This window comes from Ictidomys tridecemlineatus, chromosome 8 (genome assembly GCF_052094955.1).
Source record: "Ictidomys tridecemlineatus isolate mIctTri1 chromosome 8, mIctTri1.hap1, whole genome shotgun sequence".
Classification (NCBI taxonomy): Eukaryota; Metazoa; Chordata; class Mammalia; order Rodentia; family Sciuridae; genus Ictidomys; species Ictidomys tridecemlineatus.
The window spans coordinates 52,315,321-52,892,036 of record NC_135484.1 but is presented as its reverse complement, the minus strand read 5'-3'; the positions used below and the strand labels follow the sequence as shown (position 1 = coordinate 52,892,036).

At 37.4% G+C, this 576,716-nt stretch overlaps 7 protein-coding genes, 1 long non-coding RNA gene, 1 other non-coding gene and 5 pseudogenes across 21 annotated transcripts; 7 read left to right on the top strand and 7 right to left on the bottom strand.

Annotated features, from left to right (window-relative positions):
- Positions 1-16,355: 16,355 nt before the first annotated feature.
- Positions 16,356-35,160, top strand: Amd1 (adenosylmethionine decarboxylase 1). The gene is made up of 9 exons (XM_005330166.5): positions 16,356-16,800; positions 28,447-28,533; positions 29,922-30,048; positions 30,256-30,358; positions 31,807-31,849; positions 31,961-32,105; positions 32,220-32,312; positions 32,397-32,552; positions 32,918-35,160. The coding sequence occupies exons 1-9, from the start codon at positions 16,691-16,693 to the stop codon at positions 33,056-33,058; spliced, it is 1,005 nt and encodes a 334-aa protein (XP_005330223.2). The 5' UTR covers positions 16,356-16,690; the 3' UTR covers positions 33,059-35,160.
- An 18,949-nt stretch (positions 35,161-54,109) lies between these two features.
- On the top strand, positions 54,110-54,628 carry LOC144365769 (glyceraldehyde-3-phosphate dehydrogenase pseudogene; annotated as a pseudogene).
- Positions 54,629-76,884: 22,256 nt separating this feature from the next.
- On the top strand, positions 76,885-84,709 carry Gtf3c6 (general transcription factor IIIC subunit 6). 4 transcript variants are annotated; one of them, XM_013360699.4, is made up of 6 exons: positions 76,885-77,070; positions 77,438-77,518; positions 78,079-78,142; positions 78,482-78,526; positions 81,358-81,471; positions 84,300-84,709. In XM_013360699.4, exons 1-6 carry the CDS (start codon positions 77,014-77,016, stop codon positions 84,596-84,598), a joined length of 660 nt encoding a protein of 219 aa, XP_013216153.3. In that variant the 5' UTR covers positions 76,885-77,013; the 3' UTR covers positions 84,599-84,709. The 4 variants fall into 4 exon arrangements, with proteins under 4 accessions (XP_013216153.3, XP_077875613.1, XP_077875615.1 ...); XM_078019487.1 differs by having other exon boundaries at positions 76,887-77,070; positions 77,435-77,518; XM_078019489.1 differs by lacking the exon at positions 76,885-77,070 and adding an exon at positions 77,197-77,334 and having other exon boundaries at positions 77,435-77,518.
- A 9,457-nt stretch (positions 84,710-94,166) lies between these two features.
- Rpf2 (ribosome production factor 2 homolog) lies at positions 94,167-124,933 on the top strand. Of its 2 annotated transcripts, none has more exons than XM_078019485.1 (10): positions 94,167-94,298; positions 98,309-98,441; positions 101,493-101,530; positions 102,974-103,013; positions 104,948-105,029; positions 106,261-106,337; positions 111,732-111,831; positions 118,155-118,257; positions 123,126-123,270; positions 124,223-124,933. In XM_078019485.1, the coding sequence occupies exons 1-10, from the start codon at positions 94,276-94,278 to the stop codon at positions 124,400-124,402; spliced, it is 921 nt and encodes a 306-aa protein (XP_077875611.1). In that variant the 5' UTR covers positions 94,167-94,275; the 3' UTR covers positions 124,403-124,933. The 2 variants fall into 2 exon arrangements, with proteins under 2 accessions (XP_077875611.1, XP_077875612.1); XM_078019486.1 differs by lacking the exon at positions 94,167-94,298 and adding an exon at positions 94,359-94,542.
- A 57,417-nt stretch (positions 124,934-182,350) lies between these two features.
- On the top strand, positions 182,351-301,515 carry Slc16a10 (solute carrier family 16 member 10). Of its 2 annotated transcripts, XM_078019483.1 has the most exons (7): positions 182,818-182,942; positions 235,702-235,799; positions 249,086-249,230; positions 253,215-253,668; positions 282,768-282,911; positions 290,052-290,280; positions 292,076-301,515. In XM_078019483.1, exons 2-7 carry the CDS (start codon positions 235,745-235,747, stop codon positions 292,306-292,308), a joined length of 1,260 nt encoding a protein of 419 aa, XP_077875609.1. In that variant the 5' UTR covers positions 182,818-182,942; positions 235,702-235,744; the 3' UTR covers positions 292,309-301,515. The 2 variants fall into 2 exon arrangements, with proteins under 2 accessions (XP_005330226.2, XP_077875609.1); XM_005330169.5 differs by lacking the exon at positions 235,702-235,799 and having other exon boundaries at positions 182,351-182,942.
- On the bottom strand, positions 193,763-314,388 carry LOC144366121 (uncharacterized). Of its 2 annotated transcripts, none has more exons than XR_013424979.1 (3): positions 313,750-314,388; positions 288,711-288,824; positions 193,763-193,851 (listed from the first exon to the last, which is right to left on the bottom strand). It is a non-coding gene; the product is annotated as an uncharacterized LOC144366121 (long non-coding RNA). The 2 variants fall into 2 exon arrangements; XR_013424978.1 differs by lacking the exon at positions 193,763-193,851 and adding an exon at positions 240,601-241,446 and having other exon boundaries at positions 313,750-314,387.
- LOC144366410 (small nucleolar RNA SNORA73 family) lies at positions 234,086-234,260 on the bottom strand. The gene has a single exon (XR_013425514.1). It is a non-coding gene; the product is annotated as a small nucleolar RNA SNORA73 family (small nucleolar RNA).
- Positions 314,389-315,133: 745 nt separating the features above from the next.
- LOC106144644 (sodium-dependent glucose transporter 1B) lies at positions 315,134-337,413 on the top strand. Its single transcript, XM_078019484.1, has 4 exons — positions 315,134-315,451; positions 331,537-331,705; positions 333,151-333,268; positions 334,720-337,413. Exons 1-4 carry the CDS (start codon positions 315,311-315,313, stop codon positions 335,714-335,716), a joined length of 1,425 nt encoding a protein of 474 aa, XP_077875610.1. The 5' UTR covers positions 315,134-315,310; the 3' UTR covers positions 335,717-337,413.
- On the bottom strand, positions 320,835-322,143 carry LOC110598642 (la-related protein 1B pseudogene; annotated as a pseudogene).
- Positions 325,033-326,371, bottom strand: LOC110598643 (integrator complex subunit 7 pseudogene; annotated as a pseudogene).
- A 15,963-nt stretch (positions 337,414-353,376) lies between the features above and the next one.
- On the top strand, positions 353,377-382,252 carry LOC101973070 (sodium-dependent glucose transporter 1B). The gene is made up of 4 exons (XM_078019477.1): positions 353,377-353,511; positions 377,337-377,505; positions 379,111-379,227; positions 380,595-382,252. The coding sequence occupies exons 1-4, from the start codon at positions 353,392-353,394 to the stop codon at positions 381,587-381,589; spliced, it is 1,401 nt and encodes a 466-aa protein (XP_077875603.1). The 5' UTR covers positions 353,377-353,391; the 3' UTR covers positions 381,590-382,252.
- Positions 355,606-357,806, bottom strand: LOC101964963 (protein kish-A pseudogene; annotated as a pseudogene).
- LOC120889115 (heat shock factor protein 2-like) lies at positions 379,110-515,352 on the bottom strand. Of its 7 annotated transcripts, none has more exons than XR_013424976.1 (8): positions 515,129-515,350; positions 508,015-508,074; positions 504,940-505,048; positions 504,658-504,785; positions 503,719-503,843; positions 501,789-501,864; positions 390,997-391,146; positions 379,110-384,648 (listed from the first exon to the last, which is right to left on the bottom strand). XR_013424976.1 is itself a non-coding variant. In XM_078019480.1 (7 exons), the coding sequence occupies exons 1-6, from the start codon at positions 515,318-515,320 to the stop codon at positions 501,792-501,794; spliced, it is 687 nt and encodes a 228-aa protein (XP_077875606.1). In that variant the 5' UTR covers positions 515,321-515,350; the 3' UTR covers positions 379,110-391,146; positions 501,789-501,791. The 7 variants fall into 7 exon arrangements, 4 of the variants coding, with proteins under 4 accessions (XP_077875606.1, XP_077875604.1, XP_077875608.1 ...); XR_013424977.1 differs by lacking the exons at positions 379,110-384,648; positions 390,997-391,146 and adding exons at positions 413,100-414,645; positions 445,128-445,193; XR_013424975.1 differs by lacking the exons at positions 379,110-384,648; positions 390,997-391,146 and adding exons at positions 458,425-458,444; positions 471,632-471,697.
- A 4,324-nt stretch (positions 515,353-519,676) lies between these two features.
- Positions 519,677-522,278, bottom strand: LOC144366119 (ras-related GTP-binding protein C pseudogene; annotated as a pseudogene).
- Between the last annotated feature and the right edge of the window lie 54,438 nt (positions 522,279-576,716).

Sequence of the window (576,716 nt, the reverse complement as noted above, 5' to 3'; positions counted from 1 at the left end):
CATATCTAAACCTAAGCATATTCTAGTAGATGGGGCAGACTAGCAAAGTTCAGAGGATAAGTAACCATATCTTTTTTAAACTACCTGACCTTTTGGAACTAACAATTGAAGATGGGAATTTTCTGTTCTGTCCCTCAGTGCCTCCGACAGTGAATGCAATCCCACACTTGTCTGTATAATATTGCAGCTCTTCCATTTTATTGTGGAATGACTGTGAATAAGCACAATGCTCAATATCTTGTCATTAGACAGTCACACCACAGTCTCCCAAATCACTTAGAAACATTTCCTCTCCCACTCTTCTCAGTTCCTGTGGAGAGACCTACTCTGAAACGTGGAACTTGATAAGGGTGAAGGAAAATTCCAGTGACTGATACTTTATGTACAGGAATTTTCAGAGGCTAGATGACTTCTGGTTTTAGATGGTGGTTTTTGTTTTTCTTTCTTGCTTTTTTCTTTCATATATATATATATATATATATATATATATATATATATATATATATATATATATTAGTTGTAGTTGGACACAGTACCTTTATTTTATTTATTTTTATATAGTGCTGAGGATGGAACCCAGAGTGCTAGGCATGCACTCTGCCTCTGAGCTTCTTTTATTTAAGGATTACAACTTTCGAGAATTCACTGTACAGTGGAAGATGCAGAACAGAAACATGTTTGACTGGAATAGTGTCCTTTACCATTGGTGATGCCACACCTTAGTTGCTAAAGACACTGCTGCTGGGAAACATTGACAACTCCCCATCTCACACTCCAGCTTTCAGCTCTGTCCAGTTAAGCAGTTCACTTCTTCACACTGGAAGCCTGAACTTAAATGAGTTACAACTAACTTTTATGTAGATCAGAAAGGTGCATGAACAGGAAAATAAGTGAGTTGAAGGAGAAAGGAATCACTCCTTTCTATACAACTCCTTGGGTATAATTATAGTTCTAAATGAATAAAGTAAATACATCAATACCAGGGCCTTTTTAAACAAAGTTAAGCTAGGTTACTGCCACTTCATTGATATAATTGCTTTCTTTAAAAAAGAAAAATGAGGGCTGGGGCTCGGTGGCAGAGCACTTGCCTACCTGTGTGAGGCACCGGGTTCCATCGTTAGTAACACATAAAAATAAACAAATAAAATAAAAAGAAAAAAAGATAGAAAAGAAGATTAGCTTTAAAATGTCTATTGGAAGCCAGGAATAGTGCTGCATGCCTCTAATCCCAGCAGCTGAGGTAGGAGGATCACAAATTCAAAGCCAGCCTCAGCAATTTAGCTAGGCTCTAAGCAACTTATAGAGAATCTGTCTCAAAATAAAAGGTAAAAAAGTGCGGGGATATGGCTCAGTGTTAAGCATCCCTGGGTTCAATCCCTGGTACCAAAGAATAAAAAATACAATGTCTATAGGAGTATTGTGAGTTAGCTCAGTAGTACAGTGCTTCCAGAGTATAATTGAAGTCTGGGGATCAACTTGCAGCACTGAAGAAAAAACAAAATAGGAAGAGGAGAAAAAGAAAATAAACAACAAAAAAAAATCTATTGACTATTAATCAAAGTAGTACTTAGATAAATTGATGACCTCCTTAAATATTATTTTTCTTAGGAAATGCTTATATTCTTTCTAAGGCTGAGTAAAAGTAAGATTAAACATGAAATAGGCTATAGAAATATCACAGTGAATGGAAAAAGTTTTCACTTTGGGTGTGAAACTATGTAAACAATGTTATGACTTCATTATTCGAAGTAGATAAGAATTAAATAGCTGTATATAATTAAACTCATAAAATACTCTAATTTTTAGTTACCCAAGACAGAAACAACTTATTTGCTTTCATCCAAAATGATCTGCATTTTTATCTACTTTTTTTTCATAAGTATTTAATGGTAAACAGTGTGACTGACATAAATCAATGTATGTTTTTTATGTCAGAATTGAATTGAAAGTCATTTTAAAAAGAAGCTGCTTTAAAAATGTGTGTGTTGTAATATGACATGATACCAAAGGGTTCATAATTATCTTACATACACCCATTTAAAAAAAAAAGACATCTACTTTACCACTGATAACAATGTTAACATTAATATCCTCTTCTTCACATTTTTGTAATTCTTATATTCTGTAGAATAAAATTCATTGAGTTTATATTGAAATGTATAAATTCCTAGTTCCATTGCATTTTATTTCAGCTCCTTTTTAAAAATTATTTATTTGTTTTAATTACTTACACATGACAGTACTATGACCTTGATTAAGCTCCTTTGAAGGGATCTAAGTCTCTGAGTTCAAATTGTCAAGCAAAAGAATATGATTGGATTGGATGTTCTGATCTGGTCCTGTCAGCTGTGGCTAGGAAAACAAAGTTTAAAAAGTATTAGGGCTGTCCCTTCCATGGACTCTGGGTAGGGCAGATTCTCCAACAAAGAAATGTAGATAGAGATAAAAAAAAAATCTAGCATATCAAGTTCTCAGGTACCAGATAGGTTTAATTAGACCTTCTAAGTAGTACTTTCTCAATCTTTATTTTTAAGTTGGAGGTTAAGGATCTGGAAGAAGAAAGGTCAAATCATCATTCTAAAAGAAGATAGGATTCTTCATGAGTATGTGGCAAGTATATTTGAATCTATTAAAAACTGGGATGCTAAGGCTTCTTGGTCCACAGTTACCAAGAAGCCAAGGTGTCTGGATTCCAGAATGAGTGGGAGCTTTGAGTGATCAACTAAAGCTGGTCACCAGTTGCCAGAATAGCTTTTGTTCTTCAGTTCCACATAAGGGTTCTCTCTAAGAGAGATAACATATTGATGGTGAAAGTTTATTGCTCCAGTTATCCCAGTTATTATCTTTCTCAAACAAGAACAGCATTAAAAAAATGAGTCAGAAATAGAGCTTAAACAATTCTTTAACCTGTATGATTAAAAACACCAACAACAATTAGGCTGAGATGTAGCTCAGTGGTAGAATCCTTGTCTAGTGTGCATTAGGACCTAGGTTCAATCCCTTATATCCCAAAAAGGAGAAAAAAAATTTTGAACAATCACACTTTACTTCTGATTTTTGAAACCTGTAGTGATCACTTGCTGTGACAATTTGAAAACCTTCCTTTAAAACATTATATATTGAGCTTATCACAGTGCCTAGAAAGAACTATAGATACTGCCTACTACCAGGTATAGAGTTCTCAGTTAAAAATAATCAGGCTTGCTGGTTGTGGTGGCACACACCTGTAATCCCAACAACAGGGGAGGCTGAAACAGGAAAATCTCAAATACAAAGCCAGCCACAGGCACTTGGCAAAGCCCTGAGTAATTTAGCAAGACACCATCTCGAAATAAAAAATAAAAAGGGCTGGGGCTAGGGTTGTGGCTCAGTGGTAGAGCACTTTCCTAGCATGTGTGAGCACTGGGTTCGATTCTCAGCACCACATATAAATAAATAAATAAAATAAATGTCCATCAACAACTAAAAAATACATTTTAAAAATTGTAAAAAATAAAAAATAAATAAAAAGGGCTGAGGATGTAGCTCAGTGGTTAAGCATCCCTGGGTTCAATCCCCAGTACCAAAAAGAAAAAGAAAAAATAATAATAATAAAATAATAATACAGTGGTAGAGCACTTGCCAAGCATGTGTGAGGCACCGGGTTCAATTCTTAGCACCAAATAATAATAATAATAATAATAATAATAATAATAATAATAATAATAATAATAATAATAATAATAAAATAAAGGTACTGTTTTCATCTACAATTAAAATTATTAAAGAAGAAATAACACTTCTGCATATTATTATATTGTGTACATGTAGAACATGTAACAACAAATCCCATAATCCTGTCATTATGTGCAACTATAACACACCAATAAAAAAATGTGGAAAGAAGAAATTACAGTTCTGAGAACTGGAAATGTAGCTCAATGGTAATGTATTTGTAATGTATGTGTGAGGTCCTAAATTCAGCCCTCAGCACTGTAAGAAAAGGAACTGAAAAGGGGAGGGGGGAGATGGAGAGAGGGAGAGAGGGAGAGGGAGAGAGAGAGAGGGAGGGAGGGAGGGAGAGAGAGAGAGAGAGAGAGAGAGAATGCTCAAAAATAGTAGGGTAAACGTGCAAAAGAAAAAAATATTAAAACTCTTCAAAGAAGCATTTTGTCTAAATACTTTAAAACTGAAACAATAATCTGGGAATGATGCTGCATGGCTCAGTGGCAAAGTGCCCTTAGGTTCAATCATCAGTACTATTAAATAATAATTTAAAAAAAAGTGTTCGTGAACCACATAAAATTTGCAAATAGCACATCACCAATTCTTTGCTTACTGAATATTTAGCCTCTGATAAAAATGAATAAGAAAATCATGTTAGCATATTTTACCAGAACAAATTGCTTAAAAATGGCTTTGTCCATTTCCATTAAGTTCATTGTCTAGCTCTTCTTATTTCTTTTGTCTGCTGTTAAATATTTAATTCACCATCACATAGTTTACTATATTTTGAGCCTCTTATTCTCTCATATTAGTTTCACATCCTTCTATTTCTTGTCCTTCACCTGTGTCTGATAAGCTAAAATACAATACAGAACATTAAGGAAAGCCATTCCAAATAAAACTGCATTCTTACTTTTGGCATTATCACCTCTGATTCATATTAGTCACACCAAAGAAGTCGAACAGCTTTGGGGATAGATTGTATCTGGGCACTTGTGTTTCACAATTTTATGTCAAATATCTCAGGCATTACAGTGTTGTTCCTTTACTCATTAGTTTCCCTTCTATTTCTTCTGTATTTTGCAGAATAAATATCTTTATATGGTGTTTTATACTTTCCAAAACACTTGTCTCAGTGAAGTCCCAAACAGCCTTGAGTACTAGAACAACATTTACTTACGTTGGAGAAAACCATATTTTCAATGCCAATAATATGACAGATTTATGATAACCAGTGGTGTTCAGGTAGATGTTTAACAATCACCTCCATAAATCCTGATTGTAGAGTTTGACAATTTCACTGAAGTAAATGCTTCCACCATGATCACTTTCATTCCACCAATGTGATGTCAACTGACTCAAAATTTCTGAGATTATAACAATCAGCTTTTTCCCCCTTTTAATTGGCACATTATAATTATACATAACTTTGGTATTTGTTATAATATATTCATATGTGCACACAATAAAACAGATAATTTGATCAGTTTCATTCCCCAGTATCCCCCTTTTCCTCCCCTCCCTCCTCCTGATTCCCTTCTTCTACTCTACTGGTCTCTCTTCTATTTTTTTTTTATTTGTTCTAATTAGTTATACATCACAGTAGAATGCATTTTGACACATTGTACACAAATGGAGTACAACTTCTCATTCCTTGGGCTGTACATGATGCAGAATCACAGTAGTGTAATCATACATGTATATAGAGTAATAATGTCCATTTCATTCTACCGTCCTTTTCATCCCCACAACCCCACCCATCTTTCACTCTCCTCAGCACAATCCAAAATTCCTTCATTCTTCCCTACTGCCCTACCACAATGGATCAGCATCTGCTTATCAGAAATTGGATTTTGGAGATTGGCTGATTTCACTTAGCATGATATTCTCTAGTTCCATCCATTTATCTGCAAATACCATAATTTCATTTTTAAGGCTAAATATTATTCAATCGTGTATATGTACCACATTTTATTTATCCATTTATCTCTTGAAGGGCATCTAGGTTGGTTCCACAGTTTAGTTACTGTGAGTTGAGCTGCTAAAAATATTGATGTGGCTGCAGCCCTGTAGTATGCTGATTTTTTTTTGAGAACTTAAATGAAATGGATGATTTATTTTAAATCAATAATGTATACTAGCCATGAACAGTTGGATATTGAAATGTAAAGACAATGTCATTTACAAGCACATTATAAAACATGAAACACAAATAAATCTATGAAATATATGCAAGATATGTATACCAAATGTTTAAATTACTGAGGGAAATTAAAGATCTTAAAAAAATAGAGAGGTGAAGTATGTTTATGGACTACAGGATTTAATATTATTATGATAACATAGATTCAGTGTAGTCCCCATGAAAATCCCAGCAGGTTCTACTGTAGAATTTGAAAAGAGGGTTCTAAAAGTTATATAAAAATATAAAGAGCCAGGCAGATGGCATACTCCTGTAATCCCTGCCACTCTCAGCCTGAGGCAGAAGGATCACAAATTCAAGGCCAGCCTCAGCAATTTAGCAAGACTCTATCTCAAAATTTTTTAAAAAGCGATAGGGATGGAGCTCAGTGGTTCCATTCTCTGTACTTCCACTCCAAAACATAAGGAATCCACAATAGCCAAAACAATTTTTTAAAAGAAAAACTAAGAGAACTAATTTTTTTAAAAAAACTATTTTTTTAGTTGTAGATGGACACAATGCCTTTATTTTATTTATATTTATGTAGTTCTAAGGATCGAACCCAGTGCCTCACAGGTGCTAGGCGAGCATTCTACCGCTGAGCAACAACCCCAGCCCCTGGTATGCTGGTTTTAAGTCCTTTGGGTATAGAAGGAGGAGTGTGATAGCTGGGTCAAATGATGGCTCCATTCAAGGTTTTCTGAGGAATCTCCATACTGCTTTCCAAAGTGATTGCACCAATTTGCAGTCCCACCAGCAATGTATGAGTATACCTTTTCCCCTACATCCTTGTCAACACTTACTGTTGCTTGTATTCTCAATAATTGCCATTCTGACTAAAATGAGTTTTGGTTTGCATTTCTCTAATTGCTAAAGATGATGAACATTTTTCCATATGTTTGTTGATCGATTGTGTTTCTTCTTCTGTGGAGTGTCTGTTCAGTTCCTTTGCCCATTTATTGATTGGGTTATTTGGGTTTTTTTGGTGTTAAGCTTTTTGAGTTCTTTATATATCCTGGAAACTAGTGTTCTATCTGAGGTGCATGTGGTAAAGATTTTTTCCCATTCTGCAGGCTTTCTCTTCACATTATTGTTCTTTTATTTCTTTTTTTAAAATATTTCTTAGTTGTCAATGGATCTTTATTTAAATTATTTATATGTGGTAATGAGGATCGAACCCAGTGCCTCACACATGCTAGGCAAGTGCTCTAGCACTGAGCCACAACCCCAGCTCCTGTTTTCTTTGCTGAGAAGAAACTTTTTAGTTTGAATCCATCCCATTTATTGATTTCTGAATTTTACTTCTTGTTCTTTAGGAGTCTTGTTAAGGAAGTCATCTCAACGTGATGAACATTTGAGCCTACTTTTTCTTCTATCAGGCATAGGGTCTCTGTTCTAGAACCTAAGCCTTTGATCCACTTTGAATTGATTTTTGTGCAGGGTGAGTTTTAATTTCATTTTGCTACATATGGAGTTCCAGTTTTACTAGCACCATTGTTGAAGGGGCTGTCTTTTCTCCAATGTATGTTTTTGGCACCTTTTGTCTAGTATGATATAATCATATTTATGTGAGTTTGTCTCTGTATCTTCTGGTCTACATGTCTTTTTTGGTGCCAATGCCATGTTACTATGGCTCTGTAGTATAGTTTAAGGTCTGGAATTATGATGCCTTCTGCTTCACTCTTCTTGGTAAGGATTGCTTTGGCTATTCTGGGTCTCTTATTTTTCCAAATGAATTTCACAATTTCTTTTTCTAGTTCCATGAAGAATGTCATTGGGATTTTAATAGGAATTGCATTGAATCTGTTTAGCTATTGGTAGTATGGCCATTTTGACAATATTGATTCTTCCTATCAAGAGCATGGGAGATCTTTCCATCTTCTAAGGTCTTCTTCAATTTCTTTCTTTAGTGTACTGAAGTTTTCATTGTAGAGGTCTTTCACCTCTCTTCTTAGATTGATTCTCAAGGTTTTTTTGTTTGTTTGTTTGTTTTGAGGCTATTAACAACCAGCTTTTACATAAGACAGAAGCCAGCTCCAGGACTTAATCACTTTAAATTCAAACTAAAAGTACATGAAGGATGGGTGGAACACTTGCCTAGCATGCATGAGGCCCTGAGTTCTATCCCCAGCACTGAAAAAAATAAATAGAAGTATGTGAAAATTCATATGTGTGTCTTGTTTTGAGATTGAGGATATCAAAATAAAAGACATGGAAATTCCAAATTACGTGGTAAATTAAACCAACAATGAAGCTACTCAGTGATAAATTATGTGGACTAAATTGCAGATGCTTTCAGAGTATTGAGTGTGATCAGTAGGTTCACGGCTGGCCCTTGGTGATCTTTTTTTTTAATTTTTTTTTTTTTAGTTGTAGATGGACCCAATATCTTTATTTATTTATCTTTATGTGATACTGAGGATAGAACCATGCTAAGCGAGTGCTCTACCACTGAGCCACAATCTCAGCCCCTCTTGGTATTCATGACCTGTGGAAACACTCTCCTTTGGTGTGATGTGCTTCTAATCTGCTTAACCAAAAGAATATGTCAAATATGAGCGGTGAAATGCCATGTCTGTGATTATGTTATATTAGAGTGTAACTTTTGTCATATTAGCAGATTCTTTCTGGTTTTGATGAAGTAAGTTGCTATGTTGTAAGCAGACCTAAGGAGAGGCCCATATGGTAAGGAATTGAGGCCACCATCCAACAGCAAGAAACAATCCTGCCAACAATCATGTGAATTTGAAGGCACATTCTTTCTCAGGTAAATCTTGAAATGAAACTGCAAGAAAGACTGTGTTATGGATTGAATGTTTTGTGTTTCCCCAAAATTCACATGTTCAAATCATAATATCAATGTGATGGTATTAAGGTGGAGCCCTGGAAGTAATTAGGTTAAAAGGGAAGAATCTTCCCGAATAGGACCAGTGTCCTTACTAAAGAGATCTCAAAGAGCTCTCTGGATCTCATTTCTCCATGTGGAGCTCCTTGGAAGAGGGTCTTCATGGGAACTCAATTCTGCTGGCACATTGGTCTTGAACTTCCAGTATCCAGAACTCTGAGAAATAAATTCCCATTGTTCATGTATACACACATGTATACAACATGATGATATAATTTTATAATATTGTTCCTCAGTATTGACCTTTTGCTCCCCACTTTCCTCCACCTACAATTCCTATTAAGAATTTAAGACACCCAGTCTGTGGTACTCTATTATAGCAGCTTAAGTTGACTAAAACAGACTAATAACTTGATTGCAATCTTGTGAGAGACTATGAAGCAGAAGATCTAGCAAGACCATGTGGGAACTCCTAACCCACTGAAAGAGTAAGATAATGAGTCTGTTATGTTAAGTCACTAGGTTTGTGTAAGTTGTTATGCAGTAATAGGTAACTAACAGCAAGTGCAGGAATACTGATCTAGAAAATGTAATGTGGAATTTTAACTTTAGACTACTATTAGAAGTTACATAAGATTTTAATAGTGGAAGGAATGGGAGAAGCTTTGAGAAAATGTTAGCAGACAATATTAGTTGAAACAGTTGGACATATTAGGAGTATACTTAAAAATTCATTACTCATTTATTCAATTAATAATGATTAAGACCCAAAGGACATAAAAACAGCATATTACAGGGACACAGCCACATCAATGTTTATAGCAGCACAATTCACAATAGCTGAACTGTGAAGCCAACCTAGATGTCCTTCAGTGGATGAATGGATTAAAAAATGTGGCATTTATACACAATGGAATATTACTCAGCAATAAAAAAGAATAAGATCATGGCATTTGCAGGGAAATGGATGGCATTAGAGAAGATTGTGTTAAGTGAAGTTAGCCAATCCCAAAAAAAACAAATGCTGATGTCTTCTCTGATATTAGGGGGGAGACTCAAAATGGAGTTGAGAAGGAGAGCAAGGGAAGAAGATTAACTCTAGGGAATAGGGATGGGAGGGAAAGGGTGGGAGAAGAGGAATAGCATGGAGGGTGAAAGGAGACCCTCATCATTATACAAAATACATGATGAAGATGTGAATTTGGTCAACATACCTCATAAATAATCAGAGATATGATAAATTATTGTATAATGGTATATTAAGAATTGTAATGGAAAATAAAAAAGTATAACTAAAAAAAATAATGATTGCATACCAACCTATGCCAACTTTTTTGAGTGACGCTATATAATATTTAGCAATGACAAACAAGCTCTTATGTGGCTTAAAAGCAAAATGAGGGCCAGATATGGTGGCATACACCTGGAATTCCAGCAACTTGGGAGATTAAGGTAGGAAGATTGCAAGTTCAAGGCCAGCCTGGGCAACTTAGTGAGACTCTGTCTCAGTATTTTTTAAAAATTAAAATAAAAACAGCTAGAGATGTGTAGCTTAGTGATAGAGCATCTCTGGTTCAAACAAGTAAATATAAGAGATCAGTAAGAAATACATAGAATGTTGGGAGTGTAGTTCAGTGGCATCTGGTAGTTCAGTGGTAGAACACTTGCCTAGCATGCACAAAGCCTTAGGTTCCATCCCCAGCACAGGCAAAGATTAAATAATTATGTAGAGAATTAAAACAGAATGATGTTCTAGAGAGTGACTAGATGACTACTGTAGATTAGGTCGTAAAGAGGTTTGAAAGGACTGCAGATTGTCCCCCACATCAAACTCTCTGCTGGGGATCAAACCAGGGCTTTGTGCATGCAAGGCAAGCACTCTACCAGTTGAGCTATATCCCCAGCTCCTCTCCTTCTTTTTAGAAATATACTCCTACAAATTTTGACTAGGGAACTTACTACTCAGCTGTCAGATACATTTCCCAGCCTTTTTTGTAGCTAGATGCTAACATATAATGAAATGAACTAGTCTGTTTTTGTTTTTGTTGTTGTTTTTTGTAGTGCTAAAGCATAACCTCAGGGCCACGTGCACACTAGGCAAATGCTCTACCACTAAGCTACATCCTCACTCTTTATAACCGAGACAAAGTAATTTGTAAGGGTCATAAATTGATTTCTAAAGACTGAAAAGTCCAAGATTAAGGCACTGGAATCTGATGAGGGCCTTCTTAATTTACCCTCAACATTAGAGAAGACAGAAGGGCTAGAAAACCAATTTCCTCAGTTGAGCTCCTTTATAAAACCACCTAATCCCATTCATAAAGAATTCATGAGTCTCCATAGCCTAATAATCTCTTGAAAGCCCCACCTCTTTATACTATCACATTGGCAACACATGAATTTTGGAAGGGATCAATTTTGTTAAAACTTTAGCATGAGGGAGCTGGGTAATGGCTCTGTTGTGAAGTACTTGCCTATCATGTGTGAGGCACTGGGTTCAATTCTTAGCACCACATATAAATAAATAAAATAAAGGTCCATTGACAACTAAAAAACATTTTTTTAAAAAAACCTTTAGCATGAACAGAATTGAGGTTACAATTTCCAGATCCTGTTTTCATAAGGAAATTCTTTTATCCCTACTTTTTATTTTCCTCTTCTTCCTTTTCTAAAGTGGAAAAATCTACACAAGCTTCAAGCATAAGAATGAAGACTGCATCTTATGCAAAGAACAGATTAGAACAAACCTGATTATCCACATGATCTCTTGGAGCAGAGCTTCCCACTTACCCTGGACCACCTGCCTACCTCAGAAGTATTATGTGGGTGTGAGAAAGAAACTTGAATCTTTTTTGAGTTATTGTATTTGGAGATCTGTTTGTTATAATAGCTTAGCCTGTTCCCTACTACCAGAGTTGACCTCTTAGAAGAAGGAACATTTGAACTAAAACCTAAATGACAAGAATAAACAAGTCATAAAAAGAAAAGAAAATGCATTTTACATAAATAAAAATGACCTAAAGGAGAAAAGGACACAAGGAGTGAATGGTGAAGATGATGTTGGAAGAAGGTTAATCAGAACCAGATCACATAAGGGTTTGAGGGCTAGGTTAAGAAAGTTTTATTTCAAGTATGATGGGAAACCACTGGAGAATTTTACTGCTTGTCATAATTGGGCTTATGTTTTAAAAATACCACTCTGGCTACTCTGTAGTAAATCAACTGAAGTGGCAGGTTAAATGCAGAGACTAATAAGGAAACTATTGCAGTAATCCAAGGGAACTCATTTTAATGCTCAAACTAGGGTGGTGGTAAAGAAGACAGAGAGAAAAGACAAATTCTTGAAATGTTTTAGATGTATCAGCAACGCAAAGGATGATTAGATGTAAGGGAATGCAAGAAAGAGTGGGATAAAGTTTGCCTTTGGGTTTGAGCAACTGCTGTGTAATGAGATGATTGCTGTGTGAAGGGGAGACCATCAAGAGGCAAAGTGGAGGCAGAGAGGTCAGCCAGGGAGCTTCAGTTGAGGACATTTGGGTTTTAGTTTTTTGGTTTTGTTTTGTTTATAGGAAGGAAGCAGATTTTGTTTTGAAAAGGAACAACTTGTTTTAGTCACATTAGCTTCTATATGCTCATTTGGCATTTGAGTAGTCAGGTAGGCAAGTGTTCCAAAAACTTGGACTAGATGAGGTAGGTCATCTAGGGAGAAAGTGTACATTGAGAAGAGCACAGAGGTGAAGCCAAGAGCACTGCAGCACAGAGAAGAAAATCCAGGTATAGAAAGAAACCCAAAAAGGGAAAAGTGTCACAAGAACCAGGAGAATTATTTCAGGAAAGAATGTAAGGCTGGGGGTACAGCTCAGTGGTAGAATACTGGAAAGAGCATTCTCAGTAGTAGAGCCTGGTATTTGTGAGACCCTGATTCCACCTCCACCTGGTCTCCCCACACACAAAAGGAAAGTACAAGTTTTTTTGTTTTTTTTTTTTTGTACAGGGGATTGAACCATCAGAGGTACTTAACCACTGAGCCACATCACCAGCCCTTTTTATGTTTTATTTTGAGACAGGATCTCACTAAATTGTTTAGGGCCTCACTAAATTGCTGAGGCTGGCTTTGAACTCTCAATCCTCCTGCCTCACCCTCCCAGGCACTAGGATTACAGGAGTGAGCTACCACGCTTGGCTAAGTACAGGTAATTGTACAACAAGCTTATTGAAAGATTGAATATACTCAAGCTGAAGCTGGAGGATCAGGCCAGCTCTAAACAACTTAGCAGACCCTGTCTCAAAATAAAATTTTTAAAAAAGCTGGGTGTGGTGGCACATACCTGTAATCCCAGTGACTCAGGAGGCTAAGACAGGATAAACAAAGTTCAAGGCCAGTCTCAGTAATTTAGTAAAACCCTGAGCAATTAAGTGAAACTCTGTCTCTAATAAAATATTAAAAAGGGCTGGGGGGGCTGGGGTTGTGGCTCTGCAGTAGACCACTTGCATAGCATGTGTGAGGCACTGGGTTTGATTCTCAGCAAATTTAAATAAATAAAATAAAGATCCATTGACATCTTTTTTTTTTTAAGAGAGTGGGGAGAGAATTTTAATATTTATTTTTTAGTTATTGGCAGACACAACACCTTTGTATGTGGTGCTGAGGATCGAACCCGCGCCGCATGCATGCCAGGCGAGTGCGCAACCGCTTGAGCCACATACCCAGCCCGACATCTTAAAAAAAAAAAAAAAAAGACTGGGGGATGTGGCTCGGTGGATAAGTACCCCTGGGTTTAATCCCTGGTACCAAAGGGAATTTTTTTTTTTTTTTAAAAGAGCTGGGGCCAGGTGTGCTGGCAAGTTCACAAACCACCTCAGCAACTTAGCAAAGCCCTAGGTAACTTAGTGAGACCCTGTATCAAAAGAAAAAATGAAAAAAGGGATCAGGATGTAGCTCAGTGGTAAACTATTCCTGGGTTCAATCCTCTAGTACCCACCTTGCCAAAGAAAAAAGAGCTGGAGTTGTAGCTCAGTCTTAGAGTGCCTGCCTAGCTTGTTCAATACTCAGTACCATATGAGCACACACAAAAAGACTGAATAAATGACAATTGAGACCAACCATTGAACCACTGGGTTTAGCAAGATGTGGACCCTGAGAAGTGGCTTTTTGGTCAAGTTCTAGAGACAAAATTCTATTTGGAGGATTTGAAGAAGCAATGAGGTAGAAATTGCAAGTGTGGACTTGTCTTTTATATATTTCAAGGAGTTTTACTGTTAAGGGGAGCAGAGAAATTGGGTTACAACTCAAGAGAAGAGTGGAGTCAGGTAAGGAGTTTCTAAAGTTGAGTTGGAATAAAGCTGGGGATGTGGCTCAGTCATAAAGTGTGTACTCAGCATGTTGGAGGTCCTGGGTTCAATTCCTAGCAAGCGCATGTGCATGCACACACACACAAGGTTGAGATTCTATTAGGAATGATTACTAAAAAGAGTATGGGGAGTGGTGTCTTAAAAAGACCTGCAAGATCAAATGCTGCTCAATAAGTTTTTTTTTTTTTTTTTAATGAGGGAAAAAGGACACTCTAATGGGAAGAGGTTGATGAGAAAGGTAACCAGTTTAGGAATGTCTAAAACATTTTAGACATGTTGAGTTCAGTGAAATATTTAAGTTAAGATTAACTAACTTAATAATAAGTACAAGAGCTGGGCATGGTTGGCATGCCAGTAATCCCAGCAACTCAGGAGGCTGAGACAGGAGGATTACCAAGTTCAACACCAGCCTCAGCAATTTAGGGAGGCCCTAAGCAATTCAGCAAGACTCTGTATCAAAATAAAAAATTAAAAGGGCTGTAGATGTACTTCAATGGTAAGGCACCCCTGGGTTCAATCCCTAGTACCAAAGGAAAAAAAAAGTACAAAGGATTTTGAGCTTCAAGACAATAATGATGCCTAAGAAAAACTATATATTTTACAAATGATCAATCCAATTTATAGACACTATTTTAAATTATCCTATATCAAATTAACAAGGATTTACCTTGCCAAGATTCTTGGCACTTTTATATTGACTTAAATTGCATTGGGAAAAGCATAATAGTAATTGAAAAGCAACTAATTATAAGCAATTATAAGCCAAATTATGTTTATACCACAATTAGTGTTTGAGGTGGTTTAGTAGGCAGATTCTTCATTTCAATAAGCAACCATCAAATAATTGAATAGCTTGTAAAATAGAAATACTCCTTTTATCTTTATTCCAAGCTTAACAATTACATCCTCTTTTAATTATTATTATAATAAAATAAGTAACAATTTATTATCTTTTGTTCCAATCCCCAATTTGAGTTGGATGCTTTTAAAAACATGGCACAAGTTTCATACTGACTGGTCTTGTTTTTGTTACACAAGTACCATCTTGCAGGGTATCTACAGTAGGAACTCCCACCATGTCATTTTCAGTGGATTTTTCATGCTGATATTATCTTATTTCACTTTGAGGAAAGTTTTTCATTACGAATAATAGGAGTAAGTTACTTTTGTCTTGTGACAATGGTAGTTTTTATGTCAAGGTGGTTTTTACTCTAGTATTTCCAAGTCATAAATAACTTCATTACAATCTTGCCACCTCTGGTTAAACGTAAGTATACTTCATACTACTTTTAAAGAATAAAGTAGACTTCACAACTACTTTATACTTTTGATTGATTAGTGATATATTAGAGCGATGATTCTTTAAATTGCCTCAAGTGATAGCTCTGGAATCTGTTACATCAATAACTGCGCCGCAAATTTGGGGGATTGGGAGACACCCTTTCAATCAGTTCATCAGTTTTAAGAAACATATCATCAAATAGCCTCAGATTATATTTAACAAACCTAGTTTCTAGAAGTAGTTTTGCTGAATAAATTCCCGACCAGTTCAAGGGCGACTGTTGCGTTTGGCCAACTCCAAGGCTCGCCCAGTCACATGGTGAGAGATAGGTACAGGAGCCCTCCCAGGCTGGACGCCACGTTGCTTTTTCCCCTTTTGAAAAGGAGACAACGCTTCTGGCTATTGTGTAAACGGGTCGAGAATTACATTCATTTGCACGTCAGATAACGCGGGAGCTGAATAAAAGCGCCTTCTAATTCGACCCCTGGCACCTTGTATGTCACGGACAAATGCTGACTTTTAATGCTTGATTGCGTTCGCCTCAAGGAAACACACTTTAAAGAACGGCCAAGTACCTCAGCAGTCGCGGCAAACTGAACAGAATCAAAACCACCAGCCAACCTAGCACAGGCCACCACCCCAGTCAAACCCGCCAACACCCCTAAGGACGCCCCCATGTTCTCTGTTAACAAGTTTTATGCAGGGCTGGACAGCCTTTCCTCACAGCGTTCCCGCTCTCCCCACCCACTCTGAATTCAACCCCAGTTCCTGGTCCCCAGTCGGACAACGCCGCGGAGGATCCGGCTCAGGGGACTGTGATAGTTCCATCTGCAGCGCAGCTGGTAGTTCCCAGCGCTCCCTATCGGCCCAACGCCAGCCAGCCGCGGCTCAGCCATTAGTGAGTGACAGCAAGCTGCTCCTATGAGTCGTAGGGGCGGGACTATGCGTCATTTCCTGGCCTTTCGGAGACCCGCCGTATATAAGGTCTGCACTCACGCAGCGCTCTCGCTTACACAGTATGGCCGGCGACATTAGCTAGCGCTCGCTCTACTCTCTGTAACGGGAAAGCAGCGGACTACAAGAGACTGAACTGTATCTGCCTCTATTTCCAACAGACTCACATTCAACTTTCGCTCACACACACAAAGCCGGGAAAATTTTATTAATCCTTTTTTTAAAAAATTTAATATAAAATTATAGCAAAAAAAGGAACCTGAACTTTAGTAACAGCTGAAACAATCCGCAGCGGCGGCGGCAGCGGCGGGAGAAGAGATTTAATTTAGTTGATTTTCTGTGGTTGTTGGTTGTTCGCAGTCTCACAGTGATGGAAGCTGCACATTTTTTCGAAGGGACCGAGAAGCTGCTGGAGGTTTGGTTCTCCCGGCAGCAACCCGACGCAAACCAAGGATCTGGGGATCTTCGCACTATCCCGAGGTAGGTGCCCGTGGCGCTCTCCCGCAGATCCGGGCCCGAGGGTCGTCTCTGCTTTCAAAGCACCAGACCCTAGCCCCTGCCGGATACCCGCAGCCTTCAGGTGGGGCCGAGGCCGCGAGCAGGAGTCGTTTCGACCGCCGTGGAGGGCGCGGAGTCTTGTGGGGAATCAGCGCGTCCACGCGAGGCGGGAACCGGCTTCTCCCGTTGCCCGGCAGGCACTGCCCTGGGGGAGGGGAGGAGGCCGGCATGGCCGCGTGCTCAGGTAAAGTCCCCGGCCGCGCGTGCGGGGCGGCGGGCGGTGGGCGACGCCGCGCGGCGTGGTTTTGCGGCCCATGCCTCTTCCACACTCCTGTCCGTTGTTGGCAGTACGGGCCCTGAAAGGTGGCGGGCGCCTGGGTGGGAGGCTGCGCGGGCTCCCTGGGGCAGGTGTGGCTGCGCTGGCTCAGGCGCTAATTCGGGTGTGCCCGCCTCGGGTACGGGCGGAGGGAGTGAGCGGGACTCTTTTTTTTTTTTCTTCTTTCCCTGGGCGCCTAGAGGAAGGGGCCCCCTGGCCTTGGTGGAGGGGTTGGCGAGCAGGCCTCCCGCCGCGGTCTCGGCGGACAACGTGTGGCGCTTGGGCGGCGGGGATTGGGCGGGAGCCGCCGTGTCGCAGAGGCTGGGCCCCACCGCCGCCCTAACGTGCTCTATGGCAGAGCGTTTTCAGGGCAGTGGGTGGGTTGTGATAATGTTGGGGAAGCCACTGGAGACGCCGTGGATTCGCCAAGGGTTGCCCCCTGGTCTCTTGACCTTGGGTTGTGTAACCTGTTACTGAGACGGCAGGAACCGGGAGACCGCAGTAGGGTTGAGGAGAAGTGCAGGGGTGGGGAGGTCTGTCTACATTTGTGGGGTAGAAGCTTGTCTGTCTCAGGACGTAATACCTTTAATGCTTAAGCTTAAGGAAAGGAATGGGGCCCCACTCGCACCGCGGGAGCTCAAGTGCGAGAGAGCTGAGCTGGTCGCGCGGTAGTCCCCTTTTTGTAGTTTTGCTGTGGAAATGGAAGCGCAGATAAATGCACAGGCGATGTTGAGGATGCATGGGCCCTGTTCTTGGCGGCGTTCACACCAGTAGCAACCCGTCGCCCTCTTAGGCCCCTCCGCGGTTTCCCGGCGCGTTAGAGAGGCCAGTGTGGCGGAGAAACCGGCGTGTCCCGCTTCATTGAGATGCGGCGACCAATGAGCTACTGGGCTCCTTCGAGAGCCTGGCCCCAGGGTGTGGGCCAATGGGCGTTTTAGGAATGTTGGCTGTGCTTGCAGCCGTCCCTTGACAAAAAGCAACTGGAGAAGAGAATCCAGGCGGACACGTGCTGCTGAGACTTTAAGGCACACTGGGAAACGCAGTTCTTGAACGTTTCCACTGTAAGGGAAAAATTCTTGGTTACTAAAATGCCACGGGCCTTATTTTTCAAGCTTCGTGTGGTTCTTATAATGTCTAACATGGCATGTGCCAGGCCCAGTTCAAAAGAAACACTTTAAAAATATTTGTGTGTATGGAAGAGGTTACTTTTTTCCCAAAATAACCACGGTAAAGCTTATTTTTAGAGGTAGGAAAACTTGTTTGTGATAGGCATTTGGAAAAAGTATTGGCATCAGCATTATCACCTAGAAAATCTTGGCAAGAACAGGCCTCGAAAATAATAAAAGTTATATTGGTGTAGTTATTCACATTTGAAGCCTTAAATAATTTGTAACACACGTTCTTAATAGAAGAGTTTTGTTCTCTTCACATTCTAAGGCAAAAATGCCAGAATTTGTGCTTGGATTCTTTTAGTAAAGTGTTTCCTGAGTGAAGGAGAGGGAGAAAGGCTTTTTACAAGGCAGCCCGTTTTCTTTAAATGTTTAAGAACCACTTTTACGTGGTACTTTCTACATCTGAAATACTTTTACTGCTTCAGTATAACTCAAAATGATGGCAAAAGTTAGGCCTTTAAAGAGAATATTCTGGGTTTTGCTTTTTTTTTTTTTTTAAGATTTCATAACTTGGTGCCATTGTGGGCATTTAACATTCGTTGAACTACTGTTGGAAATCTACCACAAATCGGATGCTTTAGATAAGGCAAATTAAGTAATAACTGAAAAATATCTGTGTTAACTGAGACATCTATTGGTAGCCTTTGTGGGAACATTTTTTAGTAGCCAGTCAAGCTAAGGATGCACTGGTTGGGCTATTAAGGTAGAAAAGTATCCGAAAAATAATGAATAGATATCACCTAAAATCAATGGCTTAGCAAGAGAGGAATCATTTGAAGGGAGACTGGTCTTTGAGGAGTTGTGCAGGCCCCAGAAAAACCCCTAGAAGAATTATCTGTCAGAAGAATATACATAATGAAGTGGCCTCTGGATTTGAATTCTAACTGCATTAAACAGTGTGAATCCTTTCCTCATCTTTAAAATGGAGACAATAATGGAATACCTTGAGGTAGTGTGAGGATTAAATAGGTTAATGTTTTCTACAGTAAAACATTACCTTAATTTCTTAAGGATAAAAATCTTCTTTTAGAGCAACCAAGGCTAGAGAAGAAAGCATGATACCAAGTTGTAATAAAAAAGATACACTTGAAAGATGCCTTAGCAATTTGATGTGCAGCAGTTACTTTTATTCAAAGAGGAAAAATAGTCACTGGAGAGTTTTAGACTGCTTTGTACATTCATCCTTCCACAGAATACTCTTACAGCTTTGTGTTTATTAAATGGTTAAAAAATCGAAAACCAGAAAGTCCTTGCTTGTCCTTGACGCATCCTGCCGCCCTCAATGTCCATTAAAAGGTGAATAGACAAAAGGTCACTGCTAAAAGATTAACAGTCTCGGTTAAAGTAATCAAGTCTATTTATGAAATATATTAAACATAATAATATAGAAATGATTGAGATTGAGAAGGCTAAGGTGTCCACGGAACATTTTTTTAGATGCCTAAGACATTAAAAAGATAAGGGTATTATGGAAAATTTATCTAGAAAAATGCTATTCCAAAAATGATACAAGTAGATTAAAAAACCTAAAATAGTCCTAATAATTGTTATTACATAAGCTGAAGGTAGTCATTAATCATCTTACAAAGGAAACTAGACCCAGATGGTTTCACTGGAATATTATAGCCAAGGAAGAAATGATTATAACCTTTTCACACATTTTCCCAGGATGTAAATCATTTTGTGGTCAGCATTATTTTTATAACATGACTTGACAAGATGTGAAGGACTGGGATAGAAAAGGGTACACAGCCCATGTTGAACTCGGCCACATGCTAGAACTTTCTCCACCACTGAGCTCCACCCCCAAATCTGGCGATTTTTTAAAAAAGTTAAATATCTGTCATGAATCCATCTAGTCAAAGATAACAAATATGTCTCCATACAAAGACTTCTACGTGGATGTTCTTGGTAGCTTTGTTTATAATAGACCCCAAACAGGAAGCAAATGTCTATTAAAACAGGCAAATGGGTGAGCAAATTATTGTATGTCCATACAGTAGAATTCTACCCAGACATTTAAAAATGAGCCATTGATATGCAAGAACATGAATGATAATGTAAAAGTAATTAACACTGATTAAAAGAAGCTAGACAAAAGTATATATTTAAACACTAAAAAGTGCAGAGTCATCAGATAGAAGACAGATCCATGTTTGCTTGAGGATGGAGTAAAGGGAGAGGTGTATTATGAAGGAGCATGAGGGACTTTTGGAGATAAATTCCTGACTGATGAGCATGGTACTGAAGATTGAACCTAGAGCTTTGAGCATCCTTCTTAAGCAAGTGCTATTTTTCTGTCCTTTTTTTTTTTTTTTTTTTTTTTTTTTGGCTATTTATGAAATGTTCAATCAGGTCTATTTGCCTACCTTTGGGTTGACTTTCAATTTGTAAGATGTGTATTAGAAATATTTTTCTTGGTGTATTCCCCTTTTTTTTTTGGTATGGTATCTCTCTGAGAAGAAGAAAAGCCTATTGATATTTTCTCTTTAATAATTAGCTGATTTTGCATTGTACGTAAGACATGCCAAAGTCTGGAAGACACACCCCTCAAGATTATTATTTTACCTTCCATAATCAGATCTTTAGTTCACCTGGGATTGATTTGTGGATAAGGGAATAGAAAGCGCTTGAAACAAAATTTGTGTATCTTTCCCAGCTTTAAAGGCAAATCAAGCTGGAAACTTCTTCCTGAATTTTATTTATTTTTTTCCTAAATAGTTCTTACCCTCTTATAGGGTAATTCATCTTGAGTGTAATTCAAAAGAATTACATAGTAATGGGAAGTTTTTGTGCTAAATTTCTCAAATGAGAAGAGAGATATGTGGGGTTTTTGTTTGTTGTTAACAAAAGAAATGCTTAGCTGGTATAGTTGGGTTAAAGAGTATTAACGTTTGTTGAGCAGCAGCTAGACATATCCAGATGATCTGTGAGTTTAAAAAAACTTCATATGGATTTGAATTTGAAATATTAAAGGGAGAGGCAACTTCTTAGGGTTAACCTGAAGTTTAATCTTTAAGATCTTAAAAGTATGGATTATAATTGTAGCACATGGGAGAGCACTTGCCTGCTGTGTGCCAAGACACTGGGTTCATTCGCTAGCACCAAAGAAGAGAGCTGGGGAAATAGCTCAGAATGTTGGATAAAATTCACTGGCCATATAGAAAATGCCTTAGGGCCATTGCACTAAAATTATGGATCAAACAAGCCTTTATAAGAAATGGCAACTTGAGCAGGGTGGAAATATTGAGGAAGAAGTCTGTTAGAAAATTTTTGATGAGAAAACAGTTTAATTTTTTTTTCAGGATTATAAAATCCTTGCTTTTAAATTGATAATAGACCTCAAGCTGTTCGTGGTAAGGAGGTTAAGTTTAGCTGGGAAATTCTAGTGGAGGTGAAGAGAATAAATGTTTTAATAATTTTGGGAGTGTTAGAGGTGTTTTTAGTTTCATGAAAATATAAAAACTAGAATCTTGTGTTGAAAGTGTCATTTAGAATTGGTAGGATATCCTGCTATTCTTTGCAAATTTTGTAAACTATAAAACAAAATTCTCAGAAAAGGTGGTAAATCACACCTCAGCATTAACCTTCTCTGAACTCATGCCTTATTTAACTACATAATTGCACAGTGTTGGAGTTTTAGTCATTTACACTGAAGGAATTTACAGCCTATTGCCAAAAAACGTTTTAGTGTAAATGTTTTGGAGCTGAAAAGCTTCCTATTGAAGAACTATGCTTCTCATTGCATTCCTCATCATTTAAAAAAAAATTAATCGTTTTTAAAACCACTTGTCTTTAAGGGAGCACATATTGAAAGTATTAACTAGTGGAGAAAGTGGTAGTAACTATACTGATAAAAGACTTAAACTTGGTAAAATCATGAGATAGCTTATTACTGTGATTATAATTAGCAGTGTAATGTTCTGGATTTGTTTCCTTAAACAAGAGGGGGAGGCTTAAACAGTTATGAGTAAATTAAACTCAAACTAGCCGTTTTTACTTTAGGAAGTAATTGAATCACCTGGAAGCTTCTTTTTAAGGATACAGTTCAGTGGTAATTATACTTAATATTGTACAACAGGTCTCTGGAACTGTAGTTCATCTTGTAAAATGAGATTCTGTGCAAAGATTTCTCAGTATCCATAGGAAATTGATTTTAGCACACACAAATTCTCATGCCGAAACCCATGGAGTCAATTATATATATAAAAGTCCTGGTATAAAATGGTGCAATATGGGGCCGGGGCTGTGGCTCAATGGTTGAGCCCTTCCTTGCCTCGCATGTGTGAGGCACTGGGTTTGATCCTTGGCACCACATACAATCAATCAATAAATGAATAAACTGTGTCCATCTACAATTAAAATGTATATATTTTCTATTTATTTTTTTTTAAGACAAGCATGCTTGGTATTTTTATTGGTTCTTTTTAGTTATACATGACAGTAGAATACATTTTGATATAATTATACAAATATGGTATTATTCTAATTTAGATCCCAGTACCTCTCCTTCACCTACCCTCCAGCCCCAAACCTGTTCCCTTCCCTCTATTGATCTTTCTGCCATTTACCTATAATTTTGGGGGTGTTTTTGCTTTGTTTTGTTTTGGTTTTTTGCTGTTTTTTTTTCTTTTTTTTTTTTCTTTTTTTATTGTTGGTCGTTCAAAACATTACATAGTTCTTGATATATCATATTTCACAGTTTGATTCAAGTGGGTTATGAACTCCCATTTTTACCCCGTATACCGATTGCTGAATCACATCAGTTACACTTCCATTGATTTACACATTGCCATTCTAGTGTCTGTTGTATTCTGCTGCCTTTCCTATCCTCTACTATCCCCCCTCCCCTCCCCTCTTCTCGCTCTACCCCCTCTACTGTAAATCATTTCTTCCACTTGTATTATTCTTCCCTTACCCCTCACTTCCTCTTGTATGTAATTTTGTATAACCCTGAGGATCACCTTCCATTTCCATGCAATTTCCCTTCTCTCTCCCTTTCCCTCCCACCTCTCATCCCTGTTTAATGTTAATCTTCTTCTCATGCTCTTCGTCCCTACTCTGTCCTTAGTTACTCCCCTTATATCAAAGAAGACATTTGGCATTTGTTTTTTAGGGATTGGCTAGCTTCACTTAGCATAATCTGCTCTAATGCCATCCATTTCCCTCCAAATTCTATGATTTTGTCATTAAAAATGTATATATTTTTAAATGGTGCAATATTTGCATATGACCTGTGCACATCCTTCCAGAGATACTTTAAAGATCTCTAGATTACTTATACTTAGTATAACTCCATATAGCATTTACATTATATTATGTTATGACAAAAAATAAAGGTTTGTGTGTTTAGTAGAGACAATTTCCAATATTTTCCCACCTGCATTTGGTCTCAATCCTCAGATACATAGGGCCAGCTGTACTCATTAAACATTAATTACCATGCCCCTCAGCCCTTGTCAATCAGCTTTCTACTTTCTACTGTCATGATTTTGACTACTCTAGATAATTCATATGGGTAGAATCATATAGTATTTGAATTTTGTGACTGGTTCATAGCATAATGTTCTCAATTCATTCATTTTATAGCATGTGGCAGAAATTCATCTTTTTAAAGCCTGCATGATCTATTGTATACATGTACCACATTTGGGCTACTTCTTCCTCTTGGCTATTGTGATTAATGCTGCTATGAACATGGAAGTATAACCATGGCTATCTTCTAGGTCTTGCTTTCAATATTTCTAATTATGTACCAAGAGGTAGAATTACTAATTAATGATTTTGGGCATCTTTTCATATACTTGTTAGCCATTTGTATATCTTCGGAGAATTTTTGCATCCTTTGCTCCACCCCCACCCCACCCCTTGTAGTGCTGGGTATCAAACCCAGGGTCTTGCACATGCTAGGCAAGCACTACACTACTGAGCCACAGCTTCAGCCCCTTTGTTGATTCTATTTAAAAAAAAATTTACAGCAAACAGTCCACCTGGTTAGATCAGGCGTCAAGATTTACCCAACATCTGTGGGCTATGTTATGGATTTCAATATCAGTTTAGTTATGAAAGCCTTTTTCATATTATCCATATTTGTTCCTTAGTATACCATTCTGGGGTTGAGAAGATAGTCTGCCCCATATTTCAGTTTTCATAGCTTCAGTGTGCTATGAAAGGTCAAATCCATGAAAAAAATCTAGGGATGTTCATATAAAATTTTATGGGAGCCAGAGGAATAGCTAAATGGTGGAACATTTGACTTAAATGTGGAAGGTCCTCGTTTGAGCCTGGGCGGGGTGGGGGGCACTTTTTGGGGGTCACTTTATTCAGCTCTTTCCATGCTCCAAAAGTGGCTTTAGTGTCTCCACTCTGCAATACATTGCCTGTGACTGTATTCTTCTGGGACCAAGTAGAGAAAGGAGGAGGAGGAGGAGGAAGGAGATAAGTAACAAGGATCTCAATGGTGCTCTTTGTTTTTGGGACCACAGTTGTTTTAAAAAAGATTCTCTTGGGCTGAGGTTGTAGCTCAGTGATAGAGCACTTGCCTAGCACATGAGAGATACTGGGTTCCATCCTCAGCACTACATACACATAAATGAATAAAGGTATTGGGTCCATTTACAACTGAAAATATATATTTTTAAAATTGTTCTCCCTTATAGTTGATAGTTGTAGGTATCTTCCTAGCCACCATAGCTACTATAGGACTTCATGGGTGCAAGGATAGGAAAAAATGGAGGGGGGAGCAAACCAAAAAAGATGGGATTTCCCCACATTATCTAATCCAAAAGGGCTCCCTTGTTTGCAGACCAGAACTAAAAGGCCTGTTTTGGAACTTTTTGTTTTCACCAAGTAAGTTCAGGGTTTCTGGATGCCTGAAACCAGTCCAACATATATCAAATGGGAAGGAAAGCAAAAAACAGGACTGCTGATTCAGTAGCATTTTGATTTTCTTCTTCAGTTCACCTGTTAACATTTTACTTCCAAGTCTTGCATTCTGTCCAGGGTTGTGTTGCTTTGTTTTGAGGTTTTAGGACTCAGCTTCTTGAGTAGCTGTGACCGAAAACACATGTGATTGCACCTGGATCTGTCCCAGGGTTTTTAGTTTAGTAAAAGACCATGTATGTACTTCCATCTTGGCAAAACCTGAATGCACATTTACTTGTTCATTGTTAGTTAAAAAGTGTAGCTTAGTGGTGGAGTACTTGTCAAATCATTTCTTATCTAATAATACTGTTCAGATAGGTTTTTTCATTCTTAAGAGAAAGAAAGTAATTGCTTTGAACACTGTAAGACAGTTGGATGGATAATCAAGAAGCAAGAAAGGTGAAAGAAAACTAAAGAGGTCAATACAATGCTGCTTTACGTGAACATAAGAAAGGTTAAGAAAAATTGAAGATTTCAGCACATTGCTTTATCACGTTTCTGTGGGGACAATAAGTGTGCTTTTGTAAATAAAGTTTTATTGGAACCTAGCCACACCATTCATTTATATAATGTCTTTGGCTATTTTCTCCCTATAAGGGCAGAGCTGAGTAGTTTAAACATAGACTGTCAATTTTGCCTTGCAAAATTTACTCTCTAGCTTTTTACAGAAAGTTTGCTGGCTCCTGTTTTAGAGGAAGAGTTTTCACTGTCCTGCTTTCTGTTCATAGAAATAATGGGAAAGACAAGTGTTTTCTGCAATCAGCAGAGGCATTTTCTTTCTTTTTTTAATATTTATTTTTTAGTTTTAGGTGGACACAATATCTTTATTTTACATTTATGTGGTGTTGAGGATCGAACCCAGTGCCTATGCATGCTAGGCAAGCACTCTACCACTGAGCCACGACTCCAGCCTGACATTTTCAAAATTATATATCTATGATTAGAATGTCAGTCATCAAACTAGTTATGGTGGAAGGTGTCTTGTTTTGGTCACAAACCCACTGCAATGAATCATTAGACTATATTATAAACTGTTTTTACAATGATGTTTGGTAATTCTTGGTATCGTAAATTTTAAACAGTGGTTCAATAAATTATACTAATAGTTACAAAGCTGATTGAACAGGCATGATAATTTTGGAATGTGTTCATATAGGACCATAAAATACTGATTTGGTAATTGAAAATTATTATACACAATTCTTGGGTGCTTATAAAACAAAGAAATATGGATAAAATGCTTTCTGGTTTGAATTACTTTTTCTGTTTTTAAAGAGCACTTCTTCATATCATTGTTTCTTAGCTGGGGGTAATATGTTATCCATGAGACTTTTGGCAATATTCAGAGGCAATTTTTGTTATCAGAAATTGGGGAGTTGGGAGGCTGGGGTTGTGGCTCAGTTGCTAGAGTGCTTGCCTAGTATGCATTAGGCACTGTTCCGGCCCTGGCACCACTTTTTAAAAAAAAAAAAATGAGGATATTGTGTTCATCTACAACATAGATAGATAAAACTGGGGGAGATAAGGATGCAGGGCACCTGTAATTCCAGCAACTTGAAAGACAGACAGGAGGATCACAAGTTCTAAGGCAGCCTCAGCAACTTAGTATCTCAAAGTAATAAAAAGGGCTGGAAGAGTGGCTCAGTGGTAAAGCATCCCTGGGTTAAATCCCCAGTACCAGATATTTTTTAATAGGTCCTAAGATGATGATAAGTGATCCCAAAGAAACAGATGTTCTTCATTAATAATGTAATGGATTGAATGATCTTAGTCACTGTGACTGAAAAGCAACACTTAAGTAGCATGTCAAATTTTTTTCCTTGAGGCATAAATAAAAATGGATTTTGGAGTGTTTATGAAGGACAGAAGACTTATCAGGTACCTGTTCAATAAAAGTTTAAATTACACCCCTTCACCCCACTTTTTTTTTTTAATGTAAAAAGGTATTGTTGGTATCCATGGGCATTGATTTTTAGAATGCTCCAGAATACCAAAGTCTACAGATCCTCAAGTTACTTTGTGTAAAATGGCATGGTATTTTCATAAAATCTGCTATTGGCACTTAAAAAAAAAAAAAAAAGACCAAGCCAGAGATAATTTCAAGGATTGCCACAAAGTGGGAAGGTTGTATCTATCCCTAAGGTCTGGGTTGGTTTGTTCTCCCTCCCCCATTTTCCTCTTTCCTTCAGCCCTTGATTATTACTTTTTACATTGAAGCTTTTTTTTTTTTTTTTTGTAGAATTGGAATACTTGCTGTGGGTCTTTACAAATAAGAAGTTCATATCTACTGTTAGACTTAAGCAGATTTTACTTTTTAAAATTCTGCCTCTGAGCTCCAACCCAGCCTTTTTGTTATTTTTATTTTGGGATAAGTCCTTGCTAAGTTGCCTCAAATTTTAGATCTTCCTGCCTCAACCTCCCTGATGGCTGGAGATTACATGCAAGTGCTTCTAGACTTGACTGGCTGTCAATTTGATGGCAAGAGATACTAGCTACACAGTATAGTATAAGAGTACCAGATTGCTCCATCATTTAGATTTTTAAATCTCTGCTTATTTGAAATATGTATATATGTCTTCCTGGGGATTGAACCCAGGAGTATACTATCGCTGAGCTGTGTATCCCCATCCCTTTTTATTTTTGAGGCAAAGGTCTCACTAAGTTGCTAAGGCTGGCTGAAATTTACCATCCTCTTGCCTCAACCTCCTAAGTAACTGGGATTACAGGCACATGCCACCGTACCTGGCATGCTTATTTTTAGTACTGACAATTGGAACCAGGGCTTTATGCATTCCAGGCAAACACTCTACCACTGAGCCATACCCTAACCCAGATGATGCTTTTTTAAAAAAATGTGAGTTTGAGGGGCTAGGGTTGTGGCTCAGTGGTATTACACTAGCCTTGCATGTATGAGGCACTGGGTTGGATTCTCAGCACTGTGTATGAATAAGTAAAATAAAGATTCATCAACAGCTAATGAATTTTTTTTTAATGTGAGTTTCACAAAATATCAGATTTTAACTTGAATTTCTTTAACCATAATGAGTTAGTGAATTCCTTGGTTTGTGAGCCTTTGAATTTCCTAAGTGGCTTATTCGCATTTTTGCTCATTTTTCTTTTAGCGATTTGTAGTCATAAAGAATAGGTCAAGTGGGAGAGCATTTATGAATAGGCAAGTACTGTTAACTAATCATATTTTTTGTTGTTAAATAATAGATCTGAATGGGATATACTTTTGAAGGATGTGCAATGTTCAATCATAAGTGTGACAAAAACTGACAAGCAGGAAGCTTATGTACTCAGGTAAGTTCCTATAGAACAGGTGTTAACTAGCCATTTTCGGTTCTAATCATAAATTTATGTGAAATATCATTGTTCCTCTCAGTCTCAGTTGTATGGTAATTTTCACCATGGTTGTAAGAATTTTATGGTATAAAATAAAGTTAGTAATCCTGGTGTTTCTAAGCAGATTTTGAAATTTAATAGCTCTTCAAGCTGGTTGCCATCTTTGCGTTGTAGTAATTATAAGTATCTTGACTAGTTTATATTGTGATGGGCCTTGGATTAAACAAGGTATGTAAGGTCTCTACTTATGTTTTGGAGTATTCAGGTATTTATCAGAATTACTTTTCTGTATCTATCTAGTAAAAAGAAATATTGGGATGGTTGCAGAAATAGGATGTGAGAATAAGTAATGCAAGATATGTATTTAGCAAATAAGTTTAAATAATTTAGGCATATACTAGTGACAGTTTTTAGACTGCTGTTTATAGTTAGCCATCTGGAGCCAGATGAGAGATGAGCAAGCCAGGCATGGTGGTACGGGCCTGTAATCTCAGTGGCTCAGGACGCACGGAGACAGGAGGATCACAAATTCAAGGCCAACCTCAGTAACTTATCCAGGCCCAAAGCAATTTAATGAGACCCTGTCTCAAGCTGGCCACAGTGGCATATGCCTGTAATCCCAGTGTAATGGGAGGCTGAAGCAGAAGGACTATGAGTTCAAAGCTAGTCTCAGAAATGGTGAGGCACTAAGCAACTCAATGAGACCCTGTCTCTAAATAAAATACAAAAAGGGCTGGGGCTCAGTGGCAGAACACTCGCCTAGCGGGTGTGAGGCCCTGGTTTTGATCCTCAGCGTCACATTAAAAAAATAAAGGTATTGTGTACAACTAAAAAATAATATTTTTTTAAAGAGAGAGGTGCTGAGCATGTGGCTCAGTGGTCAAGTGCCAGAGCTCAATCCTCAGTACCAAAAAAAAGGGGGGAGAGACCCTCTCTCAAATTATAAAACCAAAAAAGGGCTAGAGAATATAGCTCAGTAGTAGTGCCCAGATTAAATTGGGGGGAAGTGGGGAAGAAAGCAAGAATGGATCCTATCCCAAAAAGATGTAGAAAGATCTTTCATTCTTAGATGCTAGTGTTCCTAGGATACTTATGAGAAGAGGAAGGTTGCTATGAATAATGAGCTAATTCAGTGAAGATTCTAGAATCTTAAACTGTTTTGTTGTTGTTGTTTTAATAACAGAAGGAAAGACTTCTCTTCTGTAGTACATTATTTGCTTCCTTTGAATACTGACATTTTAATGTACTAGCCAAAAATCAGAAATGATGATGTAGTAATAGGTTAATTATATCATCAGTAGTACATAAAAATCTCATAATGATCCTTTGACTTTTTTCAACTACAGTGAGAGTAGCATGTTTGTCTCCAAGAGACGTTTCATTTTGAAGACATGTGGTACCACCCTCTTGCTGAAAGCACTGGTTCCCCTGTTGAAGCTTGCTAGGGATTACAGTGGGTTTGACTCAATTCAAGTAAGTATTCGGAAACATTATTTAAGCCTTAAAATAGAGACTATACTAGTGTCACTTCATTAGCTAATTTGTTGCTTCAAAAAGTACATTGAAGAAAATATTTTTTTTAAAGAGTGTGAATTTTGCTGACTTTTGATTTGCAAAATAGTTGAATTATTTCAGAAGTTCTTAGTATCCATCTGTGTCCTCTCTTTTTTTCCCCCCAAGAGCTTCTTTTATTCTCGTAAGAATTTCATGAAGCCTTCTCATCAAGGATACCCACACCGGAATTTCCAGGAAGAAATAGAATTTCTTAATGCAATTTTCCCAAGTAAGTTCAAATAGAATTTAAACACTTTTCCTATTGAACTTAGAGGGTGTAACCTTTCAAAGATTCTTTTTTCTTTTAATATATATGAGAGGATGTACATATAGTCCTGTATACATACTCTTCATTATTTCTTAGAAATGTAACATACTTGGATGTTTTATCTCTACAATAGTGTTTGGGGTTTTTTTGTTGTTATTGTTTTTGTTTGATTGGTTGGTTGGTTGGGTTTTGTTTGTTTTTAATCTGAGATAGGATCTCACTAAGTCATCAGAGTGGCCTTAAACTTGGGTCCTCTTGCCTGATATACAGCTAATGGTGACCTTTATAATAGCTTATATTATTGAAAATATGCAGGATTTGCCAGACGTGGTTGTACATTCCTGAAATCCTGGTGACTGGGAAGGCTGAGGGAGGAGGATCACGAGTTCAAAGCCAGCTTCAGCAACTTAGGGGAGATCCTTTCTCAAAAAAATAAGAAAAAAGAGCTGGGGATATGGCTCAGTGGTTGAATGCCCTGGGGTTAAATCCTTGCTACCAAAAATATATATGTATATGCAGAACTTATAGAGAGTAAAAATATCAGATATGAGTTAGTAGATAACTTATTTCAAATTTTATGTTGTGTGTGTGCTCTTGTAAAAATTAACTGCATCTCAAATCAGTGCTGTTGAAACAGCAGAATAAGGAAACCATGGAAGCTTTGACACTGGCATGTGCCTGTAATTTCAGTCACTAAGGAAACTGAGGCAAGAAGATTAGTTTAGCCCAGGAGTTCAAGATCAGCCTGGGAAATACAAATACAGCAAGACTTTCTCTCTTATAATAAAAAAGAAAGAAAATCATGGAATTGAATGCCTATTTCCTGGTTTCTTAAGTTTTTCTAATTGGTTACCTAATTCTAGTACCCTGACTTGCTAAGTGAGACTGAAAACCTAGGATAATTTGATAACTTCACATAGTCCCCCAGAGGCATGATTATTAAAAAGAAAATAAGAGATCTGAGAATGTATCTTCTTAGTAACCTATCACATCTAATAGGAAACACTATTAGGCTATATCAGAGAGTGGTAGGTATTTAGTGCAAATAGCTTGTAAAGGCTGATTATTGTTTGTATTTAGTTGGGAAAGTAGATAACTGGTGACCAAATTCCATTTTCTGTAGGAGTTTAAGGGGAAGGTAAGCATAGTTAACTATTTAAACCAACTCATTAGCCAAAGTGTACTTTGTTCAAAGACAGAAAAAATGTGTTTGGGGTATTTTATTTCTTTTTTTAAGGATAGGATGTGATGGGGTATGCAATCCTGTCTATCTTGGAATCTATCTACTTCAATTACTCTTTTTGATGAAATTTCTTATAGGTGGCAAATAATATAATCTCACTTGTTAGATAGGTGATAATAAGCTATCATGTTAAAATGGGTTTATTTACATTCTCTTCTCTCAACAGATGGAGCAGCATATTGTATGGGACGTATGAATTCTGACTGTTGGTATGTTTGATAAAATGTTGTGGATTTTTTTTTGTTGTCCATATAAGATTTATTTTAAACTACCACTCTACCACTTGCTGTTTTTAGGAACTATATTTTACTTTCATACAGGTACTTGTATACTCTGGATTTCCCAGAGAGTCGGGTAATAAGTCAGCCAGATCAAACCCTGGAAATTTTGATGAGTGAGCTTGACCCAGCAGTTATGGACCAGTTCTACATGAAAGATGGTGTTACTGCAAAGGATGTCACTCGTGTAAGCATTTTTAATAAAAATTGTTGCTAGATTGTTCTGCTCTAATGCTGCATTTTTTATTTATCTCATTCTCTGTTTATTTTTCAATTTTATATTTAATTTGGTCTTTTCCAGGAGAGTGGAATTTGTGACCTGATACCAGGTTCTGTCATTGATGCCACACTGTTCAATCCTTGTGGGTATTCAATGAATGGAATGAAATCGGATGTAAGTAAATTACATCTTGCTATCTTGCTTCAATAATTATATTAAAATATTTTCCATTACTAATGCAAAGCTGTTTTCTCTAAGGGAACTTATTGGACTATTCACATCACTCCAGAACCAGAATTTTCTTATGTTAGCTTTGAAACAAACTTAAGTCAGACCTCTTATGATGACCTGATCAGGAAAGTTGTGGAAGTCTTCAAGCCAGGAAAATTTGTGACCACCTTGTTTGTTAATCAGGTAATTTGATTTCTTGTTGACAATAAATGTTTAAAAGGAAATGAAGATAATGAGGCCTATTTTAAGATGTATTCTAAGATGGCACACATATTTAGTCACTCAGATATCCAGAGGTACTACTAGTAGATCAGAAGCTTGTATTTCATTACCGAATTGATGGGTTCCTCCCATCATGTTTATTTTCCTTATTGACAGGCCTAGTGGGGGACCATAAAATGTTCCATGCCCCCAAGCCCATTAGAAGAAAGGTAAACTAAATAAAATGCCAGTATCATTAAGATAGAAGGATATTTATTGCATAACTATTTTGTTTCAAAATACCTACAGATTGGAGGCACTGATGATTATTTCAATTTTCCCCCCAGAGTTCTAAATGTCGCACAGTGCTGTCATCACCCCAGAAGATTGAAGGTTTTAAACGTCTTGATTGCCAGAGTGCTATGTTCAATGATTACAATTTCGTTTTTACCAGTTTTGCCAAGAAGCAGCAACAACAGCAGAGTTGATTAAGAAAAATGAAGAAAAAACGCAAAAAGAGAACAAACATAGAAGGTGGTGGCTGCTTTATAGATGATGATACTGGGGGCCATGCTTTCCATAACCACCACCTTGTAGTTGCAGAAAGCCCTAGATGTAATGATAATGATAGTGTAATCATTTTGAAGTGTATGCATTATTATATCAAGGAGTTAGATATCTTGCATGAATGCTCTCTTCTGTGTTTAGATATTCTATGCCACTCTTGCTGTGAAATTGAAGTGCATGTAGAAAAAAACTTTTACTGTATGAAACTTTACAACACTTGTGAAAACAATTCAATTTGGTTTATGCACAGTGTAATATTTCTGCAGGTATCGTCCAAAATTCCCCACAGACAAGGCTTTCGTCCTCATTAGGTGTTGGCCTCAGCCTAACCATCTGGGACTGTTCTATTATATTGCTGCCAGAATTTTACATCCAATTACCTCCACTTTCTAGAACATATTCTCTACTAATGTTATTGAATCCAGTTTCTACTTCATACAGATGTTTTTTGCAACAGCAATTAAATTTTTCTTTCACAAGACAAGTCCTTAAAATGATTCCAGTTACTCATTTTGTGTATTTACTATTTTAATAATTGTTTCTGCATTTGTAGTCTTTTGATTTTTTTTTTTTTCCCCTCAACCTGGTGTCTTCCCCTCTAGCCCCACAAATGAAGCAATAAACTTACACTGTGGGTTTATATACTAATCTTATATCCCAGGTGAGGAAAAGTCTCCGGGTTTAATTTTCTTTTAAGGGCATATTAATTTGGCCTCCTTTTTAATGGCATGGGCTCTTTTGGAAGGTAAGTGACAAAATTAAATATTTCTCACAAAAGAATTTTAAGCATCTCCAATATTGACTGGCAAGAAGGACATGTAGAGTTATAGATTTGGGTATGCTAACTAAACTGTACACCCCCTGTTATGCTATGCTCTTTGATAAATGAGATTAGCTTCAAACAGAGTACCATGCCTTTACTAACTTGCTAAGTAGTGATCTAAAAGGATTTTTATCACTAAGTAGATAAGTAGGGAGATTTAGTATATAGGTTGTCTTGGATTCATTAAATCCTGTCAACTTGGATCATCCACCTTAACTTTTACTTTTAGTAGTCATTGCCACTAATTTCCTTTAATAGTGTATTATAAACTTTGGTTCAAAGCAGATCAGTGGTTTTCCATCTTAAGACTTAAAAGTTATGTGATTGATTAACTTGTTCTGACTTCATCTGTTCCCTTAATATCTTCCTCCTTCCATGGTATTCACAAGATAAAATGAATAACTGCCCAGAATGAAAATTGTACATGTTATTCAGATATTCCCATGTGTAGCAGAATGTATGGATGGATTTTTTTAAATTAAAATTTAAAAATATTCATTGAGAAATGACAAGTAATACAGGCTTTCAAGAGTTGTGATCTTTTATCTATATTTGCAAATACTATGGTATTTAAGCAACTGAGAACAGCAAAATTGACTATTTTGTATTTCTTGAACTCAATATTTTCTTGATAATTTCTGGATTGATGCAGTGATGCTTTGTTCCTTCCGTAGTTATAAACGAAAAGCATTTTTTCAGTGTTTCTCAACAAAATCTGCTTGGTTTGAAATCAAGTGGTTGGAACACTGTTTTGACTTATATCTCAAGCATGCTGTTGATCGAATGTTTCATTGAGGAAGCTTTCAATCAACTCGATCTGTTTAATTCCTAATGAGCACAGCACGTAATGTTTTGACTTGCTCTGTTGTGAGAACCTATACTCAAGGGTGGATTTTTGTTTTGGAGCAGTATCAGTGGATTGGTAATGTTTGTTGGCTTTGAGGTCTAATTTTTATTTAAAATTTTTTTTTCTTTCCCCTAATAGTCTTAAGACTTCTAATGTTGAAAACTTGGCACAAATTTGTGTGGAACAAAGCCTTTTAAAAATGAAAACTGTAGATTGAATAGGATCTATCCTAGTGTGATAGAAGAGGGAAAATTTTGGTGCCATAATTTCTCTCTTCATTAGTGTTGACTTAAATCAGTTGAAATGTATATCTGTATCACAATTTAAGCTTCAATAAAAGTTTGCTTACTTAATTGTCTAGTGATATTAAGAAAGTTTTCTGTTGATCTGTTTTATGTCTACTTGACCAAATACTATGGACCTTTTATAGTTTAGGCTTTTAAACCATGGGGTATAGAGGATATCATTTATTGTTAAACTAGAGAAGATTTATAAGCTTGATCGTTTTTTCATGGAGGTATATTTTGTGTTTTGTTCTGTTTGTTTAGTGGTGTTATTGGGGATCAAACCCAGGGCCACATACTCTAGGCAAGCACTCTACCACTGAGCTACACCCCCAACCCCTCTCATTTTCTTGAATTGAGAAAATTTCATTTCTAATTTCCTGTCTCTAATTAGCTGAAAATAGTTTTATGAAAATTTATATATTCTGATCTTTCTCGGAATAAACTTAATGGAAAGGAAATTTTGCTAAGTATTTTCTAATTTAAGAATGAAAACAAACCAGGCTTGGTAGAGTACCTATAGATCTATCTGGAAAGGTGAATCAGGAGGCTTACTTGAGTTCAGGGCCAGCCTAGACAAAATAGCTTGAACCCTGTATCTTAGCAAAATACTACATTTGTGTGCAGTACCTGTTTAACCAGGTAAGTGAATTTTTATACTCAACAAGCAGCGTTGTTTTTAAAAAGAGGTTCCTGTGTTTCTATCACAAGTACATATATGGAAATATTCTTACAGACAAATTAACTACCACCAGTTTAATTTCTGGCTTCACCACCACCACCACCACTACCAAACTTGTTGTTTTCATCCATCTTTTTCTTATTGTGAAAATGGAAGAGGATTCTTCTCATTTGAATTTCATTTCTTCCTGCCTTCAAAGTCTGTTTGATGAATTCTTCATATTTCTGTCTCTGATATTGAGTTGTGAGTTCTGCAGATATTATGTTGGTCAGTGTTAAAACATTTCCATTAGTTTTACTTCCCCAATCCCCCTACACCTTCCTTTACTTAAATTTTCCCTTGTTTAATCATTACTAAGGTAATATATGATAAATCTTTTATACCCAAAAATGGAGATGTAAAAACTTTCTAAAGTTCTGCTGATGTACAATATTGAGGGCGGGAAGAGAGTCAAGGTGTGGTGGGCACAGATAATATCAATGACTTGAGAGGTTGAGGCAGGAGGTCACAAATTGAAGATCATCTTTATAGACACTTGTACCAAAAAATAAAAAAGGAATGGGGATATAGCTGAGTGATAAAGTGCCCATGGGTTCGATCCTGTTTGGGGCTCGGTAGGACCTGAACTCAAACTAACAAATGTTTACCGGTTTCTTCTTGGAGGATACTGAAAAACCTATGAATATGATGAACTTGATGCAAAGTCAAAGTTAGAGGTCTTTGACTTTTAGATGACAACTAAACTATTACAGGCACTTGTCAATGGATTTCTAGTACCCTGTTATTTGTCCTCAGGAGTCAAAATTAGATTGAGATTTGTAACATCTTTTATGGAATGTGTGTGTGTGTGGTTTGGTTTTGGGGTTTTGAGGGAGGTGTTTTTGGTTTTGGCAGTATGGGGGTATTCTACCACTACGCTACATCCTTTTACCTTTTAGTTTTTATAATTTGAGACATGGCATCACTAGGTTATCCAGGCTGGCTTTAAAGATAAAAAGTAAACAGAACAGCAGTGATCCATTATATGCCAACATACTTTGTCATCATCCATCAATTCACTACATGCTCTAGATAAAATTTGTTTCAATTGACATAAAAATGGTAACTAAGATTTTGGTAAAAGGATATATCTTTTACCTCGCATCCTCTCAGGACAAGATGATATCCAATAGTCCCTTCCTAGGCAATTGAACACTATTAATTTCTTCACCCCTCACTCTATTAACTACTTCCTACTTTTATATCAAAGATTCATGTTGCCTTTTTAAATTTTTCTTGGTACTTTGTATAATGCTTTACCTCAGCAAAAAAAATTGATGTTCAAACAACTCTTATCTGCTGAGTAATAAGTATTTCATTGTATGAATACACTCATGATTTGTTTCTTTTCCTTTTAGTAGATATTATTGCTTTCCAGCAAATATGAGTAAAGCTGCTATGAACATTAGCCCAAAATTTTTTTTTGTGGCTTCCATATGGGTAATGGTATCAATGTGATTTTCACCTACTTTCCTCTAATGATCATTTCTTTAATGTATCTTTGAATTTTAAGTGTTACACATTTTAATACAGTTGGCTGTGTTTATGACTCAGTTGTAGGTGTTCTTTATTTTGGATATAAGTTGCGTTCAGTTATTCTGCAAATATTTTTCCACTGTGTCTTGTCTTGACTTTGTTCCTTATAGTATCTTAATGAGAAGTTATTTTTAATAGTCCTAATTTATCAATTTTGTAAATGAACCTTTTCTTTTTAAATAAATTTGCCTACCCCCAGATGTGGTAAAGGTGTTTGTTTCCTCATGATGTTGTAGTTCAAGCTTTTATATCTAGGTCTATGATCAATCACGAATGAAATTTGTATGTAGTAGTAAATAGTGTTCGATTTCTCCCAAGTTATTCTAGCATCATTTGTTGAAATGACATTTTCATTCTCACTGAGCTACTTAGGCAACTTTGTAAAATTTCTGTTAACCATGTAAGAATAATATGTTTCTGGAATATATTTTCATTCATCAATCCACTATATCTATGTGCCAATATCACTGATTTCTAAGTTTTTTATAACTCTTAAGTCAGGTGGTCTATTTTTCTTCTTTGTCAAGATTCCTTTGTTTATTATATTTCTGTGTAAATATTAAAATAAGTCTACCAATTTGTATTCTAAAAAGCCTGGTGTGATTATGGTTAGTATTAGTTGAATCTATAGGTCAGTATATGGAAAACTGTTAATACTGAATCCTTCTAATCCATGATACTATGTATATCTCAAATTATTTTTTTTTAAATATCTTTTTTTTTTTAAAGAGAAAGGAGAGAGAATTTTTTAATATTTATTTTATTTAGTTCTCGGCGGACACAACATCTTTGGTATGTGGTGCTGAGGATCGAACCTGGGCCGCACGCATGCCAGGCGAGTGGGCTACGACTTGAGCCACATCCCCAGCCCCTAAAATATCTTTATTTTTATGTGGTGCTGAGGCTCAAACCCAGTACCTCACGTGTGCAAGGTAAGCATTCTACCACCGAGCTGCAGCCCAAGACCCTCTCAAGTTAAATTTTAAGTCATTTTTCTCGATACTTTTTGTTTCTTTTTTCCTCATCAACTTAATGAGACTCTATGTCAAAATAAAGAAGAAGGACTGGGTAGCTCAGCACCATCTCTAGTTCCCAAAAGAAAAAGACAGGGTCCTGATAAGTTGCTGAGGCTGGCTTTACAGGACCCCATCTTGGAATTTAAAAGGGGCAGGGGGTGTTGCTCAGTGATTGTGTCCCTGCTTTGCTCCCCTGTGCCAAAGGGAGGACTGAAATAGACCCCCAAACACAGGGTACATAGAGGTTACTTCTGAGCCACAACCCCAGCGCCCCTGCCCCCGCCATCTGGTTTTAGTTAATAGTTTGAATTCTTCCTTTTTTGTAGCACATCTGCTTCTGGTGGCTTCAGCCTATAGCTTTAGCATTTTAATGGTAAAGGATGTTGATGAAAACCCTCAAAACCTGCAAAATAAATTGAATAAAATCAACCCAATTCTGTGCCTTTCCATAGATTATATATGCACATATAGTTATGTATAAAATCGCATATAGCAACATTAAAAGTTAGGGTACTGGTTAGGTATTGTGTTCATACATACTACTAAGTACATCCACTTTTGAATATTCAGTTAAAAATAATGGGTATAGTGGACCACTCTGTAATCCTTGCTACTCTTAAGGTGGAGGCAGGATCACAGGTTTTTGGGTTTTGGTACTGGGTATAGAACCCAGGGGAGCTTAACCACTGAGCCATATATCCCCAAGCCCAGCTTTATATTTTCTTCAGGAGAGGATCTTACTGAGTTTCTTAGGGCCTCTATAAGTTGCTGAGACTGGCCTTATTTTTTTTTAAACATAGAATTTTTAATACTTATTAAGTTTTCAGCAGACACAACATCTTTGTGGTGCTGAGGATCGAACCTGGACCACATGCATGCCAGTAGAGCGTGCTACCGCTTGAGCCACATACCCAGCCCGAGTCTGGCTTAAACTCTAAAGCCTCCAGAGGCAAGAGGATTGCAAGTAAAAGCCAGCCCAGTGACTTAGAAAGATCCTGTCTCAAATAAGTGTGCTGGGGATATAGCTCAGTGGTAGAATATCTGTGTAATGTGTACAAGGCCCTGCATTCAGTCCCCAGTACAACAACAAAAGATCTTATCTAGGACTCAGGAGTATTGGCTAGTGGCATCTTACAGTTCAGTCCCTTTCTAGAATTTGTTCTCAGCAAAAGATTTCCATATAGTTTCAAGTACTTGTAGTAATTTGTGTTTGTACTTGTGGTAGTTGTATTATTTTTTATTCTGGGGATCAAACCCAGGGGCACTTTACCACTGAGCTACATTCCCCATCCCTTTTTATTTTTGACTTGGGGTTTTGCTAAGTTGCTTAGAGGCTTGCCTTGAATTTGGTAATTCTGCCTCAGCCTCCCAAGCTGCTGGGATTACAGGCGTGTGACACCGCACCTGGCTGGTTCTGGGGTCTTAGCCTAGAGATGCTACTACAATGGGGAGTCTTACGTTGCAGGATGTTTATCAGCCCTGTAGTCCTGGAATTTAATATAAATTGAGGTCAGAGAAACCGGATGGAATTAGGTCAATGATTGGGTCAGTTTTTAGAGTTTAACATACTAAAATCCACGTGAAATTTAAAAGTATGGCAACACCCGCTTTGAACAATATTGATTTCTTGAATCTGAAGTGTTGTAGATTATCTCATGTAAAAGTAATTTGTAGGGCCTGGGGATGTGGCCCAGTGGAGTTACTATATATATATATATTTTTTTTTTTTGTAAAGTACACAATGAATTATTAATGGTATTTCTCATTTGTATTTAGCTATGTCAATTTAAGGGCCAAACCCCTTACATGATGTATGTACATTCCATGTATGTATTTTAAGGGTTTTTAAGGCCCTACAAAATCTGTCTCCTCCCCCTCCCTCTAACCACCTGCTTTCTCCTTGCTCAATCTATTAGAGGAACTCTGGCTCCTTGCCCTTAAGAAGAAACCAGGCATAATTCAGGAGCTTTATGTTCTTTTAAAAAGCTACATAACTCACCTCCTTACCAACCTGTCTTCGCTCAAAATCTCAGTAACACTTATCCTGACCATCCTATTTTAGATTGTAATCCAGTCTCTATGCAGTCCTAATTCCTTTAATCTTTATTAGGTTTTTCCTTTAGATAAAAAGTATCTGTTTTGTTTCTTTATTTCCCACAAGAAGGTTAACTTCCAAATTGGCAGTTAATGATTCCCACCTACTATGTTCACACCATTTGTAGTCTTAACATGACTGATAAATGTTACAGAAATTATGGAGCATAATTTCCATTATCATGAGATGCCTATTAGAAGTGAATACACTAAGCCAGGTGCAGTGACAAAACTCCTGTAATCCAAACAATTTAGGTGGTGGAGGAATGAAGATTGCAAATTTGAGACCAGCCTCAGCAATTTAGCAGTGCTGTCTTTAAAAAGGGATGAGAATGTAAATAATTCTCAGAAGAAAACAACCTAGGCTATGAGACAAAAAAAAAAAAATACATTTTAGAAAGGGAAGGCCAGCTGAAGCAGGAGGATTGCAAGATGGAGACCAGCCTGGGCAATTTAGACCCCATCTCAAAAAAAATAGAAGGGGTTGGGGTATAGCTCAGTGGTATAGAGTACCTCTGGGTTCAATCTACAGTACTGAAAATACTTCACATTAAAGAAAATATTTCACATTAAAGAATCTAGAGAAAGCAAGTAGAAATGTGTTCTTAATTTTTTGTAGTAATAGGTGGACACAATACCTTTGTTTTATATGATGCCAAGGAATGAACCCAGCGCCTCACCTGTGCTAGGCAAGCAGTCTACCACTGAACAACCCCAGCCCCCTAAAGAGAAAAACTACAGTTTGAAGTGAAGATAACTGAAAGGGTTTAACAGCAGAGTAAACATTGCTGAAGAAAGGATGAGTCTCAAGTACTCCCTACTTTTCCCCCCCACAATTTCTTGATAAGTTGCTGAGGTTGGCATCAAATTTGTGATTCTCCTGTCTCAGCTTCCCAAGTAGCTAGGGTTACAGGTGTGTGCCCCAGTACCCAGCTTTTTACCTTAGATTTTTATTTTTTAGTCATACATGACAGCAGACTGTATTTTGACATATAATACACGCATGGAATGTACATCAATCAATGTCTATTCTGCCCTTCCTATCCCCTCTACTCCCCTCCTCTCCCATCCTTTCTCTATCCAATCTAATGTGACACTTTTTTTTCTCATCACAGCATATATGTATTCTGTATAACAATGAGGTTCTCCTTCCATCTTCCATGCAACTCCCCTTCTCCTTTTTCCCTCCCACCTCTCTTCCCCATTTAGTGGTAGTTGTCTTCTCATGCTCCCTATCCCATTTTGAGTCACCCCCCTTATATCAGAGAAGACATTTGGCATTTGTGTTTTAGGGATTGGCTGACTTCACTTAGCATAATCTGCTCTAATGCCATCCATTTGCCTGTAAATGCCATGATCTTGTTATTTTTTAGTGCTGAGTAATAACTCTGCCATGTTTTTTAAATCCATTCATCTATTGAAGGGCATCTAGGTTGGTTCCACAGTCTAGCTATTGTGAATTGTGCTGCTAAACCACTCCATTCACAATATGCTCCAAAAAAATAAATAAAATACTTGGGAATCAACCTAAAAAAAGAGGTGAAAGATTTGTACAATGAAAACTACAGAACCCTAAAAAGAGAAGTAGAAGAAGATCTTAGAAGATGGAAAAATATACCCTGTTCATGGATAGGCAGAACTAACATCATCAAAATGGCAATATTACCCAAAGTTCTCTACAGGTTTAATGCCATGCCAATCAAAATCCCAATGGCATTTCTTGTAGAAATAGATAAAGCAATCATGGAATTCATATGGAAAAATAAAAGACCCAGAATAGCAAAAGCAATTCTAAGCAGGAAGTGTGAATCTGGGGGTATAGCGATACCAGATTTCAAACTGTACTACAGAGAAATAGTAACAAAAACGGCATGGTACTGGTACCAAAACAGGCAGGTGGACCAATGGTACAGAATAGAGGACACAGACCAATCCACAAAATTAGAACTTTCTTGTACTTGATAAAGGGGCTAAAAGCATGCAATGGAGGAAGGATAGCATCTTCAACAAATGGTGCTGGGAAAACTGGAAATCCATATGCAACAAAATAAAGCTGAACCCCTTTCCCTCGCCATGCACAAAAGTTAACTCAAAATGGATCAAAGAGCTTGATATCAAATCAGAGACTCTGCGCCTGATAGAAGAAAAAGCTGGCTCCGATCTACATATTGTGGGGTTGGGCTCCAAATTCCTTAATAGACCGCCCATAGCCAAGAGTTAATAACAAGAATAAACAAATGGGACTTACTTAAACTAAAAAGTTTTTTCTCAGCAAGAGAAACAATAAGAGAGGTAAATAGTTAGCCTACATCCTGGGAACAAATTTTTACCCCTCACACTTCAGATAGAGTCCTAATATCCAGAATATATAAAGAACTCAAAAAATTAATAAGATAACAACCCAATCAACAAACGGGCCAAGGACCTGAACAGACACTTCTCAGAGGAGGACATACAATCAATCAACAAATACATGAAAAAATGCTCACCATCTCTAGCAGTCAGAGAAATGCAAATCAAAACCACCCTAAGATACAATCTCACTCCAGTAAGATTGGCAGCCATTTTGAAGTCAAACAACAAGTGCTTGCGAGGATGTGGGGAAAAGGGTACACTTGTACATTGCTGGTGGGACTACAAATTTGTGCAGCCAATTTGAAAAGCAGTATGGAGATTCCTGGGAAAGCTGGGAATGGAACCACCATTTGACCCAGCTATCGCCATTCTTGGACTATTCCCTGAGGACCTTAAAAGAGCGTAGTATAGGGATACTGCCACATCAATGATCATAGCAGTACAATTCACAAGAGCTAGACTGTGAAACCAACCTAGATGCCCTTCAATAGATGAATGGATGAAAAAAATGTGGCATTTATACACAATAGAGTATTACGCAGCACTAAAAAATGACAAAATGGAATTTGCAGGGAAATGGATGGCATTAGAGCAGATTATGCTAAGTGAAGCTAGCCAATCCCTAAAAAACAAATGCCAAATGTCTTCTTTGATATAAGAAGAGCAACTAAGAACTGAGCAGGGAGGAAGAGCATGAGGAAAAGATTAACATTAAACAGAAACAAGTGGTGGGAGGGAAAGGGAGAGAGAAGGGAAATTGGAAATGGAAGTAGACCCTCAGTGTTACATAAAATTACATATAAGAGGTTGTGAGGGGAAGGGGGGGCGGCAATACAGGGAGAGAATTGAACAGCAGATGAGGTAGAGAGGGAAGATGGGAGGGGAGGGGAGGGGGTATAGTAGGGGATAGGAATGGTAGCAGAATTCAACAGTCACTAATATGGCATTATGTAAAAATGTGAATGTGTAACCAATGTGATTCTGCAATTTGTATTTGGGGTAAAAATTGGAGTTCATAACCCACTTGAATCAAATGTATGAAAGATGATATGTCATGAGCTTTGTAATGTTTTGAACAACCAATAAAAAAAAAAAAAAAAAAAACATTGAAGTGGCTGTCAGTGGAACAGCTTTTTAAACAACCAAAAGAAAAGAGTTGGGCTGGGGATGTGGCTCAAGCGGTAGCGGGCTCGCCTGACATGTGTGGGACCCATGTTCGATTCTCAGCACCACATAAAAACAAGGATGTTGTGTCCACCGATAACTAGAGAATAAAATATTAAAAAGATTCTCTCTTTAAAAAAAAGAAAAGGGTTGCCAACCTACAATTCTTCACCCAGTGAAAATATCTTTCCAAAACCTAGCTGAAATATTTTTTCAGATATAACAAATAATAATCAGGGAAATGGTAAATGAAAACCACAATGAGATCATACCTCTAAGTAGGAATCAAATGTCCATCTACTGATAAATGGATAAACAAAATGTGGTACGTAATCTCAAAATAATAGCAAAGAAAGTACAAAGTATGTGGTTCCATTTATATAAAATTCTAGAAGATGCAAAGTAGTCAACAGTGAATACAGATCAGTGATTGCCTCTTACAGGGAGGAAGACAGGAGGTACAGAAGGGATGAAATAAAAAGGAAATTTTAGAAGCAATGGTATATATGCTCATTATCTTGATTGTGATAATTGTACACATATAACAAAAATTTGTCAAGTAACACATGAGTATATGTGACTTGCTATATATCAGTTAAACTGTGGCACAAGCCTGTAGTTTCAGTGGCTCAGGAGGCTGAGGCTGGAGGACCATGAGCTCAAAGCCAGCCTCTGCAACTTAAAGCAACTCAGGGAGACTCTGTTTCTAAATACATAAAAGGGCTGGGGATGTGGTAGATAAGCACCCTTTGGTTCAATCCCTGGTACTAAAAACAAAAAAACACCTCAATGAACTTGTTTTTTAAACTCTCAACATTAAAATGTTGTCTGCAACAAAACTGAATTTTCTAATTAAATTGGCCCTCCTTGTTCCATACTTTGTTTGGGACAGTTTGGATCGGTTCAGACCTAAAACAGTAAAAGCTGTCACTACAGGGTTAGTTCTACCACAAAGCACAAAACCCCTGAAGCCTATGGGTGGAGGGTAACCATCATCTGAATCTGTTTCAACATACTGTCTATTGTGTGAAGTGAAACTGCCTGAGGCATTTTTTGAAACCTTATCTAGAGAATTTTGATAGCTGAGAGTTTCTCCCACATTAGCCAAAGACCAAAATATTTCAATTCCTTTATTTTTAAGAGCACCAAAGTTTTGGTTTTATTGGTTCCCTCCCTCCCACCGTGCACACATGCATGCACACTGCTTTTCTTTGTTAATTTTTAGCAAAAGTTACAACTTAGGGAAATCACACCAATACAAAAAATATTAAAAACTTGTGAGATTGTCTTTCTCCATAAAGTCTCTGTTCATTACTAGGTTTCTGCTTACTGTTTTAAAAAATTATTTAATATCTTATTGATTAATATTTGTACATGTTCAGTAATTGGGTTCATTAACATGCAAATGGTACAAAAGGATATAGAGTGAAAAGTCACTCTCACCACTGTTTCCACCTACACATAATCTATATATACAGTCAAGGGTGTGTTTCTGTCTGTCTTAGTATACAACACAGTCTTTGTTAAAAAATTTCAGCTTTGTTTTGTTTTTGGTACTAGGGATTGAACCTGACAATTTTTGAGTGCTTGACTAGAATAAATGTGGCTCAAGAAGTTATGATTTTTAAAGTTATATTCATGTGTTAAAATTCAATAGGTTTCTCTTCCATCCAAAGTCCTGCTTCCATTTTGTTATTTGTCTAAACAACTAGTTACCAGTTTGTTGTTTTCTTCTAGACAGAGTTTATTCATATATAGCCTGTTTTCTACTAACAGCCTTGCTCCCTAAGTGTAGGGAATTTGTTTGTTTTACTGTTTCCTAACACAGCACCTTATCCAGTTCCTAGTACAGAATAAGTGTTCAATAAAGACATCCTTATCTCCCTAATCTCTTTTATCTGCATTTTCTTTTTTTAATTATTATTTATTTTTTAGTTTTCTGTGGACACAACATCTTTATTTTATTTTTATGTGGTGCTGAGGATTGAACCCAGAGCCCCGCGCTGGCCAGGCAAACGCGCTACCCCTTGAGCCACATCCCCAGTCCAATATTTACTTTAGTTTTCGGCAGACACAACATCTTTGTTTGTATGTGGTGCTGAGGATCGAACCTGGGCCGCACGCATGCCAGGCGAGTGCACTACCACTTGAGCCACATCCCTAGCCCTGCATTTTCAAATACATTCAGCAAGTCTGATTGATTCTCCCATGGGAATTTTTTACAGCTTCATCCCTTCCTCTTTTTAAATTTTAATATTCATTTATGTATTTATTTTTGGTATTGGAGGTTAAATACAAGAGTGCTTTACCACTGAGCCACATCCCCAGCATTTTTTATATATATATATATATAGGTTCTCACTAAATTACTTAGGGACTCACTGAGGCTGGCCTTGAATTTGCTATCCTCCTACCTCAGCATGCCTACCAAGGCATTCACCTCTATACCCAGCCCTTCCTTGCTTTTTTCTGTGTAGTCCAACGCCACAGTATAACATTACATGTGTTAGACTACTACTACCTCTCCTGTCTCCCACACAGATAAACGGCTCTGTGTAGAAAAGCTATGTCACATAATACTTGGGAACACCAGGTTTAGAATCAGATGGTCCAAATTCATATTTCAGATTTGCAAAAGTAATGAGGTGCCAGGTACCACACACAACTATAATCCCAACAACTCAAGAATTCAAGGAACTTTCAAATTCAAGGCCAGCCTAATCAATTTAGCAAGACCCAATCTCAAAATTTAAGGAAAAAAAAAAAAAGATAAATCTGGGGTGTGGCTCAGTGGTAAAGGGCTGGCCCCTGGTTTCAATTGCCAGTACAGAGAAAAAAAATTATATATATATATATATATTTTTTTTTTTTAAAGAATTTTGGGGGTTGTTATAAATAACTGTGAAGGGAAAGCGAGGAACGAGATATAAGCAAGAAATGAAAGACCAGGCAAGAGATACACATAAAAGGCCATCTCCCTATATTGGAGAGAGGCAAAACAGAGTTGGGTACTGGGACTTCTATGGGGCAGGCTCTGGAATTGGAGCCAGGCAGATCCTAATGTGGGCAGTTAGGGTTTGGGTTGGTATGAGGGTGTGATAAGCCTTTCTCAGAAACACCCCTGAGTGGAAAGTGAAACTTTTTCCTTAAAATGGTGACTGTCACTTAAGATAGTCGTCCAGATGCTAAGCAAGGACCTTATAAACTGGTATAACCTTTAATGGTAAAGCTCTTAGTATTGATCAGTGTGATCATCATATATTATTTTAGCACCTGTGTTGTAAAGGCACCATGTTTACAGGATATAAAGATACATTAAGTGCGCCTCCCTGTGCCGAACTAAAAATCTAATGTGGCAAGAAAGACAATAGGCTAAGCTATCTGAGTGGCACAAAGAAAGAGTGGCACTGAGAGAAAGCCATTATTAAGTGCTATAACAAATTAGTGCTTTGAAGAGAATGAACTTGATCTGATCCTTGAATAAAGGGTCAAATGAGCGTAAGGAAAACCAAATATTTTAGTGATGGATGCTATATGAATGTTATATGATTTGTTGTGAAATATTATTTTTAAAACTGGGCTTCAAATTTTCTTACAGACATAAAGATCGTCAAATGGCACTTCATTGAGTCCTGATATGTGCAAAGCATTATGTAAGGGAGAGTGGGAGAGGAATGGGAGTATCCCTGCCCTACAAGTGATTACAACATAATGGAGACTACAAACATGTAAATACCTAATAACTAGCAGATGAAGGAAGCTCAGAGAGCCAGAACTTCAAGATTACAGCAAAGACTTCCTGACTGCCACTGAATATCATCCATTCCAGTTTTCTCATTTTTTTAATATTATTTTTTTAGTTGTAGTTGGACCCTAATCTTTATTTATTTTTTATGTGGTGTTGGGGATCGAACCCAGGGCCTTGCCATGCTAGGGGAGCGCTCTACTGCTAAGCCACAATCCTAGCCCCCCAGTTTTCTCATTTTATAAATGAGGCAGCTGAGGTCTATAAAAGAACTTGATTAAATGATAGGACTTTTTTTCACTCATTCCTTTAATGAGAAAAGCACTTATGTGAAAGTTTTATTGTAATTGGTCCCTTTAGATATTTCTTAGACTTCATATTTCATGACTAATCCAGGACATCATATCTGGAGCAGAAAGTTAGCACTGATGTAATTAAGTGATCTGTGAAATTTTTGCTACTCATCTCACCATCCCCATTCTTATCGAAACAATTTTATTCATGCCAGTTAAAATGAACCTTTCTTATTGAAGAATGTTAACACTATCAAATACAATACATAAGAAATTTTAAATTACTATTTCTTAGTATATCTTACCCTTTTTTCCAAGCTAACTCTAAATGATACCTGACTAGATTTGGTAATATACTTCGAATAGAGATATGTGGTTTTCAAGTTAGGAACCTTAGAAGAAAGAACTAACATTATTTTGCCTCTAAGTACTAACTTAGTAGTAGTCTAACACATAACAAAATCAGATTTTGCTTCAATTTATCAAATCAAGCTTCTACAATGAGTACCATTTCATACTGGACACTAAATCACACAATAGTAGTAAGACCTAATCCTAGAGGCTGGGGTTGTGGCTCAGAGGTAGAGTGCTTGCCTGGTATGCATGAGGCACTGGGTTCAATCCTCCACACTTCATACAGTAAAATAAAGACATTGTGTTCACCTACAAATGAAATAAATATTTTTAAAAAATAAAATAAAATAAGATCTGATCCTGTGCTCTCATGTTGCTTATCACATAGTGGACAGCAGCTAACTACTCAAGAGGTTGAGGCAGGAGTATCACAAGTTTCAGGCAGCATGAGCAAGTTAGCAATACTCTGTCTCAAAATTAAACAGCCAGGCAAGGCCTGTAATCCCAGTGGCTCCAGAGCCTGAGACAGGAGGAACATGAGATCAAAGCCAGCCTCAGCAATTTAGCAAGGCCCTAAGCAACAAAAAAAGGCTGGGGCTGGGGCTGGAGCTCAGTGATTAAGCGCCCCTGAATTCAATCCCTGATACAAAATAAACAAGTAAATAAGAATTAAAAACAGGCTCTCTGTTCCTCCCCGTTTGACAGGCAGCCGCATCCGCTCCTCTAGTGCAGTGCCAGGCGTCCCTGAGACATGATGGTAAAGGTTCACAAACCACTCCCTCTGGCAAAATTCCAGGCGCCATCTTGACTTGTTTACAGACCCTAACATTTCCCCCTTTTGTTTAATTTAAATAACGACCATAGTGGTTTTTAAACAAACACCATGAATAATCTGCTACAAGCAGAAGGGGAGGATACGAAATACCACAATACCAAGCCAATTGATGGCTCCATGCAAGAAGCCCTTGGAAAAATTATACCAGCAATGACACTGTTAGCAAAGATACCGAGTTACAATTTGTTATAGATTACAGTTTGTTGTCTCAGTCCAGGTAAAGCAGTGTCTCGATAGATAAACTCACAGTCCAGGTAAATCATAGTCCAGGTAAGTTCACAGTCCAGGTAGGTTCTGCAGGCAGCTAGCTTGATCCAAAGTCTCGTCTGTTTTTCAGCCGAAGTTTCGTCCGGTTTTCAGCAACACTGGAAATTCTTCCACCCTCGTCCTCACCATGGAGACCATGGAGAAAGACATTTTAGATCAAGCAAAAGAGAAGGTCTCTCGAGCTAGTCAGATAGAGGAAGAAAATTTAAAGGAAAAGGGGTTATTAGGAAAAAGGCCACAACAAGAGGCTGTTACTAACTCTGTTTTATTACCAGAGGGCGTAATTCAACCAACGGCCCCACCGATGGAGACAGCTGAGTGGCCCTCAAACCCCATAGTTGATAAGTGGGATCCTGAGACAGGACCTCAAAGATTAGCATGCCCTGTACTTGAACAGGTAGGAGGGCAGCGAGTTCACCGTGCTTTAGATTTTAAAACAGTGAAGCAATTAAAGGAGGCTGTAACAACCTATGGTCCCCAAGCTCCCTTCACGGTAAGCATGGTCAAGCCCATTACTAACTTGGACATGACGCCAGCAGATTGGGCTAGCATGTGTAAATCTGTGCTAAATGGAGGACAATATTTGTTATGGAAGGTTGCCAATGAGGAATTTTGCTCGGAGACAGCTAGGGGAAATGCAGCAGCCGGTTACCCTCAAAGAAATATAGATATGTTGTTAGGAAAAGGACCTTATGAGGGTCAACGGCAACAAATTGAATATGATTATGCTATATATGCACAAATTGCTTCAGATGCAGTTAGGGCATGGAAGACTTTACAAGGACATGGAGATTTACAAGGTCAGCTATCTAAGGTAATACAGAGACCTTATGAACCTTACGCTGACTTTGTAGATAGGCTTATTCAAACAGCTGCCAAAATTTTGGGGGATACAGAACAAGCAATGCCATTAATAAAACAACTGGCTTATGACCAAGCAAATCGTTGCTGCAGAGAGGTTATTAGACCATGGAGACATGAAGATTTAAACACATATATTGGTTGGGGATGTGGCTCAAGCGGTAGCGCACTTGCCTGGCATGCATGCGGCCCGGGTTCAATCCTCAGCACCACATACAAAACAAAGATGTTGTGTCCGCCAATAACTAAAAAATAAATATTGAAAAATTCTCTCTCTCTCTCCCTCTCTCACTCTATCTTTAAAAAAAACATATATTAAATTATGTAGAGATATTAATGAACAAGGGCAAGTCTTGGCAGCTGCAGTACAACAGGCTTTAGATGCCAGACCAGAAACATGCTATAATTGTGAACAAACAGGACATTTTAAAAGGAGTTGCCCCATAAGAGGAGGGTTTAACAAAACTAGAAATCAAAGGAATAGAATACCGGGTATTTGCCCACGGTGCCGTAGAGGGAGACATTGGGCTAATGAATGCCGTTCTCAAACCACCCTAGAAGGTACTCCCTTATCAAAAAACGGACAAGGATCAGGTATTTACCCATGATATCGTGGAGAAAGGCATCAGGCTTCATTGCCAAAAAACGGACTGGGGGGCCCAATGCTCCAGGGCCCACAACCACAAATATACGGGGCAGTGGAGGAACCTAGCAACACCATCAGGGTGGTGCCCAGGACACATTGTCCATTAAATCCCTCATCAGACATCTGCGCCTCTGCCAGAGCAGTATTAACTCCAGAGATGGGAGTTCAAATCATTCCTACAGGAGTAAAAGGACCTCTTCCCCAAGGAACAGTAGGCTTATTATTGGGACGTAGCTCATCTACATTAAAAGGACTTATGATAAGTCCTGGGGTAATTGATCCCGATTATGTAGGTGAAATAAAAATTATAGCTAGTTCTCCAGGAGGTATATCAGTAATTTCACCTGGAGATAGAATAGCACAGTTTTTAATAATACCCAGCCTACATAATAAGTTCTCTAGTCATAATGTAGAAAGAGGTTCCAGGGGATTAGGCTCCACAGGTGTAGATTGGGCTATGTTGTCTTTAAATTTAGATTTTCGCCCAATGCTAAAACTAAATATTCAGGGTCATGAGTTTAATGGACTGCTGGACACAGGTGCTGACCTTAGCATCATATCTCTTCAAGAATGGCCAAAACATTGGCCATTACAACAAGCCACTCAAACGCTTCGAGGCCTAGGAGTGGCGACTAATCCCCATTGAAGTGCTATGGTATTATATTGGAAGGATCCTGAAGGATGTGAAGGAACTATACAGCCATATGTATTAGATCATCTTCCCATAAATTTATGGGGACGAGATGTCCTAGATCAACGAGGTTTGACGTTAACAAATAACATCAATCCTAATGTGCCTACTACTAGGGCTAGACAAGGTGTTAGGAAAGAAAAAAGATTAGGAAAACAAGAACAAGGTATAGCAGCACCAATTCAAATAGATCAAGGAACAGACAGACATGGGTTGGATTTTCAGAAAGGGCCACTGAGGCAATCAAAATTACTTGGAAATCAGAAAGACCAGTATGGGTTCTTCAGTGGCCCCTGACTAAAGAAAAGATAAAAGTAGCCCATGATCTAGTCAAACAACAATTAGCGGAAGGACATTTACAACCTTCCGTATCTCCCCATAATACTCCCATTTTTGTCATCAAAAATAAATCTGGTAAGTGGAGATTATTGCAAGCTTTAAGAGCCATTAATAATGAGATGGTTATTATGGGACCTGCTCAATCAGGGATTCCTCAATTGTCTGCTTTACCAAAAATGTGGCATGTTTTAGCTATAGATATTAAGGATTGTTTTTTTTCGATTCCAATTCATCCTGAGGATAATCCACGTTTTGCATTTACTATCCCTGCATTAAATCATGAAGGTCCTGATCAGAGATATGAATGGAAAGTACTCCCTCAAGGAATGGCTAACAGTCCAACTATGTGTCAAATTTATGTTAATAAAGCAATCCAGCCACTTAGAAATCAAAATCCTGAACTAAAAATATTTCACTATATGGATCATGTATTATTAGCATATAAAGATAAAAACACATTGCTGGAATGTTATGCCACACTTACAAACTTATTAAAAAATTATAATCTAGAGATAGGAATAGATAAGGTACAATTAAATTTTCCAATTAATTATTTAGGAGTTCTATTATCCTTAACCATGGTCCGTCCACCAAAAATTCAAATACGAGTAGATCAACTCAAATCACTTAACGAGTTTCAAAAGTTATTGGGAGATATAAATTGGATAAGGCCTTATCTAGGCATACCAACAGGAGAGTTGGGACCTTTATTTGATATTCTAAAGGTCCATCAGATCCAAATTCACCCCAAATGTTAACTCCTAAAGCTAGAAAGGCATTAAAAATTATTGAAACATATATGGAAAATATGCATCTAGATAGAATTGATATAAGTTTGCCTTTATTATTTATTGTACTACCAACAAAAAATATTCCTACAGGAGTATTTTGGCAAGAAGGTCCATTATTGTGGATACATTTATCTTATTCTCCTAACACTATTCTTACTAGGTATCCTGAGGCTATAGGACAATTAATACTCAAAGGAATAAGAGCAGCAAAGGGAGTGTTTGGAATTTCTCCCAATAAAATTATTACTGGGAGGAAAACAGGAACTCCGGCAATGATGCTAAAGAAAATGCTGTAGCATTCCACTAAGAAAACAACCTTCTGAACAATTTAGTACATTATCTCAAGGTTTTTTTACATTTGAAATAAGCCTTAATAGTTCTCATTACTCATTAGCTTCCAGGTGTGGGAGAACCATTGTAGTTACTGGCTTTGGAAATGATCCAACTTCAGGGACTCAGGCCGACTTCCGCCTGCAGTGTCCTCGGCAGCCCCAGATGGCCCCGGGGAGAGTCCAGGAAGTGTTCCAGACTCAAACTGCCACTGGGCATATGGAGCAAGAGGCTGTGAGACTGTGCCTCCGGGTCAGGTTTGGATTTGGGCTCTCTCAGTGGCGTCCCACTCCTCGGGCGGGGGGCAGGGAAGAGCTAGCTGCCGCCACTTGGAAAGTCCTTGCTGCGCCATGACCGGCTCACGCACGTGGCAGCTGCCGCACCAATTCATGTACCCTTCCGGTAACGAAAAGTATTCAGTAATAGCCTTTTGCTGCAACTTTTTTCCTGATAATCCTTCTTCTTCTGAACTTTCTTTTTCTTTCTGACTAGAGTTCCTGGGCTTTTATCAACACATGCCCTAACTATTCTTGGTTCCACTGGGGTGCCTCTTTTCCTTATCAATTTACCTAACACCCCTTCCATATTTTTATCACAAAGACAATACAATACACTGAGATAAAACAAGACACAAACATACTGCATCAATCTTCTCCATTTTCTAGAAATGGCCATTTTTCCTCTCGCCCTATCTGTCTAGGGACGAGCAGATTTGCTCCTGTCCTATCTAGGGACGGGCAGCTTTTTTGTATGGGCCACCATCTGCCACAGTCCGGCTGCAGCAAACTAAGGGGGGTGGGGTGGGGGGGGTGACGAACAACTTTTTTACATGGATACAGCAGGAGTGGGAGCCGTTTATTGTAGGACAGGAGGGGTATACATACATTACACACAGCTTATCTTAATTAACATAGATATAATAATCAACCAACACTTAATGGCTTGCTGGCATTACTTCACAAACCACTCCCTCTTGCAAAATGCCAGGCACCATCTTGACTTGTTTACAGACCCTAACAACCATAGTTTATGCCATCACTGCCATTCAGAAGACTGTGGATGGCCCCTCTGGAAAACTGTGGCATGATGGTGATGGGGCTTCCCAAAATATCATTCCTGCATCCACTGATACTGCCAAGGCTGTAGGCAAGGTTATCCCTGAACTGAATGGGAGCTCACTAGCATGGCTTTCCATGTGCCCACCCACAATGTGTCAGTTATGAATCTGACCTGTCCCTGGAGACAGCTGCCAAATCCGATGACATTAAAAAGGGGGTGAAGCAGACATCAGAGGTCCCCCTCAAGAGTATCCTGGGCTACACAGAGGACCAGGTCATCTCCTGAGACTTTAACAGTGATACCCACTCTTCTACCTTTGATGCTGGGATGACATTGCTCTCAAAGACTATTTTGTCAAGCTTATTTCCTGGTATGACAATGAATTTGGCTACAGCAACAGGATGGTGGACCTTATGTTCCACATAGCCTCCAAGAAGTAAAAGCCCCTGGACCACCTGCCCCAGCAGAAACACAGCGGAAGGGAGAGGCCTTCAGCTGCTGGGGAGTCCTGCCCGTAATTCAGTCTCTCAACACACTGAGAATCTCCCCTTCTCCCAGTTTCCACCTCAGTCCCCTAAAGAAGGGTAGGGGCTTAAGGAGCCAGCCCTACTGTTGCATACCATCAGTAAAGTTCATTGCACCCAAAAATATATAAATAAAAATAAATAAATAAACAAATAACATTTTTAAAAGCCTGCCTGGGGATGTAGCTCAGCGCTAGACCACTTGCCCAGCTTGGCACTGGGATCAATCTTCAGTGGGTCTGGCGGGGCGGGGGCGGGGGTGGGGTCGTGTAGGGGATTAAACACAAATTTCATTATAGATCTTGTTAACTCATATAATGCAAGTAAAACTTATTTTTTTCTTTCTAAAGTGCATCTAAAGTTATTAAGAGCTTATATGAAAAACCATTGGTGAGTCCCATTTGTTCTACCAAGTTAGTGAAGAGACTTCTGTATAGAAAATTATGTGATGAATTATTATAGGGGCTCTGTGGCACTTAAGCAAGCACCTCCCTCTTTAAAACAAAACAAAAATCTTTGTAACACCTAAGAAAATAAATGTAAACTAAAATAACAACCACGAGAGAATCTAGTTAAGAACATATTTTATGGTGTTCATTGCATATAGTACAAATGTCACTTTTTTTTTTTTTTTTTTTTGGTGCTAGGGATTGAACCCAGGGCCTTGGGCTTGTGAAACAAGCACTCTATCAACTGAGCTATACCCCCTGCCCCAAATGTCACTTTTTAAAAAATGAAGTGAAAATAAAGGGAAACCCCAGTGAGAACACTTAAAAGTTTTGCTTTTTGTTGTTTATTTTGGTGCTAGGAATCAAGTCCAGGCCTTGTACGTGCTAAACACTTGCTCTACCACTATTATTCCTCCAGCCCCAGAGATTTTTTTTTTCTACTGGAAATTTTTATTTAACATCAAGTGCTCTCATTCTTAACTAGTTGCTACTCTGCATCAATGAAAGTATGAAAAGAAATTTTTCTTGAGGAAAAATCACAGCTTCATAAATCATAATGCAATCTAATCAAATTGTATCATCAACATTTAAATTATTTCCACATTCATGAATACATACAAGAGTATCATGCTCCCAGTGACTCAGGAGGCTGAGGAGGGAGGATCACAAGTTTGAGGTCAGCCTGATCAACATAGCAAGATCCTGTCTCAAAAAAATAAAAAGGTCTGGGGATATAGTTCTGTGGTAGAGCATCCCTGGGTTCAATTCCCATTACCATGAATTTAAAGAAGTATCATGCATCAGCAATGTTTAATAAATATTAACCAATTTTTTAATAACTGTATCCTTGCACTGGCAACATAATTAGTTTTTACCCTTAGTCTTTTTTTGTGGGGGAGAGAGGTATCAGAGATTGAATTTAAGGGCACTCAACCACTGAGCCACATCCCCAGCCCTTTTGTATTCTATGTAGAGACAGGGTCTCACTGAGTTTCTTAGTGCCTCGGTTTTGCTGAGGCTGGCTTTGAGCTCTCAATCCTCCTGTCTCAGCCTGCCAAGCCACTGGGATTACTGGCATGTGCCACCATGCTGGTCATTAGTCTTTTGACTATGGGTGCAACAAAAATGTTGTGGGTTTTACTTATGTTCACATTGTATTTTTCTTCAGACCTTAACCAAAACTACCTTGGCACCAGAAAGATGGTGGTAACCTCACAATATTAGACATTACTAAAACAGAAGTCATGTTCTGTTCATCTGGTAGGAAGCCAGTTTCACACTGAGAAGCACAAAATGATGATGTTATAGTTGAGGTTAGGCGTGTTCACAAATGTGTTCTCTTAACTATGAGAAATAGGTGTGTTCCAAAGGTTTATGCTTAGAAACAGGAATAAGAGTTTAATTGTTGCTATTAAATTGTTGCCATAAAACTCTTGCTCATAGAAACGAGTTTGGCTTACAGCAGGACATTTTACATCTGATTATATTACGCTGATCTATAGAGTGATGAGAACTAACTTCCTACACAAGGATGCAATGTTCACACAGGATAGTACTACAAATCCAGTGTGCTTAATAAGTGCCAAGTATTATAATTAATGATCTTTCCTCAGTTGCTACTCAGAGTTCCTATGGCAGTGTTAATATAAGAGCGCCTGTGTTAAATGTCCACTGTGTTCTTAATATAATCTCACAAGGCTTATGGCTGTTGATGTCAGGGGACTCAGGATTCATGTGGACATCTGCCTAGAACATATTCAAAGTGACGGGTACTGCAAGCATCCACTTTTTGCAAACAGCATTGGAAGACAATGCACCAGACAGGCAACTGGAAGAAAAACTTCTACTTAGTTCAATGCCTATTTGACACTCTCCAATCTTACTACAGCTTCAACAAAACAAAAAGCAACTAACAAGGTACCACAATAGTGAAACTACAGAAGACAAAACTGAATTCTTTTTAAAAAAAATATTTATCTTGTAGTTGGACACAATATCTTTATTTCACTTATTTATTTTTATATGGTGCTGAAAATCGTACCCAGTGTCTCGCACGTGTGAGGCAAGCGCTCTACTGCTGAGCCACAACCTCTGACAAAACTGAATTCTTAGTTTGGAAGTCATCATTTTATTCTATTTTTAAAAATATCTTTATTTTTTATTTATTTTTTTTTATGTGGTGCTGAGGATCGAACCCAGGGCTTCGCATGTGCTAGGTGAGTGCTCTACCATTGAATCACAATCCCAGCCCAGAAATCATCATTTTAAATCTTTGAATTGGGCTGGGGATGTGGCTCAAGCGTTAGTGCGCTCGCCTGGCATGCGTGCGGCCCAGGTTCCATCCTCAGCACCACATACAAACAAAGATGTTGTGCCTGCTGAACACTAAATATATATATATATTAAAAAATAAATTCTTTCTCTCTCTCTCTCTCTCTCTCTCTCTCTCTCTGTCTCTCACTCTCTCTTAAAAAAATAAAATCTTTGAATTGATCTTTCGTTCCATCATCTATAAGCAAATACAATTTCCATTGAATTCTCACTATGAAAGAAAATGCTTCAGTGTATAAGGAGAAAATAAGGAAGAAAAAAGATCTTTGTTGAGTTTTGCAACTCTCAAATGAACAAAATATGAACAGGTTTTGTTTTTTTTCCCATCCACTGGAGCACCAGTGTACTCTTCAGCAAAATATCTATTGAGCTAAAAGACTATACTAATTGTTCTTATGGCTAGATTTTTATCTGCCATTGTTCAAGTCAGAAGATGCTACAATTTGAAAATGATGTTATCAACAATGATTATTATCTGTCTGAGTGGGTGTTGCTGAAAAGACCGATACTAGATTACTCTATAGTTACTTGGGTTACTGGGTACAATATATTTTTCCAGTTAAGAAGTAAAGTTAGCCCTTGCCTGTCTCATTCTATGGAGAGATGGCCTTTATTTGTCAGTTCTGACAAACAAACCCTCGTGTATATCTAAAAAAAAAAAAGAATTAAATTTAGCCCAGTACCAAAATAATAATAATAATAATAATAATGATGATGATGAGGTTAGAAGGGCATTATGTCTGAAACTTATTCTCAAATGGTTCAGAAAAAAGTATATAAATATAAATAAATGTACATATACATTTGTATATGTATATATTATTTATACATACATATGCTATAAATAGGTATATATATCATATGTATACATATATGTTGTAATGTGAAGATTACTTGGAGAACCTTTGAACTATTTTGCAAATTTTCTGTCAGAAGCCACCTGTGAACTGTGCATGAACTAAAATCGCCATGGAAGCCATTAGATGGAAAAGTCTGGTATCTGGGAACTCAGAGCAACACTTATGCTGGTGAGATCACTCAGTACTTGTGAATTCCTATCTAGCTCTGACAGGTTCAGTGCTGCACTGGAGTTGGGATGACCCGCTGGAGCCACATAGACACACATGGGTTGCCAAGATGCCAATCAACCTGTTTGCTGCAAGTCCCCTGCCACACCAGAAGCAAGACTCCTCTCGCTGAAACCTTATCCCTGCCTTTGATAAACTCTCCCTTAAATAAAGAACCAGAGCCATTTTCTAGTTGTTCAGTTCCAGCTCCATGTGGACTGGACCTATCAGGTCTCTGCTTCCTCTTTACCTAACTCTTGGCTCTGTCTCTTATTTCTTCACTAGTTATTTCAGACTTTATTTTTTCTCAGGTGGTTCATCACCTCCTGAGCATGAAACTGCCCTGGCAGGGTGCTGGCAGCCCTGTGATACTTTTCTGTTTATCTAAATTAAGTTTAAAAATCTTTAAGTATATTTAAAATTCATGCAAATAAAATATACTTTTGGTGAGTGAAAGTTAGAATCATTTTAGTTGAGATATAATTCATATACTATAATGGAGTTATTATTTTAAAAAAGAATCAAGATTAATTAAAAAAACAATCAAAATGATATGATCTAAAATTATGAAAATATGTATTCATGAGCACTTAAGTGTATAGATTTTTTTATATTTTTTCCCACCTTTTTTTTTTGGTGCATTATAGTTGTACACAAAGCCGCTGGGATTGCGGTGGGATTTGTTGTAATACATTCATACATATACACATATAACTATATAATTTGGCCAGTATCATTCCCAGTATTTACCCTTTCCTCTCTCCTCCTTTCCCCTGGTCCATTTTCTGAACTATGTCCCTCCAATTTTCATGAGATCCACCCCACCCTCCTTTCTTTTTCTCTTTCCTCTGTAGCTTCCACACATGTGACCCTTGACCTTCTGAGTTTGACTTATTTCACTTAACAATGTTCTCAAGTTCCATCCATTTTCCTGCAAATTACATAATTTCATTTTTCTTTATGGTGAAATAAAAACTCCATTGTGTACATACATCACATTTTCTTTATCCATTCATCTGTTGATGAACACCTAAGTTGGTACTATAGTTTGGCTATCCTAAGTTGTGCTTCAGAATAAATACCGAGAAGTATACAGTTCCGTCCCATTGTGGTTCCATTCCCAGTCTTTTTTTTTTTTTTTTTTTTTGCTACTATGTATTGGATCCAGGGGTGCTTAATCACTGAGTCACATCCCAGCTCGTTTTATTGAGACAGGGTCTCAGTTTCTTAGGGTCTCCCTAAATTGATGAAGCTGGCTTTAAATTTATGATCCTCATACTTCAGCCTCTCAAGCTGCTGGGATTACAGGCCTATGCCACCATGACCAGCCCATTCTTACTATCTCTCTCTCTTTTTAAAATATTTTTAGTTGTAAATGGACACAATACCTTTATTTATTTATTTTTATGTGGTACTGTGGATTGAACCTAGTGCCTCACATATACCAGGCAAGTGCTCTACCACTGAGCTTCAACCCCAGCCCCTATTACTAGTCTTTTGAGGAAGCTCCACAAGGATTCCCATAGTGGTTGTGCTAATTTATAATCCCACCAAGAGTGTCAAAGTGTTCCTTTTTCTTTTATGTTTATAAAAGCCTCTATTATACTCTCATTAGATAAAATGGGAGAAAATAATACTTTGTATTTTTTATCTACCAGCTAGATAGCCAGAAAGTAAAATACCATTTAAATGTTTGGACTTTAAGCAAAAATTTCAGTAAGCTCCCTATTTTAGACCCTAGTTAATAGCAAAATTAACTTAGCTCTTCAAGGTTTATTTCTGGACCAACCACTTATCAAGCTCATTGACCTTGAATAAGTTCCTCAACTTCTCTGGATTCATCCTCTTTACAGAATTTAAGCAGTTACATTAAATTGTCCTAAAGTTTCTTCTAACACTAACTTTCTATTTTAAGTTCCTTTTGCAAACAGGGTAATAGAAATTCTAATCGCAAGTAACATTCCAGAAATCACATGGCAAGAAGAAAGCCTAATTTTAAGAGTTAAGTAATCCCATCCAGTCTAGATTCTCACACTGACAAGGAATGCATCGTAGAAAAACTCTCCTGATCTTCCTAGGCACATATGCTCTCAAGGACCCATCCTTGAGTGATCAGTTGCCAACACTTACCTCACTCTATGAAGGGTAGGGTCAGGGGGTTATAAACTCTCTGGTTTGGTCTTGGGGCTGTTTTCCATCTATCAGAGGCTAGCACACCTCCCGGAGACAAGAGGAGGAAGGAAGAAGAGGCCCTGGAATTAACACAGTCTCCACAGACATGGACAGGAGATGACTTGGCCAAAGGATTGTTGCTACAATAGACTTTGTGTTTTGTTATTCTTCATAGCTACCAAACACTTTCTGGTAAGTGAGAAAACACGGTGAACTCATTTGAATCCCTGCCCTTTTTATGTGATTTTTAATTATGGGGAAGCTATACAAAAGATTTGAGTACTGATCCTCTGGCTCATCAGCATGTGGCAATGATCTTAGTTTTCCTTGTGCTTTTTACCCTGTAATAAGGCAATAGCTTTGTTTGAAGTGTCTACTTCTCTAAAACAGAAAAGAAGAAAGGACAACTCTATGGGTTGAGTTTTCTATAATATATCAGTTTTATACAGAAATAAACTTTTTTTGTATGTGTGTGCCAGGGATGGGACCCAAGGGTGCTTAACTACTGAGTCACATCCCCAGACCTTTTTATTTATTTTTTTATTTTCAGAAAGAGTCTCACCAAGTTGCTTAGGACCTTGATAAGTTGGGGAGGGCTTTGAACTTAATATCCTCTTGCCTCAGCCTCCAGAGCCCCTGGATTACAGGAATATGCCACCACACCTGGCAGAAATAACTACTTTGTTAGAAAGTAGTTATTTGTTTTTATTTCCTTAACATTTATTGTTATTAGTATTATTATATGGTACAGGGGATTGAGCCCAGGGCCTCATGCCTGCTAGGCAAGCACACTACCACTGAGCTACAGCCCCAGCCCTGGACACCTAAAATTCTGTTAACAGAAACATACACGTAGTGTTTATAATGTGTCAGGCTCTGTTCCAAGCACCTTACATACATGGAATTGTTTAATGCTCCCAACCACTTATGAGATAATTATTCTATTCTTCTCATTTTGTAGATAAGGAAACTGAGGCACTGGAAGTTAAACAATATATATTTAGTAAGTATTGAGGTGTGATGAACTCAAGAACTTGGGTGCAAGCATCCATTAGTTTTAACTGCTGAGCAGTTACCTTCATGACACTTATTTGTTAGTCCTACTTTATACATAGGGCAGCAGTGATCAAACAAGAAAGCATCAGAATCACATAAGAAACTTATTTAAAGTGTGTATTTCTTAGAATCGGTGGCATTTTGCCTATAATGCCAGCTACCCGAGAGATTGAGGTAGGATCCCAAGTTTGAAGTCAGTCTCAGCATCTTAGCAGACCCTCAGCAATTTAGCAAGATCCTGTCTCAAAAATAAATAAATAAATAAATAAAAGGGACTGGGAATGTAGCTCAGTGGTAAACTCCCCATGGGTTCAATCCCCAGTAGAAAAAAAAATGTATATTTCTGGTCTGTGCACCCTATTCCCCAATCTGATTCTAGATTTGTAGTATGACTGAAAAATTTGTGTTTTTATTATGTATATTTTTTAAGGTACTGGGAGTCAAACCCAGGAACTGTACCACTGAGCTATACTCCTAATTCAATCAATCTACATATCAGTATCAATATCTATCTATCTATATTTATACACTGGGGACTAAACCCAGGTGTGCTCTGCTACTGAACTACTGTACCACTCAGATATTTTTATTTATTTTGAAACAAGTTCTTGCTAAGTTGCCTAGGCTGGCCTCAAACTTGCAATCCTGCTTTAGTCTCCCTAGTCGTTGGGATTACAGGTGTGAGCCACCATTCTCAGCTCCAATATATATGTATATTTTTATACCTTTATTTTATTTATTTTTATGTGGTGCTGAGGATCAAACCCAATGCCTCACACATGCTAGGCAAGCATCCTATCACTGAGCTACAATCCCAGCCCTCCTATCTATTTATTTATTTATTTTTTGATGTTGATGGACCTTTATTTTATTTATTTATTTATATGTGTTGTTGAGAATTGAACCCAGTGCCTCACACATGCTAGCCAAGTACTCTACCACTGAGCCACAACTCCAGCCCCCAATCTATATTTTAATGAGGATTTCAAGTGTTTTTATTTATTATAAAGGATTTAATACTACACTGATAAATATTGACTTATGGAAAAACATGTTTCTTGCCATTTATTCATCTACTCAAGAAGCATTGATTAAGTACCAGCTATAAACTCACAATTGTATTAATTCTTTTTATGTGTGGATGTGCTACTGGGGACTGAACCCAGGTGTGTTTTACCGTGGAGCAACATTTTTATCCCCTTTTTACTTTTATTTTGAGACAGTTTTCCTAAATTGCCAAAGCTGGCCTAGAACTTGCAATCCTCCTGCCTCATCCTCCCAAGTAACTAGGGTTATAGGCATGTGCCTTCATGCCCAGCACAACTGTATTAATTCTAAGATCTTTGTGTGTAGACTAAAAGGATTCAAGGCTGGAAGTATAATTCAGTAGCAGAGCATGTGATCTTCCTGCCTCAGCCTCTGGAGTCACTGGGATTATGGCCATGTGCCACCATATTTTAAATTATAGTTAAGCACTTCCCTCAAATTTCTCTGAGTTAAACTGGTTTAAGATTATTTAATTAACTCATCTAGCCCTTCATTCAATATTCTTTTTCTTTTTTAATGTGGTGCTGAGGATTGAACCCATGGCCTTTTGCATGCAAACCAAGCACTCTACCAATTGAGCTATACCCCCAATCCCTCATTCAATATTCTTAATGAACATACAACACTTTACACAGAAGCCACACCAAAAAAAAAAAAAAAAAAAGGTTAACTCAAGGCACTTAAAATTAAGTCAAAAAAACATACATATACGAACGAACAAATATAAAGCAGAATACAACAATATGATTTTAAGTGGTGGGTTTCATGAGTGAATTTTCAATATGTTTTTTGGAGCAAGAGAAATAATAGGCAAGGACTAAGAAGACAAAAAGAAAATAAGGCAGTTATGTACAATAATAATACGCCAATAAAAAATGTGGAGAAAAAAAAAGAAGGCAGGATGTAGAGTTTCAACAGATCAACTTGGTTGGACAAAAGGGTTAGTTGGTGGGTGAAAAGGAAGGGTGTGAGATTTGATAAGGTATGGTAGGTTATGATACAAGTAAAACTGTCATAAAAAAATAAAACATTTGTTCTACACCACCCCCAGCCTTGGAAGTTTTGTTCTCAGGACTTTTACTTTCTTTCTTGCAATGTATAATAATAAAACCTTAATTTGACAACACCAAGGTATTTAAATAAGAAATATTTTTAAAATAGAATAAGGGTAATGCAATTAAGATGATAAAACAAAATGGCATAGGCAATGTCAAGATGGAAAGGAATATAGAGATGCTTCTTCTAATTCAATCCTTTTACCAGATGAACTCTTAAGACTCCTGGCTAAAGTAATTGACAGGACAAACTAGCAAGGCTGCTTGCTACCTCATTTATTAACAGTTGATGGAAACTATTTATACTTACAACTCTATTTGAACTGTATGATTGTTATTAGTTTAAATTAATATGAAACATAATAAATAAAGACATTCTATATAGAAGACAATGAAATTCAGGGTGGGAAGTTTAAATGTGAATTAAGTCAGTGGCCGAGGACAATGAGAGATCAAGAGACATTTCAGTCACAAAAGTAATAGTACTGCCTACTGTGGTGGTACACACCCTGTAATTCCAGCTACTCCAAAGGCTGAGGTAGGAAGATTGCAAGTTTGAGACCAGCCTTTGCAATTTCCCTGCCTCAGAATAAACAATAAAAAGGGCCGCTGGGCGTGCTGGCACACAACTGTAATCCCAGAGGCTTGGGAGGATGAGGCAGGAGGATCAAAAGTTCAAAGCCAGCCTCATCAATTAAGTGAGGCTCTAAGCAAAAAATAAAAAGTGGGCTTGGGATGTGGTTCAGTGGTTAAGCGCCCCTGGGTTCAATCCCTGGTACCAAAAAATAATATTAATAAATAAAAAAGTAAATAAAAAGGGCTTTTCAGTAGCAAAGCACTCTGCCTTCAATCTTCAGTATAAAACAAAACCAAGACAAAAACTAAGACATTAAATTTATTTTAATTTATTTATTTTTTTTGTACCAGGGATAGAACCCAGGGGCGCTTAACCACTGAGCCACCTCCCCAGCCCTTTTTATTTTTTATTTTGAGACAGGGTCTTGTTAAGTTGCTTAGGGCCTTACTAAATTGCTGAGCTGGCTTTGAATTTTTGATCCTCTTTCCTCAGCCTCCTTAACCTCTGGGATTGCAGGTGTGCACCACCATGCCTGGCATTAAAAAATAATTTTTAAAATGTCCATAATTTTTTTTTATAAATAATTCTTTCATTCATTTAAACTTTTGTTCAGTCTACTTTGGAGCTATATCAGCTTTTAATGCTTTGGAAACTCAGATTCACTCAGGTCACCTCAAGTACTGGGAAGTCTATTTTAAGGGTCTACATGAGAATAAAGGAGATAAGAGGATCATAGAATCCTAAGAATAGCAACATAGTTGGATTTTAGTTGGGCACAAAAATGAACATGGAAGTTAACAGGTTCTGTTCACACTTAGGAACCAAGTTGATATGTTACCTGGGACTGCAGCAGGCATGCAGTACTCCCCAACCACAAGGGTGTGTGTCCCCATTCCTCTGACTCTGTGACTAACAGCCAAAAACCTCATTTAGTCATAGCCTCTGCTTACTCCAGCTTATTCATTATTCCAGCTTACTCATAATCTCTTTGTAACCAACTTTCAGCTTCTCTCACCTCAATCAACAGACTGATTCTCTCTGTATATCCCAGGGCAAATTCTTGAAAGGAAAAAAAAAAATTGGACTGGCCTTTTCAAATTTATATGTGCATCAATCAGAACCACCTGGAGAGCTTAAGGCATGATTTGTCAGGCTCTTCCCAGGGTTTCTGATTCTGTAGTCTTGGGTAAGACCTGAGAATTTGCATTTTTAACAGAATTTCAGATACTGCTGACTCCAGTGGCCTGGGAACCACACTTGAGAACCAATGGCCTGGTTAATCATTCTTTTATCTGTTTGGACAGAGCACCTGGGGCAAGCTACTTCATGTTGCCAATACCATACTTCTGAACTGACTCTCAGGCTCATAATTAGATTTTTTTCCCCCCAGTTTCCTTCTCTTACTGGCCTCTTTGGGCAATCACCCAAGTCCTATTTCTTTTTCCACTGGAATGGTTCTGACCTCTCTTTTTCTTTTCCTCAATTACTGCCTTATCCAGGGTTTTGTGTCCCCATACCTGAAGATCTATAGAAAATTTTTTTGTTCTGTGTCACCACATGTTTACATAGCTGCCAAAATATCTTTTTCCCCCACAGACAGCCCTAAATGCCTTATGGTTTCCCTAAAGAATTACCATTTATTTTCTTTGGTTATCAGGTTAAACTAAACTCTGAGACACTTCTAAACATTTTGGCCTCAAGTCCATGTCATTTAAATATTGTTTTTCCACATTGATATTTCCTTCCTACCAAGGCCTCCTACCCTTTGCTTTGAGAAACCCACCTAACTAAAACATCTTAGGACCAGCTTTTTGAAATAGTGTCAACCTTTTTTGTAATGATGACTCTGGGAGCCACAGTCCCAGAACAGTGGCCCACCCCTGTAACTCCAGTGGCTTGGGAGGCTGAGGCAGGAGGATTGCAAATTCAAAGCCAGCCTCAACAATTTAGTGAGACCCTGTCTCAAACTTTAAAAAAATAAATAAGTAAAAATGGTCTGGGGATGTGGTTCAGTGGTTAAGTGCCTCTGACTTAAAAAAAAAAAAAAATGACTCTGGAACTCTGGAATTCTCTTTGGTTCCAAGTAGTAGTCAACTACTAGCAACTAGCTCCATCTGAGTCCTCCCACAAAATCACATTCAGTGTCCAAAGCCAAGCTCAACATTGATCCTCTCATACCAGTTTCTTTTCATCTTTCTTTTTTTAAAATTTTTTATTTTTGGCAGAGCTGGGGATTGAACCCAGGGACTTGTGAATATAAGGCAGGCACTGTACCAACTGCCCTATATCCCCAGTCCCCCTCTTTTGCTTTTTATTACTCTCTTTTCTAAAAATTCTATGCTGGGGATTGAACCCAGAGGCTCATGCATGTTTTTCTTATTTCTTTTCTTTTTTTCCTCTCTTTTTTTACCCACCCCCCACCGAAAGTAATGGGGATAGAACCTGGAATGCTTTACTTCTAATCTATATTCCCAGTTCTTTTTAGTTTTGAGACAGTGTCTCATTAAGCTGCCAAGACTGGCCTCACACTTGTAATCCTTCTGGGTTAGCCTACCCAGCAGGTGGATTTACAGGCATGTGCCCATTCCTGGCTTTATGTTGTTTTGTTGTTGCTCCTTACAAAACACAAATAAAAACTACTTAACCAGCCATCCAGGTGGCTAATCATAGTAATTTGGATCCACCCCCCCGCCCTCATCTATTCCTCTTCTTCTCTCTTTTCACTCATCCTACTCCATCTAATTAGAAGCCAGTCCTATTGTCTGTGGGCTATGCCTGTAATCCCTGCAACTCTGGAGGCTAAGGAAAAAGGATTACAAATATGAGGCCAGTCTGGGCAATTTGATGACACCCTTTGTCAAAATAAGAAATGAAAAGGGCTGGGATATAGCTCAGTGGTAGAGCACCCCTGAGTTCAATTTCCAATACTGAAAAAAAGAAAAGCCAAATTCTATAGATTCTACAACATACCACAGGGACTACTGACAGTTGGCACTTTTCCAACTACATGTGTCACTGTGATGTTCCAAAGTTCATTTACTTTTGACAAGAATTTCCCAAGTTTTTTCACAAACGTAGCTGTAACTGCAGGGGAAAAAAAAATTAAAAGAATGGGAAGGAGGGTACCCTCACAGATAAAGCTCTAAATAACTTTTAAATCTTTTTTCCACTTTAGAGAAATTTCTTAGTAGACTCTGGCATCTTAAACAGTTATGTAGATTTTGCAATTTCCTTCACCTTTTTTTTTTCTCCTCTTTTTTTTAGGGGGAGGTGTGATGTTGGGGATCTAACCCAGGGCCTCATGCATGCTAAGCAAACACTCTGTCACTGACTACATCCTCAGCCCTCCTCCATCTATTTTTGTTTTAACATAAAAAGAATGCTTTTTGTTATGGGTCAGTGAACCAAATTGATGGTTTGGGAACACTTTTTGTTTATCAGGAGGTTCATATAAGGTTCCTGTGCCCTAGCTGAAGACTCTCATAGACTGCATCTTGGTCCCCTCACCCTCAGTCTCTCTAAATGCTATTACTTCACCACTGCCTCACCACGGCTCCAGAAGTTTCCAGTGATAATGCATGCTATGGAATACAGTATGAAACACTTTCTTGTTAATTCAAGGCCCTCAAAAAAAAAAAAAAAAGATTATTTTAGTCTTATTTCTAATACTGTTACTTTCTAGCAAACTGGATACTTTGCTTAGCATGTTCTCAGTACTTAATTGAACCTGGTTGTTGGCAAATGTTTACTTCTATTGTCATCTAGCACAGTGGATTTCAAAGTGTATTTCCCAGACCAGAACATCAGTATCACCTCAGAAATTGTTAGAAATGTACATTTTCACTGGTTGCAGTGGTGTACACCTCTAATCCCAGTGGCTTGGTAGGCTGAGGCAAGGGGATCAAAAGTTTGAAGCCAGCCTTAGCAACTTAGCTAAATCCTAAGCAACCTAGCAAGACCCTGTCTCAAAATAAAATAAATAAAAATGTTGGGGATGCAGCTCAGTGAAAAAAATAGATAATTTTTTTTTCTTGTCCAGTCCTATAGCAGACATGCTGTACCACAAACTCTGGGTATGGGACTTGAGCATTCTGCATTTTCAACTTCTTCTTTTTTGGGGGATGGGGTGGGGTGGGTACTAGGTATAGAACCCAGGGGTGCTTCACCTCTGGATTACATCTCCAACCCTTTAAAAGGAATTTTTTGGAGGGACAGGGTCTCACTAAATTCCTGAAGCTGGCCTCAAACTTGTGATCTCCTGCTTCAGGAGTTTCCTGTAATCATAGGCAGGTATCATTATACCTGGCAACAATCTATTTAAGCACTGAGCCACATCCTTGGCCCCCTTTTTTAATAATATTTTTTTAATATTTATTTTTTGGTGTAGATGGACACAATACAATGCCTTTATTTTTATGTGGTGCTGAGGATCGAACCCAGGTCCGGCCCATGCTAGGCAAGTGCTCTACCACTGAGCCACGATCACAGCCCAAGCCCTTTTTATTTTTTATTTTGAGACAGGGTCTTGTTAAGTTGCTTAGCGCCTCACTAAATTGCTAAGGCTGGCTATGAATTTGTGATCATCCTGTCCCAGCCTCCTGAGTCACTGGGATTACAGGTGGGCACCACAGTGACCGGCAAATGTTCATTTTCATTTTTTAAAATATTTTTTAGTTGTCAATGGATCTTTTATTATTATTTTTTTTTATATGTGGTGCTGAGATCGAACCCAGTGCCTCACTCATGCTAGGCAAGTGCTCTACCACTGAGCCACAAACTTAGCCCCAAAATGTTGTTTAAAAAAAAAGCAAATATTAATACTAAAGGCTCTCTTACTAGAATTCTGCTACTAAAGATATTTTTTCATATAGGCTTTTCTTCATTTAGATAACATGTTCTAAAGGAATATGAGCAGATTTTACGATTTTTAATTCATTTGTCTCCTCCTAGTGGTAGCATTTTAAATATTGCACCCAACACCCCATTTGCATTTTTCAGCAATTATATTCTGTTTTTTTTCATGATTCCTCTATTGATTACAATTAAAATTAATTACCTCCCCAAAATTACATATTTTTCTTTACTAGCTCCAACAGTGCTCACAAAAACTATTAAGTTTGTCTCTAACAGGGTTCTTTTTAATATGATTTTTAAATTTTCTCATTTTGTTACCCATAACTTCTTAACTGTTATGATTTGGATATGAGGCATCCCCCAAAATTCTGTGTTAATGCAAAAGAGGAAGTGATTAGATTAAGAGAGCTATAACCTGGGGCTGGGATTGTGGCTCAGTGGTAGAGTGTTTGCCCAGCATGTGTGAAGCACTGGCTTGGATTCTCAGCACCACATATAAATAAATAAAATAAAGGTCCATTGACAACTAAATAAAATTAAAAATTAAAAAAAAAAAGAGAGCCTTAACCTAATCAGTGGATCGATCCATTTAATGGATTAATAATTTGAATGGTGCTGGGTGTAGTGGCGCACACCTGTGATCCCAGCAACATCCTAAGGCCCTAAGCAATTCACTTAGTGAAACCCTATCTCAAAATAAAAAATAAAAAGGGCTGGGGATGTGGCTCAGTGGTTAAACACCCCTGGGTTCAATCCTCACTACTAAAAAAAAAAAAAAAAGATTAAGGATTGCTTACAGATATGATAATCACATCAACCGTCTAGCTATTTTGAAAAATGGTAAGTAGGAAATCTAAATGAAAATTATAAAATTTTTTTCTTCTGTCTATATTTTTTGTGTACATGTGTATATTGAATATTGTATCTACATAGTATCAAATTGGTTTATAAAAAGACAGCCAGATGAGTCATGCATGACTATAATCCCAGAGGCTCAGAAGGCTCAGACATGAGGATTGCAAGTTAGAGGCCAACCACAGAATTTAAAAGAAATTTTTTTAAAATTTGTTCTTTTTAGTTATACATGATAGTAGAATGCATTTTGACATATACATACTTGGAGTATAAATTCCCATTTTTGTGGTTGTACACAATATGGAGTTACACTGGTTGTGTATTCATATATGAATATAGGAAAGTTAAGTCTAATCTATTCTACTATCTTTCCTATTCCCATTTCCTCTCCCTTACCCCCACTTCCCCCTGTCCAATCTGGTGAACCTCCTCACACCACTATTGTGAGTCAGCATCTGCATATCAAAGAGAACATTTTGTTTTGTTTTGTTTTGTTTTTTGGATTCAGCCTCAGTAATTTAGAGACTATGTCTCAAAATAAAAAAATGAAAAGGGAATGTGGCTTAGTAAAAGACATCCCTGGGTTCAATCCCCAGTACCAAAACCAAAAACATGAATTTAAAAAGACATAAATCCAAATGGCTTTAGTTCACATGACTTAAATAAATCTTTGACAAATAGGTTAATTTGAATTTGGCAGGAGGATAAATTATTAACACACACTTTTTTTTTTTTTTTTTGCCTAGGTTACTAACCAGTCAGAACTGTATTTGTTTCGATTAAAATGTTTAAAGTACAATGTTCATCCATCTGGGCATGGTGGCACACACCTATGGTCCTAGCAACTCTGGAGGCTGAGGCAGAATTGCAAGTTTTGAGGCCAGCCTCAGCAACTCAGCAAGGCTCTAAGCAACTTAGCAAGATCCAGTTTCAAAAATAAAAGAATTTAAAGGGCTGGGATATAACTCAGTGGTTCAAACCCTGGTTGAAGGTTCAAACCCCACTACCCCAGTACAAAAAGAAAAAAAAATACAATAATTTATTGCTTTTAGGATTTTTCTTTAGCAGGAAAAAATGGCTTAAAATGTTAACTAGTCTGAAATCCTGGTATTCATGGGTAAAATCTTAAAATAGCTGTTAAAAATGGGTAAGTTAGGTTTGCTGTAAATAGGATAAACGTTTACAAATATATTTGATGGAGAGAACATCTGAGTCATTTGTAAGTTAAATACTAAAACATCACTGTGCACAGTGGTTGCAGTAAATGCCAGAAATCCCAGCAATTGGGGAGGCTGAGGCATGAGTTTGAGGCCACCAGCTTCAGTGAGACCTTGTTTCAGAGTAAAAAATAACAAAAGGATTGTGGATATAGCTCAGTGGTAGAGTACCCCTGAGCTCAACTCCCAGTGACAATAAATAAATAAATAATTTGAATTAAATTAATACTAAAATATCGATTTTAATAACTCTTGTGAATTTTGTTTTGTATTCACCTTGTAAACCTATAACCACTGTCTGTATTTTGCAGAAGTACCCCTTCTAACAAAATAACCTGTGTTAACTAGAGAGAGTAAGCCATCACCTACAGGACAGATGGGATCTGTGTGAGGATGGCCTTAGGCCTAAGCCTAAGCAACTCGATTTTTAAAACTCCAGTTTGAAACCTGCAGTCTCACCAGGCACATCCACAGAGCCCTGCAGTAGGCCTCAAACAACTTACTTCCCCTCACCCTGATAAACAGAGTGAAGCCCCCAGCAGGCTGTCTTTGCTAGATAAGAAGGGAGGATCAGGGTGGAGACCACCAGACCAGATGTTTCTGACCCCAGGGTCAATGATGTCATGGAGAAATCTGGTGGTAGCTGATCAGGATTGAAAGGGGTCAAAAGCCCCCAAAATTAGTATAAATAATAGAGCTGATGAACAGGGATTCAGCCAGCCCAAACAAGGATGCACTGGAGAGCCTGATGAGGACCTGACATCTCATCACTTGTCATCTTTTCCTGATCCTCCGGGTGATCCTCACCGCTCTCAAACTCTACCGCCTTGTCTGGACCCTGGTGAGAACCACAACTTCTCCCTAGGATTCTCTCCTCAAGGGGTCGTCCACTCCACGCCAGGAAAAGCCTGCCTTGGTTCTGGACCTGATCACCGTGGTCTGAATGTGCATCTGCTGGACATAAAGCCTAAGGCTTGAGACTTTTGAACTTAGCATGCAGAGGGAATGACTGTCACTAGCCTGTCATGATTAAGTGTGTTTTGCAGTGCCTAGAATTAATCTAAAATTGTTTGCTGTGAATTGATTATGTCTATTGCAGTGCCTAGCATTAGGATTGTCTTTTTATTTTATTAAGAACCTATAGAGGGGCTGGGGATGTGGCTCAAGCGGTAGCTCGCTCGCCTGGCATCCGTGCAGCCCGGGTTCGATCCTCAGCACCACATACCAACAAAGATGTTGTGTCCGCCGAGAACTAATAAATATTAAAAAAAATTCTCTCTCTCTCCTCTCTCATTCTCTCTTTAAAAAAAAAAAAAAGACTTGATGCTTCACTGTGAGGGCATCAGCCTCAAAAAAAAAAAAAAAAAAAAAAAAAAAAGAACCTATAGAATGAAATTGTATCGAGTAATTTGAGTGAAAAAAGCATTGAAAGGGGCAAAAGCGCGTGGACATTCTTTATTTTTTTTTTAATATTTATTTTTTAGCTTTCGGCGGACACAACATCTTTGTTTGTATGTGGTGCTGAGGATCGAACCTGGGCCCCAACACATGCCAGGCGAGCGCGCTACCGCTTGAGCCACATCCCCAGCCCATGGACATTCTTTATTTCTCCATTAGACTGCGTACGTCGCAAGTTTTGGCCCCTCACGACAATATGAAACTGACTCCCAGTACTAATACTGATCCCAACTAAATGGAATGAGTAATTGTAAAATTCCAAAAGTTACATTAAAACAAACTATTCCCAGGGCTGAGGATATAGCTCAGTTGGTAGAGTGTTTGCTTCATATGCACAAGGCCCTGGATTCAATCCCCAGAACCACACACACAAAAAAAAAAAAAAAAAAAAACAACTACTCCCACTTCAAGGTTGGTGGACCTAGTGGGGCATGGTGGTGTATACCTATAATCCCAACAAATATGAGGATGAGGCAGGAGGATAGCAAATTCAAGGCCCCAAGCTACTTAGTGAGACCCTATCTCAAAAAAAAAAAAAAAAAAAAAAGACTGGTGGACATGACCTGTGTTCAACAACCAAGAATTGGAGACCAAAGTCAAAGAAAATAGAGGTGTAAGGAAAAACAAACAAATAAAAACTATGCTTTGGCCCTTGCCTTCAAAGGTCAGCCAGGACCCAGAGAAAATTGGACCTACAACTCCAGTGAGTCACCCAACTTCCCAATTGGGGAGATTGTGAAGGCCCTAGAGAAAAGGAAGCTAACCAGTATCATTCTGCACAGAGGAGGGTCACTTGAGAGGGAAATGTCTCCAATGTTTCCAAGGGAAGCCATATGTGGTCATCAGTCAGCAAGACTCTGACTCATCCTGGCAGATGGCACAACTGGTAGAGGAAAAGACTGAAGGAGTGAAGAGGTGTTTCATAGTTCCTAAAAAGTAACCCTGAGGAATCTTAGCTCACTTTAACAGTGGGAAGGAAAGAGGTTACTTTTTGGTCACTTCCTTGGTCTCAAATACCCGTCAAGATCATATAACCAAAGACACATGTACTAATGTGAGGGTAAAGTAAAAGTCAAAATACAGTCATGCATGAACATTTAAAAGGGAAAGACGTTAGTCCTTTTAAATGTAACTTGAGAATATATACTTACATTAGCCCTATCCAAAGTAAAATAGGATCTTATACATGTTTGACAATAACTATCAAGAGCCTCTGCCAAACTCATATTTATCCTGAACTAATTTGAGTCTTGTTTTTTTTTTTTTTTTAAATCCAGATCTTAAGATGTATAGACATGAGAAACTATTAAAAATTACTTGCCTAACCTCACCTGGCTGTTAACACAATCAGGACCTTTGACGACTATACTTCTTAATCTCCAAGTAAAATTGGTAACTTCCAAATTACAACAATTCCATGATGAAGCCCTTTCGCTCTTCTCAGATTTAGTCACTGTAAAGGCTTGTCTCCAGCACAGTTCTTTAAATATTACCTGGCACAATGTTCCTATACACTGATTTCTTCTAGTGACTGCTCATGGCCTGGATGCCATGGCTGAGCTCTCATTGACTTATAACATGGTCCATTCCTTGATGGCCGTAGTCCTACAAAACAGGAGTCTGAATAATCCTCCAAGAGGAGTGCTGTCTTTGTGTCAACAAAACAGGTCAAGGGGCTGGGGATATAGCTCAGTTGGTAGAGTGCTTGCCTTGCATGCACAAGGCCCTGGGTTCACAGCCAAAAAAAAAAAAAAAAAACAAATTCATAAACTAATCACCCAGGCATCACAAGTTTAGGGAGAAAGCAGCCCAGGGCTAGTTCTCTTGGAAGGAGACTTGGGCATAGTTCTCTTGGTTTTTCCCTTCTATAGAACTATTAGCTTCAATCTTCTTTGATTCTCTTGTTCATCCCCTATTAACCCTCCTCGTTAATTTCATCTCTTCCTATCTAAAGGGCATCAACCTCCAGATGTCCCAAAGGCTTGCTGGGGATTATGAATGTGTTGTGTCTGAGGTCCTGTTCTATCATCAGCTGTATTAGATCATGTGAGATGAAGATTCCAGTAGTGCTCACCTGCCATCAAATGTCTCCTCTTAAGCTAAAGCAAAAGCCCCCAAATTTCTTTTTTTTTTAAAGAATGTATTTTATTTTAAAAAGAGAGAGAGAGAGAGAGAGAAAGAGAGAGAGAGAGAGATAATATTTTTAATATTTATTTTTTAGTTTTTGGCAGACACAACATCTTTGTATGTGGTGCTGAGGATCGAACCTGGGCCGCAAGCATGCCAGGCGAGAGCGCTAGCCACATCCCCAGCCCCTCCCCCAAATTTCCTATCCTGACCACTTGGTAGCAAGGAACCAGACTGAAAAAATTGTTGCCCCTGACAAACAGGTGATCTGTTGCCCCAAATCTTAAGGGTTTCAGAATTCTGAGTCCTTGAGGGACTCAGAATGTTAGAGTAGGCAGGTAGACAAAGATATAAGCAGGGGGATGGGAAGAGAAAGAAAAGGGCTCAACCATCATTTTTTTTTTTTTTGTATTTAGAATTAAATCCAGGAAACTTTACCACTGAGTTACATCCCTATCCCTTTTTTAAATTTTTTATTTTGAGACAGGGTTTAAGTTGCTTAGTACCTGAGCAGCTGGGATTATAGGCATGTACCATCATGTCCAGCAGTTCTCCATTTTTTTAAACTATGAAATCTTACTCACTTAGCCAGGCACAGCAGTTGGGGAGACTGATGCAGGAGAGTTACAAGTTCTAGGCTAGTTTCAGCAACTTAGCCAGGCCTTATCTCAAAATTGAAAAACAAAAAGCTAAAAGAACCTCTTCATTCATTTAATTGGGCAATGGGTGAAAATATATTTATAAGGTTGTTTCCTAAAGTGTTCTTTACACCTACAAATTGTAAAATAGCCTAAATGTTAAAAAAAAAAGGATTAAGTTATGACACAGTCACAACAAACTATCCAGTTACTAAAATTATGTAGATAAATAATAATCAGAGGAAAGAGAAAAACCACCATGATGTATAGTGACAAAAGCAAGTTAAAAAGTTGTAGGGCTGGAGATGTAGTTCAGTGGTACAGTGCTTGCCCAGCATGCTGATGGTCCTGGTTTGAAATTTGTACCATTTAGACTTGTGTATAGGAAGACATAAGTATAGGGGCTGGGATTGTGGCTCAGTGGTAGAGCGCTTGCCTAGCTTGTGTGAGGCACTGGGTATGATTCTCAGCACCACATATAAATAAATAAAAAATAAAGGTCCATCAATGATTAGGAAAAAAAAAAAGGCTAGAAAGAAATATATTTTAACAATTTTTTTTTTTTTAAAGCATACTACTAAACCAAGCTTGATGGCACATGCATGTAATCCCAACTACTCAGGAGGGAGCAGGAGGATCATCACATACTCGAGGCCAGCTTGGGCCACTTAGTGGGGCCCTGCCTCAAATTAAGAGTGGGGGGAAGAGCGGGGACCCTGGGGATTAGTTCAGTAACAGAGCACTTCCTGGGCACGTACCATTGTCCCGGGTTCAATGGTGGGGGGAGGTTCTCTTTATATGCTCTTAACAATTTGATGCACTTGAAGGACCCACTTATGTAACTCTTGTAGATCCTATGCTCTTGCAGGCTTGAAATCCAACTCCTATTTTTCATAGCGTCTATGTCGGTGCTTTTCACGCAGCACGAACTTAATACCTGTTAAACTGAATGTGCCTTTAACTATTAAGTATTAGTGATCACACAACATTCAGAACTTCTTTCCAAGAAACGTGCAGGTGAGTGAACATGAGGCTTTGTGCACTTCCACGCACACCCTGGTTTCCTTGCTTCATCTTCTTTCTCCCCTCTGCCTCGCCAGCTGGGTCAGGAGCCTGAGGGTTCCCAGTCCCAAGAGTCCCTGCACAGGGTCCCTGCACAGCCCAGAGAGCTCCGCGGTGGACGCCAGGACGCTGTACAGCTGCTGTGAGAGACGCGGCGAGGCGGGGCCTGCGCTGCGCACGTGGGTTTGCGCGCGCTGAGCGCCGGCAGCCGAACTTCCGGCGGAGGCCTCCATCTCGCGTTCTGGCCTGCGAGGCCCACGGGAGCCGCTGCCCGTACTCAAGATGGCGGCGCCGGGAGAGCTTGTCTTATGACCCAGGCGCGGAGGTGTAAGGCTCATGGCAGCTGCCGAGCAGCCGACCCGGGAGGACAGAGAGGAGGAAGAGGAGGAGGCAGTAAGCACTCTGTCGGAAACCCGCACCGCAGTTGCAGTGATGGGTGTGCGGGCTGGGGGTGGGAAGGGCTCAGGGCTGCCGTCGGCGGGAGGGAGGCCCCCTGGCGCCTGGGCCGCTTCCCTGTCCCGGGCGCGCAGAGCTGGGGAGCGTGTGGTCTCAGTCTTGATTGCCCCACCACAGAAAGAATGCAGAAGTGCTGGGAAGGTACCTTAGGTAACATCGCTTGCATCCTCTCATTGGAAACCGGACCCAGTTTCCACAAAGGTGGACGGACTCATCACAATGGGAATTTTTGGCTTTTTATGTTTATTGCCTCTTCCTGCTCGCTCACATGCTAACTAGCTAAAACTCTTCTTTCTTCCAGCAGGAGCAGTTTGTTCTGGTTGAATTATCGGGAATCATCGATTCAGACTTTCTCTCAAAATGTGAAAATAAATGCAAGATTTTGGTGAGTCTTCTAGAATTGGGGGATTGTTACAGATTTTCTTAAAACAAAAATTACTGGTGAATGTCTGCAATCCAGCTACTCTGGAGGCTGAGGCAGGAGAATTGCAAGTTTCAGGTCAGCCTGGGTAATTTGAAACAAAGGACTTCTAAGACATCACATGTTGTAGATTTGAACTATGATATCTTAAATTATTACCTGCTTTTTTTTTTCCTCCATGCAGTTCTGGGGATGGAACCGAGAGCCTTGAACATGCTAAGCACACCTCTTCCACCAAGCTATATCATGCGCTCTTACCTTATCCCTTTACCTTAAAATCCCTGGAATACTTCTCCCAAAACTTTGTGTTCTTATCGTTGATTGAAATATACCTTGCTACTTGGGTATTAATTAAGTAGTCTTCAGGTTGGAGCTCCTGGGATGAGAGCAGTGCTTATCTTGCGCTTGCTAGAGCAAGTTGCTCTTTAGTTTCCCAGTTTGGAAAATCATTTTTCTTGGTAGCCAGGTCACACATTGAAGGCTTGTTCTTTCGATGATATTTATGATCCTTTATTCTGTTGTAGGGAATTGACACTGAAAGGCCCATTATGCAATTGGATAGCTATGTCTTTGCTGGGGAATATGAAGGTAAGAAGATGTCAGATCAAATTCCTTTTTATGGGGCTGGGGTTATGGCTCTGTTAGAGGCTCCTGAGAGGAGATAGGTTGGAGCCTCAGCACCACATAAAAATGAATAAAATAAAAGTACTGTGTCATGATTTTTTAAAATTCCTTTTTATATATATCTTCCAGAGAAAGTAGCTTTTTTAAAAAATATTTTTATTAGTTGTTAATTTATTTATATATATCTGGTGCTGAGAATGGAACCCAGTGCCTTACATATCCGAGGCAAGTGCTCAACCACTGAGCCAAAACCTCAGCCCTCTCTGTTATTCCTTAACAATTTGTCTTTGATTTTTTCTGCAGATACTCTTGGAACATGTGTTATATTTGAAGAAAATCCTGAACATGGTAAGTAATTACTATGCAAGTGAAACTGATTCTTTTTTTTTTTTTTTTGCCATCTGGGGATTGAAACCAGCCAGGGCATTTTTTATCACTGAGCTACATCCCCAATCCTTTTTTTTTTATATTTATTTTTTAGTTGTAGTTAGACACAGTACCCTCATTCATTTGTTTTTATGTGGTGCTGAGGATCGAACCCAGGGCCTCACACGTGCTAAGCAAGCGGTCTATACTGCTAAGCACAACCAGCCCCCCAGTCCTTTTTATTTTTTATTTGAGACTACAGGGTCTCCCTAAGTTACTGAGACCTCTAATGTGATCCTCCTGCCTCAGCCTCCCAAGTTACTCAGTTTATAGCTCTGATTCCTGTAATTTAACCCCTATTTAAATTGTTTGTTTGTTTCATCTATGTTATTTGTAACAAGCTTGGGTTTGGTGGTGCATTCCTGTAATCCCAGCATCTTAGAGGCTGAGGCAGGATGATCTCAAGTTCAAAGCCAGCCTCAGCAACTTAAGGAGATCCTGAGCAACTTAGAGAGACCATGTCTCAAAATAAAAAATAAAATGAGCTGGGGATGTGGCTCAGTGGTTAAGTGCCCCTGGATTCAATCCTTGGAACCAAAATAAAATAAACAAATAATTTGTAACATACCATATATAGTAAGTTTTAAAATTAAACATCTCATGTGCCTAGTTTTCTAGCTGCATCATATTCTACCATTTGCCAAGCTGACTCAGATTATAGTTAAAAAACATTCCTGTATACCCCTTTCCAAACTTATTCTTTTTTCTTTTTTTAATTATTTTTTAGTTACTGATGGACCTGTATTTTATTTATTTATATGCAGTGCTGAGAATCAAATCCCGTGCCTCACACATGTTAGGCAAGCACTCTGCCACTGAGCTACAACCCCAGCCTCCCAAACTTATTCTTTTCTCTTGTCTTCAGAGGTAATGTCCTGAATTTGCTGTTTATCTTTCCTATATTTAGTTCTATGTTACATATGTATGCGTCCACATACAATAAATATCACTGTTCTATATATTTTCAAACTTGACCTGGGGTATAACTCAGTGGGAAAGCATTGCCTAGCAGGTGCAAGGCCCTTAGTTTGATTTCACTGGCACTGAAAAACAAAAAACAAAAAATTTCTATAACATGCTAGGACCAGGTGTGGTATACACCTATAATCCCAGCAACTCTAGAGACTGAGGTAGGAGGATCCCAAGTTTGAGGCAGGCTTCAGCAACTTAGCAAAATCCTAACCTACTTAATGATACCCTATCCCAAAAGAAAAAGGGCTGGAGATGTGACTTAGTGATTAAGCGCAGCTGGGTTCAATCTCTGGTGCCAGTTAAATAAATAAATAAACAATGATGTGCTATACAAATAATTCTGTAACTTTTTTCTCTCTTTTTAGGATTGAGATATGTTTTAGGATTCTACTTGTTAATATATACATAGTGCTAATTTATCTCTTTTTTGCTGCTTAGTATTTTGTGACTGTATCACAGTTTATTCTTTATTTCTTTTCCATTTTACTGCCATTATAAATGGAAACTGATATTATCCTTTTTGTTGTTGTTTCTAGTATTGGGGATTGAACCCAGGGATGTTTTACCTTTGATCTACATCCCCAGCCCTTTTGAGAGACAGTCTTGCAAAGTTGCTTAGGGCCTTGCTTAGTTGCTGAATTAGCCTCAAATTTGGAATCCTCTTGCCTCAGGTTGCTGGGATTATAGATATTTACCACCTTGCCTAGTTTGATAATACACTTTAGATAACATGGTGATATGTTTTATTTTCTCACTATAAAAATGCTCCTAGCTTGGTGAGATGGCACACACCTGTAGTTCCAAATATCCCCCAGTTGCTCAGAAGGCTGAGGCAGGAGGATTGGAAGTTTGAGGCCAGCCTCAGCACCTTAGCAAGACCCTATCTCAAAACCAAAAAGGGTTGGGGATGTAGCTCAGTGGTTGAACATGTCTGGGTTCAATCCCCAGTACCCTCTTCCCCAAAAATAAAAAAGAAAGGAAGAAAGAAGATTGATTAGTGTGTTGTCTTCAATTTTAGTTGAATCAAGTGTAATTACTGATTTGACCACATATCAATAATTTCATTTTCAAATTGTTAAATATCTCTAATACCAGTTTACACTCAAAGAGCAATATATAAGTTTTTCATTACTTTACATCTCTGGCTCAGAGCCTCCTCTTTCTGCCTAGATCCACATGATTCTAGCAGCAATTGTCAGCAATTTTTTTTTTTCCTGAGCCTTGTTTTATAAATGGAAGTGTGTGGGGGTGTTGGGGTTGTGGCTCAGAGGTAGAGCGCTCGCCTCGCATGTGCAAGACCCTGGGTTCAATCCTCAGTACCACATAAAAATAAATTTTAAAAAATGTATTAAAAAAAAAAAAAAAGAAATGTCCTCTCTCCAACCTCTGGAATCAAGTAATAAGACTTTGGTCTAGCACTAAATATTTTAAGTGCTAGAATTATAGATCCCATTACTCTATGGCCAAATTCCTGACCTCAATTTCCCCCTTTAGGATTTGAGCCTATGAGGTCTATGACTCTAATCTCACTCATAGCTTTGCATTTCTCTCCGTTGTAGGTGTGTGTTGTTTTTGAATCTAGTCAGGGTCTTCAAGTGGTAGTGTTTTACCTATCCTTTCTCTGTGCTTGGAACAGGAGAGATAACTTGTACTTTGAACTTACTGTACCATGATAATAGGAAGTAGTTTAGTCAAACTCCATAAACTGGAATTACTATGGCTTAGCATCATTATTTGCTGGTATCAAGCAGTGTGATAATTGAATTCATTTTATGTTCCAGTGGATGCAGAAGGCAATAATAAAACACTGCTAAAATACAAATGCCATACAATGAAGAAACTCAGCATGACAAGAACTCTTCTGACAGAGAAGAAGGAAGGAGAAGAAAACATAGGTTAGTTCACTTAATTCTCTGAACAGAGGTGCTGTAGTATTGTATCCTATAATGACACATTGCTAGCTGAATGGGATGGCAGACACCTGAATCTCTGACTTTGAAAGCTGAGGCAGGAGGATTGCAAATTAAAGCCAGTCTCAGCAAACTAGTGAGACCCTGTCTCAAAATAAAGAGGAAAGACGCTGGGAATGTAACTGTGAAAAGATGGAAGCAGAGTACTTGCCTAGCATGCGTGAGACCCTGGGTTCAATTTCCAGGACTACAAAAACAAAACATGTTGCTGCCAGGATATTCCCTGTACTCTGTAGTAATAACTGTATGTAATATATTCAATTTTATCTTATTTATTTTTTAGTCCTGGGGTTTGAGCTCAGGGGCATTTTTACCACTGAGCCATATCCCCATTCCTTTTTCCTTTTTATTTTGAGACAGGGTCTTGCTAAGTTGCTGAGGCTGGCATCAAACTTGGCAATCCTCTTGCCTCAGCCTCTTAAGTCACTAAGATTTCAGCCATGTGCTTCAGAGCCCCACTGTAATGAGCCTGTTTACAAGCCAATATCAGTGAAACCTAAAAATTAATAGACTTTCATTTGGGTTAGGGGTGTATCTCAATAGTAGAATGCTTGCCTAGCATATGTATATATAGGCCCTGCAGGCTGGGGATATAGCTCAGTTGGCAAAGTGCTTGTCTTGCAAGCACAAGGCCCTGGGTTCAATCCCCAGCACCAAAAAATAAAAATAAATAAAAATAGATAGGCCCTGCATTCAATCTCTAGCATCACAAGAAATAAGTTAATGAGTAAAATTGAGAATGCTGCATGAAAAGTACCAAACAGATTTAAAATTCAGCCGAACTTGAATATAGGTGAGGAAAGAAACTAAGAAGTTTGCCAAGAAATGTTATACTATTTCCAGGCCTTAGGGAATTCAGCAGTGTTTCTCTCTTTGTCTGTTTCTCTCTGTGTCTCTGTTTCTTTCCATCTCTTCACAAAAAGTCAGCTTGAAAATGGAGTAGTTATGCTAGTGTTTGGCATTTCCAAGGTATAAATGCAGGGCATCCCCTGGGAACTTGGCAGAAGAAGCAACCTTCCCCAACAAGCTTACAGGCGAAACTGTAGGACAATAATTGTTCATCCTGAGTCTAGTTCTTAGCATCCATTTAGTTTTCTCTAGTTGTTGACATCATAGTCTAGAGACTGTAGAGCAGAGTGTCTTGCCCCACACAGGCACATGTTTGTGGAGCTTAACACATAGTCACTTCATGGTTTAAGACTTCATTGTTCAACAACATATTTGATATTCTAGTCAATTAGATGCTACTCACATGGCTTATTAGATTTATTGTTTTAGGCAAGAAATAAATATTTGAAGATATATCGATCATATAGAAAGTAAGTGCACCACCCTATACACAATTACATAGAAACCTTTATTCTTATTGTGTATATCCCCAAACTATTCCTTTTTCATGTGTCCTGTTAAAAATAATAGGAAGAAAGTGCTAGGTTCAAGAATGAGCTTGAAAGGGAAAGACATATCATAAGCTTAGCTATTATTTATATTTTCTTGTTAAAGGAAATTCAGAATTTCTTCTCATGGTATTCACTATTAGATTATTAATCTAGTTCTTTGGGAAGATATGGATGTTATGTTCAGTTAAATAAATTAACAACCATCTGCAAGTCTGTACTCTCTCAATTGCTGCATAACAAATACTCCTAAATTTGATGGCTTAAAGCAACAAAACTAGTATCTTACATTCAGTAATCAGGAATTTAGGAAGAATAGAGGTAGGTGGTTCTGATTTAGGGACTTCCTGTGATTTTGCAGATATCTAATGGAATTCAGTGGATTCTTAAAGGACAAGAGGGGGAAAGAAAATGACTGGCATTATTGGAACAGACTTTGATTGTGGGGGCTTAATTGAGAGGTGAGGGCTTTGCCTATGAGTGTGGAAAGGAGCAAAATTGGTTTCAGGGTGATTTTTTTTTTGTTTGAGACCTTTCTTATTTCATTCACAATTGCATGTTCCAACTCATAAAATTATGAGAATGGTGCATTCTACTGTCATGTATAACTAATTAGAACAAATTAAAAAATAAGAAATGAGAATGAGAAGGGTTGGGAGTATAGCTCACTGATAGAGCATGTGTTTAGCATATGCAAGGCCATTGGTTCAATCCCTAGCACCCAACTCCACCACTACAAAGAAAGCAAGAAAGAGGGAGGGGAAAGGAAAGAAAAAATGATATGAAAGTCCTGACTTGGAAGGTAATATAGTAATATCATATATTAAAATTGGAGGGAAGTAACCGTTTTCTTTAAGGCATGAAAAGCCAGTGAGAACTTAGTTTCTCAGAATGAGTCAAGAATTTAACTGGAGTGGCTGGGGTTATGGCTCAGTGGTAGAGTGCTCTCCTAACACATGTGAGGCACATAAAATGAAATAAAGATATTGTGTCCACAATATCTTTATATTGGCACCACATAAAAATGAAATAAAGACATTATGTCCACCTACAACTAAAAAATAAATAAAAAAGAAAAAAAAGAAACTCTTTAAAAAAAAAAGAATTTAACTGGAAAAGAGGCATGGAACAGTAATTGAAGTTAATTGCTTATAGTGATTGTGATGATATATACTCCATTCCAAGGCCTCCGTGGAAAAGGAAAATTACATAATTATTTTATTGATATTTATATTTGGTTTATTTTGGGGTTTTGCTTTGACATATTCATTGGTTGAAAATTTAAAGAAAAACGGACAACTAAAATTTCTTTTTCATGTTTTTTTCTTGGCCTGTCCCCTATCCCTGCCTAATTAGGTGGAGTAGAATGGCTACAAATGAAGGATAATGATTTCTCCTACAGACCTAACATGATTTGTAGCTTCCTACATGAAAATGAAGATGAAGTTGTAGCTGCAGCCTCAGATAAACCTTTGGAATTGGAAGAGCGGGAGATTCAAATGAAAGACAGTTCAAACCTGATCTATGAACAGGAGAAATCACTGCATTTGGAAACAGAGGAGTCAAGTCCTCTTGTTGATATCCCTTCTTCTGAGATGGAAGGTTCTGTTTTTATGGAAACTCAAGGTGCTCCCTTGGAAATCACTCCTAGATGAAATGATTTGCATATTGTTTTTGTTGGCCATACATTTCCAGTTATAGCACAATTTTAATATATCATAATCATTCAGGACCAGACAAATTAAATTTTTTAAGTATGGTTTAAATGATTGTAGGGGCGTTTCTCTTTTATTTTGATGAGTACATTAAACTGGGAGTTTACCAAGGTAAGAAAAAATTTTCTATAGCAGCTATCACAAATTACTATAAACTTAGTGACTTAAAACACAAATGTACTGTCTTGTAGTTTTATAATTCAGAAGTTTGACACTTGTCTCAGCCTAGCTAAAATCTAAATGTTGGCAGGTCTGAGTATTCCTTTCTGGAGGCTGGGATGAGGATGAATCCATTCGCTCGTTCATTTGTTGGTGCAGTTCAGTTTTTTGTAGATAAAGTATTGAGGTCCCATTTCCTTGTTATTTGTCAGATAAAGGCCATTTCTAGAGACCACCATGTTCCTTGGGTCATGGTCCCCTTGTCTTCAGAGTTGGTGTGTGCCACTGCACCTGGCTTTTACTTCCACTTTTAAAGTACTATTTAATTACAGTGGGCCCACCTGGATAATTTCCCTCTTTAATTTGTCTGAATTACATCTACATCTGGGTGCGGTGGTGTATGTCTAATCCCAGCAAATTAGGATGCTGAGGCAGGAGGATTGTAAATTCAAGGCCAGCCTCAGTAACTTAATGAAATCCTAAGCAATTTAGCAAGCACCTTTCTCAAAACATACAAGGGGGGCTGGGGATGTGGCTCAAGCGGTAGCGCGCTCGCCTGGCATGCGTGCGACCCGGGTTCGATCCTCAGCACCACGTACAAACAAAGACGGTGTGTCCGCCGAGAACTAAAAAATAAATATTAAAAAATTCTCTCTCTCTCTCTCTCTCTCTCTAAAAAAAAAAAAACATACAAGGATTGGGGATCTAGTTCAATGGTAAAGTGCCAGGGTTCAATCCCTACTACCAAAAAAATAAATTACATTGAAGTCCCTTTTTTGCCATGTAATTTAATATACATAGGAATAGAACCATTAGGATATTATAATCTTTGGGATCCATTTTCAGTTTACTATAATATTTTATCTAAGAACTGAAAAAAAGTTTTAAGTTCTTAAGGATAAGGGGATAATTCCTAATATTACAACTATAATTTCACTCCTTTTCCACTTGAGAAAGTTTATTGGAATTCAACCATAATAGTCATCTTTATTATAACAGTAACCTAGATTTGCTCCGCTCTATAATTTTTTTTTTTAATGTAAATATTTAGTGCGGGAAGCAAAATTAGAATCTTGGGCATACTCTACCACTGATCTATACCACCAGCCCTCCCATTTAAAGTGAATTATTCACAAACTTTGATACTTTGTTATAAATTGGCTGTATGGAATTGCCAATATTTGATTGTTTCTGACTATGAACCCAGAAATTTGATGCATGTATACTACTACTAATAAGTTAAAACACACTTCATATTAATTACGTGTTACAATTGATAGAAATATAACATGGAGACTGCTAATTGCCTGAGCCATTATCTCTCCACCCCCTTTGTGTGTGTGTTGCTGAGATTGAGCCCAGGGCTTTGTACATGCTAGGCAAGTGCACTATCACTTGCTGTATTTACCACCACTTCCTTTTTTTTTTAAGTTGTAGTTGGACATAATACCTTTATTATTTTTTTTATTATTGTTTTTTTATGTGGTGATGAGGATTGAACCCAGCAACTTGCACGTACTAGGTGAGCGTTCTACCACTGAGCCACAACCCCAGCCCCGCTCCCGCCTTTTTTTTTTTTAATTTAGTTATACATGACAGTAGAGTGCATTTATGCACTATGGTATATCATACATAGATGGAATATATAATTTCTCATTTTTCTGAGTGTAGATGTTGTAGAATCACATTGGTCATGCAGTCACATATATAATGTCTGTTTCATTCACAACTATCCTTTCTATACCTACATCCCCTCCCATACCCTCCCATTACTTCCCTCTACCTAATCTAAAGTAACTATTCTTTAGTGCCCCCCCCCTTATTGTCAGTTAGCATCTGCATATTAGAGAAAACATTCTGCCTTTGGTTTATGTCCTTTGGATATAAACCGAGGAGTGGGATAGCTGGGTCAAATCATGGTTCCATTCCAAGTGACTCTTTTTTATTTTGTTTGGAAACACGGTCTTGCTAAATTACCCAAACTAGCCTCTGGAGTAACTGGGATTACAGGCTCCCTTTTTTACTTTGTAACAGAATCCCAGAATTTATTCAGGTTAACAAAGTCCCGGCTTCCTTTGCAGATACATGTAGTCATATGATTAAAGTTATGGCCACTGACTTGGACGTGGAAGTGTTCAGTGATGCTACAACTGAAAGGCGTAAAGGAAAGTGTGTAGGATGATCTTTTTCTTCTTGCTGAAACATGGGTATGGGGGCATGAACCCCAGCAGAGTTCTTGGGTTTTAAGGTAACCTTGGAAATAGAAGCCATTATGGGCAAAGAAACAAGATAGAAACTGGGATGGGGTTTGATAGTGCACGCCTGTAATTTCAGGGACTTGGGAAGTTGAGGCAGAAGGATTGTTGGATTTGAGGCCAGTCTCAGCAACTTAGCATGGCCCTAAACAACTTGGACAGCCTCTGTCTCAAAAAATAAAAAAGTAAGGGATGTAGCTCAGTGGTAAAGTGCCCCTGGGTTCAATCCCCAGTACAAAAAAAAAAAAAATAGAAATTGTGTTCTGATAACTGTGGCACTGCACTTGATGAGTTTACTTGTCAGCACTCTTTGGATTCTCACAAGGCAAAATAATAATGGAATGTCATCTGTAATACTTGGTAATATTATTTATAATTAAATATGACTCCTTGGCTAGGGATTTAATTAAGTGATAGAGTGCCAAGTGTGCAGAAGGCCCTGTATTTGACCCATAGCACTCCAAAAGAAAACAAAAAGACTGCTCATTGGTAAACTATATTGGGATAAGGAATACTGACAAGTGCTGTAAATGCCCATTGAAAAGCATGGACTTTGGGATTCCTTAATTGTGGTGTTTATATTGCAGAGATCTCAAAGCTACACTCATGGTCTGTTTCTGTTATTACTGGTGAGTGCCTCAGTCCATTTTCTGTTGCTATATGAAAATACCTGAGATTTCAAGAGAGGCTGTCATTGCCAGCTTGGAAAAGTGTCTGCGTTTCTTTTTTTGGGTACTGGGTATTGAAACCGGGGCACTTTACCACTGAGCTACATCCCAGCCCTTTTATTTTTCATTTTGAGATAGGGTCTTGTAAGTTGCTTAGGGCCTCACCAAGTTGTTGAGGTTGACTGCAAAATTGTGATCCTTCTGCCTCAGCCTCCATTTGCTGGGATTACAGACATGAACTACCACACCCAGCTCCAGCTGACTGCCTTTCTTGTTTTGTCCCTTCCTCCATATTTAAAGCTAGCAATGTATGTTCAGTCTCTCACTATGACCTCAATGACCTCAGCTTCTGTTTTCACATTTTTTCTTTTCTTTTTTTTTTGGTGGTGGTAGGGGGATACTGGTGATTGGACCCAGGGGTACTTTACCACAGAGCTATAGCCCAGCCCTTTTAATTTTTTTATTTTGAGATCTTGCTAAGTTGATAAGGCTGGCCTGGAACTTGGAGTCCTCCTGCCTCAGTGTTCCCCAGTTACTGGGATTATAGGCATGTACCACAGTGCCCAGTTTCTTCTCTTATATAAAGTCCTTTTGTTGTTGGATTAGGGCTCACCTAGTGTACTCTTTTTTTTTTTTTTTAAACACAATGCCTTTTATTTTTTTTTATTTTTATTTTTTTAAATTTTTTTATTGTTGGTCATTCAAAACATTACATAGTTCTTAATATATCATATTTCACAGTTTGATTCAAGTGGGTTATGAACTCCCAATTTTACCCCGTATACAGATTGTTGTATCACATAATGCCTTTTATTTTTATGTGGTGCTGAGAATCCAACCCGGGTCGCGCCCGCTGAGCCACAATCCCAGCTAGTGTAATCTTTTTATGTAATCCTTAAATAACATCTGCAAGTGTGATATTCACTTAATTTACAAATTCACAGTTTCTAGGGATTAGGATGTGGATGTTTTAAGAGGAATTTATTCTTAGACTACCATACTGTCATATTTGAGGCTATCTTAGCCTTTTCATCACTGTGACCAAAAGACCTGACAATAACAATTAGAGGAGGAACAGTTTATTTGGCTCTTGGCTTCAGAGGTCTCAGTCCATAAACAGGCAACTCCATAACACTGGGCCCAAGGAGAGGCAAAGGATCGTGGTGCAGGTGAGCTGTGGAGTGATAGCCCAGAACATGGCAATCAGGAAACGGAGTTCCCACTCACCAGGAACAAAATATAAACCCCAAAGTCATTCCCAGTTTATCCATATCAGTGAATTAATGCACTGATTGGGTTCAAACTCTCATAACCCAATCATTTTACTTCTAAATTTTCTTGCATTGTCTTGCACATGAACTTTTGAATACCGCATATCAAAATCATAACAGATGCTTAAATTGGAGAAACAGATGAGCCATATGCCTGCCTTAGCATATTACCTTGAGGGAGTTTCCAAGTTACAGTGTAGGGAGGAGAATCTAGATGGATCCTGGTGATTTTCCTAGTTGAGGAGATGGAACAGGGATTTTACAGACCAGAATTCAGAAGAAGGAAAACTCCAGAGGTCTGCAGAAGGTTCTAGACTCCAGTAGAATTGATGACCTGTGTTTCAGAAACCACCAGAGCAGGGGAAAGGACCACATGAACAATCCCTGGAGCTTAACTAGAAAAACCTAGTTCATGAGCATGGGATAGAACACTTAGAAGGGTTTTGTCTCAATAGTGAGATAAAATGAGCCTAAATATGGCTCTTTACCCACCTAACAAAAGCTTAAAAACAAGACCTGAAAGGATCAAACTGTTTCCAAATAGTTGCATCTCAGAACACTTGAGAATGTTTTTTAACATCTCTACTACCCAATTAAATTCAAAATGTCTTAACATTCAATAAATACCAGGTATAGAAAGAAATAGATAAAACCCATAATGAGAAGAAAAATCAATAATTCAAAATTGATCCAGATCTGAAAACTCAAGGTTGGGATCAATATTTGTATTTCTACAGTGCCTGGGACTTAGGAGGTAAAAAAATATTTGTTGACTTTTTATAAGAATGTAATCCTTTCAAGTGGCTTTGTGATTAAGGAAGTAAGTTGGAAGTTGATTAGGAAGAAAAGAAGTTGAGTACATATGAAAATATGTATATGGTAAGCGTGGTGGTGATGGTGGTATAATTGAGGAAAAGTACATGATTGGGCCAGTTTGACCAATGAACTAAGATCAGTAGTTTTTCAGTTTTTGTTTTTCCAGGATTCATTCCCTAGGCTGCTCTGCTGAAAACCAGGAAAATAGTTACTGCCAAAAAGGTGACCTGGCTTGCTTGTTTCATTGAAGATCAGAGAAAATGACCACGGTTAAATTTTAAGATTTCAAAGGAGGGACTTAAGGAAAGGGGAGTTTATTTTTCATACTGGGGATCGAACCTTACCACTGAGCCACATCCCCAGTCATTTTCAGTTTTTATTTTGGGACAGGGTCTTCTTGCCAAGTTGTTCGCCTCAAACTTGCTATTCTCCTGCCTCAGCTTACAAGTGCTGGGATTACAAATGTGAAATTTAACTCAATTTTGACACTACCAACTTGGAATTAGTGTCACATTCCATAGGTAAGAGATGAAACCTATAAGATTGCCTGCTGCCTCCTCATTTTTAGATATTAATCCAAGTGATAGACCTACAGGTTACCTACAACTTCTATCTGACTTGGATACCAATTGAATATTCCCATAGCCCCCTCCTCAATTTCAATCTTTTGCTTAAACAGCTCACAGAACTTGGAAAAATGACTCGGAAAAGTTTATGAGTTATTATAGAAGGACATAACTCAAAAACATCCAGATAGAACAGCTGTATAACAAGAATGGATGTGGAACATCATTTCCTCTCCAGACCACTCTCCTATCATTTCTTACTCACCAAACCCTGTCATTTGGGAACTTTGTGGAGGCTTCATTAGTAGGCATGACAGACTAAATTGTTGAATATTGGCAATTAAGTCAGTTTTCAATCCCTGGAGGTCAGAGGGTGGGACTGAAAATTCCAACATTCTTGCTGTCTTGTTCTTGAGGTGGGGCCTTGGGATCTTGCTATGTTGCCCAGGCTGGTCTTGAACTCAGCCTACTGAGTTGCTGGGATTACAGTCATGCCATGCTCAGCTGTCTTTTTTTTAGTTTTTGTTTTGCTGTGGTGGGCATTGAGCCATAGGACTTACATGTGGCAAGCACTCTACAACTGAGCTACATTCTCAGTCCTGAAAGTTCCCAAAAAAATTTTTTAATATATATTTTAATATAGTTTTATTTATTTATTTTTATATGGTGGTGAGGATCGAACCCAGTGCCTTGCATGTGTGAGGCAAGCGCTACAGCTGAGTGACAACCCTGGCCCCAAAGTTTCAAACTTTTAATCATGTGATTATTCCCTTGGAAACCATTTCCTATCATGAGGCTATCCAGGATTCCCCCAACCATCACAGTATCTCAGCATACCAAGAGAAAAATTACTTCAGAGATTACAAGAATTTGGGGAGCTGAGTGCCAAGAAATGACTGAAACCAAATACATTATACCCATCTAAGTTCTTCTCACCTTATGACATCCAAACCCAAGTAAAGTCCTACTTTTAACTATGTCAGAAATAGTCACCAATTCAGAACTATCCCAGATTCCTTAGGCTCTCCACTGAATTCTGTCATATTTTGTTTGAATATCTTGTAGCAGACTTATTGTTTCTGGTGACTGCCATAGAGAATGACTCAACAAAAGAGATGCAAAACGGAACCAGATACCAAGATTTTATCTTGCTTTTATGTTTGGTTTGATACTGAGGATTGGTGCGCTATGCGATTGAGCTACATCCCAGTTGTTGAGCATACTACATCATTAACATAGATCAACACCTTGTATCTTTCCATGATCTCAGAATTTATTGTAAAACAAATCAGGCCTGGGGATGTGGCTCAAGCGGTAGCGCTTGCCTGGCATGCATGCGGGCCGGGTTCGATCATCAGCACCACACAAAGATGTTGTGTCCGCCAACTAAAAAATAAATATTAAAAATTCACTCTCCTCTCTCACTCTCTCTTAAAAAAAAAAAAAAAAAACCACAGCCTACCTCACTTTCCTCAGTGGCACTTCACTGAATACTTGTGGGTCACCTGGTAGTTATAAGCCAGGCAATCACAAATTTTTTTTATTCCAATCTTAATTTCTAATATCTATCCCACCTAGTGGGATGCGTGGCTTAAGTGTTATAGATATAAGAAATTAAGAATTAAGGGTTAAGGCAACCACAGGAGTTCAGGAGTCTGAACTTCATGAGAGTAATGGCAGAGAGCAGATATGAATATAAATAATCTATGTAGGTGGTCAGATAAGATTATGAACCAGCCAAAGACCTTGCTCAGGGTGCAGAGCTGTCAAAGCACAAGAAGTTATTCTAGGCCTAGGACAGTTTCACAGTATTATGTAGAGTGGAACTTGCATGCTTGTCATGGGAGGAGAAACCACTCTGCTAAAACCCAAGGAGAGATTCAGAGGTTTAGTCATGGGTGATTTTCCTGGGCAAGACTCATGAATAACCAGGTGATGGGGTCAGGGTGCCACTGCCACTGTGTCCAATCTGGGGGTGCTTCTTCTATGGTCCTCAAGTTAAGGGGGTTGCATTATTTGGTGGTCTGGTGTGTTCAATAAGCTCATAGGCCTCCTTTTTCCAATATGAGTTTTATATCCCATGCATCCATGTACTTCTGATTAATTCATTAAGGTGATCATTTCTTTTTATTTACTTTTTTAAAAATTTTTTTATTAGTTGCTCAAAACATTACAATGATCTTGACATATCATACATTTGATTCAAATGCGGTACGTAATCTTAATCTTAAAAAACACTTTTGTTTGTTTATTTTTATGTGGTGCTGAGGATCGAATTCAATGCCTCACACAAGCTTGGTGCATGCTCTGGTGCTCTGCTATTGAGCCACAACCCCAGCCCCAGGTGGTCATTCTTATTAGCACAATTAACTTAGCAGACTGTGCCAAGCAGATAGTATGTTTACTTGTGTAGACAAACTATAGTCATTCCACCTCAGCACTCAATGGCAAACTACTACTTTACAAAATGGTCTAACAGGTTTAGGTACAACCTGAAAACTGCTGTTTCATAGGTCATGTAGGAACTTAGAGCAAAGCACAGTCTGCTGCTATCCACACAAGTCTTTTTTATTTTGAGACAGGGTCTGATGCTGGCCTCAAATTTGCAGTCCTCCTGCCTCACCCTCCCAAGTCCCTGAGATTGCAGGTTCACAAAGGCACATCAAATGAGTATTTATGCGTATGCACATATTTATATTCAGAACAGGCTAATCCATGGAATATAAAGTGGATTCAGTGGTTCTCAGGGATTGGTTGAAGGGGAAAATGAGTTGTAATACTACTGGGTGGGGTGAGTTTTTTTTTGGTTTTTTATTTTTTATTTTTGGTACTGGGGATTGAACTCGATGGCACTAGATCACTGAGCCACATCCCCAGCACTATTTTTTTTTTTTTTTTTTTTTTAAATTTAGAGACAGGGTCTCACTGAGTTGCTTAGTACCTCACCTTTTGCTGAGGTTGTCTTTGAACCTGCGATGCTCCTCCCTCAGCCTCCGGAGCCGCCGGGATTACAAGCGTGTGTTTCCGTGCCCAGCCGAGGTGGGGTTCTTTTTGAGGCGATAACATATTCTGAAATTACTGTTGATTGTTGCATCTCTTTGTGAATGTAACAAAACCCATTGAATAGTACACATAAAGGCGAGAATTTTATGGTAATTTGGGGGCTAGGGTTGCCTAGCACATGTGAGGCATTGGGTTCAATTCTCAGCACCACATATAAGTAAACAAATAAAATAATGGTATAGTGTTCATCTACAACCACAAAAAACTTAAAATATTTAGGAAAAATTCACGATCAGCGGTCTTTTGGCATGCCTTTTATATACTAGGCAACAACGGTTGTCATAAACTGTCTTGGAGAGCAAGTGTCACATGCCAGTAATATAATTGACAAGGGAGGCTGAGGCAGGAGGACGGAAAATTCCATGCCAGGCTCCCTAAGTTAGTGAGACGATGCCCGGCCCGCCCCCGCCCCCCCCCCCGCCCCCACATACACAAAAAAACAGAAAACTGCCTTTTCGGAGCTTAAAGTTCTATCAATGGTGTTTCACGTTTTGTTTTTTAGTTACCACATGAGTACCCATCACCCTTTCAACCTTTTTGATATCCTGTGTTCCCTATACCTGACTCCAGGTACACACGAGCGTGTACATCAAGCTGAGGGGCTAAGTCATTTTAAGTATTATTTCAATTTCTGGGAAAGAACCCAAGCAAGGTAACCAAGGCAACAAAACGCGATCTGACCCAAGATGGCCGCCAGGGGCGGGGCAGTCTCCGGAAGTATCGTCACTACGATTTCCGGTTCCGCTTGCTAGGTTGCACGAGTCCGCTTGGTGTAACCGTGCGACTTCTCCCTTTCTCGAGTGTGGGGCTGGGATAGTCATGGACGCCTTGGATCGAGTTATGTAAGTGCATTGGGATCCTGCCTGGGGAATGTTGGGAAGAGGGTGCCCTGGGAGGAGAGCGATATTGCCTGTGCTGCCATCTCTTTTGGTGACCGCTCCCGTTAACGCGGGTCTTCTCCGCTGGTACAGTCTGCCCGGAGACTGAGAGCGGGAAGCTTCCAACTGGGAGCCGCAGCGTGAGAGGAGGGACGGAGACGTTGCCGCTTTTATTCCAGTCTCTCAAAAATGTCTTGACTTCTGGAGTGTGAGTGAGATGGTAGAGGAAGGGGTTAAGAGCCCAGGCCTCAGAACCTGACAGGTCTAGGTGACTACCCGGGCGCGTGCACAAGGCTTTGAAACTTGCCATTAAACCTAGATCTCAGTTCACTCTAAAATAGTGATCATAATTCGTGCTTCGTAGCGCTGTGAGTTTGGCGAATGTACCTACAGCTTTTGCTACAGCGTTTGGAAAATGTTCATTGGCGTTTTCTTTTCCTTCCAGCTTTGCACGCTTGTTATCTTGGAGTTATCCTGGAGTGATGTTTATTTTAAATTCGTACAAAAAATATGTATTGAGCTCTTAAATATTTCTGCTCTGATTGGCAATGGTTTTCTTGGGCCTTGCCGAGGTTAATGTGTAATCTAAGTGATTGTTTCTTTTTAGTCATTAATTCAGAGATTTTGCAACCTACTATATTGTTAGGTGTTGGGACTACAAAGATGAGTATGACTAATTTTCAGTGTATTAGAGGGTTAATAACATGTAAAAGTGTTTAAAACATGTAAAAGTGTTTTTTGGTATTCGTTGCTGATTCCTGAGAAGTAAATAAACCACATAGAATATAGAGCGCATACCATTTGTTGCCATAAAGTCATTGCATATTTTTTCTCTTTGGTTTTTGTACTGAGGGTTGAACCCAAGGAAGCTTAAACAGTGAGCCACATCCCCAGCCTTTTTTGTTTTGAGACAGGGTCTCGCCAAGTTGCTCAGGGTCTTGCTAATTGCTTGAGGCTAGCCTTGAACTAGCAAGCCTCCTTAATCACTAGGATTAAAGGCATATGTCACCGTGCCTGGCTCACACTACATATTTCTTGATTTGATTTAGTAAATAATTTGTATCTTTATTAACCAGTAAGTGATTAAAAACTTTATATGTGACATTTATCTGGAGAGGAAATTCTAAACTTTTTTTTTTTTTTAAATCCAGGGGTGGGGTGTGGGGAGGGACTAAACCCAGGACCAGTGTATGGTAGACTAGATAAGCTACTCTCCACTGAGCTGCATCCCTAGCCCCTCCAATGCAACTTTGTAAGAGATCATGGACTGTGATCCAGCAATTCTGGAGATTGAGAGAGAAGGATTATAAATTTGAGGTCCAACCGCAGCTATTTAGCAAGAACCTCAGCAGCTTTTTTTTTTTTTTTTTCCCCCCAAAACAAAAAGGACTGTGGCTCAGTAGTAAACTGCTTCTGGGTTCAGTTCTCACTACCAAATATAAAAAAGGATTCATTCATCATACAGCTCCTAGAAATTTTATTCTCTTAGTCTCCTGAGAATTGTTTAGAGATGAAGAGTAATATATGAAAGAATAAGCCTTCACATAGCTTTAAACAACAACAACAAAAAGCAAACCTTTTCTAATCTTTTTTTTAAAAATTTATTTATTTATTAGTTATTGGCGGACACAACATCTTTGTTTGTATGTGGTGCTGGAGGATCGAACCCCAGCCAGGCGAGAGCGATACTGCTTGAGCCACATCCCCAGCCCCCTTTTCTAATCTTGTATTGAACTTTTTGTTTGTAAGCCCAGTCTCACTATGTTGCCCAGGTTGGTCTCTAATTCCTGGGCTTTAGCGATCCTCCTGATTTAGCCTTATTAGTTCTACATGGGAATTTAAAGTTGTGTATATTCTGTGTTTCTTTTCCTTCCTGAAGTATTCATAGGACCAGAAGAAGAAGGGTCATGGTTACTTAAGAGAGGATGAATTCTTTCAATAGATGGCTTAGAACTGTTTGAAAAGCAAGATGCTTGCCTATAATGTTCACCATTAGAGGAGGCAAAGGTGACACTTTTTTTGAAAAGAAATGTATAAAAACATGGTACTGCTAGGCTGGGATTATTGTTTAGTTGTAAAGTACCTGGCATGAACTAAGCTCTAGGTTTAGTCCTTCATACCACAAAAAACAAACAAACAAATAAAAAAACCCACAAAACAAATAAAAAAAACCCACAAAACAAAACATGTAGTTCTATTTTCATACCATAAAGTCAGAATAATAATTTATTTTCCCTTATTTGTTTCTTAGGTAATTGTCTTAGATGAGTTTTTAAATCTAGCTCATTGTGAAGTTGAGCCTTATTACTAGCTGCATGACCTTAGGAAGATTACTTATCAAGTCTTTGCTTTATCTATAAAGTGAAGATCATAAGTGTACTGTCTCTTAGGGTTGTAGTGAAAATTAAGTTTTTTTTTTTTTTGAGAGAGAGAGAGAATTTTAATATTTATTTTTTTTAGCTTTTGGCGGACACAACATTTTTGTTTGTATGTGGTGCTGAGGATCGAACCTGGGCTGCACGCATGCCAGGCGAGCTCACTACTGCTTGAGCCACATCCCCAGCCCAAAATTAAGTCTTAATATCCAAGATCACTCTTTGGTAGTTAATAGACTTTCTCAGCAGTGATGTTGGAGTGAGATAATATATACTTCCTGGTAGGTACTTGGTCTTAAATCTGGAAGAAAAGATAAGCAATACCTATATTAGTAAATAATGTCTATATTTAGTAAATATCCTATATTTAATAAATATCCACAGGTTGATCAGCAGTTGATATACAATTCTTTGTGTTAGTGTGCAGGGTACAGTTTGTCTACTTTAAATTTGGGATGGGGGAAGTAAAAATAATGTCCACTTGAGCCCTTTATTTGCTTATTTATTTATTTATTTATTTTTTAAAGATTCAATTAATTTTTATTTTTATTTTTATTTATTTTTTTATTGGTTGTTCAAAACATTACAAAGCTCTTGACATATCATATTTCATACATTAGATTCAAGTGGGTTATGAATTCCCATTTTTACCCCAAATACAGATTGCAGAATCACATCGGTTACATATCCACATTTTTACATAATGCCATATTAGTAACTGTTGTATTCTGCTATGCTTATTTATTTTTAATTGAGTTGAGATATTTCTGTGTTGTCCAGGCTGGCCTCAAATAGCAATCCTCCTGCCTATGATTATAGGTGTACATCATCACACCTGTCTGGTTCTTTATTTTTTTAATTAAAAAGAAAAAAGGAAGCTGGGCCTAGTGGCACACACCTGTAATCCCAGCAGCTCAGGAAGCTGAGGCAGGAGGATCGCAAATTCAAAGGTAGCTTTAGCAACTTAGGTCCTAAGCAACTTAGCAAGACCCTACTCAAAATAAAAAGGGCTGGGGATATTACTCAGTGGTTAAGTGCCCCTGGGTTCAATTCCCAGTGCCAAAAATAATAAAATAAAAATAAAAAGAGTGGGCTGAGGCTGTAGCTCAGTGGCAGAGTGCTTGCCTAGCAATGTGTGAGACACTGATTCAATCCTCAGCACCAATAAAAAAATAAATTAATAAACAAAGATATTGTGTGTCCTTCTACAATTAAAAAAAAATAAAGATTTAGAAAACAACAATAATAAAGGAATGCTGCAACTTGGGGATATAGCTCAGTTGGTAGAGTGCTTGCTTTTCATGCACAAGGCCCTGGGTTTAATCCCCAGCACTGCAATAAAAAAAAAAGAAGAATATTAGGAATATTAAAATGAAAGTTTTTTTTTTTAAGAAAACCAGAAGCTAACAAAACGCTTGTTTAATAGTGATAGAGTGTCTTTTTCTAATAAAATGTGAGATATTAATGTTGGAATCCTAACTGATAAATATGTGAATGTAATGTCTCCTTGATTTTTTAGAATTTTCTCCTTGTTAAAGTCTTGATTTTGCAATGTGAGGAAAATGTTTGCATTGTTATGAATTGTGCTTTTCTTAACAGAAAACCCAAAACAAAAAGGGCCAAGAGATTCCTTGAGAAGAGAGAACCAAAGCTCAGTGAAAATATTAAAAATGCCATGCTGATTAAAGGGGGAAATGCAAATGCAATAGTGACACAAGTACTTAAAGATATGGTATGTATATATACTCAATGTTTAAGTACTACTGAAGTCATTTTAGAAGCTTTCAGCATACTGGTTTGGGCTGCTGGAGAAATGGTAAGGTTACCTTAAGATTTACTAGCCTTGGGCTGGGGATGTGGCTCAAGTGGTAGCACGGCTTGCCTGGCATGCGTGCGGCCCCGGTTGGATCCTCAGCACCACATACAAACAAAGATGTTGTGCCCGCCGAAAACTAAAGACTAAATATTAAAAAAATTCTCTCTCTCTCTCACTCTCTCTTAAAAAAAAAAAAAAAAAAGATATACTAGCATTGGGCTGGGGATGTGGTTCAGAGGTAGAGCACTTGCCTAGCATGTGTGAGGCACTGGGTTCGATCCTCAACACCACATTAAACAAAAAAGTAAAATAAAGGTCTCTTGTCCACCTTCAACTAAAAACAAACAAATAAATAAACATTTAAATAAATAAAATAAAAAGATCTACTAGCCTTCGAGAAGATCTGAAATTAGAGGTTATTTTTCTTCCCACCTCGCTGACTACTGGTTTTCCTTAAAGCAGGTAGTAAATTAAACTAGTTTTAATTACAGAATTTGATACATTTTAGGAATGTATCTCAGCTCTACTTTTTTTTTTTTTTTCTTCTCCACCCCACTGCCTTAGAAATGGAACCTGGGATCTTATACATGGTAGACAAAGAGCACTCTATCACTGAGCTACATCTCCAGCCCTTTTAGGAACACATTTAATTTGCAAAGTGAAGTAACTGAATATCACTATGTATTTATTCATTTAACAATGCCATTTACTGTCCTGAGTACTGGGAATAATAGAAAAACATAGCATCTCCTTTTAGTGAGCTTAAAGTATTAAGAATTAAATGCTGTGCTGGAGGTATGCAGAGGGTAGAATGGGAGATAGTTCACATCACTTAGGGGGACCCCCCAAAAAATGGGCTTCCTAGAAATAACATGAAAGCTTCATTTTGAAGGAGCATTTGGAGCAAGAGGATAGAAAGAGAAGGGCTTTCAAGCTGAGGAAGAATCTTGGGCAAAAGTGCATGTGAAGGAGCATTTGGAGCACTGCAAATAATTGGACTGGCTAAAGGATATGTACTATGTGAAGCCAGAAGAGTCAGAAGTCACATGTTAAATTTCATTTGAATTTTATTCCAAAAGTCCTGTGGAGTCATTGGCAGATTTTAAGTGAAAGAGTTGATCAGTTCATTTTCTTGACTTGATTAGAAAGGCCAGAGAGCAAATGTGGGCAACCACATCGTTGCTGTTAGCCTGGTAAAGAGAACCTGGAGTCTGGTGATGGTAAAATGAAAATGAGGATTGATCAGAGAATAGATGTTGAGGGCAGAATAGTTTGGGCATTAGTGAGAAGTACAACTTCCGAGCTTTTTGGCCTGTGGGCCTGCTGGGCAGTAATGGCGATTAGAGACTGTAAAAGGTGGGGCAGGTTCACTATTTAAGTTAGGTCTGAGTTTGGGACCTAATTTACATAGTGAAGATATAAAACTTTTTCCTACTTCTATACCTGGTGCCTAATCCAGAGTCTAGGCATATTGGGTGCTCAGTGAGTATTTAATCAATGAATGGGGCATAATGTGTGGAGATACTTGTAGATAGTTGAGTATCGAATCTTGAGTATAGCTGATAGATTCTTTGAGTTAAATCAAGTAAAATAGTTGAACATGTTTTTGAAATTGACTAAATTCTTTATGCTTATTAAATATAGTCAATTCAGATATCTAAATACCTAATTTGTACTCATCCTTTTTTGAAATGGTTCTAAATTTCATTGTTTTTTTAAGACACTATTCTGTCAACCGAATGATCCCTACATATTTAAACAAGCTCTAATAGCTATAATCTGCATCACACATTATTACAGTAGTTAACATTCATAACAATGACTGTGTTGTCAAAAAAAGGTAGTAATGTTCATTACTCTGAGACAGGAAAACATTGGATAAGAAGAATCTTCCAGAGTTTTGGTATTTCAGAAGGTATATTTTACTGGTGAGTTTTTTCATGCCAGGCAAGTGCCCTACCACTGAGCTATATCCCAACCCACAAGAGTTTCTCTATTTACTAGCTCTTATAGTTGATGAATGATCATTTCCTTTTATTTTTCATTGTTTTCTCTCACTGACTCCTTTTTCTGATACAAGGCAATGCTTTACATATTTGCTATTCTTTTTGGTAGAGCAGTACTGGTGGTCATACAGATAATAAGTGATTATTAATGAATCAGTGGAAAGAAGTGGGAAAACAAAGAAGAGGGTTGGGTAACAGCAATTTTTTGTTTTGTTTTATTTTGGTTTTTGGTACTGGGGATTGAACCCAGGGGTGCTTAACCACTGAGCAACATCCCCAGGCCTTTTTTATTTTTTATTTTAAAACAGGGTTTCACTGAGTTGCTTCGGCTGGCTTCGAACTTGTAATCCTTATGTCTCAGTCTCCTGAGTTGTTGGGATTACAGGTGTGTATCACAGCACTTGGCAGCAGCAATTTTTTTAAGGGCTGTTTAAACCCAGTGTAGGGCCAATGATGTAGCCTACTGGTAGAGCACTTGCCTAGTGTGCATAAGTGCCAAAGTTTAATTCTGAGCACTGCAAAATAAATGAAATAAACTCTGGCTAGTATTCTAATTGTCATCATTTTGATGACTTTTGCTGAGTTCTTGTATCTCCAAAGTCATTTCGATTGTAAGTGCTTTCAGATAGGATTTAGTTTTCTGTTATCTTTTGCTCTTCTTTCTAATCTAGGTTATTTGCTTAGAGAGAATGGGCTAGGAAGAGTTTAAAGAAATGAAGGGAATTATTTTAACTTGGATAGACTATTGAAAGGGCATGGATACTTTGAAATAGGAAAATCTAGTCTAAGAATATTAAGCTTATGTTACAAATTATTGTATGTGATCAAAAGGGAGCCAAACAAAAGACATCAGAATAGGATTCAGTGACTAGAGCAGTCTCGTAGAATGTATGTAATGCTTTATTGTGATTTCTGCTTTTCAGAATGTTTTGTTTTAAAAGCTAATAATTATGTTTTACAGTATGCACTGAAAAAACCATATGGCGTTCTATATAAAAAGTAAGTCATGATTTTAAAAAATTTTATTTTAAATTATTTTGTTTTATTATAAAAGTAACAACCACTTTATAAAAGATTTAGAAGGGAAATTGTGTGTGTGTGTGTGTGTGTGTGTGTGTGTGTGTGTGTGTGTAAAAAGACCATGTTGTTCCAGCTGAGCATGGTGGCCCACACCTGTAATCCCAGTGATTTGTGAAGCTGAGGCAGGAGGATACAAGTTTGAGGCCAGCCCCAGCAATTTAGCAAGGCTCTAAGTGATTAAATGACTTAGCAGCAAGATCCTGTCTCAAAATAAAAAGGATTGGGGATGCTGCTCAGTGGTAAAGTACCTCAGGATTGAGAGGTATTAGTAGGTTAAAGTGGTGTCTGCTGGGTTTCTCCACTATAACTCCCTTTGTAGTTAGTAAATATTTGGAAGACATACTTTAAGACTAAGTAAAGACTGTGCAAATAGGGTTATCTGTCATTGTTTGTTGGGGACTCCTTTTGGATATTGAAGTCTGTGGATATTCAGATCCCTTATGTATATTTTATGGTGTGGATTTTGCTTGGAACCTACATACATCCTCCCATAAACTTTAAATGATCTCTAAGTTATTTATGATACCTAAAACAATGTAAATACCACGTACATGGTTGTTATGATATACTGTTTAGGGAATAATTTTCTTTCTTTTTTTCATTACTGGGGCCCTGAGCTGCCTCCCCAGGCCTTTTTTTTTTTTCCCCATGTTTTTTATTTTGAGACAGGATTTTGCTAAGTTGCTGAGGGCCTTTCTTAAATTGCTGCGCCTGGCCTTGGACTTTCAGTCCTCCTGTCTCAGCCTCTTGAGTTACTGGGATTACAAGTATGGGACACTGCCTTCCCCTCTTAGAATAATGTTAGCCTTAAAAGTTCTATGACTAACTCACAGGTCTCAGCTGAAATTGTCATGTTATACTCTTTATGGTAACACAATATCAAATTTCATCTTTGTTATAATAATTATTACTTTTTGAATGTATTTATTTTTCTACTAGAATAGCTCCATGAAAGAAAGTACTTTATTTGATGTAGTATTATAGCATCCCTAAATCCTGGAACACTGCCTGTCATATAATAGACACTAAATAAATATTTGAATGGATATCTGTTTTTTATTATTTATTTATTTTTGGTATTAGAGTTTGAACCCAAGGGCACTTAACCACTGAGCCACCTCCTCAGCCCTTTTTATTTTTTATTTTGAGATAGGGTCTCACTAAGTTATTTAAGGCCTTGCAAAGTTTCTGAGGCTGGCTTTGAATTTGTGGTCCTCCTGCCTCAGCCTCCTGATTGCTGGTGTGCCACCATGCCCAGATTTCTGTTTTCTGAATCATCTTAATAAAAATTATCTTTTATATATTAATTGAATTTACTTATCAAGATTATTAAATTTGGGGTTACTTTTTTAATATTCTTAGGAAAAATATTACAAGACCATTTGAGGATCAGACATCACTGGTAAGTACAAGAATCTTTCTGATTTAAGAGAACATGTGATTATTCAAGACTGATATTATAACCCTAATTTGATATTATAACCCTAATTAAAAATTAAGTCATCCTGGGCTGGGGATATAGCTCAGTTGGTAGAGTGCCTGCTTTGCATGCACAAGGTCCTGGGTTCCATCCCCAGCACCACTAAAAAAAAGGAAGATAATTTTGATATGGGAGGGGTAAGACCTTTATTGTTTTAAAAATATAACTGTAGCTGAGCACAGTGGTACATACCTGTAATCTCAGCTACTGAAGAGGCTACAGCAGGAGTATTGCAAGTTTGAAACCAGCTTCAATCCCAATAATAGGAATGCTGATTGTGTGTGTGTGTATGTATCATGTACACGTGTGTGTCTATAATTTCCATCTCTACAGATCTTACTATTATTATTTTATGGGTGGGTCTCTGTATGTTGCTCAGACTCGCTTTCAACTCTTGACTTCAAGCTATTTTGCTTCAGTCTCCTAAGATGTTTTATTTCGCTTTTGCTAGTAAATGTATTATTCATTGCTTACAAGTATATTGATAGAAATTTTTATAGGTTGAATTACATTTTAAGCACGTAATTGTCAAATGAAAGCTTGTTTCAGATCCTCCCTCTCTCTCTCTCGTTCTCTCTCTTTTTTTGTACCGGAGACACTTAACCACTGAGCCATATCTCAGCCCTGCACCTCCCTTCCCACTCCCACCTCCAACCCCTGTTTGGTTTTTTTTGAGATCTATAGGATCTTGCTAAGTTGCTCAGGGCCTCACTGAGTGCTGAAGCTGGGTTTTGAACTCAGGACCTCCTGTCTCAGCTTCCTGAGCTAGAATTGGATTACAGGTGTGTGCTATTGCACCTGGCTAGATCTTTTCTTTTCCCCTCTGTGTGGTTAAGAGACTTTCTCTAGCAGTATGTTTTGATTTGTTGCCTTTTTATTTTTTAGGTATTATAGGCTTTGCTTTGTGGTTACCAAATTATAGTTTTGTTTTTTGTTTTTGTAGTACTGGAATTGTTTTACCACTGAACTATATTCCCAGGCTTTATTTATTTATTTTATTTCCTTTTTTTTTTTTGTGGTTGTAGATGGACAGTATACCTTTATTGTATTTGTGTATTTTTTTTTATGCAGTGCTCAGGATTGAACCCAGTGCCTCCCATGTGGAAGGCAAGCAGTCTGCCACTGAGCTACAGCCCCAGCCCCTAGTGCTTTAATTTTTTTATCCTGAGACAAGGTCTTGCTCAGTTGTTGAGGCTGGCTCTGAATTTGCAGTTGTCCTGCCTCAGTTTCCCAAGTGGCTGGGATTACACGTGTGTGCCACCATGCCTGGCCATAAAATTGTTTTAATTTTGTATATTTTTGGGCTAGGGGTTGAAGCCAGGGGTGCTTAACTACTGAGCCACGTGCCCAATCCTTTTATTTTCTTTTGAGACAGGGTCTCCATAAGTTGCTTAGGGTCTCACTGAGTTGCTGAGGCTGGCTTCAAACTTGTGATCCTCCTAGCTTAGCCTGCCAAGCCACTGGGATTTCAGGTGGGTGCCACCATGCCTGGCTATAAGAATGTTTTTGAAAACATTTTAAGAAAACCATTTCCATTGGTTTAAAAAATATTTTTTAAATACCTTCTTGTATCAGACATTGTGCATAGTTTACTCACATATGACATGTCGTAAAGCCCTTGCATGTTTTTACAAGAGGTTTCATTATCTTTGATGATAAAATTCTCAAAAAGGTTAATTTGTGCCTGGTATTGTGGTGCACACTTGTAATCCCAGCAGTTTAAGAGACCAAGGAAGGAGGATTGCCAGTTCAGGACCAGCCTTGGCAACTTAGCGAGATCTTGTCTCAAAACTAAAATAGATATATAGTTCAGAGGTAAGATTCTCAAGGTTCTTATTTTTTATTTGCTTTCATAGGAATTCTTTTCAAAGAAGTCAGATTGTTCTTTATTTATGTTTGGCTCCCATAACAAGAAGCGGCCAAATAATCTAGTAATAGGTAAGTATGATTTACTTTTTTTTTTTTAATTAGTTTTTTTTTTTTTTTTTTGTGGAACCAGGGATTGAATCCAGGGGTGCTTTACCACTGAACTACACCTCAAAAACCTTGTTATTTTTTATTTTGAGACAAGAGTTTACTAAGATGTTCAGGCTAACCAGGAATTAACTCCTGAATGGCTAGGATTGCAGGCATGCACCATCAAACCCTGGTTTATTTTTAATTTTTTTTTTTTTTTAGGGAAGTGGTACTGGGGATTAAACCCAGGGGCACTCGACCACTGAGCCACATTCCTAACCCTGTTTTGTTTTTTATTTAGAGTCAGGGAATCACTGAGTTGTTTAGCACCTTGCTGTTTCTGAGGCTGGCTTGGAACTCATGATTCTCCTGTCTTAGCCTCCTGAGCTGCTGGAATTACAGGCATGCACCTGTAATTCTGCGCTCAGCCTCTTAATGTTTTTATTTATAGAGTCAGCTCTGTGATTCATATAAGCTGTGTTCGGAATTTAGGAGTAACCATTATGCTCTGAAGTAATTTTTTGTTTTGTTTTTTACCTTAAGACATTAAATACAGTTATTTAATGTCATCGCTCAGTGGTAGAGCACTTGCTTAACATGTGTGAGGCCCTGGGTTCTATCCCCAGCGCAGTAGAAGAAAAGAAGTAAACAGTCTTTAGGTAAAGAACAGGTCATATATATTTTTGTGTACACACAAAATATATATAATTTTTTTTTTTTTTTTTTTTTGTGGTGCTAGAATTGAGTCAAGGTGTTGTATATGCAAGTGCTCTGCCACTATGTTGTAATCCTCAGCCTAGGCATATAAATATTATGCTGCCAATACATGGAAGTTATATAAATGAGGAAGAATATGAAAGAGTTTCTTATTTATTAATTCTTCTCAGAATGCCATTGCTTCTGCCTCCATGGGAAATAAGTTTTGGGTTTAAATAGGAAATATGGCTTCTTAGGTTTCTCAGCATCTCCACTTACTCAGTTATAGATGCAACACAATTACCTTCTACTTGCAATGGACATCTCTGAGCTGTCACACAATATAGATCCATTGGAATTGGGGACCCCACTGATGGTGGGGATTACCCTATTTCAAGTTGAAGATATTTTTATAATATGAAACATATATTTGTATATTTTCCATCTCAGAATTTAATCATAATTGGATTTAGGTTGCTGTTTGGAAAAAGAATGCTTAAAATGTATTTTCTTCTAGGTCGCATGTATGACTACCATGTGCTGGATATGATTGAATTAGGTATTGAGAAGTTTGTGTCGCTCAAAGATATTAAGGTAAGATACTTATTATAAAAATAAAAAGCATTTTGTAATGTTGCTCTTGACCAGTAGTGACTATAGGTGAAGAGTACTAATTTAGAATTTTTGTAGAGAATTTCATGTTTTTATTCTGGCATGCACAACAAATACTACTTTATTTTACCTTTACTTTAAAAGTAAGAAATATAATTTAGAGCATATAACACATGTGGGTCTTGTGGCAGGTAGACTTCATATTGTGGTTACTAATTCTTGTCTAGGCCCGTGGTTTAAATGCTGTCCTCTCCCTCTGAATGATTATGACACCTATTTTATAGAACCTCAGAAATAGAGGCCTATTCTAAATCCAGGAAGCTCTGGCTGATTATGTAGTATTTTGGCCATCAAATTTCTAGCTTAATTCCCCTTTAGAACTTGGCATCTTTGTATCTCCTTTGTTTGAATGGGATTATGAAATAGAAAGCAATTAGGAAGAATGTTCCATCTCAGCTCCTGGATACAAATTGGGCTCTTACTTTCTCGGAACTCTGCTTCTGATTTTATCCCATCAAATGTATTATTTTCCTTAAAACTCATAGCTGTCCTGTGCATGGCCAAAATAATTTTCCCTATTATATATAGATTTTACAATTGAGACCCAGAGGGGTTTCATTGGTCATCTGGAGTCATACATATAATAAGTGGAACCAAGATTAGTTCTCAAGAAGTTTTCTTTCCTTTGGTAGTGGGATTTAACCCAGAGGCTCTTTACCACTGATTATATCCCAGGCCCCACCCCCTTTTATTGGTCCATTATAGTTGTATATATTGATGGCATTTGTTGTTAAATATTCATATGTGCACACAATATGATTAGACCAGTGTCATTCCCCAACACTTCCCCTCTCCCTCCCCACCTTCCACCCCTTGGTCCTTTTCCTGTACTGATCTCTCTCTCTCTTTTTTTTTTTTTTTGGTGGGTGGTAGCACCTGGGATGAACTCAAGGACACTTAACCACTTAGCTGCATCCCAAATATTTGGTATTTTATTTAGAGTCAGAGTCTCACTGAGTTGCTTAGCACCTCACTTTTGCTGAGGCTGGTTTAGAACTCTCCATGCTCCCACCTCAGCCTCCTGAGCCACGGAGGATTATAGGCGTGTGCCACTCTGCCCAGCTTGACTTTAATTTTTAGAAGAACCACCCCCAACTTTGTTTTTCTTTTTCCTCTCTAGCTTCTGCATATGAGAAAAAACATATGATCCTTAATCTTCTTTTATTTGATTTATTTCACTTAATGTGATGGTTTCTAGTTCTTTCCATTTTCTTTCCAGCCCTTTTTTTGAGAGCACGCCTGGTTCTCAAGATCTTTGAGAGAAAGGGTATTGTCATTTGTAGTGGAAAGTTATGTAACTATTCTTAGTTAATAGTTTTTTGAGATTTATGCTATAGTTGAAAGAATTATAGTGTGTGTGTATAAATATATATATATATATATCTCGATACCTTCTGTCAGCCCTTCTTTAAAGAGGGAATGCACCATTTAGTTTAAAAGAATTCCTAAATTAAATATCCCCTGATCCTGCAGATTGGAAAGAAGGTCTTATGACATCACCATTTGGTCAGTCATTCTAGCTTCTTCAGTTATAAGACAGAACAGTGGCCTGAAATTGGATTTAGAGGCAGAACACAAGATTTTGAGGCCTTTCTTTCGATTACAATGACATTTGTCATGTGACAAATTAATAACTTTTTTTAAGAGAGAATTTTTTTTTTTATTGAGAGAGAGAGAATTTTTAATATTTATTTTTTTTTAGTTATTGGCGGACACAACAGCTTTGTATGTGGTGCTGAGGATCGAACCCTGGCCGCACGCATGCCAGGCGAGCGCGCTACCGCCTGAGCCACATCCCCAGCCCGAGAGAGAGAATTTTAGTATTTATTTTTTAGTTTTCGGCGGACACAACATCTTTGTTTGTGTGTGGTGCTGAGGATCGAACCCGGGCCGCATGCATGCCAGGCGAGCACACTACCATTTGAGCCACATCCCCAGCCCAAATTAATGACTTCTTGACCCTCAATTGCAACCATGTATGAGATAAGTATAGGAACATCAAATGAGATAATGTCTGTGAAAAATGTTCATCAGTGAACATAATATATTGGGAGGTGTTTTATAAAGTATATAAACTAATGACTTGATTATTGTGGAAGCCATCATATTATTAGTATCTTTGGGGCTATGCACAAATCCCTGGAGACAAGCAGCATATCCCCATTTTTACTTTTACAATTACTGCTTACTTGGTTACTAGATTGGTGGGTGTGAGCATTGACTGATGGATGAGTGGTTATCAATCCCTCTATTCTTTCTGTTTCCAAAGCAATGAAATCCTCCATTCACTGTGTTGCTTCTAAACTGGAACACAAGTCTGATGTGGTGCATATCTGTAATCCCAGCTACTGGGAAGAGGCAGAGGCTGGAGGATTGAAAATTTGAGGCCAGCCTGGGCAAGTTAGTGAGACCCTTTCTTTGAATGCAGTGATGTAACGTGATTCTAGTATGCATGAGGCCTTGAGTTGAAACCCAGTACCACACACACATATACAAAAAACAAAACAAAAAAAAACTTTTCATTTGTGGAATAAGTGAGTTTGTGTGTGTGTGTTCATACAATAACTACAGATTTCATTAATTGATAAGAAATGTGCTTACACCAACAATTCTGGCATACACTGAGATTTATTATATAGTTCTCTTTTCACCCTAATCTTGGGTTACAAGCATGTATTTTTAGTTTGTTTTAAAGTTGTATATTTTTTTTATACGTTTCCTTCAATTAATTTCCTTTTTTACATCTCATTTTTAAGACATTTCACTGGTATTTCTTTTTTAATGCCTATTGTGTTTACCAAGCCTCTTCTCTCTATTAATGAATTTTTATACAGGCACAATAAGAATAAATTAACAGGTGATTAGACTTTACCAGGAATTCAGCAAGTATTCTAGGATCCTGTTTTCTAAGATGACCAAGTAAGCCTTAATAAACAGATTAAATTTTGAGGCAAGTTGATTTTATTTTAGATAAGGTAGCCATATTGCAACTGCCTGAGAAATTTTATTTGAGAAATTTTTGGAATGTTGTGTAATACATATTATTTCCCTGTTTTTTCTCTATTTAAAAAACTCAATCTGGGCCTAGTGGTATACACCTATAATCTCACTATAATCCCAGCTACTCAAGAGGCTACAGCAGGAGGATCTCAAGTTTAAAGTCAGGCTTAGGAGACCCTTTCTCAAAAAATAAAAAGGTCAGGGAAGTTAGCTCAGTGGTTAAGTGCCCCTCGATTCAATCAATTCCCAGTATCCCCCACCCCCTGCCAAAAAAAAAATAAATAAACAGAACTGAAAAGGATGGCTCAGGGGCTCCATATAATTATAGTATTTTTAGTATACTTTATTTATAATATTTTTAGGATTTTGAATTTTTAGTTCCTTTCAGAATTCAATTTGTTTTTAATGGAATAGAGTTCTTTACATGCTAAATATTATTTCATATAACATTTCTTTTCTTTTTATGATGTGTATACTGGGTCATGACTTAAAATGTAATTTTAGCCAGGTGGGGTGGTGCATGCCTGTAATCCCAGTGGCTCGGGAGTCTGAGGCAGGAGTTCAAATCCAGCCTTAGCAAAAACGAGATACTAAGCAACGCAGTGAGACCCTATCTAAATAATATTCAAAATGGGGCTGGGGATGTGGCTCAGTGGCCAAGTGCCCCTGAGTTCAATCCCTGGTACCAAAAAAATAAAAAAGTATTTTTTAATACTATGCATTGTGTTGAAGCCAGAACTATGGGGCTCCACCTTGTCATACCTACTATATACCTAAATATTCCCCATAGTCCTGGAGTCAGGTACAAACGGAGCACATAAGAGTTATTGGGGCTGGAAGGTCCATTCAAGCTTTCAGTTAGGCAGACCTTCAGCATATCTTCATCCTCTAAATACATATAGTTGATTTACAGGGTTTGGAAGCAGAGAATGTCAACAAGAGTGGTCATAGTGAGCAGGGAAACAACAAGTGACCTCTAGTCCTAGGGCAAAAGATGTTTGTTTTTTGTCATGTTTGTTTTTCTGCTGTATTTGGATAATCTCTGATTACTGTCAGAGTGGAGGTATTAGAATTAATGGGAAACTCAGACCAACAACCTTCAACAATTAATACTTAAAGATTTTTTTTTTCTTGGTAGCTTCTAAATCCTCTTGTTATCACTCATTCTTTTTAATGTAGAAAATCCGGAGTTAAGACAAATCCTTTTTCTTTTTAATATATTTTTTTTAGATGTCAATGGATCTTTATTTATTTATTTATATGTGGTGCTGAGAATCGAACCCAGTGCCCTCACATATGTGAGGCAAGTACTGTACCACTGAGTTGCAACACTAGCCCTGACAAAATACTTTTTTATAGCAAGTGCATCAAGCATATGAAGTGAGAATTGGCCCATATTTTCTATAGCTTGTGTAGAATAATATTGTTTCCCATGTGAATGTTTGGTTAGTGGTTTAAATTTTAAATATAGTGATTTTTTTTAACCTTATATGTATTAAGCCCAGAACATCACTTATGTTATGCAAGAGTTCTTAACCACTGAGCCATATCCCCAGCCCTTTTATTTTATATTTTGAGACCAGATCTCACTTAGTTGCCCAGGCTGGCCTTGAACTTAAAATCCTTTTGCCTTAGCCTCCCCAGTAACTGGGATTATAGGTATGCATCACCATACCTTGCTCCTAAAAACACTTTTAATATGATGCAATAGGAAAAGCACAGTGGTACAAATAATTCAAAGAAATTGCAATTAAATTTATTTTGATTCTGAAATGCTGGTTATAAGAGGCCAATTTTTAGTTTTTTTGGTTGGTTGGGTTTTGTCTTTCTCAAGTGTAGCTTTTAATTTTATTCTGTATATAAACTAATGTTAAAAAAGTAGTTTACATCATTCTTTGATCTGTTATTATATGATAATGAATAAGTAGAATAAAGAATTTTATTTTTTATTTTTTATTATTACTATTTTGAGATGTGGTCTTGCTGTGTTACTTAGGCTGGTCTTGGAAATCCTGGGCTCAAGGGATCCTCCCTGCATTGGTCAGCCTCCTGAGTAGCTGGGACTAAAGGCATGCCACTGTACCTGGATCAATTATTTTTCAGTCTAAAAATCTGTAAGCTTAAAAATCCCACCTGTGTGTGTGTGTGTGTGTGTGTGTTTTTAGTACAAAATAAGTATTTTCAGACATAGTTTTAGAAATGTTAATATAATCTGAAAACAAATTACTGTATTGACTGCCTTAAAATCATCATATAAACAGTGTAGACTTTGACAGTTATATAATTATTATTTTGTTTTTTTTTTCCATTTCACAGAATAGTAAATGTCCTGAGGGAACAAAACCCATGTTAATATTTGCTGGTGATGCTTTTGATGCAACTGAAGACTATAGAAGACTAAAAAGTCTTCTCATTGGTAAATATTTTAATACATTTTATTTGTAGGGTAACGGAGGTAGGCAATTTAAGACTGTCCTTGATGGCACTTTGCTCTGGGTGTACAATTTTTTCCTTTCTTTGTTTCTTTTTCTTATTTTTATTTTTCTTCCACCAATAGCAGGAAAGTACTTAATTATCTCAAATACAGTTAAAGGGAATATTACATTTTATGGATTATTATTATTTTTTGATATTGTAATTAAAATATCATCCTATTTATATAAAGTGTTTTATACTTTACAAAATGCTCACACCTATCTCCTGTTATTACTAATGTCATTAGTTTAAACTTAAATTGTTAAGCTCAGATTTCACTTTGCATTCGTTTAAGACCTATTAGTTTGATACATAACCCCAGTATAACTTACCTTATTGATCTTCAATTTTCTTCTTTCTTTTTCTTTGAAAAAGTGGTTTGTTGAAATGTATTATGAACACACCTCTTATGTTTTCTGATTTCATTTTTATTTATTCAATTTCTAAAATTCTTTGAAGTTTCTAATCAGGGTTTGTTTCCAGGAAACCCTCAGTGCCAAACCATTATTATGTACTTTACATTGATTGCTTGATTTTTCACAAGAAACTTACAGGCTCATTTTATAGACAGCTTAGTCCACCACCACCCTGTTGCCCACAGTGGCCAATTAACCATTCTTTAATTCACATTTCTCCTTTTGTGATAAGTTGGCTTTACTGTTTTTCAAGGTCTTTTGTTTTTGAGTCCTAGGCATAAAACCAAGGATCTCATTCATAGTAGGCAGTTGATCTACTACTGAGCTATATTCTCAGTCCTTTTCATTTTAAGCCAAGGTCTTGTTAAATTGCCCAAGCTAACTTTGAATTTAGGACCATCCTGCCTCAACCTCTGGAGTAGCTGGGTTTCTAAGCGTGCACCACCATGCGCAGATACTTGTTTTTTTTTTTTGGGGGGGGGGATTGAACCTAGTGTCTTTCACATGTTAGACAAGCACTCTACCAACTGAGCTATATTCTTAGCCCTCTGTGATTTTTAAAATGTTACTAATCACAGTTGCCAATTTTTTTTTAATTGTTGTTTGTTTGATTATAACACTGGAAAATAATTTGTCCAAGAGAATTGCACTAATTTAAAGGGTCTGGTTAACTTTTTGGTGAACTCTGAAGCACTCTTTTATGTTCCCTCTTCACCTCTGCTTTGACAGCCTCAAGGTTCCTTATTGATGTGCAGCAATATTTTCTCAATTTTCAGTAATTTATACTGTATTTCATTTGAGGTTTTTTTGCATCCCTTTTATAAATTTGGGCTTGTTATCCTAAATTACCTTTTAAAAACTTTTTATATACTTTGCTCTAGATTATTGCTGGAAAGTTGGTGGCTTATGTATTAAATCATATTCTTAGACTTTACAAATCTGAGCCCACCAAAATATCAAAAAAGATTGAGGTAGATTCGTTGAGACACATTACTTTTATTTTTTATTGTTGGTACTATTAACAGTATTATTGTCAAGATTATAATTTTCAGAGCTTCTTATTTCTCTTAATAAGTCTGGGGATATGTTGTTTTTGGTTTTGGGGATGGGGTGGGGATTGAACCCAGAGCCTCCTGAATTCTAGGCAAGTACTTTACCACAGAGCTATACACCTGGCTGAGCATTAGTATTATCTGTTTTAATCTTTACAAAATTTCTGGAATTTGGTGACATTCATTTCAGAAATGGGAAACAGAAGTTCATGGAGATTAAATAAGGGGTGTTAAATAGGTGAAGCAGAATTGAAACTCAATACCTGAGCTTTTCTGCCTCTGTTGTCTATTTTCTCTTGGCAGAATCTTTTTTATAGGTTCTTACCTATATTGTCCATGAATTAAATTCATACATGAGTGACAGTGATTAATATTTTTACTTTTAATATTAAAGCCCAAAATATCAAGAGTTTTTGTTTATTTGGTACTAAGGATTAAGCTACTACTACTATTTACTACTGAGTTACATATCCAGTCCTTTTTAATTTTTATTTTGAGACAGGGTCTGTCTTTAAGGTCTTGTAAAATTGTTGAGGCTAGCCCCAAATTTGTGATCCTCCTGCCTCAGCCTCCTGAGTTGCTGGGATTACAAGCATGTGCCCTGTGCCCAGCAAGATTATTTTTTTAGCCAACATTTCAGCCAGATTTCCAGGCAATATTTCTATTATTTATACTCCATTGACTCAGATTTCCCACCTTTTCCCACTATGTCCCCATATGATTATGTTAGGTGAGGTAGGTACTTATGATTTGTTACAGCAGAGAGAGGCTTTTGCTTGCCTTTATTTTAATGGCTTTTTTAAGCCCTAAACTTCTCATTATTTTGTGTTTCCACTAGATGGCATTAATGACCACATAATGTAATAATGAGCGAAGCAAGTGAAAAATCTAATGGAATCTGGGGACAGTTAGAAGAGGAATGGAATAAAATTGTAGGACACAAAGGGAAGTGGGGTTTTCAGTGTAGATATGAAGTAAAATAACTGTCCTTTAGTTATGTTATGTGTTCAAATGAAATATAATGATGTGTCATTTAACAGCGTGCATGTGGGGCTGGGGATGTGGCTCAAGCAGTAGCGCGCTGGCCTGGCATGCGTGCGGCCCTGGTTCAGTCCTCAGCACCACATACAAAAAGATGTTGTGTCCGCCGAAAACTAAAAAATAAATATTAAAAAAACTGTCTCTCTCTCTCTCTCTAAAAAAAAATTTAAAAATAAACAAAAAAGATGTAGTGTCCGCTGAAAACTAAAAAATAAATATTAAAAATTCTTAAAAAAAACAATGTGCATGTGACCTTAAAAATGTGTTAGGTGATTTCATCAATGTATAAGCATAAAAGTGTATCTACCCAAACTAAAATGGCTATGTCATCACTAGGTGATATATTCTTTTTTTTTTTTTTTCCTAAGGTTGAGGGGGCATACCAGAGATTAAACTCCGGGGTGTTTAACCACTGAGCCATATCCCAAGCCTGTTTTATTTTTTATTTTGAGACGGGGTCTCACTATATGTGAAACCTTGCTAAGTTGCCTAGGCTGGCCTGGAACCTGCACTCCTACTATCTTAGCCTTCTGAGTCACTAGGATTACAGGTCTATGTCTTCCTGGCTGGCTTAAGTGATGTATTCTTATCGAACCGTTGTCATATATGTGGTCTGTCATTGAAATCTCCCTATGTAGCACATGACTGTATGGTAGATGAAAAAGGAAAGGAAATTAATGAATGGCTTTCTTATAGGAAGTTTCTTTTTTGGTTACTTAAATATTATATAATTTTTTTGTGAAAAAAAAGTTTTATAAATCTAATGGAAATTGCTCTTTTTTTCCTTTTTTTAATTGTAATGCTGGTGGTGGAAATCTAGGACCTCATGAATGCTAGGAATGTGCTTTTCACTAAGTTACATCTTCAGCTCTGGAACTGTTTTTTTTTTTTTTTTTTTTTTTTTCTGGTACCAGAGATTGAACCTAGGGTTGCTTAACCACTGAGCTACATCCCAGCCCTCTTTTTAAAAATTATTATTTTTTATTTTAAAATAAGGTCTTGCTAAGTTGCTGAGACTAGCTTTGAAATTGTGATCCTCCTGGGGCTGGGACTGTGGCTCAGCAGTAGAGCTCACCTAGCATGTGCGGGGCCCTGGGTTTGATCCTCAGCACCACATAGATAAATAAAATAAAGATATTGTGTCCAACTGCAACTAAAAAAATATATATATTAAGAAAAAGAAAAGAAATTGTGATCCTCCTGTCTCAGCCTCCCAAACTGGCTGGGATTAAAGGCGTGTACCACTATGCCTGGTTGGAACTGCATCCTTGATAGAATATTTATCAACCAGTAATCTTTTTAGATTTAGTCTATCCTAATTTTTATTGTTACTATTTTTATGTGACTGTTCATTGAACATTAAACTGATAGTAAATCAAGAAATGGGTTAATTTCATGAAGTGTTCCTTTAAGGTCTACTATCATTTATCTACCTAACAAGATTAATTTTTCTTAATGCCTTTATTTATAACAGTGGTCATAGCTACATTGTCTTAATTTATTTTAACCTTATTTCCTAAGTTTTTAATCCATTTGAAAAATGTGCAGTGAGCTGGGTGTAGTAGCGCATGTTTGTAATCCCAGCAACTCAGGAGGCTGAAGAAAGAGATCTCAAGCTTGAGACCATCCTCAGCATTTAGTGAGGCTGTAGAAACTTATAAAACCCTGTCTCAACATAAAAAATGAAAAGGACTGGGGATGTGGGTCAGTGGTAAAGCACCCCTAGGTTCAATTCCAAAAAAACAAAAACATGCAATAATGAAAATAACTGCTAAAGGTTTGGTCAGGTAATTTACTAATCTTTTCTACAGCCTCACAGAGGTAGTTGTATTAGTCTTCTCAGGTTGCCATAGCATGATGTCATTGACTTGGTGGGCTTAACCCACATAGTTCCAAAAGCTTAAAAGTCCAAGATCAAAGTTGCTTCCGAATAGGCTTGCTGGTGTTTTTTCTTTTTCTTTAGAGACAGACTCGAAATGCTCCTGTCTCAGCCTCCCAAGCTCCTGGGATTACAGGTGTTTGCCACCGTGCCCAGCTTGGTGTTTTCTTACTGGAACATAAATTGTATTGGATTAGGGTCCTACCTTTTTTGACCTCCTTTAAACTTCAGTATATCCTTAGTGGCCTCTTCTCTAAAGAGAATAAATAAATAAATAAAAATAGTATTTTATTTATTTGGTGACTAGAGCTTCAAAGCATAAATATTGAGAGAATAGATGCATTCAGTACATAACAATAATATTGCTCCCATGTTATGGATAAGGAAATTGAGACCAGTTAGCTTGATTGCCCAGCTTGAAGAGAAGTAATACAATATAATCAGGATCTGATTGTATTCCTGGACTACAGATCCCATGGCTTTGCTGTAAATATGCTGGTCAGCCTACTGTTTCCTTTGCATTTCGTTTATTCATTCATTCATTTATTGGTATCAGGGATTGAACTAAGGGGCATTTAACCACTGAGCCACATCCCTAGCCTTTTTTGTATTTTATTTAGAGACAGGGTCTTGCTGATTTGCTTAGGGCCTCATTAAGTTGCTGAGGCTGGCTTTGAACTTGCAATCCTCCTGCCTCAGCCTCCCCAGCCGCTAGGATTACGGGCATGCACCATCTTGCCCAGCTTCCACTGTATTTACTTATAGACACAGACACACTTAAAGTCTTATTTTTGCCTAGAATTAGTCCATTGCAAAATATCAAACTGAAGCTTTCCATCTCTGACTAAAACTCATTTATTTTCAGCCCCCTTACTTCTTTTATTTTTTGTGGTGCTGGAGATTGAACCCAGGGCCTTGTGCATGCAAGGCGAGCACTCTACTAACTGAGCTATATCCCTGGCTGACTCCCTTATTTCTTTTTAACTGCAGTTTACCTCTATCTGTATCCTCATAATATCTTTCTTTCTTCTTGAACTCTCATTCCATGCCATCTTTTTGTCAGCATTCTGTTGAGACACATTTTAATCTATTACCTCTTTGTTTTAAACTCATCTGTACTTTCCTTGATCAGGTCCTGGAATCTTCAGCTGTTTGTCTTGTAGGTTAAAAATTTATGCCTTTACTAACATTGGTACTGGAGAGTGAATTCAGAGACACTCAACCACTGAGCCACATCCCTGACCTATTTTGTATTTTATTTAGAGAAAGAGTCTCACACCAAGTTGCTTAGCACCTCGCTTTTGCTGAGGCTGGCTTTGAACTTGTGATCTTCCTGTCCCAGCCTCCCGAGCTGCTGGGATTACAGGCTTGCTCCATTGTGCCTGGCTTGACTAACATTTTTTAAAAAGTTAATATCCATGGTAAATATGATACTCCAATAAAAAACATTGGCTTTAAAATAAGAACTTCAAAACTGAAAAATTACATATTTCAGTGGAAAAGACATGAGATTAAATAATTGAGAGGAGAAACTTTCACACATTTTTCAGGAATCATTTTTGTGCTGCCTATCTTTTTAGTAAGTATTAGAGCAAAATGGGGCATTTAGAATGCAGCTCTTTGAAACTGGATTTTAAAAGTGTGTTGAGTTTTTTTGATACTGGGGATTGAACCAGGGATGCCACATCCCCAGCCCTTTTTATTTTTTATTTTGAGTCAGGGTCTCACTATGTTGCTTAAGGTCTGACTAAATTGTTGAGGCTGGCCTTGAACATGTGATCCTCCTGCCTCAGCCTCAAGTTGCTGGGATTACAGGGTGTTTACTACCATACCTGGCATGTATTTTTAAAAAATAACTTTTAACATGTGCTTTCAGACTTTTTCAGAGGTCCCACAGTATCAAATATTCGCCTGGCTGGATTAGAATATGTTCTGCACTTCACTGCACTGAATGGGAAGATTTACTTTCGAAGCTATAAGTAAGTACATTTCTTAGCATGTTTTTCTTAATTCTCAGGGTTAGCATGTTAGTGTGACTGTTTTATAGGGCTCAAGCAAAATTGGCATCTGCTCAAGAGTTTGGAGAGTCTGCAGAATAGTAATGGCAGCAGCTTTGTGCTGACACTCCAACAGGATGAGATTAGATCCTGCTAATCTTTGCCTCTGAAACTCTAGTTTTCCAGGGTCCTGGTCCATCTAATACTGCATGCTGTCTGAGTCTGGAACACTAACTCAGGAATGATCTTCTTTAGCTTTATCTCTTTATGGGTTTTGTGTTTGTTTGATTGGTACTGGGAAGTGAACCCAGTGGTACTTTATCACTGAGCTACTCATGCCCTTTTAACTTTTTTGTTTTGAGATAGAGTCTCACTAAGTTGCTTAGGGCCTAATTAAATTGAGGAGGCTGACCTTGAATTTACTATTCTCTGGCCTCTGCCTCCAGGGCCCCTGGGATTATGTATGTGCACCAAGGTGCTCAACTTCTTTATTGTTCTTAACTGGATTTAGAAAACAAAGCCACAAATCAGGCCAGCCAAAACAAATTTCAAAATTGTAACCCCCCCACCCACCCAAAGGCATAGACAGAGGTTTAAATAGGAAAGTAGATACATACTCAAGAGAAAATGGGGTGGCTATCAGTCTCAAAAGATGAGATGCCTTTGGGGTACAGCAAGGAATACATACTCAAGGGAGAATGCAAGGGATAAGGGATAATCCAGAAGGAGATAGGCCCTAAATCCTAAATCTTTTTAAAAACTATAGTCCAGCTATAAATATAAATCCTAACAAGCAGATTCTGTTTTTATTAAAGAGCTTAATGATGTGCTGAAATTATCTTTTGAGGTAAGCATGCCTTTTTTCTTCTTTGTAAAAAAATGAAACATTGGCACTGGCTGATAGAGCCTCACTTTCCTAGAAATTGGGCTGACTCTCCAAACTGCCTTTCTTTGTACAATGAATTTTGTTTCTGGACATTTTGAGCAGTGGCCTGGTAATACAGCCTGTAAGCTAGCGGCTGAGTGTTGACGGTATCTTCTGTTCAGCAGTACTATTGTACAATCATTTATGTCTAGAATTTCAAACAGAGAGTTTTGGTTTGTTTTGGTCCAATTTTTTGGGAGATGGAGTCTTTTTTGTTTTTTGGTAGTGGTAGTTGTAGATGGACAGAATGCCTTTATTTTATTTGTTTATTTTTATGTGGTGTTGAGGATCGAACCCAGTGTCTGAAGCATGCTAGGCAAGTGCTCTGCCACTGAGCTACAGCCCCAGCCCCAGGGAGATAGAGTCTTGCTGTGATAGCTCAGCTAGCCTCAGACTCCTGGCCTCAAGTGATCCTCCTATCTCAGTCTTCCAAGTGTTGAGACTTAAAAGTATTCACTGCCACTCCTGGCTAAGATGATTTTCATTTTTATTCATAACAAAAAGAGGTAGCTGAATAACTATATCTAATGACATATCCAAATGAAAATAAATATTCACCTCTTGTTTAATAATTTTCATCATGATCTCAGAAATACTTACTTAGTTTTTCCCACCATATGACTAATAGTACCACTTATGCTTTTTCCTTTCATTGAAAGTAAAATAATAGGAACTGGGGATGTAGTCAAGTGTTACAGCACTATCCTAACATGCGTGAAGCTCTTGTCCCAATCCCTACCACTACATACACACAAAAAAATAATAATAAGGCAAAATACAATAAAATATCTATTAATTGCAAGATACAATTAAGAGTTGTTTTTTTGGGGGGGGTATACTGGGGATTGAACCCAGGGCACTTAACCACTGAGCCACATCCCTGACCTTTTATAGATTTCATTTTAAGACAGGGTCTTGCTAAGTTGCATAGGGCCATGTTGAGTTGCTGAGGTTGGCTTTGAACTCACAAGTCTCCTGCCTCAGCCTTCTGAGCTGCTGGGATTACAGGCATGTGCCACTGAACCTGATGGAACTTTGCCATTATTTTTTAGCTAGTTAAAATTGAAGTTTTTTTTTTTTTTTTTTAAGTCTGTTATTTGCATTTCCTCACTTGATTTGGGGGCTTTCAAGAATGTATTATAGGGGGGCTAGGGATGTGGCTCAAGCGGTAGCACGCTTGCCTGGCATGCCTGTGTTTGATCCTCAGCACCACATACAAACAAAGATGTTGTGTCCGCCGAAAACTAAAAAATAAATATTAAAATTCTCTCTCTCTCTCTCTCTCTCTCTCTCTTTAAAAAAACAAAATGTATTATAGGGCCAAGAATGTGGCTCAGTGGTGGAGTGCTTGTCTAGCATGTGTGAGGCCCCGAGTTCAATCCCCAGCAGTGCAAAAAATAAAAAGTGTTATGGATCAGGCTTCATGTCACACACCTGTAGTCCCAGCAACTCAGGAGATTGAGAAAGGAGCCTTAGCAACTTGGCAAGACCTGTCTGAAAATAAAAAGGCTGGAGATGTGGTTCATTTGTAAAGTGCCCCTGGTTCAATCCTTAGTACCATTGGGGGGAAAAAAAAAAGTAAAATAAAACCAGAGACCCTAATAGGAAATTAAATCACAGTTTTTCCATATTTGACTTCTAATACCTGCTAGCCATTGACTTGAAATAGAGAATGGGCAGTGTGATGAAGAGGGAACTACTGGAAAGAATCACTAAATGTATGACAGCTTAGCAAGGATAGGCCCTGCTTGGGAGGTGTGGAAAATTGAAGGGATGTTTCCAGGTATGGGAGTCATCTCTGAGCCTGGTGACCTGGCCCCAGGTCATTTCTCAGGGCCCTATTTCTTCCTTTAAAAAGTGTAGTAATAGCATTTAGGTATTTCTGAATGATATCAGCAAATTCTGGAGTCAGTCATTTTCCTTTATAAGAGGGAAAAGGGTACAGATGTAGGTAGGAATATGCTAGAGAAGTCTTTCTCACTTAACTCAGCACCTCAGCCATTCTCATGAACTGTACTACTGTGTCCTTGCCCTCTCTCTTACTGCATATTAGCCCATAAGCAGCTTGTAAAAGGTAAGCTAATATTCACAGACATTGTTTGTGAAAATTAATAAGGCTTATAAAATGATTTTGAGCTTCTTGGATGAAAGGAACTTTGAATGTGAAATTGATATTACCTTCAACATGTCATTTTGGTTGAATAATCATAGTATTATTGACCTCCTGCTGTACTTTTTTTTTTTTTTTTTTTTTGTACTGGGGATTGAACCCAGGGCATTTAACCACTGAGCCACATCCTCAGCTCTTTTTTATATAAAAACTTAGAAACGGTCTTGCTGAGTTGCCAAGTACCTCACTAATCTGTTGAGGCTGGCTTTGAATTCCTGATCCTTCTGCCTCAGCCTCCCAAGTTGCTGGGATTACAGGCATGCACCACCGCTCCCAGTTCCTCCTGTACATCTTATGATAATTAATTGCTCATTTGTGTGTATCATTTGTATTCCTTGGAAAATTTTATTCACTATAGGTTCAGAATCATTAATATGAAACAAAATCTTTAGTAAATACCACATATGCCTTTGCCATGGCATTGATTAGGTTTTATAGAGTTAAATAGGCTAAATGGGAAGTGGTAACCTGTCTTCCCAGTGACTTGGGAGGCTAATGCAGGAGGATCAAGGGTAGTAATATCAGTCTTCTCAAGAAATGGGCAGATATTTAAACATAGGGATTGCAATTAGCATGTCTACAACTTGAGCCCATCTGAAAGAGAAGTAACAGGGTTTTGTCTTTGAATTTTGTGCCATACCATCTTGCAGAACTAATGTTATTACTTTTGATTTAGAGCTTATATAAGAAAAGCAAAACAAAAACCAGATTCAATTATGAGATGAGTATTAGCCATGTGGTATAAAGTTCTGGTCAGTAGATATTTGGCTGAAAGTATAAAGGCTTGGTATGTGAGGCAAATACTCTACCAACTGAGCTGTATCCCCAGCCCCGAAGCATTTCTCTTAAGAAAAATAGTACAGTATGTGTGATGGGATAAGGTGAAGGAAGTGGTTCAATTTGGGTTTTGTGCCAGGCATGGTAGCACACACCTCTAATCCCAGTGACTCAGGAGGCTGAGGCAGGGGGATTGTAAGTTCTAGGCCCAGCCCAGAAAATTAGGCCCTGTCAGAGGATTTTTAAAAAATAGTAAGACTGAAGGACTAGGGATGTAGCTCAGTGATAAAGCACCTCTGACTTCAATCCTTAGTATCCCCACACATACAACAAAATATATATATATATTTTGAGCTTTGTTTTTGTTTTATATTTTGTGGTACTGGGTAAATCCAGGGCCTCTCACCTGCTAGGCAAACACTACATCCCCAGTCCTTTTTCTAATTTTATGAGACAGGGTCTTGCTATGTTGTCTAGGCTGCCATTGAACTTGTGATTGTCCTGCCTCAGTCTCCCAAGTATATTTCTGACTTCTGACTTTTAAAAATAAACTAAAGGATATACTTGGTCTAATTTCTAAAGTGTTTAAGGAGCTTGGCCTGGCTGGGTGTGGTGGTGCATGCAATTTAGTAAGACTATCTCAAAATAAAATATTTAAAAAGTGCTGGCGTGGGCTGGGATTGTGGCTCAGCAGTAGAGCTGAGCACGGGCGGAACCTGGGTTCCATCCTCAGCACCACATAAAAATAAAGGCATTGTGTTGTGTCCATCTACACCTAAAAAATAAAGTGCTAGGGGTATGGTTCAGTGGTTTGGTGACCTTATGTTCAATCTCTGGTATCAAAACAAAACAAAAAACCCAGAAGCTTGGCCTTTCTAAATATGTCACTATATGTAAGTATAAATCCCTTGAACAGGAGTATTTTGGGGGGAGTTTTATAAAAATCAAAGCAGTATTTCTTTTTCCTATTTCATTAAGGTTGCTGTTGAAGAAATCTGGTTGCAGAACACCACGGATTGAATTGGAAGAGATGGGACCTTCACTGGATCTGGTTGTGAGGAGGACACACCTGGCGTCAGATGACCTTTATAAATTATCCATGAAAATGCCAAAAGCTCTCAAGGTATGTAACCTATAACTTGGTGCCATATTTATTTTTATATTCCACCCTTCTTTCCAAAAGGATTTGCAATGTATTAAAGGACATACATAAAAAGATAAATAAATAAAGCTAGAGTCAGAGAGCCAGGAAAGGGAGAAAGAGCCAAAAAGGTAACCATAAAGAATAATAAAAAGAATTACAGAAACCAAGCACCAAGGTATGGCACACACCTATAATCCCAGCTCCTTGGGAGGCTGAGTCAGGAGGATAGCAAATTTGAGGCCAGTTTGGTAACTTAGACTGTGTCTCAAAAATAAAATAAAAAGGTTTGGGAATGTAGCTCAAAAGTAGAGCCCGCCCCTGGGTTCAATCATCAGTTCAACAAACAAAAACAGGCATCAAGTTTAGCTTAGAGCTTTCTGGTAGCCAGGACTGACATTTTTAGCAAAAAAGAATCATTAAAGGCATTGTGAAGACTGGGGATTTAGAGCAAGGATGTATAAACCATATGTACATAAAATATGTTTTGATTTTTACGTGGTTTTAGAAAGTAGACATGTTACCTCTGGAATGATATTAGAGATGGAAAAATGATAGTCACAATTTCTTAAACTCACTCTGGAGATTCTCTTGATGTATGACAGCAGTTAGTGTTTTCTCACAGTGTGGTCTGACAATTCTCCTGGGAATTATTAGAGACACACAATATTGGGGTGTACCTTAAACCTACTGAATTAGAATCTGAATTTTAACAGGATTCCCAAGTGATAAGTATGGATATTATGTTTGAAAAGAAAGAAATATAATGCTATACAATGTACCATTGAGGGGACACTCTTTGATGAAAATTGTTACTAAGATAGTTGTTGAGCTCTTTTTTTTTTTTTTTTTGCAATTCATAAAAGTAAAATGCCATTTAAAAAGGAAAAAAAAAAGACGCACACACTCACACGTTTTCCCCTTTGTTTTGTAGCCAAAGAAGAAGAAAAATATCTCCCATGATACTTTTGGTACAACTTATGGAAGGATTCATATGCAAAAACAAGACCTAAGCAAACTACAAACTAGGAAAATGAAGGGGTTGAAAAAACGACCTGCAGAAAGGATAACAGAAGATCAGGAGAAAAAATCAAAGAGAATGAAAAAATATTAGTGAATTTAGACAGCCAGTGCAGTTTTATTCTGGTCTCTTAAAAGAGTTGTCAAGCTTCAGTACATTCAGTTTCTTACAAGATTTTATCATAGGGCTGGGGATGCAGCTCAGTGGTAGAGTACTTGCCTATCTTGCAGGATGTTTAGTCCTCAGCAGCACGTGTGCACATGCGCACGCGCACACACACACGATTTTATCATATATTTTTATCATGATAACTATATATTATTATGAACAATAATACAAAGTAAGCCTGTTACTTATACGGTTAAATCCTGGTGTACTGTCTTCTCTCTGATGTGATATCCTCTGCCTCTCAAAACTTTTCACTGGGTGAATGAAGGAGAAGGGATCTCCACAACCATTGGTGTTATTTAAGTTTCTAGGTTGGGTCTTGGATAAAGGGAGAAAGTAATGGGAAGCAGAAGTGAATCAAAGGAGGTATATATACATGTACATTCTCGATATGAACTACCTGGAATGTCAACCCCCATCTCCTATGTATATCTACAACATGATTTTTATTTTTTACTTTTTTGTTATTTTGTCTGAAATTCTACCTGCTAAGATTCATTTGCAATTTTAAAACACAGATCCTTGAGACAGAGATGTCTTTACTTGATCATTGACATATTATTACTATGTAATTAATTATTTGACATGATTGTGGGGCTGGGAGTGTGGCTCAGTAATACAGCACTTACGTAACATGTTTGATTCTCAACACCCCAAAATTAATGTTTTTGACTTAAAGAAAAAAAAAAAAGTAGAGGACTGGGAATGTAGCTTAGTGATAGGGTGCTTATAGCATGCATGCATGAAGTGCTGTGTTCAATTCTGTCTTTTTTTTTTTTTTTGATGCTGGAGATTGAACCCAGGGCCTTGTGCATGCAAGGCAAGCACTCTACCAACTGAGCTATGCCCCCAGCCCTAAATTCTCATTTTGGGGGAAAAAAAAAATTATAGTCACTGTGTGTGTGTGTGTGTGTGTGTGTGTGTGTGTGTGTGTGTGTGTGTACTGGGAATTGAACACAGATTTGCTCAATCACTGAGCTACATCCCTAACTTTTTTGTTTTATTTTGAAGCAGAGTCTTGCTCGGTTGCTGAGGCTGGCTTTGAAATTGTAACCCTCCTGCTTCAGCCTCCCAAATCACTTAGATTATGGGCATGCATCACTGCAGTAGTCATAATTTCTTGGCCTAAACACAGGAAATTCTCTTGATGAATGACAATGCTTAGTCTGGTATATAGTTTTGCTTCTCACAGTGTAATCTGACAATTGCCTGACCCCAAAAGATATGCTGCAATTATGTGGAATTCCACCACTTCTCTGAGACAAAGGACATTTTTTTGTTGGGGAGGTAGTACTGCCCTATTTTTTATTTTTATTTAGCACCTCGATTTTGCTGAGACTGGCTTTGAACTTGGAATCCTCCTGTCTCAGCTTCCTAAATCACTGGCATTACAGGTATATACACCACACCTGGCTACAAACACTTGTAAGACAATATCCTATTACAGAAAACCAGTCTTCTGTGGATTATAATTGAAGTTACTATATGGTAAATTGTATGGTAGGTCTTGCTGATGGAGAAGGGTTAAGGCATGGCAGGGTCCCTTATACAACTGGTGAAGCCCATTGTTTACCTCCTTAATCACTATCTCCATTGGTATTGCCTGACCTGATGAACAAGGGGTCAGAAGTCAGAGAAATGCATCCAGTTTCTGATAGCCTTCTTCCTAGCTATTGTTCATTTATTGCTATGACTTAGTGACACCCTGTCTAAAAATTCACATTAAGAAATAAAAGGACTAGGAATTTAGCTCAATGGTAAGTGCCCCTGAGTTCAGTCCCCGGTACCCTGAAAGTGGGGGAAAAAGTATGGTTATGGTGGTGCATATCACTTATCTCAGTGACTGGGGAGGCTGAGGCAGGAGGATTGCAAGTTGAAGGCCAACTTTTTGGAATCTCAGTGAGAACCCCTGTCTTGAAATTTTAAAAGGAAGGAATTGGGGAAGTAGCTCAATTGTGAAAGGACCTTGGGTTTAATCCCCTATCAAAATAAATGTGGGTGTTTTCATCAGTAATCTTTCTTCATTTTAGATTGGTAATACATCCCTCCATTACTATGTAAATTGTGGGGGTGGGGCCAGGTACTGGGGATTGAACCCAGGGACTTGCCCTTACTTTGCAAAAATACTCTAGGTGAGCTACATACCCAGAGCCCTCCCTTTTGAAATTTTTACTGTGAGGCAACATCTCACTAAATTGCCAAGGCTGACCTTGAACTTGTTATTCTGCTTCAGCCTCCCTAGACAATGTGTCAGAAGTATTATATAATATTACTGAAACCTATCTTGTAGTTGTTGAAACATCTGGAACCCTTGTTTCACCATTTATATGACTTTTGGATGCAGGGTCAAGATTCTAATTTCTAGTTGTCCTTGAACTTCACAACACAGCTTATATAAATGGGAGACTATTCATCCCAGAGGAGGTAAATGACCTGACTACAAGTTTTCTTTAGATTTTGGTAGATGAGATAGATTTTTCCCCCCTGTGGAAAATCCAAAGTAGAACACTGATTACCAAATTTAAGATGTATGTGGTGGCACAACCCGCTCAATCCCAACTACCAGGGAGGCTGGAGCAGGAGGATCTCAAGTTTGAAGCTAGCCTGGGCAATTTACCAAGACCCTGTCTCTAAATAAAAAGGTCTGGGGATTCAGCACTAGCTGTATGAGACCTGATGTCAACTACAGTACTGCAAAAAAAAAGAAGGAAGAAGAAGGAAAAATATTAATGTTCAATAATATGATAATCTAGCAGCTTCTAATTTCTCCATTCTTTATATTTTTAGTTATTTCAGGGCCCTCATTACCCCCACTCATGAGAGAGTGGGGACAGAATGATTCAAAAAAGCTTTAAGACAAAGAAGTTAAAACCACTACTCAAATTTGACCAACAAAGGAGCATTTTTTTTTTCTTTCAGAAATTGGTGCTTTTTCCACCATAAAATTAAGAGATATTGTAAAAATACAATCTTCACATGATGTTCTTTTTAGCAGGATTGAACCCAGAGGTACTCTTCCACAGAGCCACGTCCTACCCTTTTTTTATTTTTATTCTTTTTTTTTTTTAAGAGAGTGAGAAAGAGAGAGAATTTTTAATATTTATTTATTTATTTATTTTAGTTCTCGGCAGACACAACATCTTTGTTTGTGGTGCTGAGGATCGAACCCGGGCTGCATACATGCCAGGCGATTGCGCTACTGCTTGAGCCACATCCCCAGCCCTTTTTATTCTTTTATTTTTTAAAATTTTGAGATAGTCTCCCTAAATTGCAGAGACTTACCTCTAACTTCCCAATCTCTCCTTCCTCCACCTCCCAAGTTTCTGAAATTACAATAACTTGGTGACACTAGGCCTGGCCCAGCAGAGTAATGCATTCTTTTTTAAAAAAAAAATTTTTGTAATCATAGATGGACAGAATACCTTTATTTGTTTATTTTTATGTGGTGCTAAGGATCGAACTCAGTGCCTCATACATGCTAGATATTTGCACTAGAGTCATGCCCTCCCACCTAACTGGGACCCTGAGCTGCACACTCATACCTCTGGATGCAGATCAAGTAGAAGGGACTTGTGATCAGAGTTGGAGCTAAGCCAAAGTTGAGGTTTATGCTCAGGTTTAAGGATTCTTCTGTCCTTCAAACACTACAGGTAAAGACAGGAAACGGTTCTTGGAAGGTAGAGCACAACATATATAAGTGCAACCATTTGGCTCAATGGGTGGGTCAGTGGTAGAGCCTAACCAGCATGCATGAGGCCCTGGGTTTGATCCTCAGCACTGAAAAGAGAAAAATCTTGAACAGTTTATTTTCCTACTCTCTTACTTAGTTCCCTGCCAGTCACTTATATGTGGAAGGAAATGGCACAGTGACTTGACTTGACTGAATATGGACATCACTTCAGGTGACACAGCTTGTAGCAGTACATCTAGCTTGTCCTTTCAGAGGGAGCCCTAGGTATTAAGGCACTGAGGGAAAGTGCATGAGAATTTTTTGTTGGCACTTAGGCCCCTTTTCCAGCCATTTCTTGTCATTTAGCCTATGCCACAAATATGTCCTGAGTTGTACCCTCAGTACCTTCTTTCATTTAGGGATCCTTGGGGAAGGATCAGAATCTAGAAGACTCAGTAAGTAAATGCTGCAAAGGTAAGGGAAATCCTCTGGCGATTTAGGGCTGAATAATCACAATAGAGACTTGGGAACAAGTGGGAGTGGCAAAGGGTGGGGGGCAAGAATGCATTAGAAGAAAACTACACATCTGGGCTGGTGGTGTGGCTCAGTGGTAGAGCGCTTGCCTAGCACATGTAAGGCACCAGGTTCAATTACCAGCACTGCATATAAATAAAAACAAAGGTTCATCAATATCTTAAAAATATTTAAAGAAAACTACACACTTGATGTTGAGAGCTTAGCTGAGGTTTAAAAGGATAAAGGCAGTTAATGATACAGGGGAATGGGCTGGTGTTTTAGCTCAGTGGTAGAGCACTTGCCTGGCACATGTGAGGCATTGGGTTTGATCCTTGACATCACATAAAAGTAAATGAAGGTATTGTGTCCATCGACAACTAAAAATACTTTTTAAAAAAAGATATAACGGACAAAACCATGAGCAATACCAATTAGTGGCATGGTTCTCTGAGAGCAGTGTCAAAGTTAATAGCTTTGATATAATTCAGTGGTAGAGCACTTGCCTAGCATGCATAATGTCCTGGGTTTCATTCCAGCACCAAAAATAAATAAACTGCTTTAAAAAAAAGGAGAGGACAATAAGTGAGGCTTGGCTTTGTGATAGTACAGTCTTGTGCTGCATAATGACATTTTGGTCAATACATGAGTGATGAGATTGTATCACCTAGGGACATCTTAGTCATCTGTATAAGTATGGTGTTCATACAACAACGAAATTGTCTTACAATGCATTTCTCAGAAATGTCCCTAAATTAAGCATTATAGGACTGGTGTTATGCTCGAATTTGGGACCCCCGAAAGACCACCAGAGATCAAGATTGATGTAAGCAGCAAAGAGGTATTTATTGCAAGCTAGCTCTGTCCTCTGCGCACACACAGCAACTGGTGACGCTGAGAGGCCCAGGGTTTGCAGCAGTTTTATACATTCTTTGGGGAAGGCAGGAACCCCACATACATCATAGCATCTCTTAGCAAATCATCACAGACCGCAGGAAAATCAAACAACTCTAAAACATGATTAGCACATTCACTGTCGGGAAAAGTTGGGTAGGGGTGATTGGCTAGGGTTCTCACACTACTGAGTTGTTTGTCTGTAAATAACTGGACAGATCTGCAGTGGCAGGTGTCCCTGACTCAATTACCCTAGGTGAGGACCCATAGCAACACCCTAGCAACCACAATCAGAGTGAGACAGGGAAAATACCTGAAATGCCAGATGACTCTCCCAATAGTTTTGGTAATTGATAACAAGTTAGGAAACCCTGTAGTTTAGCATGTATACCCCTCACGACTTAAACCAATCAGTTCAAAAGTATCCACCTGTTGATCTCACCAATCACCTTTACCCAACTTGTTCCCACCAGTAAATGTACTAATCAATGTTAAGAGTTGTTGTTTGATTTTCCCACGGTATGAAATGATTTGTTGTGTGATGTTGTGACTCATATAGAGTATCCCCCAAAACCTATAAAATCTCACTGAACAAAGGACCAGGTCTCACTCCTCGGGACCACTGTGTCAGAAATGGTTGTGAGTCCAGGCTCCAGCTTGCAATAAAGACTCTTGTGTGCTTGCATTGGATTCGGCTCCTGGAGGCCTATTGGGGTCCCACAAATCTGGCATTACAAAGGATTGTGAAGTGTCCATTTTTTGTTCAGAAAACACTCTTGGATTGAGACAGAGGGCCTCAAATGGCATTAACTTGGTACCCTAAACTGTATTAAGAGGTATTCCCAATATTCTAGAAACATCTCTTGAAATATAATCCCTCTGAAGTCAAGGGCAACTTCCTCATACAGAGTATCAAAGCTCCAAATTGTTTTAACTTCTAAACTACTCAAGGGCAGAAAATAGAAACTACCCCCTGCATTGGCCAGGGTTATCAGGCACGTTCTCTGTCCAACTCAGCCTTACTAAATCCACATACGTATATTTTCTGCCTTTTGTCCCACTCTACTTTTTTTTTTTTTTTCCCTCTTATAAAAGCTTTCCTCAACCTTGAGCTTTTTGAAGATGGCAACTTGAGGGCTGGAGATTTAGCTCAGTGGTAGAGCATCTGTCTAGTATGGGCTCAATACCCAGCGCTAAATGGAAAAAAATAAGATGGTGATTTAAAGCCAAAAATTTCCTCTATCCTGCTTCAAATCTGCTTTTGAAAAGTGAGGCTTTTTTTTTTTAACCTATTTGGCTCAGAATATTTGTGGAGCACTATCTGTGGTAGAATTTAGCTTCTTGCCCTTATGCACTGACAGTTCTACTCCACAATACTTTGGCTAAGTTTCTGCTGCATTTACTGAAGCGTATCATTAGGATTGTAATTTACCATATTTTATGGACTCCTCTTTCTAAATATCTGCAGGAGAAAACTAATACTTTGTTTTCAGTACTAGGAATGATTGTGGTGCTTCCAGAGAGTCTAAGACTAATCTTTAAAATAGCTTTATTGAGATACAACTCTTATGCCATACAATTCACCCATTTAAAATGTAGAGTTCAAGCTGGGCATGGTGGTGCACACCCATAATTCCAATGATCTGGTGAAGCCAGAATTAACAGGCAGTCAGTGTAGATAGGTAAATCGATCTGGAGGCCAATTTTGAATGAGTCTGGGAAGTTGGAGACTGTCCCCTGAGGGATTTTATCAAGAATCTGCCCCCACTCCAACCTGTTGCCAAGGTAACCTTTCCCCTCCTTACAGGGAGCTATAAGGTTGTTAATGTGTCCTTGGCTATACCATCCTGCCCTTCCCTCTTCAGCCCACCAGTTTCCGACCTTTTGGCTACCCCACTGAGCATTCCTGGGCCTTGTTACTTATGCAGGAGGGAGAAAGAACAAAGGAATCCTAGGACATATAAGAAGGGCAGAACACCTCCCCCTCTTGGGATACCAGGATACCAACTATGGCCCCCTTTTCCCTCCCGGGAGAAGTCTTTTTAAATAAACTCTGTTTCATATCCTTGCCTTGGCGTGCTTCTCTAATGTTCAAACTTCAACATGTGGGGAAGCAGGACTCATCACGGATGACCAGCAGTATCACTGGGAGATTGAGGCAGAGGATTGTGAATTCAAGGCCAACCTCAGCAACTTAGTGAGACTCTGTCACAAAATAAAAAATAAAAAGGATGGGCTGGGGTTTTAACTCAATGGTAGAGCACTTTCCTGGCATGTGTGGGGCACTGGGTTTGATCCATGATGTTGGGTCTACAGGCCAATCAGAAGCTGACATGGCAATGAAGCCAATTTACAGATAGGTAGTTATAGGTAAATTGGGTCAAATATCGAGTAAGATAAATAAAATGGAGGCCATTATTGAGAATGGAATCCAGGAAACCAGAGCTGCACTTGGGGAAATTGAAATGTTAATGACAACAAGGCCAAGAGCCCATCCTAAGGAAATGTTAATGAAGCAGCTCCCAGTAAACAAGGAGGTGTTAATTAAAGCTGCCCCAGGCCCTTCCTGCCCAGATTACTCCTTCAGCCCACCTATCCCCCAACTTTTGGTCCTTCCCACCTGCATTCCATCACTGAAAGATATCAGAAAACAAAGGACAGGAATGTGGGAAAGCTGAAAGAAGACCTTAGCTGTAAAAGAGGGAAGACCTCCCCCTTCCACGGATTCCACCTCTTGGGTCCCCTTCTTCCTCCAGGGAGAAGTCTTTTCTGCTGTCCTTTAATAAACCTTCTACTTTCCACTCTGCACTTGTGCCGCAGTCTGGCTGGGCACAATTCAGGAGCCACTTGTCAAAAGAAATGAACTTTATTTTTAGAACACGCACACCAAACCACACAGCTCCTCAGGAAAAGCCTTCAGAGCCCAACTGCCACCACCGGCTTCCCACAAGCCTTTCTACCTCCCACACTCCTCCTGCTCTTGAGGCCAATTGGCTGGGTCGTGTGGGCAGAGCCAAAAAAGTCCCCCAATGAGCAGCTCCTTGGTCTGAAAGGGCGGGGAAACAGCCCAATGAGCATCATTGCAGAGGAGCCAATCAGTTGGCAGCTAGAAGTTTGCTGGGGCTGCTGTGAGCCAGTCATCAGCTGGTAGCTGGAAGTTTGCTGGCAGCTGGAAGTTTGCTGGGGCCCCTTCGGCTGTGGCTCTCAACATCTCCCCCTCTCTGTTTAAACAATAAGCATGTGGCTTAGGGACCGTGCCTGCCTTAGGTTGTCCAATAGTACATATGGTCCTTACCCGTTATCAGATGAGCTGACCTCAAGGCATCTGCCTCCTGTCTTAGGTTGGTACCATTGCAATTGGATCTTACCCGTCACTGACTACCGGTCCAGTATACAGCCACACCTGTGGATAGGTACCAGCGGGGGGGGGGGGGGGGGTGAGGTTCTTTGCCTCACCTCTGTTGGCCCCCAAACCCAAATTTTAGCTGAATGACCATGACAAGCAGAAAGGAGGAAGATACACCAATCCAATTGATGGCTCCTTTTGGAAAAATTGTATCACTGATGACACCATCAGCAAAAATACCCCAACACTACCACAAGTCGCTGCACCAACAGAGAGTTCACAATGTATACAGGTGAGTTCACAATGCATACAAGTGATTCATAGTCCAGGCAAGTTCTGCAAGCGGTTCAGTGATGGCTCCTTTTGGAAAAATTGTACCACTGATGACACCATCAGCAAAAATACCCTAACACTACCACAAGTCGCTGCACCAACAGATACTTCACAATGCATACAAGTGATACATAGTCCAGGCAAGTTCGCAAGCAGTTCAGTGATGGCTAGTGCAGAAGCTGTAGATTGGTTTTATCTTTGTCTTCACCGGCATTGGGATGAAGATAGGAATTCTGGCAATAATGGCTAAAGAAAAAAATTAGATAACATTCCAGAAGGCACTAAAAGAAAACAATTTTCTTAACAATTTATATTATCTTGAACAGAATTATTAAATATAATGAAACGGAAAGGTGAAAGTAAACAAACAGATCTGTTAACCTCCTTTTTTGTTCACATATTAAAACAATCCTCAACAGCTGTTTACCCAATTTAAATTAAACCATTTAAATCACGTGAAAAAAAATATTTGGATCCATTTTTTTCATGAGTGCTCATCATATATGATATATGGATATACGTACATACAAACATAATACAAAACACAAGTGTGCACACATAATATACTACATACAACACATAACATAATAGTAAAGGCCTTATAACTTTTTACAGGTGAAATCTCCATTGCAATGTTTAAAAACTCTATAGTAAAAAAATAGAACTGGGGATTCCACCTTCTGGGTCCCCTTCTTCCTCCGGGAGAAGTCTTTTCTTCTGTCCTTTAATAAATTTCTAATCTCTACTCTGACCTTGCCTCAGCATGCTTCTTTGGTGTTATTCTTCAACATCGGGGAGCAAGAACTAGTCACTGGTCAACAGTGGTACCGAGATATTCTACACCGAGGTAAGCGCCTCTCTACGCACCCCATGTCTGTTTGAGGTGCATCTTTCTCTCTTTCTTTCTGGAGGGTAAGGTGGGCACCTGTCGGCTACTTAAACACAATTAGTGCAGCCGCCACTCTTCAAGACTCGGGTGAGAGGTTTCTCGGCCTAAGCAGCTCTCAATCACCTGTTCGGTACAGAGCAGGCATGTTGGTTCTGCCAAAGCCGTTTCCAACTTTTCTGTCTGGGCCTGGAGAGCAATTGGCGTGAGTACACAGTGTCCAGAATCCCGATCTGCCTCGGATGCGTGGAGGTGGAGGAAGGAGTTTGGAACAACTGCGGAATCCCGGTCTGGGCTATCCTGAAGGAACTTCTTCTGATGGTGGCTTTTATACTCTCAGACGTTTCCAGGGCTGGGGATGTGGCTCAAGCGGTAGCGTGATCGCCTGGCATGCGTGCAACCCGGGTTCGATCCTCAGCACCACATACCAACAAAGATGTTGTGTCCGCCGAGAACTAAAATAAATAAATATTTAAAAAAAAAGAAAAAAAAAAAAGAAAAAAGCATCCTGGTTCTGTCAAAGATGTAAAGGTAGCCAAACTGGAGTTCTGGATATCAGCTGTTATGGATTTGAGCCAAAATCATCTTATTTTTGGTCTGTAGAAATCGCTTTAGTTGGTTATATACATAAATATAAAAGATATTCATTGTAGCATGATTTGTAAGAGTATAAGTACTAAACAACAAGGAAATTGTTAAATTAGAGCATGTAAACCAATGTAATACTATGCAGCTATTAAAATGATAATATTTTTTTTTTCTCAAAAAAAAATCGCTTTAGTTAATCTCTCTGGAATCCAAATTGGCTGCTGTTCTCCCTGTGGAAACACACAAACAGACCCCTGACTCCAGACAATCACTGGGTCAGGACCTTGGTTAATCTCTCTGGAATCCAAATCAGCTGCTGTTCTTCCTGTGGAAACACACAAACAGGCCCCCGACTCCAGACAATCACTGGGTCAGGACCTTGGATAATATCTCTGGAATCCAAATCGGCTGCTGTTCTTCCTGTGGAAACACACAAACAGACCCCCGACTCCAGACAATTACTAGGTCAGGACCTTTCCATTGTCCTGTTAGAATATCTTTCCAAAGTACCTTGGGCTTATGTACATTTTTTGGACACATATGCCTTTCTGCAGTACTAAGTCCTGATGAATCCAAATTTAAAAAGTTTAGAGTAAAAGGGTTATTTTAAGTTTATCTTTGGGGAATACATACCCCTTCCCAATTCCATCTTTTTGCTTTAATAAGTACATTTTAATAGTTTGATGAGCTCTTTCAACTATGCCTTGTCCCTGTGGATTGTATGGGATTCCTGTTATATGAGTAATGCCAAATGATGAGCAAAATTGTTTAAAAGAGGTAGACGTATAACCAGGGGCATTATCTGTTTTTAACTGTTTTGGAATGCCGACAGTGGCAAAATTTTGTAAGCAATGAGCTATAACATCTTTAGTTTTTTCTCCGGCATGAAGGGAGCCCATCAAAAATCCAGAAGTATCAACTGTAACATGCAGATATTTTAATTTTCCAAATTTTGGCAAGTGTGTGACGTCCATCTGCCAAATATGGTTAGGTATCAATCCTCTAGGATTGACTCCAAGATTAACTTGTGGTAAAAAGGTCACACAATTTTGACATTGTTTTATTATTTGTCTAGCTTGTTCCTTAGTTATTTTAAAATGCTTTTGTAAAGTATTAGCATTGACATGGAACCTTTTATGAAAATTTATAGCTTCTTCTAGTGTAGAGAAAATATGTATGTCATGTGTAGTTTTATCTGCTAAATATTGCCCAAACTAAGGGCTCCAGGCAATCCTGTATGTGCCCTGATATGTCCTATAAAGAATGGATCTTTTCTGTCCCAGATTAAACTTTGTATAGTGGAAAACAAAGAGAAAACAGTAGAAGAAGAGGAAATCCTACCAGCATCTTCAAGGGATATTATAGCATTAACTATATACTGACTATCAGAAAATAAATTAAATACAGAATCTTTAAACATCACAAAAGTTTGTAATACTGCATTAAGCTCTACCTTTTGAGCTGATTGTTTGGGTACTAAAAATGTAAAAGTTTGATCAGGTGTAACTATTGCTGCTGTACCATTATTTGACCCATCAGTGAATATATTTGGAGCATTCATGATAGGTGTTTTTCTTGTCATTTTTGGAAAAATTACAGGATGCAATGACCAAAAAGACAATAAAGGATATTAGATGGTAAGTGGTTATCAAATGAAACATTAGATTTGCACATGATTATTGCCCAAGTATTTAACTCATTAGCTAATTCATCAATTTGATTCATAGTATATGGAGTAATAATTTTATTGGGAGAAATTCCAAACACTGCCTTTGCTGTTTTTATTCCTTTGAGTATTAATTGTCCTACAGCCTCAGGATACCTAGTAAGAATAGTGTTAGGAGAATAAGATAAATGTATCCATAATAATGGACCTTCTTGCCAAAATACTCCTGTAGGAATATTTTTTGTTGGTAGTACAATAAATAATAAAGGCAAACTTATATCAATTCTATCCAAATGCATATTTTCCATATATGTTTCAATGATTTTTAATGCCTTTCTTGCTTCAGGCGTTAACATTCGGGGTGAATTTGGATCTGATGGACCTTTTAGGATATCAAATAAAGGTCCCAATTCTCCTGTTGGAATACCTAGATAAGGCCTTATCCAATTTATGTCTCCTAATAACTTTTGAAAGTCGTTAAGTGATTTGAGTTGATCTACTCGTATTTGAATTTCTGGTGGACGGACCATGGTTGAGGATAATAGAACTCCTAAATAATTAATTGGAAAATTTAATTGTACTTTATCTATTGCTATCTCTAGATTATAATTTTTTAATAAGTTTGTAAGTGTGGCATAACATTCTAGCAATGTGTTTTTAGCTTTGTGTGCTAATAATATATCATCCATATAGTGAAATATTTGTAGCTCAGGATTTTGATTTCTAAGTGGCTGGATTACTTTGTTAACATAAATTTGACACATAGTTGGGCTGTGAGCCATCCCTTGAGGGAGTACTTTCCATTCATATCTCTGATCAGGACCTTCATGATTTAGTGCAGGGATAGTAAATGCAAAACGTGGACTATCCTCAGGATGAATTGGAATTGAAAAAAAACAATCTTTAATATCTATAACTAAAACATACCAAGTTTTTGGCAAAGCAGACAATTGAGGAATCCCCGATTGAGCAGGTCCCATAATGACAATTTCATTATTAATGGCTCTTAAATCTTGCAATAATCTCCATTTACCAGATTTCTTTTTGATGACAAAAATGGGAGTATTATGGGGAGATACAGAAGGTTGTATATGTCCTTCCACTAATTGTTGTTTGACCAGATCATGGGCTACTTGTATCTTTTCTTTAGTCAGGGGCCACTGAGGAACCCATACTGGTCTTTCTGATTTCCATGTAATTTTTATTGTCTCAGTGGCCCTTTGTGAAAATCCAACCCATGTCTGTTTGTTCCTTGATTTATTTGTATTGGTGCTACTATACCTTGTTCTTGTTTTTCTAATCTTTTTCCTTTCCTAAAACCTTGTCTAGCCATAATAGTGGGTGCATTTTGATTGATATTATTTGTTAATGCCAAACCTAATTGATCTAAGACATCTCTCCCCATAAATTTACAGGAAGATGATCCAATACATATGGCTGTATAGTTCCTTCACATCCTTCAGGATCCTTCCAATCTAATACCATTGCACTTCTATCGGGATTAGTCGCCACTCCTAGGCCTCGAAGCGTTTGAGTGGCTTGTTATAATGGCCAATGTTTTGGCCATTCTTGATGAGAGATGATGCTAAGGTCTGCACCTGTATCCAGTAGCCCATTAAATTCATGTCCTTGAATATTTAGTTTTAGCATGGGGTGAGAATCTAAATTTAAAGAAAGCATAGCCCAATCTACACCTGTGGAGCCTAATCCCTTGGAACTTCTTTCTACAGCATGACTGGAAAATTTATCATGTAGGCTTGGTATTATTAGTAACTATGCTATTCTATCTCCTGGTGAAATTATTGATATACTCTTTGGAGAACTGGCTATAATTTTTATTTCACCTTCATAATCAGGATCAATTACCCCAGGACTTATCAAAAGTCCTTTTAGAGTAGAAGAGCTGCGTCCCAATAATAAGCCTACTGTTCCTTTGGGAAGAGGTCCTTTCACCCCTGTGGGAATGATTTGAACTCCCATCTCTGGAGTTAGTACTGATCTGGTGGAGGCACAGATGTCCAACCCTGCGCTCCCTCTGGTTTGTCTGATGAGGGATCTGATGTCCTGATGGGGTTGCTGGGTTGCTGGGTTCCTCCAGTGCTTCGTATATTTGTGGTTTGGGGCCCCGGAGCATTGGGGCCCCCTGTCCATTTTTTGGCAACGGAGCCCGATGCCTTTCTCCACGATATCGTGGATCATCACTTGGTCCTTGTTCGTTTTTTGATAATGGAGAACCCTCTATGGTGGTTTGAGAACGGCATTCATTAGCCCAATGTCTCCCTCTACGGCATCGTGGGCAAATACCTGGTATTCTACTCCTTTGATACCTAGTTTTGTTAAACCTTCCTCCTATGGCGCAATTCCTTTTAAAATGTCCTGTTTGTTGACAATTGTAGCATGTTCTTGGCCTGGCATCTAAAGCCTGTTTTACTGCAGCTGCCACAATATGCCCTTGTTCATTAATGTCTCTGGCATCTAAAGCCTGTTTTACTGCAGCTGCCATGACTTGCTCTTGTTCATTAATGTCTCTACATAATTTAATATATGTGTTTAAATCTTCCTGTTTCCATGGTCTAATGATATCTCTGCACCAACGATTCGCTTGGTCATAAGCCAGTTATTTTATTAATGGCATTGCTTGTTCTGTATTCCCAAAAACTCTGGTAGCTGTTTGAATAAGCCTATCTACAAATTCAGCGTAAGGTTCATTAGCTCCTTGTATTATCTTAGATAATTGACCTTGTAAACCTTCATGTTCTTGTAAAGTCTTCCATGCCTTAACTGCATCTACAGCAATTTGTAAATATACACCAGGATCATATGCAATTTGTTGCTGCCGATCCTCATAAGGTCACTTTCCTAACAACATATCTAGATTTCTCTGAGGATAACCAGCTGCTGCATTTCGCCTAGCCTTCTCCTTGCAAAATTCCTCATTGGCAACCTTCCGTAACAGGTATTGTCCTCCAGTTAGCACAGCTTTACAAACATTAGCCCAATCTGCTGGCGTCACTTTTTAAGTTGGTAATGGATTCGACCAAGCTTACAGTGAAGGGTGCTTGAGGACCATAGTTTGTTACAGCCTCTTTTAGCTCCTTCACTGATTTGAAATTTAAACCGTGGTGAATTCGCTGCCCTCCTATCTCAAATACAGGGCATATTTGAGATCCTGTCTCAGGATCCCAACTATCAACTGCGGGGGTTGGGGGTCTCCTAGCATATGGAGGTGGTGCTGTTGATTGGACACTTATGCCCTCTGGTGATAGAATGCTGTTAGTAGCAGTCTCCTGTAGAGGTGGTGCTGTTGGTTGGACACTTTCGCTCTCTGATAGAAAGGTGTTATTTAGCAGTCTCCTGTTGTAACTTTTCCCCTGATGGCTTTTTCTGCTCTAAACTTCCTTCCTCTGTCTCACTAGCTCGAAAGACCTTCTCTTGTATTTGAATCTTTTCCTCTTTCTGACTAACTTGAGAGACCTTCTCTTTTACTTGAATCAATATGTCTTCTCCTTCCTCTACCTTTGTCTGAACTGAAGGCTTTGGACTAAGCAAACCAGATACGTTCGTCCACAATGGCAATGTGCCAACTGGCAGAGTCCCTGGGTTGTTCTTTTCTATTCTTTTTAAATCTTCACCATGATGGTTCCATTGTGATATATCTAACAACTCCTCCTTAAAAAGCCATGGGCTCCATTTTTGTATTATATCAACGTATGCCCTGACTGCTCTTGATTTTACTGGGAAGCCTCCTTCCTTGCTCTAACAATTTACTTAACACTCTTTCGGTTTGTTTTTTACTAATTGCTGATCTCGTATTTCTACTATAATACAACCCAACAAGATGACGCCAAACAAAACCGAGACAGAATGCAATAAAAATGGAACAACAAAAATTCATTATAGCCTTTCTATCCTCCTGATATGTGCATCCGTCCTTTCTCCCTATCTGTTCCTCAGACTCAAATAGTTTTTCCTCAGATGTGAGCAGTTTTTCTTCCCTCTCACTCATCTCCAGGGACAGGCAAGTTAAAACAAAAATGAAGCAAAACAAAAGAGGGAACTTAGAATGGCTACCCATCCTCTCGCCCTGCCCTCAGGGGCGAGCAGTTTACTTACCCTCAATTGCTCCCCGTGCGAGCCACCAAATGCCGCAGTTTGGCTGGGCACAATTCAGGAGCCACTTGTCAAAAGAAACTAACTTTATTTTTAGAACTACAAACGCCAAGCAAAACAGCTCCTCAGGAAAAAAAACCCTCAGAGCCCGACTGCCACCACCGGCTTCCACAAGCCTCTCCCCCACACAAACCTCACCACCTCCCACAATCCTCCTGCTCTTGAGGCTGATTGGCTGGGTTGCATGGGCGGAGCCAAAGAAGTCCCCCAATGAGCAGCTCCGTGGTCTGAAAGGGCAGGGAAACAGCCCAATGAGCAGCTCCGCGGAGGAGCCAATCAGCTAGATGTTGCTGGGGCTGCTGTGAGCCAATCATCAGCTGGCAGTCTGAAGGGCAGGGAAACAGCCCAATGAACATCACCGCAGAGGAGCCAATCAGCTAGATGTTGCTGGGGCCACTGTGAGCCAATCATCAGCTGGCAGCTGGAAGTTTGCTGGGGCCCCTTTGGCTGTGGCTCTCAACATATCCACTAGATAATGGCAATCATTGGCCTCCAGAAGGCTCGTTAAATCTAAATCTCCTCTGGGACCTTTTTAACTATTGCCAGTGCCTAAAAGAGTAGAAGGAGGTTCCCAAGTCTTCCTGTCCTGCCCTCTGCTCTATGTTCCCAACCTTCCCTCTGTGCCCTTCCCTCCGCTCTTCATGACTGCTCTCCCTCCCAGCGGTACCGTGTCTGCATCCCCTTCCTCTCCCTGCTGTAGCCGCCAACCCAGGCCCTGTCTGTGCACTTCCCCTCCTCTTCCTCCGGGGAGACATCCCCCTCCCCTCCCTCTTCTTCCTGTCTGCCGCTGCCACCCGTGGCCCTGTCTGTGCGCTTCCAGTCTGCCTGGCCACCAGACATGTGTTGCTGGTGCTCCACCTTTCTGGTGCGGTGGGCAAAATGGGCCAGTAGTGCGCCCTCCACGGCCTGGAGAGGCCTTGGGATTCCACCTCAGCCGGTGGACGAGCTGCCTTCCTTCACCTTTATTGTGCCATGGCAGCTTTCGCGCAAGCCCCTGACTCGCACCTCCCTTTTGCCACCTGGTTCTAACGGGCAGGCAGGATGGGTCCAACCTGGCTGTAATGGGTGGGATCTCCGGATCCCTCTGAGCCTCCCCCTCCCACTCTGTTAACCTCTTCTACTGATAAGCCCTTTCCCTCCCCCTACTTATGCCATGGTGGATTCTTGAGCCTTTATGTCCTTTTAAGCCTCCTCATAGCCCTTGGCCTCTTCTCTGTCAGTCCCCCAACATGGAACTTCTGCCAAAAACTGACCTTTGCTTTAATTTGTATCTTTATCCTGCTTTTGTTCACTCTGATCTTCTTCAGGTGCTGGTGATGCCATGTCGAGGCAACGCTTCCAATATTTCCTGGAGTCTCTGTTATAGGACCAAGATTGGCTGATACCAACAATCTCTTCCATCCAGGACTGGTTCGATGCCATCGATGACTTGTGGCTTCAGGGAACTTTCCTAGACTTCACCTCTATGGAAGTAGCTGTCTATAGCCACTGGGTTTTATTTCTGGCTGCCATGATATCCCTAGACCTGCCCCCCCCCCCAACATTCCTCTACTTCCCTTTCTAGGCCCCACGCAGCCTCCACACAGCAGGAAGCAGCCAGATCTGATGAATGATGCCCCAATCCCTAAGAAAACAAAAAGGGAGGAATGTTGGGAAAACATATAACGGCAGCCACACCCCAAAAACCCCAACATGGCGCCTGAAGGGCTTCTCTTCCTGCCTCTCCCTTTCCCACCGGCGCCAATTCTCCCACCGGCGCCAATATTCAAGTCCCGCTGGCGGGAAACCTTAGCCTCAATAAGAACTAACTTCTTGGGCTCCGGAGCTGACATCTGGAAGAACTTACCAATAAACGGGTGACCCGTCATTTACCTAAGCCCTGCCACCTCTCCTTAGAGCTATATAAGTCCACAGCCTTTTGTAATAAAGTGGAGCCTCTCTGGTGATTTGTGTCGTGTGCTGTCTTCCATTCGTAGTGTGGTGCGGTGTCTTTCACTTGCTATTTTCTATTTTATTATAGCCATTCTAAATGATCCAAAATGGCATTTTGTTGTGGTTTTGAAGCCAGATTTAAAGATAGGTAGTTAGTGCAGTTAGGTAAATCAGGCCTGATATGGAATCTAAAGAAGAAAATGGAGTCCATAAAGAAAATGGAGTCTGAGCCTGGAAAATCAGAACTACACCAGGGAAATTAAAATGTTAATGTCCCCAAGGCCCAGGCCCATTCTAAAAAACTGTTAATGAAGCAGCTCCCAGCAAATAGGGAGGTGCTAATCAAATCACCCTAGGCCCTTCCTGCCTGGACCACCCCCCCAACCCCCATCGACCCATCTGTTTTTCACCTTTTGGCCTTCCCATCTGCATCCCCCAACACTTGCAGGATAGAGGGAGATAAGCAAGATAAAGGATACTAATGTAAGAGAACAAAAGATGACCTTAGATATAAAAGGGATAAAACATCCCCACCTTTCCAGTCCCCTTCTTCCTGGGGTGTGGGGGAGGCTTCTCTGCTCTCCTTTAATGAAGCATTTTACTTTCCACTCTACACTTGGCCTTGGTGTCCTTCTCTGGTGTTATACTTCAGCATTTGGGGGATCTAAGTCTCCTCCTGGACTGGTGGTATCAGTTTGATTTACAGTTGACTGTTGACTAATGATATTATCTTATTCTTGTGCTTATTGGCCATTTGTATATACTCCTTAGGGAAATATCTAATTAGTTACTTCCTTATTTTTTAAAAGTCCTTTGTCTTTTTATCACTGAGTTATACAAGTTCTTCATTTATTCTAGATACAAATCCCTTATCATATACATGACTTGCAAATATTTTCTCTTATTCTATGGATTACCTTTTCACTTTCTTGATGATGTCCTTTGAAGTTTATATTTTCTTTTTGGGGCTGTGGATAGAACTTAAGGCATTGCACAACTAAGCACGCTCTACCACTAAGCTACACTCTCAGGCCAAAGTTCTATTTTATCGAAATTAAATTTATCCATTTATTTCTCTTTTTCGGCCTCAGGTTTATTTGTATAAACTACACAGATGAACACCAGCCCCATGCAGACCCAGCCCAAGTTCCTTTTATTCTCACATTGGCAGACAGAGGCCTTTCCTATGAAGATTTTGTGGGGTCCGGAGAGCCAGAGCTAAAGCTGGAGCTGCAGTTGTGTCATGTACTTGGTTTGAGCCTCAGCTTTGGTTTTTGGCTGGCAGAGCTTTGACCCTTGGCTCCCTGAGCTTGGGGTGAGCAATATAGGTAAGTCAGGTAAATGTGTACCTGAAACCCTTTGGGATCTCTGGCTTAACATCCTTGGGCTTTGTAAGTTCCTTGAGAACTTCATCTTGTACATTTACGGCTTTGGCATTCTTTGCTATGTCTTCTACAAGCCCTTCATATTGTGCTTCTTGGTAAAACACGTGCTCCTCAGGCACTTGGAGTTTGACCTCTTATGAGGATTATCTGTTTGTGATCAGGGTTTCCTCATGCCATTCCTGGTGTGGTTCTTGGACTGGACACTTCTGCATCATGTCTGAAGCACCCAGGCCTGGAAGTGCCATTTTTTTTCTCTTGTTGCTTGTTCTTTTGGTGTCATATCTAAGAAATTATTGTCTCTTTACAAGGTTATGAAGACTTATTCCTGTGTGTTCTTGAAGAATTCTGGCCCAGGCTTGCACCTCCTTCACAATGTTGAAAGAAACATTCTTTCCTCATTCCATGACTTTGTGTGTGTGTGTGTGTGTGTGTGTGTGTGTGTGTGTGTGTGTGTGTGTATGTGTTACTGGGGTTGAACCTAGGGGCACTTAACCACAGAGCCACATACCCAGCACTTTTTATTTTTTATTTGAGACAAAGTCTTCCTCAATTGCTTAGGGCCTGGCTAAGGTTGCTGAGGCTGGCTTTGAATTTGTGATCCTCCTACCTCAGCCTCCCAAGCCACTGGGATTATAGGTGTGCCACCATGCCTGGCATAACTAAAAAATCTTAGGAAAAAAAAACAAAACAAAACTCTGATGAAGACAGGTGGCTTCATGCTGTGCAGTGGTTGAGCCTGGAGGATCTCAAGTTCAAAGCCAGCCTCAGCAATACAGTGAGGTGCTAAGCCTCGAACCCTGTGCCTCGACACATGCTAGGCAAGCACCCAGCCACTGAACTACAGACCCAGCCCAAGAATCAACTTTTTATTTTATTAATTTTTCTCTATTGTTTTTCTCTCCCCAGATTATTTTCTGTTCTAATTCTGTTTTCTTCCTGATTGCTTTGGGTTTATATTGTTTTCTTTTTCTCTTTGTCCCTTTGGCTTTATGCTTTCTTTATTCTCTAAAGCATAGAAATGCATGTAAAACTGAAGTCCTTTAGAATCTATTCTCTAAGGAATTGTTTCTTTTTTAGTTAAAACATTGTTTCCTCTAGGAGTTCTTTTTAAGCATGAAGTGCTCCCAGCAGAAAATTGCCACCAGCGGTGGAAAATTGCCACAGTGTTTGCCACATGAGAGTGAATTAATTGCTCAGATATTTTTAAAAGCCCAGTGTGGTAACTGCTGCCTGGTGGAAATGGAAAGAGGGAAGAAGAAGGGGAACTTCCCTGTTTGAGGAAGGGCTAGGAGGGTCAGGAAGGGTGCTGTACAGCAGACTGACTGGTTTGACATTTGGGGACCTAGTGAAGTGGTGAGAAGAGGAGGCACAAGGGAATGAAGCCCATGAGGTAGCACACCTGCTAATCCCAGTATGTGGGGAGGCTCAGGCGAGGGTGGGGAGGATGACTTGAACCAGGACAATTTACCCAGAGCCACCCTTAAAAAGAGGAGGAGGGGGAGGGGCAGGGAGAGAAATGAGGACGCTAAAAAGAAAAAGGACCATAATTCACTGAATTCATGGTCCTTCCCTCACTATTATTTCCTCCTCCTCCTCCTCCTCTTCTTCTTTTTTAGTTTTGCAGGGCTGAGGACACATTATTTACTTCTCAATCAGCACAAAGACATTTCCAGCCACTGGTTGAATTTCCTTCAGTGTTTTGTATCATGCCCTTTGTGTTGTGTCAGCTACTTCCTATTTGAACGGTGATGAACTTTCAGGATCCACAAGACCAACAAATCTGAGCCTCTAAAAATCTGATTTTTACAAAGATAGAAGAATTAGTGAATATTTACATTACAAATATTTGCTAATATTGCAAACAAAATTCAGTGTAAGGATCCCTAAAATTATTGGCCTCTTTAGAGGTTAAACGATTCCATTTCCAAAACTTCTCAGGAACATATGATTTTTTAAAAAAAGTTATTCTAATATGTTATACATGATGGCAGAATGCAGTTCATTTCATATTACACATATAGAGCACAATTTTTCAAGACACTGATTGTACCCAAAGTATTTCCACACCATTCATGTCTTATACATGTACTTAGGGTAAAGATGTCTAACTCATTCCACTATCATTTCTACTCCTTTACCCCCTCCTTTCCCCTCCCTCCCCTTTGTCCTATCTAAAGTTCCTCCATTCTTCCCATGCTCCCCTGCCAATCACCATTGTAAGCCAAGATCCTCATATCAAAGAAAACATTTGGCTGGTTTTATGGGATTGGCTTGATTCACTTAGTATAATATTCTTCAACTTCATCCATGAGGATGGAACCCAGTACCTCACCCATGTGAGGAAAGCACTTTACCACTGTGCCTCAGCCCCTGGATTTCTTTTATTAGAGGCAAGATTCTTAGAACAACTGATCAGTTTGGTCCTTATTTAATTCACTTACTAGAAACATGCAAACATAATATTTTGTTCCTGAAACATGTCCAGAGGCCCTGACACTTTTTTTTATTTTTTCTAAAGCTACTTATTGACCCCCAGAACCCTTGTCCCCACTCCACCCTCATGCTCAAAGCACTTAGCCAGCTGTGTGGCAGACAGTTTTAAGCTTTAACTTATTAACAGCTGAGGAAGTTTAGAGGATTCGCTGAGATATATCTAGCCTGCGTCCAAACCAGCCCTCTAATCATTAATGGTCCTTAATAGTTGGAGGTGATCCAGTGAGGATATTTTGTTTCTTTTGGCCACCTTTCTGCAAGGGAATTGGATTTCCACAGAATTTTTCTTTAGGAGATTTATTTATTTATTTTAGTTTTTGGACTTTAAAGAAAGCTGATATTTTTTCACACAAGTTCTTCTATTTAGTTTTTTTTTTTTTTTTTGTAGTGGAGACTGAACACAGGGCCTTGTGTGTGTTAAGCAAGGACTCTGCCACTTAGCACATCCCCAACCCCCAAATTCTAATTGCTGCATATAACATCTTTCCCTGGGGCCCAACCACAAGGAGGCCAAAAGTGTCAGCCCAAACTGGTAGTTTTGAATTCTGTTATCCCTGCAGATATACTTTTCAAAAAATAAGGAGACGCGAGTTCTCATCCCTGTTCTCTGCTTTTTTGCCTTCTGTTGTTCTGGGATGCTGGCAGCTGCATGTCCTAAAGGCCTGTCAGAGAAAGGTTCTGTTGTGTACCCCGCCCAGGGGAGGGAGGGGTCATTAGCAGCAGAGGAAAAACAACAACTGAGTGGTCCCCAAACAGAGGTGCTATCTCCTCAGGCTCCAAAGGGACTGGCTGCCTAGGTCAAGCCAGCCAAGATTTCCAAGCCAGGTCTCTGGCTCTTACATCTTCCAGGTAAGGGGAGTTTCAGGTCCCATTTTCTGAGTGGATGAGGCTGATGCCAGTTTCTCCCAGAGCTCAATTTGTCTTCCTAAAATCAATCCTCACTTCCTTATTCTGAAGATACGAAATTCCAGGTTAAACCTTGGAATCATAATTATTGTTGCTAATTGCATCTTTCCTAAACTGCAATGAGCTAGCAACAGCCCCACAATATTGTTTTCTTAAATTTTTGCCAACTTTGTCAGGATCCAGAATCCCCAGCCATTCTATTTGGGTTGCCAAAACTGTAGTTTATAGTTTATATTTACTCATTTCCCTCTGAAGTTTCAATAATTTTAGTCTGTGAAAAAAATGGACAATACATGGATAAAAACACAAAACTTCATTACAAAAACACTGAGGCATGGGAGTATTAGACTCCCACAAATAACTTTTAAAGTAGATGTTATTAAAAGAGCTAATACCTTTGGTTGTTTTTTGCTTGTTTTTGTCATACTGGGGCCTGAACCCAGGGCCTCACGCATGTAAAGCAAGCACTCTAATGCTGATTTTACATTCCCAGCCCTGAGTCTTTATTTTGATTAGTCTCTCTGCCTTTGCCTACACCTAGATGTTCTGAAATAATACTGCATTGTAACAACCATCTGGCAGGCACAGCTTTTTCAGACAAGGAAATATTTCTGGCCAGATGAGACAGAGCAATTACTGCTTTGAATATCCAGGTTTTGAAACAGACCAAATATGGGGACAACCAGCCCTCCTATGAAATTAGGAAAATACAGATGAAGCCCTAAGAAGTCCTAGCTCCTTTTGACATAATAAGGAAATCTCCAAAAACTCAGAAGGAGTCAAAAATCTGTGAAATACCCTAGGAGGGTGCTAAAGGGATGGGAACACCCACTCTCACAGCTGCCAAAAAAGCTAGGAGAAAGATTGCCCACTGCCTCAGGCCTGCATGCAGGCTGGCCAACTAAATACACAGCTGTAGATCATGTCACCTGAATTGTGTTTCATTTCCTTGCCTTTAAAAGTTCTGCTTATCTTCAGGAATTTCCAAGATGGAAATTTTTTTGGTTGTTTGTTTCTAAGTTTATTTTATTTTTTTAAGAGCTTTATAGTTGTTTTTTTTTTTTTAAAGAGAGAGTGAGAGAAGGAGAGAGAGAAGGAGAGAGAGAGAATTTTTAATACTTATTTTTTAGTTATCGGCGGACACAACATCTTTGTTTGTATGTGGTGCTGAGAATCGAACCCGGGCCGCACGCATGCCAGGCGAGCGCGCTACCGCTTGAGCCACATCCCCAGCCCCCTTTATAGTTGTTATACGTACTAATTGGGGTGAGATGGAACTTTTTATTTTAATATATATTTTTAAGTTGTTGATAGTGATAGACCCAACCTGATTTTCTCTCAAAATTGGGAGCCATCTCGCCACAAAGCCATGAAAAGCTAATTTTGGCTTTACTATAAATTACTGCAAATTCTGAACCTGCTTGGAATGCCTGCCCGTGCCTTGAACTCACCCATGCCTGGCTCTCTGACCAGATAGCAGACTTCTCTGAAACTTTAGTGACACCTCGTAAATATTGGCCTTCTCTGGCCAGATAACAACCCTCTCTGAGGCTCTAACGATCCTCATAAATTCTGATGTTGGGACCAGCAAAAAATGTAAACTACCATTTGTGTTATGCTCCTCAGAGTTCTGTTATCTGTAACCCCCTTTTGTGTAACTTTCTGGGCTATAAAGCGGGGCTGCAGGAAAGCTATGGCTGCTGTCTTGTTCCCTCGGTTTTGGGTGGGAGAGGCAGCCCACCAGGTCGAAATAATAAGCTTGCTTTAATTTTATTTTAATTGGAGTCAGTGGTCTTTTCTTGCATCCTGGTCTAACAATAGGCCTTCATTTATTTATTATTTTTATTATTTATTTATATGTGGTGCTGAGAATCGAACCCAGTGCCTCACACATGCCAGGCAAGTGCACTACCGTTGAGCCCCAGCCCCAGCATGAGATGGAACTTTTGAAACAACAAAATTTCTTCCATATTCTTTCAAAGCTGCCTTTGAATAAAATCTATTTTCCTACCAGGTGACTGCAAATATTTCTGGTGTAGCTGGTGGCATCTTGAGCCATCCTGGCAGCAGTTTCATATTACATGTATGTAGAGACTTCGGGAAGCTCTTTTCAGTCTTGGCTGAACATTGGAAACTTGAAGCAGGTTCCATTTCCATTTGGAAATCCTTTTTTGAGTAGCTCCTCCTTTGTGATAGATGGTGGTTGTAATCAACTTCCCTTTCAATAGCTTGGTTTATGTGGGATTTTTTTCCTGTTGAAATATTACAAAGGGAATATGTAAGTATTGGGTTTCTTCATTTACCCATTTTAGGTCACAGACTATTTCCAAAAACCTCCCTTACCAAGCTGCAGCTATTACCATTAACCAGGAAACTAATTATTATTATTATTATTATTATTATTATTATTATTGCTATTATCATCATCATCATCATCTCTGTGTGTGTGTGTGTGTGTGTGTGTGTGTGTGTGTGTGTGTAGTGCTGGGGATTGAACCCAGGCCTTGTGCATTCAAGGCAAGCACTCTCCCAAATAAGCTATATCCCCAGCCCTAATTGGCAAACTACTTAGGAGATCATCTTTATTTCATGCAGTAGCTGGTGTGGGTGGTGGGTGGAAGGCATTGAGTGTCTTAGGGGAAGCCAGAGAATGTCACTCCTGAGTCCCAGGGGTTTGTTGGTAGGTGTTGATTATAACCAGCTGCCATTTTCTCATCCAGAGAAGCTAGGCTTGCTCCTCCTCCTCCTCTGCTTCTTTCTCCTTCTCCCATTCAACACATAACTAAATATAAATTTAACCAACAGAAAATACCAGAGGACACACATTCCATTCATTCTCAGAAATTATTTATTAAAGGTCTAGATTTTGCTAGGGCATTGGATGCAGCAATAAATAAGACAGACATGTTCCTGCCTTTGTGTCTTGTCTACTGGGAAAGACAAGACATAAAAGTAAAAAAAAAAAATGAAATTATTGCAAGTCATAATAAAATTTAGGAAAGAAGTGCACCATGGCTAGGCATAAAGAATATTAGGGGGGTACTTCTGTTATGTGGGGTAGTTCTTCATCTCTGAAGAAATGATACCTGAGCTGAGACCTGTGGAGCAAGGAACCAGTCACTTAAAAAGTAGGAGGACCAGAGCTCTGGGGAGAAGGAACGGTGCATGCAAAAGCCAAGAGCCTGGAAACCAGAGAAGGCCATTGTGGCTGGAGGACAATGAGTAAGGGAGGTCTCAGAGGAAGGCCAAAATTAATGTGGACCCAAATGGCACTCAACTTTTTTATGCAACTGTGTTAGCTGCTAAGGATATCACAGCAAAATACCAGACTAGGTAGCTTCAACAACAGAAATGTATATTATCCAGTTCTGGAGACTGGAAGTCCAAGATCAAGGGGTCAGCAGCATTGGTCTCCCGAGGCTTAATCTCCTTGGCTTGTAGAGGGTGGCTTCTCTCAGCATTTTCATGTGAAATTTTCCCATGCCTGAACATCCTTAAGGTCTCTCTGTAGACCCTAATTTCCCCTTCTGACAAGTACACCAGTCACATAGGATTAGGGCTCACTCAGGCCCTCTTTGAGCTGGGCATGGTGGCGTATGCCTGAAATCCCACCCAGCAACATGAAAGGCTGAGGCAGGAGGATTGCAAGTTCAAGGACAATCTCAGCAATTTAGCAAGATCCTGTGTCAAAAAAAAAAAAAAAGACTATTTTAAAATTGTAATTATTTCTTTAAAGGGCTTATTTCCAAATCCAGTCACATTCTGAGGTTCTAGGAGCTAAAGCTTCAACGTATAAATTTTGGGTGGACATAATTCAGTTCCTAATAATGGCTTAAAGTATTTCAAATTTAAAATTTTTTAAATTAAAAAAATCTTTTAAAATTGTTGACAGACCTTTGTTTTATTCATTTATGTGAGGTGTTGAGAATCGAACCCAGTGCCTCACACATGCTGGGCAAATGCTCTGCCACTGAACCATTTCAGAGAAGGCTATTGTTTTACTGCTATTGCATTACTGTATGTGCCTTTGCCCTAAATTCTTTCTCCTTTTTCCTACCGGGGAAAAGGATACAATGCTAGGAGGTGCAATAGCCATCTTGCAGCCAAGAGGATGGAAGTTTCATGCCAACAATATAGAGCAGGCAAAACAACCACAGGAATGCAGGCAGGTAGAAGCTTGGTTTTCAGATGATATCCTGAGCATCTTATAAGCTCTGGTCTGCTCACACCCAGACTACCCAGGGGTGCTCTACCTCTGGGATACACTCCAGCCCTTTTTATTTTATTTTTTTTTTTGTTTTGAGATAAGTTCTCATTAAGTTAACCAGGTCTGTTTCAAACTTGCAATCCTCCTGCCTCAGCCTCCCAGGTAGCTGGAATTTATAGGCATGCACCACTGTACCTGGCTAGACTTTTTGTTATGTGTGAAAAATAAATCCCTTACTTGTTTAAATCACTGAGGAATGGATTCCTATTACAGTTGAATATATTCTTGACTGATACAGAGGGTTGGAATGGAAGAAGGAATACTAGTGCAGAGGCCTTTGCATTGGTCCAGACCAGAGATGACAAGGACCTGGATTAGGGTGCTGGCAGGGGACTTGGAGCAAAGTGGATGGATTCCAGATATAAGATACCTTGCCTGAGCAGCCGCCACACAGATACCAAGGATTTCCCCCTCACTTATTCACTGAGTCTGCCTTGTTTTAAAAGATCTCTCTCTCTCTCTCTCTCTCTCTCTCTCTCTCTCTCTTTTATTTTTTGTGTTGAGGATGTAACTCAGGGCCCTGCACATAGTAGGCAAGCATTCTGCCATTCACTATATCACCAACCCCAAAAGGCCTTCTCTTATAGTCCTCTACTCCTGCCCAGCATGGAGGAACAAGCCTCTAATCCCAGGAGGCTGAGGCAGGAGATTTCAAGTTCAAAGCCAGCCTCCAAAATTTAGCAAGGTCCTAAGCAACTTAGTGAGACTTTGTCTCAAATTAAAAAAAAAAAAAAAAAAAAAAAAAAGAACAAAAAGGCTGGGAATGTGGGTCAGTGGTTGAACACCTCTGAATTCAATCCCCGGTCCTAAAATCTCCATAAACATTTTAGAACACCTACTCTGTGCTAAGTCCTGTTTAAATCACTGATTTAAGCCTTTTAAGAGGTTTTCTTCTGGTTACTCAAATTTGTAGTGATTGCTCCTTGTGATGTCATTATTTTCAAGCGGCATGCTGTAATATTTTCCATCCTATTATACTCTGTTAAAAAGAAAAAAAAAAGATTGTGGACCAGAAGTGTAGTTCAGTGGTAGAGGGCTTGCCTACCACGTGTGAGGCACTGGGTTCGATTCTCAGCACCACATAAAAAATAAATAAATAAAATATTTGTAACAAATAAATAAACAAAAAAACCAAACAAACAAACATTTGTAACAAATAAATAAACAAAAAAACCAAACAAACAAACAAATAAATAAATACTTTTAGAAATTAGATTCTGGTTACTTCTGCTATCCACTAAAATTGCTTTCAAGTCAGTGTGTTGGTATATGACCATAGTCTCGGCATTTGGGAAACTGAGGTGGGAGGATCACTTAAGCCCAGGAGTTCAAGGCCAACCTGAGCAATGTATCTGAGTCTATCTCAAAAAACAAATCAAGTTCCTTTCATTATGCACTTAATGAGTCAAGATCCATAGTTTTTGTTTGTTTAATCTGTGGTGCTGGGGATTGAATCCAGGGCCTTGCACATGGTAGGCAAGCACTCCACCACTGAACTACATCCCTGGTCTAAGGCTTATAGTTTGAAACCTCAATTTATATTATTTTGTTGGCACTCATTCTGTATTATCCAGTGAGAGATCTTGCATTAATTATTTTTTTCCTTTTCTAGGGATCTAACTCAGGAGTAGTTTGCCACTAAGCCACATCCCGCCCTTTTAAAAAGTTTTTTATTTTGAGACAGGGTCTCACTAAGCTGCTGAGCCTGACCCCGCACTCACAACCCTCAAAACCCTCCTGTCTTAGCCTGGAAAGCCACTGGGATTGTAACATGCCAGGATGTTATTTGAACTCTTAATGTTATTATTAAATCAAATCTTAAGGGCAGGGAATGTAGCTCAGAGGCAGAGTGCTTGCTTAGCATGCCTGGGTTCAATATCCAGCACCATGAAAAAACAAAACAAAACAAAAAAACCAAACCCCACAAATCTTAGATCTTGGTGCTCTGAGTTTTCAATGAATGGCCTTCTTGATCTGGTAAGGTCAGTGTCCCCTAAGATGCTAGCCGAATTGAACTAGGGCAGAGGTACTTTTTCTATGAAATTTCAAGAAAACTAGGAGAAAAGGGCCACGTGATGGGGTGGGCAGTGGAGCAGGGAGAGTTTATTGATAAGGCAGGCCCTTTGGTCTTTGTCACACTATCCTTGGATCTGCATTAGAAGAATTGTAGAGACTTGAGGCCTGGGCAGATCTGCAAGGTTTCCCAGAGTAGGTAGACTAGAAAGAGCCAATAAACAAGAGACTGAAAATAACTTTATTTCTGGAGCAAAGTTCACTCTTCCAGTCTTGTGTTCTCTGGGCATGCTGCCTCCATTTATTAATAAGAGATTCTGCCTCCTGCACTTCTGAGTGTCCTCACACTATGGGTGGGAGGTGGAAATCTCCTGGTTTGCAGGGGCAGCTCTGGTAGGCAGGCCACTTGCTTCCTGTCACTTTGGTTTAGGGGAGGGTCCAGCTGACGCTGGGACGGTCACCATTTGTTGCATGATGAGAAATCACTTTTCTTAAAAAGAATGCAGCAGCTTTAATTAGGCAATCTGGCAGGCTCCAAGGTACACTGTCATATGAAAAAAAAAAAAAACCAAGGTGTAAATATCATGTATCATCTGCTATCATTAAGGGCAGAAAAAGGAAGGATATTTATTCATAAATGCATATTTGCACATACACAAAATATCTCTGCAAGAACACAGGACAGATTGGAACTCATACAGTATTATGTTTAAGAACTGGCTGGCTGGGTGATAGGGAAAAGGGGAGACATTTTCTTTCTTTTTTTCTTTTAAGACAGTCTTGCTATGTTGCGCAGGCTGGTCTCAAATTCATGGGCTCAAGCGATCCTTCTGCCTCAGCCTCCTGGGCTATGCCCCACCATGTTTTTTTTTTTTTTTTTCCTAAGAGAGAGAGGGAGGGAGGGAGGGAGTCAGAGAGAGAGAGAGAGAGAGAGAGAGAGAGAGAGAGAGAGAGAGAGAATTTTAATATTTATTTCTTAGTTTTCGGCGGACACAACATCTTTGTTTGTATGTGGTGCTGAGGATCAAACCCGGGATGCACGCATGCCAGGCGAACGCGCTACTGCTTGAGCCACATCCCCAGCCCCACCATGTTTGACTGAGACATTTTTCATGGTTTTTTTTTTTTTTTTTGCCTTTAAGTATGTTTATCTTTATATGTTCTAACCCATTCAAATTATCTCTAAAAAAGGCAATTTACATAGTGCCTAAAGGTGATATTTATGAATCATATATAGTAACATAGCTTATACTATCATTTTAAGTAAACCAATATATCTATGTATAGAACAACTGGGTCCAATGACAATATCTGTAACCCCAGCTACTTGGCAGGTTGAGACAGGAGGATGGCAAGTTCAAGACGATCCTGAGCAACTTAGACTCTGTCTCAAAACAAAATATTAAAAAGGGCTGGGGGTGTGGCTCAATGGTATAGTGCCTCTGGGTTCCATTCCCAGTAATACACACACACACACAGACACACACACGACTGTAAGCACACATATCATAATATTAATGGTGGTTTCTGAGACTATAGTTAGTTTCTTTAGCTCTTCCTTTTTTTTTCATTATTTTCCAAAATTTGTTTAATTATTTTATTTCATAATGATGAAAAATAAACAAAAATTTTTTAAAAAGTGTGGAGGGAGAATTGCTTTCCTTCCCAGGTGGTACTAACTACGTTGTCCAAACAAAGACTAACCCACCCACATGGTCTTGACTCCACATATGTCAAGAAGAATTTGATTTTGACCAGAAATGAAGCTGTGAGCAGTGAACAGAATCCAACACAGGACAAGACAGGATTTCAGTTGCCTTCCACCTGAAGGGTGTTTTTCACCTTCACAATGGGTGTTTGTCCACCGTGGGAGAGTTGGGTATTTCTGAGTAGAAGGACCTATTCCTTAAAGCTTTCTCTGCCTGTGGTGGGCTCACCTCATGTGATCACCTTCTCTTCTGTCTAGTTAGTAGCTTGTGATTTCACGCATCTCCTATACTGTCTGTTGTCCATTTTGACTCTCTACCTCTGGCTGCTTCCCCAAGAGGTGCTAAAATGTCTCTAACCTCCACCTCCTGCTCTGCGTCTTTCTGCCTGGGGCAGAGCTAAGTAGTAGAGCACTTGTCTAGCATGTGTGGGGCCCTGGGTTTGATCCCCAGCACCCCATACAAACAAACCCTACTTTTATATAAAGTCTCTGTCTGCTGGAGAGCACCCAGGTACAGCAAACAGAATGAAGTGAACGCACAGTTCCCCTGCCAAGCCCACTGTTCTTGTACTCCCCAGCTCTGTTAATAGCATTACCACCCACCTGGGATCTCAGAGTTTATCTTCACCTGCTCCTGCCCTATTTCCTCTCTCCTTGTCCTGGGAACTCTCCTCTTTTCTCCATATACTCTGCCTATCATCCTTCATCCTTCAGTATCCCAACTTTAGTTCAATTTATCACAATTAAACTGATAAGGCCATGTGTGGTAGCTCTGGAGGCTGAGGCAGGAAGATCGTGAATTCAAAGCCAGCCTCAGCAATTTAGTGAGGCCCTAAGCAACTTAGAGAGACTCTGTCTCTAAATAAAATATATAAAAAAAAAGGCTGGGGATGTGGCTCAGTGGCTAAGCACCCCTGGGTTCAATCTCTAGTACCAAAAAGAAAAAAAAAAAAGAAAAAAAATGACTTCCAGCAGAGCTGGATTCACAGGATAAAAATCCAGATTTCCAGATTTCTTGGGGCTGGGGTTGTGGCGCAGTGGTAGCACTCACCCAGCCTGTGTGAGGCCCTGAGTTTGATCCTCAGCACCACATAAAAATAGATAAATAAAATAAAGGTATGATGTCCAACTATAACTAAAATAGAAAATAGAAAAAAAATCCAGATTTCTTGTTTGATAGAAAAGATTCTTTGTAATCTCCTCCAGCCTGCCTCTTTGGCTGCATCCTCCACCACTGCCTAAATTGCACCAGCCTTCAGTTACTTAATGTTTCTTGATCAAAATATGTTCTCTATAGCTCTGTGCTTTTGTGCATGCTATTTTTCATCCCTACTAATCTCCCACTCATCTTTCCAGGGTTTCTTGAATCATTACTTCTTTCCTGAAGCCTTCCCAACCTCCCTATCTATTAATCTTTGCCAATACTCGAGAGTAGGATCTGGATCTTCTTCTCTTCCTCCTTTCCTCCTCCTCCTCCTCCTCCTCCTCCTCCTCTTCCTCTCGTCCTCTTTCCTTCTTTCTCCTTCTCCCCTCTTCTTCTTTCTTCCTTCATCTTTCTTTTCTTCTTCTTCTTTGCCTCCTCCTCCTCCTCTTGTCCTCTTTCCTTCTTTCTCCTTCTCCCTTCTTCTTCTTTCTTCCTTCATCTTTCTTTTCTTCTTCTTCTTTGCTGCCTCCTCCTTCTCCTCCTCCTCCTCCCTCTCCATAGCCCTCTTTTCATACCAGAGGCTTAACCACTGAGCCGCATCTCCAGCCCTATTTATTTATTTATTTTGTTATAGATGGACACAATACCTTTATTTTATTTATTTATTTGTGGTGCTGAATATCCAACCCAATACCTCACATGTGCTAGGCAAATGCTCTACCACTAAGCCACATACCCAGCCCCCTTTTTATTTTTTATTTTGAGACAGGGTCTTGCTAAATTGCTGAGGCTAGCTTTGAATTTGTGATTATTCTGAATTTGTGATTCTGCCTTAGCCTCCCGAGCCGCTGGTATTACAGATGTGTGCCACTGCACCTGGCTCTTATTCTTCGTTATATCCCTAGGATATATCTTTGCACAGTAGGTAGAGACCAGAAACACCTTTTTCAAAGAAACCTTCCCTTTTACCCATTTGGTTCTCTGGTCCAGCATTCCGCCCCCCACCCCGGTCTCTCTCAGTCAGCACACCTGGGCTATGTGGATGATGGTATGCATGATAAGGCACTCAAGCCTTTGATTTTATTCTGTTCTTAATTTTCATCCTGGTTTTTGTAAAGTTTTAATAAATAAGCATGAATTCTCTCTTGGCATTGGTCTGCATTTGAAACAAGAGGATTATATTACAGCTAAGAATCATCTGAACAAACAGGGAGGGGGAACTTCAAATTGTGTGAGAAGGAAAATGCCTTTCAGGCCCTTGGAAGAGAGTTGCCTGCTCTGATCCTCTGGCTTTGATCTTCAGGGCTCCATTAGAACAAGGTATTAGCTTTAACCAGCTTGTTGTTTCTGTGCCAGGAAATGTAGGTCAAGGGGTCATACTGAGGAAAAGGAATAATAACAACAATGGATTGCTTTCGGCATCAGACTACCCAGCACTAGGAGACAGGTAGGGAGTAGGAGCAGCCATGACTGGGATCTAGATGGAAGAAGAGGTACTCTCTCCCTGTCCCCAAGTGTGGTTAGCCAGCTTCCCTGGAGCAGCAGTCCTTGCTGACCAGAGAGACCTTGCCCAGGACTTCCTGTTCCCACCTCCAGAGGATTATCACCATGTGGACAGAGTGGGGACAAGAGGGGATGGGAGCCACCACTAAGAAATCAACAACTGAATGAAGCAAAGGGCACTGTTGGATGAAATGCTGTTTCTTTTTCATTTGGGTGCTGGGGATCAAATCTAGCCTCGGGCATGCTAAGCATATGCTGTGGCACTGAGCTGCACCTCCAGTCCCAGATCCCCAGGATGCCCAATTTCTTTCTTTTTTTCTTTTTGTTACTGAGAATTGAATCCAGTAGCACTTTACTACCAAACTACATCCTGAGATGTTTAATTTTTTTTTTTTTTAAATTTTAGACAGGGTCTTACTAAGTTGCTTAGGGCCTCGCTAAATTGTAATCCTCATGCCTCAACCTCCCAGTTTCTAAGCTGGGAACTTGCAATCCTCAGTTTCTAAGCTTTTTTACTACTATGACCAAAAGACCTGAAAAGAACAAATTTAGAGGAGGAAAAGTTTATTTGGCACACAGCTTCAGAAGTCTCAGTCCATATATGGCCAACTCCACTGCTCTGTATCCATGGTGAGGCAGGATATCATGGCAGAGAGTATGATGGAGGAAAGCAGCTCAGGATGTAGCACCAGGAAGAAGGGGTGAGTGCTGCTTTTGCCCACTTTCCAGGGACAAAATATATACCCCAAGGCATGCCCCCAATGATCTACTTCCCCCAGTCACATACTACCTGTCTACAGTTACAACCCAGTTAATCCACTGAAGTGGATTAATTCACTGATTAGGTTAAGACTCTCATACCAAATCATTTCACCTCTCAACTTTCTTGCTTTGCCTTACACATGAGCTTTGGAGGGACCTCATGCCTTAATCATAGCATAAGTACTCTCATCTCTCTATAATCCTACTCCCATGCCAGGGTCACAGGCATGTGTACTTTCCTTTGAGCCTCCTTCCAATTCTGTTTCACTGTTTGCTGCAGACTCAGGTAAAAGGTCGTAATTGCCAGGATTATTATGTAGAGTTGTGGTTTGACTTAATATAATTGAAATGAAATAGGGAAAAGTAAGGGTAATATTTTTGAGCCCAGGATAGTCCTTTTAGCAGCAAAACCATACTGACAACCAAAGAACACAATTCCTTCTAGCCCAGCAAAGACTAACCTCCTCTCACTTCTAAACTTCCAAAGTCATCACTTCTAACCACCAAGACTGTGACTTCTCTCTGCCTGAATCCTCTTCTTGGGGAAATCTTCCTCTAAAAACCAGGAGGCTAGGAAGCAGCTGGTCCCTCCTTCAGGGCTGTGAAGAATTGGGGCTGGTTTTACTTTTTAGGTGTACACCCCTCCCTATCAGTGCAGCACCTTAGTGGTATCTCCCCCCACCCCCCAGCATAGACCAACATCCTCATGCTGACTGCCAGGACACAGGACACCAGTGGAAGAGAGGCCACAGCAGATCCTCAACTCCAGCTCTCCAACTGCCATCTCCTTTCGGTGTGTGTTTCTTTCCTAGGGCCACTGTAACAAAGTGCCACACACAGAGGAAATTGAAATTTATTCTCTCACAAATTTTGGAACCTGAAAGTCCCAAAGCAAGATGTCAACAGGGTTGACTCCATCTGGAGACCCCGAGGGAGAATTTTGTTCCATGCCTCCCTCTTAGTTTCAAGAGGTCACGGGCAATCCTCAGTGTTCCTTGGTTTATAGACATATCATTAGAGTCTTTGCCTTCTTCTTCTTTTTTTCTTTTTTAGCAATATATATATATATATATATTTTAATTTTTAAATTAAAATATAAAAAACCCCCACATATTTATGGATACCATGTGATGCTTTGGTATCTATCTTTACATGGTGTTCCCTGTGTATCTCTGTTCTCACGACACCAGGCATTGGATTTAGGGCCTACCCTCATCCATACCTAATCCAGTAGGACCTCATCTTAACTTTTTACATCTGTAGTGGTCCTGTGTCCAAATAAGATCACATTCTGAGCTTCTGTCTGGACACGAACTTTTAGGGACATTATTCAAACTAGTATGGTGTCTTCCCAACTACGATGTCGTCACTGCTCTCATGCTTTCTCTTTTCCCCCTCCTGGGATCTCCCTTTCACTGCCCCCCTACTTTGTTCTCTGTCCACTTCTGACCTGATCTTTACTTTCTCTTGCCCTAACTTCTTCATCTTCTTCTTCTTTTTTTTTGAACCAAGGATTGAACCCAGAGATACTTAACCACTGAGCCCACCCCACTTTTTTAAAAATATTTTTTTTTTAGTTGTAGATGGACACAGTACCTTTTTATTTTATTTATGTGGTGCTGAGGATCGAACCCAGGGCCTCACACGTGCGAGATGAGTGCTCTATCACTGAGCCCCAGCCCTAGCTCCTCCCCAGCCCTTTTTTATATTTTATTTAGAGATAAGGCCTTGCTAAGTTGCTGAGGCTGGCTTTGAAATCACAATCTTATTTCAGCCTCCCAGTGCTGGGATTTCAGGCATGGGCCACCACGCCTGGCTTGCTTTAACTTCCTGTTGTTCCTTCTACAGCCTCTCTCCCTCCATGTGGACACACAGGCTTGAAGGAAAGCATAGAGGGGCACAGTGGCACACTCCTGTATTCCCAGTGGCTGGGGAGGCTGAAGCAGTAGCATCTCAAGTTGGAAGCCAGCCTAGGCAGATTAGTGAGATCCTGTCTGTAAATATAAAAAAGGCCTGGGAATATGGCTCAGTGGTTAAGTGCCCCTCCGCTTAATCCCTGGTAAAACAAACAAACAAACAAACAAATAAATAAAGGAAAGCATAGGATTAGACCATAACAAAACCTGTTTCCAACTACAGCTGGGCTCTCCCTGCCAATCAGAGGTCTTCGGTGTAAAACTGAAGGTTCAATGCTCTCCCCAGGTCTTGCCCATCAACATGCCCTCCTTAGTCTTAGGAATCATTCCCTATTTCATTGACAAAGTTGAACCATGGAGTACCGAGAACTTGAACAACCTGCTCCCCCTCCCTTCTTACCTACATTTACAACTAACCTTACCGCCTCTCTCCCAAGACACAGGGTGAGCCGGAGCCTCTTTGTAGGTCAGCCCAGCCCCTTGTGACCCCTCCGGCCATCTCTGCTTTCTCCCTCATTCTACATGCATGTTTAAGCCACTCCTGTCTTAAAATAAGCTCTCCTCTGATTCTGTTTCCTCCAAGCCAATGTCTTTTCTCTCTTTTTGTTAGCTAAACTGATTGAAAAATAGTCTCTGAGGGTCTATATACCCTCTCTTCCCAATTATTCAGCATCCCCAGGTTCCTCAGTGGGATGCAGTTACTCCTCCCTCCTTCTCTGTCCTCAATCCCAATGGCCCGTTTGTCCTCTTAAGGTACCTGTCCCGTTTGGAGTAATTGTGCCTCCTATGCGAGATTTGGAGCAGGGTAATGGCAGGGTTTCCGACCTGGCACAGCATAGACATTCTATAAATATCTGTGCATGTGTAAAGACTGTAAAAGTCAGCCTGAGCGGGGACACGTTGCCTTCCACCAGGCCCAGCTGAGGTGTCAGTTTTCCTTGGTGCAGCTGGATGCATGAAGTGGGCCACAGGGACTAGAGGTACAGCACTTTAACAGAACAAGTAAACAGATCTCAGTCTCCCAGGATCTCCTCCTCCCTGTGGCTGTTGCTGATGCCACCTCTGCTTTGAGTGAGTGGCTACTGGTGGCAATTTGGGCAGGCAAAGTAGGACAGAGGGCTGAGAGGGCAGCTATTCCAGTGTACCAATAGTCTCCTTGCGTTCCCTCTGAGCTGAGGCTTGCACAGGTACAAGATAGCACATAAACGGGGTGCGATGGCACAAGCTTGTGATCTCAGCCGCTCAGTAGCTTTTGAGGCTGAGGCAGGAGGATCGCAAGTTCAAACCCAGCCTCAACCATTTAGTCAGGCTCTAAGCAACTTAGAGAGACTCTGTCTCTAAATAGAATATAAAAAAGGGATGGGGATATGGCTCAGTGGTTAAGTGCCCCTGGGTTCAATCCCAGGTGCCATAAAAAAAAAAAAAGGAAAAAGAAAAAGAGAGATAGCACATGAATCTGTGGACTTACTTCATGTATGGTTTTATGGGACCATTCTTTGAAAGCCATACTCTCTCCTACACCTTCAATTCATAATGTTGGGGGACTCCTTGCTTCCACATCCAAGTCTCCTTTGTCATTCAAAAAATTGCAGTGTGACAAGTTCTAAGGACCTGAATGGCACCAATGAAAGCTGGGTTCTTTGCCTATCACTCCATCAGGTCCTTCCAACAACTAGGTCAGGTAGGTGCAATTTACCTGTTTTACAAATGAGAAACAAAAACTTAAGGAGATTAAATAATTTGCGTAGAGTCACACTGCTAGCAAATGGCAGAACACTTCCCAAACTCAGCCTGGATGATGCCAAGGTCCATATACAACCACTACTCTAGTGTGTTAACTTTCCGAAGCTGTCACCAAAATACCTGACAAGAACAACTTAGAGGACGGAAGATATATTTTGGCTCATGGTTTCAGTCCACAGTCAGCTGGCTCCAAGGCAAAAACATGGCAGAAGGGTATGATAGCCAGAAAGCAGAGAGAGAGAGGGAGGGGCCAGAGACAAAAGGCATAGTCCCCAAGGACTTACTTAGTGACCTACTTCTTTCAATCATGTTCCACCTGCCTAGTTTCCACCATCTCCCAGTAGTCCGTTCAGCTCTCAAAGGATTAATCTACTGATGATGTCAGAGCCCTCATGATCCAATCGCTTCCCAAGAGCCTCACCTCTGGCCATTGCTACATTGGGGAGTATATTAATCCACTTTGTTGGGGGGACATTCCAAATGCAAATCATGACACTCACCTGTCATTTCTTCCTCCAGCAAGGCCAACCTGGATCTTTATTTTCACTTGCTCTCATGCATAGTGGTTCTGGGGTATATTTACCAGGTGTAAACATCCCCCATGTCACCATTCTCCCTCTCCCTATGCAGATTGCTCACCAGCTGTCGCTAAATACTGGAGGGGTGCAAGAGGAGGAGTGATTTAAAAGGAGTGAGGAGGCGACAGATTCAAGCTCTTTCCAGATCTTATCTAGCTTGAGTAAGGCAGGTGTTGGAGCTATGTTCTACTATGTTCATATCTCCTAGTACCCATAAAAATGTGTTGAGTGAAGATGTATATGCTTTTACTCTTGATCAAAATCTACAAGCACAATTATTTGCCATGGTGGTGAAAGATGTTGCAGAAGCAGCTGGCACAGATCCTCATCTTGCCTCTCTTCCTGTTGCATGCATTACCAGAATGTTGTGTGAAGGAGGCACAATTCTGTACTGGGATAGGAAATGAGGCCCAGGAAGTCTGTTGTCTAAAGACTGGCAGATGGTTTTTACAACCTTTGGAAGGAAAGTTTTGGTAGCTGGGATGTAATTCAGTGTGGGAGTCCTTGTCTACATGTGTAAGGTCCTGGATTTAGGGAAACAAAAGGGTTTTTTTTGTGTGAAAATGTAATGTGATAATTAAAACCTGAAACAATCTTTATTAAAAGGGAAGTAGAAAACCAACCATTGAAGTGTTCAGGCAGGAAAGAAGGGGTTTGTGCTTTTATGAGGAATTTTGTTTTTCAGGGCTGTTTTCAAGGTGATTCTCTAAAACGTCTTAAATTTGGGGGGTGATTTGGAAGGTTTTGATAATGTTTTTTAAAAAAGAAAGAAGGGTTAAGGAAGCATTTCTGAGGGTTGGAGATGAGGCAGGGCGCATGCTTAGTATACGTGAGGCCCTGGCTTCTGTTCTAGAACCACAGTACCCACCTGCACCACCGAAAGATATTTCTGTTTGTAGGTCTAGTAGAAAACTGCTTAAAATATTTTTTGTAATCTTTGAATGCTATTCATTTCCTGATTCTGCCTGTTAATCTCACCCTGAGCACCAAACGCACATCAGCTTAGCTTGTGGTTTCCACAGCTGTTTCCTAGGCTTTCTGGCTTGTTGCCCTTCATGGTTTCTAATGCATCAAGGAAAGCCTAATTACACAGCCCTTTATCATATTTTAAATTATTCTACAACAGTAGTAACAGGAATGATAAAATTTGTGTTATGGTCCCATTACTGAACTCTTCCTAAAGAGTTGGCTGGTTTCCCAAGAGGGCAGAGTGAAACTGAGACGCTCAGTGCGTCCCCTCACCCAGGGATCCTGTGGCAGCAGCCAAAACACTCAGCAAAGGAACAGACGCAGGCATCTGGGATTTCTGGGGAGGAGGAGTGTTGCTTCTGGGTGTCTTTAGAAGGTGTTGCTTTTTGGAAAGGGGAAAGCAATAAGTAGGAACCAAAAAACTTTCCATGGTTTTTTTTTTTTTTTTTTTTTTGAAAAAAAGGGAGTTAAAGAGAAAGGTAGATATTTGACAATCTTATGAAAACTCAAAACAGAATTAGGGATGTGAAGCTTTGTATATTCACTCACTCGTTGGTTTCTCTCCTGCATATATGCATCCATTCACAAATGTGCATTGAGTAGGCACTGAACTAAGTCAAGGATGAATGAGTCTCGATTCTTGACTTTGAACAGCTCAAATTACATGGCCAAAAGAGATGGTGTTTGTGAAAGTGACTTGCAAATGACACAATGGTACAATGTGTTTGTTATTCTTTCAACACTTAATATGGTGGCTGGCATGGAACAGATGCTCAAAACCGACCAATGAATGAATAAATAAGGAGCAGAGAGTGATAAGCCCTAGAGCAGCAAGCCATAATACATGAGAACTGGAGACTAGCAGGGCTGAAAACTGAAAGAGGAATCAGTGTGATTCGGTAAAACACAAACAGAATTCCTTGATTATTCCAGAACCTGAGAACTTCATGTTCTAAACCTTGATCTTCTTGCAAACACAAGACCTTTACTGACTTCATCTTTCTGTGGTTTAGTAAAGGACTACAACCATGTAGTTAGTCCACTGCCTTTGCTATACTCTTATCTGTGAATTGGTTTCCATTCTGTAGTTTAATAGGGTAGTTGGATTAGAATAATTCATTATTGCTTAGTTGTAAATTTTTTCAAATCTCAAAGAGACCAGATAAAATGGTTGAACAAACATTTTCTTTCTTTCTTTCTTTCTTTTTTTTTTTTTTTTCTGTGCAGGAATGTGGTCATCTCCGATGGGAATCACTAGTTAAACTATAACTCTACGGTGGTGCTTACGTGAGTGGCTGTCTTTCTCCTGTTGACCTTCGGGAAGCTACAGTGACGTAAGATTGAGTATTCAGTTTGGAAATTAATTAGCTTATCAAATTTTGAGACTTGCTAGTTACTTTTAAAAAATGTGCCAGGTTAACTCCCTCACATTTTTATATCATAAAAGGTGACCATTAATGAATATGTACATAATAGAACATTTTCAAAGGCTATTTGGTTATCAAAGCCCATATCACTCTTAATTTGTGCCAAGTCAGGGAAGAAATCCCAGACTGAAAAGTAGCCAGAAACCACAGTGCAGAGAGGTTTAACAATCCTCCCCTACTTCCAGAAAGAACTGGAGAGAAGTCAAACTTAACCTTAAGAGCTCATAACTGGGGGCTGGGTTTGTGGCTCAGCCATACAGTGCTCGCCTAGCACATGTGAGGCCCTGGGTTCAATCCTCAGCACCACATGAAAATAAATAAATAAAATGGTATTGTGTCCAACTCAACTAAAAATTAAAAATTAAAAAAAAGCTCATAACTGATTTATGACTATACTTATTGCTCAAAGCTATCAGGTGGTATAGACATAACTATTGCTGTAGAAATTGAGTAGTTTTCTAGTAGATTACTTTGAGGGTAAATTTATCATAAGTGATAAGGATATATTATTCTACATAAAAATATTTTTATATATATGATAAAATAAATATTCTTTATTGAAAAATTAGAAAATGCTGGGTGCTGTGGTACATACCTACAATCCCAGTGACCCAGGAGGCTGAGACAGGAGGATTAATTGCAGGTTCAAAGCCAGCTTCAACAACTTAGCAAAGCCCTACGGAATTTTCTGAGACCCTGTCTCAAAATAAACCAAAAAAGGACTGGGGATATGGCTCAGTGGTTAAGTGCCCCTGGGTTTAATCCTTGCTACCAAAAAAAGGAAAAATTAGAAAATGAAGATAGGGCTGGGGATATAGCTCAGTTGGTAGAGTGCTTGCCTTGCATGCACAAGTCCATGGGTTCAATCCCTGGTACCACAAAAAAAAAAAGAAGGGGAAAAATACTTCAAATTCTATCCCAATCACACATGCTTTTTTTTTCCCCCTGAGTGATTTTGTGTGTGTGTGTGTGTGTGTGTGTGTGTGTGTGTGTGTGTGTGTGATGCTGGAGATGGAACACAGGGACTTGTGCATGCGGGGCAAGCACTCTACCAGCTGAGCTCTATCCCAGCCCATAATTTAAATTTTTTAATTTCGCAAAATTTAAAAAAAGTTGGGTAGGGTGGGGATGTAGCTCAGTGGTAGAGCACTTGCCTAGCACGTATAAGGCCTGGGTTCAGTCCTAGCACAGGGAAAAAAAAGTGGAGGTATTATGTTGCTTATAATAGGGAAAGCAGAACCTAAGATCAAAACTTCTGTTCTCTAATTCCTGTACTAGAAGATGTAATACTTCAAAAGAAGTGAAGGTGGAAGCTTACACTCATTTTATGTTACAAAAACAAGAGAGAACAAAAACTTCGGGAGAAAACACATGTTTCAAATGTCACCTTAAATTATATTTGTATGATATTGAGGTCAGAGAATCTGATTTTCTTAATTCCTATGTCTAGTCTTCATAAGCAGTTTTTGAGTTGTTTGCTGACTGATAATGTTCAGGTGTCCCACTTAATCTATAGCAGTTTTTATTATACTCAAGAACCAAGCTTGCTGGGAATCAGCTTGGCATAGTGCCCTGCAGGCATACAGTAGGTTTTCAGTGACTGCTCCCCCAGGATAGAGAGCTCCTTCCTTTATGATGCAGTACATTCTGCCTTTGGACAGCTCTGATGAAGAAGAAATTTTTTCCTTTGCTGAGCTAGAAATATTTTCCCTTCTAACTCTGACCCATGAGTTTAATTCTATCCTTAACTCACATGTAACAATACAAATTCCTTATCCATCTGACAGCCCTTCAATATTTAAAGATAACCTTCACATCCCTACCAAGTATTCTTCTTCTCTGGGCTAAATAGCTTTGGTGCTTTTAATTATTCCTCAAAAGGTGTCTGTTAGTTTTGTGGTTATTCTCTTCTGAATTTTTTGTTTGTTTGTTTAGGCTTCATTTAAAGACTAATGTGATATCAGTGTGATGGTACCTGCCTGTAATCCTAGTGACTCAGGAGGCTGAGTCAAGAGGATGGCAAATTTGAGACAGTCTGGGCAATTTAGCCACCCCTTGTCTCAAAACTAAAAATGAAAAGGATGGGGGTGAGGCTCTGTGTTAGAGTGCTAACCAAGTATGTGCAAGTCTTGGGTTCAATCCCCAGAACAAAAACAAAATGAACAAACAAACAAAGACTAATGGTAAGAACTCATGATTACACCAGAGCAGAGTTACTGTGACCTTGCCCACGAGGCCAGTGCTGTCCGATAAAGCTTTCTGTGAGAGTGGAAATGTTCTATGTCTCTGCTATGCAATGTGGTAGTCACTAGCCACCTCTGGTTATTAAGCACTTGTAATGGTGACTACTAAGAAAGAGGAGCCAAATTTTAAATTGTATTTAACTTTAATTTAAACTTAAATAGCTGCATGTGGCTAGTGGTTATCACATTGTACAGTGCAATTCTAGATGTTATATTTTTAATAGCATAGTTTAATTTTGCATTGTTTTGGAGTAGTCATAAGTTCATTTTAGTTGCTATCTCTGAACATTCTTATTTTTTTATCTTTTTTAAAAAAATTTATTTCTTGGTACTGGGGATTGAACTCTGGGGCACTTGACCCCTGAGCCGCATCCCCAGCATCCCCCCTTTTGTAAAAAATTATTTTTTAGTTGTCGATGAAAACATGCCTTTATTTTATTTTTATGTGGTGCTGAGGACCGAACCCAGTGCCTTCCACATGCAAGGAGAGTACTCTACCACTGAGCTACAAGTCCAGCTCCCCTGTTCCCCCTTTTAAAAAAGATTTTTTAACAATATTTCTTTTATTATAGATGAACACAATATTTTAATTTTATTTATTTATTTTTATGTGGTGCTGAGGATGGAACCCAGTGCCTCACATGTGCAAAGCAGGTGCTCTACCAGTGAGCCACAACCCCAGCCCCCAGCCCTTTTTTATATTTTAGATATAAAATAGATAGGGTTTCGCTGAGTTGCTTAGGACCTCACTAAGTTACTGAGGCTGGCTTTGAACTCTGAATCTTCCTGCCTCAGCCTCCTGAGCATCTGGGATTACAGGCAAGTGCCACCACACCCATCCTTAATTCTTTACTGATGGTCAGCCAATCCACTGCTAGATGTCACATAAGTATACCTGGCACACAAGGGGAGAAGTACATTTGTGTTAACCAGGAGAAATGTGTTTTCTGCCATTCTTTGGTATTTTTCCCCCTCCTTCTTTCTTTCTTTTTTTTTTTTTTTTTAAAAGAAGCAAGTCGGCCAGGCGTTGTGGTGCATGCCTGTAATCCCAGCATCTCCGGAGGATGGGACAGGAGGCTAGCAAGTTCAAAGCCAACTTCAGCAATGGTGAAGCGCTAAGTAACTTAGTGAGATCCTGCCTCTAAATAAAATACACAATAGGGCTGGGGATGTGGCTCTGTGATTGACTGCCCCTGGGTTCAATCCCTGGTACAAAAAAAAAAAAAAAAAAGCAAGTAAAGAAGTTGAGTGGGATAGGGTGGGGGACTTGTTACAAGCTTCTGTTTTTAACACCTCCTCCCTAAGAAACCCCTGAAGAAAACAATTTTAAAATCTTGTAGTCTTTCTGTTCTTTGTTTGTTTGTTTGTTTGTTTTGGTACTGGGAATTGAACCCAGTGTGGCACTACTTCTGATCTTCTCCCCCAGTCCTTTTAATTTTACTTTGAGACAGGGTCTACTAAGTTGCCAAGGCTGGCCTCAAACTTGAGATCTGCCTGCCTTGGCTTCCATAGTCACTAAGAGATTATGGCCTCCATAGTCACTAAGATTGCAGGCATGCTCCATTGAGTCTGGCTTCCTGCCATTCTTGATTCTGACTTGTGGCCATCTCTGTATTCTCAATCTAGCTTGCTTCTCTCTCCTGATTGTTCTTTTAGGTCTCCTACTTCTGGAGTCTAGAAACCAGGGGTCTGTCTGAACTGATTTTCTAAAGGTCTTCTACTTGTTCCCACACTATAACTGTCACTTATTCATTCTACAAGCACATATGGAATACTTGACAAGGGCCCTGCAGGAACTGTGCTGGATTCTGAGCAGAAATAGAAAAGTAAGACACAATATACCCTTTCCAGCATTAACTGGTATCTTGCTCTAATCTACCAGTTGGGGTTAAATTTTTTTTTTTTTTGCAGTTGTAAATGGACAGCATTCCTTTATTTTATTTGTTTATTTTTTTATGGAGTGCTAAGGATTGAACTCAGTGTCTCACACATGCTAGGCAAGCACTCTGTCACTCAACTACAGCCTCAGCCCCCGAGTTGAGGAATTTTGATTCCTATCCTTAATTTTGTATCTCAAGTTCAGTATCTTGGTCTTAGGACTTATTGTTTGATGGTAAGTGGGGGTGGAATGGGAAGCACTCAAAGAAAAAATAAGTCAAACTCCTTTAGAATAGAACGACAGCACATTCTTTTTGCACTAAGAAATAAAACCTTCCCAATCATAAGGTTTTTGTTTTGTTTTATGGCTAGTTGATCAACTTGCCTATCTTCTCTAGCTATTTCCTCCTTCGTATTTTTCTTTCTACTTCACATATGGTCTGTGGGAACACAAACAACAAAAAGAGACTCTTAATTTTGTTTTCATGTTTTCTTGACTTCTTTAAATTACCACGACTAGGCACGTATGATTTCCAATTTACTCTGTATAGAAGGGAGGGAGTGCCAATCTCACGAGGAGCTTATTGATTAAAAAATACATTCCCTTTAATCTTCATCCAGACCAGGAAAAAGAGAGTAAGGAGAGGATGGGAACGTCTTAGCAGAATTAGTCACAGATTTTTTGCAGGACTTTCCCCATGTCCCATCCCTCCTGATAGAAAGGAATGATCCCCTATCTTGTCTTCCTGAGGCTAGGTTCCGGGTGACCTTTCTCAAGAGTTGGATAACTAATTGGAAGGAAAAAATCCAACAAATGTAAAACTAGAGGAGAAACACGGTTCTTGTATTCCCACTATATTCCTGGAGTTACAAGTATGTTGGGACTTAGAGGAGAATAGCACCCAAGGATCTTAACTGTGTAGTCACAGTGATGGTAGGAAGTCAAGGCAGGTGGGAGAGAGGCAAGCTCATCTAACCCTTGCTGATAGAGGACAGGTATCTTGTTCTTAAAATAGAAATAGGAAATATTAGTTTCCTATACAAGAAGATAGACAAAATTATAGGAGATACTGAGGAAGGTCATGCTGAGGATCAGCTAAACTGGGATCTTGCCACTATCATGCATAGATAGTGTGTTCAGAGAATAGTCAGTCAATATACAGTCATTTTATTTATTTCCAGCCTCAGTTTTCTGATTTGTAAAATGGGAGAATTGGACCGGATCAGCAATCTTCTTTTTTAAAAATTTACTTTATTTGTTCTTTTTAGATATACATGACTGTATTTTGTATTTTGACATATTATACATATATGGAGTATATTTATTCTATTTAGATCCCATTCTTATGGTTGTACCTGATAGGGAGTTTCACTGGTTGTGTATTCATATGTGAACATGGGAGAGTTACACCTGATTCATTCTACTGTCTTTCCTATTCCCATCCTCTCTCCCTTCCCTTCAGTCCATTAGCAGACTATGAAATCTGAATTGAGTTTTTATGAGCACATTAAAACCAAACCAAACCAAATTAAATAGATTAGAATGTGCTGTCTTGTACTTAGTGATATAAGAATTGTTCTGTTAGACTGTTTATCCATGTTGTGTATCTGTAGACACTGGATTCTGACCTCAAATGTATTTCTAACTATGGTTCACAGTAAAACATGTTTTTTAAAAATTTATTTTTATTTATGTACTGTTTGGTGCTGGGGATTAAACTCTGGTGCTTTCCCACTGAGGTCTCACTAAGTTTCTCAGGCCCTTGCTAAATTGCTGAAGCTGACTTTGAACTTGCAATCCTCCTGCCTCAGCTTCCTGAGCCTCTGGGATTACAGGCATGTGCTGTTGTGCCTGGCTAAAACATGTTTTTTAAAACATAGGAATCCATAATTCCTGAGGATCTTTCTAACTGGTATTTTAGATTTCTTTGTGTCTGCAGAAGCTCCCCTCAGGGATTCAACTCTTTGATTTGGGAGAACACGTTTCCATGACGCCTCCCACACCCTCCGCCTAGGCAGACAGCCTGTGTTTTTACTGAGCCTGTGACATGCAGAGCCCCTCACAGGGTGAGCTGAGGAGAGGCTGAGGGGTAACTGTGAGCCATGTTGTTAAATAACACTGACTTTTTTGACACTTGGGGGTTTCACAGGCATGCACAGTTTCTCCAGGTTGAGGCCCTTGGGTTGCACTAGGATGCTTTGTATTAAGCAGGAGGTTGGACAAAGTAATAAGATCCCTTCTTTAATTGTGTGATTTTATTAATACAAAAACCATTTATAATTAAAGAAACTTCCAGTAACAGCAATGACATTAGCATGTCCATAATGAGGTGTGGGTCACAGAGGGCTTCCAGTCATTATCCTATTCCATCTCCTCAGTGGTCCTGGGGCCTGAGTTAGCAGATTGTGAGGAGTTGAGACTGGACCTGAGTTCAAATCTTTTCCCCCACAAACCCATAGCACATGGAAAGGGATTATCATCATCAAATGTAAGTAATCAAATAAGTTTTTCTTCTCATAACAGTAGCTTTAATTCTGTTCAGCCCACTTCAACAAATGTTATCTGAGAAGGCCTATGATGAAATGGGGGCCCTGTACTGGACAGATCTTTGTATAATAGTCATAGTTTGGGGACACTTGGCATAGATGGACAAGGCATCGGGGACCACAGACCACCAATAGGATATACTCCTTGGGCTGGGGTACAGCTCAGAGGCAGAGCATTTGTCTACCATACACAAGACCCTGGGTTTGATCCCCAGCACCGCAAAACAAACAAATGGAGGACATACTCCTAAAACTCGAGATAGGGTTGGACATTGTTACTATATGTGAATGCATTTAATTATGTAACCCACAGTTGTTGTTCCAGAAGATTTACAAAGATAAAGCTGACTAAAGAAGTGTTCCTCCAAACTTCATTAATGATACTAAAATATATGTGAGATAAACCATAGCACAACTGAAATAAGGAACTGTGGAATTGTTTTGTGCCACCAACACGGACCAGATATAAGTTCTTTTCTCCTTCTACTTCTCCTTTTTCTCCTTGTTTTTCTTCCTCCTCCTCCTCCTTCTCCTCCTCTTCCTCCTCCTCCTCCTCCTCCTCCTCTTCCTTCTGTTTTTCCTTCCCTTTCTTCTTCTTTTGTATCAGGAATGAAACCCAGGGGCTCTTTAGCACTGAACTACATCCCTAGTCCTTTTTATTTTTATTTTGAGAGAGGATCTTGCTAAGTTGCTGAGACTGGCCTCATACTTGTGATCCTCCTGCTTCAGCCTCTTGAGTTGCTAGGATTACAGCTGTGTGCCATCTCTTGAAAACAAGTGACTGGGCCATGGTTACACAGATGTGAACTGGCAAAAGTTCTTTTTCTGATTCCAAGTGCTTTTGTCACTACAGCCTGTGTCTTCAGTCTAACACTCTCCCAACTGAGCTATCTTGGCTGCTTGATAGCCTGTCTTCTGTAGATGGAATTGGGGGTGGGGGGGAGGTAGAGAGCATCAGAGTAGCATAATTTGGAGATATTTTCTCTGAAGATTATTATTCAATTTTAACCTGGTTTCAGATCCCCTAAGAGCCTTTCCATAGTAATAGGTTCTGTCACAGACTTTTCCCTTGGGAAAATAAGGCACCGATCAACCTATCAGAAAATTCAAGTTGGCCTGACATTATATGAAATTACATTCAAAAACTGTAGTGCAAGTTCTCAATTAGTTTTATTATGAATTTGCTTTGGCTGAATCACTCCTTAGAGGCCAGATGGCCCTGGTGAAAGGAAATAATTGGATTCTGGAACATAAACAGCTGAAGACCAAACTCTGGGCCCATGTCACACCCATCAGGTTGGAGGTGTTCAAACAGCAACTTGTGGAGTGTCCAGAGGGCCTGGGGCCATGTCTGCCCTGTTCTTCAGAAACATCATAGCATAGGGCTCAAGAAACCTGTTAGGACAATCAAGAGCATAGAACCTGATATACAATATTTTGCTTTTTACATTTTAGATAAATAACCAAAGTAGTTGAGGACTGAAGTAATTGCATTAGAAGTTGTTAGCACTGAAGCTGGGAGTGTGCATGCCTAGAATACCAGGGACTTGGGAGACTGACACAGGAGGATTTCAAGTTTGTTCAAGTTTGAGGCCAGCCTCAGTAATTTAGTAAGACTCTGTCTCAAAAAAAAAAAAAAAAAAAAAAAAAAAAGAGAAAAGAAAAAAAAAGGCCTGGGGAGGTAGCTCAGTGATAAAGTGCCCCTGGGTTCAATCCCAATAACAGAGTAACACACACACACACACACACACACACACACACACACACAACACACACACATTGTTGCATTGGGAAAAAATGAAGTGTTGGAGTTATTTTCAGTCAGAAATGTAAGATGGGGAAAGGTATATACACAGTTAAGATGTGTCTATTTAATAAATAGAATCTTAAAAACTATAGAATGTTTTTGGATCTAATCTAAACTGTAAAAATAATAAACATTTTTTAAGGCTTGTGTTAATTATCTTAATCTAATAGATCAGGCTTCACTGTCAATGCCCAATAAAAACAAAAAGTAAAAGCAATTTTTTTTAAAAAGACACTAAAATATAACTGAAGCACTGTAGTTAAAGTTCTCTAGATTGATCAAAAACATATAACACTATGATGGTAGATCAGATAACCCTATAAAAACTTAATTGCTTTATACTGTATTAGCAGTAACCAATTAGAAGTTCTCATGGACAAAAATCCATTCCCCCAAGAAGACAACATGTGATATAAACAACACGAAAATGAAATGCCTGAGAATAATCCCAACAAGATATCATGGGCCCTACATGGAGAGGTATCCATAAATATCACTAAAATAATATCAGTTTCTCTGCTGGGAAAAAGTGGCAAATCACCATCAAGAAGATAATTTTTATTATTGGTTTGTTTTTGGGACTGGGGATTGAACCCAGGGCACTTTACGTGCCCAGATCTTTTTATTTTGAAACAGAGACTTGCTGAATTGCTAAGGCTGGCCTAGAACTTGCCATCCTTCTGCTTCAGACTCTGGAGTCACTAGGATTACAGGTTCATACCACCACACCCAGCAAGAAGATAATTTGTAAATAAGGAACTGCATATGATAAGTAAATGTGACATTTCTTACTGATAACCAAAGATTGGAAAGTAGAGTTTTAAATAATCACATCATTCTATACTTCTAAGGATATGCTAATATGAACAGTCTCATACAGTATAGAGTGTGTGTTGATATATTTAGCAATTATTAGGTCCTTAATATATTCTTTTTCTTTTTACCAATAATCTCATGTTTAGAACTCTATCCCAAAAGATTATTTGAGATACAAAGATTTTTGTGTAAGGATTTATTGCAATATTATTCATAATAAAGAAAAACCCAGAATAAATTTTATGTGCAATGGTAGGAAATGATTGAATAAATTGTGGTCTACCTCTACAGCAGAATTCTTTCAGTTATTATTTTGATATTGGGAATTGAACCCAGGTTTGTACTTCCACTGAGCTACATTCCCAGCCTATCTTATTTTTTATTTTGAGACAGGGTCTTGCTAAATTGTAGACACTGGCATTGGACTTGTGATCCCTTCTACCTTAGCCTCTGATGTTGAAATAACAGATGCTGAAATTACAGATGTGTGCCACCATGACTGGCTCATATGGTGTTTTTCAAGAATATTTAATAAAATGGGAAACTCTGATATGATGAATTTAGATAAAAAATGCAGAATATAAAATTGTGTTTTATTATTAGTAGTAAAAATATGCATTAGTTTGGTAAGACTGCCCTAACAAAATACCACAGACTGAGTGGCCTGAACAACAGAAGTTAATTTTCTTTTTTTTTTTTTAATTTTATTTTTTAGTTTTTGGCGGACACAACATCTTTATTTGTATGTGGTTCTGAGGATCGAACCTGGGCCGCATGCATGCCAGGTGAGAGCGCTACCGCTTGAGCCACATCCCCAGCCCCAGAAGTTAATTTTCTTACAGTTCTGGAGGCTAAAGGTCCAGGACAAAGATTTTGGCATCAAATCTGGTTTCTCCTGAGGCTTCTCTTCTTGGCTGGCAGATGACTTCTTTCTTCTGTATCCTTACATGGTCTTTTCCTGGTATCACCGGTATGTCTCTTCTTATATGGACACCAGCTGTATTGGGTTTGACCCTCTCAGCCTCATTTTAACTTAATTACCTCTTTGAAGGCCCCATCCTCAAATACTATCACATTTTAAGGTACTGGGGATTACACCTTCAGTATATGAATTTGGGGGGCAAGGGGAGCTCACAATTAAGTCCATGAAATCATAATTCTGATTTTGTTTTAAAATTCACAGGAACAAAAAAAAAATGATTAGAAGGAAATACAATAGACTTGTGGCTTTGTGGCTTTTCCCCAAAGGACCATACTATGTGGTAATTGGTAGATATGTTTATTGACTAGAGATTTGAGCTACAGGGACCTTTGAAGATGGCCTGTGACAGAGATCCTATTTAGTAAGTGATTCTAGCTGTTCTCTGGGTATCCTTGTCTTATTAATGTCCTTTATGTTTCTCTCTCATTTTAATTTTTTTAAAAATTTAACTTTTTGGGGGGCTGGGGATGTGGCTCAAGCGGTAGCACGCTCGCCTGGCATGTGTGCGGCCCGGGTTCGATCCTCAGCACCACATACAAACAAGGATGTTGTGTCCACAGAAAACTAAAAAATAAATATTAAAAAAAATTCTCTCTCTCTCTCTTTAAAAAAATTAACTTTTTTAGTACTGAGGATTTAACCTGGGACACTTTATCTGTGAGTTACATCCCAGTTCTTTTCTTATTTTTCATTTTGAGACAGGGTCTTCCTAAGTTGCTAAGGGTCTTGATAAATTGCTGAGACTGGCCTCCAACTTGCAATCTTTCTGTCTCATCCTCCCAAGTTGCTAGGATTATAGCCATATCCCACCATGTCCCACTCACTCATTATTTTTAGATAAAAGCAGTTTTAATTTAGAATTAAAAGAGAGAAATTTTTTTGGTCATAATATTAAATTTTATAAAGGAAGTATACTACAAAAGTTATTTACAAATACATAAATAATAAATAATTTACTATACAAATATGTAATTGATAAAAATAGTAGGGGCTGGAGTTGTAGCTCAGTGGTAGCGCACCTGCCTAGCACATGTGAGGCACTGGGTTTGATCCTCAGCATCACATAAAAATAAATAAATAAAATAAAGGTATTATGTACATGTACAACTAAAAGTATTTTAAAAAATAATACAGGTTAAGTTGGGATATTTGAGGGGTTCTATAATAAATAAGTTTGCCTTTATTGCTTTTTATGATGTTTGCTATAATAAATGTATTGCCTGGCCCAGGGCTACATACCTGTAATGCTAGTGACTTGGGAGGCTGAGGCAGGAAATTGATGCTTGAGGTTTTTTGTTTTTTGTTTTTTTTTTGGGTACTAGGGATCAAGTCCAGGGATGCTTAATGACTGAACCTCATCCCCAACCCTCCCCCTTTTCCCAATGAACCTTTATTTATTTATATATGGTGCTGAGAATTGAACCCAGTACCTCACCCATGCTAGGTAAGCGCTCTACCACTGAGCATCTTAGTAAAACCTATCTCAAAATAAAAAAATAAAAAGGGATGGAAATGTAGCTCAGTGCTTAAATGCCCCTGGATTTGATTCCCACTATCAGGAAAAACAATGCCCCCCCCCCACCAAGAATGTATTACTCTTAAAACCAGAAAACAATGTTTTGTGGTTCTTTAGGGTATTCTTGAATTCTATTCATTTTGGTTCAACAGATATTTATTGTGCACCTCTATTGTGCACAGTGATGTTCAAAGATTAGGGAGAAGATGGGTGTGACAGGGTACCCTTGTAATTCCAGCAATTTGGGAGACTACAGGAGGAGGATCACAAGTTCAAAGCCAGCCTCAGCAACTTTGGGAGGCCTTGTTGCAACATAAAAAATAAAAGGGTTGGGGATGTAGCTCAGTAGGTTCAATCCCCGGTACTAAAAAGAAAAAAAGATTTGGGATATATGATCTGACCTATCTTAAAATTCCTACCCTTTCAGGAGACTGAAAACTACTATAAAAATTGCTATTAATAAAATATGGCAGTTTAGAAAAAAGGATCAATAAAGACTTCAGAGAGGCAGGTTCCATTTTAAAGTTAAGCCTTGAAGATTAAGATTTCACTATTCTGAAAAAGAGAAAGGAGGTATTTTAATTTGTTTTGTGCTGTTATAGAAGATTACTGAGATGAGGTAATTTATGAGAAACAGAGATTTATTTCTTATAGTTCTGAGGTTGGGAAGTCCAAGACTGCAGGGCCAGCATCTAGTGAGGACCTTCTTCCCATGGCAAAAGATGGAAGAACATTTTTTTTTTTTTAAGACAGCATCTTGCTAAATTGCAGAGGTTGGCCTCAAAGTTGCAATCCTCCTTCCTCTGCCTCCAATTGCTGGGATTATGGGTGTGCATCACTATGTCTGGTACCTTTTCTTTTACTACATTAGAAATTTGAGAGAAACAATGGAAAGCAGTAGAGACAAAAGTAAAGCCAATTCCTAGAATAACTAGCGTACTTCAGCACATACCCTTCACTCAGACTGGGGTCTGGGAGAATACTTTGCCTTGGATTCAACCTATCCAAATAGATATAATTAGCAATGAGAGACTTTGAACCAGGTTTTGATAAATGGTGATTTGTGAGTTGGGTAGTGATTGATGGAAAATAAAAAAATTCTCTTAAGGTGTAGATAACGTAATAGCTAAGGATAAATATGTTTAAATTCCTAGATTTAAATGTTTTATATTTTAATATGGTAAAGCACTTGCCTAGTATGTTTGAGGGGTCCCGAGTTTGATCCCCAACACTGCAAAGTAATCCATTTAAAATACTGCTTTTTTTTTGGTACTAGGGATTGAGTCCAGGGATGCTTATGACTGAACCTCATCTCCAGCCCTCCCCTTTTTCCCAATGAACCTTTATTTATTTATATATGGTACTGAGGATTGAACCCAGTGCCTCACCCATGCTAGGCAAGCGCTCTACCTCTGAGCCACAACCCCAGCCCACCCCCAACCCTTTTTATTTTTTTATTTTGAGACAGGGTTTCCCTAAGTTGCTTAGGTCCTTGCTAAGTTACTGAGGTTGGCTTTTAACTTGTGATCCTCGTGCGACAGCCAAACAAGTTGATGGGGATTACAGGTGACTCCATTTGAATTGCTTTGATTCCAATAAGATAGTGGTGATGGGGAGTCAGCAGGAACAATGAATTACATTATTTGTAATCAATAACAATAATAATAGTAATAGTTAACATTTCCCAAGAACTTGCTATGCCTGAGTCTGTGCTAAGTGATTGTGGGCATTAACTTTTTTATCCTTTAAGTCAGAGCTGCTCATAGATCAATCCCTCTGAGAAGTGCCAAACTTTAATCTGAAAATAGTGTACACTGCATAATGCTTAGAAATAATGTTGACAAATAAATAGAAACAAATTTTGAGAATAAGCTATAAATAAAAACTATTTTCATAGTCTCAGTGTATAAATACTATATATAACAATTTTATAGAAGGTGAAACTTTCAAAATAAACCATATCATATTTCATACATTGTTATGTACACATAAATAAACATGTTTACAATAATAGAACAGTGCTCTGTATACTCTTTTAAAATAAGCTTTACTTTTTAGCCAGGTATGCCTGTAATACCGTCTAGCTATTCAGGTGGTTGAGGCAGGAGGATCTCAAGTTCAAGGCTACCCTGGGCAATGTAGTGAAACCATATCTCAAAATAAAAAGGGCTGGGAATATAGCTCAGTGGTAGAACACCATTCCCTCCCTACCCCACCCAGGTTCAATCCCCAGTATTGTAAAACAACAACAAAAAAAACCCCCAAATAAACAAAAAGCTGACTTTACTTTTCAGAACAGTTTTATATTTATAGAAATATTGCAGAGTAAGTATTTATAGTCCCTCATTCAGTTCCTCTTACTAATATCTTACATTAAAATGCTATATTTGTTATAATTAGTGAACCAGTATTGATACATTGTAACTGAAGTCCATATTTAATTCAGATTTCCTTAGTTTTTGCATATTATTATTTTTTTTGTTCCAGGATTTTTCTGATCCAGGATATGTTATGTCTCCTTAGACTACTTTTAGTTGTTTTTGATGACTTTGGCAGTTTTGAAGAGTATTTATCAGGTGTTTTGTAGAATGTCACTCAGTTGGAATTTGTTGTTAAATTAGGTTAAATCAAACTTATGAAACCATAGGGGAAAGCCAAAAAAAGAAAGAAAAAATAAAAAAAGTAAAGTTCCATCTTCACATTGTATCACAGATCACACACAGATCCATACTTTATCACCTGGTTGAGGTAGTAGTGTCTGTCAGTTTCCACAGTCTAAAGGTACCGATTCCCCCCTCTTCATACTGCACTCTTTAAAAGGAAGTCATGAAGCATACCCCCATCCTTTTTTTGGTACTGGGGATTGAACCCTGGGTGCTTTACCACTGAGCTACATCCTCAGTCCTTTTAATTTTTTATTTGAGACAAAGGTCTTGCTAAGTTGCTAAGATTTGTGCTAAATTGCTGAGGCTGGCCTTGAACTTGAGACCCTGTTGCCACAGCCTCCCAAATTGCTGAGATTATAGGTATACACCACCAAGTCCAGCTGTCATAATTTTTGGGAATTCTTCCGCAGGAAAGATATGTCTGCCTTCCTTCACCCATTTATTTTATTATTATTAATTTTTTTTTAGTTGTAGATGGACACAATACCTTTATGTTTAAAAAACTTTTTTAAAAAAGTTTTTAGTTGTAGATGTACACATATCTTTATTTTATTTATTCATTTTTATGTGGTGCTGAGGATAGAACCAAATACCTTACATGTGCTAGGCAAGTGCTCTATCATTGAGCTACAACCTCAGCTCCCCTCCCCATTTATTTATTTAATAAATAAACTGACTCATGGGTATTTATTTGGGTTATGAAATATATATATATATATATATATATATATATATGCTTTTTTGCACAATAATATATTGTGAACAACTTTCAAAGTCAATAAATAGAGGTTAACATCAAAAATTTTAGAGTTTGGGCTGGGGATGTGGCTCAAGCGGTAGGCTTACCTGGCATGCGTGCGGCCTGGGTTCGATCCTCAGCACCACATACAAACAAAGATGTTGTGTCCGCCGAGAACTAAAAAATAAATATTAAAAAAACCCAAAAAACCAAAAAATTTTAGAGTTTATATAGTTTATATTTGATTAAACCTCTATTGATTTTACATTTTTGCTTTTAACTTTGCCTTATTTCTGACAAGGCTGGGATAACAGCTTTACTCATTTGTGCACTTGTGAGACTACTTCTTAGTTTACTATTTATGTTAGTTAGCTTTCCCTAACTGCAGCAAATATCTGAGGTGAGTTATAAAGAGGAAGGCCTACTTTGACTCATAGTTTTGGAGGTTTCAGTCCATGGTTGGTTGGACTCATTGCTCATGGACCTGAAAGAAGAGACCAGGATCCCCCAATCTTCTTTGAGGTCATGATTTTTTTTTTTTTTTTTTGGTGGTGCTGGGGATTGAACCCAGGGTCTTGTGCATGGGAGCCAAGCACTCTATCAACCGAGTTATGTCCCCACCTGAAGTCATGAATCTTATGACCTAAGAATCTCTAGTAGGCACCACCTCTTAAAGGTTTCACCACTTCCTAATAGTGCTGAAGGCTAGGGGACCAATCCTTTAATACATGGGCCTTTGGGGGCCATTCCAGATTCAACCTATGGCTCTATTTTAACTTTATCTCTAAATCCAATCGTACTTGAGCTATGTTCCCTGTTTCTAAGGCATACCCTGCTTTCCTTGGTTTATACTGTTTTCTCTAGCAGAAATGCTCTTTGCTTATCTTGGTCTACTGAAGTCCTGTGTACCATTCAGGGTTCAGCTCAAAGACGAAGCTCTTCTTTAGAGTTCTGAAGATAATTTAATAGTTTCATTATCTTAGAATTTAATGGCTCACATCTTTGAGACTCCTGTTCTATCCCAGGACTCTGTTTTCTTCCTACTACTTTAGCTTCAAGAGGCAGATATGTGACTAATTGCAGTCATCTGTATACTCCTCCACAATGGTGGGCACATAAGCACATAAGTGGTTGGCATATTTTGACTTTGGTTGAAGTGAAGAATCTGAGTAAATGAGAAATTAAAAATCGTCCTCAATATTGCACACCAAGTTAGCTACTTTTTAGGCATGCACATTGACACTTCATGCTCAGGAAGACAGAGTTGAATAAAGATTTTAGTAATTGTTTAAAGTAAAAACAACTGCACATATTTGAAAATTAATGTTTTCTAGCTGTCTCAAAAATACTTTGTTGGTTGAAGTTTTTAGAATTTTAGTCTGTCTTCCAAAATGAGCATCTTCAATGTGCCAAGTATTCAAAGGAAACTGTACACGAATGCAGAAGGAATGAAGTAAATAAGGCCTCTTTTTCTTCTGATTTCCTAAGTAGGCAAGTGGCATAATGTATTTTATAATTAGCATGAAGAAGTGAACGCCAAAAAATAAACAAAAAAACCCAAGAGATGTTTGGTTGTGACGCTGACACTGAGTTGGGGGTAAAGACCCAGTGCTACTGACCGGATGACCCAACCTGTACCTAGGAGTAGACGCACCCCTCTTGTTAACACTCCCGAGGAGGGGTGACCTGCACCTTTGTGACCCCGGCGCCCTCCAGTTAGCAGGCCCCAAGGCAGACGCGCGCACAGCCTCAGACACCAGCGGGCTCCCGGGGCCCTGCGCCACGGGGCGTCCCGCCTCCGCCTTTCCAGGCCCAATCATCTGTGGGCTCTGGGGGCACGTCCCGCTGCCGGCCACGCCCCCTGCCGGCCGGGCGGGGGGCGCCTTTAAGAACCGGCCGCTGGCCGCGGGCTCCGTCGGGAGTGCGGGGTTGTGGACTGTGAGGCGCGAGTCCTGAGTCCAGAGGCGCTCGCGCGCCGCTGCAGTCTTCGCGGCGGTCTCTGCGCCGCTGGCCGCCCGCCTGCTTGCCAGTCAAGGGCTCTACCGTCCTCGCCTCGGCCTCCTGATCCGCCCGCGCGGCTTTCCCTGTTCCTTCGGGAGCGGGCCGGGAACCCGCGCCTTCGCGCTCTCCGCCCCGGGCCATGGTGCCCTCCCAGGAGGAACCCGCCGCCGTGCAGGGGACGAGCGAGGAGCAGCCGCCCGGCCCCGTACCGATGGGGGAAGCTCCTCTGTCTGACGCGGGACCCTCGGAAGGCTCTGAGGCGGCCGCTGAGAAGGTGGAGGTGGAGCCCCGGGAGCCCCGGGAGCCCCCCGAGGGCGGCTGGGGCTGGCTAGTGATGCTGGCGGCTATGTGGTGCAATGGGTCGGTGTTCGGCATCCAGAATGCCTGTGGGGTGCTCTTCGTGTCCATGCTGAAGACTTTCGGGTCCAAGGACGGTGACAAGATGGTCTTTAAGACAGGTGAGGCGCAGCAACCAGCCCTGGGGGACGCGGGGTCCCCAAGCGCATTTCATGTGCTGGGTGTATGTCCGTGCCCCAGTGTCAATCATGGTGGTTCCCCAGGTGCCAGAAGGGGAGAGCGCTGTGTCTGTCCTGTTACCTATGGAGCCTGCGGCTCGGTGTGCCAGTCTTAGTGTGGAAACAAGTTGCAGAACTTCTTGCAAATAAGCCCAGGTTTCCACTTCTCCCCTCCGCAGAGTGGGCGCTAAAAGTCCACATTACTTTCCCTCTTAGTGTTAGAAAACAAACAGAATCTTCCAACACCAACAACATCTCATTGTCATTTTTTTACAGTCTCTTTCTTGTCCTGGACGATTGGGTTATTCAGCCTGCTCGGCTGCAGAGGGAGGGTGTATGTTGGGGCCCGGGGTGGCTTGGTAGATGGAGAGATGAAAAATGTATCCCAAGGTCAGGAAAAGCCTGTGGAAAGCCAGTCTCACATCGCTCTTTCCCGTGCTAAATTTAGAAAGCATAGGAGGCATCCGCATCTGGGACTAGGAAGAGAAAGGTGAGGGATTGCCCCTTCCTTCTGTGTTCTTGGACATTGTCTACAATATACTAAACGTGTAAAAGGCACAGACTCAGCTTTTTTCGTTATTACCTTACCTCTTCACTGATTAGGCCAAACAACAACCATAACCACCACCACAACCACAACAACAAAAACCCCCCAAAACCCGCAAAACAACAACAAAAAACTAACAAACATCTAAAATCTTCAGTGAAACATTTCCCCATTAATTATTTTTCTCAGTTTGCAAGGCAAGAGTTATCAACCCATTTAGGTGAGGAAAACCGAGGCTCAGTGAAATAGAGTTTCTTGATGAGTAGCAGAATGCAGAGAACACATGTCACCTAATCTTAAGGGCTAAGTAATTTTCATTACTAAATCAGGATCCCTCTCTGCCATTTGGGGAACTTTATATGATTAGTAATCTTTAGTGTGCATACCTAGAATAAGCAGGACTATAGTAACAAATTCTAAGCAAAGATAATGTTGAAGATTTAAAAATCTTATATAAATAGTATTATAATATTTGTATCATTCCACAACCTGATTTTCTTTTGTCTTGTATCATGTTTAGGATTTATCCATATAATAACCTCAATTTCAGCTGGTAGCTCAAAGTTTTTCCATTTTACCTTATGTGATTTTCATTATGGGTATATTGTACTTTATGCATTCTCCCTTTCTTCAATGGACATTTATATTGCTTCCCAAACTTATTATAAACAAAGCTGCAATAAATATTCTTGTACATTGTCTTCTTGTGCATGTGAATAATACTTAACCTGAAATTTCTGTTTCTTAAATAACTATTGAAGCAGCTGTGTTGTGCAGATCAAAGAGATACAGAAGTGTTTGAAATATAATAATATGTCCTTACTATTTATGAAAAGCAATCTTTGTAAATTTCAGTAGAATAGATGTGTGTATTTAATAGTTAACAAAATTTTGTATTTTCTATATGAGTACTTTGGAGTGAAAAGTTCAAAAGGAGAAAGAATTGAGGGGGTTAGCATTTTCAGACTGGTTCCTGCAGCATTTAGTATATTCTTGCCTTGGATTATAGATTTTTGATAGAGTAAAAACTACTGCAATCTTGTTTACCATTGTTTTTGCAACTCTGGTGAATAGATGCCATTGGTGTCTGAGTTTTCATCTTCCTTTTTTTTGAGAGAGGGAGGAAGAGAGAGACTGACTGTGACCCCAACTGATCACATGACTGACTGACAAATGGACAGACTGAGATGATAGCTTTTCTAGGGATTGAAATTTTACAGTGTGAAAGTTTCTACCTACTATGCATTCCCAAAGTACCAGTTGGCTACAATATCCCAGTACTGGGTAGCTCAAGGTTAGTGCATTAGCAGCTTTCTAATCTGTAATGGATACCTGAGATAATCAACTTATAAAGAAGAAAAGTTTATTTTGGCTCACAGTTTTGGAGATTTCAGTCTATGATTGGTTGGCCCCGTTGCTTTTCGGTTCTAGTGCTGTGGGGCAAAACCATTTATCTCATGACCAGAACTGAAAGAGAGTGTTGAAGTGGTCAGGGTCCCACAGTCTCCTTCAAGGTTGTGCCCTCATGATCTTAGACCTCCCACTAGGCTTCTCTTAAAGGTTTCACTATCTCCCAGCAGTACCAAGTTGGAGACCAAGTCTTAATACAGGGTTTTTGGTAGACATTCTAGATCCAAACAAAAGCAGTGAGGGAAAGGAAGGAACCTGGTTTGCCTCTTGCACTCTCTTTGAAACTCTTGTAGGTTTCTTTTTTTTTTTTTTTTTTGTGTGTGTGTGTGTGTGTGGTGTTGAGGATTGAATCCAGGATCTGGCACATGCTAGATATGAACTATACCTACAGCCCATAAGATAGTATTTAAGCCAATATTGTTAAGGTTCTCTACCCAGCACCCACCAGTAGTTTCATAAAGTTCACCATCTATAGCAGCAGTGAATATTTGAGAATATCAGATATTAATTTATCTATCTATCTATCTATTTATTTATTTATTTATAGATAGGGGCCTTGTGTTTGGCCTCTGAGCTATACCCCCAGCTGCTTTGAAATTTGGCTGTTTAGGCTTTTTCATTTTGATTATCTAATGATGAGTCTTAGGTAATCAAACATATGCAAACAAGCTTCAAGTACAACACAAATTATTTGGAATTTGTTTAAGGCTTTTCTTTGGTACTGAGGTGCTTTTTTGGTACAGGGGTGATTAACCACTGAGCCAGATCCCCAGCCCTTTTTTATATTTTATTTAGAGACAGAATCTCCCTAAGTTGCTTAGGGCCTTGCTAAGTTGCTGAGACTGGCTTTGAACTTGTGATCCTCCTGCTTCAGCCTCCTGAGCCACTGGGATTACAGGCGTGTGCTACTATGCCCAGCCTGTTTGAAGTTTTGGTGTGTTTTCCGGTTACCTTATTCATGATTGGTAATGCTGGCCTTAGAGGGCAGTTAGTTCCGTCTCCTAGTTTTCATTAGCTTTACAATGAATGATTATCTTGAGGATACACAGGGAGGTGGTGATAGAATGGGTACCTAGGTCTCCAAGTGATGGTGCACATTTCTTTCTTTCTTTTAATGTTTATTTTTTAGCTTTAGGTGGACACACTATCTTTATTTGATTTTTATGTGGTGCTGAGAATCGAACCCAGTGCTTCACTTATGCTAGGCGAGCATGCTACCACATCCTCAGCCCCACATTTCTTGAGTACTACCTAATAGTAAGCATTTTATATGGGGTCCTATTTAAACATTACTGTAACTCCATCAGATAGGCCTTGTTAATTCTTTTCAGATGTGAAAACTCAGGCCCACAGAGTTTTCAAGTAAGTAGTGGAACCAGATTTTAACCTCAAGTTTATCTGACTCCAGGAACTGGATTTTTAACCTTTGATCATATTGCACTGGCTTGATAAAATTCTGCAAATTTGACTTTTTTTTTTTTTTTAATGTTGACTAATGATTGCTTGAATACTAGAGAAGGCATTCAGGGGTTAGAAAAAAGTCTGAAAGATTAGAAGGTTAGGATCTCTGTAACTACTACTTTTTTTTTTTTTTCTGTGTTAGGAATTGATCCTAGAGATGTTTTACCACTGTGATGCATTCCTAATCCATTTTACTTTTTGAGAAAGGGTCTCCCTAAATTGCTCACGCTGGCCCTCCAACTTGTAGCTGGGATTTATAGGTGTGGCTACCCTACCAGCGATTCTCTGCTTTTAAAATTACCTTACATTCAGCAACAATTGCCAATTATTCATGTCTTGTTGAAATAGATTTTTGAAGTGTGGTAAGACTTCCACAGAAAAACATTGTACTTTTTATATGGCTTTCAAGCAAGAGTCTGGGGCTTTCTTTGGAGAATATGCTTCTTTAATTCAATCCAGGGCAATCCTTCATGGCAGAATGAAGAGGAGCTTCCCTTAGGCTTGCTTCTCTGCAGGGCTTTCTTAATTCTTCCTACATAATGGATGATACAGCCAAACTTTCTTAGGAAAGGGCCAGAAGAAATTCATATGCACTAAAGTTTAAGTGACTTTACGTATCTTCCTATTTATCCTCCTTAATTTACAAATGCTTAACCACAGTGTAACCCTGTTTTGGGCTCTGTGTTGGGGGCATTGGAGATAGTGACTGAGAGAGATATGTCCTTCCCAAGGAGTTTATAGAATCTGTTGAGATACAAATGAGGTTAGCAAAGATAGTGGAATGTGATGGACATCATTATCCAACGTACATGTATGAAGACACGAATTGGTGTCAACATACTTTATATACAACCAGAGATATGAAAAACTGTGCTGTATATGTGTAATAAGAATTATAATGCATTCCGCTGTCATTTATTTTTAAAAAATCAATTAAAAATTTAAAAAAAGAGATTCAAATGAGTAACAGGAAGTGATAGAATACTTGAAAGGCATTTGCAATATAAGGACTCCCTCTTATTCTAAAAGACAGAAATTCTGTGGATATTTCAGTAGGTAGTGTATGCTGGGAAAGGCATCTGATGGCTTCTTTCTCTGTGGTTATAAATCTTACTGTGAAATTCAGGGAAAGTCAGCTGAACTCCAAGTTGGGCAGTAGAACAAAAGAAAAATACTCATGGCAACACAGTCTCATTACCGGGCATAGCTGTGGGAACATGGAACTCTTGAGATGTGCCTCGCACATCTTGCTGTGTTGGTAGTAGTTGTAGATCAGAAGGGAGTAAGGTGAGCTTGAGTTGTTTCTTCAGTTTTTTTCTTGTTCACATGTGAATGCTTCTTGTCAGGGTGAAGGGGTATCTATACTTTTTGAAAAACTAAAACAAATTCTACAATTAACTGGAACATTGTTTTCACATAGAAATTAGAACTTTGTTTAATTCTGTTATTGGAAAATCCGTGGACTGATGAAGTATATAGTTCCTGTTTATCTTCCTGATACAGTGTCATGGGACACATTCTGGGATCTTGCTAGGGCATTAATCTCATTTACTTACATACTACTTTCTTCCTAGAGAAAACAAATGTTGTAGTTGTGTATTTGAGTTTTTAAAAAATATCAGTGGTGAATGTCCCTAATTCCAGTGACTCAGGAGGCTGAGACAGGAGGATCACAAGTTCCAGTAGGTTTTGTGATATTACTGTACAGGGTTGAATTAATGATAGTGGCTAAAGAACCTCCCTTTCAGGACTTTGATAGTCAACTTTTAAAAACTATTTAACTTTTTTTTGTGGGGGGTGGTACTGGTAACACAGGGCTACTTTATCAATGATCTACATCCCTAACACTTTTTTTTTTTTAAATTTTTAAGTTTTGAGGTAGTGTTTCTAAGTTGCTTATGGCCTTACTAAGTTGCTGAAGCTGGCCTTAAATTTGTAATCCTCCTGCCTCAACCTTTCAGGTTGTTGGGATTACAGCTGTGCCCCACCTTACTGAGCATGAAGTAGGATTTTTGATACCATTCAGGAATGAAAGCATTTTGCAACACCTATCAATATCTCCCTCCCTCTCTCTTTCTCTCTTTTGTGCTGAGTATTGAACCCAAGGGTGCTATATTACTGAGCCACCCCCAGACCTTTTTATTTTTTATTTTGAGACAGCATTTTACTAAGTTGCTCAGGTTGGCTTTGAATTTGTGACAATTTTGCTTCAGTCTTCTGAGTGGCTGAGATTACAGATACAATAGGCATGTGCATCACTTCGCCCAGCCAGCTTATTAGGATGTCATTTATAGATAAAGAAGTTGTAACTTTCACAGTTTAGGGTTGGGTTACAAAAATTAAATTGAATTTAAGAACATCTTTTTAACTAGGGGGAAATTTGTACTTATATAAAGAATTGTCCTGAAAGTAGAACCCTTCTTTTTTTTTTCTTTCCTTTGAAACAATTTCCTGAATGTTTACTTGTATAATCTCCCAAACCTCAATGATGTCATCTATACAGAAAACTGTGAAATCATTTTTGGAAAAGAATTCCATTTAGAGCTGGGCTCAGTGGATTGTTACTATAATATAGTGAATCTGGAGGCTGAACAGGAGGATTGCAAATTTGAGTCCGGCCTGGGCAATTTAGCAAGACCCTGTCTCAAAATAAAAATAAAAAGGACTGTGGTTGTAGCTTAGTAGTAGAGTGTTCCTGGGTTCAACTTCCAGTACCTCGGTGTGGGGGGGAATTTTATTTAGGATTGTCATTACCATAAATAATAATTTCTATCTAACATTTATTTGGCAGTTTTCATGTGTTTCTGCATTACATAGGCTACTTAAATGGGGAGCAAAGGCAAATAAACTATTTTTCCCGTATTTTATTGTTGGCAAGCAGAAAAATATTGAAAGGGTCTTTGCCTGGATGTTAAAAAAAAAGTTTTAATGTTTATTTAAACTAAAAGATTTAAAGTAATTTTAAAATTGAAATTTTTGATCAGACTAGTTATGAGTCACTTGGAAGATTCTTTATAAAACATGAGCATTTATCATTTTTTTATATAAACTTGGGTCTATGAATGATGCTGGGTAGGACTGACAACTAAACCTGACCCAGAAATGTTGTGAAATCTTCTGTAGAAGTCTACTTGAATTTTAAAAGAAATTAGAATAAGTACCATTTTATTGGTTTGGAAACTAATTACTCGGAGAGGGATTTTGTTTATCTGCAGTTTTTTTGTCTTTTTTACTCACCTGGAGCATTTTAAGGTTAGCCTCCTTGGAAGAATATACTCCCTCTTTCCAAGCAGTAAAACCAGGGAACACTGAGGCTGGGCTGTGGTTCAGCGGTAGTGCGCTTGCTTGGCATGTGTGAGGCACTGGGTTTAATTCTCAGTACCGCATATAAATTAATAAAAAAAATCTACCAACAACTAAAAGAAATATATTAAAACAAAGAGGGAGCACTGAACCTGACTCCTACTTGAAATTTACAACTGATGCATGTGTTTATTTATATATATAAGCATATGTATAAATATAAAATTCAGATTTTTTGAATTGTAAAACAGTGGTCTTGTACCTACACACATTTTTAAAATATCTCTAAACAAGTCTAAGATACCTTGTAAACCAATTACTTGGAGAGGGAGGGATTTGGTTTATCTGCAGTTTTTTTGTCTTTTTTACTCACTTGGAGAGTAGTAGCATTTTAAGGTGTAAGCATTCGGTATAAGTGGGACAAAGACCATGAACAGCCTCATGTCAGTTCAAGTCCAGTTTTGTTTTAAGTGTTGATACTATCTTAAAAACCTTTTTTTTTTTCAGAATTGCAAATAAGGAATTGTATATTTATCTATATTTACTTTTGTATGCTGTTTCTCAGTGACACTTTTTAGGTATGTTTTTTCTCTATTCCAAGGGGGCCCAACATAATAGTTTCACTAATGTTACATTTACCATACTGGTCTACCCTAGGTTACTCAGCCAGACCTCCTTTGTTGGCTGTTTGAGTAGCAGATAGTGTTATGAAATGGAAGTAGCATATCTGTAAACATCTTTGGACAAATTATTTTCTTATCCTCTTGGATTACTTCCTTGGGATATACGTTCAAAAGTGAGATTATTGGTTCAAAGGGTATGAGTAATTTTATAACACTTGTTACACATTGCCAGATTATTCTTTAGAATACTGGAAAGTTTACAGTGTCACCAGCAATGTACTGGCTCCTTGAAAGCCCTACCATTGTTATGTTTTATTTATTTATTTTTAAATATTTGCTAATTTGGGAAGTTCCAGTAGCATTTAAAAAAACAATTTAGGTTATATTTTACTGCTTATAGACTATGTGCTTTCTCAGTTTTTGTGTCCTTTAGGAGCAACAAATGGCTTGGCAATTATTTATAAGAAGATCTAGAAATACAAGAGGATGTAAAACAGTGAATATATTATAATCAAACTTTGTTACTATAGGTGGGAATACTAGGAAGGCTTGAGATTATCCTAGGCCTTAGATTCTCACCTGACACACCTCCGCAAGTAGGGCACACCCTTGTTCCCTTTCTTTTGCTTTCTCAGCACAGGTGTTGTCAAGGTCTTTCCTGTAGTTGAGGTTGAGGAGGGAAATTAACCATTATTTTTAAAAGAGGACATAGAAATCATTTAATTTGTTTTGTTTTGGCAGTACTAGGGATCAAACTCAGGGGTACTGTACCGCCGAGCTACATCCCCAGCACTCCCGATTTTTTTTCAAATAAAAAAAATCATTTATTTATTTGTTTGTTTTGTTTTGGTGGTGAGGCTCAAACCCAGGGCCTTGCACATGTGAGGTAGGTGCTCTACCACTGACCCATGTTCCTAGCCCATTAAAAAAAAATTTTTTTTTGAGACAGGATCTTGCTAAGTTGTACAGACTGGCTTTGAATTTGAGATCCTCCTGCCTCAGCTTCCTATGTGACTGGAATAATAGGTAGGTATAGGACCCTGGCAGGGTCCTATACCTACCTATTATTGATTTTTTTATTACAAACTGTATATCAAGAGCCATTCAAGAAGCAGAAGTGAATTTGACTTACTCCATGCTCTTGAGAGGAGGCAAAATGGTGTGTACATAAATAAACCTAGGCAATATGCTATACATGCTAAATGCAGTGCAGACAAGATATAGCATTTTAGAGAAGATAAAAAGAAGACTGAGCTGATTAAGTAAGGTTTCATGAAGGTAACTTTTGTAAAAGGTGAATAATTTGTGTGATCTGAAGGGAAACATGAGTGTAAAAGTAGCTTTTGAGTTAGACATTAAAGGATTGGTAGACTTTCCTCTCACCTGGCATTCCAGGTGAAGGTGCAAGTTCTGGGCAAGGACCCAGGAGCAGTTCTAACACTGAATGTCTCTTCTGTGTTTTGCTGTATATTTTATGTTACCCTGTTTTATCTGCCTAGCAATCCTAGTATGTAACTATTATGTCTCCGCTCTACTAAAGCCCATAAATAGCAGGGCTAGATTTGAACATAAGTCTGGCTTCAGGACCCAGGTTCTTTATTCTTAACTACTTACAGGTCTTATTCAAGTAGATATCAAGGAGTTTGGTTTGGCTAGAACTCAGGTTATGTAGTGGAGAGTTGTAGAAGGTAAGGCTGGAAAATAACGGTAGAGCTGGGGACTGAAGATCTGAATGCCAACTGAAGGAGTTTGGACATTATTTGATAGATAGGCCATGGGAAGAAATTGAGGGTTTCTGAAGAAGTGCTTTAAAAGGTTGACTGATTTGCAGAAGAAAGAAGTAGGATGGACACTAAGGTTACTAAGTCCCTGACTGAAAGCTGGATGAGATTTGAGGTACAACAAGGAAATGGGAATGATGGAATAGCAGTGAGGCATTACAAAGGATAGACTGAGGGCTTTTGGCTAATGATGTGTGTGGACACTGATGGAGAACACTGAAACAGGGGATGACTACATATGGAGCCTGTGTCTGAGTAAGTTTTGATCAGAGAGCCCCACCTTTTTATTTTGTACTGGGCTCCCAAGATGATGTCAATAATCCTGAATGGAGCTGTTGACCAGACCAGGGGCATGAGGAGGAGTTGCCAGGGAAAGGCTGTCTTAGATTTTAGGCATGCAGAATGTTCCAAGCCAGCAGGACCTCAAGGGGTAATGCCAAATAGATAACTAGAAATGCAACCTGGAAGCCCGAGAGTGAAGCTGTCAGAGGTAGAGCTTTGCAAAGAACATGTGTCTCTGAGGGGAATATGACATAATCATAAAAATCCAGACGTTCTGTCTTGAGCAGACCTCCAGGTGCTCCTGGGTAATTGAGTTTGTTTCAATTGATATCATCATTTTTCTTTCTTTTTTAAATTTTGAGACAGGACCTCACTAGGTTACTGAGGCTGGTTTTGAACTTGAGATTCTCCTGCCTAAGCTTCCTGAGCTGCTGGGATTACAGGTGTGCATCACCATGCCTAGCAACCTCTTAGACTTTTGACAGGCTGACTTTTCTTTTACTCATGATGTATTTAAGCCAGTCTGTGAGTCTTATTTTCAAGATATCCTAGACAGAGAAACTGTGAAAATAGCTTAGAATTATTTCAACTAATTTTTATATTTCAAATACAAATGTAATTTATTGACAGTGGTAGAAAACCCATTCAACAAGCAGATGATGTTATTTTGTAGATCAGCTTTCACAGAATTTAGAAACTAGGCCAGTTATTTGACTCAGTTCAAAATGAAAACAGTTCTTTCAAATACAGATTCTATTCTTGTGTGTGTGTGTGTGTGTGTGTGTGTGTGTGTGTGTGTGTGTGTGCGCGCGCGCACTGGGGATTGAACCCAGGGGTGCTTTACCACTGAGCTATACGCCAGTTATTTTTAATTTTGAGGCAGAGTCTTACAGAGTTGCTGAGGGTCTTGCCAAGATGCCTTGGCTGGCTTAGAATTTGTGATCCTCCTCCCTCCCTATTGGAATTTTAGGCGTTTGCCACTATGTCCTGACTAGGTTCTGCTCTTTAAATAAATTGTCTAGGAAAACTAGAAGAAATGAAATTAAGTTCTGTATGGACTAGGACTAGGTGGAATAGCTTATATCTTGTGAAAAACAGAATTTGTTTTTGTACACTCATCTTAGACATCTGAGATTTATAGGGAAGGTGGTGTCCTCATGAATCACACATTGACCAGGAATGGAGTCAGGAGTGTATTTTGCCTTAGTTTTCTGTCACTCAGTGAATAGGGATATTTGAGTAAGAAAATAGAATATTAAAGCACTTTTAGATGTATGAAGCACCACAAATATGTTGAATGATATTATTATTAATCATGTTGGCTTGTGCCTGTTAGAGGGCATGTATGTTGACTCACTTGCTGATCTGTAAACTCTCTGGACTCAGGTCCTGAATTGCACTTTTGTGATTGAAGCTCTGCTGGAAGTGCTGGAAGTTCAGTGATCCTGGAAGAAAAACCAGTAAAAAGCGAGGGATTGGTGGGGTGGGAGGTGGTGGGGTGTAGGGTGTGTGGGGGGGAAGCGATTGTTTCCTTTTTTTGTACATGAAGATACCTTTACCATTCCAGTAACTGTGTCTTGGAGATTCTGGGGATTGAACCCAGGGCCTTGTGCCTGTGAGTCAAGCACTGTAGTACCAACTGAGCTGTATCCCCAGCCTAACTGTGTGTTTTTTAATACCATATTGCTTCATTTATAAGGTCTGTATTAAAATTAACATCAGGGCATAAGGCAATATTTTAACCATGCTTATTTGTTGTTTTGCTTGCTGGGAGGAACTGAAGTATTGGTTTGCTGACTAAAAAATTTGACTTCTAATGACTATGGTCAAAGGAAGAAAAGGAAAGTTCATCTAAACCATTTTTCCTCTTTAAGAATTTGAGAAACAGAAGTCCTATGCCAACATACCAGACATAGAGAAACTTGATAACAGCAAAGGTCAGGAATTGCAAAAGAGCAATGTAAGTTTTTGGTATTCACTTCAAAACACGGTTGTTTATATCTTAGTGTTCATTTGTTATGTGAATGCTTTTAAAATTAGTTTTATATGTGTGGTAGTTACTTTTTTGTATCTTTGATTAGGAAACAAATATTAAGTCACTTAAAAGGTAGACTCTTAGTGGAAAAAAATCTGGTAAAAATAATACTTAATCCAATTAATCTGTCTTCTTCTAATTTGTCATGATGACTTTGGGTGTCTAGTGGCAACTGAGAATGGATAATGGAAAAATGTCAAGGCTATGTAATCCCCATAATTCATGGTCACTTAAGAGGATAAATTAATCATTGGTCACTGATCTTTGGATAATTACTCTATTGAGCTGGAAATATCCCTAGTTTTTTTGGGAAGCAAGTCAGTGAGTCAGTAGAACTGTCAAAATTGATCAGCTTTTCTAAGTCTAATAGTAAGTGAATGGAAACAAGTTTCCATTAACCTTTTCCTCCCTGCATTGTAGCATGGTCATTCTATAACTCTGGAAACTGTATGGAACAATAGGGAAAATACATTAATATACTATCTTGTGGTAGATTTTCAGGTTGGCCTTAGACACAATTCAGAGTCTTACCTCTAGCTAAGGATGAACACTGGGGAAGGCTTGCAAACTGTATACGCATTTTTGATCAGAATTAGGCAAGTTAGCAATATTATAAAACTGGTTTGAATACAGATTGTTTAGGAAGTGAGTCTCATGTAGCTACAATTCTATTTATATATTAAAACCTGAGCTAATTTATACATCAAACTTTGAAGAAGTCCGTATTATTTAAGTATTGCTTTTTTTGGGGGGGGGGATGCTAGGGGTGGGGTGGGAATAAAAAAAAAGTATACATTTCAATATTAAGGGAATGAAAAAAGGAGAAAGTCTCTCCTTGCCCTAGCTTTTCCACCTGGGTAGAGTATCTCCAAAGAAGATGAGTATTCACTTTTGGAGTTTGAGATATCCAATGTGGAAGTTTCCAAAGAATCTTAACATTTGAGAGTAAATGAGATTGCTATGTAGGACCATCAGAGATATACTGTTTATTTATTTATTTATTTATAATAATCAAAGCCATTTTTTAATAACAAAATTTACCTGTCTACTTAAGTTGTAAATTGTTGCCTTGATAAGGTTTTTTAGAAATAAAACAGAATTCAGCCAAGTATTATTTATAATCAGTCAAGAAGTTTATGTATGATAAAATACTAGTATTATATGGTACTGACTTACCTTAGAATTGAAATATAAGTTAGGTTTTTAGAAAAGAAGTGTAAATTTAAAAATCTTAACTAAGATACATTTTAGAAGGCTCAATTCAATTATTTTTGTTTTTTAGTTTAAGAAATTTTATCATTCAGCCCTCCCCCGAGGCAATGGCAGAAATCAGCCCTTGGGGGCAGAGATGAGGCACATTTTGGTCCATTTTCCTTTATGTAGTTGCAGAGGGAGTGAGGTGAACGATGCAGGGCTTTCTAGGACAGATATGTGGCCCTTTTAGGCAAAGCTCATGTGCCATAGCAAAGCAGATGAGGTCAGCCTGGCTTGGGTCAGGCCTCATTGCTCTTGCCCCTGGCTTCCTGGACCACCCAGAAACTAAGAAACAACAGGCCAATGTTGGTAGTGTAGATGGTGCTACAAATAATGTACAAATTATAGAACCTGAAGAACAGGAGCCAGGCCAAGTAGATAGAACCAGGGGGGGACACCCGTCGGCTCGAGGCCCAGCATCCCTGCAGGTAACCTGGAGGAGAAGGCGCACAAACAGTGAATGGGGTGCCAATGTTGTTACAGAGCTGCTGAGCAGGTAATCCCAGTCGTGGGCATGCAGCACCTTCATGTGCAGCACCTAAAGAGAAAGCACTAAGCCCAGGAGGCAGAGTGCAAACCACACCCATCCAGGCTTCCTCCAAGTGACCTGTAGTCATGGGCCCCACCTAAAGTACAGGGTGGAAGAGAACCAGGTGCATTTAATTAATTTTTAAAAGCTAGCTTTTTTGAAGGATATTTTACATATAATAAAATTCACCAATTTTAAGTGTACAATTTGATGAGTCCTGACAACTATATAAGTCATGTAGCTGTCATCACAATCATAATAAAGAACATTTTTTTTTCACTCTAGAATGTTCACTTGGGCCCCTCTGTAGAAGATCTTCTTCCCTTACACTCTGGCTCATGGACACAATTAATCTGCTTTCTGTCACTATAATTTAAATTATAAATTTTTATACATGTATAAGTGGAATCATACAGTGCATTCTCTTTTGTGTCTTGTTTGTATTCAGCATGACACTTTTGATATTCATCCATGTTGTTGCATGTAGGTAGTTTCTTTTTATTACTGAGTAATATTCCATTGTATACCTATACCACAATTTTTTATGCATTCACATGATGATAAATAACTGAGTTGTTTCTGGTTTTTCCCATCTTGAAAAGTATTGCTACAAACATTGGTATGGAAGTGTTTGGACATATGTTTTCATTTCTCTTGTAAACCCTATTTTAATTTTATTCTATATTGTTTATCCACATTATAAATTTAGTAAGAGGATAACACTCTGTGTGTGTGTATATTTATGTGTGTTTATGAGTGTGTTTTAATTAAAAGAAATTGTATAGACTGGGGATGTAGCTCAGTAGTAGAGTGCTTGCTTTGGGAACACCTATTGAAGACCTGGAGAGAAAGGAGGAATGGGAGCAAAAGTAGCATTAGTGAGAACCAGAAAACTAAGGGTAAGAGGTCTCTAAATGTGGCTGTGGGATTGAGTGCCAAATTTAAAGAGAATGGCAAAGTTTTGGGAACTGATTAAGGACAAGGGTTGAAAATTCAACCAAGATTAGAAACTATGTATTTGTGGTGAAACCAGTTTCCAAGATTGTAGCCTCCCAAGCTGTGCTCTGATAGGTGAGCAAAGGATGTGGACTGTACAATTGATGGAAGGTTAGAATCAAAGCCAAACAGTTTTTGTCCATTTTTACCTCTGTGCTGTATCGCTTCTTCTGTCTACCAGTATATTACCATTGGAGACTCAGAAGTACTCCTGGTTTAAGTATTTGTTGATTATACATGTAAAAACTTATTTTTTTTATTGTGGAAAAAATAGCATAGAAATGTATCATTTTAACCATTTTAAGTGTACAGTTAAGTGGCATTAATTACATTCACAATGAGGGTCCACCCACCACCACCATTTCGCAAAAGTTTTAACTTTTGACCTGACTTTGTCGCGCTCTTCCACATTTGGTATCACTCCTGATCTAAGAACTCAACAAAGTTCTTTATTAAGTATAGTATTTATATTTTTAAAGCAGAGGTGTTGGTAATAGTAGGTACTAAGCTTAACTTTGTTAGGCTTTGTGCAAGGTACCAATTGTGGCATCAGTTTTTTAGCTATTTTTTGGTAATTATTTGTTAATGTTTGACTTCTTCCCTATTCAGGGAAGGTTTACAAGTGCAGGAGCTGTGTTGATCTTGTTTAGTTATGTCTGTATTGCCCAGCACAGTGCTGGGCACATGTAGACTTTTAGTGATGGTTTCAAATCAATGAAAGTCCTGTAAGAATTTATTTCAGTCTAACAAGTATTTTTTGAATGCGTCTTATGAAGCAGGCAAACTTGTATTCACACATTAATACAGATTATAGGGTATGGCACATTCCAATGTCTAGTTAATTAATAGAAATTAAAAAGGGTTTTTATTTGTAATTTTTCCTAAGAAGGTATTAGAGCAGACTGTGCATTAAACAAATGGTTGTACAGAATTGGCAGCAATAACCCCAAAATTTGAAGGCTGTAGGTTAATTAGGATAACTGGACAGAAAGTGAGTTAATCAAATTTGAGAGTTGAAAGAATGTTCCAATAATTTTATGTTCAAACACACTTCAAAAATGTCAGCAGGTAACAGGAACTTTAGTTGCAAAACAGCAGAACACAGTGAATTTTGTGGCTTACAGTAATATTTTGGAGGAAGAAAAAACGATAAAATGGTTTGGGTCATTTGATTGTATTTCCCTATATTAAATAAAATATATTAGAATTTGAAATATTAGTTTCATAAAAAAGACAGTTTATCTGTTACTAAATTAAATATTTTAGGAATTCTATATTTCTTTAGTTATCTTTATTAAAGAGGTTATTAATACTTTTACTTGACAAATGTGAATAAATGTGGGCATTTCTCTATTAGCTGGTATTAAAGTATTACCATTTTTTCCCCTCAACTGTCTTGTAGTTAAATGGAGACAAAGGGGAAAATATACAGTAAGAATTAAATAGGAATATATTGAATACCCTAAGAATTATCACAATATGTCCTCTGATCCTGAAAGCTAAGTACTCTATGTATTTGTAGAAAAGCTTACTGTGGCTCTTAATCTGCCTCTAGTAAGGTGCTTTAAAATCAAATAGAAATATGAAAGAGGTTTTAGGATCTCTTGTTCCGTTTTCTTGTCCCTTTTAACACTCAATAGACTAAAACTTTGTGGTATGTGTGTAGCCCAGGCAGACAATGGGTCTTTGAATTGGATTTCTTTGAATTGGACTTCTTGACTAAAGTAATATCAAGACCAAGGAATATAAAAAAGGGAGAGGGGTGTGTGAAAGAGTCAAGAAAGAACAGAGCTGGAGGGAACAACGAATGAGGTGCATCCTTGGTTGCATAAATGCCTCTTCCTTGTACCTGCACTTTGTGATCTGCCTTATCATGATGCTGGTGAGTTAGAGGAGTTAGAGGAGTCCATTGTTAAGGGCAGGGTCTGGATCTTAGTGCTCCCCTGGCTGACATGGGCATTTGGGCTCTTAGTAACAATAGCTACTGGCCAGCAGCAATAGCACAGATTTCAGCAAACAGTTCCCTCTATTGTCATTGTAATTTCTCAGTTATCAAGTTTAGTTATTCTGATGTCTGCTGTGTTAGTCAGCTTTCTGGTACTATGATAGAATACCTATGGTAATCAACTTAGAAAGAGGACATGTTTATTTTGGTTTACAGGTTTGGAGGTTTTAGTCCATGACCAATTGGTCCTGTAGGGGCAGCACGTCATAGCAGGGAGTGGGTGGTAGAGCAAACCATTTCCTCGTGGCCTGGATGTGAAAGAGATAGGAAGAGACCACAATCCCCTCCTAGAACACAACCCCAGTACCTAAGACCTCCCACTAGGTCTCACTTCTTAGAGGTTCTACCACTTCCTAATAACACCACTTTAGGGATCAGGCCTTTTATACATTGGCCTTTGTGACATATTCCAGATCCAAACTATAACATCTTTGACCCTAACTACTATCAAATCAAACACACAGGGAACCTCTGTTCTGTTTCTCTTCTCTCCTTCCTTATTTTTCTTCTATTTTGTTTGTTACATCTCTTCTTTTAGTCAAAGCACATACATTTGACCCATGAACAGTTACCATTTCCATCAACAAACATAGAACTTGGCCCTTACCTAGATGTCTCCTAATGCTTTGGTGTGTTTTGGTAAATTAAGACATTAAAGATGTTGCATATATGTTTTAGCTTTGGTAAATCTCAAAAACAATTCTGAGTGAAAATATGAAAGAATGTCTGATGATATTGTTTACATTTTCTAAAAAATCATGTTAAACTGTTTTGCCCCATTTCATTGACTCTAAAATGTCATGCTAATATTTTGTGCACACCAAAAAAGGAGAAAAACTGCCAATTAAACTATGATGTAGTGATTCATTATGGATTGTAAGATGCCTCAACATTTTAGAGATGTTTTAATGTGAAAAAATATGCATCTTAGAATTAAAGAAGTTTGGATATATTTTATTGAGACATAATTATATAATAAAAGTATAGAAATCTGCATAGAAATTATACTGAGCCAATTCAGAATGTAATTATCTCTGTGAAAGGGAAGAGGGGAATGGAGGAGGGGGCTACACAAGAAACTTCAATTCCATACTTTGTTTTTAAAAAATTCTAAAGCAAATATTTATAAAAAACTAAAATTTGACAAAGTTGATTGGTAGTACCTATAATTTTTTGTGTCTTAAATATTTTATAATGAAAAGTATATATATTTAAGAGGTACATAAAAATCAAGCTTCCAGCTGGGTGCTGTGGCAATCACAGTGACTCAGGAAGCTGAGGCAAGAGGATCAAAAATTTGATGTCAGTCTTGAAAACTTTGTGAGATCCTGTCTCAAAATAAAAGTTAAAATGACTAGGCTGTAACAGTGGTAAAGTGCCCCTGGGTTCAACCCTCAGTACCAAAACAAAACAAAACAAAACAAAACAACAAAAACCAATCAAAAAAACCCCGTCAATCTTCCATGACGTACATGTACTGGATTCTTTTCCTTTTTTTGGTACTTGGGAATGAACTTGAAATTCATTTGAAAAATAAGAGACCCAGAATAGCTAAAGCAATCGTTAGCAGGAAGAGTGAAGCAGGTGGAATGTGATGGATATTATTATCCAATTACATGTATGAAGATAAGAATTGGTGTGAATATACTATGTGTACAACCAGAGATATGAAAAATTGTGCTCGATGTATGTAATAAGAATTGTAATGCATTCTGCTGTCACATAGAAATAAATAATTAATTTTAAAAAGAATATGGAAAAGAAAAAGAATATTGAAATGAACTTCAGTGAACTCACTCTCCAGTTTGCAGGCTCTTTGCTGATCTTAACATCTGTAATTCTCTGAAAGTGTTACCTAATACTTGCTCCCATTTCTAAGAGCCTCTAATCATATATTAGGATTTTACATTTTCCTTTTGTAAAAGATTAAGAATATAAACCAAATGGATGGGACAATAATTTAACGAATAATGGAAAACTATACCATCTATTAAACTGATATGCAGCAGTATCATTAACTTTTAAATCTTATATATTATATTTTCCTGTATATGAACAATAAGTACAGAGTATTGTGTATGCACAGACACTCATAAAAACTTGGTGATGTTAAGATAAAAAAGACATACTCATTATAAAACAAAAACAAAAACAAAAACAAAAACACCCGGCAATCTTCCATAACTTACATGTAGTGGGTTCTTTTCCTTTTTTGGCACTTGGGAATGAACTTGGGGACACTTTACTACTGAACTACATCCCTGTTATCCATTTTACTTTTTATTATGAAGCAGGATCTTGATAAATTGCCATGGTTGACCTGGAATTTGTCATCCTCTTGCCTCAGCCTCCCGAGTTATTGAGATTACAGGTATGTGCTACCATGCTTGGCTCTATTTTTTTCCTAGTGGTATTTTATTTTATGTTTTTCAAGACTTTTTCTTATGTCCATCATACCTCAGCAGTGGAATTTTTTTCTTTCTTCTTTTTTTTTGGTGGAAGCATGGACAGATTGCTTTTACATCTCCATTTTGAAGTGTAAATTAAAAGATGTATCATGTCTATAGTTTTGCAATGATTGGTCAAGGGAAAAGTTTGATGATGAATATGGCATAGAATGAATAGGATTGCCTGCGCTTTTAATAAGTAGTAAGAAATGTTTTTGTTTTTTTTAAGTCAGTGTTCTGATTGCTCCCTTATTTTTCAGGCATTTTGGTGTCTAGAGAAGGTCAGATCATGGAGTACCTTGATAAAAAGCATTATTGTATAAGTTGAAGAAAACTCATAGTATCATCCCTAGAAATCTGATAAGACCCTTTAAAAATAGGGTTGTGAATGGGCTGGGGTTTTGGCTCAGCGGTGGAGCTTTCGCCTAGCACATGCGAGGCCCTGAGTTCGATCCTCAGCACCACATAAAAATAAATAAAATAAAGGTATTGTATCCAACTACAACTGAAAAATAAATATTAAAAAAAATAGAGTCGTGAAGCTGACAAACTCTTTTATTACCCTTTTGTTGAAACCTAAAAAGAGATTTGCAGTTTTGTCTTCCTATCTCTCATCAAAGGGCTATATGGAGTGTTTATTTCTCCAAGCAATGAGGAATCAAGGGACTGAAAGATGATGTTTTATCATACTATTTTAGGAACTTCTTACCTCCTACACCCATGACACAGAACGATTTCTCATATTTACATAATATACTTTTAATATCACACATAGATGCTTAATATTCCTTATTGTTAAATTAAAATTATTTTGGAAAGAGCTATTTTAAAATACCAAATATTGTCAGATCACTTGACCCAGAATCTTTTCCCTAATATCTTGCCTAATGACTTGTAAGAAAGAAAAAACTTAACCGCATGAAGATGTTCACGGTATTATTACTATAAAAATCTAAACTCTGGATTCAACTTAAATGCCCCCAGATACAGAAATGGTTAAATAAATGATGATCATCTACTTTGTGGACTATGTTGCTATGTAAATTATAATGGTTGCTATGTAGCACCATGGAAATGCCTGATGGGGAAGGAGCAGAATGGTTTACTTGATTTAAGCTTTCAAAGTGGTCATGCTTGTGAACAAAAAGGTACTATGGAAAAATGAAAAATAATTGCATTGGGATGGAGGAATTTTAAATGGATTTCTTTTCCTACTATTTGTAAAAAAGTTATGTTTGGGGCAGAGGATGTAACTTATTGGTAAAGCACTTGCTTAGCACATATGAGGCCTTCCCTCCCCAGTACTTGCAGATTTCAATGTTTTTTGTGTTTTTTTTTTGAATCAGATCTTTTTAAGAGAAGCTTGAATTTCTTTTTTAAGAAAATGATAGTTGGCCTGGGTATGGTGGCATATGCCTATAATCCCAGGGACTGGGGAGGCTGACAACAGGAAGATCGAAAGTTCAAGTTCACCCTCAGTAATTTAGTGAGGGCCTAAGCAATTTAGCAACCCCCTGTCTCAAAATAAAAAATAAAAAGGGTTGGGGTTTTAGCTCAGTGATAAAGTGCTCCTGGGTAAATAAATCCCTTGTACTAAATAAATAAAAAAATAAAAATAAAAATAAAAATAAAAAAGGTAGTTGAGTGTACTGGTGTACCCTATAATCTCAGCTACTCTGGAGGCTGAGGAGGACAGAAGAAGTACCCTAAAAAGGATGGGGCAGGAGAAGCAAGCATATATTGGTAGAATGGAAGATACTGTAAAACTAAAAGTATGGGTTCCCCTACTTTTTTATTTTTTTATTTTGTGGTATTAGAAATAGAACCTAGGGCCTCATACATGCTAGACAAGCACCCTACCACTGAGCTGCTTCCCAGTGATTTATTAGATTTTTTATTCTGAGGTCCTCAAGTTGCTAGTCTCATGCCTTAGCCTCCTGATTAGGTGTGATTACAGTTGTGAGACATCACACTGGACAAGTACTGGCCCTTTTTAGGATAAAACTGAAACATTTAAAATCAGGATTACTTTTTTTGCAGTACACACATTGACTTTTAAATTTTGTCCTTTAGAAGAAAAAGTTAACCTGGCACAGTTGCATGGAAGTTGGAATATTGAAGAGGATTGGTAAAAGAAGTGGGAGGATCAAAACAAATATGACCGGCTTATTCTTTTGTACTACCAAATAAGCCAACTTTTTGAACTGTATCTGTTTTAGTCAATATTTGATTATTTACTTTGAAGTTATTTGTTTGTAATAATGCCATTAACATTCTCAACAGGGCTGGGTTTGTACCTTAGTGGTTGAGTGCTTGCCTAGCATGCATGGGGCACTGAGTTTGATCCTCAGCACCACATAAAATGGTGAATATTACGTCTACCTACAACTAAAAAAAAAAAAAAAAAAATCTCAGCGGAACCAAAATCTGACCCTGAGATGGTAGTATCTTAATTAACTTTGTCATTTATATAGAAACTGAACCCTTTCAAGATGTGAAGTCCTCCAACACTGACTTATGACTACTAACCCCCCACAAATTTTATACTTAACTCACAGTTACTATCTTCCCATCATTGATGCCCTAGATTCAGTCCCATCATTGATAGTGGGAGGGAATAGGAAAAGACAAATAGACAAAAGAATTTTAGATCTTTGGGGCCTTGCTGACCAATTAATCCAGCTTCCTTGCTTTATGGTTAGTAAATAACTACCAGGGTCTCATCAGTGAACCTATGTCATAGGACTCCAAATCTAGTGCCCTTTCTGTTGCATTATAAGAAGAGAAGGAAGAAAAAGGGAAACTGAACCAAATTATTGACACTTTAAAGGTCTCTCTCTCTTTCTTTCTCTTGCTCTCTCTTTTTGTTGTCCAGGAAGAATAGGGCATTGGACTTGGTGCCATTGTCATGTTAGGTTGTGAAGAATTTTTACAAATACTATTATCCCCAAACAAGAATAGGTAAAAGACATGAACAGTTCACCAAAGAAGAAATCTAATAAACATGAAAGAGTAAAATTAATAAAATAATTGATTATTGTAAGCTTTACTACTGCATGTAAGCTTTACTATTCAGACAATTGGCCTTATAAGGCTTCTTGTTGACAGTCTCGAAAATTGATGCAAAATGCAAATGGTAAGAAAAAATGGTAAAAGACAAAGTAAACCTGATCAATAAATTTCATGAATGTTGTGGTAGCTTTAAGCCTCTTTTTAATTCAGTTACTCTACTTTTACCTAGCAAGTTTAAGATGAATGATCTCAGGTGATATATGCAACAATAGACCACTGGGAAGGAAACTAGGAAGGTTGGTGTTGAGAATAAGTATAAAAACCTAATTTTACTTCCCTTTTTTGCTTTACCCAACCAGAGAAGCTGGGTAAAGTCTAAGGAAATGTCTTTACTCCTGTTCAGAATATACTGCAGGGTCCCCAGGAAGAAAAAGCCAAGGAATGAGCAAAATGAAAACAGGAGTAGGATCCAACTTGTATGCACAGCTGCTGGAGGGTGTCTTGCTGATGAAAACAGAATAGGACTTTTACATGAAGCCTTATGCAGTTCAGTGAAGCCAAGATTAAGGGGACTGAGTGGCCTGTTTGTCTTTGGCAACTGCTATAGTTTGGATCTTAAGTGTCCCCAACAGTCCCATGTGGTCAAGGCTTGCTCCCCAGGGAGGTGCTACTGGGAGGTGGTGGCCTCATGAGAGGTCTTTAGATCATTGGGGGCATGCCCCGGAAGGGGATCCTGGCCACATCTTCTTCCTGTCTTTGTCACTTCCCTGCTATGAGTGTCGGTTTTGCTCTGCCAAATCCTTGTATCATCATGTGCTACCTCAGCACAGTCCCAAAAGCAGTGGAGCCAATTGACCATAGCTTGAAACCTCCAACAGCATGAACAAAAACTCCAACAGCATGAACAAAACCAAACCTTTTCTCTTTGTAAGTTGGTTAGCTCAGATTTTTTTTTATAGTAATGACTAATACAGAAACCATGTACCTCATCTTCTGAATAGACCACATCACCTTCTGATGGGCTTAACAGTTCTGAGAATTTCTTTTTCTTTTTCATCTTGCTGGAGATTGAACATGGGACCTTACATATAGGAAGCAAGTACACTACCATCTACCACTGAACTATATCCCCACCCTGATAATATTGCTGACACAGAAATAGGCTCGATCAGCTCCTGTTTGGAAGTAAGTAGGGTAAAAATAGTAAATCTCCAGTGTTCTTGTTAATGATGATTATGTATTTTAATTAAAAAAATATTTTTCGCAGTGCTAGGAATTGAACCCAGGGCATCAGACATGCTAGGCAAGCATTCTATCACTGAACTAGACCTGCTGGCCCCTAATTATATATTTTAGAAGTTGGCCCAGTGACAGTGGGTGTAGTGGTGAATGATTTTCAATCTCAGCTACTTGGGAGGCTGAGGCAGAAGTATAGTGAGATCAAGGCCATCTGGGAAACACAGTAAGACCCTGTCTTAAAATAACAACAACAACAACAGCAACAAAAACCTGGGCCCTATCAGACCATATAGAGAAACCTCATTCTTTTTAATCCTGTGTAGTAAGAGTTACAAATACACTGTCCTTTGATTTTTTTTTCAACCTTTTAAAAACGATAAAACTGTTTTTAGATTGTGGGTTGTACAAAATGGGCAGTAGGCCATATTTGGCTTGCAGGTTAACAGTTTGATGACCTCTATAGCAGCATTGCCAAAAATTTTTGATGCAACCTATATGTTATTTACTAAATGTTTGTGACTCCAAATTCATATCTTGAAGCTCTAGCTCCCAGAGTGGTCGTGTTTGGAGATGGGACTGCTAAAGAAGTAATTAAGGCTGAATGTGGTCAAAAGGGTGTAACTATATAAAAAGATTGAGATAGTTTGTATTATTCTTTTCTTTTTCTGTACTGTTTAATTTTTTTACATTATTTAATTTATTTCTTATTTTTTGGAGTGTTGGATTGAACCCAGGACCTTGCACACACTGGGCGAGCACTCTACCATTAAGCTACATATATTACCAGCCATTTTAAATTTTATTTTGGGTCAAAGTCTTGCTAACTTATTCAGCACAGTATCAACACTTTTTTTTTTTTTTTGAGGGGGGCGGTACTGGGTATTGAAACCAGGGTTGCTCAACCACTGCGCCACATTCCAGCCCCAGCCCTTTTTATATTTAGAGACAGGGTCTTGGAATTTTGGAATCTAAACAACAGTGCAGAAGAGCACTGTAACATCACTGTTTTGGGAATCATAGTAGTAACAGGATTGCTAGTCTTTATATTTTGAATAACTTTCTTCAGGTATTTTTTTGTATCCAAACTCATAATTTTTATGATAAAAGAATTTAAAAATTGATTAAGTGCAGTCATTTTTTTTTTCTTTTGTTGCTAGGGTTATCACTGACCTCCATCCACAGCCCTTTTTATTTTTTATTTTGAGACAGGGGTCTCACTAAGTAGCTTAGGGCCTTGGACTTTTGATCCTCCTGCCTCAGCCTCCCAAGCTGTTGGGATTACAAGTGTATGCCACTATGCCCCACTAAGCTAAGTTCAGTTTTTAATTAGGAAGTTTGCTTAAACTATTTAGTAGTACTCATGGGACGTTAGTCACAGAAATTAACATGATATGTATACTAGCAATATTGTGAGTTCAAAGCTAGCCTCAGCAACTTTATGAGGCCTTAACCAATTTAGGGGAGGCCCTGTCGTAAGATGAAATATAAAAAAGGATTGGGGATATGGCTCAGTGGTTAAAGTGCCCCTGGATTTGATCCCTGGTACCAAAAAGAAAAAAAGAAAACACACACACACACACACACACAAATGGGTCATGACTGTAGAGCCTGTACCATTTCCATAAAAAGTGATTTGCACTTGTTATCATAATCACACTGGTACTCAGGGAAATAAGTTGACATTGTTCCAACATCCCTATTTTGGGTCTCATAAAACCTTTTTTTTTTCATTTCATTTTCTGTGTGTAATACTTTCTCAAATTCTTGGAAAAATAATTAGACATTTTCCTCTGAGTATATTTATGATCATAGGCATATATCCCGTATGGAAGTGCTCATAAGTATTATTTTAAAATATATATAAGCAGGAAAAAATGAGCCCTCAAATCAGAGGTATGTGTTAAAGTTGATAAATGGCAGTTTTCCCACATCACTGTTTTAGAATTTTAGTTCATGGACAAGTTTAAGCTTAGATAGCTCTGGAAGTTCAATTTTCAAAATATTTTTTCTATAGTTAAGAGTTTCTTCAAGACATAAATTTTATACTTAAAAATATTTTTTTTGGAGTGCTCAGGATTGAATCCAGGGCATCAAACGTGCAAAGCATGTACTGTCCACTGAGATATATCCTTATCCCCCTAAATTTCATAGTTTAAATTGAAGTAAAGTACTGTGCCAGAATGCCTGTTGAATCTTTTATTGTTTACATACATCTAGTCCAGAATTACTCTTAAAAAAGGTAGACAAAATGACTTTATGTGGATCTTATATTATTAGATTTATCAGATATAAAATTGCCCTTTCAAATTACTATTTCTAACCACTCTCAGTTTCTTTAGTTATCTTGTGCACTGGCAATAGTTAGCAGACTGCCATGCATCCAAGAACCATTAAGCATTGGTCTGGGTGACTTTAACTTATACCGTGAGCTGATAGATACTATGGATTATTTGGCAGTTTTTTCAAAAGAGGTTGAACATCATGTCATCATGTTGATTATTATATTTAAACAAGATACTGGGTTTGTCTCAATCACTGCAGAGTACTTTGTATGTGTGTTCAAGAATTGATTTGAAAATATTTGTCTTAAGGTGCCAGGAAAAGTTTTACTATTCAATGCTTATTATAGTTTGGATTTTTAATTGTCCCCAGAGGCCATGTGTTGAAGGCTTGGTCACAAGGCCTCTGGCACTGCTGGGAAGTGGTAGAACTTGGTTTTGATCCTCAGCAATGCAAAACAAAAACAAAAACACAAAATCCAAAGACAAAGGTGGAACTACTTTCTCCACAGTGGAGCGGGTTGGGAGAAATGCTGGTCTTTAAAGAACCCTGTGCTCTTTATTTTTATTTCATTCATTTATTTATTTATTTTTGTAGCTTATAGGAATTTTTTTTTAAAATTCTGATTTGTTATGTTTGACAGCAGAATGCATTACAATTCATATTATACATTAAGAGCACAATTTTTCACATCTCTGGTTGTACACAAAGTAGAGTCACACCATTCCTGACTCCATACTTTTTAAAAATTTTTACCTGGTACTGGGGTTTGAACCCATGGGTACTCTTACCATTGAGCCACATCCCCAGCCCTTTTTATTTTGAGACCAGGTTTCTCTAAGTTGCAGAGCCTGACTTTGAAGTTGTAGTCCTCTTTCCTCAGGCTTCTGAGTTGCTGGGATTAATTACAGATATGTGTCAGTGGGTCCAATTTCTTCTTCTTTGTTTAAAATATTTTTTGAGGGGGTGCTGGGGATTAAGTCCCAGGGCCTCACACATGCTAGGCAAGAGCTTTCCCAGTGAGTTTTTTCCCCTGCCCACCCTTCCCTCTTTCAAACTCAGGGTGCAATTGACATCTTCCAGGTGCAGCCCTTTCATGGAAATCAGCAGCTGGTTTAGGTAGGGACTCTTGTTACTGGGTTCTTATCAAGTTCTGTGCTCAGCACAGCTCCCACTTCCTGCTTCCCTAGAGAGAACTTTTGGGTTCTGTTTCAGACTGTTCTGCATGGTAGGAGTTCACCCTCAAATGCTAACACTCATCCATCTGCTGGGAAAGAGAAATGCTGAGCATAGTTACTAGATACTGCTGTTAATATTTTATTTACTCCCAGTTCTTTGTCATTACTGAGAATCATTCCATGTGGAGAATAAACATTGCCTCACCTGTTCACTCTATATTATTTTTACACTTGTCTATCATTCACATGTTGCATATTAACTTTCCTTCTGAAAAGATCAACATGATCTTGGAGCCTAGTGCTGTCTGGATCTCATTACTCCCCACATATGTTTTTATCATCAGTCACTTCTTGTACTCCAGCCCATCCCTCCTACCTGTTATTATCCTGTCAGGTTTATCTCTGCCTAGTTCTGTCCTAACTATGCTTTTGGAGTTTTATTTCTTCTCCTTACATACCCCTGTTTCTCCTATCAAGTATGATTTTCTTCTCAGCAACTGAGTCTGATAATCCCAACATAAAGGCCACAGTGATGCTATTTTAATGCTTGCAAGGATGTTTCTTCAGATTACTACAGTGTAAAAGAATCCTTTCCCTCTCAACCTCTCATTGCTTACTGGATCAATTATTTATTTGTGTAATTCATGTCCATTCTCAAGTATGTGTGAGTGTAGCTCTGAGACTGTGGCTTCCTCTGGAGAAGAGACTTTGGTATTAGCTTCCTTTCTCAGTCTTAATTTATTGAGTGAGGACTGAACCTTCTGACTGGTACCTAAGTTATTTGGTTCACTTTTGAACCAGGAGGTGATAGTAATCTTTGTCCAATTCTGTTGGGTTCCATTTGTTTCTTAGTATTCTGATGTAGGCTGAAGGGATGTTAGGGGTCTGAATCTGAGCCCTGTGGCAGAAATAGTTTCCCTAGGGTGCTAGACTTGAACAAACTAACTTCTGTGACTCTCAGCTTGCAGAGAACTTCTTAATCTAGATATTCTCCTGAAGGAAATGCTGATATGCATCAAAAAAAGAAAGCAGTTTGTGTGATGATATTAACATTAGGGAGACATCAGCTTTAACACTCTGCCCCACTTTTTCTTGTTAAGAATCTTCAAGAAGTCCAGAGTGAAGGACTAGGAAAGCCAGCTGGTCAGAGGTAGGAAAGGGGATAGGGGTTCTGGTGCTGTCTTTGGGGGTCTTGAGAGGCTACGTTGAGAGCAAACCAAGCACTCTGAAGTCCTAAGAAAAAACGGCTCAGGATTCAGGATGATTCTCATATAAGATGAAGAGGTTCTTCTGGGCATGGTAGTACATACATGCCTGTAATCCCAGTGGCTCAGAGGGCTGACACAAGCAGATTTCGAGTTCAAAGCCAGCCTCAGCAATGGCGAGGTGCTGAACAACTCAGTGAGACCCTGTCACTAAGTAAAATACAAAAAATAGGGCTGGGGATATGGCTCAGTGGCTGAGTGCCCCTGAGTTCAGTCCCCAGTAACTGCCCCTCATCACCAAAAAAAGATTCTTGATTAGTAGTAGGCTTTTTAGTTGGCAAGAAGTAACTAAATTAAGTGATGGGATTGATTGGTAATAGAAATGTTGAGGACTCCATGCTTTTACCTCTTGTTAAATTGGGTCTGTTCATGGGCTTAATTTGAACCACATTATTTGGTTTTGGTTGGTGGCTGAAAAATGGATTTTTGTACCTTTTTTTTTTTTTTTGATACTGGGTATTGAACCCAAGGGCATTTAACCCCTGAGCAACATCCATAGCCCTTTCTATTTTTTATTTTGAGACAGGGTCTTGCTAAGTTTCTTACAGCTTCTCTAAGTTACTGAGGCTGACTTCAAACCTGTGATCCTCCTGCCTTAGCCTCCCTAGCCACCGGGATTATAGATGTATGCCACACAGTTGACTGGACTTTTGTACTTACAGCACCCAGTAAAGTGCCTTTTTTTGTTGTTGAGTCTTAAAAGTTTATTCTGGCTTAGTTTATTTACCGTGAGTAGCAGAAAATAGTGTAATCTGTAGTCTGATATAAAAATGCAAAGTAGAAAATGTTCTTTCAGGATTTTTCTATAGGAAAAACAAATGTTTATAAATTCTGCCTATCAACTGTTTGTTCTTCCCACATCCATTAATATCTGTCAGAGTTCAAGTTCTGTTCATTGCAAAGTATGGGAATTTTCCTCGCTGTTACGCCAAATGGCACAGTTGATTAGAGATAGTCATACCTCAACCTTAGCATAACTATAATGGGAAGGTGAAATACAAATAGGAACACATTTTAAATAAAGAGAGTCTCAGTGAGACCCTGTCTCTAAATAAAATACAAAAAATAGGGCTGGGGATATGGCTCAGTGGTTGAGTGTCCCTTAGTTCAATCCCCAGAACTTTACCCCCCCCCAAAAAAAAATCTTAAATTTTATTAATAAAATTCATTGTAACGCTAAGTTTTTAGATTACAAATTCCTCATGATATCTCAGAAGGTGAAATCTGCAAGGAGACTTCTTTAATCCTGAGATCTTTCTGCTTCTGTAACTAAAAGCACTCAAGCATTGTCAACTTTAAAAGCAGTGTTAACATTGAATTGTAGATAATTTATCAATTTATCTCCAGGACTAATGGGAGTGGTTTGTGGAAAAACTTTTTAGAAATGGTAGTATGTTTTGATAAATGTATGTTTGTGAAGTGATTAGCACTTACCTCTTGTGAAATTTCTGGAAGGCCAGGATACATTTATAGTAAGATGTTACGATTAAGACAAATTGAAAAACACATCTGATTTGATGAATTCACCAAAAAGCTACTCTAGCTATGTCTCATCAAACTGCCTTAAATTCCCTTTGCCTTGTTAAGTTAATTAGGGAATGAATATAACTTCTTGGATATTTCTTTGGTTAAATAAGTGTATCTTATAACTTTTCTTTATATTTAAATATCAATAAAAATTTCGACTTATACTGAATATTTGCTTTTAGAATTGCTGTCACTTGCTATATAAAAAATGTAAAGTCTGTGTTGCTTTACGCCTGCTGGTTTACTTTTATATAAATAAAGCTTTTAATCTTAATTTGGCTAACAGGTAGAATGATATTATAATTATTATAATTATACAGATGAGGAAACAGGCTCAGGTTGACTAGATCAAACAAGACTATCTGGAAAGTTTAGGATGTAAACCTAGGTCTTTGGATTCTACATGGTCCTTTTGCTTCTCTTTGCTGAATACTGTTATATACTGATTTACAGTATAAATAGAGAAGACAGAGCAATGAGTCCATTGAATCAGTAGTGGCTTTGCTCAGATGCAGGCACATTTTGTTTATTGTATGTGATATTTGTCATAAATGTCAAAATTATACTTAGTGCCTCATTTTTAGATTTACAGTTGAGAACTTTCTACTACTTCACTATTTTAGTAGGAATTATCTTAAAGTCCTAGAATCAGAGATATTAACATTTTGAAGGCTGTTCAAAATAGCATTCCAAACTAGGTATTACCTCAGTTCTTTTTTTATGTGATGAATGAAGAACAAGTGGGCTGGTATTTGGTTGTACAGGTGAAGTTAACTGAAGGAGTAGTTTCTTGGAATTTATAGGTCTTCTTTTTGGTGAATGCTAATTCTTCGGCTAGCTTCTTCTCATACTTCAGACTTTGGCAGTTGCAGCTCAAGGATAGGTGGGTAGAATGTGCATTGACTTCTGTTGAAATATATCTAGGAGTGTCAGATTCATGCTACTACTGACGGCTGTGCAAGAGATGAAGCATGAGATTAAATAATGTTATTGCTTACTGTGTTTCTTTTTGACCTAGTTAGATTCATGTTAGACAGATCATGGCTATTTTAAAATGTTGCAATACAGCTGCATAGAATATTATAATTTCCAATTTTGTTTTTACATATTTACTCTCTCAATAAACCTGTTGAAGTGAGACTACATGGTCATTATCATAAGTGAAAAAATCTGACTTGGAGGTTGTATAGCATCACAGTTAATATATATTTGCTGGGTGCCATGGTACGTGCCTGTAATTCCAGCAGTTTGGGAGGGTGAGGCAGGAGGATTGCAAGTTCAAAGCCAGCCTCAGCAACTTAGTAAGGCACCCTAAGCAACTCAGCAAGACCCTGTCTCTAAATAAAATATAAAAAAGAGCAGGGGATGTGCTCAGTGGTCAAGTGTCCCTGAGTTCTGTCCCTGGTACAACAAACAAACAAACAAACAAACAAAAAAACCCTCCAATTGTTGTAGGATTGTTGGGCTATTTTAAATGAGATAATGAGTAGAATGTGTTTAGATTGGTGGGGGCCATACAGTAGGCACTCAATACATATTAGATTGATACTGTCATCTTCAGAGGCTATTACTCATTTCACTGATTTAACTCAACAAAAATTGAGAGTCTCTTCTATGTCACTGTGCTAGGCACCAGGAGCTCAGTGGTGAACAAGATGGGGTCCTTTACTCTAATGAAACTACACTTTAGTGGTAGAAATGGTAAATGAATTGATAAGATTTATGCATCTGGAAGATCCATGAGGAAAGTAAAATGGGACAATGCTCGAGAAGGGTATTGTTGTTTGGGAAGTTATATCACAAATGCTTTTGACCTGAGAACTGAGTGAACACAGCCATATGAAGATCTGGGGTAATAACCTCCCAGGAGGAAACAAATCCTGAGGCTGAGAGGTGGGATCTCAGTTTTATCAGTTCATCAATAGAAAGTTGTGCAGTGAGGAGAGGTGCAGGGGCAGGACTGGATGATGTAGGGCTTGCAGACCAGGGTGAAGAGCTTGGTTTCTTCTAAATTTTGAGGAGGGGACTGATGTGCCCTATTTTGGGCAGATACTATCTAGGCCAGGTGCTGTGAAGAAAGGTATAGAAGACATGTCTTTCTTGTAATTTAGACTCCTCTGTGTCATATAACTTGTTCATGGCAGGTCAACAATTAAAACACTGCACAGTGTTCTTGCTTGTGTACTTCTGATCTGATAATGAATGATGTTTATCTAGCATTCTTGTAACAGTCATTTCTTAAATGACTTATGGTTCTTGTTATTTCTGGATGAATTTGTTTGCATGAACAGTGTAAAGGAGCATGGAGATGAGTGACCTCCATAGTGGGGGAAATGATGGAGGCTGTTTCTGAACACTGGCTAGAAAATAGGGATTAAGTAGTAGGTGTGTGAAGGGAAATGCAAAAGAGGGGCCCTGTTGAAACTATGGCGTGTGGTGAGCCTGTGTGGGCTTAGCCATGTCTCTCCCTGATTCACTGAACTGAATCTAGGCAGGACAACCCTGGTGCTGCCCCTCTTTTCTGAGACCCTGTATTGTTAATAGCTTTTCTTATCTCCTTGAGTTACGGGGTTCTGGTTTCTTAAAAATTTGTTTATTTGGATCATTCTGTCAATTCAACTATTAGAATTGATCAGTTAACATTATAATCATATATATCAGTACTATAGAGCAAACATTTCTTTAGTCCTGAGAGCCAGTTTCAAGCTCCTTTACTCCCATTATTCTATTGCTATCCTACCCATTTTATCAGTGATAAAAAGGAGACACAGAGAGGTTAAATAATCTATTTGAGGTCCCACAGCAGGTTAGTCAGAGATACCAGGGTTCAAACCCACACCTAACTTTACATTATAGACTGTGCTATTAAATGCTATTTCACAATCACATGTTTAATAATTACTGATTGGTTATTTAGTGGTCTGATAAGAAGGAATATTGCTCTTCCTTCTGGAGAATGAAGCCTAGCTGATCAAGTCACATTGGTTGGTTTAAAGAAAAAATGCAGAAGTGAATTCCATATGACGATACTATAAGCCTTTCTATTCTGAGGAGTTCCAGCTGTGTACCACTTGAAGTAAAGTGCATTAAAGAAGGCTATTTATTGAGCAGACTACTAATACCTCTATGTTTCTTCAAAAGAGGTTTGTTGGCCAGGTGTGGTAGGGCATTACTGTTAATCTTAGAGACTGGGGAGGCTGAAGCAGGAGGATTACAAGTTTGAGGCCAGCTTCAGTAGTTTAGCGAGAACCTCAGCAACTTAGCGAGACCCTATCTCAAAATTAAAATAAGAAAGGACTGGGCTTGTTGTCTCTTATAGAATGGGACTTACCAGTAACATATTTTTATTATTATCTCTTTGGTAGATTTTTAAAAAATTACCAAACAATATGATGATTAAAAATTGTAAGAATTAGAAAAATCTTTGCCTTAATAATTAAAAAAAAATTTAGCCACATTCACATGCAGTGCTTGTGTTTATGCAGAAATCTGAGTGTCTACTCATTTCTCATTTAACTTTTTGTTAATAACAGATTTTAGAGTTAAGAAATAAGTCTAGTGAAAAGGAAAAGATTGGAATATGAAAAGATTACAAGGCATTAAAAATTGATTGACGCCTACCAGGCAGCCCATGTCAATTTTGGAGCTGGCCTTGGAAGGAGAAGCTGTGTGTTTGGACCTTGGAAAGTTCATCTTTCCAGACCGTCTGTCAGGCTTCCCAGAAAGCCAGAGGGGGAAATGGAAAAATACAGTGATTTGGAACCCAACTAACAAGCTGGTTGAGGTCAGTGTTAGAAAAGAGGAAAAACAGTCCCTACCTGAAACAGTACTTTAATTGAAGTGAAAGCTTTAGTGAACAGGCAGTGCATTAATTTGTAAGAATTATCAATATTTTGTTAGTTTTAGTTGTCTTTTATTTAATAGTTACTTATTGGTTACAAAACCAGTTTTATCAGAGTGGGAGAACAAAGTACTTAAAAATTCTTTTTTAGTGATAAAGCTGTTATTCCATATTTAAATTTAGTTTAACTCAAAGTGGTTTTTAAGCTGAAGATTTATGTAAGTGTAGACTAGCCATCTGGCATGCAAAGGCTTCAGTGATGTTAACTCCCAGCACACCCATTCGGAATCCCTTTTTCAGGATCATAACGCTTAGCTCCCCTGTCCAAAATGTCATTTTTTTACTTTTTGGCCTCTGGATGTAACAAGAGATAACTTGTGAAAGGCAATAAGACAAAATAGAAATCCTGTTAAACCTTTATGGAGAAGACCTGAGACAACAGAGACAATTATTTCCTCTTTTCTCCTCTAAAATGTGAGTACAATCCAAAGTAATTTCCTCCATTTGACACATTGTATTTCATCTCATTGAGGTTATTGAGGTTACTACTAACCTTGAGAAAATAATTTATATAACTAGAAATACAAAATCTAGTCTTGTATTAAGTTAAAGCCGTTACACTTCTTTAAAATGAGAAAGCCTATAATGGAGTTATGAACTGTAACATTTAATTTTGAGGCACAACTCTTAAATCAAAATATGTGGTTTGCTCTCTTTATTTATTTATTTATTTATTTATTTAGGTATTGGGGATTGAACCCAGAGGTGCTGTACCCCTGAGCTATATCCCCAGTCCTTTTTGTTTTTTGAGAGAGGGTCTTGCTGTGTTGTTGAGGGTCTTGCTAAATTCCTAAGGCTGGCCTTGAACTTGTGATCCTCCTGGCTTAGTCTCCCCCATTACTGGGATTACAGGTGTGTGCCACCATGCCTGGCCATTGTAGTTCACTTTAAAACACTTCATATGCTCTAAAATTCCCTCGCCCTTTATCATAACAAGAATGTGAGCCAAATGTTAGTACTATAGCATATGACAGATCAGAGGGAATGTGTTCTAAATGAAATGCCACGACAGTGAAGTCGCACAGAGAGAAGGTCTTCCTGTTAAATTCACATAAAGGCTTTCTTCTCTATGAGGGAACTTGTTTATGTGGCCTCTAGAAGACAGTTGAGACAGTCTTCAGTGAACTTGTTCACTGACATGTTGCCATTTCCTTTGGGTTTACACATAAAAGTGCTCAGAGGCATTTCCCCCCAGCTTTTCTCCTTTTTGCATAGCCTCTGCTCTTTCTTCCTTTTGGGAGCTCCAGTTGAATGACCACTGTTGTGCTCTCAGCACCTGACACATCCTGTTGTGCATATGTAGAGCTGCCTTGTGGTCTGGTAGGTATTAAATCTGCCCTCAGGGAGGCTGTGCCCTTACCAGGCAAAAAGGCCACTCACTTTGACTGCTGATTACCAGGTACCTCTATCTATATCTTTGGGTGCATTCACCTCCACTCTAGGCCTGAGACCTGGGTTCCGTTTAGCTGTCATCCAAGCTCCCACCTGCCCATTTTTGCTCAGATTGGTCTTTTTATGATGGTTGAGTAGCCTTTGCACACCAGGATTGTGTTTTTAATAGAAAGGCAGGAATGTAATCATGATTAACAGGGTTCAAATTGTGCCTACCTTTGAATTCTGGCTGTGTCATTTACTAGTTATGCTATCTAGGGCAAGTTCCTTAATCTCTGTGTGTTTTTGTTTCCTCAGGTAAAAAGGAAATACTGATAGTGTCTCACAGGGTTGTTATGAGGATTAAATGAATTTATTTTTGTAAAACAAAATAGTGCTTGGCCTATGGTAAACATCGTGTAAGTAAACCAAATATGTAGGTTGCAGTGGCACATGCCTATAATCCCAGTGGCTCAGGAGGCTGAGGCAGGAGGATCATGAGTTCAAAGCCAGCCTCAGCAACTTAGTGAGACCCTAAGCAACTCAATGAAACCCTGTCTCTAAATAAAATATAAAAAAGAGCTGGGGATGTGGCTTAGTTGTTAAGCACTTCTGGGTTCAAACCCCCAGTTACCGCCCCCCACTCCAAACGAAAAGGTAAACTAAATACTTTTTAATAATAAAAGTAATAAACTAACATTGTAGAATACTTGGAGAATGCAGAACATTTGCATTACTTAGTAAGAGCTGGGATACATAAATGGGGAAGTGATGGCAGGAGTGTCATGCAAGGAGGTTTGTGATATCGAGGAACCGAGTGTAGCGTCTGTTCTTTGAACCCCTCACATGGTTGTTTTTTACTCATCGTGATAGTTTGCTTGATTTTCTTATTCCTAGATTATTCCTCTGCCATTGATAAATCAATAACTTTGATATATTTGATGAATGAATCTTCAGAGAATTGGGCTTGACCCAGCTCAACTATTAACCATCACTGTTAATAGTGGCCACTTGGAGAACTATTTAATCTTTGTGAATCTCAGCTTTCCTACCAGTGAATTGGAGTTAGTGCTCCCTGTCTTTCAGGGTTTCTGCAAGAATATAATGATGCGTGCAAAGTACTTGGCCATGTGCCTGGCCCTTTGGGGTGCTCTTTAGATGTTCTTTTCTCTTGGTTCATTTCCAGTTTATCTGACAGTTTTGGAATTTTGGAGAAGATCCCTAGTTGCCTCAGGGAGAGAGCATCTAGGAGAATCACTTATCTCCAAAAGCTGAATCCACATGTAAACAAAGTGAGCATACTGATTCCACTTTACACCAAGTTCAGATTTATGGTGTCCATCAGACTCACGTACTATGACATTCTGAGGTGCTTTTCCCTCTCCCCACTTTTTACTTTGAAATGTAATTTACATATAGAAAAGCACAAAACATCGGTTACACATCCATTGATTTACATATTGCCATACTAGTGTCTGTTGTATTCTGCTGCCTTTCCTATCCTCTACTATTCCCCCTCCCCTCCCCTTCCCTCCCCTCCTCTCTTCTCTCTCTACCCCATCTACTGTAATTCATTTCTCCCCCTTGTTTTTTTTTTTCCCTTTCCCCTCACTTCCTCTTGTATGTAATTGTAACCAATGTGATTCTGCAATCTGTATACGAGGTAAAAATGGGAGTTCATAACCCACTTGAATCAAAATGTGAAATATGATATATCAAGAACTATGTAATGTTTTGAACAACCAACAATAAAAATTAAAAAAAAGAAAAGCACAAAACATATAGTTGAAAGAATAATTATGAATTCCCTTATTAAGAAAAAGAACATTGACAGCTCAATCCACTTTTAAAGTACTCACATACCTTAGGTCTATGAAGGGACATCAGTGGAAACTAGGTCTGCCAATAGAGGCTTACATGCCTTATGTCTAAATATTTAAAATTATTAATCATGCTGTAAAACTGTTAAAATATGCTTTCTACCTTGCAAATAAATTTCCTTAACAAATTGGAAAATATGTAACATTATTGTTTGAAATATTAAAAGCCAGTAAAATGTCAAAGAATTATTTTTTCATGTACTCTTCTATTCTTTTGTTAGGCCTGTGATGTTTGAATGAGTAATAAAGGTTTATTCATAAGTTTATTATGTAATTACCCTTTAACATTTAATTTTTCTTTCAGAAAAATGATTATTTTACTATAACTGAGACATTTTGGTGTTCTTTTTTTTAGAGAGAATTTTTTAATATTTGTTTTTTTTAGTTTTCAGCGGACACAACATCTTTATTTTATTTGTATGTGGTGCTGAGGATTGAACCCAGTGCGGTGCACATGCCAGGCGAGCGCACTACTGCTTGAGCCACATCCCCATCCCCTTTTGGTGTTCTAATAATAGAATGCAGTCATAGTAATGATCTAAGTAATTGTAATCAACATAAAGAATGAAATTTGAAGTTAAAAGCATAAGACCATTTAAATTATTAGCAACTTCCCAAATGAAATAAGTATAAATATAAGAAAGTATAAGGTCTATGTGAGGGAAATTACAAAACTCTGAAGAAAGAAATCAAAGTACCTATTTTAGAGAGAGAGAGAGAGAGAGAGAAGAGAGAGAGAGAAATACTCTATGTTCATGAATAGGAAGATTCAACATTGTCAAGATGTCAGTTCTCAGCTTGAGCTATAGGATCAATGCAATCCCAATCAAATTTCATCAAATTATTTTATCAATATAGACAAACTGATTGTAAAATTGATGTGGCAAGGCAAAAGATCCAGAATAGGCAAAATAATATTGAAGGAAGAGAACAAAGAAGACTGAGACTGCCCTGCTTCAAGACTTAATATAAAGCTACAATAATGAAGACATGTGGTATTGGTGAAAGAACAACAACAGCAACAACAAATAGATCAATGGAACAGATTAGAGCACCCAAAAAGGACTCAGGTAAATATATTCAACTGATTTTTGGCAAAGGAACAAAGGCAAGTACAAAGGAGCAAAGACAGTTCTTTTAACAAATGGTGCTGGAACACTTGAGTGTGTGTCATTAGAAAAATGTATATCAAAATGAGATTCTACTACACACCTATTAGAATGGCCTAAATTCAAAACACCCACAGTGCCAAATGCCAGTGAGGATGTCGAGCAAAGAACTCTCTCTTATTCATTGCTGGTGGGAATGCAAAGTGGTACAGCTACTTTGGAAGACAGTTTTGTAGTTTCTCACAAAACTAAATATATTCTTATGATATAAGAGTTGTGCTCCTTGATATTTACCAAAAGAAGTTGAAAATTTACATCTGCACAAAAATATGTGCATTGATGTTTATAGCAGCTTAATTCATAGTTGCCAAAACGTGGAAGCATCCTAGATGTTCTTCAGTAGGTGGATGGATAACTAAATTGAAGTCTATCCAGCTGGTAGAATATTATTCAATACCAAAACAGAAATGAGCTATCAAGTTATGAAAGAACACAGAGGAACCTTGAATACATATCCTAAGTTAATGAAGACAATGTAAAAAGGCTATATAGTGTTTAATTCCAATATATGACATTCTGGAAAAGGCAACACTTTGAAGACAGTAAAAAGATAAGTGTTCATCTCAGAGTGGGGAAGGGGGAGATGAATAGGCAGAGCACAAAGGACTTTCAGTGAAACTACTCTGTTTGTTACTATAACGGTAGACATATGTTATATATTTGTCCTCATCCATAGAACGTACCCCAAGGGTAAACCTTAATGTGAACTATAATCTTTGGGTGATTATGATGTCAGTTGTAAAGAATACACCACTCTGGTGGGTGGGAAGTTCATAATAGAGGAGGCAATGTATGTGTTGGGGCAGGAGGTATTTGGGAAATCTTTGTACTTTTTCTTAATTTTGTGAACTAAAAACTGCCTTGAAAAAATAGTCTTTATAAGTAACTATTTGAAGCTTAATATTTGAATAATTTTCATCAAAGATGTAAATCAAAGAAAATGTACAAATAACATACATGCTTTATGATTCTGTTTATATAAAAATCTAACAAATGCAAACTAAAGATCAGCAGCTGCCTAGGGAAGGACAGGAGGGAGGAATTACAGTGAGACATGAGAAGTCTTTTGAGGTGATAGACATGCTCATTATCTTGTGGCAATATTTGCACAGGTGCATACTTATATCAAAACTTCTCATTGAACACTTTGTGTGCAGCTTACAGTTTTATATATATAAAACAATAAAAAATAAAAATTTTACTTTCAAAATATTATTTTTCTTCTGAATATTAAAAATTGAGATTAAAAAATAAGCCAAGACAATTCAATGAGAAAAGAAAATATTTTCAACAAATGGTGCTGAGACAACTGGATAGCTACATGAAGAGGAATATTATTGAATTCCCTATCTTACACCTTTTAAAAAATTAACTCAAAATGGATTAAAGACAATGTAAGAGCTTTAATTAAAACTCTTAGAATAAAACATACTCATAAATCCACTGGTGACTTTGGATTAGGCAACAGATTTTTACATATGACATCAAAAGTGCAGGCAACAATAGCAACAAATAGATAAATGTTGCCCCATCAAAATTAAAAATTGATGAGTTTTAAAGGGCATCATCAAGAAACTGAAAAGAGAATCAATAGAATGGAGAGGATTTTTTTTTACAAGTCATATATATTAAAGGACTAATATCCAGAATATGTAATGAACTTTCACAATTTAACAGTAGGAAGACAATACAGTTTAAAAATGAGCAAAGGATTTGAATAGGCATTTTCACAAAGAAGATATATGAATGGCAATGAGCATATGGAATAGTGCTCAACTTCATTAGTCATTAGGGAAATACAAATAGAAATCATGAGATACTACTGTTTTATATCCACAAAAATGGCTAAATTAAAAAAGACAATAACAAATGTTGGTGAGCATTTGGAAAAATTGGAGCCCTGATAAATTTCTTGTATAGCCATGGTCCATCTGTCAGTTCCTCAAAGAATTAACATATGACACAACAATTCTACTTTAAGGTGGATATTCAAGAGAACTGAAAAATAATGTGTACCTAAAACATATACTCAAAGCTGGGCGTGGTGGCACATGCCTGTAATCCCAGTGGCGCCAGAAGCTGGGACAGGAGGATCATGAGTTCAAAGCCAGTTTCAGCAACTTAGTGAGGTGCTAAGCAACTCAGTGAGACCCTGTCTCTAAATAAAATACAAAAAAAAAAAAAAAAAAGGCTGGGGATGTGGCTCCATGGTTGAGTGCTCCTGAGTTCAATCCTTGGTACCAAAAAAAAAAAAAAAACAACAACAACAAAAACACCCAAAACCAAAAAAGCAAAACTTGTACTCAAATGGTCATATTTGCAGTATTCATAATAGCTGAAAAGTGGAAATAATTCACAACCATCAGTGAATGAATTGATATAAAAAAAGTATGGTGTGTCCGCAAATGGAATGTTATTCAGCCACAGAAATGAATGAAATATATATGCTATAGTGTAGGTGGCCCTTGATTCCATTATACTAAATAGAAGAGGCTGGACACAAAAGCCATGCATCTTATGATTCCATTTGTAGGAAATGTTCATGATAGGCAATTCCATAAAGACAGAAAATAGATTCATAGTTGCCAGGGGCTAGAGGGAGAGAGGGAAGAATGAGAGTGAATGCTAATGGGTACAGGGTATCTGATTTTGGGGGGTCAAGGTGAGAAAATGTTCTGGAACTAGGTAATGATGATTGCCCAGCATTTTTTTCCTTTCTGTCAGTACTGGGGACTGAATCCAGGGTCTCACACACTGTTTTTTAGTAAAAAGTATTTATAACAATATTTTTTAATATTAAGTAAAATTTTATTAAATAAATTTCATAAAATCAAAAATGTCATAGCATTTAATATCTATTAATAGGTAATATAAACAATCAGAACCATGATTTTGAGCAGAAAGCAAGGAAATGAACATTCAGCACTATTTGGAAATAAAACTTCATTATGCAAGAACCCATACCATACAGTAAACTATATCCCCAGCCCCACAACTTTTTGAATATACTAGCACTCACTAAGTTTTATACTTTAAAGGTTGAATTTTATGGCTTATGAATGATATCTTAGTAAAATAGTTACATGAGAAAAAATTAAAAGCCAAAATACAGAGTATGTGTATTTCAAGAATTTTACAATGAACCAAAATACATTCTGCTGTCATATATATACCTAATTAAAATAAATAAATTAATAAAAAAGAATTTTAAATAAAAAGTATTTATAACAATATTTTTATATTAAGTTTTTTTTTAAAAAAATATATATTTAGTTGTATTTGGACACAATACCTTTATTTTGTTTATTTTTATGTTGTGCTGAGGATTGAACCCAGCATCTCGCATGTGCTAGGCAAGCGCTCTACCACAGAGCCATAACCTCAGCCCCTTAAGTAAAATTTTTTAAAATAAGTTTTATAAAATCAAAACTTTTATAGCATTTACTGTCTATTAATTGCTAATATAAACAATCAGTATCATATCTTACTCATGTTGTTCCACCAATATATGTATGTAAAAGTAATGTAAATTGTTTTATACACAAAATATTTCTCTTCATGTGCAGTGGCTATAAATTAGTGTAATCAGAGCCATGAATTTGAGCAGAAAGCAAGGAAATGAACACTTAGCACTATTCGGAAATGAAACCTCATTATGCAAGAACCTATTGCATTCATGCTGTTAGAGGAAGGATTTCATAAAAAGGATTTTTTTTCCTGACCCGAATGCTTTCATTTAAGTCCTGTGTGATAAAGACAAAGTGTCATTCTCTAAAGTTTGTCAGTGGCATAGCCACAATGTTATGGCAGCTAAATGAAATCCTTATTTGAAATTTTTGTGGATGCAGAACAACAAATGTGCAGGTTTGCTGGTCTGGGACTGGCCCAAGAGCAAGTGCTTAGGGGTGTGAGTCCCTTGGTGTTAGTGCCAAGCATCCATGTGATGTATTCATCTTTTTTTTTTTTTTTGGTACCAGAGATTGAACTCAGGGATGCTTAACCACTGAATCACATCCCCAGCTCTTTTTATTTTTTATTTTGAACAGGGTCTCACTAAGGTACTTAGGCCTTGCTAGGTTGCTGAGGTTGGCTTTGAATTTAAGATTCTTCTGCTTCAGCCTCCCAAACTGCTGGATTACAGGTTTGTGCCACTACCACCTGCCTTCATCTTTTTTGAATCCAAAATTTTATAAAATTTATTTAATAAAATTTTACTTAAAAAAGAATGTTCTGCCAGTGAGTAATAGCACCAGGCATTTTTTATTTTATTTTGAGACAGGGTGTCTCTAATTTGCTGAGGTTGATCTTAAACTTGTAATCCTCCTGCTTCCCTCCTGAATGGCTGGGATTACAGGTGTGTACCACCACACCTGGCCCATGTATTCTTTAATAAGATTTGCATGACAGTGTATGGTTGTGATCTGCAGAGTTTCTCTGTAGGACTCTGAGAGAGTACTGTTGACTGCGTCACTCCTGTCCTTAGTCCTCACTTCATCATCAGTGTGCATGTTCACTGCTGGACTGAAAGTATAGGTGCCTGTTATTTATATGGAGTTTTGAGATTAAACAGAATGGCAGAGATAATTTCTGATATAAATATTTTCTTTCCTTTCATGCTATGGCAAGAAGATCAAGAGTTCTAGAACATAGGAAGAATAGAGCAAGGAATGAATGGTCTTGGTATTCTTTTTATCTTTTTTTTTAAGCTATTTCTCCCCTTCAGTCATTCATCATCTAAACTTGGTTTAATTAATTACTTTATGTAAAAGATGATCTTGGGCTCATATCCACTGTCAAGGAGGAATGTGCAAGAGAGGTTTAGCCTGTCTATGCAGTTTATGATTTATCTTGGTGGTTTGAATAGTTTCCTGCTATTCAGTAGTAACTCCCTGATAGTTACTTGTGGCTAGGAATGCTATTATGAGAGCATCTTTGTTTAGTTGGTACTTAAGACAGAAGTGTTATCTATTTGAGAGGCCAACAGTCATGAGCAAGGAGGCATTTGATTCACTGAGATAGAAATCTGTCTGTTAAGTAGAAACTTGTCTGTGTGGGCTGATGCTTTCTTAGTTGGTTAAGACTTGTTTGTGCATGACAGTTTTAGGAAGAAATACCCTAGACTGTCTCCAAAGGTTTGCTGTGACTCTGTGGAGGTTGGGCTGCTCCCTGTGGGTGGTGTGTAGTGGTTAAGAATACTGACTCCTTGCCTCCACCCTTTGTGGCTTTGGGCAAGTAGTTTAACCCATCTTCTGCTCCACCTTAGTTTCCTCAGCTGTACAAGGATAATAAAAATACTTGAATCAAGATTGTTTTGAATAATGCATATAAAGCACTGAAACAGTTTCTGGCATATAGTGAGCTCTTAATAAATGTTATTTAGTATAAGACTTTAGGGAAAATGTGTACCAAACTCTGTGTTGATCTATGGAAGGGACAGTAGTGGTTTGAGATTAATGGGAAATTGTACCTTGGGAGTTTGTTCTAGACCTACCTAAATGTCTTATACTCACATAAGCCCCTCTGAATGTCGTAAAGAGTGCTTTCTTCCCTCTTGAAGGAAAGGAGGATATTGTAGCTGTCTAGATGATCTATATTACTCTGAGCTCTGTGATGTATGATATTCCTTTTGAATTTATAAAATAGCGTGTACTGCTATTAAGTAATAACAAGATAAAGCTTTATAATTTTTCTCTAAAATCTCATGAAGGACTTTTTGGAAATATGTCTCTATGATGACCTGGCAGAATTAATACTGCTTAAGAAGCAGTATTATAATCGGGACCTTTCATGTCTCATTTCTCTGTAACTGCTACTGTACTCCTCCATTTCTCCTTTCACATTGCAAATATTCTCATTGCCAAAGGAATGATGTCTTTGAGCTTTCAAGGGTCTGACAAGCTAGAAATTAAACTGTGAAGCTACTTATGAACATCAAACTGGTTTTTGCACTACTATCTTCAACCAGGAGAAGCTGTGCTCTGACTTGGCCTCGGTAGCCTATCTCTATCTTTGGTACTTGATCCACAAATTCATTCTCTTCCTAGAAATTTTGATCAGAGATCTCAAATTTGGATTCAGGCCACACCAACATCATGACGCCTATTCTCAGCAGTATCATTCTTAGTATACTCTATTTGCTGCATAGTTTTAAATTAAGTCATTTTATCATAAAGGGGTTATGATTTTTGAAACCAGACTTGATCATTAACCTGACTAGTTTCAAAAAAGTTGGTATCAGTTTTCTTTCTAAAGTCAATTTTTATGATTATCAAAGTTATATATATAGATGAAATATTTATAAAACTTATAATAAAAAGTAGCATCCCCCTGTCCCATTCCCCTCTTTCTGGCAACCTTCCTCCAAAGACAACTGCTTTCAACTCTTATAAATATTTGTATGATTATCTCAATATTTCTAAACAGTATACTTACGGTTATATTTTGAATTTTCAAACTTAGATTTTTACCTACAGATGAAGATTTAATTCTTTTATATCCATCTCTTCTCATCATCTTCTATGTCATTACTTCTGGTTAAATGAATGAAAAGCATAGTGGCTAAGAGGGAGGGCTCTTAGGCTTAAGGCTCAAATTCCAGCCTTACCATCTTCTACATTTGTGTGATTTTGAGCACTTTTAAAATCAGTGTCTCAATTTCCTCAACAGAGTAGGTATCTTGTAAAATTGCTGTTGTTATTAAGAGAATTAATGGTTGAGTCTGTCTCCTCAAGTGTAGGTGCTGGAAACTTAATTCCAATGCAACAGTGTTAAGAAGTGCGACTTTAAGAAGCAATGAGGCCATGAGGACTATGTCCCTTCAGTGGATTAATACTGTTATCAAGGAAGTGGATTCCTTATAAAAGGAAGACTTTGGGCCCCTTCTCTCTTCTCCCGTTTCCCCCCCATCCCCTCCCCCCGCCATGTGATTCCTTCTGCCATGTTATGCCACAGTCAGAAGGCCTTCCCAAGATGCAACCCCTTGATCTAGGACTTCCTAGCTTTCTGGAACTGAGAAATAAGTTACTTTTCTTTACTCACTCTCAGGAATTCTGTTTTTGCAGCATAATACAAATTAGGATACTTAATAAAATGCATCTAGAGTGTCTGGAACAGTACAATTTAAATAAATTCCAACTGTCTTCACCATCAATGTCTATATCATCTGTGGATATGTGGACATCTAATACCTTCCTCTACATTTAAAGAATGAGACTGGAATGGCAGTTAGGGATTAGCTGGTCAGTTGTAAATCTCTCCTGCAAGATTTGCTCTGTAAGCTTATGTCATGGATAATCAGAGAATTTGGACCTTCTGAGTACAGACCCTACTGAAGACAAGAGAAACCTGAAGGAGCAGACTGAGCATGTTCACTTTCTTCTACCAGAAGTACAAATCAGATGGGTCCTCTTCTCTAGAAGCAGTCACTGAGGAGTGGAGACAGTCCTGAGTGGCTTCTCCTGGGAAGTCCTTGAATGGGTCAGAGGCCAAAGAAGGAGGGAAGTCCCCTATGACTTGTCTCTACTTGCACAATATTAAGAGAGTTGTTTTAAAATTTGTTCTGGGATGTGTATTTGTAATTTCCAGAATGTAACTACTTACTGTATTTTTAAAATTTTAACATCCAATTTGCAAATATGAAGTATGTTTTCAGGAAAATTCTAAATTATGTTCAATTTCTTTATTCCTTTTAAACCAATTCCTTCCACCTGGTGACTTTTAGTAGCACCCAAACTCAGCAATAGTGTGAGGTAGTTTCTGGTTTACTTGTCTTTCCCAAACAATTTTTTTCAAAATATGGAAATTCAGAAAAATTTATGAAAAAAATATGAAAAATGAAATAATTTTGAGAATTTAATATAAACTGACTTGTCTGAGGAATAATTTTGGAAAGAGAAATTTGCTTTATATTCAGGCATATTGAGTAAGTTGCATTCATTTTCAAATGAATTCATCATTTTCCCCTTTTCCCGTTTCCCAAAACTGTTCCTTTACTTTATTCTTGGTCTTCCCTTTACTTTGTCACCTTGCCAGATCTCTTACTGTGATGACCTTCATCTTTTAGATTTGTGAGTTGATTCTGTCACTTACATCCCTCAAATCTGTTCCCTTGGATGCCCCTCTGCTTCTAAGCTCAGATTGTTGTCATTTGTCAATTGCAGCAGCCAGTTTCCCTTATGAGTAGTCTTTTCTCCAAACTGCTGCCAGAGGGGTTTCCAAAATACCATTTGATCATGTCACTTCTTGTGTAAAACCTATGGGTGACTCCCTAACAGATAAGGTGTGAAGTTTGTATTTTTAGAATGATAAACATAGTTTTGTTATGATTTGGGCTGTTCCCTTAGGAAGCCACTTACATATTAATTTTGCATGATCTGTTCCTTTTATATGTCATGTCTCCCCTTACCTCATTCCTTGCCTGAATAAAGCCTTTTATCCTTCAAGATGAAGGATGTTATCAGGAGGAAAGAATATCTGACTACCCCTTCCCTCCTGCATCTGGGCTGGGTACGCCAACTAAGGGGTCCCATAATGCATGGTATAAATTTTGGTCAGTTGTCACACTGTGTTTATTGCTCTGGCCTTGTCTATCTGTCATGAATTTGAGCTTCTGGAGATTAGGGACTTCAGATTCCCACTGCCCAACAGTCTCTATGATTTGTATACAGTGCCTGCATATTGCCTGATTAATGTTGTATACCTCCTCCCCATTCATAACTATTCATTTAATTTACTGAACTCTAAGTGTAAAACACTGCACTTTTTCTGTATTAAATTTTATTTTGATGCTTTCAGTCTCCTCTTTATATGGAGGATTTTGCCAACCAACATAGGAAGCTATTCTTCCTAGCTTTAGTCCCTCAATATGATGACACCATAATGAGGACAGAGATTCACATCTGCTTTATTCACTGTTATGTCCTCAATACCTAAATAGGGCTGGAACATACATTATGAGCACCTAATAGATATATTGTGTTTGTATACAAATCTGATAAATGGACCTTTCATTTTCATCCATTCCATTACTCCTTATAAACAATGATGCTTTTTTTTTTTATAACTTCTATTAGCACACCTAACCTGGGAAACCTTGTAAAGTGGAAGAACAATTTAATAACTCTTTCAACTAGAAGATAAAGACCTTTCAATTGGACAGCATGTCTTTTTTTTTATTTGTTTATTTTTATGTGGTACTGAGGATCAAATCCAGTGCCTCACATATGCTAGACAAGTGCTCTACCACTGAGCCACAACTGCAGCTTCAGGACCTTTTAATTCTTTGTCCTTAGTTCCATTCTGCTCAAAATTTTTATTAGAAATAACTTTTCAAGGGCTGGGGATTTGGCTCAGTTGGTAGTTTGCTTGCCTGGCATGGGTGAGGACCTGGATTGGATCCCCAGCAACTCACTGCCCCCCAAATCCTCAATGTTGCATAAGATTTGGTTCTGTGACTCTTATAGCAGAATAAGGATATACTGGGAAATTCCAGGACAAATATCAGTTGACTCAGGGCTGTTTAATTGTGGGAGAGTTTAGAAATGGTTGATACCTTGCTTATGTAAGTAATTTTAGTTTTATGTGTAAGACCTTTTCTTTTTTGGTTTTTCAGAGAATATGCTATGGGAGGGAGTTCTTCCTGTGGGCAAAAGAGAAAGACTTGGATTCAGTCTTTTGAGAAAGAAAGGTTAGATATTATATATCTAGTAGTAACCCCCCTTTCAAGATTGAATGTTCCCATTCATTTGATACTTTTGTATGTCTGTGTGAAGAATAGAAGAGAGAGATGGTGGTATTTAATAAACTTTGATTTGGAGAGACAAGATATGCACCAAGTGCTGGGGAAGCTCAGATGAAGAAAACATCGAGGGACAGCGCAATGAAACAGTTTTGGAAGAACAACTGAGTTTTGATTATTTCTCCACAGAAAGGCATCTTAAGTAGCTTCCTTGGGGGCCTTATCTTCTTAGTTGAGAGGGTTATTTAATTGTTTTTCCACTTTACAAGGTGCCCCAGCTTACGTGTGCTGATAAGAAGTTATAAAAACAGCATGGTTATTTATAAGGAGTGATGGAATGGACAGAGCAGGGCTTTGGGCCAGACTGCCTGCAGTGTAAATTTAGAGGCTTTCACTTAAATATCTGAGCATTCTTAGACAAGTCATTTAATCTCTGAGCTTTGGTTATTTCACCCTGGGTTGCTTTGAAGATTGAACAAAGTGGTGTATATGAAGTGCCCCACACATCATCTGCCACGTGGTAGGTGTTCAGTAAATGTTAGTTTTCTTCTCGCCTTGCCAAGACAGGATGTTTGCTCCAAGTATGTTTTTAGTGTCCCTGATTATTATAGGTTATGATTTTTACTCTTGGTCTAACCACCACCTATGTGGTTCCTGCAGTTAAGAAAAGAGGTAAAAGGTTTACCATGAGGGAAGAAGGTGCACAGAAATGAGTCTAGAGAAAATGGATGTTTGAAAGGGATCTAATTATTGAAGTACTATTTCTTGGTGGTTGAGAATTAAAATATGTCAGTCTTATGAGGAAATGATATTCAGGTAAAGAACATCTATTGTTTCTTCTCTGTTTTGGAGAATGTGTTTCAATGCTGTATATAAGAAGCTAGTAAAGAAAATTCTGTTAATTTATTTCCTACTTAGGGGTCATTATTTGAGTTATTACCTCAAAGATTGAACAACTATATTAACAATAGGATTATATGTTATTAACTACACTAACTTATTCTAACAAGGATTGAGGTAGTTTTCAGAATAAAATGCTATACAAGTAAAATGGTAAGGTAGAAATAGAAAACAAATCAACAGTTGAAAATATGACATGGTATGTGATATTAAGATCAGGTGAAAAATGATACCTAATACATAAACTACCAGAGCTACATTGTTATAGTGCAATAATCAGTTTTACTCTAAGCTACCTGGCAGCAAAAATGAAAAAGGGAGCATGGTGGATATGGTTAAAGAAAACAAAATTACCTATTTCGCAAAGGAAGTGAAGTGTTTTTTGCCTTAGCAGAAAACTTCTTTTAGGGAATACTGAATAATGAATAAACATAGGCCTTGTCCTTGTGGTAGAACTAACGATAGGTTTCATCAGGCAGTTTTCCTAAAAGTGTGTCTCAATGAAAGCTGAGGCTGTGAAAAAAGAGGCAGTTCTGAAAGCCATTCCACCAGAGGCCAGAATGATCTGATCTGAGTTCACAGATTCTGGGTCTGGTGAAATCTAAGGGTAACACTGAGATTGTGCTACACCAGTTTCCTATCATTCTTGAATATCATTGTTTTCAATAGGGCTTCCTTATTATTTCTTTGAAATCAGCTACATAAATTTATTCTCTATTTGGGGAAAAGTCATAGCACAGGAGTTCACACAAATTATGAACCTCTTAACAAGACTTTTGAGAAGAACTTTCTAGGAATTCAGAACCTGTATTGTGGATATTTTGTTGTTGAATTACACTGGATTCATCCCCGTTAGAAATCATACTAGCAGATTGTAAGGTTGGCATCCTCTAATGGGAATAGAGAAAGATTACATTTACCTGTATGATTAGCACACTGCTTTGTGGAAGGGGTTGGGGAGTTTTATCTTTTGCTTCGAACAGTGGTAAGGTTAGAAAATAATCATTATTCTTAGAGTCTTTGTAAATAAGGGTCAAGGAGGTTTGCATTAAATGTCTCAACTATGAATCCAGGTTAGGAGTGGGGAAAAAAATCCCCAAATTTAAGACTGTGTACTGCTGTGAATTTCCAATGAATGTAAAGGAGAACCCTGGAGACTCAGCAGTTGATATGGGCTTGATGTATTGTGTTTTTTTCTTTTTTTTTTTTTAAACCTCAGATTTTACTTTTCACATTCTAGGAGTAGTAATTTATTTATAATTTCAGAAACTTCTGTAGTTGTTAGTTACTTGAGTCCAGCACTTTCCAGGTGATATGAATGGGTGTCAGGTTAACAGAGATGTTGATCCCTTAGCCTTCCCAAATACCTGAGCCATGGCCTCCCACCTTGAGTAACTCTTTTCATTTTATGTCAGTGGGCTGTGTAAGAGCCATTTTCTGTGTAAGCCATGATCTGAAAAATTTTGCAAAGAATAGCTGTAGGTCATTTTAGATATGAGTGAATTTAGTATAACTTTAAAGTTCTTTAATCATAGAGTCTTGATGTTTTGAGCAAATAGAATAATATGGTTATTTGAAGAAGTGGGTGTCTCTCAGAACATAGATTCACTTATTTTTGTACTTTTCACTATTGAAAGGGGAGGATACAAAAAAAGTAGCATCACCCATGTGATAATGGATTAGAGTTGGAGGTGTCAGTACTAATTCATGTTTAGCTTGATGTAGAACCCAGATACCAATGGGTTCGTGTAGATAATATTTGTAGGTTTATAGACTTGTGTAAGATGGTAAATATGCATGTATTTCTTAGCCCTGCCAACTGAGACTACTTGGAAACAATAAAAGCCTTGTAGCAACAAACACACCTAGCACTTAAGTAACCAGGGCTCTTTGAAGATAGGGTTGATTGTAAGACTGGGGCAGAAAAAATACAAAAAGGAGCCTGCAGCAAATATATACCAGAAGCAAGGGAGTGCTTAAAAACAAACAAAAATATCCCCTAAATCACCCCTCCACCATAAATGGAGGTGAGCTAAAGAGTCACAGGAGCCAAATGAAAGAGCTCTCAGTGAGCTTTCAGTGGTCAAAAAGATAAAAAAGTATTTGAATATAACCTAAAGTATACGATAACTGTGTATGAGTCCACACTAATATTAATAAATGATTGAATGAGTAAATGTGGGAGAATAGACAAATCTCCCATGCAGAAGAATTCCAGTATGTAGGTAAATACATCAGTCTCAAGGAGATGGATCATAATTTCCTACTCCTTAAGTAGGCTGTGCTTAGTGACTTCCTTCTAAGATTGAAGTACAAAAAGAGAAAAGTCTACTTTGTAGTGGAGGAACTTGATAAACACAGCCTCAGCTAGGTTATCAAAGTTTACATTGACAGTGATATATCATGTTGGTACTATGTACCCTTGATATAAAGTGGAACTTTATTTTTATGGTCTTCTTTTCAAAGTACTCATAGCTCTAGGCTATTATGAGAACATCATGTAAATCCTACTGAGGGACATCTTAAAATATCTTGATAAATGCTTCTCAATTCTGTCAAGGTCTTCATAAATGAGGCAAGTTGGCAAACTGTTAAAGTCTAAAGGAGCCTGAGGAGATATGCTGACTGAATATAATGTGGTTTCCTGGATGGGATTCTGGAACAGAAAAAGGACATTAGGTAAAAACTAAGGAAATCTGAACGAACTTAAGTTAGAAACAGTGTAGTAATAATTGGTGCAGTAATTGTGATGAAATTTTATAATACTATAAAATGTTAATACTAGGAGAAACTGAATATGGTCATTCTCTGTACTTTTCTCAGTATTTATATAAATTTTAAACTATTAAATGATAGTTTTAAAAAATTTATTTATCAATACTGTAAAAGATATTAAAGCATTCCCTCCCCCCAAACACGTAGGATTCACTTGCATTCAGATGGAGTGACCTAGAGGACAATTTCCTGCATGGCTTGTTTCCTCAGTCATTGTCCACAGACTCTTGAGTAGTTGTAGGAATTTTCAGGCCCAGACTTGAGGCCCATCTTCTCCAAAGTTGTGGAAAGGAACTGTATATTATGTGGCCCCTATACTTCCCTATGCCACTTGAAGGAAGAGTGACCTCTTGGGGGTTATCCATGCTGAATGAAAGCTTATTAAAAACAACAACAACAACAACAACAACAACAACATAGGTAAGTTTCAAATTATGACCATACCGTTGAGATAAAACTTGGTGTTATGGTTTCAGTGTGTCCCCCAAAAGCTCATGTGTGAGACAATGTGAGAAGGTTTAGAGGTGAAATGAATTGGGCTATGAGAGCCTTACTCCAGTCAGTGAATTAACAGGAATTAACTGAGTGGTCACTGTATGCTGGTAGGATGTGGATGGAGGAGGTGGGTCATTGGGGCATGTCTTTGGGATATATATTTGGTGAGTTGAGTGTAGTCTATTTCTGCTTCCTGGTGCCATGTTTTGAGCTGCTTCTCTCCACCACATTCTACTACCATGATGTTCTGCCTTACCTCAAGCCCCAAGGAATAGAGCCGGTTGTCTCTGAAACTGCGTGCCCCCAAATAAACTTTTCCTCCTCTAATTGTTCTTGTCAGGTCTTTTGGTCTCAGAATGAAAAAGCTGACTAAAACACTTGGCTTTTTTTTTAATCTGAGAATGAAGTTTCCAAGAATTATAGATACTTGTTATTTAGGCAGTCAGAATTGGTAAAACCATAGAGCATAATCTTAGACTACTTGTAGTTTTAAGATTATCCATGTCCCACAGCAAATGTCAGAGTTGTGATCCTACTTGCCAGCATCTGTGGATTTGTAGCCAAAAATATGACTTCCTTGGGCTTAGGATGTGCCTAAATGGCACAGAGCTTGCCTAGCATGTGTGAGGCCCTGGCTTCCATCTCCAAGTTGACTAACTCATCTGCAAGCACAAAGTGCTGTCAGTGTACAGAAATGGTGGGCGTGGGTGATAATAGAGAACCCTTCTATTGTGTTTTTATAAGAAATATTAATGATATAATATAGAAAGAAGCTGTTGTTCTGGAGTTCCAAGTCAGTGGAGTATATGGACTTTTAAGACTTTGGATTTGTACAATATTCTCCCATTTTGAAAGCAAGCTTTGTAATAAAGGAGTTTGAAATTGTTTTTCCTATTTTTATCCTTTGTTTTGGTGGAGTCTAGGGTAACCTTTTGAGGATATGAAAACTAACATTAAAAAAATTTAATGTTTCAAGCAAACAGAAAAATCTAGAGAGTAACAATGCATATAGACTATACTTAAAACCGACTACTCTAATCCTAATTTTTTTCCTATTTTATAAAAGATACGTTACCAACTCAACTGTGGTCCTCTGTGTGCCCCTCTCCATTCTGATCCCCTTCATCCATTACTTCCCAGAGGTAATCACTATCCTGAATCTGTTTTTATTTTTCCTATCATGTCTTATACTGCAATTACATGTATAAATCTATATTCCATTGTATGTTAATACCAATGTTCTTTCTTTATTCTGTTGCTGCTGAGCATTTAGGCTTTTTTCCACTTTTTTGCTTTTACAGATGATGCTTCAGTGAACATTATTTTTCATATCTACTTGGGCACATGTGCAAAACTTCTCTGAAGTATATGCCTGAGAATGGAATTGCTAGCATGTGGGGTATGCACATCTTCAGCTTTTCTAGATGTTGCCAAATTACTCTTGCAATTTATGTTGGAAGGTGTTAGAGAGTTCCTTCTCCCTATCGTCTAACTAAAACTCAGTATGGTTAAGCTTTTTAATTTTTGCCAATTTGAGATTTATTATTTTTATTTTGTATTTTTCTGATTACTCGTGAGCATCTTTGTAAATGTTAGTCATTAGTTTTCCCTTCTGAATATTTTATCGCAGCCCTCCTGCCTGTTTTTCTCTTAGCTTTTTTCTTATTAATTTATAGACTTTAAGATGAAAATAATTTGTATGTTAGCTTCTCATCACTGTGACAGATACCTGAGAAAAAACACTTGGAGGGAGAACAATTTATTGTGGCTCATGGTTTCAGTCCATGGTCAGTTCACTCCCTTTCTTTGGGCCTGAGATGAGGCAGAACATAATGGTAGAAGGACATAGAAGAGGAAATCTCAACTAAGGGCTGCCAGAGAGTAGAGAGAAGAAGGGACAAAAGACAAGGTGTAGTTCCCAAGGGCACTACATACTTCCTTCAACCAGGTCTCACCTCCTATAGTTCCCACTTCCTCCCAGTAGTCCATTCAGCTCTCAGTGGATTAATCCATTGATGAAACCAGGGCCCTCATGATCCAATCACTTCCCCAGAGTTTTACCTCTGAACACTGCTGTGTTGGTGTCTGAGCCTCCAACACATGAGTCTTTAGGGTTGGGGAGATATTTTATATCCAAACCACAACAATTTGTTGTTTATACACTGCAATGACCTTTTCTTCTGTGGTTGATTTCTTTACTTTATTTCTACTAGCTTGTCTATAGAAGTTGTAGGTTTGAAGGGCTCAGATTCTATTCATATTTTCCGTCATGGTTTGCGCTTGAAGAAATATCTTTTCTCTCCTGAGGAAAGAGCCCTTAAGTTCCTTAAATTTTCCTTGAAGGTCCTTATATCTTTTCCCATATTTATTTTTTAAAATCTGGAATAAAAAGTTTCTCCACTGACTAGATTTGTGTTTGTTTGCTTTTTGAGATGCTGGGAATCAAACTCAGGTTCTTGCAAAGGCTGGACACATGTTGTACCACTGAGCTACATTCCCAACCTTATTGGATTTTTTATACTTCAATGCCTACATTTTCTCATACCCAAGATTTCTAATTAATATTCTTTTAATGTACTTTCATTTTTGATCATTTGTTTAATAATTTATTGTTCTTTTAAAATGAAATTATTCCTTATTTTATTGAAAGTCTAAACATATACATTTTGGAGTATATGTATATTATATATATTTTGGAGTATAGTCTGGTCTACAGAATTAATTTCATCTTTAATGACTGTATTTTTTTTACTAATTAATAGTTTGTTGGTTGAGTTTCTTAGCATTAGATTGGCTTCAGCTTTTTGACCTTTGAGTTTCAGAATCATTTTGGATGGGAGTTAATTGTTTGATTTTGACTTTTCTCACTTTCTCTACCCAATAGTTTAAATTTTCTTCCACCTGTTCTCAGAGTTCCCAATTTAAAACAGGGTCTTACGAAAAAGTTTCTTTCTCCATAATAACATTGAAAAACTCATAGACCCAGCCAGAAAAGTAGTGTGGAGACCTTATTTCATGATTTGGTGTGTCTACTAGAGGCTAGTAAATGTCTGTCAAATATTTTAATCAAAATTAAAAGCTCCTACTCTATAGAAGATATTCTTTTTAAAAAATTTTAGTTATTGACACAATTAATGGGTTTTCAATGTGTCATTTCCATACCTGTATATATTGTACATTGATCACATCTATCCTTTCTACTATTCTCTCTTGCTTCTCTCCTGTTCTCCACCTCCCCTCTCTCTTTCCTTTCTGTAATAGTCCCTCTTCTACTTTCAGATCTTTTTTTTTTAAAGTTTCCACATGTGAAAGAAAACATGTGATATGTGTCTTTCTATATCTGGCTTATTTTGCTTAGCATGAAGTACTCCGGTAACATCTATTCCTGTAAATAACATGATTTTTTCCTCTTTATGGGGAATAATATTCCTCTCTGTGAGTGTGTGCGTGCATGCATGCATAATCTTTATTTATTTTTTAAAATATATTTATTTTTAAAATTTGTTTTACTTGGTTGTACATGACAGCAAAATGCATTTCAATTCATAATACATAAATGGAGCGCAACATTTCAATTCTCTAGTTGTACACAGTGTAGAGACACACCATTCATGCAATCATACATGTATCTAGGGTAACCATGTCCATCTCATTCCACCATCTTTCCTATCCTCATAACCCATCCTTACCCTCCCCTTTTCCTAATCCAAAGATCCTCCATTCTTCCCATGTCTCAGTCCCCCATCATAGATCAGCATCCACTAATCACAGAAAACATTCGGCCTTTAGTTTTTTGGGGATTGGCTTCGCTTAGCATAAGATTCTCCAACTTCATCCATTTACCTGCAAATGTCACAGTTTTATTTTCTTTTAATGCTGAATAGTATTCCATTGTATATATATATATATACCACAGTTTCTTTATCCATTCAGCTATAAAAATTCATTCATTTGTTGATAGGCACCTAGCTGATTCTATATCTTGACTATTATGAATAGTGCTGCAATAAACATGGGAATGTGGGTATCTCTTTTTGTTTGCTGACTTTATTTCCTTCCGGTATATACATACCCAGGAGTAGTGTAGCTGTATTATAGGGTAGTTCTGTTTTTTGTTTTTTGAGGAACCTCCATACTGTTTTTCATATTGGCTATACTAATCTAAATTTATACTCCTATCATCAGTGTATAAGGAATTTTTTTCTCCATATCATCATCAGTATTTGTTGTTGTTGTTTTGATAATAACCTTTCTGACTGGGGTGGTGATATGGAATCTCAATGTAGTTTTTTTTTTCTTAAATTTTATTTTCCTGATGGCTAAAGATGAAGATGTTGAGCATATTTTCATATATTTATTGGCCATTTGTACTTCTCTTTTTGTTTTTGAACCCAGGGGTACTTAACCACTGAGCCACATCCACAGTTCTGTTTTGTGTTTTATTTAGAGACAGAATCTCACTGAGTTGCTTAGTGCCTAACTTTTGTTGAGGCTGGCTTTGAACTTGTGATCCTCCTGCCTCAGCCTCCCAAATTGCTGGGATTATAGGCATGCATCACCATGCCCAGCTATAGTACTTCTTTTGAGAAGTATCTGTTCAGATCATTTGCCCATTTGTTGATTGGATTATTTGTTCTTTTATTGTTAAATTTCTTGAGTTCTTTATACATTCTGAATACTAATCCTGTCAGATAAACATCTGGCAAAGATTTTCTTTCATTCTGTAGGTTGTCTTGTTTCCTTTGTTATGCAGAACCTTTTTAATTTGATGTAACCCATTTGTAAATTCTTATTTTGAGTCCTATCAAGAAATTTGTAGCCTTGGCTAATCTTGCAGTGTTTCCTATAGCAGTTTCATAGATTCAGGTCATACAGTAAGGTCTTTGATCCATTTGAGTTGATTTTTGTACATGCAGAGAGGAATCTAGGGTCAATCTTGTACAGTTTCCTCAGTACCATTTGTTGTAAAGGCTTTGTTTTCTCCAGTGTTTGTTTTTGGCATCTTTGTTAAGAATCAGATAACTGTAGATGCATGGATTTATTTCTGGGTCCTCTATTCTATTCTATTGGTAGAATATATATCTATTTTTATGTTAATACTATGCTGTTTTTCTTACATGGCTCTGTAGTATATTTTGAAATCTGGTATTTGTGATGCCTCCAGCATTGTTCTTTTTGCTCAGGATTGCTTTGGATATTTGGGGTCTTTTGTGCTTCTATATGAATTTTAAGATGGTCTTTTCTAGAATGACATAGGTATTTTGATGGGATTGTATTCAATTTATAAATTATCTTCAGTAATATGGCTATTTTAACATTAATTCTCCCAACCCTTGAATGTGGGAAGTCCTTCTACCTTCTAGTGTTTTTCTTCAATTTTTTTCTTCTGTGTTTTATAATTTCTATTGTAGAGGCCTTGCATCTCATTACTTAGGTTTAATTTTCATTGTTTCTTTCTTTCCCTTTGCTTTTAAAAAGCTATTGTTTTGAGCAAGTTCATTAATGGTGTGAAGAAAAACTGCTGGATTTTGTATGTTGATTTTGTACAGGAACAAGTACAGGTACATGCCTGTAATCCCAGCTACTTGGGAAGCTGAGGCAGGAGGATTGCAAGTTCAAAACCAGCCTCAGCAACTTTGTGAGGCCCTAAGGAACTTAGTGAGACTCTGCCTCAAAATAAGGCATAAAAAAAAGGGGGCTAGGGATGTGGCTCAGCGCTCCTGGTACCAAAACAAAACACCAAATAAATAAATAAAATTAAATTAAAAAATAAAAGAACAAAACTTCTGGTATTGTCCTAGAGGTCTGAATTCCTTCTTGTGGTGGGTGGGTGCTCAAGGACAGATAACTCTACCTAGGATGGGGAAGATTTCCTTGAGATTAGGGAGGGAAGAGGGAGGGAGGAAGAGAAAGAAACATGTTAGTTTTAAAAATAAGTTGCAGGGGCTGGGGTTGTGGCTCAGCAGTAGAATACTCGCCTAGCATGTTCGAGGTGCTGGGTTCATCCTTAGCACCACATAAAAATAAATGAATAAAATAAAGGTATTGTGTTAAGAGAAAAAAAAAAGTAAGTTGCAGTAGCAGAGCAGCAAGGGCTACATTCAAAGCATAAAGTGGATCACTGTCACATTTCCCCACTGTCAATTTCTATATTTCATTTCTTCTTTTTTTAAATTTTAGTTGTAGATGGACACAGTATCTTTATTTTATTTGTTTATTTTTTTTATGTGGTGCTGAGGATCAAACCCAGGGCCCCACAAATGCGAGGCAAGTGCTCAATCACTGAACTACAACCCCAGCCCTTCTACATTTCATTTCTATGGAAAAACGGGTGACAACATTTCGAAGCTGCTTCCTGCTAAGAGAGGGTGAAGTTGGGGGGAAGTGACCCAAAGTCCTTATTCTCTAACAGGTGGGACATGACAGTTAATGGTATTGAGCATCAGGGCAGTCCAGAAGTCCATGGTGGCAATTCGCAGTTGGCTAGACAAGGCATACATAGGGCATGGATCATACAGGGCCTTTAGAGGGGTCCTGTCTTTCCCTGGGTCCTAGCTGACCTTAGAGGGAAAGGCCAAAATGTTGGTTGCTTTTTCCTTGTCCAAATGCTTCCTTGATGATGGTCTCCAAGTTTTTGGTTTTAAACATCTAGCAGGCCTGTTTCACCAGTCAGATGGCCAAGGGTGTTGTGTTACTGTGTTCGGTTTTCTTTTTCTCAAAGTGGACAAAGATGGAGCAATCCTTACTCTACTGTTCAGGGAGAGAAGACAGGAGTTGCCTGAAGCAAAAGAAGCTTTGGAAGCTGCTGGGATGCTCCCTCAATCCTTCTTTTTACTTACAGGAGTAGCTTCTTTACCCGAGGCAAACTCACCTGTCTCCTAACCCTCCAGCAGTCAGCTCTCAACAACTTCATCAGCCACCTTGTTTCTTCAGCATGGATGTAGGGTTGCAGGCCTGCCCAAGAAAGCTGGAGTTGGGGCTGTTCTTGGGTTCCATCTGGGTCACCAGTTTGTTACCAAAAGCTCAATCCTTGTCCCCATGCCAATCTAATAATGAAGACAAGGTTTTGAGAAAAAAAAAAAAAAAAGAAGTTTTATTGCTTTGCTAGCAAAAGAGAAACACAGGAAACTCTTGTTCTACAAGCTGTGATTCTCCTGAATTTATCAGTTTTAAGAGCGTTTTGATGGAGTCTTTTTGATGGTTTTCTTTTTTAAAAAAAAATTTAATATTTTTTAGTTGTAGATGGACACAATATCTTGATATTTATTATTTATTTATTTATTTTATGTGGTGCTTTAGGACCAAGTCCAGTGCCTCACACATGCTAGGTGAGCACTCTACCATTGAGCCACAAACCCCAGCCCTCTTATTGGTTTTCTAAGTATAAAATAATAGCATATGCAAACTGAAATAATTTGATTTCTTCCTATCCTTTTATATCCCTTTTATTTCTTTCTCATGCCTGATTGCTTTGGCTAAAATTTCAAGTATTATATTGAATAAAAGTGGTGAGAGTATGCACTCTTGTCACATTTATTTTAGAAGAAATGCTTTCAGGTTTTCATCATAACGAATGCAGTATGATGTTGACTATGGGATTGTCATATACAGCTTTTATTATGTTGAGGTATGATCCTCCTGTATACATAGTGTGTTCAGGATTTTTATTATGAAGGGATATTGGATTGCTTCAAATGCATTTTCTTCACCTATTGAGATGATTATGTGATTTGTATCCTTGACTGTATTTATGTATTGTATTAGGTTTGATTTGCATGTGTTGAGCCATCCTTAAATCCTTGGGATGAAACCAATTTGATCATGTGTATGGTCTTTTTAATGTGCTCTTGCAGTCAATTTGCTAGTATTTTATTGTGAATTTTTGCATTCATATTTTTCAAGGATATTGGATACTGGGCTACAATTGTTGTGTGTGTGTCCTCAGGTTTTGGTATCTGGTAATGCCTTTATAGATTGAATTTGGAAGGGTTCCTTCTTTTTCTTATGGTGTAGTTTGGTATTAGTGTTTTTTAAAATTTTGTTAAATTTGGTAAGATTCAGCTGTGAATCTGGTCAGTCTTGGGTTTTTCTCTGTTGGGAGATTTTTAATTATTGTTTCAATTCATTACTTATTTCTAGTCTACTTAATTTTAAAAATGTCCTCTTGGGGCTGGGGTTGTAGCTCAGTGATAGAGTGCTTGCCTCACACACGTGAGACCCTGGGTTCATTCCCTAACACCCATAAAAATAAACAAATAAAAATAAAGATATTGTATCCACTTACAACTAGAAAAATATTTCAAAAATATGTTCTCTTGATTTAGTTTTGGTAAGTTTATGTGTCAAATTTTAGAAATTTGTCTATTGTTTCTGCAGTTTTGAATTTATTTTCATCTAATTAATTGATTTCTGTGGTTATCAGTGATATCTGCTCTAATATTTCCCATTTCACCTCGAATTTTATTTTATTTTGTCTTATTTCTCTTTAGGTTAGTTTGGCTTAGGGTTTTTCAATCTTTTTCATCATTTTAAAGAATCAGCTTTTTGTTTTATTGATCTTTTCTATTTTTTTTAAAGAGTCTGTTTCATTTATTTCTGTTCTAATCATTATTATTTCTTTCATTCTACTGATTTTGGGTTTGTTTCTAATTTTTCCAAGACATTGAGATACATTATTAGGTTACTTGAAATCTCTGTTTTTGTAATGTATGTACTCATATCTATATACTTCACTCTTAACTGCTGCTTTTATTGTCATAGGTTTTGGTAGGTGTTTTCTTTTTCATTTCTCCTGATTTCTTATTGACCCACTGTTGTTAAAGAGTATATTATTTGGGAAGGAGGAGTAGAGGGAAAAGGAAGATACTGGGAAATGAGACTGATCAAATTATGTACATGTAAAAATGTGGCATAATCAATCCCACTATTTTTTTTTAAAAGAGAGAGAGAGAGAGAATTTTTAATATTTATTTTTTAATTCTCGGCGGCCACAATATCTTTGTTGGTATGTGGTGCTGAGGATCGAACCCGGGTCGCACGCATGCCAGGCGAGCGCGCTACCGCTTGAGCCACATCCCCAGCCCTATTTTGTATAATTATAATGTACCAATAAAAAATTTAGAAAGTATATTGTTCAGTCTCCAGGTGTATAAGTTCTATTGCTGTTGCATCCTAATTTTCTCTATTATGATCTGATTAGATGCAAGAATTGTATTTGTTAAGACTTGCTTTGCATGATCTATTTTGGAAAACGTTCCATGTGCTGATGAAAAAAATATGTGTTCTGCAGCTGTTGGATGGAATATTCTTACATGTCTGTTAAGTCCATTTGATCTATTGTTTAATTTAACTCTGATGTATCTTTCTTGATTTTTTTTTAATATGGATGATCCATTGGCAAGGTGTGATACTTGAAGTCACTCACAATTATTGCTGTCCCTTTGTGAGCAGTAATGTTTGTTTAATCAGGTACTCTGATATTTGGTGCACATATATTTGCTGTTATTTTGTCTTTTTGATGGTTTATTCCCTTTATCATTACGAAATGACCTTCTTTGTTTCTTCTGACTGATTTTTGACTTTCTGTTTTGTTGGATATAAATGTAGCTTCTCTTATTTACTTTTGGATTCCATATGCTTGAAATATTGTTTTTAATCCTTCTACTTTCAGTCTGTGTATATTTTTTGCCAGTGAAATGAGTTTCTTGCAGGTGGCATATGTTGGGTCTTGTTTTTTAATCCAGTCAGCCAGTCTGTATGTGTGTGTGTGTGTGTGTGTGTGTGTGTGTGTGTGTATGTATATGTATATGTATGTATATATATATATGTATATATATATATATATTTTAACAGTACTGAGGATTGAAACAGGGTTTCATGCATACTAGGCAAGAACTAGTATGCTGAGGATATGTACTATATCCTCAGCAGTCTGCATCTTTTAATTGAAGAATCAAGACCATTTATGTTCAGGGTGATTATTGAAATGCATGTACTTGTTCCTGTCATTTTTTTTTAATAATCTATTTTTTTCTCCCTTAGGTGTTTGATGATTTGCTATATGATTCTTTCCTAATTCTCACTTGCTGATCTACCCTGAGGTTAATTTTGTCCTATGCTCTGATGATTGTGTTTATCTTGCTTCTTCTTTGGGTGTCAGATTTCTTTAAGTGTTTTCCATAATGCTGGTTTAATGGTGATGAATTCTTTTAGGTGATGCTTACCTTGGGAATGTCTTGTTCTGAAGGATATAGTAATCTAGATTTAAAAATCTTTTCTTTTAGAAATACAACATTCCATGCCCCCCCTTCAGAATTTGTTACAAATTTTGTTGTTTTTTCTAATGAGTTTTCCTTTATGTATCTCTTGCAGCTTTTAATATTTTTTATTTATTCTGTACTTTTGGCAGTTTAACATGGTGAAGAGAGGTTCTTTTCTGGTCTTGTCTATTTGGGGTTCTAAATTCCTCCTACACTTGGGTGTCCATGTCTTTTCTGAGACTTGGGAAATTTTCTGCTATTGTTTCACTGAATAAGTTTTCTGTTCCTTTAGCCAGTAGTTCTTCTCCCTCTTCTATTCCAATTATCTGAAAGTTTGGTCTTCTGATAGTGTCCCATATATCTTTTATGTTCTATACATTCTTTCCCAGTTTTTTCTTTTATTTCTGCCTGATGTGATAGTTATCAGACTTGTCTTCAAGTCCTTATATTTTTCTTTTTGCTTGATCTAGTCTATTGATGAGGCTTTCAACTGAGCTTTTGATTTGACTTTTTGAGCTTTTCAATTTCAATATTTCTGTTTGTTTCTTTTTTAAAATCTTTTTTTCCTATTGAATTGCTTTCCCATATCCTGCATTGTCTTCCTTAATTTATTCAGCTATATATTTTTGTATAATCTTTGAATTCATTTATTATTTTAAAAATCATCGTTTTGAATTCTATGGAATTTCATCCCCTCATTTGAAATCACGTTACTAGAGAGTTATCCACTTTTTGAGAAGTCATATTAACTTGTTTTCTCATACTTCTTGCATTTCTGTGCTGAGATTTGCACATCTTTTAGAATGAATAGCTCTTTCATTTTTATATGAGGGCTTTCTGAGTGAACCCTCTTGATGATGGGCCCTGGGATATCAGTTTGCTTTATAATATTGAGTTTAATTCCAAATGGACTTTGTGGTATAGTTTCACTGTGGCTTCTTCACTTGTGATTAGTGGGTTGTGACCCAGTGTATATTGTGTCAGAGCCTGAGGTATCATCTTTCTCTGTAGGTCTTGAAAGATTTGGTCCTTTTAGTAGTGAAGGTGGGTGTGTTGTAGATAGCGGGCATCCTCTGTGGTTACTTCTCTAGTCTTGTTAGCAATATGCAGTCTGAAGGGGTATAGGAGTGGCCAGCACTAAGGTCCCTTAAAGATCTGATTCCACACTGAGTTATTTCTCTCTGCTATTGCTACAGGAGTCAGAGTCCAAGTGGGGCTTCAGGCTCTCCCTAGCTGTGTCTTTTTGGGCCCAGGTCATCATCAAGGGGCTTTTATCTTCCTTATCTATCTTTTAAATTCAACTATCTGCCAAGGCTTGAGTAGGACTAGGGTATGGTTGTAATAAGGCACAATTTCTCTCAACTGGACCCGGGGGTGTAGCTCAGCGGTTAAACCCACCAAAAATGTTCCAGGTACTAAACTTTCTCAGCACTGCTGCTTAGAAAGCAGAAAAGAAATGGCATTAACAACAATAACATAAAATCAAACCAATTATAGAAATACAGTAAAAATAAAATAACAACTGCAACACTGATAGAAAAAAAGGAAAAAAATATTATCAAATAGATAAAAAAGTTAAAAATTAATAAAATAGCCAGGCATAGTGAAACATGCCTGTAATCCCAGTACTTTATGTATTTTTTCATTTAATTATTTTAAAAATAATTTTATGAAAATTTATCTATTTTTTCATTTAATTTCATTTAAAGCTGTTAGAATGATGTTGTGTTACTACAGAGCAAAGGAATCTTACAAGAGGCCAAGACTGAGTGGAAATGCAAGTTGAGACCATCAAAAAAGCCAAAAGAATATTGATAAATATATCTTTAACTACAGTAAATCTTCCCTTTTAGTTGTACACTTTGCCCTTGTAGTAATTTACTTTTGCATAATTACAACCCTTTTGTTTTAGTAGTATGCAAGAAAAATCTCCTTAAATAGGAAACCTAATCTTACTTTGAATGATTTGCATCCTCCCTCGGCCATACAGTGAGAATGGAACAGAAAAAAAGATGGTCTGTGTTTTAGTCAGCTTTTTCACTGTTGTGACCAAAGGCCCTGGCAAGAATAATTTTAGGGAGGATGGGATTAGGAAAAGACCGTAGAATAAATCAAACATTACTTTCCTATGTTCATACATGAATACAATGAAACTCCACATCATGTACAATCACAAAAATGGGAAGTTATATTCCATGTATGTACTATATGTCAAAATACGTACTTCTGTCATGTACAACTAAAAAGAATAAGTTAAAAAAAATTTTTTTAAAAGCTTATATCTAGGGCTAGGATTGTGGCTCAGCGGTACAGTGCTCGCCTAGCATGTGCGAGGCCTTGGGTTTGATCCTCAGCACCACATAAAAATAAATAAAGGTATTGTGTCCAACTACAACTAAAAAATAATTTTTTATAAAAGTGCTTATATGTAAAAGAAGATGTTAGGATTTTTTCCCTAAATCTACCTAGTCTTAATATTAGATTGTTTCTTAAACATAAATTACTAAACTTTCTGAATAGGATTAAATTATTTCAGATTAGTATAATTTTTATATAAGAGATTAGACTTAAAAAATAATACGTCTTCTCAAGGAGATCCATACTGGGAGGCTCTGCAAGTGTGGGGTTGGGTTATGCCAACTTATTTGGTCAATTAACCTCCCTCTGTTGAATCCCCAATACCAACATTCTAAATCAAGATGGCACTGTTTGCCCCGCCTCTTCATTGCATTTTTAGAATGAACTCTTATTTCTTGTAAGGGAATAAAAGAAATAGAAATATAGATGATTAAAATACTGTTTATGTAATTAAAAATAATTTAAAATGCAAGAAGGCAAAGAAGCAAATGAAATTATTACTATGGTAAAGCTAGGATTTAAACCTTGCCTCACATGCAAAAGACCCTGGGTTCAATCCCCAGCACCACCAAAAATAAATAAATAAATAAATAAGATAAAAAATAAAGCTTATTAGATAGGTTTGGCTTTCTTTATCTGTTATGAAAATAGAGAAATATATGAGGAAAATTTTAGAACTGAGTACATCAGTAGAGATCATCTACTTCATTTTATAGGAAATTTGTTGTTATTAAAATTTTAAATTATTAAGCGCTAATGTGGACTGGCGGTATATTTAAGTGGTGGTGTGCTTGCCCAGTGTGTGAAGTTTCTGAGTTCAATCCCCAGCACCTCAAGGGGAGAAAAAAAAAATATATATATATATATAGCTCATATGCCAGATACTGAGGTTTAGGTATACTTTTTCTTATCCTTAATAATTCTGGAGAGGTATGTATTTGATCCATTTTAAGATAAGAAAACAGCGGGGTAAAGTTGGGAGTTCATAACCCGCTTGAATCAAACTGTGAAATATGATGTATTAAGAACTGTGTAATGTTTTGAACGACCAACAATAAAAAAAAAAGAAAAGAAAAGAAAACAGAATCAGAGGAGAAGTGGCTTGCCCAAGGACATGTTATAGTTTCAGAGTTGGAGATTTGACTTAGCACTGATTATTCTGCGAGATCACTGATTTCTTTGGCACAAAATTATAATTATTATTATTTTTTTTGAGTGAGAATTATATTATTTAATTTTTTTTTGTTTGTTTTCGTTGTACACAGCATCTTTGTTTGTATGTGGTGCTGAGGATTGAACCTGGGCTGCACGCATGCCAGGCGAGCTCGCTACCGCTTGAGCCACATCCCCAGCCCAAAATTATAATTATTTGTACTTAATATTTATTTTTCTTCCTTTTTGGTTTTCTTGTTTTGGATTTTCATAAATCAGAACCAGAAGCTATGACTTCGGATTCTTCTTTTTTATTGTAAAAGATAACATACTTTCAGAAAAGAAGATAAATCATATGCTTAGTTTTATAAATGAAGTGAATACCCAGTAACTATTATTCAAATAAAAAGCCATCTACTAGTGTATCAGTTTCCTTAGTAAAGGAACTAAGCCCAGGCCCTATGCAAATGATCTCCCCTTAATAGCTGGGTTCAAATGAGTGGATCCTTTAAATAGTTATGAAATTTAACCACTGTCCTGATTTCAGTAGTCATTTCTTTGCAATTTGACCACTTAGGAACACATTCCTAAACATATCACTTGATTTTCTTTAGATAAATATCTTTCCATAGATTAAAGTCACAGAGAGATATTAAGATAGATTGGATCTTAGGGGAATGTTTAAATTTACTTACAAGTACAAACTTTTCAAGTATTCAATTAAACATAATTGCTAGACTAATTATAATATTGCTTTGAGCTATAGTTGTTAATTTATTCTATCTTTACCCCTATTCATCAGTGTGAACAATAACTTTTTGCATGAATATTTTTCTAAATGTGTATTATATTCTGAGGAATAAGTACAAATATAATTTACCATGTCATAATGTCTTTCTTTTTCCATCTTTTACAGCATGGGTAAGTTCCCTCTCTATGGGAATGATTTTCTTTTGCTGCCCCATAGCCAGTGTCTTCACAGACATATTTGGCTGTCGGAAAACAGCTGTCATGGGTGCTGCTGTTGGATTTGTTGGACTCATGTCCAGTTCTTTTGTAAGGTAAGGACTTGATTTCTTCATGCTGCTTTTGAAAAACTGTTAAATATCTGAAGTTTTCTTTTAGGAACTTTACAAGGAGTGATCCCTTTTTCCTTGCTTAAAATATTAAGCAGTAGGACTTACAAATTGAAATTTTGCTCATATCAGCAAATCAGATCTTGAGAATTTGAATGCTTTTGTTTTCGATGCCTAAATAAGATGTCTATGTCAGTCAGGATAAGGTGTTCTTTGGAGCCAAGAAAAATATTTCTCCTTTTTTTTTTTTCCTATTCACATAGAAATTCTAAAGCAAATAAGTTATAGTTGTTAGTTATCTGAAACAATGAGTTTAAGGTCACCCCCATCTGAGGCCTGAGGGGTACAATAAGTGGTATTTTAAAGAGGTTGTTCATCAGCCCGATAGGAAAATATGTTTATTAATATGAATAAGACTTTTCCCCACATTTTTTATTTTTTTTTTTAATTTTTTTCCCCACATTTTTTAAAGATTAAATTTTAAAAATTAAATTTAAAGATTAATTCCAACCTGGGTAGAGAATCCTGCCTGTAAGAATATGTTAAAATGTTTGAATATCATGACAAAATGAAGTAGTTAAGTACACCTTAGAATGAACCTTAATGTCAAAGTACTTTCCCTGTGTCTATTAGAAAAAAGATGGAGGGTACTGAAAAGATACTAAGCTCGTAGAGCCAATGGGTTTAGCCAAAACTCCAGTTGTCCTAGTAATTCCCTTGCACGGTTAGAATAATCCTCAGGAAAAACTCTGGCTTAATTTGTAGCTCTGGCTAACAGGAACTGATTAACAAGAAAACTTCTTAAGATTATTTCCATTCTCTGTACTTTAGTGGTTTATCTTTACTTTTATCTTCACTTCCTGCCTCTTTCTCTTCCCTACCTATCTTCAGGCTGCTTTAGTTGAAAAACATGATTGTGGTCATTAAGGGGAAAAAGTCAAACTTGCATTTCTTGCCATGTTTATTTAAAAGTATTTAGTATTCAGCCAACTGAATTCTCATTTTATCCTCAACCACACACACACCTGTCCCTCAAATTTAAAAATGAGCCTCTTTTATACTTCTTTTACCTAACTTAAAATTTTATTTAGATTTAAAAAAATTATATTGAGTAGAAAATAGATATTGTATCTCTAAATTGCTTTTATGATTTCTTTCTTCTAAACTTCATTTTAAAGAAAAAAAAGTTTTGTCTGAAATAAGATATTGTTTAGTCAATTCTGTGAGATCATTTATTTTTAGTTCTTTTTTGACAACAATATAACATGTGTTAGTAGGCCTTATCAGATCACTTCTTTGATCCGAAACCTCCAGTTACCCATTATCTATCACTGTGGCTCTACCACCTGCTGAGTGTATCAATACTCAGGCTTTGGGGGAGAGAGGATTGAGAGGTAGAAACCTGTATAACCTGTTACTTTCCCATTTTGGTAGACAAAACACAAACAAGCATTATTTTTCAAAGTTGTTTTTTTTTTTTTTTAAAGTTTGGGAAATAAAAATTCTGAAATATATTTTATGTTGTCACCCAGTTCATCTCTTCTCTTCTCCTACTTTCCTCCCTGACCAAGAGAAGCAAAATTTTGAAATCAGATTGACCCATGTAATGTCCTCACATTTTATTTAATTTTGTTATTTAACCTGCTGGTTAAAGGCTACCAAATTTTAGAGCAATAAACAGGAACAAGGGAAACATGTATAAATTCTAAGTATCAAACAGTAGAAGCACTCTTCCTCTGGTTTCAGTTCTGCCTTCTCAGGAAAGCCTCCAGCATCTTGGATCTCATCAGAGGCCCCTTTTCTGAATCCGTTTGCACATAGCTGTGATTTATATTGTACTTACTCAGTTGTTAAACTTCAACAACTTGAGTTATTTATTATTAAGATTAATATCTAGAAATAAAGTTAAAAAAAGGCTCAGCATCAGTGAAAGTGCCATCACAAGGGCTCATGTACTTCATTTTGAAGGAAAGAGTCGAGACTAATTGTACAAGTGCTTAGTATTTAGTGTTGTAGGGCTGGAGATACAGCTTCATGGTAGAGTACTTGCCTAGTACATATGAGGCCCTGCATTCAACCCCTAGCACTGAAGAAAATAAAAATAAATAAAATAAATAATGCTTAAAAGAATGTTTCTGATTTATATACTTGGTTATCTGGTTTTATAACTGACAGCATTATAATACTGTATAACTGCAATACAATATGTACAATACATAATAGTTGATGTTCATAATGATACTATTTCCTTTTTTTGGTACTGAGGATTTGACCTAGGAGTGCCTTACCATTGAGTTCCATCCCCAGCCCTTTAGTTTTTTTGTTTTTGTTTTTTAATTTGAGACATGGTTTTGCTAAATTTCTGACACTGACCTCCAACTTGTGACCCTACTGCCTCTCTCAGTCTCCTGAGTCGCTTCTTTTCTCTTCTCTTCTCTTCTCTTCTCTTCTCTTCTCTTCTCTTCTCTTCTCTTCTCTTCTCTTCTCTTCTCTTCTCTTCTCTTATAATGTCCTACCACACCTAGCAATACTATTTTTAATATATACTTTGAAGGAAGCAGAAAAATGTTTAATAGTAGTTTTAGGTTATTTGCTTAAAAATTGCTTTTAAAATTTGACAATTTAAGAAGTTACAATGATCTAAAAAACTGCTTCTATGGAAAATTTGATGCAGAATAAAGTATTGTTTGATATTTTGTTCTGTATTCTTAGGGTAGATGTATTTTTTATTTTTTATTTATTTTTTAACTTAGCCTACTATGAGTAGCTTGAAGGAAGAACCAAATGTTTAATATATTTTTTCCACCAGGTGCCTGGTACCTAGTAGCTGCGTAATATTTGTTGAATGTAGAATAGAGATTGAGTAGAAGGTGATGAGAGTGAGGAGAGATAAATGTAGGAAAGCCATTAGTGACTCCAGAGCCTAGTTTGAAGATAGTGCTTAGCTGCAGTTTAATTGAGGGAGAAGGGCATCTCAGAGAGAATTGCTAACAGGCCTTAATTTTATTAGATTCTAGAGCTCCTTGTGATTACCTCAGCATATTGGTAGACTAGCATTATTGTCCAAAATTTAATTATTAACCAACTTTATCTATCTTAGCTTCTAATAAATTGTTTGCCTTTACTACTGATAGCCTTTTGAATTAGACTTTTTAAAAAAAAAAATCTAGTTTTCTTTTACTACTTATCTTAATTGTTCCAAAACATGTAATTATATGATCCTTTGTCTTTCTAAGAAATGTATAATTATTTGGTTAAACTATAAAGTTCTTTAATCATTTATTTTTCTTTTGAGATGTCCATGGCCTTAAGGCTCACAAACCAGGATCACTAATGGACACATTTAATTCAGCCTTCCTGAAATCAGAATATGATTTCTTGTTATCTTGCACAATGTTGGGAACAGTGCAACACAGGGCGAAGGTTGTTCTACAGCCCTTAGGCCAGCAAAAATGAGACACAACTGTTCTTCTGTGCAAATGTTCTTGACATAACCTTGGGAAGACAATATCAAATGCAGCCTTTTCTTTTACTAGATTTCTTAGCAAATACCTGGGAAAACTCCATGAAATAATGAGTTTTCACAATTAAAAATGCTAATTTAAAAGTTTTATTGAGATAAGATTTTTTTTTATTTTAATTACTGTCAATTTTACAAGACCTTTCCTGTCACCAACCTTTATTTTTGAGCTGTAGGGAACACAATTCCAGAAATCCATGGAAAAGGAAGAGGGACCAAAGTTACTGATGACCTTAACCGTCATTTTTCACATATTCAGATTAACTTAAAATATTTTTAGCTACATTCTGGATTTATTAAGGTTTTCCTTCCCCTTTTTTTTTGGTCAATTTTTATTTGTAGAAAATATGTTGGTTAAATAAAACCTACTTTTACTATAAGGTTTTATTCTACCAAGCACATGATAAAATTAATTAAAGCTGCTTTCCATCTTTTTCGTCTTTATACAGTTCCATCGAGCCTCTGTACCTTACCTATGGAATCATATTTGCCTGCGGCTGCTCCTTTGCATACCAGCCTTCATTGGTCATTTTGGGACACTATTTCAAGAAGCGTCTTGGACTGGTGAATGGCATTGTCACTGCCGGCAGCAGTGTCTTCACAATTTTGCTGCCTTTGCTTTTAAGGGTTTTGATTGGCAGCGTGGGCCTCTCTAACACACTGAGGGTCCTCTGCATCTTCATGTTTGTTCTCTTTCTGGCTGGCTTTACTTACCGACCTCTTGCCTCCAGTGCCAAAGATAAAGAGAGTAAAAGCAGCAGATTCTCCCTCTTTTCCAGGAGAAAGTTCAGTCCTCCAAAAAAATTTTTCAATTTTGGAATCTTCAAGGTGACTGCTTACGCAGTGTGGGCAGTTGGAATACCACTTGCACTTTTTGGATATTTTGTGCCTTATGTTCACTTGGTGAGTATACATCTTTGGCTCTGCTGCTAACAGCTTTTATCATTTCACACAGGAAAACTTCTTAAAAGAGCAAAATAGATCAGGTTGAAGTTGTCCTGGTTCTAATTCAGGGACTCTTGAAAATAGGGTCTCTCAAGACAGGGTCAGCTCATCCATTGGACCATTAAACCAAGTTTGTTTCATGGTGTGCTTTGGTATATTAAAAAATTCCAAACCCAAACAAACAAAAACAAAAAAGAAGACTAAAATTTTACGCAATTATATAATCAATATAAAACACATTTGGTAGATCACTTTTTCTAGAGGTAGCTTGCTAATCGTAATGGGGGACATAGCTCATGTAATGATTTTGCCAACATTAATAAATTATTTTTACCAGAAGAGTGTAGAAATTAGAAGATGTGCAAAAAAGCCAATGAATTTGACATGAAGCATTATATTCACTTGTGGGACACTTGGAAAATGGGAATTCTATTCAGAGGAGTATTTGAAACATTAAGCAAGTTGTAAATGAGGGAAGAGAGCTAGAGTTTCCTTGGAAATTAGAGTTTCAAGTGCTCAAGCAGATTATAATGTTTATGTTTATTTCAAAGCAAAATTTAGCCTTTTAATACTAAAACAAGAATAAGCAGTGTTGAAAATATTTTCCCTTGGCAAAATTTGCTTGAAAGTGCTTAGTATGTTTCTTTTTTTCTTACTGTTTGTGGTTGAAAGGTATTTGCAGATCTACATAGATGATTAAATGATAAACAAATTGACACTAGTTCTATGTATATACTACATTTGTGAACTTGGGTCTTTTCTAGCTTGTATTCTACTACATAGTGGATGATGAGTTACACTATGTTAGAGATACTATTTGTATCAGGAGGTGGTAAATCAGATGGTGTGTGAAACACAAAGGGTTGTTAACTCTGTTAATAAACTTTGTCTTTTCCCCTTGCTCTTCTCTTTCCTGGCATGATTTCTTAAAAAACACTGACATTTGTCATTTGGAATTTTCTCTTTGTTACACTGTTTTGTCATTGAAAGCCACTTTATAGTGGAAATACCAGACTACTAAATAAATGCCTTGCAGGCTATTTAAATCTTGTCTTTGGTGGATGCACTGAGTGTATTACTTTGTTATAATTGAAGGTTTGGATTATGGGTACTTAACCCTGGCTTCATGGAATGGGATGACAGTTTTTTTCCTTAGATGAGGAAAAGATATTCGAATCCTTCCAAAAATGAGTAGATCATGTTCAATTCATATTAAGTCCTTTATTGACCTTTGAAGGTGACACACATAAACATATATGAACTTGTTCCAAAGGAGCATAAAACCTAGTAAATATAATAACAATAACTGTAATGGTTTATAGAACACTTTTACATACATCCTCTTCTTCAGTCTTCACAGCAAGGCAATGTATGTATCCTCATTTCATGGATGGGGAGACTAAGGTGCTAAAAGATTAAATATACTCAACGTCACAGGAACAGTGACTGATGGTTATTAGTGTGGTACTTTTAGGTAAAAGGCAGTATTATAGAGTGGGCTAAAAGTGAAGATTCTGAAGTAAGACAGATCTGGACTTAAATCTTGGTTTTTGTCCCTAACTAGTTGTATAATTTTTGGTATCCTCTCTAAGCATATTTCCTCATCTACAAAATAGAGATAAACTCAGTTTTACAGAGTTGCTATGAGGATTAGAAAAAATATATGTGAAATATCTATCCTAGTTTTGGCATAAAAATGGGAGTTTTTAAAATGTATGACAATATGATTTTATTTTGTGGTTTTAAAGGAAGGTATAGAAGATTCAGAGAAGAAAGATGATTGCCATTTGGTAAAGTAGTTAGAAAAGCTTCATAGCATTGGAGTTGGGCTATGAGCATGAGGTCTTATGTTACAACTGGATCTTTTATCTATTAGGGACTTAATTTTTCAATTTAGGTCTTTGAAGTGCTCTCATGCTTTGTTATAAATTCTGTGATTTTTACCTGCTAGGCTGTATATGATGATTTGAGAGAGACTGTACATGCTTGTTCTCAAAGTACTGTTGCATATTTTGTCTTTTTGTAGTTGACTTTTAAAAACAAAGACTCATTGATTCCTGGATGCTGTCAAATGACCTCTCTTTTAGGCTTACCCACTCATAATCTCATTGTAAGGGTATGGTTCAGTTTCGGTAAGGTCTAACTTTCTAAACAACCATTCCTATTAGCATTTGCTTCCATTTTTTTTTTTTTTTTTTTTTGTGAGTTGCCCATTTGCTTGAGTGTTGTGTCTTCTGGGCTAACTTCTTATAGCTCCTATTTATCCTTCACTTCACTTCCAGGAACGTGAGAGTCTCATGGTTTTTCTCCTATCTCCCCATCACTCCTTCTCAGTTTCTTTGCTGGCTCCTTCTTTTCCCCCTACCCACTGAATATCAGCATGTCTTAGGATTGCTCCTTGTTCTTTGTTTTTTGTTATGCCACTGGTAGCTTTATTCCAGTCTCTTGAGTTCAAACATCATATATAAATATATATATATCAGAGACTCCAGACTTATATTTCTAGCCTAAACCTCTCCTAATTTTTTCACTAGAGTTGTATATCCAACGGCTTACCTAATATCTCCACTTGGATGACTGCTAGGTGTTTCAGACTTAACATATCCAACCCTAAAATCCTGAATATACCATCAGAAACTTCATCTCCCCCAGCCATCTTCCTCTCAGAAGACGGTATTCCATCCTTCTAGTTGACCAGACCCCAAACCTTGGAGTCATCCTTAGCTCCTCTTTCTTTCATTCCATAACCCTGATCCAGTCAGAAAGTCTTGGTGACCTTCCTTTCAGATCCATATCCAGGATTTGGCCACCTCTCACTATTCTAACTACCAATGCCTTGGTCCAGGCCACTATCCCCTATCCTGGGGATCCTCTAGTAGCGTCCTATCTGGGCTCCCTTTCCTTCCCTGTCCCCTGCAGTCTGTTCTCCATAAAGAAGCACAGACACTCTTTCCAAGCATGTCACTCTGCTCAGAGTTCTTCAGTGGAAATGAGGAAATACTCAGGGTTTTTCTTTCTTTCTTTCTTTTCTTTTCTCCTTCCTTCCTTCCTTCCTTCCTTTTTTTTTTTTTTTTTGGTGATTCTGAGGATCGAACCTAGGACACTGTGGAAACAAGGCAAGCACTTTACCAACTGAGCTATATCCCCAGCCTGATGGAAACCCTCAGTTTTAGAGACTAATGTCCTTAGAGTGATCCACAAGGTCCTCCATGATCTGGCTTCTCCTACGTCTCTGATTTCCTATCTTATCCAGGTCTCTCTTGCTCACTGAGCTCCTGCTCCTCATCCTGCTCTTCTAATTAGGCTCTCCCTGACCATCTCATTAAAACTCCTCCTTCTCTCTTCTTCTCAGCATTCCCAAAACCCTTCACATATCTTTTTTTCTTTCATAGCACTTCTAACATTTATAATTTATTTATAATGACTATTGATTTCTATCTTTGTGTGTGTGTGTGTGTGTGTGTGTGTGTGTGTGTGTGTGTGTGTAAAATCTACAATGAGGGGAAGAAGCTCTATTTTGTTCAGTGATAGACCTAGCACACAGAAGGTGCTCAAATATTTGTTCAATGACTAAATATATTATAAATAAGCCTAAAATAACAAATATATGTGGTATTTATTTTCTCACCATTTTATTTTATTTTAATTAAAATTTTGTTTTTGAGACATGGTCTTGCTAAGTTGTTTAGGGCTTTGTTAAGTTGCTGAGGCTGGCCTCAAACTTGTGATCTTCCTGCCTCAGCTTTCAAGTCACGGGGATGACAGGTGTGCACTACCATGCCCAGCTGTATCTCAGCATTTTAATCTTTGAACTCATGGTGTAATTATTTTTTTTTACATTTTTTTCTTACAGGACATGATAGTATATTCATGTTCATGCAACATTTAACAATTAAGCTCAAATCAGCAAACCTCAGAATAATCAAGTAACCACTAATGCTGTCTGTTGATGGGAAGGGACAGTTGGTGTGTTTTGCATTGACCCACAGCTTTATATGCCAATGCTGAAATTATAATATAAATAGAAGTCACTATTTCTTTGAAGCAACCTTGTCTTTGGTGGTGTGTATGAGAAGAACAGGATGCAGGACTTAAAGCAACAGTCTGACCTCAGGCCTGCATGTCTTGGTGAAGTACTGAACAGAGGGTCACATCAGGCAGATGGTGATAAGTGCCTAAGAATGACAATGGTGATGTGACTTTTCTCAGTGACACCAAATGCTCCATCCTCCTACGAGAATGATGATTTAGTTTTAGTTGTCTTCACATCTCTGAAGTGCTGCTCACCTTGAAAATCAGCTATTTACTACCTGTGTTCTTTGACTCTATAACATATCATTGGGTTGAATTTTAATTGTTAAGCTTTAAACCTGCATATTTCTCTATCTAGAAATAGAACCATATGTTGAAATCTGTGATATAGTATTGATTAGCTTGTTTTTTTTAATGGCTTCATATTATCTTTAATGAGGACCTTAATGCAAATTATTCATGAGGAAGTACATTATTACTGGGTTTTTAATTTATTTTACATATATTTATTTCATAAATATATATTTTTTTTGTTATTTTTTATTTAATTTTTTATTAGTTGCTCAAAACATTATAATGATCTTGACATATCATACATTTGATTCAAATGGGGTACGTAATCTTATTTTTCCACATGTATAGATTGCAGGATCACATTGGTTATACAGCCACGTATATACGTAGGGCCATACTAGTGTCTATTGTATTCTGCTGTCCTTCCTTCCCCTCCCTCCCCTCCCCACTCCTCCCATCACCTCTTTCTACCCAATCTACTGTGACAAGTTTCTCTCTCTTTTTTCTTCCCCCTCACACCATCTTATATGTAATTTTGCATAACAATGAGAGTCTCCTACCATCTTCCATGCAATTCCCCTTCTCTCTCCCATTCCCACACACCTCTTGATTAATGGTAATCTTCTTCTCATGCTCTTCCTTCCTGCTCTGTTTTGATTCACCCCCCTTATATCAAAGAAGACATTCTGCATTTGTTTTTTAGGGATTGGCTAGCTTCACTTAGCATAATCTGCTCTAATGCCATCCATTTCCCTGCAAATGCCATGATTTTGTTATTTTTTAGTGCTGAGTAATATTCCATTGTGGATAAATGCCCCATTTTTTTTATCCATTCATGTACTGAAGGGCATCGGGGTTGGTTCCACAGTCTAGCTATTGTGAATTGTGCTGAATTAGCTTGTTTTGTTTTTTAAAGGAAAAAAATCTGATAAAATATAAGTGGGTTGGCTTTGTGACAGACAGTTCTCAAAAGAAACTTTGATAGCTAAACTGTGGAACCAACCTAGATGCCTTTCAACAGAAGAATGGATAAAGAAAATGTGGTACATATAAACAATGGAATATTACTCAGCCTTAAAGAAGGATGAAATTATGGCATTTGCAGGTAAATGAATGGAACTAGAGAATATCATGCTAAGTGAAAGAAGCCAATCCCCAAAATCCAAAGTCTGAGTGATTTCTTTGATAAGCAGATGCTGATCCATAGTGGGCACGGGGGTAGGGAAGAATGAAGAAACTTGGATTCTTTAGAAGGGAGTGAGGTGAGAGGAGGGGCTGTGATGATGGGAAGGACAGTAGAATGAGACAGATATTATTATTCATGTATGATTACACTACTGGTGTGACTCTGCACCATGTACAGCCAGAGGAATGAGAAGTTGTGCTCCATTTGTGTACAATATGTCAAAATGCATTCTACTGTCATATATAACTCATTAAAACAAATTTTTTAAAAATTTTAAAAAATTAGTTCAATACTCTTAGAGAAAATCCATTTCCCTTTGTAATATATTCCTTATGTAATAAAACTGGAGAGGGTGGGGGAAGAAATAGAGAGATCCTGTTTACCTGTGTAAGATTAATGGCAAATCACTTGCTTGCTACCATGGCAATTAAGTGGACTCCAAGTTCCCTTGTTACTGAAAAGTTGCATTTTAAACTAGAAATGAACTTTTGAGGCAGACACACCAATAAATAGGGGCATGTAGTACCTTAAAAGATATTTTTTAGCTTTGCATAATGCCAAATGCTGTTAGTGGTCAACACTGCGAATGTAGCCTAGAAACTCCCCAAGCCAGAGTCCCTATGTTCACTCTGTGGTCTCAGCAGAAATACTGCTCCAGCCCATGCTCAGGTGCTAAGCCATGCAAATAAGAATAGCAAACAAATGTTCCTCCCTTCATGGCTTTGTTAGAGGGAGATTCAGGTAACATTTGCCAAGAATGGATTATGTATTAAGCATTTTCACAAAATCTCACAAACCATCACAAAGATGAATATAATAAGTATGATTGCCGAAGTCTGGCTTGGCACAAATCAGGAGCCACTTGTCAAAAAGAAACTAACTTTATTTTTAGAACTACAAACGCCAAACAAAACAGCTCCAGGGAAAAACCCTCAGAGCCCAACTGCCACCACCGGCTTCCACCAGCCTCTCTCCCCCACACCAGCCTCTCAACCTCCCACAATCCTCCTCCTCTTGAGGCCGATTGGCTGGGTTGCGTGGGCAGAGCCAAAGAAGTCACCCAATGAGCAGCTCCGTGGAGGAGCCAATCAGCTAGATGTTGCTGGGGCAGCTGTGAGCCAATCATCAGCTGGCAGTCTGAAGGGCAGGGAAACAGCCCAATGAACATCACCGCAGAGGAGCCAATCAGCTAGATGTTGCTGGGGCAGTCTGAAGCTTGCTGGCAGCTGGAAGTTTGCTGGGGCCCCTTTGGCTGTGGCTCTCAACATCTCCCCCTCTCTGTTTAAACAACAAGCATGTGGCTTATGGACCGTGCCTGCCTTAGGTTGTCCAATACATATGGTCCTTACCCGTCTTCGGATGAGCTGACCTCAGGGCGTCAGCCTCCTGTCTTAGGTTGGTACCATTGTAATTGGATCTTACCCGTCATTGACTACCGGTCCAGTACAGCCACACCTGTGGAGAGGTCTCAGCGGGGGGGGGGGTGAGGTTCTTTGCCTCACCTCTGTTGACCCCCAAATTTTAGCTGAATGATCATGACAAGCAGAAGGGAGGAAGATATACCAAGTCAATTGACGGCTCCTTTTGGGAAAATTGTACCACCGATGATATCATCAGCAAAAATACCCCAACACTACCACAAGTCGCTGCACCAACAGATAGTTCACAATGCATACAAATGACACATAGTTCTGTAAGCAGTTCAGTGCAAGTTCTGTAAGCAGTTCAGTGATGGCTATTGCAGAAACTGTAGATTAGTTTTATCTTTGTCTTCACCGGCACAGGGATGAAGATAGGAATTCTGGCAATAATGACTAAAGAAAAAATTAGGTAACATTCCAGAAGACACTAAAAGAAAACAATTTTCTTAACAATTTATATTATCTTCATCGGCACTGGGATGAAGATAGAAATTCTGGCAATAATGGCTAAAGAAAAAATTAGGTAACATTCCAGAAGGCACTAAAAGAAAACAATTTTCTTAAAAGAAAACAATTTTCTTAACAATTTATATTATAGTGAAGAGAATTATTAAATATAATGAAAACTAAAGGTGAGAGTAAACAAACAGATCTGTTAACCTCCTTTTTGTTTACATATTAAAACAATTCTTAACAGTTATTTACCCAATTTAAATTAAACCATTTAAATCACGTGAATAAAAAAAAAATATTTGGATCCATCTTTTCATGAGCGCTCATCATATATGATATATAGAAATATGTACATTGGACATACGTACATTCAAACATATAACACAAAACACAAGTGTGCACACATAATATAATACATACAACACATAACACAATAGTAAAGGCCTTATAACTTTTTACAGGTAAAATCTCTATTGCAATGTTTAAAAACTCTATAGTCAAAAAAAAATAGAACTGATCAGCAAAACATTAACCTAGGTCTGTATGAGCTCAAAAAAATAAAATAGAACTTCATGATATGGGAAAGGGCAATAATAAAATAGATATTGAAAAAAGCATCCTGGTTCTGTCGCAGATGTAAGGATAGCCAAATTGGAGTTTTGGATATCAGCTATTATGGATTTGAGCTAAATCATCTTCTTTTTGGTCTGTAGAAATCGCTTTAGTTAATCTCTCTGGAATCCAAATCGGCTGCTGTTCTCTCTGTGGAAACACAAAAACAGACCCCCGACTCCAGACAATCACTGGGTCAGGATTTTAGTTAATCTCTCCGGAATCCAAATCAGCTGCTGTTCTCCCTGTGGAAACACACAAACAGGCCCCCGACTCCAGACAATCACTGGGTCAGAACCTTGGTTAATCTCTCTGGAATCCAAATCGGCTGCTGTTCTGGGTCAGAACCTTGGTTAATCTCTCTGGAATCCAAATCGGCTGCTGTTCTTCCTGTGGAAACACACAAACAGACCCCCGATTCCAGACAATTACTGGGTCAGGACCTTTCCATTGTCCTGTTAGAATATCTTTCCAAAGTACCTTGGGCTTATGTACATTTTTTGGACACATATGCCTTTCTGCAGCACTAAGTCCTGATGAATCCAAATTTAAAAAGTTTAGAGTAAAAAGGGTTATTTTAAGTTTATCTTTGGGGAATATATACCCCTTCCCAATTCCATCTTTTTGCTTTAATAAGTACATTTTAATAGTTTGATGAGCTCTTTCAACTATGCCTTGACCCTGTGGATTGTATGGGATTCCTGTTATATGAGTAATGCCAAATGATGAGCAAAATTGTTTAAAAGAAGTAGACGTATAACCAGGGGCATTATCTGTTTTTAACTGTTTTGGAATGCCCACAGTGGCAAAATTTTGTAAGCAATGAGCTATAACATCTTTAGTTTTTTCGCCGGCATGAAGGGAGCCCATCAAAAATCCAGAAGAAGTATCAACTGTAACATGCAAATATTTTAATTTTCCAAATTCTGGCAAGTGTGTGACGTCCATCTGCCAAATATGGTTAGGCATCAATCCTCTAGGATTGACTCCAAGATTAACTTGTGGTAAAAAGGTCACACAATTTTGACATTGTTTTATTATTTGTCTAGCTTGTTCCTTAGTTATTTTAAAACGCTTTTGTAAAGTATTAGCATTGACATGGAATCTTTCATGAAAATTTATAGCTTCTTCTAGTACAGAGAAAATATGTATGTCACGTGTAGTTTTATCTGCTAAATCATTGCCTAAACTAAGGGCTCCAGGCAATCCTGTATGTGCCCTGATATGTCCTATAAAGAATGGATCTTTTCTGTCCCAGATTAAACTTTGTATAGTGGAAAACAAAGAGAAAACAGTAGAAGAAGGGGAAATTCTACCAGCATCTTCAAGGGATACTATAGCATTAACTATATACTGGCTATCAGAAAATAAATTAAATACAGAATCTTTAAACATCACAAAAGTTTGTAATACTGCATTAAGCTCTACCTTTTGAGCTGATTGTTTGGGTACTAAAAATGTAAAAGTTTGATCAGGTGTAACTATTGCTGCTGTACCATTATTTGACCCATCAGTGAATATATTTGGAGCATTCATGATAGGTGTTTTTCTTGTCATTTTTGGAAAAATTACAGGATGCAATGACCAAAAAGACAATAAAGGATTAGATGGTAAGTGGTTATCAAATGAAACATTAGATTTGCACATTATTATTGCCCAAGTATTTAACTCATTAGCTAATTCATCAATTTGATTCATAGTATATGGAGTAATAATTTTATGGGGAGAAATTCCAAACACTGCCTTTGCTGTTTTTATTCCTTTGAGTATTAATTGTCCTACAGCCTCAGGATATCTAGTAAGAATAGTGTTAGGAGAATAAGATAAATGTATCCATAATAATGGACCTTCTTGCCAAAATACTCCTGTAGGAATATTTTTTGTTGGTAATACAATAAATAATAAAGGCAAACTTATATCAATTCTATCCAAATGCATATTTTCCATATATGTTTCAATGATTTTTAATGCCTTTCTTGCTTCAGGCGTTAACATTCGGGGTGAATTTGGATCTGATGGACCTTTTAGGATATCAAATAAAGGTCCCAATTCTCCTGTTGGAATACCTAGATAAGGCCTTATCCAATTTATGTCTCCTAATAACTTTTGAAAGTCATTAAGTGATTTGAGTTGATCTACTCGTATTTGAATTTTTGGTGGACGGACCATGGTTGAGGATAATAGAACTCCTAAATAATTAATTGGAAAATTTAATTGTACTTTATCTATTGCTATCTCTAGATTATAATTTTTTAATAAGTTTGTAAGTGTGGCATAACATTCTAGCAATGTGTTTTTAGCTTTGTGTGCTAATAATACATCATCCATATAATGAAATATTTGTAGTTCAGGATTTTGATTTCTAAGTGGCTGGATTACTTTGTTAACATAAATTTGACACATAGTTGGACTGTTAGCCATCCCTTGAGGGAGTACTTTCCATTCATATCTCTGATCAGGACCTTCATGATTTAGTGCAGGGATAGTAAATGCAAAACGTGGACTATCCTCAGGATGAATTGGAATTGAAAAAAAACAATCTTTAATATCTATAACTAAAACATACCAGGTTTTTGGCAAAGCAGACAATTGAGGAATCCCCGATTGAGCAGGTCCCATAATGACCATTTCATTGTTAATGGCTCTTAAATCTTGCAGTAATCTCTATTTACCAGATTTCTTTTTGATGACAAAAATGGGAGTATTATGGGGAGATACAGAAGGTTGTATATGTCCTTCCGCTAATTGTTGTTTGACCAGATCATGGGCTACTTGTGTCTTTTCTTTAGTCAAGGGCCACTGAGGAACCCATACTGGCCTTTCTGATTTCCATGTAATTTTTATTGTCTCAGTGGCCCTTTGTGAAAATCCAACCCATGTCTGTCTGTTCCTTGATCTATTTGTATTGGTGCTGCTATACATTGTTCTTGTCTTTCTAATCTTTTTCCTTTCCTAAAACCTTGTTTAGCCATAATAGTGGGTGCATTTTGATTGATATTATTTGTTAATGTCAAACCTAATTGATCTAAGACATCTCGTCCCCATAAATTTACGGGAAGATGATCCAATACATATGGCTGTATAGTTCCTTCACATCCTTCAGGATCCTTCCAATCTAATAGCATTGCACTTCTATCGGGATTAGTCGCCACTCCTAGGCCTCGAAGCGATTGAGTGGCTTGTTGTAATGGCCAATGTTTTGGCCATTCTTGACGAGAGATGATGCTAAGATCTGCACCTGTATCCAGTAGCCCATTAAATTCATGTCCTTGAATATTTAGTTTTAGCATGGGGCGAGAATCTAAATTTAAAGAAAGCATAGCCCAATCTACACCTGTGGAGCCTAATCCCTTGGAACCTCTTTCTACAACATGACTGGAAAATTTATCATGTAGGCTTGGTATTATTAGTAACTGTGCTATTCTATCTCCTGGTGAAATTACTGATATACCCTTTGGAGAACTGGCTATAATTTTTATTTCACCTTCATAATTGGAATCAATTACCCCAGGACTTATCAAAAGTCCTTTTAGAGTAGAAGAGCTGCGTCCCAATAATAAGCCTACTGTTCCTTTGGGAAGAGGTCCTTTTACCCCTGTGGGAATGATTTGAACTCCCATCTCTGGAGTTAGTACTGATTTGGTGGAGGCGCAGATGTCCAACCCTGCGCTCCCTCTGGTTTGTCTGATGAGGGATCTGATGTGCTGGGCACTACCCTGATGGGGTTGCTGGGGTTGCTGGGTTCCTCCAGTGCTCCGTATATTTGTGGTTTGGGGCCCCGGAGCATTGGGGCCCCCTGTCCATTTTTTGGCAACGGAGCCCGATGCCTTTGTCCACGATATTGTGGATAAACACCTTGTCCTTGTTCGTTTTTTGATAATGGAGTACCCTCTATGGTGGTTTGAGGACGGTATTCATTAGCCCAATATAATGGAGTACCCTCTATGGTGGTTTGAGAACGGCATTCATTAGCCCAATGTCTCCCTCTACGGCATCGTGGGCAAATACCCGGTATTCTACTTGTTTGATACCTAGTTTTGTTAAACCCTCCTCCTATGGGGCAATTCCTTTTAAAATGTCCTGTTTGTTGACAATTGTAGCATGTTCTTGGCCTGGCATCTAAAGCCTGTTTTACTGCAGCTGCCACAATTTGCCCTTGTTCATTAATGTCTCTGGCATCTAAAACCTGTTTTACTGCAGCTGCCACAATTTGCCCTTGTTCATTAATGTCTCTGGCATCTAAAGCCTGTTTTACTGCAGCTGCCACAATTTGCCCTTGTTCATTAATGTCTCTGGCATCTAAAGCTTGTTTTACTGCAGCTGCCACAATTTGCCCTTGTTCATTAATGTCTCTACATAATTTAATATATGTGTTTAAATCTTCATGTTTCCATGGTCTAATGATATCTCTACACCAACGATTCGCTTGGTCATAAGCCAGTTGTTTTATAAATGGCATTGCTTGTTCTGTATTCCCAAAAACTCTGGTAGCTGTTTGAATAAGCCTATCTACAAATTCAGCGTAAGGTTCATTAGCTCCTTGTATTATCTTAGATAATTGACCTTGTAAACCTCCAGGTTCTTGTAAAGACTTCCATGCCCTAACTGCATCTACAGCAATTTGTAAATATACACCAGGATCATATGCAAGTTGTTGCTGCCGATCCTCATAAGGTCCCTTTCCTAACAACATATCTAGATTTCTCTGAGGATAACCAGCTGCTGCATTTCGACTAGCCGTCTCCTTGCAAAATTCCTCATTGGCAACCTTCCATAACAGGTATTGTCCTCCATTTAGCACAGCTTTACACAAACTAGCCCAATCTGCTGGCGTCATGCTTAAGTTGGTAATGGATTCGACCAAGCTTACAGTGAAGGGTGCTTGAGGACCATAGGTTGCTACAGCCTCTTTTAGCTCCTTCACTGATTTGAAATTTAAACCCTGGTAAGTTCGCTGCCCTCCTACCTCAAATACAGGGCATACTTGAGATCCTGTCTCAGGATCCAAACTATCAACTGCGGGGGTTGGGAGTCTCTTAGCATATGGAGGTGGTGCTGTTGATTGGACACTTATGCCCTCTGGTGATAGAGTGCTGTTAGTAGCAGTCTCCTGTAGAGGCGGTGCTGTTGGTTGGACACTTACGCTCTCTAACAAAAGGGTCTTATTAGCAGTCACCTGTTTTAACTTTTCCCCTGATAGATTTTTCTGCTCTAAACTTCCTTCCTCTGTCTCACTATCTCGAAAGACCTTCTCTTTTACTTGAATCTTTTCCTCTTTCTGACTAGCTCGAGCTTTTACTTGAATCTTTTCCTCTGTCTGACTAACTTGAGAGACTTCCTCTTCTACTTGAATCAATATGTCTTCTTCTTCCTCTACCTCTGTCTGAACTGAAGGCTTTGGACTAAGCAAACTAGATACCAACGTCCACAATGACAATGTGCCAACTGGCAGAGTCCCTGGGTTGTTCTTTTCTATTCTTTTTAAATCTTCACCATGATGGTTCCATTGTGATATATCTAACAACTCCTCCTTAAAAAGCCATGGGCTATATTCTTGTATTATATCAACGTATGCCCTGACTGCTCTTGATTTTACTGGGAAGCTTCCTTCCTTTAACAATTTACTTAACAGTCTTTCGGTTTGTTTTTTACTAATTGCTGATCCCGTATTTCTACTATAATACAACCCAGCAAGATAACAGCAAATAAAACCGAGACAGAATCCAATAAAAATGGAACCACACAAAATCATTATATCAGCCTTTCTATCCTCCTGACATGTCCATCCGTCCTTTCTCCCTATCTGTTCCTCAGACGCAAATAGTTTTTCCTCAGATGTGAGTGGTTTTTCTTCCCTCTTACTCATCTCCAGGGACAGGAAAGTTAAAACAAAAACGAAGCAAAACAAAAGAGGAGACTTAGAATGGCTCCCCATCCTCTCGCCCTGCCCTCAGGGGCGAGCAGTTTACTTACCCTCAGTTGCTCCCCGTGCGAGCCACCAAATGCCGAAGTCTGGCTTGGCACAAATCAGGAGCCACTTGTCAAAAAGAAACTAACTTTATTTTTAGAACTACAAACGCCAAACAAAACAGCTCCAGGGAAAAACCCTCAGAGCCCAACTGCCACCACCGGCTTCCACCAGCCTCTCTCCCCCACACCAGCCTCTCAACCTCCCACAATCCTCCTCCTCTTGAGGCCGATTGGCTGGGTTGCGTGGGCAGAGCCAAAGAAGTCACCCAATGAGCAGCTCCGTGGAGGAGCCAATCAGCTAGATGTTGCTGGGGCAGCTGTGAGCCAATCATCAGCTGGCAGTCTGAAGGGCAGGGAAACAGCCCAATGAACATCACCGCAGAGGAGCCAATCAGCTAGATGTTGCTGGGGCAGTCTGAAGCTTGCTGGCAGCTGGAAGTTTGCTGGGGCCCCTTTGGCTGTGGCTCTCAACATATGATAAATAACAGAGTTAAGGAAGTGATTCTCTGATGAAACTGTGCTTGTTCACGTTCACTCATTGACTTATGCTCAGAGCTAGATTTTCACATGTCTCAGACACATGGTAAATCCCATGTTCTTTTTATGAAGGAGTCTGCTGATGCTTCAGCAGACTAATTGTATAACTAATTGGAACCAATTGCTTCATCTAGTCAACTCAGAGATGGAGGGGGATGCTGCTATTTTCAGCCATAGTGGCCCTAGCAAATTTGCCTTGCAAATTTCTCTTCAGTTCTTTCAAAACTAAGAACAGAGGCAATGCTGAGCTGTCCCAGCACTCAGCATACTTTACAGCTAGGAAAACCAGCTCTTGTTCTGCTGTAATGGGAATAAGAGGATATCATGTGACCTCTTATTTCCAGCCTCCACATGTTCTCTTTTGATCTCTAGTGCATTGTTCCTAAGAAAATTGTGGCCATAGAAAGTTAGTTTTCATAATCTGTGGCAAGTGGAACATAGGCCGTATAGAGTTTTATGTTCAATTATGTTTTCTATAATAAATGTTGAGCATAGTTGAATAAAATATACAGATTTATAGCGAATACATACTGTATATGATTATGATAGAAAAATGGAAAAAAGTAAATTGCTTCAATTTTTAGAGTCACATGGAAACTCTGAGGCCACTGATGAATTATTAGTCTCCCAAGAGGGCCCTAAGGTGTTGGAACATAGGAAACTATTTCTTCCCTCTTGTTAATGCAGAAGTCTCTCGGTTTTGTTTTGTATTTAAGTATCTCAGGCTTTGTTTGATAAAATGTAGCATGTTTTTGAATGATACCTAATTTCATTTGTAATATGGATACTTACTTATTCCTCAAATCCTTATAGTAGTATTAAAGTTTGTTCAAGTTTGAGGAACCTAAATTATACTAATGAGTAGAGGTCCTTTTATGATTTTTATATCAAGTAAAAATGAATTGTGCAATGGAGGAATAGATATAGAAATCTTAATTTGAACAGCTTCCTTGTAAAACTATACTTGGACATTGGCTTTTGCCTGACTTACCAGGTAGCTCTGTGACAGAGTTGTCTGATCCATCAGGAGTACATTTGTGCTGGTTTAACCTCATCTCCAATTTCAGGGCATCTTTTGGAGAAGCTCTGATAATCACTCTGAGGATTATGGGACTTTAGGGAAACCGGCCTTGCCACGTAGTTGTGCTGTCGGGAAGAGTCAAATACCCAAAGAAAATGCAAGGATTCCATATCCCTGGCTGCCCGTTGTAGTCTATTTTCCCTTATGCCTTTCTCCCTTGTCCTCCCTGTTGTGCCATCTGCCTTCCCACCCATCTCTAACCACTGGCAGCTCTTTTGTAACCACAAAGTCTATATTCCCCCATAACACATTGGAAAAAAGTACGATTTGGAGGTGCAAAATTGTAAACATGGACAGTTAGGCAATCTAGCTGTCTTTGTAGCCATGCCAGATTGAACTGATTCTTGGCATAGCATGGCAAGAACAGCTGCAGCAGCCAGGTTTTGGAACACAGTTTAAGATTCTGCATGTCCAATTGTCAGTGCCATGGAGCAAGGGTTTACTTCAAACCACAAAGTTTATTTTAAACAGAAGTTTATTGTGTTCCCGCATTTTTATTAACATTTGGCTCACAAGAAGCTGCCACAACAGTCTTTCTCATTGAAGTCTCAGGACTACCCTGTGAAATAGGCAGCGTTATTGCTTCCTTTTCTCAAAAGAGGAACCAGGGGTGGTAAGACTAGCTCAGTGTTGCAAGGCTGATATAAGGGTTTAAGCGGGTCTTCTTAAGAGAGTGATTTTTAAGTAAAATATTTAAATGCTAGGAATGTGTTATAGTAAAAAGATGAAAAAGATCATACAGGTCATTTAATTAATTATTATATATAATTTTTCCCCCTTAATCTTTATTTATTTATTTATGATGTGCTGAGGATCGAACCCAGTGCCTCAGGGCATGCGAGGCAAGCGCTCAACCACTGAGCTACAACCCCAGCCCATATATATATTTTTTAAACAGGAGAAGAAACTAAGGTGTAGAAAATTTAACTGCTTGCCAAAAGCTACATAGTTATAAAAGTGGTAGGACCAGATGTAACATCCAAGAATATCTGAGGAAAATAAATAGAAGCTTATTATGGCCAAAACTGTAAATGTGTGCATTGTAGAAATGTAATTATTAGAGGAATAAAATTGTTTGCTCATCTAACCCTGGTCCACATAATCAGGAGGTTGTGACAAGAGTCCAGTTCTTCTTAAGAACTGCCAATAGCAACTGCAAATTGTCTTTCTTTGGATATATTTGGAGCTCAGGATCAAGGTTGTTTTGTGGCAATCTTTCCCCGAGAATTCAAGCCTTATAGTAGTACTAAAGTTCATTGCATATTGGGCTGGAACTATTTCTCTTCACTCTAAGGTTCTGATAGGAGCAAAGTTTTGGGGTCTGTTACATTTCAGCCTTGTGGACAATGGTTGCAGAGGTTTGGGTACATTTATTTTTTAGAGAGAGAGAATTATTATTATTTTTTAATATTTATTTTTTAGTTTTTGGCGGACACAACATCTTTATTTGTATCTGGTGCTGACGATTGAACCCGGGCCGCACACATGCCAGGCGAGCACACTACCGCTTGAGCCACATCCCCAGCCCTTGGGTACATTTTTTATTGATTGAAAATTGAGTTATATATTAGAAGAATTGCCATACCAGTCTTCTCTGCATTGCAACCAGATTAAAAGAGCTAAACTTAAAATTTTAATTTTGTTTTTGGCCTGGTGGCTAAATACTAGAGGTAAAGTTTACATTTGCTTTTTCCTCCTTCTCCCTTTCTTTTTGCTTTTCTTTTTTCCCTTCTTTGTATTCTTGGTTTTAGTTTATTCTTCTATTATCAATTAACTCTACAGAATGTTTTAGTATTCTGAATAAAAGCTAATACATTGCTTTTTAATTAATATTTTCTATTTTTCATTCAAAAGTAGGCTTATAAGAGTATTTATAGTTTTGTAATCTAACTATTTACCCATTGTGTTTCACTGTGTGTGAAGTATTTCATACACACATGAACAGTGTACTCTCATACCCTTTATATACATTCCTTTAATTTTTTTATCATGTCGTCTAGAAACATTTCATTTCATTCATTCATTACCTTTCCAATAAACTTTCCCAAAAGACATAAGGATTATTTACTTCACACATACTTTTCCTGATTGAACTCTCACCGTACCTTTTATGAGGGAAGCAGTGCTAATACTGGTTCTTCCATTAATAGATAAGAACCTTGAGGTCCAAAGAGGTTTAACTTTGCTATGGAGGTGGAAGTACTATTAGAATAGACTTAGAGTAGATTTAGATTTTCAGTTCTGTCACTTTTTATGTTCTTACCTATGTGTTTCTTTCTCTATTATAACTTAGTTGAGCAGATTCAAGATCTGTTCACTTGACATATACTCACTGAGGACCTGTAGTATGCCATGAACATTCTAGGTATGGGGATGCACTGGTGAGGACAAGTGTGGTTTCTCTCATGGAAATCAGTAAGTAAACAAGGTCATTTTCAAATAGTGATATTTTCTTTGAAAACAAAATGGGTTAGAAGGTGACAATGATAGTCAACTTTAGTTTGGGCAGTCAGGGACAGCCTCTGAGGAGGTGACTGTAAACATTCTGTGTGCTAAGGGCTAATTTAATTAGGTACTTAGAAGACAAAAAAGATAGCTTCCAATTGTCCTTGGGAAGCTTATAACAGAATTTCTCTGGTCTATCTTTAAGGCCAGTCAACAGTTGACTTTTTTTATCCAACTTATTTTTATCTGATTTATTATATTAAAATCTGCATGTTGAGAATGAAAAATTCTTGCATACTTTGCTATAGCACCCAAGCATTGTTTGTTTTTTTGTTTTCCCACATACTTTAACTACTTAACTTTTCTAAAAATATACTGGTATTGCTCAGTTCTCATGTGGTTGTTAAGTGAATGATTGGACATCTCTCTTTCACTTCGTCTCCGCTTCCAGATTTTTTTTTCAATGGCGTCTATGCTTTTCTTGCTTTTCTAACCTTGCATTTATTTCCCTTCAGATCTCAACATCTGCTGCAAATTGACTATTCAGGTTAGTGAACATTTGCCCATTTTTCAGTTTTACACCATAGGCAGTATTCACCAGCATTCCCCTACTGAAATGAATAAGGATTTTTACTTCTCTGGCCACTTGTGACTCATTAATGGTAAAGTTAAATATTTACAGAACACCCTCATCAAAACAAGCTGTTATTTTTTTTTAAAAGAATTTTTTAAAAATAATATGCTAGCATAGGAACATTGCAGGAAGAGAAAACATAATTGATAAATGAGAAAGCTAGAAAACCGATCCCTTACAAATAAATTAAAGCAGAGCTGCTGATTTTAGTGAGGAAGCAAGTTTGTCATGTGTTCCAAATTATAGTTAGCCAAAAATAAGTATTTATAGATCACTCAGCAGTTTTTAGAAATGATGCACATTTTGCTCAGGCATGAAAATTATCCCTAGAAGGTAGGCCCCAATCTCTAAAAAATTTAAAATTGGTGGAGGAGAAAGAAATCAATAAAAATTTTTAAATACCCAATTTTAACTTAAATCAAGAAACTGCAGTAATGTTTTTTTGTTAGGCCCTTTATACTGTGTAATATATTCAGTGGAAGTATGGGAAAGGCTGGTGAAAACTGTGGATTTATTTACAAAATACTTTGGAGAGTTTTTTGTGGAAGTGTCTGTACACCTCAGGAAATACTAAAGAAGGAACAGGTAAGGGAGAGTGGACCTCCACACGATTAGGGGCAGCATCTCTTCTTCATTGTTTCAGACCCAGTACCAAACATGTGCCTGGTGCTCAATGTATATATGTATGTATGTATATGTATAATTTATTTATTTATTTAGTACTGAGGATTGAATCAGGGGTACTTAGCCACTGAACCACATCCCCAGCTCTTTTTAATATTTTATTTTGAGACAGGGTCTCACTAAGTTGCTTAGAGTCTCACCAAGTTGCTAGAATTACAAACATGTGCCACCATGCCCAGCTCTGCATATTTTTTGACTGATTTCAGATTGGGCTTTTAGGCTGCTTAAGCTGCTAAAGTACAAGGTCTACTAATTGCTCTACTAGTGACTACTTTTATATTTTAACAGTACTTTTAAGTTCTTCAAGTACTTTTTTCTTTGCTCTTCAACATATAAAACCCTAAAGGCAACAAAATTTTTATCTCCATTTACAGAGAAAGGAGTCATGCAAATATAGTTAGGATAGGGTAAGATTTAAAAAGTTATCAGAAATAAAAGAGACTTTAAGATGATATAGACTAGTTTCAATGTGGAGTATATTTAACAATATGTAAATGGTGGCAAGAGGTACACAGTCCTGCTGAGGTGACATAGTCCCCCTATTCATTGCACCTTCTCCCTGAAGAGTTGGGCATCTGAGGGTGACCATAGCCCAGCAAATAGGATAACAAATGCCCAAGCCCATCTCAACCCAAGAACACATCTGTGGAATTTAAGATGCTGCCATTTATTAATAATCAAATTTTATGATTCATTATAATATCCTTAGCATAAATCAAGTGTCCTTGTCCCTACTTAATCATTACCTCAGTTTATGAACACATGGTTTTCTTTAGTAGCTTCTTCATCCAGGGCTTTTCACAATTTAAGGCTTGTCCTTGCCAGCTTTTCCTCAAAGGAAAGTTCTTAGCTTCCTATTGATGCCTTAAGCTTTAACTGTTGTTCTCTGCCAGGTATCTCCTTGTCCCCCTGTGTAGCCTTCAGAGCCTTCTCAGAATCCTGGGACTGGAATTGCCCAGGAGTAGAAGTTACCTGATGCCTTTCCCTTCCCTTCCAATGAGGTGCTTTTTAAGCTCTGCATTGCTTTCACCTTCATAGCCACCCTGTAATGTTCCATCGCTTCCTTTTCTCTTCTGGGGGGAAAAAAATTCTAAAAAAAAAAAAAAAAAAAAAAAACCTACGTACACATGATCTTTTAAAAATCAGTAGTGTTCTACTCCATTTGGAATGAGAATGAGAAAAGGAGTAATTAGGATAGATAGTCTCAGAGATATAATGAAATGACAATAGTAGAAGGAAAACTGATCTAGGCCTAATCCTAACAATTTTTAATCTTCATTCAGGCAAAAAAAAAATTGAATTTGAGAATACACTAGGAAGAGATCCAGCAGTTGGTAGGCTCTTGGGATTAATAGAAAAGATCAACTCTATGTGCCTAACCAAGACTGGAGGAGAGAGGTAGATAGGGAGACTGGCAAAGTATCTTTCTAGCTAACAACACTACCTTGAATCTTAGGAAAGTTTAAAAAAAAAGGTAGAATTTTCATGAAGGATTCAGTTTTTCTACACTTTGGAAGAAAGGGCAAAATTAAGCTGAATGAGAACTAATGCCCTAATTTTTTTGTTTTTCCCTCAAAAATCAGAAAAAATCAGCTGGGCGTGGTGGCGCACACCTGTAATCCCAGGGGTTTGGGAGGCAGAGGTAGGAGGATCACAAGTTCCAAGCCAGCCTCAGCAAAAGTGAGGCACTAAGCAACTCAGTGAGACCCTGTCCTTAAATAAAATACAAAATATGGCTGGGGATGTGGCTCAGTGATTGAGTACCTCTGAGTTTAATCCCCAGTACCCCCACCCACTATCCAAAAAGATTTTCAGAAAAATCAACTGGGCATGTTGGTGCACTTCTATAATCCCAGCTGCTTAGGAGACTAAGACAAGAATACGACAGGTTTAAGGCCAGCCTCAGTAACAATGAGACCCTGTCTCAAAAAATAAAAAGGGCTGAGTATGTGGCTCAGTGTGTTAAGCACCCCCAGTTCAATCCCTAGTACCAAAAAAAAAAAAAAAAAAAGGAGTCAAGAGTAAGTTTAAAGAGCATACTCCTCTCCTTCTTTCCTTTAAAATAAATGCAAAACATGGAAACCCCTGTTGCCTCAAAAGAGCATCAATCACAAACAGAAGTCATGTCTTCTAAGACTTTACAACCACTTTGTATTTTCAAAGTGCCCTACTGATGTTTTGATGCTAGTTGCTTATGCAGGGAGGCTGCAGACCAAGGCTGAACCCTGGTGCCATCCTTAGGATCACTGAAGCAGCAGTCCTGTCTCACTTCTTCACAGACAGGCTCTGTTTTCATTCAAATCCATTGTGTTCATGTAAATTATCTAGGAACTGGGGACCTGAGAGTGGTGGATCTGGTGTGCCAGGAGTGAGATTCCAAGAAAAAACATTTTAGAATCAAATCCAGATTTAGGTGGAATGAATAAAATTTAAGCTGAATTTAAGGCGTTTAACAGGTTAAATACCTTTAATTACTCAGGAAGAAACAATATTCTTTTGGTAACTTTAAAAATATGTGCACAGAAATTGACAGGGTCACTAAGTGATTTCAAGTTGCCTAAAAATTCTAGAGGTTTCTTTTCTTTATTTTTTATTTGTTCTTTTTAGTTACACATGACAGTAGGATAGGAATTTATTTTCTATTTTAAGATAAATTCTACCCTAAAATTTTAAGTCAGGGTTATTGAAACTGACATCTGAATCAACTAGAGTATGGTTGATAATTCCTCTAGAACATTTTGCTAAATTTGATCTTATCTAAAAGATGCAGTGTCAAGGATGTTTTACTTATTTATCTTAATCCATGGAAAATTATTTTTAAGAAACCAGAAAGGGGGAAAAATAACAAAGGCTTTTAAAGACTTTAGTATTAGAAAATATTTTCAAAATTTTATCAAGGCTTTTCAAATCATCTGTCATCTTTTCTGCACTCTTCTTTCTCTACTCCTTCTTGGCTGTTAAAATAATCTTTATTCCAGAAACTTTTTATTTCTCAGTCCCGAACTTTTCATGTCTTAACAGTACCATTGTCTTTTTCAACACCGTGGAAACCCATTTTAATGAGATGGAAAGTCTGGCTGTTTAAAAAAACAAACAGAACCAGCTACTGCTGTCTCCTAGAGTCCTGTTAGACCAAAGTTCTGCTCTCCACCATTGGCCATTGAGAAGTAGTGCACACCTCTGCCTCAACTTCAGTTACAAGAAATATGTTATGTGAAAACAGACACTGGGCTGCCTAGAGATGTTGGTCCTTACAGATGTGGCAAGCAAAGAAATTTCTCCTTCAAGTGCATCTTAGAGATGTTTTAGTCTCAAAGCACAGTTGACCAGATTTAACTAACTAAAATGACATTTTAGGTTTATCTGATCCATGATTACCTATCAATGGTCACTGAAACATTTCAATGTTTTGGTGTAAATGGTTTAATTTTATGTACCCAAATTTCTGGAGTCAGTTTTCATTGTCTCACTTGGCTTCCTGATACACAGTGCTTGTGCAAAACTTCTAAGGTGCTGGGCATGGCGGCACACACCTGTAATCCCAGCAACTCTGGAGGCTGAGACAGGAAGATTGCAAGTTTGAGGCCAGCCTCAGCAACTTAGTGAGGCTTAAGTATCTTAGTAAGATCCAGTCTCAAGAAATAAAAAGGGCCAGAGATGTGGCTCTGTTGACACAGTATCCCTGAGTTCAATCCCCAGTACCAAAACAAAAAACAAAAACACAATAACAAAAAAGAAAACCCTTCCTGATTAATGACCCACTGGTTTTAATTTACTTTCTTTTTTTTAAAGCAAAAATAGAGAAAACAATAGTTGTTTTAAAAAGAAAGAAAAAGCAAACCAGGCTCTCTCATTCCATTGGGAAGATCTGTTAGTCCAGCTTTGAAGTCAAAGGGTAGTGTTGAGTTTTTATTTGTAACAAATTCTGAGATTATCCATTAACCACTCCAGCAGACTTTCTACTCCCTTTCAAACATATATCTTTCTTTCTTTTTTTCTCTTTAAAGAGGCCAGGTTCTTTTCTTTGAGTTTACCTTTTTTAAAAAAGTGGACCTATGAAAAGAGGTATACCACCATTTTCGTGAGTTGGAGATAGAGTTATGGAATAGCTTTTCAAATGTTAGATGACTGTATTCTCAGAAATTACTCTATGCTACATGCAAATGAGATGCAACAAGCTGAAGTTGATAATCTCTGATGTGAACAACAAAGAGTAGAAGTGCTGTGAACTTAATGTCCCTATTGGAAAGTAAGAAGTTGAAATCAGTTTGAATACCTTAATCACAGGGCATATTATATGGCACTTACTAGCAAATTTTGAGTGTACCTTGTAAACCTAAAAGATACAAATATCCTCTTTCTCCCAAAGAGTGTATTCTCCTAGACACAAAGCCAGTGCACATGCCTACACATCCTCCACCCCTGGGTACTGTGAGGATGTCTACCTGAACAGGAAGGGCAGACAGATAATCAGGGAATTAAAATCATCACAAAAAGGACAAATGGGTGATTAAAATCTTTTTATCTTTCAAAGAGAATAGTTAACAGCAGCAACAGTGAATGGGAAAATTTCTTGCTCTCAGTCTATTGTAATGCTCCATTTCACTTGTCTTTGCTGGAATTTCCTGGTCACCTAATACTTCCTTTGTTAACCCTTTGTACTAAGTCAGTCAGCTGTCACTTCACGTCCACTGTCAGAAATCAAGTTATTTTTGTTCTAAGAGTCTCCAGGATTTCTTCCCTTTTCTTCTTTAACTATATTTCCCTCAAGATGTGTAGTCTAACTTATGTATACTGAAGTTTTGTCATATTGCTTATGCAATATATCACGTAAGTATTACATAAGAGATACAGCAAAAAAGTACGCATTCCCTTAAGTGAGAGTTAGAGGAATAATGTGGCTAGTGACCATGATGTATGGCCAAATAATCTTAGAAAACAGTACAGCAGATAATACTGGACCTTTTGGATCAGTGATATCTTTGCTTTGCAAATGTGTATTGCCACTGGGTTTTACTTCATAGGTAAGTACCATTGTCATTTTCAACACCGTGGAAACCCATTTTAATGAGATGGAAAGTCTGGCTGTTTAAAAAAACAAACAGAACCAGCTACTGCTGCCTCCTAGAGTCCTGTTAGACTAAAGTTCTGCTCTCCACCATTGGCCATTGAGAAGGTAGTGCACACCTCTGCCTCAACTTCAATTACATGGGCATTCCTTTAACCTCTCTCATGGTCTTGAGTTCCAGATGATCTCGCCTTGGATTCCCTGTGGAAGAACACTATCTGATGTCTCCAATTGTTTTGTCTATGGCTCCTTTATAGGAGAGTGGTGGAAAAGAGAGAAGCTAGGGCAGAGGCCATTCCAGTGAGATGGTTGCTTTCATAGGTTGCTGCCTCTGACCTCTCAAAAATGGGATCTAGCTCAGGGCTATAGTGAAGGAAGAGAAACTTAGCTTTTATTGCCTTGTCAGAAACACGTCATTTACACAGAGAGGTGTCCCACCATTTATTTGAGTTGAAGATATTAAATGAGATGCAAATATATGTAACTAGTTTGTCTTTTCTTCTTTCCTGCATGGATATAGGATGATTATTTATTCTCGATTTGAGTTCTTGGTTATCTTTGGATAGCAAAAACCAAATAGGGTTTCATTCAATCTGTAAATGGTTTCTATGGTCAGCAAAAGCTGTTGTTGCTTGAATAATGGAAGAATGTTTCAGGAGCAGGCAGGTTGTCGGTCAGCTAGACTTTCTTCATCCCTTAAGAGGTGTGCCACCCAGGATTAAACAAATGTTTAAGAACATAAATAAAAGACCAATTCCTGCCCTGAAGACACCCTCACATTCAAATAAAGTTAACTTTTTTTTTGGTGTTGGGGATTGAACCCAGGGCCTAGTGGATGCTAAGGATAACCTCTCCCCTGAATTATACCCCCACCCTCCAAAGTTAACTTTAAACAACTTCTCTAAAAAATATTATCCCTTGCACAGAAAGTAGACTCTAATGTAAGTTTGGATTCATTTAAAATGTTAGGTTAAACAACCAAAAGTTAGATTAAATATAAAAATAAGCTGTCCAATATTTTCATGTCTACCCACATGACTCTGTTGGAAATACCAGTTGGGCCTAGTGTCATGTGTTCTGCTAAACATCATGCATGCCAGTGTCCAGAGGATGAAAGATAGGTAGAAACTCTTAGAACAGACAACAGCAGCCATGGGAAGCCCAGGAACGAACACACCAGGCCTTGGTACAGCTGCCTTGGGAGAAAGGATCTCTAGGACCCTGAGATCCAGCACCAGGAGAGTTTGCTCCCCCATCCCCCCAGATTGCCTCACTTATTGACCAAAGAAACTTAGTACAGATTTTGATAGGGGGTAGGGAGGGAGTATAAGTAGTTGAAGTTCTTGCTTGATTTAAATGACAATGACAAGAGCAACTCAGTTTAATGAAGTAAGGCCCTTTGTAGTTGAAAAGCTAAATTCCCACTTAAGCATAATTTGAATTTACCTCATTTACCCTTTTTCAAAAGATCCCCCAAATTCCACCTTATTTGCTTATTTATTTAGATTACAACATAGACTATAGGGTAAGGGTGGAAAAAAAGTCACTAACAAAGAAGAATAGCAATTTGGTAAATACAAGTTCTTAGTTTCATCAAAAGGATGACTGGTAATTTTGGTCTATTGTGAATACTAAAAGATGTCTCTTTAAAAGTTAAAAATATGAAAAGTACTTAAAGATAGGAAAGCCAGGCACAGTGGTGCGTGCCTATAATCCCAACCACTTGAGGATCACAAGTTCAAGGCCAGTGTGGGCAACTTAGGGAGACAACTTAGGGAGAAATAAAAAGGACTGGGGATGTAGTGCCATAGTAGAGCACTTGCTTGGCATGTACAAGGTCCTATGTTTGATCCCCACAATCACACACACAAACACACACACACACACACACACATACAAAAAGTTACAATATATTTTAGCGCTAGCTGACTTTAAGTAATACACTAGAGTCTGGATTCAAATTCCAAGTAAAGCCAATTAATACACAATAATGCATGATCAGGTCATTCATTTTCCCTCAGAACTCAGTGGAAATCTGATCTCCTTCAACTTGTCTAAAAGTTTGAAGTCACCTTAGTCAGCAGCTCTTATCTTCTCAGCCACAACTAGATTTCTTTAAAAACCAATGCAAGTCATATTGTACTTTTAAGTTTTCTAGTAGCCACATTAAAAAAAAAACATGAAGTTAATGTTTATAACATATTTCACTTAACCATATGACCAAAACATTACTTTAAGAGGAAATCATTATTAAAATTTTTTGAGATTATGCATTTTTTCCCCTACTGATGTCTAATTCCTCCATGTGTTTTTCACTTTAACAGAGGAATTGAGAACAATTAAGGATGGTTGTCAGGTTTCTACCATGGTTACGGGAGCCAATAATAGTCAAGTTAAATACAAGGTTGGGGGCAGTGAGCAGCATGACTCCAGGTGCCTTTGATACAAGCTGTTGGATGTCTGTTAGTCTACTTTGACATGGAAGAGTTGTATTGAGTGAAAAGCTACAAGGCTGGGTAGGAACACAGAATACTTATGGTACCAAATGATAACTTTAAGCAATAGTGATGTTAGAAAGTCTTTTTTTTTTTTTAATCTCTCTTTTTAAATCTCATGAATGATGTGACTGATTGGTTATGTGATGGGAATCAAACTCAGGGAATCATGCATGTTAGGTAAGCACTTTACCACTGAGCTAGGGTAGAGAATTAAGAACATATTAGCATGTTTAAGGGACATTGTGAATAAACCTGTCCTGGGCCTGATGGGATTAGTGCTGGGATCAAAGCTGGCCTCATGCAGTCTGCAGACATGTTTTGTTTGGCTTTTATAGGGTTGGATCACACAGTGTTCTAAATTTTAGTTAGGTGCCAACATTTCCACAGAAAATCCAGATTTCTGACTTTTTAATAAAAGGGGGTTGGGAGGTAGACTTGGCAACATAGCTGGTAATAATCCACTGAAGCATATGCCTTTCCTCTCCAATGAATCTGTTTTACTTCTTTATGTTTGTCTGGGACTTCTAGGCCAAGTATCAGTAGGTAATAAAGGTAAAAAGATAAATTAGTGGCAGATTATAGAGGGCTTTGAATACCAAACCAAGAAGTATAAAATGTAGGCAGCAGGCAGCCTTTGAATAAGGGATTGACGAGATTAAACCCGTATTTAGAAGGATTTTTCTGGACCAGTGTGAAAATTGAGAAGTTAGAGAACCGTTACCAATTTTTAAAGGGGACAAAAAAAATGAGATGGTGTGGGAATACACAAATGAACTTTTAAAACATGCAAAGTGGGGTGGCAGGGGGATAAAAATCAAAATAGAAGCATCTCAAGGAGAGAGACATCATCTAGAAAGGCTGCATTGGAGCTACCTGGGCCATTGAGGTGGGTGGAATATTTGCTTTCAGAGTTCCCAAACTTAGGCCAGTGTTTGGTGTAAGGGACAGTGAATGTAAGGACATTCCAAATAGTCTTGCTGTCTGTGGCACCGAGAACACTGTAGTCACACTGTTCTAAGTGGACTGTGATTAAGGGAAAATATCTTCCTCTCACCCCCTTTTTCCACTTTTAGACCACCTGGCCCCCAAAAGATCCTTTTATCAAAAATGGGCTAAAATTAGAGCTGGGGTTGTAACTCAGTGGTAGAAGGCTTACCCTAGCATGCACTATGTTCAATCCCCAGTACTGCAAAATAAGAAAAGACTAAAGTTAATAATCTGATAACTATTAACCATGTGCCAGAGAGGTTCTAAGTTGTTTGTTTACAGTACCAGGATTCAAACCAGGGCTTCATGAATGCTAGGCAAGTACCTGCCACTGAACTAAACCCCTAGTGCTCTAAGTTCTTTTATTTAATCCTCATAAACACCCTTCAAATAGGTACTATTGCTATCTCCATTTAATACACTTAGGAAACTGGAAACTGAGACCCTAAAAGTTAAGAACTTACCCCAAATCACTCTAAAGGATGGGACCAGGACTTGAACCCAGACTTGAACTCTGACTTTCCAGAGGCTTAAATGTTTTAACCACTCAATGAAACTGTTCTTGTTTCTGTTTTAGTGCTATACAAACAGACAACTAGGGAAATTTTTGCTTTCATCCAGGAAGCTCTGTTGTAACTAATTTCAGGTGTATCAGTTTGATTCATGTCCCCTGCAAAAAATAAAATTCCAGAATTGACTCTCTTTCAGGGGGCAGATAATATGCTGAGTCCTTGGGTAACCTTGAGAAAACAAGAGTATGTAGTACATTCAAAGATCTGTTCTCTTCTTTGAATGGCTCAATATTAGCTTACAAAGTATGTGCTGGTAACCCTCAACAGGAACAAAAAAATTCTTACAAGAACTCATTTCTTTTCTGTGTAGGTGTTGTGGTGCTGGGGATTGAAGCCAGGATTTTGTGTACATTAGGCAAGCATTTTGTACTGAACTACATCCCCAGCTCTATTTTTTTTTTAATCAAGCCAAATCATACTAGATTTTCTTCATTGTTTTTATGAAAATTTATCACAGAATAAATATTTTAATTGGGAAGAGAGTGAGAATCCATAACAGAGAAGGCACATGTTTGATGAAGCCTCAATCCTTGTTAACTTTTTCTACCATATTTAGTGTGGTTTCTTTCTTCTTGGTCTATAGCTGAAACACGTGAATGAAAGATTTCAAGATGAAAATCATAAAGAGGTGGTTCTCATGTGCATTGGCATCACTTCTGGAGTTGGGCGACTTCTCTTTGGCCGGATTGCAGATTATGTACCTGGTGTGAAGAAGGTTTATCTACAGGTACTTTCTTTTCTTTCACCCCTAATTTATCCCTATTGTCTGGTAGCTCATTAAATGAATGTAAATTTTAAAATTCTATAAAAAGAAAAAAAAAACTTTCTAGACATAACTTCCACAGGCAGTTTTTCAAGGACAATACCAGTCAAGATTGAGTTTGGACAACATGAGAAGTTGGCAATCAAACAATTTTCTTTGTTTTGTTAGGGAATTCTACCAAAATGTTTTTGCCCATGGCTTCTTCTAAGAAAAATTCTTTATTTTTGGCACAGTACTCATAATCATGAACAGATCCAGTGCATTTTACAATATCTTATGAAATTTGGGGTGTGTACGACTTTTTGCCTGCTGGGTATTGTGGGTGGGCATAAACAAATGCTAATTTCAGGATCATTCATGACACTTAGGCAACAGATATTTAAGTGACTCCTTCAAGCCAGAAAATGTGCTACATGCTGCAGATGAAATGTCATCTGTGATACTTAGCTGAAGGTCCCATGGGAAGACAGATAAGACAGTGTTACAGTACAGTAGAATAATGAGTATGTTATGTAGGTCTCCTGGGAAAATCTGAATCACTAGTTAAGAAATGAGTAGTAGTTAAAGGGCTGGGGGTGAAGTTCAATGGTAGAGCACTTGCCTAGCATGCATGAGGGCTTTGGTTCAATTCCCAGCACCATACACACATAGCAGAGGTGAGTGGTTGTTATATATGAATGGGAGGCTTGCTGGCTGGCTGAGTTACACAGTTAAGGAAGATAGGGAGGTGTATTCCAAACAAAGAAAACACGGGGTAAAGATGTGGAGATGTGTCTGGGAAACTGAATGTTTGAATGGAATAAAGAGAATAGTTGATGTTTGGGCTAGGTTGGGAAGGAACTTAATATGCATGAGAATGGATGAACTTAATTCTGCAATCAGGAGTTGTTCACGTTTAAGGATTTTAAGCAAGGGAGTGACATGAATTGTGTTTTATAAAGATTAATTGGATAGAATGGAGTGGAGGAAGAGGGGCAAGAGTTGAGGAAGTCAGAAAAGGCCACATATTGAATGATTCCATGTATATAAAATGTCCATAGTTGGAAGATCCATAGAGATAGAAAGTATATTGGGTGGTTGTCAGGGGCTGGAGGGAAGGGGGAATTGGTGAGTAATTGATACTGTGTAGGGGATTTCTTTTCAAGTGATGAAAATGTTCTAAAATTAAATGATTTTGGTGGTTCTATGATGTTGTGAATATACGAAAAGGCATTGAATAGTACCCATTAAATGGGTGAGTTTTGTATGTAAATTATACACACACACACAGACACACACACACACACACACACACACACACACACACACGAGTGGAAGCATGGGAACTAGTTGGAGATTATTGAAGTAGTTTTAGCAGGAGAAGCCAAGGCAGAGATGCCAGGAGTAAATCAGGGATATGAGAGTGAGTGTTTGGTGGAGCCACTTAAACTGGGTTTGAGATTTGTGACCTGGGTAACAGAGTAGATGAATTTCCACTCTTATCAGTGAAGGATGATGAATTCAATTTTGCTGTGTCAAATGTCTGGTGCCTGTGAAGAAGCCAAGTTGAGCTTAGAGCTCCTGGAGGAGTATGGATAAGAGACTGCAGGACTTTGGTATTCATGGGCTTATGGAGTGAGTGGAGGACCAGGGACCTGCAAGGAGACCAACAGGGAGTGGCCAGCTTGGAGAGAAAAATCCAAGAATAGAGTGTTTCTAAGGGCAGGAGGCCGGCACTACGTCAGTAGCTAGTGAGAAGGAGCCTAATAGATCTTCACTGATTTAGCAACAGAGAGGCCATTAGTGACCTTATAGAGAGCAGTTTCAATAGAGTGGCAAATACAGAAGATTGGACATGATTAATTGAATAAATGAAAATATAGACAACTATACCCAAAAAACTTGGCTGCAGAAGGAAGGGAAAGGAGAACCATGAGGGGATTTATGATTTTGGGGAATAAGTATTTTGACTCATGCTAGTGATCAGAAGCAGTATTTGAGCAGTGCCTTGAAGAAAAAGTGAAATTTGGAAATACGAAATTAAATGATAAAAGCATTTATTACAGATAAAGAAACTTGCATTAATTGACTGTAAGTAATAACAACCCCCATTCATTGAGCACTTTCACATTCAGGTGATGAAGTAAGTGCTCTACCTGCATTATCTCATTATCCTTGCCCATCCCTGAAAGGGTGGGACTGTTCTTATTTCTTTTTACAGATATGTCCACTGAGGAACAGAGAGGCTGCCTCACCATGGGTGTTTGTGTGCATGTAGGTCCAGAAGGAAGTATAGACAGAGGTGGTGTGCAGTGCTGGGAATTAAACCCAAGCCCTCATGCATATTTATGTACTACTTTAAAAAAATGTATTTATTGAACAATGATTGTGCCCCTCTTTATCAATACCTTACTATGGACATCCTCACTTATGGTTGTGTACTGAACACGTAGCTGAATGTTCAGACTAGTTCCCAAGTGTCAAGAGAGCCTTCTAATGGGCATTTATTGTACTACAGAGCTTCATTTTATTTTTCAAAAAATTCTGAGTGCCTTCTGTGCCCTAGACACCAATCCAGATATAAAAAAGAGAGACATAGTCTCTGAGTTCTTGGAGCAGGACTTAGGCAGGAAAATGCTGGGTGTGTTTGGGATTCAGAAAACAGGGAGCCTCACAGAAGAGGTTGGAAAGCTGGGAAGGCCAGTGATCCAGGCCTTGAAAACCAAGACAAGGATATTTTACTGTAAGTAAAGTGGGCCCTTGTTGGAGAGTGTTGGTCTGGTTTTACATTCTAAAACTACTGTACTCGTGCTGTGTGTAAAGGGTGGATTAGAGGGAGCGAAGCAAGAGTGCGGGAGGGGAGGAAGAGCAGGTAGGAATGAGAGGTGGTCCAGGTGAGGGATTCTGGAGCCCATTCTAAGGCTCAGAGGATGGAGTCATGCTATATTTTATACATAAACATTCTCCAGAATAATTTCTGAAAGTTCTTTCCCCCTACACATGGGACAGGCAGGTCATTTGCAACACTTTTGTGAGGACATTTTAATACTTAGGTATTTTGAGTAATTTACAAAAGAAAATAGAACTTTCCTAACTTTCCCATATTTGGTCTGTTAGATGGCAGTGAGTTAAAAGTCAATATTATGGATCATCTGATATTTTATTTTCAATGGAAAAGTTAGCCACAGACTGGCTTCTTTAAGCCCTTATGTAAATTTTTTTCATCCAAATGTAGGGCAGTAGTATGTGCTTGGGACACCCAGTAGTTTGTGCTGAGTCACGGGGGAGGGGGGGGATGACTCGATTTTAAAGAGGCTGGTGGAGGAGCTGGAAAGTCCTTAGATGTGTCCTGGGACTGCTGGGAGCCACTGATGGGCTTCATTTGTAAGCACAGCAGCCCAAGAGACAACACAGCCCACCAACACAGAGCCCAAGGGTGCTCTACCACCGAGCTACACGCCCAGTCCTTTATTATTTTTTTATTTTGAGAAGACAGAATCTCACTAGGTTGACTAGGTTAACCTCAAACTTGCCAACCTCCCACATCAGCCTCCTGAGTCACTGGGATTATACTTTCTTCTCTTTTTCTTGGCCCAAGATTTTTGATTCTTTGCTTCTTCTTGGCTACAGCAGAGTCCAGCTTTGCTGGTATATACATTCCTTTTTCTTCCTCCCTCCTTCCCTGACTGCCTGCCTTTTGACCCAGTCTTTCTGGGCTGGAATACCCTTCTGCTTATCTCCTTTTCATTCCTTCGTTGGTGGTGGGTTTTCTCAGACATACGTGCTCCAGACTTTTGTCTCTTCAGGGGGCTGTGGCAGTTCATTCTTCCTTATTTCCTTGGAGCCACTTCCGAGTAGCTGCTAGTCCTAGAACACTGGGTGACATAAACACACTTCACAGCTCTCCCACATTTCAGGACACAGTCATCTCAGGTTTGGGAGGCTGCAGAGCAGAGGAGGATAGGTTCTGAAGTAAGTGTCTCACTAGCAATTTGTCTTTAGAACCACAGAGGACAGTGCTGAAGATACTTGGTGACTGCTTATGTAAAGTACTAGCTCAGAGTAGATGGTGAAAAAATCCTTGCTTTTGTCATATTTTAATAATCATATTAAATACAGAAGGAAGATCCCAATTTGGAACAGTTCTCAAGAAAGGAGACCTTGGTTTCCCTGAATTAGAGGTCTTTACTTAGGTCTTTGTTTTTATATTCCTAAACAAAAGACAATCTTTTGTTTAGGAATATACTTGGTACTTTTTGCTTAAAAGTTCTGAATTTGAACTTTCATCAAGATCCGAGTTCCAGCTATTTTTAACCTAGTAATTCTAAAGGCTGAACAAAGTCCACTGCTCCTGGTAGAAGGATACAACTGAATTGCATTATATAGAATGATAATAGTTAAAGGAAATCTTGCAAAGTTCTGGAGTATATCCTTTATTGGAGAGGAAAGGCTGTGTTTACCCTGCTTTCTTCCTACCACTTTTCTTAACCTCACAGGTCTGTCTTTCTAGTCATGATTAAATGACTACAGATCTATCTTTCTTAAAGGTGTAATTTTGGAAGGATGAAAGGTTTGAAGGTTATAATTGTGTATGAAAGGATTGAGCGGGGCGTGGTGGCACACTTCTAATCCCAGCTACTTGGGAGGCAGAGGAAGGCAGATGACAAATTTGGAACCAACCTGGGAAACTTAGTAGGACCCTGTTTCATAGGACTGGGGATGTAGCTCTATGGTAGAGGCTTGATTTGGAGCACTTCCATTGTGTCATTTCTGTATGACATGGACATATTGAATGTGGACATCATGTCCATGTGTGTGTGCATAGGAATGGGAGGGTTGCAAATCATTGTCAGGAGGTTATTCCTTAGGAGGAGAGAACATGGGTTGAGTCCAGAAGCAGGGAGGGAACTTTTCGCATATTATAGTGTACGTTTTTCTAAGGTTTGAATTGTTTAAAGAATATATTCATGAGTTACATTTGTAATTTATAAAGGATCGTGGATTTCATATCCATCTTCCTGTATCAATTTCTTCTTCCACTTCAGATGCAGTGGAGTGGCCAGTGTTGTCCAATTTTGTTTTTTATTCCACATTAGCATTTTACATTTTTCTAAACCTTAGAATGAGAGTATAGACTTTACCAAATGGAAGCTAATTCTAAATAATATCTAAACACTTAACTATTCCCCAGTCAGAATACAAGTCAGAGGCTCCATAGTCTTATCTAGGCTGTGGCACTGGTGTGAAGGGTCAGGTGCACAGTAGCACTCATGTGCTATAGAGCACAGGTGAGTGGGCTCCTGGCAAAGCACTTGGAAAGTGTGGCGGCCACTGTTTGCTTCCAAAACAGTTAGCCACCTGGCTATGTGACCTGAACAGTTCCCTTTAGTTTGTGAGTGACCAACAGGACTTTTGCCAGCTGCTTTTCTGCCCTGGGTGTCTAGCTAGAGGATATGAAAGTCTGGAAACTTTATATTGAATAAACCTATTAGAAACAACACTTGAATCTAACTGCGCCAATCATGTGTCTGCACAAATGCCTTCTGCTTATTCAGGTGTAGCTCATTTTTCCTCTTGAGTTATACTTAGATTCCTGAGCCAAACTTAAACTGACATGTCTCCAAGACTCCAAGAATGGCTACCTTTGGATAGAAATGGGAAAGGTGGGCTGGGAATGCAGCTCAGTGGTAGAACGCTAGCCTAAGCATGTACCAGGCCCTGGGTTCAATCCCCTAAATCACCATCCCAAAATAAATAAATAAATAAGAAAGCATTAAAAAAAACCTTTTCTTGGGCTGGGGATGTGGCTCAAGCAGTAGCGCGCTCGCCTGACATGTGTGCGTCCCGGGTTCGATCCTCAGCACCACATACAAACAAAGATGTTGTGTCCGCCAAAAACTAAAAATAAATAAATAAATAAAAACAACTTTTCTCTCATGTACATAAATTAAACTCAAGTTGCGCTTATTCTTCTAGAGCCTATGATATTATGACAAAAAAAGTTTCCTTGGATGCTTTTAAGAAAACAAAAGCAATATACACATTTAAACAGTCCTTTTCTTATTAAGGCAGTACAAACCTAGAAGAGAATTAAGGACCTCTGAATCCCCTATTTAAATTTAACCCAAACTGCTGTGTTTAAGAGAAAGAACAAAGATTGAATGTTAATGCTAAGTTTATTCATCTTTCAAATTGTGTCCCAGTATATACAGATCAGTATTTGAGTGTGAACCAATATTTATTTTGGGAGACGATAAAGAGAGACTGGAGGCTCCTAGGGACACACCTGTAATCCCAGTTATTTGTGAGGCTGAGCCAGGAGGATTGCAAGTTCAAGGCCAGCCTGGGCAACTTAGTGAGGCCCTGTCTTAAAATAAACTTGTTTATAAAAAGATCTGGGGATGTTGCTTAGTGTTAGAGTACTTGCCTAACATTTGCAAGGTCCTAGATTTAATCCCTAGTATCTCTAAAACAGCATTTCTTCTGCTGATTAGTAAATTGTCCAGTTTTAATTAGTTTTTGCCTAGAAAAGTTAGTGTCTATTCCCTTCTATTTTTGTACTTACTATACTTTGAACTCTAGAATAATTTATTTGCACTTACTTGTTTAAATGTCCATTGCTTTATAACCCAAGGGTAAAAATCATCTCTTATTCATTATTGAAATGTCTGCATATAACACAGTGCCTACCAAATAGCAGGCAAAATCAGGAGTTTGATTCTATTAGCTAACACTAGGTCAAAGGTGTTTGGTGGTTCCAAATAAATATTCTGAACCTTATCTCTGGGATGATTCAACATATCTTTAATCTTTTCAAGTAAAGTATGATAGTTTTGAAGGATAAAAAATATCAAGTGCTTGATGAATGAATTTGAGCCGATTGAGCACTGACTAGGTGCAAGATCCTTAAACCTCATAATCTCTAGTCCAAGGATAAATTTCTTATAGATTCTGACTTCAAAGAGTTTGCAGTAAATATATAGTTTATCCTTGTCTCTAATGGATATTTTAAGAAAATTTGAATGGAACTCAGGGATCTGGATATGTATTTAAGATTGAGGGGATGGGAAATAAGTAGGGTCACTTTTTCCAAAAACAGAGTTGACATACGATCATCTATCCTAGGTACTTTCCTTTTTCTTCATTGGTCTGATGTCCATGATGATTCCCCTGTGCAGCGTCTTTGGGGCCCTCATTGCTGTCTGTCTCGTCATGGGTCTCTTCGACGGATGCTTCATTTCTATCATGGCCCCCATTGCCTTTGAGTTAGTTGGTGCACAGGATGTATCCCAAGCAATTGGATTTCTGCTCGGATTCATGTCTATACCCATGACTGTGGGCCCACCCATTGCAGGTAAATATAATGATTCTCCTGTGTTATATTAATTCAGTAGCATTTTCTATTTTAGGTCCTAAGCCTCACTAATGTGAAATACATTGTAATTTATCAATTACGGTCCTTTTATAACTATACTGAAAAAGTTTGCTGGGGAATTTCTCTTATCATTTCTAGCATCTAAAACAATAAAATGTATAAGAGTAGGCTTCTAGGCTTTAAATTTCCACAATTTCTAGGGGCTGGGGTTGTAGCTCAGTGGTGGTAGAGCGCATGTGTGAGGCACTGGGTTTGATCCCCAGTACCACATAAAAATAAAAACAAATAAAATGAAGGTTTAAAAAAAATTCCACAATTTCTATATATCACTTAGAGTATGCTTTAGAGTAATTGGGAACATGATATTTTAAAAGATGAAGACTCTGAAAGATTTCTAAATATACATGCTTTGTGTAAGGGATTGATTATACATATACCCCTGAGGAATAGTTCATAAAATAATATTTAGTGTAAACAACTCTTCATCGACAGTAAATGGGAAAAATGCAGCATATCCATACAATGGAATATCACTAAGCAACTTTTCACTCTTTTATATCAGATCACAAGTAGTGCTTTAGTAGGAATGGTGTTTGCTATCAGAAGTGACTGCTAACAGACCAAGAATAAGGGAGCTAACTGGAACCTTCCAAAGTGAACAGAATAATTATACACTGAAACTGGAAGCAAAAAGTCCTTAACCAACTAGAGGTTCTGAGGACATCATACTCTTAAGGCAAAATCTGATTCAGAGGATAAGGAGGTTGTGTATTTAGAGATATTATATATTTTTTATTTATATCCAGAATGAATATACACATTCATTTCTCTGTGGTAGTAACTAACTAGATAAATCCTCAGCTATATATTTAAAAGTCAGAGAAATATTCTGTGTAATATATTCCCTGGACATTTTAGATAACTGTGGTTATATAATGGAAGTTTTAAAAAATTAAGAAAACTTTTAAAATCCTGAGTCCTAGGTTTTGTTAGGGAAATTAGAAGTAAGGAGTACTGTAAATAACAGTCTCCAGAAGCAGAGCCCAAAGATCTATTAAGTGTCAAATACACATTCTTATATTTTCTCCCCAAGAGCCGACAAGCCTTAGTATCTTCCAATGTATGTTTAACCACCTAATTTTTTAATCTTGACTTTTAGATTTATAATTTCTCATGCTTTTGGATTATAATTTAAAAGTGTTTCATGTTATTTATTAAAGGGAAAAAACAGGTTCAATATTGGTTTGAAATATAGATATTTGAGTAAAGTTTCATCTGAATGCTCTGTCCACCTTCAGCTAAGTGTTTTTTTTTTTTTTCTTCAGTTGTAGTTAGACACAATACCTGAGGATCAAACCCAGGGCCTTGCATGTGCTAGGCGAGTCTTTACCGCTGAGCACCAGCCCCAGCCCCAGCCCCAGCCCCAGCCCCAGCTAAGTGTTTATATCATGTGTTTGAATACCTCAAGAGGTCTCTAAGGGACATTCAGAAAGCTGAAGCTTAGTTGCAAATATTTCTCCCAATTAATATCTTGGTGTGAGAATTCAGAAGCCTGTACTCAGTGATAAGATTAAAGATAGGAGGTCTTTCCTTCTTCATACCAGAAAAGGTTCATATCTCAGATCTGTTTCTTAAAAATGTCTGATATCTGATGTTTGAGTCAGTCCTACTGAGGTGAAGTTATGAGGCTGGGTCTAGGTCATCATTTTGAGTGATCTGAGGACTACTAAGAGCCATACTTGTTCTTTCTTGATGACAGTTTTTTCCTTCACAGGGTTACTTCGTGACAAACTGGACTCCTATGATGTGGCATTCTACCTGGCTGGAATTCCTCCTCTTGTTGGAGGTACTGTGCTTTGTTTTATCCCATGGATCCATAGTAAGAAGCAAAGAGAGATCAGCAAAACTACTGGAGGAGAAAAGATGGAGAAAATGTTGGACAACCAGAACTCTCTGCTGTCAAGCTCATCTGGAATCTTCAAAAAAGAATCTGACTCTATTATTTAATGTCTTATATACCTCCACCAGACTGGACTTGCTTTTGAATTTTAAGCAAGGTTTCCTTTTATATGAATTGCAAATTTCTTATTTTTTTAATCATATCATCAGAATAGCACAATAATTGGGAAATAGAAACCTTATTACTACAAGGACCATTTTCTGCCACTGGATAGCTGTCTGATATTTCCAGGAGTCCGAGGACAGACTCAGTTGCAGGAAAATATGTCTAAAAGTTAAATATTATGAACCTTTGAAGTTATCTCAGTCCAAAGCAACTTTGGAAACTGTGAATGTTATTAGCTTGTACAATTATTTTAAAATACCTCAGGCTATACTGAAAGGGTTGTGGTTTTGTTAGGTCTGGAAATATTTTATCTGTTGTCTCACATGGTGTCTTCAGTTCTGGTACTCTGTTTTAATTTCTTCTGCTCTTTGGAAACTTTTTGCAAAATTTAAGCCTGTCTTCTAGATAATACCAGATCTACCTAAACCTCAAGTCTAGGTTAAAGTTGCTTGCCTGAGAGGTAGCTGTGTGATTAGAACATACTGACTTGCTCCTGCATTGAGGGACCTTCTGGAAGCAGATGCTAACAATGTATTCAGTATTGATATATGAGATGAAAGGCATCTGCTTCAGAAGGCAGAGCAGTTCAGGAGTAAGGCATTTCTTCTCATTACCTTTGTCCCCTTTGGGTTTGCAGTGAGTTTTATTCAAGTAGCCAGAAGCATCCCAGATTTCTGATTTGTTTTGACAATAAAGTAAAATAGAATATTTTTACCTTAGATTTATGGATTTTTCTGACTTTTGGATTCTTTAGCACTGGTATTTAAACCAATTCTTACTGAGCAGGTTATCAAGTTGGAGTTACCCGCACAACGGGGAAGGACAAAATCCTTTATATTCATGAAGAAAATATCTTTCTGATAGAAACAATTGCTTAAATAGGTTTAATGAAATTAACCTATTTTATCCCATTGCCCCCGATAGAACACCTATAAAAATTAAATATAGTGTATTACTTATAGTATAAGTATATAACATATGAGATCCATTAACCCATTAAGTCCCAAGTTTTTAATTATGTGACTATTTCAACAACATTGACACAGGTGTATTAAAATAGGCTGGAAATAATAACCTATTTAAATTATATGTTATGTTAATTATATATTATTATATTAGTTATACATAATATATTAATAATATATAAGCTCTAGGTTATGGTTTTCAACCCACTTTTTTTTAAAAGAGAGAGAGAGAGAGAATTTTAATATTTATTTATTTTTTTTTTTTAGTTTTCGGTGGACACAACATCTTTGTTTGTATGTGGTGCTTGGAATCGAACCTGGACCGCACGCATGCCAGGTGAGCACACTACCGCTTGAGCCACATCCCCAGCCCCTCAACCCACTTTAATGTACCTGTGTCAATTTCATTGAACTCTTTGCAGAATTGAAAACTTGGGACTTAAGAGGTCAGTGGGGGAGCTAAGGATGTGGCTCAAGCAGTAGCTCACTGACTAGCATGCACCACATACAAAGCACCATATACAAACAAAGATGTTGTGTCCGCTGAAAACTAAAATAAATAAATAAACAAATAAATATTAAAATTCTCTCTTCTCTCAAAAAAAAGAGGTCAATAGGCCTTAAAAAATTAAAGTACTAATAACAGAGAATTCCTACATTTCCAAAATTTTCTCGTAAAAATTTACATTCATGTGTGCAGTCATACATAACTTAATGACCTGGGACAAATTTTAAGAAATGCATCATTAGCTGGATGTAGTGGCACATGCCTGTAATCCCAGCAACTTGTGAGATTGAGGGAAAAGGATCATAAGTTTGAAGCCAGACTCAACAACTTAATGAGACCCAATTTCAAGAAATGCATCTGTAGACAGTTTCATTGGGCAAACACAGATTGAATTTACACCAAGATAGTTACAATTTTACTAAGCAATATAATCTTATGGGACCATCATTATATATATAGCCCAGCATTAACCAAAAAGTTGTTAATGTGGTGCTGTGCTTATCCTAGTATGATCTCCATTAATATTTCTGTTACTTTTTTATTTATAAATATTGTTATAAGAAAACTATTAGTTTTGAGTACCCAAAATTAAAAAACTAGCTATGTTGTGACACATTATCCACTTACAAAAACTGGAACACTTCCTTATATGTTTAAAATTATACTTCAATATTTTAGACTTTTAAAAATCAATAATATGCAAAGTATATTTCAATCTTAAGTATAGATGAATATTAGATATTTATTCATCTATTTCTAAATTATCTGTAAGGTAAGAAAATTTTATTAGCTCACTATTTTTCTTTTCATCTTCTATTATCTTTAAAAGGCAAAGTCCTACTCTTACTTCAGCTAAGAATGGAACTATCTGGAGAGCATTTGAATTTGTAGTTGTTGGCTTGGGAGGGACGGGTGGGGGGGGGCTTGAAGGATGTGAGGCTGTTAATTGAACAGCTGGAAAATCCATTGATTTTTCAGTATAAGCTTTCTCACTTGCCACTTTGAAAGTTCATAGTGTAAATGCTAAATATGGAATTTATTTTTAATAGGATCTTAAATAATTTTGATTGTGAAGATATTCAGCAACTTACCAGCCCACACAAATAGTTGCAATTTACTACTACCCCCGTCCCCAACCCCTGTACTAGGAATGGAGCCCAAGACACTCTACCACTGAGCTACATTCCTAGCCCTTTTTGTTTTATTTTGAAACAAAGTCTTGCTAAATTGCTGAGGCTGGCCTTGAACTTGCAATCCTGCTTCAGCCACCTGAGTAGCTGGGATTATAGATATGTGCCACATGCCCGGCTGCAACTTACTACTTCTAATAGTTTCATATTCAGTGGTCTTTGATAATTTGTTTGCAAAAGATTCTGTGGCAGGAATTTTAAAACTACATTTTGATTACACTGCCCTTTCATGTTTGTGTTTCATGATAGTATAGTATATTAAATCCTTCATTTATTCACTCCCAGTTATCCAAGATATTACTTTCATTCCACAACATTATCACATTTTTGAAAAGTTCAGTAAAAACATACAATTAAAACCAGTCATCAAATTTGCCATTATAAAAATCTTCCTTCCTTCCTTCCTTCCTTCCTTCCTTCCTTCCTTCCTTCCTTCCTTCCTTCCTTCGCAGAGATTTCAAAAGAACACCCCTCTGCACACATACACACACACACACACACACACATTACAGAAAGACTTAATTCTAAAATGGAAAAGACCTATAAAGACCTCCAAATTGCTTTTTCTTTCAAAATCTGGCTTATTTTTGAAATGGAAAAAGATAATATGAAATCTGAAGACTTGGTCTTGCTTGGTTAGTGACTTAAGTATTTAAATAAAAACTTAGATCTCGGCATATTGTGTTTGTGTATGATAATACATATAAGAATAGTATATAAGTAGTTTTCAGTTTAATGAAATGAATCAAACTATCTGTAACACTGAAAGGGTTCACTTGTAATAGAATTTCATGGAGAATATCCTAAAGTCAGAATAAAGGGTAAGATGCTAAATTCCACTAAATAAACATTTTGGAATGTGTTATTTGGTAAGAAATTTCTAAAAGTCTAAAATATACAAACCAAGAAAGATGAAAAATAAAGATTGGTGTTTTAGATTTAAAAAAAAAAACTTCGTTAGTCAAAGTAAATCTAATTTCAGAACCTGCCTAAGGAACTCGCCTAAGGTCACTGTTGTATCATGTGACCTGGTGAGGTCTTCTTGTTCATTCCCAGATACTTCTCTGAGAGGAAGAGAGTACAGTGTCAGAATTCATTCTGATAACACTTAGCATATTCTCAAAGTCAAGAGTAAAATGAGAAAGGGATCATTTTTCTTTATAGAAATTTTGAGTCAGACTATTGTAACAGATGCTTAAGGAGCTCCCAGAAAGGTTTTGGTTAAATTTTACTGTGGTGGAAGTTTAATAATACATCACCCAGATTACTGATACTTCATTCGAAATTTGTAGATCTCTTTGATCATTGTCTCAATGTTTACTCTATAACCCTGTTACAAAATCTGTGATTTCCACTGAAAATTGCATAGTGCTTGTGGTAAGCTTCAAATTCTATTTATAAATAAAAATGAGGCTTCATTTACATTTCATGATCCATAAGTCATCAGTGTATCCATATCCATGATTGCAGATGATCCCATAGGCTTGCCCAAGTCAGAAATTTTTTATGCTATTAGCTTCAACTTTCCACACTTTTAAAGTAAATGTACAACTTTGTTATAAAAAGTAAGTGTGTTTTCTTTTGATAACTGTTATCCTTTAACTGCATTTGTTTTCTTTTATAGAGTGTTATTGTAAATGGTCTTATGTCCAGGTGGAGTTTAATGTTTAGTCAATAAAACTGCATAGAAAGTGTGATAGAAGGTTAAGGGTAGGCAGTCTGTAACATGGGTGGCCCTGAGGAGTTCCTACCAGTGAACCTGTTCATCTGTACCTTATTTCTTACTGTTTTCCTCATCATTCTTTCCCTTTTCTTTACTTACCACCATCCTTCAAAAACCTCCTGAGGAGCCCACCAATATCCTCATTTAGTTGCTTAGCTGCACTACTTGTTGCCCTGTAGTTCACAAAATGGATCCCAGCCCAGTTTTGTATAAATTGGAGAATGGCTTGTTCATAGTGTTGAGCTTATAATTTTAATGGTCTACAATGATTTTTTAAATTACACGATTTAAATATTTAAGGGTACTGCTGTTTCATGTAATTGTCAACTTTTGAGCTAACTTCTAAAGCTTTAAACATTGAAGGTAAATGCTTTGAAGAAAAAAATTGCTAGTTTTTAGCATAAATATTTCGAGAGCATAATTGCTTAATTTGGTTTTCATATTCCATTAAGGTTTTATTGAATCTTAGTCTTGAAAGCACACTATGGCGGATGACTTGGAATGTAGTGAGCCTCCAGAACCTGCCTAAGGAACCCGCCTAAGGTCGGATTAATTACATTTTATGCTGACTGGTCTCAAAGAAAAATCCCAGATTTTACAGATACAAATGGAAATGCATGAACTCATTAGCTTCAATTTTAAAATATGTAAACAAGTACTTAAAACGCTTCAGGAAATTTCTAATACTGAAAACTGGCAAAACATTCCTGGCAAAACATTAAGGAACAATTTTTGTATTAGGTCAAAGATTGTTGCTTTTCCAGTGTGTTGCCTTCAAAGGAGGAAGTAAAATGTTATTACTTTGTTTTTACATCTATTTTCCTTTTCTTATTTGAAAAATAAGTACTACCTTTGCAAATAGGGGTGGGGGGAAGCATTTCAAAAAATTTAACTCTTCAAAAGACAAACTTTTTGTTACTTGTAAATCAAAAGAACAATTTTTCAGTCATACCAGTAGTGTGGTAGCATGGGATAAGAACACATTTCAGAGCTGGGTGCAGTGGTGCACACCTGTGATCCCAACAACTCAGGAGCCTGAGGCAGGAGAATTACAAGTTCAAGGCCAGCCTCTGCACTTAGCAAGACCCAAAATAAAAATAAAAAAGGTTGGGGTTATAGCTAAGTGGTAAAGCACCTGTGGGTTCAGTCCCCAGTACACACACCATAGAGGAAACACCTGCTACTTTACTGACTTATCGGTTCGCTTTATGATATTCACTGATTTTTGCTGATTGTTGAGATAAAAAGAGTACCTGGAGCTGAATTTGAGAATGTTCCAGGGGCAAATAAAAACAAGGTGGACAGATATTCCTGGCCCATTATAATTTCATAGTCACAGCCACGTTTATTATTTATTGGCAAAGAATAATACTTTGTGTTATAAATAATCTCCAGCACCACAAATAATAATAATATGGAATTTGTCCCTGTTCCATGCTTCCTTCCCATTTAGTGTATAGAATGATAGGGTACAATTGCCCATAGCTAAATGTGAAATTGCATGCACGATAGAACCATGATTATTGAACCCCCATCAATGTAGACTTAGCAGATGACTTTTGCAAAAGTAAAGACCCATGATAAAATTCATTGTCACATCTTGGAATCTCTCGGAGAAACACTGAGTTAGGACATAGTAGTTTACTGAGCTTGTCCCTTTTATCAGATTTTAAATAGTAAATTTCAATCACCTTGACCTCTTCACATTTGAGAATGTAAAGTTCAATGTGCCACACTAAATAGGTACAATCTTGCTTTCTGGGAGCAGAAAAAATCTTGATAAACATCAACTAGTATAGGAGGCTACCTCATTTCCAAAGGAGAAGATTTCAGTATTTTTACTAGTAAGTTGGAAAGATACTGGGAATGAAATGGAACCCTTTCTAACTAAGCATTTGATGGCAACCTTCACTTGGTCATGAGTTCACTACCTCAGCTTTCAGCCCAGCTGCTTCAATCTGCTTCATCAGAATGGAGTTAATGGTGTTTCTGGATTAAAAGGCAAGGGAAAGCAAGCCATTAATGGGGTTAAAATGTCAGTAAGATTTCTTCAGTGCTTTTCCCCCACAATTGAGTGTAAATGGAACAAACAAGGAATAACAATGAATGTGGCCTGTGGATCTGACAAAGGAAAAAACTGAAGAAACTTATAATCAAGATAATAATGAATATTCGCTAAACTGCTTCACAAGTGGCTTTTCAAATTAACATTGGAAATGAAAAGGTCTGTCTTCATTGGCAGGAGGACAGATGATCACTGATGATAGATCCTGTAAGGCCTGAGCCTTACAACTTCTGTGTTAAACCCCTAGTAGAGGTGCTCCTTTCCGAGTGGAACAAGGACCACGGCAATGAAGTTTTGTCTCACTGGAGCCTTTCAAAATGCTCTCATTGAATTCACCGAGAGTGTAGAAGTTAGCCTACAAATTTCCAATCTAGGGGCTGGGGATATAGCTCAGCTGATGTGAGTGTTGCCTTACATGCACAAGGCCTTGGGTTCAATCCCTAGCACCACCAAAGGAAAAAAATCAATATAATTAAAGATATTTCTTGGCCTTTCAATGTGAGTGCTATGCCAATGTGGTGGTGCCCACCTATAATTCCAGTGACCAGGGAGGCTGAGGCTGGGGATCACAAGTTCAAGTCCAGCCTAGGCAATTCACTGAGACCCTGACTCAAAACTACCCTTGGATTCAAGTCCCTGGGCATAGGGATTTTGGAGTATTTTGGGGTTGAATGTTACTAAGCATGTATGTGATAGGAACTAAGAATATAACACTTAGAAATCAATTCCATTTTGAAGCCTGTGATATATGACTTATTCTTGATAATATTGTTCAATATCTGTCTGATACTAGAATAGTCAATTTATTAAATATTTTATGTGTGGGTAAATACATAAATCTTTCTACTTTGATCTTCTCTAATGGGTCAAAGTTTCTTTCATAATTCAGGCCGTACTGAAATATTATTATTTCAGGGACTGAGGATTTGTTTTTTATAGTGTTATATTTTAACCCTTCACTATGAATGGATTATGTAATTTGTGCCTTTTTTTCCCTACCAAAGAGAGATGAGGCAAAGAATGGTGCTAAACTTCATATTCCTTTCAACATTAATTTTTCTTTTTAAATATGTATACCAATTGGAACTATGTAGAGCCAACATTGTTATATGTTGCATTTGTACACATCTAAGGGAAAGAAAAACTTCATCTATAAAGTGATTACCAAGTTCAAGTACATAATTTTTTTAGCATTTACATATTTAAATTATGGAACACAAAATCTTCCCCAAATGAAAAGTTTCTCATGAACATGGCCTTCAAGGTAACAACTTAAATGACACAGTCCCTTGTTCATGTTTCTAGCGCGCACACACACACACACACACACACACACACACACACACAAAATGTCCCTGAGGGACTATGAAAAAAAGTGATATACATACAGACAGACATATGGCTTTCTATTTTGCTTACATAAGTAAATATTTGAACATTTGAAACTAACATTTTCAGGCTAAAATCAGTTTGGAGAGTTAACAGTCTTAAAGAATTAGTTATTTGCTCAGTTTTATTTTTATATTGTCCCAATTTCTCACTAGAAGTGTCATTGTTCATCTTTCAGACATAATACAGAGATTTAAACTAGTAACTGTTGCAGCTGGGTCAGTGTCAGCAGATCTCATATCCTTGACTTATCAAGGGCTCTCAGCACCATGACTATGGATAATTGTGTAGTACCTGAAATTCCACCTGAAATTACATGTAGATCTCTGAATCCTAATGTTCTGTAAGTAGGGTTCAGGTAAATTGGGGATCACAGGTTTTCTTATATTTCTTTGCCTTAACTGTATTGTATGAGGATTTGATAAAACCAATTAGGAAAACAATGCTCATTATCATTTTCCTAATTAGACATTCACAATAGAATGTACTGAGCTCACTGTTAACTAATGGTTGCTCCTTTCAACTATTGACATGAGCTAAGTGTGGAGGGTAGAATGGGGGTTTATTATAAGAAGTTAGAACATTATAACTTCTGACATAACTATGAATATATTTTGGTGGAGAAATAGAAGATTTTAAAGGCATTGCACAATGCTTGGGAAATTTGTCTTATCTGTTTGTTCTCCCACCAGTTTATTTTAGCCTAAAACTTAGAGCTACAGCAAATTGAACCCTGCAGTATTATTAAGTCTTCTATGACTTAAGTATCTTTTAGAATAATCTGACACTTTTCATTTTGACTCAATGTTTATCCAAAAATTTTTAAAAATTATTTTATATATTTTGGAAGTTAGACATCAAAACCAAATATTCCAAGTGCATGCTGCACTCTGAAATGTGGCTCTGCTGCTTTCCTTCCTACATAGGATGCCATTTCTGGCACAGTATTTGTTGAAATATAGATTGCCATGTGAAATGATCATGCTGGATTAGACCAGTATGTGGCATTTTAGTACTTAAAAAAATTTGTTTCTCTTTAAAGAGTATAATTTATAACTGAATTTTAAATAATATGCTATTTAGTACACATAACCAAAATGTTTTAAATGAAAAGAGCTTTGTAATCATTTGGAGAATAAGATCATTTGACTGTGGAAAACGTGATATTCTCAGTAAATGCAATGAAAAATTTAGCAAATTCTTTTAAGACTTTATATTTATGGAATTCCCTGGGTGGGGAGATTACTGAAATGAAGGAAACAGCCTGTAATAAATAAAAGGGAAATAAATTGGTGCTTTTAAAACTGCATATATGTATTCCAAGTGTGTTGAATATTGTTTCTCAAGAGAAGGGAATGGAGAGAAATGATCCAAAAGCCCTGGATACTTTCTTTCTTTCTTTTTTCATCTTTTTGTGGTGCCAGGGATCAAATGTAGCCCAGGCTAGCCTAGTGCTCTACAACTAAGCCACATGCCCAGCTCCAAAACTATTTATATTTGATCCCCCTTTTCATCCCTTTTAAAAATTAAATTTATTTATTGGTACTGGGATTGAACTCAGATGCTTTACCATTGAGCCACATCCCTAGATCTTTTAATCTTTTATTTTTGAGACGATCTCTCTTAAATTGCTTAGGGCCTCACTAAGTTGTTGAGTCTGGCCTTGAATTTGCAATCCTTCTGCCTCAGTTTCTTGAGTGGTTGGGATTACCAGTGTGCACCAATTTGTCAGGCTTGTTATTTGTAGTGATGATTGCCTTTCTAGCTAGAATGCAATCAAATCTCTGTGCTGTTTTGATTTGCATTTCCCTGATTGCTAAGGATGTTGAACATTTTTTTTTTCATATATTTGTTGGCCATTTGTATTTTGAGAAGTGTTTATCCATTGAATTGATGTGTGTGTAAATTTTTGGAGTTCTTTATATATTCTGAATATAGGTCCTAGAGAAAGTCATCATTTATGTTTAATGATCCTAAAGAGATTTAGTACATTAAATTTAAGAATTTATAATCTGTGATGTCATTTAATCCAGTAAATATTTAAATGTTGGAATCATGCAGGCAATTAGAGGGTCTTTGAGCAAATTTCGGGGGGAGAGAATAGAAATGACAAACTGTTACTGATCCTAAGCAGCATAAAATTCTCACCCGAGAAAATAATTTTTATTACAAAAATAGAATTTTACTTTAAACAAACAAGCAACAAAAGTAATTTGAGAGGCCTAACTCAATTTTCATAGTTATCAGATTTAGAATTCCAAATTCTCTTTTCTTTCTTTCTTTTTTTTTTATCCCTAAATTTAGAATCACCAGTGTCTTCTTGAATCCTTCTAGAGATGAGAAGCTCAGCACCTTTCCCGGGGCTCCTCTCCACAAATGGGACCTCTGCCTCTCATGCTTGATTCATGCAGCTTTACCTCCCTTTATCTGTCCTTGTCACAGTCATCCCTGGTCATCCCTGGACATCCATCAGTTATTCCAGCCAGTAGGTTTTGGTCCAAGTTTCAATATTCATGTGGAACTGACTTAACTGGGATACTTTGAAACCTTGTCATCTCTGGCAATGTCTTTATCTTTGAAATCTTAAATAACAAACTTCCTCTTATCACAAGGTGGCATGCCCTTAATTTCCTCTTCCTGGTTTCCATTGTACCTGCTCTTTTACTTTGATCTCATCTTCCATGGATTTCCTCATTTTCTCTCTATCTCTATTCCCAGTCTATAGCTCCTTCAGTCTTTTTAAATTTTTTTGATTAATTTATTTTTATATGGTGCTGAGGATCGAGCCCAGTACCTCACAGGTGTGAGGCAAGCGCTCTACCACTGAGGCTGAGCTATAACCCGGCCCCACCTTTAGTCTTTCCTCAGTCAGTTTCCTCCCTAACCTTTCACTTGGGATCTGAAAAGCCAGTTCAGTTCTCTCAGGGTTCCACTTAGTAGGTGCCTCTGCATCTTTTCTTTTCCAAGTTAAAAACATCCACTGTCTTCAACCATTTCTTCTCTATTATATTGTCAATTTCCCCCCTCAACTGAATCATTTCCATCATCACAAGCACATGCTATTATGTCTTCCATCCTGACCTAAACCAAAACAACAACAACAGCAACAAAAACAAACAAAACTCCACATGCTGCTGGGCATGATGGCGCACACCTGTAATCCTAGCTACTCAGGAGGCTGAGGCAAGAGTATTGCAAGTTCAAGGCTAGTCTCAGCAATTTAGTGAGATCCTGTCTCAAAAAAGAGAATGGGCTGGAGATGGAGCCAAATGGTACAGTGCCCCTGAGTTCAATCCCCAACACCACAAAACAAAATACAAACAACATAGGCCACCTGAGCTCTGGCCTCCCTCCTCCACTTCCCTCCTCAGGGCCTGCCTCATTCATGGCCTTGCTACTAAGCTATCTCCGCAGCGCTGCCTCATTGCTTTCTATTTACAAAAGACAGTCACATTGTTTTCCTTGAAAAAATGTGTATTCATTCTCTCCAATTTTATCTTCCTATTCTCTTTTGAACCCACTCCATCAGGATTTTGATTCTACCACACCCTTTTTATCATTAGGTTACCCCACTGACCTCCACAATCTCTAAATCCAAAGTCAGTCTCTCTCTCTCTCTCTCTCTCTCTCTCCAAGCACTTTACCACTAAGCTGTTATGCTCAAATTAGGGACCCCCCAAAAGACCACCAGAGACCAAGATCGATGTAAGCAGCAAAGAGGTGTTTATTTCGAGCTAGCTTGGTCCTCCGCGCGCACACAGCAACTGGTGACGCTGAGAGGCCCCGAGCCCAGGGTTTGCAGCAGTTTTATACACTCTTTGGGGAAGGCAAGGACTTCACATACATCATAGCATCTCTTAGCAAATCGATCACACACCACCGGAAAATCATAAAACAACTCTAAAACAGATTAGCACATTCACTGGTGGGAACAAGTTGGATAAGGGTGATTGGTTAGTAGAAGAGGGGGATTCTTTTGAACTGATTGGTTTAAGCCACGAGGGGAGTACTTACTGAACTACATGGTTTCCCAACATGTTATCAACCACCATGAACTACTGGGGGGGTTCATCTGGCATCCCAGGTATTTTCCCTGTCTCATGTTGATTGGTGGTTGCTAGGGGGTTGCTGTGGGTCCTCGCCTAGCCTGACTGAGTCTGGGACGCCTGACTCCACAGATATCTCCTGTTATTTGTGGATAAACAACTCAGAAGGGTGGTTATCTGCCTAGGAGTGCTCTGTGGGTCTTTCCAAAGACAAGGGTCACGCCCCCTTCCTTGGACAGGCTTTTCTCTGAGGTAGAGGCTGGTTTCTCAGAGCTACATCCCCAGCCCTAATAGTCATTTTCCAGTCCTTATTTTATCTAAATTGAGGAGCATTTGGTATTGTGAATCAAGTCCTAATCTCTGAATCAGGCTTCCAGAATACAATACTTATCTGGTTCTCCTATTTGTTTAGCCACTCCTTTGCTGGACCCTATTCATCTTCTAACCTCTAAGTATTGGGAGACCATTAGGCTTAGTTTCTGAACTCTGCCTTTATGCTCACTCTCTAGCTTGACTTACTACCTAGATGCTGGTGAAACCCATACCTCTCCCTTGAATTCAAAGCCTTGTATCTGCCAATATTGCCTGACTAAAAATCACTTGGAGTCATCCTTTGTCACCCTTTCTCTCACACCCACTTCAGATGTGCCAACAAACCTTAATGGCTCTACTTCAAAATATGCCCTCCCACTTCTCACTACCCTGCCTGCACCACTCTGATCCACGCAATCACATTTTTCTTTTGTTCTTCTGCTTCCCCTGAGTCTCATTTCTGTTTGCAACCAGCCTGAACTTGTCAAAACATGTCAGATGAGCCCTTGCTCTCTGCTCAAAATCATCCTGTGGCTCCCTATCTCTCTTGCAAAAGCTGGAATTCTTGCCATAGCCTGCACAGCTCCACATATTCCAGCTCCTGCTACTTCCTTGACCTTATCTCCTATTCTCTCTCTGGCTTCACTCTGGGATTTTTCAACTTCTGCCCCCTGTGTGGGGGACTCATCCCCCAGGTAGTCACTCAACTGCTCCCTCCCCTCCTTCTGGTCCTTATTCAGTCTCCTTTACCGTGAAGCCTTCCTTGGCCAGCTACAATTTAATTCCATCCCCCTGATACTTATATTCCTTCCCAACTTAATTTTTTCCTCCTCACTAGTTGTCACTATTGTATTTGTCTTCCTCACTGGACCATAAGTTCCATGAGGGTAAGGCTTTATGTTGGAACCCAGTGCCAGGGTCAGGCCTACTGCAATGAAACCCAGCATCTAGTAGAAAGTCAATGTCCCACGAGAAGGCCTGAGCCTCCAGGCAGAGCATCTCCACTGGCTCTGGAGTCAGATGGAGACCTGTGCATTGAGGGACAGTCCCAAGCTTTGGCTGCATCATTTCTGGCCTTGGAGTAGGTCTGGGGCACACTCACCCTTCTCCCAAAGCTATATGGGTCCTGTGATTGTGAGACTAAGGTGTGAGCCAGCTTAGTGCCACCGTTGTGGCCAAGGGACTATCTCCACTAACCTCAGGCAGCACAGCTATCACCAGGCCAGTGTTCACAGATGGGACTCTAGAACTGCCCTGGCATCAGGAATAACCTGTGCCCTAAAGGGATGGACTCATGTTTTAGTCTTCATCACCATCAGCTGATGCTCTTCTTTCTGAACATTATACCAACAGCCTATTTAGGACAAACCTCGGTCAAGAATCATCCTCTAATACAAAACAGTGATGACATACCAATAGCAGACTCCCGGCATATCTGGACTTGGGCGCCATCCAGTGCTGAAGTAGTGGAAGTGACCACAGGCTTAGAAAATAAGCTGCCAGTTTAGACTCTCTTCAAAGATAGGCACAAGCAAAACCTGATTAGAAAGACTTGAACAAATACCTAATCTCTCAATGCCCAGATGACAATGCATGCCAGTAAGTATCAAGAGCTTTCAGGAAACCATGACCTCACCTAGTACTCTAAATAAAGTGCCAGAAACTGACCAGGCAGCAATCAGTATGAGTGGATTCTTAGAAAGACAACTTAAAATAGCTATCTCAAGGAAACTCAGTGAGCTTGAAGAAAACAGAGACACATTTCAAAACTCCAACAGAGAAACTTAACCAAGATTTGGAATTCATTTTATTTCTTTATTTTTGGGGTCAATTTTTTGAAATAAAACAAATTTTTGAGAACAAAAATATACTCAGTGAAATTTACAATGTGATGGAAGGCATCAATAGCAGGATGGATAAAACAGAAGACAGAATTAGCTCAAAGACAGGCAATTTTCAAATATACAGTATGGGGAAAAAAGAATAAAGAGGAATGAAGAAAGCTCACATGAACTTTGGGATAGTATAAAAAGAGCAAATGTTTGTGTTAGTGGGGTATAAGAAGGACTTGAAAATGTCAAAGGGGTAGAAAGCTCTTTCAGAGAAGTCATAATAGAAAATTTCCCAAACCTAGAGAAGGATACAAATGTACAGCTACTGGAATGTCAAAAGTCACCAGTCAAATTGAACTCCACCAAGTTTACCCCAAAACATCTAATGACCAATACTCACAGGTGAAAGATAAAGATCCCAAGACTTCAAAAGAAAAGAAACAGCATATAAGGGTGTTCCGATTCACCTGACAGCAGACTTTGCAGCCGAAACTTAACAAGCCTAGGGAGAGTAGCATGATATTTTCTCAGTACTGAAAAAAAAAAAAAAAAAAAAGTCAACTAAGAATACCGTACCCAGCAAAGGTATCTTTTAGAAATGAAGGAGGGGTAAAGACATTCCCACACAAACAACAGCTGAAAGTATCTCCACCAGACTTGTTCTGCAAGAAATGCTAAAGGAAGTTCTGCAAAAGGAAAGAATAAGACATTAATAAGTAAGAAGAAATCATAATAAGATCTAAATTTCATTGGTAAGATACAATACAGAATGCTCTAGTATTCTAAGCATGGTCTGTTTACATTCATATTTTAAGTATGAAGACAAAAAATCAGTTTAATATATACTAATAACTAAAATAACATGTTAAGTGATAGGTAATACAGAAATATGTCAAAGGGGATATCAAAAATTCAAAATGTGTGGAGGAATGGAGTGCCAAAGGAGAATTTTCCTACTATATTTTCACTTGTTCTTTCTCTCCTAATCTTTACAATCATATTGATATGGTTTCATTTCAAAATTGCTTGGCATAATCACAAAATGTTTTTGTAAGCCTCATAGTGACATAAAACAAAAATCTATAATGGGTGAACCAAAAATAAAAAGCAGGGAACAGGGGCTAGGATTGTGGCTCAGCAGTGGAGCGCTCGCCTAGCATGTGTAAGGCCCTGGGTTCGATCCTCAGCACCACATAAAAATAAATAAGTAAAATAAAGATATTGTGTCCAACTACAGCTAAAAAATAAATATTAAAAAAAACAAGGAACCAAAACACATAACTAGAATAATCTTTTAACCACAAAGAGAGGCTATAAGAGACGAAGAAAAGGAAAGAAAGTAACAACCAAACAAGAAAATAAGTTACACAATGGTACAGGAATACCTTACCTATCAATAATTAACTTGAGGGTAAATGGATTAAATTTTCCAATTAAATAGTGACTAAATGGATTAAAAAAAACAAGACCTGTACTCTTGGTTACAACAGACTCATTTTACCACTATGGAAACACATATACCAAAAGTATTAGGATGAAATAAGATATCCCAGGGAGCTGGGTGCAGTGGTGCACATTTGTAATCCCAACTGTTTAGAAGTCTGAGACAGGAGGTTTATAAGTTGGAGGCCAGCTCAGCAATTTATCAAGGCCCTAAGATCTTCATGAGACCCTGTCTCAAAATAAAATAAACAAATGAAAAGGACCGGGGATGTATCTCAGTGGTAAGTTGCCCCTGAGTTCAATCACTGGTATAAAAAAAAAATCAGAGAAATTACAATTAAATTTATCTTGATTGTGGGAGGCTGGTTATTAGAGGGTGATTTTTGTTTTGTTTTGTTTTTGATTGAATGGGTTTTTTTTTTCAAGTGTAGCTTTTTCATGGATAGGTATTTCATGCAAATGGAATCCAAAAGAAAGCAAGAGTAGTCATACGTATATAAGATAAAATAGACATGTTGTGTGGAATTAGGGATTGAACTCAGGGGTGCTCTACCACTAAGCTATACTCCCAGCCCTTTTTTATTTTTATTTTGAGATAGAGTCTCCCTAAGTTGCAAAGGCTTATCTTGAGCTTGTGATCCTTCTGTCTCAGCCTCCCACATCACTGGGATTATAACACTATGCCCACCAAGATAAAGTGGACTTTAAATCAAAAGCAGTAAAAAGAGACAAGAAAGGTCAGTATATAATGATAAAGTGGGCAATTCAGAAAGAGAAAATAACAATTCTAAATATATATGCATCCAATATGGGAGTACCCAAATGTACAAAGCAAATACTAGAAGACCTAAAGGGAAAGACTCCAATATAATAAGCATCAGGGACTTTAATACACCACTTTCAGCAATGAGAAGATCATCCAAATAGAAAATCCACAAAGAATCTAGCAGAGTTAAATTGCACTGACCAAATTTCCTAGACCAAATGGACTGAACAGACATCTACAGAAATTTTCATTCAACGACAAATACACATTTTTCTCATCATCACATAGAACATTCTTCAGGATGGATTGTAGGATAGGCCATATAACAAGTCTCAACAAAATTTTAAAAATGGAAATCATATGAATATATTTTCTGACTATATTGTAAGAAAGCTAGAAACCAATATAAAGAAAAACTCGGGAAAATATACATATGCATGGGAAATCAATAACTTACTTTTGATTAACCAATAGATCAAGGAAGAAATCAAGAAAGGAATTAAAAATAAAAATTTCCTGAAACAAATAAAAATGTAGACAAAACATACCACAACCTGCCAGATACAGCAAAAGCAGTACTAAAAGGTAAGTATATAGCAATCAATGTTCATATCAAAAAGGTAGAAAGATCTCAAATAAACAACCAATTACTGTATCTCAAGGAACTAAAAAAAGCAAGAACAAACTGAGCCCAAAATCAGTGGAAGGAAAGAAATGATGAAGATCAGAGCAGAAATAAATGGAGAATTTAAAAAAAAATACAAAAGATCAATGAAACAAAGAGCTGGTTTTTTGAAAAGAGAAACAAAATACACAAATCCTTAGCTAGACTAAGAAAAGGAGAAATAAATAAATAAAGTTAAATAAATTAATAAATCAATTAAAGTAAATAAATTAATTAATAAAATCAAATATGAATAGGAAGACATAACAACCAACACCACAGAAACACAGAAGACCATTAAAAATTATTATGAGCAATTGTATGCCAATAAATTTGATAATCTAGAAGAAATGGACAGATTCCTAGACATATAGCCCTTATCAAGACTGAACAATGAAGAAACAGAAAACCCAACATCAAGAACAAGCAGTGAGATGGAATCAGTAATAAAGAAGCCTCCCAGTATGGTTTGGATACGAAGCGACCCCAGAGGCTCAGGTGTTGAAGACTTGGTCCCCAATGCAACAATATTCAGAGATGGGACTTTGGGGAGGTGATTGGATCATGAGGGCTCTGATCCCATCAATGAATTAATTCATTGATGGATTCAAATTCTGATGATGTTATTGGGAGGTGGTGAATACTGCAGAAGGTAGGGTTTAGTTAGAGGAAGTGGATCACCCAAGGCATATCTTATCCCCATTCTACCCCCCACCACTACTTCCTGCTGCCATGAGATGAGCAGACTTCCTTTGCCATATTTCTGCCATGATGTTCTGCCTCACCTCTGACCCACAGCAATGGAGCCCGATGACCGTGGACTAAAACCTCTGACTAAAACTTCTGAGCCAAAATGAATCTATCCTTCTTTAAATTGTTTTCTCCCAGGTGTTTTGTCACAGAGAGGAAAAGTTGACTAAAATCTCAGGACCAGAGAGTTTAATTGATGAGTTCTACCAAACATTTAAAGAAGACTGAATACTAGTTAGCACAGGGTTTTCTACACAAAGACTAGTTTTCAGATAGGAGAGCAAACACAGTTTTCGGTAAGTGAGGCTCTGCCACCTAACAATTGCCATCTGTCACCATTATACATCCCATGTCTATGAATTTAAAAGGGCTTTGGAGGGGCTGGGGGTGTGGCTCAAGCGGTAGCGCGCTCGACTGGCATGCGTGCGGCCCGGGTTCGATCCTCAGCACCACAGACCAACAAAGATGTTGTGTCCACCGAGAACTAAAAATAAATATTTAAAAAAATTCTCTCTCTCTCTCTCTTTTTAAAAAAAAAGGGCTTTGGAGTTTAAGAACAAAGAGAGTATTTCTGAATTTCCTATTATATCTGAACTTTTACCAAGAAGCAACTTAGAAGAATTTTATCTTAGTGCACACAACTGCAATACCACGCTCTTTTGTGGCATCTATCATTTGAGAAAATACTATTTGCAGAGCTTCAAGCAGATGCTTTATACCAGTGGTTATATCAGTCCTAGTGCCCTCAGAAGACACAGAAAAATGGGAAGGTGCCATGGTAACTGAGGGTTGCTATGAGCATTTAGTGGGCAGAACCAGAGATGCTAGGCAGCTACAATGTGTGGGATCATCCCACATGCTCTCCAACTTCTGAACTCTCTGCCAAATATTCATATGAGTAGAAAAGTTTGTTTTTAATGATCTGAGCCCATACTCTCTCTCTTTTATACATAAACACAAGATATTTTCGCATAGCTTCAATAAAGGCCAAAACTTCCAAGGAAGTAAAAGTGTAACGCAAGAGAATGTTGACTTTTCTTTTAGTTAAAATTTTACTAAGAATGGTTACCCATTTTGGAAAATCATCAAAGGCAATCTCATGGTGTTAGAGTAGTCAGTGACTCATATGAGACAACTTTGTATTTATGATGTTGCATTCACAGTGATAGTGATTTGATCCATCTAGAAAAATACACTTATTTAGTCCATATTTCATCAATTACAAATAAAATATATCAATATTAAGTATCAATATTTTATATCTTTGTCCTCAAATTAATAGCTAACAACATGCCTATTTTGTTAACCTGTTTTTCTCTAATGAAGCAATGAAACAATGAAACAATCAAGATTAAGTGGCCACTTTACAAAGAAACATGGTGTTAAGCTGGCAGAGATAGAGGATATGTCTGAGATATAGCATTCTGAAAAGTTTGAAAACTGCATTTGGAATGTTTAACACTTTTTTTCCCCTTATCAGAAAGGTGATTTGTTTCATTCAGCGTAACACAAACAATTGCAAAACATGGTAAGCCATCCAGTGTTAGAGAAAAATTACTCTTGCCACCAGTGTAAAAGGTCATTTGTATGAAGATGAACAGAAATCAAATTGAAATAATTTTTACCCTTTTAATGAGCAATGTTAGTGTTTTAAGAAGAACAGAGATGGCAAGAAAGATGTTGGTCGATTTGCCATACGTGTTAACTTTTTGTTACTATAATCAAGAGACCTGATAAGAACAACTTAGAGGAGGATAAAATTATTTGGTCTCATGTTTTTAGAGATTTGGCACATGGCTGATTGACTCCATACTTAGGGTGTGAGATGAGGCAGAACACATGGTGGAAGGAATTGGCTACAGAAAGTTTCTCTGTTCAAAACATCCAGAAAACAGAGAGAGTTTGAGGGCAAGGAGTCAGGGATAATATAATCCCCAGGGACCTACCCCCAACTGACCTGCTTCCTACTTCCTCTAGCCATGCCTTACCTGTCTTAGTTACCACCCACTAATTCATTCAAATTATTAATCCACCAAATGGACTAATCCACTGAATAGGTCACAACTCTCCTAATCTAATTATTTCACCTTGGAACATTCCTGCATTGTCTCACACAAGAGCTTTTGGGGACACCTCCTATGCAACCCATAACACCATGTAATGATTTGAGGTCAAGTGAATTTCATTATAATAGCATTCTGCACAATGAAACAAATAAAAATTTGTGACATTAATAATGAATAAAAAATTATAAAGGAAAAATTATTTTAAAAAATACTAACAATGGATAGAGTAATTGAAACTCAAAAATTATTGTAGGAAAAAATGTATCTGCTTCAATGTATCACTGTTCTGTCATATGAAACGATATCTGTACTCATTGACAACATAGGTTTATAGGCAACTTAAAGAAGTATCAAGTATTTTTTTCAATTCACTGTATTATTTATTGATACTATTTAGTCTGTAAAAATCTTACTGAAAAGACCTTTAAAAAATCACTCAATTATTTACTTGTTTGTTTATGTCTTTACTTATTTTGCAGTGCCAAAAATCAAACCAACCCAGGGTTTTTGAAAGTAGGCAAGCACTTTGCCATTGAGGTATATACCCTGGACCTAAATTTTTACTTTCACTTGAAAATTTTTATTTTTATGTGCTAAAATATATACAATATAAAATTTGTATTTTAAGGGGGCATTAAGTATTTTACAATGTTTGTAGAATAATCACCATCTTATTTTTTTATTTTAAGCATTTGCATTATTTCAGATTTTTTTTAAATTAAAAAATAAATGCTGCAATGACTTTTCTTTTTCCAGTGATGGGTATAGAACTAAGGGCTCACTGACTGCTGGGCAGGCGCTCTATAAATGAGCCACGTCCCAGCTCTGCTATGACCATTCCAATTCTACAGTTCCTAATGACCATCCTAATTCTACAGTTGCTAATAAAGGCCATTTTATTCTTTAAACTGAATTCATTGTAATTCAGCTTTTTTTTTTTTGATGAAGAGGAGGCTAGATTCTAGAAATATCTCCAGAGTAAAATTGGCAAGACTTGGTGATTAATGGAGAAGACAGAAAGAAGGAAGCATCAAGGCAGGATCTCAGATTCCTCACTGAGATGACCAGGTGCCTGGTGGTGGCTGCAGGGAATACCACAGACGTGGGGCAGGTTTATGGAAGATGGTAACATGATCTCAGTTTTAGGAGATAAAGATGAATTTTTATGAAGCTTGATATTCTGAGAAAACGTTTTTGGTTGTATCCAATCTCATCATGCCAACAGAAGTGAGTTGCTCAAGTCCAAGCTTTTTTTTTATGGCATTCAAAGTTCTTTACAGTGTGGACCTAACCTATGTGTCCCAAGTCTTCTTCCATTCTTTTTTAGACACACTTTTTGTCAACGACACCAAACTGTGCTCAAAGACATCTTCCCAAGCACCCCAAACTAAAATAAGGTATCTTAAATAACAGCCTCTACTATATTTTCCTTCATATTATTACTATACTTATTAAGCCACATAACTCTTGTGTTACAGTTTAATACTAGTCTACCCTACTAGTCTATGAATTGTATAAAGATAGAAACTGTCTCTTCTGTGTGCACATTTTCCAAGCATTTATCAGAGTCTGCTTTATAAACACTCCATGCCCTTGAATTTCTCTGTACATTTGTACTAAGAGTTGCTTATCACTCAAAATACTTTGTAGCGATTTCTACTTACCCTTCAAAGACCCAGATGAAATGTCACCTTCTAAGTGGAACATTGTGCGACTCTCCCAAGTGGAATTAATTCTTCCCTGCCACATTTTCCCATAGCCCTTTGTGCCTATTGTTTTCATTTCTATCTTAACACAAATCCCGTAGTCAATAATTAACTTACACAGACCATTTACCTAGCATGTGTGAAAACCAGAGTTGGTTTCCAGTCTGAAAAAATAATTTTTTTCACAAGTATTGCTTCACCTAAAATAAAATCTCAAACTATTACCTCTACCCTGATTGCCTGACTCTACTTTTTAAACTCTTGTTATCTATCATCACCTTGATATTCCAGAGGACCCCCACAGAAAATTTCCAGATGCACAATTTGGAAATCAACCAAAAACTTTTTGCAAGCAAGAAATGAGAAGGTTGAGAATTAAGATAGTGGAAAGGGAGAATTAAAAGCAGATTGAAAAGACATTTCTGAGGTAAACTGGGAAGGATTTAATGACCCAAAGGATGAAGCTGGAGAGTTGGGGTCTGGGTTGCTAAGACTAGGGTTTATAGTATGGGAGCTTCAGTGGATGGGGGCAGGAAGAAGAAGAAATCAGGTAGAGTAGGGTATTTGAGATGATAAAGGCAAATATTTACTTCATATTTTGAGGTTGTGGTCAGGTTGGTTAAAGAGTAAAAGAAAACAAACCTGGTATTGGATAAAAAAGAGAAAGCCTTTCTTTCTCAGCAGGCGTAACTTTACTCAGCCAGCAATCACAGCAAATCAATGCCCTGTTCCACTTCCCTACCACACCAGGATTATCTGCAGGAACTAGGGCAGGTGTGGGCTTGAAACTGCAGCTTTGGACAGGGATTTGTTTCTTGAGCAACTCGTACACCACCATAAATGACACTGTTGCGCTGTCTGGCCAGGAACAAGTTGTTACTTACTCTGTGCCTTAATCCTCCTATCTGTAAATCTGGCTAACGTGAAATTCTGAAATTCGAGAGGTTCAACAAATATTTGTGGAGTGAAAAATGAACAACAGATCGAACAACCTCAGGTAAAGAAAGCAAGGGCAGGGATTTTGGGGAAAAAAATAAGGGAAAGCTCATTGGGGGGTCCCTCCATTCCCCAGGACATGAGGGTCCACCTTGCAATTCTTTGGAAGGTACCTGCTCTAAAGGATGAGGCCACATCTTTCCCCTTGATTCACCTCTTGGGAAACTGGAGCTCGGGCTCCCTAGGCTAGGAGGCACCTAGGTGTGATGCTGCGCCTGAGTCCTCCGGTCTCCTAGGCAACCAGAGCCATGTGGGTTTGAAGCTGGATCCTGGCTTGCAAAAAGCTGCCTTTCCGCTCTGTGACCTGCACCGGAACGGTACGGGATGGGTGGCTGGCTTTCCCTGCCCACACCAGGCTTGCTGTCCAAAGTCCTACTTGCCAGGACCTGACCCAAGACGAACCCCGGAGGGAGGTGCACCCGGAGGGACCTAGGGGCCTGGAGGGACTGGAGCTCAGAGCTCCAGGGTGCACCTGAAAGCTCGGCAGCAGCAAGACCGCTTCTCCGGAGCCGCCAAGCTGGAGATGGAACTGGAGTTCCATGGGGCCGGGGCCCCGGCGAGGACAGAGCCGAAGATGGCGGGGGTGTCCGAGCGGAGCAGCCGGGCCGCGAACGTGCTGCGCTGGTTCACCACCGTGATCGTGTTTGCCGCCTTCCTGGGGCTGGTGAGAGCTGGGGCTGCGACCCTCCCTGGCCCCGCGGGAGCAGGCGCCCTGCAGAGAACGTGGCCTTCCCAGTGGAGTCTCAGCTTTGCCACCTGCGCACTGTGTGACCTTGGGCACTTTTTATTAGTCTGTCCCAGCTTCCGTTTAATTATCTAAAAGACGGGCACGTTTCTAATCGTGGAGGGTTACTTTCAAGTGCGAAATTGATTACCTAACATGTTTGCCAACTGCAGCAAGCCTTGCTGGGTCTCCCCAGAGCACTGGAAGACAAAAGGGGTTGCCCAGGTATTTAGCCACTGCCCTTCACACCCCAAATTATTCTGAGATTTCCTGTTCCTGGTGGCCTGACCAAATTTAATCAGCTGCTTAATTGTGCAGAGAAGTAAATAGACCACAGAGGAAAGTCCTTTCCAAATCACACAGCTAGTTCAATGGTAGAGCCAGGAACATGTGTCTTACTCTGCCCACAATCCTATAGAAACCAAGCCTTCAGATCCTCAAAAGTTTTTCTTGGAGCAAAGTGCAAGGCTGGAGGCACCTTTGGTCAAATTCCTGGGCAGCCCCTCAATTCACTATTTGTGGACACTTTCATCCCTTGATCACTGAGACACTGGGGAGCTGGAGAGGGGAGTCCTGTGAGGAGTCACTTCTGGTCACTTGGCATCACAAAGACTCTGAGCCACAGTTGTTTTATGAAATGTTTTAAAGTCGAGAGAGGGAGGGGTGAGAAAGAAATCACTGCAGGTGCACATGAAGTAGTTTGATTACAGCCAAAAGTCAGGCTTCATTTATTGTACCGGAAGCTTTCTTTGGGCCTGTGCACACCCTGATCCTCAGTCCTGCTTGGGTAGGACACAGTGCCTCTGTACACAACCAGGTCCTCATTGGGGGACTATTCCTGCTTGGGCTGGAGGCACACTGTCAGTTTGCAGCAGAGTATTGCAGTGAGAATTATTCTTGAAATGTAAATGAATCAGAACTATATTTTTTTTCTTAAAGGCATTAAAGAATTTCTCCTAAAAGCCAACTATAACCTTTAGTTCTTGCAAAAACCTATTAAAAAGAAAATGTTAGACAAGTCCATTTTAGCAGTTTCTTTGCAGAAAGGAATCATTCAGGAAGCAGGCACTACCTAAATCAGTAAAGGTTCAAAAAGATCCACCTAAGAAGGTGGGCAGGCAGTAACTACAGACCCAATAAGGAAATGATATGAAGAAATATCCTGAATGGTTACAGTTCATTCAAATGCCCTGGGTGCACATTTCTGAGCAGTTTGCAGCATGTGTCAGGCTGAATGCTTGCTGCTCGGCAACTTGTTCCAAGAATATACTCTCAAGTTCCAGTGTGGACATATTGAGGAATGTTATCATTCCTTACACCCAGAGACAGCTTTAGGCCAAATTTAATTTTAGAATTCTTCCCTCTCGGGTCAGCCTCTCAATTTTGAGAGATTGACTGAAACCTTGAACACAGACACTTTCTGTTGCCATCCTAATTAACCAATTTGGTCTAAATGGTTTTAAATTGGAATTCTCAGTTTTAAAGCACATATAACCAGCTGGGTGTGGTGGCACATTCCAGTCATCCTAAAGACTTGTGAGCCTGAGGCAGGAGAACTGCAAGTTGGAAGCCAGCTGGGGTAACTTTTTCAGAGTCTGTCTCAAAATAAAAAATAAAAAGGGCTGGGGATGTAGTTCAGTGGTTGAATGTCCCTGGGTTTTGATCTTTTTTAAAAATTTATTTATTTTTAAAAAACTTTTTAGTTGTACTTGGATACAATACCTTTATTTTATTTATTTATTTTTATGTGGTGCTGAGGATTGAACCCAGGGCCTCGCACATGCTAGGCAAGCGCTCTACCACTGAGCCACAACCCCACCCTTGATCTTAAAAATGGAGGAGAAAAAAAAAGACAAATTAGTTGGATGATTCTTTATATTTTCTTCATGTTTTGGTTTACTGTTTGATGTACATGGAATGGAAGCATAGAAATAGTAATTCTTGAGGGCATATAGCACCTCAGGGTGACTGTGATCATGACTATCGGGAGGATAATAGGAAGAAATTTCAAAGTGCTCTCCTTAACAGGTGTAACAGGTGTATCCAAGGACCAAAGACCAAACTGATCAAAATCAAACAATCCAAAATTCACATAATAAGGGAATTCAATGGTGTTTGAGTCCAGCTGGTCACAGTCTTTGTTCAAAGCATGATGGCAATTAAGGAGCATAGTTGATTGCAAAATGGCCTGACTTAAATAGGTATCCATATTTCTAAACAGAAAGACAAACTTGGGACAGCCAGGCTTGCCAACGACCAGTCAGGATGGCTTCAAACAGGTGCTCTCAAGGTCACATCATATGTTCTTTTCTATTGAGAAGTTTCCTTAAAATATCCTGTGGGCAGTGTCTAAAGAAACAGCAGCAGTATTGTTGGCCATAGTTTTTTTTGTTTGTTTGTTTGTTTTCTCCATGCTGGGTTTGAATCCAGCCTCATATATGCTAAGCACATACTCTAAACACTGAACTTCATACAGCCACAGCTAGTGTGCACAAAGTCCTGAGTTTGCTCCCCATAACCACAAAATACCACCTTTTTTTTAACTTTAAAATTTATATTTCTGCTTTATGAAAACAAATATTATTCAAGTTTAAATTAGTCCAAAATAAGAGAGTTAAATTAAAATATTTTAAAATCATGTTCAGAAATAAAAGATAAGGTGTTGGGATGTAGCTGAATGGTAGAATACTTGCTTGCCATGTGTGAGCCCTGGGTTTGATCTCTAGTCTTTAACTTCCCTGAGGGTGGGCGATGACTTTTTTTTCCTTCGTTTTCTTTTTTCAAGCTTAAATATTTATTTATTAGAACCTAGTAAGTGATGATTTTAAAAGCAGAATTTTCATCAAATTAACAATTCAGGACCAAAATACATTTAAAAACCCCATAAGTATGGGGCTGGGGATGTGGCTCAAGTGGTAGCACGCTCGCCTGGCATGCGTGCAGCCCGGGTTTGATCCTCAGCACCACATACCAACAAAGATGTTGTGTCCGCCAAAAAAACTAAAAAAAAAAAAAAAAAAAAAAAAAAAAAAAAAAAACCTAAAAAATTCTCTCTCTTTCTCTTAAAAAAAAAAAACAACTCTTTAAACACCCCATAAGTAAAAGAAACAGCATGTCTAAAACAAACTATAGAATGTCAGAATTTTAAGATATCCATATGGTATGTTATAGAACTAAAATGTTAATACACTCAGAAATATTATTAGTTTGTCTAAGATTTCTTAGTTTATAAAATTTCTAGGTTGTCAATTGAAGAAATTTAGCTATGCAAGTAACAGTTACCATTTAAACAAAAATTATTTTTATGACAAAGAAACAGATAATTTTATGATATTCATTTGTAAAGATTTTACAATATTAAATAGGAACATTTTTAGGTTTATCTCCCAAAGGATGTACTTAACTTTCCTTTAACTCCCTTTTAAAAATTCTGTGAACTCATTATAGGCCTGCAGATAGCAAAGGCATGAACGGTAGAAATATGATATGGTAGAAAAACAATTTTAGCAAATTACTGCATATTTTCCTGGTCAATAAATAATTTCAAACTGAAAGCTAAGAAATTTTTAAACCTCCACAGTGAACAATTTATTTTTTTTTACTTTGATAAGTTTGAATTTTGACAGGAAACACTGCGGGGAGAGGGTATTTTTGTGGTTCTGGGGGGCAAACTCAGGACTTTGTGCACAATAGCCAAGCACTCTATCACTGAGCTACATCCCCAGCCTGATATTTATGTTTATGTGCAATTAATGGTAGCCCTTTTGAAAAACAGGGTTAACAAACTTATATTTAGTATAATGAAAGCTTTCTATTTTGGGGGACAGAGATAATAATTTAAAAATGCTCTGAATCAGAAATAAGGGTTTTCTACCACATTCAACTGAATAATGTCAAAGAAGACAAAATGCATTTAAAAAACAATTTTGTAAATCTAGCAAATATGAGGTTGATGGTTTCTTTCCTGTTTTCATTTGCTCCAATTAGTTACACATGATAGCAGAATGCGTTTGGACTCATTGTACACAAATGGAGCATAACTCTTCATTTCTGTGGTTATACACCATGCAGAGTCACATCATTCATGCAATCCTACATGTATATAGGTTAATAATGTCCATCTCATTCCACCACCATTCCCACCCCCACATCTCCTCCCCTCTCCTCACTCCCCTCTGCCCAATCCAAAGTGTCTCCATTCTTCACTTGCCCCACCCCACATTGTGGATCAGTAGGTTGATGGGTTCTTAACTAAAATTAAGTAATCGCCAAGGTTCATTTTTATTACAAACTTTTAAGCTATTTTATTAAAGCCACTGCAGACCTCACTGTAATCTATTTAGCTGTGCATTAGTGAAAACCTGTTAAAATTCTTTATGTAGTAATTCTGAAAAAGTCTAGTCAAATAAGATCATTAAACTATTGAAAAACTTTGAAATATTGATTACAGATTGCTTTTAGAGTTAGTTCCTTTTCAGAATCTGCCATTTAAATCATCTTCACCAACCTGAATTCTGAAAAAAAAATGTTTTAGCCATTGCTGACTATAGATAAAGAGTAAAGTTCAAAAATATAACATACAGCATTCATTCCATAATTTCAAGAACTAAAGTAAAGAATAACTCATATATATGTATTGTTGTCTTTGAAGCTTATCTCAGATTCCATCAGGCCTCAGCTAAAAGCTAACATGCCAAAACACATCAGCCCTTGAGTAGGGAGGTGATTCTCTACACGTTCCCTAATGTTTGACATCCAGTTTCCTCTCTTTTACATAACTATTTTAGGCATAACTCCTGAAGAGCATGAACTGAGGGGTGATAGAACAAAACACCTGTTGGGCTAACAAGAATATATTAGTGTATAAAAAATTTCCAGCTGAATAACTGTTCTTACTATGGTTATGCTATGTGCAACATAAAACCTAAACCATTTTCTTATGTTTGCCTACTTGTGGAAAAAAAATTAGCCTGAATAAAATGTGAAATATACATCAGTTGGCTTTAAATGCAAAGATAATCTGTTTTTGGCTCAACTGTATCATAACCAAAAGTCTGCTTTGATAATATCATATGAAAAAATTTGCATATGTACATGGGTACATTTCTTCATTAAAGTTTTTCTTAAATATTTCTCAATGTATCTTTACAACTGATACACTTGATCTTTACAACAGAAGTAAAAAATCACACAGTAGAAATGATTTTGTTTTATAGCACTTTAGGTTTTCCTATTGTTTTGTTTTAGGAGTTAAAGGACATCACTGAACTGATACGTTGCTGTCCATGGTCTGTGGAATCCATTGGAAGCTCTTGTTCTTCATCATTTTGCTCAATTTGTAGAAACCACTGACTCTTATTATTAGTGGCCTGCTTTGAATTCAGGGTTCACTCTCCAAGTTTGAGCCTGGAATTAAATGCTGTGGAGTACTGGAAGGGTTCTGTTTTGAAGAACCAGGGTTTCCATAGTGGTTTACGTGTGAACCTGGAGCCATATTTGGAGAGAGAGGTTGTCTAGGTGGAAGATGGGAGATTGCTTGATAACTTTCATGCTGAGAAACTAAACAGTGAGCTTCTTTAGAGAATCACAGAGGTTCAGTCCATGGTCAGCTGACTCTATAGCTCTGGGCTGGAGGTGATGCAGAACATTATGGCAGGAGGCCATGGCTGAGCAAAGCAGCTTAGGATGTGGCTACACAGAAGCAGTGTGATGCCTCTCTCTTACTACTATCCAAGGCTTTGAGTCCACGTCAGGTAAACTGGTAGACAAACCTTTAGGAAAACCTTGCTTGAAGATTACTTGTTTCAATACTTTTCTTTGAGCTCCATGGACTTCCAATTCTTGGAGAATCTGGGGCATATTGTGTATGTGAGCACAATGTGTGGCTTGGTATGAACTCTGGACAATTGATCAGTTGACAGAAACCTGCTTGTGGTATGTTTCTTGGAGGAGAGCCTGGGATTGGTCATTTCTCTAGTTCTGTTTCCTCATTTTCTCATCCACAACTTCTACTTCTGTGTTGTCCTTCAGTGCCTCTAAATTCAGATTAAGGTTTTGTGGTGAGAGTCTGAACATGGTAAAATTCAGCAGTGAGGGAAATAGGTAAGAAATCTTGTTCAAAATTTCCAAAGAAAGAAATCACATTCCAAGTTTTCTATACTGAAGCTATACTTAATTTGATGCTTAACATGCTTTTTAAGCAATGCTGCTTGCACAGGCTACTCCTGTACACCTGTGCCGTCATCATAGTAACACATCATTCTGAGGTAAAGTTCTGTTTGAAATGGCTGGTCCATCCTTGCACCATGTTCTCAGTAACCATATGACTAATCAAAGTTCATTATGTTTCATTTCCCCTATTATTATGAGGTGACTGATTTGCTGTGGGTTGACATCTTGACCCAGGTCTTTCTTGAGGGTCTGGTCTTACATCATCTAAGTGGAGTGGTACCCACTTATACTAATTACAATTAGTCCAGTGTTCACTAATTCTCCTGGTGTTGGCCAATTTGCTTATCACTGAAATCACTGGCTTTACTGACCTTGTTGGATTTCTTTGTGTTGAGTTTTCCTGTTTTTATAATTTGGGGAGAAATAAGTGAGGCTGCCACCTCGCCAGCTGCCTTAGCCATATTTTATTTATTTTTTATGTGGTGCTGAGGATTGAACCCAGGGCTTCACACATGCTACGTGACTGTTCTACTGCTGAGCCACAGTCCCAGCCCCTTAGCCACCTCTTAAATGTCTATATTGTAGCTAACCAAAATCAAGGGAAATTTAAGCTCAGCATTTAGTTTTGTTCAGCACCACACACAAGCCCCTCACATCAGTGAAAGGTGATATAAAAGTAAGATTTGTTCCACTAAGTGTTTTTTGTTGAACATGTTATCATTCCCCTTGCAAAGACTGGCTTGAACCCTTCTCAACCTGTGAGGTCTCATTGGCTTCAAGATCCAAAATTTCTCGCAACTTATGTGGTAGCTTCAAATTTCAAACAATCCATACCCCACTACTGCCAAGAATGAATACCCAGGACCCTATTAGCAACTTTTATTTAGAGATTAACTCAAGGCCTTGAAGTTCTGTTGTAGAGAGGAGCATGGCATAGTTTCTTCTAACAGTCATTTCCAAAATATAGTTTTGGATGTTGACTGCTTTGGCCTCTGATTATGGGAGGTATGGAGAAGCTCTTGAGGAGGTAGGAGAGAGGCAGGAGAATAGCAAGATCCAAACCAGTGAGGAGTCCAAACAGAGCAGACAAATTCTCCACAGAGCCCTTAGAGACTGGAAAAGAGGGCCGGCTAATGGCTTCTGGCTAAATTTATTAACTTGCTAAATCTGCAAAGCTATAAACAGGTCCAGTGGGAATTTTTTTGAGTTCCCTTTATGCCACCATGAAAGTGTGCATGATGTCATTTAGTGTAAAGAGACATTACTGGATTTAATGCAGTGACATCATACATGCAATGTCTTGTGCCTGTATAGGTAATCCCTAGGTGTTATGTACAAAAAACATATTTTGCAGACATCACCCCAATAAGTTTTCTATTTTGGTAGAGATATGTCATGAATTGGAAATATCAGGGTAGTATTTCAAACAATTATAGAAAGCAAGGAGTAGTGATGTCCAGAATATCAAGGACTGCTTCCCCTCTTCCTTTGTGGTTTCAAGGTGAGTCACTGGGAACACGGGGCAGCACTGGAACAATGGAATTGTTCCCTGATTTGGGAGCATTAGCCCGCAAACCCAATAATTGCTCTGAGTTTTTGATAGAGCATTAGCCTTTGCTAAAGTCATTTACATTATGGTCTGGTGTATTTTCCTGTAAGCAAAGGAAAGGGATTAGTCCAGCAGGTAATTAGAGGGAAAGGGGAGAAAAAATAAGTCTTTCAGGATGGTGGAGAAGTTTTGATCCTAGATCTTGGGAAAGCTGTCCACATCTAGGATGTCCTCTGCCTCTGGGAAGAAACCTCCTTGGTCAGCTTTACCTTAAGGTCCCCAACAGGTGTCAGTGTCAGGAGTCTGGAGGGGTGCCACTGAGTTGAGAGATGTAGATTTCAAGACTCAAGGCCTTGAAGTTCTGTTGCAGAGAGGAGCATGGCATAGTTTCTTCTAACAGTCATTTCCAAAATATTGTTGTCATTTCCGAACACTCACTCTCCAGGTTCTTAATCATGGAAGTTCTGGTTGTCATCACGTGGTGGGACATGAAGAAAAACAGGCTTTCACAATAATGCATTAAGACCTTGCTCTTAGTCATGTGAGAGTTTATGGAGTCGGAGGTATGTGAGGTTCTATCACTGGGGGATGGGCCTCAGCATCTGCTTCTCAAGGTGTCAATGTTTTCCCGTAGGAATGAATCCAATCGCCATCAACTGGTAATACTAAGGCAATCCAGTCTATTCATTGAAGTTTTGCCTAATGTCATTGTGTCTGTAGCATTTTTTTTTAAAGCTATCTGACATCTTGTGCAGAGCAATCTGTTCTTCTCTCACTGGAGATTGCTCCAGGAATGCCTTGTACAGAAAACACATTTTCTCGTAACTGTAGCTACTGTTACAGCATCAACCTGTCTCCATGGGAAAGTTTCTATATAACCAGAAAATGTGCACTGAAGGTGACAAGTGAATGAAATCTATCATTTCCAGCATGTATTTCTTATGGCTTTTATTTCTTACCAGAACTATAAACTGGATAAACCCAAAATGGGTTATAAGCCAGTTGGACAATTTTAGAATCGTTACCCTACTGATGTTTGGTATTAATTTGGATCATTTCATCTCTTCCATGATGAATCTTGGAGTACAAAGATTTTAATCATGGCAGCTGTGAAGACTCAGCAAGGACAAGACAGCCATCCAAGTGCTTCATGAGTACACGCTTAGCAATGGATTTATATCCTCTTAAGTGCCAATTTTGTTTCTACAGTCCAGGTGCATAGCACTGTTTATTAAATAGGTTATGATGGGTAATAAGACTTGTGTCACTCTTATTGGAGTTCATTCAAATTGCATAACTTCACAATTTTAATACTGGTTGAATTAGCAGAAAAATATACCAAGACACTTCCTTATTGTGCTTGATTTTGGGTTAAACATCAGCTTCATGTTTATTAGCCAGTCAGATTCTTTGTTAAAATTCTGATAACCAAAGGAATCACTTTCCTTCCTTCCTAATTTTCTTTCTTCCTTCTTTTTCTTTTGGTCCTGGGGATTGAACTCAGGGGTGTTTTACCACGGAGCTATATCCCCAGCCATATTTTAAAATTTTTAAATTTGAGATAGGGTCTTGTTATATTGCTTAGGTTCTCACTATATTGCAGGTACTGCCCCCGAACTTGTGATCCTCCTCCTCCACCTCACTGGGATTATAGGTATGTGCCACTGTGCCTGAGTGATCTTTTAAAATTTTTTTTAATATTTATTTTTCAGTTGTAGTTGGACACAATACCTTTATTTTATTTATCTCTATGTGGTGCTGAGGATCGAACCCAGGGCCTTACACATGCTAGGCAAGTGCTCTACCGCTGAGCCCCAGCCCCAGCCTTTACTTAAGCAGATAATGCTTTCTGCTGACTACAAAACTCGGTAGCCAAACTTACTAGAAGCTCCCATTGCTTCTCTGTGTCTGATTGGCTTATCACCTTATAGAGTTCCACGAGGTCCCCAAGCATTCAATTGCCCAGCAACAGCATATCCCAGGATCCAGGCAGAATCCTGAACAATGTTCAGCTGGGTCAGCAAGGTCTCAACCACTGAGTGGCTAGGATGGGGCCTGCCCTTGGCCAACTTCACCATACTATTTAGAGCCATCTTTAAAGTGGTTGACCATTTGAACTATCATCCTGTCTACAAAGCACCAGAAGGGATTCCAGGCCAAAGTCAGAATCTTGCTCCAGTGCCCAAAGCTCCTTCTCTTGGACAGTCATATCCGTTAGGATTCTCACTCCATGAGCAGCAATGCCCCTGTTATTATAGGGTATAGCATTCTTGGGCTAATTTGACTGACTCAGAAAATCTGGAGGAAGAAGCCACATTTCCTGGAGCTATGCTGAGCAATGTCTGCTGGTGATGCTCCCTGATAGTGCGCAAAGCACAGGAAATATCCCTAGCTTTAAGTCATCATGTGTCCAGAGGGCACATTCCCAGAGTGGATGTCCTCCTACTTCAAGTATGCAGTGTTTTATTGGCAAGGAATTTCAGATCTTAAATAGCAGGTCTCTTTATTCCTTTCCTGGGATCATTCTTCAATACTACATCAGAATCTGAATTTGCTCAAGTGTGTCAACCAAGGGTAAAGATGTAAGCAGAGTAAAAAGTGTGCAAGGGAACAGTCACCATTTCGGTGGAAGGATAGGACAGGACCAGCTATTGTAAAAGTCAAGGAGCCCTGAAGGTCAGAAGTGTTTCATGCTGCATATGCTGGAGGATGGAGATCAACTTCAGCTTCAAGTCTACTGGTGTAGGTAAACCTTGAGTCTTTTCCCAGATTTTTGTTATAAATTCCTATAGCAAGAGAAGTTGGCAGCAGAAAACAGCAGCTTAAACGTCTACATTATCATGTGAATCCAAACTCTGAGGAATACAGGGCTGAGCATTCTTCCCCTCAGGAATTATTGATGCCAGACTTCCCAACAACAGGAGTGTTATGGCGCTTGCCACAGGATCATTACTACGCATCACAGAGAACATTCTGTTCACAAATTAATTTAGAATCTTCTCCATATGGTTCTCGCTTTGTTGTGTAACTTTAAGAACACAGAGCCTCAGGAAATTGCTTCCAACTCTGAAAACATCAGATAAATTTAGGAATGCAGAATGGATGAGAATAGAGAATTGAGGCCTCCGAGAAGTCCTGAGAAAGAAAGTCCTGCTTCACTCTGTCTACTATTTTTGACATGTGTTAGATCTTTGTCCAGTTTCATTAAGAGCAGGGTTAGTGTCCAGTTCCTGTCTGCTATAGCTGGCATCATCTGCCATGGAAGACTGAGTTCAGTTTGACACCATGACCTGAATAGTGACTCCTCGAGCTGGGTCAGAAAAGTGGCAAACTCTGCTCCAGCACCTCCGTCTTCTTCCACTGCCTTCTTGCACATTTTCCCTCTGCATCCAGTCAAACCAGGTTTCACACACATCCTGGAATCATCTGAAAGTTATGCATCTGCACTTGACAGAATGCAAGAATGTCATTGAACACCAAACTGATAGTGGCTAAGGAAAGCAGCAGAGAGAACAATTAACTCTGGGAATAACTGGACTTAAAATGGATATGTTTGAAAATCATACGGAACTTTATTAACCATACTGATGCCATTGACAAGAAAATATGATTATTTCTGTTGCATGCAACAGTTTCTCTCTCTCTCTCTCTCTCTCTGTGTGTGTGTGTGTGTGTGTGTGTGTGTGTGTGTGTGTGTTACCATCTAGGGGTATCGGGTTTGTTGTCTCCACTCAGTAAAGAATTGAAGAACAGGACACAAAGATAACAACTAAGTAACAGATTTATTGAAAGAGCAAAAGTTATCAGTAACAGACTTCTCCAAAGAGAAGGGGCTCCTGAGCCAGAAGTCCAGTGGGGAAGTTTTGGATTGTTCTCTTTTTAGTCCCTGGAATTTCCTCCTTTTCTTATCTCCTCCCTTCTCCACACTCTTCACACTGTTGTTCATTGGTGTCCCCAATGTCCATGCATCTATTTTAGTGTTCCTATTGGATCCCCTGCTTAGGGGCACTAATGAACTAAGTGTTCATCTAATTGGGTCCCCTGCTTGTGTACACAAGCATTTCCATCAACCGGGAAGTTGACCTCATTGGAAGGCACTCTCCATACTTCTTTGGTCTGGATCTGCCCCTGACTTCCTCCCTCACCACCTTTCCCTGGCTGGCTATACCCTTCTACATCTCCCTCATGTGTGTGTGTGTGTGTGTGTGTGTGTGTGTGTGTGTGTGTGTTTAATAAGAATGGGTCCTTGTTAAGTTGCCCATGCTGTCCCAAACTCCTGGGCTCCAGTGATCTCCTGCCTCAGCCTTTGGAGTGGCTGGGACTCGGGGCACAAGCACTATTAGATTTCTAGGTATTTCATATAGTTTCTGAAACATATCAATAAAATATCCATACAAACATAACTCAATGAAATTTTAGCATTACTTATTATTTGACACTGCTTCCTATATAATCCAATATATTGAATAAGCCCAATTAGTTCAATATCTCTTTTTATAAAGAGAGAGATCCTTCTGATATATGCAAGGGCACATCTGGAAAATTAACTTCAGGACAAGAAAAAGACTTAATTCAAAATTTGATTTTGTGACGTTCTTCAAAAATATCAAAGGAGGGCTGGGGTGTGGCTCAGCGGTAGAGCACTCACCTAGCATGTATGAGGCCCTGGGTTGGATCCTCAGCACCTCATAAAAATAAATAAAGTAAAGGTATTGTGTCCAACTACAACTGAAAAATAAATATTAAAAAAATTTTAAAAATCAAAGGTTTAAAACACTTGGTCAAAATAAGATCAAAGATCATCACATTTAACCAAAGTGATATTAACACTTCAAAGACAAATACAGAAAATTACAGTTATTGAAAAACCTTAGTTCTTTTGACAAAGAGAACTTTGTTTTTAAATGATCAGAAACCTAATAAAGAAGCACAAGAAAATAACACGAAGTACAAGATTATCTTGGTAAAACTTAGATTCTTTGCCGTTTAGGCCAATTACCTTAAATGTGAGAACAATCCTTCACAATTTTCAATTAAGAGTTGACCACACTAATTTGAGGCAGGAAGATTGCAAGTTCTAGGCCAGCCTCAGCAACTTAGTGAGACCTTAGCAATTTAGTAAGACCGTGTCTCAAAATAAAATTAAAAAAGGCCTGGCTATGTAGCTCGGAGGTAAAGTACCCCCCCAGCACATAAATAAATAAATAGCTGATCAATACTCAAAAAAAAGGGTTTTTTTTGGGGGGGGTTTATTTTCATTTTTGATATTAAAGATTGAAACCAGGGTCACTTTAACACTAAACTACAGTCTCAGACCCACTTTTTGGAAAAAAAAAATAAATTTGACACAGCTAAGTGGCTGTTTCTGGCCTTGTAGCCTTGAATTTGTAATTCTTCTGCCTCTGCCTTCTAAGTCCCAGGCATGTTTCACTGCATGTGGCTAAAACCTTGTTGTTTTGATAGTAAGGACCAGATTCTAGTTTTGCATTGTAACAGATAGTAATACTCAATTTTTAGAAAAACTTTTAAATAATTCCTTTTTTTCTAATGTCAGCTTGGTCACACATAGAATTCCTTTCACACAATTCATCTTCCATAAGCCTTCTACAATGTTCTTAGTCACTCATTCTATTAACTTCAGTTTCGTATGTCAATTGGAATTTACATTCCTGTATATCTACCGAACACTGAGAAGCAATCTGTTTTAGTCAGATTTTTCTGCTGCTGTGACATAACGACCTGACCAGAACAATTGTAGAGGAAGAAAAGTTTAGTTGTGGGCTCACATTTTCAAAGGTCTCAGTCCATGGACAGCAGGCTCCATTCCTTGGGGCTTGAGGTGAGGCTGACCATCACTGATTGGCAGAAGGAAGCAGCTCACATGACGATCAGGAAGCAGAGAGAGAGACTCCACTCTGCAAGTATTACACATACACCCATAGCCGTGCTCCCAATGAACCCCTACTTCCAGTCACCACTCAGTTAATCCCAGAAGGGATTAATGTGCTGATTAGGTTAAAGCTATAACCCAATCATTTCTCCTCCAAACCTTCTTGCATTGTCTCACATGTGAGCTTTTGGAGGACACCACACATCCAAACCATAACACATACCATTGTGAACTCCACTCCAGCAATTGTACAATGGCAAGTCTATAAACTGTAACTTCCAGAATCATGTGCTGTCTCATAGTGTAATGTGTCCTGGTGGCACAGAACCTGTTAATAACAGTTCCAATATCTTTAGTCTTTGTGTCAAAGAAACTGTAGAGGGCGCAAAAACTTAACACAATTCCCTTAGCTTTATTTGTTTTAAATCACCCTGAGAATGAAATTCTTGTTTGTATGGATTTCTCTCACCCCAACTTTCTATTATTGTTTTTTGTTGGAGGAGCTTCCTGGAAGGAAGGGTGCTGGGGAGGGAACGGGGCATCTCTCCCATGATAGGGAAATGCACTAGAACTGAGCTACATCCCCAGCCCCCAGTTGTTCATTCTTGATTTGAAGGAAAAAAAAAAAAAGCAAATCATTATGATATAGGAAGAACATCTTTTACATGAGAATATTTCGTACATCTGTTTAACTCATTTATTATGAACAATTATGTTTGAATTGCTTGTAAAGATGAGACATCAAACAGCTAACCATCATGTTATATTTGGCAGACAAATTTTGTACTATAGAGATCACGTAACTTATTTTACTTGTAAACCTAAGTAGGAAAAATTCTGTATCTATATCATATCGAATACTGAAAACCCTAAAGACATGCCTGTTTTCATTAAACCAACCATATTCTTAGGAATCAAAGTTATTACTCAAGTCGCATAAAATTGAAAAGAATACGGATTAGTTCTTATTTTTCAAAGGAATACTTAATTTGTATTAGAGTTTATTTTTCTTAAAGCCAATTAAGTGGAGCTCTTTTATGATTTAATTTGCAACTAAAGTATTATAATAGAAAATGTCACACATATATCATATGTAAAGATCTACATCAACATCTAAACAAAACCAGCTTTAACATTTTTCATTTCAACGTTTGCCCAACCACCTGGTATGTATGTATGTTGCTAAGGAAGCTACACAGACTGTGTTCCTGGTAGCTTTGGGATTTCTTTGAACAAAAATGTGGATTTAGAAAATTTTATATAGTTTAATCTCCTAAATATCATATATGTGTAGTTCAGAGGGTGGACCCCCATTGTACCAGCAAAAGTGCTGTTTTAGTAACACCAAGTATGAAAATAATATGTTGATAATTTAATTTTCTGACATCTGAATTCTCATGTTAGTTCATGTAGTTATATTTGAAAACATGCATGTCAATTTCAATAAAATTTTTATTTTTTTTTTTTTTTTTTTTTTTTTTTTTATAAAGTTTTTATTTTTTTTATTTTTTTTAAAGAGAGAGTGAGAGAGGAGAAAGAGAGATAGAGAATTTTTAATATTTATTTTTTAGTTCTCGGCGGACACAACATCTTTGTTGGTATGTGGTGCTGGAGGATCGAACCCGGGCCGCACGCATGCCAGGCGAGCGCGCTACCGCTTGAGCCACATCCCCAGCCCATCAATAAAATTTTTAATGTTATTGTTTAATTAACTTTTAATACAGAGGTCTTCCATCTTTTTTTTTTAATTTGAAAGTGCAAGAAAAAGAAAAGAAAAGAAAAGAAAAAAGCAAAGCCAGAAGAGCTCAATCATTTTTAAAACTTGAGTATTGCCAATACAAGAAAAACCATGGGAATCTATAGCTCTAATCCTAACAGTGTTGTCATTGTATATTTTTATTGATTTTGGTTCTGAAAATAATCTCTTCCATGACACTGTAATTCCTTGTTATGGTTTGGATGTGAAGTGTCCCCCAAAGGCCATGTGCTAAAGGCTTGGTTGCAACCTGTGATGCTACTGGGAGGGGATGCAAGCTTAGGAGGTGGGGCCTACTTGGAGCCTCTGAATGATGTGTCAGCAGAGCCTTCCTTTCTCATGGCTTCCGGGCCATCATGAGGTGAGCAGCTCTGCTCCACCATGTGCTTTCTGCATAATGTTCTGTCTGGCCACAGGCCTAAATGCATGAAACCAGTGACTCTGGGTGGAAACCTCTGAAACTATAAGCCAAAATGAATCTTTTCTTCCATCGATTTCTGTCAGGTATTTTGTCACAGCTATAAAAAGCTGAGTAACATCCCCCCTCCCACTTTTTTTTTTTTTTTTAAACTGGAAAAAGCCACCACTTAGATGGACATAATTTTAATGATCGTAAGTGAAAAAAAAAAAAAAAGCTTTTTTGTCTTTTTAAATTTTAGGGACTGGGTGTCGCTATACTGGGACCCACCTTTCAAGATTTGGCACGGAATGTAAACAGAAATATCAGCAGTCTTTCACTAATTTTTGTGGGCCGTGCCTCTGGATTTCTGTGTGGCTCTATGATTGGTGGAGTTCTTTTTGACTGTATGAATGATTTTTTACTCATGGGTAAGTAAACGCTGATTTCTGCTTCTTTGTTACTATCATTGCATTTACAATATGGCTCTACATATGAAAACAGTAGCCTGCGGAGTGAAATGGATGACACTTGAAATGAGTGGTATTTTGGTGTCCTCTGTGGAACTGGGTTTCCATAGTCCTGCTCTCACCTTGGCAGTTCAGGGGAATCTGTGCTGGGCCCTCTGGAAACTCAGATCAGCCCTCAGGTGTATGTGTTAGCGATGCTTAGACTTCCTGACCTTGACTGTAACTTAGGTACCACTTCACTGTCATTTAGGTGCATTCCCTGGTTGTCCAAAAGGCTCTGCTCATCAGAGTGTAGGGAAGATCTCCTAGGGCCACAGACATTAGAAAGAGCTCCTGGAACCTGCCCAGGCTCTATGGACTCCAGATTGAAAATGAGAGAAAAGGGATGGTAAGTGAACTGAGGAAGGCTACATTTTTGTGCCTCATGTCAGTGATGGCCCCAGAATGTAAATAGATGCCAAAGCTTTTATCATACTCCTTTTTGGATGAATTGACACATTTTTAAAAAAATCCAGATTAATGTCATAAAATTCCTCTGGAAGCAAGGAGAATCATTTATTGCTGATGAATACATAAAGAAGCTCTTTTAATTCCAAAGCAGGTTGAAAAAATGTATTTCTGCCCCTATTTCTCAAAATTATTAGTACTTTCCTACTATATTGATTGCATTTTCCTTTTGACTTATTAAACTGTTAACTTCTACTTAAAAATTCTTTAGTTTTTTTTATATGTGAAATATTTAAGTAATTAATTTTTGGCCTTTCTCTTTTGCTATAAAACTTTGTAGTATAATTTATAGTCTCGTTACTATTAGTGCTGAATTATATTCATGTCATAGAAATTTACATTTTATAGTCTACAAGCTAGATAAGGTTTAAATGAAATAATGTCTTGTAAGAGCTTCTGCAACCCATGATTCATGGGTTCCCATAGGTAAATTCCTGATTACACACTTTTTTAAAAAAATATTTTTTTAGCTGTAGATGGACACAATATCTTTATTTCTATGTGGTGCTGAGGATTGAACCCAGTGCCTCACACATGTGAGGCAAGCACTCTACCACTGAGCTACAACCCCAACCCACAATTACACACCTTTAATTTGATCTTATTTTGCGCTGGAAGTGATGACCATAATGCACACTCTTTTTTTTTCTTTTTATTTTCTTTCTTTCTTTCTTTTTTGGTTCCAGATATGGAACCCAGATGCACTTTACCACTGAGCCACATCCCCAGCCCTTTTTATTTTTGTGGTTTGAGACAGGGACTTGCTAAGTTGCTGAGGTTGACTTTGAACTTGCGATCTTCCTGCTTCAGCCTCCTGAGTTGCAGGGATTATAGGCATGTGCCACAGTGCCTGGCTTCACACTATTTCTAAATAGTTGCTTTTTACCTTTTCTTCTCAGGGATGTCAATGTTAGCTACTACAGTTGGTCTTTACATTATTCCTTTGTGCAAGAGAGCAGTATCATCACTGATAGTCATGATGTCTGTCCGTGGCACTTCAATAGGTATTCTGGATACTGTAAGTGAAGTCTTATAGTGTCACCTCTGGGAGAACAGGGTATTAAACTTCACTTGCTAATAAAAGGGGAACAGTAGAGTAGAGCAAGTGAATCAGGAGAGGGAGGAAGGGAAGGAAGTTCAAAGTCACCCAGAACTTAGCAAGTCCCTTCTCAACCACAAAATAAAAAGTATGTGCATGAAAGTATATGGCATAATGAACAAAAGAATTATAATGAACAAAAATTAAAAAAAAACTGTCACTTGCAATGCTCTTGAAATGACATGGGCTCTCTGAATGGGTCATTCAGAATCACTCTTTTATCAATTATTCTTGCCAGTTAGGGTATCAATTTTTGAGCGGCCAAATGTAAAGTGAACATAAAGGATTTTGTTCTGTGGGAGATTGTTGATTTATATTATCTAAAAAGGGAAGGACACCTTCCTGTGGCTAATTCCAGTACAGAGAAGCAAGCTTTCATTTTGTGATAGATTTTTGTTACTGTAGTATAAGGGATTGATGGTTCACTAGGATAAAACAAGTTTGGAACCCTTATTTGGTGGTGAAAGAAGAGAAGCAGCCATTCAATTTAAACTATACCCTTGTTTTTGAGTTGAGAGAAACCCGTATTGTATGCTACCTTGGTTTCCTTTCTTTTCCCTCTCAAAGTTTCCTGCCCCGCTGCAGTCGAGTTAATCCATGGGTCATCCGATGACACAGGTGATGCTTATTGAGGGCCAAATCCAGCTTTGAAGGTCCACTTTCCCATTCTAATGTTATCAGATACTGCAAGGAAATATTTTATATGTCAGACTTAGTTTGGATGTTAAACTACAGGGTAGAATTATACATTCATCAGAAAATATCTAATCTTTAAAAAAGGAAGCCAAACAATTGATGCTTCCAGTCTTTCACTTTGCAGGTGTCCAGACAGGGTGAATACAGATGCTGAAAGATGTTCTTGTTCCCTGTAATGGGCTTACTAGAATCCTACAGTATTAGGGTTCCTCAAAGTGTATTTTGCATCTGGTTTATACATAGGTAAATGATGTTCTTGAAGTGACTACCAGTTCCAAGAAAAAGAAAGCTTTAGTAATTGGCTACTATCTGATGGTCATATTTGTCTAGTAAATACATATATATTTTAATTATTTAGAAATAAATAGGTGAATAAGCATTATTTCCAAATACAGTGTTAGCACTGTTTTTATGAAAAGCTTTGGCTAGTGTGCTTGGAGGTAGTGGTTTATCAGCTTATAGAATTCCAGCATGCATGAGATGTCATACACTTAGCTCTCTGGTAGTATTGGGTTAGAGTTCCTCAATCAGAGAACTGGGTCAGGTGTCATGTTCGATAACTCTGAATATTGCAATGTGCAAGCCACATGATACAGACTCAGCCTTCTTTTCTTAATTACCTTTTCCAGCATTACTGTGTTTAACATAAATCATTTCCCCATCTTTCGTTGGCAGGTGGTAACATCCTCATTTTGGCTCTTTGGGGGGACAAAGGAGCCCCACACATGCAGTCATTACACTTTGGTTTCGCCTTGGGTGCTTTTCTGGCTCCACTTCTGGCTAAATTGGCACTGGGTACCTCAGTGTCTGCTGAAAACCACACAGAGCCTGCCTTTCAGTCTCCAGCCACCAACGGATCATCTGAAGCTGACTCAGCCCCTCTCTTTGGATTGCCTGATGACATGAATCTATTCTGGGCTTATGCTTTTATAGGTGCTTATATTTTCATAGTGTCTGTCTTCATTTTTGCTCTGTTTTTTAAGAAAAGCTCAAGGCAGGAAAGAGCAAAAGTATCTGCTCAGGCATATCGAAGAGCTGAATATCACAAGACCCTTCTCTGCCTCCTTTTCGTGTTCTTCTTTTTTTATGTTGGAGCAGAGATAACTTATGGCTCCTATATTTTCTCCTTTGCCACCACCTATGCTGGCATGGAAGAAAGTGAAGCAGCTGGGTTGAACTCCATCTTCTGGGGGACCTTTGCAGCCTGCAGAGGCCTGGCGATCTTCTTTGCTGCATGCCTACAGCCAGGCACCATGATTGTGTTGAGCAACATTGGCAGCCTGGCTTCATCTTTATTTCTGGTGCTTTTCAACAAGAATCCACTCTGTCTCTGGATTGCCACTTCAGTGTATGGGGCCTCAATGGCAACCACGTTTCCCAGCGGTATTTCCTGGATTGAGCAGTACACAACCATAAGTGGGAAATCAGCAGCCTTTTTGGTAATTGGTGCAGCCCTGGGAGACATGGCTATTCCTGCAATAATTGGAGTTGTTGAAGGACAATATCCAGACTTGCCTATTGTTCTGTATTCCTGTTTAGGGTCAGCGATATTCACTGCTGTTATATTTCCTGTGCTGTATAAATTAGCCACCTTGCCTCTGGATCGCCAGCGAAAAGCTAACAGAAAGAGTGAGGACAAGAAAGCTGTGCCCTATAGTTCTAGGCTATAAAAATAGAATGAAGAGGGGGATGCATAACAATGGAATGAAATGAATTTTGAAGTGTTTTGGAATGAATGACACAATGAGTCATCCTTTAAAAGAGATGTGGAAATATTTTGTTACAGCCCGCAGTCAGTCTCCAATGTCTTCCAATCTCTTCAGATGTGCTAACCTTTGCATCTTCTGTAATTAATACTGGTGATTCCTCTATGAAGCACCTTGCCAGAAGTTAGGACAAAAAAGGGGCAAACACTTGGGGAAGATGGATTATTTATGTACTGCCCTGAATAATTACCACTTTTGAAAAAGCCAGCCACAGGACAGCATTCACAGATTTTCAACATGCTCTGGGGACACTGAAATAGGATGTCTGTTCCATTTGTAGCAAATGCTAAAAAGTTACAAAATGTTGCATACTTCCCAGAGTCTTCCATAAACTACCAAGTAGTATTTGGTCAGGAGACCAGTGTTTGGCATAAAGCTGATTAAGTAATATTTTATGGTCTATACCTTTCAGAACGTGCCAAGAAGCCATTTGTTTGAAAACTTGGGTAATGTCCTAAAAGAGCAAAATGAGGGAGGAATGGGTTGGATTTGCTGTGTAAATTTCCATGCATCCGTAACCCTGGAAAGTTCAGTAGTTTCATGAAAGAACATCTTTGGTGGAATAAATGCTTTTATTAATTGCTTTACCTTACCTGTAGGGTTAGACGAAAGAATGCTATGATTTTTGATTTCCATGAAGAGAACACAGCAGGGCCCAGGAGACCTGGCTCTACACTGAGAGACTTAACATAGGTCTTGTCTATCATGTCCTGATCTGTGATTCGAGAAATGAAAATGAAATGATTGCCTAAGAAAATCCATAAATTTTAAAGTTCCTACAACACATCCCCTAAATTAACCCATGTGTCAGTCCATCCTTTGTTTTTAATGAGAAATGAAACAAAAAATTTTAAGTATATGCTACCAATAATGAGTAGGTTACAATTTAATATACTTAATTCTAATATATTATTTGAATAAATTTTTTGAAGAATAACTTTTTGGTGCTGAATTTAATTGATCCTAAGATATTCATTTTTACCACACTTTTAAAATCTCTGACATCAGGATATACCTTCCAATCAATGATCATTAATATTGTGGCAAAGTTAGTTCCATGTTCCCCCTATACATATATAACTATATGATAATGCTCTATTTTACAATCACTATCTCAGATTCAGTGAAATACAGTAATTCTTTCCATTATGGAGATTAAAGAGTTTTGCAGAGTTTTCTTTTAAAGTGTTTTTGTTTTTGCATTGCTGGGAATTAAACTCCTGACCTTATGCATGCTAGGCAAGCACTCCACTACTAAGCTATCCCTGTCCTGAATTAAAGTTACTTTTATGTGTTAATTTTCTCCCCATTTATGTTAGGGGGGATGTGGCAACACTATTCTGATTTCAGAAGCTCTTTCGAAGTTGGCTTCATTAGAGCTGCGCCCAGGGTCTTTCAAGGCCTTTGCCTACCTCAGAAGCTGAGTCTGGGCTAGTTTCAGGATTGGATCTTCACTCATTTTTGAGTAGAAATCACATAATAAGCTCTGCAAACCAGCCATCGAATTTAATTTACAGTGAGGCACAGGGATTGGACTACTTATGTCCACTGTGTAGGGCTTCCCCTTTCTGAGTTGGAAGTACCTGAGAAATGAGAGTAAAGATGAGAAGGTGGCTTGGTGTCCAGGCAGCCAGATGAGAAAGGCATATCCCCATGAGCAGGACAAAATTGGTGTGTCTATCTTCTGATAAATGACTAGAATTGATGAGAGATTTTGGTTACTTCTTTCCAAGTTTTATGCTAAATCACATGTGATTTCCTTCTGATTACAGTATGTTTGTTTTCTTGTATCCAACTTCTATAAATTTGCTTTTAAAGAAAAAATTGGTTTCGTTTGTCTTAATGAAACACAACACCTTTCTTGACCGCTGCCCATTCACCTTCCAGGCCCAACACAACGCTGGTTCACGCTAAGAACCTAACAACTTTGGAGAAGGCTGGTGGAAGAGCCTGGTGTTACCTTACCCTTAACCTGAGCTTGGCAATCACCTCTGGTCCATTCACAGCTTTCCTCAGGCTGTTGGGTTTTAGTAGCAGTTTTTATCTGCCAGGAAACTCATTACCACAGGGATTCTACTGCTCACCTCAACTTTTAGAATATAGAAAATGTAGCCAAGGGAAAGAAGCATATTAATGAGAATGTGGCAAAAAGTGGGAAATTGACACCAGAACATTTACTAGATTCTACAATCCAAAATGCAAATGGCCATTGTGTTAATCAGCTTTGTTTTAATATAACAAATATCTGAGACAATCCACTCAAAGAGAAAAGATTTACTTTGGATCATAGTTTTGGAGTTTCCAGTTCACGACTGCTTTTGAGGGGGTAGTGCAGCACATCATGACTAGAGCATATGATGGAGTAAAACTGCTCACCTCATGCCCAGGAAGCAAAAGAGAATGAGAAGGGGGCCAGCATCCCAAAGTACTTTAAGGCACACAGTTTCTATGACCTAAAGACCTCCCATTAGACTCCATTTCTGAAAGGCTCCGCCACTTCTAATAGCTCTGCTCTGGAGACTGACTCTGTAACACACAGGCTTTGGGGGGACTTTTAAGATCCAAACTATAGTATTTATCCCTAACCCCAAAAGGCTCTTGTCCAACTCCCTTTCTCCATCTGTCCATTCATCCAATATGAATTTCCCAAAAGTTCCCAAAGTATGACTGTCCCAGTATTGTTCAAAATTCCAAGTTCAGAATGTCTCTGAGAATAAAGGCAAACTTTTAGGTGTGAGCCCTTGTATACATGAAAAAGAAAGTTACATACTTCTATGGTAGAATGGTGGCACAGTCACAGAGTAAATCTTCCCTCCAAGAGGATTAGAAAGAGGGATTGGATTAAAACAAGACCTGTTAGGAGTTGACCCGGCTCCAAAGACTAACTTCCCCATCCCCCGAGAAGAGCCGTCCAATGGTGAGCCCTACTGGCTCACATGATCCTTACCCACCAGACTAGCCCTGATGGCTCACATGATCCTTACCCACCAATCAGACTAGCCCTGCTGGCTCACATGATCCTTACCCACCAATCAGACTAGCCCTGCTGGCTCACATGATCTTTACCCACCAATCAGAAAGCACCCCATGCCAACTGTCAAACCATTCAACCATTAAACTGTCATAACTGTCAAACCACCCCCAGCTCTATAAATATGCAGAGCTGTTCCTCAATAAACGGGCATTTTCTCTGACTATGAGCCTTGTTTGTTCTTTCAAGACCTGAAACCAGCAGGGAAAACATTACATCCTACAGATCCATGTTCAGCATACAGGGTACACTGGGGCAGGAAGTGTGCTCCCATGTCCTGGACAGCCCTACCCCTATGGCATTGCTGGTTTTAGCCCACGTGACCACTTTCTTGGCTGGCTCTATTTAAGGGAAGCCTGCAGCTTCCTTTGGCAGGCATTTCACATTTCTGACATTGACTTTCCTGTCGTCTCCATTTTTGTTTTGCCTTCATCTCCACAAATCCATGTATTGCCCTCCAAGGAGCTGCTTACAGGGACTGGCACCTGTTACATACTACCCTGCTTCCCAGGGTTTCCTTTGAAATATTGATAGAGGGCTCCATTGCCCAATAACTCTTATTCTGCTTGTCTGAAAAACCAGCACCATGTGTACAAGGCTTAGGTCTATCACCATAGACCCACCTGACGGGCCCACATGAACCACGACTGCAGTGGCCTCTGAGTGTCCTGCTAGCTGAATACAGGGAAATCAATCCATAGGTGCATTAGGCACCAGCGTTCTTTCCACAAAGGAAAGTTTTTCAAAGAAATTTATACTTCTGCACTTTTGAGCCTGTGAAACTTGGGGTGGCCTTGCAGACCTCTGAGATGCTCTCAAGTCCTCCTTCTTATAGTTCTGGTCCAAAGCACTTGGCTTCTTATTACCAGTGCTAATGATTACACTCTCTTTTCTGAAAGTTTATGCATGTTCCTTATCTGGGAAAACTGTGAATTTAATTTAACTTAATTTCACTTCACTTCAGATATCATTTTGTTTTATTTTCAGTTTTGTTTAGTACTATGAATTAAATCTAGTGGTGTCTACCACCGAGTTATATCCCCAGCCCTTTTTATTTTATTTTTTTGAGATAAAGTCTTGCAAAGTTGCTGAGAGTCTTGCTAAGTTGTTGAACTGACCTCAAACTTGCAATCCTCCTGCCTTGGCTCCCCAGTTGCTGGGATTACATGTTTGCACCATTGTGCCTGGCTCAAACTGTGAATTTTTGAAACCATTCTGCTGTTCCTTTTTGAGCCAAATTGTCACTGTAAATTTAGGTATAAGCAGTCAGTAATGCCTATATCACTACTTAAATGCTTTGCTGCTATCCAATATCCTCTACCAAGGAAACTAGCCCATCATCTTCAAACTCAATCTCTCACATAGTTTCGGGGCCCGGGCAAAATGCTCCCATTTTTTTTCCAACAGTGTAACAAGGATGGCCTTTAGCCCTCCTCCTCCTCCTCCTCCTCCTCCTCCTCCTCCTCCTCCTCCTCCTCTTTCTTTTGATATCAGGGATTGAACTCAGGGGCACTCAACACTGAGCCACATCCCCAGCCCTATTTTGTATTTTATTTAGAGACAGAGTCTCACTAAATTGCTTAGCGCCTGCTGTTACTGATGCTGGCTTTGAACTCTTCATCCTCCCGCCTCAGCCTCCTGAGCCACTAGGATTACAGGCGTGCACCACTGAGCCTGCCTAGCACTATTCTTTTTTTTTTTTTTTTTTAAAGAGAGAGCGAGAGAGGAGAGAGAGAGAGAGAGAGAGAGAGAGAGAGAGAGAGAGAGAGAGAGAGAGAGAGAATTTTCAATATTTATTGTTTAGTTCTCGGCGGACACAACATCTTTGTTGGTATGTGGTGCTGAGGATCGAAACCGGGTTGCACGCATGCCAGGCGAGCGCGCTATCACTTGAGCCACATCCCCAGCCCCCTAGCACTATTCTTAATAGAGGCCACATTTCCATTGAATATCTCTAGAGCTTCATCTTTACTGTCCACATTCTTCTCAGCCTTCTGGTTTTCTGAGCCTTCACCAGAGTCACCCATTAACCTCTGCTTATAGCACTCTGGCTTTCTGAATAAAAAAATTTCAGACTCCTCTACATCCCCAGGCATACAGTAATGACAAAGACCCAACTTCTTGGCACACATTTCCTGTGCTAAACAGTTTCTATTACTGTAACCAGAAATAAGAAACTTATAAAGAGAAAAGGTTTCTTTTGGTTCACTGTTTTGAAGATTCCAGTCCATGATTAGTTGGCCACATTTTGTGTGAGCTTGTCACAGAGCAGGACATCATGGTGGGAGCATATGGCAAATTCAAACTACTCACCTCAAAGACAGGAAACAAAAGGGTGTGAGAAGCAGGCTGGTGTCCCACAGTCCACTCTTCAATGTGACACTCCTAATGAACTGGCATAACTGGGACTCTGTACCCATTAAACAAGTACTCCCCATTTTACCCACTCACCTGCCTTTGGCAACTACCCTCCTCCTTTCACTGTCTATGACTTGCCTACTCTGCGTGCCTCATAAAAGTGGAATCATACAAGATTTGTTCTCTCATTACTAGTTCCTTTCACTTAGTATAATGTCTTCAAGGTTCATCAATGTTGTAGCATGTGTCACATTTCTTGTTCAGCCTGAATAATATTCCAATCTTTGTGTATTCCACATTGTATTTATCCATTAATCTGTGTAAGGATACTTGGGTGTTTCAACTGTTTGGCTGTTGTGAATTAATGTGGGTACACAAATAGCCTCCGAGAACTGTTTCTAATTCTTTTGGAGTATATAGCTGTAAGTGGATCATATGGTAATCTTATTTTTAATATTATTATGGTTTAGATAAGAGATGTCCCCCAGAAGCCCCTGTGTGAGACAGTGCAAGGAAGTTCAGATTGGGTTATGAGAGCCTGAACCTAATCAGTGCATTAATCTACTGATAGGGCTTAGCTGGGTGGTAACTGTAGGCAGGTAGGGTATGACTGGAGGAGGTAGATCATTGTGGGTGTGCCTTTGGAGTATAAATTTTGTTCCCTGGAGAGTGAATTCTTTCTCTAATTCTTGGTGCGATATCCTGAGTTGCTTGCCTCCACCACATGCTTCTGCCATATTGTTCTTTCACCTCAGTACCCATAGGAATGGAGCTGGCTGTCTATGGACTGAGATCTCTGAAATTGTGAGCCCCAAAATAAAATTTTCCCTCTCTAAAATTGTTCTTATAGGTCTTTTGGTTACAGCAGTGAAAAAGTGGAGTATGGCAAATATTACTGTGTATTTTTATTATTTGGTGGAGATTTTGTCTTATTTAGTTTATTCAAAAAAGACCAGCTATGGAAAAAGATAGAGAATATATACTCTAATTTGGTGGAGATTTTGTCCTAATCCAATATATGCTGAAGAGACAGGTTATAGGAAGAAGATAGGGAATATATACTTTTAAGTAAGTATTACCCATTAATATCAGCTCAACATCATCTAGGTAGGGAAGAAATGAATTTAAAAAGGGATTTTGTTAAGCATCTCCCTCAATCTTTTATCATCTCTCCTTCCAATTTTTGTTCTGTGTTTTTGCAAGGGTTTGAGATTTTAGCAAGTGTTATGCACCATAGACTATTAATGAACCTCTTCTCCTGTCCTGGGAGTACCAAGTATCATTATCATGTGTTTTGGGATTGTATCTAATTTTCTGATAACTGAATGGTCCTGTGTCTTGTGTTTCTTAGCTTACAAACATGAAGATCCTTCTGACAGCCTGGAAGGAGTGGGTGTGGGTTCAGGGAACCATGGTCTGGCTGCTCTTTGCCTCTCTGACCTCATGTCTGCCCCTCTGTGGGATTTCTTCCGGTCCTTCCCTTTTTATGACACATAATTGGAATATTTCTGGTCCAGAATGCAGAAGGAAAATTTTGCCCTGAGTAGTCATTATTGTTCTTATTGGGCCTAACCTCAGCAGTTGCTGATCAGCCCTTCATGAGTTTCCCTTGGTTTGATGCTGCCACTTCCTTCTAGAGAGTGGCCTCCTCCCCATTTCTATCTTCACTTGTCCAAGTCCAGGGCCCCTTTATAGCTTAAATGTAAATTCCCCTTTCTGCTCCATACCAGGGGCTGAACTAAGCCTTGGGAGTGTTGAATGAGATTGGCAGGCCCTGGACTGATGACCTGGTTTATCCTTTTAATCAGAATGAAAAAAACAAAATGCCAGCAAATTGCAAACATTTTTGTGAGGCTCAGTGGTGCATGTCTTGTAATCCCAGCTACTTGGGAGGCTGATGTTAGAGAATCACATGTTTGAGGCCAGCTTAGACAACCTAGTGAGATCCTGTCTCAAAATAAAATAAAAAAGACTGGGGATGTAGCTCAGTAGTAGAATGTTTGCCTTGCATGTGCCAGGACCTACCTACGCTCTATTCCCCACCAAAAAAACTGAAGATGATTGGAAAAGTCCATTAGATAAGGTTAGCAGACTGCTTGATTTTTTTCAAGGTGGGGAGAAAGGCATAGTCCTAGTAGGGAAAATTTATACTTGAGTGAGCTATAAACAAATTCTCAGTTTGCAGGAAATATTAATACAACCTAATCTCTTTGGAACAGAAGTTTCCAAGTCATTTAACAGATATAGACTGAGTATTTACCAAATTCAGTAATCAGGACCCTCAGAATAAAACAGGAAAAATCTAAGACGGTGGAATGAGATGGACATACTGACCTTAAATACACGTAAGAAGACACGAATTGTGTGACTCTACTTTGCGTACAACCAGAGATATGAAAAATTGTGCTCTAAATGTGTAATATGAATTGTAATGCATTCTGCTGTCATATATAACAAATTAAAATTTAAAAAAAAAATTTAAAAAACAGAAAAAGAGATCCTTGTCTTCACTGAGTGTATGTTTTATTATTTCAAGTAAGATTTTCTATATTGAGGATCCAGTAAAAATTACTGAAATTGTTCTTAGGCAGTTCCAAGAAAGGAAACTAGCTGAGCTCCTGGTTCCTGGTGTGTTCAAGTTTGAACATTTTTAGTATTTTTCTGTCTTTGGGGTTTTGCTTGATTTGCAGTTTGGTAAGAATACTTGGCACAGTGAGAAGAGATTAATGCTGCTCAAGACTGCCTAAGAAGGCTCCAGCAGGGGGGTCTGACACCAATACTGAGATTTGCTCAGTAGAGTCAAGAGGACATGTTTGTGATTGAGCTGGATCCTGGGTTTCAGCTCCCAACTCCAGGGTAACTGAGCAGGTTTTCAGGCCTTAGTCATTCCCTGATCCTTGCAGAAAACTCTGCCCTTTGGAGGAAAGATCCTGTTCTGATCCAAATACCCTTTGGACCTTGGCCTTGTTAAAGAATGAGCCAGATACAGAAGCATTTCAGAAAAAAGACATTTACTTGCAAAGGGATTAGGTGAAGGCCTTGCTTGGCAAGTAAAAAACACAAGTATTTGCAGAAAAGAAAAAACTGTGAAAGTTTCTGAATGTGCATTAGCATGTTCTTGGTGGAAAAATGGGAAGTGCCTTGTGTGATTGCCATTTTTACAGACATCACAAGTCTTCAGATGCAGAATAGTAAAAACCATGGACAAAGTCCAGGCTTATAGGACATGTTCAAGGCATTATTGTTTTTAGATCAGAACCAGTTAGGTGTCACTATCATTTTTGTTTTACCTCAGATGCAAAGACTTCTTTCTGAGCTATGGTAGGAGCAGCATTTAGTAATATTGAAGGCAAGGCAAAGTGATATTTTGCTTCTGCACCCTCCAGAACCCATAAGCTTCAGGAAGAAAAAGGAACCAAGTTTTGGAAAAACATGACTGCAGAATGTATTCTTGTCCCTATCCAAGTGATAAACTTTTGTGCCAGTGGCTTTCAACTATGGCTGCTGATAATAATCAATGGGCAGTATTTCACAATTACCAACGCCCAGCACTTTTACCTAAGAACAATTTTAATTAGTCTGCAGTGGAGTCTGAGTGTGGATATTTTGAAAGTTCCCCTTGTAAGTGTGATGCTCAGGCAAGGCTGAGAACCACTGCCTTTGACAATGCAGGGAACTGGATCCTCTTCTGCCAGCCAGAGGGATTTTTTAGGCTAATTTATGACTTGGTTAAGCCATGCTGCTGTGTAGAAGATTAACACTCTGTGCACTTTCTTGAAAGACAAGCGGAGAGGAAGAGGTCTCCTGTCCTCTATTATCTCCACCGCTGCATGGTCGAGTCACGGAAATAGTCAACACTGTTGCGTGAGGTTCTGCCAAAACCAAGACCAACTGCAGATTTTCTGCAGGTTGCTCTTCTACGTAGTTTTCACTAAGCAATTTTGAATTTTCGGCACTCAAAAATGTAGGTGTAATCTTTTGGATTTATTACATCAAAATTTAAGTCAATTCACTGTTTATGATGGCTTTTTACCATTTAATAGCTTGTTTCCACAAATTACTGATTTAAATACTAATGTAAAATTAAGATAAGATTCATTGTCATTAATTGTTTCTTTGATTTTTTTTTTTTTAAAATCTGGCCAGGTGCACAGGTGAATGCTGCTGGGGAGGCCAACGTAGGAGGATCATAAGTTGAAAGTCAGCCTCAGCAATTCAGTGAGATCCTGTCTCAAAATAAAATAAATAAATAAAGGGCTGGGGATGTGGTTCAATTGTAGGGGATCCCTAGGTTCAATCCCCAGTGCCACTAAAAGAGAGAGAGAGAGGCAGATAAATTGATAGATGATAGAGAAATAGATATCTTGGCAATACTCCTTCAGAAATGCCTCAAAATATATGTGATGGTTGTAGTGGTTTCCTAAGAGTGGGAGAAGCATTTTCACCCTACACAGATGTTCTAGAAATGACATGCAACATCTCTGGCCTTTCAGCTTCCCTTAAGAAGTTTATGATAAAATTCTAAATTTGCTGATCCACCAAAGAAGCTGTTAATTAGTATGTATATTGTTGATTAATAATTTCTGAACAGAGATGATTACAGAAGTTTCTAAATGGAGATATTAGGCAGAACCTGGGAACCTTCTCCTGTTTCCTTTCTCTACAGGATCTGGTGCCTGAAAGCCTGGTGTCACCTTGGCCCTGTTTTTCACTTATTAAAATGAGCACAGTGAGAAGTAGTTCGCTATTCCTAATGGGGAGCATGATTCAGGTGTATAACTCTCTTCCCATCCTTCTTGGCACTATGAGTCTTGGGAGGAAATACTTTTTAATGGAAAAATTGAAATTGAGAAAAATGAATGCATAACCGTTACAATAAATGATAATTCCAGTTGCCATCATCTCTGCTTTGAGAGACCTAAATTTATAGCCTTGAACTCTGTTTGGGACAGGGACCTTCCTTCAGGGCAAAGAGTAGCCTTTCTGGTTCCTCCTAGAAAACCTTGGCACTGGGCAGGAAAGGAGAGGGTTTCAAGCTCGTAAGTATAATGGAGTGTGTGATACCCAAGGGTCTCCAGGGTTTTCCATGAGGAAGCAGGCTCCGTTTTTCATTGCACTCCTTCTTCATCTTCATGGATGTGGTTGGACATGAGGGTGGACCTAGTGGCCACATTCTGATCACACTATTATTCACTGCTAGAGGCTCCATAGGGTTAAATGGGGAAATAGACAAACTGTGGTTCTCAAGGGCAGACTTGAGTACTCGTTGGGGCCTCTCCACTACCACCCTAGAGAAAGGATAATGGTTTGGGGATGGTATTTTTCTGTTGCTCACCATAACAGCCATTTCAACCTCTCAACTTTTGGAAACTAGCGGATTCAGTGTAATGAGAAGAGCTCATGTGTGTTGTGGTTGTCAAGAGGTTGACATCTAGAGTCTGTCTGTTCACATTCTCACTCTAACCCCTTGTTTTTCTTGGATCTCATTATTTAGTGTCTCTGTTCCTCAGTTGTCTTTCATGGACTTGACTATGAGATTTAATGATGTCTTTGTAAAGCACTTACCATTCTGCTTCATATATATTGTTATGGGCTCAACTTTGGCCCCATCTCCTCTTTCCATTTGCTGAAACCAGAGCCCGTAATATTTCAGGACATGACTGTACTTGGATACAGTGCCTTTGAAGTAAGCACTGAAGTTAAAATGAGACGTTTGGTGGGCCCTCTAATATAATAGGACTGATATTTTATAAGAGGAGGAAATTTGGACAAAGGTACAGAAAGAACACAGGAGAGAGGCCTCAGGAGAAACCAGTGTCGCAAGCATGTTGATCTCAGACTTCTAGCCCCCAGCAGTGTGAGAAGATAGATTTTCACTATACCCCAACAATGGAACAAGGTACCTTTCAAGGACAAGGTGTCATAGCAGTCCCACCAAATCCGTATCCATACAAAACATATAAGTATAGATGTTGTACTATTTATTATTATCCTTCCTATTCTGTAGGTACTTAATCACAGAAAAAGTAAAACAGCCACAAAATGGGAATTTAACTAGAAAATAATCTCACTTTTCCAGGAAATGAGACCATCTAAACAATGTGAAAACTAGAAGTTTTAAAAATAATTATTATGACCAAGAAGGCCAGATGATAAACTCTAAATAAGCTAAATTAGATTATGGACCATAAGTTACCAGGTTGCTCTCACAAATCAGTAAGAAGACATGTGGCTGGTAGCTCACAAACTCTGCCCAGGGTTGCTCTTTGCTCAGGTACTATGCAAAGAGGGATTCCTTCAGATTCAATCAACTAGTCATGATAACTGGAGCCCATCAGCAATGGGAACGTGAAATAGAAACAACACACTTTTTAATTGTTGGTTTTAAATGGGTAGTATGTGCATGAATTAATAATAAAATCAAACAATACAAAGGTGAGTTTAAAAAGTAATTTTAAGTCTGGGGCATATATATAGTGTGTGGGCTGTAGATCAGTGAGAGAGTACTTACCTAATATGCCTAAGACACTGGATTTGATCCCAACATTGTAAAAACAAACAACAACCACCAAAAAAAAAAAAAAAAGAAAAGAAAAAATGGAAAGAAGGAAAGAATGAATCTTATACATCCCAGACTCATAACCACAAACTGAATTAAGTAAGGCAAGCACTCAGTGTTATTTTTATGCATCTTCCAGGTATCTTGCATATATAAAATTTATTTGTATTAATACACATATATCACTGGTTTTAAGTTAATTTATCTATTTTAATTGGCAAATAAAAATTATATATATTTATCACACACAAGAGGATATTTTGAAACATGTCTACCTTGTGGAATGGCTAAGTTGAAAGAATTGATATACACATTAACTTGACTTTATTTAAATATAGATTTACATCTGCTTATGTTCAGCTCATCTTTTTTAAAAGTTATTTTGTTCTTTTTAATTATACATGACAGTAGAGTTTATTTTGACATATTTATATAAACACGGAGTGTGCCTTATTCTAATTAGGATCCCATTCTTTTGGGTATACCTGATGTGGAGATTCACTGTGGTGTATTCATATGTGTACATAGGAGAGTCATGTTAGAGTCATTCTACTGTCTCCTATTCCTATCCCCTCTCCCTTCCTTTCATTCCCCTTTGTCCATTCTACTGAACTTCTATTCTTCCCCACCCCCTTGTTGTATGTCAGTATCCACATATCAGAGAGAACATTCGACCTTTGGTGTTTGGGGATTGGCTTATTTCACTTAGCATGATAGTCTCCAGATCCATCCATTTACTGACAAATGTCATAGTCATTCTTCTTTATGGTTGAGTAATATTCCATTGTATGTATATATCACATTCTAAAAAATCCATTCATCTGTTGAAGGGCACCTAGGTTAGTTCCATAGCTTAAATATTTTGTGCTTAGCTCATCTTAACACCCATTCTGTCTTACATAATGAAATGTTGCTTAATCTGAAAATACATTTTCCTCTTCCTTTTCCTTTACTTTCTTTCTTCCTTCCTTCCTTCCTTCCTTCCTTCTTTCCTTCCTTCCTCTCTTTCTCTTTCTTCTCTCTCCTCCCCCTCCCTTTTGGTACTGGGGATTGAACACAGGAGAGCTTAACCACTAAACTACATCTTTAGCCCTTTTTTAAAAAATTTATTTATTTATTAGTTGTAGTTGGACACAATATCTTTATTTTATTTTTATGTGGTGCTGAGGATCGAATCCAGGGCCTCACACGTGCTAGGCAAGCACTTTGCCACTGAGCCACAACCCCAGCCCCATCTTTAGCCCTTTTTAAAATTTTGTATTTTATTTGTTTATGGAGACAGTGTTTCACTAAGTTGCTGAGGTTGTCCTCAAGCTTTCGATTCTCCTGCCTCGGCCCTCTGAATTGCTGGGATGACAAGCATACACCTTTGCATCTGGCCCAATCCTACATTTAATAAAACCTTGTGAGATATTTAAACTAAATTTCTTGTAATTTAGCTTTCTGACAGAGATAAGGCCTAATTTTAAGAATATCTAAGAAGTGGTGAACCCAGTGGTAGTTTACTAATCTAAGTAAAATATCTAATATCTAAGTAAAATTAGAATGTTTAAGTGAAATTGGTAAGACTTCGTGATAAACGGAGGAGACAGAAAGAAGGAGCATGCAGGCAGGATCTCAGATTCCTCACTGAGATGACCAGGTGCATCGTGGTGGCTGCATGGAATGCGATGGTGGCATGGGTTCAGTTTTGGGTGATAAGGATGAATGATTGTGAAGCTTGATATTTATTTGGTTGTATTAAATCTTATTATACCCAAATAAATGAATTGCTCAAGTTCAAAGTCTTTCCTATGGCATTCAAAGCTCTTTGCAATATGAACCTAACCTACATCTCCCACATCATCCTCTGTTCTCTTTCTCTACTTTTTATGTCAACCACAACAAACTTCTCTCAAAGACATCCTCCCAAATGCCCAAGAGTAAAATAGGTTATTAAACCATATAACTTTTCTATAATGGTTTAGTACTAGTCTCCTCTAATACTCTACGAATTCTGCAAAGGTAGGAACTGTGTCTCTTTTGTGGATGTGTTTCTCCAGCATTTAGCAGAACCTGCCTTATAAACACTCCCTGCCCTAGGATTTCTCTGGCATTTTGCACTTACGGTTGCTCTTTACTCAAAACCTCCCTTTTCCTGTGGCAAATTCCACTTACCCTTCAAAAACCCAGATGAAATGTCACCCTCTCTGTGAAACATTGTACAGCCCTCTCAAGTGGAGTTAATTCCTTCTTCCACATGTTCCCATAGTGTCTCTCATATTGTTTTTCTTCTACCATAGCTAGAATCCTGCCATCAATATTCAATTTCCATGCATTGTTTCAACTAAATAAAAGATGTCGCAAACCAAGACCTCCCTCTTGCTGGCCTGATTCTAATTTTTAAGATCCTGTTATTTGTCATCTTGATTTTGAAAGAGCTCACTGAAATTTTTAAGACACACACTGGAAATCAACTATAAAGATTTTGTAAGAGTCTACATAAGAAATGAGAAAGACAAGAACTAAAGTAGTAGGAATAGGCAGTTGGAAGAAGAATGAAGAGCCATTTCTGAGGAAAACTAGGAAGGATTTTTTTTTTTTTTTGTAACAGTGGTGCTTAACCCGTGAGCCACCTCCCCAGCCCTTTTAATATTTTATTTAGAGACAGGGTCTCACTGAGTTGCTTTAGGATTTCGCTAAGTTGCAGAGGCTGGCTTTGAACTCCTGATCCTTCTGCCTCAGTCTCTCAAGCTGCTTGAGTATAGGCATACATGGGGCTAGGATTTAATAATTCAATGGGTGAAACTGGAGAGCTGGGTTGCAAGAAATGGTAAGACTCAGCTTTGTGGTTTGGTAGTCACAGTGGATGAGAGAGAGAGTAACTGGGTGGAAAACAAAAACATGTCAGAGAAATGATGAAGAAAACACGTATATCCCATTTTGATGCTGTGGTCTGGTTGGTTAAAAAGCATAGGGAAACAAAGCTGGAGTTGGACAAAGAAGGTAAGGCCTGTGGGTGAAGAACCAAGGCCTGACAGGCTAACAGGCACACAGGAGGCTGAGGCAGGAGGATTGCAAGTTCAAGGCCGGCCTGGGAAATTTAGCCAGACCCTGTCTCAAAATAAATAAAATAATAAAAAGGACTGGAGATGTAGCTCAGTGGTAGAATGCTTGCTTAGCCTGTGTGAGGTACTGGGTTCAGTTCCCAGTCCTGCAAAAGTGAAACAAAAAACAAAAACAAGATAAAGCCTTTCCTTCTCAGATGGCATCATGTTACTCTCAGCAGTTCTATGAACTGATGCCCTGGTCTACTTCCTTTCAACACTGGAATTATCTCCAGGATTTGGGGAAGTAAGTGTGCTTGGAACCACAGTATTGGACCCAGATTTATTTCTTTAGCTACAATTATGCTGTTCATCTGCAGCCACTGAATCTCTGACTGTCCTTAGGCAAGTTGTTACTTGCTCTCTATTCTCCTATCTGTAAGTGGCACTAAAGTGGGATTCAGAGTGGTGTTGTGAGGATTAATTGAGATAATATGTGGGAAAGCTAATGCATTTATACATAAGAGTCTACAAATATTTGTGGATTGAAAGATGTATCACAGTCCAAGAAACCTCAGATGTCCAAGGTGCAAGGGCAAGGAATTTGAACAACTTAACAAAGGTAAGAATGTTGGGCTACCTCTGCTATCCAGGAGACCCAGGGAGCGGTCAAGCCCCTACCTTTGGCTGCATTTTTCTTGTAAGGTTTGGCTTCACTTGGCCTTTTTAAATTATATATATGTATTGTTTTTTATTGTAGATGGATGCAACATATACATTTATTTATTTGTGGTGCTGAGGATCAAACCCAGTGCCTCACACTTGCTAGGCAAGCACTCCATCACTGAGTTACAACCACAGTCCCTTTTCAAAATTTTTTATTCTTTTGATCATGAAACGTCTTCATTGTTTCCTGCTACAACGAGCATCTCCAGAACTTTCTTATCACACCAGCAATTTGGACCTTCTTGATATCCTTGTTCCAGGTCCGTCTTTGGTGGCACTACTCTTAATTTTTCCGGAACACTTACTGCTCATACATTCGCTGTATTCTGTTCCACACTGGATATTCCTAATTTCCACCATCTCAGCAGCCGCGAGATGCTCCCCTACTCTCCAGATGTGTCACGCCTACTGTTTGTTATTTGGCACTACGGACTTGTGTGCTTGGATGTGAAATCCTTTCATTTGCCTGGATGTGCACGTGCTGGATGTGGGGATACTTTTGTCCCCCCAGGCCAGCCCGAGATCCAGGAGAAGAGGGCCGAGCTACGGCTGGCGGGCACTCGAGTGGGCGCCAACGAGGGCAGCGGCCAGGTGCGCAGAGGCTCAGCGGCAGGCGCGGTCCCATCGCTGGGGAGCCCGGGAGCCGCCAGGACGCGCATCTTCTCTCCTGATTCGTCTGTTCCGCGGCTGCAGTTTCAGCTCGCCACGGGGCGCGGGTCCTCTGGTCCCGGTGGGTCCAGCGAAGCCCGCTGCTGAAGCCGGAGGGCGAGGTCCGGTCTCCCAGGCAACAAAGACACGCTGGGTAGCGGCCAGGTGCTGGTGGGCTAGGGTCCTCGTTTCTGCCGCGTGATCCACCGCGAAATAGCGGGCGATGGAGCGCCTCGGTTCGCTACCTGCGACAGCGGCGCGCTCCAAAGTCCGACTTTCCGAGGAGGTGACCCGTGACAGACCCCGGAGGAGGTTGCCCAAGGAGGCCTGGAGGCTTGGAGCTCAGATCTCCAAGGATCCGCCGAAAAGGTCAGCGGCAGCAAGACCACGTCTCCGGAGCCGCCAAGCTGGAGCTGGAACAGGAGTTTCGTGGTGCGGGGGCCGCGGCTGCGGGGCAGCGGCTCCTCCAGGCCGAGGCCCCAGCGAAGAAAGAGACCCAGGTGGTGGGGGTCTCCGGGAGGAGGAGTCGACATGAAACCCTGCTGCGCTGGTTCATCACCCTGATCCTGTATGCCGCCTTCCTGGGGCTGGTGAGAGCTGGGGGAGCGACCCTCTCAGGTGTCTTCTTGCAGAGAAAGCGACCTTCCCAGTTGGAGTCCCGGCTTTGCCCCCCTGCTCCCCCGCAAGTTTTGTGACCTTGGGACCATTAGATATTCTACCTGGGTCTTGTTTTGTAATCATTTCAAACCGGTACAGTTCTAATCGTGGAGGGTTATTAACTTTCCTAATGTGTTTTCAACGGAAGCAGACCCTCCTTGATGTGATGGGGAAAACGCAAAAGGCATTCATTGCACAGGTCTTTAGCTACTGCTATAGCTTCCGGAATGATGCCACAGAAAAGTGCTTTTTTGGAATTCCCTCTTTTTGCTGGTGTAACTAAATTCAACCAACTGCTTAATTTTGCAGATAGGAAATAGGCCACACCACGAGAACAGTGACTTTACAGGATCACACAGCTGGTTGAGCGGTAGAGCCATCAACAGATCTCTTACTCTGCTAGTGATCCTAAATAACCAATCTGTCAGAACCTTAAAAGGTTTTCTTGGAGCAAAGTGCAAGTCTAGAAGCAGTTTGCCAAACTCCTGGGCTGCCCCTCAGTTCACTGTTCGTGGCAACTTCCCATCTGATAACACAGTAATTGTGATTCTGGGGAGTTGGGTAAATAAGTCCAATGAGGAGAGTCATTTCTGGTCACTTTGCTCAGAGACTCAGCCTTGACTGGTCTGGTCACTTTGAAACCCTGCTGCGCTGGTTCACCACTGTGATCCTGTATGCGGCCTTCCTGGGGCTGGTGAGAGCTGGGGGAGCGACCCTCTCAGGTTTCTTCTTACAGAGAAAGCAACCTTCCCATTTGGAGTCCCAGCTTTGCCTTGATTGGTCTGGTCACTTTGCTCAATGACTCACCACCCCCATTCCTAGAGTGGGAGGTGGGGGTGGTGAGAAAGAAAGAGATTTCTGATGTTTGGTGAACCCTTATTTTGTGCCAGGTCTTCTTGTAAGTTCTTTGAAGGCATGAAGTAATCACTAGAGCCAGTATTCTGACTTTTCTCCTTTTACAAAGTGCTTGCTGTGCCACCTATGCACACCCTGGACTTGGACTCCTGCTGCTCAGACAAGAGGCAGCTCCTGAATAGGGAGCAGAGCAACACAAGTAGAGTCAATTGTTTTTGAAATATAGTTGAATTAGAAACATTTTTTTTCTTAAAGGCATTAAGGAATTTCTTCCAACAGGCAGCTATGACTGCTAGTTCTTGCTAACACCTATTAAAAAGAAAAGGTCAGCAAGTAAAATCTTAGCAGTTTTTTTTTGCAGAAAGGAATGATTTAGGAACCAGGGACCACCTAAACCAGTAAAGGTTCAAAAACTCCAACCAGGAAGGTGGGCAGGCAATATCTATAGACACAACAAGAAAGTGATATAAATAAATAGCTTGAATAGTTACAGCTCCTGTGCTGTTGGTGCACATTTCTGAGCAGTTTGCAGCATGTAATGGGCTAATTGCTTGGCTGCTAAGCAACTTGTTCCAAAAATATATTCTCAGGTGACATTAGGTATGTTGAACTCGCCCCCATACACAGGCAGCATTAGGCCAAATTGAATTTAACAATTCCCCCCTTTTACTCAGCCTCTCCTTTTTGTGAGATTGAAACCTGGAGCAGTGAGGGAACCTTCTATCACCAACACAATTGACAGGTTTGCATAATTATGAAATTGACAATGTACAATGACAAATGAGTTGTATGATTCTTTATGCCTTCTTTAAGTTTTTATTGCCATTTTGATGCATAAAAAAGGATGGCTGAATAAAAACATCTGAATCTTGATGGGTACAACATATCAAGGAGACTTAAAACGCCTATCAGGAGGATAAAACCAAGAAACTAAAGTACAAATATCTCCACAAACCAAACTGATCAAAATCAAACAATGCAAGTTTCATGCAATAAAGAGTTCAACAGCATTAGGGTCCAATGCTCATAGTCTCTGGGGCATGATGGTAATTAGGAGCATAGTTGCCCTCACACATCTAGGTTGCCTGCAAACCAACTATTAGTGGCTGTCATGAACAAACCATGTGTTTCTTTTTCTAAGTTGTTCATTTAATGTATACAGTGGCAGTGTGTAGAGAAACAGTAGTATCTTACCTATGTTTTTTTTTTGTTTTGCTTTTGTTTTAGAGCTGTGGACTAAACCCAGGGCTTTACATATGCTAAGTAAACATTGTTCTAATAACTGAGTAATACACTCCCCCCAGATGATCAGCCATCTTTTAAATTACTCTTTCTGTACTGACAAAATCAAGAGAATGATAAACACAACATTGTTTGGTTTAGCACCATAAACAAGCTCCATATACGGGCAAGAAAGACATATGAAACTCAATTTTTTTTCCACTAAGTACTTTGTTGAGCATCCATATTCTCAGCATCCAATCAGAGAGTGGTTTCTACTGTTCTGAATTCCTAGGAAGTCTGATTAGCTAGAATATCCAAAACTTGCCTCAACTAATGTGTTAGCTTCTAATTCCATACCATGGCACTTTACTACTGCCAAGAGTGAATACCCAGAATCCTGTTAAAAACTTGCATTATCTTCAGTGTTGGTATGAATTTTGGCTATTGACTGCTTTGGTCTCTGATTATGGGAGGTATGGGAACTTTCAGGGAAAGCTCTTTAGAAGGCAGTAGCGAGCCAGGCAAAATAGCAACATTTGAACCAGGGTAGATGCAAAAACTAGATAGACAAATTCTCCAGTCTCTTGGAGGCTGAAAAGAGTGTCATCTAGTGGCCATCCAGCAGCAGTCTGTGAAATTCATCACCCTTAAGTCTGCAAAGCTCTGAACAAGGTCCAGTGGGAAACTTTGTGTGTGTGTGTGTGTGTGTGTGTGTGTGTGTGTGTGTGTGTGTGATCCCTTTATAGCATGTTGTGAGGGTATGAAACCTTGTTTATTGGAAAGGGATGTTCCTGGATTTAATGTGATGTAATACTAGTATTTGTAGCTCCACAGGTTACCCTCGGGTCTCATGTACACAACGTACTTTGGCAGACATCACTCATGATTTGCACACACATAAGTAATTCCTAGTTCTTTCATATGCACAATTTTTCAGACATCACCCAGATAAGTTTTCTATATTTGGTAGAGATTAGATTGATTTCTTCTATGTGTAGTATTTCTTTAAGCATTTTAAATAGTGCTGGCTTAGTAGTCATGAATTCTTTTAGTTCTGCTTGTCCTGGAAGGATTTTATTTCTTTGCCAATTCTGAAGGATAGCTCTACTGGATACAATAATCTTTGTTAACAGTTATTTTCTTTTGGAGTATGGAACACATCATTCAACTTCTCCTGAGTTTGTGCTGAGAAATTACATGTTATTTTGATTGGTTTACCTCTAAACTTGACCTTACATTTTATTCTTGAGGCTTTTAAAATTCTATCCTGTCCTATGTGCCAGGCATTTTAATTATAAGATGCCATGGAGAGGTTCTTTTTCTTTTTCTTTCTTTCTTATTCTTGTTCTTTTTTTCCCTTCTCCCTTGGACTGAAGATTGAACCCATGGTACTTTACCACTGAGCTACATCCTTGATCCTTTTTTTTTGAGACAAGGTTTCAGTAAGTCACTGAGGATCTTGCTAAGTTGCTGAGGCTGGTCTCACACTTATGATCCACCTGCCTCAGCCCCTTGAGTTGCTAGGATTACAGATATGCATCACCATGCATGGCCAGGTTCTTTTAAACCTTTTCTATTGGGGATGCTGAATGCATTCTGTATCTGATTCCAGCTCATTCTCAAGGCCTGGAAAGTTTTATTTTCTTGAAGAGGTTATCCATGTTATTAACCTTCATCTCTTTGATTCCAATTATTCTTAACTTTGTTCTATTGGTGTTGTCTTCCAATTCTGTATATTCTGGTCATGGTTACTTATTTTCTTTAATACTTTCAGATTGTTCAAAGGATAGCCACCTGTCTTCCAGCCCTGTGATTCTGTTTTATGCTTGCTCAACCCTATTAGAAGACTTTGAACATTTTATTTGATTTATTGTGTCTTTAATTTCCAAGATTTACATTTGGTTGTTTTTCAATATCAATCTCTACCTCCTTATTGAATTTCTCATTTATATCTTGAACTGACTTCCTAAATTCATTGAATTGTTTTCCATGTTCTCTTTGGAATTCATTGATCATTTAAATAATTATTCTTTTGAATTTCTTTCAAAATATTTACATCTTAATTATTTACATAGAACATTAGTCTATGTTCTATGTAAAAACAGAGAACACCATCTGGGGTGTTATCCTTTCAAAGATCAGAGATAAAAGGGTTCACCTTTTTTTCCCAGTATTTCCTACAGATAAGTCCTTGTTCACACTGCAATCATCAGCCAATTAAATTCTGGCATTTCCCCAAGCTACTGTAAGAAAAGGATGTTGAAGGCCACTACTATACAGAATATTGTAATATAAGGAGTCTCTCATTCACCAATTCTGGCACACTTCTGAAATATCCCCAACATTTTCATTTCATTTCTGTCCAAGAGGCTGGTACCAGGTATAGTATATAAGCACAGGTACATATAACTTCAAGATTACTGCCAATAAGCTCTGAAAATTGAAAATGACAAGCATGATGAATCTTTTGATTTTTTTTTTTGTACCAGAGATTCAACCCAGGGGTGCTTAACCACTGAGCTACATCCCCAGCCTTTTAAAAATTATTTTATTTAGAGACAGGTTCTTGCTGAGTTGCTTAGGGCCTCCATTAGTTACTGAGCTTGGCTTTGAAATTGCAATCCTCCTGCCTCAGCCTCTCTCGCTGCTGGGAATATAGGTGTGCATTACTGCACCTGGCTTCTTTTGAATTGAAGAAGGAGGGGAAACAAGAACCATAATAAACAGAGAGAAAGAGAAAACAAGAGAATTTAGCTATTAGAGAGAGAGAAAGAGATAGAAAGAAAAAGAGAAACAAGACCAAAAAAAAAAAAAAATCCCCAAATAAATGAAACCCTCAATCCTCAAAAGACAAAACAGGAAATATAAAAAACATTTTTAAAATGATGAAAAGAAGGGAAAAAATAAACAATATGTATATTAATGTATATCCATCAGATAATCATCATAGCAGTTATGAGAGAGAGAGAGAGAGAGAGAGAGAGAGAGAATGAGAGAGAATTATTAATGAAAATTGTCTTTGCTAAAGTGGTCAAAACTGTTGACAACTTGGATGTTCATTGCCTATGCCAGATTGCCCTTCTGTCCATTTTCCTTGGGCTATATATGCCTTAGAGAAAGTACTAGAGTTTGTTAAATCTTTCCTCTTTTTGTATTACTCACTGAGCTGCCAGCTGGAGTGACCGGGAGCTGAAGCTGGTTGAAATAGTTCTCAGCTTCCTGTCTCCCAGTATAAATTAAGACAGAATGGAAAGTACTGTTAATTGGAGTTTTATATGGACAGACCAAATTCTGCTACAGATTTCTAAATGTGATGGTGCAACAGCTGGGTTTTATCTCTAATCAGGCCTTTGGGACTTTGTCAAGCGACATCTGCTCTGGAGAGATTAGATCAACATACTCAGTGGGCCAGGCAGATGCTGGGTATCTGGACTTCAAGAGTCTACCAAGAATTCTACTTTTAGGGTAGGGGAGCCAACCCTCCACAGATCTCACACACTTCACTGCCAATGAATGTGGCCTTCCCAGGCTCAGTCTACAAGTATAATCCCTGAGTGTAATCATGGCAGCCTGTTCAATTTTCCAATCCTCTTAGGCTAATCATATGAGCTCCCAGACTTGAAGGGCAGGCTAGATGCACTCATCTTCTTATCTATGACTTGAAACAAAAACCTTTGATCCTCAAAATACTTGAATGTCCCTGGGTACAATTTTTTTTCTGTCAGGTACATGTTCTGCTAGATACACCAGAGGCCACATGATAGGTGGTTTCTGGGACAATATAGCAATATTTGCTCTGATCTCCTGGGCTCCTGCAGCAGCAAACTATAGACAGTCTCTTCAAGATGACTTCCCACCTCGGCTCTCTGCTTGCCAGAGTAAAAACATGGAGCACTTTTCAAATACCTTCTCACTGTGTATCTTCTGGTTCAGTTAAGTTCAGACTGTTTTTCTGTTCTATAGGTTTTTCTGTGCCAAATTTGTCCATTGTGCTTCTCTTTCTTTTTGTGTTATCTCTCTCCTCTGTGATCAAACAATGCTACTGCTGCTACTACCACTGGCTTGGCCCCAGTGTACTTTTTCTTGTCCTTTGTTAAACCCAAATTTTTGGACTCCTAAGAGTCTCTGACTGTGCTATATTGAATTTCAGTGGATTCTTTCCTTCACCCACCTCCCTGAGAAGCAGTACTCTCACTGAGATATGGAGCAACTGGAAATGCAGCCTTCCTTTAATCCACTGTCTTGAATCTCCCCCAGAGTACAGAGCTTTTAATCATGGAACCTATAAAGACTCAACAAGGACAAGGCAGTCATCAATCACTCCATGACTACACACAAGAGCAATGGATTTCCATCTACTTAAATACCATTTTTTTCTCCACATCAGGTGTATAGCACTGTTTATTAAATTGGTTATGGTAGGTAATTAAATTTGAATCATTCTTAATGGACTTTGTTTGAACAGCATGTCTTCACAATTTTAGCATTTACTGAGTTAACACAAAATCTACCAAGTTATTTCCTTAGTATTCAATTAATTCTTATTGTGCTTGATGTAGGATTAAACATTAGCTTGATTTTTATAAGCCATTTTTTTTTCATTTTAGTTCTGAGAATTCTTACCCAGTGCATTGAAATTATCTTAAAGTTATCAGATGTCTGTACTTGACAAAGTACTTTCCATGAATATCCTTAAACACAAAGGAAAGGAAAGTAACACACTAAAAAAATTAACTTTGAGTGATAAGACTTAAAATGGCCATAGTTAAAGTTCTGATGATTGGTTTTTACAATAGTGATGGAATGGACAAGAATGTTTGGCTACTTGGTTCCAAAAAAAGATTTTTAAGATAAAACTAGAATTATGACTAATAGTGTTATCTTTGGACTATTAGATGTCTATGAGTTTCATAGTTTCTGAAACATGTATTACTAATATACCCATTTAACTATAACTCAAATTTTAGCATTACTTATTAAATAACAATGGTTCCCACATAATGTAATATGAAACAAGCTTAATTAGTTTTCTATATCTCTTTCTTAAAAAGAGAGATATCCTTTTGAGATATTCTAAGGACACATCTGGAAAATCCCAAAATTAATTCAAAATCAAGAAAAAGGCAATTTAGAATAAGTTATTTTTCTTGATGACAAATTTTACACTGTAAGGATAACATAAGCTTATTTTATTTTCAATGTAGGTAGGGAAAGTTGTGTGTCTGTATTATATCTAATGCTGAAAATTGAAAGACATGTCTGTTTCATATAAGTCACAAATACTTTATGAACCAAAGACTATCCAATTTATACAAACTTGAAAATAATGTGGATTAGTTCTTTTTTTTTTTGAGAGACAGACTAATTCATTTATAAAAGCAATTATTTTTCTTAAAGCAAAGAAAGTAGAGGTCAGTATCATAAGGACATAAAATATCACATACACATCATATATAGAGACATACATCAACATATAAACAGAAGCAGATCTTGCATCTTTCATTTAAACAATTTGGCCATGCATCAGATAAAACAATAAAAATCTCATGTAAGTATTAAGGAATATCTAAGTTCAAAATTTTTTTCTGACCAGTGTTACAAAGTTTCCTTCCCAACTATCTAAAGCCTTTGACTAACATTTTTAAAAAAAAATATATATTTTTTTTAGTTGTAGATGGACACAATACCTTTATTTTATTTAATTTGTTTAAATGGTGCTGGGGATCAAACCAAGTGCCTCACATGTTCGGAGCCCATGATTTTGAAAATAAAGTTAGTGGATGTCTCATGAAGTGGATTTCCAAATTCTTGTGTCTCAGATCCTTAGATTTGGAGAAACCCATTTTCAAAAGGTTCCTACTTCAGTTCTCCAACTATATACAGCCCAGTTAATTTTCAGATCCAATGTGATCCTGTTAATAGTCAGCTAGATGTTCTGTTGTTCAACTCAGAAATTATGAATGGGCAAAGTGAAGCTCCCTTAGTGGTAGTAGCTCTCAGTTTCCGATATTAGTGACTCTCCTTTGCTGCTCTCAGCTGTAGAAGACAGCAGCTAGTGGAAGCTCTCTGGAACTCCTCCAGCAGACAGAATTAGTGGCTCTCTGTTTCACTCTGTCACTCTCCACCATTTCCTGACTTTTAGCATTTTCATCCCCATCTCCTGGCTCCTTTCAGGGCCAGAAGCCTTTGATGTTACCAGCTTTTAGTGTATCCAGTTCAGCCTCCTCTACTAGAGGAAGAAATCATGCATAAGCAAGATTAAAAAACAAAAACAAAAACCCAAAAGAGGTTTTATTAGGACTAGTGCTGCAGCATAGGGGATGGCAGCTTATGTAGAGAAAAATGGCATGATCCTGCATTTTGCAGTGTCCTGCCGGCTATTTTAGACTTTTTGTTTGGTTATGAGCAGGGAAAGAGCTCTTCATTGACCTGATTGTGGACTGCTGATGTAAAGGGGCAGAGTCATCCAGAGAGGCTGTGGGACTATGTTATGTTGGATGGAAGAAAATGCTTCCATTCAGTCTTGAGGTGTTTGGGAAAGCCATGGCTATCAAAGATGAAAGAAAGAAAAATTCAAAGTACTCCCCAGGAAGTATTGAGCCCTGGACCCTTCTCTTCTCATTCCTTCTAAGAGATTTTATCCTGCTTAATCTTTTTTAAAATATATATATATTTAAGTTTTATACACACACACACACATACACACACACACACACACACGTCTATGAACCTTTATTTTATTTATGTATATATGGTATTGAGGATCAAATCAAGTGCCTCATAAATGCTAGGAAGGTGCTCTACCACTAAGCCACAACCCTAACCCCTATCCTTCTTGATCTTAAGGAGTCACAAGTGAAGTTCTCTGTCTTCTGTAATTTATTCCTGCTGACAGAGGCAGTGACCCTATGGTTTCCTGGAAGCATAAAAGTCTCTCATTGACCACTCTACTGATTTGTAAGGGCCTGACTTTTCTCCCAAGGGCACTGACTGGAAGCCTGGCATTGTAATTAACTTGACATGGACCTGCCATAGCCTAAAAAAGAAGTCAGCTCTTTAATCCTGGCATAAGAAGAATCATTGTAAATTATAGGGTAGAGGCACAGAAAGGAAACAGGCTGACTGAAGCCAAATGAAACATCCATGCTCCCTTGTCACCTTTAGGCCACCATTAAACTGCACTGACATTTAGTAGATTCTAGGCCCAAAGAATTTAATATCATCATTTTTGCTCACATCATAATGCAGTTGTGTGTTTTCAGATCATTTATCCTACCTCAGGTTGTACTGTTCCCGCAAATGGATGATTTGATCATTATTGCTAATCTCCTCAGAGGATAAACTGCATGGCAGGTCTGGGAGTACCCTGGAGTTGATCCTGTGAACTGCCTATCTAGCTGAACCACAGATCAAGTGCTCTTCCTGGCCTGAGAGTAGAAAATCGCGCCCCTCTCATCACTTACCACAAGTTTTGAACCAAGTGAACGTTTAGATTGTGTCGGTCAGGGAGGAAAGCCCCCCTCCTTTTATGTTGGTGATGGGAGATGGTGATCAGGGGCTACCTTTTTACTTCTGTCTCCAACCATTTATTTTGAGTCACTGCATTTAATTGCAACCAGGAGATATGGGGGAGGGGTAGAGTCTTACCAATAAGGTAAAGAGGCAAACAAAACTCAAGGAAAAAAAAGCAGTTTTATGAACTAAGTGCCCTGTGGGCCTGGATATATGGGAGCTTTCTGGTGTTACAATAGCTGGTGAAATGCTCGAGCTCCTTCTCAGGTCCAGTTTAGCTCTCTCTACTTTGTTTTACCACCACATACTCCATCTTTTGGGGATACATTTCTCTCCTCGAAATGACCCATGGGACGAAAAGGGCTGAAAAAGACTAATTCATGTATGATCTGTAAACTAATATCATTGAACAAAATCATGATAAGATATGATGGAAAAACTTGCTGTACCTGCCAAACTATCAAAATAATAGCGATCCTTGTTCATTTTGGAGGCTTGGAAACAGTTAGAGGAGCCTCAATTTAATTCTCACTCTCTTATCTCCCTCCTCCTTCCTTTAGTGCTTTGCCCTCTTCCACCTCTAAACTACTCTTGTTGCCTTCCTATAAACAGAACTCAAGTGTCTGTTATTTATTTATTTATTTAAAAAAATCTTCTCAGCTATTTCCTGCATCCCAAAGTTTTAGAATGAATAGCTAAAAACTCTTATGGGTACATGTTGAACCATGTCACTAAGAAAAGACCACCAACTCCAATTTTAAATCAAATTAAAGCAAGCTTGTATTGTGCACACAAGAGCTGGCCAGGACTGTCTCTCCCAAAGCTGGCCTAGAGCTCAACACCCCAGCTTTCCAGGAAAAAGGTTTTACAGTACAAAAAGTTGCAAAGGGTGGGCGTCTTGAGAACTTATAGCTAACAGGATTTTGACAAGCATAATATAAAGGCAGATAATAGGTTAATGACCTACATGGCTTAACATTTCAAGGTAGGGAATAATTTTAGATCCTAACATCAGAATTTATGAGGTGCTGCTGAGGTTTCAAAGAGGGTTGTTATCTGGTCAGGAAAAACCAGGCATGGGTGAGTTCAAGGCACAGGCAGGAATTCCACACAAGTTTAGAAATTGCAGTAATTTGTAGTAAAACAGAAATTAACTTTTCATGACTTTGTGAAGAGATGGCTCCCAATCTTAAAATGGAACTAGTCTGGGTTCGTCATATGTCCTGTCCACTTAGTTTTGAATCTCATGCCATCTGATTTTCTTTACATTTTTATTTAAATCTTTTCCATTAAATTGAGTTGAGAGTCTCTGTAGCTTTTTAAAAAAATATTTATATTTTAGTTGTAGTTGGACACAAGACCTTTATTTCACTTATTTATTTGTATGTGGTGCTGAGGATCGAACCCAGGATCTTGCGCTTGCAAGGTGAGCATTCTACTGCTGAGCCACAACCCCAGGCCCAGAGAGTCTCTGTAGCTTTTGACATGTTGCTAGTTTTCATTTTAAAAGCCTCCTCTTTTAGATTCTAAAACATGCCAATTTTTTAATGTCTATGCTTTTTGGTCACCTGTTATTTATTGATTGTATGTCTTCCCTTTGTCCCCTACATACAGGTAATTTTTCAAGGTTTGCCCCTAGCCTTTTGTCCTTCCCATGTGGATGACAGGCCATCATTAACTTTTCTTGAATTTTAGGCCTCCTTCATAACAATCTGCTGTCAGCCCTACCTGCACCATGTTTCTCCCAAGAGAGCTCTACATCTTACTCAACATCAAACCAAAACTAATTTTACCCACCTATGAGTAAAATTAGTGGAACTATCATTTTCCCATTTGAAAAATTTTTAAATCTTAAATCTACAAATAAACAGCTGCTAAGACTTACAGATTTCCCATCTGCAATAATTTTCTGCGTTTGCCTTTGTTTCCATTTTTATTAACCTAAAAGCTAGTTCAGGACCTTCATATTTCTGGCTTAATTTTTCAAAATTGACCTTACCCTAATCCTTGTCATTTTCACTTTTCACAATTTCTCTACCCACATCTGTAACTTAGAAATTTTAGAAAAAGGGGTGTTCTGAAACAATAGCCAAGGCCTATTCCCAGAGTTTTAACAGGCCTGGGGAATTAGAGGTCTAGGCAGGGGCCCTTATTCATTGTCAGCACTGATGTCTTATACACTCAGGTTATTTTAACATACAGTGTAATTTAGGCTAAGAACCATTGTTAGCCAAATTAGAACTGTGATTTTTAAAAAAACATTCACCTAATTTGCATATATCACTTTCCTTAGCTAGTTTTTGTCTTATTCTTTTCCTATGTCATTTATTTTTGTTGTGGACAACAAAATTGTGTTTTAACAAAATTTGCTATAATGTACTTTATTTTTACAACTAGATCATGACATTAGGCAAGAAACCTCTCTGAATCTGAGCTTCTCATTCCTAAAATAAGAAGGCTAGGTTATATGACTTCTGCATTTTCGTTTACATGAAACTTAGAATTTTATTTAAATAAGTTATCTTACTATTGGTGAATAATGCTTTCAGTACACTTTATCTAAATACCAGTTTAAAACAATTCTCTGATAGTTTTTGTAATTAGGTTATTGCTATATCAATTAATCCAATGAAAACATGATAACGAACACTAAAAGACCACTCTTTTCCTTGTAATAGTCCATATATGATTATTCTTGGATTCCCACCCCCCTATAAAAAATACACCTGTTTTTGGTTATACTTGCCTGCCAGGTGTTCAAGACCCCTATATCTACCAAAAATCAACTTCTGTCCTTCTACTTTTAAGGACACTTCAGGCTGCCTGGGGGTTATTTGAAAGCCTTATGAAAAGCCTCTTGACTCTCAGTCCTTTCCTATACCAATTGTGTCATCTGCCAGGATGAGCCAGTCTAACTGACAATGTGACTTTCCTTGAAAGCACTGGGGATATTGCATTCCCCAATGACTCTCCTCTTGCGGAATGGGTACCTTTAGGATTCTAGTCTCTAGGATCCTCACAATTGCTCTGAATGGGAGGCTGGGTATCTCCCGGATTTTCAGGGCTCTTTTAGAGGGGTCTTGTCACCCTCTGGGTCCTGCTAACCTTGGAGAGTTCGGACCAAAATCCTGGCTGTCCTCTTAGTCCTTTTATCTTCCTTGGCTTTAGCCTCCAAGTCTTGTTTGTTGAATACCCAGAATGCCTGTTCCACCAACCTTTGGTCCATTTTAAGTTGGATCCCATCTTTCCTGTAAGTGATGGTCAGCATCCAATATGTTACAATTATCCCAATTTCAAATTACTGGAGAAAACCCAATTTGTCTACAAAAAAGTCTAGTCTTATCAGAAAGCTGCATCTGAGAGTAATTGTTAGTGACCTTCCATGACCCTGATTATAAACAGTTTAGGGAAGAGTCAAAACTGTGGATGACAAAGGACTTAGAACAGCCACGGAAAGAATTTTGGCAAGAAAGTTCAGCAGCTTGACAAGACAGTTTAGTTATTTCCATTGTATTTATCATTTTAGGATAACAATTTTAACTGACAGCATTATGACATGACCATTAGATTTTTGGTGGATTAAAATGTGTAAATAGAGCTGGGGTCATAGCTTAGTACCTAGCATGTGTGAGGTACTGAGTTTGATTCTCAGCACTTCATAAAAGTAAATAAAGATCCATCAATAACTTTAAAAAACACACACCTGTAAATAACTAGTGGTGCATGTCTGTAATCCCAGCAAATCAGAAGGCTAAGGCAGGAAGAGCACAAATTCAAAGCCAGCTTCAGCAGATTATCAAGGCACTTAGCAACTCAGTGAGACTCTGTGTGTAAATAAAAAATAAAAAATGTGCTTGAGATGTGGCTCAGTGGTTAAGCACCCCTAGGTTCAAACGCCATTACAAAAAAAAAAAAAAAGAATACTTGTAAATAATTTTCCTTAGTTATTGCCAGCTTGATCACATATGCAGTTTTTTTCATAAGATTAATGCTTTACAAACCTCCTGTGACTTGTTTAGACCCTCTACATTTTGCTTAACTCTTTTGATTTTGCCCTCATTCAAAATCCTTTCCCATCCATATGTATTCCCTTTCCTTTTTGACCTTTGTAATAAAAAATAAACCCCATGCCTGTAACTTTTCAATATCTCTTTTTAAAATTTACTTTTTTCTTACTGCCCTATTTTTTCATGTTTTGATAATAATCCTTACAAATATTCCAAAATTACTCTTTTCCCCAATAAGGTGAGATACTTGACCTTTTTCCAGTGTCTTCATCCAAAAACAGCTGAAGCTACTCTTTTGTATTCTTCACACATGAGATTACTCAAGCCAGTTAGAATTTTAACACATTGAGCAGAACCATATGTATTGTCTTTTTATGCATTTTAAGAAGCCCAGAGTACTTTGAATTCATTTTTACCAGTTGATATTCAGTATTTTGGCTTACTTAAGAATGACCCAGATGTTTTATATATATATTACCTATATTTATAAATATTTATCTCCTTTATATTTACCTAATTGATCCATTTTTAATAATTGTAAAATTTGAAGCCTTGAAGAGGCTAGCTACTCTTTACTGAACCATTTTTATAGCATGTGGCTGTTCTTCAGGTTTTACTTAATCAAGAGCTCTAGATACTTGGTCAATCAAAAGATATAGCTGCCATTATTACATACATCTTACTTACTATTTCTCCAAGTAACATGACCCCTTCTTGGGGAAGTCAGGGCAGTCCCTCTTCCAGTGACCTTACATCCTAAAATATGATTTTACCCAGGTGCCAAGGCTCTTTTCTGTCATATTTTGGGTTACCCTGAGGTAGTGGTTGCATTAAGACAGCCACAAGTCATATTTGTTTCTATACTCTCCTATCCTTTCTGGCTTCCTCTATCCAGGTTAAAAAAAAAATGGAGTCTGGGGTCCCTGACTCCAATGTTTATGACTTCCTTCATGTTTGGGTCAGTAGGCCTAGTGGTCTTGAAGACTGTCACAGAGACCCAACAGAAGTTGCTTAGCCTAGGCTCCTGACACAATTTCATAAAATCCAAAATGCAGAAAATTTCTCCTCGTTTTTTTTTTCCTTTTCCAGAATGGAGGATTGTTTTAGTCAGTGTTGCATCACTGTGACCAAAAGACCCAACAAGAACAACTTAGAGAAGAAAAAGGTTATTTTGGCTCATAGTTTTAGAGGTTCAGTTCATGGTTGGCCAGATCCACAGCTTTGGGTTTATCATGAAAGAACACCATGGTGGAAGGGTCTGGTGGAAAAATAGCTGCTTGATTCAGATATCCAGGAAGCATAGAAAGAGCTCTGCATACCAGGGACAAAATATAAACTCCCCAAACATGCCAGTGACCCACTTCTTTAAGGCACATCCTACCCACCTAGAGTTACCACTTTTTAATCCACTTAAGTGGATTAATTCACTGGTGAGGTTACAGCTCTCACAATCTAAACATTTTACCTCTGAACATTCTTGCATCATTTCCTATTTGTGCTTTTGTGGGACACCTCATATCTGAACCATAACAAGATTGAGGCTATAATTCACAGACCCATTCTCTGGCCAATACTCTTGGTCTTCTAGTTTGTATTGAGGCAAGGCTTTATCACAAAAGAAAGTCAGTCTGTTTTTCGTTAAGTCTCTCAGACTTAACCCCAGTTAGTAATTAGACACCTGAGGGTTGAGTGCTTTGGAACACCAGGAGTGAAAGACAGAAAATGTCTCACAGGAGAACAAAAGGAGAGGAGGAAGATGGAAATCTCAGGGTTTTCAAGAGCCAGTTTCTTGGTATACACAGATGAAATATCAGATTCTTACAGGTGTAGAGACAAGAGTTATGGGTGCTCACTAAACAGGATGTGTTCCAGAGTCAGAGTTCCAGAAAACAAATAGAACTGAGAAATTCAGAAAGCAAAACGAAGAACTCTGCAGTGGTACAACTAGTCTGTAATCCAAGAGAGAGCTTCTGAAACCAAGTTAGAGCCTGCCTCAGAGTGTGCTGGAATGGTGAAACCAGTCTGCAGTACAAACTGGGCGGTTGAGTCAGGGCCACCACAAATATCTGCAGTGTGATAAAAATCATCACCAGTGAGCAAAAGGGATGAAAGAAAGACTAAAGAACATGGACATGGAGGTGGGGTTGCATCTTTCGCATGAAGAGGATAGGGAGGCTCACACAGTTGTACCAGCAGTTGAAGCTGGTCTTGCAGCAATGATTCAGGTGACCACTTGTCGTCCACAGGCAGATCTGTGCTGGCCTTTACACTTGTCAGTCATCTTTTTCTGTGCCCTCTCAAGGGGAAGTCCTCTTTATAGGTCACCAAGATGTGACCAGTCAGCTGAGGGTTCTTTTGCCCAATTCAGATAGAAATCATGAATAGGCAAAGTCAAGTTCCCTTAAGTGTTAGCAACTTTCCTTGTTGCTGATCTCCTGGCAGTAGGAGCCAGCAGCTAGTCGGAAATCTCTGGAACTCCTCCAACAGATGTAGCCGCTCTCTGTTGCGCTCTGTCACTCCCCACGACTCCCTGGCTGCTATCTGCCCTTAGCATTTTCAGCCCCATCTTCCGACACCTTTTAGGGCCAGGAGCCTTTGGGAAATCAACCAGCTCTTAGTATATCCAGTTTAGACTGCTCTGCTTGAGATAGAAATCAGGCATTAACAAGATATAATGCCATTTTAAAGAGGTTTTATTAGGACATTTGCTGCAGCATAAGGGGAGGAAGCACATGAACTACTCCAATAAGGGTAAGGGGAAAGTGTTGGCTAACTGTAGTTTCTGCTTAGTCATGTGCCAGAAGCCATTTATGAGCCATGTGTTAACTGAGTGACGTTGGAGCCTTTAGTCAGGAAAGCCTGGTTTGGGGAGCTCCCAGGCAGTATCCACTGATGTGAAAATGCCCAATTCATGTCAATGCCCTGTTCTATCTCACTGCTCAAGTTCAAGCACAGTCCTGGAGATGGGAGTGACCTGCTAAGAGCCAAACAGCCTGCTTACTCCCACCTCTATCCAGTTTTTGTGAAGAAGCTCCTACCGATCACTTTTGCCTCCTGGAGATGGGTGTAACTTGCCAAAAGCCAATCAACCTGTTTACCCCTGGGTCATGTATGACCCCTGCCACACTGAGAAGCAAGCACCCAAACAAGACTCCTCCCACTGAAGCCTTATCCCTGCCTTTGATGTACTCCCCCTTAAATAAAGAATCAGGACCTTTTTCAGTTATTCAGTTCCAGTTCCTATCAGGACTGGAAGACCTATCAGGTGCTTTGCTTTTTAAATCTATTTTTTGGCTTTGTCTTATTTCTTACTGATTTATTTCAGACTTTTGATTTTCCCAGGTGGCTCATACCTCCTGAGCAGGAACCTGCTCTGTCAGGTTGCTGGTCACCCTATCAGTCATGGACAAGTTCATGACTTAAATGGGGGTAGTTAAAGTAGTCTCAGAGGGGTAGAGTCATCCACAGAGTCTGTGGGGAAGAGTCGTGTGGGATGGACCAGCAACTAAAGCTAATGCAGCCACAGCAAAATTCTCCAAGAAGCCTTGAGGTGTTTGGAGCAACCACAGCTATCAAAAATGGAAGAAAAAAAAATATACATCTTGGAGAGTGTTATGACTTTATATAAAGTATTCCTCTATAGCTATAGCTCCTCTGTTAATATAGGAATATTAGGAGGCAAAATTGTTAGATTATGAGAGCTATAACCTAATCAGTTCATCCTAATTTGAATGGACTGTGGTAACCAGGCAGTTAGGGCACGGCTGAAGGAGGTAGGTTACCAGGTGTGTGCTTTGGAAGTGTTCCTCTTCCCTATGGCCTATTTCCCTCTCTGTTTCTTGACCACCATCAACAGACAGTACTCATTTACCACACCTTTCAGCCATGATGGTTTGTCTTGTCTTCAGACCCTTGCAATTAGTTCAATGGAGTAGGTCCACCATGAACCAAACTCCTGAGACCATGAGCAATAATAAACTTTTCCTCCTCTAAGTTGTTCTTGTTGGATATTTTGGTCACAGCAATGAACAGTTGACTAATATAGAAAATGGAACCAAGAAGTGAGGTTGCTGCTGGAACAAACTTGGGTTTGGAACTTGTTTGTGCGCATAGTGTGGAAAAATCTAAAGATGAAAGATAAAAAAGGCATGCTTCTCACAAAGAAAATCCTAGGAACTTGTTTCACCATGCCCAGTCATCCAGGCACTCAGAGGCTACGGCAGCTGTGATCCTAGAGGGCCCAGTTATTGCTTGAACTGTTGACACGCCTTCGAATTATCTACATGGTCCTGGTTCTGCAGTTATGCAGAGTGCTGGATTCCTTAGGGGATCATTAAGGTTTCCACTGAGACATCAAAGAAGACTTGGAAGGTCAGAAAAAATGTAACTGGATTAGAATTCCTGCAGGATGTTTCTAAGAGTGACGTGTGAAGGTGTGAATGTGACCCCAAAACTGGAGTGAAGACTGTTTCAATAAGAGATGCCAGTAACAAGGATCACCTGTCAAGAAAAGCTGCTGGCTGTGGACAGAACTAGACTAAAAGAGAAGTTGTATGGGCTGCAACTGGCAAGGCCACACCGGTAGGGCTGCCTAAGCCCTTTGGAGATCACATCTCACTGCCCTGTGCCCCAGATGCTGGATGAGGAGCTACAGGACTTGTTCGTCCAGTTCAGTTTTTGTATTGCTTTGGTCCCACCCTTCCTTTCTATACCCCTATTTTTCCATTTTGGAATGGAAATGTTTACTTTGCCTTTGTATACTGGAAGCATCTAACTTGCTTTTGATCTTACAGGGGCTTCACAGCCAAGAGCTTGCCTTGAGTCTCAAAAGAGACTTTGGACTTGGGCATTTGGGCAATATTGAAAGTGCTAGGACTATGGGCATTCTTGGAGATGGACTAAATACATTTTGCATTGTGAGATGGACGTGAGTTTTAGGGGATGTGGGGAGAAATATTATGGTTTGGATGTGAGGTATCACCCCGAAACTTTTGTGTTCATGCAGGAATAGTCAGAGGTGAAATGATTAAAGAGCTTCAACTTAATTGGTCCATCCTAGTTTGAATGGACGGTAACTGCAGGCTGGTAGGGTATGGCTGGAGGAGGTAGGTCACCGGGTACATGTTCAGGAAAGGTTCATTTTCCCTGTGGCCCCTTCCCCTCTCAACATGGTTTCTAAAAAAACCAGCGCTCCTTCCCCATGCCCTTTCACCCTGATGGGATCTGCCTTACCTTGGGCTGAGTGCAATGGCGTTGGTCCACCAACAACTAAACTTCTGAAACCCTGAGCCAAAATAAACTTTTCCTCCTCAAAGTTGTTCCTGTTATATATTTTGGTCCTAGCAATGAAAATGTGACTGACACAGGGAACATGTGGCAGAAGAGAAAATCCTTTCTCTTCTTTCTCAATTTTGGTCTCAATTCAGTAAAAAGTGCTTAAATTAAGTCAGAGAACTCAAAGCAAATTTATGGAGCTTGCATTAAATAGAAAATTCACAGGAGACCCCAATTTCTTTGAGAGATCAGGCATAAGGCGATTGATTCAATCCACCAGTGAATTTTTGACCTTAAATTCTCATACTACTGCAAGAATTTATTTCAGGGAATGGCTATTGCTATACTGGGACACTGGTCGCTGGACTTCTACTTTGGATCCTCATCTGATGCCATCCCATTAAAGGAAGAAATTTAGACCTATTAAATTTAGCAGTTTATTTGAGCAAAGAACAATTCATGAACTGAGAAAACCCTGAAGTAATAAAGTTTAATAAAACTCCACTCAGCAACACAGGCAGGCAATACTTACAGACAAAAAGAAGAAGTTACAGTGGCTGAGGTTGTGGCCCAGTGGCAGAGAACTTGCCTCCTACATGTAAGTCACTGGGTTTGATCCTCAGCACCACATAAAAACAAATAAACAAAATAAAGATATTGTGTTCATGTATAACTAAAAGAGAGAGAGAGAGAGAGAGAGAGAGAGAGAGAGAGAGAGAGAGAGAGAGATACATAGAGAAATAGCATAATTACTTTCAGCTTATCATTTACCTTATTTGGACACACTTGAACATTGTGCAATGTGTGATTGGTCATTTATTTAAAAAATTACACTCTCAGGTTAAAGTTTGTTGACATATTAAATTAGATTATACTTTATTACTGTTTTGTCTGCTTTTGTGACCAAAATACCTGACAAGAACAATTTAGAGAAGGAAAAGTTTATTTGGTGCTTACAGTTTCAGAAGTCTTAGTCTGTAGATGGCTGACTCCATTATTCTGGGCCCAGGATGATGCTACACATCATGAGTGAAGAGTCCAGCGGAGGAAAGCTGCTCAACTCAGGGCCAGGAAGCACAGAAAGAAAAGAGAAGGGACCACAGGAAAGATGCACCCTTCCAGGGCACTTCCCCAGCGATTCAGCTCCTCCAGTCGTGCCTCCTCTGCTTAGTTACCACCTAGTTAGTCCATTCAGAATAGGATGGACTGATTAGGTTACAGCTCTCGCAACTGAATTCTTTCACCTCTGAACATTCTGGCACTAACAGAAGCCTCTGGGGGGCCTCACATTCAAACCATGATAGTTACATATAGAGACAGTTTTAGAACAAATTTAATTTTTCACAATATAATTTTCTTTGAGAAAATTTTATTGTTAAAATCAATCTATTCATATGTATGTAGAAGTTTCTAAGCCTTACAAACTATACTCCTGATGGCTAGGAATTTCCTTGAAGAAAAATGTAGATTTAGAAATGTTTACATTGGTTCCCTCTGGAATATTTGGAGCTCAGCCAAATGACCCTATATGTACCAGGAGTATTGCTGTGCTAAAATAAAAAATGAGAATACTTTGATAATTTGTATTTTTGACATCTAAATTCTCATATTAGTGCATGCAGTATATTTTAAAATATAGACACCAATTTTAAGTATACATTTAGGGCTGGGGATGTGGCTCAAGCGGTAGCGTGCTCACCTGGCATGTGCGGGGCGCTGGGTTTGATCCTCAGCACCACATAAAAATAAAATAAAGATGTTCTGTCCACTGAAAACTAAAAAATAAATATTAAAAAATTCTCCTCTCTCTTAAGAAAAAAGAATACATTTAATAGTATGTTTTATTAAATTTTTCTCCAGTGTTTGGGATCAAACCAAAGGCATCTTGCATGTTAGGTAAAGAATCTACCACTGAGTTCATCCCCAGATCCTTATTAATTTTTAGTACTTTTAAGGTATTATTCAAATAGGAAACAATGTATTCCAAGAATTTCAGCATTTGTTAAAAATTGAGTTTTTAAAAGGGAAATACGAGGGGGCTGGGGTTATGGCTCAGCTGTAGTGTGCCGCAGTCTGGCTGGGCACAATTCAGGAGCCACTTGTCAAAAGAAACTAATTTTATTTTTAGAACTACAAATGCCAAGCAAAACAGCTCCTCAGGAAAAAAACCCTCAGAGCCCAACTGCCACCACCGGCTTCCACAAGCCTCTCACCCACACCAACTCACCACCTCCCACAATCCTCCTGCTCTTGAGGCTGATTGGCTAGGTCGCGTGGGCAGAGCCAAAGAAGTCCCCCAATGAGCAGCTCCGTGGTCTGAAAGGGCCGGGAAACAGCCCAATGAGCAGCTCTGTGGAGGAGCCAATCAGCTAGATGTTGCTGGGGCCACTGTGAGCCAATCATCAGCCGGCAGCTGGAAGTTTGCTGGCAGCTGGAAGTTTGCTGGGGCCCCTTCAGCTGTGGCTCTCAACATCTCCCCCTCTCTGTTTAAACAACAAGCATGTGGCTTAGGGATCGTGCCTGCCTTAGGTTGTCCAATACTACATATGGTCCTTACCCGTCTTCGGATGAGCTGACCTCAGGGCGTCAGCCTCCTATCTTAGGTTGGTACCATTGTAATTGGATCTTACCTGTCATTGACTACCGGTCCAGTATACAGCCACACCTGTGGAGAGGTCTTTGTACCAGCAGGGGGGTGGTGGTGGTGGTGGTGGTGGTGGAGGTGAGGTTCTTTGCCTCACCTCTGTTGGCCCCCAAATTTTAGCTGAATGATCATGACAAGCAGAAGGGAGGAAGATACACCAAGCCAATTGTTGGCTCTTGTTGGAAAAATTGTACCACCGATGATATCATCAGCAAAAATACCCCAACACTACCACAAGTCGCTGCACCAACAGATAGTTCACAATGCATACAAGTGAGTTCACAATGCATACAAATGACACATAGTTTAGGCAAGTTCTGTAAGCGGTTCAGTGATGGTTATTGCAGAAACTGTAGATTAGTTTTATCTTTGTCTTCACTGGCACTGGGATGAAGATAGGAATTCTGGCAATAATGGCTAAAGAAAAAATTATGTAACATTCCAGAAGGCACTAAAAGAAAACAATTTTCTTAACAATTTACATTATATTGAAGAGAATTATTAAATATAATGAAAAGGAAAGGTGAAAGTAAACAAACAGATCTGTTAACCTCCTTTTTTGTTTACATATTAAAACAATTCTTAACAGTTATTTACCCAATTTAAATTAAACCATTTAAATCACGCGAATAAAAAAAATATTTGGATGCATTTTTTCATGAGCACTCATCATATATGATATATGGACATACGTACATTCAAACATATAACACAAAACACAAGTGTGCACACATAATATAATACATACAACACATAACATAATAGTAAAGGCCTTATAACTTTTTACAGGTGAAATCTCCATTGCAATGTTTAAAAACTCTATAGTCAAAAAAAAAAAAATAGAACTGATCAGCAAAACATTAACCCAGGTCTGTATGAGCTCAGAAAACAAAATAGAACTTCATGATATGGGAAAGGGCAATAATAAAATAGATATTGAAAAAACATCCTGGTTCTGTCGAAGATGTAAGGATAGCCAAATTGGAGTTTTGGATATCAGCTGTTATGGATTTGAGCTAAATCATCTTCTTTTTGGTCTGTAGAAATCGCTTTAGTTAATCTCTCTGAAATCCAAATCGGCTGCTGTTCTTCCTGTGGAAACACACAAACAGGCCCCTGACTCCAGACAATTACTGGGTCAGGACCTTTCCATTGTCCTGTTAGAATATCTTTCCAAAGTACCTTGGGCTTATGTACATTTTTTGGACACATATGCCTTTCTGCAGCACTAAGTCCTGATGAATCCAAATTTAAAAAGTTTAGAGTAAAAAGGGTTATTTTAAGTTTATCTTTGGGGAATATATACCCCTTCCCAATTCCGTCTTTTTGCTTTAATAAGTACATTTTAATAGTTTGATGAGCTCTTTCAACTATGCCTTGTCCCTGTGGATTGTATGGGATTCCTGTTATATGAGTAATGCCAAATGAAAGAGCAAAATTGTTTAAAAGAGGTAGACGTATAACCAGGGGCATTATCTGTTTTTAACTGTTTTGGAATGCCCACAGTGGCAAAATTTTGTAAGCAATGAGCTATAACATCTTTAGTTTTTTTCTCCGGCATGAAGGGAGCCCATCAAAAATCCAGAAGAAGTATCAACTGTAACATGCAAATATTTTAATTTCCCAAATTCTGGCAAGTGTGTGACGTCCATCTGCCAAATATGGTTAGGTATCAATCCTCTAGGATTGACTCCAAGATTAACTTGTGGTAAAAAGGTCACACAATTTTGACATTGTTTTATTATTTGTCTAGCTTGTTCCTTAGTTATTTTAAAACGCTTTTGTAAAGTATTAGCATTGACATGGAACCTTTTATGAAAATTTATAGCTTCTTCTAGTGTAGAGAAAATATGTATGTCATGTGTAGTTTTATCTGCTAAATCATTTGCTCCAGGCAAACCTGTATGTGCCCTGATATGTCCTATAAAGAATGGATCTTTTCTGTCCCAGATTAAACTTTGTATAGTGGAAAACAAAGAGAAAACAGTAGAAGAAGGGGGAAATCCTACCAACATCTTCAAGGGATATTATAGCATTAACTATATACTGACCATCAGAAAATAAATTAAATACAGAATCTTTAAACATCACAAAAGTTTGTAATACTGCATTAAGCTCTACCTTTTGAGCTGATTGTTTGGGTACTAAAAATGTAAAAGTTTGATCAGGTGTAACTATTGCTGCTGTACCATTATTTGACCCATCAGTGAATATATTTGGAGCATTCATGATAGGTGTTTTTCTTGTCATTTTTGGAAAAATTACAGGATGCAATGACCAAAAAGACAATAAAGGATATTAGATGGTAAGTGGTTATCAAATGAAACATTAGATTTGCACATGATTATTGCCCAAGTATTTAACTCATTAGCTAATTCATCAATTTGATTCATAGTATATGGAGTAATAATTTTATTGGGAGAAATTCCAAACACTGCCTTTGCTGTTTTTATTCCTTTGAGTCAGGGCCTGCTTAAACAGTTTTTCTGCTTCAGCAATGGTTGTTGCTTCCTCTTCAGCCAAGAGAATATAAGCAGTTGCACACTCATTTATCTCCAAGGCTTCATGGGCTGTAGAAATCCTAGCTTGGGGGTTTCTCTCTCTTGCCTGGCATGTGTGAGGCTGGGTTCAATTCTTAGTATGACATATAAATAAATAAATAGATATATAGATAAATAAATAATCTGTCAACTATTAAAAAAATTTAAAAAGGGGACAGGAGATGGAGAGTGAACTGAGGTAGGCTACATTTTTGTCCCTATTGCCCCATGTCAGTGATGACCCCAGACTGTTCTACCTCACCAGGAAATAGGTGAATCAATGTAGGAATCAATGGCTCTAGTAGTATTAGTATTGTCATTGTACATTTTTTCCTTGCAATGTGGCTTAAAATAATTCTCTGCTTTGCATCTGTATCTCACCCACCACTTTTTGTGATGGATACAAATTATATAGATATTATTTTGTTTGTAAGGAAAAGATTTTTGTTTTCATAAATTTCAGGGAACAGCAATTGCTATACTGGGACCTACGTTTCAAGATTTGGCAAGAAATGTGAACCGAAATATCAGCAGTCTTTCTGAAATATTTGTGGGTCGTGCTTTTGGATATATGAGCGGCTTTGTGCTTAGTGGCATTCTTTTTGACCGTATGAATCATTTTTTACTTTTGGGTAAGTAGACACCGATTTTCATTTCTTTGTGATTTTCAAAGAATATTCAACTTGCCTTTAAGTATGAAAATGGTAGCCTGCAGAGAGGTTGACAACCGAAATGGATGGTGTTTTGGTGTCCTCCGTGGAAGCTGGGTTTCCATGGTCCTGCTCTCACCTTGGCAGTTCAGGGGAATCTGTGCTGGGCCCTCTGGAAACTCAGATCAGCCCTCAGGTATGTGTGTGTGTGTGTGTGTGTGTGTGTGTGTGTGTGTGTGTGTTAGCAATGCTTGGACTTCCTGACCTTGACTGTATTTTAGGCATCCCTCCAGGGTCACCCAATGATTGTCCAAAAGGCTCTGCTCATCAGGGTGTAGGGCAGCTCTCCCAGGGCCACAGAGCTCAAAAGGAGCTCCTGGAATCTGCCCTGGCTCTATGGAGTCTGGGTTGGAAGTGAAGGGGCAGGAGATGGTGAGTGAACTGAGGTAGGCTCCTTTTTGTTCCTGCTGCCCCATGTCAGTGATGACCCCAGACTGTTCTACCTCACCAGGAAATAGATGGTAAAGCTTTAACATACTGGTTTTGAATAAATTAACACACTTAAAAAATTAGATTGATATGATAATGCACTTTTGAAGAAGGAGCACAGTCTATTACTTCTGGTGAATAAATTCTCTTATTTCTAAAGTAGATTGAAAGAATATATGAATAAATATTATATATTCACATATGAATGAATTGATGGTTTAATAATGACAAAGCAAGTAATTGTGGAATCTTTCTTTGGCTGTAAAAGCATAGAAGCAAGCTCTAATATAAAATGTAGCCAGTTTTTGAGTGAGTGTGTGTGTGTGTGTGTGTGTGTGTGTATAAAATTTTTATTTGGGTCCAGATTATCAAACCCAAGGTCTTGCACATGCTACATATGTGCTCTACCACAGAGCTACATGGCAGTCCAACAATAAGAATCTTCTATTTTCCTCCCATTCTCCAAACTAGTGTTTTTAAGTTATAATACACCACTATGCTAATTGAATTTTCTTTTTGGCTTTTTAATTTATTACCTCATCTAGAAGTTCCTTTTGGTTCTTAAATAAGAAACATTTAATGAAAGAATTTCTGCCTCTTTTGTTATCAAACATATCTTTGTGATATAATTTATAGTTAAGTTGTTTATAACACTAGAATTGTATTCATGTTGCAGTAATTTATCTTTTTTGGGGGGGTAGTACTGGGTATTGAACCCAGGGGTGCTTAAACACTGAGACACATCTCCAGTCTTTTTTTAACATGTTATTTAGAGATAGGGTCTTACTGAAGGCTTAACGCCTCCATAAATTGCTGAGACTGGCTTTGAACTTGCGATCCTCCTGCCTCAGCCTCCTAAGCTGCTGGAATTACAGGCATGCACCATCGTGCCTGGCTGTAATTTATCTTTTATAGTTCATAAAGATTATAAAGTTTTGAAGTGACAAAAGCATTTATAAAAGTGGCAACTCTTAGCTTCTCAAGATTACCCAGTTTTAATTTGATCTTATTTTACATTTTTAGAAGTATTATGGTGTTGACTCATGACTCTTCATGAATACTGCTTTTTATAGCTGACTTTATTACCTTTCTCCTCAGGAGTGTCACTGGTGGTCACCACAGTGTGTCTTTATTTTATCCCTTTCTGCAAGACAGCAGTGTTACTGATTGTCATGATGTCGGTCATGGGTGTTTCATTTAGCATTCTGGATACAGGTGAGTGAGGCCTTCATTATCAACTCTGGGATCAGGTCACTACTGCTAGGAAAAGAAGGATGGAGAATAGTGAAGTGTCACTTGCAATGCCCTTGAAATGACATAAACTTTTGAGCTGTTCATGAGGTCACCCAGTGAGAACCTTCCTTCTAGTAGCTACTCTTTTTACCAATTAGGGAACCAATTTCTGAGCAGCCAACTCTGAAGTGAAATTAAAATGATTCAGTTCTTTGAGAGGATTGTTGAATTACAGCATCCAAACAGGAAGGATCCCCTCCTGTGGCTAATTTACAGATTTTCATTTGGAGTGTAGAAGTGTATACTGATTTTTACTTTTTTTTTTCCTGTTCTTTCTCTCTCTCTCAAAAGTTCTATTATCTCACAGCATTATTTCTTCATATGTTATAATGACTTTTAAAAGCTACTAAAAAATGTGAGTTATATTTGTTTAGCACTGAATCCAACTTTCTGTGCCTCCCTTCCCTCCTGTAATATTACTTGATATGTTTTCTTCTTTAATCTTTGTTTGTAAAAAGAGAGATGGAATTATGTATTTATTTGAAAATATCTAATTTTTTAAAAAGCCAGGCTATGATGCTTCTGGCCTTTGTAGATGTTGTAGAGACAAGGAAAGCAAAAGGTGTGCTTGTTCCATGTAACAAGTATGCACGAGTCCTGCAGAATTAAGGTTCCTGGAAGTGATTTTCGTCTGTTTTTATAGAGAAATAAATAATATTCCAAAATGACTATCAGTTGCCAATGTGTATAGATTTGGTAATTTGAGCACTATCTGGTATAAAATTTTACCTAATATGCTGGGCACAATGGTGCACACCTATAATCCCAGTGGCTCAGGAGACTGAGGCAGGAGGATCATGAGTTCAAAGCCAGCCTCAGCAACTTAGCAAGGCCCTGAGCAACTTAGTGAGACCCTGTCTCAAATAAAATATTTCAAAAGGCTGGGGATATTTAAAAAGTGCCCCTGGGTTCAAGGCTTGGTAGCAAAAATAAATAAATAAATTTTACCTAGTAAAAATATATTTTAAATATTTACAATAAATAGGTCTATAAATATTATTCTGCAGGATGGTGTTAGCACTGTTATAAAAATTTTCTGTGAAAGTGTCTGGCTCTTGGAGTTAGTTCCTGTAGAATTCCATGTATGTGTATGAGATGTTGGTAAGGCATAGCCCTCTGGGGGTCATAGGTTAAGAGTTCCTTAATTAGAGAATTGACTCAGATGCAATATTTGATAACTTAAAACATAATGCCAGGTAATACAAACTTAGCCTTGTTTTCACAGTCATGTTTTTTTTTTAAATTTTACTGAGTTTAACATAAAGCATTTTTCCATCTTTTCCTGGCAGGTGGTAACGTCCTCATCTTGGCTATTTGGGGGGATGAAGGAGCCCCACACATGCAGGCCTTACACTTCAGTTTTGCCTTGGGTGCCTTTCTGGCTCCAGTTCTGGCTAAATTGGCACTGGGTACCTCAGTGTCTGCTGAAAACCACACAGAGCCTGCCTTTCAGTCTCCAGCCACCAACGGATCATCTGAAGCTGACTCAGCCCCTCTGTTTGGATTGCCTGATGACATGAATCTACTCTGGGCTTATGCTTCTACCAGCACTTATATTTTCATAGTGTCTCTCTTTCTGTTTGCTTTGTTTTTCAAGAAAAGCTCAAGGCAGGAAAAATCAAAACCATCTGCTCAGGGATATCGAAGAGCTGAATATCACAAGACCCTTCTCTGCCTCCTTTTCTTGTTCTTTTTTTTTTACGTTGGAGGAGAGGTAACATATGGCTCTTATGTTTTCTCCTTTGCCACCACCCATGCTGGCATGGAAGAACATGAAGCAGCTGGGTTGAACTCCATCTTCTGGGGGACCTTTGCAGCCTGCAGAGGCCTGGCGATCTTCTTTGCTGCATGTCTACAGCCGGGCACCATGATTGTGTTGAGCAACATTGGCAGCCTGGCTTCATCTTTATTTCTGGTGCTTTTCAACAAGAGTCCACTCTGTCTCTGGATTGCCACTTCGGTGTATGGGGCCTCAATGGCAGCGACGTTTCCCAGTGGTGTTTCCTGGATTGAGCAATACACGACCATAAGTGGGAAATCTGCTGCATTTATTCTAATCGGTGGTGCCCTGGGACAAATGGCTATTCCTGCAGTAGTAGGTGTGGTTCAAGGACAATACCTGGATTTGCCAGTAGTTCTGTACTCCTGTTTGGGGGCAGCACTATTCACTGCTCTTATATTTCCTGTGATGTATAAAGTAGCCACCTTGCCTCTGGATCGCCAGCGAAAAGAAGACATCAAGAATAAGAAACAGAAAGCTTTGCCCTATAGTCCTGGGATATGAAGAAGAGAATGAAGGGAAGAAGAGCAAAAATGGAATAAAATAGATTTTGAAGTGGTTGAAATGAATGATACAACAAGGCATATTATCATAGAGACATCTGGAAATATTCTGTTATCTCCAACCAGTTCCTCTCAAGTGCACTAATTTTTTTCTCTGTTCATCTACTTTATTGCAGTTAGCTCTCAATTTAAAAGTTCACCAATACACCAGTTGAACAAAAGTAAAGATTATAAATTATTCTTCTTTCAGGAAAATAAAACATACTGTGATTTTCCAAAGCCAAATGTCAGTCTAAGATTTAGAACAAAGGATAATTGTGAAACTTGTAAAGGAAAAAACAATCACTCATGATGACCACATGAGAAAATCTTAAAGAAATTCTATTTCTCACAGACATTGTCTTCTCTAAATTAATAAAATTTATTTTAACATAAACTGTATTTTAAAATCTAGAAACAACTTTAAGTACCAAAACATAATGCTCTAAGGCCACTTTCACAGCTTTTTTTGTTTGTTTGTTTGCTTGCTTGCTTTAAATGCCATACAAACAAATTAATGAACATTTGACCAAATATCAAATGCACCAATGTTTGAGTCTTATCCAGTTACACTAGTGTTTCTCCTCAGAATCGTCTTGCCAGAACCAAAATAAAAGGTACTGACTTTATTGAATTATCTCCATCTCCAAAGAGAAAAGTCAGAAGACAGCATAAGCCTATTTCCAGTCTGCTTTGGAGATAAAACTTTCCAGATTCATTTATAAGAAATGCTAAAAAAAAAAAGTTTTTGAGATGTGCTATTCTGAGTCTTCTATAATCTGCCAAGTGATCTCATAAACACATAGATCGTGTTGTGCAACTAGTGTTGGGTATGAGTCTGATTAGATAATATTTTACAATTTCCAACTTCCAGACCATGTGAACAAGCCATTTGTCTTTGAGAACTTGAGTGTTGTTTAATAGAGCAAAACCAGAGGTGTGGATTGAATTTTCTAAGAAAATTATTAGGCATATATACTGTGCCTGGAAGTTAAGGGGAGTACTTTCATGAAATAATTCCTTAGAAATAGACATTTAGAAAAAAATAATTCTTTATTTGTAGTTTCAGACCAAAGAATATTAATGCATCACTTGATTTTTTTATTTGTTAAAAAAAGCACACACATACACAACACAGAGAAGGTTGCAACAGACCTAGATTCAAGACTTGTCTCTGGTTTCTGGCTGTAAATGAGGTACTTAATGAAAGTCTCATTTATGACACCTCCTTATCCGAGACCCTGGAAATGTAAATCATACGATTTCCAAATTGAATATTAATACATTTTACAGTTTGTGCAAAATATCTCCTAGATTAAAAGTAAATGCCAGCCCATTCTTCATTTCAACTGAGAAGTGAAAAAAAAATGATAACTAGCTTTAAGGAAATGCTACTGATTATTATTATGTGCCAATTTAATTCACATAATATTTAATACATTCTTTGAATAATTTTCTGTAGAATACATTTCACTGATCCTAAAATATGCCTTTCCCCCATATTTTAATTACCCTAAAAATCAGAATCTTTTTTTTTTTAAAACCAGTGAATATTTCCTCTGGTGGAATTTGAAGATATTATGTTCTGATTGTAAAAGCTATGACAGAGTGACTACATAAGTACTGGAGCTGTAAACCAGGTGTTTTGAGGCCTTGTCTGGGTCTCCCTGTTTCAAGGTTTCATCCTGGTTTTCAGTGGTAATTACAACAGACTGCAAGTTCAACTTATAATGGAGCACAGTCTTTTCTAGAGATGAGATATTTGTATTACCCATCCAGGGTTCCTCCTCCCTAAGTTTGAAATACCTGGGAAACCAAAGTAAAGACAAGAAGGTGTTTTAGCAGCCTGGTGTCAGTGTTGAGAAAGAGAACTCCATCTGAGTGTGGCTTATCCTTTGGTGTGGCTATGCTTTGATAAATGAGTAGAACTGATGAGTGATTTTGCTTCCCTCTCCCAAAGTGTTGATCCTGAATGACCTCTAATTTCTACCTGAGTATAGTATGTTTGCTTTCTCTTATCTGATTTCTATAAAATTTCCTTTGGGGAAAAAAAAATTGCTTTGGTTTGTCTTAAGTGATAAACACAAGTCTCTTGTGCACAGGTCTTCACATCCCATGCCCAACACAACCGGCTCATGGTAATAGACGAACAGCTTGGAAGAGGGCTGGTGGAGAAATGAACAAGAAAGAGCCTCTTTCTCTTTTTTATATGCTACTTTCCTTTAGTGAAAGCTTGGAAATTAAAGCTCTGCTCCCTTTGCTGTTTTTCCTCAGGCTGTTGGGCCTAGACAGTCAGTTGTTCAGCTACTAGGGGACTGACTCATTACTACAGGGAATCTACCCTCAGCTTCTACTGTTAGACGGTAGAAGATGGAACAGAGGGGAAAGAAACACGGTCATGAGAACATGGCATAAAATTTGGAATGTACACTGGAAAAATTCACTAGGATTCCACAGTCCAAAATGGGAAGGTCACTGTGTAGTCAGGTTTATTTTACTATAACATATAAATACCCAAGACAGTCCACTTATAAAGAGAAAAGGTTGAATTTGGTTCACAGTTTTGAAGTTTCCAGTCTACAGTTACTTGGTTCTGTTGCTTTTGGATCTGCAGCAATGAAGCACATACATAAAGCCAAGAGCATGTGTTGGAATAAAACTGCTCACCTCATGTCCAGGAAGCCAAAGAGAATTAGAGGGGTCGGGGTCCCAAAACTGCTTGAAAGGGCCCACCCCAATGACCTAAAGACCTCCAATAGGCCCCACTGTTAAAGGCCCCCATCAGCTCTACTAGCTCCACTCGGCACCAAACCTTTAACACCTGGGTCTTAGGAGAACACTTGAGATTCCTTCTATAGCATTTGCCTCCACCCACCTAAGATTCATGTCGGTCCCATTTTCTTACCTGCCCATTCACCCAAAATGCATCCGGTCTATCTCCTGGAGTCCCCAAAGGATGCTCAAAAAACTGAAGTCCAAAGTTTCTTTTGAAACCAAAAGCAAACTCCTAATTATAGATACCTATAATAATGAAAAACAGGGCTGGGGGTATAGCTCAGTGGTAAAACACTTCACTAGAATGAACAATTCCCTCGTTCCGTTTCCATATTGTTCGCATATCCACACAAAAAGAAGAAAAGAAAAAGGAAATTTATATACTCCATGATATGATAATGGGACAGAGAAAATAAGTATTCCCTCCAAAAGGGATGAATATGAGAATAGAAAGGAGGAATTGAACTACATCAAGATATTAACCCGTGAGGTCAAATATTAAGACCTACAGCTGCATGTCTAGCATAGAGGTACACCATGGCAGGAAGTGATCTCACAGGAGCTGGCCAGCCTCACTCCTGTGGCCTTGTTGATTTTACCCCACTGGCTCCTCTCCTGTGCTAGCTCTGCTAATTGCCTGTTCCTTGGAAGGTATTTCATGCTACAGACTTCACTACCTTCCCATAGTCTCTATTTTAGCTCTGCTTCACCTCCACAGCTCCATGCTTTGCCCTGTGAGGGGCTGCTTGCAGTGATTCTGACTCTGCAGCACTCTGCCTAGTTTCCCATGAAATCTTTGGAGAAGCTTCCTTGACCCAATAACTTTCATTCTGTGTGCCTGCAAAACCAGCATCCCGAGGACACCACCAAGCTCTGCCGTGAGTGTGAGCTGTACTGGGGTCTACTTGAACCACAACAGCCTCTGAGTGACTTGCTGGCTAAATGCAAGAAAAACAATCTTTCAGTGTTTGGGGGTACAGGTGGCATCCAAGGGCTCTTTTGGAAAGGTTTTGAAACAAATCTGCATTTCTACACCTTTGAGCCTGTGAGGGGAGGGGTGGCCCTGCAGCTATCTGAGATGCCTCAAGGTATTCTTCCTATTGTCCATGGCTCCTTTTTACCAGTGCAATTAACATCATTCTTGGCTGAAAGTTTACACATGATCCTTATTTAGACTTGGTTCAAAATTTAAATCTTTCTCTTCTGTTCCTTTGTGTTCCGGATTTTCTCTGTAAATTTGGCTAAAAGTAGCTAGCAGTGTGAATGCCTCTACTCGAATGCTTTCTCTCTTGAACTCTTCTCCACACAGTAAACTAGCCCATCATCTTTAAGCTTGGGTTAGTTTTTCATCACTATGACAAAGAAACTTGAGAAAAACACCTTAAGGCAAGAAAGACTTATTTTGGTTCACCATTTCAGGCTAGCTCCATTGCTTCAGGCCTGAGGCAAGGCAGAAAGTCATTGCTGAAGGACATGGAAAAGAAAAGTGCTCATTTTGGGTGAAAGTGCAAGATAGGGACTAGGGGGGGGGATACCATCTCGAAGCTTCCATTTTATCCTGTATTTAACCTATCCAAATTGTCGCATCATATATGTCATTTCAGTTATTATAGAGGCTTAAAGTCAGGAAATGTTTAGGTTTAGGTAGGAATAGGGACAATAAAAATATATGTAAGCCATATCAGCTTAGATATAATAACTCTGCGCACACTTAGAGCATTATCTGCTGTTTTTATCTCACTTCTTTGAACTCTTAAGCAGCAATGAGGCAGATGGTATTAGTCTTATTCTGTAGAGGAAGATATAGACTTAGATGCATTTTCTCTCAAAGACCTATTGTTACTGTTGCTCTGAGTCTGACCTTTTTATGCTTTCAGAGAGGGGTTTTGCAATGAGGCCAAAGTTTGGGATCCATATTCTACAGAAACCTGCCATTCTCCAAAAGGAGCAAAGCCAACTCACAAATGGCCCTTATCCTGTCAGGAGATTTGGCTGGTCCCTGGAGTTAATATATATCCCAAATGTTTTACCTTCCAGTGGAAGATTTGGACATTCCTTTTAGATACCTTATATTCTCTTTTTGCCAAAAAATGGAGTGTCTGTATAGTGTTTTTGTTGGAGATCTCCTTGGTTGGACTACGTATTAATAGGTCATCTACATAATGAAGAATTTTTCCCTGCTTGAGCTTGAGATCATCCCTTAAGACCCTTGCCAGGGCCTAGGTAGAGAAATGAGGGCTATCCCTAAACCCCTGGGGAGGACTCTTCATGTATATTGTCTTTCCTTATTAAAAGAATTTTTTCTTTTCAAAAGTAAGATATTGGGATTACAGATGCAATGGGATTAAAAATAATGCATAATTAAGATCCAACAGCATAAACCAAGAAGTGTTTCCTGGTATTTGGGAAAGCAAGATATAAGGTTCTGCAACTAAGGGGTGTATAGAGACTGCAGCTTCATTAACAAGTCTCAGGTCTAGTACTAGCTGGTATTCCCCACTAGGTATTAGGATGGGCAACATTGGGGCATTACTGGGGGATTGGCAAGGTTTAAGGAGCTCATCTATAATAGGGTATAAACCCTTTTTTGTCTCTTCTTTTAAAAGATATTGTTTTTTATTTGGGTATTGGCTGGGATGTTTTAGGGTTGTAGGTGTTGGGTGAGCATAAATAGCTTTTCTTGGTTTTTCTGTGTACCAAGCCAATGGATTTACTTGAAAATTAATCTCTTCAGGGATGGGGCCACAAATGGCCACAGGTTGTGTTTTAGGTCTGGGTCCCTAGTGGAGGAATGCCCCCAGTTTGGCCATTATGTCTCATCCTACCAGTGGAAGAGGAGAGTTGGAGATTATTAGAAAATCATGAATAAAAACCAGAGGATCAACTTGGCAAGATATGGAAGGGATAAAGTATCTTTCCGTTTCTCCCTTCAAGGCCTACCACAAAAGTGGATCTGGAAGGTGGCTGGGTGTGGTTCAACTGTAAAGTGCTTGCCTCCCATGTGTGAGGCACTGGGTTCGATCCTCAGCACCACATAAGAGTAAATAAACAAAGACACTGCATCCATGTACAACTAAAAAATATATTTTTTAAAGTAGACCTGGAAGAAGATTTTCCTTCATAAGTGATCAAGCAGAGCAACTAGCTCCCATATGGACAAGGAATGAGATTTTCGTATCTATAACATCCAAGGCTTCTCTGGTCACCCCAGGCATCCTCAGTCAGCATTTTCTACATCTAGGAGGACCTATGTTGTTAGGATCTTGATTGACACAGTCCCTCTTTTGGAATGGGGGCAGTCATTCCCCCCAGTGCCAGGGTGGTTTTACCACAGGGTGGACCCAGTAGTAGCTGTCAGAAATCTCTTGCCCAATGCCCTGTGCTGTTATACTTAAAGCAGGAAGTCTTTTTCTGGAAGTCCTCTTACATTTCCTCTGGACAGTTTATTGGTCTCAAGGACATTACCAATTATGGCAGCCATAAATAAGTCTGGCTCACTGTCAGTCTTTACTCTGATCTTTCCTACTTTCCTCCAAATCCTGTTGTTGAAGACTGTGACAGCAGAGTCTCGTAATTGGCTTCTGTTGGTCTGTGACCCCACCTGGATATATTGTAATTTTTCTCCTCATGTCTGGGGCTGACTGGCTAATGAAATATTGGCCCAATCGGGCAATGCTTTCTATAAAGGAAGGGTTTATATTGGTATATTTCTGGAAGGCCTCATCTAACCTGTCATAGAATGCTTCAAGGTTTTCATTTTTTTCCTTGGGTAATATTAATTATTAATATTTCATAATTTATTGGGTTTTGTATGCCCTTTTCCATCCCTGCCAAGAAGATGGGTTGTCTTTGTCATTCCTGAAGGAGTAATCTCAACAGGGTCATTCGTTGGAACTATCGCTTCCACAGGGTGGTTTCTCTCTGGAGTGCAGGCAAAATTTCATCATCTTCCCTACCTCAATGATTCATTCCCTCTCCAGTAAGGTGCAGAATACTCTTAAGATAAACTGAATGTCTCTCCAGGACAAATGAAAGCCCATGGTTAGGGTCTGAAACCCATCAGCAAATCTATCTAGGTCTTCTGAATATTTATCTATTCTTGACTTACACTGAAGAATGTCTGTAACAGAGAAGGGAACTTGGACCCTTATAGCCCTTTTGCTCCAGCTGCCTCCCTGAGGGGTAGCATAAGGGTGTTGGGGTCATAGGGACCATAATGACCTCACTTCTGATATGTTGTTGGCTTATATGCTTTGGAGAAAGGGGTGGCTTGTGGGGTTCCTCCCTGGGAGGATCACATGGAAGTGCCCCCGAGAGACAGGAGGGCAGGTTAATAACAGGTCATCTAGGATATTGGGATTTGGGGAAGTTTCCTTGGGGGTTCCTCATGGGAACTTGTCATGGCAAAGTGGATTTTGGTAGAGGGCCATGAAGGCTTAGATATAGGGGACTTCCAAGCACTTGCCTGTTTTCTGCAATAAAGGTCCGGTTGCAAGATGGTATTATAATTTTGGCTTCCATTCAGAGGCCTTTGTTCTGAATTCCCTAGCTTACACTGGGGCCAAGAATAAACAAGTAATCATTTTTCCCTCAAATTGTCGGGGCCCAAGCATTTTCAGTGATGGAGGATATATCCATGAGGGGAGTCCTGCGAAAGGGAGGTGGTCCCTTCCATGTTGGCTGTTCTGTAAGAGAAGAGAGTTTCTAGGTCTTGTAACTAGAGCCCTGAATTTCAATCAAGGCATCCCTCTGGAGAATTAAGGATGTTGGGATTGGGTATTTCCTGGGCATTCCCATAGAAATCCCTTAATAACCTTTGTGGCCAGACTTCTCTGGCCCCTGTTTTGGGTGAGCAATTTTTTTTTTTGTATTGGGGATTGAACACAGGGGCACTTAACCACCGAGACCCCTTTTTAATATCTTATTTAGAAACAGGATCTTACTAAGTTGCTTAGGGCTTTGCTAAAGTGCTGAGGCTGGCTTTGTCCTTGCTTTCCTCCTGCCTCAGCCTCCCAAGCCACTAGGATTCCAGGCATGCACCACAGCACCCAGCAAGCACCACTTATTTTGAGTTCCTATGATCAGGACCATGAGCTCCCTGTCTACCAATCTGGTATACAATTTTCCTCATTCTCTTTTGAATATGGACTCTCCTTTTGTTCTGGACTCTTTTTAGGAGCCATGTAACTCCCTGGTGTTTTCTTTTGCTCCTAAAAACTTGGTAACTATTGTTATTATTATTTTTTATAGTGTTATTTAGTCTCCCTACTCATAGGACCAAAAAGAACCCATGTAGTCCTATTTATGAGAGGCTGCTAAATGGCATTCCAACCTGTCCCTATCCTACTCTTTGTAATCTTATTAAGCCCAGAAAATGGGCAAGTGACCCAGTTTTATTTTGGCCTTCTTTCTTTTGATTGATGGTTAAAGATATGGATAATAACTACAGCTAGTAGCTCCCATCCCTCATAGGGAATTTCAGAAAAATATCTAAAGAAAAGACAGTAGGGATTTTGGAGGAGGTGATGCCCAAAAGCAGGGAAAAGTGATTGACAGAGAAGGAGCAACAACTCACAGGAGGCAGAAAACGGCTGGGCACTGAGAAGAAGGGAAGACAGTGCTATGTTGAGCTCTGATTCAGCTAATTTCCATTTGGAGAAGCCACAGGATTGAAGTAATTGGATGAGAGTACAATGTGCCTACATTGGGGAGCTTTGTCTTGCATCCAGCACAGATTAAGTCTTAACTGCAGCCCACTACTGGGTTATCCTGTTATGGGAATCTTTATGCAGAGGGCACCCTAGTGACTTTTAACTGCCTGACCTGTGCCCCCTGAGAGTGTGGCAAAGAACCAAGAACTCTGACATGACATTATGAGCAAGCAAATTTGTTGAGAAGTGGAAGGAGAGCACATAGGCTCATGAGGAGATAGAAAGAACAAACAATGAAACCAAAATTCCAACAAGCCAGATCAAACACGTGGCGGGAAGACTAAGCAACTCTGTACAGAGTTTCATAAGGTCCCAGGATCTCCACCCTTCCAGGTTATATATTTCCCAATGTTTTGAACAGAAGTAACTTCTGATCACCCCAGTGATGCCCTGGGGGGCCACTGCAGTTGCTGCTCAGTCTGCACTTGGTATTGTTGGAAAGCCTGATAGAAAAGAGAGGTGGACTTATGCAGGTGTGATGGGGTATGTTCCTGGAAAGTGGCTTCTTCCTGGCTGGCCAAAACATTACCATTGGGATATTCAGCTGAAATTCAGGTCCTTGTTGTCCAAGGGATTGAGCAAGACATACAGAAGTAACAGAGTACAGATTTATTGAAGGTGAAGATAGTACTCTGTTAGGTAGAACAGAGCAGGTTGAGTGAGAGAGTAAGAGGCTCAAGGCCCTGATGTCTGGAAATCAGGTCTTATATCAAACTGTGAAGTGTCCTTTTCCCTACACAGACCTGATTGAAGACCTTATTCCATTTTCTCCTATTGGTTATCTTATTATACCTAATTAGAATATTTCCCCTCATGGTTACTTTAGAAAACCTAATTAGAATACTGCCCACTTTATTTCCATTGTTCATTTAAAAATTTGAACCTGTGTTGGGCGTTGTCATGGTGATAAATCCTCAGTGGCAGAAGTTGTCATGATGGGCTGGGGATGTGGCTCAAGCGGTAGCGCGCTCGCCTGGCATGCGTGCGGCCCAGGTTCGATCCTCAGCACCACATACAAACAAAGATGTTGTGTCTAAGAAAAAATAAATAAATGTTAAAAAATTTTCTGTCCCCCTCTCTCTCTCACTCTCTCTTTAAAAAAAAAAAAAAAGTTGTCATGTTAATGGGATTTACTATAAATATGGCAGGACTTGTCTCCTTTTCTTGTCCTCCAGCAGCTTCTTTTTAATATCCTATCTCTACCATCATGGTGTCCTGAACTCCTACCTAACACTATAGCTTATAGGAAATTGAGCTACACTTTAAGTTTAGGTTTGTATGACTCCAAAGCTCATTAGACTCTAAAATCATGAAGACAGAGATCAGTCTGGTTTGCTCCCCAGTATATCATGGAATGAGAACGCTAAAGGTCACTGTCCTTTCATAATGTTGTTCTTCCCCTTTACTGAGAAGAGAATGAAGGGGAGAAGCACAAAAATGAAATAAAATGGATTTTGAAGTGGTTGAAATGAATGACACAATGAAGCATATTATCATAAGACATTGGGAAATATTTTGATGGAACACACAGTTGTTGTCTGCAACCCATTCCTCTCAAATGCCCTGTGAATTGACCTATTGAATGAAGTGGGTGGTTCATCTTCCTTATTTACAGATGGTCCACTTGAATCTGGCTTCAAACTCCACCTGTCTTCAGAATTGTTCCAGCTCCTTGGGTGCAAGACTTAGGGGAACATTGTTAATCCTTTAATTCACCAATTATGTATCAGTAATTTGAGTGACCTCCATGTGTTAGGTGGTGCCCTCATTTTGGGATATGCTAAAAGACTAAATTAGGTTCTCTTAAAGCCTCTATACTTTCCTTTATATCATTAGCACAATTATGAAGCCATAATTTTGTGTAAGTTTACTTAATAATGGTCATCTCATTGCTCTATGAAGTTTATGAAAGCAGGAACTTTGTCTCTTTTGTATGCACATTTGCCCAGCATTTAGTAGATGCTGCCTCACAAACACTTCATGCCCTAGGATTTCTGACACTTGCACTTTTAGTTGCTTTACACTTGAAACACCTCTTTCCGTACAGCAAATTCTACTTACCCTTCAAGCCCAGATGAAATGCCACCTGCTCTGTGAACATTGTACAATGCTTCCAAGTGGAATGAGTTCCTCCCTTTCATGAGTTTCCATAGCCCTTTGTTTGGACTGTTTTCACTTCTGCTGTAGCTAGAATCCTGACTTCAATAATCAATTTGTTTGCATTGCTTCAACTAAATAGAAGATAAGACAGACCACCACTTCCCTCCTGCTGGCCTGACTTTCATTTTTAAGGTTCTGTTATTTGTCATTACCTTGATTTCCAGGGGCTCCCCAATGAAAATTTTAAGACAAAGGGGAATGAAGGGAAGGTAGGGGGACGGGAATAGGAAGACAGTGGAATGAATCTGACTTAACTTTTCTGTATATCTATATAAATACATCACATTATGTACAACCACAAGACTGGGATCCTAATTAGAATAAGATATACTCCATGTTTGTATAAATATGTCAACATATACTCTGATGTCATATAACTAAAAATAATGAGTAAAAAAAAAGACACACACTTTAGAAATCAACTAAAAACTTTTGTGATAGTCAAAGCAAGAAATAAGGAGGATAGCCAGATGTGGTGGTGCACACCTGTACTCCCAACAACTCTGGAGACTGAAGAAGAAGAATCATGAGTTTGAGGCCACCCTACACAATTTTGCAAGATGATATCTCAAAATAAAAAAAAATAATAACGGACTGGGAATGTAGCTTTGTGGTCAAGTACACCTGTATTCAATTCCCACTGCAAAAAGAAAAAAAAGGAAACAGGGGAAAAGAAAAGAAAGAAAGAAAGAAATGAGGATAAGAACTAGGGTAGCAGGAAGCAGGAGTTGGAAGCAGGGTGAAAAGATATTAAGGAAGGAAAGTGAGAAGGATTTAATGACCAAAGGGATGAAGCTGGAGAGCTGGGTTGCAAGGAATGGCAAGATTAAGGTTTTTAGTCTTGGAACCTAAGAGGATGAGCAAGTAATTGGATGGAAAATGATTTTGTCAGAGAGATGTTAAGGAAATCTTTTACATCACACTTCGATACTGCAGTTACAGAGCAGAAACACAAAGCTGGAGTGAGATGCAGATAGGGTCTCCTGAAGAAGAAGACACGACCGTACACCTGGGTGGGTGGTACACACCTGTAATCCCAGGATATTCAGCTACTCCAGTGTTAAGGTCTGTAGACAAGTCAAAATAACACGTGGTATTTTGCCAGAGAAATGTTAGAGTTCGTAAACAAGTCTGGATGGTGCCTGGCAAAATGCCAGAGGGAGTGGTTTGAGAAGTAACAAAAGTGAGCCATTAAGTGTGGAGATTCCTTATTGGTTGACTGATGTATCTAGTTTATGCTAATTAGATAAGCTGTGCAAAATGTATAAATAGCTCTGTTGTCCTACAATAAACGGCTTCCATTCCTGCTGCATCAATGTACACAAGTTATTCATCACCCTCCCAGTCATTCTGCTACAGCCGGACTGCGGCACTCCAGAGTCTGAGGCAAGAGGATTTGAAGTTTGAGGCCAGCCTAGGCAACTTATGAAGATCCTATCTCAAAATAAAAAAATAAAAAGGGTTGAGGATGGCTGGGGTTATGGCTTAGTGATAGAGTGCTCACCTAGCATGCATGAGGCACTGGGTTCAATCCTCAGCACCACATAAAAGTAAAATAAAGATATTGTCTCAACCTATAACTAAAAAATATATATATTTTTTTAAATAAAAGGGTTAAGGATGTGGCTCAGTGGTAGAGCATCCCTGGGTTAAATTCTCAGTACAAGAAATGAATAAATAAATAGATATGTAAATAAATAAAATAATAGAAAGGGCCAAGGATTTAGCTCAGTGATAAGGAGCTTGCCTAACTTGTGGGAGGTCCTGGGTTTAATTCAAAGTATCAGAAAAAAAAAAAAGAACATAAGGCCTTTCCTTCTCAGCTGATATAACATTCCTTGGCATTCCCACCAAGCCATACCCTGATCTATTTCCAAACAGTATTACCAGCAAGAATTGAGTCTTCTTGGGCTATCCTTATCCTGTTCTGCCACTGATTGGCTGATTGACCTTGGGCAAGTTACTTCTGACCAGTATGCCTTAATCTTCTATCTATGAATCCGAGGATCAGACTGCCAAATCAGTTTAGCACAAATTAAAATTTTTACCAGTATCAAGCTTTATGGATAATTTCAAATAGAATTAATCTAAGTATCAGAGGAGAATTATTTGCATTTTTAAAGATTGGACTAGATTATTTTTCTTTCATAGGTAAAGGGAGAGAATAAACTGCAGACCATTTACTTTCCACAATGCATGAAAATTAAGGAGTCAAACACCATTGTTATACTTTACTGTAATAAAAAAAGATTTCTCTCACATGCATTTATTTTTCATTTTATTATAAATTTTGTGCTATGGTAGATCAGAATTTATCTCATACACGTGTGTGTGCATATACACATTTTAAGTATATTGATATTTTTAGGAGAAAATAGTGGAGCCAGAGAGAGATAAGCAGAAGTGAAATTTTAAGAAAAGATAATAAAAATGTGGGGATGATGTAGCCTACACAACATTAATTTTCCTTTTCATACTCAAAGAATTCAGATTGGGGTTGGAGACAGCAATGTTTAATTCAAAACAATATCTTAACCTCTCCTGAAGATTAACAGTGGCAATGTAACCCAATTGTGGGCAGTGATATGCAAGTAGAAGTGAGGTTTCTGGGAAAATTTCTTGCCAAAGGGTCAGGTTCAGCTGACATATGACTTTTCCCTTTCTTCTTCATGACTGGAATATGGATTAGTTCCGGATGTGGAGCATCATGTTTTGACCACAAAGCCACCTTGAGGGAAGGGTCAAGAGGAATGCACAGACTTGAATCTTGATATACACGAGCTGCTGAACCAATACCAGTAAACACTTATCTCTGGACATTTCTTGATGTGAAAGAAGTGCAACATATAATTTATTTAAACCACTGTTTTAGGGGTTGTGTTACTTGGAAGCACTGACAGAAGTGGTTATTCAGAATAATGCCCAGAGAAGATGTTTCCAGCTAAGGAGTAGGAGTATACATGAAACCTTTTACCTGCCAAAGCCCTTGATTTATATCTTTAATTGCATTTGTGGGTAACAACTGTGTGTATGAAAATCTTTCCTGAATTATTCTAGATCCCCTCAAAAGGTGTTCAGTCTTCATCTCGGTCACATGTTAACTTCTTACTTACTTAGGTTGTATGTGATGAAAAAAGAGAGTTTAAAAAATTACAGGATGTTTCCAAGTTAGACTCTTGCAATTATACACAATATACAGAATGTTTTTATTATGGGAGGGGCACAGGGAATAGAAAATGCTCCCTGATAAAGAAGAAAAGAAGATCACTCCAAGTTATCCTTCAGTATGACTTTACAGCTAGCACTTTAGAAAACTAAGAAGGGCATCGTCCTCAATATCACAGGAGTAGACTCAGATAGGAGGAGCCACAGTAGTGGCTAAAATAAAGACTGGCATGGGATTGTTTGAAGTATGTCAAGAACCTTGAAGGAAATGCTTCTGAAAAACTAAACAGGGAATAATTTTTTTAGTTCTGTGTAACACGTACTTGATGTGCGCTATGAGAAAAATTTTAGTTTTATTCTGTGTTGAGTATCCCAGTTATCAAGCCAGAAAAAGTTGTGGGACATTTTTTTTTCATGGGTGTTTGAATTCCATTTAATGATATTGCAAAAATGGATATATAATTAAAACAGGTTATACGTTTATGAGAAAGTTTCTAACTTATTCTGTCTCCTGATTGGGAGAGATTTTGTTATAACTCTAGTGGATAAACTATACAAGTGGATGTCATTCAATTTTAATTAAAGATGGTTCTTTCAACAAATTTCTTGAGTTCCAACTGCATGCCAGCACTCTTTGGAGTAGGAGATAGAACAATGGACAACCAGATCTGTTTGTGTGCTTATTTTTTTTCTACCTGAAAATAATGTATTTCCAGGAATATAGGCATAATAATCACAATGAAGTGTGACCATTCTTAGGCTGGTGACCTGGGTGGCACAGAGAGACCTATCTCAGCCCAGACATTAACAAGTTCTGGGAAAACAGGGAAAGAATCAGAGTTTGGTCTGTCTGACAGATGATAAATTGTGCCCCTAAAGGAAGTCTCTTGGGTTTTTATTTAAAAACTGTTACAAAGGTTCTATAATTTCTCTGTTTAGGAGATTTAAATATTCTACATTCTAAACTAAAACACCAACTTTTACAATTTAGTATGCTTATATCTGGTATTTATGGATCTATGATATAATCAGGGTAAACCCATATTATAACATGTGATAGGTTAATGGCAATAAAAGATACTATATTCTATGCTTTCTTAATTTCTTCTTCTTAAAAGGTTCTTATTTTTAAAAAAGGAAAAACAACAAAATAGAAAAAGCCACATGACCAACCCACTTTCTTGTAAAACAATTTTTTATGTAGCTTTTCTTTGCTCTGGAACATTGTAAATAAAACTACTTTTAAATTTCAAAAGGACTTGTTGCTTCATTCTGTAAACATCTCAATTGATAATACTATTGTTCAATTTAATAATGTTAGAATGATGAGTTTGATAAAATATTTTTTCTATTATAAGAGAATGTATCCTTTTAATCCAAAATACCATCCATCAATATTTTTTCCTCGTATGCTTCCCCCCAATTAATATTAGCTTATGCTTCATTGTGCATTCAGTGTCTTAAGGCACAGTTGTTAATTGTGAAATGTTTAATTTTCAGAGGAAAATAGAAATTTTATGTGTAATCTCAGGCATATAAATTACTAACCTGAAGAAGTGAAGAGAAACATTTGTTTGGGATGCTCCCAACACCACTGGAAGTGAGAGAGGATGGAGGGAGAAGGGAGAAAAGATGTGAGGTAAAAGAGCAATATTTATTCACCAGTAGTGATTTCAGCATTTTATTAAATGATCCCAACACAGGCAATGTGAAAGTGGTCTAGGAAAGTGTTTTTTGAAATTTAGTATCTCTACCATTCATCTGCGACCTTTTAAAGATGCAGATTCTGATTCAGTAGTACAGGGGTGGGGACCGAGATGGTGTGTTTCTAACTGCTCTTGTGGCATAGCCAGGGTTAGACATGTGGTTTTGAATATTGGCTCATTTCAGAAATTGAAAAGATCCTGATGGTCAGGCCATACCTCTGAACAATTCAGACATTTTGGTGCTGAGGCCCAAGCTTCAGTGTTTGGTAACCACCTTCCCACACCCCATCAATGTGTAGCTAGACTTGAGAAACCTCTTGTTAGAAGGCAATCTTCATCATTGGCAGGAGCTGGTGGATTCACTCCAATGGTACTTAAGAATCACTCATAAACTAAAAGTCAAATTACTGCATTACAATGGACTGCAGCTGAGAAAACAAAACGTGTACCACATTATTTAAATAAAAACTCTGCACACATAGGATATGTTTGGCTTCATAGATTCTCAGAAATGTTATTGTTTCTGTCCTTGCATAATTTCACTATTGAGTTCCTGTGTATAAGAACATCTTGGGAATAGTGGTAAGTAAGAAAAATAAGCCATTAAGGTTCTCCTTACATGAGCCTGGAGTGATTGGAAGTCTGACTTCTTCATATTGACTTGTCTGATTTCAGAGATGGCAGGATTTCAAGAACAGAGTTTTGAATGTTGGTTCTAATTAATCCCAGTCTGTTCTCTACAAATTGGATTTCTCTCTAGTCTAGACTTTCTGATAGCCAGGATTACCCTTATTTCTTACCTGTACAGAAAACTTTCAGTTTCAATTTTAATATATCAGTGAATCATAATTGCTTTCCTTCATTCATACTAACTGTATTTAGCAACGCTTCTTTTAACAGGAAGCAAAAGAATCTGGATAAATTAAATAAGAAAAGGTATGTATTTAAAAGGACAGATAATGGGGAGCTTGTAGGACCACTGGGGATCCAAAGAACCAGACATGAGGCTGAATGTTCAGGAACCATACCCAAACCACACTGTAGCATCGTCTGAAGGGAAACTGCTATTGCTCCTAGTTTCCCTGCTGCCATACTGCAGCAGGAGCACAAAATTGCAGCCACCTAGCAAATAAAGATAGACACATTTCCACCTCCATCTTTCTAGAAAATACATTCTGTTTCTCATGCCATTCACTAAGGTCTCCAGGTAAAATGTAGGTTTGAGTTTCAGGATCAATCTTAACTTAGGGGTATTTCTACCTTGATAAAGCAGGAACTTAAATCAGGGGACATTCCTGTCATAGGACATGTATTTAAACCATGCTGGGGCAGTAGGGAAGTAAGTCAATGGTCTATACCCTTCCTTGAGTCTCCTCCTTTTGTAATTTAGGTTCGTATAGATAGCATAACTTTTATCCCACTCCAATAAGCACTTACTGTCTGCTCAGTATTCAAAATATAAATAAGTTGAAGATAATTTGTAGAAGGACTTATAAATTGTTAGAAAATAATTCCAATGTATTCTTTAAATCTAGCAATGCAAAATATACTGGATTGACATTTACAAAAGAGGAGACTTTACTGTCACAAACTGCAGGGTGCAAAGTGGGAGAAAATAATACACATTTTAAATCTCATTTGTCATCATTTAAGTCAGGTATAGTGAAGTACCTAATAAGTACACGGTGTCATGTATATATTGTTTTATTGTATGTTTCCAAATGTTACATAAGTTGTTAAGGACAAGTATCCATCTTTTTAATTTTTGTGTTATTCATAGTGTTTACTACATAACCAGGCACATAGTATTTACACAAGTATTTTTTGTTGAATTGAATTATTTGGGAAATATATATAGTATTTTAGGCAGTTTTTCAATCCTGTGACCAAAATGTCTCGCAAGGAGAAAAACTTTATTTTGGGCTCATGTTTTCGGAGGTTCAGTCCATAAATAGTTAAGTCCATTGCTGAAGCAGAAAATTATGAATGAAGGAAAATGCAATGGAAAGCTGTTCATCTCATGGAAGACGGTAAGGAGGGGAAAGAGCAGGAACAAGATATAGTCACTGGCATGTCCTCAGTGACTTAGTTTCTCCATCACTTCCCACTCAGTAGTCCATTCATTTTGTGTCAATTTCTTCTTTTTCTAGGGCTTTTTTTTTCCTTTGGTGAAATTTTATTCTTTTAAAGAATTCACTCAGTACAATGAAGATTTTGATAATTTGTGTTATGATTCTTATTTACCATAAGTATTTTTTAAAATTTTCATCCTTGATTTCTTCTACTATCCATTGGTCATTCAATACAAATTATTTGGTCTCCAGGTGTTAGGGTAGCTTCTATTTTTTTTTTAAATTTTCTAATTGACTTCTAATTTCATTCTATTATGATCTCATATAATTAAATGTATTATCTCTATTTTTTTATATTTTATAAGAGTTGCTTTGAGGCCTATGATATGGTCTATTTTACAGAAGGATCCATGTGCTACTGAGAAGAAAGTATATTTAGTCATCGATGGATGAAATATTTTATATATGTCTGTTGTCTAAATTATCAGTTGTATTTATTAGTTCTGTGGCCTCTTTATTGGCTTTTTATTTGGAGGATCTATCCAGTGATGAGATGTGTGTGTTAGAGTCACCCAGTATTATTATGTTATGGTTGGCTTTATTCTTGATATTGAGAAGGGTTTGTGTAATATACATAGGTGCTCCATTGTTTGGGGCATAAATATTTATGATTGTTATGTCTTATTGATGTACAATTCCCTTAAGCAGTATGAAATGGCCTTCTTTGATCCTTCTGTAATATTTTCTTAAAGTCCACTTTATCTGATATGAATATTAAAAACCGCTTCTTTTTTATGTGATCCATGTGAGTGATATTGTTTTTTCTTTTTTTACCTTCAGTCTGTGGATGTCTTTGCTTATGACGTGAGACTCTTGGAGACACCATATTGTTGGGTCTTCTTGTTTAATCCAATCTCTCAGTTAATGTCTTTTGATTGATAAATTTAGTCCGTTTTCATTCAGTGCTATTATTGAGATATAATTTTTATTACCAGTTATTTTTGCTTATTTCTGATTTTTAACTTGAATTCATCTCTCTTTTAATTGACCAGTTTTCTAGTGTAGTTCATCCTTTGGCTGGCTTTCTCTTTTACTTTTCATGAAATATTTTATAGAGTATGTTTTATAGTGCAGTCTTTATAGTTGTGAATTCTCTTAACTTTTGTTTATCATGGAAGGTTTTTACTTCATCATCAATTCTCGAGCTTTATTTTGCTGGGTGTGGTCTTGGCTGGCATGCATTTACTTTCAGAACTTGGTATATATTATTCTAAGACTTTCTCAGTTTGAGAGTCTGAGTTATCAGCTGAGATCTTGGGTTGGTTTCCCTGTAAATGGCAGCCTTTACTATCTATCCTTATTTTACATGTAAGGCATTTTCATAATAATTTGCCTTGGTGTGGGTCTGCTTTAATTTTGTACGTTTGGGGTCCTCCTGTATTTGGTTTTTCATTTCATTGTTAAGGTTTGGGAAATTTTCTGATATTATTTTATTGATTTGTATTCATTTGATTTGTATCTTTGAGCCTTTGTCTATCCCAATAAATTTAAATTTGGTCTTTTCGTGTTATCCCATATTTCTTGGATTCTGTTCATGGTCTCTTAAAACCTTTTCTCCATGGTCAACTTTATTTTCTGGATTATGTATTTTGTTGTTGTCCTTGCCTGAAACTGTCTTCCAAATGATCTAGTCTGTTGGTGATGCTTTTCATTGAAGTTTTAATTTGGTGTATTGATTAATTCATTTTGAGGATTTCCAACTGATTTATTATCCTTATTGAAATAATCTTTCACTTCTTATATTTTCACTCTGATTTCATTTCTTACCTCATGGATCAGTTTAACCATGAACGTTCTGAATTCCGTCTCTGACATTTTCTCCACTGTGGTGTCAATGGAGTCTATTCTTTAGGTGTTCTGGGTTATTTGGGATGGTTTGTTCCCTTGCTTTTTTCATATTGTTTGTCTATCTATCTATCTGGATGGATCTGATGTTGTAGAGTTTTTACCTTGTGAATTTACAGTGTGTCTCTATGTTACTAGTACCTCACAGATTAGGGAGGGGGAGCCTAATGATAGCAAAACTGAATGCAAACAATATACAGCAGTAGACTAGGTCCTTAGTTCCTATTTTGATATCTAGTGTTAATTGGTACAATCTATAGATATAGTAGGACCAGCAATTTCCATAAGCAAAAACAGTGAATAATTATGCATTATGTCTGGTTTAAAATCAAACAGTAGGTGTTGTCTATTAAACAGTAGGTGTTCTGCAATATTAATTAATGCTGTGACATTGGTGGTGGAAGTAGATGTTATACATCTCAATTAATGGTAGTAAGTGTTAAGGATAGAGTTGAGTATGAGAAAGGAAAATAGGAGTGTAGAAAAGTGTTTGCAATTTCAAAGGGTGAATAGGGTAGATGCAGTGGTAACTTAGAATATGTTGTTAATGTGAAAGGAGAAAAATAGCATAATATAAAGGAGGTGAGAGAGAGTGGAATTTTGGTGTCAGGAACAGGAAAATGAAGAGGGGAGAGAGAGAGAGAGAGAGAGAGAGAGAGAGAGAGAGAGAGAGAGAGAGAGAGAGAGAGAGAGGAGGGAGATAGAATAGTTGCAAAGATGCTACAAAACAAAATCAAAATAAGCTAATCAAATATCCTAATACTCAAAAATACAAAGCATGGGAAAATAACACTTTCAAAAAACAAATAAACAAACAATAAACAAATCAGGAAATTAATAGAGGGAGAAACAAATATGAAAATGTGTAGGAGACCTTGAATTAGTCAGTACACATTTAAAGAGAACAAAAACCCAATAGAGAGCACCAAAACAAAAGCAAAACAGAACTGCAACAAACAAACAAGATCAACCACCATATCTTGGTGAAATGTTATGAAATTAAGAAGTCAAATCCACCACGGTGGACAAAACAGTCAGTGAGTTTAGATGTTCACTGACTTTGCCCACCTGATTTTGTTTTCACTTTTTCTTGAGGTATGAACTAAGTGTGGGAGTATGAGCTGTCATTGGTGCATTCTTCCCTTTTATTATGTTGCTCACAAGGTTGAAGGTTGAAGTTTATGACTTCTCAATTTCCCTTCTTGATAGATTTGGGTAGGCCAGGCCTGGAGGTAAAGTGGTGTTCTGGGGAGGCTGAGTGGTGTGCCGGTGAGAAGCAGCTGGTCATGTCCTGGGGGCTGGTTTGCCACATCCAGAGGGCCCAGATGGCCTGTGCCTGGTGAGTCAGGGCCAGACATTGGGTCGTAGGGGCTAGTGGTGAAGCTGGGTGCTGGGTGGGGCAGGTCTGGCAGTGAAGCAGTGGCCTGGCATGAAGGCCTATGGGCAAGTGGCTAAGCTATAAGCCATGTAGGCAGAGCAGTAGGCCTGGTTGGTGTGTAGAGGGTTGAGAAATTGGGGACTGGAGGGTCTGGGGGACACTGGCAGGTACTAGACTGGTGCTAGACCTGGTGGGTCCCAGGGACTTGGGGACCAGTGGACCAACTGGGGAGAGAGCCAGCAACTAAGCTGGTGCCAACCTGGTTGGGCCCTGGGAGCCTGGTGGGTGTCCGACTAGCTGGTTGGGCAAGCCAAGAGCCAAATGCCCTCCTACCACCCTTCTAACCTCCTGACCCACTATAGTTGGCCCCATCAGTCCCTTCCAGCTGCAAGACTCACGGGGCTGGGGAGAGCTAGGCTCTCTCAAACCCCTCTAACCTGTGTTCTCCTGGGTGAAATCCTCCTAGTTTCTGACTTTTCACAGGTTTGCTAGGGTCTTACAGGCCCATGCAGACCTAACTGCAAACTCATGGATCTGGGTTTACAGTTTCTGTTGGTTCCACCACACTGCAGTCCCAGGAGGGCTCCTGGATCAGCCCTCTGTGGACAATTGATAAACTCAGGGTGATAGGATTTTTTAAAATCTGATTACTGAGTCAAACAGTCTCTGGTTTGATTAGGGCGGTCTGCCCTCGAGTCTTAGGATTTTTCACTTTAAGCCTTAGGGAGACATAGTATTCCTGCTGTTTGAGATCTGGATAGCTGAGCTAGGAGAAATGCTGCCTCATTCCTAATTCACCATCTTGCTTTCTTCCTTTATTTCTATTCATTGTTCTTTTCTTCTGAGTTCCATCTGTTATTAATCCCATTAATAACTATTTAAATTTATATATTGGATTTTTCAGCTCTAGAATTTTAATTTTTGTTAGATTTAAAAATACTCATGAAATCTTTCATCATTTTAGTTATTTATCCATCTTCTGCTCACGGAGGGGGGCATTATTAGCATAATGCTAATAGCCTATTTCCAGACAATGATGCTGAGCTGGGAACAATTCAAGGTACCCAGTATCTTCATCTTTTGATAGATACTATTATCTCATTAAATTATTTACAAAAGGCAACAAACCCCTCCATGTACGTAGAGGAAAACACTTTTGAATTTTAAGGTAGCTTCTAGAAACAACATTTAATGACAAATTCAAAAGACACTTGCAGAAAAAGATAATTCATATAATTCATAGTCATGCTTCCCACTGGTTTTCAAGATTTTGTCAGAACCTAAATTACTACTTCCCCTAGAAATGCATTTTTTTTCACTTTTCACCAAAGTAATAATAAGGTATTTCTTACTAATAAAAAACTTACTATAGGCATTTACCAAGGTCCCATTTCTGTTTCAGTGTTAATTTTCTTTCTTTGACAAATAGCCATGATGTTATTTGCTCACCAGAATGCTTACTGCTTCATTCTACCAGTAGATAATATTTGTTGATGGTCAAAAATAGACTTGATCAAAATATAAGAAAATCGTAAGAATAAAGTCAACAACTTTAGGCAGCTAATAAATGTTTAATTTTTTTGTTATTTGACTTTACTAGTATTTTTGTTTTCTTTGATTATATGTAAACTATTAATGAACAGTTTATTGAAGATTATTATACATTCAGAAAAGTGTACAGCTGAAAGTTTTATGGCTCAATGAAATTTTCAAAACTAAACACACCTCTGTAACAAGCATTCAGAATGAGAAACAGAAAATTACCAGAATCCAAATGATTCCTTATTCTTTTCTAGTCATTAATTTCTCCTCAAGAATAAAATTGAATATAACTATCCTATGTTTATATATGAATACACTACAGTGAATCTCCACATGATGTACAACCACAAAAATGGGATCTCAATTAGAATAAGTTTGGCTCCATGTATGTATGTCAAAATATATTCCACTGTCTTGTAGTTCTAAAAAGAATAACCACTATTCTTTTTTTGTAATTAGCGCATTATAGTTATATAGTAGTTGGATTCATACTGACAAAATCATACATGCAAAAAATTTGATTTCAGTATATGATCTCCCTTTTTTTCCTCTTATCCTCCCTGCCCTCTCTGTTCTCCTTCATCTACTCTACTAGACTTCCTTTTGCTTATCTATCTATCTATTTATTTATTTATATTTGCATTGCAATTCTCATACCTTATATATAATCAAAGATATGATGAATTATTGTATAATGGTGTATTAAGAATTGCAATGCAAAAATATTAAGGAATGTTTAAATTTTTATCCTCATAGTTCAGCCATGAATCAATTTTGACATAAGGCAGGTAGATACTAAAGGGAAAATCGACATGAATTCGAATAACATTTGTAAGTCAGCATATAAAATTTAACAGAGGTATCAACTTTCAAATGGGCCTGATTATAATGTTTCATTGGCAATTTTGCTAAAGAGAATAAACATAAACAGATTCATATAGAACATTTCTATTTACCATCATGTTTTAAAATATATCTATAATCTGTTACTAAATTTGGCCAACATACTTTCATATATTTTTATTATGTTTCTCTAAATTGTCTTATTATCTTTAGAGATTTACAATCATATTATCAACTGTAATTTGAGTAAATATGCATTGTTAGCAATATTAGAACTATATTAGTGGACATTTTAGTAATAATATCTATTCATAATCCTTAGAAGTTAACATGTTTATCTTTGCTTTACCCTTCTTATTATAATTTCCAAGACTTTACTTAGGTATTTGTGTGTGTTTGTAACAGAATATTTTCTATCATTGTCCTACAAGAGACATTCTATGATTTGAGGACCATGGCTCCTTTAGTAATGGTAACTCTTGAGGCAGTGTATCATTTGAAAGGCTACATATTTGCCTAGACAAACTATAAAGTTATTTCTTTCTTCATCTTGTTTCTTTGCTAGGGCATTGATATAAAGAATGAAACATGCTCTCTCTTCTCTCACAACTTCAAAAGTTTTCTTTCTTTCCTTCATTTCCTTCATTGGTTGGTGGGTAAGAAGATGGGAGGGAGAGGGGGTATCTTGTTCCCAAAGCCAACACTAGGTTGGAAGACCAGGTGGAATGCTGGCTAATTATTTTCATCCTTCTTTTCTTCTGTCACTTGTATTTTAACTACTTCTAGTAAGGCTGAGTGTACCTAGGAACAGTCCTGTGATTACATGAAAATGAGCTAGTTGAGACTGGGATGATGCTTCTATGCAACAATAGAAAAAAAAGGAATGGATAATAAATAAGAGAGACAAGAAAGTATTCAAATAATGGAATAGTAGGGAAAAGAGCAATGATAGAATGGGCATTTTAATGGGAAGTCTTCAGAGTTTAGTTTCAGTAGTTTCCTGTCTATTTAAACATGCACACACATATATCAAATAGAATCCTATCACAGCATGGATTTCAACATGCTGTGTATACTCTTTGAGGTGTCCTTACAAATAATAAAACCTGACAAATGGTGCCTGATAAAGGCATCATCAAATATTTGTGTGCTTCTCATTTCCTAGTCTCTTTATAGTTGATGGAGACCTGTGTCTCATTCTGTCTTGTGGACCATTAGCAGAAATGATGCATGCTATTTATATGTCTATCCATGAACAGCTTTTTGGGACCATCTAGCTACATATTTTGCTAACATAGTAATCCAAAGAACAAGGCATTGAGATGGACAGAACCTAAATCTCTGAGTCACCGCATGAAATGATAAGTAAACATTGATGTGATAATACACTGATCCTTGGGGATTTATTTGCTATTGCAATACAGGCTGCCTCATTTTAACTAATTTAGTTTGGAAGGTAAGATGAGTATTCTTTCGACTCCTGTTCTGTTACATGAGTCTTCTTTGTTTCATAAAAACACTCATTGCAAAGAGTCTTTTCTCTAAAAGTGATATGTATTGGTTCTTTTGTTGTAAAATTATAAATCATTTACTATAGGACAGATTCTTGACAGGGAAACTAAAAGCTAAATTGTTAGCCATGTCTGCCAATTGAAGAATGACTTGGGATAAAGACAAAATATATTAGAATTATCCAGTAGTGGAGAAATATGATTCCATTAGAAAAAAAAAAGATTTATTACCAACCTTTTGGTGGCATGTCTGATACATAAAATGAGGTTTCCTTGAGATCTAGAGGTCATTCAGTAGAAGTAGTTCCTTGTCATTAATAATTGATTTAAATGTTCTTTATTATTTCAGTAAAGGTCAATATCCACTATACATAAGTCTTACATGAAAACTTCATATTTTGATTTATTTGATGTGGATATTGCTCCAAATTTTAAGGATGCAAGTTAAGGAGATCTCAATGTTTGGGGGTATAGGAAGCCCTAAGTCTTTCTATCAGTTTATAAATGATGAGAATAAGATTCAGAAAGTTGAGTTTTTCACTGAATAGGAATTTGGATTCACTGTTTCCTCCTACCTTTCTCTTTTCCTCTCTCTCCTATTCCCTTCTTCTCCCTCACCATCTTTTTTCCTTCCTTTCCTCCTCTCTTCCTTTCTTACTTTTCTCTTTATATTCTTCAGATTCTAAAAGTTTATTCAATATTTTTATAATTACCTGAAATGAAATTCCCATAACTAGTTTTAAAGTATTTAACACAATCTCTGCAAGCCCATTTAATTTTTCCATCTTTTCTCAGATATTTGATATTTAAATATTAGAGGTTTTAAAATACAGATTGGCTTCCAACTTATTACACGGTTATTACTTCTATGATTTTTATCTTATTCACAAAGAAATTTACTTCTTTAGAGATTTATCAGAAAATTTACTTTATTTTCTTATTTTAGTAAATTAAAATTTTTTCTCTACACATAAATAAAACATTATTATAATTTATAGGGATTTAGACCAAAATGAAACACATGCTCTTAAGATCTTCCATTAACATGCATTATAACTATATTTTCACACAGATACTCTAATTAGAATTTTAGGGATCCGTGGTCTACAGTGAATAGGTAATTTAATGAATAATGAAGCTATTTTATGATAGTGTGGCAAAAGAAACACTTAACTGCTGGTGATCCAATACAACTTAATATAAGAGTTCAAGAATCCTAAACTTCTCTTATAACTCAATCAGAATGTTTTGCCCTAATGGTGAGAATCCATATAGGAAGAAAGAACTGGGAATGTAGCTCAGTGATCAAGCACATGCTTAGCATGTATGAGGCCCTAAGTTCATGCCTCAGTGAAACAAACAATCAGCATCAACAAAAAACGTAAGAAGTCATGAAGAATGGAGAATGATAGTTGTAAAGTTAGCTCTCAAAGTAAAATCAAATATACTTCCTTTTCCTAGGGACAATGGGGGACACAGCTTTGTCTAGCTTGAGGGCACAAATTCAACAGAGGGATATTCTCTTTCTCCCTCTCCTTCCCCTCCTTTCCTCTACCATCTTTGGACAACTACACCATGATCACTGTTGCCTATTGCCCTGGTTCTGTATGTCAGTGTATAAACAGCATGGAGAGAAATTAGAACTAAGCATAATTTAGTGGGCATAGATTTCATTGATTCATTCGTTTCTACAAGCTAAGCTAGAGCTGTGAGCACAAGAAAAAGAGGGTGGATAGCTTAGTCTTTTATGTCCAAGAATTGGTTGGTCTCTCCTTTGTCTTCCTCATTGTTTATTACTAGCTAGTTTGAGTTGCCTTTTGGCCAGTGTATGGTGGTCCACAGCCAGCTCAACACGCTCTAGAAAAATGGAGATAGTTGATTCTCACTTGCAGTTCAATGCAGTAGGTTTACATGCTAATTGAAAGGATCTAGACATTGATTGCACTTGGTCAGCAGCTAAAATGGCCATATGAAAATTGATTATACTTAATGTTATATAATAACTCATTAACTGACTGGCTACATAACTTTTTGTGAGTTTGTGTATTGATATGACCCTCAATACATCTCTTGCATTACTAACTCCATCTTGGAATCTGCTCCTCAAAGAATGTGAACTGACAAACTTCTGAAATGCTCTCCTCTTTGAACTCTTGCTCCCTTCCAAATTTCCTGATGTAGGCAGCATGGTTTTATATCTCCTTGATTCTATAGTCAAAATCTTTCATTGGCTTCCATTGTTTATGAGACAGTGATCAAAAATCACTCTCATTGTATAAGTAGTTGACTATTGCTTGGCCTCTCACTCTATGTCATCTTGTTCCAAGATTTCCTTTAGTTTCTTGAATGTTCTCTCCTTTTGCCATATAGTTTTACCTATCTCACTATCTTTTCCTCTACAGCTTTCAACTAATCATTTAGAATGCAGCTTAAACATTTCTTTCTCAGAGAAGTTTGATCTGATATCATGAAATTCATCATGTCCTCCTGTTATAATGATCTGTATCTTTATTTCATAAAACCTATCATTGCTATGACTCATATTTATTCTTGATGCTTTTATTAAAAGGCAACTCCCCCAAGAGACTGAGAGCTCCTGACTCAGCATCTACTGTTTTGCTTACTGATATCTGTACACCTAAAACAACAGCTAACACAGAGTAGTTACTAACTACTTTTATTAAGACAAATGAATGAAAATATTGAGAGGGTTATCCTTCATTCAAACCCATTTATTATAAAATTTTATTTCAAATAGACATTTACATTTTAAAACTTCTAATTTCTCCCAGTAAATTAGAGGTGTTTTTCAACCTTCCCCTCAGGCAGGAGCTTGATTAACATGAAACTTGAGAACATCTCCATTTCAAATAGCCTTTCCCTTTTCATGTCAATGGGCTGTTTGGAAGGATAGTGCTAGCCTAATAGCAATTCAGGCTTTGTGTACCTTGTAAAAGACAAGCAGACATAGAAAACAAAAGAGAAGTAACTATGCAACAGCACTTTGGAAATCAAGTTAGTTCCATAGATTTGGATTTCAGGGTGACCATTCATACATAAGGTTTTGACTGACTTAGGAATGTGATGGGTAAGGTAGATTTATTTTGAAAACACTCTTTGGTAATTTTTCTTCTAGATTCTTTAGAGAGTCCAGCTCAGGCTGGAGAGGGTCCAATATGTCCTAGAGATTAAGAGCATGGACTCTGGACTCATCATGACTGGACTTGAATTTTGATTTCATTACATTCTGGTTGTTGTAACCAGGGGAAACTATTAGCTTGTATAAGAACAGGCTCATCATATGTAACAAATGAATAAGAACTCCCATTTCACCTAATTTTATGAAGATTAATGAAGAACTTTATATCAAGTTCTTAACATAATAAATGTATAGTAAGTGTTAAAAATCCTCAGCTATTCAGTATTGGTCTGTTTTCTTGTGTTATTTTTTTGCATTTGAAGTTCCTGAATTAAAAACATGCCATTCCCAAATGTTTTCTCTGATATGTGGATATTGATCCATAATGGGGGAAGAATGGAGAAACTTTGGATTGGGCAGAGGGGAGTGAGGGGAGGGGAGGGAATGAAGGAAGGGGAGGGGTACAGGGCTGGGAAGGGTGGAATGAGATGGACATTATTACCCTATGTACATGTATGATTGCCTGAATAGTGTGGCTCCATTGTGTACAACCAGAGAAATGAAAAGCTGTGTTTCATTTTTATACAATGAAACAAAATGCATTCTGCTGTCATGTATAACTAATTAGAACAAATTTTTAAAAATGACTTTCTAGGGTAGAAATATTTTTCCATTCTGTTTGTTGATTTTCTACAATCATTTCCTATGAATGCATCAGGAGGCCTTGTATGTATTATGGTGCACACTGTGGAGGCGGTGTAATGTCTTCCATAGTCAGACTTCCACTACCTACAAGCCACCATGCAATCCCTTAGTTTCTGGTGACTCAGTATCTTCCTATATGAAATGGTGATAATAGAAGTTTCTATTTCATAGGTTTTGTGAGCAATAAATAAGTTAATGAATATACAGGCCATTGCAAAACGCCAGGCATATGATGTTTGACATTAGTGAGCCTTGACTTATCAGTAATTTTAAAGTTCTTTGAAGGCAAGGACTGTGACAATGAATTCTTTATTCTTTTTCACAAAGTACTTGCCTTTGTTCTGAGCATGTAGCAAATGTTCAATATATAAATGCTTGATAACTGATTAGCTATTTAGTATGCACAAGAAGGCCTTAATTATAAGTCTGCATTTATCTATATTTGAATACTTTTTTCTCTGAGCCTAGGTTTGAGTCCTATTTAATACTTGTCACCAGATTTTCATCTCATTTGGAATGTGTTACATGGTTTCGATGATACAGTTTTAATGAAAGAATTTTTATATTCCTAAGTAGTAGCCCAAATTTCAATAGCATATTCATAATCAGGTTTTGTTGTCCTTTCCTGAACTGACTGCTGGTCTAGAAATCTGATCGCAAATTAGTGGTTATTTGCTCATGCCAAACTGTATATATTACACTCAAAGGAAATAATAAACTTCGGAAAAAGGACTGAAATTTCTGGGTAGTCTTTTAACAAAACTGCAATCTATGTTTTTGGGAAGTCTCATTCAAAGATCAAAAAACATGTAATTAGGAGATAGGCTTCAATTTCCAGAAATAATCTTTAGTGACTGTTTGATTGAAGAATGTCTATCTGAGGGATACATAATAATTTAAAATTGTAATTTGCTTAATATTGGCTCCTTTGAACAAGCAGTGATTACCAGCTTAGGTCTAAATCCCACACAGCTGTTCCCTCACATTTTGTTTATGATTCAGGCCACTTGACCCTACTGTTAACTTCTTGAAAATTTTCATGTATTTATGTAAGTGTGTGCACATAAGTAATGCATCTCAAATTTATAATTCCAATATTAAAAATGGGCCAACACCCATAAAGTTTAGGCAAAAAAAAGTCATTATGCAAATTATGTTTCCAAGTTAAAATTTTTTAAAAAAATTATGACTTCTTGGGTATAATTTAAAAAACTATGTGATGGAGAATCTTACTTCCCTAGAAAAAGGATTGCTAAATTGCAGTTTTTACTATTCCTCAATGGAAAGCAGCATTGCTTTAGTGGTTAAGACTTGTGGTTGTAGAGTTAGGTAATTCTGGGTTAAAAGTCCCAACTTTGTCACTTTCTACTTGTGTAGAAATATAATTAATATCATCCAGTCTCAGTATTGATACCTGAAAATAAAGATACTTTGGATCCTTTCTTATGGAATTATAGTAGAGCTTGTATGAGATAATCCATCCAAAAAATTAGCCTAGGGCTTTGAAAATAATATGCTCACAAATAACGTTATTATTAATATTTTTTATACTTCAGTAAAAAATTCTATATTTTCTTAGGTTAACAATCAAGTTTATCCATGTGAGTCTGCAGAGTTTCCCTATTTTTTGATACTTCATTTTCCTTTTTTGTTTTGTTAAATTTCTTATAAGAACAGTATACAGAGAGTACAGTATACAGTATACTTCATTTTCCTTTTTTGTTTTGTTAAATTTCTTATAAGAACAGTATACAGAGATTAAGTGGTTGAGACAAAAAAAATGCTGATTGCCTCTCGTATAATCATCCTGAGATAGGTAAATAATTCCAGGCAGGAGCTAGGTTTGTTCAGTCAGGTTATGAGGAGTGGCTTCCTTTCATATCTTTTTTTGCCCATGATCTCCTAGGATGGTATCTTTTCTCTTATGTGGCTGGAACTTGTTCCCCCAAACCTTGCCTATACTAACCTTTAAGAAGGAGAAAGTAGAGACCCAACAGCTTTCTTTCTGAGAGTTGGCCCCCAAGTGGCATATTCCAATTTCATTCACATCTCATTGATCACAATGTAGACACATGGGAAAGTCTACCAGTAAGGAGGATGTGAAAGGGAGTGTCTCAGTGGCTCTTTGCCAAGAAAAAATGCAAGGTTTCTATGACTAAAGTGAAGGAGACAGTTTGCAGTCTCTAGCACAAATAATGGTATGCATTATGAAAACATTTTTAGACCAGGGGCCAAGATAACTGAGATTATGTCTCAGATCATGTCAAAGTAGACATGTGACCTTGAAACCATTGTACTTCAGTGGTCTCAGCTTTCTATAGTTCTCATTGTCCTATCTCCTCACTGTGTAGGGCACTCTGTTGTCACATACATAACAATAATTAACACAGATTGGGCCCTTGCTATGTGGGTGAAACTTATCTTATTTTACATGAATTATCTCATTAAATACTCTCAACTCCTCTGTGGGGTAGACACTATTATTAACTTTGATTTTTTTTTTTTTTAAGGAAAAGACTCTATTTTTTATTGGCTTCATTTTAAATTTTAAAATCAGGTAACACTTTATTCCATAAAACAGAATCAGTTTTCCTATGAGCCAAGCAGTCATCAAAAATAATTCGATGGGGGCTGAGGATGTGGCTCAAGCGGTAGCACGCTCGCCTGGCATGCGTGCGGCCCGGGTTCGATCCTCAGCACCACATACCAACAAAGATGTTGTGTCCGCTGAGAACTAAAAATAAATAAATAAATAAATAAATATTAAAATCCTCTCTCTCTCTCTCCCTCTCTCTTTAAAAAAAAAATATGATGTTATCATGGAATAAAAGAGGATTTAAAAAAAAAATAATTCGATGAGTTCACATCAGAGTATTTATTTTGCTTACACAAAATAAGGACAAGGAATCTTCACTATTTCGCCAGTTGAGAATGGCTGTTCTCCCTCCAATCCAGATTTCTCTTGGAGGACCAGATGTATCAGCTTGGTTTGATTGACTTCATGTTGATTCCCCCTCTACACCCCGGGAATATTGTCTCTGTTGAAAAACTGGCTTCACAAAGAAGATGGCAGCAGGAAAACTTCAGAATCTAAAGTTTAAAAATAAGTCTTGGGCAATGTGAGGTTATTTTCTGTCTCTGGGAAAGATCTGGTGTCTGAGGCCTGGGAACAGAGGCAAAGTCCCCAGCTGCTCATCCAGGAGATGTCACTCTCAGTAGCTTCTGGTGTCCTGACCTGTGCTCACCCAGGATGATGGTGGGTAAGGAGCAGCAGGTCAGGGTCCCCTTGACCCTCTGGGAGACAGCGCTCTCCCTGGGCAGACCCTGGGGCTGAGAGTCAGTGGCCAGGGGAGAATCATGTCAACGACTATCTCTGCTTGTGGTCCCTGAAGTCGTGGGGCAGGGATGCAGGAGGCAGCTAGTGTCACAAGACGTCCCTGTCCCCAGCCAGGCTGGGTACCTGGCTAAGTGAGGAGAAAGGTGCCTCCTCAGAGACTGGCCTCCGCGGCTGGTCTCACTTCCTCCCGGCACCTCCTGGAAAAAAAGGAACTGACACACAGGGGAAGGCCAGGAAGTGAGGCCACTGTCACATTCAAATTCAGGGTGCAACAGCTCAGTCTGCCCCCCAACAGGTCCCATACTCAGCTCCTCTTCATGTGCCATGTCCCTTCTCAGAGTTACACCCTGCCCTTTATAGGCACAAGGACCCAGAAGTTCCAGGGATACATCCATGTTTAGGCCCTCGGATCAGGAAGTTCCTCTGTGTCCATGTTTAGGCCCCCAGATCCGGAAGTTCCAAAGGTGCACATCCTGTTGAGACTCTAGGATCGGGAAGTTCCTTAGTTTAGGCCCCCGGATCCGGAAGTTCCTTAGTTGCACATCCATGTTGAGACTCTAGGATCGGGAAGTTCCTCAGGCGTTCATGTTTAGGGCCCTGGATCAGGAAGTTCCTCAGGTGCACGACCATCTTTGGGCCCTCAGATCCGGAAGTGCCTCTGGCATCCATGTTTAGGCTGCAGCATCCAGAAGTTCCTCAGGCGCATGTCCATGTTTAAACCCCTGGATCCAGAAGTGCTTCATGCATCCATGTTTAGGCCCCCGGATCTGGAAGTGCCTCAGGCATCCATGATTAGGCTCTAGGATCTGGAAGTTCCTCAGGCGCACGCCCATGTTTAAGCCCCAGGATCTGGAAGTTCTCAGTCCTCCATGTTTAGACTGTAGCATCCAGAAGTTCCTCAGGTTCACATGCATGTTTAGGCCCCTGGATCCAGAAGTTCCTTTGGTGCACGTCCATGTTGAGCTCTAGGATCTGGAAGTTCCTCAGGCGTCCATGTTTAGGCCCCCGGGTCTGGAAGTTCCTCAGGTACACATCCATGTTTAGGCTCAAGGATTACTAACTTTGATTTCTAGAGAAGGAAATTGAAACATGAATAGTTAAGTAACTTGTGCAGTTGAAATTCAACCTCAGAGTTCTTAACTCCACAACTCTTCAAGTATTCACGTGAAGAGTAAGAACTTATTTTACTCCTTAACTGAAATGTTATGTCAGTTTCTTATGTCTAGTGTATCAAATTACCACAGATTAGCAGTTGAAAAGCCGATTATTTATTTAAGATAATAAATATCTTATAGTCCTGCAGGTCATAGGTCTGAAATGGGTCATGTGGGGCTAAAATCAAGATTTGGCAGCACTGGTTCCTTTTGGAGGTTCCAAGCATGAGACTATTTCCTTGCCTTACCAGCTTTTAGAGATGAGCTGCATTCCTTGGCTGATGACCCGCCAGTAATCACAACACTCCAAACTTTGTTTACATCATCGAATCTCCTCTCATTTCTGCCTTCCTCTTTCACTTGTGAGGACACTGTGATTATACTAAGGATAATTCAAGGTCATTTGTGAATGTTGAAATTCTTAATTAAATCACATCTGTAAAGTTGCTTTGTCATATGAGGTAACATTCACAAGTTCCAAGGATGTAGATAAGCACATCTTGTTCTGCTTACCACAAACATTTCCTTAAGTATATCAATAACTATTAATTAGCTAATTCTAGGGACTTCCTCAGGCATCCCTACCTTTGACCTACATGTAAATGTTGATATGGTCCATTACATTCTCTTTCTAAACTCTCCTCACTTGCAATTTCATAATTGCAATTTGTCGGAGTTTCCTTTGTCTTTGATGACTAATTTTATCTTTTTAATTTCTTCCCTTTGTCCTAGTCCCTCTCACTGTTGATGTTTTCCAGGGACTTTTAGAATTCATTATTATTCTCACTCTACGTTACGTGTGCTGATGTGTGTTGATATACTTGCACCTGATCTTTTAACAGAATCTGTAATCACCATGTAGACAGCACCAGCATTTGTGACTTTAAAGCTGGCTTTGCTCTCAAATTTCAATGCAACATTTTAAAGATGTCTCTTTCCATGATTATTCTGATGTCTAATTTCAAGATGAAATTATGGTCTACTTTCCATATCTGGGTTTAATATTTTTGTGGATGTCCTTATTTTTGTCTTCTCAGTCATCTTGATACAAGGACTCAGTGTACCTGAAACACTTATATCTCATTTCTTCCTCAAATTGTCCTTTCTATTTGCATAACATGCTGTTAATTTCTTCAATTTGCTCAATTTCCACTTTCATTTTTTCCAGTTCTTATTAACACAACAAACTAGTTTGTACAATGCTGTCTTATCACTCTCCTCCAGCTCAAGTACCTTTATTTATAGAATCACGTAGTTTTTCAGAACCTCCTTCATCTATTTTCAACAATATTTCTTCTGATGTACATTTATGTACTTTTTGCTTCTGGCAACTGGGACTCCTCTCCTTTCTGTCTTATCAAGCACCTACTTATCTCTGTCCTTGCTCTCATAATTCTCTTAAACCTGGCACCTCTTTTTCATTAATTATACGTTTATCTAAATTCAGTTCATTCTTTAGAATTCCATTTAGTGCTCTGCATCTACTGGGAAACCTTCAGGTAGTCTCTCCCTTTTGAACTGCCATCTTTTATCAAATTTAATATATTTTATTCAATTTCGTAGTTATTTTTGAAAATGTCACTAAAGAAAAAAATTGTATTTGGTTCATCACTCAACATATTCTTAAAAGTGTGAATAGAAATATTCTTAAAAGTGTGAATCTCTAAAATGGGAAAGTTCGACAAAAGTCATGGTTTTCAGTTTGGAAAATGAGAAAAAGTATCAAAACCTTGGGTTTGTGTAATTGTTTAAAAAATACTATAAAGGACTTAAAGAAATTAAAACCTATTTTAAAAAATTAAATATTGAAAAAGGGCATATCTTTGGTTATGTTTGCTGTACATTTTAGTGAATGCCAGTGTGGGTTTGAGGCCAGCTGCTTGGGTTTGAATCTGGCCAGGGTGGGCAATAAGTTATTTAACCTCTTTGTTCTTCGTGTCTCTCCTCTCAAAAGCTGAGAAATAGCACTAGCTACTTCAGAAGGAAGCTCAGAATACATAGAAGAGTTAGCACATGATAAATTTCCAGTACATTTAGTCAATTATCAGCCAATCATTATTTCTCAAAAAGCAAATTTAACTTTAAAATATTGAGATACTTGGGGCAGATAATTTTTAGCATTTCATATCCCTAAATCTCTATTATTTTAACACCAGTATAATTCTATCTAATCTATTCCATCATATGGATTTACATACAGAGATAGTTAATTGGTAACTATTTCATTTTTATTATGGTTTTATTAGTCATTTAGCTAATGACTAATAAAACCATTTTGAGTAAGTACTTAATGATTTTATCTTTTTTATTTTGTGGCAATAAGCTTATAAAGAATAGAGAGAGGTCTTTAAAATTATTATTCAGGGAAAATTTCTATCCTTTAGTTTATATTATAACCTTATAATAGTTTATAATATAGTCTTGATCTCTAGTACTGACAAATTATAGTACTTATAACTCTTGCTTGTATGTGTGACTAAATGTACGTTTAGTACATTAAATTCACATAAAATTTGGTTAAGTAATTACAATAAAATGCATTGTTTTATAGTTTGCTTATATTTAAAAAGCCTATTCTTCCTCCCCTCTTTATATGCTTTTACTTTGAGTGAAACAGTTTCATTGTTATAATTTCTTGTTTGAATCATATGTCAACCAGAGTACAAAGACCATATGAAGTTAGATACTATGGAAACGAACAGAAAATTATTTGTTTAGACTTTAAAAATCTGCCAATATATTTTAGCTGAGCAAAGCTCTATAAGTAGAAAACCATTTGCTAAAAATTTCCATTTTAAAATTAAGGTTGCTATAGAAAGATATTAACTTGCCACTGTTTGCATATTCATACTGTTAATTGAGAGCATTTGTTTAACCATGCTAAAATTGTTAGAACTAACTCAGATTGCAGTTAGAATGCATAATAAAACTTTTACATTCTGAGTAATTGTTGTGGTGTGAGGCAATTAATAGAGACTTGTCTATATATCTAAGTGAATTTTTAAAATTAATAAACATTTGTATTGACTCTTTACCACTTCATCAAGATAAGACACAATCTCTGTAAACATTACCTAGTTATTTAAAAATTCAAAATATACTTACATAAATGTAAAATTCTGATGACTTTGACTATCATAACTTTTTTCTTTATACTTTTCTTATCTGGCATATTATCAGATTACAAATATACAAGTTTGCTTTAGTTCATATTCCTATTTCAAACAAAATTTGGCCAGAGTAACTTTCTGGAAAATGAGGTTCAAAAATTCCTAGGTTTTCAACTCATAAACTAACAAGGGAAATGTTCATTTGTACTTCAATTACAGAATCTATACTGGTGTTGCTAGTAAGTATAAATATGTTTTTTTTTTTTTTAAATTCATTGGTAAAGTCTGCTGAAAACTAAAGACATGGTCCATTTTATGAATGTTTTAACAGAGATGTATATGGAAGGGAATCTGAAGGCATGATAAAAGTCCTATACTTGATGAATATCATAATAAATTTCAAACTCTTGCCTATAGTTGAAATAATTCATGCATATATTAGTTTTGTTATATAATTAATATACAACTAAATACATAACATTGGTTTCAGCTTTGGTCACACATTTGACTCATTTAGGGTGTGAAAAAAATAGTCATTAACATCACAATCTCTGGGAGTAAAGTTGCAGTATCTATGATTTTTAAGAATTCCTAAAGTGATTCCAATGCTCAATCAGGTTTGTGCATCATTGGGATAAGTACTTTCTTTTTTTTTCTACAAGATTGACATATGTGAATATACAATACCTGAGTATATGTATACATATACACACGTACATAATTATATGCATATATCTACATGAAAATTTATATACACAGGTATAATAAGATGTTATTCTTTAATTTGGCATGTTTGAATTTTACAATGATGACATTTATTATTATAAGGCTAACTCAATGAGCTAAGTTATGAGCTCCCTGATGTATTCTTACTTAAGCCTCACAATACTCTTTTGCAATGTGTATTCTCTCCATTCTAATGATGAAAAAACTGAGGCATCTTGATGTCAAGTTACTTGTTCAATGTCATACCACCAGTGTGTGGTGTGGCCAGAATTTGAAAACGATTCCTCTGAAATCAGATTCTGGGTTGCTAATCATTTTGCTACACTGTAATTAATAGTAAATTATAGTTTATCAATTACATGGTTATATCTTTAAACTTAGATAATATTTAAGACTGCTGTGGAAACATAGATAAGGTCATCAGAGATATTTTTTACTATATAGGTATTACTTGATATAAAAAGCTAATTTACTAAAATCTATGTTTCAATATACTCTTTAAAAAGTTAAGTGTATCCTACTTTAAAATATAATCTCTGACTGATGTGCAGAAACCTGATATTATTTGTAAGATTATAAGAAACCAGGAATTCTCTCTTTTAGGGAATGTAGACTGATACATTAAATCTGTTTACTCTGGGAGTTCTTTGTTCTTTGATTTCAGAAAGATGTTTCAATATTTAGGCTAAACTACCCTGACACCGGTAGATGGCAGCAACTTTCTGTTATTGAGCACTTTGCTCTTACTGTACCCTCGCCTGGAGAACAGACTGAAATAAGATGTAGGACCATAATCTGTGGTGGTGGTACACAAATGGGGGTGTATTTTCTATTGGCTTTCCAAAAGCAATTTTCTATTATTGGTTTTGAAAACCTATTCCATGCCTTTTATTTGAATAGGGATTGAATTTTATTTGCCTGGATCTGAACTAAACTCAGGACATTCTCAACAAAAGTCATATTCAAGAGCATTCTGTTATTCTTTGACATTTCTTTCATACAGGCAGTTACATACTTTTTCCTAAATGCATTGACCTGCGTGATATAAGCAGAATTCCAAAAGCAATGATCCAGCAAATTTACTAACAGTTCCAGTAAATTTGCTTCATGGATCTCGAATCCAATGATTGCCTTCTGCTTCTGGCATTTTCTGCCTAATATACCATGTAATATGGTTCAAATCGAAAGTTTTATTTTGTCAAATCATTCACCAGAGAGGCCAGTGAAGCCCTTTGCTGTGTTTTAGACAAATTGAAGCCATGATGGCACGGGTTGCCTTGCTCCTGAAGGCTTTATTAGAGTTGTTAAGGAAAAAAGTCATACATACAACTATTGTCCTTTGAGTAAGTTTACTTAAATATCTTGGCTGCTTCGTATTTTTATGTTAAATATGTAGAGATATTCAGATGGCTATTATTAAGATAACTTCTTGTTTTGAATACCATCCTTTGAATTGAATAATTGGTATTGATGAAAAAGGATGTTTCAATTAATACATTTTAAAAGAATTAGAACATTAGCTCTCCAGGCCCAAAACACTGGGAAATTTCCCAGCATTGTTTTACTTTAAAGAAACAGAGAGAAATTTTTATGGATCTGATCCTCCAGGGGTTGTCCTAGGAATACTATTCAGATAAGTTTTGGCATTGCTATAGCATGCAGGTTTCTGATGTCTGTTTTTATTTTATTTTTAAAAAATTTTCAGAGGACCAGAATCCAATAAATAAATATATATATATTTTTGAAAACAGGACACAGTATTCAAAATTGGAACATTCAAGTAAATATGTATGTTTACTGAGGCCAAATTAGAGATGAAATGAATCGAAAGCACTTATTTGTGGAAACTCATTTCTTTACATAATTGTTCCTAACAGGAAGATGAAAGATAATGAGCTCCAGTGATTTACCCTACAATTAACATTATACTGTCATGGACACAATGACCATGAAGTGAACACAATTGATATTGTTGGATGCTTTTACAATTCTGACATATAAGGACAAAAGAAATGTCTGCTTTTTGTTGACATAGTGAAGTAGTGTCTTTATAAAACATCTCTAGGGATACGATTAACACTGAAAAACCATCTTATACTAGCATCGTAAATGAAATAATTTTCTTTTATAGAACTTCCATTTAACCATTTTTAATTGATTTAAATAAAAGAGACTATTAGGATAGTCAGTTTCTGTTTTATAAAAGTGTTAATGAACCAGAGAAAGATACCTTTACTTTATTTCTACCAGCATCATGGTAAATAACACAGCTGAAAATACTGAGTATCCATGATCCAAAGAAATTGGGTTTAGTAACAACAATCAAAGGAAAAGGGAGAGAGAAGGGAAAGGGAGAGAGAAGGAAAATTGCACGGAAATGGAAGGAGACCCTCATTGTGACACAAAATTATATAAAAGAGGATGTGAGAAAAAAGGGGGAAAAAAAACAAGAAAGACAATTGAATTACAGCAGATGGGGTAGAGAGAGAAGATGGGAGGAGAGGGAGAGAAGATAGTAGGTGATACGAAAGGTAGCAGAATACAAAAGTCACTAACATGGCATTATGTAAAAACGTGGATGTGTAACCGATGTGATTCTGCAATCTGTATTCGGGGTAAAAATGGGAGTTTATACCCCACTTGAATCAAATGTATGAAAGATGATATGTCAAGAGCGCTTTGTAATGTTTTGAATAACCAATAAAAAAACATTTTCCCATGTAAAAAAATGACATTGGTGATTTACTGTGATCATTTTATACATAGCAGAACTACATTTAATTCTTTGTCCTACTTATAAAAGTCACTAGATGCGAAACCATCAACTTTCAAAGTTTGTATATAACATTATGGAGTATTTTAAATTCTATTTAAAAAATATTTATTATTTAGCCTTTAGTGGACACAACATCTTTATTTTATTTATTTTTTTAGGTAGTGCTGAGGATCAAACCCCATGCCTCACTTCACATTAATTCAGTTTTCCAGATGATAAATATGTCCAGAAGGAAGAGTATTTCTATGAGTCAACCCCAAAGTGGGATCACGTGATCCACTGCCAATGGAAAAGTTAATTAGGAAGAATGTATCATTAAATATCTGGACTGCTTATCTACATACTATTGGGGGCTCTACAATAATTCTTATATAAACACATTTTATAAAACATTGGATCAAAACAAGTTGGGGAGAGAAATAAGCTAACAACAGTTTTTGAAAGATGAAAAGCTTTAAAATAGGAGTAGTTACAACCTTTTGATAAATTAAGGTAAAAGATGAATCAAAAGTTTCTAGCTTAAGTAGGTGAAATCAGAGAAGAGAAAAAGCAGATTGCATAGCACATACTTCTCCGACACCTGCAGTTTCTAAAACCATTCAGAACCTTTTTATTAAAATTAATTTAAACAAAATTTAATATATTTTAAAATATAAATTGTACTATCATTTAATATAAATTAATCTAATTTAAATTAATCTTATTAGTAGTATTATTTAAATTTCTTTTATTAATACTATGGTTTGATCTAAATTTATTTTATTAATTGATATTGTTTATATTAAATTATAAATAAATATTAAATTTATTTATAATTTAATATAAATTCCATTTATATTAAATTATAGTATGATTTATATTTAAAAATTCATTAAATTTTATTTAAATTAATACAATTTAACAAAGTAAATTTAACATAATATAGATTGAATTATTAAATATTGACTATATAACTTAATATAAATGTCAATAAAGTTAATTTTAATAAAAATGCTCTTAGTTGTTTTGGAAATTACAGGTGGCAGTGAAGTATTAGCAATATTATCTTCATGTTTTCTCCTCTTTGATTTTACCTAACTTAAGCTAGAACCTTTTGGTTTATCTTTTGTTTTACTTTACAAAAATAAAAAAAAAAAAAAAAGGAAGAAAAACACCTAGTAGCTACACACATATCAGCTTTTCCTTTCTTATTTCTAAATTTCACCTTAACATTTACATTATTTGACCAAAATTAAGACGCCACCAGTTGTTAGGCATGAACAAAATCACTGAAACAACAACTGGAGGACGCATCCCAAAGTCACATTGGCCAAGTATTCAAAACATATAAATGTCTGAGAACTGATGAGCTCTGATAGTAAAGTTTCCAACCTATGAAAAGTTTCCAAATGCTATGGAAAATGATGACATTTCTCTTTTTGTGTTTTTAAGCTGAGAACCTAAGGTATGTTATCAGAAATTGTATGGAACTCAAGTCTTTAAATTTCTTATTTTTCCTGTACTGTAGACAAAGAGACTCACAATTCCTTGAGCTCTACTAGCATTTTAGTGACAGGAAAAAATTCAATGATGCATAGTTCTTTATCTGCATTCAATGTCTATCAATCTTACATACTTTGGGAAGGGTCACAAGCCACAGCCCTTATGCCTCCTGCTCTATTTCAAAGCTTCCAGCGTCAGTTGCAACAATTCTAGGAAACACTGGGAATACTCTATGGTACAAAATGCACAATTACTTTTATTTGAAAGCATCTCTAAGACATGAGTCATTACGTGACTTTCTTGTTCTAAGTAAATTTACTGAATTATTATTAAGTGATAACATAGTAAGCCAAAATGAAAAATGAAAGCATATGCTTCAAATCAGAGCAAGGAAGAAATAAGAAGGTATGATGTGTGGTAAAAATACACGAACATGCAAATATTATCCAGCCTTCTTACGTCAAATTTCCTCTTTTTGATTTATTCATTTTTTGGAGGTTACATTCTTGCATGATATGCATGGAACAACTTTTGGGGGGATACAATCAGAAATGCAGCACTAAAATCTGCCTTCCTGTCACATCACACGGCTTACTCCCGAGAAGAATATCAAACTATATATTTGGCTTCCACTTGCCAAATTACTTGGAATCTTATTCCAGTAGACTTCACATGGTTGGGAAAAGCAGAGTTCAGATTTGTCATGAGAGATTTTTATATATTCTGCTCACTCCATTGTGTCTAGGTGAGCCTTTGGGTTTCAATGCCTGGAAACACACTTCTTATATTTCAGAATTGAAGAGCTCTTGGAAACGGCGACCTCACTGCATTCTTGAGAAAAATATGTTATACAGGTACTCAGAAAATCACAAAGATTAATATAGATTCAAGATTTTTTTTTTTAAGACAAGGGGTTTAATGGAGAAAACAGCAAGATAGCCTTAGAAATTTCATACTCCCTGCATTCTTAGGAAAAGCTTCTATATTGTAAAGAATAACACCAAACAGAAAAGTTCCTAAGAAAATATTGTGCTTTCAGTTTCCTTGTCTCATAAATTTTATTAAAGTTTCATTAAAGACCCTGTATTTGCTAGCCTTTTTATTAAATACTTTTTTGAGATATTCTATTAATGTCTACGACTGGATTTTATTTGGTCTCACATTAATGTGGCTCCCTATGACAAAGGGTACACGGGAGGCAGGCAGGATCAGCCTGTCCTCTCCGAGGCACCAGCTGTCCGAACCAGGCTCTGACAGAGGTAGTGAAGGGCACTAGCGTCTCCTGGACTGAGCGAGAGGGTAAGTATCTGAGTAATATTAATTGTGTATAAATGCCACAATTTAGCTAATGTGAATTTTGCTGCTATAAACATTGATGTGGCTGTGTCCCTGTAGTATAAAGTTTTTACGTCCTTTGGGTATAGACCAAAAAGAGGGATAGTTAGGTCAAATGGTGGTTCTACTCCCAAATTTCCAGGGAATCTCCAAACTGCTTTCCATATTGGCTGCACCAATCTACAGTCCCACCGACAGTGTAGGAGTGTACATGTTTCCTGAAATCCTCACCAACACTTATTGTTGTTGTCTTCATAATAGCTGCCATTTTCAAAAATCGCTGACATTCTAACTGGAGGGAGGTGCAATTAAACCCCTATCTCTCACCATGCACAAAACTCCACTCAAATGATTCAAGGACCTAGGAATAAAACCAGAGACCTTGCATGTAACAGAAGAAAAAGTAGGCCCTAATTCCAATCATATGGGATTAGTCCCAAAATTCCTTAATAAGACTCCTATGGCACAAGAATTAAAATCCAGTATCAATAAATGAGATAGATGCAAACTAAAAAAGTTTCTTCTCCACAAAACAAACAATCTGGGAGGTGAATAGAGATCCTACATCTTGGGAGAAAAGTTTTGCCCCATCACACATCAGATAGAGCACTAATCTCTAGGGTATAGAAAGAACTCACAAATCTAAATACACACACACACACACACACACACACACACACGCACGCACACACACACAAATAAATAAATAAATAAATAAATAAATAAATAAATAAAATGACCCATTCAATAAATGGGCCACGGACCTGAACAGACACTTCTCCCAAGATGATATAAAATTAATCAACAAATAGATGCAAATATGCTCATCATCACTAGCACTTAGAGAAGTGAAAATCAAAACTACACTAAGATTTGAAGTTCAATCTTAAAGGCTGAAAATGAGCATGTTTCACCTCTCTTTCTCCTTCTACCACCAAATCCTCATAGAAATTAGAAGAGGACATTTGAAATGCTCAGTGATCCAAAATAAGAATGAGAATTTCAAGGACTGAACACAAAAATAGATTATGAAAGAGTAGATCAAGTTGAAAAGACAAAAGCAAATATAGAACGTGCAAGAAAACACTTCACTTGCAGAAGCTGAGAGGTAACAGGCTGCTTCATGCTTTCAGTATTACATACCAGGGATCACAGAGCACAGGACAACAATAAGATAGTTATCTGGGGGACCACACCGTGGGGTATATAGAGCAAAAACATGGGAAACCCTGCAGAATAAAAGGCATACACTGAACATCCCTCTCTCAGAACCCAAACAAGGAACCACCAACAAGCAGGGAGGGGATAGAGAAGAGCTGTGTAATGCACTTAAGAAGCCTGACTGAGTAGCTATACCAAGAAGTTGTACCATGCACACAAAACTACATACCATGTTCAAACACACAGGCTACAGCCACCAAAATTTACCATGCCCTAGACCACAATGAAAACGCCAGCCAATTCCGTAAAGGTGTTATCACACACGCTGCAATTCCGTGTGCATCTAAAATTAGAAGAATTTTGACTCCTCAAAAAAAAAAAAAAAATTCCATATACAATGAAATTAGGGCCATAGAAACAATTCCAAATAATTGTTAGATTAAAGCAAAAATCAAGATGGGATTAAATTAAAATACTATAATAGTCATCTGGTGAGTATGGCAGAAGCAACAGGGATTTAGATATACGTATTTGAAAAGAGATTGAAATCAAACGGCATATGCTTTTAACATAAAAACATAATACCTGGATAGTGGATAAAATAATGTCAATGTTAAGGCAAAATTTAGAAAAAACAAAGGAAAAGCTGATGTGTGTAGCTACTGGGTGTTTTGTCTTCCCATTTTTATCTTGGTAAATTAAGATAAAAGATAAACAAAAGTTTCTAGCTTAAGTTAGGCAAAATGAGACAGCAGACAAAAGTAGAATATATAGCTAATATTTCTCTGATATCTGTAGTTTCTAAAACCACTAAGAGGATTTTTATTAAAATTAATTTTATTAATATTTTTATTATATAGTTAATGACTTAATCTATATTAAATGTTATTTAAATTGACTTTGTTAAATTGTATTAATATAAATGAAATTTAATGAATTTTTAGTATACTGATTTTAAGTCCTTTAGTTATAAACCAATGAGTGGGATAGCTGGGTCAAAGGGTGCTTCCGATCCCAGTTTTCCGAGGAATTTTCATACTGCTTTTCAGACTGGCTGCATCAATTTGCAGTGCCACCAGCAATGTATACGTGTACCTTTCCCCCCCACATCCTCGCCAACATTTATTGTTGCTGATATTCTTGATGATTGCCATTCTGATTGAAGTGAGATGAAATCTTAGAGTAGTTTTGATTTGCATTTCTCTCATTACTAGTGAAGTTGAACATTTTTTTCATGTATTTATTGATTGATTGTATTGCTTCTTCTGTGAAGTGTCTGTTCAATACCTTGCCCTTTACATTAAAAAATATATATATTGTGTATTGCTGGCAAAAATAGAGTATCATTGAATAGTTCCAAAGTTTAGAGACTTCTAAAAAAGTGGCTTTTATAGACTTTCATGAGTTGAAAACTAGTTGTATTTCTAATAGGGTAGAGCTCAGTAATCACTATGTTGCCATCAAGAAAGCCCTGCAGATGTTTGCCCACTGGAATGAAAAAAAAAAAAAAAAAAAAACCCAGAATTGAGAACATCATCCAGGCAAATCAGTAGGCAACTGATTCTAGTTCGAGGTAGACAATTAATCTGTTGAAGAATCTACTTTCACAGTTTGTATATAACATTTATGGACTATTTTAAATTCTATTTTAAAAATATTTATTATTTAGCCTCTAGTGGACACAACATCTTTATTTTATTTATTTTTTTAGGTAGTGCTGAGGATCAAACCCCATGCCTCACGCATGCTAGGTGAAGGAGCTACTACTTGAGCCACATCCCCAACACTCTCTTAAATTCTTATTTTCACCTTGCTTCTTTATGATAATGAGAATTCAAATTTATGGGTAATATATCATTCACTGAACAACTTGTCAGTCCAAATCAATCCTTCTACTACTGTATTGTCACTGGAGTGTTATGTTAATCTTCCTACAAACGTGTGCGGAACATTTCATTGATTATGCCAATTCTTAAAAATACAAATGTGCCGAGCCCTAATATCCAGAGTATACAAACAACTCAAAAATTAAACATTAAGAAAACAAACAACCCAATCAACAAATGGGCCAAGGACCTGAACAGACACTTCTCAGAGAAGGATATACAATTAATCAAAAAATACACGGAAAAAATGCTCACCCTCTCTAGCAATCAGAGAAATGCAAATTCAAACCACTCTAAGACACCAAATCAGTCCAGTAAGAATGGCAGCCATTAGGAAGTCAAACAACAAGTAGTGCTGGCAAGGATGTGGGGGAAAAGGTACACTTGTACATTGCTGGTGCGACTGCAAATTGGTGCAGCCAATTTGGAAAGCATTATGGAGATTCCTGGGAAAGCTGGGAATGGAACCACCATTCGACCCAGCTATTCCCCTTCTCGGACTATTCCCAAAGACCTAAAAAGAGCATACTATAGGGATACAGCTACATCAAGGCTCATAGCAGCACAATTCACAATAGCTAGAATGTGGAACCAACCTAGATGCCAGTCAACAGATGAATGGATTAAAAAAATGTGGCATTTGTACACGGTGGAATATTACTCAGCACTAAAAAATAACAAAACCACGGCATTTGCAGGGAAATGGATGGCATTAGAGGAGATTATGCTAAGTGAAGTTAGCCAATCCCTAGAAAAGAAATGCTGAATGTCTTCTTTCATATAAGGAGGGGGACTCAAAACAGAGCAGGCTGGAAGAGCATGAAAAGAAGATTACCAATTGGAAGGGACAAGAGGTGGGAGGGAATGGGAGAGAGAAGGGGAATTTCATGGAAATGGAAGGATACCCTCATTGTTATACAAAATTACATATAAGACGATGTGAGGGGAAAGGGGGAAAAAGGAGAGAAATGAATTACAGTAGCTGGGGTAGAGAGAGATTATGGGAGGGGAGGGGACAGAAGGGGGGATAGGGAGGGAATAGAAAAGGCAGCAGAATATAACAGACACTAGTGTGGCAGTATGTATCAACTTGGACGTATAACCAATGTGATCCTGCAAACTGTACACGTGGTAAAAGTAAGAATTCATACCCCACTTGAATCAAATGTATGAAATATGATATGTCAAGATCATTGTAATGTTTTGAGCAACCAATAAAAATTTAAAAAAAGAGACAAGAAGAGACGAGGCCCATATTGAAGAGATTTAAAAATTCTACTGAAATCTATAAGAAAATGTTTGAATGAATTATGAGGTATTAAAAGAAGTACAAACTTAATGTCTTGCATAGAATTTATCACCCTATGTTTATAGACTCAAAAAGCTTTCATTATTTTAACCTTCAACGGTGTTTTAACAAAGCCACATTATTAAGGGCTCTCTACTTCTGGCTTATTCTTTCTTACTCAGTCTTTTGCCCCATATGAGATCCTCACCACCACAGTCGTCAATGGCTGACCTCGCATTATAATTCAAGGATCACTCTATGGAACATCTTCTCCACTGATTGACTGTATTCAATTGCACTTCACAGCAGGAAATGTATATAACACAGCTTTATGTTGTTCACAATATCTATCACAATACCTTGTGCTTTTGGGGCACTGAATATATGTATAAGGATACCCTTATGATTATTGGATGCTTTTTGTCACATGTGCTCGCGAATGAGCCGGGGTTTTCCCTCCATATCCCCCATAGCTTCCAGGAACATTCCTAACATATTTAGAAGAAGAGAAATGCTTTCATTTGGATGGTCAGTTTCGAATACAGTAGGTAGGTTTCTCTCTCAGATAGAAATATAAAATGACAAACAGCTGTGGTCAGAGTGAACCATGCCAGAAGACTGAATCTGAGTGATCAGAAATGCCTTTCAGCAGGAGGAGCAACCACCACTGGAACCAGATTCAAGCCAAATGTGATAGGTCTTACACTGAAAAAGGATCATTATTTGTGATTGAAAACAATAAACAAACACAGAACACCTAAAGGGAAGGAGGCACCCTGCTATAATTTGGATCTGGAATGTTGCCCAAAGGTCATGTGTTGAAAGCTTGGACCCCAATCTACCAGCATTCAGAACGGACTCTACAGAAAGGTGAATCGAATCCTGAGCTCTAACCTCATCTGTGGATCAATCCACTGATGGGTTCATGATTGGACAGGACTATTGGGAGTTGGTCAAAACTGTGGGGGCGGTAGGGCCTAGTTGGAGGGTAGGCCATTGGAGTTGATTCCCTGGACGGGTACATCATATTCCTCAGTCCTCTCTTCCCCTCACCATTTCCCTGATCTCCATGAGTTGAGAAGCTCTGTTTTGAAGCCAGGCTCTCTGCCATGGTAATCTGCCTCACTTCAGGCCACAGCAATGGAGCCTGAAATTGAACCAAAATAAATATTTACTCATTTAATTTTCTCAGGTATGTTGTCAAAGTGATGAAAAAGTCTTCTCACACACACAAACACACACACACACACACACACACACACACACACACAGGAGGAATGGTCTAAAGGGAGAAAAGGACACTTGGTATTGTTGACGCCTTCTTCAACAGTAGACACAGCTGGGGTACAGCGTGGATTCTCACTTCAGCAGATGCTAAAAGGGGCTTAAATTTTTATATTAGTCTTTTATGAGGAGAGACTGACTAAAACAGGCCTGACTTCTCTCTCAGATTTGGAGATGAATAAGAAGGACCAAGAAGATTTCCTTTTCTAGCCCAGGACACAAATGCAGTCACTAGTTTCTGATAGCAATCGGAGTAATTATGTCTACTTGCTCCGCTATCTCGAAGGCAAGAGACATTATGAGGTGATTCATATAATCCTTAGGATCTACTTAACCATTAATTTTCCAAAAATTCTTCCTTTTTTTAAATTTTATTTCTGCCACCTTGAGGTTTTGTTTCCTGAACAGACATAGAGAAAGAACAGCTCAAGGAAAAGAGTCTCCTGAAAATGGGCTCTGGGAAGAGAGTAATGGGAGCAAACCCAAACCCCTTCTAAAGGGTAATAAGGAAAATGATCCTAAACAAAACAAAAAGCAAATATGAACAAAGTGGCAGCAGGCTCTGTTTGTTGGCCACTTTCTCTGCACCAGCCATCAGGTGAGAACTACACACTATGTTGTCATTTACTGTTCAACTCATGCTTGTGAGAGAGGTCTTATAAATGCGTTCTGTCAGTTTAGCTCCAAAATTGCTCTGGTCCCAATGGGTATGTCTGTTACAGCCCACGTGCTTCATCTCTTTGCTTTGTCCCCAACTCTACAAAACTGCCTCCTCATTAACTTGTTGGAATTTAAACACCTTGAAAAGCAGGGCCTTATCTTAACTCCTTCTGATCCTTAGAGGTATGGGAATTACATTTAGGATTGTTACTCCATAGTAGAAAATTTCTCAACTTTTTATTTCACTCTGGACTCTTGAAACCTGGATTATATTTGGCACTGATAAACAACAATAGGTTAAGTGAACATCAAACCATTGGCTCTAAAACAAATTTTCTTAAGTGAAATTTAAGCGGAATTTTTGAGCACTTAAATAAACTTCAATCAGAATTAACAAGGACCAAATAATGTTCAAATGAACTCGAAAATGTATAGATTAACAGCAAAAATTTACTTTTGGAAAGGGTAAAGGTGGTTCTTTAGTGAAATCTAATCCATATTATAATTTGAATTCTGAGACTGATTAAGACTTTGTGATGGTTAATTTTATATGTTAACTCGCCTGGGCTACGATGCCCAGATACTTGGCCAACTTTTATTCTGGGTGTGTCTGTGCTGGTGTTATGGGGTGAGATTTACTTTTGAATCGGGGACTTTTAGTTAAATAGATTCCATTCTCTAATGTGGAGCCAGACCTCACCTCGTCAACTGAATGCAACTGAATGGGACAAAAAGCCCACCTCTCCCAGACAAGAGGGAACTGTCCAGTGAACTACCTTTGGATTTCACCTACAACATTGATTCTTCCTGGCTCCACAGCACACTGCCTTGGGACTCAAACTAGGACACTTTCCTGGATCTCTAGCTCCTCCCAGCCAACCCTGCCCAATCCCGTGAGCCAGTAGCTGACAGGCAAGTGCAGGGAAGAAGCAGAGGCCCTGCAGGGGGTGAGTGTGCTACTGGCTGCAGGTCCCTGGTCAAAGCGCAGGACAGGCTTCTGAGTTTACAGGCAGGAAGGGATGATTGGTGGTTGGTGGAGCCCCAGGAACCCCGCGCTCTGAGGAATTCTGAGCGCTTGGGTCATAATGGACCCCGGCAACGCCGGAGGACGTTCGGGGCAGAGAAGTGGATGGTGATGGACGCGCTTCTCAGAGCTGGTCCGGTGGCTCGCTGAAGTGGCCACGATGTCGGCCTGGTTTGGAGGCCTGGGCTCAGGCTTGGGCCACTTCTTGGCTCAGGTGGGGAGCAGCTTGGCTTTCCTCACCGGCCATAGCTCCACCCTCACCAGGGACATGCTTCTGGATGACTCAGGAGACCCAGAAGCAGCTTTACATCATTGTCGGAGAAAGGAAATGGAAACTACTGATTCCACACTAAGATGTGAGAATGAAAGACCGAAAAAGTATTGTACTGACCTGGAAGAAAAGCATGAAGCGCCAGAGCTACAAAGAAACCATCAGTCTGTAAGTTGCCAAGATCAACTGCAACAGAAAGAGGTAGAGGTCAGCCATCTTAAGGCAGGACAGACTGTCCTGCAAGATCAAATGTTCCAACTACGGGCAGCTGCTCAATCAGTACGCTCGGGAGCTTGTGGTGTGCCAACAACAACCGCACCGGCTCCGTTCGGTTCCCTGATCGGTAGTCATTTTTCAGCCTTTCGTGATGATGACATGGACTTTAGTGACATAATTGTAGCACAACAAGAAACAAACAGATTATCAACTGAAGTTGCAAAACAGGAATCTGAAGTTGGCCACTCGAGGCAGATTGCTGAGGCTCAGGGAACACACCATTCTGACTCAAGTGAAATCTGCAAAGTACTAAATACTATCAAGACTCTTCAACCAAACCAAAGTCCAGACTTAGATGATCATCAGCATGAAATTTCAGTTTGGGAGCAGAGTTCTACTGTGGCAGAAAAGGGAAGAACCCTTCCTCAGCATTCAGCAGTGGAAGAAGTGCTCAGGCTTCAACGAGCCCTGGCTGATGCGGAGAAGGAAATCGTGAGGCTAAATGGTTTAAACCAGGATAACCGTCTTGCTGAAGACAATCTGAAACTTAAAATGCATGCTGAAGCTTTAGAAAAAGAGAAGTCATCAATGAGTCAAGAAAAAGAGGAACTTCAGATGTCACTGTCAAAATTGAGCTGTGACTATCCAGTCATGAAAAACAGAGCTTCAACAGACGTGAATTTGAATGTACAATTACTAGACTTAAAACTTCACTTGAAGGCAAAGGAGGAAGAACTGAATCAGACTATCAATGAGAAGAAAATGCTGATAGCCGAGTTAGAAGAACTGGATCATCAGAATCAGGAAGCTACAAAGCACATGATTTTGATACAAGATGAGCTAGCCAAACAACAAAATGAAGGAGACCTTGTCATCAAGAAGTTGGAACAAGATCTAGATGACGAAAAAAAGAGAGTTCGTCAACTTGAGGATGAGCAAATGAACATATCCCACGAGTTGCATGTGCAGAAGGAGAAGTTAACTGAGAATGCACAGAGCCTCAGTGATTTGCATTTAACTAAGCAGAAGCTTGAAGGTAAAGTAGAAGATTTAGTAGATCAGCTAAATCAGTCACAAAAAAATAGTTTAAACCTCCAGCAGGAAAACCTGGGGCTTAAGGATCACATTAGACAACTTGAAGAGGAGCTGTCTGGATTTAAGAGTAAGTATCCAACTTCTCTGAACGAAGACTCGAACAGTCACTGGAAGGATGACATGCTTAAAGAACGAGAAGCTGAAGTTAGCAACCTAAGGCAAAATCTTTCTCAAGAGGAACAGCTCAATGAAAACTTAACGAGAGTTGCTGCTGAACTCAAGACGGAAAATGAAATGTTGATTTTAGCACGTGACGATGTAAGGCGTAAGTTGGAAGAATCTATTGCTGCTTACAATCAAATCTCTCAAGAAAGAGACACTATCACGGAGACTCTCCAAAGAGACAAAGAAGAGACTGAAGCCAAACTGCACCAGGCAGAAAAAAGACTGTTGGAAGAAGCAAATAATCACAGGCAGACTATTGAGGAACTCTCCAAAGCACACAATTTGAAGACCTCTTACTTAAAGCTGAAACACGAATGTGCACTTCAACTCAATCAAGAGAAGGACTTTGAAATAGCAGGACTCAAAAAGAATATTGAGCAAATGACTGCTGATGAAAAAGAAACTGAGGAAATTTTGGCATCTTACATAGAAGAAGAGGAGCGATTGACACAAGTCATAAATGAGAAAGAAGTTTTTATTGAAAAACTCGAAGAAAAAAGTTCACAACTACAAAAGGATTTAGATAAGTGTTCTCAGGCCTTAAGAGAAAATGAAACTTTAAGGCAATCCGTTGAAAGAAAGGACAGAAGTCTTACCTATGTGAAAGCAGAAAACAACTATCTGCGAGTAGAACTGGAAATACTTAGGGAACAGCACAATCAAGCTGTACCAGTGGCTGAGCCTGAAGCTCTTGATGCTATCACAGAACTAGAATTGGAGGTATCTCAACTGAATATAGTCAAAAATCATCTGGAAGATGAAATTCAAGACCATCTGAATATAATTGAAAATCAAAACCAGCGTAAAATGCAACTACTTCAGTCTTTACGGGAGCAGGAGGAGGAAATGGATGAATTTAAGTACCAATATGAGCAGATGAATGCTGCGCATAGCCAGTTAATTTTAGAAAGAGAGGAGGAAATTAAGAACTTGCAGAAAACTATTGAAGAACTAAAAGCCCAGTTGCCTGGAGAGAGAGGAGATGCTCAAACATTGAATTCTGATATTTTTCAAGAGACCAAAGTAAAAATCCTAAGAGAAAACGAGGTTCAACACTTACGGGACCATGTGTTTGTAGACAAAAAGAGAAAGCAAAACAGCTGGTATATGTAAGTGGATAGCTACTGGGTATTTTATTTTATTTCTTTAGTTGTTGTTGTTGTTGTTGTGATTTTTTGCTATAGTACTTTTAAAAAAAAAATTTGTTTTGTTTTTTGTAGCACTTTTTGTTTATAGAATTTTGTTCCAATGTAGCAGATAATCATCACCAGTTATCAATTCTGATGTACTTTAGCGAGCAACTGTACAGAGCAGCCTTCTTGAACCACTAGTTCCAACCTCACTTAATGGCATTAAGATAAAAACGATACATGTAATTACAGGAAACAAGAAAAACCCAACCCATAAGAAGGATGTCTCCGATTCAGAGTACATGAAAACCAAATATAGTGTTGCAAAACGTTGAGAATATTTAGTTTATCCAAGATAACATTGTACAACTACCAAGCGAAAATTCCAATGGGGAGGACCTAAACAGGAAGCTTAGTGGATAAATTCTAAGATGCCTTGAATCCAAATTCTATGACCCCTATCCATTTTGCTGATTTCCATTTCTCTACGAAAGTCACTTCACATTAATTCAGTTTTCCAGATGATAAACATGTCCAGAAGGAAGAGTATTTCTATGAGTCAACCCCAAAGTGGGATCACGTGATCCACTGCCAATGGAAAAGTTAATTAGTAGGAATGTATCATTAAATATCTGGACTGCTTATCTACATACTATTGGGGGCTCTACAATAATTCTTATAAACACATTCTATAAAACATTGGATCAAAACAACTTGGGGAGAGAAATAAGCTAACAACAGTTTTTGAAAGATGAAAAGCTTTAAAATAGGAGTAGTTACAACCTTTTGATAAATTAAGGTAAAAGATGAATCAAAAGTTTCTAGCTTAAGTAGGTGAAATCAGAGAAGAGAAAAAGCAGATTGCATAGCACATACTTCTCCGACACCTGTAGTTTCTAAAACCATTCAGAACCTTTTTATTAAAATTAATTTAAACAAAATTTAATATATTTTGAAATACAAATTATACTATCATTTAATATAAATTAATCTAATTTAAATTAATCTTATTAGTAGTATTATTTAAATTTCTTTTATTAATACTATGGTTTGATCTAAATTTATTTTATTAATTGATATTGTTTATATTAAATTATAAATAAATATTAAATTTATTTATAATTTAATATAAATTCCATTTATATTAAATTATAGTATGATTTATATTTAAAAATTCATCGACTATATAACTTAATATAAACGTCAATAAAGTTAATTTTAATAAAAATGCTCTTAGTTGTTTTGGAAATTACAGGTGGCAGTGAAGTATTAGCAACATTATCTTCTTTTTTCTCCTCTTTGATTTTACCTAACTTAAGCTAGAACCTTTTGGTTTATCTTTTGTTTTACTTTACAAAAATAAAAAAATAAAAAAAAAAAAAAGGAAGAAAAACACCTAGTAGCTACACACATATCAGCTTTTCCTTTCTTATTTCTAAATTTCACCTTAACATTTACATTATTTGACCAAAATTAAGATGCCACCAGTTGTTAGGCATGAACAAAATCACTGAAACAACAACTGGAGGACGCATCCCAAAGTCACATTGGCCAAGTATTCAAAACATATAAATGTCTGAGAACTGATGAGCTCTGATAGTAAAGTTTCCAACCTATGAAAAGTTTCCAAATGCTATGGAAAATGATGACATTTCTCTTTTTGTGTTTTTAAGCTGAGAACCTAAGGTATGTTATCAGAAATTGTATGGAACTCAAGTCTTTAAATTTCTTATTTTTCCTGTACTGTAGACAAAGAGACTCACAATTCCTTGAGCTCTACTAGCATTTTAGTGACAGGAAAAAATTCAATGATGCATAGTTCTTTATCTGCATTCAATGTCTATCAATCTTACATACTTTGGGAAGGGTCACAAGCCACAGCCCTTATGCCTCCTGCTCTATTTCAAAGCTTCCAGCGTCAGTTGCAACAATTCTAGGAAACACTGGGAATACTCTATGGTACAAAATGCACAATTACTTTTATTTGAAAGCATCTCTAAGACATGAGTCATTACGTGACTTTCTTGTTCTAAGTAAATTTACTGAATTATTATTAAGTGATAACATAGTAAGCCAAAATGAAAAATGAAAGCATATGCTTCAAATCAGAGCAAGGAAGAAATAAGAAGGTATGATGTGTGGTAAAAATACACGAACATGCAAATATTATCCAGCCTTCTTACGTCAAATTTCCTCTTTTTGATTTATTCATTTTTTGGAGGTTACATTCTTGCATGATATGCATGGAACAACTTTTGGGGGGATACAATCAGAAATGCAGCACTAAAATCTGCCTTCCTGTCACATCACACGGCTTACTCCCGAGAAGAATATCAAACTATATATTTGGCTTCCACTTGCCAAATTACTTGGAATCTGATTCCAGTAGACTTCACATGGTTGGGAAAAGCAGAGTTCAGATTTGTCATGAGAGATTTTTATATATTCTGCTCACTCCATTGTGTCTAGGTGAGCCTTTGGGTTTCAATGCCTGGAAACACACTTCTTATATTTCAGAATTGAAGAGCTCTTGGAAACGGCGACCTCACTGCATTCTTGAGAAAAATATGTTATACAGGTACTCAGAAAATCACAAAGATTAATATAGATTCAAGATTTTTTTTTTTTTTGAGACAAGGGGTTTAATGGAGAAAACAGCAAGATAGCCTTAGAAATTTCATACTCCCTGCATTCTTAGGAAAAGCTTCTATATTGTAAAGAATAACACCAAACAGAAAAGTTCCTAAGAAAATATTGTGCTTTCAGTTTCCTTGTCTCATAAATTTTATTAAAGTTTCATTAAAGACCCTGTATTTGCTAGCCTTTTTATTAAATACTTTTTTGAGATATTCTATTAATGTCTATGACTGGATTTTATTTGGTCTCACATTAATGTCGCTCCCTGTGACAAAGGGTACATGGGAGGCAGGCAGGATCAGCCTGTCCTCTCCGAGGCACCAGCTGTCCCACCCAGGCTCTGACAGAGGTAGTGAAGGTCGCTAGCGTCTCCTGGACTGAGCGAGAGGGTAAGTATCTGAGTAATATTAATTGCGTATAAATGCCACATTTTTTATGCATTCATCTACTAAGTTGTTTCCACAATTTAGCTAATGTGAATTTTGCTGCTATAAACATTGATGTGGCTGTGTCCCTGTAGTTTGCAGTTGTTAAGTCCTTTGGGTATAGACCAAAAAGAGGGATAGCTAGGTCAAATGGTGGTTCTACTCCCAAATTTCCAGGGAATCTCCAAACTGCTTTCCATATTGGCTGCACCAATCTACAGTCCCACCGACAGTGTAGGAGTGTACATGTTTCCTGAAATCCTCACCAACACTTATTGTTGTTGTCTTCATAATAGCTGCCATTTTCAAAAATCGCTGACATTCTAACTGGAGGGAGGTGCAATTAAACCCCTATCTCTCACCATGCACAAAACTCCACTCAAATGATTCAAGGACCTAGGAATAAAACCAGAGACCTTGCATGTAACAGAAGGAAAAGTAGGCCCTAATTCCAATCATATGGGATTAGTCCCAAAATTCCTTAATAAGACTCCTATAGCACAAGAATTAAAATCCAGTATCAATAAATGAGATAGATGCAAACTAAAAAAGTTTCTTCTCCACAAAACAAACAATCTGGGAGGTGAATAGAGATCCTACATCTTGGGAGAAAAGTTTTGCCCCATCACACATCAGATAGAGCACTAATCTCTAGGGTATAGAAAGAACTCACAAATCTAAATACACACACACACACACACACACACACACACACACACACACAAATAAATAAATAAATAAATAAATAAAATGACCCATTCAATAAATGGGCCACGGACCTGAACAGACACTTCTCCCCAGATGATATAAAATTAATCAACAAATAGATGCAAATATGCTCATCATCACTAGCACTTAGAGAAGTGAAAATCAAAACTACACTAAGATTTGAAGTTCAATCTTAAAGGCTGAAAATGAGCATGTTTCACCTCTCTTTCTCCTTCTACCACCAAATCCTCATAGAAATTAGAAGAGGACATTTGAAATGCTCAGTGATCCAAAATAAGAATGAGAATTTCAAGGACTGAACACAAAAATAGATTATGAAAGAGTAGATCAAGTTGAAAAGACAAAAGCAAATATAGAACGTGCAAGAAAACAGTTCACTTCCAGAAGCTGAGAGGTAACAGGCTGCTTCATGCTTTCAGTATTACATACCAGGGATCACGGAGCACAGGACAACAATAAGATAGTTATCTGGGGGACCACACCGTGGGGTATATAGAGCAAAAACATGGGAAACCCTGCAGATTAAAAGGCATACACTGAACATCCCTCTCTCAGAACCCAAACAAGGAACCACCAACAAGCAGGGAGGGGATAGAGAAGAGCTGTGTAATGCACTTAAGAAGCCTGACTGAGTAGCTATACCAAGAAGTTGTACCATGCACACAAAACTACATACCATGTTCAAACACACAGGCTACAGCCACCAAAATTTACCATGCCCTAGACCACAATGAAAACGCCAGCCAATTCCGTAAAGGTGTTATCACACACGCTGCAATTCCTTGTGCATCTAAAATTAGAAGAATTTTGACTCCTCAAAAAAAAAAAAAAAAAAAAATTCCATATACAATGAAATTAGGGCCATAGAAACAATTCCAAATAATTGTTAGATTAAAGCAAAAATCAAGATGGGATTAAATTAAAATACTATAATAGTCATCTGGTGAGTATGACAGAAGCAACAGGGATTTAGATATATGTATTTGAAAAGAGATTGAAATCAAACGGCATATGCTTTTAACATAAAAACATAATACCTGGATACTGGATAAAATAATGTCAATGTTAAGGCAAAATTTAGAAAAAACAAAGGAAAAGCTGATGTGTGTAGCTACTGGGTGTTTTGTCTTCCCATTTTTATCTTGGTAAATTAAGATAAAAGATAAACAAAAGTTTCTAGCTTAAGTTAGGCAAAATGAGACAACAGACAAAAGTAGAATATATAGCTAATATTTCTCTGATACCTGTAGTTTCTAAAACCACTAAGAGGATTTTTATTAAAATTAATTTTATTAATATTTTTATTATATACTTAATATTAAATGACTTAATCTATATTAAATGTTATTTAAATTCACTTTGTTAAATTGTATTAATTTAAATGAAGTTTAATGAATTTTTAGTATACTGATTTTAAGTCCTTTAGTTATAAACCAATGAGTGGGATAGCTGGGTCAAAGGATGCTTCCGATCCCAGTTTTCCGAGGAATTTTCATACTGCTTTTCAGACTGGCTGCATCAATTTGCAGTGCCACCAGCAATGTATACGTGTACCTTTTCCCCCCACATCCTCGCCAACATTTATTATTGCTGATATTCTTGATGATTGCCATTCTGATTGAAGTGAGATGAAATCTTAGAGTAGTTTTGATTTGCATTTCTCTCATTACTAGTGAAGTTGAACATTTTTTTCATGTATTTACTGATTGTATTGCTTCTTCTGTGAAGTGTCTGTTCAATACCTTGCCCTTTACATTAAAAAATATATATATTGTGTATTGCTGGCAAAAATAGAGTATCATTGAATAGTTCCAAAGTTTAGAGACTTCTAAAAAAGTGGCTTTTATAGACTTTCATGAGTTGAAAACTAGTTGTATTTCTAATAGGGTAGAGCTCAGTAATCACTATGTTGCCATCAAGAAAGCCCTGCAGATGTTTGCCCAGTGGAATGAAAAAAAAAAAAAAAAAAAAAAAAAAAAAAAAAAACCAGAATTGAGAACATCATCCAGGCAAATCAATAGGCAACTGATTCTAGTTCGAGGTAGACAATTAATCTGTTGAAGGATCTACTTTCACAGTTTGTATATAACATTTATGGACTATTTTAAATTCTATTTTAAAAATATTTATTATTTAGCCTTTAGTGGACACATCATCTTTATTTTATTTATTTTTTTAGGTAGTGCTGAGGATCAAACCCCATGCCTCACGCATGCTAGGTGAAGGAGCTACTACTTGAGCCACATCCCCAACACTCTCTTAAATTCTTATTTTCACCTTGCTTCCTTATGATAATGAGAATTCAAATTTATGGGTAATATATCATTCACTGAACAACTTGTCAGTCCAAATCAATCCTTCTACTACTGTATTGTCACTGGAGTGTTATGTTGATCTTCCTACAAACGTGTGCGGAACATTTCATTGATCATGCCAATTCTTAAAAATACAAATGTGCCGAGCCCTAATATCCAGAGTATACAAACAACTCAAAAATTAAACATTAAGAAAACAAACAACCCAATCAACAAATGGGCCAAGGACCTGAACAGACACTTCTCAGAGAAGGATATACAATTAATCAAAAAATACACGGAAAAAATGCCCACCCTCTCTAGCAATCAGAGAAATGCAAATTAAAACCACTCTAAGACACCAAATCAGTCCAGTAAGAATGGCAGCCATTAGGAAGTCAAACAACAACAAGTGCTGGCAAGGATGTGGGGGAAAAGGTACACTTGTACATTGCTGGTGCGACTGCAAATTGGTGCAGCCAATTTGGAAAGCATTATGGAGATTCCTGGGAAAGCTGGGAATGGAACCACCATTCGACCCAGCTATTCCCCTTCTCGGACTATTCCCAAAGACCTAAAAAGAGCATACTATAGGGATACAGCTACATCAAGGCTCATAGCAGCACAATTCACAATAGCTAGAATGTGGAACCAACCTAGATGCCAGTCAACAGATGAATGGATTAAAAAAATGTGGCATTTGTACACGGTGGAATATTACTCAGCACTAAAAAATAACAAAACCACGGCATTTGCAGGGAAATGGATGGCATTAGAGGAGATTATGCTAAGTGAAGTTAGCCAATCCCTAGAAAAGAAATGCTGAATGTCTTCTTTCATATAAGGAGGGGGACTCAAAACAGAGCAGGCTGGAAGAGCATGAAAAGAAGATTACCAATTGGAAGGGACAAGAGGTGGGAGGGAATGGGAGAGAGAAGGGGAATTTCATGGAAATGGAAGGATACCCTCATTGTTATACAAAATTACATATAAGACGATGTGAGGGGAAAGGGGGAAAAAGGAGAGAAATGAATTACAGTAGCTGGGGTAGAGAGAGATTATGGGAGGGGAGGGGACAGAAGGGGGGATAGGGAGGGAATAGAAAAGGCAGCAGAATATAACAGACACTAGTGTGGCAGTATGTATCAACTTGGACGTATAACCAATGTGATCCTGCAAACTGTACACGTGGTAAAAGTAAGAATTCATACCCCACTTGAATCAAATGTATGAAATATGATATGTCAAGATCATTGTAATGTTTTGAGCAACCAATAAAAATTTAAAAAAAGAGACAAGAAGAGACGAGGCCCATATTGAAGAGATTTAAAAATTCTACTGAAATCTATAAGAAAATGTTTGAATGAATTATGAGGTATTAAAAGAAGTACAAACTTAATGTCTTGCATAGAATTTATCACCCTATGTTTATAGACTCAAAAAGCTTTCATTATTTTAACCTTCAACGGTGTTTTAACAAAGCCACATTATTAAGGGCTCTCTACTTCTGGCTTATTCTTTCTTACTCAGTCTTTTGCCCCATATGAGATCCTCACCACCACAGTCGTCAATGGCTGACCTCGCATTATAATTCAAGGATCACTCTATGGAACATCTTCTCCACTGATTGACTGTATTCAATTGCACTTCACAGCAGGAAATGTATATAACACAGCTTTGTGTTGTTCACAGTATCTATCACAATACCTTGTGCTTTTTGGGCACTGAATATATGTATAAGGATACCCTTATGATTATTGGATGCTTTTTGTCACATGTGCTCGCGAATGAGCCGGGGTTTTCCCTCCATATCCCCCATAGCTTCCAGGAACATTCCTAACATATTTAGAAGAAGAGAAATGCTTTCATTTGGATGGTCAGTTTCGAATACAGTAGGTAGGTTTCTCTCTCAGATAGAAATATAAAATGACAAACAGCTGTGGTCAGAGTGAACCATGCCAGAAGACTGAATCTGAGTGATCAGAAATGCCTTTCAGCAGGAGGAGCAACCACCACTGGAACCAGATTCAAGCCAAATGTGATAGGTCTTACACTGAAAAAGGATCATTATTTGTGATTGAAAACAATAAACAAACACAGAACACCTAAAGGGAAGGAGGCACCCTGCTATAATTTGGATCTGGAATGTTGCCCAAAGGTCATGTGTTGAAAGCTTGGACCCCAATCTACCAGCATTCAGAACGGACTCTACAGAAAGGTGAATCGAATCCTGAGCTCTAACCTCATCTGTGGATCAATCCACTGATGGGTTCATGATTGGACAGGACTATTGGGAGTTGGTCAAAACTGTGGGGGCGGTAGGGCCTAGTTGGAGGGTAGGCCATTGGAGTTGATTCCCTGGACGGGTACATCATATTCCTCAGTCCTCTCTTCCCCTCACCATTTCCCTGATCTCCATGAGTTGAGAAGCTCTGTTTTGAAGCCAGGCTCTCTGCCATGGTAATCTGCCTCACTTCAGGCCACAGCAATGGAGCCTGAAATTGAACCAAAATAAATATTTACTCATTTAATTTTCTCAGGTATGTTGTCAAAGTGATGAAAAAGTCTTCTCACACACACAAACACACACACACACACACACACACACACACACAGGAGGAATGGTCTAAAGGGAGAAAAGGACACTTGGTATTGTTGACGCCTTCTTCAACAGTAGACACAGCTGGGGTACAGCGTGGATTCTCACTTCAGCAGATGCTAAAAGGGGCTTAAATTTTTATATTAGTCTTTTATGAGGAGAGACTGACTAACACAGGCCTGACTTCTCTCTCAGATTTGGAGATGAATAAGAAGGACCAAGAAGATTTCCTTTTCTAGCCCAGGACACAAATGCAGTCACTAGTTTCTGATAGCAATCGGAGTAATTATGTCTACTTGCTCCGCTATCTCGAAGGCAAGAGACATTATGAGGTGATTCATATAATCCTTAGGATCTACTTAACCATTAATTTTCCAAAAATTCTTCCTTTTTTTAAATTTTATTTCTGCCACCTTGAGGTTTTGTTTCCTGAACAGACATAGAGAAAGAACAGCTCAAGGAAAAGAGTCTCCTGAAAATGGGCTCTGGGAAGAGAGTAATGGGAGCAAACCCAAACCCCTTCTAAAGGGTAATAAGGAAAATGATCCTAAACAAAACAAAAAGCAAATATGAACAAAGTGGCAGCAGGCTCTGTTTGTTGGCCACTTTCTCTGCACCAGCCATCAGGTGAGAACTACACACTATGTTGTCATTTACTGTTCAACTCATGCTTGTGAGAGAGGTCTTATAAATGCGTTCTGTCAGTTTAGCTCCAAAATTGCTCTGGTCCCAATGGGTATGTCTGTTACAGCCCACGTGCTTCATCTCTTTGCTTTGTCCCCAACTCTACAAAACTGCCTCCTCATTAACTTGTTGGAATTTAAACACCTTGAAAAGCAGGGCCTTATCTTAACTCCTTCTGATCCTTAGAGGTATGGGAATTACATTTAGGATTGTTACTCCATAGTAGAAAATTTCTCAACTTTTTATTTCACTCTGTACTCTTGAAACCTGGATTATATTTGGCACTGATAAACAACAATAGGTTAAGTGAACATCAAACCATTGGCTCTAAAACAAATTTTCTTAAGTGAAATTTAAGCGGAATTTTTGAGCACTTAAATAAACTTCAATCAGAATTAACAAGGACCAAATAATGTTCAAATGAACTCGAAAATGTATAGATTAACAGCAAAAATTTACTTTTGGAAAGGGTAAAGGTGGTTCTTTAGTGAAATCTAATCCATATTATAATTTGAATTCTGAGACTGATTAAGACTTTGTGATGGTTAATTTTATATGTTAACTCGCCTGGGCTACGATGCCCAGATACTTGGCCAACTTTTATTCTGGGTGTGTCTGTGCTGGTGTTATGGGGTGAGATTTACTTTTGAATCGGGGACTTTTAGTTAAATAGATTCCATTCTCTAATGTGGAGCCAGACCTCACCTCGTCAACTGAATGCAACTGAATGGGACAAAAAGCCCACCTCTCCCAGACAAGAGGGAACTGTCCAGTGAACTACCTTTGGATTTCACCTACAACATTGATTCTTCCTGGCTCCACAGCACACTGCCTTGGGACTCAAACTAGGACACTTTCCTGGATCTCTAGCTCCTCCCAGCCAACCCTGCCCAATCCCGTGAGCCAGTAGCTGACAGGCAAGTGCAGGGAAGAAGCAGAGGCCCTGCAGGGGGTGAGTGTGCTACTGGCTGCAGGTCCCTGGTCAAAGCGCAGGACAGGCTTCTGAGTTTACAGGCAGGAAGGGATGATTGGTGGTTGGTGGAGCCCCAGGAACCCCGCGCTCTGAGGAATTCTGAGCGCTTGGGTCATAATGGACCCCGGCAACGCCGGAGGACGTTCGGGACAGAGAAGTGGATGGTGATGGACGCGCTTCTCAGAGCTGGTCCGGTGGCTCGCTGAAGTGGCCACGATGTCGGCCTGGTTTGGAGGCCTGGGCTCAGGCTTGGGCCACTTCTTGGCTCAGGTGGGGAGCAGCTTGGCTTTCCTCACCGGCCATAGCTCCACCCTCACCAGGGACATGCTTCTGGATGACTCAGGAGACCCAGAAGCAGCTTTACATCATTGTCGGAGAAAGGAAATGGAAACTACTGATTCCACACTAAGATGTGAGAATGAAAGACCGAAAAAGTATTGTACTGACCTGGAAGAAAAGCATGAAGCGCCAGAGCTACAAAGAAACCATCAGTCTGTAAGTTGCCAAGATCAACTGCAACAGAAAGAGGTAGAGGTCAGCCATCTTAAGGCAGGACAGACTGTCCTGCAAGATCAAATGTTCCAACTACGGGCAGCTGCTCAATCAGTACGCTCGGGAGCTTGTGGTGTGCCAACAACAACCGCACCGGCTCCGTTCGGTTCCCTGATCGGTAGTCATTTTTCAGCCTTTCGTGATGATGACATGGACTTTAGTGACATAATTGTAGCACAACAAGAAACAAACAGATTATCAACTGAAGTTGCAAAACAGGAATCTGAAGTTGGCCACTCGAGGCAGATTGCTGAGGCTCAGGGAACACACCATTCTGACTCAAGTGAAATCTACAAAGTACTAAATACTATCAAGACTCTTCAACCAAACCAAAGTCCAGACTTAGATGATCATCAGCATGAAATTTCAGTTTGGGAGCAGAGTTCTACTGTGGCAGAAAAGGGAAGAACCCTTCCTCAGCATTCAGCAGTGGAAGAAGTGCTCAGGCTTCAACGAGCCCTGGCTGATGCGGAGAAGGAAATCGTGAGGCTAAATGGTTTAAACCAGGATAACCGTCTTGCTGAAGACAATCTGAAACTTAAAATGCATGCTGAAGCTTTAGAAACAGAGAAGTCATCATTGAGTCAAGAAAAAGAGGAACTTCAGATGTCACTGTCAAAATTGAGCTGTGACTATCCAGTCATGAAAAACAGAGCTTCAACAGACGTGAATTTGAATGTACAATTACTAGACTTAAAACTTCACTTGAAGGCAAAGGAGGAAGAACTGAATCAGACTATCAATGAGAAGAAAATGCTGATAGCCGAGTTAGAAGAACTGGATCATCAGAATCAGGAAGCTACAAAGCACATGATTTTGATACAAGATGAGCTATCCAAACAACAAAATGAAGGAGACCTTGTCATCAAGAAGTTGGAACAAGATCTAGATGACGAAAAAAAGAGAGTTCGTCAACTTGAGGATGAGCAAATGAACATATCCCACGAGTTGCATGTGCAGAAGGAGAAGTTAACTGAGAATGCACAGAGCCTCAGTGATTTGCATTTAACTAAGCAGAAGCTTGAAGGTAAAGTAGAAGATTTAGTAGATCAGCTAAATCAGTCACAAAAAAATAGTTTAAACCTCCAGCAGGAAAACCTGGGGCTTAAGGATCACATTAGACAACTTGAAGAGGAGCTGTCTGGATTTAAGAGTAAGTATCCAACTTCTCTGAACGAAGACTCGAACAGTCACTGGAAGGATGACATGCTTAAAGAACGAGAAGCTGAAGTTAGCAACCTAAGGCAAAATCTTTCTCAAGAGGAACAGCTCAATGAAAACTTAACGAGAGTTGCTGCTGAACTCAAGACGGAAAATGAAATGTTGATTTTAGCACGTGACGATGTAAGGCGTAAGTTGGAAGAATCTATTGCTGCTTACAATCAAATCTCTCAAGAAAGAGACACTATCACGGAGACTCTCCAAAGAGACAAAGAAGAGACTGAAGCCAAACTGCACCAGGCAGAAAAAAGACTGTTGGAAGAAGCAAATAATCACAGGCAGACTATTGAGGAACTCTCCAAAGCACACAATTTGAAGACCTCTTACTTAAAGCTGAAACACGAATGTGCACTTCAACTCAATCAAGAGAAGGACTTTGAAATAGCAGGACTCAAAAAGAATATTGAGCAAATGACTGCTGATGAAAAAGAAACTGAGGAAATTTTGGCATCTTACATAGAAGAAGAGGAGCGATTGACACAAGTCATAAATGAGAAAGAAGTTTTTATTGAAAAACTCGAAGAAAAAAGTTCACAACTACAAAAGGATTTAGATAAGTGTTCTCAGGCCTTAAGAGAAAATGAAACTTTAAGGCAATCCGTTGAAAGAAAGGACAGAAGTCTTACCTATGTGAAAGCAGAAAACAACTATCTGCGAGTAGAACTGGAAATACTTAGGGAACAGCACAATCAAGCTGTACCAGTGGCTGAGCCTGAAGCTCTTGATGCTATCACAGAACTAGAATTGGAGGTATCTCAACTGAATATAGTCAAAAATCATCTGGAAGATGAAATTCAAGACCATCTGAATATAATTGAAAATCAAAACCAGCGTAAAATGCAACTACTTCAGTCTTTACGGGAGCAGGAGGAGGAAATGGATGAATTTAAGTACCAATATGAGCAGATGAATGCTGCGCATAGCCAGTTAATTTTAGAAAGAGAGGAGGAAATTAAGAACTTGCAGAAAACTATTGAAGAACTAAAAGCCCAGTTGCCTGGAGAGAGAGGAGATGCTCAAACATTGAATTCTGATATTTTTCAAGAGACCAAAGTAAAAATCCTAAGAGAAAACGAGGTTCAACACTTACGGGACCATGTGTTTGTAGACAAAAAGAGAAAGCAAAACAGCTGGTATATGTAAGTGGATAGCTACTGGGTATTTTATTTTATTTCTTTAGTTGTTGTTGTTGTTGTTGTGATTTTTTGCTATAGTACTTTTAAAAAAAAATTTGTTTTGTTTTTTGTAGCACTTTTTGTTTATAGAATTTTGTTCCAATGTAGCAGATAATCATCACCAGTTATCAATTCTGATGTACTTTAGCGAGCAACTGTACAGAGCAGCCTTCTTGAACCACTAGTTCCAACCTCACTTAATGGCATTAAGATAAAAACGATACATGTAATTACAGGAAACAAGAAAAACCCAACCCATAAGAAGGATGTCTCCGATTCAGAGTACATGAAAACCAAATATAGTGTTGCAAAACGTTGAGAATATTTAGTTTATCCAAGATAACATTGTACAACTACCAAGCGAAAATTCCAATGGGGAGGACCTAAACAGGAAGCTTAGTGGATAAATTCTAAGATGCCTTGAATCCAAATTCTATGACCCCTATCCATTTTGCTGATTTCCATTTCTCTACGAAAGTCACTTCACATTAATTCAGTTTTCCAGATGATAAACATGTCCAGAAGGAAGAGTATTTCTATGAGTCAACCCCAAAGTGGGATCACGTGATCCACTGCCAATGGAAAAGTTAATTAGTAGGAATGTATCATTAAATATCTGGACTGCTTATCTACATACTATTGGGGGCTCTACAATAATTCTTATAAACACATTCTATAAAACATTGGATCAAAACAACTTGGGGAGAGAAATAAGCTAACAACAGTTTTTGAAAGATGAAAAGCTTTAAAATAGGAGTAGTTACAACCTTTTGATAAATTAAGGTAAAAGATGAATCAAAAGTTTCTAGCTTAAGTAGGTGAAATCAGAGAAGAGAAAAAGCAGATTGCATAGCACATACTTCTCCGACACCTGTAGTTTCTAAAACCATTCAGAACCTTTTTATTAAAATTAATTTAAACAAAATTTAATATATTTTGAAATACAAATTATACTATCATTTAATATAAATTAATCTAATTTAAATTAATCTTATTAGTAGTATTATTTAAATTTCTTTTATTAATACTATGGTTTGATCTAAATTTATTTAATTAATTGATATTGTTTATATTAAATTATAAATAAATATTAAATTTATTTATAATTTAATATAAATTCCATTTATATTAAATTATAGTATGATTTATATTTAAAAATTCATCGACTATATAACTTAATATAAACGTCAATAAAGTTAATTTTAATAAAAATGCTCTTAGTTGTTTTGGAAATTACAGGTGGCAGTGAAGTATTAGCAACATTATCTTCTTTTTTCTCCTCTTTGATTTTACCTAACTTAAGCTAGAACCTTTTGGTTTATCTTTTGTTTTACTTTACAAAAATAAAAAAATAAAAAAAAAAAAAGGAAGAAAAACACCTAGTAGCTACACACATATCAGCTTTTCCTTTCTTATTTCTAAATTTCACCTTAACATTTACATTATTTGACCAAAATTAAGATGCCACCAGTTGTTAGGCATGAACAAAATCACTGAAACAACAACTGGAGGACGCATCCCAAAGTCACATTGGCCAAGTATTCAAAACATATAAATGTCTGAGAACTGATGAGCTCTGATAGTAAAGTTTCCAACCTATGAAAAGTTTCCAAATGCTATGGAAAATGATGACATTTCTCTTTTTGTGTTTTTAAGCTGAGAACCTAAGGTATGTTATCAGAAATTGTATGGAACTCAAGTCTTTAAATTTCTTATTTTTCCTGTACTGTAGACAAAGAGACTCACAATTCCTTGAGCTCTACTAGCATTTTAGTGACAGGAAAAAATTCAATGATGCATAGTTCTTTATCTGCATTCAATGTCTATCAATCTTACATACTTTGGGAAGGGTCACAAGCCACAGCCCTTATGCCTCCTGCTCTATTTCAAAGCTTCCAGCGTCAGTTGCAACAATTCTAGGAAACACTGGGAATACTCTATGGTACAAAATGCACAATTACTTTTATTTGAAAGCATCTCTAAGACATGAGTCATTACGTGACTTTCTTGTTCTAAGTAAATTTACTGAATTATTATTAAGTGATAACATAGTAAGCCAAAATGAAAAATGAAAGCATATGCTTCAAATCAGAGCAAGGAAGAAATAAGAAGGTATGATGTGTGGTAAAAATACACGAACATGCAAGTATTATCCAGCCTTCTTACGTCAAATTTCCTCTTTTTTATTTATTCATTTTTTGGAGGTTACATTCTTGCATGATATGCATGGAACAACTTTTGGGGGGATACAATCAGAAATGCAGCACTAAAATCTGCCTTCCTGTCACATCACACGGCTTACTCCCGAGAAGAATATCAAACTATATATTTGGCTTCCACTTGCCAAATTACTTGGAATCTTGGGAAAAGCAGAGTTCAGATTTGTCATGAGAGATTTTTATATATTCTGCTCACTCCATTGTGTCTAGGTGAGCCTTTGGGTTTCAATGCCTGGAAACACACTTCTTATATTTCAGAATTGAAGAGCTCTTGGAAACGGCGACCTCACTGCATTCTTGAGAAAAATATGTTATACAGGTACTCAGAAAATCACAAAGATTAATATAGATTCAAGATTTTTTTTTTTTTTTGAGACAAGGGGTTTAATGGAGAAAACAGCAAGATAGCCTTAGAAATTTCATACTCCCTGCATTCTTAGGAAAAGCTTCTATATTGTAAAGAATAACACCAAACAGAAAAGTTCCTAAGAAAATATTGTGCTTTCAGTTTCCTTGTCTCATAAATTTTATTAAAGTTTCATTAAAGACCCTGTATTTGCTAGCCTTTTTATTAAATACTTTTTTGAGATATTCTATTAATGTCTATGACTGGATTTTATTTGGTCTCACATTAATGTCGCTCCCTGTGACAAAGGGTACATGGGAGGCAGGCAGGATCAGCCTGTCCTCTCCGAGGCACCAGCTGTCCCACCCAGGCTCTGACAGAGGTAGTGAAGGTCGCTAGCGTCTCCTGGACTGAGCGAGAGGGTAAGTATCTGAGTAATATTAATTGCGTATAAATGCCACATTTTTTATGCATTCATCTACTAAGTTGTTTCCACAATTTAGCTAATGTGAATTTTGCTGCTATAAACATTGATGTGGCTGTGTCCCTGTAGTTTGCAGTTGTTAAGTCCTTTGGGTATAGACCAAAAAGAGGGATAGCTAGGTCAAATGGTGGTTCTACTCCCAAATTTCCAGGGAATCTCCAAACTGCTTTCCATATTGGCTGCACCAATCTACAGTCCCACCGACAGTGTAGGAGTGTACATGTTTCCTGAAATCCTCACCAACACTTATTGTTGTTGTCTTCATAATAGCTGCCATTTTCAAAAATCGCTGACATTCTAACTGGAGGGAGGTGCAATTAAACCCCTATCTCTCACCATGCACAAAACTCCACTCAAATGATTCAAGGACCTAGGAATAAAACCAGAGACCTTGCATGTAACAGAAGGAAAAGTAGGCCCTAATTCCAATCATATGGGATTAGTCCCAAAATTCCTTAATAAGACTCCTATAGCACAAGAATTAAAATCCAGTATCAATAAATGAGATAGATGCAAACTAAAAAAGTTTCTTCTCCACAAAACAAACAATCTGGGAGGTGAATAGAGATCCTACATCTTGGGAGAAAAGTTTTGCCCCATCACACATCAGATAGAGCACTAATCTCTAGGGTATAGAAAGAACTCACAAATCTAAATACACACACACACACACACACACACACACACACACACACACAAATAAATAAATAAATAAATAAATAAAATGACCCATTCAATAAATGGGCCACGGACCTGAACAGACACTTCTCCCCAGATGATATAAAATTAATCAACAAATAGATGCAAATATGCTCATCATCACTAGCACTTAGAGAAGTGAAAATCAAAACTACACTAAGATTTGAAGTTCAATCTTAAAGGCTGAAAATGAGCATGTTTCACCTCTCTTTCTCCTTCTACCACCAAATCCTCATAGAAATTAGAAGAGGACATTTGAAATGCTCAGTGATCCAAAATAAGAATGAGAATTTCAAGGACTGAACACAAAAATAGATTATGAAAGAGTAGATCAAGTTGAAAAGACAAAAGCAAATATAGAACGTGCAAGAAAACAGTTCACTTCCAGAAGCTGAGAGGTAACAGGCTGCTTCATGCTTTCAGTATTACATACCAGGGATCACGGAGCACAGGACAACAATAAGATAGTTATCTGGGGGACCACACCGTGGGGTATATAGAGCAAAAACATGGGAAACCCTGCAGATTAAAAGGCATACACTGAACATCCCTCTCTCAGAACCCAAACAAGGAACCACCAACAAGCAGGGAGGGGATAGAGAAGAGCTGTGTAATGCACTTAAGAAGCCTGACTGAGTAGCTATACCAAGAAGTTGTACCATGCACACAAAACTACATACCATGTTCAAACACACAGGCTACAGCCACCAAAATTTACCATGCCCTAGACCACAATGAAAACGCCAGCCAATTCCGTAAAGGTGTTATCACACACGCTGCAATTCCTTGTGCATCTAAAATTAGAAGAATTTTGACTCCTCAAAAAAAAAAAAAAAAAAAAATTCCATATACAATGAAATTAGGGCCATAGAAACAATTCCAAATAATTGTTAGATTAAAGCAAAAATCAAGATGGGATTAAATTAAAATACTATAATAGTCATCTGGTGAGTATGACAGAAGCAACAGGGATTTAGATATATGTATTTGAAAAGAGATTGAAATCAAACGGCATATGCTTTTAACATAAAAACATAATACCTGGATACTGGATAAAATAATGTCAATGTTAAGGCAAAATTTAGAAAAAACAAAGGAAAAGCTGATGTGTGTAGCTACTGGGTGTTTTGTCTTCCCATTTTTATCTTGGTAAATTAAGATAAAAGATAAACAAAAGTTTCTAGCTTAAGTTAGGCAAAATGAGACAACAGACAAAAGTAGAATATATAGCTAATATTTCTCTGATACCTGTAGTTTCTAAAACCACTAAGAGGATTTTTATTAAAATTAATTTTATTAATATTTTTATTATATACTTAATATTAAATGACTTAATCTATATTAAATGTTATTTAAATTCACTTTGTTAAATTGTATTAATTTAAATGAAGTTTAATGAATTTTTAGTATACTGATTTTAAGTCCTTTAGTTATAAACCAATGAGTGGGATAGCTGGGTCAAAGGATGCTTCCGATCCCAGTTTTCCGAGGAATTTTCATACTGCTTTTCAGACTGGCTGCATCAATTTGCAGTGCCACCAGCAATGTATACGTGTACCTTTTCCCCCCACATCCTCGCCAACATTTATTATTGCTGATATTCTTGATGATTGCCATTCTGATTGAAGTGAGATGAAATCTTAGAGTAGTTTTGATTTGCATTTCTCTCATTACTAGTGAAGTTGAACATTTTTTTCATGTATTTACTGATTGTATTGCTTCTTCTGTGAAGTGTCTGTTCAATACCTTGCCCTTTACATTAAAAAATATATATATTGTGTATTGCTGGCAAAAATAGAGTATCATTGAATAGTTCCAAAGTTTAGAGACTTCTAAAAAAGTGGCTTTTATAGACTTTCATGAGTTGAAAACTAGTTGTATTTCTAATAGGGTAGAGCTCAGTAATCACTATGTTGCCATCAAGAAAGCCCTGCAGATGTTTGCCCAGTGGAATGAAAAAAAAAAAAAAAAACAAAAAAAAAAAAAACCAGAATTGAGAACATCATCCAGGCAAATCAGTAGGCAACTGATTCTAGTTCGAGGTAGACAATTAATCTGTTGAAGGATCTACTTTCACAGTTTGTATATAACATTTATGGACTATTTTAAATTCTATTTTAAAAATATTTATTATTTAGCCTTTAGTGGACACAACATCTTTATTTTATTTATTTTTTTAGGTAGTGCTGAGGATCAAACCCCATGCCTCACGCATGCTAGGTGAAGGAGCTACTACTTGAGCCACATCCCCAACACTCTCTTAAATTCTTATTTTCACCTTGCTTCCTTATGATAATGAGAATTCAAATTTATGGGTAATATATCATTCACTGAACAACTTGTCAGTCCAAATCAATCCTTCTACTACTGTATTGTCACTGGAGTGTTATGTTGATCTTCCTACAAACGTGTGCGGAACATTTCATTGATCATGCCAATTCTTAAAAATACAAATGTGCCGAGCCCTAATATCCAGAGTATACAAACAACTCAAAAATTAAACATTAAGAAAACAAACAACCCAATCAACAAATGGGCCAAGGACCTGAACAGACACTTCTCAGAGAAGGATATACAATTAATCAAAAAATACACGGAAAAAATGCCCACCCTCTCTAGCAATCAGAGAAATGCAAATTAAAACCACTCTAAGACACCAAATCAGTCCAGTAAGAATGGCAGCCATTAGGAAGTCAAACAACAACAAGTGCTGGCAAGGATGTGGGGGAAAAGGTACACTTGTACATTGCTGGTGCGACTGCAAATTGGTGCAGCCAATTTGGAAAGCATTATGGAGATTCCTGGGAAAGCTGGGAATGGAACCACCATTCGACCCAGCTATTCCCCTTCTCGGACTATTCCCAAAGACCTAAAAAGAGCATACTATAGGGATACAGCTACATCAAGGCTCATAGCAGCACAATTCACAATAGCTAGAATGTGGAACCAACCTAGATGCCAGTCAACAGATGAATGGATTAAAAAAATGTGGCATTTGTACACGGTGGAATATTACTCAGCACTAAAAAATAACAAAACCACGGCATTTGCAGGGAAATGGATGGCATTAGAGGAGATTATGCTAAGTGAAGTTAGCCAATCCCTAGAAAAGAAATGCTGAATGTCTTCTTTCATATAAGGAGGGGGACTCAAAACAGAGCAGGCTGGAAGAGCATGAAAAGAAGATTACCAATTGGAAGGGACAAGAGGTGGGAGGGAATGGGAGAGAGAAGGGGAATTTCATGGAAATGGAAGGATACCCTCATTGTTATACAAAATTACATATAAGACGATGTGAGGGGAAAGGGGGAAAAAGGAGAGAAATGAATTACAGTAGCTGGGGTAGAGAGAGATTATGGGAGGGGAGGGGACAGAAGGGGGGATAGGGAGGGAATAGAAAAGGCAGCAGAATATAACAGACACTAGTGTGGCAGTATGTATCAACTTGGACGTATAACCAATGTGATCCTGCAAACTGTACACGTGGTAAAAGTAAGAATTCATACCCCACTTGAATCAAATGTATGAAATATGATATGTCAAGATCATTGTAATGTTTTGAGCAACCAATAAAAATTTAAAAAAAGAGACAAGAAGAGACGAGGCCCATATTGAAGAGATTTAAAAATTCTACTGAAATCTATAAGAAAATGTTTGAATGAATTATGAGGTATTAAAAGAAGTACAAACTTAATGTCTTGCATAGAATTTATCACCCTATGTTTATAGACTCAAAAAGCTTTCATTATTTTAACCTTCAACGGTGTTTTAACAAAGCCACATTATTAAGGGCTCTCTACTTCTGGCTTATTCTTTCTTACTCAGTCTTTTGCCCCATATGAGATCCTCACCACCACAGTCGTCAATGGCTGACCTCGCATTATAATTCAAGGATCACTCTATGGAACATCTTCTCCACTGATTGACTGTATTCAATTGCACTTCACAGCAGGAAATGTATATAACACAGCTTTGTGTTGTTCACAGTATCTATCACAATACCTTGTGCTTTTTGGGCACTGAATATATGTATAAGGATACCCTTATGATTATTGGATGCTTTTTGTCACATGTGCTCGCGAATGAGCCGGGGTTTTCCCTCCATATCCCCCATAGCTTCCAGGAACATTCCTAACATATTTAGAAGAAGAGAAATGCTTTCATTTGGATGGTCAGTTTCGAATACAGTAGGTAGGTTTCTCTCTCAGATAGAAATATAAAATGACAAACAGCTGTGGTCAGAGTGAACCATGCCAGAAGACTGAATCTGAGTGATCAGAAATGCCTTTCAGCAGGAGGAGCAACCACCACTGGAACCAGATTCAAGCCAAATGTGATAGGTCTTACACTGAAAAAGGATCATTATTTGTGATTGAAAACAATAAACAAACACAGAACACCTAAAGGGAAGGAGGCACCCTGCTATAATTTGGATCTGGAATGTTGCCCAAAGGTCATGTGTTGAAAGCTTGGACCCCAATCTACCAGCATTCAGAACGGACTCTACAGAAAGGTGAATCGAATCCTGAGCTCTAACCTCATCTGTGGATCAATCCACTGATGGGTTCATGATTGGACAGGACTATTGGGAGTTGGTCAAAACTGTGGGGGCGGTAGGGCCTAGTTGGAGGGTAGGCCATTGGAGTTGATTCCCTGGACGGGTACATCATATTCCTCAGTCCTCTCTTCCCCTCACCATTTCCCTGATCTCCATGAGTTGAGAAGCTCTGTTTTGAAGCCAGGCTCTCTGCCATGGTAATCTGCCTCACTTCAGGCCACAGCAATGGAGCCTGAAATTGAACCAAAATAAATATTTACTCATTTAATTTTCTCAGGTATGTTGTCAAAGTGATGAAAAAGTCTTCTCACACACACAAACACACACACACACACACACACACACACACACACACAGGAGGAATGGTCTAAAGGGAGAAAAGGACACTTGGTATTGTTGACGCCTTCTTCAACAGTAGACACAGCTGGGGTACAGCGTGGATTCTCACTTCAGCAGATGCTAAAAGGGGCTTAAATTTTTATATTAGTCTTTTATGAGGAGAGACTGACTAACACAGGCCTGACTTCTCTCTCAGATTTGGAGATGAATAAGAAGGACCAAGAAGATTTCCTTTTCTAGCCCAGGACACAAATGCAGTCACTAGTTTCTGATAGCAATCGGAGTAATTATGTCTACTTGCTCCGCTATCTCGAAGGCAAGAGACATTATGAGGTGATTCATATAATCCTTAGGATCTACTTAACCATTAATTTTCCAAAAATTCTTCCTTTTTTTAAATTTTATTTCTGCCACCTTGAGGTTTTGTTTCCTGAACAGACATAGAGAAAGAACAGCTCAAGGAAAAGAGTCTCCTGAAAATGGGCTCTGGGAAGAGAGTAATGGGAGCAAACCCAAACCCCTTCTAAAGGGTAATAAGGAAAATGATCCTAAACAAAACAAAAAGCAAATATGAACAAAGTGGCAGCAGGCTCTGTTTGTTGGCCACTTTCTCTGCACCAGCCATCAGGTGAGAACTACACACTATGTTGTCATTTACTGTTCAACTCATGCTTGTGAGAGAGGTCTTATAAATGCGTTCTGTCAGTTTAGCTCCAAAATTGCTCTGGTCCCAATGGGTATGTCTGTTACAGCCCACGTGCTTCATCTCTTTGCTTTGTCCCCAACTCTACAAAACTGCCTCCTCATTAACTTGTTGGAATTTAAACACCTTGAAAAGCAGGGCCTTATCTTAACTCCTTCTGATCCTTAGAGGTATGGGAATTACATTTAGGATTGTTACTCCATAGTAGAAAATTTCTCAACTTTTTATTTCACTCTGGACTCTTGAAACCTGGATTATATTTGGCACTGATAAACAACAATAGGTTAAGTGAACATCAACCCATTGGCTCTAAAACAAATTTTCTTAAGTGAAATTTAAGCGGAATTTTTGAGCACTTAAATAAACTTCAATCAGAATTAACAAGGACCAAATAATGTTCAAATGAACTCGAAAATGTATAGATTAACAGCAAAAATTTACTTTTGGAAAGGGTAAAGGTGGTTCTTTAGTGAAATCTAATCCATATTATAATTTGAATTCTGAGACTGATTAAGACTTTGTGATGGTTAATTTTATATGTTAACTCGCCTGGGCTACGATGCCCAGATACTTGGCCAACTTTTATTCTGGGTGTGTCTGTGCTGGTGTTATGGGGTGAGATTTACTTTTGAATCGGGGACTTTTAGTTAAATAGATTCCATTCTCTAATGTGGAGCCAGACCTCACCTCGTCAACTGAATGCAACTGAATGGGACAAAAAGCCCACCTCTCCCAGACAAGAGGGAACTGTCCAGTGAACTACCTTTGGATTTCACCTACAACATTGATTCTTCCTGGCTCCACAGCACACTGCCTTGGGACTCAAACTAGGACACTTTCCTGGATCTCTAGCTCCTCCCAGCCAACCCTGCCCAATCCCGTGAGCCAGTAGCTGACAGGCAAGTGCAGGGAAGAAGCAGAGGCCCTGCAGGGGGTGAGTGTGCTACTGGCTGCAGGTCCCTGGTCAAAGCGCAGGACAGGCTTCTGAGTTTACAGGCAGGAAGGGATGATTGGTGGTTGGTGGAGCCCCAGGAACCCCGCGCTCTGAGGAATTCTGAGCGCTTGGGTCATAATGGACCCCGGCAACGCCGGAGGACGTTCGGGGCAGAGAAGTGGATGGTGATGGACGCGCTTCTCAGAGCTGGTCCGGTGGCTCGCTGAAGTGGCCACGATGTCGGCCTGGTTTGGAGGCCTGGGCTCAGGCTTGGGCCACTTCTTGGCTCAGGTGGGGAGCAGCTTGGCTTTCCTCACCGGCCATAGCTCCACCCTCACCAGGGACATGCTTCTGGATGACTCAGGAGACCCAGAAGCAGCTTTACATCATTGTCGGAGAAAGGAAATGGAAACTACTGATTCCACACTAAGATGTGAGAATGAAAGACCGAAAAAGTATTGTACTGACCTGGAAGAAAAGCATGAAGCGCCAGAGCTACAAAGAAACCATCAGTCTGTAAGTTGCCAAGATCAACTGCAACAGAAAGAGGTAGAGGTCAGCCATCTTAAGGCAGGACAGACTGTCCTGCAAGATCAAATGTTCCAACTACGGGCAGCTGCTCAATCAGTACGCTCGGGAGCTTGTGGTGTGCCAACAACAACCGCACCGGCTCCGTTCGGTTCCCTGATCGGTAGTCATTTTTCAGCCTTTCGTGATGATGACATGGACTTTAGTGACATAATTGTAGCACAACAAGAAACAAACAGATTATCAACTGAAGTTGCAAAACAGGAATCTGAAGTTGGCCACTCGAGGCAGATTGCTGAGGCTCAGGGAACACACCATTCTGACTCAAGTGAAATCTGCAAAGTACTAAATACTATCAAGACTCTTCAACCAAACCAAAGTCCAGACTTAGATGATCATCAGCATGAAATTTCAGTTTGGGAGCAGAGTTCTACTGTGGCAGAAAAGGGAAGAACCCTTCCTCAGCATTCAGCAGTGGAAGAAGTGCTCAGGCTTCAACGAGCCCTGGCTGATGCGGAGAAGGAAATCGTGAGGCTAAATGGTTTAAACCAGGATAACCGTCTTGCTGAAGACAATCTGAAACTTAAAATGCATGCTGAAGCTTTAGAAAAAGAGAAGTCATCATTGAGTCAAGAAAAAGAGGAACTTCAGATGTCACTGTCAAAATTGAGCTGTGACTATCCAGTCATGAAAAACAGAGCTTCAACAGACGTGAATTTGAATGTACAATTACTAGACTTAAAACTTCACTTGAAGGCAAAGGAGGAAGAACTGAATCAGACTATCAATGAGAAGAAAATGCTGATAGCCGAGTTAGAAGAACTGGATCATCAGAATCAGGAAGCTACAAAGCACATGATTTTGATACAAGATGAGCTAGCCAAACAACAAAATGAAGGAGACCTTGTCATCAAGAAGTTGGAACAAGATCTAGATGACGAAAAAAAGAGAGTTCGTCAACTTGAGGATGAGCAAATGAACATATCCCACGAGTTGCATGTGCAGAAGGAGAAGTTAACTGAGAATGCACAGAGCCTCAGTGATTTGCATTTAACTAAGCAGAAGCTTGAAGGTAAAGTAGAAGATTTAGTAGATCAGCTAAATCAGTCACAAAAAAATAGTTTAAACCTCCAGCAGGAAAACCTGGGGCTTAAGGATCACATTAGACAACTTGAAGAGGAGCTGTCTGGATTTAAGAGTAAGTATCCAACTTCTCTGAACGAAGACTCGAACAGTCACTGGAAGGATGACATGCTTAAAGAACGAGAAGCTGAAGTTAGCAACCTAAGGCAAAATCTTTCTCAAGAGGAACAGCTCAATGAAAACTTAACGAGAGTTGCTGCTGAACTCAAGACGGAAAATGAAATGTTGATTTTAGCACGTGACGATGTAAGGCGTAAGTTGGAAGAATCTATTGCTGCTTACAATCAAATCTCTCAAGAAAGAGACACTATCACGGAGACTCTCCAAAGAGACAAAGAAGAGACTGAAGCCAAACTGCACCAGGCAGAAAAAAGACTGTTGGAAGAAGCAAATAATCACAGGCAGACTATTGAGGAACTCTCCAAAGCACACAATTTGAAGACCTCTTACTTAAAGCTGAAACACGAATGTGCACTTCAACTCAATCAAGAGAAGGACTTTGAAATAGCAGGACTCAAAAAGAATATTGAGCAAATGACTGCTGATGAAAAAGAAACTGAGGAAATTTTGGCATCTTACATAGAAGAAGAGGAGCGATTGACACAAGTCATAAATGAGAAAGAAGTTTTTATTGAAAAACTCGAAGAAAAAAGTTCACAACTACAAAAGGATTTAGATAAGTGTTCTCAGGCCTTAAGAGAAAATGAAACTTTAAGGCAATCCGTTGAAAGAAAGGACAGAAGTCTTACCTATGTGAAAGCAGAAAACAACTATCTGCGAGTAGAACTGGAAATACTTAGGGAACAGCACAATCAAGCTGTACCAGTGGCTGAGCCTGAAGCTCTTGATGCTATCACAGAACTAGAATTGGAGGTATCTCAACTGAATATAGTCAAAAATCATCTGGAAGATGAAATTCAAGACCATCTGAATATAATTGAAAATCAAAACCAGCGTAAAATGCAACTACTTCAGTCTTTACGGGAGCAGGAGGAGGAAATGGATGAATTTAAGTACCAATATGAGCAGATGAATGCTGCGCATAGCCAGTTAATTTTAGAAAGAGAGGAGGAAATTAAGAACTTGCAGAAAACTATTGAAGAACTAAAAGCCCAGTTGCCTGGAGAGAGAGGAGATGCTCAAACATTGAATTCTGATATTTTTCAAGAGACCAAAGTAAAAATCCTAAGAGAAAACGAGGTTCAACACTTACGGGACCATGTGTTTGTAGACAAAAAGAGAAAGCAAAACAGCTGGTATATGTAAGTGGATAGCTACTGGGTATTTTATTTTATTTCTTTAGTTGTTGTTGTTGTTGTTGTGATTTTTTGCTATAGTACTTTTAAAAAAAAATTTGTTTTGTTTTTTGTAGCACTTTTTGTTTATAGAATTTTGTTCCAATGTAGCAGATAATCATCACCAGTTATCAATTCTGATGTACTTTAGCGAGCAACTGTACAGAGCAGCCTTCTTGAACCACTAGTTCCAACCTCACTTAATGGCATTAAGATAAAAACGATACATGTAATTACAGGAAACAAGAAAAACCCAACCCATAAGAAGGATGTCTCCGATTCAGAGTACATGAAAACCAAATATAGTGTTGCAAAACGTTGAGAATATTTAGTTTATCCAAGATAACATTGTACAACTACCAAGCGAAAATTCCAATGGGGAGGACCTAAACAGGAAGCTTAGTGGATAAATTCTAAGATGCCTTGAATCCAAATTCTATGACCCCTATCCATTTTGCTGATTTCCATTTCTCTACGAAAGTCACTTCACATTAATTCAGTTTTCCAGATGATAAACATGTCCAGAAGGAAGAGTATTTCTATGAGTCAACCCCAAAGTGGGATCACGTGATCCACTGCCAATGGAAAAGTTAATTAGTAGGAATGTATCATTAAATATCTGGACTGCTTATCTACATACTATTGGGGGCTCTACAATAATTCTTATAAACACATTCTATAAAACATTGGATCAAAACAACTTGGGGAGAGAAATAAGCTAACAACAGTTTTTGAAAGATGAAAAGCTTTAAAATAGGAGTAGTTACAACCTTTTGATAAATTAAGGTAAAAGATGAATCAAAAGTTTCTAGCTTAAGTAGGTGAAATCAGAGAAGAGAAAAAGCAGATTGCATAGCACATACTTCTCCGACACCTGTAGTTTCTAAAACCATTCAGAACCTTTTTATTAAAATTAATTTAAACAAAATTTAATATATTTTGAAATACAAATTATACTATCATTTAATATAAATTAATCTAATTTAAATTAATCTTATTAGTAGTATTATTTAAATTTCTTTTATTAATACTATGGTTTGATCTAAATTTATTTTATTAATTGATATTGTTTATATTAAATTATAAATAAATATTAAATTTATTTATAATTTAATATAAATTCCATTTATATTATAGTATGATTTATATTTAAAAATTCATCGACTATATAACTTAATATAAACGTCAATAAAGTTAATTTTAATAAAAATGCTCTTAGTTGTTTTGGAAATTACAGGTGGCAGTGAAGTATTAGCAACATTATCTTCTTTTTTCTCCTCTTTGATTTTACCTAACTTAAGCTAGAACCTTTTGGTTTATCTTTTGTTTTACTTTACAAAAATAAAAAAATAAAAAAAAAAAAAAGGAAGAAAAACACCTAGTAGCTACACACATATCAGCTTTTCCTTTCTTATTTCTAAATTTCACCTTAACATTTACATTATTTGACCAAAATTAAGATGCCACCAGTTGTTAGGCATGAACAAAATCACTGAAACAACAACTGGAGGACGCATCCCAAAGTCACATTGGCCAAGTATTCAAAACATATAAATGTCTGAGAACTGATGAGCTCTGATAGTAAAGTTTCCAACCTATGAAAAGTTTCCAAATGCTATGGAAAATGATGACATTTCTCTTTTTGTGTTTTTAAGCTGAGAACCTAAGGTATGTTATCAGAAATTGTATGGAACTCAAGTCTTTAAATTTCTTATTTTTCCTGTACTGTAGACAAAGAGACTCACAATTCCTTGAGCTCTACTAGCATTTTAGTGACAGGAAAAAATTCAATGATGCATAGTTCTTTATCTGCATTCAATGTCTATCAATCTTACATACTTTGGGAAGGGTCACAAGCCACAGCCCTTATGCCTCCTGCTCTATTTCAAAGCTTCCAGCGTCAGTTGCAACAATTCTAGGAAACACTGGGAATACTCTATGGTACAAAATGCACAATTACTTTTATTTGAAAGCATCTCTAAGACATGAGTCATTACGTGACTTTCTTGTTCTAAGTAAATTTACTGAATTATTATTAAGTGATAACATAGTAAGCCAAAATGAAAAATGAAAGCATATGCTTCAAATCAGAGCAAGGAAGAAATAAGAAGGTATGATGTGTGGTAAAAATACACGAACATGCAAGTATTATCCAGCCTTCTTACGTCAAATTTCCTCTTTTTTATTTATTCATTTTTTGGAGGTTACATTCTTGCATGATATGCATGGAACAACTTTTGGGGGGATACAATCAGAAATGCAGCACTAAAATCTGCCTTCCTGTCACATCACACGGCTTACTCCCGAGAAGAATATCAAACTATATATTTGGCTTCCACTTGCCAAATTACTTGGAATCTTGGGAAAAGCAGAGTTCAGATTTGTCATGAGAGATTTTTATATATTCTGCTCACTCCATTGTGTCTAGGTGAGCCTTTGGGTTTCAATGCCTGGAAACACACTTCTTATATTTCAGAATTGAAGAGCTCTTGGAAACGGCGACCTCACTGCATTCTTGAGAAAAATATGTTATACAGGTACTCAGAAAATCACAAAGATTAATATAGATTCAAGATTTTTTTTTTTTTTGAGACAAGGGGTTTAATGGAGAAAACAGCAAGATAGCCTTAGAAATTTCATACTCCCTGCATTCTTAGGAAAAGCTTCTATATTGTAAAGAATAACACCAAACAGAAAAGTTCCTAAGAAAATATTGTGCTTTCAGTTTCCTTGTCTCATAAATTTTATTAAAGTTTCATTAAAGACCCTGTATTTGCTAGCCTTTTTATTAAATACTTTTTTGAGATATTCTATTAATGTCTATGACTGGATTTTATTTGGTCTCACATTAATGTCGCTCCCTGTGACAAAGGGTACATGGGAGGCAGGCAGGATCAGCCTGTCCTCTCCGAGGCACCAGCTGTCCCAACCAGGCTCTGACAGAGGTAGTGAAGGTCGCTAGCGTCTCCTGGACTGAGCGAGAGGGTAAGTATCTGAGTAATATTAATTGCGTATAAATGCCACATTTTTTATGCATTCATCTACTAAGTTGTTTCCACAATTTAGCTAATGTGAATTTTGCTGCTATAAACATTGATGTGGCTGTGTCCCTGTAGTTTGCAGTTGTTAAGTCCTTTGGGTATAGACCAAAAAGAGGGATAGCTAGGTCAAATGGTGGTTCTACTCCCAAATTTCCAGGGAATCTCCAAACTGCTTTCCATATTGGCTGCACCAATCTACAGTCCCACCGACAGTGTAGGAGTGTACATGTTTCCTGAAATCCTCACCAACACTTATTGTTGTTGTCTTCATAATAGCTGCCATTTTCAAAAATCGCTGACATTCTAACTGGAGGGAGGTGCAATTAAACCCCTATCTCTCACCATGCACAAAACTCCACTCAAATGATTCAAGGACCTAGGAATAAAACCAGAGACCTTGCATGTAACAGAAGAAAAAGTAGGCCCTAATTCCAATCATATGGGATTAGTCCCAAAATTCCTTAATAAGACTCCTATAGCACAAGAATTAAAATCCAGTATCAATAAATGAGATAGATGCAAACTAAAAAAGTTTCTTCTCCACAAAACAAACAATCTGGGAGGTGAATAGAGATCCTACATCTTGGGAGAAAAGTTTTGCCCCATCACACATCAGATAGAGCACTAATCTCTAGGGTATAGAAAGAACTCACAAATCTAAATACACACACACACACACACACACACACACACACACAAATAAATAAATAAATAAATAAATAAATAAATAAATAAATAAAATGACCCATTCAATAAATGGGCCACGGACCTGAACAGACACTTCTCCCCAGATGATATAAAATTAATCAACAAATAGATGCAAATATGCTCATCATCACTAGCACTTAGAGAAGTGAAAATCAAAACTACACTAAGATTTGAAGTTCAATCTTAAAGGCTGAAAATGAGCATGTTTCACCTCTCTTTCTCCTTCTACCACCAAATCCTCATAGAAATTAGAAGAGGACATTTGAAATGCTCAGTGATCCAAAATAAGAATGAGAATTTCAAGGACTGAACACAAAAATAGATTATGAAAGAGTAGATCAAGTTGAAAAGACAAAAGCAAATATAGAACGTGCAAGAAAACAGTTCACTTCCAGAAGCTGAGAGGTAACAGGCTGCTTCATGCTTTCAGTATTACATACCAGGGATCACGGAGCACAGGACAACAATAAGATAGTTATCTGGGGGACCACACCGTGGGGTATATAGAGCAAAAACATGGGAAACCCTGCAGATTAAAAGGCATACACTGAACATCCCTCTCTCAGAACCCAAACAAGGAACCACCAACAAGCAGGGAGGGGATAGAGAAGAGCTGTGTAATGCACTTAAGAAGCCTGACTGAGTAGCTATACCAAGAAGTTGTACCATGCACACAAAACTACATACCATGTTCAAACACACAGGCTACAGCCACCAAAATTTACCATGCCCTAGACCACAATGAAAACGCCAGCCAATTCCGTAAAGGTGTTATCACACACGCTGCAATTCCTTGTGCATCTAAAATTAGAAGAATTTTGACTCCTCAAAAAAAAAAAAAAAAAAAAAAATTCCATATACAATGAAATTAGGGCCATAGAAACAATTCCAAATAATTGTTAGATTAAAGCAAAAATCAAGATGGGATTAAATTAAAATACTATAATAGTCATCTGGTGAGTATGACAGAAGCAACAGGGATTTAGATATATGTATTTGAAAAGAGATTGAAATCAAACGGCATATGCTTTTAACATAAAAACATAATACCTGGATACTGGATAAAATAATGTCAATGTTAAGGCAAAATTTAGAAAAAACAAAGGAAAAGCTGATGTGTGTAGCTACTGGGTGTTTTGTCTTCCCATTTTTATCTTGGTAAATTAAGATAAAAGATAAACAAAAGTTTCTAGCTTAAGTTAGGCAAAATGAGACAACAGACAAAAGTAGAATATATAGCTAATATTTCTCTGATACCTGTAGTTTCTAAAACCACTAAGAGGATTTTTATTAAAATTAATTTTATTAATATTTTTATTATATACTTAATATTAAATGACTTAATCTATATTAAATGTTATTTAAATTCACTTTGTTAAATTGTATTAATTTAAATGAAGTTTAATGAATTTTTAGTATACTGATTTTAAGTCCTTTAGTTATAAACCAATGAGTGGGATAGCTGGGTCAAAGGATGCTTCCGATCCCAGTTTTCCGAGGAATTTTCATACTGCTTTTCAGACTGGCTGCATCAATTTGCAGTGCCACCAGCAATGTATACGTGTACCTTTTCCCCCCACATCCTCGCCAACATTTATTATTGCTGATATTCTTGATGATTGCCATTCTGATTGAAGTGAGATGAAATCTTAGAGTAGTTTTGATTTGCATTTCTCTCATTACTAGTGAAGTTGAACATTTTTTTCATGTATTTACTGATTGTATTGCTTCTTCTGTGAAGTGTCTGTTCAATACCTTGCCCTTTACATTAAAAAATATATATATTGTGTATTGCTGGCAAAAATAGAGTATCATTGAATAGTTCCAAAGTTTAGAGACTTCTAAAAAAGTGGCTTTTATAGACTTTCATGAGTTGAAAACTAGTTGTATTTCTAATAGGGTAGAGCTCAGTAATCACTATGTTGCCATCAAGAAAGCCCTGCAGATGTTTGCCCAGTGGAATGAAAAAAAAAAAAAAAAAAAAAAAAAAAAAAACCAGAATTGAGAACATCATCCAGGCAAATCAATAGGCAACTGATTCTAGTTCGAGGTAGACAATTAATCTGTTGAAGGATCTACTTTCACAGTTTGTATATAACATTTATGGACTATTTTAAATTCTATTTTAAAAATATTTATTATTTAGCCTTTAGTGGACACAACATCTTTATTTTATTTATTTTTTTAGGTAGTGCTGAGGATCAAACCCCATGCCTCACGCATGCTAGGTGAAGGAGCTACTACTTGAGCCACATCCCCAACACTCTCTTAAATTCTTATTTTCACCTTGCTTCCTTATGATAATGAGAATTCAAATTTATGGGTAATATATCATTCACTGAACAACTTGTCAGTCCAAATCAATCCTTCTACTACTGTATTGTCACTGGAGTGTTATGTTGATCTTCCTACAAACGTGTGCGGAACATTTCATTGATCATGCCAATTCTTAAAAATACAAATGTGCCGAGCCCTAATATCCAGAGTATACAAACAACTCAAAAATTAAACATTAAGAAAACAAACAACCCAATCAACAAATGGGCCAAGGACCTGAACAGACACTTCTCAGAGAAGGATATACAATTAATCAAAAAATACACGGAAAAAATGCCCACCCTCTCTAGCAATCAGAGAAATGCAAATTAAAACCACTCTAAGACACCAAATCAGTCCAGTAAGAATGGCAGCCATTAGGAAGTCAAACAACAACAAGTGCTGGCAAGGATGTGGGGGAAAAGGTACACTTGTACATTGCTGGTGCGACTGCAAATTGGTGCAGCCAATTTGGAAAGCATTATGGAGATTCCTGGGAAAGCTGGGAATGGAACCACCATTCGACCCAGCTATTCCCCTTCTCGGACTATTCCCAAAGACCTAAAAAGAGCATACTATAGGGATACAGCTACATCAAGGCTCATAGCAGCACAATTCACAATAGCTAGAATGTGGAACCAACCTAGATGCCAGTCAACAGATGAATGGATTAAAAAAATGTGGCATTTGTACACGGTGGAATATTACTCAGCACTAAAAAATAACAAAACCACGGCATTTGCAGGGAAATGGATGGCATTAGAGGAGATTATGCTAAGTGAAGTTAGCCAATCCCTAGAAAAGAAATGCTGAATGTCTTCTTTCATATAAGGAGGGGGACTCAAAACAGAGCAGGCTGGAAGAGCATGAAAAGAAGATTACCAATTGGAAGGGACAAGAGGTGGGAGGGAATGGGAGAGAGAAGGGGAATTTCATGGAAATGGAAGGATACCCTCATTGTTATACAAAATTACATATAAGACGATGTGAGGGGAAAGGGGGAAAAAGGAGAGAAATGAATTACAGTAGCTGGGGTAGAGAGAGATTATGGGAGGGGAGGGGACAGAAGGGGGGATAGGGAGGGAATAGAAAAGGCAGCAGAATATAACAGACACTAGTGTGGCAGTATGTATCAACTTGGACGTATAACCAATGTGATCCTGCAAACTGTACACGTGGTAAAAGTAAGAATTCATACCCCACTTGAATCAAATGTATGAAATATGATATGTCAAGATCATTGTAATGTTTTGAGCAACCAATAAAAATTTAAAAAAAGAGACAAGAAGAGACGAGGCCCATATTGAAGAGATTTAAAAATTCTACTGAAATCTATAAGAAAATGTTTGAATGAATTATGAGGTATTAAAAGAAGTACAAACTTAATGTCTTGCATAGAATTTATCACCCTATGTTTATAGACTCAAAAAGCTTTCATTATTTTAACCTTCAACGGTGTTTTAACAAAGCCACATTATTAAGGGCTCTCTACTTCTGGCTTATTCTTTCTTACTCAGTCTTTTGCCCCATATGAGATCCTCACCACCACAGTCGTCAATGGCTGACCTCGCATTATAATTCAAGGATCACTCTATGGAACATCTTCTCCACTGATTGACTGTATTCAATTGCACTTCACAGCAGGAAATGTATATAACACAGCTTTGTGTTGTTCACAGTATCTATCACAATACCTTGTGCTTTTTGGGCACTGAATATATGTATAAGGATACCCTTATGATTATTGGATGCTTTTTGTCACATGTGCTCGCGAATGAGCCGGGGTTTTCCCTCCATATCCCCCATAGCTTCCAGGAACATTCCTAACATATTTAGAAGAAGAGAAATGCTTTCATTTGGATGGTCAGTTTCGAATACAGTAGGTAGGTTTCTCTCTCAGATAGAAATATAAAATGACAAACAGCTGTGGTCAGAGTGAACCATGCCAGAAGACTGAATCTGAGTGATCAGAAATGCCTTTCAGCAGGAGGAGCAACCACCACTGGAACCAGATTCAAGCCAAATGTGATAGGTCTTACACTGAAAAAGGATCATTATTTGTGATTGAAAACAATAAACAAACACAGAACACCTAAAGGGAAGGAGGCACCCTGCTATAATTTGGATCTGGAATGTTGCCCAAAGGTCATGTGTTGAAAGCTTGGACCCCAATCTACCAGCATTCAGAACGGACTCTACAGAAAGGTGAATCGAATCCTGAGCTCTAACCTCATCTGTGGATCAATCCACTGATGGGTTCATGATTGGACAGGACTATTGGGAGTTGGTCAAAACTGTGGGGGCGGTAGGGCCTAGTTGGAGGGTAGGCCATTGGAGTTGATTCCCTGGACGGGTACATCATATTCCTCAGTCCTCTCTTCCCCTCACCATTTCCCTGATCTCCATGAGTTGAGAAGCTCTGTTTTGAAGCCAGGCTCTCTGCCATGGTAATCTGCCTCACTTCAGGCCACAGCAATGGAGCCTGAAATTGAACCAAAATAAATATTTACTCATTTAATTTTCTCAGGTATGTTGTCAAAGTGATGAAAAAGTCTTCTCACACACACAAACACACACACACACACACACACACACACACACAGGAGGAATGGTCTAAAGGGAGAAAAGGACACTTGGTATTGTTGACGCCTTCTTCAACAGTAGACACAGCTGGGGTACAGCGTGGATTCTCACTTCAGCAGATGCTAAAAGGGGCTTAAATTTTTATATTAGTCTTTTATGAGGAGAGACTGACTAACACAGGCCTGACTTCTCTCTCAGATTTGGAGATGAATAAGAAGGACCAAGAAGATTTCCTTTTCTAGCCCAGGACACAAATGCAGTCACTAGTTTCTGATAGCAATCGGAGTAATTATGTCTACTTGCTCCGCTATCTCGAAGGCAAGAGACATTATGAGGTGATTCATATAATCCTTAGGATCTACTTAACCATTAATTTTCCAAAAATTCTTCCTTTTTTTAAATTTTATTTCTGCCACCTTGAGGTTTTGTTTCCTGAACAGACATAGAGAAAGAACAGCTCAAGGAAAAGAGTCTCCTGAAAATGGGCTCTGGGAAGAGAGTAATGGGAGCAAACCCAAACCCCTTCTAAAGGGTAATAAGGAAAATGATCCTAAACAAAACAAAAAGCAAATATGAACAAAGTGGCAGCAGGCTCTGTTTGTTGGCCACTTTCTCTGCACCAGCCATCAGGTGAGAACTACACACTATGTTGTCATTTACTGTTCAACTCATGCTTGTGAGAGAGGTCTTATAAATGCGTTCTGTCAGTTTAGCTCCAAAATTGCTCTGGTCCCAATGGGTATGTCTGTTACAGCCCACGTGCTTCATCTCTTTGCTTTGTCCCCAACTCTACAAAACTGCCTCCTCATTAACTTGTTGGAATTTAAACACCTTGAAAAGCAGGGCCTTATCTTAACTCCTTCTGATCCTTAGAGGTATGGGAATTACATTTAGGATTGTTACTCCATAGTAGAAAATTTCTCAACTTTTTATTTCACTCTGGACTCTTGAAACCTGGATTATATTTGGCACTGATAAACAACAATAGGTTAAGTGAACATCAACCCATTGGCTCTAAAACAAATTTTCTTAAGTGAAATTTAAGCGGAATTTTTGAGCACTTAAATAAACTTCAATCAGAATTAACAAGGACCAAATAATGTTCAAATGAACTCGAAAATGTATAGATTAACAGCAAAAATTTACTTTTGGAAAGGGTAAAGGTGGTTCTTTAGTGAAATCTAATCCATATTATAATTTGAATTCTGAGACTGATTAAGACTTTGTGATGGTTAATTTTATATGTTAACTCGCCTGGGCTACGATGCCCAGATACTTGGCCAACTTTTATTCTGGGTGTGTCTGTGCTGGTGTTATGGGGTGAGATTTACTTTTGAATCGGGGACTTTTAGTTAAATAGATTCCATTCTCTAATGTGGAGCCAGACCTCACCTCGTCAACTGAATGCAACTGAATGGGACAAAAAGCCCACCTCTCCCAGACAAGAGGGAACTGTCCAGTGAACTACCTTTGGATTTCACCTACAACATTGATTCTTCCTGGCTCCACAGCACACTGCCTTGGGACTCAAACTAGGACACTTTCCTGGATCTCTAGCTCCTCCCAGCCAACCCTGCCCAATCCCGTGAGCCAGTAGCTGACAGGCAAGTGCAGGGAAGAAGCAGAGGCCCTGCAGGGGGTGAGTGTGCTACTGGCTGCAGGTCCCTGGTCAAAGCGCAGGACAGGCTTCTGAGTTTACAGGCAGGAAGGGATGATTGGTGGTTGGTGGAGCCCCAGGAACCCCGCGCTCTGAGGAATTCTGAGCGCTTGGGTCATAATGGACCCCGGCAACGCCGGAGGACGTTCGGGGCAGAGAAGTGGATGGTGATGGACGCGCTTCTCAGAGCTGGTCCGGTGGCTCGCTGAAGTGGCCACGATGTCGGCCTGGTTTGGAGGCCTGGGCTCAGGCTTGGGCCACTTCTTGGCTCAGGTGGGGAGCAGCTTGGCTTTCCTCACCGGCCATAGCTCCACCCTCACCAGGGACATGCTTCTGGATGACTCAGGAGACCCAGAAGCAGCTTTACATCATTGTCGGAGAAAGGAAATGGAAACTACTGATTCCACACTAAGATGTGAGAATGAAAGACCGAAAAAGTATTGTACTGACCTGGAAGAAAAGCATGAAGCGCCAGAGCTACAAAGAAACCATCAGTCTGTAAGTTGCCAAGATCAACTGCAACAGAAAGAGGTAGAGGTCAGCCATCTTAAGGCAGGACAGACTGTCCTGCAAGATCAAATGTTCCAACTACGGGCAGCTGCTCAATCAGTACGCTCGGGAGCTTGTGGTGTGCCAACAACAACCGCACCGGCTCCGTTCGGTTCCCTGATCGGTAGTCATTTTTCAGCCTTTCGTGATGATGACATGGACTTTAGTGACATAATTGTAGCACAACAAGAAACAAACAGATTATCAACTGAAGTTGCAAAACAGGAATCTGAAGTTGGCCACTCGAGGCAGATTGCTGAGGCTCAGGGAACACACCATTCTGACTCAAGTGAAATCTGCAAAGTACTAAATACTATCAAGACTCTTCAACCAAACCAAAGTCCAGACTTAGATGATCATCAGCATGAAATTTCAGTTTGGGAGCAGAGTTCTACTGTGGCAGAAAAGGGAAGAACCCTTCCTCAGCATTCAGCAGTGGAAGAAGTGCTCAGGCTTCAACGAGCCCTGGCTGATGCGGAGAAGGAAATCGTGAGGCTAAATGGTTTAAACCAGGATAACCGTCTTGCTGAAGACAATCTGAAACTTAAAATGCATGCTGAAGCTTTAGAAAAAGAGAAGTCATCATTGAGTCAAGAAAAAGAGGAACTTCAGATGTCACTGTCAAAATTGAGCTGTGACTATCCAGTCATGAAAAACAGAGCTTCAACAGACGTGAATTTGAATGTACAATTACTAGACTTAAAACTTCACTTGAAGGCAAAGGAGGAAGAACTGAATCAGACTATCAATGAGAAGAAAATGCTGATAGCCGAGTTAGAAGAACTGGATCATCAGAATCAGGAAGCTACAAAGCACATGATTTTGATACAAGATGAGCTATCCAAACAACAAAATGAAGGAGACCTTGTCATCAAGAAGTTGGAACAAGATCTAGATGACGAAAAAAAGAGAGTTCGTCAACTTGAGGATGAGCAAATGAACATATCCCACGAGTTGCATGTGCAGAAGGAGAAGTTAACTGAGAATGCACAGAGCCTCAGTGATTTGCATTTAACTAAGCAGAAGCTTGAAGGTAAAGTAGAAGATTTAGTAGATCAGCTAAATCAGTCACAAAAAAATAGTTTAAACCTCCAGCAGGAAAACCTGGGGCTTAAGGATCACATTAGACAACTTGAAGAGGAGCTGTCTGGATTTAAGAGTAAGTATCCAACTTCTCTGAACGAAGACTCGAACAGTCACTGGAAGGATGACATGCTTAAAGAACGAGAAGCTGAAGTTAGCAACCTAAGGCAAAATCTTTCTCAAGAGGAACAGCTCAATGAAAACTTAACGAGAGTTGCTGCTGAACTCAAGACGGAAAATGAAATGTTGATTTTAGCACGTGACGATGTAAGGCGTAAGTTGGAAGAATCTATTGCTGCTTACAATCAAATCTCTCAAGAAAGAGACACTATCACGGAGACTCTCCAAAGAGACAAAGAAGAGACTGAAGCCAAACTGCACCAGGCAGAAAAAAGACTGTTGGAAGAAGCAAATAATCACAGGCAGACTATTGAGGAACTCTCCAAAGCACACAATTTGAAGACCTCTTACTTAAAGCTGAAACACGAATGTGCACTTCAACTCAATCAAGAGAAGGACTTTGAAATAGCAGGACTCAAAAAGAATATTGAGCAAATGACTGCTGATGAAAAAGAAACTGAGGAAATTTTGGCATCTTACATAGAAGAAGAGGAGCGATTGACACAAGTCATAAATGAGAAAGAAGTTTTTATTGAAAAACTCGAAGAAAAAAGTTCACAACTACAAAAGGATTTAGATAAGTGTTCTCAGGCCTTAAGAGAAAATGAAACTTTAAGGCAATCCGTTGAAAGAAAGGACAGAAGTCTTACCTATGTGAAAGCAGAAAACAACTATCTGCGAGTAGAACTGGAAATACTTAGGGAACAGCACAATCAAGCTGTACCAGTGGCTGAGCCTGAAGCTCTTGATGCTATCACAGAACTAGAATTGGAGGTATCTCAACTGAATATAGTCAAAAATCATCTGGAAGATGAAATTCAAGACCATCTGAATATAATTGAAAATCAAAACCAGCGTAAAATGCAACTACTTCAGTCTTTACGGGAGCAGGAGGAGGAAATGGATGAATTTAAGTACCAATATGAGCAGATGAATGCTGCGCATAGCCAGTTAATTTTAGAAAGAGAGGAGGAAATTAAGAACTTGCAGAAAACTATTGAAGAACTAAAAGCCCAGTTGCCTGGAGAGAGAGGAGATGCTCAAACATTGAATTCTGATATTTTTCAAGAGACCAAAGTAAAAATCCTAAGAGAAAACGAGGTTCAACACTTACGGGACCATGTGTTTGTAGACAGAAAGCAAAACAGCTGGTATATGTAAGTGGATAGCTACTGGGTATTTTATTTTATTTCTTTAGTTGTTGTTGTTGTTGTTGTGATTTTTTGCTATAGTACTTTTAAAAAAAAAATTTGTTTTGTTTTTTGTAGCACTTTTTGTTTATAGAATTTTGTTCCAATGTAGCAGATAATCATCACCAGTTATCAATTCTGATGTACTTTAGCGAGCAACTGTACAGAGCAGCCTTCTTGAACCACTAGTTCCAACCTCACTTAATGGCATTAAGATAAAAACGATACATGTAATTACAGGAAACAAGAAAAACCCAACCCATAAGAAGGATGTCTCCGATTTAGAGTACGTGAAAACCAAATATAGTGTTGCAAAACGTTGAGAATATTTAGTTTATCCAAGATAACACTGTACAACTACCAAGAGAAAATTCCAATGGGGAGGACCTAAACAGGAAGCTTAGTGGATAAATTCTAAGATGCCTTGAATCCAAATTCTATGACCCCTATCCATTTTGCCGATTTCCATTTCTCTACGAAAGTCACTTCACATTAATTCAGTTTTCCAGATGATAAATATGTCCAGAAGGAAGAGTATTTCTATGAGTCAACCCCAAAGTGGGATCACGTGATCCATTGCCAATGGAAAAGTTAATTAGTAGGAATGTATCATTAAATATCTGGACTGCTTATCTACATACTATTGGGGGCTCTACAATAATTCTTATAAACACATTTTATAAAACATTGGATCAAAACAAGTTGGGGAGAGAAATAAGCTAACAACAGTTTTTGAAAGATGAAAAGCTTTAAAATAGGAGTAGTTACAACCTTTTGATAAATTAAGGTAAAAGATGAATCAAAAGTTTCTAGCTTAAGTAGGTGAAATCAGAGAAGAGAAAAAGCAGATGGCATAGCACATACTTCTCCGACACCTGTAGTTTCTAAAACCATTCAGAACCTTTTTATTAAAATTAATTTAAACAAAATTTAATATATTTTAAAATATAAATTATACTATCATTTAATATAAATTAATCTAATTTAAATTAATCTTAGTAGTATTATTTAAATTTCTTAATACTATGGTTTGATCTAAATTTATTTTATTAATTGATATTGTTTATATTAAATTCTAAATATTAAATTTATTTATAATTTAATATAAATTCCATTTATATTAAATTATAGTACGATTTATATTTAAAAATTCATTAAATTTTATTTAAATTAATACAATTTAACAAAGTAAATTTAACATAATATAGATTGAATTATTTAATATCGACTATATAACTTAATATAAATGTCAATAAAGTTAATTTTAATAAAAATGCTCTTAGTTGTTTTGGAAATTACAGGTGGCAGTGAAGTATTAGCAATATTATCTTCTTTTTTCTCCTCTTTGATTTTACCTAACTTAAGCTAGAACCTTTTGGTTTATCTTTTGTTTTACTTTACAAAAATTAAAAAAAAAAAAAAAAAAGGAAGAAAAACACCTAGTAGCTACACACATATCAGCTTTTCCTTTCTTATTTCTAAATTTCACCTTAACATTTACATTATTTTACCAAAATCAAGATGCCACCAGTTGTTAGGCATGAACAAAATCACTGAAACAACAACTGGAGGACGCATCCCAAAGTCACATTGGCCAAGTATTCAAAACATATAAATGTCTGAGAACTGATGAGCTCTGATAGTAAAGTTTCCAACCTATGAAAAGTTTCCAAATGCTATGGAAAATGATGACATTTCTCTTTTTGTGTTTTTAAGCTGAGAACCTAAGGTATGTTATCAGAAATTGTATGGAACTCAAGTCTTTAAATTTCTTATTTTTCCTGTACTGTAGACAAAGAGACTCACAATTCCTTGAGCTCTACTAGCATTTTAGTGACAGGAAAAAATTCAATGATGCATAGTTCTTTATCTGCATTCAATGTCTATCAATCTTACATACTTTGGGAAGGGTCACAAGCCACAGCCCTTATGCCTCCTGCTCTATTTCAAAGCTTCCAGCGTCAGTTGCAACGATTCTAGGAAACACTGGGAATACTCTATGGTACAAAATGCACAATTACTTTTATTTGAAAGCATCTCTAAGACATGAGTCATTAGGTGACTTTCTTGTTCTAAGTAAATTTACTGAATTATTATTAAGTGATAACATAGTAAGCCAAAATGAAAAATGAAAGCATATGCTTCAAATCAGAGCAAGGAAGAAATAAGAAGGTATGATGTGTGGTAAAAATACACGAACATGCAAATATTATCCAGCCTTCTTACGTCAAATTTCCTCTTTTTGATTTATTCATTTTTTGGAGGTTCCATTCTTGCATGATATGCATGGAACAACTTTTGGGGGGATACAATCAGAAATGCAGCACTAAAATCTGCCTTCCTGTAACATCACACGGCTTACTCCTGAGAAGAATATCAAACTATATATTTGGCTTCGACTTGCCAAACTACTTGGAATCTTATTCCAGTAGACTTCACATGGTTGGGAAAAGCAGAGTTCAGATTTGTCATGAAGATTTTTATATATTCTGCTCACTCCATCGTGTCTAGGTGAGCCTTTGGGTTTCAATGCCTGAAAACACACTTCTTATATTTCAGAATTAAAGAGCTCTTGGAAACGGCGACCTCACTGCATTCTTGAGAAAAATATGTTATACAGGTACTCAGAAAAATCACAAAGATTAATATAGGTTCAAGATTTTTTTTTTTTAAGACAAGGGGTTTAATGGAGAAAACAGCAAGATAGCCTTAGAAATTTCATACTCCCTGCATTCTTAGGAAAAGCTTCTATATTGTAAAGAATAACACCAAACAGAAAAGTTCCTAAGAAAATATTGTGCTTTCAGTTTCCTTGTCTCATAAATTTTATTAAAGTTTCATTAAAGACCCTGTATTTGCTAGCCTTTTTATTAAATACTTTTTTGAGATATTCTATTAATGTCTATGACTGGATTTTATTTGGTCTCACATTAATGTCGCTCCCTGTGACAAAGGGTACATGGGAGGCAGGCAGGATCAGCCTGTCCTCTCCGAGGCACCAGCTGTCCCACCCAGGCTCTGACAGAGGTAGTGAAGGTCGCTAGCGTCTCCTGGACTGAGCGAGAGGGTAAGTATCTGAGTAATATTAATTGCGTATAAATGCCACATTTTTTATGCATTCATCTACTAAGTTGTTTCCACAATTTAGCTAATGTGAATTTTGCTGCTATAAACATTGATGTGGCTGTGTCCCTGTAGTTTGCAGTTGTTAAGTCCTTTGGGTATAGACCAAAAAGAGGGATAGCTAGGTCAAATGGTGGTTCTACTCCCAAATTTCCAGGGAATCTCCAAACTGCTTTCCATATTGGCTGCACCAATCTACAGTCCCACCGACAGTGTAGGAGTGTACATGTTTCCTGAAATCCTCACCAACACTTATTGTTGTTGTCTTCATAATAGCTGCCATTTTCAAAAATCGCTGACATTCTAACTGGAGGGAGGTGCAATTAAACCCCTATCTCTCACCATGCACAAAACTCCACTCAAATGATTCAAGGACCTAGGAATAAAACCAGAGACCTTGCATGTAACAGAAGGAAAAGTAGGCCCTAATTCCAATCATATGGGATTAGTCCCAAAATTCCTTAATAAGACTCCTATAGCACAAGAATTAAAATCCAGTATCAATAAATGAGATAGATGCAAACTAAAAAAGTTTCTTCTCCACAAAACAAACAATCTGGGAGGTGAATAGAGATCCTACATCTTGGGAGAAAAGTTTTGCCCCATCACACATCAGATAGAGCACTAATCTCTAGGGTATAGAAAGAACTCACAAATCTAAATACACACACACACACACACACACACACACACACACACACACAAATAAATAAATAAATAAATAAATAAAATGACCCATTCAATAAATGGGCCACGGACCTGAACAGACACTTCTCCCCAGATGATATAAAATTAATCAACAAATAGATGCAAATATGCTCATCATCACTAGCACTTAGAGAAGTGAAAATCAAAACTACACTAAGATTTGAAGTTCAATCTTAAAGGCTGAAAATGAGCATGTTTCACCTCTCTTTCTCCTTCTACCACCAAATCCTCATAGAAATTAGAAGAGGACATTTGAAATGCTCAGTGATCCAAAATAAGAATGAGAATTTCAAGGACTGAACACAAAAATAGATTATGAAAGAGTAGATCAAGTTGAAAAGACAAAAGCAAATATAGAACGTGCAAGAAAACAGTTCACTTCCAGAAGCTGAGAGGTAACAGGCTGCTTCATGCTTTCAGTATTACATACCAGGGATCACGGAGCACAGGACAACAATAAGATAGTTATCTGGGGGACCACACCGTGGGGTATATAGAGCAAAAACATGGGAAACCCTGCAGATTAAAAGGCATACACTGAACATCCCTCTCTCAGAACCCAAACAAGGAACCACCAACAAGCAGGGAGGGGATAGAGAAGAGCTGTGTAATGCACTTAAGAAGCCTGACTGAGTAGCTATACCGAGAAGTTGTACCATGCACACAAAACTACATATCATGTTCAAACACACAGGCTACAGCCACCAAAATTTACCATGCCCTAGACCACAATGAAAACGCCAGCCAATTCCGTAAAGGTGTTATCACACACGCTGCAATTCCTTGTGCATCTAAAATTAGAAGAATTTTGACTCCTCAAAAAAAAAAAAAAAAATCCATATACAATGAAATTAGGGCCATAGAAACAATTCCAAATAATTGTTAGATTAAAGCAAAAATCAAGATGGAACTAAATTAAAATACTATAATAGTCATCTGGTGAGTATGACAGAAGCAACAGGGATTTAGATATATGTATTTGAAAAGAGATTGAAATCAAACGGCATATGCTTTTAACATAAAAACATAATACCTGGATACTGGATAAAATAATGTCAATGTTAAGGCAAAATTTAGAAAAAACAAAGGAAAAGCTGATGTGTGTAGCTGCTGGGTGTTTTGTCTTCCCATTTTTATCTTGGTAAATTAAGATAAAAGATAAACAAAAGTTTCTAGCTTAAGTTAGGCAAAATGAGACAGCAGACAAAAGTAGAATATATAGCTAATATTTCTCTGATACCTGTAGTTTCTAAAACCACTAAGAGGATTTTTATTAAAATTAATTTTAGTAATATTTTTATTATATAGTTAATGACTTAATCTATATTAAATGTTATTTAAATTCACTTTGTTAAATTGTATTAATTTAAATGAAGTTTAATGAATTTTTAGTATACTGATTTTAAGTCCTTTAGGTATAAACCAATGAGTGGGATAGCTGGGTCAAAGGGTGCTTCCGATCCCAGTTTTCCGAGGAATTTTCATTCTGCTTTTCAGACTGGCTGCATCAATTTGCAGTGCCTCCAGCAATGTATACGTGTACCTTTCCCCCCCACATCCTCGCCAACATTTATTGTTGCTGATATTCTTGATGATTGCCATTCTGATTGAAGTGAGATGAAATCTTAGAGTAGTTTTGATTTGCATTTCTCTCATTACTAGTGAAGTTGAACATTTTTTTCATGTATTTATTGATTGATTGTATTGCTTCTTCTGTGAAGTGTCTGTTCAATACCTTGCCCTTTACATTAAAAAATATATATATTGTGTATTGCTGGCAAAAATAGAGTATCATTGAATAGTTCCAAAGTTTAGAGACTTCTAAAAAAGTGGCTTTTATAGACTTTCATGAGTTGAAAACTGGTTGTGTTTCTAATAGGGTAGAGCTCAGTAATCACTATGTTGCCCTCAAGAATGCCCCGCAGATGTTTGCCCAGTGGAATGAAAAAAACAAACCAGAATTGAGAACATCATCCAGGCAAATCAGTAGGCAACTGATTCTAGTTCAAGGTAGACAATTAATCTGTTGAAGAATTTTCAACTATTGTGATAAAATAAATAAAAAATAAAACAGACTCATATTCTCTTATAAAGGCTGAAAAAAAATCTTCTGTTGAATTATATTTGGAAGCTCTCCTCCCTGCCCAGCAAAAATCCTCTGTGGTCACATCCTCACAATTCAATAAAAAAGGAAAAAATTGAACAACAAACAAGAGAATAAATGTACTTCTAACAGACAACAAACATTGCTTGATCCAAAGTAACAAAGGCTTTCTTAAACTATTTAAAAGGCTTTCTAATTCTCCTTTGGAAAGCCAATTCTCCATGAGCTCTCATTTAACTAGCAGTTCTATTTCAGAAAAAAATACAAGGAACACTCCAAAATAAAATAAATAAGACTTTTTTTTTTTTTGCCTAAAACAATAAAGCCAAGTTTAGTTGGTTTATGTTTACAAATTATGACTATTTTAACTAGCAAAGAATTCAAGACCACATTGTTTTATCTGTCATTATCTTTATAAAAAGTCAACCACAGATTATATCCTAACTTTTACTGGTAGTGATTTCTGAACACTCCATGGTAAGATACACAATGAATCTATGAGAACAAACTCTGTGGAGCAATAAATCACTACAGTTCCTTTTTATGGCTCAACCCTCAGAGGGCTCCCACATTGTTCATTTAATTATGCTGTTGCCCATCATCTTTATCAGGTTTCAAAGTCCTCTGGAATATAATAAAAAGGAATACTAAGGAGAGTGAAAAAAAAGTGTAGTACAACATGTGGCAAAGCAAAAATGTGAAATATATGCCTTAAAAGTTAAAGTAAATAGTACTTGACAGTAGGTTGAGTCATTTTCAAGGTATAAGATAACTCTAAATTTTTTGGGGGGTGGGGGGCATGTACCAGGGATTAAACTCGGGGCACATGACCACTGAGCCACCTCCTCAGCCCTGTTTTGTATTTTATTTAGAGACCGGGTCTCAATGAGATGCTTAGGGCCTCGCTTTTGCTGAAGCTGGATTTGGATTTGCAGTCCTCCTGCCTCAGCTTCCCAAGCTGCTGGGATTACGGGCATGCACCACTGCATCTGGCTTGAAATAGTTCTAAATTTTGACAACTAAGAACAGAGAGCCTCAGGGGAGTTGTTTCTCTTCTCTAGGATTTTCTTTCCCCACCTGAAAATGGGTTAAATGAGCCTTTCAAGAGTAAGAATCAGGGGGCTAGGATTGCAGCTCAGTGGTAGAGTGCTTCCCTAGCATGTGTGAGGCACTGGGTTCAAAGTTCAGCACCACATAACAAAGTAGCAAATATTTACAACTAAGAAGAATATGTGTGTTTATATGTGGGTGTATTCTTCTTTATACATATGTGTGTGTGTATATACACACACACACACACATATAAAGAAGAGGAGTAAGCATCAGCGGCCAATCCCCCCCTCCTAATCTTTCCTGCCCTGTCCACAGTATTTCACCCAGTGAGCAATTTCCTCCTGGCAAACACTGTTTTTTATTTTGTTTTATTTTTTCACCTGGTTTCCACCACCCACACTCATTCTTCACTTGTTGGTCTCCTTCACTGGTTGCCCTTCTCTCCAACCTCAACTCTTTTGGTGGTCCCATCCAGTGTTACAACTTTAATATCCACCAGTAATTTCCTGCTCTCAGGGCCTCTGGGCTGGTTAATAGATCCTTTCAATGAAACACATGAAACACACCAACTATCTAGTCTATCTCTCACCCCAAACCTTAGATGGTTTTAAAAATAAAAACAAAATGAAACAAACAAACAGAAAGACCAGAGAGTTGGAATATGTGATCATGTTCTGGTCATTCTTTTGATATAATGCTGATTTGATCACATTCAATTCTTTGATTTAAAGCTGGACATATGGAAAAAATTGCTGCTTTACCAAATCAGATTTCATTTTTCAAATACAGTGTGGAATCAGTCATAATATTTTCACTCAAATTTTGGATTTAGACAGCAAAAAAATTATTCAGTAACTTAACTTGAGCTGTCCAGTTTGGTTCTTTATTGTTGTATTGTTCTCCTTTCAGCTAGGTAATCAGTCAGTAGGACAGAGTTTTATCAATTAACATTGTTAAATTATCTGTTAGATTATCATTAAGTTATTAGTTCCTTTCCAATATGTATACCGTTTCCATATTGTTAAGTCCTGCTTCAGATTAAGGCTAGTAATAGTTGCTGTCACTGTTAATACAACATAATGTGGGTGATGGTGACTAAAATAAAATTACTGTCACTACTAATCATCACACAAATAAAAAAACAAACTTAAGTTTAACCTGCCAGCAACCCAGGAGGCTGAGCCAGGAGGATCACAAGTATCTGCCATTTCGTAAGACCCTGCCTCATCATAAATAATAATAACAATAATAAAAGGGCTGGGAGTGTAGTTCAAGGACAAGGTGCTGCTGGATTCAATCTCTAGTATGGAGAAAGAATAAAATTAACCTGGTCAATATGTTGCATATAAATTGTTCAACACTGGATAGATCCCCAAAATAGCAGGTGGCAACATATCATTAAGTCACTTTCCATAAAGAACTACAGAACAGGTTACCAATGTGCCCAAATCAATGCTTGCATCAATGCTGAGGCCCTGATTAATTCTTGTTGACTCAGAGCTTTCCAGATCTCTTTAGGAAAGTGTCCTCTGTTCTCCACAGTTAGCTGTGGCAGTGCTTTCCTTCCTGGAAAGCATGTAGCTTAGAGGCTCTTACAGTCAAATTAGAATCCACTACTGCAGGGGATGAGGGTACACAGCTGGGGTCCCAGCTATTCCTTGTCCTTTCAGACTTACTGGTAAGGTCTGTTTCCTCTTCAAGTCATTGATGCTTCTCTCTTATGACTTCTGTTATTTTGCTAGGAATGAAAGTTTACATTAAAGAGCAGTTCGGATGAACAGTATGCCCAGCAAACTTCTCATTCTTGTGCTTTTCACTGTCAAACATTAAACTATAAGGAGTTAACTCATGATATAAAATAATACATGTGAGTGTAACAATGTTCATTGGACTCAATTTGCAAACTATTAAAGGGTGAGTAACTTTCTTACCTGGTCCAACAGCTCATCTGTGTTTCTATGACCCAAAGCCTCTGTCTGGACCTGAACAAATAGAAGTTACTCTCTACTCATTGCAATAAAGCACCCAGAGTTGCTATAGCCACATCTTTTCTCTCTTTAGCAATTGTTTTGAATTCCAAAACTCTTTTGCCTCAAGAAGTCAAAAGACACCAGGTGCAGTGGCACACTCTTATACTTCCAGTTACTCTGGAAGCTGAGGCAGGAGGATGGCAAGTTCAAGGTCAGCCTGAGCAATTGTGCAAGATCCTGTCTTAACATAAAATTTTTGAAAAAGGGCTTGGGGTAGCTCAGTGGTAAAGCAGTAGCCTGGCATGCAAGGTTCTGGGTTCAATCTCCAATACCACAAAAATATGGAAAATAAAGTCAAAGGTTGAATGTTTAAGAATCTCTCTATAAATCTCCGTTGCCTTTTTTATTTTTTTTCAACATGCTAATGACTATGTGACATCTAGATAGCGTGTGCTCTGTGTGTTTGTGTTTTTAAAAGCATTCTTCTATGATGAGTGTGTATTACTTTGAAAATGAGAAAAAAATACTTTATAAAACTTATACATAAAAATGAGACTTCTTCACCACCATCATAACATCTACCAAGTATTAAATAGTTATCAGGTGTCATTCGACTTGCCTCTATCATCAGGAATCTTTCTATTTATATCCATTTATTTGTTTGCAGTGCTGGGGATGGAATTCAGGGCATCACACATGCTAGGCAGTTGTTCTACCGCTAAGCTATTGCACCAACCCCACCATGCACCTTAAAACAAACATTGCCAGGGAAGCATCCTCTCCACTTTAGAGAAAATAAACTGAGATCCTGAGAGATTAAATAAATTTTCAAAAGAACACAGGAAAAAAAAAGTGGTCAAAGTGAGATTCAAATACAAATTTCCTTCTCCAAAGATTGTTCTCTTTCTATCAGGTTTCTGAGGGCAGGCTGAGTTTTAGAATATCCACATACTTTCCACTCCCATGACACATTTTAAAGAAAACCGAGGAAGGAAAATAATAATTAGTCATATGAAGGATGAAAAAAATAGCATGGAACACATCTAAAGGTTCTTGGGACTGACATGTGATGAGAAACTTGACTGGAGAAAACGAAGTCCTATAGGATTTAACTCAGGCAAACCATCGGCTCTATTATTAAATTACTTGGTGTTTCACAGCAAAAGAATGAAGATGAAGCTTATTTTTAAAAATACATTTTCCTACATGAACCAGGTTAGCTTATTATTACAGATGGATGTGGTAATTTCCAAAGAAGTTTCCTCTGACAGCTCCAGAATCAGATCATTTCTGGAAAAGTTCAAGTGTATCCCTCCAACGGAGGAAAAATACTTTGTAGGGGACTGAGTGGAGAAACTTATTTGTCATTGATTTGTGAAGTACTGAGTAAATTTCAGCTTCAAGCTATTATTCTTTCTAAGCTAGTCTGCTCTACATCAGAAGTTTGAAACTTCCCAGATACAAAGCAGAGTAGTTTTGCAACTGTGTTTTCTTATTCTGTATTATTTTAATATAACTAAGGAACTGTATCTAAGACAATAATTTTTAAAAGATGTAAATTTATATTTCTTTGTATATTAATTTGGGTCCTTCAGGGTTTAAATTCATTGCAGCCAAAGTAATTGGAAGACAGAAGTCAAGCCAGTTGCAATAGTGCACTCCTGTAATCCCAGATACTTCAGAGGCTGAGGAAAGAGCAAGGCCACCCTCAGCAATTAAGCAAGACCCCGTCTCAAAATAAAAACTAAAACGACTGGGGATGTAGCTCAGTTATAAATTACCCCTGAATTAGAGGAAGGAGGAGGAGGAGGAGGAGGAGGAGGAGGGAAAAAGGAGGAGGAGGAGGAGGAGGAGAAGAAGGAGGATGTATATTAATCTGGGTCTTTCAAGGTTTAAATTCAATGCAGCCAAAGTAATTGGAAACAGTAGCCAAGCCAGTTGCAAACCATCGGCTCTATTATTAAATATTATTACTAAAGGTAGGAAGATTTGACAGTGGTTATTGAAAAAATATAGTAGTATAGATATGGTAGTATAGCTCTAATATCATCAGTAGTATACAATTTTTAGTCTTCAGAACAAAAGATGTATTCATTCAGAATACTAAGTCACTCAGTGAATAGATTCTTATTGAGTGCTTATTACACACCAGCAGCACCAGAGTCACAGGCATGTACCCTGTTGTCTTGAAATTCTTAGTTATTTTTGAGGAAGGGTACCATATTTTAATTTTGTTGGGAATATAGCACTGAACAATAGCATCATAGCTCCCTCCCTCAGATGATTTATAGAGAGAAAAAAGAATAAAATATTAATTATATGATTAATCAATAAAATGTTATAAACAGTATGATAAAAAAAGTATGGAGTAACTAATGATAGCATTCAGCAGATCTTTTGTGCTGTTCAGAAACGAAGTGAAATAAAATCTACCACTAAAATAATAATGGACATATATTATTTTCGCCCATTCCTTCAAAGTCATGATGAGAGTTGAAATCCAGCAATTTTGTGGTTCCTCTCTTCAATTTTGCTGACCTTTATCTTGCAATAGTTAATATGCTTAAGGGAAATCTAGGACATCACAAGCCAGAACCATATCTGTGCTTTTTTCTGCCCTTGCCTCTGCAGTTCTTATTCATAGTGCTTGAACTTGTGGTAAAATAAGGTTGTAATCTGGGGTTAAATTGTTGGTAATGTTCAAAAGACGAGTCAAGAAAGAGAATTATCATTAGCCCTTGTCATGTGAAGTCAAAAAATACCTTATCCTGCCATAGCTCAGGGGAAATTCTGAGCCTATCTACATTCAGCACTTTAAGTAGTCAGATGTGTGATGGCATGTTCAGTCTTTTCAAGTTGTTAAGAAAAAAGAGAGAGTCTCAACTTGACATAGGCTATGAATGTTTGCTGTAGGAATAAACAAGGAAGGGAGCACTGGAAATCTCAAAACCCTTTGCCTCCTGGGGTGCTGGAGCAGCACCAGTACCCCATGTATAGGATGATGTTCTCATGATTCAACTTCTCTTTGCCTCCTTTTTAGAGGAACTTAACTGATTATGATTGTGATGGCAACTCAAAATAAAAAATAAAAAGGAGCCCGGTGCGTTGGTGCATGCCTGTAATCCCAGGGGCTCCAGAGCCTGAGGCAGGAGGATGGTAAATTCAAAGTCAGCCTCAGCAATTTAGCAAGGTCCTAAGCTACTTAATGAAACCTTTCTCAAAGTAAAATATAAAAATGGCTGGGGATGTGGCTCAGTGGTTAAGCACCCCTGGGTTTTATCCCTTGTACCAAGAACAGGGCAGGGCACTGAGGTTATAAATCAATGGCACAGTGCCCATGTTCAAGCCCCCATACCACCAAAAAAGCAAACAAAAAAGCAAACGTGGCAAGCCATTGAGTAAGTAGATACAAAATGTAGGATTTAAACTAAAGGCTTAAATTTCACAGTGACATAATTACTTAGCCCAAGTTTTCTTTTCTTCATTTATAAAATGTTTTAAAGGAGGTTTAAAAGTTCCTTTCAGCTCAATGAGTCTTTACCTTATTATATACAGAACATAGCAGCCTTAATTCTAGTACAAGATTTGCTTCCAAACAGAATCCATTGACAAAGTGTCTAGCAGTCAACTTCAGTCCCCTAATTATCTTTGTGAACTTTTGTCATTTCCGGGTGGGATCTCCAAATGTATTCCCAGAAGTAGAATCAGTAAATGCCTCATATTCTAGACAAGAAGATGTCAGAAGGGTATGGAAAACAAATACTGGGAATTGGGCACCTGAACTCCACAAGGCTATTTGCAGACCTAACCACAGATTTGCATGTCCTCTCACACCACACTGACATCACTTCCTCATCTGGTTACCACACTGGGAAGCATGATTAGTGTGGGATTAAGCCAACTCTGTGTTTGATAAAGAACTACTCCATTGTCTCCAGAGGTAGAATTTTCACCAGAGAGAAGACCCCAAAAGGTGAAATCTTTTCTCCTAATAGCCTTCATAAAATCTGAAGTATGTAAGTAAATGAAGCACATGTTATTTCAGTGGAAATAAAATGAAATATCACTTATATACTTCTGAGCAAAAACTAAAGATATGTTGAGAGTTTTTTCTTTTTAATTTTTTTTGGTGGGGCGGGAGCTGTTTTTTCCTCCTCCCAACTTTTGTATCAGGTATTGAACTCAGGGGCACTTAACCACTGAGCCACAACCATAGCCTCAGCCCTTTTTATTTTTCAATTTGAGACAGAATTTTGCTAAGTTGCTCAGTGCCTAGCTGAGTTGTTGAGGCTGGCTTTGAACTTGCCATCCTCCTGCCTCAGCCTCCAGAGTTGCTGGGATTATAGGTGTGTGCTACCACCCCTGGTGGCTTCTCTCTCATTTTTAAAGGCAATATTATATAAGTAGATCTATACATAATAAGATTGTTGAGGCAATATGAGTCACTGGATTTGCCTAATATCATTTTTTTTTCCTCAAAGCACATTGTTTCAAAAAAAAACAAGGAGATTTTGTTGTTTTTGGAGTGTCCGGAGCCTGCGTTCCTTCCCCACCTCACTTGGTGTGTGAATCTTCACTCTCCTCTCAGGGCCTGTTTTATTTCTTCCAAACAAGATCATCATCAAAGTTTAGAAGACAAACTTCCTGGGAAACAGCCTGCAGTTTCAACTACACGAAGGCATTTCCACCCTGACCATAACTTTATCAGTTAAATTAAAATATGGTGACACTTCTATTTAGATAAAAGTTCCAGGGTTTTGTCTCAAATGTCAACAAATCCAGCATCAAGTTACAATGATATCCTGTCCTCAGATTTTTGTCTCTCTTAGATAAACTATGACTCTTTAGCTTGTCCCTGGAGCATCAGATTTAAACAGAGTTGACACACAAAAAAAATGCGGAGTAAGTGGAAGAACATACTTTTCATTCATTCAGATCCTCCACCTTTAAGGAAAACGGTGCACCACCCATTCCTTTTCTCTGCTGCCTGCTTCTCTACCACTACCATATTCGCTCCATGATATTATCTCCTCAGTTTCTCTCCAACTCCTGCATGCAGCCCTGCTATGTGGAGGTGGGGCACGTATTATTGTGTGAATGTGGAACGTTGGTCTCCTACGTAAGTACAGGGTCATGATAGGAGCCAGTAAAATGTCTGACTCCTGCTACACATATCCAGACACCTTCTGTGTGTCCTCAGGTAACAGGGTCCTGGGTAGAAATGAATGCACTTGGGAACCATCATGAGCTCCTAATGATGGAGCCTGCTGATTGAGAATCGCATGTTATCCCCTTGAGATGGGTACAATCTTGGCAAGACCCAAAATCTGGAAATGATTTGAAATATAAATATATACCTTTACAGTTACACAAATTTCATCGTTTTGAATTATTAACTCCTAAAGGAAAATCAGGTGAGACACTCTAAAGTCAAACATACAGGATGAGAAGTTCTCTTCAAGAGCCTTAGGAAATGTCAAAGTCCAAGATTTATGTATTAATGGTTCTATCTCATGCTATAAAATTAAGTTTTAAGGTCTGCGTTTTAGAAGATAATTTGCGTCTTAAGTTTTAAGTACACACTAATGGTTTAATTTATGGCTAATAAAGGTGACTTTATTTCTAATGTTTTGCATGCTTGTTTTTCAAAAGTTAAAACATTCCCATGATTCAAAACTCAACAAAGAAGATAAAAGTGAGATCTTTCCCACAACTTATACCCATCCACCTAATTCTCAGCATCAACCAGTGTTGTCACAGTCCTACCTACCATCTCCTGGTCTTTAATGCAAATCAATTCATATATTGTTTCCTTCCTCCTATTGGAACAAAGGTATACCTTATCAAAACTGTTCTGTCTCTGGCTTTTTCCCTTAAGAAAACTGAAAGAAGCTGAGTGCAAGGATGCACACTTGTAATTCCAGCTACTCCAGAGGCTAAGGTAAAATAACTGAAAATCAAGCCACCCGAGACAACTTAGTGAGACCCTGTCTCAAAATAAAAGTTTAAAAAAACTTGGAATACAGCTCAGAAGAATAACCACTTCTGGGTTCAATACCCAATACCGAAACCAAACAAACAAACAAAAAACACAATGGACCCTAGAGCCAATAATAGACAAAATAAAGCATTCCATATTTATTCCTAATGCTTACTGAACTTATTTCCAAAACATTTCCATGTATGTTAAGTAAGTTATTAGACATGATGTTAACAAAATAAATCACTCTAATGGAAACAGCCTATAAATCATAATCTACTAAATTTAACCATCTTTTGTGTTTTATTTGGTCCTAGCTGATATATTCTATAGACCTCTATTGTATTATGTATCTGTAAGAACATAACGAAAAATGTGCTTGAAAATGTTGATAAGAATTCTAACCAGGCCCGATGATGGACATTTCTAATCCCAACAAGTCTGAAGGCTGAGGCAGGAGAATTCAAAGTTTGAGCCCCCCACAGAAACTCAATGAGAACCTATCTTTTTCTCTCTTTTTTTGTTGTTGTTGTTATCTTCCAGGAATTGAATAGAGGATCTCTTAACCACTGAGTAACTTCCCCAACCATTTAAAAAAAAAAAAAAAAAAAAATTTTTTTTTTTTTTTTTTTTTGAGAAAGGGCCTCCCTAAATTGCTGAAGCTGGCTTTGAACTTTCAATCCTCCTGCCTCAGCCTCCCAAGCCACTGGGATTACAGGCATGCACTAGCTCACCCAGCCCCTTGAGATGCTATCTTAATGTAAAATTGCAAAAATAGGACTGAGAGCCTATGTTCACTCATAGAGTACTTGCCCAGCGTGCACAAGGCAATGGATATGATCCTCAATTCCCCAGATGGGGTGGGGGTGTGGAGAGGGCTTTGGACTGAAAATAGGCCAAATAATCTGCCAAAACATGCTTCTATTAACTCCAACAGGGGGAACAGGGGGTCAAATTGGAGTAATAGGGAAAAATAAATATAAAATAGAAACTTCAAAAAGTACAAAAATAAAATTTAAATAATTATGAGGACCGAGAAAAAAGGGGGGGAAAGCTTAGAAAAACCTTCAAGGGCATGGATTTGGCAATGCTTTAATTGTAAAATATCATTATGACAGAATTTGGAGAACTTAAAAGTACAAATTGTTTACAGTCTTAGTCCAGGCAAAACTGCTGGCTAAATCTGTAACTGTTGAAAATTTCTCCACTGTTTTCTTACTTAATCTTCAGCCAAGAATCCATTTCCTTTTGCTCTTAAAGCCAGATTGATGACATTTTAATTTTTACATTATCTCTTTTTTCTCTTACGTACAGTTTTAGGAACAGATGCATTTAGCCAATAAATTTAAATTGAAAGCATTCCAGGGGCAAAAAGCAATAAACCAAGAAGAAAGAGACTCCATGTTACTTCAATCTGTACAGTTTAAGTATTTGAAATATTGTTGCTCGCCTATACATCTACTTATTCATTCTGCTTCTCTAACACTACAGTGGATGCTCCATGAGAATAGACTTCTTGTTTACTTTGCCCATCATCTTAGCCCCCTATACCTTTCAGAGCACTGAACATAAAGTAAGTATTCCTTACATATTAGTTTGAAGTGGTGCACACCTGTAATTCCACATACTAAGGCAGGAAGACAGTAAATTCAAGGTCAGCCTTATCAATTTAGCAGTGTTGGGGATATAGCTCAGTGGTAGAGTGCCTCTAGGTTCAATCCTCAGTACTGAGGGGAAAAATTTGTGTGTATGAATACACATGTAAATAGGATAGTGTATATATAAATATGAATATGTATATATTCAATGAACAAATCCAGAAATGAAATATCATCTCATTGAAGAACCTAAATTCTAACTTAAAATTCTTCTCTGCTGTGGTTTACCATTATTTTCTCTTATCTAACTTCCATTTGAGGAAAAAACATAAGTTATCATAAAAAAATATCAATAATTTCGTAAAATTTTGATAACTGACAATCTACTTTGAAGAATGGGCCAGGCACAGTAGCACACGCTGAGGCAGGAAGGTTGCAATTTATCAAGACTGTACAAATATTTAAAATAAAAAATAAAAGGGGGCCAGGCACAGTGCTTCACACCTGTAATCCCAGTGGCTCTGGAGGCTGAGACAGGAGGTTCCTAAGTTCAAAGCCAGCCTCAGCAACCACAAGGTGCTTAGCAACTCAGTGAGACCTTGTCTCTAAATAAATACAAAATAGTGCTGCGGATGTGGCTCAGTGGTCAAGTGCCCCTGAGTTCAATCCCCAGTACCATAAATAAATAAATAGGCGAGAGGTTGTAGCTCAGTGGTAGAGCAACCCTGGTAGAGTTCCACAGTACGGGGGACAATAAAAAGAAATGGGTAGGTGAATGTTCAGTTTTAGTTTAGTGCTAGTAACTCAACCTAGAAATCTTTCATGATCATCTTTTGGGAAGACAATATAGGTTTCTATGGGTGGGAGTCCTTTGTTTTATATAGGTAAACAGACACACACACACACACATACACACTCATTTGTGGCAGCACTTAAGATCAAACCCAAGACCTTGCATTTCTTTTTTTTTTTTAATAATGTTATTTTATTTTTTATACCTTTATTTTATTTGTTTGTATTTATGTGGTGCTGGGGATCAAACCTAGTGCCTCATGTATGCTAGGCAAGCACTCTACCACTCAGCTACAGTCCCAACCCAGGACCTCGCATTTCTTGACAAACACTCTACCACTTAGCTACATCCCCAGCCCTTTTCTTTATTTCCATCCCCATATGTTTAAAAAGGATTTAAGTCAGTATTCACTGGTACATTTGTTTTAATTATAGCTATTAAATTCTCACAATACCTAACTATTGTCTGGGCACTTAACAAATATTTAATACATCAGTGACATCAAAGTGCTTATTTGCTTATCTGAAAAAAATGTGTAACTTATTTAATGAGGCATGGAAAAAATAATGAAATCAGCTTCTAGGTTTTAGCTTTTTCCTCTAGTGCTCATAGTAGCTTTATATTTTTCAAACTTTCATATACATAAGTCACTCATCAATCACCATCAGCTTTTCATGGGGTTCTCTTCTGCCCACTTAGTCCTTCCATCAGGTACTGTAAAAGGTAAGATTGTCCTTCCAAAATGTTGCATTATTTCAGCAACAGGTATTACCTGTCTCTCTCAAGAGAATGTGCTCACACTTATGTGTTTATGGTGCTATGGTTTCTGTTTTGTTTTGTTTTTTTAATTTATTTTGTTTTGTTTTTTTGTTTTGTTTTGGTTTGCTTTGGTTTTTTTCCCTTGCTCCCTTCATATTTTGTATTCTTTGAAAGCAGTGCTTGGGAAGCTAAAAGTAAAGATTCCATGAGTCGACTTTTACTTTTCATTGCTTCATTCCACCTGTTCCTACTTCAATACTTTATTTGAAACAGTTTAACTATTAAAAAAAAATAAGTTCAAAGAAATGGGTAGGCTGTGACGGGTAACTAAGCACTAGAAGAAAATTAAGAGAAAACAAATTGACATAGTGTTGTAGAGAACAACTCACTTCAAAATAAAATTAGAGGAGGAGAAAATCAACCACAGAGCCAAGGCCTTCAAAGCAGGGCAGAGCATTCTGCTTCTGGGAGGTGTTAAGAGCTTAGCTTCCCCTTCAAATGTCTGTACTCTCAAGATCCCTTTCTGTTTCTTGGGCAATTCTAAACACATTACCATGGCCTTTTCAATGCAAGGATCTGTTTCCTGTAACTCTGAGCCTCCTTTCAATTAAGATCAAATGGAATTCAACATGAAGCAGAGCCACTGACTCTTTCTCCAGTTCATGTTAATTATAACTCTTGTGCATGCCTTGCAGCTTGTTCTCAGCCTATCTGATTTTGTGAACAGACAGAGCAAAGCTTCAAGGAGGCTGAACATTCTGCCTCTATTATTATAATGTTTGCCTGGAATAATACATTGGCATTTTTTCTCCCCAGAAAATCTTCTCATATACGTTTATTACATTAAAAACATTAATCTTCACTAGAAGCTAACCATAAAATTATCTCTATTCAATTCCTGCTATATTCTTTAGGGAATTAAAGGAAACTCAGATATTTTGTTCTTACATACTAATGTGAATTTGCTACCTCTAAATAAAACATTCAAATAATCTACTGCTTTGTGAAAAGAGGGCAACCATTTCAGGACTAAAATCTTTAAACAATATGTGGTACCCTAAGTGAAGCCTTGGAGGTGGGAACAGTCCACAACAGTCAACATACCAACTATTTCCTTAGAGTTTGCAAAGAGGTGGTCGATTTGTAGTTAGCTTTGCCAAATAAAATAGAGGAAAACAAATTTGTCTTATATTTTTATTCTCTAGGCCTGCTTACACACTGATTTAATTTAGAACACATACAGCTAAAGAAGAATCCATCTATCAAATTTTTGAAAAATAAAAATGTCTGACAACATTGAGCTCACATTCTTGCATTCTATCAGCTGAAGCTTAGTGTATATGGCCCTTCTTTATTTTTTATTTATTTTAGGGCAAAGACTTTTTATTTCAATTTGAGTATTTACAGCAATATATAGAACAAGAAAAAAAATAAGACTTCAGAGAAAAACAGATCATCATTATGAGGGTAATACCCATGTTCTGATTTGTTTTAAGAAAAAAAAATGCTGTGGAGCTCAGTGGCGCACACCTGTAATCCCAGCAGTTTAAGAGGCTGAGGCAGGAGGATTGAAAGTTCAAAGCCAGTGTCAGCAATTTAGCAAGGCCCTGAGCAACTCAGTGAGACCCCGTCTCTAAATAAAATACAAAAAAAGGGCTGGGGATGTGGGATGTGGGATGTGGCTCAGTGGTACCCCTAGGTTCAATCCCGAGGGGGAGTGCCCTTTTTAAATGCCACTGTGTAGACTGTGCTATTTCTGTCTTGTATCCAGACCTCACCTATGATACAACAAATTGTAACCCTGTGTAAGAAACCTGAATTTAAGACCTAAATCTTAATCCCAATTCCCAACCAAAATGGTTTTTTCTTTATACAGTTTAAGACAGCAAACACTGGAATGTCCACAGAACTACTGTGTGGGAGCTACTGTCCTGTAGCAAGACCATTTTGTCTTGTCCCGTGCCCCTTTTTAAAATCACCATTTGTTCTTCAGTTTATCTACTACCTGTCCTCTTCATTCCTGGGTCCTATAGGCCTGAGTGTTCCTCCCTGGCCTAATCCAAACTCTATTTACACACTGCGTGATCACATACACCCACCAACTGTAGCAGTCTCACCTTAAATATGCCCACATTCCAGTTGAAAAGTAGGTAACTTCATTAGAAGAATACATTTGTACTGACTATACGTTATCAGACCCCATTATATATGCCTTAAAAATACAGCTTACTTTTCAAACATCCTATGATTCTTGGGGACTTTTTATTTTGCTTTCTTTTCAATGGCATAGTATTTGCACAGCTTCCCACATACGTTATTTAACTGATTAATTAATTAATGTTTCGGTGCTAGGGATCCAACCTAGGGCCACGCTCACCAGGTAAGCACTCTACCAATGAGTTACTCTTCCAGCCCACTATCTGATTTAGCTTCAGCCCTCAGTCTATCAGGTTAGAGAACATGCCATAGTGGAAAAAGCATAGTGGATTTTAACTAACAAGGATGAATATTTTAGTCCCTGCTCTATAACTAAGATAACTGCATGACTTTGAAAAGCCATTTAATCTCTGAGCATCTCAGTTTTCCAGTATGAAAAATACAAAGTTTGGACAAAACAGCTTGACTCTCAGTCTCTATTGCTGTTAACAATGGATGATACTATGAAGTTAGCTCATAATCAAGATCTTCTCAAACTTGAGAATCAGAACATCAACTCCTGAGGTAAACAGTTAAGTAACTTTCCTGTATTACTGTAAAGTTTTATGACATTGGAAAACATTTATCTATTGTCAGACTTGCATAGCATCACTGCAGGTTGCTAGGAGACAGTAAATATTTTTACAAGCAAAAAGCCTTCACTTTTTCCTACTGCTATCTACTTAAAAAAAAAAAAAAAAGAAGAAGAAGAAGAAAAAGGTTTACACAACTACTGGTCTAAAACATCCCTTTTGTTTACTCAGAGCAATTGATAGACTTTTTATTCTAATTTTATTTTGGTACTAGGATTAAACCCAGGGTGCTTTACCACTGGGTTACATCCCCAGCTCTTTCTATTTTTTATTTTGAGACAGGGTATTGATAAGTATCTTAGAACCTTGATAAATTGCTGAGTCTGGCCTCCAACTGGCAATTCTCCTGCCTATACCTCCCAAGTCCCTGGGATTACAGGTGTGTGCTGCTGCTGCATCGTGTATTTTTATTTTTCTGGTACTGGACATTGAACCCATAGGCACTTTACCATTGAGCTACATCCTCAGTTCTTTTTATTTTTAAATTTTCAGCCAGGCTTGATAAATTGCTGGGGCTAGCCTCAAATTTAAGATCATCCTGCCTCAGCCTCTTATGTCCCTGAAATTACAGGCAAACCTATCCCACTTGACTTCTTAAAGATGTAAACTCAAGAAAAAGAGAGGCTGCTTTGGGGCTGGAGATGTGGCTCAGTGGTTGAGTGCCCCTGGTTTCAATCCCCAGTACCAAAAAAAAAAAAAAAAAAAGAATCGATGAGGTGAAATTTCCAGATTGTGGAGACAAGACCATGCTTGAATACACCCAGTCTCTATCACAAGATTAAGCACCTACCTCATAAAAACTTCCCTTTATGCAAACTAATGAGATTGCCTTAATGTTAATTAACATAGTAAACACTTTCTCTATATACACACTTATCTCCCCCAACTGCTTTTTTTTCTTGGGGGGGGGGGGGTCCTGTAATCACAGATCATTGATTCTCAGAAAGACCAACATCAATCCTATCTTCATTCCGACAATTAACTTCCAAACCGAAATTGTTTCAGTTTGGAAACTGAAGAATGAGCCAGACACAATTATCCTAGACAGAGAACTTGTTAGTCATGAAAACAGGGAAGTAATTCTGAAGTTTGTTAAATTGCTATCATTAAAACAGTTATTAGTCCATTGTTATATTTGGTAATCATGTAAAATTAAAATGAAACAAAGCAATAGAAGTGAGAAAGCAGAAGATAAAAATTTACCAAAATATTCAAGAATTTGCAATAACTCTACTTATTCTGTTATTTATTTTTTTAAAAAGTAATAAAAAACATAAGCTATCCCAATTATTAGTTTTTTAAAGTGGATCCCATATGCAACCGTATATATTATCCATATCTTTAGAAAGTTGGGTAGATAAGTGAGAAAATGCATGAATTATCATATACTACTACCAGCAATATAAAATTATTAAAAAATAAAGGAACGTTTTAAATTTAACTTCCCTCTATCCCACCTCCCTCGATAAGTGTTAAGCATGCCAAGAAGAATTATAGCAAGGAAAATATTTAATTTGTCAATAGATAAAGATGCTGTCAATATACGCATTTCATGACCAACATATAAATCCATCAATAAATGGTAAAATTTTATATATTTCATACACACACATCATATATTTTATTATATATATATACATATATATATATATAAAATATAGAGGATGCATTCTGAAGTAGCATGTTCGGGCTTCATTCTAACCTTATAATTCTTGTTCAATGGTGCAATGGGGTGAAATCATCCTGGAAATTTGCACTGGTGGAGTTAGAAGAATCGACATCTTTCCCAGATGAGTAACAAATACCATGTGTGTAAATATAGTTACTAATTGGTTATATAGAAATATATATATCTCCATCCCAGATACTAAATAATAAAGGCTAGAAATAATGTTGGAGCAGGTTAGGGCAACTCAATTAAAAGGACAATTTATCAAGAATGCTGGAAGTTCTACATACCAGCCTGGCACTTGCAGTTCCACCTACGAAGGAGGCTGAGGTAGAGGATAACTTGAGTCCAGGTGTTAGAGCCCACCCAGGGAAACATGTAATGCCGTGTGACCCCATCTCCAAAAAGTAAAAAATAAATGGAAAAGGAAGTGGGGGGGGGGAGAAGGAGAAAAAGTAAAAGTTCTACGTTCTGTATGTTCCATATACAAAGTATAGTCTAGCAGGCCGTGCTGAAGAAAATGTCTTTGTGTAATGCTCAGCAAAGGAATTTTCTAACTTTTTGTTTCTCTAGGACTGAGAAACAGAATACGAATTGTGGTTGTATTAACGTTAAATATATAGGTACATATATTATGTAATATAATATATATTTAAGTGATAGGTATATAGGTATACACACACACACACACACACACACACACACACACACACACAGTGTACAGCACCTGGCACATAAGAAAAAAATCAAGAAAATATTTCCAGTAGCTATAGTAACAAAAACGGCAGGGTACTAGCACCAAAACAGATGCGTAGACCAATGGTAGAGAAAAAAAGACACAGAGACAAACCCACATAAATAGATATCTCATACTAGACAAAGGAATCAAAAATATTCATTGGAGAAAAGAGAGCCTCTTCAACAAATGGTGCTGGGAAAACTGGAAATTCACATGTAACAAAATGAATTTAAACCCCTATCTCTCACCCTGCATAAAACTCAAAGTGGGTCAAAGACTTAGGCATTAGAAAAAAGACCTTGTGCCTAAAAGAAGAAAAGTAGGCCCAAATCTTCACCACGTTAGCTTAGGAACCGACTTCCTTAACAAGACTTCTAAAAGGCAAGAAATAAAATCAAGAATCGATAAATGGGATGGATTCAAACTATAAAGCTTCTTCACAACAAAGAAAACAACCAAGAATGTGAAGAGACAGCCTACAGAATAGAAGAAAATCTTTACCACATACACCTCAGATACTGCATTAATATCCAGAATATATTAAAAACTCAAAAAACTTAACACCAACAAAACAACTCAATCAATAAATGGGCCAAGGAACTGAACAGACACTTCAAAGAAGAAATACAATCCCAATCAACAAATATAGGAAAAACTGTTGCACATCTCTGGCAATTAGAGAAACGCAAATCAAAACCACTCTAATACTAGTCAGAATGGTAATTATCAAGAATATAAGCAATAATAAAGCGTTGGCAAGGAAAAGTGCTGGTGGCAAAGTAAAGTGGTACAATCAGTGTAGAAAGGATTATGGAGATTCCTCAGAAAACCTGGAATGGAACCACCACTTGACCCAACTATCCCACTCTTCAGTCTATACCCAAAGGACTTAAAATCAGCATACTATATTGACACAGCCTCATCATGTTTTACAGCAGCTCAATTCACAATAGCTAAACTATGGAACCAGGCAAATGGATGGAACTACAGAACATCATGCTAAGTAAAATAAGCCAATCCCCAAAAAACCAAAGAATAAACGTTTTCTCCGATAAGCAGATGCTGATCCATAGTGGGCACAGACAGGTAAGAAAGAATTAAGAAATGTTGGATTGTGCAGAGGGGAATGAGGGGAGAGGTGGGGCAGTGAGGATGGGAAGGAGGGTAGAATGAGACAGACATTATTACCCTGTGTACATGTATAATCACACTAATGGTGTGACTGCACCGTGTAGTCAGAGGAATGAGAAGTTGTGCTCCTTTTGTGTACAATGTGTCAAAATGCATTCTACTGTCATGCATAACTAATTAGAACAAATTTTAAAAAAGGGAGAACAGTAGACTAGAAGAAGGGGATGGGGGAGGGAGACAGTAGAAAATGAAATTGATTAAATTATACTGTTTTATTGTGTGCACATATGAATACATTATAATAAATCCACTGTTATGTATAATACACTAATAGAAAAGGGGAAAAAAATAAAACACACCAGCTTTCAGGCAGATTTTTTTTTTTTAGTTCCTATCTTTTACTTAAAATGATTTCAAGATCACATTATGCAAAATAGAAAACTGGTGTTTGACAGGAAACATTTTCCTCATACTACGTAATATAATTAGAGGCAAAAGGAATTGCCAGTTCTCAGAACAGATCATAAAATTATGAAGTCAGAAAAAGCTGGTTCTATGAAGATTATTGTTGAGACCCATCTATGAAACCTCCCTGCTCACAATCAAGATATGCTGATTTAATCTTTGACATGTGATTAAATTTATAGGAAAAACTTAAAACACATCAAAACATGAAGAAGCTTTCAAATTTTTTAGCACTGTTTCTTAAAGTGTGATCCACAGCCCAGCAGCATTGGCATGGGAACAGGTTAGGCATGTAAATGATCAGCCCCATTACAGAACTGATGAATCTGAAATTCTGAGGAAGGAGCCCAGTAATACTTATGTTTAGTAAGCTTTCCAAGTGATACTGCTGCATGAGAAAGAGTGACTCAGGGTATGCCTTGAAATTACATTATCAACTTTCTACCTAAAGGTGGTAAAAAATTAAGGATCATAAACTCAACTATAAAAAGCAGTGTATCAAAGAGAGGCTAGGAATCAAGGCCAAAAATGTTGAAAAACTATTTAATTCTGCAGAAGACTCACTTACAAGCTTTATGAAAAGAGTAAATAATTAAAATAGAATATTATAAATTAAAAATACCTAAGCTATAGCTTTAAAACTGCACATCACCCTCCAAAAAAAATGGCTACAAAGTAGAATGCTTTACAATCAATATCAACTTTTCAATGAACAAATATTAAAACATTTTAACTGAAGAGTTAAGACAGCATTAGAGTCTATGACAAAGACACTAAATTGTTTATTTAAAAAAAAATGCTAACAGCCAGTGAAAATGCAACATTGAAGGTTAAAGATATCTATGGAACAATTCAACTTCAATTTTTTGAATTCATAAAATAAATATTATCACAGGTTTCTAAAAACATCAGTGACTGAATTTCAGAAAAAACAAATCACTAGCCAGGCATGGTGGTGGCATGCCTATAACCTAGTGTCTCAGGAGGCTGAGGCAGAAGGATCCCAAGTTCAAAGCTAGTCTCAGCAACTTAAAAAGACCCTGTCTCAAAATTAAAAATAAGAAGGGCTGGTGATATGGCTCAGTGGTTGAGCACCTCTTGGGTTTAATCTCTGGTATCAAAAAATAAATAAATAAATAAATAAAAATCACTGCCCAAAATTCTTTCCTCAGTTCTCTTGACACTGGCATCATGTTATATAGTGCTTTTTCTCTGAAGCAGATAGGCACCAGACTTTAAAAAACAAAAAAACAGTACTATGGATTGAGTTATGTTCTCAGCCCTTTATTTTCAATTTTGAGACAGGTCTCCCTAAGTTGCCCAGGTTGGCTGCAAACTTTTTTGCCTCAACCTCCCGAGTAGCTGAATTACAGGCATCCACCACTTTGCCCAGCAACATTTAACATTTTTATCATTTAACTTCTGTACTTGACAACTCCTATAACTGGTACCTCAATATACTTATATACTTAGTATATACTCATATATACTAAGTTAATCAAAAGCCAACATTAAATAGCAAACTTAGGAGCCAATTCCAGGGGCACATTAAAAATCAGTGTTTGTCATCATGAATTATGCAAATCCACTCACCAATACACATATATTTAAATATAAATTTGATGAAAAAATATTAGTGTTCATGAAAAACTGAAATGCAATGTAACTATTATACTAATAATTCTTGTTTAAAAAAAAACCCTACAGATGAAGGTGTATTTTTAGTTAACATTTAATCAAAATTGTGTTTTCTGAAAAATATTTAAGTACATATTAAAATACATGTCTTCTTTTAAATCAGATATTCTTAACAGGGGTATGCATTAGAGACCCCGATATAAATGTTTAAAACACATATTTAAACTAAACACTTAGATTTGAATTCTCCTATATTCAACCTTAATTTGCACATTGATTAAAAAAAAAGAAGAAGAAGAATCTATTTTGACTACAGGCCAAAGGCTGCAATTACTATTTATTTCTGCTCTAAGTTTGCTCCACTAGACCCAGATCCCGTCAGTCACAGACCTATTTTTAGTTCAAGGGCCTTCCAAGTAGGAACAAGCTAAAGCTCTCCCCCATCTTCCCATTTAAAATCCTGCAGCTTAGAGTCCATTCATTTACTCATAAGAAAAAAAATAGCTGCCTTAATTATTTTTATATTTCATCTCTTATTAACAAATGAAAGTTGATATGCAAACATTAAATAAGAAGAACACATTTTAGGTTCAATATAAAATCTAAGATTCATTTTACAGCATTATATTAATGATTTTATTTTATTATGGTAATCATTATATTATGATTTTATGCAGAAACTAATTATCGCATCCACTGAAAAATCCTTTTGAATTCCTAATTGGGTCAAATTATTTAAAAATTAACTATGCCTATTATAGTAAAAAGTAAGGGGAAATCTTCCACAAAACACAGTAAGACTGTTTTATAATAATAATAATAATAAGTGCTAAGAAATTGGCTAGTGTATTAATTAAGCTCCCAAGAATAAACTATCTCAAAATTGTTATGCCAGGTAAAAGCTACTGAGATATTATATGAGAGTATAGAATAATCATCATTAGCTATGAGAAAGGTTTCTGCTGTTGTTAAAAAGGATATATAACACTTGGCTTAATTTGTTTGTCTTCAAAATTTTACTTTTGTGTATTTAATACATAAAAAACAAAGATCAATTACTAACCACTCAACAGAGGTTTTTTTGTGTTACACACATAATTCATTGAACAAATGTAAATGATAGTCACAAGGAAAAGAGCTTCTTACCTTTCAAATAACTTGTTGCTGCTGTGCATGCTTTGCTCTTAATTCAGACACCTCCTTCCAAAGGGACTCATTCTCACTATTATAATTAAAAAATAAATAAAATAAACAAAAAAGATTTAGTCAGAAAACCAAACCCCAGTATCTTAATTAAGAATACTAGAGAATTAAAAAACACAAACCTAGAGAACTTAACTATGTTTGTTTTCACTATGATATGTATTTTTATGAGACCAGAAACCTGGTTCAATAATACAGGAATGACAACTATCTCAACACAACTCCAGAATCATTCCTTCTTAAATGTATTATCTGCTATTCATGGCAAAATAAAAAAAAATAAAAAATAAAAAAAACCCACTTAAAACACACTTCTATATTCATATAGTAGCAAGCAATTTACTCCTTTTGATAATGTGGTTCATTACTTTTTTTAATGTTCATCACTTAAGTGAGGTTAGACTTTGTGAATCATCTTAGGAAACAAAAGTGACATTTACTGAACAATTGATGTGCTTCAGGCACTATGCTAAACGTTTCAATTAAGCATTTAAATTTCTCTAAAATCAGCCAAGTAAGGAAGAATTGTCTTGAAAGATTAAGACACTGAGGTACAGAGAATTTGTGGGAACCTGCCCAGTGTCACACAGATAATTCTATAACTGTTAAAGCCAAACTAAAGTGAGACTCTCAAACTACCTTGATAACTGTCTCAAACAAGCATATGCAAACCACCGTTTTACTTTTTTAAAAGATGGAATATTCAACAATGTCAAACCAATAACTTGCCCAATACTAAGATTCTTTTCCTTTGCTGTTTCTTAATTGAAATTGCATTGTCATTAGCAGAGTGAAAATGGTGAGAAGATATAAAAGATAATCTACCAATTAAATAATTTTCAACTTTTGTTAATCTCCACAAAAGCTATTTTCTCAGTCTGAATTATTACAAAAAGAAATGTGGATTTAAATACAGAGGTATATGAAAAGGAGATTTTCTTTAATACTTACTTACTGAATAACTGCTATATTTTTTCAGACGCACCTTTAAAGATGCTATTATCTACCTACTAAAGGAGGAGATCATTGCCTCTAACACTTAAAGGATGATCTGGGGATCTATTTCCTTAAGAGCTAAACTGAGATTCAAAGAATCAGGTCAAAGTATAGCCAACAGACACATCCTCAGTGATTAAATAAAATATGCAAAATTTTATATTTATTCAAAAAAGGAACCAAAGCCCAAGGTTACTTTAAAATATAGTTAGGAATATGCAAATCAGTACATATCTGAAATGGGTGAAGAATACATCAAGGAACTACTCTCAAGCCCTTGGAAACTATTAAAGGGAAAAATCTCAGCTGCTTACTAAGAGTAGGAAAATACCCCTCCCTCCCCCCCCCCTCTCTCTCTCTATATATAAACTTATTACTTTGGTAAGTTAGGAAAACCTATCAAGTAATGTCATAAAACAAAACAAAGCATCTTTTTGAAGAAAAAGGTTTAAATAACATTCTCCCACACCTATGCAGAGCAAATATCAAGTAGGGCAAATCTCTTGGGTTCTTTTATTCCCAACTTTTTGTGTCCTACTTTTTCCTAATAGAACTCATGGAAGAATTTTAAAGGAGGAGAAGGAAAAAAAAAAAAAAAGGATGAGTAATATATAAGATTTTTTGTGTGTGCGCTCTTTTGTTTGTGAACACCTAAGTAGAAATGTATTTCCTACACTAAAGACTTATTGTTTCTTCAGTAATATTTGTTTATCAAATTGTTTTGATGTTCTTAGGTTCATATGTGATCCTGGCCATCACAATTAAAACATATTATTAAAGTTAAGTCTATGACTACAAATCAAAAGTAATAAGAACCAATGCACCAGACAACTCCAACACCCAACACATTAGTATTATATTTGGAAGAATGGCTTACCTTTTTAATTCTGAAAGTCTGGACTCAATTGTTTCCTGTTTTATTTGAACCTTCTGAGGACTGCTTATAATTTTTGTTAAATCTTCCTGGCGAATTTTATTTTCTTCTGGTTTTGAAAACAAAACCTTCCAAAAAGCAAATTTAGAAAATCAAAAATACACGGCATACCCATGATTATAATTCAAAGCTTCCCTATTATAAGAATTTTTTGTGATCTACTCAAAGGGAGATTTTGTTCTAAAAGCCCAGGGTGGAATTCTAGGAAAAGAATACACTTCACAGTTCATCCAGAGAGAAAGCAAGAAATAATCAGAAAACAAAACAAAACAAAAATTTCTCTAAGTTTCCATGAGCAGTAACATCTTAGGGTTTTTTTCTTTTTCTTCTGCCAAATTCCCTGTAATTTTCAAGCCTTTTTATTACCACATTCCACTTTTAATTAAATTTATACAGTAATGGCTACATGGTAGGTCATTTTCTTTCATCGTTTACAGCCCTTTTATGGATTTAGTAAAAATATCTTATTTCACCAAAAGATATTCATTCAAAAATGTAATAATTAATGCCTATCATGTACAAAGGACTTATTCTGTACAATGGATATATATCAGTAAACAACAAAAAAAGTCCTACAGTGAGGACTTTTTTTCAGTCAACACAGGAATGAACCTTCCTATTGTAATAATGACTCTTCATCCTCAATCAGAATGTTGTAAGCATTTTCCTTTCATCAAGAAAATGAAGAATGAGCTCTCACTACAGATGAACACAGGGAAAGGTGGAGGATAGAATATTTAATTAAAGTTTTATTGCTCTGATTCATTCTAACAAAGAACACCTGTGTATTTTCTGTACATTCTGCATTACAATACCTAAAACTGCTCATTGGTCAATCATACATGTCAAAATCTTAGCTAAATAATGTTAACAACAATTCACCTTCCTTTTAATGTTCTCCAACAAGTCATCCTGGCCTTGTTTGAAGTAAGGATGCTGAAATTCAACAGGACCATCTCTTTCCTGCTTTACTATTCCAGAGTCAGTATGTACTACTTTACGGAAACCATCTGAAAAAGATTGAAAATTTACTCAGACTGGAATTAGACAACAGTCAAAAAGTCACACTGCTTGTGTGGAATTTTCCTTTATCATCTTAATGAGAAAAAAATGGTTTAATCAGTAATTGGTTAGCAGAACAAATAAACTGCTGTCCATACTTACACATATTTAGTTGCCATACAAAGCTTGCCATGTTATTGTGCTTGAAGTATTTTGGAAGAATTTCTTTTGCAAATCTTTGTTCATCCAAGACCAGAAAACTTTGGCCATTCTAAAGAAAACCAGAAAAGGTCAATTAGTTAAGGTTCTCTGGCACACTCATATATATGAATCCCAAACCTGTCCTGACCAGTCCTTCCATGATACCTTCAAATCAAAATTCTATTCCTGATAATGGCAACAACAACAAATTGCAAGTAAGTGCCAAACTGCAATTAAATTTTTTGATATCTACCTGACACCAAATACTGCATTATATCATTAGCAATTCCATTAAATAAGAAAAATAGACCATTTCTGCTATCTTGTATAACAATAAAATAAATAAGATAAATTAAAAGGAAACACATTTTATCAGTATCTGTAGTAGACACTATACTAAGATGCACTGATTACAAATCAACTGCAAAACTCTAAGCTATATGTTTACTACATTAACACTGAAAGTTAACAGTGGCCAGGTGAGGGGGCCCAAGCCTGTAATCCCAGAGGGTAGGAAGGCTGAGGGAGGAGGATCTAATAAATATCCACAATACATACAAAACTCCTACAATTCAACAACAAAAATCAAACAACCTAATTAAAACAAAACAAAACAAAGGACTGTAGTAGACCTTTCTCCAAAGAACATTTACAAATATAGTCAATAAGCACATGAAAAGGCACTCAATATCACTAATCATTAGAAACAAAATCAAAACCACAATGAGATACCTACTACTTCGTAGCCATTAAGATGGTCATGAGCAAAAAACAAAAAATAAGTATTGATGAAGATGTGGAGAAATTTGAACTCGTGTGAATTGCCAATGGAATATAAAAGTGTGGCTGCTATGGAAAGAGTATAGTAGTTCCTCAAAAAATGAAAACAATCACTATAATATCCAGCAATTCCTGTTATAGATATGTACCTAAAAGAAGAAAAAGAAGCATAAACTTTGAAGCTCACAATAGCATTATTTATAATAGCCAAAAGGCAGAAACAACCAAAATGTCCAACAGTTGAATAGATAAACAAAATGTAGTATACGCAATGAAATATTCAGTCTTAATAAGTTAGTCATGACACATGCTGCAACATGGATGAACCTTAACGACATTATGATAAATGAAATAATATACTCACAAAAGTATAAATACTATGCAATTCCACTTACATGAAATATCAAGAAAAGTCAATTTCATAAAAACAAAGTGGAATGGTGGTGGTTAGGAGCCGCAAAAAGAGTTGGGCATTACTATTTTGTGGGCATGGAGTTTAGTGTGGAAAGAAGAAAAACATTCTGAAGGTAGAAGGCAATAAATGTTACCTAACAATGTGAATGCATTTAATGCCACCAAACTATATGTTCAAAATGGCAAAAACAGTTAGTTTTACGCCATTTACATTTTGCTACAATTAAAAAAAACAAGTGGGAACATCGATGATTTGGAAATCAAATACTGAGCTTTTCAATAAAGGTGCTAGACAACTGAATATGTAGGAAATAGTGAAACCAGATCCCTCAAACCACACACAGAAATCAATCCCACCTGAATTCAAGACATGAAATGCAAACCTTTAAAACTTTTGTATTTCATGTGAAATGCAAAACCTTTAAAACAACCTGCAACTGCAACAAAACAAAAATATACCAGTAACAATAGAACAATGTTAAGAATCTAAAAAAAGTTCTAAAAATATACAGGACCTAAAATACACACAAGTGTATACATACACAGAATCTTGAATACTAACATAAAGAGGACAAATGTGTTGTAAAGCTATTAATTCTCCCTAAATTAACCAATACGTCAAATTCTCTCTTAATTTAAAAAAAAAAATTTTTAAAGTAAAGATGAAGCAGTGCTATTACAAGATACTTAAAAGTTTATTTGTAAAAAGAAACAAAAAGCCAGGCTCGGTGGTAAACACCTGTAATCCCAGTAGCTCAGGAGGCTAAGATAGGAGGATCACGAGTTCGAAGCCAGCCTCAGCAAAAGTTAGGCCCTAAGCAACTCAGTGAGGCCCTTTCTCTAAATAAAAAATACAAATTAGGGCTGGGGATGTAGTTCAGTACCTGAGTTAGATTTCTGGTACTCACACCCAAAAAAGAAAAAGCATGAACCACAAAAAATTGATAAACTATACTAAAATTAAGGAGCGATACTCATCAGAAAAGGTACATAAGCCACAAACTGGGAGAAAATGAAGGCAACACATATAACCAAAACATGAATATAAAGTATAAGGAATTCCTGCAAAGAATAAAAGTAAAGACAAATAGAAAAATGTACAAAACAAACATGTCACAGAAAACATATGGCTAACTGAACATGAAAAGATTTTAGAACTTACTAGTAATTGGGGAAATATAAAAATCTCACTGAGAAAACATTTTATATCCTACTGCCCGCAGCCAGCTAGGGCAGCTAAACTAGAGGTCGCTCCAGTGAATTTCCTAAGGTATCAAATAAAACACAGACACACAATTTACCTCTAAATTCAAATCCCAGGAATTAAAGCTCCTCTGCCTTCAGCCTCAAGCTCCCCAAAAGGGAGAGCTAGGAATGTCACAAGAGGCTGGCGCGAGAGAGCTAGCAGGTTCCGGCCTGGTCTTTTATTCAGGGGGACTCTGGTTCTTAGAAATTTCCATCCAAAAAAGGTCAAGAGGGCCAGGGTTACAAGGACAGGTAAGGTAACTAGATCCCTGGGGATGTAGGAAGGCATGCCCAAGCATGAAGACACACTTGGCGGCATTTTTACTACTCTCAAGATAGGAGCCACCATCTACAGTCACTTGAAACTGGCAGGATCACTGAAAGTAACTGATAGGGCCTCAACTAATCAGGAGAGGAAAACTCTGGTCACAGGACATGGTGGCCACCCACAATATCCATTAATTGTTAAAAATTAAGACTGATAATATACAGTTTGAGGAAGAAAATTAACTGAGAAATTCAAGCACAGCTAATAATAGGAGAATAAGTAGATTTGCTCTCGGGCTGGGGATGTGGCTCAGGAGGTAGCGCACTCACCTGGCAGGTGTGCGGCCCGAGTTCGATCTTCAGCACCACATACAAACAAAGATGTTGTGTCTGCCAAAAAATAAAAAATAAAAAATTCTCTCTTTCTCTCTCTATTAAAAAAAATACATTTGATCTCTTTGAGAAACAACGTGCACTATCTTAAAATATTCATGTTCTAATTCCAAGCAATTAATTCATATATAGACATACCTTACAGACACCTGATATAAAAATTATATTAGTAACAGCATGTGACACAGTTGATCATTTATCTTCCTAAACCATTTTCTTTCATTAACTTCGATGACCTTACTCCCTGATATTCCTCTTTTTCCACTGTTTGTTCTCAGACTCCTATGCTGGCTTGTTCTTGACTTTACATCCTCTGGGTGCTGAATACCCAATCTTTCAGTTCCAGTTGCTTCATCAGTTTTCCCAGATTTCATTCAGCCCCATGACTTTGCCGCTCACAAGCGCCAAACTCTGCCCTGAAAGCCAAACTCATACCCAATAACTCATACCCAACATTTCCACTGGGATATCTCAGGGTAGGGAAATCCATCAAGCTGTTCAGAAATATTCCTGTTCTTCCTGCATTGCATTTCTCTCACCTTTTTTGGGGGGAGGGGAAAGGGGAGGAGGGAACTACTATGACTAGTGATTGAACTCAGAGAACTCATCTGACCACTAAGCCACATCCCCAGCCCTACTTTATATTTTATTAGCGACAGGGTATTACTGAGTTATTTAGTGCCTTGCTTTTGCTGAGGCTGGCTTTCAACTTGAGAAGGTCCTGCTTCGGCCTCCCAGGTACTGGACAGGTGTGCACATGGCACTCAGCCTCAATGATTCATTTTTAATCTCAAATTTAAATACAGTAACCTCAACCAACATTTCTGTTCAGGCTCAATCTGAATCATTGTTAATTCTTTGTTCCTTCTCTACAGACAATTTACTAGCAAGTCTTGAAGCTCTACCTTCAAAGTGGAAATCCAATTTGACCTCTTCTCAGACCACTATGAATACAACTAGCCTACTTTCAGCCACCATTTTCAATACCACACTGGAAAACTCTCAGTCTTCTAACTAGCTGCCAATATCCCTATTACAACCTTATGGCCCTAGGCCATCTGCTTCTACTTTTCTGATCTCTCTCTCCTAGTCTCTAAAAGATATATCAACAACATGGGCCTTCTTACTTTCTTAAACATTCCATATTCAAGGACTTTACATTTGCTACTCCCCCTTTCTGTGATCCGTCCTTTCTAATCATTTAGGTCTGTGCTCAAATGCCATCTCTTTAATACAGCTTTCCTTCTCACCCTTCCGAGTATCCACAAATTTCACTCAGTTTATGTGCCAATTATCAATTTATTGCTCCAAACACATTATTTTTTGTACCTTCTGCAAACATGGAACAGGGTACCTTAAATTCTAATTGCCACAATTAACTCTTTTGTGGTAGAGGATATTTGAGAGAACCTGCAAGCACCTAGCTCTTGTAATGCATGATGATAGGAAGCAAACAAAGCACAGCAACTTTCCCTGTCACTCCCTCTTACCCTTGGGCAGTGAAATGTCCCTAGCAATACCTCTCCCAACATTCACACTTGGATATGGAAATCCAAAGAACAAATTTACTCTCAAACAGGGGCTGAATTTTTCTTAAAAGGGCCAGATAAATATTTTTTGCTTGTTGATAAGGTCAAGATTTTCTCTGTGTAACAAAAAAAGCAGCTATAGGCAACATATACATAGACTGATCACGGCTATGTTCCGATTAAATTCATGAAACAGATGACTGGCATTTGGGCTGTAGTTGATCAATCCTTGCTCAGAGTTCTACATGTCAGATTTCCAGTAAGTTCCACCAGTCCAACACAAATGACTTCTCTTCCATTCAGTGAAATATGGCTACACTTTCTCCAACAAGGCCAGGATCCTAGCTTTCAGGGAAGTGTCCCTACTATGGCATTATCATAGCTATACCAACACTGACTGTTCCTACTAACTACTCCTATATTCTTTAGAGTTTTCTTTACTCCAATTCCTATGAAATAGTAATTCTATTAAACTTTCCCTATTGAAAATATTCTGTGGATGTTGTCTTTTGATTGGATCATAACTGACAGACTGTTAACCTGTTTGCTCTCCTTTATGGTACTTATCACTGCTCAGTTATTCATATTGGCTTATTTTATCTATCAGTACCTTCTACTAGAATGTAAACTCCACGAACAAAAGCACTTTGGTTCACTACTGAATAAATTCCTAGTACCTAGCATACTGGGCATTAACAGGTCCACAACAAATATTTATGATTAACTTACTAAATGAATCTTTAGTTCAATAAACTCAATCGTATCTGTCGAATCTCAACTCTTGGATAATATCAAATAAAGATGAAAGTTTCTTATTTGAATTTGCATTGTCTTCCTCACACAAAGCCCTCATTCACTCCTATCATTCTGTGTCTCTACTTTGGTATTCCTTCAGTCTCTACTCTAAAATTAATCAATTACATCTTTGAGTACAAAAATTCAACCTTATTGCCATAAACCCATAAGGCTCAAGCAATTCAACAGTGAATTCTCCCTTCTCCCTAAACATTTTACAAGGGTCAGAAAGCCATTACTGAGTGGGACAAGAGATTGGTACCTTCTCCTCCATCCTTACCCATAAATGTTGGCAAACTTTCCAAAAGTAGTCAGTAGCCATTGCTAATGCCTAAATTAAACTTTTGGCACTCTTAGTGTTGAATGCTCAAAATGTTCTTACAAATAATCTAATACTTTAGGATCACTGAAAACAATTTCCAGAATATAAATGTGCAACTTTAACAAGTCTGTAACTTCTCAATGTTCACCAATTATTTCTTAAGTCTTTAACTCCTCTTTTACATATACAAATAAAAGTAATTTGCAAATGAGTCTTCCAACTTTTTTGCAGGCCCATCTAACTTGGATTTTACCCTTACTTTGCCATGTTTGTGTTTCACTCTAGAACATCAAAATAATGCAATGGTTGCTGGGATATTCAAATTCCTTCAAAACAGCTAGAAAACACTACAGTTTTCTGGTTTGCTCCCTCCACCTCCTATTTCTTTATTCATCTGTGCTGATTTGAGAATACTAGAGAATTTCCAAAAGGCACAAAAAGTGGAACAAATGGGTATGAGGTCTCTAGTGAAATCGTGCATCCTTCTCAAGCAATTTGAGAAACAGAGACAAAGGTAAGAACACTGACCTTATAGTAATTTCCTTCTTTTATGCTACTTTATAATAATTATCAACATTCAATAGCAGTAAAAGCTGTTCTTCACTATCAATGACAAGAACTTTCATTTAACCTCTATAACCTCTTGTCTCTGAATATCAAGTTTCCCCAGTTTCTTCCTAGCTAAACATGTGCCCTTCTCTTTAGGATATATTACATTTAAAAACATGCTTTAGGTTGTCTGAAAATACTACCTCTTTTCTTGACTGTGGAAATAAATTGTTTACCTGAACAAAGAACTATTATATGAAATTTTGAAGTTATGGGAAATGTTTAAAAAAAAAAGACAACTTTTTGTTTGGGGAGAGAATAAAGGAAAAACTGAAATATGTATAGTGTGTTTTTCTTAAAGACCTTGGATCTAAAGACTTATTAAAAATTTTGAGGGCTGGGGATGTGGCTCAAGCGGTAGCGCGCTCGCCTGGCATGCGTGTGGCCCGGGTTCGATCCTCAGCACCACATACCAACAAAGATGTTGTGTCCACCGAGAACTAAAAAATAAATATTAAAAAAAATTCTCTCTCTCTCTCTCCTCTCTCTCACTCTATCTTAAAAAAAAAAAAAAAAAAATTTTGAGTCAGTAACAAATTTAGTATAATTTTGATCATTCACAATATTATTTCTGTTTAATGAAGAGAGGATTATTTCACTTAATTTTGTCAAATTTCAAGAAAAACTAAAGTTACGTAAGTCTTTAGAACTGTTAAGCCAAACTTTCCAAACTGCAGCTGGTGAGTTTTCTGTCCTTGCCTTACACTCAAGTTAGAGATTATTTTCCGCCACTGGGGGAAAAATGCCTAAAAGATTCCTTGGTTCCCAAAACATCTGCTTCTTCTAAAAGGCCTTAATACGATTTTCAATCAGATACTATAAATGCTAAATTACCTCAACAGAAGTGCAGCACAAGTATGGGAAAATAAATAAATAAAACAGAAACAACTATAAATAGCAACTTTTAAAAGATGCGGGTAATTTATTTTGGTTTTTCATCTAACATCACTGTTTAAAAGTTTTACCTTTCAGTGTCAGCACTGCTTTTAGAAAATATGTGTGACAGCATGATTGAAGATAGGCAGGTGCACTAAGCTACTAGGTTAGTACTAGATAACATTTATCCAGATTTATCCACTAACTTGTGAAGGATATCATTTTTTTTTTAAACAGAGAGAGGGGAGAGAGAGAATTTTAATCTTTATTTTTTAGTTATCGGCGGACACAACATCTTTGTATGTGGTGCTAAGGATCGAACCCGGGCCGCACACATGCCAGGTGAGCGCGCTACCACTTGAGCCACATCCCCAGCCCCATGGACATCATTTTCGTATAAAATTAAACATGGAACCAGGCATGGTGGAGCACACCTGTAATCCCAGCGGCTCAGGAGGCTGAGGCAGGAGGATCTTGAGTTCAAAGCCAGCCTCAGCAACAGTGAGCCACTAGGCAACTCAGTGAGACCTTGTCTCTAAATAAAATACAAAATAGGTTCAGCAGTTGAGTGCTTCTGGGTTCAATACTCGGTACCAAAGAAATAAAATCAAAATTAAATATGGTGCTAATCTCTATATTAACTTTACTACAGTTGGTGGAGCTCAGAAATCTATTGTTAGAAAATTGACCTTGGGGATCAGAAATCTAAGTTAAGAGGCTGATCTCCAATCTTGACTAGCTGTGTAACTATAGCTAAGTAATCCAACCTGTCTAAGCCTAGAATCCTCAATTATGGTGGGTGAGATGGAGTTAAACTAGATGATCTCTAAAATTCTTTTCAAATGTTCTTTATCATTTCTACCACTAGCACAGGGATTTCACTCATTCATCAAACACTAAACACTTATTGTAACTCTGGCACAGATACAGACCTGAGTTCATTTTCATTTTCCTACTGGTATATTAGAAAAATGAGTAGTTAAAATATACACTAAGCTGGGCACAGTGTCCCACGCCTGTAATCCCAGTGACTCAGGAGGCTGAGGGAGGAGGGCTGCAAATTCAAAGCCAGCTTCAGCAACTTTTGAGACCCAGTCTCAAAATAAAAAATAAAAAGAACTGGGGATATGGCTTAGTAATTAAATGCCTGTGAATTCAATCCCCTGTGCAGAAAGAAAAAAAAAAAAAAGCTGACTTAATAATTTAATAATGGAATAAAAAATGACGGTCTTATTTCTTTGCCTTAAAATTCATGAAATTAAGTATTTGTGGATGAGTATGAAACTCTGCATTTGATACTGCAGAGAAAATAAGAATGTTATTAATATACTAGGCGTATGAGAAATTATTGGACTTGCCACTAACATAATAATAACCTTTTATTAAAACCAATTACCAATATATGTAGGTACCATTTCTAAGTAGTATAAATAAGGCCTTTCCAAGTCAAAAAGGTATGATAAAGTCAGCTCAGGCAGAAAGAGTACCTCATCCAATTTCTAACATGAATACATAGATGAGTAACAGTCTGTGCTGATCCATCCTTGTCAACTTTTAATCCTTCTGACTGATGAAAAGCATGAGACATCTGTTTATTTTAAGTACATCCTAGTGGCTGGCTTTCTGATTTTCACCTTTCCTTGCACAACTGTACAGAATTCATCAAATGCTTAATATGCACAGCTTCACCCAGAGGGTTTAAAAAAAAAAATCCAGTTGACAACACAAGAAAATTAAACACTAGAAAGTTTAAAAATGAATAAATGACACTAAGAATAGTCAAAATCTCATATGCTTGATATGGTACACTATTAAAAATAAAATTGAAAACTATTAATAAAAAGGAAACAAGCAGAAAGAAAAGGGGAAAGGAGACAACATTTATTTAGCACGTAACAGGTGTCAGGCATTATGCTGGTAGTTTTGACTTGTTCTCAAAAACTCCATACATGAAAATATTCCCAACTAAGTGATCATCTACAGTTAAGAAAAACCCAAAATACCTCATAAACTGATTCCAATAATCCAAGTGTCTACTAAAGTAAATGTAGTGTCGATGTTAATAATCATTCTGTCTAGAATCTTTGTGTTTGGAACTAGAAAGGGTCTCGGGTCATGGAGGCAACCCATTCATCCATCCATCTTATGCACAGAGAAACTTAGACCAGACTGGATAAAAGGCTTGAGTGGGGTTATCCTTGTTTGGAAGCAGAGTCATGATCAAATAATCTAGGCACCCATATACCATTCTGCGGGCAACTGGGGAAATTTAGTAATTCATCCTTAGCTCCTCATCAAGTTACTGAACACGGTCTATTAGCACTTTCATTATCATAATTATAAAATACCCGATTACACAAATGGCCCGTCTCCAAAGAATACTTTGCCATTTTCTATTTAATGTTTAAAAAAGCCATTGATAAGCAATAGCCTGCGTCTGAACATCTGCCTACTCCCCCGACAGCTCTCCTCATAAAAGATCCCAGATGCAAAGCGAGGGGTGTGTGCGTGTGGTCAGGTCGCTAGGGTACAGATTTCCCCAGCTAACCCCGCGCCGAAGAGCCCGGCCTGGATCTCCGGGTTCCGAGCCGGATGGAGGATGAGTGTGCAATAACGTGGCTCCCGCGCCCTAGGTACCTCGTCTGCCTAGGCTGCGCGGGGCCGCTTCGGAACGCTACCCGGACGACCGTTACGGGCTGCCCCTCCCCCACCGCGGCCTACGGCGAGCGGTGCGGCCGGGCCCCAGCTCCCCTCGTGAACAACACCAGGGGTCCTCTAGAGGCTGCGCGCAAAGGCCGCGCGCGGTGCCGCACAGCCGCCGCGCGCCTGGCAGGGAGCGTGGAGCCGCAGGCCCCGAGGGACAACCCCGCAGGAGGGAGCGGGAGGAGGCGGTTCGGAGACCGCGGTGCCCCGACCATACCTGGCTCCAGGTGGTGAACTCGTTGGTGTGGGTTTCCTCCACAAACGTCCACAGCTTGCTGAGGAAAGCCGGCACGTTCCAACTCTGCTTCATTGTTAACCAGACGCAGGGATTCCGAATTTTACACCCGAACCCAGCAGCGGCGGTGGTGGTGCTGGCGGAGGCAACAGCGACGGCAGCTGGCTGAGGCATTCACTGCAGGAGCAACTGCTCCCGGAGAACGCCCACCACGCAGGCGCAGCAGCTCTCGGGCCCCGCCCCCAGACAGCTCCGCCCCCAGACAGCCCCGCCCCCCAGACAGCCCCGCCCCCAGCCAGCCCCGCCCCCCAGACAACCCCGCCCCCAGCCAGCCCCGCCCCCAGCCAGCCCCGCCCCCCCAGCCAGCCCCGCCCCCCAGCCAGCCCCGCCCCCCAGCCAGCCCCGCCCCCCAGCCAGCCCCGCCCCCCAGCCAGCCCCGCCCCCCAGCCAGCCCCGCCCCCCAGCCAGCCCCGCCGGGCGCTCAGCTAGGCTGGGAGGCCTGGGGACCGCACGTGACAGACAAATCTCTGTGCTCCGCCCATGCGCGCTGGTCTCGCGCCCGTCCTCCGGGGAGCCAGTCCTAGGCCCCGGCCACGCCACAGAGAAAAGTGATTGGATGCTGCCGGCGTGATGGGCGGGAGTTAAAGGGGACCCTGCCTTCTCATTCGCCTTTTCTAAGGGAGGTTTCGCTGTAGTGGACCTCCAGCTTAGGAGAAGGCCCTTAGTTGTTTCTATTGGGAAGGGCATTGAATTCTCTGGCTGTGTCAGAAAGGGCTACAAAAAGCCATCAGGGGCTTTTGAGTCATAAGTTTAGCAAGCAAAGTGTAATTTGCATCTGGCTAGTGGAAGGGATAAATCACGTGAGGCAGAGGGCAGCTTTCCAATGTGATGTGTTAGGCCCAAATAGAAACTGTTAAAATAATGAACCTTATCCTTAAATTTTAATTAGGGGAAAGCGACTCCTTTAAAATATTTATCGAAAAGAGGAATTTAAACAATAACTATTTTGTAAATACGGATTACTGTAAACCAGGCACTGTAATAGGCATGCTGTTACATGTTGTTTATAATTATGCAAACATCAGTGCCTACTCTGGCCCAGCCTAAAATGAATTAGCCTAATTCTTTTCTGGGGAGGGGGTAAGGAGAGTGAGGGGGAGTTTAGGAGGTGGAACAGAATTAAACCCAGGAGCACTTAACCACTGAGTCACATCCCCAGTCCATCATCATCATCATCATCATCATCATCATTATTATTATTATTATTATTTTGATGTAGAGTCTTCCTAAATTGCTAAGGGCCTCGCTAAATTGCAGAATTTTAATTCTCCTGCCTCAGCCTCTGGAGCTGCTAGGTTTACAGGCCTGTGCCATCAGGCCCAGCTCATTGTCTAATACTTTATATTATTTTAGTGAAATTAATTGTTCCTTCAAGTACACTGTAGGTACATTTTTTATTTACCCGAAATAGTTTGGCATATGGAAAAAATTATTGTGCAAGGAAAAAGTAAGTCTGAGCTTGGGTTCAGCTTCAGGGACACTTTAATGTATGTTAAATTACACTGGTTCTGTGTCATTTGGAAGAATTCTTTAATGTATCTGCAAAGGTTTTTTCCCATTTCTTCCTTGGAGATAAGAATATATTTTCCTATAGTTTCCCTAATAATATAGCTGAAAAATTCTTTGAAAGTATGAAGAATTGTGCAAAATTAAACTTTTAGCTTTTACAATAGTCAGCAAAAAATAAGATTTGCAAATAAAGATAATTCACTGTAGAATTAGTTTCCTACCTAGGTATATGTAAAATAGTCTATTTTTTTAAATGTACATAATTTCCAATGCGCACATATTGATTGAATACTGACTTTGTGTTCAGCACTGGCTTATTCGCTGAAACAAAATCAGATGTATGAAGGGATACAAGTAATAAAGGTTTTTGATTAGCTTTTAAATATGACAAGGGCTTTACAGCTCTTATTCAATCCCCACAACCATCCAATCATTGAAGCTTCAAAGTACCTGATTCAGATTCCGATCCAATCAATTATGCAAAAATCTGATATCAACAGTGTAACCAGACTTAGTGATTAATAATTATTTTCAAGGATAAGAAGACTGAAGCCAAAGATGAACTACACAGAGGTTTCTACCTACATTCCTTTCTGGACCATGTGTTGATTTTTCTCCATTTTGGAATGGTATTTACCAGATCTAGTGCCTCTTACATCAAATGTGAGTGAAACTCAACGAACTGACATTTTTCTCCACAATCCTACAGATACCTTTCTAAAACACAAATCTGAAAACCTTATCTTCTCTTTGAAGTCATTCAGTGGCTTCCCATAATTTCCAGAACTAAGTCTAAAATTCCCCTATTTGAGCCAAGAGAAAGCTATTGTATATGCATCCAAGGCTATGATGCTTCTAGCAACCAGAAATGTCAACATCATGCTTCTATGGCAATAGCAAATATTTAAGCTTGACAAAATAATCTAATATTTGGTGCTCAGGGGAGATTTCACCATTGGATAAAAATGAAAGAAAATACCTTTATTCTTTGGTATTTTCATAACCGTTAATGCAACATCAGGAAACTAAATCTTACTTGTAACTTTTTGGGAATTGGTAGCTGAAGATATATTCTATATCTGTTTTGGACTAATTTCTTTATGCTTTATTTTTCACTAGTTCAATTAATAATTTATGGTAACTATCTCCTGTAGACTTACTCAACTGCAAGAGGAGAAAAGCAGCTACTATTTATGGAGATATTTACGGGCATTGAGATCCAGAGAATTTTGGTCATATTCCCACAGGCTCACAAATCAGCATGTTTCCGTATGGAAATATGTATGTACATATGAGAGGGTACTGGGAGCGTGCAAAATATTTCCACTTTGAAGCCTATGTCTTTCCACTATGTTGTTTAGGATTTATCTTATGATGGGCCTATTCTATGATGGATGAAACCTGGTGTCTCAAGTCTCCTGTATCTGATGTGTCTGGAATAAGTGCTTGCCATCCCCAGTCCAAAGTGGTAGCCTTCCCTTTGCTTCTCTTTCTCTTCTCAAGCCTATAACTGGGCTGCAGTTTTCTGTTTTGGTGCAGATTTGGGCCTCCAGTGTATTCCCACTTGACTTGGCTGCTCTCTTAGCTCTTACACATGGTTTGTCACAGGAAGACTGACTTTAAAAATTAAGACTATTATAATAAATACAAGAAAGTACAACAAAATGCTGCTTTTTCCAGGATAACTGTTTTGACATTTTTTAAATTATCAAAATCTGTAATAACAAATATGCTACTCCCACAAACAAACAAAAACATATTTTGGGTCTCCTGTTTTACCTAGAGCTTAATTAGGTAACTGAGTACTCCAGACCTGAGTCTTGTTTCAACCAGATAGATCATTTGGATCTTGATGCAAGGTGTTATAGGGTGATTCATGCTCCATAAAAATTCATATGTTGAAATCTTCACCCTGGTGCTTCAAAATTCTCCAGACATCCCCAAAGCCCAACTATTATGCATATTAGAACAAGTTTGACCATACTTGGAGATGAGGTCCTTCAAGGTCATATCCACCCTTCCTACTTCATTTTTATTTTTCTTGTTTTCATTTTATTTGTTCACTCTATAATTACATGCCATCATAATCTAAAAAATGAAAATTATTTTTCTCCAATTTATTTATATCAGTAGGACATGTGGATGGATTGAATCCAATATGACTGGAAGAGCATACAATACAGACAACACACAGAGCAAGGGGTGACTATGTGAGAACATAAGGAAAAGACAGCTAGTTGGAAGCCAACAAAACGTGCCTTAGAGGAAACCAGACTTGCCAACACCTTGATCTTGGATTTTAATCTCCAGAATTGTGAGAACAGATTTGTGTTGTTTAATCCACCTAGTAACTCTAGCACACTAATATAGTAGGTGAACAATGTAGCAGCCTATTTGGCTTCCCTGCCTTGGGTTATCTGTCAGTGCTGTCCTCAGTAGAGAAGTTCGCCATACACAGCGAACACCGGATCTGCCAGTGTTCACTCCCATCTGGTCTGTAGCCAGTTTTAGCCCTGGTTCTTCCTGTTCTCTCTCTCTCCCTTGCACACTGTTATTACTAGAAACTTCTGTAGTTAAGACTGCTCATGTATTCTCTGCAGGAGGTTCATGATTTCAAGCTACACCAAATTCTCCAGACGTTCCCAAAGCCCAACTATTATGCATATTAGAACAAGTTTAACCAGAATATTTTATTATGACAGTTGATTTATAATGACTGGATAAATTAATACACATTTTAAATTATTATTAATATTTGTATTTAATAACAAAAAATTAGTGATTAGATATTAAAGTATTATTCTTGCCCTAGGTGAACCAAGAATTATTTACCTTTATTAAAATTAGAATTATCTGTGTGATATTTGTCATTAATTTATTTTTATTTTTTTTGGAGTAAATACATTTATTGATACCCATTTTATATATAGTTCAATGAAATAATCTATAAATATAAAAGCATTTTCTTTTGGATATCACCATGGTCCATGTAAATACTCAACAGTCAAAATCACCTGAAGGAAGCACTCCAAGTCACACTGTTAGGTTTACAGACCTGAATATATATATTCCATTAAACAGTGGCACTTAAGTACTCAAGTGGTCCAGTGGCTTTGGGACATATGACTACCAGGCATGTGGAGTAAAAATAATGTGTAAATTTAAATCAACAGAAAGGGTATCAAACACTGACAAAAAGAAACAATTACAAATTAATATCCCAGGTGAAGTAAGTACCACAGTTGACACTTGGTGTCAGAATACTGGAGACAAGGTATGTTAAACAACACATGTGGCACGGCATGCTCTCTCCAACACCCAGTGGAGTTCACCAGTGCTTTAGAGTCATTCGTGGTCAACAAACATCAATTCTTAAAGAATCTAGATAGCTTAGAATAGAAGGTATGGGGAGGCTGATATCAAGATTAAAGAAAAGTGGACTAAATATTTCAGTGACATAATCCCCCTAGAAGGGGATTGTGGGGAAAAAATTAAACTCCTTTGTTACATTTAGCATGATCATTTATCAAACGCAGGAGGAAAAAACTCATACATCTGGTGTTCAAAACACATGTGTAAAAATTTTCTTCCGCTTCAAAGTTTTTTCCTCAATACTTCCAAGGGAATGGGTGCAGCCACTGTTGAGCCTTGCTCTCCACCTGATGCAGCACAAAATTTTCTCTCATTTCTTCAATAACAATCACAGGAATGTCTTTTGCTGCGATCAGACGATGCGTCCTCTGAGTTAGCAAGCGAGTGCATTTCAAAGCTCTTAGAGGTGCAATGTCCAAAACTGAGATCAGAGAGGCAGTGTTAGAACTTAAGCAAAGCAGGGTTTAGAGACTACTCAAACAAAAACCTAAAGGAAGCATATAAAAATTCAGTTTTTTCTATTATTTTCAGCTGGAATTGATGGCAACATTCCCTGGTATGATGAATAAATGGTGTGATCTCCAGGTCCAAAATATCCCAACTATCTAAGTAGGACCCAAAAGAGGAGAAAGACACACTTGAGTTCTGTGGTGTCTAGAATTCCTTTTTTTTTTTTTTTGCCATTTTTAAAAAAAGAAATAGTAGCTTCAGTTATATACCGCTGGTTGAAGGGGTTTTCATCCAAATGAGAAACTCTACCCCTCGTCTCTAGTGGAACAGGCACCAGATTCCCACAAGCAGCAGCTCCCATGTCCTGCAGCACGTGGCATCTGACCCTCGAGTGAAGAGTAAGCTGGCATCGAGCCCTGATGCTGTAATTCAGACTAGATGGCATTTCGTGGCGTGCCATTGTGTGCCAATGCTTTCAGGCTAGGGGCACTGGTCTGGTGACTACAGCTCCTATGAGAAGTCACACCCACCTCAAAAACTTCATGAATAGCTTTTCGGAAACAATGGAAGTTGTAGTCTATTAAACCTTTTCGTTCAAAGCTCTCTTCCCTAAGAATGCAGACTAGTGCCAAAAATTTAGTCACCTCCTTTAAATAAAGGACAGTTGTATTATTCTGCTTGATAATTGCCATAGATTCTTTGTCATAAGCACTTCCACTTCCATCTTCCTTTAACCCATATATACAAGACACATCAATTACAACATCAATCATGTCACAGCAAAGTTCATAAGACTGCATATCCACGGGGGAACTGTCTGTTGCAATGTAGATTTTGCTGACAACATCAAAGAGAAAAGCTTTTTCAATACCTGAATTTGATATAAAGATATTTAATAGGTTTTCCAAGGTTGGCAGTTGTGGAATGAGTTTCTGCACCACCTTACTAAAGGCTTCAAATATTGAGTGGTCATAGATACTAGTCAAATAAAAGCTAAGATGGAGTTTTTCTAGCCCAGCATCTGCAAGGTCATCATTGGCCCTCTGATGAATGTCCCTCTGTGTTTCTATTTTGTGATCATCAGACAGACCATCAACTTTGTGAATAAAAACCTCAAAATTCATGTCTAGGTTAACTTTGTAGGCTTTAGAAACAGTAATGTGAAGTCTTGTTAAAGCCTCCATGTAGTCATCCTGTGCATCAATGACATATATCAATGCTCCTGTTCCCCTGAAGATCATCTCGTAGTCAAAGGTTGGGTCAAAAAAGTCCATCTGCCCAGGAAAATCCCAAATCTGGAAATTCACAAAGGAGCTATTGGAAATGTCGTCTTTATAAATCTTGTTGGTACTTTCCAAAAAGAGGGTCTCATTGGGTGACATCTTATGGAACACCACCTTCTGGATGGAGGACTTGCCGCTGCGCCGCAGCCCCATGAGCAGAATCCTCAGCTTGGAGCTGTCAGCGCCCCCGGGGCCACAGCCGCCGCGGCCCCGCCCCAATCCCGCCGCCCGCCGCCCGCCGCCGCCGCCTCCTCTTCTTCCTCCTCCACGCCGCAGCCGAAGTCCTTTGGGAACGAATCCGCCGCGCCTTAACTACCTGCGAGGGGCCTCTCCTCCGCCCCGTACTGCAGGGACGTGATGCTGGACCGCCGCCGCCCGCGCCCAGACAGGCCAGGCCAGGCGGCCGCCTCCCCAGGCCGCCGCCGCTGCCGCCGCCCTGTCATTAATCTAAAAAGAGTTTAATGAATATGCAATAAAAAGTCCTTGATGACCTAAGGGAAAAAAGTTTACCTGGATGTTTTAGAGGTGAAACCAATTTTTCCTCTTTGCTAGCTTCCTGCTTTTGAATTAAATAAATAATTCTATGACTTTATGTTATTTACTTTAAACTGAAACTGTACATCAGAAGATGTCACTCCTATGCTCACTCTGCAAAAGGTCCTCATTTGACTCCAAGAAACAACTTTGAATGCCCATAAGAGCATACCTGATTTGTCTCCCCATGACCTGTACCCTCACCCCTCCAGCTTCTCTCTTACTACTCTCATTTCTGCCCAGATAGAGTGGACTCTTTATTGTTCTTAAACATGTCAGGAGCATATTTCCCTAGAAATTTTTTAATGACAGCTTCCTCCGTCTGGAATACTATTTGCCTATATTTCCTAGAGATAAAAATCCCCTTAGTCTTCGCTCAAATGTAATATTTTCCATAAGGCCTATCTTGATCAACCTATTCAATACTACAACTATCTCAATGTCCCATCCCACATACTCGTAATTTCTTTCAAGGATAGGGATCTTTGTTTTTTCACAGATGTAAATCCCAAATTCTAGAAGTGTGCTTGGAACAGTGTAAGTGCTTAATAAACATTTGTTGGAAAATGATAAACAAAAAGAGTAGATTTTTATGTAATACTCACATTATTTGTAAACATTATTTATAAACTCACATTAATTGTATAAATGGAGGGTTTCACTGTGACGTTTTCATAAACTCTTATACATGTTTTGATCATATCCATCCTTCCTACTTCATTTTTATTTTTCTTGTTTTCATTTTATTTGTTCACTCTATAATTATATGCCATCTTAATCTAAAAAATGAAAATTATTTTTCTCCAATTTATTTATATCAGTAGAAGGTGTAATAGGCAAAACAGTACATACTTGAAGTTTGGTAAACATAGATTTAAATCTTAACTTTATCACTATTAGCAAAAATGTACAAAACCCTCTAAGATTGTTGTAAAATTCTAAATAAATTTATTTTCAAATTTATTGTGAGTAAATGTATAGGAAATTGTAGATGTCAAATAAATGTTCTCTGATACTACTGAATAATGTTGAAATAGTAAAATGCTGTGTTTATTTGAGCATGTTTGCTCAGATGTCTCCTGAGCTTATTTATAATGTTCACTTTCCATTAGCTAGTGGGTAATTACATCTCATGCTATTCACTTTTTCATTTTTAAGATATGTATGACATTCTTTCACTGTCCATTAGCTGACCTCAATTTTATTGGTTCCATGGACACATCAAATGAGTATCCAGTATTTGATGGTCCCTTCCAAGAAAAATATGAGCTAGTGAAGGCACAACATGAAGACATACAAAATAATTGGAGAAATATTAAATATTATCTAGGTAAAATTGAATTTGAGTACAGTGAAATGAAAGATCAGAGTGGATTGGAGAGATTAGAAAACTTTTCATGGAAAGAACAGAGTATTTGAATGGATACCAAATAACCAACAATGGCATCAACAAGAAGAAGCATCTTTATAGTATTTAATATGCTCCAGGAACAGTTACAAATCCTCTGTCTTTATTAACTTGCTTAATTTCATTATACCCCTATGAATTAGTACAATTTCAATTTTTTATAAATGATAAAAGAAGCAGAGTGAAGATTGGTAATTGCAGTTTTCAATCTTCCTCTTCAAGTCTACAGAAGGGTAAAAGAGGTTTACCAAGAGACAGAGTCTGTTATGAATATTGTAGGGAAGGAATCTATTGTAGGGAAGGAATCTTTATTGTCTGACAAGGTACACAATTTCCAGATACTCTTTCATATTTATCTCTCGCTTCAGCACAATTATTTCTTCCTGCCTCAGTGTTATTCATCTTGACCTCTGCGTTTATATTTACTGATCTTTTACCATTCTCCAAGATCCGTCACAAAGCTTATTTCCTTATAAACATTTTTCATGACATATCCCAAGAAAAATTATTGTATTTTTTATGGTACTCATAATACATTTTTATGGATACTTATTTTTATTTCTTTCTTATATTATGAGTGATAGAAAAAATAAATAACGACTTTTTAATTTTGATCTTCCTGATTCATTCCTTTGAGGCTATTCCCCAAACATAGTTGCTGACATTTATCCTCTGGCCTGTGCCTCTGGCTCCTCTAGTGTTCATTATTTGTTACTTCTGTGATCTGTAAATACAAGAAGAAAAAGACCACCTCTAAGAGAAGTGTCTACTAGAAACCTGAACCTGATTTTCAAAGATCCCAAATGGCATTTAATGTAATTAATTTCCTAGTTTCCACTTTCTCTAGGCCCGTAGTGTCATTTAATATGATTAATTTCTTAATTTCCATTAGATTTTCTCATTATTAGGAAAACTATGTTATTGAATGTATTTTAGACTGTTGCATTTCCTAAGATCAGATTTCCTTCCCTTCCTTAATGTTATTTTTTTAAATAAAAAATAATGAAACTGACTAAATACTGTTCACTTCAGGTACGACTATACACAATGGCCTATTATTTCTATTTATAATAAGCTCATAACATTTTTTAAAAGGAAACTGTGATATATACTTACAATGTAATATCATTCTACAATAAAACTGGAATGAAATACTAAAAAAAGATAAAATAGGAACACATAGCAAGTGCTTCTCTTGAAGGTATAATTTTACAAAAAAGTATACAGATGTTAAAGGCATATGATTTCTCCTGTTTATTTAAATGATTCACCAGGATATTGGAAGTTCAGAATATTTCTATATTATGGTTGTTATATCATTAAATACATTTAAAATTATTCTCTTAAATTAAAAACACATGGTCCCTTCTGAGATGTTAGGAAACAAGTACAGCACATTATAATATTTAATGTTTTATTTACATTAATAACAATGTTATAGAAATCAATAAAATGTCTGAAATTCTGTTTTTATAGGCATGGATCCATTGAGTATTTAAAACAGGCAAAATAAACTTCAAAGATGCTTTAGAAATGACAAGACCAGTCCTCCCCAAGCCTGCCAACATCAAGAAAAAATACTAAGGGAAAAAAGAAACTGGCACAAAATGAAGGCGACTCAAGAAACAAAATTACTGTAGGTGGTATGATATTCTGACTTGGATCTTAGAATACAATAAGATATATTGAAGTTAGAAAACATAAAATGTGAATGAAGCTGTAGTTTATTTAATAGTAGTGAACAAATGTTGGTCTTTTGGTATTAACAAATATATCTTGGCACCGTAAAAAATAACATAAGGGGAAACGGATGGAGAATATTTAGGAACACTTTGTGTTATCTTTGGAACTTTAACAAATAAAATTTTATTCCAAAATAAATTTATATTAAAAATTTCAAGTTTAATTAAATTGATCAATTTAATTAAAGAGATTTATGGTAAATTAATTTTTTTAATTTAATAGCACTCATGTAATGCTTTAATTCAATTTTACTTTTTTTTTTTTTTTGAAATTTTGAGTCCTTAATTTAGCATCATGCTGTAATCAACAAACAAGAACAAACAGAACACTAGCACATGGAACAGAGGAATCCAATAAATAATATATATATTTTTGAAAACAGGACACATTATTCAAAATTGGCACATTCAAGTAAATATTTATGTTTACTGAGGCCAATTAGAGATGAAATGAATCCAAAACACTTATTTATGGAAACTCATTTCTTTACATAATTGTTCCTAAAAGGAAGATGAAAGCTAATGAGCTCCAGGGATTTACCCTATAATTAACTTTATACTGTCATGGACACAATGACCATAAAGTGAACACAATTGATATTGTTGGATCTTTTACAATTCTGACATATAAGGACAAAAGAAACGTTTGCTTTCTGTTGACTTAGTGAAGTAGTGTCTTTATAAAACATATCTAGGGATATGATTAACACTGAAAAATCATCTTATAGTAGCATCGTAAATGGAATAATTTTGTTTTATAGAACTGCCATTTAATCATTTTTAATTGTTTTAAATAAAAGAGACTATTAGGATAGTCTGTTTCTCTGTTTTGTAAAAGTGTTTAATGAACCAGAGAGAGATATCTTCACTTTATTTCTACCAGCATCATGGTCAATAATAGAGCTGAAAAAAATGAGTATCCATGATCCAAAGGAATGGGTTTAGTATCAAAAATCAAACATTCTATGGGCCATTTCTTAGAGCCACAAGATATCATTCTCAATTTTAATAGCAAGTAGGAAACTTGAATTCTATTAACTAATTCTTTCATTCAATAAATAGTCCAGTGCGTATTTCATGTAAAGAATGTTCTAGGGAACAAGAGAGATATAGTTTCCATGCCCAAAAAATATATAGTCTTTCAGGGGACAGGCAGTTTTAATAACTAATTTCAAAGTAGTTTTATTTAAATAGTTATAAACTACTAACTGCAAAATATTCTTAAAATATATAACCATGCTATTTGAATTAAAGAAATATGAAAGTCATGAAAACATTCAGTTGAAGAATCTAGGACAATTTTAGAGTTCAAAGTTCCTTAATGTTTATTTTACAACCTTTAAAATAAAATAAGATTTTTATGCATACATAGTTTACCTATTTGCACAGATAAATAGAAGCTCTACTTTTATGAAGTGTGACTATAAAATAATTTAAAGAGCAGAATATACATGAATTAGAAAAAAGAAGTTGGCAAGTTCTATTATATTTTCGACATGGCACATCTATTACAAATCTCATGCACATGTAAGATGGACATATATAGATGGAGAAAATACATTTTTTATAGAAATTTAGTTCACTGTCATTTAAATAAACTAAAAATTGCTTTTTGTGTTAATCTGTACTATGATCCACTGCATGGAAATAAATGAGTGGATTAAGTTTTCCTGAAAATGAATATACTAAAAATTGAGACTATTTCCTAGGAACATGCATGTTGAATTTGGATGAACAAAAATCTGTAGAAAAACAGTTTAGGAAAATATATGACTCTCAGTCCTGTGTTCATGCCTATGAAAATTAGATCAGATTTGTAAAACAAACACTTCATCTCAGAGTATGAGAGAGACAAAAAGCCATTCACACATTATAGATTAAATTCTAGTAATTTTTAAAATAAAGAATTGGTTAACAGTGGTAGAATTTGATTTTAATAATGGAACAGTTTTTTTAAAAAGCTTAACAGTTGGTAGAAGTGTTTGAAAGCACCAAAAAGATAGAAGGCATGCTTGAGAGAATGACTGTTAGCAACAAATTTAGTAAAAAATAAGCACACAGTAAACAGAGAAACACAATAAAATGACAGAAAAACCAAAATGATAAAATTTAATCTTTGAAGATGCAGATAAACAAACTGTCCTTTTGATACCAGAAAGCTTTCTTTCACTCTTGAAATGTATTCAAACATGCTCTAACTATTGTACATTTTTCTGATTTCATCTACTGAGTCCTTGACATACTCCTACATCTTGTCGTCAGAATTAACAGATGTTTACTTTTCTTATCAATTTTATCAAGTCTTCTTTGATGATATGCATTTTTTATTCAAAATTTTTTTGTTTTTGTAAGGTTCAATTCTCTATAACTTGTTCTGTATATATTAGCCTAGGTAAATTAATTTTAAAACCATTCAGTTCTAAGCTGAACATTAATTTAAAAATATCCTATCAATTTGCCTTTCTGCAGAAGTTATTCTACTAGAGTTGGTTCTCCATATGTGTGTTATCTGTGAGTTCCACATCTGCAGACTCAACCACCTTTAGATCAAAACGTTTGAAAAGAAATGTTCTATACAGAAATATTTGCAGATTTTTGGGTCATTATTTCCTCGATAACAAAGAATAACAACTATTACATAGTATTTATATCATATTTAGTATTATAATAATCTAGATATGATTTAGAGTGTATGATAAGTTGTGTGTAATTTATATGCAAATATCCACTTTACATAAGCTACTTGACCATCTGAAAATATTGGTGTCTGCAGGAAGTCCTGGAACCATCTCCATGGGTACTGAGGACAACTATAGAATAATGTACTGTGTATTTTCAAAACCTAGAAGAAAGGATTTTAAATGTTTTCATGTTATTTAACAAATGAAATGGTAAATATGTTCAACCTGATTTAAACATTACACTATGTATACATGTACTGAAACATCACAGGCAGCTCATTAATATGTACACTTTTAAAGTTTTTATATATTAAAATACATTTAGTAAGCAATTTGCACTGATAAAAATTCTGGGAGACACACACTGAAAGGAAATTCTTAATTTTATTTTGTGTTTAGTTCACAGAAAACTTTTCAAAAATAATCTGCAAATAAATTATTTGCTATCTTTCTGTTGTATAATGTATGTTTGCTCAAGATAGCCAAATTTGAGAATATTTTGTGCATATTAATAATGATGGATATGTTTTTCCTTCATATTTAGCTCTTGTTTGTTATATTGAAACATAGTGCTACTGGTCGTGTTTAATGAACTAAACTTATTTGTTGTAATGAAAAAATAATCAAGGAAAGATTTAGTGAATCTTTGAACCCACAAAACATTATTATTAGTATTAAGCAAAGGATAGTGACCATCTGTTTTCTATCTCCACTGAAGCCAGAACATGAGGAAATAAACAGCAATATGAGCTAGTTAGGTTAGAATAATTGAAAGATTTCCTGACAGCATTGTTAAACACTGAAATGAATCAGGAAGAACAGTTGTTAAATCTTCTTATATTCTTTTATTCCCTTAATAAATAGCAAAATAAATCTTTGGCATGTGTTAGTTTCACCTACAAACTGATAGATCAAGTTTAATTGTTTCTACCTGTGATTTTATGAAGATGTTCTTTCAAACATTAATGTAAGAGCAGGCATCATGAAAAACTAACAGTAATCAAATAATAGCCAAGATTTACTGAGTTTTCATTGTGTAGTCAGCTCTGTGCAAAGAAATCTACAAACAGTTTTCCATTTGAATATGGCAATGAATTGGGTAGGTCAGTGTATATGGATTCTGTGGACAGATTCTATGGACAGATGGTGTTTGCTACACACCCATTGCTAGCTGCATATTTATCTGTTTCTTTAAACTTACCAGAAATGTTTCTAGAAGAAGCATCCCTTCAGTAACACTTCTAAGTTTTGCAGCATGGAAAGTGACTTGGACAGGTCTCTTTGGGTATGTAAATAGAAAATGGAAGACCAGACTCCTATGGACCTTGTCATTTCTAATGGTCCATGCTATCCATGATTATGGAAGCTCTGAGATTCAGACCTTGCCTTGAAAAATTCAGTGAGCTGAAGATTACAGCATTTTCTTCCAAAAGGCACAATGCACTTCTGCAAAAGTATGATCCTGAGTGTCTGTCAATAGTATTCTGGAAAAGAAACCTATGGTTTTAATAGTTTAGACCTTATACTTATCTCCTTCCCATGATCATTTCTTCTTTTTCTGAAATGAACCCTTCACTTGAGTTTTTTGTAATAGATAAATCCTAGGCCTTTGTGGCATTTTTTTTAATTGTAAACTTTAGCAGCAGGAATTGGTCTTGATTTCACAACCCTGTAGACTTGCCCAGAGGTTTTACTGATGGGAGATGCAATAAGTTCAAGTGAAAGAAATAATAATGATAAGAACATGTAAGCTGGCAGAAAAGTTTGCTAGAATCCTGAGTTGATGAAAATAAAGGACATTTTCCTCTTTGATAAGCTTTTCTAAATGAACTCCTTTTCCTTAGCTGTGCTTGTATGACTGTTACTGTTTCTGTGAGTTCTAGAAGTCCCCCAAGGACAAGAACACTGAACAAGAAGTCCAGAACTCTGAGTTCTAATTCAGGCTTGCCATTTGGTTACCAAAATTAATTTGACACAGACCTTTAAATTGAAACACATTTTCTTTGTGGTTTTGAAGTTGTTTCAAACAATTCTTTTGATGTTGTTGTTGTTTTGTTTTGTTTTTCTTTTTAAAAGAGCAAGCATCAGGAAAAACATAGAATATTTAAAGTCAGATATTTCCATGGCTTAGGTAGATCATAGTCTGTAAGTTAAGGTGCTTGGAAAAAAAATTAATAAATAACTTTCACTTGTTATTGTCTTCTTGGCTTTGTTTGAACTTTTTTTCCCTTTTTTTAGAAGACTTGCTACTAGAATTTTGTTATTCCTATCTACGTGGACAAGTGGCCTTAAATCCTTTTTGGCTTAATAAGCAGACAGTACAACAGAGCAGATGTTTGGCCTCTGTAGTTAGGTAGTCCTGACTATTAGTAGTGTGAACAGACTTCATTTTATATAATGAAGAGATGGAGCAGATTCTACAGCATGCTTCTTTTACAATAGCAGGATATGATGTAGAATATTCGCTAGGTAAGTGATGAGGTGTCCCTGTAAGTCTGATCATGTTGATGAATTCTCTAAAAGTCAGGTTACCTAGTCACATATGGACAATATTTACTGATTCATCCTTTTGCTTATGAACCAAACTTGAAGTTACTGCTTCTCCAGAGCTGTCAGGAATATGTAGATCCTTCTTCAAAAGTAACAACCAAATTAATAATTCATAATGTAGGTAATATGGCAGAAAAATATACTTTAATAAAATCTTCAATATTTTGACTAAATGAAGATGAAATGAAACTATAATTAGCTGCATTTTATTTTGCTTAATTATAATTATTATTAACAATTTCTTTGTATTTTCAAAATTGATTTTACTAAGCTTTTAACTTTGGAATAAATTTATTTTGCAGAAAAGTAACAAAAATAGTATAGAGAAACATCATATGTTTATTATTTAGTTTCCCCTATTCTTAATATTTTATTTTAATCATGCTGTATTTGTCACAACTAAGAAACCAACATTAATACATTAAAAAACTCCACTAACTAAACTCAAGATTTTTTTTTCACATTTAACTAGTTTTCCTATGAATGCCTTTCTTCTATTCCAGAATTTACTCTTGGATAGAAATTGCATTTCATTATATCTCCTGACTATCTGTAGGTCTGTGAAATATTTCCTTATTTTTCATGAGCTTCATAGTTTTGAGTGACATGATCAGGGATTTTGGAGAATGTCCCACAATTTAGGATTTTCTGTTATTTTCTCATGATTAGACAGGGATTAAAGGCTTTCGGGTGAAAAGACCACAGAGGTGAAATGACAATTTATGTTACATCAGGCAAAACACACTATGAGATCAATATTGTTACAGAACAAAATGTCAACAATTTTAGTTTCAAAGATCTAATTGTTTTTTAGTAGTGATTCATCAATGGAGTAACATCCAGTGTACAAAACACAAAGGAGTTCCAATGAGCGAGAAAGAGTGGGTTAATTTTACATACAGGAGAAAGCAGAAAGGATCATCAGACAAATAGTGAATTGGTTGTTTCAAGATTATTGTCCTTATAGGGATGTCAATGAAATCTTGTCTTAATGGAGTTTGATTATCATCTCTCTTCTGATTCTAAGAAAGTTAAATCTCTCTCATTTCTTGAAAAATCAGATTTCGTAGATTAACAGTCTAGGTTTCAGTTTTGTGGTGTGGAAGATTAGCTTGAGCGACTGCATTTTGAGTCTGCTGTTTCTTTTTTCTTTGTCACTATTGACAATGTCATTGACCGCAAGGCTGAAGTACTATAGTGTCTTTCAGATTTCTCTACTGTAAAGTTACTTTTCATCCCTTTTCATATTTGATGCAAGAAAGTTCATTAAGTCCATCTCAAACTTCAAGTGAGACAAGTCAGGATTGGTAACTTATATGCCTTTAACATGCAGGCATTTTTAACTACCTCTATGTGTATGTATGTATGTGCACATGTGTGCACAGAGACATGATTTTACTTTTTCTAACTATTCTTATAAGCAATAAGCACATATTCATAATAAGAATAAATATATAGTAGTATATACATAAATATTCACAGATATTTGGATATGTTTTTCTCTAGGAAGAGCACATAACTGACTTCAAAATACTCTTGATTTTTGCATTTTATTTTCTCTTAAAAATGGGACATTGAGACTTTCGAATTCAATAAAATTTGAGTCTGTCTGAGAACACTAACAAGTGAGTAGGCACTCAAGTTGGGATTTGGCAAGATTTTTTTTTTTAGCAGAAATCAAAGAGTTCTATCACCTTCATTTATTCCTTCAAAGGCTATTATATTCTTTATGTGCTAAGCATTGGGAAAACATGCTGCTCAGCATAGTGTAAGTACAGTCCCTCATGTCACAAATTTACAGAATAGCAAGAAATAAAGATAATAAATCATTTCAACTGTTAAGAATATTATGAAAGGTGAGGTGCAAGGTACAATGAGAATGGATCACAAGGATTTGATGAGGACAGTGGTCATGGAAAGACTCTGGGGAGGCAGAGTTAAAGCTGACTTTGTGGGATGAGTGGAAGTGAGTCAATAGGTGTTGCAGGGATTCTGGAAATGGGGTGAAAGTGTTGATAGTAGTTTAGGTCAGTATTTCAAAGTCCTATAGGAAAAAGAACACATTCTTTAGAGAAGTCAGAAACTAGTCAGAAGAACAAGTACATAAATACAAACAACATATACATATATACACTGAATTAAAAAGGAAGTATAGCTTAATTTAAAACATAAAATAATGCATCCATATAAAACATTAACTGTACCTTAATAAGACTATCATGCATATAACATTAAAATTGATAAACTGATAAATTTGAAGTAATTATAGAAGCAGTAAATAGAAGAAAAAAATTAAAAAGCAGTAAACAGAAGAAAAAAATTAAAAAGGAATTCTAGAAATAGAGGGTAGAGTGAAAAGGTTTACTCAATAATTTATTCACATATTCATACAGAAATGTGACTGTCAATATACATAATACTTATTTATAGTTGCTATAGAACATCTTAGAAGGGCTAGTGTTGTAGCTCAGTGGTAGAGTGCTTGCCTAGCATATGTGAGGAACTGGGTCCATCTCTCAACACTACATATAAATTAAAAAAAGTCATATCAACAATTAAAAAACAAAATTAAAATAAATACTTAGAAATAGAGTAAGTACTATTGTCCTTAAATATGAACAAAACCATGAGAGGAAAAAATAATGTTATATTTTAGAGATTTTTTCAATTAGTTAAAGGTAAACTAAAACTGTTAGATACCTTGAAAGAGTACTATGGTAAATTTTATTTTGTTTTGCATCCAAAGACATTAAATTAATAAGATATAATAGCTTTTGTTTTGTTTTGTTTTGGGTGTGTGTCTCTGTGTGTGTGTATGTATGTCTGTGTGTCTATGTGTGTGTGACAGTCATGGGTTTTGGGCTGTTATGAGCATAGAAGGGCACATGATTAGAAATGGCAAGAAATCATTGACCATCAAGTTGAATGGTCAAGAGACGATAGAGCTGGGATGCCTATAGCATGTTTACAGTGGTGAGTTTTGACAGATGACATAGAGCGATGTGGAAAAGCAAGACAGCAAAGAGGTTTGAGACTGAGGGTGATCTGCAATCACTGTCTCAAGGCAGCATTCCCATATGGAACCTTCTAACTTGCAAGCATATTGATGAATATTGGCATCCAGCAGGCTGCATTTTGTTCAGAGAATGTACAGTATTGTACTATTTTACGTAAGAACAAAAAGACCTAACAATTTTAAAGAAAGAAGTTTATTAGTAACTGTTGACTCCTTGCTATTTAATAGGTGGCATTGAATAAAATATTTAATTTTTAACGTACCTTTTTGTTAACCAAAAAAAATGGAGTGAAATACAAATACAAAGGAATGAATGCAAGACCTGGCAACGAAAAACAGCTACAAATATGTATGTGTCTCAGAGAATAAGCATGAATCATTTTAATGTGAGGGAGAATATATAAATATACATGTTGCTATTAGGTGGTTTATATTAAGAAATACAGCTTGAGACTTTGAGACTACTCTATTATTTTCATCATATTAAGTGTCAAAATATATGACTACACTAAGAAACGTGTTTTATTTGCTGTTTGGAAACGTGTATTAATGACCCTACAGATTTTTGTTCATTAATGGAAAACAGCATGTGTTCTTCAATTTTTATAAACCTGAAGCAATGTATTTACATTTGATTTCCTGTTTTATGTGCTCCTGCTAATCTAGTCATCCTCTAATAGGTCTATGCCATAACTGCATCCTTCCTTTCATGCTTATAGTAGTTAGAGTAGTAAGTCATGAAAACATCTACTTCCAGCAGAATATTAAAGTTGATTGGGCCTTAAGGAACATATATTTCAATAGTAGGACTTTACATATGAAAGAACTGGATGTCTGAGAGTTCTAGTGATTTTCCCAAGGTCATCTATCTAGTTACAAGCTGATTTGGTTACCTTCAAAAAATCACTGGAGTTGAAACAGAGTTCTATATGCACAGCCTCAAGGAAATGTAATATTTATACCAGTTAGGATAAAATTAGAATATTCTCATCCCACCATATGCTTTAAATTTTTCATCCACTTCTGCTTTTAAAAAAAATCTTTAAAATATATTTTAAATTGTGTCACAAACTGACATTGAATGAAAAGGAACATTTAACACAGTTTCTGTTAATTCCCAATGAAAAGAACATCACTATTCTATAGTATTGCTAAAATAGAGACCCTTTAAGACAAATGGGAACTGGAGACTCATGAACTATTTCTTCTCAACATGAAGGATAAACCTTAAGTCTGTAATTATCTTTTTATCAATTTATTTTAGTGTTTATTATAAAGGAATGCCCATGTTTACTCTTTTAAATTAAAATCTAATATAACTTAAATATGTTTTAAAACATTCTTAATAGCACAAGTGAGATTGTGATTGTGAAATAGTCCATTACATTGAATTTAGTTTGTACTCAGATTTATTTTTTTTCTCTGTGTGTAAAAAGCACACCTAAGATCATAAATTGATTATAAATTTTACAAAAGTTACAAATATGATATCAAATATCCAGATAAAATGTAAATACAATAGAAAGTGTTTACATGTATGATTGCAAAACTAGCTTGAGAAAAAGACTGGTTGGCTCTGAAATAATCCCCAAAGTTATTCTATCACAAGATCCAAAACATTGCCCTCTTCTCTCCTTTTCATTAAGATAGATTATTGTGGAGAAATAGATTATTTTAGAGAAATAGGTTTGATATGATTCAAATTTAGCTATAGTGATGTAAACTCATCCCCTTAATGAAAATCTTGTTATTTATGTCAAATAATTTCTGTAGGGGTTAAATGACAGTGTTTGTAAAGTCCATAACCACGTTTCACTTCTGGTAGTCTATTATCCCTTTAATTGTTGACTTTCTCTGCCAACCTTGACTTATGAAATACTTCTCTTAATTGGCATATCTTCCCAGAAGTTCTTAATCCTTCTTGTAGAGTGAATCATATTTCCTTTTAACTACTTTCATACCTCACTTGTGCCTCTTTGTAATATTTCTTTTTTCTTCAGTATTGAAGTTAGTGAAGTCTGGATTCTTCTGAAAGTAATTTCTCCTGGAATGTTGTATCTTATGAAGCACTCGGTCTTGTATACTAAAGATACACTTATTTGTTTACTGAGTAAAAATAAATATTACAAATAAATTTAACCTGAAAATGTTGCTGTACCAGGTCGAGGTACACAATGCTATATAGCAAATTAGCTAGAGGTAGTTGTTTTTGTTCACTTTTTGCCTGAATATATAGCTAGATTATGTTTTTTTAAAATAATCAAAGTACTGTCATACTTGCAGGTAAAGTGTATTAAATGCTACGTTTTAAGTGTCTCCCCAAAATCGTAGTTGGAAAGTTAGTATTCAACTTTTCAATGAACAGAGTTCAGAAGGCTCTGCTCTCATGAATAGATAATGCTGTTAATTTGGACATGGACTCATTTAACAACAATAGGTTCTTAACCAAAGGAGAACCTTAGCCATGCACCACATTCTGTTTGTGTATGTATGTGTGTGAGCATGTGCATCTATGTGTGTGTATACACACATGTACATATATATGTGAGTATATATACATATACATATGTTTATGTATATATACTGTGTGTGTGTGTGTGTGTGTGTGTGTGTATATATATATATATATGTATTTCTCTCTTTGCCCTTCTACTATGGGAAGACATAGCAAGAAGGGTGTTTCCAGATACAAACTTGGACTTTCTAGCTTCCAGAACCATGAACCAACACATTTTTGCTTACTATAAATTACCCAGTTTCAGATTTTCTGCTGCTCAGCACAAAATGAACTAAGAGAATAATAATTCAGGTGTGGGACAGTTGTGCACTCCTGCAATCCCAGCTACTTGAGATACAGGTGCAGGGGAATCACAAGTTTCAGTCCAGCCTGGGTAATTTAGATCATTTTCAAAAATAAAAAATAGAATGGACTGGGGACATGGTTCAGTTGTAGAGTATCTCTGTGTTCAATCCTCATTACTGTATAAAGAAAATAAAATAAGCAAAACAAATAAACAAAAAAGGACAAATATGTTTACATTGCATTCATCCTTTAAGTTTTCATCTGTATCAAAATATAACTCGATTTGTCTTCTTGGCATAAAAACTTTATTTTGCCTGTTTTAATTTTTTTCAAAGTATAAAATATCGCTTCAGTAGGTTAGCTAGTATGTGGGTAATGAGTTAAAATCCAATTACAGGCTAAGTATGGGCATGAATATAACATGACTTATACATACTTTAAGAGGTTAAGGAGAAAATTATCTTTTGGATTACATACAAATAATGTCTAGAACTATGTGTTTTGATACAGTGAGAAAATTCATAAATATAGTTTACATTAAAAAGTAAATTCTTAGTTTCACTTGTTATATCTGAATTTTTTACTTGAATGTTGTTACATATGAAACAACAGGAGGAAAAAAAGCCATATTTGGTTTTATTTTAATCTTAAGTCTTTGATATTTTAATCTTAAATCTTTGATATTTTAAAATGTAATTAGTATCCAAAACTTAAAAAGAAAGGAATAGAAGCCCTTGATTTAAATTTTTAATGACAATATATTTGGTTTACAATATAGGAAAATATGAGGAAGCATTAGTTCTGGTTTCAGTATGTATTTGCTCTAATGTGTAATCTAATATTTGTTTACAGAGATGGAATATAACTCTTCAATTATACCTGGTTCTGTATTTCTCTGTGAATTCATAACTACTTGACAGTATGATTATATACTTTAATAATACTTGAGAAATCTGAAATAAAGTAAATAAAAAATTGATATTTGCGATGAATTTACTCTAGATTTGCAACCTTGTCTCCACAGTAGGTTAAATGTCGGTACTTTAAAATTAAATATCAGTAAGCTGGAAGGGTAGCTCAATGGTAGAGTTCTTGCCTCACATATACTAAGTCCTCTCCAGGTCTATCCCTAGCACTGCAAACACATGAATAAACATCAAGATGGGTGCAGATACTAAATTGTCAATCTGCACTGTAACATTAGTCTTTAAGCAAAAATTTAAAAAATGTATTTGTTTATATTCAGGAATAATCAAATTATTTTCAGGGGAATATTAGATATGAACAAATACAAGTATTCCTGAAAAAACAATTAGTTCTTTTTATGGTGTAGTTACACAACACCTTCTATGGTTTGCATATCTGTGACCTCTCCAAAATTCATATGGAAACTTAGTCCCTAAGGCAAAAACATTAGGAGGTAATACCTTTAAGATCCAAGCCTTATAAATTGAATTAGTGCCTTAGATAAAGTCTTGAGGAGGCAAGTTTGCTTCCTCCAACTCATTTGCCATGTGTGAACATGACTATCCTCCCTTAGAGAGGATGCAGCAGGAAAGGGCTATCGTGCAATTACACACTAGATCTTCACCAGACACTGGTCCTGCTGGCATCTCAGTCTTGGTCTTGAACTTTCCAGATCTCAGAATTGAATCATGAGCTTTTAATATCTATAAATTATTCAGTCTGTGGGATTTTTGTTGTAGAGTATAAAGAGATCAAGACAATATCTAAGATGGATTAGTCTGATAAATTTTCAGAGCAGTGAGAAAAAAGAGTATATGTTTTCTTTATATTTTATTTCTTACTTGTATCACAATCCCATCACCTAATAGATTGCCTTTCAAAGAACATAAAAAGTACCTAGCACATGTAACAAAATTCATCTTTATTTTCTGAACTTTGTGACCTTACAAAACTGATTGTGTTATCCTGCTACACTACAGAAAAGTTAGAAGTATAATATTGATCAGAATTATATACAAAGGGAATCTTTTTACAGTAATAAAAGAACATTGTATGGATATTAATGATGAGTTATGCTCAGAATCATCACCAAAAGTCCTAATTTAGAACACTGAAATTATCACAATACAAGGATAGAGAAATATATTCATTGTTGTCTTAATTCTTTCAACTTTATTCTTTAGGTATTTTTTGAAAATTGTCACTTTAAAAAAAATTCTTCTTTTGCCTTTGATAACAGATATTTCATTCTAATATTTCCCCTTTTTTTCTAAATGATGATTCCATTTTAATGTATCTGATGTTTTAACTAAGCTTTTGAATTAGTAAACATGTACTTGTGTGTGTGTGTGTGTGTGCGTATATCACTTCCAATATTAAATGTGTATGTTCATATATAAAAATAATAATTTATGTTGATTTTTCATGTGTACATTTATGCAAAGAATGTATAATAGGAAGGCATAAATTATTGAAATACTTTTACAATATGAAAAGATGACCAACATAATAAATGCTTTTATTTATAGGCATTTGATATTAAAAATAAAGAAAAGAAAATTGCATTTAAACACAGTCATTCTTGGAAATAAAATCTTAATCATGCTTAGATAAGTAAAAATGCCACACAAAATATACAAAAAGAAACTACAGATTTTCTGATTAAGTCAAAAAGTATTATAAAACAGATTTTTAATTTCATGTACAGTATATAAACATTTATTGCAAATTAACAAGAATTTTAAATGGACTGTTATTTTCTTATGATTCTGCAGTAAATATTCAATTCAGATTTTGATTTATCATAAACCCACAATTTCAGGCACTTGATTTTGGTACAATAGATATAAAAACCATAAGTACTTTATTTTTTACTTTTGTATAAAAAATATAAAATATTACATTAAAATTATCATTTCCATTATGTGGTTATATTATCAGTTATTTTACTTGCATTTTTCTGCATTTTACAAAATTTTAAATAATAAGTATATACTTTTATAAACAGAATAGTGTTCTATTAAACAGAAAAAAATAAATAACATCTTTTAAAAAGTTGTACTCTATTCAGTGGCTCAGGGAAAAGGACTGAATGACCATACAGGAATTTTGTACACTTTCCTATATATTTTATCCCTCCAACCTATAGCTTTTGGTTAGAATATAGAACCCAATGATTTTTTTTTTAGTTGATTTTTGCAGCAATATACAACCACCACTTCAGTCCATTGAATAGGAAGTTTAAAGTAAGGATTTTCTGGACAGAATGAAGAAATATGCACATGTCCAAACTACACCATCATTAACAGTGCACTATTTTATTTTTCTTTGAAGTGCTATCACTTTATAAATATGCATGACATCATTGGCCACATTTGTTAGTATTAGAATTAAATATCATTATTTTTTATTAGTAAGAAAATAATAATATTGATTTTACTTTAACTTATCTTAGGTACAAAATCTTCTAAAATATTTTAATTGATGGAACTTATCTTTTAAAAACTGCAACATAAAAAGTGGAAATTGAATTTGGCCACTCATCATAAAATTTAGATGTAAAATTTAGATGCAAACTAAAGAAAATCGCAATTCACTTCTCCAAAACAGGAAAATTTCCTGATGTGTGAATCACATTGTTTGACTAAAAATCATTTTAATGTTCTTTTAGCTATTTTGAAAAGTTTGTACCATGAAACAATATTTTTTTAATCCCTGTTGTTTGTATTCTTATCCTTAGTGTTGAAGTGCATTTATTCATAGTTAGTGGGGTATACTTTCTGTTTTAGTTTGTTACCACCCACCTACAACCACCCTTGCAAAAACATGGAATCTGGCAAATTAACAAGAACAAACTGACAAACCAGATATACATAGCTGTAGGTGGGATGAGGTCTAACCATCTGTGGAGCATGCCACTTATGGTCATTTGATAAAGGTTATGTAGGTTGAAATAATAGATACAAAGAAAACTGTTCAATAAAAAAACTTAATTCTAACTTCATGAAATTAGCATCTCCATCCCTTCATCCTATGATTACATTGCTAAAGAAAGATAAGATACACTTTGGTAGTGAGCCACAAAATTGTTTGGCATAATTTCACTAAATCAATAACATTGCTTCAATTTAGCACCAAAATATGATTATTTTACTTTTTTTCAAATAAAATATTCTGTAGAGGGTTAACATTCTCCAGTATCTTTTTACAACATTTTTTAGAAACTTTTCTATCAATGTGATACAATATAAAGTGAGTTTTTGAAATTTTATCATAACATAGTTAAATTATATAATCCCCTATTATATAGTTCTGGTTCAGAAATCCCAGATTGCTATTAGGATGGTTTCATCTTGTGAGTTTAAAGTTTACCAATTAATTATACTATTTTTCTGAATACAAGATGTTTATAGTTTTAAAGAAATTCTCAGAGTATAATAATGCATTAATTTTGTCATGGACACATAAATAAGCCTTTCTAAAACATGATACATAGCTTAAGTTCAAATATTTATTTCCAGTCTATTCATTTCCAATAAAATGTTCAAGCAAATGGTAATAATTTTCATATTTTATTATAAATAAATGTAAAAAATTAAAAATAGGACCAACTTATTTTAACACATTAACAAAATATACACATTCTTTATAATTTAATAAATATTTTATAACAAAAAATGTAATCTTCAAACACATGAAGATGCATGTACATACTTTTGTACATAGTAAATAATGAATGTACATACTATTTTTCCGTAAGAAATCATGAAATAATTTTCTTCGGCAATCTATAGTAGCATGAACATCACAGTTCACATTCCATCTATTTCATTTGCAGTATCATTTGCAGTAAATAAAATTCATATATTTAAATATACAATTTGATGATTTTTAACAAGTACATATTCACATGTAATCACTATCACAATGATTAAAGAATGGAATATTTCTACACCATAAAATATTGCTTCATATCACTTTATTTTTACTCATTTTCTCAAAAGAAGGAGAATGAGATAAATTCTTTCACTCTTTATGTTATATAAATAAGAATTCAAATTGACATATAGGGCCAAGAGGAGTCTTCACCAAGAATTGAATCTGCTGGTACATGGATCACAAACTTCAGTTTCCTGTACTGTCAGCAATGACACTTGTTTGAGTTCCTCAACCTATGGCACATTGTTATAGCAAACCATTTCTAGACTATAAATCTTCATCTTTACATATCCTGTCCGGATCATAGTCCTGTGAACTGTGCATATTTTTGCCCAGTCCATGATTTCCATTGTTTTTTATAGCGAAATTCTATGAAGATAATTTTTTGTTTTAAATTTATTAAAATACAATTGCTTTTTAATTTATTCTAATCAGTTATACATGACAGCAGAATGCTCTTTGATTCATTGTACACAAATGGATCATAATTTTTGACTTCTCTGTTTGTACCCAAAGTGGGATAACACCATTCGTGCAATCATACATGTACCTAAGGTAATGGTGTCCTTCTCATTATATATCCTGTCCGGATCATAGTCCTGTGAACTGTGCATATTTTTGCCCAGTCCATGATTTCCATTGTTTTTTATAGCGAAATTCTATGAAGATAATTTTTTGTTTTAAATTTATTAAAATACAATTGCTTTTTAATTTATTCTAATCAGTTATACATGACAGCAGAATGTTCTTTGATTCATTGTACACAAATGGATCATAATTTTTGACTTCTCTGTTTGTACCCAAAGTGGGATAACACCATTCGTGCAATCATACATGTACCTAAGGTAATGGTGTCCTTCTCATTATACCATCTTTCCTAACCCCACGCCCCCTCACTCCCTCCCCTTTGTTCCATCCAAATTTCCTACACTCATCCCATGCCTCTTGCTCCATTATGAATTACTATCCACTTATCAGAGAAAACATTTGGCATTGTTTTTTTTGGCATTGGCTTACTTCGCTTAGAATGATATTCCCTAACTCCATCCAAATGCCATACCAGTTTGTTTTTATTTCTTAGTTAATGAACTTTTGTGGCTTACCAAAAAAAAAATTTACCCAACCCAAGTTTACAAAGCTCTCTATTTTTCTTTCTTCTACATACTTCAAAGTTCAAGCTTGTGGATTTGGGTATGTATTCTTTTTAATATTATTATAAATGATATTAATTTTAAATTTCATTTTTCAATTATTTATTGATAATACATTGTACATAATTGGTTTCTATATTTACATAATGTCTGGCAATTTTGCTACATTGATTCATTAGTTAAAATTATTTATAGCTTCCTTCAATTCTACCTGTAAGTAAAAGGCTTTTCTTATATAAATAAAAACCTTAATTGTTTTTTCTTTCCAGTCTGAAGATTTTATTTTATTTATATATGTGTATGTTTTATTCACTGAATAGACAGTAAAATATTGAATGAAAATGGTGAAATGGATATTCATGTTTTGATCTTAGGTGGCATGATTTAAGTCTTTCAATGTTAAGAATGCTGAATTTTTTTAGTGTGTTTTGTGTTGAATTTTTTTTTCTTTTTTTGGTTCATGAAAAGATTTTATAATAAGTATTAAATTTGACCAAATGCAATTTTTACATTTTTAATCTTATCTTTCTTTACTCAGCTGTTTTATTTTATTTTATTTTTTTTTCAGCTGTTTTATTAAGTTAGTGAATTTCACTGGATGACAGTCACGTGTTAAAGTGACTTTCTCTTTGTGAAATAAAAATGATTATTTCATAATCATATCATTACTTTTATATATTTTGATATATATAAAATATATATATTGATTTAGTAATATTTTGTTAATTTTTTCTGCATTCATAAGGTACATTGTTTAATTTTTTGTTTGGTGTTCACCTTAATTATTATGTCATTTTCTAGATTTTTTTAATTAAAAAACGAATTGAAAAATTGTTTTTCCTCTTATATATTCTAAAGAAAACATTAATGTAAAGTTGATGTTATCTTTTTTCTTAAAATTTTGACAAAATTCAACATTCAAGCCATGGGAGTCTTGACTCTACTTACGGAAAGAAGTTTTATAATAATTTTCTATTTGTAATAGGTTTAGCATTATTCATATTATCTCAGTAAAATTGTTTATTTTATATTGAATATTTCTTAAAATCGCTTATTTTACAGAATCTTCTGTCTCAATGTTTTATATTAGTGTCTATATTCAAAATATTTTATTTTAAAAATTTTTAAAATTTTTAATCTATTGTTTTAAAATAAATGACAGTGGAATTCATTACAGTTCTTATTACACATATAGACCATAATTTTTCATATCTCTGGTTGAATATAAACTATGTTCACACCAATTTGTGTCTTCATACATGTACTATAGATAATGATGTCCATCACATTTCATCATCCTTGCTAACCCCCTGCACCCTCTCTTCCCCCTCACCCCTTTGCCCTATCTAGAGTTTGTCTGTTCCTCCATGCTCCCTCTCCCTACCCCACTATGAATCAGTCTCCTTACATAAAAGAAAACATTCAGCATTTGTTTTTTTTTTGGATTGGCTAACTCTACTTAGCATTATCTTCTCCAATACAATCCATTTACCTGCAAATGCCATGATTTTATTCTCTTTTATTGCTGAATAATATTCCATTGTGTCTATATGCCACATTTTTTAATCTATTCATCTACTGAAGGGTAGCTAGGTTTCAAAAATGCCATGATTTTATTCTCTTTTATTGCTGAATAATATTCCATTGTGTCTATATGCCACGTTTTTTAATCCATTCATCTACTGAAGGGTAGCTAGGTTTCACATTTTTTAATCCATTCATCTACTGAAGGGTAGCTAGGTTTCATCTATAAAATGCAATTGAGCAAATTATGATATCATCTCACTCCAGTCAGAATGGCAGCTATTATGAAGACAAACAACAATAAGTGCTGGTGAGGATGTGGGGAAAAAAGTACACTCGTACATTGCTGGTGGGACTGCAAATTAGTGCAGTCAATATGGAAAGCAGTATGGAGATTCTTTGAAAACTGGGAATGGAACCACCATTTGACCTCTCCTTGGTCTATATGCAAAGAATTTAAAATGAGCATACTACAGGTACACAGCCACATCGATGTTTATAGAAGCATAATTCACAATAGCTAAACTGTGGAACCAACCTAGATGCCCTATTCAAAATAATTTATAATTGACATTGTAATTTTTATTTTCCATTTACTTTAAAGTTATTTTTTTCAAATGAATTGGTGATTTTCTAGAAAATGTTAATTTCTAATATAATATTTCTGTGGATAGAGTATATATTCAATGTGTATCAATACTTTTAAATTTAAAGTTTTACTTTTATGAGCCTGCAGGGCATGATGTAACACGTGGGGTATGTTGCATCAGAAAACAGGAAACTTAACTTGCTGGCTGCTACCTGCTTCCCATTCTTTGGGCCTAACATGTGGCTAAGACTGTGTCTGGCGATCAGCCAGAAGGCATTGCCGAGGGTTATGACGAAAAATCGGACCACCTCTAGGATAGGCTCAGAACCCTTCCACCCATTTTTGTTTTTGTGAAGAGTCTCCCATACATATGATTTTAGAGGTCATGTTTCTAAATAAATTTTTATTTTACTTGGATAAATACATGAGTGCTATTGTCAACTACTTCAGTGCATGTGTCTTTTTATGAAACTGTCAAGTAATTTTTACAGATGGGGTATATATTTTTATACTTTTAGCTGATAAGATAGGGGAATTTTGTGTGCTATAAATCCTTGTCAACCTTTAGGGTTTTAGTGGTATTACTTACAGATTTTCTTATGGGTATGTAAATTTCCATTTTTTATGGATATTGTCATTGAGTGCTTCTCCATATGCTTATTGTCCATGTGTATTTGTTCCTTTTAAATGTGTTTGTTAGTCACTATATTGGGCTCTTTGTACTTTTATTAATAACTTAAACTAACTATATTTATACACAATTTAATAAGGTGGGTTATGTATTTGGTAATTTATAATATGTCTACATTATAATCTAATTTTTATAGTAATTATTTTAACACTGTAGCTCACTACAATCTCATTCAATAATGTATTGAAATAAGGGTAAAATAAATACATGATATAAAAATGCAATGAAAGTAAAACTCTATGTATTGGCACTATTTTATTGCATTAATGATGTTGCTGGGCACAAGATTAATATGCAATTGTCATTTGTAATTGAATATACTACAATGGACTAGTTGCAATACAATCAAAATTAAATATTAAATAAAATGTTTACAGAAAGGATAGATAGACCTTTAGCGCACTGGACACTCGGCAGTTTCTCCTCTCATCAGTATCAGAACATCTAAAACTAAACTTCTCTTCAAGCTACTGCTGAAGAGGTTGTCTCCACTTCCCAGCAAGTACAAGCAGTGGTATAATAAGGAGTCATTTTGAGAAAATCATGCCCTATCTTTTCACTTCACAGAAACAAAAGCCCTATGTTTTTCCATCCCTGGGAACCCACATCAAATAATATTACATTGCCTTAGTGGGCATCTCTCTTGAGACTTGACCCTGAAGGAGTGTTACTGAAACAAACCCACTGAAATTTTAGTAGTGTGTAAACATTTGGTGACACCAATCAGAGCATAATTCACTTTCCTTTTATGCATGGCAGATCAGGAACACAGCTAAAAAAAATTAAGGTAGTAGGCAGGCATGAACACATGAGGTGAATCTTGGAAAGCCAGAGTCATGGCTATTGTATTGCACAGAGTCTGTTGGTCCATCCCCATGCTGATAGTTCCACACTCTTCAAGTGGGTTCATAAACCATGCTTGTGACCCAGATACACTGCAGAGATCTTTGTCAGCCCACACATGGAAAAGCATTGAAATAATCTCTCCAGATAAGATTTCTGCCCAAGAATATCATATTATATATGAGCTCATATTGATAAGCAGGTACAGCTGAGAGCTATTCCAATTGGATCCAATCCCAATTCATTCTATTCGTCATATTGTAAGAAACACAAAAGTGAGAAGTAAGGTGTGATAACCTCCCACTCTTTGCTCTCTCAAAGGGGCACAGAGCAGAAAAAAAATGAAGAAAGAAATATATATAAGCATAGATTTTAAACATATAATTTTATCTATATGTCAGCAGAGACAAATTTTTACTGACTTCTTTTTTTTATTTGCTGTTTTTTTTTCTGATTTTGAGTTTTCTAATTTCATTTTACTTTTATTTTCCCTCTTAATATTATTTTTATAATTTCTCAACATTTTACCCTCACCATTCTTTGGTGATGTTGTTGATGTTCTAGTTTTTCTTGATTTTTACTTTGTTTCTGTATCCAGTATGCTTTTATTTGTTGTTTCTACTTTTACTTATTTTCTTCTTTCTACAAAGTTAGGAAGATAAAACCCAACACTTGAAGTGCATTGATGCTATGCTGTTAAGCTATGTTCCCAGTTTAGTTTAAAGAGATTGCATGATACTCCATTCATGATCCATCCCTGCTCAAAATTAAGTTAACCCTTTAACTTAAGGTATATGTGAGATAAAAGCCCCCAATTACCTGGTCTGGAGTATGTACAGCAGGACTGGGAGGTCCTGAACTAATCTCTTGGACATTAAACTCCACAGCAACACCACAAAGAAACAACATAATTGTTGAGGCCATTACATCTACAAGAGACCTTAGTAAAGGTTGCTCCCATGCCCTTGTACATACTATACAATTCTGAAGTATTTAACAATAGTGGGTGCACCAAATAATGCTCTGTCCACAATACACTACCTTAAACTTCTAGGGAGACCCATCTCTTTTGAGAATTACAAAGGAATTGGGACTCTCATTCTCTGGCATGGAACACAGTGGGTTGAAACTGAACAATCAAAGTCTTAGAAGCCACAGGGAAACTACACCAAATTTATATGAAATTAAATTCAATACTATACAACAAGTCAATATTGCAGGGAACGTCAGTAAAAGAAAACTATTACCTAAGAAGACACTTGCATAAAAAATGCAAGAGATATCAATCAAATACCAGTAGATGCACAAATCTCAACCTAGAATACAAGAAAAAATAAACAAAAAACCCAATATGACTCCAGCAGAAGTTCCTAATTCTCTAGTAACTGAGTGGATAAAATGCTGGACAAAGAATTTAAAAAAATGATATAAAAATATTAAGAACTCAAGAAAGAAATAAAGAGCCAAATAATTTAAAATAATACAAAACTTGAAAGAACAATTCAATAAAGAGATACCTATTATGAAGAAAAAGGAAATGGAAATATCAGAAATGAAAAGCTCAATATATTAAAACAACAACAACAACAACAAAGCCTTAGTTGAAAACCTTACGTATAGAACTATGTGATTCATAAATGTGAATGAAGGAACAAAATTATAGGCTTAATGCATCAAAATTCATTCAATGAAATAAGAACAGAAAAAATTCAAATCTAGGGAAAGAAATGAATATCCAGGTAAAATATACAATAAAATGCTGAACAATATACCCTTAATGTACTTCTCTATATCATATTACAGTTAATTTGTCAAAAGACATAAAATGGAAAGATTACTGAAAGTTGCAAGGGAGAGGCACTAAGTTACTTATACAAGCAAATCATCAGAATAGCGTAAACTCAGCAGAAACTCTACAGGCCATAGGGTCACAGAATGTTGTATTTGAGGCCTTGAAAAAAAAAATAACAAACTAGATCACTAAATCCTACAAAGTTATCTTTCAGAATCAAAGTAAAAAGGAATACTTTTCAAGGTAAGCATAAACTGAAGAAATTCATAAATGCTGAGGGCCATTGCCAAGTGGGAATGACTCATCGAAATTTCCTTGCCAGCGTACCCCATGTTAAATGGACTTGCCTTGGAAATTTGCTGAGACATTGCATGTGTGTTTGAGAAAGGTGACCCTGCTCAAGGACGAGGGTGGATCCAGGTTTAGGGTGTATCCTGCAGGTTTTAGGAAGTATCCCGGTTTAGGATAATTTGGGTTTAAGGCATTCCCGGTTTAAGACAATCTGGGTTTAGGGAAGTTCCAGGTTTAAGGTTATTGCTGCTGGAAATAGGGCATTCCTGCTGCCTGAGTTCCCGTTGAGTTCTCGTGGAATTCAGAAAGTAATTGGGACATGAATTGTGCGGGAGAACTTGGATTTCCCCAGAATGTGTTTGTACAGGGCCGGTGTGAGTTCGGGAATAAAGAATTGCTGTTTGAATCTACAAAGCTGTGAGTGGCTTGTGATCTTGTGCCCAGCCAAGACTGCGGCACATAAACACTGAATCAGCATTTCTGAAAACACTGAGAGCAATCCTGAACCCAAATAGGCAAAATAGAAGCAATCACCAAATATGAAGTAGAAAAATCTCTGCAAGAAAAGTACACAGGGCCCAGGTTGTGACTCAGATGCAGAGCTCTTGCCTAGCATGCTTGAGGCACTGGGTTTATTCACTAGCACCACATAAAAAAAATAAAACAAAGTTATTGTGTCCATCTACAACTAAAGCAAATTTTAAAAAAGAAAAGAAAATTACCCATATGAGAACTAGGAAAGAATGAAACATTACTATTTCAGTAAGACATCAAACCTCTTAGATAAATAAGGGAGATAAAAGAGAACAGAGATCATTCAAGATCAGAAAATTGACAGGATTCAGTATATAACATTCAATAGTAACATTGAATGTAACTAAATTTAAATATCTAATTAAAAAGCAGACTGACAGGTTGTACTTCAAAACAAGACACAACAATCTGTTGCTTGCAAGAAATTCTCATCTTACCAGCCTAGTGATACATGGAATGAAAGAGAAAGGGTGGAAAATGATGTTCTAAGTAAAAGGAATTCACAAGCAAAAAGTACCTTTTCTTATATTCAACAACATAGACTTCAAGACAAAATCAATCTAAAGAGAAAAAAGAAAAAGTTATCATATATGGATAAAAAACCCCAATTTATCAAAAAGGCATTACAAAAAATTTTAAATATGTGTGTACTGAACATTAGAGCACCAATTTTTTAAAATAAAACACACTACTGGGAATAAAAAGAGAGACACATGCCAATACAATAATAGTGAGTAATGGCAATACCCAACTCTCACCAGCAGATAGATCACCCAAGCAAAAAGTCAACAAACATTAACCTAAATAAACTTAACAGATATATTCAGAATATTTTTCTCAGCATCTGCAGTACACACATTCTTTACAGAAGTTTGTGGGACTATTTCCAAAATATATATCAGTTAAATCCATAAACAAGTCTCAATTGGTAAAATAAAAATTTAAATTATTTTTCACATCTTATCCTATCATGATGAAATGCAATTAAAAATCAACACCAAGAGAAACAACAGAGACTATTGAAAGATGGAGACTGAACAATACATTTTTTACTGAACATTGGGTCCTTGAAGAAATTAGGGGATATTAAAAATTTCCAAGAATCAAATGAAAACAAAAACATGACATATTAGAATCTTGGGATGTAGTGAAATCATTACTGAGCAGGAAAGTTTATAGCTTATGCTGGCCTATAATACAAAAACTTGGAGATCTCAAATAACCCACTAACACTTATTGAGTTCTTATAAAAACAAACAAAAACCAATGCTAGAACCAGTAGACGGAAAGAAATAATAAAGACCCAAGCTTAATTAAATAAAATAGAAACTAAAAGAACAATACAAAGTATAAACAAAAAAAGAGTTAGTTTTTTGAAAAGATAAATAAATATTAAAGGCTTAGCCAAAAAAGAGAGAAGACCCAAATAAACAAAATTATACATGACAAAGCATATTAAAACAGATAAAATGAAATCTAAATAATCATTTTGAACTTTTTTGAGAGGCCAAATTTCTTTCAAATGAAACATACAGAAGAAATGGACAATTTTATAGACACATTTGATCTTCCAAAATTGAAGCAAGAGGATATATTAAAAAAATCTAAATGGAGCAATAACAAGCAATAAAATTGAAGCAAGAGGATATATTAAAAAAATCTAAATGGAGCAATAACAAGCAATAAAATTGAAGCAGTAATAAAAACTCTCCTGAGAAAGAAAAGCCCAGGGCCACACATATTTACCAGACTTTTATAGAACTAATACCAATGCTTTTCCAACTGTTCCATAAGATACAAAGGAAGCAATCCTTCCATACATGTTCTACAAAGGCAGTACCACTCTGCTACCAAAACCAGATAAGCACACAGCAACAAAGGAAAATTATAGGCAGATATTTCTAGTGAGCTTAGATGCAAAATTCCTAAATAAAATACTTGCAAGGAAAACTCAACAACATATTAAAAATAATCATATACTATAACCAAGCTGTTTTCATTCCAGGAATGTAAGAATGGTTCAACACATGTAAATCAAAAAATGTAACACAAGGCATAAGTGGTACAAATGACATGCTTATCTCAATAGATTCACAAAAGACATTCAGGTTCCCTCATAATAAAAGACAAGATAAAGCTAAGGATAGAACGTTATAAATTCTATATGTGACAGAGAGCCAACATCATACTATCTAAAGAAAAACAAAAAGCATTTCCTTCAAAATCAGGAATTATACAGGCTTTCACTCTTGCCACCCATATTCAATACTGCACTTGAAATTTTAACCAGAGGAATAACAAAAGATAACCATAAAAAGGAATACATATAGGAAAAGAGGAACATAATTTATCCCTGTTTGTAGATGATTCTTAGCTTAGCAGAACCTAAACAATCTATCAATCAAAAACATCCTAAAACTGATTTTAAAATTTATCAAAGGGGCAGGATACAAAATCAACATGCAAAAATCAGTAGCTTTTTCTATATATGAATAATGAAGTCTTTAATAAAACAATTCCACTCATAGTACTCTTTTTAAAAAATGACCTAGGAATAAACCTAAAAAAAAAATGAGGTGAAAGCTTCTACAATGAAAATTATAAAGTACTGATTAAATAGATTAAGGAAGAACTAGGACATGGAAAGACCTCCCATGTTTATTCATTGTGAGATTTAATACGGTTAAAATGGTCATTCTACCAAAAGCAATCTGCAGATTCAATGCAATCCCATCAAAATTCCAATGACTTTCTACATAGCAATATGAAAAAATAATCTTAAATTTCATATGAAAGTGGAAAAGTCCCTAAATAGCCAACACTACCTTAACAAAGCAAAAGAAACAATTTCACAAATGTCAAAAAAACCCTGATTTCAAAATATACTAAAGAACCAGTTACAAAAACCACAAGATAATGATATAAAAACAGAAATGTAAGCCAGTAGAAGACAATAGAGGATCCAGAAGTCACATATCTACAACTGCCTGATTTTCAACAAAAGGAGCCAACACCTTGCCTAGGAGAAAAGTCAGCCTCTTCAACACATGGTGCTAGAAAAACTGAACAAGCATGGATGTGCAACATTGAAACTAGATTATTTTCTTTCACAATGTAAAAAGTCAACTCAAAATGTAGCAATGACCAAACATAAGAACTGAAACTTTGAATTTACAGGGTGAAAATTTGGGGGGAACACTGATATATTGGCACTTGCAATCCTAAAATGAAATCCAATAGATCAGAAAATAATATTAAGATTCAATAAATAGAAGGACAGTAAATTAAAAAACTTTAAAACTAGAAATAGATCTACAATATGAAACAGTTATATCACTTTAGGGTATAAACCATATATATATGAAATATAGTCAGTATACAAAAGTCAGACCCACGTAGCCATGTTTATTGTGTCAAAATTCACAGTAGTAAAATATGGAATTAGCATGTCAATAGATGACTTTATTAGGCTAAAAATAACTGATACATGAAACAATAAAGTGTTATTCAGCCATAAAGAATTAAATCATGTCATTTAAGGGAAAATGGACTTAGAAGACATTGTATGAAGCAAAATTAGCCAGACACAGAAAGAAAACTATTTTATTTCTTCTCTCATACATAGAAACTAAAAACATTTTTATTTAAAAATAAGATGATCTGTATAAAATGAACTATTAAGAGAAGGGGAGAAGAATTGTGGGGGAGAGGCTTGAGAAAAAGGTAAGAAGGTAGTAGGGAGGGTGAATATGATCAAAACACAATAAATGAATTTATGGAAAAGTCACAGTGAAACCCATTACTATGTACAATTAATATGATTGAATAATTACAGTAAAACAGATAAGTATTTATTAAGTCAAAAATAATGAGAAAGAGAAAGGAGAGAGAAAATTTTGGTATGACAATAACATGTGCCAAGTCCAGAGGCAGAAAGAAGGTTGTTGGGAGAACAAAGAATAGAGAAGCATTTCTGCAGCTGAATGCAGGAGACAGAGAGAGTGGGCTGGAGTTCAGAAGCACAAAAAGAACTACAAGAACTTGCAATCCACTTGCACTTTTATCTGAATATCACTAGAGGCCACTAAGCAATCTTACTAGTGTCCAAACTAAGTAATCTTTCTCTCAATTCAGTCTTGAGATTTCAAAGGGAAAAGAGGAAAGTGGAGGAGGGAAGTAGAGAGAACTGGAAAAAAAAAAAAAAAAGACAACTTCAGATGTTCTTTCTTCTCAGAAATCTACCTTATGTACAATTCAATTTGCAATAGCATATTTGTCTCAAGATCTCTGAAAATGAATAGTTTATTACTCAATACAAAGGTATAGCATTTTAGAGTATAAAATGGTAACATGGTAAAGATTGAAAATAAGAAAAAAAATGACGATGGGCAGAAGACTACAGACAATTGTAAAGGAAATTAAAGAAAACATAAAGGGAGAAGTGCTATTAATTAATTTAAGCCTTGGTATTTTTAAAGAGGCAGCTCTTCCCAAATTGATGTGTTCACAATTCATATTTTATTTCTGCAATTAATCAACAAGCTGATTTTAAAACATTTTTGTAAAGGTTAATAATTTGAAACAGTCAAAACAACTCTGAAGAACAAAGTGGACAATGTGGTGTGTTAATTCAATGATGATAAGAAAGCTCCCATGAACAAATTGTGTTGAATAACCACGGATATCCAGCATGGATAATGAGTTGTGTCTTAGGTCTATTTGCTTATTTTTTTTTTCTTCCAGCTGACACTGTCAGTGTAGTTTCTTGATCAGTATTAATGTAAATGTTAATGTTGTTGGGATTAGTTATATCATTTTATATGTTGTGTAATGTTCTCCTGTTTTTTGAAGTTTATCTCTTTCTGCTTTATATATATATATATATATATATATATATATGTATATATATATATATATACATACTTTCTTTCTTAGTTAATATATATATATATACTTTCTTTCTTAGTTAAGAAGAATTTCTTAAAGAGGCATTTTTAGCATATGGTTTATTTGACCTTTAAGTATTTTTTTAAGTGACATCTTTTCCATAGTGAATTTTACAAATCCCAATTTACCTCTTCTTTTTAGAAAAGTATTATGAAAATTAATTATGTGATTTTGCAGCATAGAAATCTAAAACTCTGTTAAATCAAGAATTTATAAATTTTAGAAATAGCAACTAGAATAATGACTGTTGTGCTAACCACACTTTCAGATGTGCTAATTTATAATTTTGTGTTTTCTGTTATTGTGATAATTAATTATAGATGTCAGTATGACTGATAAAGGGAAGATAAAATTATTGGAAAATATTTTTTCTGTGTATGACTGGGTGGGTGGTTTGTAGACATTGTAATTGAATTTAAAAGACTGATAAAGGAAATCATGTTTACCAATGTGGGTGAACATCACCCCATCCATTGACAAATGAACACTGTGATGAAGGAAGGGACATTCATCCTCTCTTTTTGAGCCTGGACATTCATTTTCTCCTACCCTTGAACTTCAGTCTTGTTCTGATCTTTTTTTAAAGTATATACCCTAATTAAATTTATTTTATTTCAGAAGTTGTTCCCATAGCAAGAATTTTTAAAATATGAAAATTGTACTTCTAGAAACAAATAAGAAATTTAGAGACTTGAGTATCTTCAATTAATCAAATTAGTTGGTGAACATATGAGTTTAAAAGTAAAAATTTGTGAATTGAATCCACAATGTAATATACACCAAGAAAATATTTTTTCTTTATTTCCAGTTGTGGAAACAGAGAGAGAGGCTATTAATTTTTTAAGATCACAAAGTACATAAGTGACTGAATTGAAACTCTTGTATAGGCTAAAGTCTGCATTCTTTCCACTTCATGAATCTGCTAGAACAATAGCAAGAACTCCGAAGGGTCTTAGTTTTAAGCCTGCCACAATTTCATTTATATTTGTGGAAGACAAAACTCCTCTATAATAGCTGAGGGCTCTATTATTCAAAGTGCTGCAAGCAGAAGCATATTTGAATCTTGTTCTTTGTGCACCCCAAGTTCCACGGGGGTAATATAGATGGGCCAAGGTGGACAATGAACATACAATGGTTTCTTTCACAGTTCACAAACTCCACACTTAGAAAAACCCTGATCTTATAAAGGGTGATGCTAGCTAACTTGGTCAACTTTTGTTCAAAAGAGAAATATTATTTTTATTTTCCTGGTCAGGAAAAAAATCTGGTATTTATCACAGGGATACAAAATCTTATTTATCAAGGCTATTAAGACTGAACGACAGGTAAACATTCTTACAAAACTATCCAGGAATAAAAGCTGACACAGTCATACGGAAATGTCATGAAGAATTGTTCCACAATTCAACAGTATCAGAGGAAAAATCTGAATGAAGTATATTTCAGTGAAATCTACTGTATAGTCTGACAAAAGCCCAAAAATGTATGATTGAGCTATGCTTAGTGTGTATTTGCTTACCTTGATATTCCCAATCTGATTCAAATTCAAGTCCTTGGAGTCAAAGGTGCATTCATCAGTTACCAAAGAGACACAAAGCAGAGATGATACCACACCTTGGTGAAACAGATTAACAACCCTGGGTAACATGGAAGGGCTCCAGGCAAGTAGAGTATGCTCGGGGTCGAGGTTCATCTGAGACAGGAACGTCTAAGTTAAAAACCAGTGCTAAGAATTGAGCCAATCTCTACATACTGGTCCCATTCAGTTTGCTGAGTACTCAGGAAGTTAGGTTATCACTTCTGAGCAGGGGCTGATTTGTTTCCTAACTAAGATAATAAAGATAATGTCTCCCTCTGGGGAAAAACTGTGCACTTTATTCAAACCACCAAATACTCAAATTATATGAGCAAGAATAATTCCAGACATGGCATATGTGGAACCTGTTAATATGCTTCTTTCACAGATTAGGCTTAGCTTGATAGCTCAGGAGGGCTGTGCTTATTAATGAAAGACCTTAGAAGTTCCAGAGAAATACAGATGGGAGGCAGAAATTAACAGAGAGAAGAGATTAGAAAACAAAGTTGGAAGGTCACTTTTGGAAAGAGATAGGAAAAAGTTAAGTGTATTGTCAAAAGAAAGAAAGAAAAGGAAGGAAGGAGGGAAGGAGAGAGAGAGAGAGAAGGAAAGTAAATTGGTCCACAAAGAAAAAGAAAAGAACTGGTATGTTTCTGCACTAGCTAAAGTGCTACATACTTTGCTCAGCAATTAAGAGTGAAACTATGCCAGCTCTATAGCAGAGCCTACCTGATAGGAGGGCCAGAGTCAGAGAATAAGAATTTACAGAGAAAATGTTCCCTCCGGGTTATTTAAAATAAAATATTATTAAACAGCCCAATTCAATAAAATCTATATTGGTTTAACTTCAAAGTATTATTTTGTTCTTGTTAACTTTCTTATCACTAGATACCTAAATACTTGCAGGGTTTAAGAATACTCTCTTAAGGCACTGTATCATTTGGGAGAATGTAATCTTTCTGCATAATTTTTACTCTGGTGAGCCATCTAAGAGTCAGTTACATGCAGGTCCTACAATCAGTTCTTATAAAAAGCTACTGTCATCTGCCCTATTATACTACAGTCGTTTCCATAATTAGATTTATACTTAAAGCAGATAGCATCACTAATTAAAAAGAGGTATATATGTATATATTTTCAATAAATTTCTAAGAATAACTCTGAAGCTAAGGGATTTTGTTTTTATCTCCTTCTGAGTCATGGTATTGTCTTACTTCAATTCAAAGTTTTGAGTGCATTAAACTTTTACCAAGGCAGAGGGAAAGAGACCAATGATGGCTTATCTTCAACTTTTTTGTGGAACAAAGAGTGACTTTCATTTTAACTTCATAGAATTGAGAAAAGAAATGAGGAGAAATATTCAACAAACTTTAACTTCTTCATATTTAATAATACTACTTACATGGAAAACATCTATAAAAAATATTAAAATAATGTGAAATCTGGTTCATTTTCTTAGCTTAAAAGACCCCCAAAATTATTTCAATTAAATATAATATAATATACAATGGAGAAGAATCTATGAATAATTTATAGTTTGTTTCCACATTGTCAGTAGAATTAAAAATGTTTCCTATCCTAGTCAGCTTTTAAAATCACAAATATAAAAATTTCATTTTAGAATTTATTAGATATGGAAAGTTATTTCTATAAGTTATTTTAAGGACTATCATTAGAATTTCCTCTGTATTTCTGAAATCTTCAAGTTCAGAGAAAAGACTGATTTCAATTACTTATTTAGGACCACTTCAAAGAGTACATAGTCAGTCAGAAAGTATTGAACCAGACTTCACTCATTCATATGTGATCTTTGCCTTTAAGAATGTTTCTTGAAAATCTTGAGAGGTTAAAAAAAAGTATTTTTAAAATCTCAGTATTACATTTTTATTTATTCATAACATACCTGAAGTGAGAAAGTTAATGCAAGGAATAAAGGAGACAAAAGTAAATTGGTCCACTGAAAATATTAATGTCATAGTCTTCAATTTAGCATAGTTTAAGCTATGAATTTATGGTGCCAGGAATGTGATGATATTATTTAGAAAATTAGCTCATGTCAAAGAAAAATATTTTTGACTATGTATAATGGAGGGAATTTCTTTGCAAGTGTGGAAAGATCTTCATGTATAAATCGAATGTCTTAAACCATCAAATCTCTAAGTGTTGGACCTTAACATTGTTTATATATATAAACATGTCAGGGGGAAATTTGTGCTTGTGAGTTTCTGGGTCGGAATGGTGGAAGAGAGCAGCCAGAATTACAGATATGGAATTTCTGGGCTTGACTTTCTCTAGCTGAAAAAGATTAGAAAAGTAGCAAATAAAAAGCAAACCTCACATTCTAGGTTATATTGTTGATAAAACATGGATAAATAGTTAGATTTTAGCTATAAAAGTAATGGACATTTGACCACTACTTCTTTCCACAAACTAGAATTTTACCTTGAGGAGGTCAGAACTAGTGTTTAACATTTTAAAAAACATTATTAAACAATTTCATTCTTCTGCTTAGTAAAGGAGACCTTATTCTCAACATAGAAGGGGAAAATTATGCAACATCTTAAAAAACATTAGAATCTAAAACTTTGTTCTGAAAACAAATTGTCTACTTGAAAATCAAAAATAGGAGGAAATATTATTTTAAAAAGAGTTATGCTAAACAGAAATCCCTTGATTTTGTAGATTTCAAAATCTAATTCCATCTCTAAAGAGACCAAGAACAGTAGACTTTAAGGTAACATTACTTACAACACAACAATACCCTTTTATCCCTGACGTGAGTAAGAAGTGACTATAGCATCAACTCCTCACCATCCACCTCCAACTGGAAATGGGGACACCACTGACTTGAGATGTTTCCCTGCTGATTTGATTAAAACCCACTCTGTTACCTCTGAAGACCCCAGGACAAAATGACTGACCTCAGAATTGAGATTTTTCAGGCCATTCAATTCTATCCATGCATCTTTTCTCTTCAAATTCTTCATCGCTTCCTTTTTCTAGAATTCATCCTGCTTGACACATACCACCCATGCTTTTTTTTACCACTTTAGTACAATGAATGACCTTTCTCTTCACCACTGTCTTCTTGCAGCCCTGACTCATGCCACAGAACCTTATGGAATCTCTCTTCCATTGTGAACACTTTCATCCCCTTCTGAACGTGCTTCTTTACCTTCTTAAACAAAGAACTCCCACAACGCTATTGCACCTAGGACAGGTATCTCTTTTCCGCCCATCAGACACCTCAGAGCCTACAGAGGGCATTGCCTCCGTCCCAACCTTTGGATTCTCTCTCTCCTCTACAGAACAACTCACTGCTCCTTGAGCCTCTTGCCCTCTATGGCTATTTGGTCTGCTGACCTGTAGGGAACTGCTCCAGTTCTTTGGAAACTTGGAACTTGGCTCAAGGTCTTCTTTTTACCTCATGTGCTCTTGTAATTTTGAGAGATTTTAGTATCTGGACAGGTGATCCATCCTGCACAGTAGCATTATAGTTTCTAAATATTCTTTTTTTTTCTTTTTTTTTATTGATTGTTCAAAACATTACAGAGCTCATGATATATCATCTTTCATACATTTGACTCAATTGGGTTTTGAACTCCCATTTTTACCCCAAATGCAGATTGCAGAATCACATCTGTTACATACTCACATTTTTACATAATGGCATATTAGTGACTGTTGTATTCTGCTACCTTTCCTATCCCCTACTATCCCCCCTCCTCTCCCCTCCCCTCCCATCTTCCCTCTCTACCTCCTCTGCTGTTGTTCAATTCTCTCCCTTTTTTTCCCTCCCTCTTACCCCTCATAACCTCTTATAATTTTGTGTATCATTGAAGGTCTCCTACCATTTCCATATGCTTTCCCTTCTCTCTCCCTTTCTCTTCCCCCATTCATCTTTGTTTACTGTTAGTCTTTTCCTCATGCCCTTCCCTCCTGTTCTGTTCTTAGTTGCTCTCTTTATATCAAAGAAGACATTTGGCATTTGTTTTTTAGGGCTTGGTAAGGAGAGAATTTTAAAAGCTACAAGAGAAAGGAAGCAGATTACATTTAGGGGTAAACCAATCTAAATATTCTTAACTTCAGCCCCATTCAAACCTCTTTGCTTCAGTCACCCATTGTCATCCCAGGGAATTGTGTCATTTTTTATTTCTTCCATTCAAACCCGTCCCCATCAACTACCATTTCCTTTCCTTTCCATTTCTCATATGCTTGCTGACATGTCTTTTTCTATCATTGAGAAGAACAGATATCTTTGAGGCCTCTCTTCCCTTCCAACCTATGAAGACCTTTTGAACCATTTTCCATTATCAGAGTTCATGATTTATCACCAAACTACTCTAGCTAGCATCTCCAAGTTCCTAGTATCTTAAATGTTTTACACAACTAATAAGGGAAAACTCTAACCTCAAGCAGTGCTAAAATTCATCTTATCTATTTCTATTCCTGGGTGATCAGATACTGCTAGAGAGAAATCAAAGGACTATCACTTGGATTTACCATGAATTCTCATTTCCAAACTCTGATAGGTCCACAGAACTGCCAATAAACCTGAAAAGGAATCCTCATTAATTATTTATAGGTCATTGATTTCAAAATATTGTTTGTCTCTGTTTATTTCCAGTCCCAACACAATTTGCCAATCAAAGGTCATTTTTTGTCATAAACAACATTGCCCAAAATAGGTTCACTTTTACCAGGCTTCCAGGGGAACAGAGGTAGAAAGTCAACCAAATGTCAGCTTCTCATACAGAAAATGAAAGGTCTTTATTAACTCTTTAGCTACACAACAATCACATTTTTAATTAATAGTTTTTTTACCATTTTTATTTTTTCAAACTAATCAGTGATCTCTCTGAAAAAAAAAAGAATTGGGTATTGTGTGTCTAACTCCATATTACATAGGTATTCAGTAGCTACTGTAGAATCAGAGCATTTGAAGAGGACTTAAAGAGTTTTCCTGAACTCTCTAGAGGTCTAAAATTAATCCAGAAATGAAAGAAAAGTTTAATTTTGAAAATCAGAAAACACTGGTTTCAAAAAATATGAAATTATTGTCTAAATGTCATGCTCTGATTAAGGAAACAGAGGTATGAGATACACCTTAGTAATATTTTCTGCAAATATGATTTAATATTTTGGAAAGTTTTATTATTTAAATGGGTCATTTGAATTTCAACATGTATTTACTTTCTATCATTGATGATAAAGGCTCTAGAAGATATTTCCATGTTCTAATGCCTGGAGCCTGTTATGTAAACAAAAATAAAATGTGATTCAGTTAAGGATCTTGATAAAAGAAGCTTAATCTGGATCATAACTGTAGACTTAAATACAATCATATACACCCTTATAAGAGACAGGTAGATGGGGCTCTGAGACACATCCAGGACAGGGCAATGTGAAGATGGAAGCAGATATCAGACGGATGTGGCTATAAGACAAAGAATACCAGGGGTTGCTGCTAGCCTTTAGAATGAGAAGTGGAATGGAACAGAATCTCTAGAGGAAGCTTGGCCCTGCTGACCACACCTTGTTTTCAGATTTCTGAAATAAATTTCCATTACTTTAATATCTCCAATCCCCCAATTTTTGGCAATTTGTAGAGCAACCACAGAAAACAAAAGCAATTTCAATTTGTGTCAGGCATAAGATGAGTTTCTGCAGAAATCAAGATTTTTTTTAAGTGTGTTTGGTGGCTGGGAAGGGGTTAAGTACATGTTCCCTAACAACCATTCCCTTTCAATTTAGTCAGGAAGGCTAATATAGAAATTTATGTATTATAGTGCATTTTGGATTTCATATTGAAAACAAATATTTGAGCTATGGAAACATTGAGAAGAGATCTAGTGAATTGTATGGAGTCCAATAAGGCATTTGAGAAGGTAACTTTGAGGGCAAGTCACCCTTAAAATTGACTGTATTTGTCAAGCAAATAAAGTGGAATGTGGTATTATGGCATGTGTGACCACATGGAACAGCATCTGGGAATCAAACAATTAAAAGAGCATGATAACCAGGGAAACATGAGCAAATTTAAGTGGATCACGTGTGGTAGGGGAATTGATGGAAGATAAAATTGAAATGATAAATTATTATTTTTTAGACAACAAAGAGTCACTGGGGGTTTCTTAGCAAGAAACAGCATGCCCTGATTTCTGTTTTAAAAGATAACTCTGAAGCATTTATGTGGAAAATTCACTTAAGTGGAATAATTCATTCTCCTGATGATGCCTGAAAAATGAAGTTTTACCTTACTAAATTGGTTCCAATAGCAGGAAATGAATTTTCATTTGTTTTGGCAATAAAGTGGCAAGGTAGTGTGCTTAAATCCAACTATTAGACAAGTCATTAAAACTTCTTTATTTGGCCAGAAAGGAGTTTTCAGAACCTTTCATTCCTGAGGGAATAGGTTGATTCAAGTACGGGGCCTCAATTTATTTTACGAAGGTTTATTTTAAAATATCCAAATTTTTGTATTTTTTTTTTAAGCAGCAAGAATCTGGCAAATTAGCCTCCCAGGAAAGATTTCTTCCATCCTGATTTTTTCCTCTCTAAATACTGAGTAATACACTCCAAAGACAATTGAGAGTCAAAAAAAAAATCATTATGGCATCATGGGTGAAAAATCATTAATCTAATTGAGTCCATGACTTATTTTTCCAGAAAAGAGAAAAAAAATCTAAGAATACTGTTAAGGACTCATAAGGGATAATAAATGTTGATCTTAAAATATACAGGAAGTAATAGAAATAAGCTGCTTCTGCTAATCAGTGGCTAACTTGGACCAACAATGATCTTGCAGTTCTCACTGTGGAAGTGAAAAAGTAAAACTACTTCCTGAAGTAGCCACAAGTAAGTGAACAGAAGTTAAAGATAAAAATCTACATTTTGTGGGTTTAACAAATAATTCAGAAATGCCAGACCAAATGCACATTTTGAAGCTGTTCTGTCCATCCAACTTGAAAATATTTGTTACTCAATGGGCTCGCTTTTTAGGACTGCAGTTTCTAAGCCAAACGTTGATGATTGAACAAGGATTACAAAAGCAACAGTCTTGAATTTTCAGCCTTAGCACTATAGTCCACAAAACTGGACATATACCCAAAGGTATAAAACATATACCCAAAGGTACAAAAATGGCCATCCATAAAAATGTATTTCAGAGACAAACATTTTTATTTTCAATCATTAAATCAAATCATAAATCTCTGCTTTATTTTTATCCTTAATCAATATAGCCCAAGTCAAATAAGAAGCCAGAAATTATCTGAGAATATGAACAATAAACATACCCAAGGAAGTCGTTTATTTTTACCTGTATATTTTAGAGCTACCAGTTAATTGCTAACTCTACATTTCATGTTTTCTTTTCCTGACCCAAATGTCTTCCTTTTTGTTTTCATTTAATAACTGTGAATGTACATATGGCAAGTTCAGTGAATGGACAAAAAGATAAAATAATTGGTGATGAATTTATTGCTATATTTTGTACTAGTGATAAATCTGCTTATGAAACTCCCACTGGATGTGTGAATGGGAAAAGTAATGGTGTTTGAAAAGCAATAAATATCTGCTGCCCCACAGTCTATGGACTTGGCACAGAGCAGAGAAAAAAGTAAACAGTCCTCGCTCTCCCAGTCAATAAATCTAACGTGACTGCTGAATCAAAATTTTACAGCCAAAGGAAACATTTGTAATACAATAGTAATTCTTTAATAAAAGATAATGGCAAAGGTGTTGATAGGTATGCATCAGCAACAGGATGTTGAACTCAAAACCAATCTGACTGAACCACTGCTTCCCAGCAAAAGCCCCCCACACTACAAAGGATGAGTTCATTCTAATCTTGAGCATATTTCTCCTTAATTCATTTAATTGTTCTAACAATTCCTCTGAAGTTCAATTGTTATTATAGTGCTTACTATGTACAAAGCTTTGTAAGAGATGGCAGGTGTGTTCAGAGTAGAAACTGTGTAGTATGGGGGCAAGGTGGGATCTTTGGAAACCCTACCCAAAGATTACAGGTCAATTATAACTCCTGTGTACCTGGCAGGGTGGGGGGATAGTGTGATGGAAGGAAGCAGGGGACAGGGAGGAGAGTGAGGAAGAAGGTGTAAATGATTCTCTGATAGATTGTTTTTGACCCTCTCTCATCCTGAGATCTGTACAGTTAGAGTTATCTTAATTACGAATCCACACTTAGGTGTAAGCATGGAAAATATTTATATCAGTTCTTCATAACTCTACGTCATTCTTCCAGAATCATCAAAAAAGGATTCTGAGGTAAGTATCTGAGGTAATATTGGATTAAAGGATCTCAAAAGAAGAATGTACAATTTGACACTCATTTCCTCAGGAAAAGATTTTAAAAAAAAGAAATAAATTTTGAAATATGTTTTCAAGGTTAACAGGATGTTTTCCAGATAAAAAAGTGAATGAATATTCTAGATCAAAGAAAACATATACCCAAAGGTGCAAAATTGGCCCACCCATAACTAGGGAAGTTGGCAGAGAGCCTGTCCTGGCCTTTAATTTCCTGTAGGGTAGTAGCCTTCACCTCCTTCCACAGGGTGATGTCCCAATCTATTCTTCGTGGGATGCTCCACTTTTTCATTTTCCGATTTTTTTTTCTAGTTATTTTCTGGGCTTGTCCTTGCAGCTCTCCTCCTCTGACTCTCACTGTGAGGTGTGCCTGCTGCAACACTGAGCCCTGCAGACCAGCTCAGCTTTCCCCAGCCTGAAGCCAGCTTGCTCCCCAAATCTTTATCCCCAAGAGCTTACCTCTCACTCTGATTGCCTATAAATCCGAGCAGCACCTTGTTTTTTTTAAAAAAAGTATAAGTTTGGAACTGGAAAGACTTGGATTTCAATCACTGCTGGGAAATTAGTAGCTAACTCTTCATATCTGTTTCTTTCCATATACAGTGGGAAAAGATCATGCCATTTAACTCACATTATTCTGAAAATTAAATGAGAGGATGATTCTTGAGAATGTATGGCATATATTTATGACTTTTAAAAAAGTTAGTGTCCCCTTACAGTATGGAGAGAAAACTCTATAAAAAGGCAGATATTCAAAAGCAGACCATCCTGGTGTGGAATTCCAGCTTCCAAGTATGCTAGCAAGATGATCTTGGGCTCACCCCTCTGATCCTCTGCTTTCTATTAATAAAATAGAGATAATATAGCCAATCTCAGAAAGTTATATAGACGAGATAAATGTACCTCTTCCATTGTCTGGCACTTGTGGTTCTCCTCTCCTGAATATTCTCTCAACACTTAGGAGAATATGCTGACAAGGACACTTAACCTTTCCCACCCTGACTGACCTCTTCACTGTGACTTATTTTGTCCCTATGCTCAACACCCTGCATTTCTGTGCAAACACTAGCTGTTCCTTGCCTTTACCTCAGGGATGTTAACACCTAAACATGTTCTAAAAGTCACATAATAAATAGAAAGAAAACAGATGAATTTTACTTTGTGGCTCTTCTTAACACATAGTAAGTGGCATAATGAATGGATATTGATAATGAATTCAGTTATTAAACATTCATCATTAAAGACATAATATGAATCAAAATATTTAAATCCTTTTAGCAAGACGTCAATCTAGTGGGAAGAAAGAAATTATCCCACGTCCATGCATGATACATAACCACATAACTTATTTATCTTGATAACCTTGAAAATTAAGTAGAAGTCAGTATCCCCATATTTATACCAATGAAACTGGGTCTCAAAATAGTTGATGGGTTCAATATCATCAAGAAATAAAGGTGGTATTATATTCAAATAATTTTTATGTTTACTTTAAAAAACAGTTGCCTATTTCATCAGTGTGCAGCTCTTTCCTGTGTAATAGTATCACACGTTTATATGTGCTATTCTAAAATTGCCTCTACTCTTAAGAAATTTTTATACTTCATTGAGGAAAATAACCCATTATATCCTGAATTTCATGGTTTAGCAACATGACACAGAGGTCAAGCAAATCTATAGTAGGAAATAGTATTCTTGGTTCCTGAAGTCAAATTAGGAGTATATTCAACAAATCTATCTTAAAATGGTCAGAATAGCCCTTGAAGCAATCTTCAGCCCCATAAAATGGAATCAGAACTATTTCCAGACTTGGGTCCATCGTGTCATTAATGTGTCTGAATTTTAGTAAACTTCTATATTTCCAAGACTTTAATAGACCAAGAAACTCTTTTAAAACCTTGTAGCAATTCAAACATCTACATATGTACAAAAAACAAACTTTAATCCTATATTTGAAGAAAAAAATTCAAAACTGTGAATTAACATATAAGCAACAATGTTTTAGGCACTTAACCTCTTGTAAATGATACTACTATTCTTGACTATCAGTCTGAAGGGAAGATTCTATAAGTTATGATCATACTAGAAATGTTGATAAGGGGCATTTTATGAAATTGTTTTTAGACAGAGTAAACTCATAAACTGAGAAATGACTAGTTATAATACCTCTGAGAAGTGAGCAATTAAGAGAAACATGAAATCAGTTAAATTACCCTCTTCCATTTTTAATTTTTACTCCTATGGAAAGTCCAAATATGGTTCCAATCAATGGGAGGAGCTCTATGAACTCTACCTTTGCAAGTCTAATTAGAAAATTTTTCAAAAATCCCACAAAATAGCAACAAAAGTAAAATCTGTTGAATAATATAGTTTTTTTCTTCAAATTATTTTTCCAATTTCTCTGCCAAAGCAAATACATGGTACATGTTAGTTAGCTGGGTCTGCATCAATTCATCAGTTGCATGAACTGCACTGATTTTATTGCCAAAACTATTACACTAAATCCCAATGTTTTTAAAACCTAATTCCAAACATCCTTTTAAAGTTGCTGAACATTCTAAATGTAGCTTAAATGTAAAATATTTTTAAAATTCATTTTTTAGGAACCTTTGTGAATATTCCTCTTGGATAGATGCCACATCATAAGTTATTTTGGTACCTGCTAACAGAAAGATAAAATATAGACCTTTGTGTTTTCGCATACAGTAGAGAAAAGGGGTAAGCCTTATTTTCTTTGTTTTTGTTAAGATTTTATTTAAATATTCCCCAAAGCAATAGGAGCTATTAGAATAATTTGACAAGAAATGTTATCAGATGTTTGGAATTCAGGATTTTAATGCACAAAAGTATACTTCATTCTTTCTTCCACAGAGCTATGTTACTGAAAAAGTCACTCTATCATAAAATATAAATTACTCCTTCATCTTATGATGCTCTTAACCTTTTATGTAAGGAATATAATATATGCTGCTGTCTCTGGTTTTCAAAAATAAGGCTGATTGTGAGGATTAACATCTTGTTTCTGAGGTAAAGAGTCCTAAGGAAAAAAATAGGTTCGATTATCTCATTTAACTCTGGAGCTAAATATCTGAACTGTGGTGTTTCCCTTTCTTAGCATACATACATATGATTCTAACAGACATTTGACCATGTGGAATCTGGTAATTGGAATGGTGTACAGTGTCACTGAACACTGTTTTCTGGCCAACTTATACTTTCAAGTTACTGCTATAGAAAACTTTGAGAAGTATAAGTACACTTCATTTTTAACATTTTAGCTTACTTTTTGAATTGTAATGTAAAAATAACTTGAGCGTCAATAATAATTTTGATTAATAATTCTTACTTATCATGCAGTATCTTATATTTGTCAATTATTGTTCCAGAAAAATAAATCATAACAATTTATGCTGTCTGTACCAGATCTCAGAAACAAAACATGAACTTGAGCAGATGTCTGACTCTGAAGCTCTTTCTGTTAATTGTTTGTGTTAACATTTGACTTTATTGCATATCAGGAAGAGCACTGTCTACCTTCTATATGAAGAAAGCATATTTAAATAATTTTCAATGATTTTAACGAGTCTTGATTCAAACAAATACACCACATGTACTGATTTCCTCCTTTCCATTTTGCCTTAAAATATTCAAATCCTAAAAGCATCTCTAGACAGAATTATTCCAAGATTTTTGGTTGACATTATGGTGGATGATACCATTATTTTTTTAAAAAGGTGTCTTTTTACAAAATGCAATTGTAACTGTTTACTCCTAAAAAAATAACCTTGGTAGTTAATATTTGCTCCCCAAAAACCAGTTTGCTGATAAGCAATGCTGCCAACAAACAACTTTAAACTTCCTCTCTAAGGAACTTCATTTTAATGATAGCACCTTTGTGGATTACAAAGTGACATTCCATCTTTAGTTACACCAGTACTAGTGTGAGAACTGTGCTACTATGCACTAATGTGGTCTTCATTTCAAATGAATTTTATATTGCAACAGTGACTGGAGGGATATTATAAGTATAAATCATTTCTAATTCTGTATCTTATGCAAATAAATAAGATACTATTGCATTTTAATACTGACAGGGTAATCCCTTGAGAGCAGCATTGTAAGTTTTTTAAAGTCTTCATAATTCAGATCTCTGTGGGAAAATCCAATATCCTTTTTGGAATAATAATTCAGAAATATAATTCTTCAGTCACTGAAAAAGACCTTTCAGTGGGCTTGCAGCTATTAGCATTAAAAACATGGAATCACTAAAGCAGTAGTATGTATCTTCTTATGTAATGCAAGAGTTTAGGAAAATGATCAGATGAGAATCTAGCAATGGAAAATAATGTCTTATCAATATTTAATTGATGAAGTCCACTTTCTCCTTGCCTATATCAAAAATGTTTTAAATTCCCTGGGCTCATAGTTTAGGGGTGCATAGTAAGTACAAAGTTTTTAGTTGTTCAGACTATCAGGAGTCATAAAGTGATTTTTGTCTTTAATTCCATTTTACAAACTGTGTAAAATGAGTTTTTTCATCATATTTTAAGAATCTTATGCTTGCTTTGATGATAAGTGAATACCATCCCTATTGTTAAATCATCTTGATTTAGGTATAATATTGTATATACAAAGTCTAAGATTTTATCATTTAATAGAAGTTTAATTGTATGCATACTATGACTAGGTCTTTGAAAATGATGAATATATTTTTCATTAGTACTATGGAAATAAAACTTTTTTATAATAAGTCATACCACTAAAATCAGTGCTACCTATCTGATGAATGAGACTTAGCCCACACAGTATATTTGTAGCCAGAAAGCATTTTGAGAAGAAACTAAATTCATTGAAACTTACAAATGAGGACATTTCCTGAAAGTTTGGAAGTTTTGGTACATACATAACTTTCATGTTTTGACTTATAAGACTATATAATATCAAATATACTATTTTATATCAAAAAATATTTTAGTTTATTTACAATTGCTTGTTTAATAAAGAAAAAAATTAAATAAGAAACATATAATCGTCAGTCATGAGTCAGATGCCTATTATCTCAGTGTTCAAGAGGGTGAGGCAGGAGAATTGCAAAGTCAAGGCCAGCCTCAGCAACTTAGTGAGACCTTGTTACAAAATAACATTTAAAAAAAAAAAAGTCTGAGGATATGACTCAGAGGTAGAGTGCTGTTGGGTTCAATTCCCAGTACTGGGGGAAAAAAATAAATAAATGAATATATATATATATAAAATAGAATTAAAATCTTCCACATCTCAAACCACTACTCACTTTCATAGGAATTTTTTATTCAGAAAGAACATATGTTTATGTTTATTAGGGTATATATAAATACAATAAATATATAAATGTATATATATCAACTATTTAAATATATAAAAGATATATTTAAGTCTACACTAGATTCCAAAGTGATCTTCACTTAAAGAAGACACAGATAAATAAATGATTAAATTACATAAGTATGTAAAAGTCTTCAATAAAAGAGTAAATACATATCTGTGAGTATAAATAACATAACAGATAATATATGAAGGAACTAAAAAAAGTTACCAAAGCCAAATGTTAGGGTATAAAGTAAGGGTTTGCCAATAAGCACAGGATGTAATTAATACAGGACAAGATATTAGTGTTTTAATTTATAATGCACAAGGTAGAACCTGATGTATTTACATAAGATAAAGACATTATAGGTTAAGATCTTAGAAAGAAAAATAATTGAGCCATAGTGTACAGGACAGATTTAAGGGAATAAAACCTGGAAGGCTAATAATTGGACAACTACAGTAAAATAAGCTGGAAGAATAAAGTTTATTGAAAATTAATAGGACATATAGTATGACAAGTTCAACTATATAAAAAGACTTTTTCATCAAAGTATAGAACATAGAGAATCAAATATATGTAGTAGACACTTAAATATATATTTTGCCAACAGACAATGTAAGAGAAATTGAGATTTTAAGTGTTTGTGTGTAAAAAAGGAGCTTAGAAAAAGACTTAAGAGTAATGTCCAGATGAAGTGAACAACAAGTATGTCATAGACACTAAAAAGAACATCTCCAGAAATTCAGTGGTATCAGATACTCCAGGTGCATTTTGTGGAATGACATCTGGATACATGCCACCGAGTTTCACACATCAGAGTGGACCTGAATGAAAGAAATCCCAGTAAAGTGGTGAGACTAGAGACCACACTGTATTAGATTAGAGAATGAAGATTCCTTAGAGATGTAAACTCAGAGAATGGAATGATGCAACACTTTTATGAAATTTCTCAATGAAAAGAAAAATGACAAAAGTGTAACACAGCATGTCAAGGACAGTTTCAAAGGCTGGTTAATGCCTAAACAAGAAAAGCAGCAGCCAGTGGAGGTTAAGTGACTAAAGACTCAGAACAGAGAGAAGAATATATGAACTGTGATCCTGATGAGGAGGGAAGTAAGAAGAAGCCATAGGTGTAGTAAGATATAACAAAGGCGCTTACCATGCACCAGGAAGTATTCTTCAGAGTTTTTCATGTTTTAATTAGTGCAATTTTTTTAGAACTTTGTGAGTCTGCATTACATCTACTTCAGAGATAAAGAAACTGAATACAGAGAGGTTGGCCAACTGGACTAAATGGTAGAGGAAAGATTAGGATGAAGGATTTAGTGGCTAGTGTTCTAACCACTATACTGTAACTATTCTGGGGTCTTCAGAAATAATGTGAAAAAGGTCCTCTAAAATAGGAGAGAAGGGGTAATAGGTAATACCATAGGTATGTCAAGTAGAAGGGAAAGAAGCTGAGGATATGCTCATTTGATAACCTACTTGTATTTTCTCAATAAAGTTGTAGACCATAAAATCTATTAATGATTAAGCATTTGGTGATAGGGTAAAATATTTCAAGTAAATAGTAAACTTTACATACACCAAACCAGGAAGTTTAAGAAAAATTGTGACCATTAACTATTGACCTATTTACCAAATAATCTTCTTGACATTATCTGGGTCCTTAGAGAAAACCTTATAAGTCAGAAATTATGATTCCCATTTTACATACTTAGAAACTGGGTAACAACAGTGTTCATAATTTGCTCAAGATCACCTGGATATTAAAGTGTTAAAGTGGGAATTTTAATCAAGGTCTGCTACCAGTCTCAATACTTTTTAATTCTGCCACACCACCTTGAAAAGGAATGGGGAAGGTGATCACTAAGGGCACGGGTAAAAGCCGAAAGTTGAGTAGCCCCATTTTGTATTAAATAACCTTCCACATAAACACAGGCAATTTTTGAACCAAGAATATAAATAGATAGTGACTATTTCTTTTCATTGTGGTAGGGAACTAACCAGTTGGGTGAGGATGTGGAAACACAAGGGGTAGAGGGGAAGAGTAGAGCCAGGAAGGGATGGTTAACTTACAGAAAGGGGATAGTTTGAGGAGGAGGACAAATGGCAGGTTCAGAAGATACGGAGATATGGAAGGGTCACATCCATTGAAAAAAGAGTTACAGCTTTTAATTTTAGGTTTTTGAAGATGAAGGAGTTCAATAAATTTTGACTAGAAACAGAGATTCCCAAACTCTTAAGCGGCTATTTTATGGCTTTCAGACTTTTGAATGTATCCAGAGATACTATTGCTTTGCTTTTTTTTAGTTAATTCTACTGACACTTCAAAGACTTTATAAAGTTATTTCACCTATCATTTGCCAAAAGCTTCACTGAACAAAATTTTGTTCCTCCTTGAATATTGATGTTTCATGTTACTTGAAGTTTTGTTTTATTGTTTTATTAATTCTGTCTTTTTGATGTCTCAGGATTTTATTAACAGTGCTCAGTTCTTCATCTGTTTTTGAAATTCCACTGAATTGTATGCCAATATTTTCATTCCATTCAGTGACTACATAGTCTAAAGTGAAAGAAGTATAACCACCCTGCTTGGCCAAATCAACCATTATTGTGGAACTTGGGAGTGCAAAGCACAAACACTAACTTCCTGCTTCTAGAACTTGGCTTGACACTTCCACCTTCTGGTAAAAACTATCATTAGAAGATCATAAGCCTCACATTACAAGCCATTTTAACTCCACATTCCAGGATATTGCACCCAAACAGCAAGTACTTTGAGATTACCATTCCAGTATTAACCTCAACTTATCTACAAACTAATACACAAAATTTACTCTCATTAATTGCAAGTACCAAAAACTTTGACTTCTTGAAGTCTCTAAGGTGATAGATCTTGAAATCACTGCTTGAATGATCATCTTGATTTACTGAGCAACTTGTTTTAGTTGGGCTTAAAATTCTGAGTACTGGGTAATGGTAATTTAATGTGGGCTTTAAACTAGGAACAATCATTGATAGGATCTTCCATAGTAAACCAATAGTCTTAAATGACATATCTAGTCCAGCAGATGTTGTGCTACTTAAGCACACATATCAATGTTGATTATCAGAAATGCACCCACATATAACTAAAATGTGGTTCTGCATACCCCAGCACCACAAAAGAGGCAAATGTTTACAAAAATACTTTAAGAGAAATGTTTCTTCTTTATGTATTTTCCTACAAGCATAATCAATATAACTTGGTGACAGCTGACATAGGCATCTTAGGCTTTTACATTCCATCTCCCCAAATATGCCAGATAGTCTTCTTACACTGGTTTTTATAATGTTCTGCCTTGCCTGGGTTTTAAATATTACAAGGAAATATTTTTCTGCTCCTCTCCTTGGAAGATTAATTTTCCTTCCATGCTTAATGCCATATTGAATCCCTTAGATAACTCTGTGTATTTCTTTTTTCTTTTTTTTTCCCCATACTGTGGATTGAACCTAGTGATCAACACTGCGCCATGTTCCACACCTTTTTTTTTTTTTTTTCTATTTTGAGATAAGGTCTCCATAAGTTGCTTAGGGCTAAGTTGCTTAACTCTAAGTTGCTGGGACTGGCTTTGAACTTGCAATTCTCCTGCCTCAGTCTCTTGAGCCACTGGGGATTACAGGCATGTGCCACTATGCTTGGCTTACATATATTCTTTCTCACAGCAAAATTTGTACTTGTACTTCTCCTATAACAATATAATAGAATTTATATCTTGAAATAAAAATATATGCCATCTACAGCAGATATTTTAAATAAGAAATAAAAAGATTTTTAAAAGGAAACTCAGATTTTTTTTCAATAGCAACTGTTTTTCTGGGTTGTATGACATAGAAGGATGTATGACCTACTTGGAAATATTTTTTTAAAAAAACAGATTTTCAACATTGTTTAAGCTATCATTATTTCCTGGTACTGTTCGTTTTTATTTTCATTCATTTCCCAATATTTGGCAGCAGATTCAACCAACATACTTTTTCTGTGATCTATAATTTTCTTAGTACATTGTATAACTGCAAATCTTGGCACTGATATATTTTATATTGGGACAAAACCCAGAAATATATAGGGATGCGTGTGTATATGTGTGTGTGTGTGTGTACTAGTTACTTTAAGTGTTCAGAAAATTATATTTCCAAGGAATAGTGCTTATAATAAATTATTCAAGGTACTTTATCTTGTAAATTAATTTTTTAGGACTAAATCTGATTTACAGAGGAAAGTATCCATTGGTGAATACACATCAGCACTTTCATACCATAACAACGCCTTTATGCATTAGATAATGGAACTGGAATGAATAGTTTCATAATGTTAATGGAACTATCTTTACTCTGAAGCTATCTGACAATATTAACTGTAGGGAAATATTTTTTCCCCTAAACAGCCATTTGCCATTAAACTAAACAGTGTAACTTCACAAACCAGAAGACTAGGGAAAGGGAAAGTTTTTCAAATGGTATAAATTTGGCTGTGAGATTAAGAGAAGCAAGTCAGGAGTGAAAGGCACAACCCAAGCCACATGAGTAAAAGTGGGACATGGTGTTGATTATTCCTTCATACAAGCATGTGCTTTTCACACACACTACAGTCCAGATAGGTTATATCCAACCAGCCTTCTACTTAAAGGTCTGTGACTGTAGCTTCTCCATCTTGAGTTGTTGTTATCTCTCAGGGTTTGCTCAGCTTCTTCAACTTCTCTCCTAGATATTGTACATTTAGACAGCCAGTTAGTAAAAAGAAAAAGTCAAGAGTATGGAGCAGGATGTTTTATGACTGGCTTAGTAGTACTACATATCACTCCCACCTATACTCATCTGGTCAGAATCAAGCAGATGACGTAACCCACTGCAAAGAGGATCGGTAAGCTTTGCCTTCAGAGTGCCCATGAAGAAGTAATGGGATTGAGAAGTGTTGTAGTTTAAACTGTGTCTCCCTAAAAGAGGTTAAATTTCTAACACCTGATATCTTGGCATATCTTTAAGGTCTTTGCAGAGGTAAATCAAGTTAAAATAAAATTTTTCACATAGTTTACTAATCCAGTATTACTGGTGTCCCTAGAGAAAGCGGAAAATTTAGACACAGAGACAGACACAATTTAAAAAAAAAAAAAAAAAAAAAAAACAGAAAAAAAGTGTACAGAGAATGTCTGACACAACCAGAAGCTAGGAGACAGACCCAGAATAGATTATTCCTAGTGTCTTCAGAGAGAATAGAGCCCTGTTCATCACCTTGATTTAGGTTTCTGGCCTCCAGAATAGCAAGACAACAAATATATTATTCTATACCATCCTGTTTGTGACTCTTTGTTATAACCCCTCTAGCAAACTAATACAGTGAGATGTTGCTGCTTTCAGTCACGCTTCCATTTCTAAATCCCAGGATATCTATTAAAAAAAAGAAATTCTCAAAGAAATCAACTAATTAAAATTCTGAATAAAATATTTATTAATCTTCCTTAAGGGCATCAAAGAACTGACAATGTAAGAATATAGGTCAAAATGTAAAGAAAGTCATTAAACCAGAACATCAGAGCAATAAAGCAATTTTACTTTGAAGATGGTTGAGATATAAATAAACTTGACCATTTATTTTAGCAGAGCTTCAGGGTGAGAACAGAAGATAATGCCTAAAATCTAAGCAAGTTTGAGAGTCTAAAACAGATACTTGCAACAGAATTAAAATTCAAACAACATATATACATTCAAATGGTCTAATAAACCCATTTGAAAATGTGAAAGTAAAAAAACAATTTTAATAATATGATAAAGTCAATATTTTCAAAATATTTCAATAATCAATTAGTATAAAATTTATAAATTAAGTTTATTACATTTTTTTGCACTAGAATATCAAGATATGCTCTGTAATTTATGCCACATATATCAAGTCTGACCAGCCACATATCAAGTGTTTGAAAGCCACATGTGACCAGTGATGGTAGTATTTGATAGTACAGGTATAAATGGTCAAATTAAAAGGCAAAAATTATCAAACTGTATAAAAATGCAAGACCCAATTATATCCTCTCAACAATAAATAATCTTTTAATAAGTGGACTAAAATCAATTAATGTAAAATGAAAGGACTTTCACTTAGAGAAAAAGGAATAATATCCCCATAGTGATCATAAAAATGAACAAGTAATTCTCAAGACCTTGGACTCAGTCAATGGAGGACAGCCTCCTTGAGATCCATGGCAGCCACAAACATCCAGCTGCCTGCCTGAAGGTAGTTCCCAGCAGCTGTACAAGGTGGGGCTCCACTTGTGGCCCAACAGTCTCTCAGTTGAGAAGACAGACCTGAGAGTCAAGATGAGTTTAGACAATTAAAATTGACAGGGCCAATAGTGGAGAGGTCAGGGGTACACTTAAAGAGAATTTACAGAAAGAAACCACCTTGACAAGGGCACATGCAGGGGCTTCTTATAAATGTAATTTAAGGCTTTGAAGGAGAGTAGAGTGAGAGTAGACACCCCCACCCAAACAAAAAAGAAGGAAATAAAGAAAAGAAAAAAATGGAAATTTTTACAAACTTAATAAAAACTATTAACCCACATATGCAAGTAACACAATGAAATTCTAGCACAAGAAACATGTAGAAAACTACACCAATCAAATCAAGTCATCAAATTTCTTTATCAATGATAAAGAGAAAAATTTTAAGCACCCAGAGCAAAAAATAAGCTTAACGTAAGGAGAAATAAAGATAAAAAATTACCACAGAAATGTCATTTCCAGCTATAAGACAATAGAGCAATATCAACGAAGTGCTAAGAGAAAAACAAAAGGAAAGAAAAGAAAAGGAAAAAAGGAAGGAGGGGGCAATCTAGAATTTCTCACCCTGCAAAAGTGAAATTGGAAGAGCATCAACAATGAGAATGTTTTGTACTTTTTTGTGGGTGGATGGGAGGTTCTTTGATACAGAATCCTTACTGATTCTTGAAAAATGGTCCTAAGCAAGGGATGGTTATTTTTTTCTTGAAAATTTACAAATCAGATATTTATTAATTTCTGGAGTAGATAATAAGAATTGATAATGTTTGTCATTGGAAAAGGAACCATTCATTACAAGGTGTAATGAATATTAATAAAAGTACTAAAGCCACTTTAATGGGGGTAATAGCATCTCATTGCTTTGTAAATTGGAAGAATTTACTTAATAACTGTCTTGCACGTTCTAAAACAACATCCATTAGAAGAATAAAAGACATACATTCTAACTCACAAAAAAAACTTTAAAAAAATAAGTGAATGATTCAGTTTACTTCAACTATACTCACTTTTAAGTCAATAAACCTTTATTTATTCTTATTCTGCATATTTTAAAGGGATATTATCTATGTGGTCTCCCCTTTTTGATCAGAGGATAATGACTTCAAATATCAGGGCCACCCATTCCGCTGTTTCTTTTTCAGAATAAAGAACTGCTTTTGGCTTGAGACTTTGTACAAATAACAAAAGGATATACTGAATACTGGGCCCATGTTTGAAATGGACAGTTTATTAAAAGTCATTATATGTAGTGTAATAGCCTCAAAAAATATTTGGAAATCTATTTAACAAAAGAGGTAAAAGATTTACAATGAAAACTACAAATCA

Coding starts and splice junctions, on each gene's coding strand:
- Amd1 (XM_005330166.5), top strand. CDS start 16,691: ATGGAAGCTGCACATTTTTTCGAAGGGACCGAGAAGCTGCTGGAGGTT. Junction 30,049..30,255: donor GTGGGTTTGACTCAATTCAA/GTAAGTATTCGG, acceptor TTTCCCCCCAAG/AGCTTCTTTTATTCTCGTAA. Junction 32,553..32,917: donor CCACCTTGTTTGTTAATCAG/GTAATTTGATTT, acceptor TTTTCCCCCCAG/AGTTCTAAATGTCGCACAGT.
- Gtf3c6 (XM_078019487.1), top strand. CDS start 77,014: ATGGCAGCTGCCGAGCAGCCGACCCGGGAGGACAGAGAGGAGGAAGAG. Junction 77,519..78,078: donor AAAATAAATGCAAGATTTTG/GTGAGTCTTCTA, acceptor ATTCTGTTGTAG/GGAATTGACACTGAAAGGCC. Junction 78,527..81,357: donor TGAAGAAAATCCTGAACATG/GTAAGTAATTAC, acceptor TTTATGTTCCAG/TGGATGCAGAAGGCAATAAT.
- Rpf2 (XM_078019485.1), top strand. CDS start 94,276: ATGGACGCCTTGGATCGAGTTAT. Junction 98,442..101,492: donor CACAAGTACTTAAAGATATG/GTATGTATATAT, acceptor TATGTTTTACAG/TATGCACTGAAAAAACCATA. Junction 111,832..118,154: donor ACTAAAAAGTCTTCTCATTG/GTAAATATTTTA, acceptor ATGTGCTTTCAG/ACTTTTTCAGAGGTCCCACA.
- Slc16a10 (XM_005330169.5), top strand. CDS start 182,624: ATGGTGCCCTCCCAGGAGGAACCCGCCGCCGTGCAGGGGACGAGCGAG. Junction 249,231..253,214: donor ATGTCCAGTTCTTTTGTAAG/GTAAGGACTTGA, acceptor GTCTTTATACAG/TTCCATCGAGCCTCTGTACC. Junction 290,281..292,075: donor TGTGGGCCCACCCATTGCAG/GTAAATATAATG, acceptor TTTCCTTCACAG/GGTTACTTCGTGACAAACTG.
- LOC106144644 (XM_078019484.1), top strand. CDS start 315,311: ATGGAACTGGAGTTCCATGGGGCCGGGGCCCCGGCGAGGACAGAGCCG. Junction 315,452..331,536: donor TTGCCGCCTTCCTGGGGCTG/GTGAGAGCTGGG, acceptor TTTAAATTTTAG/GGACTGGGTGTCGCTATACT. Junction 333,269..334,719: donor TCAATAGGTATTCTGGATAC/TGTAAGTGAAGT, acceptor TCTTTCGTTGGC/AGGTGGTAACATCCTCATTT.
- LOC101973070 (XM_078019477.1), top strand. CDS start 353,392: ATGAGGAGAGTCATTTCTGGTCACTTTGCTCAGAGACTCAGCCTTGAC. Junction 353,512..377,336: donor ATGCGGCCTTCCTGGGGCTG/GTGAGAGCTGGG, acceptor CATAAATTTCAG/GGAACAGCAATTGCTATACT. Junction 377,506..379,110: donor GAATCATTTTTTACTTTTGG/GTAAGTAGACAC, acceptor CTTTCTCCTCAG/GAGTGTCACTGGTGGTCACC.
- LOC120889115 (XM_078019480.1), bottom strand. CDS start 515,320: ATGCCTCAGCCAGCTGCCGTCGCTGTTGCCTCCGCCAGCACCACCACC. Junction 504,786..504,939: donor TGTATGGCAACTAAATATGT/GTAAGTATGGAC, acceptor AATCTTTTTCAG/ATGGTTTCCGTAAAGTAGTA. Junction 503,844..504,657: donor TGGAGAACATTAAAAGGAAG/GTGAATTGTTGT, acceptor GCTTTTTGGAAG/GTTTTGTTTTCAAAACCAGA.